Genomic DNA, 559,726 nt, shown 5'->3' with positions numbered 1-559,726 from the left:
TTATATAGCGGAATCGTTGACTGCTGAGGTCCATGGTGTATAAAAGTTGCCGTCACTCTACTAACTCAATGACTACAGAATTCCAAACCTCCTATGGCAATAAAGGTTTATTCTATTGTTATTAAGTGGTTATAGTTAACATGAAAATAAGTAAGCATACAATTTACTTGCTTTATCTATGTACTGTCATTCTCCTGCTGTGAGAGCTTATATCTTAAATCATTTACAGCTTGTTGCTAAGGAGACCAACCACCAGAACCTGGCCAACTATGTACAGTAAAGAAACCTATAATTGGCTAAAGGCCAATGAGCCACATAATTACAAAAGCATGAATGTAGTTGGAGTCTTATTTAATACTTATGTATATTTTCATATTTTACATTTTAAAAATGACAAAAAGGAAAATGGGCTAATGCAATAGATTTGGCACCATGCATGGTTAGTACTTAGTACCCCCTGTTAGGGCTAGCGGTACACACCAAGTAATAGAGATAATGATACGAGGTGAGATACCTGCTGCAAAGTAATGGCGGATGAACATTGAGCTCACACGTGGGTTAAACGTCACCCCGTGTGAAATGAAAGCGAGCTCTGTTGCCTCGCAGAGTCGCGCTGTACACATGGAATAATACCCTAACTAGGGTTGTGCTTGCTCTGCAACTCTTCAGTGCTAACCGCACACATGAAGGAAGGAACCAGATGCTAAGCCAAGGCTAATTGCCCCCACTGACGCTAGCTGCCTGCCTACTTGTACAGTCCCAAAGCTAAGCAGACTCACACCACATATGACTGAGTGGTAGAGTATCCACTGGCAACAGCCAAACACAAATGATACTAGTGCATGGCCGTACAGCCATGTGAACCTTTTATAGCTGTAGCTCTCCAGGACCTTCCTAGTGGACCAATAGGAGCTGCTACAGGACCTGAGCGTGTGACCCCCGACCCCCAATGAGAGGTCTTCTCTTGGGCATGCTCAGAAGGAGAAAAGCAGGACTTAGTCCCAGGAGCGCCTGCTTGCCGCCGAACAGTACTGGTTATAATGGCTGAACCTGGAAGGGCAGGGCAGCATTAACTCAACGTGCAGTATCTGTCCGAGCCAGGCGCTGGGACCGACGTCTCCGCTGAGCAGGTTCCACTGCGGCTGGAGAAGAATGGGAGACCGCAGCAGATATGGTTCGAGATTCCTCCTGTGCAGCGGCAGGAACTTGACACCTAACATTACCGCCCTCCTAGGGCCCCCTCCTTGGGCCTCGCTACGTTCAAAGACTGCAATGAGCAGCGGAGCCCGAATGTGCTTCCCAGGTTCTGTCCTCTGGGCCGGGGCTCTTCCAGTCCACCAGATAGTATTTTTTGCCACATACCACCTTGCACCCCAAGATAGAGTTCACCTCGTACTTATCCGTGGACGAACCCGATGTCCCAGCAGATGACTCGGAAAACCTGGACATATAGACGGGCTTTAAGAGGGATACATGAAAAGTGTCGGTGATACCTAGGCGCGGAGGAATAGCCAAATGGTAGACCACAGGATTAACTGTTCCAGAACCTTAAAAGGGCCTATGTAGCGAGGCGCAAACTTAGTGGACTCAACTCGCAGCTTGATGTTATGGGCAGAGAGCCACACTAAGTTGCCAGGAGCAAAGGTCGGAGTGGGGCGCCGGTGTGCATTGGTAGAAACCCTCATTCTCTCCTTGGAGGCCCGGATGGCATCCTGTGTGCAGTCCCAAATGTCACGTGCCTCCACCGCCCAGTCTGCCACCCTAGAATCGGTGGATGATACAGGCATGGGCACAAGGACACGTGGATGCTGGCCGTAATTAAGGAGAAATGGAGTCTGCCCGGTGGAGTCGGCTGCGGTGTTGTTCCAAGCAAATTCCGCCCAAGGTAACAAAGATGCCCAGTCATCCTGCCTGGCGGAGACAAAATGTTTCAGGTATGTGACCAGAGTCTGGTTGGCCCTCTCTACAAACCCATTTGTCTCGGGATGGTACGCAGAAGAGAGATTCAGCTCAATGCTGAGGAAACGACAGAGCTCTCTCCAAAACCGAGATGCAAACTGGGGACCCCGGTCACTGACAATTTTGTCAGGCATGCCATGTAGTCGGAAAACATGTTTAATGAACAACGCCACCAAGGTCCGTGCAGAAGGTAACCATGGAAGCGGCACCAAGTGCACCATTTTAGAAAAATGGTCGGTGACTACCCAGATAACAGTGCAGCTACGAGACTTGGGTAAGCTCACCACGAAGTCCATCCCAACCATCTCCCAGGGCCTGTCTGCCACCAGCAGGAGGCAAAGTAACCCAGCAGGCCGTTGCCGAGGAGACAGATTCTTGGCGCAGGAGACACACGCCCCCGAATATAGTCTCCGACGTCACGGGCCATATGCGGCCACCAGTACATCCTCGCCAGAAGCTCTCCGCTGAGCAGGTTCCACTGCGGCTGGAGAAGAATGGGAGACCGTAGTGGACATGGTTTGAGATTCCCCCTGTGCAGCGGCAGGAACTTGACACCAAACACCCCCCTTTTAAAAATATCACAGCTTTTAAATGCTTTTTGTAACCAGCCAAGAGTCTTTCAATTTTTGTTTGAGGGATTTTCATCTATTCTTCCTTGGAAAATTCTTCCAGTTCAAGTTTAGCCACAGACTTTCAATGATGTTCAGATTAGGGGACTGTGAGGGCCATTGTAAAGCGTTCAGCATGTGCCTTTTGAGGTAGTCTATTATGGATTTTAATGTGTTTTTAGCATCATTTATCATTTACTGTATAGAAGTCATCCTCTTTTCAACTTCAGCTTTTTAACAGATGAAGTTATGTTTGCATTAAGAATTTGTTTAAATATCATTTAATCTATTCTTCCCTCTACCTGTGAAATATTTCCACCTTCAATTGGCTGCAACACAACCTCAAAACATGATTGATCCACCCCCATGCTTAATGGTTGGTGAGATGTTCTCCTGAAATTGTGTGCCCTTTTTTCTCCACATCTTTAATCATTGTGGCCAAATAGTTCTATTGTAACCTCAGCAGTCCACAGGACTTGTTTCCAAATGCATCAGGATTGTTTACATGTCCTTTTACATACTTCTGATGATTAATTTTTTGGTGAGGCCGCAGGAGAGGTTTTCTTCTTATGACTCTTCCATGAGTGCCATATTTGTTCAGGTGTCTCTGAACAGTAGAACAATGTACCACAACTCCAGAGTCTGCTAAATCTTTCTGAAGGTCTTTTGTAGTCAAGTGAGGGTTCTTATTTGCCTCTCTAGCAATCCTACTAACAGCTTTCACTGAAATTTTGTTTTGTCTTCCAGACCTTATCTTGACCTCCACTGTTCCTGTTAACTGCCATTTCTTAGTAACATTTTGAACTGAGGAAAGGGAACTTGAAAACTCTTTCCTATCTTCTTATAGCCTTCTCCTGCTTTGTGGGCCTCCACCATTTTTATTTTCAGAGTGCTAGGCAGCTGCTTAGAAGAACCTATGACTGCTGTTTTTTTGGCACAAGAATAGAGGAGGCTGAGCTGTTATAAAGCTGAGAAATTTCCATCACCTTGCCTTTCCGAACGATGATAGTAAACAAGCCATAACCCAAACAGGCTACTTAAGATATGCAACCTCAGTCAAAGTTATTTGAGCACACAAGTCTGGAAGGGTGCCTAAACTTTTGCATCTGCCCATTTTCCTTTTTGTAATTTTTAAAATGTAAAAAAATCTATATTTTTTTGCCTGAAATACAAAGAAAATGTGTCATCTTTAACTTTAGGCCTTTTAGAGATCATTTAATCTTCAACTTGCTTAACTGTTCACAATAACAGTCATTTTGACCAGGGGTGACCAAACTTTTACATGCCACTGTATGTGCAGTATTAGCACCTAATAACCTCATAAAATTTATGAAAATCAGATGCATCAATGGCCCTATCAATAAAACATCCTTGGACATTATCATGGCAAGCTCATAGCCCTTAACCCGTTCCCGACATGCAAGATACATGTACTGCACATGTCGTGTCCCTCCCTTTAATGTGGACTCCGGCACTGAGCCCACATCTTTCCCAGCATATGTCAGCTATTTTGAACAGCTGACATGTGCCTGCAACAGCCGCCACACACAGGCTATCTGATCATCGCCTGTGTGTAACAGAGGCGATTGGACAACTGCAGCTTTTAGTCTCCCATGGAGACTATCTATTGAAGCATGCAAAAAGTAGAAAAAAATGTTTTTAAAAATATTAAAAAAATTAAAAATATATACAGCTCTGGCAAAAATTAAGAGACCACCACATCAAAACCCTTTCATGGGCAGCCCATTCTCCAGACCTGAACCCCATTGAAAACCTGTGGAATATACCGTAATCAAGAGGATGATGGATAGTCACAAGCCATCAAAGAAGAACTGCTTAAATGTTTGCACCAGAAGCGATATGAAAGACTGGTGGAAAGGATGCCAAGACGCATGAAAGCTGTGATTAAAAAACATGGTTATTCCACAAAATATTGATTTCTGAACTCTTCCTGAGTTAAAACATTAGTATTGTTTCTAAATGATTATAAACTTGTTTTCTTTGCATTATTTGAAGTCTGAAAGCACTGTTTGATTTTTTTTATTTTGACCATTTCTCCTTTTCAGAAAAAAAAGCAAAATTTATTGCTTGGAACTTTGGAGACATGTCAGAAGTTTGTAGACTAAAAGAACAATTTACATTGTACTCAAAAATATACCTATAAAGAGAAAAATCAGACAAACTGAACATTTTGCAGTGGTCTCTTAATTTTTGCTAGAGCTGTAAAAGTTGAAATCACCCCACATTCGCCTCATTCAAAATAAAACAATTCGCCGCGTTCAGAATCACCCAATCTATCAAACTATAAAAATAATTAATCCGATCGGTAAATGACGTAGCGGAAAAAAAAGTAAAAACGCCAGAATTACACTTTTTTAGTCACCGCATTAAAATGCAATAACGGTTGATCAAAAGATCGTAGCCACACCAAAATGGTGTCATTCAAAAAAAGTCTGCTTGGTATGCAAAAACTAAGCCTGCCCCAGATCACGAAAAATGGAGATGCTACAGCAGGGGTGTCAAACTGCATTCCTCGAGGGCTGCAAACAGGTCATGTTTTCAGGATTTCCTTGTACTGCACAGGTGATAATTTAATCACCTACACAAATAATGAGTTGGTGATTAAATTATCACCTGTGCAGTACAAGGAAATCCTGAAAACATGACCTGTTTGCAGCCCTCGAGGAATGCAGTTTGACACCCTTGCGCTACAGGTCTCGGAAATTTACGCAATTTTTTATTTTTTTTTTAAACAAAACTTTGCATTTTTTTTCACCATTTATATAAAAAAAATCTCTACATTTTAAGTATCTACGAACTTGTTAGGGCTAGCGGAATGCACCGAGTAAATAGAGATGTTTTTATTGATATTGGTGCGTTCGCAGCCCGGCGTCCACCGTGCAGGATTACCTGCTGCTAGAAAACGGCAGCACTATATGGCGGTATAGACCAACTCAGTTAATTCACCGAGGCACAGGCTAACTGCCCAAACAGAGAGCAGTCAGTGGTCACACACGTACACAAAACTCCTCGCCGGAGGAGCCAGCATTCTAGGGGCTTATTTCAGCCGGGTCCCTGAATACACACTCATGTGACCACACTGGCGCAAAGCACATAACAATAGACAATACTAGCGCATGGCCGTGCGGCCATGCAAGCCTTAAATAGTTGCAGCACGTTTAGGACCTTTCAAAGAAGCACCAATGGAGATGCTGCAGTACCTGAGCATGTGACCCTAGATCTCCACTGAGAGATCTTGCCCTGGGCATGCTCAGAGTGCAAAGCAGGACTTAGTCCTAGCACCTACAAGGACCTTCGAAGAAGGACCAATGACCTTAGCTGCAGTATCTGATCATGTGACCCTCGATCTCCACTGAGAGATCTTACTCTGGGCATGCTCAGAACGTGAAAAACAGGACTTAGTCCCAGAAGCGTCTGCTCGCCGCTGCCCAGCACTGACTTCAATGGCAGAAGCAGGAAATGCCGCAGTAACTCTTAGCACAGAGTCAGACTGAGCGAGAAGCTGGGATCGACGTCTCTGCTGAGCAGGCCCCACTGCGGCAAGAGAAGAATGGGGAGACCGCAGCGGAGATGGCCCGAGATTCCCCCTGTGCAGAGGCAGGAACTCGACCCCTAACACTTGTGACCTGGAAAATCATAATGGAAGGTCAGTTTTAGCATTAGGTGAACATGGTAAAAAAATCCAAAAAACAGTCATGGAATTGCACTCTTTTTTGCTATTTGGCCACACTTTTTCCTATTTTTGAGTACACGACATGGTAAAACCAATGGTGTCTTTCAAAAGTACAACTCGTCCTGCAAAAAACAAGTCCTCACGTGGCCATATTGATGGAAAAATAAAAAAGTTATGGCTCTGGGAAGAAGGGGAGTGAAAAACAGAAACGCAAAAACTAAGGGCTGCTGCATGAAGGGGTTAAAGCCGTGGCGTATCACATCTCAGCTATTTTATGCGCAGAGTAGAGCATTGTCAAGCACTTCAAATCCACTTGAACCACTAACAAAATGTGGAAGTTTTAAATAGTAATGAATATTGGTCAAATAGTGGGTTCACAGTCACTACATACAAATGTGTAAATTGTCATATCATCCAAATTGCCCATGATGAGATATTTCTATATCAGGAGGCACACAAGAGAACAGAGGGGGATCCTGCAACACTGAGGAGAAGCAGTGTGCTGTGGTGAAATGTACTTTTAGCAAATAACAATAAGACCACCCATTCAGCTACGTGAAGCTGGATTCACAGAAGGAGATGAAAAAAGACACAAAGGTATAAGAAAAAAACTGCATGTTAGTCTTGTACCATATGTTAATAATAAACATGCAAATACTGTGTTTTGTAAAAAAAAAAAATTATTGCCATTGTAGGAATAAGCCTTTAAGTACTGTGGACCTATTGGGGGGAAGAAATGGGGCCTGAAAATTCTTGGATTGGTAACGGAACAATTGAAAATAAGTCCACCAGGTAACTTTACTAAGCCTAGATACTGTTACATTTTCATGTCAAACAGAAAGGTTGCTTTAATCCTGTCTTCATTAATAAATATGACTATTGTTTTCACTAGCAGAATAAATGGCGTAGAGTAGAATTTATTGTCAACCTTAACTGTTGTACATGGCCGAACCAACATGCTGAACTGAATTTATTTTTATTTCTTTAAATTACTATTTTATATTCATTATGCTCTATTATACGCAATTAAAATTAAGCATGTTAATTATTTGCTACTGCTAATACTTATTATGAAGTGGCTTATTGTAAAATGTATTCTTACTAGTAGTAGTGTTATGATCTGGTGATTAAGGAGCGACATGCGTCTAGCTCTGAGCAGGTGGCAACTATACTGACCGCAGTCCCTAAGCTCAACACAACACTAGAAGTAGCCGTGGAATGCTCCTACCTCTGCCTAGGCATCTCATCACAGCCTAAGAGCTAACTACCCCTAAAGATAGAAGCAGGAAAACTATCTTGCCTCAGAGAAAATCCCCAAAGGATAGATTAGCCCCCCCACAAATAATGACTGTGAGAGGAGAAGGAAATGACATACGTAGTATGAAACAAGATTTAGCACAGGAGGCCACTTTTAGCTAGATAGAAATAGTACAGGACAGAATGCTGTGCGGTCAGTAATAAAAACTAGAAAAAGTCCACCGCAGAGGAATGCAAAAATCTCCACATCTGACTAAAGGTGTGGAGGGCAAACTCTGCTGCCCAGAGCTTCCAGCTAGCTGAATAGATCCATACTGAAAAGCTGGACAAATGAACAAAAACAAAGAAAGTGCTGAACAACAAAGTCCACAACAAGTGAACCGCAAAAGGACAAGCAAGGACTTAGCTTTGAAGAGCTGGTCAGAGTGTCAGGAAAGTCCTAAGAGCAATGACTCCAGGCAGGAACAATTGACAACTGGCATTGAATGAGGGATAAGGCCAGACTAATAAAGCCGAGCCAGAAAGACGATGAGTGAAAACAGCTGCTGAAGCTAAATCCAAGAAGCAGCCATACCTCTCAAAACCACAAGAGGGAGCCCAAGAGCAGAACTCACAAAAATGCTACTTACAACCACCGGAGGGAGTCCAAGAGCGGAATTCACAACAAGTAGTAAACTAAAACCACATAACTTATTACTTTTTATAAAGTTCATAAGAAGCAGTAAATAATTCTACTCCAGTTATTCACCCATATGTATATGTATATACACACCATGTGCCAAATTATTATATAAATTGATTATAAGTGTCATTAAAATGTAATTTCTTGTTTTTTATATTATCTCATGGATGGATTTGTATCTCAGTACTATTTGGATCACTGAAATCAATCTCAAACACCTGAGTTTTCCAGATAAGCCAAATTAAAGGAAAACTACTTAAAGGGACACTGTCACCTGAATTTGGAGGGAACAATCTTCAGCCATGGAGGCGGGGTTTTTGGGTGTTTGATTCACCCTTTCCTTACCCGCTGGCTGCATGCTGGCTGCAATATTGGATTGAAGTTCATTCTCTGTCCTCCGTAGTACATGCCTGCACAAGGAAAGGGTGAATCAAACACCCAAAAACCCCGCCTCCATGGCTGAAGATTGTTCCCTCCAAATTCAGGTGACAGTGTCCCTTTAAGAAGGACAATCCACATTATTAGGCATGTCACAGGTTTTAAGCAATATGGGAAAGAAAAGGATCTCTCTTCTGCTAACGAACGTCAAAAACATTAGATATTTCACAAAAACTTAAATGTGATCATCGTACTATGAAGAGGTTTATAGCTGATACAGAGCACAGATGGGTTTGTGCAGATAAAAGAATAATGAGGAAGGTTTCTGGCAGACAAAATCATCGAATTTATATTGCAACAGCTAAAATGCCATTACAAAAGCACAGGAGGATACGGAGTCTGAAGGTTAAAAAGATGATTTTTATTTAACAAATTTATATAAAATTCACAGTTGATGTAGGGGAAATGTATAGAAAAACAGACAAACAATAGCCAGTCACGAGTATATAAAGCAACACACCAAATCTAGTGACGTTCGTAGAGTATAGTGTGAGTAAGCGCAGCACACCGCCAGCCCAGGGATGCAAGTGCAAGTCACACTAAGTGCGCAGAAATGCAAGGTTGCGGAAGGCACAGTTTAATGTTTACTAATTATTTATGAGGGGAAATAGTAGAAAAATATCACTTTTCTTTATTTAGCTTGACCTGCCACTTCACTGGCATTGTCCATGTTGTTAATTCCAGATACATGCAATTAATTGGGTTGTCCATTTAATTTTAACCATTGGGGACATGATTTTGAGGAATTTACTAATATACTACTTAAAGTGATATACACAGAAAAAGGTCAAATGGAATAACAGGAGATCACCAAATGGATAGTAAAATATAACACTCAAATGATTTTTAATATAAAAATACTAAAATACATTGAGATCAACAAGCGAAATTACAAGATGAGACGGGACATATATAAGGTGGAAAGCATCCTATGCATAATAATCAAGAAATGTCCATAGAATACATGACATAATGATAAAGTGCATATGAAAATAGTGCCAGTGAATATACAGTATATACTGTAAGACTGCAATGCTTCCATGGAAAGAAACAAGGAATCCATGGGCATCTCCCCACATCAATTAAGTAGCAATCAGTGTCCCTCCTTGGAAAAACTAACATTAAATGGGTATAGTTAATGGTGTATACATAGCCAATGCTTACCCATGACTGTGATAAGAAAGATTGCCTGCCTTCAAACCCTGAGGTGCGTTTCACTAAGGCTTTATTAAGGGTAACTTGAAGTAAATATTATAATTCCTTACATATCCATTTAGCAGATATAAGCTCTCATAAAGGTTTTGCAGAAAGTGCAAAGCCAGGAAAAAATTATAATGAGGGTCATCCATAGACCCCTGAAAGGCAACAACTGGCGGGTCTCATTCAAATATTTTTAAGGTGTTGTTGCTGTACTCTTACACTCATGAAGGCTTTCCACAACGTGCAAAGCATGTGAAAAATTGTAAGAAGGGTAATACAGTAATCCTCTTCAAGTGTCCACTTCTCCTTCCTTGGGAGGCTGGGGGACTGCCTCCACCTGCTTCCTGGAGCCCAATTCCTAGGTGTCTGGGCTGTAAGTACCAGAGCCCCTGACACACAGAAATCGGCAACAGCCTAGTGTCACCTGCACCATCAGCTTCTCCTGCAAAGGAGGTGGGGGGCTTCAAGGACATTACGCCCCCCGGGGGTGGTAGTAGCCATCTCAAGCAGCCTCAAGGAGCCTCTCCCAGGCTCTTTCATTCCTCAAGAAGGGTTCATCCTGCTCCCTTCCTTCTGGGATCACACCCACTGCATACCAGCGATGTTGCCCCTCCATTTTGAGAAATGTGACCCAGGCTCCAAACATCAGCTCTTGCAGCCTTTGAGACAAGTGTTCCCTCTCTACTGGCCAACGGTTGAACAAGATGTGATGTAGGGTCACAAATACTTCAATGGACCCTCTTCTTCGCTAACAGTCGTAAGTAACGACTACACCCAGGGATGCCAACTCTTGGTACCTTGCAGCTAGCGGGCCCGATAACATGTCTCCAGATTTAGTCCTGGCTTGCCTCGCCTCTTCTGTCCAGCCTGGGCCGCGCAGTCCACTCACCAGTTTCTGAATTCTGACTCCCATCCACAGTCCACAAGAACCCCAGCTGTAAAGGATTCAACCTGGGTTTGGGCCTTGGTGAATCCAGGAAATCGACCAGATCCTACCTCCTCTGCTATTGCAGCAGCTTCCTCTGGCTCAATATTCCTCTGGTCACTCCCTCAGGAGTCTCACATTGTTCTGCCATGTTTGTCACCCACTAAGCAGGTTACACTGTATGGATGACTAATTGAATACAGCAAAAAATTTTAATGTTTCTTTAGAATGCTAGAAATAACAAAAATGTAATAGTGGAATAGTGTATGGGTGAGTAATTTAACCCATAAAAAAATTGTAAATGCTTTTTCAAAGTGTTTTATACCACAGAAATGTACTTAAGATCACAGAATACTTTATGGCTGAGAGATTTACATTATGCTAGTTCATGATCCTTGCCTCAGCGACTTGGAGCCATGGGGGCAATTAGTACCTAAAGACTCTCAGCTAGATATGAAATCAACAACCTCAACAATGAATAATGTAAATACTTGGGACTCATAAGCCCCTTGGAATTAATTTGCTGAGGTATTTTTCCAAAAAGTAGCCACACAGAAAAAGAAAAGAAAAGCACGTCCGCACAGCTGCGCTCACTCAGAATGCCAGAGCATATAGCCTTAACCATGCTGCCGGTCCCTGCTGACTGATGGGTGGTGCAGTATCCAAAATAGCAAGGCGATAAATATCCATACATAAGAAGAAAAGAAGGAACGCACTCACCAAACTTGTAAAATCCAGTCCTTTAATTAACGCATGGACAGACTTAGCAGGGAGGGGTGTGGAGGATGACGGTCATCCTCCACACCCCTCCCTGCTAAGTCTGTCCATGCGTTAATTAAAGGACTGGATTTTACAAGTTTGGTAAGTGCGTTCCTCCTTTTCTTCTTACGTATGGATATTTTTCCAAAAAGGTCTTATTCTTCCACAATTTTAATATTTTGTAGCATAAATGTTTAATCCTGTCAATTTGTTCTTTATTGTCTTTGCCACTGAATTCTAAAAACAAACTTGTATCCTCTTTGTAGACCTCATTAAGTTGCAGGAGCCACAACTGATCACAAGTTTGGAAATTGTTAATTGTGAACAATGCCTTTTTACCTTGTGACTCCCCATTCACATGAGGTTGTTTGGTCACATAGAGAGATAAGACATCTAGTGGTGGGAGGGACCATCCATGAAAAGGTCACCTTGATGTGGTTGAATGGCTTTTGTACTCTTTGATCAAAAAATGCTAAGTAATGATGTTTGCAGCAATTTTGGAGTTCATGTATTTATTAATCAGTGTGCAGATGCATTGAGTATTTATATTTTGTATATTGGCCACATAGCGCATTTGTGCAACTGAGCATTAATTTAATCTTAAAGGTGTGTGGTTCCTATTTAATCTTTTTTGTGTCCGGGGGAATACCATCCCTTGACACTAACTCATTGCTGGGACATCCGGATAAGAGTAGAAGTAAATAACTACACTTTCAAAATAATTACGTTCCAAATTTATTTCTGGATTCAATTAGTCATACAGTTTAATGCGGTTATTGCTACATTATGGTGGTATGTAAAACTCCATAAAAGTGTAAAATAATTTGGCTGGGTTATATTTCTTGGCTGGGTTAAATTTCCTACCTATACAGTATTCCATGGTCTGGGATACATTATTGTGATATTTATCATTCCAAAAAAGCATTAAACATTTTTGCTGGGTTAAATTTCTCACTCATACACTGTTCTGTCTGGGGTACATTTCTGTGATATATACAGAGAAAAAGCATTCAAAAATTTATCTGGATTCAATTACTCATCCATAGAGTATTACGTGTTCTGGCATACATTTCGTTGGTATATAACCCTCAAAAAATTGATCAAAAATTTATTGATATCATACTGCTCACATCTGCTGCAGGGTTTATTGATATTATACTGCTCATGTCTGCTGCACGTCTTCTTGAGTGCATTTCAGTGGTATCTAGCCTTAAAAAAAATTATAAAAAATGTATCGGTATTTTATTGCTCATCCATAGAGTATTACATATTACATCTTCTGGGGTGAATTTCGGTGGTATTTAACCCTCAAAAAAATTTCAAAAATGTATCTGTATTATATTGCTCACCCATAGAGTTTCTCAGAAATGAGAATACAGATAATAAATGGGAAATGTTTAAGAACATCCTAAATAGGCAGTGTAAGCGGTTTATACCTTGTGGGAATAAAAGGACTAGAAATAGGAAAAACCCAATGTGGCTAAACAAAGAAGTAAGACAGGCAATTAACAGTAAAAAGAAAGCATTTGCACTACTAAAGCAGGATGGCACCATTGAAGCTCTAAAAAACTATAGGGAGAAAAATACTTTATCTAAAAAACTAATTAAAGCTGCCAAAAAGGAAACAGAGAAGCACATTGCTAAGGAGAGTAAAACTAATCCCAAACTGTTCTTCAACTATATCAATAGTAAAAGAATAAAAACTGAAAATGTAGGCCCGTTAAAAAATAGTGAGGAAAGAATGGTTGTAGATGACGAGGAAAAAGCTAACATATTAAACACCTTCTTCTCCACGGTATTCACGGTGGAAAATGAAATGCTAGGTGAAATCCCAAGAAACAATGAAAACCCTATATTAAGGGTCACCAATCTAACCCAAGAAGAGGTGCGAAACCGGCTAAATAAGATTAAAATAGATAAATCTCCGGGTCCGGATGGCATACACCCACGAGTACTAAGAGAACTAAGTAATGTAATAGATAAACCATTATTTCTTATTTTTAGTGACTCTATAGCGACAGGGTCTGTTCCGCAGGACTGGCGCATAGCAAATGTGGTGCCAATATTCAAAAAGGGCTCTAAAAGTGAACCTGGAAATTATAGGCCAGTAAGTCTAACCTCTATTGTTGGTAAAATATTTGAAGGGTTTCTGAGGGATGTTATTCTGGATTATCTCAATGAGAATAACTGTTTAACTCCATATCAGCATGGGTTTATGAGAAATCGTTCCTGTCAAACCAATCTAATCAGTTTTTATGAAGAGGTAAGCTATAGGCTGGACCACGGTGAGTCATTGGACGTGGTATATCTCGATTTTTCCAAAGCGTTTGATACCGTGCCGCACAAGAGGTTGGTACACAAAATGAGAATGCTTGGTCTGGGGGAAATTGTGTGTAAATGGGTTAGTAACTGGCTTACTGATAGAAAGCAGAGGGTGGTTATAAATGGTATAGTCTCTAACTGGGTCGCTGTGACCAGTGGGGTACCGCAGGGGTCGGTATTGGGACCTGTTCTCTTCAACATATTCATTAATGATCTGGTAGAAGGTTTACACAGTAAAATATCGATATTTGCAGATGATACAAAACTATGTAAAGCAGTTAATACAAGAGAAGATAGTATTCTGCTACAGATGGATCTGGATAAGTTGGAAACTTGGGCTGAAAGGTGGCAGATGAGGTTTAACAATGATAAATGTAAGGTTATACACATGGGAAGAAGGAATCAATGTCACCATTACACACTGAATGGGAAACCACTGGGTAAATCTGACAGGGAGAAGGACTTGGGGATCCTAGTTAATGATAAACTTACCTGGAGCAGCCAGTGCCAGGCAGCAGCTGCCAAGGCAAACAGGATCATGGGGTGCATTAAAAGAGGTCTGGATACACATGATGAGAGCATTATACTGCCTCTGTACAAATCCCTAGTTAGACCGCACATGGAGTACTGTGTCCAGTTTTGGGCACCGGTGCTCAGGAAGGATATAATGGAACTAGAGAGAGTACAAAGGAGGGCAACAAAATTAATAAAGGGGATGGGAGAACTACAATACCCAGATAGATTAGCGAAATTAGGATTATATAGTCTAGAAAAAAGACGACTGAGGGGCGATCTAATAACCATGTATAAGTATATAAGGGGACAATACAAATATCTCGCTGAGGATCTGTTTATACCAAGGAAGGTGACGGGCACAAGGGGGCATTCTTTGCGTCTGGAGGAGAGAAGGTTTTTCCACCAACATAGAAGAGGATTCTTTACTGTTAGGGCAGTGAGAATCTGGAATTGCTTGCCTGAGGAGGTGGTGATGGCGAACTCAGTCGAGGGGTTCAAGAGAGGCCTGGATGTCTTCCTGGAGCAGAACAATATTGTATCATACAATTATTAGGTTCTGTAGAAGGACGTAGATCTGGGTATTTATTATGATGGAATATAGGCTGAACTGGATGGACAAATGTCTTTTTTCGGCCTTACTAACTATGTTACTATGTTACTATGTTACATGTTCTTGAGTAGATTTCAGTGGTATATAATGCTCCAAAAAATTGTTAAAAAATGTATCGGTATTATATTGCTCATCTACAAGGTATTACATGCTCTTGGGTACATTTTGGTGGTATGTAACCTTCAACAAAATTGTTCAAAAATGTTTTGGTATTATATCAAAAAGAACCTGAAGACCCACCTCTTCCGACAAGCCTACAACCTGCAGTAACCACCGATCGACCAAACCGCTGCATGACCAGCTTTATCCTCACCTACTGTATTCTCACCCATCCCTTGTAGATTGTGAGCCTTCGCGGGCAGGGTCCTCACTCCTCCTGTACCAGTTATGACTTGTATTGTTTAATATTATTGTACTTGTTTTTATTATGTATACCCCTCCTCACATGTAAAGCGCCATGGAATAAATGGCGCTATAACAATAAATAATAATAATAATATTGCTCATCCATATAGTATTACATCTTTTTGGATACATTTCAGTGGTATATGTATAACCATCAAAACAAGTTGTCAAAAATGTATTGGTATTATATTGCTCATCCATAGAGTATTACGTGTTCTGTAGTACATCTCGATGGTATAAAACACTACAAAAAAAATTCTAGATTCACTTACTCAGCCGTACAGTTTTACATGCTTTCTGTTACACTTTGGTGTTATATAAAACGCAAAAAAACATTGTAAATGTATTTATTTATTCAATTACTGATTCATACAGTATTACATGGTTTCTGTTACATTTTGATGTTATATAAAAAATATTTTAAAAAAATTGAATAAATGTACACTACCATTCAAAAGTTTAGCGTCACCCAGACAATTTTGCATTTTCCATGAAAACTCATACTTTTATTAATAAAATGAGTTGCCAAATGAATTTAAAATCTAGTCCAGACATTGACAAAGTTCAAAAAAAAGATTATTATTTGAAATAATAATTTTCTCCTTCAAACTTTGCTTTCGTCAAAGAATGCTCCCTTTGCAGCAATTACAGCATTGCAGACCTTTGCTATTCTAGCAGCTAATTTGATGAGGTAAACTGGAGAAATTTCACCCCATGCTTCCAGAAGCCCCGCCCACAAGTTGGTTTGGCTTGATGGGCACTTTTTGTATACCATACGGTCAAGCTGCTCCCACAACAGCTCAATGGGGTTGAGATCTTGTGACTGCGCTGGCCACTCCATTACAGATAGAATACCAGTTGCCTGCTTCTTCTCTAAATAATTCTTGCATAGTTTGGAGGTGTGCTTTGGATCATTGTCCTGTTGTATGATGAAATTGGCTCCAATCAAGCGCTGTCCACAAGGTATGGCATGGCATTGTAAAATGGAGTGATAGCCTTTCTTATTCAAAATCACTTTAACCTTGTACAAATGTCCCACTTTACCAGCACCAAAGCAACCACCCCAGACCATCACATTACCTCCACCATGTTTGACAGATGTTGTCAGGCACTCTCCCAGCATCTTTTCAGTTCTGCGACTCAAAAATGTTCTGTGTGATCCAAACACTTCAAACTTGGATTTGTCTGTCCATAATGCTTTTTTCCAATCTTCCATTGTTTGTGTTATTTTGCCCATATTAATCCCTTCACACCGCGGCCCTTTTTCATTTTTGCGTTTTCGTTTTTCTCTCCCCTCCTTCCCAGAGCCATAACTTTTAAATTTTTCCATCAATATGGTCATGTGAGGGCTTATTTTTTGTGGGATGAGTTGTACTTTTGAAAGACACCATTGGTTTTATCATGTCTTGTACTAGAAAATGGGAAAAAAATTCCAAGTGTGGTGAAATTGCCAAAAAAATGCAATCCCACACTTGTTTTTTGTTTGGCTTTTTTGCTAGGTTCACTAAATGCTAAAGCTGACTGGATATTATGATTCTCCAGGTCATTACGAGTTCATAGACACCAAACATGTCTAGGTTATTTTTTATCTAAGTGGTGAAAAAAATTCAAAACTTTGCTTAAAAAGCGCCATTTTCTGATACTTGTAGCATCTCCATTTTTCGTGATCTGGGGTCGGGTGAGAGCTTAGTTTTTGCGTGCCGAGGTGACGTTTTTAATGATACCACATTTGTGCTGATATGTTCTTTTGATCACCCGTTATTGCATTTTAATGCAATGTTGCGGCGACCAAAAAAACTTAATTCTGGCGTTTCAAAAATTTTTCTCGCTACGCTGTTTAGCGATCAAGTTAATGCTTTTTTATTGATAGATCGGGCGATTCTGAACGCGGCGTTACCAAATATGTGTAGGTTTGATTTTTTTTTTATTGCTTTATTTTGGATGGGGCGAAAGGGGGATGATTTAAACTTTTATTTTTTTATTATTTTCATATTTTTAAAAACTTTTTTTTTTTTACTTTTGCCATGCTTCAATAGCCTCCATGGGAGGCTAGAAGCTGTCACCACTCGATCGGCTCAGCTACATAGCAGCGATGATCACAGGGTGGTGCTCACAGTAGGCCAGCATCAGTAACCATAGAGGTCTCAAGGACCTCTATCGTTACCATCCTGACGCATAATAATAGCGGCAGGTGAATTGCGATTTCACCCGCCGCTATTGCGCGCACATGTCAGCTGTACAAAACATCGCAACTTTGAAGTGGGCTTACCGCAGTACTAGTACGGCGCAAGTCGTGAAGGGGTTAATCTTTTCCTTTTATTAGCCAGTCTCAGATATGGCTTTTTCTTTGCCACTCTGCCCTGGCCAGCATCCCAGAGTCACCTCTTCACTGTAGACGTTGACACTGGCGTTTTGCGAGTACTATTTAATGAAGCTGCCAGTTGAGGACCTGTGAGGCGTCGATTTCTCAAACTACAGACTCTAATGTACTTGTCTTGTTGCTCAGTTGTGCAGCGGGGCCTCCCACTTCTCTTTCTACTCTGGTTAGAGCCGGTTTGTGCTGTCCTCTGAATAGAGTAGTACACACCGTTGTAGGAAATCTTCAATTTCTTGGCAATTTCTCACATGGAATAGCCTTTATCACTAAGAACAAGATTAGACTGTCGAGTTTCACATGAAAGTTCTTTTTCTCTGGCCATTTTGAGAGTTTAACCCCTTCCTCACCCATGACGCCATGTAGGCGTCATGAAAGTCGGTGCAAATCCGACCCATGACGCCTATGTGGCGTCATGGAAAGATTGCGTCCCTGCAGATCGGGTGAAAGGGTTAACTCCAATTTCACCCGATCTGCAGGGACAGGGGGAGTGGTACTTCAGCCCAGGGGGGGTGGCTTCACCCCCCCCCCCTCAAGGCTACAATCGCTCTGATTGGCTGTTGAAAGTGAAACTGCCAATCAGAGCGATTTGTAATATTTCACCTAAAAACTGGTTAAATATTACAATCCAGCCATGGCCGATGCTGCAATATCATCGGCCATGGCTGAAAACACTGATGTGCCCCCCCCCAAGCCACCGATCTGTGGTCCGCTCCCCTCCGTCCTGTGCTCCGCTCCCCCGTCCTCTCCACTCCCCCCTTGCTCCTATGCCACCCCCCGTGCTCCAACGCCCCCCCCCCCCGTGCCCCGATCTTCCCCCCTTATACTTACCGAGGCTCCCGGTGTCCATCCGTCTTCTCCATGGGCACCGCCATCTTCCAAAATGGCGGGCACATGCGCAGTGCGCCCGCCGAATCTGCCGGCCGGTCCTCTGCGGATTTTTCCGCAGCGGTTTTTAGAAATCCGCAGTGCAAAACCGCTGCGGATTTATTGCGGATTTACAGAGGTTTTTCTGCGGATTTCACTGCGGTTTTCTATTGGAGCAGTTGTAAAACCGCTGCGGAATCCGCAGAAAGAAGTGAAATGTGCGGAATGTAAACTGCTGCGTTTCCGCGCAGTTTTTTCCGCAGCATGTGCGCAGCGTTTTTTGTAAACTCATGGGAAACTGTGCATCCGCAGCGTTTTCCGCATCGTGTGCACATACCCTTAGAATTAGGCTATGTACACAGGGTGCGGATTTGGCTGCGGATCCGCAGCGGATTTGGCTGCGGATCCGCAGTGGATTGGCCACTGCGGATTTGTAACAGTTTTCCATCAGCTTTACAGTTCCATGTAAACCTATGGAAAACCAAATCCGCTGTGCCCATGGTGCGGAAAATACAGCGCGGGAACGCTGTGTTGTATTTTCCGCAGCATTTCAATTCTTTGTGCGGATTCCACAGCGTTTTACACCTGTTCCTCAATAGGAATCCGCAGGTGAAAAAACACTGGAAATCCACGGTAAATCCGCAGGTAAAACGCAGTGCCTTTTACCCGCGGATTTTTCAAAAAATGATGCGGAAACATCTCACGAATCCGCAACATGGGCACATAGCCTTAGGGTTGGAATTAGAGTTAGGGCTGGAATTAGGGCTAGGGTTGGAAATAGGGTTAAGATTAGGCTTATGGCTAGGGTTATGGTTAGGGGTGTGTTGGGGTTAGGGTTGTGGTTAGGGGTGTGTTGGGGTTAGGGTTTGGATTAGGGTTAGGATTATGTTAAGGGTTGGGATTAGGGTTAGGGGTGTGTTGGGGTTACGTCTGTGGTTAGGGGTGTGTTGGGGTTAGGGTTGTGATTAGTGTTATGGCTAGAGTTGAGATTGGGGTTAGGGGTGTGTTGGGGTTAGTGTTGGAGTTAGAATTGAGGGGTTTCCACTGTTTAGGCACATCAGGGGTCTCCAAGCGCAACATGGCGCCACCATTGATTCCAGCCAATCTTGCGTTCAAAAAGTCAAATGGTGCTCCCTCCCTTCCGAGCCCCGACATGCACCAAAACAGTGGTTTACCCCCACATATGGGGTACCAGCATACTCGGGACAAACTGGGCAACAACTATTGGGGTCCAATTTCTCCTGCTACCCTTGTGAAAATAAAAAACTGCTTGCTAAAACATAATTTTTGAGGAAAGAAAAATTATTTTTTTATCTTCACGGCTCTGCGTTATAAACTTCTGTGAAGCATTTGGGGGTTCAAAGTGCTCACCACATCTAGATAAGTTCCTTGGGGGGGTCTAGTTTCCAAAATGGGGTTACTTGTGGGGGGTTTCTACTGTTTAGGCACATCAGGGGCTCTGCAAACGCAACATGACGCCCGCAGACCATTCCATCAAAGTCTGCATTTCAAAGCATCACTACATCCCTTCCGAGCCCCGACGTGTGCCCAAACAGTGGTTTACCCCCACATATGGGGTATCAGCGTACACAGGGCAAACTGGACATCAACTTTTGGGGTCCAATTTCTCCTGTTACTCTTGTGAAAATAAAAAATTGCGGGCTAAAAAATAATTTTTGAGGAAAGAAAAATGATTTTTTATTTTCACGGCTCTGCTTTATAAACTTCTGTGAAGCACTTGGGGGTTGAAAGTGGTCACCGCACATCTAGGTTAGTTCCATGGGAGGTCTAGTTTCCAAAAAGGGGTCACATGTGGGGGAGCTCAAATGTTTAGGCACACAGGGGCTCTCCAAACGCGACATGGTGTCAGCTAACGATTGGAGCTAATTTTTCATTCAAAAAGTCAAATGGCGCTCCTTCCCTTCCAAGCCCGACCGTGTGCCCAAACAGTGGTTTACCCCCACATGTGAGGTATCACTGTACTCAGGAGAAATTGCCCAATAAATTTTAGGATCCATTTTATCCTGTTGCCCATGTGGAAATGAACAAATTGAGGCCAAATTTTTTTTTTTTGTGAAAAAAAGTACTTTTTCATTGTTAAGGATCAATTTGTGAAGCACCTGGGGGTTCAATGTGCTCACTATGCATCTAGATAAGTTCCTTGGGGGGTCTAGTTTCCAAAATAGGGTCACATGTGTGGGAGCTCCAATGTTTAGGCACACAGGGGCTCTCCAAACACGACATGGTGACCGCTAACGATTGGAGCAAATTTTTAATTCAAAAAGTCAAATGGCGCTCCTTCCCTTCCGAGCCCTGTCGTGCGCCCAAACAGTAGTCCCCCCCCCACATATGGGGTATTGGCGTACTCAGGACAAATTGTACAATAACTTTTGGGGTCCAGTTTCTCCTTTTACCCTTGGGAAAATAAAAAAATTGTTGCTAAAAGATCATTTTTGTAACTAAAAAGTTAAATGTTCATTTTTTCCTTCCATGTTGCTTCTGCTGCTGTGAAGCACCTGAAGGGTTAATAAACTTCTTGAATGTGGTTTTGAGCACCTTGAGGGGTGCAGTTTTTAGAATGGTGTCACCTTTGGGTATTTTCAGCCATATAGACCCCTCAAACTGACTTCAAATGTGAGGTGGTCCCTAAAAAAAATGGTTTTGTAAATTTCGTTGTAAAAATGAGAAATCGCTGGTCAAATTTTAACCCTTATAACTTCCTAGCAAAAAAAAATATTGTTTCCAAAATTGTGCTGATGTAAAGTAGACATGTGGGAAATGTTATTTATTAACTATTTTGTGTCACATAACTCTCTGGTTTAACAGAATAAAAATTCAAAATTTGAAAATTGTGAAATTTTCAAAATTTTAGCCATATTTCCATTTTTTTCACAAATAAACGCAAAAATTATTGACCTAAATTTACCACTAACATGAAGCCCAATATGTCACAAAAAAACATTCTCAGAATTGTTAGGATCCGTTGAAGCATTCCCGAGTTATTACCTCATAAAGGGACACTGGTCAGAATTGCAAAAAACGGCCACGTCATTAAGGTCAAAATAGGCTGGGTCATGAAGGGGTTAATAGAACCAACAATTGTAATGCTCTCAACTAGGTCAAAGGAAGATCAGGTTTATAGGTTCTCTGATCAGCCAAACTGTTTTCAGCTGTGCTAGCATACTTGTACAAGGTTTTTCAATGGTATTCTAACCATCCATTAGCCTTCTTACACAGTTAGCAAACACAAAGTACCGTAAGAACACTGGAGTGATGGTTGTTGGAAATGGGCCTCTATACACCTATGAAAATATTGCATTACAAACCAGACATTTGCAGCTAGAATAGTCATTTACCACATTATCAATGTATAGAGTGTATTTCTGAATCATTTAGCTTCATTGGAAAAAACTTCTTTCAAAAATAAGGAAATTTCTAAGTGACTTTAAACTTTTGAACGGTAGTGTATATGGATTCAATGATTCATCCATATACTCTAACGGGGTTCTTGTTACATTTCGCTAGTATATTAAACTCTGAAAAAACTACCAAAACTTTTTATGGATTCATTTAGTCATCCACAGAGTATTACATGCTTTCTGATATATTTTGGTGGTAAATTAAACTCTACAAAAACCTTCAAAATGTTGTTATAGTTTCAATGATTCTTCCTACACTGTAACGATGTTCTTGTTACATTTCACTGGTATATTAAACTCTAAAAAATGTCAAAAACTTTTCATGGATTCAGTGATTCATTTATACACTGTAACGTGGTTCTTGTTACATTTCGTTGTTAAAGTTAACTACAAAAAAGGCTTGAAAAACTTTTTATGGATTCAATGATTCATCCATATAGTTTAAAGTGCTTTGTGTAAAACTGATGGGTTAAAAAAATTTAAAAACTGTTTGGCCTGGTACAGTTCAGAAAAAAATTTTGGTCAAAAAATGTACTATTGTTATATATACTGTAGAACCTGCTTTGTTTGAAATTTGGTTGGTTTGAAATAAAAACCTAAATTGGCCTGCTACAGGTGTATACTGTCTTAATATTTAAATGAGGCTGTCCAGTTCTTGCCTTCAAATAGATGTATAGATGACCGTAATTGCAATTTTTGGAAGGCTTTTCACTTTGCAGAACTTTTAGGAGTACCACAACTTTACTCTGCTCATAATATTTTAATGAGATGCTACAATTGGTGCCTTCAAGGTTGTATGGTTGACCTTGCTTTTAATTTTTGACAGGCTTTGCACTGTGCAGAACTTTTATGAGTGGAGGATTGCCACAAGTATACTTTGCTCACAATATTTGAATGAGGTACTACAGTTGGTGCTTTCAAGGGTGTGTGGGTACCCTGCTTCTAATTTTTGACAGGCTTTGTACTTAGTGAGTTGCCTTTATGAGTCTTGGAGTATCATTACATAACAATTTGAACAGAATGTGTATGAGGTCCTCCTTTATGTTTAATACAGGGTGTATCCGAGTCCCTAATTTTTGCCACTTCTTGCTTCCTTCATTAATTACACTGAAAAATCCTATTTTTAATAAAAAATTACATTTTGGTTTCATTGAATTACATATTTTATATAATCTTTTTAAATGTATCTTTATATACAAGTCATTACACAGGATAAAATGTTTCTTAACATTTTTTTTCCGGTAAACTCCAATTTCTCATATATTTTTATTTGTAAGTCCTTAATGTTAATATAATGTATTATTGTAAGTCCTTAATGTGGCGTAAAAGTGTGACACCATTGTTCTCAGCAGCGATCTGAGAGTCAGAGATGCTTCCAGGGGTCTTCCTCATGCTGTTCTTCCTTCAGAACGTTTTCCATCCAGTTCAACATTTTCACTTCCCCCCAGACCTCTTTGTAGGGTCTGCTGGAAAAATCTTCAGATTTCCCATTGACTCCCAATATACTCATTACTCTAAATAAGCATTTGAGCATTAGGAATTGCTTGGTTCGTGTAACGAGCATTTGAGCATTTTAGTGTTCACTAAGCTATACTCACCATTCAATATTAGTACACTACACTTTTCATTACCACTTGCTGACATCACTTACATTTTTAAATATCTTTCACTGTTCAATCACCATCACTTTTGACAACATTGTATATTACATGGCATAATTTATTTCCATTACACATATTTGATAGCGCTTTAATACCCTATACCACTTTGTTTTTAATATAAATAAATTTTAATATTAAAAGTGACAATAATTTATTTTAATTTTCCATACTCCTAAATATAAATAAAATTAAAAACTATATATTGTAATATATTTTAACAAGAATTTTCGTTCGATTTTAATTGATAACACTAGTACGGTGATGTTTTAGGACAGGGGTCCCCAACTCCAGTCCTCAAGGCCCACCAACATGTCATGTTTTCAGGATTTCCTTAGTCTTGCCCAGGTAATAATTGCATCACCTGTGCAATGCAAAGGAAATCCTGAAAACATGACCTGTTGGTGGGCCTTGAGGACTGGAGTTGGGGACCCCTGTTTTAGGATACCTAATATAATTGAAAAACTATATATCAGAATACTAAAATAATTAGTCATTTTTCCATTCTTTTCCTTTTACACTCAGCTTCCTCTTCATACATATAATTTTACACTAATATTTTCTTATTAAAGAAGTTACATTTATGAACTTGATATATATACAGGTGCTTCTCACAAAATTAGAATATCATCAAAAAGTTAATCTATTTCAGTTCTTCAATACAAAAAGTGAATCTCATATATTATATAGAGTCATTACAAAAAGAGCAATCTATATATAGTGTTTATTTCTGTTAATGTTGATGATTATGGCTTACAGCCAATGAAAACCCAAAAGTCATTATCTCAGTAAATTAGAATACTTTATAACACCAGTTTGAAAAATGATTTTAAAATCCAAAATGTTGTCCTACTGAAATGTATGCTCAGTAAATGCACTCAATACTTGCTCGGGGGTCCTTTTATATCAATTACTGCATCAATGTGGCATGGCACTGCTGAGGTGTTATAGAAACCCAGGTTGCTTTGATAGCAGCCTTCAGCTTGTCTGCATTGTTTGGTCTGGTGTTTCTCATCTTCCTCTTGACAATACTCCATAGATTCTCTATGAGGTTAAGGTCAGGCGAGTTTGATGGCCAATCAAGAACAGTGATACTGTTGTTTTTAAACCAGGTATTGGTACTTTTGGCAGTGTGGACAGATGCCAAGTCCTGCTGGAGAATGAAATTTCCATCTTCAAAAAGCTTGTCGGCAGAGGGAAGCATGAAGTGCTCTAAAATTTTGTCGGCTGTGCTGACTTTGGTCTTCATAAAACACAGCGGACCTACACCATCACTAATTGTGGAAACTTCACACTAGACCTCAAGCAGTTTGGATTGTGTTCCTCTCCACTCTTCCTCCAGACTTTGGAACCTTGATTTCCAAATGAAACGAAATATGTACTTTCCTTGTGGAGTGTGTCAATGACTGCCTTCTGGACATCTGTCAAGTCAGCAGTCTTCCCCCGTGATTGTGGAGACTACTGAAACAGACTAAGGTAATTTTTTAAATGCTTAGGAATCTTTTGCAGGGGGTTTTGTTAATTTTTCTAATTTACTGATATAATGACTTTTGGCTTTTCATTGGCTGTAAGCCATAATCATCAACATTAAGGCCGTGTGCACACCTTGCGGATTTATCGCATTTTTTCCCTATAAAAATGCATAAAAAATGCATACATTATGCATCCCATCATTTAGAATGCATTCCGTAATTTTTGTGCACATGATGCGTTTTTTTCTGTGAAAAAAATGCATCGCGGTAAAAAACACAGCATGTTCATTAATTTTGTGAATTTTTTGCGGATTTCCCACTATATCATTGCATTTGGAAATTTCTGGAAAAATCCGCAAAAAAACGTGAGAAAAACGCGCAAAAAAATGCATGCGGATTTCTTGCAGAAAATGTCCGGTTTTGCTCAGGAAATTTCTGCAAGAAATCCTGAATGTGTGCACATAGTCTAAGGGTACCTTCACACATAACGATATCGTTAACGATATCGTTGCTTTTTGTGACGTAGCAACGATATCGTTAAGGAAATCGTTCTGTGTGACAGCGACCAACGATCAGGCCCCTGCTGGGAGATCGTTGGTCGCTGAACAAAGTCCAGAACTTTATTTCGTCGCTGGATCTCCCGTGGACATCGCTGGATCGGCGTGTGTGACACCGATCCAGCGATGTCTTCACTGGTAACCAGGGTAAACATCGGGTAACTAAGCGCAGGGCCGCGCTTAGTAACCCGATGTTTACCCTCGTTAGCAGCGTAAAAGTAAAAAAAAACAAACACTACATACTTACCTACCGCTGTCTGTCCCCGGCGCTGTGCTCTGCACTCCTGTACTGGCTGTGAGCGTCGGTCAGCCGGAAAGCAGAGCGGTGACCTCACCGCTCTGCTTTCCGGCCGCTGTGCTCACAGCCAGTACAGGAGGAGTGCAGAGAAGCAGAGCGCCGGGGACAGACAGCGGTAGGTAAGTATGTAGTGTTTTTTTTTTTTACTTTTACGCTGGTAACCAGGGTAAACATCGGGTTACTAAGCGCGGCCCTGCGCTTAGTTACCCGATGTTTACCCTGGTTACCCGGGGACTTCGGGATCGTTGGTCGCTGGAGAGCTGTCTGTGTGACAGCTCTCCAGCGACCAAACAGCGACGCTGCAGCGATCCGGATCGTTGTCGGTATCGCTGCAGCGTCGCTTAGTGTGAAGGGGCCTTAAGAGTAATAAACAGTTGAAATAGATCACTCTGTTTGTAATGACTCTATATAATATATACTTTTTTGTATTGAAGAACTGAAATAATTTAACTTTTTGATGATATTCTAATTTTGTGAAAAGCAGCTGTAAAAGTTCCCTGTGTTTTAATCTTCCCCAACATGAAGTGATTTTTTCACACATGACACATACAAGCTTCACACTTTAGATGGAATTGTTAAAGGTCTTTTCCCAGCAACTCACTGGTTCAGACCCAACGAGAGACACTTTTAAATTAATTCACATGGACACAATTATAACCGCTTTCTTATTCTTTACTGTAAATTATATCTATAGATTCCCTTCTGTTAACTTTATTTATTAATAGAATGATATGTGTATGCTGTTTTGTTATAATCCATCCTGATGTATGATCTTTATTTTAACCCCTTCCCGACCCATGACGCCACGTAGGCGTCATGAAAGTCGGTGCCAATCCGACCCATGACGCCTATGTGGCGTCATGGAAAGATCGCGTCCCTGCAGATCGGGTGAAAGGGTTAACTCCCATTTCACCCGATCTGCAGGTACAGGGGGAGTGGTAGTTTAGCCCAGGGGGGGTGGCTTCACCCCCTCGTGGCTACGATCACTCTGATTGGCTGTTGAAAGTGAAACTGCCAATCAGAGCGATTTGTAATATTTCACCTATTATAACGGGTGAAATATTACAATCCAGCCATGGCCGATGCTGAAATATCATCAGCCATGGCTGGAAATACTAATGTGCCCCCACCCCACCGATCGCCTCCCCAGCCCCCTGATCTGGCCGGTCCACTGCTCCGGCTCCCCTCCGTCCAGTGCTCCGCTCCCCCCCGTGCTCTTGTCCGCTCCCCCCGTGCTCCAATCACCCCCCCGTGCTCCAATCACCCCCCCTGCACTCTGTTCCAGCCCCCCCGTGCTCCGTTCCAGCCCCCCCGTGCACCGTTCCAGCCCCCCCGTGCTCCGTTCCACGCCCCCCGTGCTCCGTTCCACGCCTGCCGCGCTCCGATTCCCCCCTGTGCTCCGATCCCCCCCCCCCCGTGGTCCTCCCCCACCCCATCATACTTACCGATCCTGCCGGGGTCCCGTCCGTCTTCTCCCTGGGCGCCGCCATCTTCCAAAATGGCGGGCGCATGCGCAGTGCGCCCGCCGAATGTGCATTTTGATCACTGAGATATAATCTATCTCAGTGATCAAAATAAAAAAAATAATAAATGACCCCCCCCCCTTTGTCACCCCCATAGGTAGGGACAATAAAAAAATAAAGAATTTTTTTTTTTTCCACTAATGTTAGAATAGGGTTAGGGTTAGGGGTAGGGTTAGGGGTAGGGTTAGGGGTAGGGTTAGGGTTAGGGGTAGGGCTAGGGTTAGGGGTAGGGTTAGGGGTAGGGTTAGGGTTAGGGCTAGGGTTAGGGTTTCGGTATGTGCACACGTATTCTGGTCCTCTGCGGATTTTTCCGCTGCGGATTTGATAAATCCGCAGTGCTAAACCACTGCGGATTTATGGCGGATTTACCGCGTTTTTTTTCTGCGCATTTCACTGCGGTTTTTCAATTGCAATTTTCTATTGGAGCAGTTGTAAAACCGCTGCGGAATCCGCACAAAGAAGTGACATGCTGCAGAATGTAAACCGCTGCGTTTCCGTGCAGTTTTTCCGCAGCATGTGTACAGCGATTTTTGTTTCCCGTAGGTTTACATTGAACTGTAAACTCATGGGAAACTGCTGTGGATCCGCAGCGTTTTCTGCAGCGTGTGCACATACCTTTAGAATTAGGCTATGTGCACACGGTGCGGATTTGGCTGCGGATTCGCAGCAGTGTTCCATCAGGTTTACAGTACCATGTAAACATATGAAAAACCAAATCCGCTGTGCCCATGGTGCGGAAAATACCGCGCGGGAACGCTGCGTTGTATTTTCCGCAGCATGTCAATTCTTTGTGCGGATTCCGCAGCATTTTACACCTGTTCCTCAATAGGAATCCGCAGGTGAAATCCGCACAAAAAATGCTGGAAATCCGCGGTAAATCCGCAGGTAAAACGCAGTGTCTTTTACCCGCGGATTTTTCAAAAATGGTGCGGAAATATCTCACACGAATCCGCAACGTGGGCACATAGCCTTAGGGTTAGGGTTGGAATTAGGGTTGTGGTTAGGGTTGTGATTAGGGTTATGGCTTCAGTTGGGATTAGGGTTAGGGGTGTGTTGGGGTTAGTGTTGGAGGTAGAATTGAGGGGTTTCCACTGTTTAGGCACATCAGGGGTCTCCAAACGCCCTTGTGAATCTAAAAAAATGCTTGCTAAAACATCATTTTTGAGGAAAGAAAAATGATTTTTTATTTTCACGGCTCTGCGTTGTAAACGTCTGTGAAGCACTTGGGGGTTCAAAGTGCTCACCTTACATCTAGATAAGTTCCTTGGGGGGTCTAGTTTCCAAAATGGGGTCACTTGTGGGGGTTTCTACTGTTTAGGCACACCAGGGGCTCTGCAAACGCAATGTGACGCCCGCAGACCATTCCATCAAAGTCTGCATTTCAAAAGTCACTACTTCCCTTCTGAGCCCCGACGTGTGCCCAAACAGTGGTTTACCCCCACACATGGGGTATCAGAGTACTCAGGAGAAACTGGACAACAACTCTTGGGGTCCAATTTCTCCTGTTACCCTTGGGAAAATAAAAAATTGCAGGCTAAAAGCTCATTCTGGGCTAAATAATTATTTTTGAGGAAAGAAAACGTATTTATTATTTTCACGGCTCTGCATTATAAACTTCTATGAAGCACTTGGGGGTTCAAAGTGCTCACCACACATCTAGATAAGTTCCTTTCGGGGTCTAGTTTCCAAAATGGGGTCACTTATGGGGGGTTTCTACTGTTAAGCCACATCAGGGGCTCTGCAAACGCAATGTGACGCCCACAGAGCATTCCGTCAAAGTCTGCGTTTCAAAACGTCACTACTTCACTTCCGAGCCTCGGCATGTGCCCAAACAGTGGTGTACCCCCACATATGGGGTATCAGCGTACTCAGGGGAAACTGGACAACAACTTTTGGGGTCCAATTTCTCCTGTAACCCTTGGGAAAATAAAAAATTCTGGGCTAAATAATTATTTTTGAGGAAAGAAAACGTATTTATTATTTTCACGGCTCTGCATTATAAACTTCTATGAAGCACTTGGGGGTTCAAAGTGCTCACCACACATCTAGATAAGTTCCTTTGGGGGTCTAGTTTCCAAAATGGGGTCACTTGTGGGGGGTTTCTACTGTTAAGCCACATCAGGGGCTCTGCAAACGCAACGTGACGCCCACAGAGCATTCCATCAAAGTCTGCATTTCAAAACGTCACTACTTCACTTCCGAGCCCCGGCATGTGCCAAAACAGTAGTTTACCCCCACATATGGGGTATCAGCGTACTCAGGAGAAACTGGACAACAACTTTTGGGGTCAAATTTCTCCTGTTACCCTTGGGAAAATAAAAAATTGCAGGCTAAAAGCTCATTTTTGAGAAAATAATTTTTTTTTTTTATTTTCATGGCTCTGCGTTATAAACTTCTGTGAAGCACTTGGGGGTTCAAAGTCCTCACCACACATCTAGATTAGCTCCTTTGGGGGTCTAGTTTCCAAAATGGGGTCATTTCTGGGGGATCTCCAATGTTTAGGCACACAGGGGCTCTCCAAACGTGACATGGTGTCCGCTAATGATTGGAGCTAATTTTCCATTTAAAAAGCCAAATGGCGTGCCATCCCTTCCGAGCCCTGCCGTGCGCCCAAACAGTGGTTTACCCCCACATATGAGGTATCAGCGTACTCAGGACAAACTGGACAACAATATTTGGGGTCCAATTTCTCCTATTATCCTTGGCTAAATAGGAAATTCCAGGCTAAAAAATCATTTTTGAGGAAAGAAAAATTATTTTTTATTTTCATGGCTCTGCGTTATAAACTTCTGTGAAGCACCTGGGGGTTTAAAGTGCTCAATATGCATCTAGATAAGTTCCTTGGGGGGTCTAGTTTCCAAAATGGGGTCACTTGTGGGGGAGCTCCAATGTTTAGGCACACAGGGGCTCTCCAAACGCGACATGGTGTCCGCTAACAATTGGAGCTAATTTTCCATTCAAAAAGTCAAATGGCGCGCCTTCCCTTCCGAGCCCTGCCGAGTGCCCAAACAGTGGTTTACCCCCACATATGAGGTATCGGCGTACTCGGGAGAAATTGCCCAACACATTTTAGGATCCATTTTTTTGTGAAAAAAAGTACTTTTTCATTTTTACAGATCAATTTGTGAAGCACCAGAGGGTTTAAAGTGCTCACTAGGCATCTAAATAAGTTCATTGGGGGGTCTAGTTTCCAAAATGGGGTCACTTGTGGGGGAGCGCCAATGTTTAGGCACACAGGAGCTATCCAAACGCGACATGGTGTCCGCTAACGATGGAAATAATTTTTCATTCAAAAAGTCAAATGGCGCTCCTTCCCTTCCGAGCCTTACCATGTGCCCAAACAGTGGTTTACCCCCACATGTGAGGTATTGGTGTACTCAGGAGAAATTGCCCAACACATTTTAGGATCCATTTTATCCTGTTGTCCATGTGAAAATGAAAAAATTGAGGCTAAAATAATTTTTTTGTGAAAAAAAAGTACTTTTTCATTTTTACGGATCAATTTGTGAAGCACCTGGGGGTTCAAAGTGCTCACTATGCATCTAGATAAGTTCCTTGGGGCGTCTAGTTTCCAAAATGGGGTCACTTGTGGGGGAGCTCCAATTTTTAGGCACACGGGGGCTCTCCAAACGTGTCATGGTGTCCGCTAAAGAGTGGAGCCAATTTTTGATTCAAAAAGTCAAATGGCGCTCCTTCCCTTCCAAGCCCTGCCGTGCGCCCAAACAGTGGTTTACCCCCACATATGAGTTATCAGCGTACTCAGGACAAATTGGACAACAACTTTCGTGGTTCAGTTTCTCCTTTTACCATTGGGAAAATAAAAAAATTGTTGCTAAAAGATAATTTTTGTGACTAAAAAGTTAAATGTTCATTTTTTCCTTCCATGTTGCTTCTGCTGCTGTGAAGCACCTGAAGGGTTAATAATTGAATGTGGTTTTGAGTACCTTGAGGGGTGCAGTTTTTAGAATGGTGTCACTTTTGGGTATTTTCAGCCATATAGACCCCTCAAACTGACTTCAAATGTGAGGTGGTCCCTAAAAAAAATGGTTTTGTAAATTTCGTTGTAAAAATGAGAAATCGCTGGTCAAATTTTAACCCTTATAACTTCCTAACAAAAAAAAATTTTGTTTCCAAAATTGTGCTGATGTAAAGTAAACATGTGGGAAATGTTATTTATTAACTATTTTGTGTCACATATCTCTCTGGTTTAACAGAATAAAAATTCAAAATGTGAAAATTGCGAAATTTTCAAAATTTTCGCCAAATTTCCGTTTTTATCACAAATAAACGCAGAATTTATTGACCTAAATTTACCACTAACATGAAGCCCAATATGTCACTAAAAAACAGTCTCAGAACTGCTAGGATCCGTTGAAGCGTTCCTGAGTTATTACCTCATAAAGGGACACTGGTCAGAATTGCAAAAAACGGCAAGGTCTTTAAGGTCAAAATAGGCTGGGTCATGAAGGGGTTAATGACGTGACTGTATACACCCCTCAAATATAGAAAAATCCTTCTGCACCGAATAAAAGTAAATTTTGAATCACTGTGTTTGTTGAGCCAACATTTGTGAGACAGATTGCAAATCAACATTTTGGACTTTTTGGCCTTATCAAGGTCATCTGTACAAAACATAAAAATTGTGAAAATCAAATGAAATGAAAAATAAATTAAAATTGTGAAAATCAAATGAAATGAAAAATAAATGAAATGAAAAACAGCAGATGTGTCTCAAAATTGGAAACAGAAAGAAAAATAACATGAAAGCATGCAACAGAAAAAATAACACAACTGCTGTTTCTTGTTCATACGAAAACTCAAAGAAAATTCCTGCAATGGGATGCTTCATTTCAAATAAGTATAGTGTAACATAAGAAGACAATGTTACGAGGCATGTACTCAATACATCAAATGATACACATGCATGTATCTGTAAGGAGGAGAACTGGGCAGTGGGTACCTGTCCTATGCCGGGTCCGGAACTGTCAGGGCTGTCTTCTCTGTTGTCCGGGGGAAGGAGTAAGATACCAGACAGACCTTTGCACTCGGAAATAGGCAGTGTGGCTAAGTGGCAAGAGCCACAGTACGCGCGGAAGCAGTTAGTCTTTGTGGGAACAGGTCGTGCGCAGCACAGGGACAGAAGTGCTCCAGCCCTAGAACACCGAAGCTGCGCCGGGCCCGCATTCTTGTGCTCCCACCGTAGGCAGTGGGTATTGCAGAGAGAAGTGCAGCATGCCTGGTAATTGGCAATGAGCGAGGTGCCATACACTTTGTGACCGTGAGTACAGCACCTGTGCCACAAAGAGAGAACCGGCTATTAAACAGACCTTTGCGGCCCACCTTTCCTCCAGTCGCCTTCCCACCTACAGAGGGCCTTGATCGCGCTGCGGCCTTGTTTGATCCGGCCGCCTATGTTCATGGACTAGGGGCTCAGCGGAAGATACCGGAGACCGAACGCTGCTGCCAGAAGATGGACCACAGTTACCAGCTGAATGTCCTTGAAACACCGCGCCAGCCGGTGACGGTGCTATTAAAGCCCAAGTGACCTGCTGTTCCCCTGTTTAACCCTTCATCTCCCTGCGAAGAGTTAACCCCCTGTTAAAATTAAAGCTGTTACATCCGTTAACCCTTGCTCTGCCTTCTGTCGGTCACTGCATCCCGCAACTTGCTTACATATCCATGCCAAAGCAAACATGCCTCCGTGTGTACAGTCACTTAGAGACCGCAAGGTTAACCACTGATGTCAGATGGAACATATGTCAATTAAACAAAAGTCACACAAGATACTATTGAGAGTTAGGGAAAAAGTAAAATAGAAAAGAGAGAACAATCCTTAAAGTCCCCTTTTTATATTAAACATCAATAAAATTTTATATTTCACTATCCATTTCGTGATCTCTTGTTGTTCCATTTGGCTTTTTTCTGTGTATACCATGTATCGGAGTACTTCACCTATTTACCTTATTACTCTTGGGGGAACTGTCTATTCTAGTTATGTTTCCAGCCCATAAAACTTATATGTGCTATGTCTTAGTTTTGATTTTTACATAAAGGTGTTGTCTCATATACAGGTCCTTCTCAAAAAATTAGCATATAGTGTTAAATTTCATTATTTACCATAATGTAATGATTACAATTAAACTTTCATATATTATAGATTCATTATCCACCAACTGAAATTTGTCAGGTCTTTTATTGTTTTAATACTGATGATTTTGGCATACAACTCCTGATAACCCAAAAAACCTGTCTCAATAAATTAGCATATTTTACCCATCCAATCAAATAAAAGTGTTTTTTAATAACAAAAAAAAAAACCAACAAATAATAATGTTCAGTTATGCACTCAATACTTGGTCGGGAATCCTTTGGCAGAAATGACTGCTTCAATGCGGCGTGGCATGGAGGCAATCAGCCTGTGACACTGCTGAGATGTTATGGAGGCCCAGGATGCTTCAATAGCGGCCTTAAGCTCATCCAGAGTGTTGGGTCTTGCGTCTCTCAACTTTCTCTTCACAATATCCCACAGATTCTCTATGGGGTTCAGGTCAGGAGAGTTGGCAGGCCAATTGAGCACAGTAATACCATGGTCAGTAAACCATTTACCAGTGGTTTTGGCACTGTGAGCAGGTGCCAGGTCGTGCTGAAAAATGAAATCTTCATCTCCATAAAGCATTTCAGCCGATGGAAGCATGAAGTGCTCCAAAATCTCCTGATAGCTAGCTGCATTGACCCTGCCCTTGATGAAACACAGTGGACCAACACCAGCAGTTGACATGGCACCCCACACCATCACTGACTGTGGGTACTTGACACTGGACTTCAGGCATTTTGGCATTTCCTTCTCCCCAGTCTTCCTCCAGACTCTGGCACCTTGATTTCCGAATGACATGCAAAATTTGCTTTCATCAGAAAAAAGTACTTGGGACCACTTAGCAACAGTCCAGTGCTGCTTCTCTGTAGCCCAGGTCAGGCGCCTCTGCCGCTGTTTATGGTTCAAAAGTGGCTTTACCTGGGGAATGCGGCACCTGTAGCCCATTTACTTCACACGCCTGTGCACGGTGGCTCTGGATGTTTCCACACCAGACTCAGTCCACTGCTTCCTCAGGTTCCCCAAGGTCTGGAATCGGTCCTTCTCCACAATCTTCCTCAGGGTCCGGTCTCGTCTTCTCGTTGTACAGTGTTTTCTGCCACATTGTTTCCTTCCAACAGACTTACCATTGAGGTGCCTTGATACAGCACTCTGGGAACAGCCTATTTGTTGAGAAATTTCTTTCTGGGTCTTACCCTCTTGCTTGAGGGTGTCAAAGATGGCCTTCTTGACATCTGTCAGGTTGCTAGTCTTACCCATGATGGGGGATTTGAGTAATGAACCAGGCAGGGAGTTTATAAAAGCCTCAGGTATCTTTTGCATGTGTTTAGAGTTAATTAGTTGATTCAGAAGATTAGGGTAATAGGTCGTTTAGAGAACCTTTTCTTGATATGCTAATTTATTGAGACAGGTTTTTTGGGTTATCAGGAGTTGTATGCCAAAATCATCAGTATTAAAACAATAAAAGACCTGACAAATTTCAGTTGGTGGATAATGAATCTATAATATATGAAAGTTTAATTGTAATCATTACATTATGGTAAATAATTAAATTTAACACTATATGCTAATTTTTTGAGAAGGACCTGTAAGTACATTGATAAAATTGCAAACTGCTTGCAAAAACAAACAAATTTACAGTTTACGTCCTATTAAATATCCTCTTTGATGTTCCTTGGCTAGGAAACCAGCCACTGCTGACAGAATGCAGAGGTGGCCGGTAACCTAGGCAAGGAATGCATGCTTTATTCAGTGGCATTTAAAAGTTTGTGCCCCCTGGTCAAAATTACTGTTATTGTGAACAGTTAAGCAAGTTAAAGGTGAAATGTGTTATGATCTGGTGGTTTAGGAGCAACATGGGACGAGCTCTGAAGGAGGTGGTACCTGTACTGACCGCAGTCCCTAAGCTCAACACAACACTAGAAGTAGCCGTGGGATGCTCCTGACACTCCCTAGGCACCTAGTCACAGCCTGAGAACTAACTACCCCTAAAGATAGAAACAGGAAAACTATCTTGCATCAGAGAAAATCTCCAAAGGATAGATAGCCCCCCACAAGTAATGACTGTGAGTGGAGAGGGAAAAGACATACACAGAATGAAACCAGGATGAGCACAGGAGGCCAGTCTAGCTAGATAGATAGGACAGGATGGAATACTGTGCGGTCAGTATAAAACACTACAAAAAATCCACACAGAGTTTACAAAAATCTCCACACCTGACTAAAGGTGTGGAGGGTAAATCTGCTTCCCAGAGCTTCCAGCTTCACTGAATTAATTCATACTGACAAGCTGGACAAAAACATAGAATGCACAGAACGGATAAGTCCACAACCTGTGGACAGAAAAGAGCAAGCAAGGACTTAGCTTTGCTGAACTGGTCAGGATAACAGGGAAATCCAAAGAGATGTGAATCCAACCAGGAACCATTGACAAGTGGCATAAGCTGAAGGAAAGAGCCAGGCTAAATAGCCGAGCAGAATAGACAATCAGTGGAAGCAGCTGCTGACTGCTAAATCCAAGGAGCAGCCATTCCACTTAAAACCACCGGAGGGAGCCCAAGAGCAGAACTCACAAAAGTGCCACTTACAACCACTGGAGGGAGCCCAAGAGCGGAATTCACAACAGAAATGATCTCTAAAAGACCTAAAGTTAAAGATGACACATTTCCTTTGTATTTTAGGCAAAACACATACACATGTGGACAGAATTGTTGGTACCGCTCATTTAATGACAGAAAAACCCACAATGGTCACAGAAAAAACTTTTATCTGACAAAAGTAATAATAAATAAAAAATCTGTGAAAATGAACAAATGAAAGTCAGACATTGCTTTTAAACCATGCTTCCACAGAATTAAAAACAGAAATAAAAACTCATGAAATAGGCCTGGACAGAAATGTTGGTACGAGAGGCGTACCTAGGGTTTTGGTTCAGGGAGGGGGCGGGGGGGGGGGGGGGTGAAGCTTCTGAGTGGGCCCCTAACAGGTAACCTTGTTTACAACTGGGTGACACGCCCTAATAGTGGAGGAGAACCTCAGCAGATGACCGCGCTGTTACTGAAGATAATGTCTATATAAAGACCAACATTCATATTACCGCCATATGGTCAGTGGTAGATACCAGCCATGCAGAACATGTAAGAGATCACAGCACAGTTACAGATAATGACTTACCACTGACGATTTTTCTAATGGAATTGTTCACTTTTCCCATCTGGCCCAGACCGACATGACAACCTCTTCCAGCCTGGACTCATCTGCAGAGATTACAACAAAGACATATTTCACTTCTCACATTCCATCCCCATCACCATCTATTCCCAATCTGCACAAACTCCTCATCCTACTGGTACCCCAAATACTGAGCTGCTTCTGCCATATGTGTCCCTATTACTGCCCCTAATAGTCAGACCCTGTAATAAGGTAGCCCCCATAGTCAGACACTGTAATAAGGTAGCACCCCCATAGTTAGATCCTGTAATAAGGCAGTACCCATAGTCAGACCCTGTAATAAGGCAGCACCCCCATAGTCAGACTCTGTAATAAGGCAACCCCCATAGTCAGACCCTGTAATAAGGCAGCCCCCATAGTCAGACCCTGTAATAAGTCAGCCCCCATAATCAGACTCTGTAATAAGGCAGCCCCCATAGTCAGACTCTGTAATAAGGCAGCATCCATAGTCAGACCCTGTAATAAGGCAGCCCCCATAGTCATACTCTGATATAAGGCAGCCCTCATAGTCAGACCCTGTGATAAGATAGCACCCCCATAGTCATACTCTGTAATAAGGAGGCACCCCATAGGCAGACCCTGTAATAAGGAGGCAGACCCTGTAATAAGGTGGCACCCTCAAAGGCAGACCCTGTAATAAGGCAGCCCCCATAAAAAATATAAATAACTCTCTTTTTCCTGGTTCCTGCACTGTTCCCGCTGATCTCCGGACCGTGGGCACCGGGCAGTAACGTCATCGAGCCCGCTGTCAGTGTCGGCAACATCAGACGGGGGATGATGGGATGAGCGTAACGCTCCTTTACCTATCAATGCGGTCAGCTGTAACGGCATGTAGCCTAACCATGCTGTGCACGACGATACAGTTAAGGTACCGTCACATTTAGCGACGCTCCAGCGACATAGACAACGATCCGACCTAAACTAGATCGCTGGAGCGTCGCTGTTTAGGTCGCTGTAGAGATGTCAAACACAGCAACTCCAGAACGATGCAGGAGCGATCCAGTGACGTACTTATCGTTCTCGCTGGTTGTTAGGTCCATGAAAAAACATTGCAGGCATCGTTGCTTTTGCTGTCAAACATGACGAATCACGCCGACCTGACGACCAAATAAAGTTCTGGACTTTCAGCTACGACCAGCGATGTCACAGCAAGATCCTGATCGCTGCTGCGTGTCAAACAAAACGAGATCGCTATCCAGGATGCTGCAACGTCACGGATCGTTGTCGTTCTCGTTGTAAAGTTGCTCAGTGTGAAGGTACCTTTACAGTAGCGTAGCTCTGGGTGGGACAGCAGAAGAGTTTGTGTGCTCTCTCTCCCAGTTTGTTTTACCCATATTTGCCTATCCCTCTGCTGGATTGAAGGGGGAGGGGAGGAAACAGATGACCAGCTGTTTGAGCTGGGTCAGAACTGTTTGAACTGGAGCCTTGTCTTAATGGACTGACAAGGGAACTCCAGAGACTCTCTCGCTCTGGGACTGCTGGAGCTGAGTGTGATACACCCCACACCTCACAGCAAACTGGGACTGGGACATTGTTTTCCTATAAAGTGCCAGAGCATAACCGGACAGCAGGTAGGTCATGACTACCACTCTTGGCAACTTTACAGAGCAATAGTGTAATGAGAGTAATTCATTAAGAGGAGCACACCTCTTTAATAGATGCCAGACAAACTGTCCCCACATCTTTATCTCATCTTTACACTGCTTCCAACAAACCCCTTACATCTGTTTTCTTAATTTAAACAAAATAGCTTATTTACAATCTTATTTACAATCTACTAAAACTCTCGTGCATGCCCTCATCATCTCCCGCCTCCATTACTGCAACACCCTCCTCTGTGGCCTCCACGCTAACTCCCTTGCACCACTCCAGTCTGTCCTCAACTCTGCTGCTTGGCTGATCCACCTCTCTCCTCGCTACTCCCCTGCTTCACCCCTCTGCAAATCCCTCCACTAGCTCCCAATTCCCCAACGAATCCAGCTCAAACTACTAACACTAATCTACAAAGCCATCCACAACCTGTCCCCTCCCTATATCTCTGAACTAATCTTCCACTATCTTCCCTCACGTATTCTTCGATCCTTCCAAGACCTCCTACTCTCCTCCACACTTATTCGTTCCTCACACAACCGCCTCCAAGGTTTCTCCCGAATATCCCCCATCCTCTGGAATTCCATGCCTCAACATGTCCGATTATCCACCACCCTCGGATCCTTCAGACGGAACCTGAAAACCCATCTCTTCAGGAAAGCCTACAGCCTGCAATAAGCACCCAAGCCGCTACCACGTCACCAGCCATCCAAGCTGCCGCCTCACCACCACCAGAGCTGCCACCTCACCACCACCATTGCTGCACCACACCAACCTCCTGTCTCTTCCCCATTATCCCAAAGAATGTAAGTCTGCAAGGACAGGGTCCTCTCCCCTCTGTACCAGTCTGTCATTGTAAATTTGTTTACTGTTAATGATATCTAAAACCCTGTATGTAACCACTCTTCACATGTACAGCACCATGGAATTAATGGTGCTATATAAATAAATAATAATAATATTTAATTTGACCATAGATATACAAATCAGTGGGCAAGTAGTCAAGGTTGCATTTTCTTTCCCCAGACTAATCGTGCCACAAATCATTTTATCCTGCTCCTGTGGGCATGAGTAAAATCATTTTGAAAAGCGGCATCACTGATAGTAATTCTTTGCCTCCCTGACAAAATGCACTAAAGTTGTGTAAACACACCCTGGCTTCATCGGTGCACTGTGCATGCCCAGGGGACAGTGGTGACACAGGATTCAGCCAGCTGTTACCACTAGCTCTGCAAATCTCACTGCTAGCTGTGTCATATGTCGGGCATGCAGTGCGCTGATTAAGCCGGGGTGTGAACACCGAGTATTGCCAAGGGATGCCCCCTCGACTAATCACCCACTGATTTGCACATCCCTGGCCAAATTACGTACCATAAGCAAGTTTATGAAAATTAATTAGAGAGAAAAAAAAGAAAGGTGCTAATTGGAAGCAGTAGAATGAATGGGATAAAGACATGTGGCCGGTTTGTGGGTCATGGGCAAGTTGAAGTTGATGCATCTTTCAAATGCCATACGCCGTCACCAAAAATCTACTCCAGCCAGGTGCTGACCTAAATAAATTTCTGTCTTAATTTATACCACTTTTGTAGTGTAAATTATGATTAATTTATCATGTGCACTTGGCTATACCCCGTCAAGCCCGAGCACTGTCTACTTATGTAAAAATGCCAAAAGTCACATTTTGTGCAACTTCATTAAAAATTAAATTGTGACATTTCAAGCATGTTTATGAAAAGTTAGCATCCCTGCATGCTTCCTCTTCCCTGTTGTGAATTCTGTGATCAAGCTCCCTCCTGTGGTCACGAGTAGTACTGCGGCTTCTGAGTTTCCTTCCTCAGGTGATGAGGTTAAGTCGTTAGGTGCTGCTCTATTTAACTCCACTTAGTGCTTTGATCCTGGCCTCCAGTCAATGTTCTAGTATTGGTCTTGCTTCCTCCTGGATCGTTCCTGTGGCCTGTCTGCTCAGCATAAGCTAAGTTCTGCTTGTGTTTCTTTTGTTGCTATATTTTCTGTCCAGCTTGTTTTTTTTGTTTTGCTTGCATGCTGGAAGCTCTGAGACGCAGAGGGAGCACCTCCGTACCGTTAGTCGGTGCGGAGGGTCTTTTTGCACCTCTGCGTGGTTGTTTGTAGGTTTTTGTGTTGACTGCAAAGCTATCTTTCCTATCCTCGGTCTATTCAGTAAGTCGGGCCTCACTTTGCTAAATCTATTTCATCTCTGTGTTTGTATTTTCATCTTTACTCACAGTCATTATATGTGGGGGGCTGCCTTTTCCTTTGGGGAATTTCTCTGAGGCAAGGTAGGCTTATTTTTCTATCTTCAGGACTAGCTAGTTTCTCAGGCTGTGCCGAGTTGCATAGGAAGCGTTAGGCGCAATCCACCTCTAGTGTGGTTTGATAGGTTTAGGGATTGCGGTCAGCAGAGTTTCCACGTCTCAGAGCTCGTCCTATGTTTTGTGTTTTTTGTCAGGTCACTTGTGTGCTCTGAACTTCAAGGTCCATTGTGGTTCTGAATTACCTATTCATAACAGTACTGGAGGCCCAAAGTACTATGCTTCTCAATAGAGGGAAAAAAGAAGTTCTGAGACCATTTTTTTTTCTTTGCACTGTGTTTTGCCTTTTTTTTCCCCTAGACATTTGGGTGGTTCAGGACACAGGTGTGGTGATGGACATTAAAGGTCTGTCTTCATGTGTGGATCTTCTCACTGCAAGAGTACAAAATATTCAAGACTTTGTGGCTCAGAATTCTATGTTAGAACCAAGAATTCCTATTCCTGATTTGTTTTCTGGAGATAGAGCTAAATTTCTGAGTTTCAAAAATAATTGCAAACTGTTTCTGGCGTTGAAACCTCGCTCCTCTGGTGACCCAGTTCAACAAGTTAAGATTATTATTTCTTTATTACGTGGCGACCCTCAAGACTGGGCATTTTCCCTTGCACCAAGAGATCCTGCATTATGTAATATTGATGCGTTTTTTCTGGCGCTCGGATTACTGTACGATGAACCTAATTCAGTGGATCAGGCAGAGAAAAATTTGCTGGCTCTGTGTCAGGGTCAGGATGAGATAGAGATTTATTGTCAGAAGTTTAGAAAGTGGTCTGTGCTCACTCAGTGGAATGAATGTGCTTTGGCAGCAATCTTCAGAAAGGGTCTCTCTGAAGCCGTTAAGGATGTCATGGTGGGATTTCCTATGCCTGCTGGTCTGAATGAGTCTATGTCTTTGGCCATTCAGACCGGTCGACGCTTGCGTGAGCGTAAATCTGTGCACCATTTGGCGGTATTATCTGAGCATAAACCTGAGCCTATGCAGTGCGATAGGACTTTGACCAGAGCTGAAAGGCAAGAACACAGACGTCAGAATGGGCTGTGTTTCTACTGTGGTGATTCCACTCATGCTATCTCCGATTGTCCTAAGCACACTAAGCGGTTCGCTAAGTCTGCCACCATTGGTACGGTACAGTCGAAATTTCTTTTGTCCGTTACTTTGATCTGCTCTTTGTCTTCCTATTCAGTCATGGCATTTGTGGATTCAGGCGCTGCCCTGAATTTGATGGACTTGGAGTTTGCTAGGCGCTGTGGGTTTGTCTTGGAGCCCTTGCAGTGTCTTATTCCATTGAGAGGAATTGATGCTACGCCTTTGGCCAAGAATAAGCCTCAGTATTGGACCCAGCTGACCATGTGCATGGCTCCTGCGCACCAGGAGGATATTCGCTTTCTGGTGTTGCAAAATCTGCATGATGTGGTCGTGTTGGGGTTGCCATGGCTACAAATCCATAACCCAGTATTAGATTGGAAATCAATGTCTGTGTCCAGCTGGGGTTGTCAGGGGGTACATGGTGATGTTCCATTTCTGTCTATCTCATCATCCACCCCTTCTGTGGTCCCAGAGTTCTTGTCTGATTACCTGGATGTATTCGATGAGCCCAAGTCCAATGCCCTACCTCCGCATAGGGATTGTGATTGTGCTATCGAGTTGATTCCTGGTAGTAAGTTTCCTAAGGGTCGACTGTTTAATTTATCTGTACCTGAGCACGCCGCTATGCGGAGTTACGTAAAAGAATCCTTGGAGAAGGGTCATATTCGGCCGTCGTCATCGCCATTGTGAGCAGGGTTCTTTTTTGTGGCCAAGAAGGATGGTTCGCTGAGACCTTGTATTGATTACCGCCTTCTAAATAAAATCACGATCAAATTTCAGTACCCCTTGCCGCTGCTATCTGATTTGTTTGCTCGGATTAAGGGGGCTAGTTGGTTCACCAAGATAGATCTTCGTGGTGCATATAATCTTGTGCGTATTAAACGGGGCGATGAATGGAAAACTGCATTTAATATGCCCGAGGGCCATTTTGAGTACCTAGTTATGCCATTCGGACTTGCCAATGCTCCATCAGTATTTCAGTCCTTTATGCATGACATCTTCCGAGAGTACCTGGATAAATTCCTGATTGTATACCTGGATGATATTTTGGTCTTCTCGGATGATTGGGAGTCTCATGTGAAGCAGGTCAGAATGGTGTTCCAGGTCCTGCGTGCTAATTCTTTGTTTGTGAAGGGATCAAAGTGTCTCTTTGGTGTTCAGAAGGTTTCATTTTTGGGGTTCATTTTTTCCCCTTCTACCATCGAGATGGACCCTGTTAAGGTCCAGGCTATTTATGATTGGACTCAGACGACATCTTTGAAGAGTCTGCAAAAGTTCCTTGGCTTTGCTAATTTTTATCGTCGCTTCATCTGTAATTTTTCTAGTATTGCTAAACCATTGACCGATTTGACCAAGAAGGGTGCTGATGTGGTCAATTGGTCTTCTGCTGCTGTGGAAGCTTTTCAAGAGTTAAAGCGTCGTTTTTCTTCTGCCCCTGTGTTGTGTCAACCAGATGTTTCGCTTCCGTTCCAGGTTGAGGTTGATGCTTCTGAAATTGGAGCGGGGGCTGTTTTGTTGCAAAGAGGTGCTGATTGCTCGGTGATGAAGCCATGCGCCTTCTTTTCCAGGAAGTTTTCGCCTGCTGAGCGAAATTATGATGTTGGCAATCGAGAGTTGCTGGCCATGAAGTGGGCATTCGAGGAGTGGCGTCATTGGCTTGAAGGAGCTAAGCATCGCGTGGTGGTCTTGACTGATCACAAGAACTTGACTTATCTCGAGTCTGCCAAACAGTTGAATCCTAGACAGGCTCGTTGGTCGCTGTTTTTCTCCCGTTTTGACTTTGTGGTTTCGTACCTTCCGGGCTCTAAAAATGTGAAGGCGGATGTCCTGTCTAGGAGTTTTGTGCCCGACTCTCCGGGTTTGCCTGAGCCGGCGGGTATTCTCAAAGAGGGAGTAATTGTGTCTGCCATCTCCCCTGATTTGCGGCGGGTGCTGCAAAAATTTCAGGCTAATAAACCTGATCGTTGCCCAGCAGAGAAACTGTTTGTCCCTGATAGGTGGACGAATAAAGTTATCTCTGAGGTTCATTGTTCGGTGTTGGCTGGTCATCCTGGAATCTTTGGTACCAGAGATTTGGTGGCTAGATCCTTTTGGTGGCCGTCTCTGTCACGGGATGTGCGTTCTTTTGTGCAGTCCTGTGGGATTTGTGCTCGGGCTAAGCCCTGCTGTTCTCATGCCAGTGGGTTGCTTTTGCCCTTGCCGATCCCGAAGAAGCCTTGGACACATATCTCTATGGATTTTATTTCGGATCTCCCCGTCTCTCAAAAAATGTCGGTCATTTGGGTAGTTTGTGATCGCTTCTCTAAGATGATCCATTTGGTACCCTTGTCTAAATTACCTTCCTCCTCTGATTTGGTGCCATTGTTCTTCCAGCATGTGGTTCGTTTACATGGCATTCCAGAGAACATCGTTTCTGACAGAGGTTCCCAGTTTGTTTCGAGGTTTTGGCGAGCCTTTTGTGCTAGGATGGGCATTGATTTGTCTTTTTCCTCGGCTTTCCATCCTCAGACAAATGGCCAGACTGAACGAACCAATCAGACCTTGGAAACATATCTGAGATGTTTTGTTTCTGCTGATCAGGATGATTGGGTGTCCTTTTTGCCGTTGGCTGAGTTCGCTCTTAATAATCGGGCCAGCTCGGCTACCTTGGTTTCACCGTTTTTCTGCAATTCTGGGTTCCATCCTCGTTTCTCTTCAGGGCAGGTTGAGTCTTCGGATTGTCCTGGTGTGGATACTGTGGTGGACAGGTTGCAGCGGATTTGGACTCATGTAGTGGACAATTTGACCTTGTCCCAGGAGAAGGCTCAACGTTTCGCTAATCGCAGACGCTGTGTGGGTCCCCGACTTCGTGTTGGGGATTTGGTTTGGTTGTCATCTCGTTATATTCCTATGAAGGTTTCCTCTCCTAAGTTTAAGCCTCGTTTCATTGGTCCGTATAGGATTTCTGAGGTTCTTAATCCTGTGTCTTTTCATTTGACCCTTCCAGATTCTTTTTCCATCCATAACGTATTCCATAGGTCATTGTTGCGGAGATACGTGGCGCCTGTGGTTCCATCTGTTGATCCTCCTGCCCCGGTTTTGGTGGAGGGGGAGTTGGAGTATATAGTGGAGAAGATTTTGGATTCTCGTGTTTCGAGACGGAAACTCCAGTATCTGGTTAAGTGGAAGGGTTATGGTCAGGAAGATAATTCCTGGGTCTTTGCCTCTGATGTCCATGCTGCCGATCTTGTTCGTGCCTTTCATATGGCTCATCCTGGTCGGCCTGGGGGCTCTGGTGAGGGTTCGGTGACCCCTCCTCAAGGGGGGGTACTGTTGTGAATTCTGTGATCAAGCTCCCTCCTGTGGTCACGAGTGGTACTGCGGCTTCTGAGTTTCCTTCCTCAGGTGATGAGGTTAAGTCGTTAGGTGCTGCTCTATTTAACTCCACCTAGTGCTTTGATCCTGGCCTCCAGTCAATGTTCTAGTATTGGTCTTGCTTCCTCCTGGATCGTTCCTGTGGCCTGTCTGCTCAGCATACGCTAAGTTCTGCTTGTGTTTCTTTTGTTGCTATATTTTCTGTCCAGCTTGTTTTTTTTGTTTTGCTTGCTTGCTGGAAGCTCTGAGACGCAGAGGGAGCACCTCCGTACCGTTAGTCGGTGCGGAGGGTCTTTTTGCCCCTCTGCGTGGTTGTTTGTAGGTTTTTGTGTTGACCGCAAAGCTATCTTTCCTGTCCTCGGTCTATTCAGTAAGTCGGGCCTCACTTTGCTAAATCTATTTCATCTCTGTGTTTGTATTTTCATCTTTACTCACAGTCATTATATGTGGGGGGCTGCCTTTTCCTTTGGGGAATTTCTCTGAGGCAAGGTAGGCTTATTTTTCTATCTTCAGGACTAGCTAGTTTCTCAGGCTGTGCCGAGTTGCATAGGAAGCGTTAGGCGCAATCCACGGCTACCTCTAGTGTGGTTTGATAGGTTTAGGGATTGCGGTCAGCAGAGTTTCCACGTCTCAGAGCTCGTCCTATGTTTTGTGTTTTTTGTCAGGTCACTTGTGTGCTCTGAACTTCAAGGTCCATTGTGGTTCTGAATTACCTATTCATAACACTTCCCCCAGCAGGGAGGCAGACTCAATCTCTGCCATGGCTCCTGTTCCACACTTCTTGCTCCTCCTGCTGCTACCCGGGGTCTGCCCATGGATTGCAGATCCCTGCGCACTGTGATTAGGTGGTTCGTGCTCCATCCCTTATAAAGGGACAGCACACACTGTCCTAAATTTGCTAGCCAATTGCTTGAAAAGACTTAATATTTAAGGCACCTCCACCTGATAGGAGGTGCCTGAGAAACATGTATAGTCAGTTAGTCTGCAAGCTTGCTAGTTCTTAGATCCCCTCTCTGCTTGTACCCGCTTACTCTGCTTGTTTCTGGTTGTCCCTGCTTATGCCTTTTAGCGAACTTGCCTGCACCTACCATGCTAGTCTTTATCCTAGGTGTACCTGCTTTCACCTGTCATACCAGTCTGTATACCATCCTCACCTGCCTGCACCTGCCTTTCCAGTCTATACGAGCCGTAGCTGCCTGCACCTGCCTCATCTTCCAGTATTCCTGCTGTGTCTGCCTGTACTTTCCAAGTCCTTCCTTTCTTGGCTGTTGCTTCTTCCTGCCCTGTTGGGGGTGAGCTGCCATGTGTCCGAGGTCTGCCCTGGAGTAGCACCTGGCATTCATCGGTAGCCAAGTCTAACCCCACCATCAGGGGCTCTAGCAAAGATTCAGGGGTTTGCCTAGTCACGTCTCTCCAGCCCCTCCTTGGGCCACGGCACAGTGGTTCCATTACCACGGACATTACAATTTACACCAGTATTTTTTTGAAATTTTGAAAAGTGCTTGAGGAATCAGGGCCCAAGTGTACAGTTCTGTAGGGACCTCTTGCCCCACCATATGATGCCCTAAGTGCTTTCACTCCCGGGTGGGGAGCTGGGGAGTATTTAATCTGGCGGCTGTAGGAACATACCAGGATTTTTTTCTGCAGAATTTTTAAATAATTTGACAGGAGAAAATGCTGTATAAAGTGAGAGGTATTCAGAAGTTTAGTTGAGCCCCATGGAAATCAATGACTGGTCTATCATGGCTATGGACAACTTGGTATTTGTAAGAAGCAGTAATACAATCATGAGTCTTGAGTGTAGCAAGCGGGTAATTGTAATGGAGGGAAATGATTAAGAAACACAACCATGTGCCTATGCAACTATTCTTTTTCGACAGTCAATAAGCAATGCCCAAGCTGAACCTCTATTGAGGAACATGTGGGAAGATCTATAACTATTGATTTAAAACAAGAACAGTCAAGTTCAAAGGAAAAATATCATTATGTAACATGTACAGTATTCTATTAGAATCCCATCTACTAAATGAGAAATACTGTATTCCAGACCAGACCTGAAATTTCTGGGGAAAGCCTTATTTCAAACAGCATAGTCTGAATACAATCCTTTGACAGTACTGCCCTCTACTGGCTACCATGAAACAGCAGCTATGAAAGACGTATCAGGTTTAGTGTCATCTTGTCATCACTTCCACACTTATATTTCAGCTCTAAGGCTTGGCTTATAGCTCTCACTGATGCATAAAATTAACAGTTGTTTTTTCGCACTTTTATCCTCTAAGTCAGTAGTCTCTATGGGTCACTGGCTGTTGGAGAACTACAGCTCCCAACATGCCCTGACAGTCTATAAAGCTATCCACCCATTGCCTTGTCTTACTTTATGGATATGAAATGCTGGGTGGCAACCGCTGATAGCTGTCATTACAGTGCAATTACAAAGGTTGTCAGCAATGAATGAATCTATTCTTCCCTCTGCTCTCATTCATGTTCTTCATGTTCATGTTCTTACTTCGCTCTTCACTGCCATTCTCTTTAACCCATGTGCTAGAAGAAACTACTGAGGTATGAGGGTCCTGTACAAATAGTGAAATTCATTGATGCCATTACAATTTTTAGCAACTGAAAACTTACTTTTCTCTAAACATGAAAGTTACATAAGCCCAAAGCCAAAGACCATAAAAATTAATCTTTAATTATTATTGCAATAATATAGATTGTAATAATTCGGCATCTCCAGGTATGCAAAACTCCAAATTAATGGCATATACATCAACAAATGTCACGCTGACTACCAATAGTGACCGTCCTATAGTGGTCTTGTAATAAATCAAAGATTTGAAGTTCTGTATAATAATACATGATTGCAGAGGTTTTTAACATTCATATTAACAAAATATTCTTCTGGGACAAAATAGGAAACTCCTATGCTAGAGTTCATAAAAATGAGTTTACATGTAAATTCATTTTTTGCAAACAAAAAAAAAGTAATTTGAAAGCTTAGAAACAGTAAAAAAAAACAATCAGAATAAACAAAAAATGTAAGTTGCAGTGTGTAGTAAAATTGATTTGAAGAGTTCTAAAATGAAACATTAACCCATTATTATTATTATTATAATTCTGAATTATAAAATTATAAATGAAAACAGCGTAAATCACCTTCCAGACCTTTGAAGTTCCACTGATGTTTGCACTGTTTCTGTGGGGGCTTGCGAAACTCGTCCTAGGGAAGTGAATCGAAGATTCTTAAAGGGAACCTGTCACCCCGTTTTTTGAGATTGAGCTATAAATACTGTTAAATAGGGCCTGCGCTGTGCGTTACTATAGTGTATGTAGTGTACCCTGATTCCCCATGTATGCTGAGAAATACATTACCAAAGTTGCCGTTTTCGCCTGTCAATCAGGCTGGTCTGGTCAGGTGGGCGTGTTCACAGCGCTCTTTTCTTCCCCAGCTTTCCGTTGGTGGCGTAGTGGTGTGCGCATGTCCAGAGTTCCGACTTCCCTGCGCCCACGTGAAGACACAGCGCGCGATCTGCGCTGTAATCCCTTGCATCGGTGGGGGCGGCCATCTTCCTGGGGCCGCGCGTGCGCAGATGGAGTGCTCTGCTGCACGGGGCTTCAGGAAAATGGCCGCGGGATGCCGCGCGTGCGCATTAGAGATCGCGGCGGCCATTTTCCCAAAGCCGAGTTTGCATCTCGGCTTTGGGAAAATGGCCGCCGCGATCTCTAATGCGCATGCGCGGCATCCCGCAGCCATTTTCCTGAAGCCCCGTGCAGCAGAGCACACCATCTGCGCACGCTCGGCCCCAGGAAGATGGCCGCCCCCACCGATGCAAGGGATTACAGCGCAGATCGCGCGCTGTGTCTTCACGTGGGCGCAGGGAAGTCGGAACTCTGGACATGCGCACACCACTACGCCACCAACGGAAAGCTGGGGAAGAAAAGAGCGCTGTGAACACGCCCACCTGACCAGACCAGCCTGATTGACAGGCGAAAACGGCGACTTTGGTAATGTATTTCTCAGCATACATGGGGAATCAGGGTACACTACATACACTATAGTAACGCACAGCGCAGGCCATATTTAACAGTATTTATAGCTCAATCTCAAAAAACGGGGGTGACAGGTTCCCTTTAAAAATGGCACCTCCTATTTACTTATTGCTCATGTCTTCGCACCATATTGGACCATTCATTTTTCATTGTGTATATCTCTGTGGAATATACTTTAGTTACTAACTGGCTACAATCTGAGTGTGGACTGATAATTGTCATGGGGCCCTTTAAATATTCGGGATAGATAGCCAGACATCATATACATGCCATGCGACTGGGGTCACATAGATAGGTCTACAAGGCTAATTAACTTAAACTCATATTTAAACAGATTCTAAAAGTAGTTAAGGTCAATGGCCCTGGAGGTCTGAGGCACGTAGACTACAATTGGTATTCTGTAAGAAATGACTATATTATACAATATTATTACTGTTATTTTTTTTTTCAAGAAATCACATCTCCTTCAATTAAGGGACGAAAGCAAATGCTCAGCTCTGCTGAAATTCTACACCTCGCATTTAGTGGATATTTTCATTTGATGATTAAACCCTTGTTTGTGTCGGGATCTTTAGGAAGTTCTTTCATGTCCCGAACTGTAGAGAAGAAGGCATGACATGGATGTTGGGAATATCATACATCAATATATGCCTCTGTGTTATTTTAACTCTGACTCGTATATCAGGTCTGAAAGGAGAAAATCTAAACCTACTTTAGAGCTGTGAGTCTAAGGTATGATCAACAGATTATCTACATCTGAGGCCAGGGAAGAGAATGGAAATAATTTACATTGCACAGTCTTGGTTACTGGCCAGACTTCGCTCTTGTCAGATATAAACTTTAATCGGGTTATGAGTAAACATTGTCATGGTAAGCTCGGCGTTAAATCACTCAAGCGCAGTCTCCAATAAAACACAAGCGAATTCCTACAGCCTGAGTTGTGCTGTGGACAATGCACAGTAAAGTCCTAGACTAGCAATGAATAGTGGGGAGCCGATAATATGATATAGGGGGCCCGATTCATCATTTGCGGGGGTTTTTTAAGTTCATTTTTAAACTTGTGGTTTTCGATGACTTTTTTTGCTCCAAGTTCATCAGAATGGAATGAATTTTGCACATTGCTCAAACTTGTCTTTTTTTCTGTCTTTAACTGGTTTTGTGAATTTTTAGCTGCCGAAGTTGAACTTTTCACAAAATGTCGCGAAAAATTTTCCAAAATATTTGGCGTGCATAAAATCACTCCAAGAGGGTAATGAAGTAGCGTTGTGTCATATTTAGTGAGTTGTTTAAAAAAAAAGTTGAATTTCATGAATCTGTGTAATGGCAGGTGCCGACGAGAATATTTTCTGTCCGAGTACGATCCGACAAAGCACCAGATCACACTCGGACCATTGTTAGAGTATGGAGGCGTGTACATGTCCCATATTTTGAATGCCTGAGTTTGATCCAATATTGGAATCGCACTTGGCCATGCAAGTCACTAAGTGCGTGGAAAATACCAGACTCCACTTGAATGACATCTGAGTCCGGGCAAATTTCCGCAGACTGACACAATAGAGAAGATGGAGAAATTTGTTTTCTCCATCTTCTTCTCATCCAAGAGAATCGGATGACAGTATGATCAAAGTTTGGTCAGAGAGTCATTTGCATAATCATCCCAATTCTTTCTGTTGAGAGAATCTATGGCCATCTGCCTCTGCCCTAAAATATGGAAAAACCACATTGTTAGGGTTGGCGGAACGCCCCAAATATATATTTATTAGAAGAAGTTGATGCGTTCACAACCTGGGATCCACCGTGCAGGAAAGCACCTGCTGCTAGATTTGGCAGTACAATATAGTAGTATAAACAGACTCTGTTACTTCACAGAGTCTGTTCGCAAAGATAACGCTGTGCCCTGTTTGGCTCACAGAGGAACACAGCTACCAAGTAGAGCAGATGGTGGTCATGCAGTCAAATGCAAACATGAAACTCCTCGCCGGAGGTGCCAGCATTCCAAGGGCTTATTTCAGCCGGGTCCCTGACTGCATACAAACATGACCACACTGGCGCTGAGCTCATACATAAATTGATACTAGCGTATGGCCGTGCGGTCATGCGCACCTCTTATAGCTGCAGCAAGTACAGGACCTTCCTAGAAGGACCAATGAGAGGCTGCCACAGACGTTGAACACCTTCAGGACCTTCCTAGAGGACCAATAGGATTTGCTGCAGTACCTGAGCATGTGACCCTTGATCTCCAATGGGAGATTTTACTCTGGGTATGCTCAGAAGGGGAAAAGTAGGACTTAGTCCCAAAGACGTCTGCTCGCTGCTGACCAGTACTGGCCACAATGGCAGATACTGGAAGGACAGCAGTAACCCTTCGCACAGTGTCAGACTGAGCATGATGCTGGGACCGACGCCTCCGCTGAGCAGGCTCCACTGCAGCAGGAGAAGAACTAAACAACAAATGAAAACTTGAACAAAGGTGCAAATTGTTTGATCAATTTATCACAAATCAAAAAGTCATTAATTGAGAGCTTCACGCCAAAAACTGGCAAAATGATAAATCAGCTTGGGTGCTTATTGCACACTTAATCAGTACTAGGACTTCCAATAAGGGCTCAATCACACATTTTTTTCTGAAACAAGGCAAAATGGTGTGATTTTCCTCAGTGTTCTTGATCAGATTTTCATTTGGTTTTGGTCTATGTGCCTTTGCTTACCAGTGTGGATCTCATTTTTCTCATATGTTAAAATAAAAACCTTCCAAACTTCTCATGTTCATTAAACAGTAAAAACCGAATAACCATGACACAGGATGGCATACATATGCAGTCCATTGTTTTTTCACTGACGCATTCGCATGAAAATGAGGTTTTGATTTCCAAATTGGATCAAAAATTCCCATGTCTCATTTTTTTTATTTTGTTTTGGAGACAATCAGTCCCTGTAAAAAAAAAAATACAGGCATGTGAATAGCCCCATAGACTATAATAGATACATTTTCTGTATGTGAAACACAGACTTCTGAATTAACAGTGACATGTCTTCAGTCACAATTAGTATACAGTTAAAAATTGCCAAAGTTCTTACCGCATGTATGAATAACAAGTTTGAGGCATCTAACCGAATTTGGGCACCATGGGATGATTTTGTCACCAAGTTGACAAAATGTTGTACTGCTTTTCTTCCTTCCTCTTTCGTTCTTACCCTTTTCCTTCTTTCCTCTCTCACGCCCCTCCTGTCAATGATTTTTGATGTTTGATTGGATAACTTAATTCATTGCACATTGGACTTTTCCTTGTTGGTTTTGACAAGTCCCTTCATTGACAATTCATTGTCAGATGCAATAATAAGGTTTTATAAGTTCCTAATATGCACTAACTAAACGCCTAACTGTTTTCTTATGTTAATGATAAAAATTGTTAAATAAACAGTTTAAAAATAATTGGCAACGCTCATTATCTGCCTCCTGTAGGGCAATGAAATACAGTCAGATTTCTGTCTGGTCACAAAACTGGAAGTCCCTACAAAATAGAGTAAGTCATTTAGTGAGTTCCATGTCTAGGTCATTGATGTGGCAAATTCAACACTATTTCTCCAGCTCTAACCCTACACCCGTGAACACAGTCATATTACAAAAAAGACTCATCACCACAACTAAACATACATGGTTTATTACCATGTTTACACTCTCCATCTCTATACATACAGCGCTGAGCTAGCAATTGTGTATATAGATTACAAAGCAATGACAGTGCTTCCTCCTCCTTCTCCTTCTTCTACTACTCCTCTTCCTTCGCCTATTCCTCCTCCTGTGGACCAAGTGCTCATATGATCTCTGGGTGTAAGGAGGAACATTTGCTGCTGAGATCTAGGAGACCCAGTAAGCTCTATTATGCAGTGGTATTTACTCTGTTACTGGGGCATATATACCTGCTCGAGTTACAAGGGAAATCAACAATAAAAAGAAATGTGCTGATATATTAAAATGCTCCCCAAAGGCCTTTTAAGACCTCATGGGCTGAGGAGGGGCACAGTGTGTGAAATAAAAAAGCAAAAATGAATAAAAAAAAAGAAAAATGAAAAATGAGAGACATTGCCAGTATGAATTACTGTTTCTAGCCCTAACCCCATAAAAAATATAAAAAAAATATTAAAAATTATATAATATTATATTAAAATAATTTCTATGAAAAGGAAAATGCAATGTAACCTGGTAATGGTCCTTTGTAATAGCCAAAAAATAAAAATTAAAAAAGCGACACGTGTTTCCTATTTTTCCTCTTTTACTTTGCATTTTTCCCGCTCCATCCCCGGTTGTTTGAAAAGAAAAATTAAAAAAAGAGAGACATGACAAGTCTGAATCACTGTTTCTAGCCCTAACCCCGTAAAAAAATCTAATAAAAATTATAAAAAAGTTTTTAAAATCATATTGAAATAATTTCTAAGGAAAAGAAAATGCAATGTAAAGTGTTTTTAATGGTCCTTTTTGAGCATGAAAAAAATTCCATAAAAAATATTAAAAATCTACCCTTGTTTCCTATTTTTCCTATTTTCTTTTGCATTTTCCTGCACTGCCCACAGTTATTTAACCCCCTAAATGCCATGATCCCTATCGAACACAGCATTTGGGAGGATAGGAGAAGGAGGGGTCTTCCTCTTCCTACTGATCATCTCCCCCACAATGTCATCCCGAGGGCCCAATCATTGTCATGGCAATCCGAGGTCGTTATGATGACCTCTGGGTCAGCCAGCTACGGCAAGCCTGTTAGACCATGCTCCTGGTTTCTAATAAAGGGGAAAAGAGTTCACATTAACTCACCAGTGCAGGCAATTAGCCAAGAAGGGCGTGGTGCACGGAAAACTCCTGCCTCCGATTCCAGGTAAGAAATGAAATAGAAAGAAAAGAAAAATATAATTAAATTATATGCTCTAAAAACATGTAGAATGATCCATAACACTAGGTAGGACTAGTGTTGTGTATCACTCTGCATGTTTTTAGAGCATATCAATAAAATTATATTTTTAATATTTTTTATAGAATTTTTTATTTTTTGGCAGTAGCTGGATGTTTTTCTTTTTTTTCTAAGAGGCTTCTGTCAGGGTAATATTGCATATCAACAGTCAGACTAATAAAAGTTAAAGTCCCAGAAAGGGACTAAGTAAAAAACAAAAGGTAAAAAATTATCTTAAAAAAAATCACAAAATAAAAAACATAGAAAATAATATTATACCCATAAATACATATAGTTATGTAAAAGAAAACATAAATACAAAAAGTACACATACTTAGTATCGCTGAGTCCCAAGCGATCCGACCTATAAAACTGTTCAACTAGTTAACCCCTTCATGGACACTGTAAAAAAATGGCAAAAAAGTTGCTTTTTATCATACTACCAAATAAAAAGTAAAATAATGTGTGATCAAAATCCGAATAGAAATAAAAATTGCATCACTGAAAACGTCATCTCAAAAAATCAGCTGCTATACAGCTCCATCAGCAGAAAAATAAAAAGCTATAGCTTACAGAATATAGCAATGCTATAGCAATTCTTTTTTAGATAAAATAGTTTTTTTTGTGTGAAAGCAGCAAAACATAAAAAACGATATAAATGTGGTATTGTTGTAATCGTACTGACCCGAAGAATAAAGCTGCTTTATCACTTTACCATACGATGAAGAGCATAAAAAAAACAATTCCGGAATTCCTGAATTGCTGTTTTTGTTCATTCAGCCTCCCAAAAATCTGAATAGAAAGCGACCAAAAATGTTATGTGCTAGATAATGGCACCAATAAAAGCACTAACTCATTCCAGAAAAAACAAGCCCTAACATTACTCTGTCACTGGATATATAGAAAAATTTTAGCTCTCAAAATATGGTGTTTTTTGTTGTGTTATGGCAGACAAACATAAAAAAAAGCTATAAATCTGGTATTGCAGTAATCACACCAACCTGGGGAATATAGTCATCTAATTACTGATACTACACGAGAAACAGCGTAAAAAATAAATAAAACCAATTCTTGACCTGCTGCAGATTTGTTTATTCTGCCTCCCGAAAATCACAGTAAGGCTCGGCTCACATTTATCTTGTGCTCTATGATGAGCTCTTACACCGAGCTTTCCATGTAAATTTCTGAAATATGTGATTCATCTGCAACCCCCCGCAGAAGATTCCCTATAATGAGGCAGATGGGGACATTGTTATCTTTGTCTGGCCTATGGTCCAGCAGTGTCTGTCTTTTTAAGCATGATAAAAGTGCGATTGCCAACTCTTTTATGAACCTCTGAAAAGAAGGACACCGCTGAACATCTTTGCTGCTTCATTATAGCGAATATATCGCTCAGTGGTTTCATATGAATCACATAATTCGGAGATTTAGATTGAAACCCCGATGTAAGTGCTCAGCGTAGAATGCGGAATAAATGTGATGAAAAATGTTATGTAAAATGTTCTCAATAAAAGATTCAACTCAATCCACAAAAAAGCCCCCACTCATGTCCATCATCTGTCAATGGAAAAATAGGGGGTTTCCACATTACTGGCAGTACAAAGGCTCTGGAGAAACGCGATGGCTCCCCCCAGATGAAATTCAACAAAATCATATGCTCCCGAATCCAAATGCCCCCTCCTTTCTGAGCCCCAGTGTGCCTAAACCACATTTATAGTCCACATGTTTGACATTTCTGTATTGATGAGAGCTTGCTTAATATACAGATTGTGTATCTCCAGAAGCACGAGCTGGGAACAATATACTGGGCACATGTACTGGGCACATGTTAGAGCATGTTAGGTTAGGCTATGGGTTGAACTAGATGGACTTAAAGTCTTCCTTCAACCATAATAACTATGTTACTATGTAACTATGTTACAATGAACTGGCACTACAATGGCCGATGTGCAATTTTCACTCAGCAATATCCACTGCTGCTTGTTTCTGGAAAACATCCATGGAGTTAATATGTCACTACACCTCTAGAAAATTTCCAGAGGGGTATAATTTCCACTTGACAAGGGATTCTGCTCTTCTGGCACATAGAGGCTCTATATATGTAGTCAGCAAACAATTCTACGATAATTGGTTCTCTGAGAGTTCATCCCTCCGAGCCTCACCGTGTGGCTAAGCAGTACTGTACAGCTAAGTATGAGGTATTGCACATTCAGCAGAAATTGTATGACACATTTTTGTGACATTTTCACCTATTTCCCCATGTGAAAATGTAAAATCTGGTCCTAAAACTAAATTTTTGAGGTAAAAATTATGTTTTCTTCACTACCCAATGGTATTAAATTTTGTGACACACCTGTCTTGTCGATATGATCACTGCATCCTTATATAAATTCAATGAGAGATGCATTTTGTAAAATAGGGTTAATTATGGGGGGCTCTGTTGTTCTGGTACCTCAGGTGCTCTGCTAATGTGACATTGTACCCTCATCCCATTCCAGCAAAATCTAAACTCCAATATGGCGCCTCAAAAGTTATTTTGACTACATATGGGGTATTGGCGTAATCAGGAGAAATTGCATAACAAATTGTATCGTCCATATTCTCCTATTATCCCTTTTGAAAATTGAAAACTTGGGGCCAAAGCAACATTTTAGTGAAAAAGATGGTAATTTTCCCATGACTCATTCCAATGCTATACAATTCTGTGAATTGCCTGAGGGTTAAAAATGCTCTCTACACCCCTATATGAATTCGGCAAGAAGTGTAGTTTTCAAAATGGGGTCACTTGAAGGGGTTTCTGCTGTTTTGGTATGTCAGGGTCTTCATATGCTACATGGCATCTATAACTTATTCCAGCCAAAATTGCTTTCCAAATCTCAATTAGTGCTCCTTCCCTACTGAGCCCTCCCGCTTGCCCAAACATAGTTTTCCACCACATGTGGGGTATCGGCATGCTCAGGAGAAATTGCACAACAGATTTTCAGTCCAATTTTCTCCTGTTACCTTTGGGAAAATGAAAAATTTGAGGTTAATGAAACATTTTTGCCAGAAAAATGTATTTATTCATTTTCACGTTTCAACGCTATAAAATTCTGTGAAGCACATGTGGGATCAAGGTGCTCACCACACCTTGAGGGGTTTAGTTTCCAAAACGGGGAAACTTGTTGGGGGTTTCCACTGTTTAGGCACATCAGGGGCTCTGCAAATGCGACATGATGTTCGCTCTCTATTCCAGCTAACTTTGTTCTCTAAATCTCAATTGGCGATCCTTCCCTTCCCAGTCATGGTGATTGCCCAAACTGAAGTTTTCCACCACAATTGGGGTATCGATGTACTTAGGACAAATTTCACAACAAATTGTTTGGTCCATTTTCTCCTGTTATCTTTATGAAAATGAAAAAATAGAGCTAAAGCAACATTTTTTGTGAGAAAAATTAGATTTTTTATTTTTATAGGTCAAAGTTATAAAATTCTGTAAAGCACCTCTGGGTTCAATGTGCTCACCACACCTTTAGATAAATTCCTTGAGGGGTATAGTTTCCAAAATGGGGGCACTTGTGGGGGTTTCCACTGTTTAGGCACATTAGGGGCCCTGCAAACCCTATTTATTCCAGCTAATTTTACACTTCAAGAGTCGAATGGTGCTCTGTTATGATCTGGTGGCCTAGGAGCAGCATGAGACGTACTCTGGAGAAGGTGGTACCTTTACTGACCGCAAACCCTGAACTAGCAGCGCAACTAGAAGTAGCCGTGGGGGGTACCTAACACTCCCTAGACCCCTTGACACAGCCTAAGAACTAACTACCCCTAAAGACGGAAACGGGAAAACTATCTTGCCTCAGAGAAAATCCCCAAAGGATAGACAGCCGACAACAAATATTGACTGTGAAAGGAGAGGGAAATAACATACGCAGACATGAAATCAGGATTTAGCATAGGAGGCCACACTAGCTAAAAAGGAAGAATAGGACAGAGCACTATGCGGTCAGTATTAAAACACTAGAAAATATCTACCACAGAAAATACAAATCACCACATCTGACTAAAGACATGGAGGGTATATCTGCATCTCCAGAGACACAGCTAGGCTGCAAAAAATCCTTCACAGACAAAGCTGGACAAAACAAAACAAGAAAATGCACAGACTATAAGGTCCACAGCAGGTGGACAGCAAAAACAAGGCCAGAACTTATCTTTGAAGAAATGAACAGCAGACCAGGAGAGACCAAGTATGGATGTGAATCCTCCAAAAACAATGGACAACTGGCACTGACTAAAGGATAAAGCAGGACTTCAATAGCCCAGCCCAAATTGCAAAAAATGGATACACCTGATAAATGCTGCGATCCAACTACCGCAGCACTACCACTCATAACCACCGGAGGGAGTCCAAGAGCAGAATTCACAACAGTACCCCCCCCTTGAGGAGGGGTCACCGAACCCTCACCAGAGCCCCCAGGCCGATCAGGACGAGCCAAATGAAAGGCATGAACCAAATTGTCAGCATGAACATCGGAGGCAACAACCCAAGAATTATCCTCCTGGGCATAACCCTTCCATTTGACCAGATACTGAAGCTTCCGCCTCGAAAAACGAGAATCCAAAATCTTCTCAACCGCATACTCCAACTCCCCATCAATCAACACCGGGGCTGGAGGATCAGCAGAGGGAACAACGGGCACCACATACTTGCGCAACAAAGATCTATGGAACACATTATGGATGGAAAAAGAGGCTGGAAGGGCCAAACGAAAAGACACCAGATTGATAATCTCAGAAATCCTATAAGGACCAATAAACTGAGACTTGAACTTAGGGGAAGAAACCTTCATAGGAACATGACGGGAAGACAACCAGACCAAATCCACAACCCGAAGCCGGGAACCCACACACCGACGACAGTTAGCAAAACGCTGAGCCTCCTCCTGAGACAACACCAAATTGTCCACCACATGAGCCCAAATCCGCTGCAGCCTGTCAACCACTGAATCCACACCAGGACAATCAGAAGGCTCAACCTGCCCTGAAGAAAAACGAGGATGAAAACCAAAATTACAAAAAAAAAGGTGAAACCAAGGTAGCAGAACTAGCCCGATTATTAAGGGCAAACTCGGCCAATGGCAAGAACGCCACCCAATCATCCTGATCAGCAGACACAAAGCATCTCAAATAAGTTTCCAAAGTCTGATTAGTTCGCTCCGTCTGGCCATTTGTCTGAGGATGAAATGTGGAAGAAAAAGACAAATCAATGCCCAGCCTAGCACAAAAGGCCCGCCAAAACCTAGAAACAAACTGGGAACCTCTGTCGGACACAATAATCTCAGGAATACCATGCAAACGCACCACATGCTGAAAAAACAACGGAACCAAATCAGAAGAGGAAGGCAATTTAGGCAAAGGTACCAAATGAACCATCTTAGAAAACCGGTCACAAACCACCCAGATAACCGACATCCTCTGGGAAACTGGAAGATCTGAAATAAAATCCATAGAAATATGCGTCCAAGGTCTCTCAGGGACCGGCAAAGGCAGAAGCAACCCACTAGCGCGGGAACAGCAAGGCTTAGCCCGCGCACAAATCCCACAGGACTGCACAAAAGAACGCACATCCCACGACAAAGAAGGCCACCAAAAGGACCTACCAACCAAATCTCTGGTACCAAAAATCCCAGGATGGCCAGCCAACACAGAACAATGAACCTCAGAAATCACTTTACTAGTCCATCTATCAGGAACAAACAGTTTCCCCACTGGACAGCGGTCAGGTTTATTAGCCTGAAATTCCTGAAGAACCCGTCGTAAATCAGGGGAGATGGCAGAAAGAATCACCCCTTCCTTCAGAATGCCGACCGGCTCAAGAACCCCAGGGGAATCAGGAAAAAACTCCTAGAGAGGGCATCCGCCTTAACATTCTTAGTACCAGGAAGGTACGAAACCACAAAATCAAAACGGGAGAAAAACAGGGACTATCGAGCCTGTCTAGGATTCAGTCGTTTGGCAGACTCGAGGTAAATCAGATTCTTATGATCGGTCAAGACCACAATACGGTGCTTGGCCCCCTCGAGCCAATGACGCCACTCCTCAAATACGCACTTCATAGCCAACAACTCCCGATTGCCGACATCATAATTGCGTTCCGCAGGCGAAAACTTCCGAGAAAAGAAGGCACACGGTTTCATCAAGGAACCATCAGAATTCCTCTGAGACAAAACGGCCCCTGCCCCAATCTCAGACGCGTCAACCTCAACCTGAAATGGAAGAGAAACATCCGGCTGACGCAACACAGGGGCAGAAGTAAATCAGCATTTAAGCTCCTGAAAGGCAGAAACAGCAGACCAATTCGTTACATCAGCGCCTTTCTTCGGCAAATCGGTCAGAGGTTTAACCAAACTGGAGAAGTTGGCAATGAATGAAACGACGATAAAAATTAGCAAAGCCCAAGAATTTCTGAAGGCTCTTCACAGATGTGGGCTGAATCAAATCATGAATGGCCTGAACCTTAACCGGATCCATTTCTATAGATGAGGGAGAAAAAAATGAAGCCCAAAAAAGAAACCTTCTGCACTCCAAAGAGGCACTTCGACCCTTTCACAAACAAAGCATTATCACGGAGGATCTGAAATACCATCCTGACCTGTTTCACATGAGACTCCCAATCATCGGAAAAAATCAAAATATCATCCAAATATACAACCATGATCTTATCAAGATAATTCCGAAAGATATCATGCATGAAGGACTGGAACACAGATGGGGCATTAGAGAGTCCGAATGGCACCACTAGGTATTCAAAATGGCCTTCGGGCGTATTAAATGCAGTTTTCCACTCGTCACCCTGTTTAATACGAATAAGATTATATGCCCCTCGAAGGTCAATCTTAGTAAACAAATCAGTAAGCAAAGGCAAAGGGTATTGAAATTTGACCGTGATCTTATTCAAGAGGCGATAATCAATACACGGTCTCAAGGAGCCATCCTTCTTGGCAACAAAAAAAAAACCTGCTCCCAATGGTGAAGAAGATGGCCGAATATGCCCCTTCTCCAAAGACTCCTTAATATAGCTCCGCATGGCGGCATGTTCTGGCACAGACAGGTTGAAAAGTCGACCCTTAGGGAACTTACAACCTGAAATCAAGTCAATTGCACAATCATAGTCCCTATGTGGTGGAAGGGAACTGGATTTAGGCTCATCGAATACATCCTGGAAATCTGACAAAAACTCAGGAATTTCAGAAGAGGGGGAAGAGGAAATCGACATCAAAGGAACGTGATCATGAACCCCCTGACAACCCCAACTAGTCACAGACATGGATTTCCAATCTAACACCGGATTATGTAGCTGTAACCATGGAAAATCCAGCACAATATCATCATGCAAATTATGCAACACCAGAAAACGGCAATCTTCCTGATGGGCTGGCGCCATGCGCATGGTCAGCTGTGTCCAAAACTGAGGTTTATTTTTAGCCAACGGTGTAGCATCAATCCCCCTTAACGGAATAGGGTTCTGCAAAGGCTGCAAGGGGAAACCACAATATCTGGCAAATTCGAAGTCCATTAAATTCAGAGCGGCGCCTGAATCCACAAATGCCATGACAGAAAATGACGATAATGAGCAGATCAAGGTCACAGATAACAGAAATTTTGGTTGTACAGTACTGATAGTAACAGAACTAGCTATTCTCTTTGTACGCTTAGGGCAATCAGAAATAACATGAGCAGAATCGCCGCAGTAAAAACACAACCTATTCTGACGCCTAAATCCTTGTCGTTCAAAATCCTATCACACTGCATAGGCTCAGGGCTCCTCTCGGAGGACAACGCCACAGTGTGCACAACTCTGCGCTCGCGCAAGCGCCGATCAATCTGAATGGCCAGAGACATAGAATCACTCAGACCAGCAGGCGTGGGGAACCCCACCATAACATCTTTAACGGATTCAGAAAGACCCTTTCTGAAAATTGCCGCCAAGGCATCCTCATTCCATTTAGTCAGTACAGACCATTTTCTAAATTTCTGGCAATACAATTCTGCCGCTTCTTGACCCTGACACAGGGCCAACAAGATCTTCTCAGCTTGATCCACAGAATTAGGCTCATCATACAATAACCCCAATGCTTGAAAGAAAGAATCAACATTAAGCAAAGCAGGATTGCCAGATTCCAGGGAAAATGCCCAATCCTGTGGGTCACCACGCAGCAAGGATATGATGATTTTAACCTGCTGAATGGGATCACCAGAAGAACGGGGTCTCAATGCAAAAAACAGTTTACAATTATTTTTGAAACTCAAAAATTTGGATCTGTCACCAAAAAATAAATCAGGAGTGGGAATCTTAGGTTCTAAGGCAGGAGTCTGAATAATAAAATCTGAAATACCCTGTACCCTAGCAGCAAGCTGATCCACCCCAAAAAATAACTCCTGAACATTCATGTTAATACTAGATTCCGTAGCCACCCAGAGATTAAGAGGGAAAAGAACACAGAATAGACTGGAGAAAAAAAAATGGCTCAAGAGCTTCCTTCCCTTCTTCTGAGATGCATTTAACTCATTGTTGGCCAGTTGTACTGTTATGATCTGGTGGCCTAGGAGCAGCATGAGACGTACTCTGGAGAAAGTGGTACCTTTACTGACCGCAAACCCTGAACTAGCAGCGCAACTAGAAGTAGCCATGGGGGGTACCTAACACTCCCTAGACCCCTCGACACAGCCTAAGAACTAACTACCCCTAAAGACAGAAACGGGAAAACTATCTTGCCTCAGAGAAAATCCCCAAAGGATAGACAGCCGCCCACAAATATTGACTGTGAAAGGAGAGGGAAATAACATACGCAGACATGAAATCAGGATTTAGCATAGGAGGCCACACTAGCTAAAAAGGAAGAATAGGACAGAGCACTATGCGGTCAGTATTAAAACACTAGAAAATATCCACCACAGAAAATACAAATCACCACATCTGACTAAAGACATGGAGGGTATATCTGCATCTCCAGAGACACAGCTAGGCTACAAAAAATCCTTCACAGACAAAGCTGGACAAAACAAAACAAGAAAATGCACAGACTATAAGGTCCACAGCAGGTGGACAGCAAAAACAAGGCCAGAACTTATCTCTGAAGAAATGAACAGCAGACCAGGAGAGACCAAGTATGGATGTGAATCCTCCAAAAACAATGGACAACTGGCACTGACTAAAGGATAAAGCAGGACTTCAATAGCCCAGGCCAAATTGCAAAAAATGGATACACCTGATAAATGTTGCGATCCAACTACCGCAGCACTACCACTCATAACCACCGGAGGGAGCCCAAAAGCAGAATTCACAACAGTGCTCCTTCCCTGCCATGCGCCTAAACAGTAATTTTTCACCACATATGAAGAGAAACTGCACAATAAATTGTTCAGTCCATTTTATCCTGTTACTCTTTTGAAAATGGAAAATTTGAGGCTAAAGTAATATTTTTGTGGGAAACATTTTCATTTTTTCCTTCCAAATTTCCAAGTTTCCAGTGAAGCCCCTGAAGGGTTAATAAACTTTTTTTAATGTGGTTTTGTGCTCTTTGAGGGGTATAGTTTTTAAAATCGTATCACTTTTGGGTATTTTCTGTCACATTGGCACATCAAAGCCACTTCAAATGGGATGGACTCCCTAAAAAATTGGTTTGGTAAATTTTTGTGGAAAAATGAGAAATTGCTGACAAGCTTTTAATTCTCGAGATTCTTAACAAAAAATAAATTATGTTTCAGAAATGATACTGATGTGAAGAAGACATGTGGTAAATGTTATTTTTTAAACTATTTTGTGTGATATAACAATCTGGTTAAAGAGCATACAAATTTGAAGTTTGAAAATTGCAAAATGGTTTTAAAAAAAATTATATTTTCATAAATAAACGCAAGTCATATAAACCAAAATTTACCACTATCATGAAGTACAATGTGTTTTTTCATAAATTTCAAAAGCCATTATGCCATTCACACTTCATGTATTTCACATTGACCTTGCTTTAGTGCAATTTAGGGCAACCTTTTTCTTTATTTGCTATGTGAGTTGTTTTGGGTATTTGGTATGCACTATTACAGACTAGTTATTTGTTCAGTCAGTTTTTCATTACTTACTAATGTGACAGTTTTTCTGTATTGGACACCCCAACCTTCACCATGCTGTAATTTTAATTACATCCAATCACACTTTGTTCCAACCTACCTATAAATATATGCTTTAGCCAGAGGTAAGTGTTAACATTAGGCAGTTAGGTCAGGGACCCATCCGATCCATGAGATTACCTTGACGCTGGTGGATGGGCTCACAATTTTTGGACAAATTTGGTGCTAAGCATCTCATGTGTTTTTTCGTAAACTTCAAAAGCCATTATGCCATTCACACTTCATGTATTTCACATTGACCTTGCTTTAGTGCAATATAGCGCAACCTTTTTCTTTATTTGCTATGAAGTACAATGTGTCACGAAAAAGAATCTCAGATCTCAGAATCAGTGGGATTCATTGAAGCGTTCCAGAGTTATTACCTCATAAAGTGACACTGGTCAGAATTAAAAAAAAAAGCCTGGTCAGGAAGGTGAAAACAGGCTGGGGGGGGGGGGGGTGAGGGGATTAAAGCACATGCATGATTGTAGGATTAAAAACCTGAAAATGTGCCTAGTCAGGAACGAGGTAAAATGGTCTGGTCTTGCACAAAACAAAGCTTTGGACAAAGGGGCTTAGTATGGAACCATATGTAGACCTTATGATGTTGTACAGTTCCTCTATATTAAGGTGTGGTATATTTTGTTTTTTATTCTATTATATGGAATACAAAAAAATATATAATATCAAAGCTGAACAATGTATGAGTGCTGAATTATAGTTTTGAGATCATACAGTCTGCATTGGAGTTCAGAGCCAATGAACTCAGTTCAACTCAATCACACCACTGTGAGCGCCGAACTCAGATGACCTTTCTGAGAGCACCAAGAGAGTGAGAACTTTTTCACACTTGCGGTGACGTTAGTGAGGTGAAACGAGTTCATTAGATATGAACTTTAGCATGTCACCACTTGAGATAAGCGAATATTTCAATATTCGGTTTGGCTCGCAATCGCAGAATTTGCAATATTGGTCAATTTAATCATCAATTTAATCGCCTAATATAGCCGAACATACAAAGTACAAAAGCAGGTATTTCCCACGCTGTGTGACAGCATAGGAAACACTGGAATAGAGCTTCTGATCAGTGGTGAAATCATCCCTGCCGGTCAGAGAGCCGCTTTTCACACACTGTCAGAAGACAACGTAAGCGCTTAGCTGTGATCGGAGATATAAATTTTACCTTCGGTCACTGGTGTCAGCTGATGGGACTACAGCTCCCACCAGCTGACACCTTCTGCCGCTAATAAAAGTGAGAGCAGGAGCGGCGCATGGGAGTATTCATTAGCTGGCTCCTGCGCTGTAAATAAATAATTTTAAAAAACCTGCATGGGTTCCCCTGTATTTTTGATAATCAGCCAGGCAAATCTCACAGCAACCCTCAGCTGTCAGCTTCAGCAAGGTTGGTTATCAAGAATAGAGGGGTCCCCATGCCGTATTTTTTAATTATTCAAAAAAATAATTAACAAAAATGGAGTGGGAGTGGCTAAAGCAGACAGCAGGGGGCTGGTATTCTCAGACTGGTAAGGGGCCATGGATATTGGCCCCCCTGCCTAAAAAAAGCAGGCCACGGCCATCCAGAAAAGGCACATCTATTAGATGCGAGAGTCCAGGCTGAGTACCACTGGTGACTGAGCTGCTGCGAATGCAGCATCAGTGACCAGAGGTAACCTCGATGACGTCACCGCCGGTCACTGATTCTGAGCTGAAAGCAGCTCATTCACCAGTGGTTCTCAGCCTGGATGGTTGCATCTTGGCACCGTCCAGGTTGAACACTATTAATCCCCCAGACATGGATTACGGCATGGGACAGAATGACCGACAGGTGAGGAATATTGTTGCTTTTTTATTTTAGTTTTATTACAGGAGAACAAGGTCTTCAGTGGAATTAGGCATTAGATGACTGTGTTTGCTATTTTTAAATAAAATGGAAAACTGTGTTTAGTCTTATTTCTAATAAAGGACTTTATTCTGGCTGTGTCTGTATTTACCATATAACTATAGGATTAGTAATGGATAGGTGTCTTAAAGATGCCTCTCCAGTAGCACTCCGTGGACTTGATGTCACCGGACAAGACAAAGATGACATCAACCCCACAAATATGAACCCTACTTGCCACTGCTACATAGCAAATGGGAAGAGATGGGCAAAGCGCCAGAATTGGTGGATCTAATAGATGCGTCTTTTCTGAGCAGCCACGGGCTGCTGTTTTTAGACTGGGGGGCCTATATGCATGGCCACGAGCCCCCTCGCTGTCGGCTTTAGCAAGGCTAGTTGTCAAAAGTGGGAGGCCAACACGCTGCTTTTAAAATTATTTATTTAAATAAGAATACGGCTTGGGGACCCCTCTATTTTTGATAACCAGTCTTGCTGAAGCTGACAGCTGAGGGTTGCAGCTCCCAGCTGTGAGTTTTGCCTGGTAGGTTATCAAAAATACAGGCATGGACCCGTAGAAGTGCTGATTGCACGAAACGGCCATTGTCCACTTGCACTCCCCGCTCCCTCACAATAACCTGGCATGTGTCTAATATAATCCGTGTTATGGACTGAAGGCACATTAAAAACGTTCATTTCAGCATACTGGTGAGTGCCGCTGTCTTTTATCTCTTCATATGGAAAATGGGATTATCACTAGTGTTGAGCGATACTGTCCGATACTTGAAAGTATCGGTATCGGATAGTATCGGCCGATACCCGAAAAATATCAGATATCGCCGATACCGATATCCGATACCAATACAAGTCAATGGGACATCAAGTATCGGAAGGTATTCTCATGGTTCCCAGGGTCTGAAGGAGAGGAAACTCTCCTTCAGGCCCTGGGATCCATAGGGATGTGTAAAATAAAGAATTAAAATAAAAAATATTGATATGCTCACCTCTCCGGCGGCCCCTGGACATCACGCTGGTAACCGGCCGGCTTCTTTGTTTAAAATGAGTGCCTTCAGGACCTGCGAATGACGTCGTGGGTTCTGATTGGTCGCGTGCCACCCATGTGACCGGCACGCGACCAATCAGAAGCCGCGACGTCATTCTCATTCACAAAACTCCTAATTCTCGGAATTAAGGACCTGCGAATGACGTCGCGGCTTCTGATTGGTCGCGTGCCGGTCACATGGGTGGCACGCGACCAATCAGAACCCACGACGTCATTCGCAGGTCCTGAAGGCGCTCATTTTAAACAAAGAAGCCACCCGGTTACCAGCGTGATGTCCAGGGGCCGCCGGAGAGGTGAGCATATCAATATTTTTTATTTTAATTCTTTATTTTACACATCCCTATTGATCCGATACCGATACCCGATACCACAAAAGTATCGGATCTCGGTATCGGAATTCCGATACCGAAAGTATCGGCCGATACCCGATACTTGCAGTATCGGAATGCTCAACACTAATTATCACTGTTTTATTAAGCTGAGCACCAGAATCCAGTTGCTTTTGGTAAACCGCATGAGAGAGGAATAGCAGCTTTAAAAAGGAAAAGGGCTGATGGTGAAAGTTGGTGTCTTGGTGCCATTCCACTTCTATACAAGGATTATATAATTCCACATGTGTTAATTCAAAGTTTTGATGCCTTCAGTGTGAATGTACAATTTTCATAGTCATGAAAATACAGAAAAATCTTTAAATGAGAAGGTGTGTGCAAACTTTAGGTCTGTACTGTACATAAAAGAAAAGCTGGCAATTCATGTGCCGTGCACTGTAAAATCACTTCAGGAGCCAACAGGATAGAAAATATGTTTTACATACAGTAAATGCAAATAGAATAGGTACAGTGGTTACGGAAAGTATTCAGACCGCTTTAAATTTTTCACTCTTTGTTTCATTGCAGCCATTTGGTAAATTTAAAAATGTTATTTTTTTTCTCATTAATGTACACTCTGCACCCCATCTTAACTGAAAAAAACAGAAATGCAGACATTTTGCAATTTTCCCAAAGTCCTTGCAGCTGAAAAACACCCCCATAGCATGATGCTGCCACCACCATGTTTCACTGTTGGAATTGTATTGGGCAGGTGATGAGCAGTGCCTGGTTTTCCCCACACATACCGCTTAGAATTATCAGCAAAATGGTCTATCTCCATCTCATCAGACCAGAGAATTTTATTTCTCATAGTGTGGGTGTCCTTCATGTGTTTTTTTGCAAACTCTATATGTCTTGCACTGAGGAGAGGCTTCCGTCCAGCCACATTGCCATAAAGATCTGACTGGTGGAGGGCTGCAGTGATAGTTGACTTTGTGGAACTTTCTCCCATCTCCCTACTGCATCTCTGGAGCTCAACCACAGTGATCTTGGGGTTCTTCTTTACCTCTCTCACCAAGGCCTCTCCCACGATTGCTCAGTTTGGCTGGATGACAGGTCTAGGAAGACTTCTGGTGGTCCCAAACTTCTTCCATTTAAGGATTATGGAGGTCAATGTGCTCTTAGGAACCATAAGTACTGCAGAAATTCTTTTGTAACCTTGGCCACATCTGTCCCTTGCCACAATTCTGTCTCTGAGCTCCTTTGCCAGTTCCTTTGACCTCATGACTCTCATTTGGTCTGACATGAACAGTGAGACATGTATGTGCCTTTCCAAATCAAGTCCTATCAGTTTAATTAAACACAACTAGACTCCATTGAAGGAGTAGAAACATCTCAAGGAGGATCACAAGGAAATGGACAGCACGTGACTTAAATATAAGTGTCTGAGCAAAGGGTCTGACTACTTATGACCATGTGATATTTCAGTTTTTCTTTTATAATAAATATGCAAAAATTTCTACATTTCTGGGTTTTTTTCTGTCAAGATAGGGTGCAGAGTGTACATTAGTGAGAAAAAAAATAACTTTTTTGAATTTACTAAATGGCTGCAATTAAACAAAGAGTAAAAAATTTAAAGGGGTATGAATACTTTCTGTACCCATATAGACTTTATGTACCCATAGATATATAGATGTATGTCGCAAATAGAATTAGTGCAGTGTGTGTGCAGCTTACTGTACATGTATTTAATTAATAAAAGATTAATTTTTGGAAAAAAATGGTGTGAGCATCCTCATAATTTTCGTAACCAGCAGAGGGAAAGCCGATGGCAGGGGGCAGATTATAGCCTGGGAAGGGGGTAATACCCATGGATCTTCCGAGGCTATTAATATCAGCTCACAACTGTATACTTAGCCTTTACCGGCTGTTAAAATGGGGGACCCTAAAAAAAATTATGTAGGATCCTCCTATAATTAATAACCAGCAAAGGCTATGCATACAGCTCTGGTCTGATATTAATAGCCTAGGAAGGGGCCATGGATACTGCCCCCAGGCTAAAAGCATCAGCTCTCAGCCACCCCAGAAAATGCACATATCTAAAATGCGCCAAATCTAGCACTTAGCCTCGATCTTCCCACTTGCCCTGAAGTGGTGGCAAGTGGGGCTGATAGTTGGGGGATTGATGTCACCTTTGTATTCTTAGGTGACGTCAATACCTGAGGTTAACAATGGAGAGGTGTCAATAAGGCGCCCCATCATTAACCCCATAGTCACATTGTAAGAAAACACAGACAGCCAGAAAAAAGTCCTTTACTTGAAAGAATGACGCAGACGCTCATGCCAACGTCACATAGGTGAAGTCAGTTAGTTGGCCGTAAACTTGCAGAATCAGTCAGACGGCACCGCGAGCAGGAGAACTTTCTCATGCTCATGGTGCCATCAGATAGGTAATGGGAGTTCACAGAGAGACAATGAGCACACGGTGCTCAGTGTGTCTGCTGGATGACAGGCTGCATGGTGGCATCATGCAACCATGCAGCCTGCCATCTAGATGTAGCAGAGCTAGAACCGTCATGGGACATATGGATTAGCAGCATCTCTGCGGAAAGGTGACAAATATTGTTGTTGCTTTTTTTTAACTCTTTTGCAGATGATGAGGACATCTGGGGAATGAGAGAGGTCATAGGTATGGTTTAATTAAGATTATTAAAGAAGTCTGTGTCATTCTTTCAATTAAAGGACTTTTTTCTGGGTGACTGTGTTTTCTTACAATGCACCTTTGGGGATAATAATGGGGGCGTCTTATTGACGCCTCTCCATTACTAACCTCGGGGCTTGATGTCACCTGACAATACGAAGGAAACATCAATCCCCCAATTATAACCCCACTTGCTAACGCTACAGTGCAAAGTGGGAAGAGTGAGGCTAAGTGCCAGAATTGGCATATCTTAGAGATGCATCTTTTCTGGGGTGGCTAAAAGCTCATGTTTTTAGCCAGGGGGCAGAATCCATGGACCCTTGCTAGGCTATTAATATCAGCCTGCAGCTGTCTGCATAGCCTTTGCTGGTTATTAATTATAGGGGGACCCTACATCATTTTTTTTAGACTCTCCCATTTTAATAGCCAGTAAAGGATAAAGTTGTGAGCTGATATTAATAGCATGGCAAGCTCCATGGGTTATTATTAGTGTTGAGCATTCCGATACCGCAAGTATCGGGTATCGGCCGATACTTGCGGTATCGGAATTCCGATACTGAATTCCGATACTTCCCGCGTATCGGATACCGGAATCGGAAGTTCCCAGAATTCAAACTGAACGCGGCAGCCAATGAGGAATGAATGGAAGTGTGGGCACATCCTGTTTAGCATGGTGGGCATGTAAGTACTGGCAAGGCTGTGATTGGCTGCTGAAATGATGTCACTCTGCACTATAAAAAACGCTGCCGCCATTTTGCGCTCACTCTGCTGTGATTTCAGTTAGGGACAGGACGCTGTGTTCTAACTGAGGGCCAGTTGAGATAGCTAATTGCTTTATTTTGCTTTTCCAAGGCTAATTTAGCAAACGCTGTGTTCACTGTTCAGTTCACCTTGCTCTTGCCTTGCAGCGCTGTTTTAACAGCGTTCTGCAAGGTCTCAGTGTGTGTGTGTGTGCAGCTCACTCTGTAGTCTGTGTGCAGCCATATACCAGGTTGTATTCAGCTCAGGGGGGGTTCACACTGCCTCACACAGTTCTATCCATTGTCTTTTTTTGCTCATAGTGCAGCCTGCTGCACATTTTTTCTAAAATTTCCTATTAGTGTCTTTCCACCCGTCTCCAGCCAAATAGTGGAAATACACTAGATAGGATAACCTAGAGGGGGGTTTTTGGGCCTTGCAGCGCCGTTTACGGCTGTCTGCACGGTCTCCGTGTGAGCGCAGCTCGCCCTGTAGTCTGTGTGCAGCGACAGCCCGTTGTATTCAGCTCAGGGTTTGTAACTGCCTCATACCGTTAAATAACTTTTCATTTTTTTCAACTAGTGCAGCCTGTTTAAAAATTATTTAAAAAATTCCTATTAGTGTCTTTCCACTCGTCTCCAGCTAAATAGTGGAAAAACACTAGATAGGATAACCTAGAGGAGGGTTTTTGGGCCTTGCAGCGCCGTTTACGGCTGTCTGCACGGTCTCCGTGTGAGTTAAACTTGCTCTGTAGCCCGATCTGCCCCAAAAAAAAAAAGTAAAGTTCACCAAACACCACTTAACACTTGTGTAGGCCACATTTTATCAATAATAAAGTCTAGTCCACACTTTACAACATTAGTGTTTCTTACACCTGTTAGGAGGAGCATTTCAGGAATAAGCACACTAAGGCCTTAGTACTTTTCTGCTTATCTTTATCTGTCAACCAAGATGAAGAGGGCAGGGAGTAAGGGTCGTGGGCGTGGGCGTGGAGCAGGGAGAGGAGCAGGGAGAGGACGTGGTGATTCTGTGCCTGCTGCGGGCACCGGTGACTCACCATCACCCAGTTTCAGCAGGGAACAGTCCTTCATGCGCAGCTTTTTCCGAGAATGCCGTGCACCGCTGCTGCGTGAAGATCAAATTGAAGCCGTTGTCGGATGGATGGCAGCTAACGCATCGACTTCAATTAGTGCCACATCCTCTCAGGCACAGACCACTGGAGAGCAGCCATCTGTCTCTTCACCACTTGCCAAATTGGCCAGGCAGTCAGAGAGCCCAGGACAGGAGCCGTCTCTACTTCTGTTCTCTGAATCTCTTGGCTTGGAAACAGGGGGCCAGCCAAGCAGTATTGGAGAAATGGAAGAAGAGGCAGTGTGCAGTGATGCCCAACAGCTTTGTCTCTGACTCTGAAGAGGCGGGTGGGTCAGTGCCTGCGGTGACCACAGCGCACTACGCATCTGATGATGAAACTCAGGTGCCGCTTTCTGGTGCGTACTGTGCTGCCGAGACTACCCAGGAGGAGCAGTTGGTGGCAGAGGGTAGTGGAGATGATGAGGTCCTTGACCCATCGTGGCGTGAGGAACAGGAAGGTGGTGGGAGCAGCTCAGAGGAAGAGATTCCCCTAACGGGCCAAAGAGGGAGAGGGAGGAGGAAGACTGCGGAGCCTGTAGCCTCCACTTTGGCACCAGTTAGGAGCCTGTCTCTTTCAAAAGCCAAAAAGGGCGCTCCCAAGACTTGCAGTGCATGGTCCTTTTTTGACACAGTTGCAGATGACATTTGTTTTGTCAAATGCAAGCTGTGTCATCAGAAAGTAAAAAGAGGTAAAAGTGTCAGCAACCTCAATACCACAAATATGCGGAAACATGTGCGGACCAGGCACACGGTGGAGTTCCAAAAACACACTGAAGACCTAGGCCAACCAACAGCGGCAGCTACCACCTCTTCAGCTCGTGTTGCTTCTTCCTCCAGCTCACGCACAGCTGGTTCGGCTTCCTCCTTGGATCGCCATGGAAGAACCTCTGGCACTGTTGTCCAGAGACCTAGTGTAATTCCACCCACAGCACCACATTCCCAGTCATCCTCACACTCCCAGCCTAGTCTACAGCCATCGGTAGTACGGCATGGGAGAAAAGGCGGGCATTCTCGGCAAACCACCCCCGAGCACAGGCTCTGAATGCAGGCATTGCCAAACTTCTGTCCCTGGAAATGCTCTCATTCAGGCTGGTGGAGACTGACAGCTTCCGTGACTTGATGGCATTGGCAGTCCCACAGTACCAGGTGCCCAGCCGCTTTTACTTCAGCAGGCAAGCTGTCCCTGCCCTGCACAAGCATGTGGGGGGACAAATAAAACATGCGCTACTGAACGCCGTCAGTAGCAAGGTCCACCTCACCACCGATGCGTGGACCAGTCAACATGGACAGGGGCGATACCTTTCCATCACTGCCCATTGGGTTAATGTTGTTGAGCCGGGTACAGACCGTGCGAGTGGCGCAGGATGTGTCCTTCCCACTCCAAGGATTGCAGGAATCCAGTCTGTACGCATTGACTCCTCCTCTTACACCAGTTCATCAGATTCCTCGCTGCAGGATCCGTCACAGTCCACCTCCACATGGACCCGTGAACGTTTACCTGTTACGACTGACATGAGCACAGCCGTGGCCAAACGTCAGCAGGCCGTCTTGAAATTAGTTTCTTTGGGGAATCGAAGCCACACAGCGCAGGAGCTCTGGAATGCCCTAAAGCAGGAGAGCGATGTGTGGTTTGTGCCAGCGAATCTCCAGCCAGGCATGGTAGTGTGTGACAATGGCCAAAATCTTGTGGCAGCTTTAGGCCTTGGCAACCTCACTCACATCCCATGTCTGGCACATGTGCTCAATTTGGTTGTGCAGAGTTTTCTGAGGGACTATCCGGATCTTGATGCACTTCTGCACAAGGCCCGCCTAGAGTGTGCTCACTTGCGGCGTTCCAGCTTGGCAAGATCCCGTATTGCTGCTCTGCAGCGTCGGTTTCGCCTTCCTGAACATCGCATCATATGTGACCTACCTACCAGGTGGAATTCCACGTTACATATGTTGGAACGGTTGTGTGAGCAGCAGCAAGCAGTAATGGAGTACCAGCTGCATCAGGCGCAAAAAAGTCGCAGTCAGCGCCGCTCAGACTTCACAACCACAGAGTGGGCCACTATGAAGGACGTCTGCCAGGTTTTGCGTCCTTTTGATTATTCCACGCGGATGACAAGTGCAGATGATGCACTAGTCAGCATGACTGTCCCCCTTATCTGCTTGCTTCAAGAAACCCTGCAAGGGATAAGGGATGATGTGGAAGAGGTGGAGGATGAGGAGTCACCTTTTCCATCAGGTTCTGGACAGTCAGCGCCACGTGGTTCCTCACAAAGGGGTCGGCAGGGGACCCTTTGTGAGGAGGATGAGGAGGAGTCAATGCACGAGGAAGAGCTACGTCCAGAGGAGGGAGTTCCACCATTGTCCAGTGGTCAGTGTGTACAGCGAGGGAGGGGTGATGAAGAGCGGGCAGAGATCATGTCTCAAGCAGGGGACAGCGTTTCTGGGCCAGTTGGCAGTCTGCAGCACATGGTTGAGTTCATGTTGCAGTGCCTGAGAGACGACCGCCGCATCGACCACATTCTCAACGTGCCTGATTATTGGGTGTACGCCCTCCTCGATCCTCGCTACCGTGACAATGTCCAAAACCTCATCCCGGCGTTGACACGGGAGCGTAAAATGCGGGAGTACCACGACACACTGGTGAATTCCATCATCTTCTCCAGTCCAACTGAGAGGAGTGCTGCTAGTGCTTTACAAAGCAGCTCAGTGCGTCGAGGCAGTGGAGGAGCAGGCTCTGCACAAAGAGGGAGCAGAAGCAGTGCCTCTGCCCAAGGCAAGCCAAGTATGGCACAACTGTGGCAAACTTTTGTGTGCCCGCCCCAAATGTCTACACCATCACCGGCAGCTCCAGTCAGCAGGAGGCAACGGTTCCGTCAGATGGTGACAGACTACATGGCTTGCCCTCTTAGTGTACTCCCAGACGGCTCTTCCCCGTTCAAGTTTTGGGTCTCTAAGCTGGATACATGGCCAGAGCTAAGCCAGTATGCATTGGAGGTGCTGGCTTGCCCTGCAGCTAGTGTCTTATTGGAACGTGTCTTTAGTGTCGCAGGTGGTGTACTAACAGACCGTCGCATGCGACTATCCTCCGATAACGTTGACCGGCTTATTTTCCTGAAAATGAACCAGGCCTGGATCTCGCAGGAATTTGCCACTCCTCTGCCTGATTAAGTAATTGGGTGTCATCCAGGTCTCCTGATGTGTTCATCTTTCTACCACCTGAACTTCTATTCCTGGGCTCCAACACCGCCAGTTGCGGCTCAGAAGTGCAGGCTGCAAAGTCTAAACATACGACCCAGTGTTATTGGGTTTCAGTAACGTCAGCTGATCCCCAGCTGTGTAGCCGGCAATGTGTCCTGCGACCGCCACGCTGGCACAACAACCTAAATGTAAGGGAACCTGTCCCCCCCCCCTCGGCGTTTGTTACTGAAAGAGCCATCTTGTGCAGCAGTAATGTTGCACAAGGAAAAGGTAGCTCTTTTATTTTAGCTCCTTGCACACGCAGAACTTAACACTTATAAAATGTGTTCACTGATACCGTTATACCGTCCCGGAGCTGGGACTTTCCTTCATAATGTGACGCAGCACAGCCGTCATTCCTACCCCATTGGTGCCATGCGCTGCCTCCTCAGCGTTGTTTTAAGCTGTCACGGAGCCTGCGCTGTTCTGTTATCCCTTGGCCATGGCCAGTTTGCGCTGCCTGTCTTCTGACATAATTTGGTGTCAGGATGGCTGCGCCTGTGTGCCCGCGCTGCCCGAGAACCCGCCTCGCAGTGTCTTCTGATTGAATCACACTGCAAGCCTGGGATCCATGGGCATGCGCAGTGCATATCTTCACCTCGGGCTCTCGCCCATCTCCCTCCGCCTTCTTTAGACTGTGCGCGCTCAGCTGATCCCTAATAGCATGCCACAGCCATGACGCCGCACAGTCTGAAGAAGAGGGAAGGAGGGGAGTGAGAGTCGAGGATATGCACTGTGCATGTCCATGGATCCAAGGCCCGCAGTGGGATTACAATAGACGACACTGCGAGGTGAGATCTGGAGCAGCGTGGACGCACAGGCACTGACAGCCTGACACCAAATTATGTCAGAAGACAGGCAGCGCAAATTGGGCATGGCCAAGGGATAACAGAACAGCGCAGGCTCCGTGACAGCTTAAAACAACGCTGAGGAGGCAGCGCACGGCACCAAGGGGATAGGAATGACAGCTGTGCTGCGTCCCATTACGAAGGAAATTCCCACCTCCGGGACGGTTTTACGGTATAAGGGGACACATTTTTAGTGTTTACTTCTGTGTTTGCAAGGAGCATAATTAAAAGAGCAACCTTTTCCTTTTGCATCCTTAGTGCTGCACAAGATGGCTCTTTCAGCTACAAACGTCTTGGGGGGGGGGGGGGTTAAAGGTTCCCTGTTGTGAATTCTGTGGCTGAATTCACTCCTGTGGTCACAAGTGGTACTGCAGCTTCTGAGCTCCTCCCTCAGGTGTTCTGGTGAGCTCGTTAACTGCTTCATTACTTAACTCCGCCTGATGCTGCTATCCTTGCTCCTTGTCAATGTTTCAGTGTTGGATCTGAGCTTCTCCTGATTGTTCCTGTGACCTGCTGCTCTGTATAGCTAAGTGCTTTTTGCTTTTTTGTTGCTTTTTTTCTGTCCAGCTTGTCTTTTGTTTTGCTGGAAGCTCTGAGACGCAAAGGGTGTACCGCCGTGCCGTTAGTTCGGCACGGTGGGTTTTTTTTGCCCCCTTTGCGTGGTTTTGCTTTAGGGTTTTTTGTAGACTGCAAAGTTCGCTTTACTGTCCTCGCTCTGTCCTAGAATATCGGGCCCCACTTTGCTGAATCTATTTCATCCCTACGTTTTGTCTTTTCATCTTACTCACAGTCATTATATGTGGGGGGCTGCCTTTTCCTTTGGGGAATTTCTCTGGGGCAAGTCAGGCCTATTTTTCTATCTTCAGGCTAGCTAGTTTCTTAGGCTGTGCCGAGTTGCCTAGGTAGTTGTTAGGCGCAATCCACAGCCGCTTTTAGTTGTGTTTAGGATAGGATCAGGTGTGCAGTCTACAGAGTTTCCACGTCTCAGAGCTCGTTCTTGTATTTTTGGGTATTTGTCAGATCACTGTGTGCGCTCTGATCGCTAAGCACACTGTGTTTCTGGATTGCCTTCATAACACCTGTCATTAGCAAACATAACAGTTCCCTTTCAACTTGCTCCAATCAGGCTTCAGCCTACACTCTGTTCCTCTGCTCCTCCTGCTGTCCCTGAGCTCTAACACTGCCAGTTGGTGCCTGGAAGTGCTGTCTGCACAGTCAACAGTCACTCCTCTGTTATTGGGGTTCAGTAACGTCAGCTGATTCCCAGCTGTGTGTGCGGCAATACCTCCAATCTGCTCCTCCTGCTATCCCTGGGCTCTAACACCACCAGTTGGTGCCTGGAAGTGCTGTCTGCACAGTCAACAGTCGCTCCTCTGTTATTGGGGTTCAGTAACGTCAGCTGATCCCCAGCTGTGTGTGCGGCAATACCTCCAATCTGCTCCTCCTGCTGTCCCTGGGCTCTAACACAGCCAGTTGGTGCCTGGAAGTGCTGTCTGCACAGTCAACAGTCGCTCCTCTGTTATTGGGGTTCAGTAACGTCAGCTGATCCCCAGCTGTGTGTGCGGCAATACCTCCAATCTGCTCCTCCTGCTGTCCCTGGGCTCTAACACCGCCAGTTGTTGCCTGGAAGTGCTGTCTGCACAGTCAACAGTCGCTCCTCTGTTATTGGGGTTCAGTAACGTCAGCTGATCCCCAGCTGTGTATCCGGCAATGTGTCATGCGACCGCCACGCTGGCACAACTAAAATGTAAGGGGACCTGTCCCCTCCCCCCCTAGGCGTTTGTTACTGAAAGAGCCACCTTGTGCAGCACTAATACTGCACAAGGAAAAGGTCGCTCTTGAAATTATGCTCCTTTCAAACGCTGAACTACACACTCATGTAATGTGTCCCCTCACACCGTCCAACCGTCCCGGAGGTGGGACTTTCCTTTGTAATGTGATGCAGCACAGCCGTCATTGCTACCCCCTTGGCACCGTGCGCTGCCTCCTTAGCGTTGTTTGATTCCGTCATGGACCCTGCGCTGTTATGTTATCCCTTGGCCATGCACAGTTTGCGCTGCCCGTCCTCTGACATCATTTGTTGTCATCCTGGCTGCGCCTGTGCGTCCACGCTGCCCGAAATCCCACCTCGCAGTGTCGTCTAATGTGATCCCACAGTGGGCCTGGTATCCATGGCCATGCGCAGTGCATATACTAGCCTCTCACTCCCCTTCTTCATGCTTCTTCAGACTAGGCGGCGTCAGTTGATCCCTAATAGCATGCCACGGCCGTGACGCCGCACAGTCTGAAGAAGCAGGAAGGATGTGAGTGAGAGGCGATGATATGCACTGCGCATGCCCATGGATCCCTGGCCCGCAGTGGGATTACATTAGATGACACTGCGAGGTTGGATCTCGGGCAGCTTGGACGCACAGGCACTGCCAGCCTGACACCTAAATGATGTCAGAAGACGGGCACCGCTAACTGTGCACGGCCAAGGGATAACATTACAGCGCGGGCTCCGTGACAGAACCAAACAATGTTGAGGAGGTGGCGCACGGCACCAAGGGGGTTGGAATGACGGCTGTGCTGTGTCACATTACAAAGGAAAGTCCCACTTCCGGGACGGTTTGACGGTGTGAGGGGACACATTATATGAGTGTGTACTTCAGCGTTTGCAAGGAGCATAATTTTAGGAGCCACCATTTTCCATGTGCAGTATTACTGCTGTACAAGATGGCTCTTTCAGCAACAAATGCCTGGAGGGGGGGGGGGTTAAAGGTTCCCTTTCAACTTGCTCCACTGCAGGCTTCGGCCTACACTCTGCTCCTCTTTGATTCCCTGGGTTTCAACACTGTCAGTTGCCACCTGGAAGTGTTGTCTACACAGAAAAAACACTAGCTGATGTGTCAGTGGGGTTCAGCACCGCCAGCTGTTCCCCTGCTGTGTAGTCGGCAACGTGTCCAGCACAAGCCACGCTGGCACAACAGAACAAAAGCTGCCACCAGTGCAGGCTTCGGCCTACACTCTGCTCCTCTCCTCCTCCTGCTGCCCCTGGGCTCAAACACCGCTAGTTTTTGCCCGGAAGTGCTAGCTGCACAGAGAAAAACACCAGCCAATGTGTTAGTGGGGTTCAGCACCGCCAGCTGTTCCCCTGCTGTGTAGCCGGAAACGTGACCTGCAAACGCCACGCAGGCACATGAACTGAAATTAAAGGGACCCTGCCCCCCACCCCAAGGTGTTTCTATGTATAACAGCTACCTTGTACAGCAGTAATGCTGCATTTGTACAAGGTGGCTGACTTTTTCTCCTTGCCAACGTGGAACTCAACACGTACAAAATGTGTCTCATTGAGACCATTCCACTGTCCCTGAGGTGTGACTTTCCTTTCTAATGGTACGCAGCACCACCCCTGGTAGCGCTGCCAGTCTTCTGACGTCATTGGTTGGCTGCCTGTGCCTGTGCGTCCGCCCTGCCCGACACAACCCCCCTCGTTGTCTCATATATTTTGCCTGCGAGGGTGTGATTGATGGGCATGTGCAGTGCATATGTTCGCCTGTCTTAACACATCTCCTTCCGCCTTCTTCAGACTGTGCGGCCTCATGGCCGTGGTAGGCGATAAAGGATCAGCTGAGGCCGCCCAGTCTGAAGCAGGTGTAAGGACATGTGTGAGCGGCAAACATATTTACTGCACAAGGGCACGAATCCCAGCCACGCAGTGTGATTTTTTGAAAACACACTGCGGGTCTGGGATTCATGGCCATTGCTAACCGCACCGGCCAACATGAAATGAGGTGAGAAGACAGGCAGCGCTCACAGCGCATGGCCAAGGGATCACAATAGCGCAGACTCCTGTACAGCAAATAACAACGCTCAGGAGGCTGCGCCCAGCACCAAGGCGTTATTTATGTGCACCTGTGCTGCGTCTCCTTAAAAAGACAAGTCACGCCTCCAATACAGAACTGAACTACTGTTCAATGGGCTAAATTGTGTACGTCTTTCATTCTGCGTGTGCAATGAGCAGAACTTAAAGAGCAACCTTTAACTTGTGGAGCTTTACTGCTGCACAAGGTGTGGCTCTTCAACATTGTAACACCTGAGGGTGGGTTAAAGGTTACCTTTGAAATTGGTTCAAGTAGGCTTCCGCCTACACTCTGCTCCTCCTGCAGACCCTGGGCTCTAACTACGCCAGTTGGGGCCCGGAAGTGCTGGCTGCACAGAGAAAAACACCCACCATTGTGTCAGTGGGGTTCAGCACCGCCAGCTGTTCCCCTGCTGTGTAGCCGGCATCATGTCCAGCACAAGCCACGCTGGCACAACAGACCAAAAGCTGCCACCAGTGCAGGCTTCGGCCTACACTCTGCTCCTCTCCTTCTCCTGCTGACCCAGGGATATAACACCACCAGTTGTAGCCTGGAAGTGCTAGCTGCACAGAGAAAAACACCCACCATTGTGTCAGTGGGGTTCAGCACCGCCAGCTGTTCCCCTGCTGTGTAGCCGGCATCATGTCCAGCACAAGCCACGCTGGCACAACAGACCAAAAGCTGCCACCAGTGCAGGCTTCGGCCTACACTCTGCTCCTCTCCTTCTCCTGCTGACCCTGGGCTATAACACCGCCAGTTGTAGCCTGGAAGTGCTAGCTGCACAGAGAAAAACACCCGCCAATGTGTTAGTTGGGTTCAGCACCGCCAGCTGTTCCCCTGTTGTGTAGCCGGCATCGTGTCCAGCACAAGCCACGCTGGCACAACAGACCAAAAGCTGCCACCAGTGTAGGCTTCGGCCTACACTTTGCTCCTCTCCTCCTCCTGATGACCCTGGGCTATAACACCGCCAGTTTTTGCCCGGACGTGGTAGCTGCACAGAGAAAAACACCAGTCAATGTGTCAGTGCGGTTCAGCACCGCCAGCTGTTTCCCTGCTGTGTAGCTGGCAACGTTTCCTGCAAACGCCATGCAGGCACCTGAAATGAAATTAAAGGGAACCTGGCTCCACCCCCCCAGGTGTTTCTATGTATACCAGCCACCTAGTACAGCAGTACTGCTACATTTGTACAAGGTGGCTGATTTTTTCTCCTTGCCCACGTTGAATTAAACACGTAAAATATGTGTCTCATTACAGACCATTACAATGTCCCTGAGGTGTGACTTTCCTTTTTAATGACACGCACCACCCCCCTTGGTAGCGCTGCCTGTCTTCTGACATCATTGGTTGGCTGCCTGTGCCTATGCGTCCGCCCTGCCCGACACAACCCCCCTCGTTGTCTCATATATTTTGGCTGCGAGGGTGTGATTGATGGGCATGTGCAGTGCATATGTTCGCCTGTCTTAACACATCTCCTTCCGCCTTCTTCAGACTGTGCGGCCTCATGGCCGTCGTAGGCGATAAAGGATCAGCTGAGGCCGCCCAGTCTGAAGCAGGTGTAAGGACATGTGTGAGCGGCAAACATATTTACTGCACAAGGCCACGAATCCCAGCCACGCAGTGTGATTTTTTGAAAACACACTGCGGGCCTGGGATTCATGGCCATTGCTAACCGCACCGGCCAACATGAAATGAGGTGAGAAGACAGGCAGCGCTCACAGCGCATGGCCAAGGGATCACAATAGCGCAGACTCCTGTACAGCAAATAACAACGCTCAGGAATCTGCGCCCAGCACCTAGGTGTAAATTTTGACACCTGTGCTGCGTCTCCTTAAAAAGACAAGTCACACCTCCACTACTGTTTGACAGTATAATGGGCTAAATAGTGTATGTGTTTTATTCAGCGTGTGCAAGGAGCAAAATTAATAGAGCAACCTTTTACTTGTGCAGCATTAATGCTGCACAAGGTGTGGCTCTTGTACCTTGCAACGCCTGAGGGGGGGTTAAAGGTTACCTTTGAAATTGGTTCAACTAGGCTTCGGCCTACACTCTGCTCCTCTCCTCCTCCTGCTGACCCTGGGCTCTAACACCGCTAGTTTTTGCCCGGAAGTGCTAGCTGCACAGAGAAAAACACCAGCCAATGTGTTAGTGGGGTTCAGCACCGCCAGCTGTTCCCCTGCTGTGTAGCTGGCATCGTGTCCAGCACAAGCCACGCTGGCACAACTGACCAAAATCTGCCACCAGTGCAGGCTTTGGCCTACACTCTGCTGCTCTCCTCCTCCTGCTGACCCTGGGCTCAAACACCGCCAGTTTTTGCCCGGACATGCTAGCTGCACAGAGAAGAACACCAGCCAATGTGTTAGTGGGGTTCAGCACCGCCAGCTGTTCCCCTGCTGTGTAGCCGGCAACGTGACCTGCAAACGCCACGCAGGCACATGAACTGAAATTGAAGGGAGCCTGCCCCCCACCCCCAGGTGTTTCTATGTATAACAGCCACCTTGTACAGCAATAATGCTGCATTTGTACAAGGTGGCTGACTTTTTCTACTTGCCCACGTGGAACTCAACACGTACAAAATGTGTCTCATTGAGACCATTCCACTGTCCCTGAGATGTGACTTTCCTTTCTAATGATACGCAGCACCCCCCTTGGTAGCGCTTCCCGTCTTCTGACATCATTGGTTGGCTGGCTGCGCCTGTGCGTCCGCCCTGCCTGAAACAACGCTCCTCGTTGTCTTACTTATTTTGACTGCGAGGGTGTGATTGATGGGCACGAGCAGTGCATATCTTCGCCTGTCTTAACTCATCTCCTTCCGCCTTCTTCAGACTGTGCGGCCTCATGGCCGCGGCATGCGAGAAGGGATCAGCTGAGGCCACCCAGTCTGATGCAGGTGTAAGGACATGAGTGACAGGCGAAAAAATTTACTGCGCAAGGTCACGAATCCCAGCCCCGTAGTGTGACTTAAAGAAAAGACACTGCGGGTCTGGGTTTCATGGCCATCGCTAACCGCACCGGCCAACATGAAATGAGGTCAGAAGACAGGCAGCGCTCACAGCGCATGGCCAAGGGATAACAAGAGCGCAGACTCCTGTACAGCAAATAACAACGCTCAGGAAGCTGCGCCCATGCACCAAGGTGTTATTTTGGACACCTGTGCTGCTTTTCTTTAAAAAGACAAGTCACGGCTCCACTACTGTTTGACAGTATAATGGGCTAAATAGTGTACGTGTTTTATTCAGCGTGTGCAAGGAGCAAAATTAATAGAGCAACCTTTTACTTGTGCAGCATTAATGCTAATGCTGCACAAGGTGTGGCTCTTGTACCTTGCAACACCTGAGGGGGGGTTAAAGGTTACCTTTGAAATTGGTTCAACTAGGCTTCGGCCTACACTCTGCTCCTCTCCTCCTCCTGCTGACCCTGGGCTCTAACACCGCTAGTTTTTGCTCGGAAATGCGAGCTGCACAGAGAAAAACACCAGCCAATGTGTTGGTGGGGTTCAGCACCGCCAGCTGCTCCCCTGCTGTGTAGCCGGCATCGTGTCCAGCACAAGCCACGCTGGCACAACCGACCAAAAGCTGCCACCAGTGCAGGCTTCGGCCTACACTCTGCTGCTCTCCTCCTCCTGCTGCCCCTGGGCTCAAACACCGCTAGTTTGTGCCCGGAAGTGCTAGCTGCACAGAGAAGAACACCAGCCAATGTGTTAGTGGGGTTCAGCACCGCCAGCTGTTCCCCTGCTGCGTAGCCGGCAACGTGACCTGCAAACGCCACGCAGGCACATGAACTGAAATTGAAGGAAGCCTGCCCCCCACCCCCAGGTGTTTCTATGTATAACAGCCACCTTGTACAGCAGTACTGCTGCATTTGTACAAGGTGGCTGACTTTTTCTACTTGCCCACGTGGAACTCAACACATACAAAATGTGTCTCATTGAGACCATTCCACTGTCCCTGAGGTGTGACTTTCCTTTCTAATGATACGCAGCACCACCCTTGGTAGCGCTTCCTGTCTTTTGACATCATTGGTTAGCTGGCTGCGCCTGTGCGTCCGCCCTGCTCAAAACAACGCCCCTCGGTTTCTTATTTATTTTGTCAGCGAGGGTGTGGTTTATGGGCACGAGCAGTGCATTTGTTCGCCTGTCGTCACTCATCTCCTTCCGCCTTCTTCAGACTGTGCAGCCTCATGGCCGCGGCATGCGAGAAGGGATCAGCAGAGGCCGCCCAGTCTGAAGCAGGTGTAAGGACGTGTGTGAGCGGCGAAAATACTTACTGCTCAAGGCCACGAATCCCAGCACCGCAGTGTGACTTTATGAAAAGGCACTGTGGGTCTGGGATTTATGGCCATCGTTAACCGCACCGGCCAACATGAAATGAGGTCATAAGACGGGCAGCGCTAACAGGGCATTGCCAAGGGATAACACAAGAGCGCAGACTCCTGTACAGCAAATAACAACGCTCAGGAAGCTGGGCCAAGCACCAAGGCGTTATTTGGGACACCTGTGCTGCGTCTCCTTAAAAAGACAAGTCACGCCTCCACTACAGTTTGACTGTAGAATGGGCTAAATTGTGTACGTCTTTCATTCAGCGTGTGCAAGTAGACAAATTAATAGAGCAACCTTTGACTTGTGCAACATTAATACTGCACAAGGTGTGTCTCTTGTACTTTGTAACACCTGAGGGGGGGTTAAAGGTTTCCTTTGAAATTGGTTCAACTAGGCTTCGGCCTACACTCTGCTCCTCTCCTCCTCCTGCTGCCCCTGGGCTCAAACACCGCTAGTTTTTGCCCGGAAGTGCTAGCTGCACAGAGAAAAACACCCGCCATTGTGTCAGTGGGGTTCAGCAACGCCAGCTGTTCCCCCACTGTGTAGCCGGCAAAGTGTCCTGCAAACGCAACGCAGACACAAAGCTGCCTCCAGTGCAGGCTTTGGCCTACACTCTGCTCCCCCTGCTTACCCTTTGCTCCAACACCGCTAGTTGGGGCTCTAGGAAGACAATCTTTAATAGGCAACGCATCCGGGTTCCAGCACCGCCAGCTGGTTCTCGCCAGTGTTTTTGTCACGGGTACTCCCTCGTGCCCAGCCTGGTTCCAGCACCGTCAGCTGTTTCCGGGTACTGTCAAACTCACTGAGACACCTATGCGTTGCCCCGTCGTGTTGCGGTCGAGTTAGCCAACTCCAGGGTGCCTCCAGTTTAGGAGCTTCCTATGTGGGCTGCGTGAATTGGTAGTCAAGGCTGGTTCTGTAGTGCCAGTTGGCCAAGCTCCCCCTGTAGGACTGTTGGGGTTCGGTAACTGCGGCTGCCTCGCGGCCTAGCTGTTCTCTCCTCTCCTGTGGACCTTCGGGTCCACCACCTGGTTCCAGCACCGTCACCTGGTTCCAGGCCGAGCCTTTGGCTTAGGTGCCTCCTCCTGGGTATCCGAGTTCCGCCAACGTCAGGCGGTCCTTGGTAGTGCTTTTAAGCGCGGGCACCTACAGCTTAGTAACCGGGTTCCAGCACCGTCAGCTGGTCCTCGGTCGTGCCATTGGCTCTTGCACACTGGGGCAACGCCTCCGGGTTCCAGCACCGCCAGCTGGTTCTCGGCAGTGTTTTTGTCACGGGTACTCCCTCGTGCCCAGCCTGGATCCAGCACCGTCAGCTGTTTCTGGGGACTGTCAAACTCACTGAGACACCTATGTGTTGCCCCGTCGTGTTGCGGTCGAGTTAGCCAACTCCAGGGTGCCTCCAGTTTAGGAGCTTCCTATGTGGGCTGCGTGAATTGGTATTCAAGGCTGACTCTGTAGTGCCAGTAGGCCAAGCTCCCCCTGTAGGACTGTTGGTGTTCGGTAACTGCGGCTGCCTCACGGCCTAGCTGTTCTCTCCTCTCCTGTGGACCTTCGGGTCCACCACCTGGTTCCAGCACCGTCAGCTGGTTCCGGGCCGAGCCTTTGGCTTAGGTGCCTCCTCCTGGGTATCCGAGTTCCGCCAACGTCAGGCGGTCCTTGGTAGTGCTTTTAAGCGCAGGCACCTACAGCTTAGTAACCGGGTTCCAGCACCGTCAGCTGGTCCTCGGTCGTGCCATTGGCTCTTGCACACTGGGGCAACGCATCCGGGTTCCAGCACCGCCAGCTGGTTCTCGGCAGTGTTTTTGTCACGGGTACTCCCTCGTGCCCAGCCTGGTTCCAGCACCGTCAGCTGTTTCCGGGTACTGTCAAACTCACTGAGACGCCTATGCTTGCCCCGTCGTGTTGTGGTCGGGTTAGCCTACTCCAGGGTGCCTTCAGTTTAGGAGCTTCCTATGTGGGCTGCGTGAATTGGTAGTCAAGGCTGGTTCTGTAGTGCCAGTAGGCCAAGCTCCCCCTATAGGACTGTTGGGGTTCGGTAACTGCGGCTGCCTCGCGGCCTAGCTGTTCTCTCCTCTCCTGTGGACCTTCGGGTCCACCACCTGGTTCCAGCACCGTCAGCTGGTTCCGGGCCGAGCCTTTGGCTTAGGTGCTTCCTCCTGGGTATCCGAGTTCCGCCAATGTCAGGCGGTCCTTGGTAGTGCTTTTAAGCGCGGGCACCTACAGCTTAGTAACTGGGTTCCAGCACCGTCAGCTGGTCTTCGGTCGTGCCATTGGCTCTTGCACACTGGGGCAACGCCTCCGGGTTCCAGCACCGCCAGCTGGTTCTCGGCAGTGTTTTTGTCACGGGTACTCCCTCGTGCCCAGCCTGGTTCCAGCACCGTCAGCTGTTTCTGGGGACTGTCAAACTCACTGAGACACCTATGTGTTGCCCCGTCGTGTTGCGGTCGAGTTAGCCAACTCCAGGGTGCCTCCAGTTTAGGAGCTTCCTATGTGGGCTGCGTGAATTGGTAGTCAAGGCTGGCTCTGTAGTGCCAGTAGGTCAAGCTCCCCCTGTAGGACTGTTGGTGTTCGGTAACTGCGGCTGCCTCGCGGCCTAGCTGTTCTCTCCTCTCCTGTGGACCTTCGGGTCCACCACCTGGTTCCAGCACCGTCAGCTGGTTCTCGGCAGTGTTTTTGTCACGGGTACTCCCTCGTGCCCAGCCTGGTTCCAGCACCGTCAGCTGTTTCCGGGTACTGTCAAACTCACTGAGACGCCTATGCTTGCCCCGTCGTGTTGTGGTCGGGTTAGCCAACTCCAGGGTGCCTCCAGTTTAGGAGCTTCCTATGTGGGCTGCGTGAATTGGTAGTCAAGGCTGGTTCTGTAGTGCCAGTAGGCCAAGCTCCCCCTATAGGACTGTTGGGGTTCGGTAACTGCGGCTGCCTCGCGGCCTAGCTGTTCTCTCCTCTCCTGTGGACCTTCGGGTCCACCACCTGGTTCCAGCACCGTCAGCTGGTTCCGGGCCGAGCCTTTGGCTTAGGTGCCTCCTCCTGGGTATCCGAGTTCCGCCAATGTCAGGCGGTCCTTGGTAGTGCTTTTAAGCGCGGGCACCTACAGCTTAGTAACCGGGTTCCAGCACCGTCAGCTGGTCTTCGGTCGTGCCATTGGCTCTTGCACACTGGGGCAACGCATCCGGGTTCCAGCACCGCCAGCTGGTTCTCGGCAGTGTTTTTGTCACGGGTACTCCCTCGTGCCCAGCCTGGTTCCAGCACCGTCAGCTGTTTCCGGGTAGTGTCAAGCTCACTGAGATGCCTATGCTTGCCCCGTCGTGTTGCGGTCGGGTTAGCCAACTCCAGGGTGCCTCCAGTTTAGGAGCTTCCTATGTGGGCTGCATGAATTGGTAGTCAAGGCTGGTTCTGTAGTGCCAGTAGGCCAAGCTCCCCCTGTAGGACTGTTGGGGTTCGGTAACTGCGGCTGCCTCGCGGCCTAGCTGTTCTCTCCTCTCCTGTGGACCTTCGGGTCCACCACCTGGTTCCAGCACCGTCAGCTGGTTCCGGGCCGAGCCTTTGGCTTAGGTGCCTCCTCCTGGGTATCCGAGTTCCGCCAACGCCAGGCGGTCCTTGGTAGTGCTTTTAAGCGCATGCACATACAGCTTAGTAACCGGGTTCCAGCACCGTCAGCTGGTCCTCGGTCGTGCCATTGGCTCTTGCACACTGGGGCAACGCATCCGGGTTCCAGCACCGCCAGCTGGTTCTCGGCAGTGTTTTTGTCACGGGTACTCCCTCGTGCCCAGCCTGGTTCCAGCACCGTCAGCTGTTTCCGGGTAGTGTCAAGCTCACTGATACGCCTATGCTTGCCCCGTCGTGTTGTGGTCGGGTTAGCCAACTCCAGGGTGCCTCCAGTTTAGGAGCTTCCTATGTGGGCTGCGTGAATTGGTAGTCAAGGCTGGTTCTGTAGTGCCAGTAGGCCAAGCTCCCCCTGTAGGACTGTTGGGGTTCGGTAACTGCGGCTGCCTCGCGGCCTAGCTGTTCTCTCCTCTCCTGTGGACCTTCGGGTCCACCACCTGGTTCCAGCACCGTCAGCTGGTTCTCGGCAGTGTCTTTTGCTCTTGTACCTTCTTCTCCCCATCCTGGTTCCAGTACCGTCAGCTGGTTCCGGGCAGAGCCTTTGGCTTAGGTGCCTCCTTCTGGGTATCCAAGTTCCACCAACGTCAGGTGGTCCTTGGTAGTGCTTTCAGGCACGGGTACCTCCTGCTTAGTAACCGGGTTCCAGTAACTTCAGCTGGTCCTCGGTAGTTCCATTGGCTCTTGGACCTTCGGCTACCCATCCGGGTTCCAGTACCGTCAGCTGGTTCTCGACAGTGTCTTTTTCTCTTGTACCTTCTGCTCCCCATCCTGGTTCCAGTAACGTCAGCTGGTTCCGGGCAGAGCCTTTGGCTTAGGTGCCTCCTTCTGGGTATCCGAGTTCCGCCAACGTCAGGCAGTCCTTGGTAGTGCTTTTTAGCACGGGTACCTCCTGCTTAGTAACCGGGTTCCAGTAACGTCAGCTGGTCCTCGGTAGTTCCATAGGCTCTTGAACCTTCGGGTAGCCATCCGAGTTCCAGTTCCATCAGCTGGTTCTTGGCATTTTCTCAGCCTTCTTGTACCTTCTGCTACATTTTCAAGTTGAATACCCTAAAGTCGACGACCCGGAAGACCACCCCGATGACGACGACGATGGCGGAGACGACGACGGCGTAGACGACGACCCTGGAGACGACGACCCTGGAGACGACGACATGGAAGACCGAGAAGCAGAAGAACAAGAGGCTGCAGAACAAAGAGCAGAAGAACATTAAGCAAAACACTTAATATCAGAGCAAAAGATATTATCTAAATTATATGCAGAAGAAGACTAAGCAGTGTATGGGGGTGAGTCCGTTCCTCCTCGTGGTGCCCCTGGATAAAGCCTGATGCTGCAGGCCAAACTGAACGCGGACAAATGTAACTTTTGTGACTGGCAGAACGGAAGGTGTAATCTTCAAACTTTTATAGATAACAACTACGGGAATGCCTGTCACAAATGAGAATATGATGAAGAAGTAGAATAGGAAGAATAATAATAGTTGAATAAAATGAATATGTAGAATAGGAAGAATAATAATAGTTGAATAAAATGAATATGAAGAATGTAATAAAAAAAAAATAGGTAGAAGATGAAGAAGAAGATGAATAAGGTGAAGAAGTTGATGTCAAAGATGCTGATGATGATGAAGATGAAAGTGTGGGAAAAGTAAAAAAAAAAAAAGGGGAAGGGCGTGGAATAGTGAAACATAAATATCGGACAAAATAAAAAAAAATTACATAGTCAATATCTTTGTCACTACGAACGTCTTTAAAAAAAAAAAAAAAGGCTATTCTATTTGATTGCGCTAAACCTCTATGACTTTAATGTCTCCGCCACCTCCCCAAATACATCCTGCATTATTCTTTGTTGTTTTCCTTCATGTAGATTGAACCTACAAGGAAAGAAAGGGTTTATTTTAATTCTGATATTTTGGTCCCATTGACTTGCATTGGGATCAGGTATCGGTATCGGCGATATCCGATATTTTTTGAATATCGGCCGATCCAATCCGATACCGATACTTTCCGATATCGGAAGGTATCGCTCAACACTAGTTATTATCCCTGTCCCAGGCCATAAACATCTGCCCACAGCCATCGGCTTTCCCTCTGGTGGTTACCAAAATTGCATGGTAGCCCACACCATTTTTTCCAAAAATTAATCTTTTATTAATTACATACATGTACAGTAGTTTGCACACACACTTCACTAATTGTATTTGTCACTGACATCTATATATCTTTCTATTGTACATGTATTTACTGTATGTAATCCATCTCTTCTATCCTATCTGCTCCTGCAGTGATTTTACAGTACACGCAGGGCCGTATTTGCCACTAGTCACTCGAGGGCATGTGCCTAGGGCGGTGACGATGCGGGGAGGCGGCACCAGAGAAAGTTTTTTTTTGTTTGTTTTTTTTTTGTAAGGTCCGCGGGGTCACCCTAATAATAACCCCCCCCCCCGTGGTCTCCCGCGGTAGCCCGCGGTAGCCCGTCCTTGCACCGACATCATACAGTGTGGTGAGTCATCATCATACATAGATACTCACCTAGCTAGCTCCAGCGATGCCTTTTCTGGTCTCCGCGTCGGCCGGCGGCAGCTCGTCCTGCGTGAGCGGTCAGGTGGTACCGCTCATTAAGTTCATGAATATGCGCATATTCATGAACTTAATGAGTGGTACCACCTGACCGCTCACACAGGAGGACGAGGGTGCTGCGCCACCGCCGGGACAGAGGTGGATTCCACGCGGTGTGGAAAGGAGTCGGACGGTGAGTTGGTGACTCGGTGAGTATGATGTCATGTGACAGCCAGAGTGGGAGGACGGCGGTGGGAGGACTGTGGACGGGGAGCGGAGCAGCGAGCCGAGCCATAGGATGGGACTGGAGCATGGAGCGGCGGGGTCGGGGAGCCTCAGCCAATGAAGATGAGCCGCCCATGAATGATGGTGACGCTGACGCCCATGCATGGAGGATGGAGCCTGGGGGCGGCGGGCCAGGGGGGAGAGGAGAGATGACGAGCCATGCAAGATGGGAGCCCGAGCCGGGTGGCGATGAGCCGCACGTACAGGAGGGAGGGGGGTATGGGAGATGAGCCAGAGAGCCACCCCTGCATACAGGGAGGCCTGGGAGGGGGACAATTGTGAGCCATCAGCTATGCATACAGGGGGGAATTATGAGCCATCAGCCATGCATACAGGGGGGAGGGAATTATGAGCCATCAGCCATGCATCCAGGGGGAGGGAATTATGAGCCATCAGCCATGCATACAGGGGGGGAATTATGAGCCATCATCAGCCATGCATACAGGGGGGGAATTATGAGCCATCAGCCATGCATACAGGGGGGGGGGAATTATGAGCCATCAGCCATGCATACAGGGGGAGGGAATTATGAGCCATCAGCCATGCATCCGGGGGGGGGGGGGAATTATGAGCCATCATCAGCGATGCATACAGGGGGGGGAATTATGAGCCATCAGCCATGCATACGGGGGGGGGGGGGGGAATTATGAGCCATCAGCCATGCATACGGGGGGGGAATTATGAGCCATGCATACGGGGGAATATGAGCCATCAGCCATACATACAGGGGGGGATTATGGGCCATGCATACGGGGGAATATGAGCCATCAGCCATATATACAGGGGGGGAATTATGAGCCATGCATACAGTAGGAGGGGGGATATGAGCCATGCATATGGGATGGGAGGGAGATGAGCTATGCATACAAGATGGGAGGGGGGCATTATACACTATTGAGCATCATGTGGGGTCATTATACAGTATGGAGCATCATGTGGGGCCATTATACAGTATCGAGCATCATGTGTGGCCAATGGTCATTATACAGTATTGAGCATCATGTGTGGCCATTATACAGTATGGAGCACTGTGTGGCCATTATACAGTATGGAACATCATGTAGGGCCATTATACAGTATGGAGCACTGCGTGGCCATATTTTTTTTGGGTTTTAATTATTGTATACTAGATGGTTGCCCGATTCTAACGCATCGGGTATTCTAGAATATGTTTGTCCACGTAGGATATTGCCCAGTCACATAGTATATTGCCCAGTCACGTAGTATATTGCCCAACCACATAGTATATTGCCCAGCCACGTAGTATATTGTCCAGCCACGTAGTATATTGTCCAGCCACATAATATATTGCCCAGCCACGTAGTATATTGTCCAGCCACGTAGTATATTGTCCAGCCATGTAGTATATTGCCCAACCACATAGTATATTGCCCAGTCACGTAGTATATTGCACAGCCCACATAGTACGGCATATTGCCCAGTGACGTAGTATATTGCCCAGCCACATAGTATATAGCAGAGCCACGTAGTATATTGCCCAGTCACGTAGTATATTGTCCAGCCATGTAGTATATTGCCCAGGTACATAGTATATTGCCCAGTGACGTAGTATATTGCCCAGCCATGTAGTATATTGCCCAGCCACGTAGTATATTGCCCAGCCACATAGTATATTGCCCAGCCACGTAGTATATTGGCCAGCACAGAGCCACGTAGTATAGAGACTTAAAAAAAATAAATAAACATATACTCACCTATAGCCCGTTGAAGTCCTGCTATACTTACCCTCCGCCACCTTTCTCACTCCTCGCCACGATCCCGGGACCGCTCCATTGCAAGCGGCAGCTTTCGGTGCCAGGGCTGGTGTGAGCAGGACCTATGATGACGTCGCAGTCACATGACCGTGACGTCACGCCAGGTCCTTGTCGCACACCAGCCCTGGGACGGGACCTCACCAGAAGCTGCCGCTTGCAATGGAGTGGTCCGGGGAGCGTGGCGAGGAGCGAGAAAGGCGGCGGAGGGTGAGTATAGCAGTTTTTTTGTTTTTTTTTATTATTTTTAACATGACATATTTTTACTATTGATGCTGCATAGGCAGCATCAATAGTAAATAATTGGGGACACACAGGGTTAATAACAGCGGTAACGGAGTGCGTTACACTGCAGGCCGTTACCGCTGCCATTAACCTTGTGTGAGCAGTGAGTGGAGGGGATTATGGAGCGGGCGCCGGGCAGTGAGTGCAGGGGAGTAGGGGAGGGACTAATCGGACTGTGCCCATCGCTGATTGATCGCGGAAGCCATGACAGGCAGCTGCCGAGACCAATCAGCGAACGAATAACCGTGACAGAAGGACAGACAGACAGACGGAAGTACCCCTTAGACAATTATGTATATAGATAAAACAGTGTGATCAGCAGTACTAAATGGGTGTGGTTGGGACTTGGATATGGGTATGATTAGTTGTGACATGGGTGTGGTCAGAGGCATGGCCTAAAATTTGCCGCGGCGCACTACGTGCGCCGCAACCTTTAGCCCTTTTTCCTTTCAAAAGTTGGGAGGTATGGCACCGCATTTCCCAGATCACAGCAAGTACCGCAAATCCCATAGGGAATGAATGAAACCAAACGCAGTGTTGCCGTAAGTGATCCGTTACATGGCAGATGCAGAAAAACTGACCGATCTGCTGCAAAACGCGACTTTCACAACAGCGATTCTTGCCAAAGTCTAGGCGGATAGTGCCATAATCACCAATGGGGGAGGCAGACACTAAAAGTGCCTAGGGCAGCGGAAACTCTAAATACGGCCATGAGTGCACGGCAGATGAATTGCCAGCTTTTCTTCTATCTATGTAATATATATATATATATATATATATATATATATATATATATCACTGACATCTATATATCTCTGTATTCTATGTGTATATATCTATTCTATTCTTACCGGTCACGCTGTGATTATACTGTATGGGGCACATGAATTGCCTGCTTTTATTCTATCTATCTATCTATCTATCTATCTATCTATCTATCTATCTATCTACCTATCTATCTATCTATCTATCTATCATCTACTTTAAAATACTTTAGTGGCAACGCAATTAATAATAATAATAATATTATTTCTATAGCGCCGACATATGCCACAGCACTTTACATTTTAGAGGGGACTTGTACATACAATAGACATTACAGCATAACAATAAGCACATAGATCAAAACAGAGGAATGTGGGCCCTGCTATCAAGATTATAATCTATGAGTAGTGTTGAGCGATACCTTCCGATATTTGAAAGTATCGGTATCGGATAGGATCGGCCGATATCCAAAAATATCGGATATCGCCGATACCGATACCCGATACCAATGCAAGTCAATGGGACACAAATATCAGAAGTGATCCTGGATGGTTCCCAGGGTCTGAAGGAGAGGAAACTCTCCTTCAGGCCCTGGGATCCATATTCATGTAAAGAATAAAAATAAAAAATATGGATATACTCACCCCTCCGATGAACCCTGGCTGTCACCGCTGCAAGCGTCTGCCTCAGTTCCTAAGAATGCAGAGAGTGAAGGACCTTCCATGACGTCGCGGTCATGTGACCGCTCACCTGACCGCTCACGTGACCGCGACGTCATCGAAGGTCCTTCACTCTCTGCATTCTTAGGAACGGAGGCAGACGCTTGCAGCGGTGACAGCCAGGGTTCGTAGGAGGGGTGAGTATATCCATATTTTTCATTTTTATTCTTTATTTTTTACATGAATATGGATCCCAGGGCCTGAAGGAGAGTCTCCTCTCCTCCAGACCCTGGGAACCATACGCACCGCACACGCCGAAGATGACTGGGAACTTATAGGAACTTTCTATTCCGATTTCAGATATCGCAAAAATATCGGAACTTGGTATCGGAATTCCGATACAGCAAATATCGGCCGATACCCGATATTTGCAGTATCGAAATGCTCAACACTATCTATGAGTTATTTTCCAGCACTTTTACCGAATGTTACCGACTTTTTCTGATTTAAAGAAAAATACTCGTGTTACCGATCACGAATCTGAATGTACCATACTCGTGCCGAATTTTTGTTCGGCGTTCGCCTTTCAAACATATTCGCTCATCTGTAGTCACCATGAGGCGCTAAGCAAGCATGCAAAGCTTAGTGTCTCTGCTGGATGGCAGGCTGTATAGTTACATCATGCAACAACGCAACCTGCCATCTAGATGTAGCAGTGCTAGACGCATCATGGGACAATTCGATTATTATCTTCTCATCAGAGAGGTGAGGAATATGGTTGTTTATTATTTCAATTCCTTTACAAGGGACAGTGGCTTCAGTGGATTGGGTGTAAGGTGTGTATAACTGTTTTTGGTTAATTTAGAGTCAATAAAGAAGTCTATGTCATTTGTTTAAATATCAGACTTAATTCTGGGTGTTATTTTTTCCACAATTTGACTGTGGGGTTAGTAATCGGGGCGTCTCTCCATTACTAACCATATCCATAGGTTTACATTGTAAAAGCCACTTCTTGGTCACGTAGAGTGCAGCATGATCTGAAGAGCCTGCAGAGCGGTGACGTAACTTTTAAGAAAAGAAGAACAGCCTGGGACACTGGAGAGAGCAGCGATAGGTGAGTAGATTAATAAATTCACACTACATTAAATAATAGATGTACATATATTTAATAAAAACATATACTGTACATGGGAGTGCTTCTTTAAAAACACATCAGCCATCCTCTCAACACAGTCTTTCCACTATTCCTAGATTAATTCCATACTGAAAAGAACTCAGAATCTTGAATTGGTGCATGAAATGGAAAGTCTTCTTCTGATGCGCCCAGGTCTTTGTCTCTTCTCTGTTTTTCAAGCAATAATAAATACATACATAGATATAGTTTCTGTAGTAAAAGTTCGACCAGTCTTAATGCACTGATAGGAGTCTGGTCTAGCCTATTGTTTCCATGTAGAAGGGATTATGTTTGCCATATGTGATAATACCTCTAAAATACATTATTGTCTTTTAGCACATTTTGGCTGCCTGGACATACATAATGTCCTCTTGGGTCAAAAGGCAGAAAGATTGCGGTGTGACCTCAAGGATAATCACAAAGCCTTTGAGTGGCCAGCTAATACCTTCTTTAGACCTTCATCTGTGAGGTTTGTGCAGAGGGAACTCTTACTTAAGACCAAATGCTGCTGTCTGAAAGAAATGAGGAGAAGACAGTGCACTCCTGCCCAATCCCAGTGCTCGGCTTTTCTCTTTTTGTGGATTAACCTTTATCCCTATATCGTTATTTTAATTCCCAGCACCTGATCCAGAATGAGACCATGTTCCAGTTGTATCTAATAGTGTTAATGAGCGGCATTTGGTTGGGATGAACTGCTGCAAAGTAGAAGTCTGTCCTATACATATGGAAGAACTTTAACCTTTTCTAATCACCTCCATGAACTCTCTAGAGAGCTTCGCCAGTCATCATCGGTACATGCTTCCGTTTTGACTTAACCCCTTTATAACTGTTATGATTAGGGTGAGGGTTAACCAATAACCACCACAAATTCTAGCACTTGTTAAATGCAGTATATCTGAGATGAATGTTTTGGCACCATTTGCTCCATGGCTTGTCGTAATGATATTGTGCGTGTGGTCATGTTTTCTAAGCTGCTAATGCTGATAAGATGTCTTACTTTAAGCTACTTTAGCTTAATTAAGGATTATGAGTAGCATCTCTCAGAGACTTCAAAAAAATGGCTGAATTTTTGCCATTTCTTTATATATTTTTATCATATATTATTCTTCTGTCCAAACCAGTGAAAATAAATTACTAACGTACAAGACAGTGAGAGAACTATAAGGGTAAATCAATTTGTAATGCACAAAATACTATATAAGCAGTATGTTTGTATAAGTATCGTATATTAGGAAAAATGACACAGTATAGGTCAGGGGTGACCATATATTGGCATGGCAGGCATCACATAAGCCAGATAAGACCTAATCGTAATATGTTCTATTACAACTCACTTTCAGAAAAAATATGCTATAGAAATGTTTACAATTTTCCACTGCAAAAAAATCTGAAAAATATGCATTCATAAGTTTTTAATCATTATTATTATTATTATTAAGTCATTAATTAAGGTAAGGCTGAGACTGGACTGACATCTTGGGCTATTGCTGATTTTAAAGTTGTACAGGATTTAGATATTGATGACCTATTATTATCAGATGGGTGGGGTTTGACACCCAGCACCCCCAACGATCAGCTGTTTACGGGTCCTGTGGCAATCTGAAGTAAACAATATATGGATTGAAATGAATGGAAACTGAACTGCAGTACCAGAGTAAGGCCTCTACACAGCGGTGGTGCTGTTGTGTCCCGACTCTGTACACTTTTTACTTTCAGCTTCCACTGGACCTGCACATAATGAATCTAATAATGATGATCTATTCTAAGGCCATGTTCACATGTTAAGTATTTGGTCAGTATTTTACATCAGTATACTCTTGAACCACAACTATTACTATTTGATGTCTAATGTATATTTTTGCATTTTATATTATTGTAAGTCATTATTCAGGAAATTATTATTTATAGATTTTATCTAGGGTAATGTTCTTGGCTGGGAACTGTAGGGACTGTGATCAATGAAAGTCCTCCATCTCATTACTGGTTTCTCAGAAAAGCATTAGCACAACAGTAATTCAACTACAAATGTAAGGAATTGACCTAGAGATCAGGAAGGTCATGGAGCACATGGCAAAGAGAGAGGCAGTCTGGTGGAGGGCAAAACCCCTATCATGTGCACGTGTCTTAGGTCAAGGGAGGCTTGTTCTCTGAAGACCCTAGTAAAGTGGATCGGAAATCCCCACTGCAGTCCGGACAGCACATAGACACATTATACTCTATAAAACTATTCTCATGTACATTTTTCTTTGCAAACGTATGGTCTGCAAAAAATGTCTAAGACACAAAAATATCTGGTATATTTTTGCATATTAGCTTTCTTTCAAGTGAATAGGTTAGCAAAAAAATAAGCACCACACAAATAGCATCTGCATTCGGTTCGTTTTTCACAGATTGCTTTGTATGTGAAGCTTGGGGAATAAAAGAGATTTCAGCAGGGCCAGGCAAAAATTCTAATATATAGCTTTTAATAATCACCTAAAAGGTAATGAACGAATATATACAAACAGACAGACAATACCATATTTAAAGTGCCAGTGCTTAATTTAAACCATGCTCAAAATAGAAAATGGTTCGGTCTCACCCAGGTCACATTCCGTTCTTCCTCGAAGTCCCAAACGTAAAGTTTCAATAAGGAAGCAAAGAACAGATATCTCTTATATTTCACCTTGGGGGATGGTAAAAAATAATAAAGGGGGAGTTATTGCATCTTCAGATCCAATTTTTTCATTTTACCAAGGGTAACAGGAGAAATTGGACCACATAAGTTGTTGTAAAATTTGTCCTGAGTATGCTGATACCCCATATGAGCAGTTAAACCATTGTTTGGGCGCATGGCAGAGCTCGGAAGGGAAGGAGCGTCATTTGACTTTTCAATGCAAAATCGTCTGGAATTGAGATCGGACACCATGTCACATTTGGAGAGCCCCTGATGTGCCTAAACAGTAGAAACCCCACACAAGTGACACCATTTTGGAAACTAGACCCCCCAAGGAACTTATCTAGATGTATGATGAGCAGTTTGAACCCCCAAGTGCTTCACAGAAGTTTATAGCGTAGAGCAATGAAGATAAAAAATCATGTTTTTTCCACAAAAATCTTTTCGCCCCAAATGTACTTCAAATCCAATTTTTTTGATTTTTACCAAGGGTAAGAGGAGATATTAGACCCCATAAGTTATTGTGCAATTTGTCCTGAGTACGCTGATACCCCATATGTGTGGTAAACCACTGTTTGGGCGCATGTCAGAGCTCGGAAGGAAAGGAGCGCCGTTTTACTTTTTCAACGCAAAATTGCCTGGAATTAAGATTTGACACCATGTCGTGCTTGGAGAGCCCCTGATGTGCCTAAACAGTGGAAACCCCCCACAAGTGACACCATTTTGGAAAGTAGAACCCCCAAAATAATTTATCTAGATATGTGATGAGCATTTTGAACCCCCATGTGCTTCACAGAAGTTTATAACATATAGCGGTAAAAATGAAAAATAATATTTTTTCCACAAAAATGATCTTTTCGCCCCCAAAGTTTTGCTTTTCCAAGGGTAAGAGGACAAATTGGACCCCAAAAGTTATTGAGCAATTTTTCTTGAGTACGCCGATACCCCATGTGTAGGGGAATACTATTTTTGAGGCACAGTGCAAAGCTCAGAATGGAAGAGGTGCCATATTGGAGTTCACATTTTGCTGGAATTGTTTGAGGGTGCCATGTCACATTGGCAGTGCCCCTGAGGTGCAAGAACAACAGAAACCCCTTATATACATAAATGAACATCAGCCGTAAATCACACCAAAAATGGCGACTCAACCATCAATATAGCAAGGATAGGTGAACCATGAGTCAAAAAGTAGCCAGAAAAATATACCAAAAATACAAACTTTATTGAAAACACATAATTTCCATAAACATAGTATTACCATATAAGTAAAAGTGACAGATTTGTGACTAAATCCATTGATACAATAGTAACCTAGAATCACAGTCCAGGACAATAACACAGTAGATTGTTAACTCATAAACATACAGCAGGTGTGCTGCCAGCAAGTGCACATGAAAGTATTTACTGATGTCCAACTGGCCTGGCTTAAGGTACCTTCACACTAAACGATATCGCTAGCGATCCGTGACGTTGCAGCGTCCTCGCTAGCGATATCGTTCAGTTTGACACGCAGCAGCGATCTGGATCCTGCTGTGATGTCGTTGGTCGGGGCTAGAGGGCCAGCACTTCTTTGGTCGCTGGCTCTCCCGCTGACATCGCTGAATCGGTGTGTGTGACACCGATTCAGCGATGTCTTCGCTGGTAACCAGGGTAAACATCGGGTTACTAAGCGCAGGGCCGCGCTTAGTAACCCGATGTTTACCCTGGTTACCATCCTAAAAGTAAAAAAAAACAAACGCTTCATACTTACCTTCAGCTGTCTGTCCCCGGTGCTGTGCTTTCCTGCACTCACTGTGAGCGCAGCGGCCGGAAAGCAGAGCGGTGACGTCACCGCTCTGCTTTCCGGCCGCTGTGCTCACAGCCAGTACAGAGAAGCAGAGCGCCGGGGACAGACAGCAGAAGGTAAGTATGAAGCGTTTGTTTTTTTTTACTTTTAGGATGGTATCCAGGGTAAACATCGGGTTACTAAGCGCAGCCCTGCGCTTAGTAACCCGATGTTTACCCTGGTTACCGGCATCGTTCGTCGCTGGAGAGCGGTCTGTGTGACAGCTCTCCAGCGACCAAACAGTGACACTGCAGCGATCCGGATCGTTGTCTGGATCGCTGCAGCGTCGTTTAGTGTGAAGGTACCTTTAGTAATGTAAGCGCATAGATAAGTGCTATAATAATGGCCATGAACCAATGTGCACACAATGCATATAAAAGAGGTTTAATTACCCATGTGGCATGAAGTGGAGGTCCCGTCTGGATCCTGGTCACATACCTCAACGTGCGTTTCGCGTTCAATAGTTGCCGCTTCCTCAGGGGGCGTGGCTTAATCAAGATCTCAGTCCCATTTAAATAGTGGTCACATCCGATCATGTGACGAGGTGAAAATAGTACGTGCGCATGCGTGAACCGCACGCAGAGGCTCATACAGTATATGCGTCCCAGGTCTCGCACCCATCCAGCAGATACCGGTCATGTGAGCGGGCCGGTGCCACGCCCACAATACATGAAACGGGACCGCTGTCAGAGAAGGAACCAGGGGCGCAATGAGCTCCGCATGCTGGCGTTCAGAACACTATCTGATGTCTGGATCTAAAGTGGCAGTTCGGTAAAGTGAAGAAATGAATAAAAATTTAATGTGTATTAGCATTCCCATACCAATCATATAACGCAGAATGGTGCGCATGTGTGAATCATGATGATAGCGACTAAGTCCCCAATGTCCCACCCCCACAACCCCGCGATGGATCACAGCCATATCCATACCCCATGACCGAGGTCCACCGACAGGAGAAGAGACGGGCAGGGGAATATATAATTAATAAATAGTGTGTGCTTATGACAGATAAAGGTGCATTATCAAATATATGGTAATAACATTAAAAACAATTGTTGACAAGCACAAATAATAAAATATCCCGGCGATGCACATGAGAGGGCCCACAGCTGGGGACACACAAGATGACACAATATCAAGCATTAAGGACATACAAATTGAAATGACAAGAAGTAAAACAATATATATACACTGTTGCCACATAACAAATCTTCTATTGGTTACCATTACGGCAGTTGTTATTAATTAGCCTATACATTCCAGATTTGCCACAGTTATATTGTCCATTTTCCAATCTTATTAATACTCCATTCGAGGGTGATGTTACAAATATTTCAGTCACATTCCATTTTCATGTTGATGTCCACAATGTCGGACGTCACATGGGCATAGTCAGGATAATAAACACACTAAATCATGAGAGAAGTGGGGTGAAGCGTAAAAACACTCAAACTAACCAACAAAATAAAAAAGGCAACAAGGGCCTAGAGGTAATTAACCTTTCCCATCACATTCTTTCCAGTGATCAATTAGATGTAATACAGCAGGGTTTGACCTTCTCCCCAACTAATAAATTCAATCTCTTCACAGCCACCAAGGACCTATACTTGTTCTCAAGGAAATTAATCCTTAAAAAACTATTTGAAAAAGATGGTCAATTGCCGACAAGCGATAATGTAGAGAGGGAGGCACTGATGGCACTGGAGGATCTCCTGGATGAACAAACATCTGGAGTGGTAGGTACCTTCCCACGTGACTGTCAACCGGGGTCAACCAGATTTCCCCCCTTGTCTGTATGTCCAGCAGTGGACATTTTTACAAAAATGGTCTTGCAGGATTTTCAAAAAATTTCAAAAAAACGTAAAAATGATAATCTAACATCTAAACAAAGATTGGCCCTTGAACAACTAAAAAAATACGAGGACATAGTCATTAAACCAGCAGACAAGGGGGGAAATGTGGTGCTTTGGCCCAGTGCTCTTTATGAGAAGGAAGCGTTTAAACATCTTAGGGACAAGGAGACTTATAAGAAACTTGATTATAACCCCACTGACGCTTTTTCCCATGAATTGGAGGGGATTTTGGTCGATGCTCATGACAGGGGCATCATCCCCAAACAAGTGTTGGATGGCCTACTCACAAAATTTCCTAGGGTCCCAACACTTAATTTTATCCCCAAGATCCATAAAAATCCCATTGACCCACCAGGTCGTCCGATAGTCTCTGGTATGGGAGGGTTGAGTGACCCCATATGCAAATTTGTGGATTATTATTTCAAACCGTTGGTTGAGTCGCTCCCATCCTATGCCAGGGGCACGTCGGACGTCCTCCGTCGGATCAATGGGATCCAATTGGAGGATAATATGTGCCTTGTTACCGCTGATATACAATCTCTGTACACCTGCATTGGTCATGGGGATGGGTTGGAGGCGGTCCGCTTTTTCCTGGATGCCAGCAACTGGGATGGAGCTATCTGTGAACTGGTCATGGAACTTTTGACATTTATTTTGACAAAAAACTTTTTTGTTTTCAAAGATGTTTTCTACTTGCAGCAGCGCGGCACTGCCATGGGCGCGGCCTGTGCGCCCTCTTTCGCCAATCTCTTCCTGGGGTATTGGGAGAGGGAGATTTTTGGCGGGGGAGGGCCGCGGGCAGCGGACCATGTGCAGTGCTGGCTGCGCAAGATTGATGATTTATTCATCATATGGCAAGGACCTGATGAAGCTCTGCATGAGTTTATGCATCAACTTAATGAGAATACGTACAATATCAAACTGACGTACCAAATGAGTAAGACCGAGGTGGATTTTCTGGACATCAAGATTGAGGTAGATGGTGATCGTTATCTGCAGACTGATGTCTTCAGAAAGTCCACGTTGGTCAACTCACTTCTTCATGCAGAATCAGGTCATCCATATAGCACAATTAAAGCCATCCCAGTTGGTCAGCATCTTAGGATGAAGCGGATCTGCTCCTCCACCACCAAGTTTGAGGCCCAGGCAGCAGATCTTAAGGTCAGATTCCAAACTAGGGGGTACAGCAATAGAAGCATCAGAAAGGGGTACCTAAGAGCCAAATATGCACCGCGTGATGAATTATTGTACTCTGGTCAAAAGAGCATGAAAGCCATTGAACAACAAAATGTGGTAAGATTTATCTCCACCTACAATGGTGAATGGTCCACTATGAGAGACTGTCTCCAAAGACATTGGAACATTCTCTAAAGTGATCCTTTGCTCTTCAAATGTCTCACAAACTGTCCCTCAATGACTGCAAGACGCAGTAAAAAACTCAAGGATTTATTGGTATCAAGTCACTATATCCCCAAGGTGAACACATACAACTTTGGATCAAGTGGGCCACCCCATGGCTGTTTTCCATGTGGCGATTGTGTCTCTTGTCAAAATGTCTGTCGCATTGCTACGTTTGATTCAGCAGATGGTAGAAAAACCTTTTCCATCAATTATCATATAACCTGTAATACCACCCAGGTTGTATACTATGCCATATGCAGCTGCCCAAAAATTTATATCGGATTAACATCCCGTCGCTTGGGCACACGCACACGATAACATGCGCATGACATAATGGCTGCTAAAAATGAGACAGACATGACACAATTGAAGACTATACCATGTCATTTTCGACAGTTCCATGCGTGTAACCCAAAGTCTTTTTTGGTAGGTGGAATTGATCTTGTCCAGTGTGGTATTAGAGGTGGAAACGTTAAACGCATTTTGGCACAGAGGGAGTGCCGTTGGATTACCACACTGGGCACAATGACGCCCATGGGTCTCAATGAAGCGCATGGATACTCCTCTTATCTTTGAAGGAGACATGCATGTATATCTTTTCCCCTGTTGTCTCTATTATGCCCTATCAGTTTTTAATTTTAATTTTGTATCTCTGTTTCATATTAATTTTTAGTGTGTTTATTATCCTGACTATGCCCATGTGACGTCCGACATTGTGGACATCAACATGAAAATGGAATGTGACTGAAATATTTGTAACATCACCCTCGAATGGAGTATTAATAAGATTGGAAAATGGACAATATAACTGTGGCAAATCTGGAATGTATAGGCTAATTAATAACAACTGCCGTAATGGTAACCAATAGAAGATTTGATATGTGGCAACAGTGTATATATATTGTTTTACTTCTTGTCATTTCAATTTGTATGTCCTTAATGCTTGATATTGTGTCATCTTGTGTGTCCCCAGCTGTGGGCCCTCTCATGTGCATCGCCGGGATATTTTATTATTTGTGCTTGTCAACAATTGTTTTTTAATGTTATTACCATATATTTGATAATGCACCTTTATCTGTCATAAGCACACACTATTTATTAATTATATATTCCCCTGCCCGTCTCTTCTCCTGTCGGTGGACCTCGGTCATGGGGTATGGATATGGCTGTGATCCATCGCGGGGTTGTGGGGGTGGGATTTTGGGGACTTAGTCACTATCATCATGATTCACACATGCGCACCATTCTGCGTTATATGATTGGTATGGGAACGCTAATACACATTAAATTTTTATTCATTTCTGCACTTTACCGCACTGCCACTTTAGATCCAGACATCAGATGGTGTTCTGCACGCCAGCATGCGGAGCTCATTGCGCCCCTGGTTCCTTCTCTGACAGCGGTCCCGTTTCATGTGTTGTGGGCGTGGCGCCGGCCCGCTCACATGACCGGTATCTGCTGGATGGGTGCGAGACCTGGGAACCATATATGAGGCTCTGCGTGCGGTTCACGCATGCGCACGTACTATTTTCACCTCGTCACATGATCGGATGTGACCACTATTTAAATGGGACTGAGATCTTGATTAAGCCACGCCCCCTGAGGAAGCGGCAACTATTGAATGCGAAACGCGCGTTGGGGTATGTGACCAGGATCCAGACGGGACCTCCACTTCACTCCACATGGGTATTTAAACCTCTGTTATATGCATTGTGTGCACATTGGTTCATGGCCATTATTATAGCACTTATTTATGCGCTTACATTACTAAGCCAGGCCAGTTGGACATCAGTAAATACTTTCATGTGCACTTGCTGGCAGCACACCTGCTGTATGTTTATGAGTTAACAATCTACTGTGTTATTGTCCCAGACTGTGATTCTAGGTTACTATTGTATCAATGGATTTAGTTACAAATCTGTCACTTTTACTTATATGGTAATACTATGTTTATGGAAATTATGTGTTTTCAATAAAGTTTGTATTTTTGGTATATTTTTCCAGCTACTTTTTGACTCATGGTTCTCCTATCCTTGCTAGAAACCCCTTATATGTGAACTCATTTTACAAAGTACACTCCCCCAATTAATTCATCTAGGGGTGCAGTGATCATATTAACACCACATGTGCCTCACAGAATTTTATATCACTGAGCGGTGAACAAAGAATAAATTACATTTCTACCACTAAAATGCTGTTTTAGTCCCAAGTTTTAAATTTTTCTAAGGGCTAATAGGAAATTTTTTTACAACAAAACGGGGTCCATTTTTTCCTGAGTGTGCCATACCCTACATGTACCGTATATACTCGAGTATAAGCCGACCCGCGTATAAGCCGAGACCCCTAATTTTGCCACAAAAAACTGGGAAAACTTAATGACTCGAGTATAAACCTAGAGTGGGAAATGCAGCAGCTACTGGTAAATTTAAAAAATAAAAATAGATACCAATCAAAGTAAAATTGATTGAGACATCGGTAGATTAAATGTTTTTGAATATCCATATTGGATCAGGAGCCCATAAGATGCTCCATACAAAATACGTCCCATATAATGCTCCATAAAGGTTGATGGCCCCATAAGATGCTACATATAATGACACACAAATCTACATCTCTGGACCAGATATCACCGCCCTACTAACCAGAATCCCTCAATGTCTATCCGCTATTTCATCCTTTTTCTTCGCTAGATTTCTAAAACTTGATATGGACAAAACAGAATTCATCATCTTTCCCCCAACTCAAGCGACCCCCCCAACAAACATATCCATTACAGTAAATGGCTGCCCACTCTCCCCTTTCCCACAAGCCCGCTGTCTTATGGTAATCCTTGACACTGATCTCTCCTTCAAACCACATATCCAAGCCCTTTCCACTTCCTGCCGCCTTCAACTCAAAAATATTTCATGGATCCGTACACTCCTAAACCAAGAATCTGCAAAAACCCTAGTCCGTGCCCTCATCATCTCCCGCCTCGACTACTGTAACCTCCTGCTCTGTGGCCTCCCCTCTAACACTCTCACACCCCTCCAATCTATTCTAAACTCAGCTGCCTGACTAATCCACCTGTCCCTCCGCTATTCCACGGCCTCTCCCCTCTGTCAATCCCTTCACTGGCTCCCCATTACCTAGAGACTCCAGTTCAAAAGCCTAACCATGACATACAAAGCCATCCACAACCTGTCTCCTCCATACATCTGTGTCTCCCGGTACTTTCCTGCACGCAACCTCCTTATCCTCACAAGATCTCCTTCTCTACTCCCCTCTTATCTCCACTTCCCACAATCGCATACAAGATTTTTCTCTCGCATCACCCCTACTCTGGAATTCTCTACCGCAACACATCAGACACTCGCCCACCATCGAAACCTTCAAAAAGAACCTGAAGACCTACCTCTAACAACAAGACTACAACCTGCAGTAACCACCAATCGACCAAACCACTGCACGACCAGCTCTAACCTCACCTACTGTATCCTCACCCATCCCTTGTAGATTGTGAGCCCTCGCAGGCAGGGTCCTCTCTCCTCCTGTACCAGTTGTGACTTGTATTGTTCAAGATTATTGTACTTGTTTTTATTATGTATACCCCTCCTCACATGTAAAGCGCCATGGAATAAATAGCGCTATAATAATAATAAATAATAATAATAATAAAATAATAATAATAAAGTTTGATGGCCCCATAAGATGCTCCATAGCATATGTTGATATGCTGCTGTTGCGATTTAAAAAAATGACATACTCACCTCTCATCGCTGGGTGACGAGTGCCGTGGTCCTGAGCAAGCGGGGACACCGCTATGGGGGCCAGGTCTCAGGCCCCCAGCACTTGTGATATTCACCTGTTCCCGTTCCACCGCCGCGCGCCGCTGTATCTTCCGGGTCTCTGTAGTGACTGTTGAAATAGAGGGTGCGCACTAACTACATCATCATGCTCTCTGCCTTGAACGTCACAGCCAGAGGATGCGGAAGACAGAGCGTGATGGTGAAACGGGGACAGGTGAATATCGCATGGCTCCCCCTCCCCCGTCCTACTCACCCCATCCTGGAGCGGTGTCTCTGCACCTCCTTGCTTCTGATGGTCTCTCCGGTGTCGGCAGCTTGTACCTGTGTTCAGCGGTCACATAATACCGCTCATTAAAGTAATGAATACGCGTGCCACCCCTATGGGAATGGAGTCACGTCCCTATTCATCACTTTAATGAACGGTACCATGTGACCGCTGAACACAGGAAGAGCTGCAGGCATCAGAGACCATCTGAGAAGCAGGGAGGTGCAGAGACTGTGTCCCGGGAGGGTGAGTATGATGTGGCAGTCTGAACTCTGCCTGAACAGTCACTACAGAGACCTAGAAGACACAGTGGCGTGCAGCGGTGGAACGGGGACAGGTGAATATCGCAAGTGCCAGGGACCTGAGCCAGCGCCGACTCCTGCACCTGGTGTGCAGCGATGAGAGGTGAGTGTGTAATTTTTTTTTTAATCGCAGCAGCAGCAGGATATGCGGCATATTCGATGGAGCATCTTATGGGGCCATCAAACTTTATGGAGCAGCATATGCGGCATATTCTATAGAGCATCTTATGGGGCCATCAACCTTTATGGAGCAGCATATGCGGCATATTATTCTATGGAGCATCTTATGGGGCCCATCATGAACTCTATGGAGCATTATATGGGACTCCTGATTCAATATGGATATTCAAAAACACTTAACCTACTGATGTCTCAATTAATTTTACTTTTATTGGTATCTATTTTCATTTTTGAAATTTACCAATAGCTGCTACATTTCCCACCCTAGGCTTATACTCGAGTCACTAAGTTTTCCCAGTTTTTTGTGGCAAAATTAGGGGTCTCGGCTTATACTCGGGTTGGCTTATATTCGAGTATATACGGTATACATGAAGTCTCCACTCAGGCAAACATGCATGTGTTCTGAATGGCTCATTTACACAACCAAATTTTCTGTCCGAGTGCTGTTCATAAAAAAATATACTGCACTCGTGCCAATGTTATTCAATGGGGCACTGGAGATGGGCAATTTTTTTCACCGAATTTGTGTGTGAAAAAAATCTCAGCATGCACTAGTTTCTTCCGTTCATCGGATTAGACCCTCTCACTCAAGTCTATCAGTACTCAAAAAAAATTGGAGGCCCTACAGAGCCATAATATAGCATTCGATTTTTATGGGTACATTGCAGTTCGGTAACATAGGAAACTCTAAATGGTCTTGTTCATTAATAGCTGCTGCTGTAAAAACGAATTGCATACTGATGACAAGTGAGAAAATAAATCATCTGAGTTTTATGAATGTAAATCTGATGATTTTTTATACGCTTGTGTGAACCTGGTCTAATAATGATAGGGTAAAAGACACTGCCCGATACCTCTCAGGGGATAATAAAATGATTATTGGTGCTGAGATTCACTATGCCTGACATCTGCCGTAAGGTGAGAGTGTGAACACCTACATACACATTAGATTGTTGTCCAATTTCGCAGACTCTGTATTGGTCAGTGGTCACCTTTACTGATCCTTAAAAAAAAAAAACAGCTGATACTATTGTTCTTACTGTTTTTATTATGTGAACATTTCTGTGGATACAAAATAAGTTTATTGTCTGTAATTTTAATAAAGGGATTTTTTGTTAAGATGGAAGAGTAACAAATCCTTTTCCATATTGGAACAGATGCCGATAAATAACATATGGTGTTAAATTATATGTCCTAGATCTCTAAACGGTTACTGTACTATTTAGGAGCCATGGTTTTCAGTCCTTCTGCTTTCTCCCTCTCCTCAATCATGGGCAAAAGCGAAAGGGTCGGGAGCTGGGAATTGATGTACTCGATGACAAATCCACACCATAAGACAAGACATGGGGACCAAACAGAGAAAAAAGTACAATACAAGAAGCCAAGAAACGTATCCACATGGGGAAGTGAAGTGCACAATTGTATATCGTTTCCAGTACTTTTGGTTCAACCAATGTGGTTGTCCATTTGCTTTACTAGCTGTAAGATGTCCTACCGGCTCAGCAGCGCTGCCTCGGCTCTGTATTGACAATAAGCTTAGCGCTCACATTGGAAATAGATTTGTATTATTTCATATTGCCTAGAAGGTCTGCAAGGAAAACCACCATGTTTGTTATGATGCAATGGCAAGGGTCAGTCCTTTTTAAATTAAAATTCAAATATATCTGGGAGACTGCTGTATTCTATCAGGCATACATCTTCTGTGCTGTATTTTGTGCGTCACTCTCAAATAACATAGTTCATGACCCAGGCTTAAGAAAAAACATATCATAGTAGAATACCAGATGACTATGAGCTCTGCTCAGCAAATGACTATATGCAATAAATGCGCATACTACTATTTAGCACGTGCAGTTAAACTCTGGTTGTTCCTAGCCTACATTGCTATCAACCTTATCATACAGCAATTTGCAAACAGCTATAAAGTATTATAGAAATCCAGAACTGGTGTGATAAAAGGTTAAGGCAAATTACCTCTCAGCCATTAAATGGCTCAGAGTAAGGCCAGATTCATAAATCATTTTTTTCCCCATACACAAAAAAACAGACTGATTTTCAGAAGTATTCTGGATCTAATTTTCATCTTTTTTGGCCATTAATCCATTTTTACTATCAGTGTGTCATCTGTTTTTGTCATATGCAAAAAAAAAAATTAAGGATTCTCAAGTTTCTCCTAGAAATCAGCTAGTGAAAAACAGACCAGACCTGCAACTTCGATGGCAGTCTTAGTTTTTTATGTGGATCATCACTAAGCAAAATAAAACTGGCATGTGAATAGCCTAATAGGATACGATGTATCAGTTTGCTGTTAATGAACAGCACTTACAGTAGACATGCAACAAAAATGGATGTAAAAATGAGGCCCTACCTAAAAGTAAACAATCCTGGTGGCACCATTTTTGTATGATTCCCGTCCATATTCCAATCAAAAAATTGGCAACTATCTAGTCCACCAACAATGAATAACCCAACCCCCCAAAAAAGTGCATGGACCACCAACTTTGTCCCAGTAATAGGTAATCCCTTACAACCGAGAAACAGGCATATAAGTGTAACACGCCAGGTTCCTGGTTGTTACAATGGCATTGTTTTCCTCAGGGGGAGAGTGAGGTCACGCTCAGAAGCAAGGAAGGATTCCTTTTATCAGGTAATCACAAACATGCAACATGTTCTTACTCCACGCCAGAAGGGGGACCTCTGATCCAGTTTGTGGGTGGCTCCCCTATATATATTTTGGCTGAAGGGAAAGTAGTTAGTCTGTCACAGAGCAGTGAGTCAGTGAGAGGAGTCTGTGAGAGAGACAGAGGAAATGAGGGGCCATGTGTTAGGAGTCGAGTTCCCACCGCTACACAGGGGGAATCTCAAACCATGTCTGCTGCGGTCTCCCATTCTGCATCAGCCACAGTGGAGCCTGCTCAGTGGAGACGTCAGTCCCAGCGTCTTGCTCATTCTCACTCTGTGCTGAGGGTTACTGCTGCTTTTCCTGCTTCTGCCATTGAAGCCAGTGCTGGGCAGCGGCGAGCAGATGCTTTTTGGACTAAGTCCTGCTTTTCCCCTTCTGAGCATGCCCAGGGCAAGATCTCCCATTGGAGATCGAGGGTCACATGCTCAGATACTGCAGCAGATCCCATTGGTCCTCCAGGAAGGTCCTGAAGGTGCTCAACTTCTGTGGCAGCCTCTCATTGGTCCTTCTAGGAAGGTCTTGTACATACTGCAGCTATAAAAGGTTTGCATGGCCTCACGGCCATGCGCTAGTATACAATTGTAATTGTGTGTGTGTTGATGAGTGCAAGTCATTCCTTTAAAATCCAATCCCTTGTGTATGACGTAAGGTGTATTGCTGCAATCTAGCGCCTGGCTGAACTCACAGCGTTAACACACGAAATAGCGTCTACTGCTGTAACCTCCAGTATGGCGCCACACGCCAATAGAGCGCTTCTTTACCCCAAGTCTGGGTGGTTAGTGGCGTACGCCAGTATGGCACAGTTTGCACTCTCGTGCTATTTAATTATTAGTTTTGTTACGTGCGGTACTGCGGCCCTGTGACACAACAGGGTTTGCTTCTTTAACACAGGGTGAAGCTAATCCGTGTGTATCCTCATTGTACCGCCATATAGTCCTTCATTGCTTAGCAGCAGGTACCATCTCTGCACGGTGGACCCCGGGCTGCGAACGCACCTTATCCCTTTTCTCTAATTATTTGGTGCGTTCCGCTAGTCCTAACACCATGCAGCCACGAGATGTGCTGCAGATCCTGTGAGGAAAGCTAGAGCCTTACAGACCGAGTTCTGCAGCTCCTGGAAAGGAAAGGACGGAATAAGTTTTAGAGAGCGTGAAGGAGGAAAAGGAGCAAAGGCGAAGTGAAGAGCTGGGGGCTAGCTGCAACTGAGGGATAGACTCGACCCCGGGGAGGCTCTGCACCAGGCAAGAGGTCAATAGGACAGTCATAGGGGCGGTGGGGCAGAAGGGTCTCCGCAGCCCTCTTGGAGAATACGTCCGCATAGGGCCAGTAGTGCTTGGGGAGAGAGGAAAGATCTGTGGGTACTTCAGTAGTAGCAACCTGAACACACTCCCCCAGACATCTGCCCTCACAAGATTCACTCCATTCCAAAATTCTCCCTGATGACCACTCTATATGAGGGGAGTGATAACGTAACCAAGGTATCCCTAGCAGGATCTCGTCTATTCTCTCAGGGATGACAAGGAGGGAAATAATCTCCCGATGGGATGGAGACATAGATAATGTAAATGGCATAGTCTGGTGTGTTATTTGTAAGGGCAGTGTCGACCCATTCACCACTCGTACAGTCACCGGCTTGGCGAGCATCACCAGGGGTATTGCGTGGCATTGGCTGAAGGCTGAGGACATAAAATTCCCCTCCACCCCAGAATCCAGACAAAGCTCAACTGTAAGAGTGGAAGGACCTAAGGTGATTGTCCCCTTAAAGGACAGTTTGGAGGAAAATGCCGCTGTGTCTAGTAAACCTCCTCCTACGGTTACTAGACACGGTCATTTCCCGACCGCTGGGGAAATTTTTTGGCATAATGTCCTATCTGCTGGCAGACATTACAGACCACGGGTATTAGAGCGGCCCGGGATTCAGGTCTTGTTTGAGATACCTCCATGGCCTCATGGGACTCGGATGCCTGAACAGGAGATTCCAGAGGAGTGGTGAAGGTAGGAGCCAAGCAGAACCTCTGCCTACACTGGGTTTGCTCCAACCTTCATTCGTTAAAACGAAGGTCGATGCGGGTGGAAATTGTTATAAGCTCTTCCAGTGTGGCAGGAATCTCCCTGGTGGCCAAGGCGTCCTTCACATGGTCAGCCAGTCCCTTCCAAAACCCCGGGATAAGGACTTTATCCAGCCACTCCAGCTCAGATGCCAAAGTACGGAAGTGGATGGCGAATTGACTGACCATGGACGAGCCCTGTGTCAGTGTCAGCAGTTGGAGCACCGTATCATGGGTGACACGAGGTCCCATAAAGACCTGTTTCAGAGAATCCAAGAAGCGAGGAGCACTCTGCACCACACGATCATCGCGCTCCCACAGCAGCGTTGCCCACTCCAACGCCCTGCCCGAGAGACGGGATAAACACAGGTTCCGTAACCCGGTCTGTATAGGAGCGAACTCTGTTGCTTCACAGAGTCACCAGGATTAAAGGTAACACTGTGCTCTGTTAACTTCACAGAGAATCAAAGCTCTCTAACAGAGCAGGTAGCATACAGTGGTCATACAGTCAGCAACAGCACACAAAACAACTCCTCTCCGGAGGTGCCAGAATTCTAGAGGCTACACGCCAGCTCTAAATTCACACATGCAAACTCCTCTCCGGAGGTGCTGGAATTCTAGTGGCTTATAGCCGACCCTGAGCACATGATGACACAGACCACAAAGTAGCTAAGCTCATACACTCATGAACATAAGTAAATACTAGCACATGGCCCTTCGGCCATGTGAACCTTTTATAGAGAAAGCTCTCCAGGACCTTCCTAGTGGTCGAATAGGAATTGCTTCAGGACCTGAGCATGTGACCCCCGACCTCCAATGAGAGGTCCTCCCTTGGGTATGCTCAGTAGAGGAAAAGCAGGACTTAGTCCCAGGAGTGTCTGCTCACCGCTGTACAGTGCTGGTTGCAATGGCTGAGCCTGGAAGATCGGCAGTAACCAAGCGCACAGTATCTGACTGAGCCAGACGCTGGGACCAACGTCTCTGCTGAGCAAGCTCCGCTGCGGCTGAAGAAGAATGGGAGACCGCAGCGGAGGTGGTTCGAGATTCCCCCTGTGCAGCAGCAGGAACTCGACACCTAACAACGTATTTCTGAAAATCATCCATGTAGTGAAAATGGTCACTATCTCTATAGATGAATTAAAAAAGGAGTGTCACTTTGAAAATGGGGTTTCTTCAGGGGGGATTCTGTTGTTCTGGCACTTAGTGGCTCTCCCAAGTGCCATAACAGCACAATCCCCCCTGAAGAGATCCCATTTTGGAAATCACACCCCTCTGCAAATTCATCTATGGGTGAAGTGACCATTTACCTATCTAGCTATTTTCCAATGTAAAATCTGGGGTTAAAACAACATTTAGTGGTAAAACATTTTAGGGGCTCTGACAATGTGACATGTCAGCCACAAACAATTCCCGCAAAATCTGCACTCCAGTATGGCGCTCCTTCCCTTCCAAGCTCTGCCATGCACCCAAACAGTGGTTTATCCCCACATATGGAGTGTCAGCATACTCAGGACAAATTGCGCAACAACTTTTAGGGTCCAATTTCTCCTGTTACCCTTTGGAAAATAAAAAAATTGAGGTAGAAAAGATCATTTTTGTGGAGTAAATATGATTTTTTATTTTCATGGCTCTACATTATTAACTTATGTGAAGAACTTGGGGGTTAAAAGTGCTCTCCACATATCTAAATAAGTTCAATAGGGAGTTTAGTTTCCAAAATGTGGTCACTTGTTGGGGTTTCTACTGTTTAGGCACTTCAGGGGCTCTGACAATGCGACATGTCACCCACAAAAAATTCCCGCAAAATATGCTCTCCAATTTGGCGCTCCTTCCCTTCTGAGCTCTGCCATGCGCTCAAACAGTGGTTTACTCCCATATATGGGGTATCAACATAAACAGGACAAATTGCACAACCACTTTTGGGGTCCAATTTTTCCTCTTACCCTTTGGAAAATAAAAAATTGAGGTTGAAAAGATAATTTTTGTGGAGAAAATATGATTTTTTTATTTTCATGGCTCTACGTTATTAACTTCTGTGAAGCACATGGGGGTTCAACATGCTCACCACACATCTAGATAAGTTACTTGGGGAGTCTTGTTTCCAAAATTGGGTCACATATTGGAGGTGTCCACTGTTTAGGCACATCAGGGGCTCTCCAAACGCAACATGGCATCTGCTATCGATTCCAGCCAATTTTGCATTTCAAAAGTCAAATGGTGCTCCTTCCCTTTCATGCCCTGCTGTGCTCCCAAACATTAGTTTTCAACCACATACTGGGTACTGGCATACTCAGGACTGAAATTGCACAATAAACTTTGGGGTCCATTTATTCTGGATATCCTTGTGAAAATAAAAAATTAAGGTTGAAAAGATTATTTTTGCGGAGAAAATATGATTTTTTATTTTCACGGCTCTACATTATTAACTTCTGTGAAGCAGTTGGGGGTTCAAAGTGTTCACCACACATCTAAATAAGTTCCTTGGGGGGTCTAGTTTCCAAAATGGGGTCAATTGTTGGGGTTTCCACTTTTTAGGCACCTCAGGGGTTCTCGAAATGCAACATGGCGTCAGCTATCGATTCAAGACAATTTTACATTCCAAAAGTCAAATGGTGCTCCTTCCCTTTCATGCCCTGCCGTGCTCCCAGACAGTAGTTTTCCACCACTTTCTGGGTATTGGCATACTCAGGAGAAATTGCACAACAAACCTTGGGGTCCATTTATTTTGCTACCCTTGTGAAAATGAAAAATCAAATTTTTTCCATGATAATGATCTTTTCTACCTCAATTTTTTATTTCCACGGCTATACGTTATATTCATCTGTGAAGCACTTGGGGGCTGAAAGTGCTCACCACGCATCTAGATAAGTTCCTTGGGGGGTCTAGTTTCCAAAATGGGGTCACTTGTTGGGGGTTTCCACTGTTTAGGTACATCAGGGACTCTCCAAACGTGACATGGTGTCCGCTATCGATTCCCAGCGACTTTGTATTCCAAAAGTCAAATGGTGCTCCTTCCCTTCCAAGCCCTGCCATGCGCACAAACAGTAGCTTTCCTTCACATATGTGGTATCAGCGTACTCAGGAGAAATCTCACAACAAATTTTATGGTGCATTTTCTTCCGTTACCCTTGTAAAAATGGAAAATATGGAGATAAAGGAACATTTCTGTGGGAAAAAGTGAAATGTTAATTTTTTCCATCCAAATTCCATTAATTCTTGTGAAGCACCTGAAGGATAATAAACTTCTTGAAAGTGGTTTTGCGCACCTTGAGGGGTGCAGTTTTTAGAATAGTGTCATTTTTTGGGTATTTTCTTTCATATAGACCCCTCAAAGTCACTTCAAATGTGAGGTGGCCCTAAAAAAATGGTTTTGTAAAATTTGTTGAAAAAATGAAGCAGCATCGTTTCTCCTTACGGAGAGTGACATGATAAGCATGTCGAGGTGAGGAGACTTAAAGCCACAATGCTCCTCTGGGAAATATGCAAATTGTCTCTTCAGAGAGGAAGAGAACTAGAACTCTAGTGCCACCTATTGGAAGTAGCAATCCTAACCGTCAATGTCGACCCTTTACCGAGCCTTGTCACATGACTTAGGATAATAGCCAAACCAGAATCTCAATTTGCAGACACTGTGTTTCGGGGTACTGCCCCTCGTCAGTGCAAAGTGGAGATCTGGCTTGGCTGATTGAGAGGCGTCTGACCGGGATCCAAGAAGTATTGTTTCTCCTTGCGGAGAGTGACATGATAAGCATGTCGAGGTGAGGAGATTTAAAGCCGCAATGCTCCTCTGGGAAATATACAATTTGTCTCTTCAGAGAGGAAGAGAACTAGAACTCTAGTGCCACCTATTGGAAGTAGCAATCCTAACAGACAATGTCGACCCTTTACCGAGCCTTGTCACATGACCTAGGATAATAGCCAAACCAGAATCTCAATTTGCAGACACTGTGTTTCGGGGTACTGCTCCTCATCAGTGCAAAGTGGAGATCTGGTTTGGCTGATTGAGAGGCATCTGACCGGGATCCAAGAAGTATCGTTTCTCCTTGCGGAGATTGACATGATAAGCATGTCGAGGTGAGGAGACTTAAAGCCGCAATGCTCCTCTGGGAAATATGCTGGGAAATTGTCTCTGAAGAGACAATTTGCATATTTCCCAGAGGAGCATTGCGGCTTTATGTTCTTTATTCCAATATTGATCATAGATTGGGAATAAATTTAGCTTCACATTATTTGAATGAGGTAGCTGATATGCCAAAACATCAGAGACAATTTTTAATAATGGGTCTAAAATTCATATTGGAACACAACCTTTTTACTTTCCCGGGGCAATTGTATATACAGCGGCTTGGCACCGCGATGGGGACTCGGGTAGCTCCAAGTTTTGCAAATCTTTTCATTGGTTGCTTCGAGTCCTCATCCCCTTTGTGTCAGCTACCTTACTGCAACCAGGGCTGCCACTAGGAATTTCAGGGCCCCATACTGGCAAAATTTTCTGGGCCCCTTTAAGACTCGGCCCAGGCTCCACCCCAGTTCCGCCTCCACCCCTCGAACTGTCCACAGCCCCACCGCTGTCTCTTGGCAAAACTCCACTTCTCAAAAATCACACATTAACAGTTCCCATCACCACATCAAACACATAGCCAGCAGCTTTTGTTTTGGACAAAAGGTTTCTTTTAATCTGAGACGACAACAAGGTAGACTCTTTTGGCCGGGCCCTACTCTACTCTAACCTATTAAACATTTGTTAAAATATGCAATACAATTTAGGTGTATTTTTATTTATTTTTAAATTTTTCAAATGACCAATAATACCACATACATGGGACAAATACCACAACACCATGACCAGACACCATATTATCACCACATAGTGACCTATAATACTATCTACAAGGAACAAATACCGCCACACCATATGCAGACCACATATTACCACCACAGTGACTGAACAATATCACATACAAGGGACAAATACCACCTCAGCATGTCCAGACCACATATTACCATCACATGGTGACCAACTACATACAAGGAACAAATACCAACACAACATGAACAGACCACATATTACCACCACACAGTGACCGAATAATAGCACATACAAGGAACAAATACCGCTACACCATGGCCGGACAACATATTACCACCACATTGTGACTGAATAGTACAATACTGATCATTAATTTAAAAAAAATGCTATCACCATAAGTGCCATTATACACCGGAGATCTGTACTTAGTATGCAGTGTGTGTACAGGTAATACAGTGGTCACCAATGCCATTATACACAGGAGCTCTTTATATAGTGTCAGTGTACAGGTAATACAGGGATCACCAGTGACATTATACACAGGAGCTCTGTATATAGGGTACAGTGTACATGTAATACAGCGATCACTAGTGACATTATACACAGGAGCTCTGTATATAGTGTATAGTGTACAGATAATATAGTGATCACCAGTGACATTATACACAGGAGCTCTGTATACAGTATACAGTGTATGGTGTCAGTGTACAGGTAAGATACTTACCAGTGATGTCTCTAGCTAAAGTCCTTCATCTTTGCGTTTCTTTTTAATCCAGCGCAGACCGCTATCACTTCTTTCTGCCAGAACTCGTCCCTGCATAAAATAACACAGTTATCTAGAGCACCGCTTCCAGAGCACATTCCCCATTTTTTCCCTTTCTTCTACACTACACATCTGACTACAGACGTTCACCCACCATTAATATAAAATTGGTTATTATGCAACCCACCATTCCAAATATAAATTATAATCCGCCACTGTGCCCCCACTATCTGTATATAGCCACTTTCCCCATTTAATATATAAATTAATTTGCACCTGTATTCTTTCTCCCAATTTATTACCAGTCACTTTATCCTCAACGACCCCCACTATTTACCTCCCGCTCTAACCCTTACCCCAATTCATTATAGTTACATGCCCCTTCTGCCTCAATTCATTGCCATGTCTTCTCTCTCTCCCACCCTCTATTCATTATCAATTGCTCTTCCCCACCCTCAAAACTCATTATTTGCTCTCCCCACCTTCAATAAACCATTTGCTCCTCCCACCCCCACCTTCAATTCAATTCCTGTCCACGTCCCTCACACTCACTTCATGTGCAGTCCCCATCACCCCCACTTCATCATTTAGTCCCCTATCATAATTTAGTCCCCTATCCCCCGTCACTTCATCTGCAGTCCCCCTTACTTCATCATTTGCAGCCCCCTATCATTTCATCATGTGCAGAACCCCCTCAAACACACTTCATCATCTGCAGTCCCTATCACTTCCACATCATTTCCTGTCCCCATCACCCCCACATCATCATTTGCAGTCCCCATCACCCCCACATCATCATTTGCAGTCCCCATCACCCCCACATCATTTGCAGTCCCCATCACCCCCACATCATTTGCAGTCCCCATCACCCCCACATCATCATTTGCAGTCCCCATCACCCCCACATCATCATTTGCAGTCCCCCCACATAATTTGCAGTCCCCATCACCCCCACATCATTTGCAGTCCCCATCACCCCCACATCATTTGCAGTCCCCATCACCCCCACATCATTAGCAGTCCCCATCACCCCCACTTTGCAGTCCCCATCACCCCCACATCATTTGCAGTCCACATCACCCCCACATCATTTGCAGTCCACATCACCCCCACATCATTTGCAGTTCCCATCACTCCCACATCATCATTTGCAGTCCCCTATCCCCCATTCACTTCATCTTCAGTCCCCCTTACTTCATCATTTGCAGCCCCCTATCATTTCATGTGCAGTACCCCCTCAAATACACTTCATTTGGAGCCCCCTATTATTTCATCATGTGCAGTGCAGTACTCCCTAAAACACACTTCATCATCTGCAGTCTCACTCCCCCCCACCTTACCTCACCTATTTAAAAAAAACAAAAATGTTTTTTATACTTTCCGCAATCGTTCCCGGGCGTCTAGTTTTTCCAGCAGTGGAGCAGCAGCTAGAATGTATGGGCTGCTGAGAGGACCTGACAGGAGCCCCTACATTCTAGCACATTCACTACTGAGATTGCTAAAATGTATGGGCTGTAGTCAGGACCTGCAGGGAGCCCATACATTCTAGCACATTCACTACTGAGATTGCTAGAATGTATGGGCTGTAGTCAGGACCTGCAGGGAGCCCATACATTCTAGCTACAGCCGAGCAGGAGCTGCGCAGCCGAATAGGTGAGACGGCGGTGCACAGCTCCAAGAAGGCTCCCGGGTCCCAGCGCTGACGTGTGCGCTGCAGTGCACAGTATTTTAGTGCATGATGAGGCCCGATCAGCAGAAGCACAACAGTGGGGCCCCGGATCTGTGGGCCCCTCTGAGTACTGCTGCTGACCGGGCCCCATACAGCAGTAACGGCTGTAATACCCTGATGGCGGCCCTGACTGCAACAATATATTATATTACCGTCGCTTCATTGATGATTTATTTGTACTCTGGAAAGGCACTGACGTTGAAGCTCAAGAATTTATTGAGCAATTAAACAGGAATGAACTGGGGTATCACTTTTTCAGCAGAGGTTAATAAAGAAAAAATAAATTTTCTTGATTTAGAAATATCTCATAAAAACAAAATAATTAGCACTAAAATGAACTTCAAGAAAACTGACACCAATGGTTTCCCTGATTATCAGAGCGCACTCCATCAAAAATGGAACAAAACATTCCTTATAGCCAGTTCCATCGAATTAGGAGAGAGTAATTATACAAATAAGGAAGATTATGTGGAACAATCAAAAATTTTGATCGATAGATTTACAGATAAGAAATATCCAAAGCGATTAATTATGGCAGCATATAGAACCAATCTAGAAAGAACTCAGCAGTAGAGATGAGCGGTTTTCGAGTCAAACTGTTCGCCAATCTCAAATTCGAGCTGTTTTGGGTGGTGTTTGAGTCGTTCGACGAACCCAAACAATTTGCTTAAAATTTGGCTGTTCGAGTTTCTGTTCGATAACTGTTCGTTCAGCAAAAGCCTCGCTTGATTTGCACATTAAAACTGTTTATCATTGTTAATAGACTGTTTCAGTGTATAGTGGACGGGGGGGGGGGTTAGATCTGTGCTGAAATAACGCCGATTTCCATTTTTTTTTCTTCCCGCATTTACAGTGGGGCGGTGCAGTCTCTCAGCCTCTCAGCAGTGCGCACACACACAGCAATGTGCATGTGATGCACAGAAGCAAGGGCATGTGTCATTGGCTGTGTATGTCACATGTCCTTCTTGCCCTATAAGAACCAGCCATTTGCCCCGTCGCCACCATTTCCTCACTGCTGCAGCTTAGTGTTAGACGGCACCACTGCTGCTGTGGGCGCTATACGGACTAAGAGAGCTTTGTTAGAGCGAATTGTCAGAGAGATAGGTTTAGGGAGTCGGGAGGAGTCCGGACTAGTTGTAATATCAGCCCTTTTCAGGGTAGGTTACAGCAGTTCATAGCACTGTTTGCCAGACAGGTCTGTGCCAGTGCTGTGCAAGTGTTTGTCACAGCATTTGGTGTAATCTAGCTCAGCCAATCCTTTTGGGCTAGTAGTATTGTCTGATAGTCATCTGAGTAGCCCGCCTGTGAAGCTAGCTACAACACCTGTGTATCTCAATTTTTTTCTGCATCTAACCCAGTTGAAAGTTTAGGGCCTAGGAGCAGTGTCTGCACATCAGCAGAGTAGCCCACCTGTGAAGCTAGCTACACCGCCAGTGTATCTCTACTTTCACTGCCTCTAATCCAGTTAATAGTTTAGGGCCTAGGAGCAGTGTCTGCACGTCAGCAGAGTAGCCCGCCTGTGAAACTAATTACACCGTCTGTGTATCTCTACTTTCACTGCATCAAATCCAGTTAATAGTTTAAGGCCTAGGAGCAGTGTCTGCACGTCAGCAGGGTAGCCTGCCTGTGAAGCTAGCTACACCACCTGTGTATCTCAATTTTTACTGCATCTAACCCAGTTAATAGTTTAGGGCCTAGGAGCAATGTCTGCACGTCAGCAGAGTAGCCCACCTGTGAAGCTAGCTACACCGCCTGTGTATCTCTACTTTCACTGCATCAAATCCAGTTAATAGTTTAGAGCCTAGGAGCAGTGTCTGCACGTCAACAGAGTAGCCTGCCTGTGAAACTAACTACACCGCCTGTGTATCTCTATTTTTACTTCATCTAATCCAGTTAATAGTTTTGGGCCTAGGAGCAATGTCTGCACGTCAGCAGAGTAGCCCACCTGTGAAGCTAGCTACACCGCCTGTGTATCTCTACTTTCACTGCATCAAATCCAGTTAATAGTTTAGAGCCTAGGAGCAGTGTCTGCACGTCAACAGAGTAGCCTGCCTGTGAAACTACACCCACTGTGTATCTCTATTTTTACTTCATCTAATCCAGTTAATAGTTTTGGGCCTAGGAGCAGTGTCTGCACGTCAGCAGAGTAGCCCGCCTGTGAAACAAACTATACCGCCTGTGTATCTCAATTTTCACTGCATCTAATCCAGTTATTAGTTTTGGGCCTAGGAGCAGTGTGTGCACGTCAGCAGAGTAGCCCACCTGTGAAACTAACTATACCGCCTGTGTATCTCAATTTTCACTGCATCTAATCCAGTTGATAGTTTAGGGCCTAGGAACAGTGTCTGCACGTCAGCAGAGTAGCCCGCCTGTGAAACTAACTACATCGACTGTGTATCTCAATTTTCACTGCATCTAATCCAGTTAATAGTTTTGGGCCTAGTACCACAGTTTGGCCACTCAGTTCTGCTCGGTTTTCATCCATCAGTTGTTGTGCCAACAACTACAGATACAGAGTTGCCAATTAGTTACGCACTAAAATGAGTGGCAAAAGGCCTGCTGCTGGTTGAAAGGGGAATAGGCATGTTGGAAAGGGAAAAAAAGGTTGTGTCCGTGGGGTAGGTGGTCAAGCAACAGTAACATCTGCAGAAGAAAGACCATCTTCCAGCCAAAGTAAGATGTCTACTTCTTTTCGTGGACAATCTGATGTGATCCCTTTCTTACAATCATCGCTACAAGCATCGCCAAAAATTCCAGATGAGGCACAAAAACAGCAGGTGCTTGAACGGATATCAAGTGCTCGTTCAAGTGGGCTCTCCTCCATGTCAACTTCAACATCACAACTACTCCAGTCCTCAGAGTTGTCACCCCAATCGCACTTGCTTCCTCACAGCTCCCAAGTCTCCAGCTGCCCGTCTGAGCATGGGGTAACACACATGGTTGAGTCTGTAGAGCTGTTTACGCATACTATAGCCCGGGAATCAAAGGTCAGCTCCAGAGCTTCTGTGAATCCAGACGAGGAAATGATCTGCACTGATGCCCAGAATCTTTGTGAGTCGGATCCAGGCCCAGATGAAGAAGGTTATGAGCATAATGTAGACCCTCGTTCCCAAACTGTAACTCCTGTTGGTCGAGACAATGAGGAAGATGATGATGAGACTGAGATACCTGATTGGAACGAAAACTTTACTTTTCAGTCAGGGCAGGAAGAGGTTGGCTCTGAGGATGACGGGCGTGAGAACACACAGGATGATGATGACGAGTTTGTAGACCCCACTTGCTGTCAACCCCCAGTCCGCCAGTCCATGAGGTCAGCAGAGGAGGTGCAGGAGGATGCTAGTGACAAGTCAGATGATGAGGTAACGGTGCGCCTTTCTGGACAGAGACGGAGTACTGGAAGCACGTCAACAACTGCATCCTCAACCCCAACTGTGCCTCAGACCAGAAGTCGTGGTGGCTCTTCAGGTCGTACGGCTCTAAGTCTTGTATAGCCTGGGCCTTTTTTGACATCGCAAAGGATGACCCAACTCATGTTGTCTGTAAGATTTGTCAACAAAATCTCAGTAGAGGACAAAAAATCACTAGCTTGAGTACTTCATGCATGAACCGTCACATGGATATGAGGCATAAGTTGTAGTGGGAAGTTCACTGTGCTACAATGTGGCCTAGTGGGCCAGGTCAACCACCGTCTGCCCCATCAATTGCATCCGCGTCCTCTTCATCCTCTGTGACTGTGGGGACAGCAGTCGCACATGGTTTTGGATGCAGACCTTCCACCTCTTTACCCGCAACAGCCAGTGTGATTGGCAGGTCATCAGGACATTTGCTAGTGGAAACACCTGCTGGTGTTGAGCGCTCTCCGACATCGACACCACATTTTGATCAATGCAACATAACATCTCTGCCTGCACCTTCCTCACAGAACCAGCAGTTTGCCGGGGACACCCTACTCAACTCCGTCTAAGCACGGCAGCCAGCCCTCAGTCCCTCAGATGTGGACAAGTAAAAGACCATTTCCTCCTAGCCATGACAAAGCTAAGAGGTTGAATTTCTCAATCTGCAAGTTGTTGGCTACAGAAATGCTGCCTTTCTGCCTGGTGGACACAGAGGATTTACGAGACTTTATGTCCGTCGCAGTGCCCCAGTACCAGATGCCCAGTCGCCACTACTTCTCAAAGAAAGCTGTGCCTGTGCTACACCAGCATGTCTCACACAACATCACCGCTTCCGTGAGAAACTCTGTGTCTGACAGGGTGCATTTCACCACAGACACTTGGACGAGTAGACATGGACAGGGGCGTTACATGTCGATGACTGGGCACTGGGTAACTACGGCAACATCAGGAGAAGGGGCTGCTGTCCGAGTCTTGCCATCCCCACGAGTTGCTCATCGATCCTCTGTATCTAGAAGTTCCTCCACTGCTTCTGCCTCCTCAACCTCCTCTCGGTCCTCCACCTGCACCCAAAGCCTGTCTGGTAATACCACCCGCATTGTAACTGGGCAGAAGGAATCCTGCACACCTCCTCACTATGCTGTCACCAGGGCTCAACGGCATCAGGCAGTGTTTACATTGAAATGTCTGGGAAATGTGAGTCACACAGCTGAGGAGTTGTGGTCAGCTCTGGAGACCGAGTTCCATCAATGGTTGTCTCCACTCAACCTGCAGCCAGGGAAGGCTGTGTGCGACAATGCTGCAAACCTGGGTGCGGCCCTTCACCGGGGCAATGTCACACACGTGCCTTGTATGGCTCATGCTTTGAACCTGGTTGTCCAGCAATTTTTATCCCACTATCCCGGACTAGATAGGCTTCTGCAGAGGGCACGGTCGCTGTGTGCTCACTTCCGCCGTTCGCATCCCACAGCTCGACGACTTGCATCTCTATAGAAGTTGTTGGGTCTGCCAGTTCACCGGCTGAAATGCGATGTGCCCACACGGTGGAATTCAACTCTGCACATGTTGCAGTGACTGTGGCAGCACTGACGAGCCCTGGTGCAATACGTTATGACGTATAGCCTGTGCCAATGAGATCAAGAGGTGGGGCAGGAGTGGTCTCAGATCAGGGACCTTTGCACCCTTCTGCACAGTTTTGAAATAGTGACGAAAATGTTTAGTGCTGACGATGCCATTATCAGCATGACCATTCCGGTGATTTACATGCTGGAGCACACCTTACACAGTGTTCGGTATCAGGTGGTGGAACAAGAGGAGGAGGAACAGGAGGAGTCATATGCGCAAGGGATCATATCTCCAAGGTCAAGAAGGTTGGCAGCACCAAGGCGGCTGGCATTGGAGGCTAGGGGAGAGGGATTACCGAGGGCGCATGGTAGCAGCCAAACTGTTGAGGAAGGTGCAGGAGGTGAGGAAGAAGTGGAGGACGAACTGGTGCTGGGCATGGAAGACTCATCAGATGAGGGAGACCTTGATCAAATTTCTGTTGTGCGAGGTTGGGGGGAGAGGGCAGATGAAGGAAGCACGATTCTCACCTCGCCACCACCAAGACAAAAAGGACTTGATCCTCCTGGATGCGCAAGACACATGAGTGCCTTCTTGCTGCACTACCTGCAACATTACCCTTGGATTGTCAGAATCCGAAGTAATGCCGACTACTGGGTTGCCACACTCTTAGATCCCCGGTACAAAAGCAAATTTGGCAAAATAATTCCTGTCATAGAAAGGGATTCACGCATGCAGGAGTATCAGCAGAGACTGTTACAGGATCAAACATCTGCTTTTCCACAAAACACCAGTGGTGCACGATGTAAATCTCTGAGTTCTAACTTGTCAACCATGGGACTATCGAGTCATCACTCAAACCGTAACAATAACATCGTATCTGGTGGTAACAGCAATTTTTTCCAATCGTTTCAAGATTTTTTTAGACCATCCTTTGCAAGGCCACAGGAGACAAGAAGTCTGACGCACAGCCAACGCCTAGAGAGGATGGTACAAGAGTATCTCCAAGTTAACATCGATGCCATGACTGTGGAACTGGACCCTTGCTCATTTTGGGCTTCCAATCTTGAAAAATGGCCTGAGTTCGCCACTCACGCCTTGGAGATCTTGTCTTGCCCCGCAAGCAGCGTTCTCTCTGAACGTGTGTTCAGCGCTGCTGGTGGTGTGCTGACAGATAAGCGCACGCGGCTGTCCAGTGACAATGTAGACAGACTAACGTTCATCAAGATGAACAAATCCTGGATCCGCAAGGACTTTTTTACCCCTATGTCTTCTTGGGGAGACTAAAAGCTTGATGATTTTTTAAAATCACCTCACCAACTGTTTCAAAAAACTCTGGCGAAATTGATGCCACTTAACACTAGAAGTCCCAGGAATTTCAAGATCCCCCCTGAAGTCCTGAGAGAGGGTCAAATGACCCTCAGTCCATATTGACACCTTAATTAGCATCCTTTCATTTGTAAATGTGCTCTTGCCTGAGGAATCTGCAGGGGGGATTATCTAAGATAAGAGTGTAAACAGAAGAATGCAAGCTATTCCTGAGTGTGGGGGTTGCTGCTCACAAGAAAAACCTATTTTGGTTTCTCCCTGAGTGTGGGGGAGAAACCTATTTTGTTCACAGGAAAGAAAATGGAGAGAAGGCACACCCATTGAAGAGGCATTGGAACTGATTCTGAGCAACACAAACCCTTCAGACTCAGATGGAGAAGACATAGTCCTTCAACCGGCACATGTGGGGTCTGTGCTGACACATGCCGTAGGCACGGACATACAGGACACATGTTCCCCTATGGCCCCATTCCGCACGAACTGTCTCTGTGTGGAGCACATGCGTGTCCGTCTGCTCCACACAGAGACATGTCCGTTGTTTTGCGGAGGCACGGACCGCTTTTTGCCAAAAACGTCCATGCACACAGATGTCATCCGTGTGACTTCCGTGTGCACGGACCACGGAGGAAAGTGAAAAGCCTAAAAATAAAGAATTTCATATTCACCTGAGTCCAGCGCTGACAGTTCCTCTCACTTCCGGTGCCGCTCATTAGGCTATGAATATTCACTTCACTGAGCCCAAGAGTGAACCGGAAGTGAGAGGATAAGAGGCGCTGGAGGGAGGTGAGTATGTGGTGACAGCAGACAGCGCTATCTGTGGATTCACGTATAGCACACGAACATCACCCATGGTGCATGGGGGCCAAAAGGGATCCTGTTCTGCTTGTTTCAAAAACGGACAGAACAGGATGCCAAAAAAGGCAGTGTGAGTTACCTATTTTATTTCCTGACTATCTTTTTTATTTTGAACCAAAACAAAATTATTTGAAATTATTTATCTTGCAGATGAGGAGACTCCACCTCTACCAAAAAAGAGAGCTCGGTTGGCGAGTGAGCCGACAGAGACCGCAAAAGATGGCACAGTGTGGCATGAAGTACAAGTGGGGAAGCATCTCCATTTGACCCCAATAGAACCGTACCCTACAGATGGAGAGCCAAGTGCTAAGGCCAGACGAAGTGTCCAGAGTCGCCTTCAGAGCTTCCTCTGTTTTATCAGTCTTGACATGCTTCGTAGCATTGAAGAATGGACTACTCAACATGCACGTCACACGGAGCAGGTGGATTGGTTCATGGGTCTCCCAGAACTAATGGCATTTATTTCAGTCATTATCTTGCGGGGGGTGACCAAGGTTCCATCACTACGTGACAGCTGGTCAGCAAACCTGGGAAACCCAAGGATCATTGCCACTATGACCCAAAACCACAGAACTGTAACCACGGACAATTTCTTTACATCATTGTCACTTGCACAACGACTGCTTAGCCGGGAAACCACTATCCTCGGCACAGTCAACAAGAGTCGCCGGGAAATTCCTCAATCCGCTAGACAGATGGACCGCAATGAATTCACGCCGCACTGAATTCACCACTCAGGTGTTTTCAACCACTGGTGCCACACTGACAGTGTATGCACCTAAACGAAAGAAGGCCGTCTACATTCTCAGCAGCATGCACAGCGTGGTTGAGACTGAGGATACCAACAAAAGGAAGTCAAACACGGTCACATAATACAACCACACAAAGTGCGGTGTGGATGTAATGGACCAAATGGTGCGGGAGTACAGCGTGCGTGCAGGAACACGGAGATGGCCAGTCGCCGTGTTCTACAACATGATTGACATGGCAGCACTCAATGCTCATGTTCTTTATCGGGCATGCACTGGGGTGCAGGAGAGACGGGTGGACTTCCTGGTTGAGCTTGCAAAAGAGTTAGGTGGCTGTCATGTGACTGAAAAGAAGGCACGCAAGGAGAAACTCCTTTGGCAACTTCCTTCCACACCCAGCCCTGGCAAAAGGGTGAAGTGTCAGGTCAACCATCGATGCAGGAACAATTGTGCAACTGAGAGATGTGTTGATTGCTACAAATACACGTGTGGCAAATGTACCAGGGACATACCCAGGCAGTGCCAGGTATGTTCCGACATGTTCAGACAGACTGCTGAGTGAGTGCTGAAATGCTAGTCACACAAGGACATGCCACTCACACACACACAGCCCCCCACTGCAGCCTATGGAAAATATGTGTGGAATTGTTTTATTCCTTGTATTTTTTTTAACATTTTTATAACAAAAATAAAAAGCATCCTTTGATGCGTGCCCCCATGTTTTTGTCTTTACCCTTTCCCCCCTCCCCTCTTCCCACTCCTCCACCAACATCCCTCCCTGTTGTATAATTTGATTATATTGTTTTCTTGTTCACTGTTTTATCACATTTGTTTGGCCATGCCGCTTATACACTGCTCATCTTGAAAATGTGACTGTTTGATGTTGGTGTGAAATAACCCTTTAGTGAAAAAAAATCTTATTGGTTTTTAAAAAAAATAAAAAGCATCAAAACAAATAACAGTTGTTCTTTTGTATATTTTTCACACTAAAATTTCAGTCCTCTTGTGCAAATTTTTTTCGCGCCAAATTTGCACAAGAATGAACATGCTGCGATTTTTTTTCGCTAGTGTGATTGAGGTCTAAAGGTACAGTTACACGTTACGATCTCGTTGACGATATTGTTTGAATACTTCACATGATCACGTCATTCATGCAATGTCGTTTTCACATCGTTGCGTGTAACGTGAAGATATCGGACGAACACATCGTTGGATCGCTGATTGCAGATTTGAGGTCAGGATCTCAAATCTGACGATCCTCGTCCAATTATGTGTCAGAAGATGTGCAGCATCGTTCAGTGTAACACTGAGATGAACGAAACCCGATGTTTACCCTGGTTACCATCCTAAAAGTAAAAAAAACAAACAGTACATACTTACCTACCCCTGTCTGTCCTCGGCGCTGTGCTCTGCACTCCTCCTGCTCTGGCTGTGAGCGTCGGTCAGCCGGAAAGCAGAGCGGTGACGTCACCGCTCTGCTTTCCGGCCGCTGTGCTCACACAGACAGTACAGGAGGAGTGCAGAGCACAGCGCTGGAGGACAGACAGCGGTAGGTAAGTATGTACTGTTTGTTTTTTTTACTTTTAGGATGGTAACCAGGGTAAACATCGGGTTACTAAGCGCGGCCCTGCGCTTAGTTACCCGATGTTTACCCTGGTTACCGGCATCATTGGTCGCTGGAGAGCGGTCTGTGTGACCGCTCTCCAGCGACCAAACAGCGATGCTGCAGCGATCCGGATCGTTGTCGGTATCGCTGCAGCGTCGCTTAATGTGAAGGGGCCTTAACTTGAAACTTGAAACTACATGGGTAAACTTGATGGAAAACAGCAAACAACCTCCTGTGGTGCAACAGTAATGGCCTTAATTACAGAACAAAAGACAGTGAATAGAGATAAGATAAGCTATAGATAAAATCCTTTAGGTCATTTGACCCTTCTCTGGGTTTCAAAGGTAGAAATGTCAAATGACCCGTCTCTGGGACTTCTAGTGTTAAGTGGTGTCTGTGGCCGAATTTTTGGAAAAAATGGAGACTCTTTATTTAGTCCCCTTGCTGAGTTTTACATGATGTTGCCATCGTCAATTCCATGTGGGTGGGGCCGTCTGCAGAGTTGTTTACTCATACTATGGCCTGGGATTCAGAGGTCTGCTCCAAAGCTTCAGTGTCTGCTAGTCAGCAGAGTAGCCCAGCCACCCACCGCCTGTTTACCTAAGTAATATTTTTAACGGCATCTGGCCCAGGAAATCTTTTTGGGCCTAGTAGAATTTGGTGCTACTCAGCAGCGTACCCAACCCATGAAGCAAGGTACACCGCCTGTTTACCTAACTACTATTTTGTAACGGCATCTAGCCCAGGAAATCCTTTTGGGCCTAGTAGAATTTGGTGCTACTCAGCACAGTACCCCACCCATGAAGCAAGCTACACCACCTGTTTACCTAAGTACAATTTTTTAACGGCATCTAGCCCAGGAAATCCTTTTGGGCCTAGTAGAATTTGGTGCTACTCAGCAGCGTACCCCACCCATGAAGCAAGCTACACCGCCTGTTTACCTAAGTACTATTTTTTAACGGCATCTAGCCCAGGAAATCCTTTTGGGCCTAGTAGAATTTGGTGCTACTCAGCAGCGTACCCCACCTATGAAGCAAGCTACACCACCTGTTTACCTAACTACTATTTTGTAACGGCATCTATCACAGGATATCCTTTTGGGCCTAGTAGAATTTAGTGCTACTCAGCAGCGTACCCCACCCATGAAGCAAGCTACAGCACCTTCTTTCTTTCTCAATCTAACCCCTCAGTTCTGGGGTCTCCCTCCAGCTCTCTCCTTCTCACAGGTGGACTATCACGTGTTTTCACACTGTGGCGAATCTTTTGGGCCCAGGCATAAGAAGTCGTCGAGGTAATGGATAATATGTGCCACCTTACAAACGTCCATGACGACACATTCGAGGAAGCAACTAAACGCCTCAAATAGTGAGCAGAATATGGAGCACCCCATGGGCAAACAGCGATCTATGTTGTATGCTCCTTCACAGAAGCAGCCCAATGGGAGGACACTATTCGGAGGTACAGGTAGTAACCGGAACACCCCCTCAATGTCTGTTTTGGCCATTTGGGTGCCCCTTCCCAACTTCTTGACCCGCCTGATTGCCTCGTAAAGGAGGTACAGTACATAGTACTGTACTTGGTTCCGCGTCGATGTTGTCGTTTACTGACCTGCCCCTTGGATATGACAAATGGTGGATTAGTTTGAATGTATTGGGTTCATTTTTTGGCACAACTCCCAATGGGGGTACCACTACGTCTTCTAAGGAAAGTGTTCTGAATGGACCCGCCGCCATTCTACCTAAAGATATTTATTTTTTTATTTTTTTTGTCAAGACGTCTGCGTGTTGGTATAGTGAGTTTAGATTTTTACTCCAGCCTTTCTTGATTTTAGAAGGGCATGACATGCCTATATCTGTGTCTCCTCCTCCTTTTACTCCTCCACCTCTTTTCTTTTCGCATGACTATATGTAGTTGTGACTTTTCTATGTTTGTTGTGTCTTCTGAGCAGTTTGTCAGCTTTTGGACACCTTTTAAGGTGTTTTCTATGTGTTTTCCATGTGTTTGTATGTGTTTGTGTTTGCCTGCCATTGGTTTCAATGGGGTTCGACGGTGTTCGTCGAACGTTCGACGAACAGTTCGGCGAACACCTCCCTGTTCAATGAACCGAACCGAACCCGAACACGAGGGAGGTGGCTCAACACTACTCAGCAGGAGTGCTTATCTAGAGAGAATAATAAAAATAAGGAAGTGGAAGAGGGGATAACTAAAGAAGGAGGAGAAAAACCTGACCAGATAACTAATAAAAACAAAAATATGAATAGGATAGAAAAAAAGATGGGTGGCAGTATAATTTTATCACTGCTTTTAATCGTAGTAATACGGTGATAAGAAACATTTTAAATAAATATTGGTACTTATTGAAAAAGGATACATTTTTGAAAAAACTTTTACCAGATAAACACAATATTACTTTTCCTAGGGGCCAAACAGTGAAGGGCATAATTGCCCCTAGTAATCTAAGAATGACCAAAGATGGGAAACAGGAATGTATAAAGAGAAAAGAAAAAAAATAGGATAAACAGATGCTTCAAAACCGGGTATCTATCGATGTGGTTCCCGAAAATGTTGTACCTGCAAAATTATCACCCATATGACTCATTACACCAAATCTTATAGCACGGGTTAAACCATATCGATCACACAAAAATTAACGTGTGATAGTGATTTTGTGATATATGTTATTAACTGTGCCTGTGGCCTGCAATACGTGGGTCGAACTATTCAGTCCTTATGATCCCGTATGAATGGCCACAGACACAATACAAAAAATGGCTTTTTAAAACAGAGCTTATCCTGACATTTATGTTTGAAGCATAATAAAACATTCAATATTTCCGACCCCGTTGGAGCAAGTACCTGAGAATTGTACTAATAAGATACAAAAGTTAAACTGGAAAGAATCATATTGGATGTTCCATCTGGGTAAATTATACCCAGATAGATTAAATGTTGATATAGAGGGTATATGATGTACAAAACAAATAAATTGACAGGTATAAAATTGCATATTAGTTTTTTTTACATGAATGAATTAGCCAAGAATTATAAGTATTCAAGAATCACCCGGCACTCAAAAATTGTGAAAAGTTACAATTACAGTTTATTATTATCCAGACATAGAACCAGTTTGTTTGTTGAACGTTTTCGGTCCCATGGTTGTAACCATGGCTTTGTGGGCGGCCACTGCAAGTCCTGGCAATATGCCCAGACTATACAGGGGGAAGCGATGCATTGAAATGAGGGACTGACTAGTGAACTGAGTGTCAGGAATCCGATATACAAGTGTGGAGAAGGGGAAACAGAGGGTATATAGCCTGATAAAAAAAACAATATGGTAAGAACTATGTCAGTGGCATTATGTGCGGATAATAAGAGTTCCAGGCTATAAGTCCTATCTCTGTATAGGGGGCAACAATTAAATTTATGAGTATATTATACCTGGTGTTGTGTGTCCCATTGGGCACGTCTAAGGCTGCATGACCGCATTATGTATTGAATACCACGACATATAGACGTTCTCCTTTGTATTCGTCACTATAAAATGCTGGACAGGCTATATGGTTCCATTTAGTTGTTGTTTCCCCCTTTTTTTTCCCCTATTTTCCATAATGTTGTCTTTAATTTTGTTTTTTGTTTAATACCTCTATACACTAGATAAATTGAACTGTTCTGAAGAAGGTCCATCTGGGACCGAAAACGTTCAACAAACAAACTGGTTCTATGTCTGGATAATAATAAACTGTAATTGTAACTTTTCACAATTTTTGAGTGCCGGGTGATTCTTGAATACTTGTGACTGATGGTTGGATACCCTACGCGAGCACCAAAACTCATATCCTCACAGAGTGCCGTGTTTATCTATTTTTATTCGGATTAGCCAAGAATTATATTTGGCATTTGGAAATAGTCACAATATGAAAAAAGGAAGTGTTTTATTTATTTATTTATTTATTTATTTTTGTCATAATGCACTGTATATGTTTGCAGCATTTCACATTTTAGTATGAAATCACACTTTAGTATGTTTAATAACATTTTAAATGAAATTTTATATATAGTATAATAATATTACTAGTGTTTTTAGAAAAGAAAAAAAAAATTTTGTGTAACATTTTTTAACATTTTTTTTACTTGTTGTGTTTATTTGGTATATGAATTTTGTTACATTCCTCAAAGTGCAAAATCCTGCATATCTGAGTATCTGGGTGTGTCTGAAAAACAGATGTTTCAGCCCCACCCAAATTGACATGCAGTGATATCTGCTATAAAATGTGTTCAGATAGATCTGTTTATATGCATGGCATTATACCTGAGGAAGACTCTAAGGGTATGTGCACACGGAGAATGGTTCACTGCGGATTTTTCTTCAGCGGATTTGATAAATCTGCAGGGAAAAACTGCTGCGGTTTTTCCTGCGGATTTATCACGTTTTCTATTGCGGATTCCACTGCGGATTTACATCTGCAGTTTTCTATTGGAGCAGATGTAAAAACGCTGCGGATTCCGCACAAAGAATTGACATGCTGCGCAAAATAAAACGCTGCGTTTCCGCCTTTTTTTCCGCAGCATGGGCACAGCGTTTTTTTGTTTCCCATAGGTTTACATTGTACTGTAAACTCATGGGAAACTGCTGCAGATCCGCAGCTGCGGAAATGCTGCAGATCCGCAGCAAAATCCGCAATGTGTGCACATACCCTAAGAAGTCAAAACTGGTTGTATTTTAGTTTGAAATAAAAATCATCCTTGAATCAGAATATCGAGTTCCATCATCATCCTTCAGGAGCGCATATTTCTGGAAAAAAATATTTATAAAGTACAATATGTCATGATAAAATTATCTTAGAATCATCGGGATCCGTTGAAGTATTCCAGAGTTATTACCTCATAAAGTGACAGTGGTCAGAATTGTAAAAATTGGCCCTGTCACGAAGGCAAAAACAGGGTCGGTCACGAAAGCGTTAATATGCTCTACACTGCCCGTTGTTAGGAAAAGTCCATCTGTAGGAAAAATTCTTCCTTAAGCTCTAGCGCTCTTTGAGCTCATGGCTCTTACTCGCTGTCAAATTCTATAGCACAATAACTGACAGGAGGATTTTTCCCATTTCCCACAACCGCACCATGGAGAGAGAGGATGGATGTTCATGGATGGAGCAGGTAGGAACATCTCCCGGGAGCAGCAATGCTGGCACAGTGCATGACTTGGAGTCGGAAGAAAATGATGTCAGTTCCTGGGGCACGGCCTGGTATGACACAATGCTTCCCCAGAACCCACAAATAGTGTCCGAAGTCACTTCTGGTGGTGCAGTGCATCCCTGGGAGCCGGTAGATGGACATTCCGTTCTGGGGATATGGCATGGTATGGTGCAGTGCGTCCCCGAAACGAGGCCGGACAGCTTCAGGGGTAACAACAGCAATGAGGATGCCCCCACACCTGACCCGATCTGGGGGCGGACCGAGAAAATGGTAGAGGATAAAATCCTTCCTCTACTGTTGTGAATTCTGTTGTCGAGCTCCCTCCTGTGGTCATGAATGGTACTTCGGTGAGTTCGGTCCGTGGGCTCCCTCTGGTGGCTGTGAGTGGAGCTGCTGCTTCTGAGGTTCCTTACACAGGTGACGTGGTTTATCCTTTGGTTGGCTTCTCTATTTAACTCCACTCAGATCGTTTCTCCATGCCAGCTGTCAATGTTTTAGCATTGGTTCAGTTCGCTCCTGGATCTGTCTGGTGTCCTGTCTTCTCCTGCAGAAGCTAAGTTCCTGATTGTTATTATTGTTCTTGTTTCTTTGTCCAGCTGGTTTTCTTGATTTTGTCTTGCTAGCTGGAAGCTCTGGGATGCAGGGTGGCACCCCCGCACCGTGAGTTGGTGCGGAGGACCCTTTTGCACACTCTGCGTGGTCTTTTGTAGGTTTTTGTGCTGACCGCAAAGATTCCTTTCCTATCCTCTGTCTATTTAGTAAGTCGTGCCTCCCTTTGCTGAAACCTATCTCATTTCTGCCTTTGTGACTTTCATCTTTACTCACAGTCATTACATGTGGGGGGCTGCCTATTCCTTTGGGGAATTTCTCTGAGGCAAGGTAGGCTTTATTTTCTTCACTAGGGCTAGCTAGCTCTTAGGCTGTGACGAGGCACATAGGGAGCGTCAGGAGCGCTCCACGGCTATTTCTAGTGTGTGCGATAGGATTAGGGCTTGCGGTCAGCAGAGCTCCCACATCCCAGAGCTCGTCCTGTATGAGTTTAACTATCAGGTCGGGTGCTCCTAACCACCAGGTCATAACACTCTACCTCAAGAACATGCTGCAAGAAGGCATTCCAGATGGAGGACAACAGCCAGCCTGGAGAGCCTATGTCTTTACATCCTGGGCAGAGAGGGCTAATGCTGCTCTAGAACAAATCTGTAGGGCAGCCACGTGATCTTCACCCTCCACTTTCTTCAAGCACTATAGGTTGAATTTGGGCGCTGGTGATCTCACTTTGGGAGGAAAGTCTTAGGCTGGTTTCACACGTCAGTGGCTCCGGTACGTGAGGTGACAGTTTCCTCATGTACCAGAGACACTGACTCATGTAGACACATTAAAATCAATGTGTCTCTGCACATGTCAGCGTGTTTTCACGGTCCGTGTGCAAAACACAGAGACATGTCAGTGTTCGTGGAAGCGCACGGATTACGCGGACCCATTAAAGTCAATGGGTCCGTGTAAAACACGTACCGCACACGGATGCTGTCCATGTGCCATCCGTGTGCCGTGCAGGAGACAGTGCTACAGTAAGCGCTGTCCCCCCAGTGTGGTGCTGAAGCCGCCATTCATTTCTTCTCTCCAGCAGCGTTCGGTCTCACCAATTCCAAAGCGAGGGCAACGGAGCACCAGATAATCCCCTGTTAGGTAGACATCCAGGATACGAAGGGATGACAGTCCATATATCAATCCCTATGGGGCTATAAATAGTCTATCCCCCAAAGCTCCTGCCCTTACAAGGGCAGTCCACAACTACCCCTATACATAAGAAGCCCTGCACTCTCCCTTATAAATTCGTCCCTACGCGTTTCGTCCAAGACAACTTTTCAGGGGACATGCTTGCTTGTAGAGAAGGAGTGCCTAAATATTAAAGTAGAGGGACATAAGGTCCTGCCGCCCTCTATGCTGTCAGCATAGGAATTGGTGAGACCGTTCCTTATTTATTTGTATATTTATTAAACACCAGCAAGTATTATTTACAATATATGCTAGGACTGTTTTTTCTGGTCTTATGTGACTGAGTGCAGTAGATTTGCTGTGTCCACATATAAACATTGGTGGCACAGCTTTGTCATATTCACTGCCTCAGCAATCAGGATTCTGGCTGTTGTTATTGCAGTTGAGTTCTGTTTTATCCTATAGAGGGTTCACTAGTCTCTATGGACCATCACGTTATATGGTAGAGACATAGCCCCTGTTATCGTTTATTTTTCACTTGGGTGATTTGTGTGTTTTTTTTTAGGTTACTTTTTGAGTATTAAAAGTTACGTTTTATTAGTCCTTTCTGCTGTATTGGGGCTGTGCACAGACAATCCCCAAGGTCCTCAATGTCTGGATAGGAAGCGTTATCTCCTCAGTTGCTGTTTGACAATCTCCGCAAACTTTACTACTCGTAACCCCTGAGAATGGGGCTCTGCAGTCCCATCTTGAATTGAGGAGATGTGGGCATGCTTAACTTCCATTCCACTCATCATCATTGGTCTTTTTGTACCAAGAGAAATAAAACATAACTACAGTTCTCCGGAGGGAAAAATCACTACTAGGCTCCCTCTGTATATAAAAAGTGCTCCGTAAGGTATATATGTTTTTACTGTATACTTTTGTATGGAATAAGGTTGTTTTCCACAAACTGCAAAAAAAAAAAAGTGTGCAAATGTATTTTGACTCGAGAGGACAAAAAGGATCTTTTCTTGGTTTCCACTGGGTTAATATAGCACTTTGTATATGATTAGTGTATATGGCAGTACCTTTCATGTCAAATACTGTACAGTACTCCAACTGTAGGCTCTTAACATATCCGATAGAAAACAAAATCAGAACAAAACTAAGTTTTAGGTTGACAGCATTTCCAGCGAAGGCTCATGTGACAGTGGTTCAATATTGAGCGTCAGAGATTTCTGTCTGGAAGACATTGTAATGGAAATCTCATATGTTTATGTTAAACTGCAGCTACTTAGTCACAAGTAGGCACCCTTGTGCTATTCCATGCGGAAAAAAAATATACCAACCTAGATGCAAAACAACTGAACAGAGGCCTAATGGACACAGTTTTGAACTCTGTTTTGCAGTGTGCATCTTACGGCAATGGAAACCTGGGATATAAAGTCCTGGTCAAAAGATTGGACACATCTGTTGTATGCAATGATTTTCATTGTTTTTTTGGAAGGTGCACACTGTAGATTCTGACTGAAGGCAGCAAAACCACAGAGGTACACATGGAAACAATGAGCAAATGAAGATGTGTGATATACAGCTCTGGCAAAAATTAAGAGACCACTGCAAAATGTTCAGTTTGGCTACGTTCACATTAGCGTTGCGCCGCCGTGCGTCGGCGACGCAACGCGCGACGCACGCTAAAACGCGCGCAAACGCGCGCAAAAACGCGCGCGTTTTGCGACGCGTGCGTCGTTTTCCGACGAAAATCGGACGCACAGAAAATGCTACATGTAGCGTTTTCTTGCGTCCGACGCTAGCGTCGGATACGACGCACGTGGCGAAAAACGCCACCAAAACGACGCACGCGTCCCCTATGTTAAACATAGGGGCGCGTCGCCGCTGCGTCGCCGCTGCGTCGCCGCTGCGTCGCCGGCGCAACAGCGACGCACATTGGCGGAACGCCAATGTGAACGTAGCCTTTGTCTGATTTTTCTCTTCATAGATATATTTTTGAGTAAATTGTATATTGTTCATTTATTCTATAAACTTCTGACAACATGTCTCCGAATTTCAAAGCAATACGTTTTTTTTTTTTTCTGAAAAGGAGAAATGGTGAAAATTTAAAAAAAACAGTGTTTTCATACCAGAAATAATGCAAAGAACATAATCATTTAGAAACAACAATACTAATGTTTTAACTCGGAAGAGTTCAGAAATCAATATTTTGTTGGACTAACCATGATTTCTAACCCCTTAGGCCGGTTTCACACGTCAGTGGCTCCAGTACGTGAGGTGACAGTTTCCTCACGTACCGGAGACACTGACTCACGTAGACACATTGAAAGCAATGTGTCACTGCACATGTCAGCGTGTTTTCACGGACCGTGTGTCCGTGTGCAAAACACGGAGTCATGTCAGTGTTCGTGGGAGCGCACGGATTACACGGACCCATTAAAGTCAATGGGTCCGTACCGCCGATTACAGTCATGAATATGCAGCTCCACCTCCCATAGGGGTGGAGCCGCATATTCATTACTGTAATAAGCGGCCCCACGTGACCGCTCATACAGGAGAAGGTGCGGCGAGGACAAGACGCTGCGAGGGAGCCGGGTGAGTATTTTAGTAACATCGGGGGCGGGGGGTGCACAGAGGGTGGGAGGGGGGTGGCGACAGGGATCTTTATTTTAAACACGAGGACAAAAAAAAAGGATTTTTCATATCTTCTTTCCAGCGAACACTGCTGGAGAGAAGATATGAATGGCCGCTTCAGCACCAGATGCAGGGGACAGCGCTTATCTCTTGCGCTGTCTCCTGCACGCTCCGTGTGGTACCCAGTCAGCACACGGGCGACACGGCCGCACGTGTGCCACACTGGTGTACCATGGGAGCACATGGACATGGATAATTCCGGTACTGATTTTTCCGGTACCGGAATTATCTGGACGTGTGAGACTGGCCTTCGTGACGGAGCCAAATTTTTGAAATCTAACCAGTTTCACTTTATGCGGTAATAACTCTGAAATGCTTCAACAAATCCCAGTGATTTTGAGACTGTTTTTTCGTGGCACATTATACTTTATGATAATTATAAATTTAGGTTGATATGCTTTGTGTTTTTTTTTATAAAAAGTATCAGAAATTTGCGACAAATGTAAAAAAATTAGCAATTTTCAAACTTTGAATGATTATCCCTTTAATCCAGATAATCATACCACAGCAAAACATTAATAAATAACATTTCCCACATGTCGGCTTAATATCAGCACCATTTGTAAAACGTTGTTGTATTTTGTTAGCATTTTAGGAGGTTTTAAAATGTAGTAGTAATTTTTCATTTTTTCAAGGAAATTTACAAAATTTATTTTTTAGGGACCTATCCATGTTTAAAGTGCCTTTAAGGGTCCCATATTTTAGGAAACCCCCAAAACTTATACCATTTTTTAAAAAAGCACCCCCTGACATATTGAAATCTGCAGTCAGATAGTTTATTAACCCTTCAGGTGATTTTCAGGAATTAATGCAAAGTTGCATAACAGGAATGAAAATGTGTATTTTTACCACCTAAATGCCTCTAACTTCTGAACAGGTTACAACCGCCATCAGACTCTAAGGCCGCTATTTGGTCATGAATTGGCATGGCAAACATCAGGACCACAAAATGAAGATCTGAGGGCACCAATTGGGATAAAGAGGAAGCCCCCACACTCCGATGTAGTCACTATTAACAGCAACATCTAAGGGGTTAAACAGATATCGACGGTGACAACACTGATCGAGGCTGAAGCAGCAAGTTGTCAGCTATAGTGTACAGCCGACAGCTGCTGGATTGTCACCTGTATGGGGAGGCTATTCTCTTATATCTCAGGTCAGTTAAAAGACGTATTGACGGTCATTAACCCCTTCTCGACATGCCCTGTACTAGTACAGCACATGTCGGGTCCCCTGCTTTGATGTGGGCTCCGGCGGTGAGCCCACATCAAAGTCGTGACATGTCAGCTGTTTTGTACAGCTCACATGTGCGCGCAATAGCAGCGGGTGAAATCGCGATTCACCCGCCGCTATTAACCTGTTAAATGCCGCTGTCAAACGCTGACAGCGGCATCTAACCGGCGCTTCCGGCCGCGTGGCCGGAAATGAGCGCATCGCCGACCCCTGTCACATGATCGGGGGTCGGCAATGCATCAGGATGGTAACCATAGATTTCCTTGAGACCTTTATGGTTACTGATGCCGGCCTGCTGTGAACGCCCCCCTGTGGTCGGCGCTCATAGCAAGGTTGCATTTCAGCTACATAACAGTGATCTGATGATCGCTGCTTTGTAGCAGAGCTGATCAGGCTATGCCAGCTTCTAGTCTCCCATGGAGGCTATTGAAGCATGGCAAAAGTAAAAAAAATGTTTTTAAAAATATGAAAAAATAAAAAATATATAAAAGTCTAAATCATCCCCCTTTCGCCCCATCCAAAATAAAATAATAAAAAAAAATCAAACCTACACATGTTTGGTATCGCCGCGTTCAGAATCACCCGATCTATCAATAAAAAAAGCATTAACCTGATCGCTAAACGGCATAGCGAGAAAAAAATTGGAAACGCCAGAATTACTTTTTTTGGTCCCCGCGACATTGCATTAAAATGTAATATCGGGCGATCATAAGAACGTATCTGCACAAAAGTGGTATCATTAAAAACGTCAGCACAGCACACAAAAAATAAGCCCTCACCCGACCCCAGATCATGAAAAAATGGAGACACTACGGGTATCGGAAAATGGCACATTTTTTTTTTTTAGCAAAGTTTTGAATTTTTTTTCACAACTTAGATAAAAAATAACCTAGACATGCTAGGTGTCTATGAACTCATATTGACCTGGAGAATCATATTGGCAGGTCAGTTTTAGCATTTAGTGAAGCTATCAAAAAAGCTAATCAAAAAACAAGTGTTGGATTGCACTTTTTTTGCAATGTCACCGCACTTGTAATTTGTTTTCTGTTTTTTAGTACAAGACATGGTAAAACCAATGATGTCGTTCAAAAGTACAAATTGTCCCGCAAAAAATAAGCCCTCACATGACCATATTGATGGAAAAATAAAAAAGTTATGGCTCTGGGAAGGAGGGGAGGTAAAAATGAAAACACAAAAAAAACGAAAAAGGGCTGCGTCGGGAAGGGGTTAAGGGGTTGATTTCATGCATCTTGGCATGCTTTCCACCAGTCTTTCTCACTGCTTCTGGAGCAAAAATGTAAACAGTTCTTTGATGACTTGTGAATATTCATCATCCTCTTGATTACATTCCAGAGGTTTTCAGTGGGGTTCAGGTCTGGAGATTGGGCTGCCCATGACAGGGTTTTGATGTGGTGGTCTCTTAATTCATGCCAGAACTGTAAACCAGAATATGTGTTAGACCATAGATTCCTGAAAGTGCACCACTTTTAGGCTGCCGTCACACTAGCAGTATTTGGTCAGTATTTTACATCAGTATTTCTCAGCCAAAACCAGGAGCAGGTGATAAATCCAGAAGTGGGGCATATGTTTCTATTATACTTTTCCTCTAATTGTTCCACTCCTGGTTTTGGCTGAGAAATACTGATGTAAAATACTGACCAAATACTGCTAGTGTCAGCCTTACTCTGATGACAGCATTACACACCCCTGACATTCTATCAAGCATCTTCCTCAAGTAGTCACCAACAATAACTTTCCAGCACTCTGAAGGAGTTCACAGAAATGGGAAGAATATATTGCACAGCGCTGGCACCCCTACATTTGTCCCCTTCCTCCTCCCTCCAGGGACACCGGCATGTTCACTTACCCATTCGCGCTTCCTCAGCTTTTGTTTCCTCTCAGGTACTGCATACAGCACGCAGGTCTCCTGGAAATGTAATTATGACGTGCCTGCTCCCGATCTCTCATAGGGCCAGCAGACATGCTGCTAAACCGTCCCCAGCCAATGTCTGGGAGACATCTGATATTTAAAGCACCCTCACCTATTGGGAGGTGACTTAGCAACTTCAGTTATCAGTCCTATTACCTAGTTGTAAGGTCCCCGTACCTGTGATCTCTGTACCTGATCCTCTCCGTCCTGCTCACCTGATCCTGTACTTGCTAATTCCATATGATTCAAGACTAAAAGAGCTCCCACAATAGCTAGGATTCTATCACCAAGTCTATATTTAAATCAGAATAATAAACCTAAAAATACTTGGCTACACACCTCAGGTATTTTTCAAGTATGGCCATAATATTTGCACATGCTGCAAACATACAGTATAGTCAATTCTACTCAGTTTACACCAACAAGTACGGATACAACATATAAAATCAATTATTTTATAAATTGCAATTTAACATACATAGTATATCATCTCACCTGTATGATTTGTAAAATCCAATATGTTGGCTGCACCAGTAGCCCCCTGAAATTAAAAATCAGACGACATCTATCAGATGCCGCTAATAAATTAATTTTTAAAGATTCAGCAGCATCTAAATATTTTTCCATATGCAATAATATAGATACAGTACTACTGCATGCCGAGTTATGGGTATAGAATGAGCGAATAAGCTACACAGGGGTGGGGATCACCTTAGGGAACGCCTTCATTGGGAGTACTGGTGGATCTATTTACTGCAGACCAGGACGCCATTAGGCATGAATGTTAAACATGATCTCATTTATCATTACGAATAATCATCCCACATCGTCTTTCTTTGCATTAATTTTGCTTCAAATTGTCATGTGTGTTATTTTTCATTGCATTAATTCAGATTTTTTTTATCATATATTATGTGTTTTTAAACTTTTGTATCTAGTTTACCAGGACTGGTTCAGACATTTATGTGTCTTTGACAGGAAGTCATTTATAATGCCGACATTATGGTCATTACACAATACAATGACGAGGTCTGAAACGCGTCTGATAGACAATTTTCCTGCTTCCATAGGGTTGTGACATTTATGTGATTGTTCCTTATTTTTTATATTTTGCCAAATAAATTTCAGGGGTTTTTTTCGGATTTTTTTCCTATATTTGATTTATACCCAAACCCATTCTGCCTGTGCCTAGTCCTGTTCCTGATCTGTCTGAACCAGCTCCTGTGTACCTGCACCTATGATCCTGTACCTGTGATCGTCCTGTGTTCCTATACCAGTCCTTCTTGTGCTTCTGTCTACCAGCTACATACATCCTACTAACCAGTTCCTGGATGGTCCTGCCTTCCCTGTCCCTTTGAGTGTCAGCTGTCACGGTTCCAGGGACCTTCCTGAAGTGGCACCTGGCGTCCACCTGAGTTCAAGTTTTGCTTAGTTACACCCCTCTAGGTTCTCCCTGGACTGCAGCACAGTGGTTCCACTACCATGTGCGTAACAGTTTCATAAACCCATGGAATCCACTGTCTTTTATACCCTACCAGTCTCTGACCCATACTACGAGATGACCCATCTGGGAGATCAGCAAAACAAGATCCTATCTCACCTACGGACTGTTAATACCCACCTGGACGCTTTCACAACAGCCGCCGCATCCATTCCGGTAAATATGCGGCAACAGTGATATCTGTAATTTGTATGTAACCCCTTCTCATGTGCAGCACCATGGAATAAATGGTGCTATATAAATAAATAAATAATAATAATAATAACTTGGGCAGTGACCACTCAGTCCACAAGTCTTACTTCAAGTCCTAGACCCTGTCTATCTGTACCATCATGTTTTGACAGGATCCAAAGCAATGCTGAGGTTTTATCAACCAGTGCTTGCTACACTATGAACTGCTGGTTCACCAGTTTCCCTCCGATCGGGCGAAGGTAGTTTTTCTAATGTCCCATCTTGGAGGAGAGGCCTTGGCGTGTCTCAACCTTTTGTGGGGAAAGGAGATGTAATAATCTCAGATCTGCAGACCTTCCTCCAGGTGTTCTGCAAGATATTTGATGAACCAGGCGGAGTCACTTCTGTTGCCTCATCCCTCCTCAGACTACATCATTCAAGTCTATCTGTAGGCTAATACACAGTCTGTTTCATCACCCTGGCTTTTGAACTCAGCTGGAACAACGAGGCACTGGTAGCCGCCTTCTGGGAGGGATTGTCCAGAAGCACCAAGGATGAACTAGCAGGCCGATATATTTCTACACTTGACAATCTAGTTTCCCTGACCATCCAAATCAACCTCCTGTTCTAGGAGCGCTACTGAGGGCTGAAAGAAGACTGATTAGTCTGGCACTGTGGTTCAAAAGGTCACTGCCTCTTCAGCCTACCGCACCTGCAGCATCTCTTGAACATATGCAAGTTGACAAAGTGGAGCTGGTTGAGCTGGTTGAGCAATGGCGGGAGATCCATTCAGCTAAGGGTTTGTGCTTCTAAAACTGAACCAAACTGGATCTGCGAGGAGCATACAATCTAATCAGGATACGGGGAGGAGATAAATGAAAGATGACTTTCAACGCCAGGGACAGTCATTATAAATACCAAGATATGCCGTTCAGGCTCAGCAATGCCCCAGCTGTCTTCCAAGAATTTGTGAACGACATCTTTCGAGACCTCCTCTGCGCTTGTGTTGTGGTTTAACTGGACGATATCTTGGTCTTCTCTACAGGTCTGCCCTCTCATAGATGGAATGTTCGCCAAGTCCTGCAGAGACTCAGAGAGAATCGCCTGTACCCTAAATTTAAGAAATGTGTGTTTGAACAATCTTCTCTGCCTTTCCTAGGTTATATAATCTTGGGCACAGGCCTGGAGATGGATCCAGAGAAGGTGTCTTCCATTTTCAAGTGGCAGCATCCTGATGGCGTTAAAGCTATCCAGCAATTCTTGGGATTCACCAACTGCAGAACGCACCAAATAATAAGATAGATTAAGGTGCGTTCGCAGCCCGGGGTCTACCGTGCAGAGATGGAACCTGCTGCCAAGTAATGACGGACTATATGGCGGTACAATGTGAATACACACACGAGTTAACTTCTCCCTGTGTGAAGGAAGCGAACCCTGTTAAGTCACAGGGCCGCGGTACCGCACACAAGAATGCAAGCAAGGAGTCACCAAGCTCAGTCCCAAGACTTGGGATCCGAGTCCGACTAGACTACTTGCGCTCGACACCGCTAATGGGGTGTCAGTGTAACCAAAGTAATAATAACAGATGCACGAGAGTGCATGCGGTGCCGCACTAGCGGATGCCACTAACCACCCAGGCTTGGGTCAGGAAAGCGCTGTGAAAGCGCACGGCACTGCACTGGCGGTCACAGCAATTAGACGCTGTATGGTGTGTAACGTGCTGGTAGCTAAGTCGGGCGCTAGATAGCAATCACTCACCTTCCGCGAACAGTCATCCAATAGGGAGGGGATTTTAATGAACGACTTTCACTCACAACTAGTGTTGAGCGATACCTTCCGATATCGGAAAGTATCGGTATCGGATTGGATCGGCCGATATTCAAAAAATATCGGATATCGCCGATACCGATATCCGATCCCAATGCAAGTCAATGGGACCAAAATATTGGAATTAAAATAAACCCTTTCTTTCCTTGTAGGTTCATTCTACATGAAGGAAAACAACTAAGAATAATGCAGGATGTATTTGGGGAGGTGGCGGAGACATTAAAGTCATAGAGGTTTAGCCCAATCAAATAGAATAGCATGTTTTTTTTTTTTTTTTAAAGACGTTCGGAGTGACAAAGATATTGACTATGTAAATTTTTTTTTTATTTTGTCAGATATTGATGTTTCACTATTCCATGCCCTTCCCCTTTTTTTTTTTTTTTTTTTATTTTCCCACACTTTCATCTTCATCATCATCAGCATCTTTGACATCAACTTCTTCACCTTATTCATCTTCTTCTAAATTTTTTTTTTTTTTTATTACATTCTTCATATTCATTTTATCCAACTATTATTATTCTTCCTATTCTACTTTTACATCATATTCACATTTGTGACAGGCATTCCCGTAGTTGTTATCTATAAAAGTTTGAAGATTACACCTTCCGTTCTGCCAGTCACAAAAGTTACATTTGTCCGCGTTCAGTTTGGCCTGCAGCATCAGGCTTTATCCAGGGGCACCACGAGGAGGAACGGACTCACCCCCATACACTGCTTAGTCTTCTTCTGCATAGAATTTACATATCTTTTGCTCTGATATTAAGTGTTATGCTTAATGTTCTTCTGCTCTTTGTTCTGCAGCCTCTTGTTCTTCTGCTTCTCGGTCTTCCATGTCGTCGTCTCCAGGGTCGTCGTCTCCGCCGTCGTCGTCTCCGCCGTCGTCATCTCCGCCGTCGTCGTCTCCGCCGTCGTCGTCATCGGGGTGGTCTTCAGGGTCGTCATCTCCAGGGTCGTCGTCGTCGTCATCTTAGGGGTGGTCTTCCGTGATGTCGTCTTTAGGGTCTTCAACTTGAAAACGTAGCAGAAGGTACAAGAAGGCTGAGAAAATGCCGAGAACCAGCTGATGGAACTGGAACTCGGCTGGCTACCCGAAGGTCCAAGAGCCAATGGAACTACTGAGGACCAGCTGACGTTACTGGAACCCAGTTACTAAGCAGGAGGTACCCGTGCTAAAAAGCACTACCAAGGACCGCCTGACGTTGGCGGAACTTGGATACCCAGAAGGAGGCACCTAAGCCAAAGGCTCTGCCCGGAACCAGCTGACGTTACTGGAACCAGGATGGGGAGCAGAAGGTACAAGAGCAAAAGACACTGCCGAGAACCAGCTGACGGTACTGGAACCCGGATGGGTAGCCGAAGGTCCAAGAGCCAATGGAACTACCGAGGTCCAGCTGACGATACTGGAACCCGGTTACTAAGCAGGAGGTACCCGTGCCTGAAAGCACTACCAAGGACCACCTGACGTTGGTGGAACTCGGATACCCAGAAGGAGGCACCTAAGCCAAAGGCTCTGCCCGGAACCAGCTGACGGTACTGGAACCAGGATGGGGAGCAGAAGGTACAAGAGCAAAAGACACTGCCAAGAACCAGCTGACGGTGCTGGAACCAGGTGGTGGACCCGAAGGTCCACAGGAGAGAACAGCTAGGCCGCGAGGCAGCCGCAGTTACCGAACCCCAACAGTCCTACAGGGGGAGCTTGGCCTACTGGCACTACAGAACCAGCCTTGACTGCCAATTCACGCAGCCCACATAGGAAGCTCCTAAACTGGAGGCACCCTGGAGTTGGCTAACCCGACCGCAACACGACGGGGCAAGCATAGGCGTCTCAGTGAGCTTGACACTACCCAGAAACAGCTGACGGTGCTGGAACCAGGTTTGGCACGAGGGAGTACCTGTGACAAAAACACTGCCGAGAACCAGCTGGCGGTGCTGGAACCCAGATGCGTTGCCCCAGTGTGCAAGAGCCAATGGCACGACCGAGGACCAGCTGACGGTGCTGGAACCCGGTTTCTAAGCTGTAGGTGCCTGCGCTTAAAAGCACTACCAAGGACCGCCTGGCGATGGCGGAACTCGGATACCCAGGAGGAGGCACCTAAGCCAAAGGCTCGGCCCGGAACCAGCTGACGGTGCTGGAACCAGGTGGTGGACCCCAAGGCCCACAGGAGAGGAGAGAACAGCTAGGCCGCGAGGCAGCCGCAGTTACCGAACCCCAACAGTCCTACAGGGGGAGCTGTGCCTACTGGCACTACAGAACCAGCCTTGACTACCAGTTCACGCAGCCCACATAGGAAGCTCCTAAACTGGAGGCACCCTGGAGTTGGCTAACCCGACCGCAACACGACGGGGCAAGCATAGGCGTCTCAGTGAGCTTGACACTACCCGGAAACAGCTGACGGTGCTGGAACCAGGTTTGGCACGAGGGAGTACCTGTGACAAAAACACTGCCAAGAACCAGCTGGCGGTGCTGGAACCCAGATGCGTTGCCCCAGTGTGTAAGAGCCAATGGCACGACCGAGGACCAGCTGACGGTGCTGGAACCCGGTTACTAAGCTGTAGGTGCCCGCGCTTAAAAGCACTACCAAGGACCGCCTGACGTTGGCGGAACTCGGATACCCAGGAGGAGGCACCTAAGCCAAAGGCTCGGCCCGGAACCAGCTGACGGTGCTGGAACCAGGTGGTGGACCCCAAGGCCCACAGGAGAGGAGAGAACAGCTAGGCCGCGAGGCAGCCGCAGTTACCGAACCCCAACAGTCCTACAGGGGGAGCTGTGCCTACTGGCACTACAGAACCAGCCTTGACTACCAGTTCACGCAGCCCACATAGGAAGCTCCTAAACTGGAGGCACCCTGGAGTTGGCTAACCCGACCGCACCACGACGGGGCAAGCATAGGCGTCTCAGTGAGCTTGACACTACCCGGAAACAGCTGACGGTGCTGGAACCAGGTTTGGCACGAGGGAGTACCTGTGACAAAAACACTGCCGAGAACCAGCTGGCGGTGCTGGAACCCAGATGCGTTGCCCCAGTGTGCAAGAGCCAATGGCACGACCGAGGACCAGCTGACGGTGCTGGAACCCGGTTACTAAGCTGTAGGTGCCTGCGCTTAAAAGCACTACCAAGGACCGCCTGGCGATGGCGGAACTCGGATACCCAGGAGGAGGCACCTAAGCCAAAGGCTCGGCCCGGAACCAGCTGACGGTGCTGGAACCAGGTGGTGGACCCCAAGGCCCACAGGAGAGGAGAGAACAGCTAGGCCGCGAGGCAGCCGCAGTTACCGAACCCCAACAGTCCTACAGGGGGAGCTGTGCCTACTGGCACTACAGAACCAGCCTTGACTACCAGTTCACGCAGCCCACATAGGAAGCTCCTAAACTGGAGGCACCCTGGAGTTGGCTAACCCGACCGCAACACGACGGGGCAAGCATAGGCGTCTCAGTGAGCTTGACACTACCCGGAAACAGCTGACGGTGCTGGAACCAGGTTTGGCACGAGGGAGTACCTGTGACAAAAACACTGCCAAGAACCAGCTGGCGGTGCTGGAACCCAGATGCGTTGCCCCAGTGTGTAAGAGCCAATGGCACGACCGAGGACCAGCTGACGGTGCTGGAACCCGGTTACTAAGCTGTAGGTACCCGCGCTTAAAAGCACTACCAAGGACCGCCTGGCGATGGCGGAACTCGGATACCCAGGAGGAGGCACCTAAGCCAAAGGCTCGGCCCGGAACCAGCTGACGGTGCTGGAACCAGGTGGTGGACCCGAAGGCCCACAGGAGAGGAGAGAACAGCTAGGCCGCGAGGCAGCCGCAGTTACCGAACCCCAACAGTCCTACAGGGGGAGCTGTGCCTACTGGCACTACAGAACCAGCCTTGACTACCAGTTCACGCAGCCCACATAGGAAGCTCCTAAACTGGAGGCACCCTGGAGTTGGCTAACCCGACCGCACCACGACGGGGCAAGCATAGGCGTCTCAGTGAGCTTGACACTACCCGGAAACAGCTGACGGTGCTGGAACCAGGTTTGGCACGAGGGAGTACCTGTGACAAAAACACTGCCGAGAACCAGCTGGCGGTGCTGGAACCCAGATGCGTTGCCCCAGTGTGCAAGAGCCAATGGCACGACCGAGGACCAGCTGACGGTGCTGGAACCCGGTTACTAAGCTGTAGGTGCCCGCGCTTAAAAGCACTACCAAGGACCGCCTGACGTTGGCGGAACTCGGATACCCAGGAGGAGGCACCTAAGCCAAAGGCTCGGCCCGGAACCAGCTGACGGTGCTGGAACCAGGTGGTGGACTCCAAGGCCCACAGGAGAGGAGAGAACAGCTAGGCCGCGAGGCAGCCGCAGTTACCGAACCCCAACAGTCCTACAGGGGGAGATGGGCCTACTGGCACTACAGAACCAGCCTTGACTACCAGTTCACGCAGCCCACATAGGAAGCTCCTAAACTGGAGGCACCCTGGAGTTGGCTAACCCGACCGCAACACGACGGGGCAACGCATAGGTGTCTCAGTGAGTTTGACAGTACCCGGAAACAGCTGACGGTGCTGGAACCAGGTTTGGCACGAGGGAGTACCTGTGACAAAAACACTGCCGAGAACCAGCTGGCGGTGCTGGAACCCAGATGCGTTGCCCCAGTGTGCAAGAGCCAATGGCACGACCGAGGACCAGCTGACGGTGCTGGAACCCGGTTTCTAAGCTGTAGGTGCCTGCGCTTAAAAGCACTACCAAGGACCGCCTGGCGATGGCGGAACTTGGATACCCAGGAGGAGGCACCTAAGCCAAAGGCTCGGCCCGGAACCAGCTGACGGTGCTGGAACCAGGTGGTGGACCCCAAGGCCCACAGGAGAGGAGAGAACAGCTAGGCCGCGAGGCAGCCGCAGTTACCGAACCCCAACAGTCCTACAGGGGGAGCTGTGCCTACTGGCACTACAGAACCAGCCTTGACTACCAGTTCACGCAGCCCACATAGGAAGCTCCTAAACTGGAGGCACCCTGGAGTTGGCTAACCCGACCGCACCACGACGGGGCAAGCATAGGCGTCTCAGTGAGCTTGACACTACCCGGAAACAGCTGACGGTGCTGGAACCAGGTTTGGCACGAGGGAGTACCTGTGACAAAAACACTGCCGAGAACCAGCTGGCGGTGCTGGAACCCAGATGCGTTGCCCCAGTGTGCAAGAGCCAATGGCACGACCGAGGACCAGCTGACGGTGCTGGAACCCGGTTACTAAGCTGTAGGTGCCTGCGCTTAAAAGCACTACCAAGGACCGCCTGGCGATGGCGGAACTCGGATACCCAGGAGGAGGCACCTAAGCCAAAGGCTCGGCCCGGAACCAGCTGACGGTGCTGGAACCAGGTGGTGGACCCCAAGGCCCACAGGAGAGGAGAGAACAGCTAGGCCGCGAGGCAGCCGCAGTTACCGAACCCCAACAGTCCTACAGGGGGAGCTGTGCCTACTGGCACTACAGAACCAGCCTTGACTACCAGTTCACGCAGCCCACATAGGAAGCTCCTAAACTGGAGGCACCCTGGAGTTGGCTAACCCGACCGCAACACGACGGGGCAAGCATAGGCGTCTCAGTGAGCTTGACACTACCCGGAAACAGCTGACGATGCTGGAACCAGGTTTGGCACGAGGGAGTACCTGTGACAAAAACACTGCCAAGAACCAGCTGGCGGTGCTGGAACCCAGATGCGTTGCCCCAGTGTGTAAGAGCCAATGGCACGACCGAGGACCAGCTGACGGTGCTGGAACCCGGTTACTAAGCTGTAGGTGCCCGCGCTTAAAAGCACTACCAAGGACCGCCTGGCAATGGCGGAACTCGGATACCCAGGAGGAGGCACCTAAGCCAAAGGCTCGGCCCGGAACCAGCTGACGGTGCTGGAACCAGGTGGTGGACCCGAAGGCCCACAGGAGAGGAGAGAACAGCTAGGCCGCGAGGCAGCCGCAGTTACCGAACCCCAACAGTCCTACAGGGGGAGCTGTGCCTACTGGCACTACAGAACCAGCCTTGACTACCAGTTCACGCAGCCCACATAGGAAGCTCCTAAACTGGAGGCACCCTGGAGTTGGCTAACCCGACCGCACCACGACGGGGCAAGCATAGGCGTCTCAGTGAGCTTGACACTACCCGGAAACAGCTGACGGTGCTGGAACCAGGTTTGGCACGAGGGAGTACCTGTGACAAAAACACTGCCGAGAACCAGCTGGCGGTGCTGGAACCCAGATGCGTTGCCCCAGTGTGCAAGAGCCAATGGCACGACCGAGGACCAGCTGACGGTGCTGGAACCCGGTTACTAAGCTGTAGGTGCCCGCGCTTAAAAGCACTACCAAGGACCGCCTGACGTTGGCGGAACTCGGATACCCAGGAGGAGGCACCTAAGCCAAAGGCTCGGCCCGGAACCAGCTGACGGTGCTGGAACCAGGTGGTGGACTCCAAGGCCCACAGGAGAGGAGAGAACAGCTAGGCCGCGAGGCAGCCGCAGTTACCGAACCCCAACAGTCCTACAGGGGGAGATGGGCCTACTGGCACTACAGAACCAGCCTTGACTGCCAATTCACGCAGCCCACATAGGAAGCTCCTAAACTGGAGGCACCCTGGAGTTGGCTAACCCGACCGCAACACGACGGGGCAACGCATAGGTGTCTCAGTGAGTTTGACAGTACCCGGAAACAGCTGACGGTGCTGGAACCAGGCTGGGCACGAGGGAGTACCCGTGACAAAAACACTGGCGAGAACCAGCTGACGGTGCTGGAACCCGGATGCGTTGCCTATTCAAGATTGTCTTCCTAAAGCCACAACTAGCGGTGTTGGAGCAAAGGGTAAGCAGGGGGAGCAGAGTGTAGGCCGAAGCCTGCACTGGAGGCAGCTTTGTGTCTGCGTTGCGTTTGCAGGACACGTTGCTAGCTATACAGCGGGGGAACAGCTGGCGTAGCTGAACCCCACTGACACATTGGCTGGTGTTTTTCTCTGTGCAGCTAGCACGTCCGGGCCCCAACTGGCGGTGTTAGAGCCCAGGGTCAGCAGGAGGAGGAGAGGAGCAGAGTGTAGGCCGCAGCCTAATTGAACCAATTTCAAAGGTCACCTTTAACCCACCCTCAGGTGTTTAAATTTAGAAGAGCCACATCTTGTGCAACAATAATGCTACACAAGTGAAAGGTTGCTCTTTACATTTTGCTCATTGCACACGCAGAATGAAAGACGTACACTATTTTGCCCATTGTACAGTAGAACTGTATTGTAGGCGTGACTTGTCTTTTTAATGACACGCAGCACAGGTGTCGAAAAATAACGCCTTTGTGCTGGGCGCTGCTTCCTGAGCGTTGTTATTTGCTGTACAGGAGTCTGCGCTCTTGTGTTATCCCTTGGCAACGCCCTGTGACTGTGAGCGCTGCCAATCTTCTGACCTCATTTCATGTTGGCCGGTGCGGTTAGCGATGGCCATGAATCCCACACCCACAGTGTGATTTCTAAAATTCACACTGCGGGTCTGGAATTCCTGGCCTTGTGCAGTAAATATGTTCGCCGCTCACTCATGTCCTTACACCTGCCTCAGACTGTGCGGCCTCAGCTGATCCCTTATCGCATGCCGCGACCATGAGGCCGCACAGTCTGAAGAAGGCGGAAGGAGATGAGTTAAGACAGGCGAACATATGCAGTGCACATGCCCATCAATCACACCCTCGCTGTCAAAATAAATGAGACAACGAGGGGCGTTGTGTTGGCCAGGGCGGACGCACAGGCACAGCCAGCCAACCAATGATGTCAGAAGACGGGCAGCGCTACCAAGGGGGGTGCTGCGTGTCATTGAAAAGGAAAGTCACACCTCAGGGACAATGTAATGGTCTCTACTGAGACACATTTTGTACGTGTTGAGTTCCACGTGGGCAAGGAGAAAAAGTCAGCCACCTTGTACAAATGCAGCATTACTGCTGTACAAGGTGGCTGTTATACATAGAAACACCTGGGGGTGGGGGGCAGGCTTCCTTCAATTTCAGTTCATGTGCCTGCGTGGCGTTTGCAGGTCACGTTGCCGGCTACACAGCAGGGGAACAGCTGGCGGTGCTGAACCCCACTGACACATTGGCGGGTGTTTTTCTCTGTGCAGCTAACACTTCCAGGCTACAACTGGCGGTGTTATAGCCCAGGGTCAGCAGGAGGAGGAGAGGAGCAGAGTGTAGGCCGAAGCCTGCACTGGTGGCAGCTTTTGGTCTGTTGTGCCAGCGTGGCTTGTGCTGGACACGTTGCCGACTACACAGCAGGGGAACAGCTGGCGGTGCTGAACCCCACTGACACATCAGCTAGTGTTTTTTTCTGTGTAGACAACACTTCCAGGTGGCAACTGACAGTGTTGAAACCCAGGGAATCAAAGAGGAGCAGAGTGTAGGCCGAAGCCTGCAGTGGAGCAAGTTGAAAGGGAACCTTTAACCCCCCCCCCAGGCATTTGTTGCTGAAAGAGCCATCTTGTACAGCAGTAATACTGCACATGGAAAATGGTGGCTCCTAAAATTATGCTCCTTGCAAACGCTGAAGTACACACTCATATAATGTGTCCCCTCATACCGTCAAACCGTCCCGGAAGTGGGACTTTCCTTTGTAATGTGACACAGCACAGCCGTCATTCCAACCCCCTTGGTGCCGTGCGCCACCTCCTCAACGTTGTTTGGTTCTGTCACGGAGCCCGCGCTGTAATGTTATCCCTTGGCCATGCACAGTTAGCGGTGCCCGTCTTCTGACATCATTTAGGTGTCAGGCTGGCAGTGCCTGTGCGTCCAAGCTGCCCGAGATCCAACCTTGCAGTGTCATCTAATGTAATCCCACTGCGGGCCAGGGATCCATGGGCATGCGCAGTGCATATCATCGCCTCTCACTCACCTCCTTCCTGCTTCTTCAGACTGTGCGGCGTCACAGCCGTGGCATGCTATAAGGGATCAGCTGACGCCGCCTAGTCTGAAGAAGCGTGAAGAAGGGGAGTGAGAGGCTAGTATATGCACTGCGCATGGCCATGGATACCAGGCCCACTGTGGGATCACATTAGACAACACTGCGAGGTGGGATTTCGGGCAGCGTGGACGCACAGGCGCAGCCAGGACGACAACAAATGATGTCAGAGGACGGGCAGCGCAAACTGTGCATGGCCAAGGGATAACATAACAGCGCAGGGTCCATGACGGAATCAAACAACGCTAAGGAGCCAGCGCACGGTGCCAAGGGGGTAGCAATGACGGCTGTGCTGCGTCACATTACAAAGGAAAGTCCCACCTCCAGGTTGGTTGGACGGTGTGAGGGGACACATTACATGAGTGTGTACTTCAGCGTTTGCAAGGAGCATACTTTCAAGAGCGACCTTTTCCTTGTGCAGTATTAGTGCTGCACAAGGTGGCTCTTTCAGTAACAAACGCCTAGGGGGGGGGGACAGGTCCCCTTACATTTTAGTTGTGCCAGCGTGGCGGTCGCATGACACGTTGCCGGATACACAGCTGGGGATCAGCTGACGTTACTGAACCCCAATAACAGAGGAGCGACTATTGACTGTGCAGACAGCACTTCCAGGCACCAACTGGCAGTGTTAGAGCCCAGGGAGAGCAGGAGGAGCAGATTGGAGGTATTGCCGCACACACAGCTGGGGATCAGCTGACGTTACTGAACCCCAATAACAGAGGAGGGACTGTTGACTGTGCAGACAGCACTTCCAGGCACCAACTGGCGGTGTTAGAGCCCAGGGAGAGCAGGAGGAGCAGATTGGAGGAATTGCCGCACACACAGCTGGGGATCAGCTGACGTTACTGAACCCCAATAACAGAGGAGGGACTGTTGACTGTGCAGACAGCACTTCCAGGCACCAACTGGCGGTGTTAGAGCCCAGGGAGAGCAGGAGGAGCAGATTGGAGGAATTGCCGCACACACAGCTGGGGATCAGCTGACGTTACTGAACCCCAATAACAGAGGAGGGACTGTTGACTGTGCAGACAGCACTTCCAGGCACCAACTGGCGGTGTTAGAGCCCAGGGAGAGCAGGAGTAGCAGATTGGAGGAATTGCCGCACACACAGCTGGGGATCAGCGGACGTTACTGAACCCCAATAACAGAGGAGGGACTGTTGACTGTGCAGACAGCACTTCCAGGCACCAACTGGCGGTGTTAGAGCCCAGGGACAGCAGGAGGAGCAGATTGGAGGTATTGCCGCACACACAGCTGGGGATCAGCTGACGTTACTGAACCCCAATAACAGAGGAGCGACTGTTGACTGTGCAGACAGCACTTCCAGGCACCAACTGGCGGTGTTAGAGCCCAGGGACAGCAGGAGGAGCAGAGGAACAGAGTGTAGGCCGAAGCCTGATTGGAGCAAGTTGAAAGGGAACCTTTAACCCCCCAAGACGTTTGTAGCTGAAAGAGCCATCTTGTGCAGCAAGATGCAAAAGGAAAAGGTTGCTCTTTTAATTATGCTCCTTGCAAACACAGAAGTAAACACTAAAATTGTGTCCCCTTATACCGTTAAACCGTCCCGGAGGTGCGAGTTTCCTTCGTAATGGGGCGCAGCACAGCTGTCATTCCTATCCCCTTGGTGCCGTGCGCTGCCTCCTCAGCGTTGTTTTAAGCTGTCACGGAGCCTGCGCTGTTCTGTTATCCCTTGGACATGCCCAATTAGCGCTGCCTGTCTTCTGACATAATTTGGTGTCAGGCTGTCAGTGCCTGTGCGTCCACGCTGCTCCAGATCCCACCTCGCAGTGTCATCTAACGTAATCCCACTGCGGGCCTTGGATCCATGGGCATGCACAGTGCATATCCTCGACTCTCACTCCCCTCTTTCCCTCTTCTTCAGACTGTGCGGTGTCACGGCCGTGGCATGCTATTAGGGATCAGCTGACGGCGCACAGTCTAAAGAAGGCGGAGGGAGATGAGCGAGAGCCCAAGGGGAAGATATGCACTGCGCATGCCCATGGATCCAAGGCCCGCAGTGTGATTCAATCAGAAGACACTGCGAGGCGGGATCTCGGGGAGCGCGGCCGCACAGGCGCAGCCAGCCTGACACCAAATTATGTCAGAAGACAGGCAGCGCAAATAGGGCATGGCCAAGGGATAACAGAACAGCGCAGGCTCCATGACAGCTTAAAACAATGCTGAGGAGGCAGCGCATGGCAGCAAGGGGGTAGGAATGACGGCTGTGCTGCGTCACATTACGAAGGAAAGTCCCAGCTCCGGGACAGTATAACGGTATCAGTGAACACATTTTATAAGTGTTAAGTTCTGCGTGTGCAAGGAGCTAAACTAAAAGAGCTACCTTTTCCTTGTGCAGCATTACTGCTGCACAAGGTGGCTCTTTCAGTAACAAACGACGGGGGGGGGGGGGGGACAGGTTCCCTTCCATTTAGGATGTTGTGCCAGCGTGGCGGTCGCAGGACACATTGCCGGCTACACAGCTGGGGATCAGCTGACGTTACTGAAACCCAATAACACTGGGTCGTATGTTTTTACTGTGCAGCCTGCACTTCTGAGCCCAGGAATAGCAGTTCAGGTGGTAGAAAGATGAACACAGCAGGAGACCTGGATGACACCCAATTACTTAATCAGGCAGAGGAGTGGCAAATTCCTGCGAGATCCAGGCCTGGTTCATTTTCAGGAACGTAAGCCGGTCAACGTTATCGGAGGATAGTCGCATGCGACGGTCTGTTAGTACACCACCTGCGGCACTAAAGACACGTTCCGATAAGACACTAGCCGCAGGGCAAGCCAGCACCTCCAATGCATACTGGCTTAGCTCTGGCCATGTATCCAGCTTAGAGACCCAAAACTTGAACGGGGAAGAGCCGTCTGGGAGTACAGTAAGAGGGCAAGCCATGTAGTCTGTCACCTCGTATATATTTAAGTAAATAGGGCAGCACACTGCAGCGCCAAAACATGCAAACTTGAAAACACAAAATTTGAACTGCATTACTGCACTGAAAATATGAAAAATGAGAGCTTTTAGCGCATAAAAATGGCCAATTTTATGTGTACCTCGTAGCCACGATAAGGCATCTCTCTTATACGAGGCCCTACGCTTGACCTACCTCTCTGAGAATAAACGTCTCCATCTGAATGGGTACATGTGAAACCTCTCCTTGGACTCAAATTCTCTCTCACTGTGGAGGGGTATTGGACCTATTATAATTAAAACACCTGAAGCTAGGAGGCGGGGAGTGCACGATCAGAAGGCTAGAGAATACATTTCAAAAAACCTGATCTGCACATCCAAACATAGACACAGTGTGAACAGGTGCTGAACCCAGAGTCGCCAACTCGTATATATTTAAGTAAATAGGGCAGCACACTGCAGCGCCAAAACATGCAAACTTGAAAACACAAAATTTGAACTGCATTACTGCACTGAAAATATGAAAAATGAGAGCTTTTAGCGCATAAAAATGGCCAATTTTATGTGTACCTCGTAGCCACGATAAGGCATCTCTCTTATACGAGGCCCTACGCTTGACCTACCTCTCTGAGAATAAATGTCTCCATCTGAATGGGTACATGTGAAACCTCTCCTTGGACTCAAATTCTCTCTCACTGTGGAGGGGTATTGGACCTATTATAATTAAAACACCTGAAGCTAGGAGGCGGGGAGTGCACGATCAGAAGGCTAGAGAATACATTTCAAAAAACCTGATCTGCACATCCAAACATAGACACAGTGTGAACAGGTGCTGAACCCAGAGTCGCCAACTCGTATATATTTAAGTAAATAGGGCAGCACACTGCAGCGCCAAAACATGCAAACTTGAAAACACAAAATTTGAACTGCATTACTGCACTGAAAATATGAAAAATGAGAGCTTTTTTTGAAATGTAGTCTGTCACCATCTGACGGAACCGTTGCCTCCTGCTGACTGGAGCCGCCGGTGATGGTGTAGACATTTGGGGCGGGCACACAAAAGTTTACCACAGTTGTGCCATACTGGGCTTGCCTTGGGCAGAGGCACTGCTTCTGCTCCCTCTTTGGGCAGAGCCTCCCCCACTGCCTCGACGCACTGAGCTGCTTTGTAAAGCACTAGCAGCACTCCTCTCAGTTGGACTGGAGAAGATGATGGAATTCACCAGTGTGTCGTGGTACTCCCGCATTTTACGCTCCCGGGTCAACGCTCGGATGAGGTTTTGGACGTTGTCCCGGTAGCGAGGATTGAGGAGGGTGAACACCCAATAATCAGGCATGTTGAGAATGTGGTCGATGCGGCGATCGTTTCTCAGGCACTGCAGCATGAAATCCACCATGTGCTGCAGACTGCCAACTGGCCCAGAAACGCTGTCCCCTGCTTGAGACATGATCTCTGCCCGCTCGTCATCACCCCACCCTCGCTGTACACACTGACCACTGGACAATTGTGTCGCTCCCTCCTCTGGACGGAGCTCTTCCTCCTCCATTGACTCCTCCTCATCCTCCTCACAAAGTGGCCCCTGCGTACCCCTTTGTGAGGAACCACGTGGCGCTGACTCTCCAGAAGCTGATGGAAAAGGTGACTCCTCATCCTCCACCTCTTCCACAACATCATCCCTTAACCCTTGCAAAGTTTGCTGAAGCAGGCAGATAAGGGGGACAGTCATGCTGACTAGTGCATCATCTGCACTTGCCATCCGCGTGGAATAATCAAAAGGACGCAAAACCAGGCAGACGTCCTTCATAGTGGCCCACTCTGTGGTTGTGAAGTCTGATCGGCGCTGACTGTGACTTCTTTGCGCCTGATGCAGCTGGTACTCCATAACTGCTTGCTACTGCTCACACAACCGCTCCAACATATGTAACGTGGAATTCCACCTGGTAGGTAGGTCACATATGATGCGGTGTTCCGGAAGGCGGAATCGGCGCTGCAGAGCAGCAATGCGGGATCTTGCCAAGCTGGAACGCCGCAAGTGAGCACACTCTAGGCGGACCTTGTGCAGCAGTGCATCAAGATCCGGATAGTCCCTCAGAAAACTCTGCACAACCAAATTGAGCACATGTGCCAGACATGGGATGTGAGTGAGGTTGCCAAGGGCCAAAGCTGCCACCAGATTTCAGCCATTGTCACACACTACCATGCCTGGCTGGAGATTCGCTGGCAGTAACCACACATCGCTCTCCTGCTTGATGGCATTCCAGAGCTCCTGCGCTGTGTGGCTTCGATTCCCCAATGAAACTAGTTTCAAGACGGCCTGCTGACGTTTGGCCACGGCTGTGCTCATGTCGGTCATAGGTAAACGTTCACGGGAGGTGGACTGTGACGGCTCCTGCAGAGATGATTCTGAGGAACTTGTGTATGAGGAGGAGTCAATGCGTACAGACTGGATTCCTGCAATCCTTGGAGTGGGCAGGACACGTCCTGCGCCACTCGCACGATCTGTACCTGGCTCAACAACATTAACCCAATGGGCAGTGAGGGAAACGTATCGCCCCTGTCCATGCTGACTGGTCCACGCATCGGTGGTGAGGTGGACCTTGCTACTGACGGCGTTCAGTAGCGCATGTTTTATGTTTCCCTCAACATGCCTGTGCAGGGCAGGGACAGCTTGCCTGCTGAAGTAAAAGCGGCTGGGCACCTTGTACTGTGGGACTGCCAATGCCATCAAGTCACGGAAGCTGTCAGTCTCCACCAGCCTGAATGAGAGCATTTCCAGGGACAACAGTTTGGCAATGCCTGCATTCAGAACCTGTGCTCGGGGGTGGTTGGCCGAGAATGCCCGCCTTTTCTCCCATGCCTGTACTACCGATGGCTGTAGAGTAGACTGGGAGTGTGAGGATGACTGAGAAGGTGGTGCTGTGGGTGGAATTACACTAGGTCTCTGGACAACAGTGGAGGAAGAGGCAACACGAGATGAAGAGGTGGTAGCTGCCGCTGTTGGTTGGCCTACGTCTTCACTGTGTTTCTGTAACTCCACCGCGTGCCTGGTCCGCACATGTTTCCACATATTTGTGGTATTGAGGTTGCTGACACTTTTACCTCTTTTGACTTTCTGATGACACAGCTTGCATTTGACAAAACAAATGTCATCTGCAACTGTGTCAAAAAAGGACCAGGCACTGCAAGTCTTGGGAGCGCCCTTTTTGGCTTTGGAAAGAGACAGGCTAACGGGTGCAAAAATGGAGGCTACAGGCTCCGCAGTCTTCCCCCTCCCTCTCCCTCTTTGGCCCGTAAGGGGAATCTCTTCCTCTGAGCTGCTCCCACCACCTTCCTGTTCCTCACGCCACGATGGGTCAAGGACCTCATCATCTCCACTACCCTCTGCCACCAACTGCTCCTCCTGGGTAGTCTCGGCAGCACAGTACGCACCAGAAAGCGGCACCTGAGTTTCATCATCAGATGCGTACTGCGCTGTGGTCACCGCAGGCACTGGCCCACCAGCCTCTGCAGAGTCAGAGAGACAAAGCTGTTGGGCATCACTGCACACTGCCTCTTCTTCCATTTCTCCAATGCTGCTTGGCTGGCCCCCTGTTTCCAAGCCAAGAGATTCAAAGAACAGAAGTAGAGACGGCTCCTGTCCTGGGCTCTCTGACTGCCTGGCCAATTTGGCAGGTGGTGAAGAGACAGATGGCTGCTCTCCAGTGCTCTGTGCCTGAGAGGATGTGGTACTAACTGAAGTCGATGCCGAGGCGTTAGCTGCCATCCACCCGACAACGGCTTCAATTTGATCTTCACGCAGCAGCGGTGCACGGCGCTCTCCGACAAAGCTGCGCATGAAGGACTGTTCCCTGCTGAAACTGAGTGACGACGAGTCACCGGTGGCCGCAGCAGGCACAGAATCACCACGTCCTCTCCCTGCTCCGCGCCCACGCCCACGCCCACGTGCCTTACTCCCTGCCCTCTTCATCTTGGTTGACAGATAAAGATAAGCAGAAAAGTACTAAGGCCTTAGTGTGCTTATTCCTGAAATGCTCCTCCTAACAGGTGTAAGAAACACTAATGTTGTAAAGTGTGGACTAGACTTTATTATTTTTCAAATGTGGCCTACACAAGTGTTAAGTGGTGTTTGGTGAACTTTACTTCTTTTTTTTTTCTGCAAATCGGACTACAGAGCAAGTTTAACTCACACGGGGACCGTGCAGACAGCCGTAAACGGCGCTGCAAGGCCCAAAAACCCTCCTCTAGGTTATCCTATGTAGTGGTTTTCCACTATTTAGCTGGAGACGGGTGGAAAAACACTAATAGGAAATTTTTTTAAAAATTTTAAACAGGCTGCTCTATTTGAAAAAAAAGGAAAATTTTTTTCAAGCTATGAGGCAGTAACGAACCCTGAGCTGAATCCAACCGGCTATGGCTGCACACAGACTACAGGGCGAGCTGCGCTCACACCGAGACCGTGCAGACAGCCGTAAACGGCGCTGCAAGGCCCAAAAACCCCCCTCTAGGTTATCCTATGTAGTGTTTTTCCACTATTTAGCTGGAGACGGGTGGAAAAACACTAATAGGAAATTTTTTTTTTAATTTTAAACAGGCTGCTCTATTTGAAAAAAAGGAAAATTTTTTCCAAGGTATGAGGCAGTAACGAACCCTGAGCTGAATCCAACCGGCTATGGCTGCACACAGACTACAGGGCGAGCTGCGCTCACACCGAGACCGTGCAGACAGCCGTAAACGGCGCTGCAAGGCCCAAAAACCCCCCTCTAGGTTATCCTATGTAGTGTTTTTCCACAATTTAGCTGGAGACGGGTGGAAAAACACTAATAGGAAATTTGAGAAAAAATGTGCAGCAGGCTGCACTATGAGCAAAAAAGGACAACTGTGTGAGGCAGTGTGAACCCCCCTGAGCTGAATACAACCGGGTATATGGCTGCACACAGACTACAGAGTGAGCTGCACACACACACACACAGAGACCTTGCAGAACGCTGTTAAAACAGCGCTGCAAGGCAAGAGCAAGGTGAACAGTGAAGAACACACAGCGTTTTGCTAAATTAGCCTTTGGAAAGGAAAATAAAGCAATCAGCTAACTCAACTGGCCTTCAGTTAGAACACAGCGTCCTGTCCCTAACTGAAATCACAGCAGAGTGAGCGCAAAATGGCGGCAGCATTTTTTTATAGTGCTGAGTGACATCATTTCAGCATCCAATCACAGCCTTGCCAGTAGTTCCATGCCCACCATGCTAAACAGGATATGCCCACACTTCAATTCATTCCTCATTGGCTGCTGCGTGCTGTTTGAATTTCGGGAACTTCCGATTCCGGTATCCGATACGCGGGAAGTATCGGAATTCGGTATCGGAATTCCGATACCGCAAGTATCGGCCGATACCCGATACTTGCGGTATCGGAATGCTCAACACTACTCACAACACACACACGTTTACAAATGTACACTAGCGCATGGCCATGCGGTCATGCCCAGCTTATATAGCTGCAGCACGTTCAGGACCTTCCAATAAAGGACCAATGGGAACCGCTGCAGCATCTGAGCATGTGGCCCTCGATCTCCAATGGGAGACCTCACCCTGGGCATGCTCAGAAGGGAAAAAGCAGGACTTAGATCCCAAAAGCGTCTGCTCGCCGCTGCCCAGCACTGGCTTCAATGGCAGAAGAAGGCAAAGCAGCAGTAATCCTATGCACAGAGTGAGACTGAGCAAGACGCTGGGAACGACATCTACGTTGAGCAGACTCCACTGCGGCTGGAGAAGAATGGGAGACCACAGCAGAGATGGTTTGAGATTCCCTCTGTGCAGAGGCGGGAACTCAACACCTAATGTGGCCCCCCTCCTTGGACCTCGCTACGCTCAAAGGCAGCAATGAGCTGTGGAGCTTGAATGTGTTCAGTAGGCTCCCAGGACCTGTCCTCTGGGCCATAACCCTTCCAATCCACCAAATAGAATTTTTTGCCACGTACCACCTTGCTTCCCAAAATAGCGTTCACCTCGTAATCGTCCGTAGACGAACCCGATGTCTCGGCAGATGACTCAGAAAACCGGGACATGTACAGTATACGGGTTTCAAGAGGGACACATGAAAGGTGTTGGTGATACCCAGGCGTGGAGGAAGGGCCAGACAGTAGACCACAGGGTTAACCTGTTCGAGGACCTTGAAGGGACCCAAGTAGCGAGGTGCAAACTTAGTGGACTCAACACGCAGCCTGATGTTACGGGTGGAGAGCCACACTAAGTTGCCAGGAGCAAAGGTCGGAGCGGGGCGCCGATGAGCATTGGCAGAGGACCTCATTCTCTCCTTGGAGGCCCGAATGTCATCCTGAGTGCGGTCCCAAATGTCCTGTGCCTCCACATCCCAGTCTGCCACACTGGAATCGATGGAAGACACAGGCATGGGCACAGGGACACGCAGATGCTGGCCATAGTTTAGGAGGAATGGAGTCTGGCCGGTGGAGTCGGCTACGGCGTTGTTAAGTGCAAACTCTGCCCACGGTAGCAAGGATGCCCAGTCATCCTGCCTGGCAGAGACAAAATGTCGTAAATATGTGACCAAGGTCTGGTTGGCCCTCTCTACCAACCCATTCATCTCGGGATGATATGCCAAAGAGAGATTCAACTCAATACTGAGTAGACGACAAAGCTCTCTCCAGAATCGAGACGCAAACTGGGGACCCCGGTCACTAACAATTTTGTCTGGCATACCGTGTAGGCGAAAGATGTGTTTGATGAACAACACAGCCAGAGCCCGTGCAGAAGGTAGCCGTGGAAGAGGCACCAAGTGCACCATTTTGGAAAAATGGTCGGTGATCACCAAGATAATGGTGCAGTTACGAGACTTGTGTAAGGCCACTACAAAGTCCATCCCGACTATCTCCCAGGGCCTGTCCGCCACCGGCAGAGGGTAAAGCAAAGGAACTGGCTGTTGCCGATGGGACTTGTTCTTGGCGCAAGAGACACATGCCCGAACATATTCTGTGACATCACGAGCCATATGCGGCCACCAGTATGTCCTCGCCAGTAACTCAGATGTCCTTTTGGAACCAAAATGTCCACCCACCCTGGACGAGTGTGCCCAAGAGAGAACCTCCGGTCGCAAACTGGATGGTACAAAAGTCTTGCCCGGAGGCACTGACTCTAGCGAAACCGGGGCCACAGTTCTCAAGCTCTCGGTGGGGACAATAAGCCGAGGCTCCTCTTCCTCCTCCACAGATGACACAACAGAGCGAGAGAGAGTGTCGGCCCGAATGTTCTTCTGCCCAGAAAGAAAATGGAGGGTGAAATGAAACCGGGAGAATAACAAGGACCATCTGGCCTGGCGAGAATTTAACTGCTGGGCTGTCTGCAGGTACACCAAGTTCTTGTGGTCAGTGAACACTTGGAAGGGAAAGCGAGCTCCCTCCAAGAGGTGTCTCCACTCTGAAAAAACTAACTTCATGGCCAGCAATTCCCTGTCCCCGATGGAATAATTCCTCTCTGCTGGTGTGAAGGTCTTGGAGAAGAAGAAGCAAGGATGCTTCCGACCTTGAGCATCCTTTTGGAAAAGGACTGCTCCAGCACCAACGGAAGAGGCATCCACCTCCATGACAAATGGCTTATCTACATCGGGGCGATGTAGGATGGGAGCGCTAGCGAAGTGTGATTTAATCGAGAGAAAGGCCTTGGAGACCTCCTCTGACCACAACTTGGGATTTGCTCCCTTTTTGGTGAGGGCAACCAAGGAAGCTACCAAAGTTGAGAAGTGTGGGATAAACTGACGATAGTAGTTAATGAACCCCATAAAGCGCTGCACCGCTTTAAGTGAATGGGGTTCCTGCCAGTCCATCACAGCCTGTAGTTTGGCAGGATCCATAGCCAATCCCTGGGCGGAGATGATATAGCCCAGGAAAGGTAAGGACTCCTGCTCGAACATACACTTCTCCAACTTGGCATAGAGGGAGTTTGCCCGTAGGAGGTCGAAGACTTTGCAAACATCTCTCCGGTGGGAGTCAATATCTGGAGAGTAGATGAGAATATCATCCAGATAGACTACGACCGAGGTGGAGAGCATATCCCGGAAGATGTCGTTCACAAAGTCTTGGAAGATGGCTGGGGCATTACAGAGCCCGAAGGGCATCACCAGATATTCATAGTGCCCATCCCTGGTGTTAAAAGCCGTCTTCCATTCGTCCCCCTCAGGGATGCGAATCAGGTTGTAAGCACCCCGCAGATCTAATTTAGTAAATACTCTTGCTCCCCAAAGCCTATCGAAGAGCTCAGATATCAAGGGCAAAGGATACTTATTCTTAACGGTGATGGCGTTAAGACCCCTGTAGTCTATGCATGGACGCAATTCCCCATTCTTTTTCTGCACGAAGAAGAACCCTGCCCCAGCAGGTGACACTGACTTCCTAATGAATCCTCTTGCCAGATTTTCCTGGATGTACTGTGACATTGCCTCCGTCTCCGGGAGAGATAACGGATAGACTCGACCCCAGGGAGGCTCAGCACCAGGCAAGAGATCAATAGTACAGTCATAGGGGCGATGGGGCGGAAGGGTCTGCGCCGCTTTTTTGGAGAACACGTCTGCATAAGACCAGTATTGCTTGGGGAGAGAGGAAAGATCTGCCGGTACCTCTGTAGTAGCAACCTGAACGCACTCCCTCTGACACCTACCCCCACAAGATTCACCCCATCCCAGAATTCTGCCTGAGGACCACTCGATATGAGGAGAGTGGTACCGTAGCCAAGGTATTCCCAACAGGACCTCATCAATTCCCTCAGGAATGACGAGCAGAGATATAATCTCCTGATGGGATGGTGACATGGACAGAGTAAAAGGGATGGTCTGGTGTGTTATCTGTGAGGGCAGTGTCGACCCATTCACCACTCGTACCGTTACTGGTTGAGCTAGCATAACCAAGGGTTACTGTGTGACGTAGGGCGAAGGCAGAAGACATAAAATTGCCCTCCTCCCCAGAATCCACGCAGAGCTCTACCGAGTGGGAGAATGAGCCTATAATAATTGTCCCCTTAAAGGACAATTTGGAGGCAAACGTCGCCGTGTCTAGTGTACCTCCACCCACTACCACTAGATGCTGACGTTTCCTCGACCGCTGGGGACATCTGGTGGCAAGATATCCTGACTGCTGGCAAACATGACAGACCTTGAGTGCACAAGCGGTCCGGGACTTAGATCACGCTCGTGACACTTCCATGGCCTCATGTGACTCAGGAACCAGGACCGAAGATTCCAGAGGTTTGGCGAAGGTAGGAGCCAGCCGAAACCTCTGCCTACACTGGGCTCGTTCTAACCTCCGCTCGTTAAAATGGAGGTCAATACGAGTAGAGATAGTTATTAACTCCTCCAGTGTGGCAGGAATCTCCCTAGTGGCCAGAGCGTCCTTCACGTGATCAGCCAGCCCCTTCCAAAATATGGGGATAAGGGCTTTATCCGACCACTCCAGCTCAGAAGCTAAAGTGAGGAAGTGGATGGCAAAATGGCTGACCAAGGACTCACCCTGAGTTAATGCCAGCAGTTGGAGCACAGTATCATGGGTGACTTGAGGTCCTAAAAAGACCTGTTTCAGAGTGCTCAGAAACAGCGGAGCACTCTGCACCACATGATCGCCATGCTCCCACCGCGGCGTAGCCCATTCCAATGCCCTGTCCGACAAGAGAGAGACAATAAATCCCACCTTAGCCCGCTCTGTGGGAAAACGTGCAGCCAGGAGCTCGAGGTGAATAGAGCACTGACTCACGAATCCCCTACAAGATTTGCTATCTCCAGAAAATTTCTCTGGTAGCGGGAGGCGAGATAATGTCGGAACAGGGGTGGCAGTGGACAAGGTTGCTGCAGCCACGCTAGCAGCCTGTACAGCAACTGCGGGAACATCCACAGCTGAGGTTGAGCTCTCGAGAGCCGCCAACCTACCCTCCAGCTGCTGGATATACCGCAAGGATTGCTGTTTGTCCGTCATTACTAGCCAGACCCTGGCGCTAGTGTAATGTTACATCTAGCGGAACGCACCAAATAATAAGATAGATTAAGGTGCGTTCGCAGCTTGGGGTCCACCGTGCAGAGATGGAACCTGCTGCCAAGTAATGACAGACTATATGGTGGTACAATGTGAAAACACACACGGGTTAACTTCACCCTGTGTGAAGGAAGCGAACCCTGTTAAGTCACAGGGCCGCGGTACCGCACACAAGAGCGCAAGCAAGGAGTCACCAAGCTCAGTCCCAAGACTTGGGATCCGAGTCCGACTAGACTACTTGCGCTCGACACCGCTAATGGGGTGTCAGTGTAACCAAAGTAATAATAAAAGATGCACGAGAGTGCATGCGGTGCCGCACTGGTGGACGCCACTAACCACCCAGGCTTGGGTCAGGAAAGCGATGTGAAAGCGCACGGTGCTGCACTGGCGGTCACAGCAATTAGACGTTGTATGGTGTGTAACGTGATGGTAGCTAAGTCGGGCGCTAGATAGCAATCACCCACCTTCCGTGAACAGTCATCCAATAGGGAAGGGATTTTAATGAACGACTTTCACTCACAACACACACACGTTTACAAATGTACACTAGCGCATGGCCGTGCGGTCATGCGCAGCTTATATAGCTGCAGCAGCTTCAGGACCTTCCAATAAAGGACCAATGGGAACCGCTGCAGCATCTGAGCATGTGAGCCTCGAACTCCAATGGGAGATCTGACCCTGGGCATGCTCAGAAGGGAAAAAGCAGGACTTAGATCCCAAAAGCGTCTGCTCGCCGCTGCCCAGCACTGGCTTCAATGGCAGAAGCAGGCAAAGCAGCAGTAATCCTATGCACAGAGTGAGACTGAGCAAGACGCTGGGAGCGACGTCTCCACTGAGCAGACTCCACTGCAGCTGGAGAAGAATGGGAGACCGCAGCAGAGATGGTTCGAGATTCCCCCTGTGCAGAGGTGGGAACTCGACACCTAACACCAACTAATACCAGTAATTTATTCTGCATTTTTTGTCTTGGACCGCTTAAATCTCCACCATGATTCATAAGGGAGCGAATCCAAGGATATGGACTCCAGAGGCTGAGAACAATTTTCTTTCCCTGAAACAGGCCTTATCCTCCGTTCCAGTATTATATCGACCAGAAATAAATAAACTATTCTTTCTGGAGGTATGCACTTCATCTTTTGGGGCTGGAGCAGTTCCTATCCAGAAGTCTTCTTCCGGCCATATGGTGACCTGTGGTTTCTTCTCCAAGGCCTTTTCTGCTCCAGAGCGCAACTACTCGATTGGTGACTGAGGTTGTCAGCCATCAAGATGGCCATGGAGGAGTGGCAGTAAATTCTCGAGGGAGCAGTGCATCCAGTCATCATTTATACTGAGCACAAGAACTTGGCCTATCTGCAAAGACTGAACCCACGCCAGGCAAGATTGTCATTATTTTTTGCCCGGGCTGCTTTTCTGGCCAGCTGACAAAAGCATCAAGGCTGAAGCACTTTCATGCTCCTTCCTGCTGTACCTATACCCGAACCCATCCTGCCTGTGATCCCATACCTGTGGTCGTCCGACTTCCTGTATCAGTCTTGGTTGTGTCAGATCCCGCTTCTGTCTACCTGCTGCATACATTCTGCTAACCAATTCCCTGCTTCTCTGTCCCCTTGAGAGTCAGCTGCCACAGCTCAGGGGTCTGCCCTCATGTAGCACTTGGCATCCACCTGGGTTCAAGTCTAACTACACCATCAGGGGCTCTAGTGAAGAAAAAGGTGTTCACTTAGTTACGACCCTCCAGGCTCTCCCTGGACAGCAGCACAGTGGTTCCACTACCACATGCTTAACAGCTGCTTTGCTTTCAGTCTCTGCCCCAACTCATTACATTGGGTTGGTGTTTGGTGATTATGGAGGCCATGTCATCTGATGCCACACTACGTCCCTCACATAGACCTTACATAGCCTGTAGGTGTGTACTTGGTCATTTTCCTGTTGTAACATAAATGGTGAAACTAACTGCAAATCAGATGGGGTAGCATGTCACTATTTGATTTTATTTGAGGTCTGTGTTCTGAGGTTCTGTCAACACGTGTTTTCTAAGGCTCGTAACTTGCCTGACGAACTTATCCTCTGCAGCAGACGTATTTCTTGGTCTTTCCTTCCTAGAACGGTCCTCATGAGAGCAAGTTTCCTCTTAGTAATTGATACCAGCATTTGAGGATACCTATGGAGTGTTCACGATTCTCCAGAGTGACTGAACTTCATGTCTTAAAGTAATGATGGACTGTCATTTCTCTTTACTTAGCTGAGTGGTTCTTGCCACATTTTGGCTTAGAAGAGTTGTGGTATAGGGCTCAGCACTGTAATGAACTTTATACCTATACTGCCTCTGCAAAACACACCTGATGGTGAAAAATACTTTATGAAGGCCGGTGATTCCACAAATGGACTTTAGAAGATGAATGCCACTTCATTGGATGGAAATTCAGGTGACCAAATTATGAAGCTGCTTGACAGAATGTCAAAGGGTGTGTTCAACTGTCATCCAAATAAAAGGGGACACTTTATGTTGAAGAATCTGAGATTTAACAAATATTCTGAACTTTTTTTCACTTGCTTCTTTACTGCTTATTTTCATATGTACTCGTTCATGGTTTTGCTTCCTGCAGTCTGATTGCACAAAAAGCACATTATAGTAGTGACTCGGAAAACTACTGCATGAACAGGTGTATCCAAACTTTTAGCTAGGACTTGTACACGATAAACTGTAACCACTTAGTCACGCACATGTTCCATTGCACTACTTCATACAGCAAATAAAAGCTTTGATATACACTGGACAAATAGACACACTTTTGAACTCTGTTCTATTGTGTTGAGATTTTTCTCAGGTGGACAGTGCAATGGAATCCTCGGATGTATATGTTAAACTTCAGCCACCTAGTCATCTATACGCTTCCTTGTACTATTCCATACAGCAAAAAAAAACAAAAAACGCCAACCTAGATTTATACCTGATAGAGGCTACGTGGACACACTTTTGATGAATTAGGGCATGTGCTTTCTAGCAAACAAGTCAGTAAAATACAGTGTGAAAATTGCTTAAATCAATAACATCCATCAATAATTATTACATTTTTGGACAGTGCTTTGGTGCATTACTTTATGGTGTTTTGTATTGCTTTAATTTAGTATAGATTTGATTTAGTTTATGATATAAAAATGTCAAAAATTACGACTACAGGTGTAATTTGAAATATTTTTATTTAATAGGTAAATTTACTGAAGCATTTTCTCTCTAAATTAAAGGGGCAAGTAAATCCATAAACATACTGTACAATACAACAAAGTCTATTAGTTTCTGTTATCACTTACTTCAAGCCCAAAGAGGTTTATTTTGGTGTTATGCAATTGGATTAGTGCTAGAAAAAATGTCTATCCGCATGACCACTAGTAGATAATATGAATCCAGTTCTGAGCAGTTATTGGAACATTTACATTATATATTGTGAATTGAGAACAATATCATGATATTAGTAATTTAGGTTAATATCTTATGATCAATGTAATTTTATATCTATAATTGTAGACTGTATTAACAGAAGCTCTAGAGATAGTAGAGATGATTTATGGGATTCACCATGGACATGTATATTGCATTTGATGCTGTGTCTAGTTCAGCAGTAATAGACGATATGTACATTAATGAAAATATGAACATCTAGTTTCACTAGGACTGTGTCATACATAAGCCTTAGTCATGTTTCAGGGGACGTTATCTCTAAGGCCTCGTTCACATGTCCGAGTTAAACACATACAGTACGTGAAAAAAATTATACCGGTGTCATCTGTGTTTTGCATCAGTGTGTCATCTGTGTGTCTGTTTTTACCATCAGTGTGTGGTCCATGTGTCCATTTATAGTGTTTTTCATGGATGAATATAGAAATAAATAAATTACAACGCTTGTCCTATACTTTGCAATGTTAAACAGAGATGGCACATACAGTAGATGTCATCTGCGTGTTGTACGAGTTTTTAACGGACACATAGACTTGTATTGGTCCTTGTCATCCGAGATTCTGGAGAAAAAAAAATGGAGAGGTCTCTGTGTTTTGCATGGATACAGGGTCCATGAAAAAACACAGGCACGTGAAAATCACTATAGATTATAATGGGCACACGCTCTGTCTGTAAAATAACGATACAACACAGAGGTGTGAATGAGGCCTAAAACAAATTTTTTAAAACTTTTGCCATGTTTAGAATTTGCAGGGATAATACCATCACAATAATCCAGATGGAGATATTTTACAAACCAGCATTTTAAGCAATATACAGTCTTCATCCACACATCTCAAATATTCCAAGTTTGACTATCTATACATTATCTTCCAGTTCACAAAAGAATGAAGAGAGGATTTTTCCAGTCTGTATTGTGGAATTTCTATGCGATTTATTCACAATCAGATTTACAAAAAAATGGATTTTTGTCCAGATTCAGGATGAGTGCTTGGGCCATGCTCCATAGACCAATAACATCCATTCTCCAGTTTCTTATCCTCACTGGACCCTGCACAAAAGAAAGAATGCTGATAAGTCAACAGCACGTACAAAGAACATTCATAGAACTCAAGTTATGCAGAGGCATTTTTGCAGGCATTATTAGGGGGATGAAGTGAACATGACATGACACAATATAAGGACAAGTCACTCAGCTTTACTATTATGGAAAAATAATATATTTCATATTAGGAAAAACGTGTAATACATTCAGTAAAACTGGAATTGTTTACTATAATTGACTTAATTCCTTTGTTTTATATGGTGATAACATATTCTGTAGCACTGTACAGAGATTGCCCCTGATAACTTCAGTAGTGTCCCAAACGAGGCTCACAATCCACTTTTCCCTATTTTAAACACACGTTAGGGTCAATTTCATAGGAAAACAATTAATCTCTAAACAACAGGAAGGAAAAAATGGTGATCTGAAGGCGCTGTTTCCCCGGATATTGTATAAAATTCTGTTTTTAGTAATAAAACTAGGTGTTTCTAGAGCGGACCGCTCTCTTCATCAGGTAGAAATAAAGATAAAAACATACATACAGAGTGAATTGCATTCTTACATAGACCAGTTGTAGGTATTTAGATTCATTAATGATTTAAACCTTACCATGTAATCACATATCAATATAAACATATCCATCCCAGATACTAAAACGAGCGATTAGCAATAGCAAACAGATATTAATGTATCCCTCTTCAGCCTGTATGGTCTATACATTCATTCAGTCCTTCAAGAACTAATGTGGACAATTTAAAAATCAAGAAACTTTCAATATTCACCAATCTTTCATATCTATTAGTATGACTAGCCAGTATTTATTATTATTATTATTATTATTATTATTTATATAGCACCATTGATTCCATGGTGCTGTACATGAGAAGGGGTTACATACAAATTACAGATATCACTTACAGTCAGCAAACTAACAATGACAGACTGGTACAGAGGGGCGAGGACTCTGCCCTTGCGGGCTTACATTCTACAGGATTATGGGGAAGGAGACAATAGGTTGAGGGTTGCTGGAGCTGCGGTGTTGGTGAGGCGGTAGCTCCGGTAATAGTGGTGAGGAGGCAGCGAGGTCAGTGCAGGCTGTAAGCTATGCTGGAGATGTGGGTTTTCAGGTTCTGTCTGAAGGATTAAAAATGTGGTTAATAGTCGGACATGTTGGGGCAAAGAATTCCAGAGGATGGGGGATATTCCGGAGAAGTCTTGGAGGCGGTTGGGTGAGGAGCGAATAAGTGTGGAGGAGAGAAGGAGGTCTTGGGAGGACCGGAGATTACGTGAGGGAAGATATCGGGAGATTAGTTCAGAGATATATGGAGGATCCAGGTTATGGATGGCTTTGTAGGTCAGTATTAGTAATTTGAACTGGATATGCTGATCTGTTATAATAAGTTCTAGATTGGTGGGGGGTTTTCATGCGCGTGAAAAAAATGCCTTGACAAACTATGGTTCATAATTCCATTTTTTTATATTAGTCCTGTGTTTATTCATCCTAAGATGTATTGGCATGGTGGTCCATCCCACGTATTGCAATTTCCATTGACACTGCAATACATAAATGGCATACGAACTGTTACAATTTAAAAAACTTTTTACCAAAAAACTTTCCCATGTAGCAACTGACAAAAATTGCTATCAACCTGAATGTATTCATTTACAGCTCTTACATTTATGATTGCCACATTTGTAAGTTCCACTAGTTTCCAGAATAGTACCCTCGTGTTTTATGCATTGCAGTCTCAATGTAAATTGCAATACGTGGGACAGACCACTATGCCAATACATCTCAGGATCTTTCTTTGTACCTGATGAGGAGAGCGGTCCGCTGTAGAAACGCTTTGTTTTATAAATAAAAACAAAATTTTATACTATATCCTGAGAGACATTGCCTTCAGATCGTCATTCTTTCCTTCCTGATCTTTGGATTTTTTTTCCCTGCGGAGATTGAGGATCAGGGTTGCCATCTGCTTTTACCAGAATTGTGCCTCTGATTGTGCAACTCGTCTATGTGAGCCTGTCTATCATTTGGCTCCACTATGTCAGTCTAAGCGGGCTCAGACATAGGAGAGCCGCTGTTTCTTTTTTTGTAACAACAAAACAGTGGTATATTTTTTGAAGTGTGAGAGAAAACCAGAGTAGCCAGAAAAAATTATGCAAATGTTGTCAGATTCAAAATAGGATGCTACGGGACAAGAGCGGAAACCCCTTAACCACCCCGTGCTGCCTCGCATTGGTATGTTTTATCTCTATCATTTTTATATTGTCTTTTATAGCATACAGAAGTTGTGCTCAAAAGTTTACATACCCCAGCAGAATTTTTGCTTTCTTGGCCTTTTTTCAGAGAATATGAATGATAACACTAAAACTTTTCTCCACTCATTGTTAGTGGTTGGGTGAAGCCATTTATTGTCAAACTACTGTGTTTTCTCTTTTTAAATCATAATGACAACCAAAAATATCCAAATGACCCCGATCAAAAGGTCATATACCCTGTTATGAACAGGTAATTCAGAACCACAATGGACCTTGAAGTTCTGAGCACACAAAGTGACCTGACAATTACCAAAAACATAGGACGAGCTCTGAGACGTGGGAACTCTGCTGACCGCAATCCCTAATCCTATCCAACCACACTAAAGGTAGCTGTGGAGCGCTCCTGACCAGTCCTATGCGCCTCGAGCACAGCCTGAGAAACTAGCTAGCCCTAAGAAAGAAAAATAAGCCTACCTTGCCTCAGAGAAATACCCCAAAGGAAAAGGCAGCCCCCCACATATAATGACTGTGAGTTGAGATGAAAATACAAACGCAGAGATGAAATAGATATAGCAAAGTGAGGCCCAACTTACTGAACAGACCGAAGATAGGAAAGATTGCTTTGCGGTCAACACAAAACCCTACAAACAACCACGCAGAGGGGGCAAAAAGACCCTCCGCACCGACTAACGGTACGGAGGTGCTCCCTCTGCGTCCCAGAGCTTCCAGCAAGCAAGAAAAACCAATATAGCAAGCTGGACAGAAAAAATAGCAAACAAAAATGACACAAGCAAAACTTAGCTTATGCAGGATAGACAGGCCACAGGAACGATCCAGGAGGAAGCAAGACCAATACTAGAACATTGACTAGAGGCCAGGATCAAAGCACTAGGTGGAGTTAAATAGAGCAGCACCTAACGACTTAACCTCATCACCTGAGGAAGAAAACTCAGAAGCCGCAGTACCACTCTCATCCACCAAAGGAAGCTCATAGACAGAACCAGCCGAAGTACCACTCACGACCACAGGAGGGAGCCTGGCCACAGAATTCACAACAATACCCCATTTCTTAATATCGTGTATTGCCCCCTCTAACATCAATGACAGCTTGAAGTCTTTTGTAGTAGTTGTGGATGAGGTTCTTTATTTTCTCAGATCGTAAAGCTGCCCACTCATCCTGGCAAAAATTGGCTGAAAATTCCTGGGATGTCTAGCATGAGATCTCCCCAGAGTGGTTCAATGATATTGAGGTCAGGAGACTGAGATGACCACTCCAGAACCTTCACTTTGCTCTGCTGTTGCCAATGACAGGTCGACTTGGCCTTGTGTTTTGGATCGTTGTCATGTTGGAACGTCCAAGTACGTCCCATGCACAGCTTCCAGGCTGATGATTACAAATTTGCCTTCAGTATTTGCTGATAACATGCTGCATTCATTTTTCCTTCAACTTCGACCAAGTTTCCTGTGCCTTTGTAGCTCACACATCCCCAAAACATCAGCGATGCTTTACAGTAGGTATCACATTGCTTCCAATACTTTGCTGTTTAACCATAGTGCCATTTCTTTGACAGGTAATTGACACACACACGTACCAAGCCATCCACATGCCTGCAGATGAAACTCATAGGACTAGGACACCTTTTTCCACTGATCCATGGTCTTGTTTTCACTCTCACATAACCATTATAGGCACTTTCAGAACATAGTGCTATCCAACCCCCATGTGCGGCAACCAGTGCATCCACAGTATGTTCTGACTCATTTCTATCATAGTCAGCACTATTTGTGCCATACTAGATTTTTTTATGGGGTAGGACCAGACAGGTTAACTTTTATTCCCAGCGTTCATCAATGAGTCCTAGCCATACATGACAGTGTTACCGCTTCTCCTTCCATGGAACATTTTTAGTGGGAAATAACCACTATATATTGGTAATACCCCATAATCATCCTGTGTTGCAGATTATTTGGCTCTTGTCAAAGTTGCTCAGATTCAGAATATATCAACAACAAGAACTGACTGATCACTTGTTGCCTCAAATATCCCACTCCTTGACAGGTAACATTGCCACAAGAAAATCAATGTTTTTCACTTCACCTCTGGTGGTGGTGGTTTCAATGTTATGGCTCAGCTACTTATATATATTTTTTTATCTTTTTATGACTTTGTACCATTTTATACTGCCTCAATGTACAAGACGAAGTGAGCGAAATTCTCAGACTACAGAAAAAGAACGTAACACAGAAAACTTCAGCTGACACAGCTTACTAGCATGGCTTTAGAAGCAATAAGAAAACTGACGTGCTCTCACTCAGTAAATGTCACTATGATTCATATGCCTTTTGTGTACAATTTTTATTAATGGTAAGAAAACATACATGTGGCAGTAAATCCCCTGGAGGAAAATACAAAATATTGAGGTATGGTAAATAAACTTAATATGCCGACCTGTTTCCTGGAACAGATAGAAGTGGTCACGCAATGAATATACACTGGTCTACTGTGCTTTGGATCTAGGCCTTATTTTCACCTACTGACATTTATATTCCTGTAACCTATAGTTTATATACATAAATTATGCAGTGATACGTGTGTATATTGTGATGACTGTGTGACAGCACAATTATATGTAAGTTTGTGTTATTAATATATACATCAGGGAATAAATTATATAAGTACGGTAAATAGAATAATAACAACTTTTCTTCCTGTGGTATTGTGTCATGGATTTTATTAAAAGAAGAGAATATCCAGCTTCACCGAATCCGTAAAAGAGTTTTCTTTATTCACAAACTTTAAACATGGAGGATACAGACTTCAGCACGAACCATATGGGTAGGAATCTCAACGTGTTTCTGGAGACTAAGCTCCCTTAATCAAGACATGATGGATTTTATTAGCCCTGTGTTTGGGCTTAAAAAAGGCTGGAAAATCCATCACTTGTACAAAGATTCAAATCAAGCAACAGAGATGAAGAAATCAATTCACAGGACTCTGGTCCCCAGCTTTTCTATTGAGTAGCAGGCCTGGCCCGTCTGTTATGGCTGGCAATCAGGCAACACAGCGTGCAGTAATCAGCGCACATACAGAGATCTGGCAATAACCAAAAACAATAGGACGAGCTCTGAGACGTGGAATCTCTGTAGACTGCAGTACCTGATCTATCCTCACACAACTATAAGCAGCAGTGGATTGCGCCTATCACTACCTATGCAACTCGGCACTGCCTGAGGAGCTGACTAGCCTGAAGATAGAAATACAAGCCTGACTTACCTCAGAGAAATACCCCAAAGGAATAGGCAGCCCCCCACATATAATGACTGTTAGCAAGATGAAAAGACAAACGTAGGAATGAAATAGATTCAGCAAAGTGAGGCCCGATATTCTAGACAGAGCGAGGATAGCAAAGAGAACTATGCAGTCTTCAAAAAACCCTAAAACGAAAACCACGCAAAGGGGCAAAAAGACCCACCGTGCCGAACTAACAGCACGGCGGTGCACCCCTTTGCTTCTCAGAGCTTCCAGCAAAAGTTAATAGCAAGCTGGACAGAAAAAACAGAAAACAAACTAGAAGCACTTATCTAGCAGAGCAGCAGGCCCAAGGAAAGATGCAGTAGCTCAGATCCAACACTGGAACATTGACAAGGAGCAAGGAAGACAGACTCAGGTGGAGCTAAATAGCAAGGCAGCCAACGAGCTCACCAAAACACCTGAGGGAGGAAGCCCAGAGACTGCAATACCACTTGTGACCACAGAAGTGAATTCAGCCACAGAATTCACAACAGTACCCCCCCCTTGAGGAGGGGTCACCGAACCCTCACCAGAACCCCCAGGCCGACCAGGATGAGCCACATGAAAGGCACGAACAAGATCTGGGGCATGGACATCAGAGGCAAAAACCCAGGAATTATCTTCCTGAGCATAACCCTTCCATTTGACCAGATACTGGAGTTTCCGTCTAGAGACACGAGAATCCAAAATCTTCTCCACAATATACTCCAATTCCCCCTCCACCAAAACAGGGGCAGGAGGCTCCACAGATGGAACCATAGGTGCCACGTATCTCCTCAACAACGACCTATGGAATACATTATGTATGGAAAAGGAGTCTGGGAGGGTCAGACGAAAAGACACCGGATTGAGAATCTCAGAAATCCTATACGGACCAATAAAACGAGGTTTAAATTTAGGAGAGGAAACCTTCATAGGAATATGACGAGAAGATAACCAAACCAGATCCCCAACACGAAGTCGGGGTCCCACACGGCGTCTGCGATTAGCGAAAAGCTGAGCCTTCTCCTGGGACAAGGTCAAATTGTCCACTACCTGAGTCCAGATCTGCTGCAACCTGTCCACCACAGAATCCACACCAGGACAGTCCGAAGACTCAACCTGTCCTGAAGAGAAACGAGGATGGAACCCAGAATTGCAGAAAAATGGAGAGACCAAGGTAGCCGAGCTGGCCCGATTATTAAGGGCGAACTCAGCCAACGGCAAAAATGACACCCAATCATCCTGGTCAGCGGAAACAAAACATCTCAGATACGTTTCCAAGGTCTGATTGGTTCGTTCGGTCTGGCCATTAGTCTGAGGATGGAAGGCCGAGGAGAAAGATAGGTCAATGCCCATCCTACCACAAAAGGCTCGCCAGAACCTCGAGACAAACTGGGAACCTCTGTCAGAAACAATATTCTCAGGAATGCCATGTAAACGAACCACATGCTGGAAGAACAAAGGCACCAAATCAGAGGAGGAAGGCAATTTAACCAAGGGCACCAGATGGACCATTTTAGAAAAGCGATCACAGACCACCCAAATGACCGACATTTTTTGAGAAACGGGAAGGTCAGAAATGAAATCCATCGAAATGTGTCCAAGGCCTCTTTGGGACCGGCAAGGGCAAAAGCAACCCACTGGCACGTGAACAGCAGGGCTTAGCCCTAGCACAAATTCCACAGGACTGCACAAAAGCACGCACATCCCGTGACAGAGATGGCCACCAGAAGGATCTAGCAACCAACTCCCTGGTACCAAAGATTCCTGGATGACCGGCCAGCACCGAACAATGAAGTTCAGAGATAACTTTACTAGTCCACCTATCAGGGACGAACAGTTTCTCGGCCGGACAACGATCAGGTTTATTAGCCTGAAATTTCTGCAACACTCTCCGCAAATCAGGGGAGATGGCAGACACAATGACTCCTTCCTTGAGGATACTCGCCGGCTCAGATAACCCCGGAGAGTCGGGCACAAAACTCCTAGACAGAGCATCCGCCTTCACATTTTTAGAGCCCGGAAGGTATGAAATCACAAAATCAAAACGAGCAAAAAATAACGACCAACGGGCCTGTCTAGGATTCAAGCGCTTGGCAGACTCAAGATAAGTAAGGTTCTTATGATCAGTCAATACCACCACGCGATGCTTAGCACCCTCAAGCCAATGACGCCACTCCTCGAATGCCCACTTCATGGCCAGCAACTCTCGGTTGCCCACATCATAATTACGCTCAGCAGCAGAAAATTTCCTGGAAAAGAAAGCACATGGTTTGAACACTGAGCAACCAGAACCTCTCTGTGACAAAACCGCCCCTGCACCAATCTCAGAAGCATCAACCTCGACCTGGAACGGAAGAGAAACATCAGGTTGACACAACACAGGGGCACAGCAAAAACGACGCTTCAACTCCTGAAAAGCTTCCACGGCAGCAGAAGACCAATTAACCAAATCAGCACCCTTCTTGGTCAAATCGGTCAATGGTCTGGCAATGCTAGAAAAATTACAGATGAAGCGACGATAAAAATTAGCAAAGCCCAGGAATTTCTGCAGACTTTTTAGAGATGTCGGCTGAGTCCAATCCTGGATGGCCTGAACCTTAACCGGATCCATCTCGATAGTAGAAGGGGAAAAGATGAACCCCAAAAATGAAACTTTCTGCACACCGAAGAGACACTTTGATCCCTTCACGAACAAGGAATTAGCACGCAGTACCTGGAAAACCATTCTGACTTGCTTCACATGAGACTCCCAATCATCTGAGAAGATCAAAATGTCATCCAAGTAAACAATCAAGAATTTATCCAGATACTCACGGAAAATGTCATGCATAAAAGACTGAAAAACAGATGGAGCATTGGCAAGTCCGAACGGCATCACCAGATACTCAAAATGACCCTCGGGCGTATTAAATGCCGTTTTCCATTCATCTCCCTGCCTGATTCTCACCAGATTATACGCACCACGAAGATCAATCTTAGTAAACCAACTAGCCCCCTTAATCCGAGCAAACAAGTCAGAAATCAATGGCAAGGGATACTGAAACTTAACAGTGATCTTATTAAGAAGGCGGTAATCAATACACGGTCTTAGCGAACCATCCTTCTTGGCTACAAAAAAGAACCCTGCTCCCAATGGTGACGACGATGGGCGAATATGTCCCTTCTCCAGGGACTCCTTCACATAACTGCGCATAGCGGTGTGTTCAGGTACGGACAAATTAAATAAACGACCCTTAGGGAATTTACTACCAGGAATCAAATCGATAGCACAATCACAATTCCTATGCGGAGGTAGGGCATCAGGCTTGGACTCTTCAAATACATCCTGAAAGTCCGACAAGAACTCTGGGATGTCAGAAGGAATGGATGACGAAATAGACAAAAATGGAACATCACCATGTACTCCCTGACAACCCCAGCTGGTTACCGACATAGAGTTCCAATCCAATACTGGATTATGGGTTTGTAGCCATGGCAACCCCAACACGACCACATCATGCAAATTATGCAGTACCAGAAAGCGAATAACTTCCTGATGTGCAGGAGCCATGCACATGGTCAGCTGGGCCCAGTACTGAGGCTTATTCTTGGCCAAAGGTGTAGCATCAATTCCTCTCAACGGAATAGGACACCGCAAAGGCTCCAAGAAAAATCCACAACGTTTAGCATAATCCAAATCCATCAGATTCAGGGCAGCGCCTGAATCCACAAACGCCATGACAGAATACGATGACAAAGAGCACATTAAGGTAATGGACAAAAGGAATTTGGACTGTACAGTACCAATAACGGCAGAGCTATCGAACCGCCTAGTGCGTTTAGGACAATTAGAAATAGCATGAGTAGAATCACCACAATAGAAACACAGTCTGTTCAGACGTCTGTGTTCTTGCCGTTCTACTTTAGTCATAGTCCTGTCGCACTGCATAGGCTCAGGTTTACTCTCAGACAATACCGCCAGATGGTGCACAGATTTACGCTCGCGCAAGCGACGACCGATCTGAATGGCCAAGGACATAGACTCATTCAAACCAGCAGGCATAGGAAATCCCACCATTACATCCTTAAGAGCTTCAGAGAGACCCTTTCTGAACAAAGCCGCTAGTGCAGATTCATTCCACAGAGTGAGTACTGACCACTTCCTAAATTTCTGACAATATACTTCTACATCATCCTGACCCTGGCATAAAGCCAGCAGATTTTTCTCAGCCTGATCCACTGAATTAGGCTCATCGTAAAGCAATCCCAGCGCCTGGAAAAATGCATCAACATTACTCAATGCAGAATCTCCTGGTGCAAGAGAAAACGCCCAGTCCTGTGGGTCGCCGCGCAAAAAAGAAATAATAATCAAAACCTGTTGAATAGGATTACCAGAAGAATGAGGTTTCAAGGCCAAAAATAGCTTACAATTATTTCTGAAGCTCAGGAACTTAGTTCTGTCACCAAAAAACAAATCAGGAATCGGAATTCTTGGTTCTAGCATCGATTTCTGATCAATAGTATCTTGAATCTTTTGTACATTTACAACGAGATTATCCATTGAGGAGCACAGAGCCTGAATATCCATGTCCACAGCTGTGTCCTGAAGCACTCTAATGTCTAGGGGAAAAAAAAGACTGAAGACAGAGCTAAGAAAAAAAAATGATGTCAGGATTTCTTTTTTCCCTCTATTGGGAATCATTGGTGTGGCTCCTTGTACTGTTATGGCTGGCAATCAGGCAACACAGCGTGCAGTAATCAGCGCACATACAGAGATCTGGCAATAACCAAAAACAATAGGACGAGCTCTGAGACGTGGAATCTCTGTAGACTGCAGTACCTGATCTATCCTCACACAACTATAAGCAGCAGTGGATTGCGCCTATCACTACCTATGCAACTCGGCACTGCCTGAGGAGCTGACTAGCCTGAAGATAGAAATACAAGCCTGACTTACCTCAGAGAAATACCCCAAAGGAATAGGCAGCCCCCCACATATAATGACTGTTAGCAAGATGAAAAGACAAACGTAGGAATGAAATAGATTCAGCAAAGTGAGGCCCGATATTCTAGACAGAGCGAGGATAGCAAAGAGAACTATGCAGTCTACAAAAAACCCTAAAACGAAAACCACGCAAAGGGGCAAAAAGACCCACCGTGCCGAACTAACAGCACGGCGGTGCACACCTTTGCTTCTCAGAGCTTCCAGCAAAAGTTAATAGCAAGCTGGACAGAAAAAACAGAAAACAAACTAGAAGCACTTATCTAGCAGAGCAGCAGGCCCAAGGAAAGATGCAGTAGCTCAGATCCAACACTGGAACATTGACAAGGAGCAAGGAAGACAGACTCAGGTGGAGCTAAATAGCAAGGCAGCCAACGAGCTCACCAAAACACCTGAGGGAGGAAGCCCAGAGACTGCAATACCACTTGTGACCACAGAAGTGAATTCAGCCACAGAATTCACAACACCCGTCACCATGGTTGTGACCTGACCTGCTACTGATCCCCCACATTTATAAATGGGGTCTGCTGCATCTGCTTGTGCATTTGTGATCTGACTTGGTGTTGCAAGGCTTTTGTTTTCTGGTTTGTTCTTTCTGATGCATGACAATGCTAGGCCTCAAGTGGCTGAAGTGTTCAGCAGTTCCTGCATGATGAAAGCATTGATGCTATGGATGGGCCTGCCTGTTCCCTAAGTCTGAATCCAATCAAGCACATCTGGGACATCATGTCTCGTTCCATCCACCAACGCCACGTTGCACCCCAGACTGTCCAGGAGTTGACTGATGCTTTAATCTCTCAGGAGAACATCCACCGCCTCATCAGGAGCATGCCCAGATATTGTAGGGAGGTCATACAGGCACATGGAGGCCACACACACTACTAAGCATCATTTCCTCATCTTGAGGCATTGCCACTGAAGTTGGATCAGCCTGTAATTTGATTTTCCACTTTCATTTTGAGTACCATTCCAAATCTAGACCTCCATGAGATATTGATTTTTATTTACATTCATCATTTTTATGTTTTATTGTTCTCAACGCATTCCACTATGTAAAGATTTGCAAATCATAAAATATAGTGAAATATATTAATCAGTATATGTGATTACCAATATTTTTTTGTATTGGAATATTAAAGTACTAGTGATTTTATATACCTGTGTAGTGCCTTACATAATTATAAGATGTAAAGATAAGTAACACATTTGTCTGATTACCGTATATATGTTTCAGACTATTCTACTCTTTCTATGAGAGATGGAGGGATAACATTTATTAACTATTTCTGGACTACACGTAGACTTTCAACATCCAGGGGTCTAGCACATTTCTCTGCACTGAAGTTCTAAACCGTCAGTGCAGCTTGCATGAGATTGTGCAGCTGTAGTGGCAGGGAGCTAGTTGTTAGGCAAAGCCAGATTCCCCATAAAGAAGGTGGAGATAATTTATCATCATCATCATCGAGGATGCACATTCAGTTACTGACCCCTGGTCGGACCCCTCTTCTTACCGGGCCCCATATTCCAGTAAGACTGTAGTCACACTATTAGTATTTGGTCAGTATTTTACATCAGTATTTGAAAGCCAAAACCAGGTGAGGAACAATCAGAGGAAAAGTATCATAGAAACACGTCACCACTTCTGGATTTATCACCCACTACTGGTTTTGGCTTACAAATATTGATGAGAAATACTGACCAAATACTGCTAGTGTGACTGCAACCTTAGATCAGTAATGCCATGATGGTGGCTCTTCCTGTATACACAGCACTTGTGGAGAAAATAACAAGCACTTAAAGCTCTAGCTCCTCCTTTGGAGACCCCCAGTAAACATGTGATCACTGGGTGTAGAAAGAGAGCAAGAGCTGCTGGGTCTTAGGAGGCTAACTAAGCCCTGTTATGCAGGCAAGAGGCTAAATTCTCCCTTTAACTGTGACATACACCAGCCCCAGTTATAATGGAAATCAGCAATAAAAATAATATATTAATGGGCTTAAATGTGCCCCCCTTCTCTACACCCATAGGTCTTCAAAAACCTAATGGGGGGCACTGTGTGTGAAATAAAGGGAAAAAAAAGAATAAATAAAATTAAATAAAAAAGCAAGAACAAAAGAAGACTAAACTAACAAAAAAGAGACCTCACCAGCCTCAATGTTCTAGACTCTCATTGAAAAAAAAATATGTCCAATATAAAAACAAAATTTAAATGGAAAGAAAAACGCAATTTAATTTTTTCCCCTTTGTAGTCATTTAAAAGAAAAAAAAAGGAAAAATATACAAATATTTTGTATTTTTCCCTCAAATTCTGCAAAAAAAAAATATAAAATTGACATAAAAATTAAGCCCCATGTGTTACGAAAACAGAGGCAAAAACTATATGAATGAGAATTTTTTTTACAGCAGTTTATTATTAACAGAGGAATAGAACACTTCAGAGATATGAGTAAACATCTCCAGAATTGTGTCTGCATGGAGAATTCAAGTATTTACTAAAACCAAAAGATATATTAGGAGATCGGATAGGTTCTCTTTAAAGAAGTAGCTCCAATTCCTTTTTTATGATGTGCCAATTGATGAAGCTATCAAATGTATATCAGATCACTAAAATTAGGAGATTTATTAGAAGCCTTATTGGATAACTCCTATTTATATTAACCAATGGCACATGTTTCCGTATCATTATTGATGGTCACCAACACCAAACAATTTTATTAATTTTATCAACATGACATAATCTGTAGATTACTGAGTGTCAACTGAACTTTTTAATGCGCTCTCATTTGTAAACAATTCTAATCCAAAAATATAGATAATATATTATCTTCCCAAACATATTCCAAACATGGCAAATTAGATCAAGTACACTTAGGAATTTCTCATTTCCTGTTGCATCTCAGATTCAACTTAAATCGGCAGTCTATGTCTGTCTGTCTATCTACTAGCTAGCCTTCCATCCAGGTGTGCACTGGACCAAGAGCTGAAGGCTCCTAAAGCACAAAGGTTGCCTCAAATTTGCTGGTGGCTCTAATAGATACGCCATGTCATCACTTTGTCATTTCCTTAATTTAGATTCTTCTCTCCAACTGTTCTGTGCCCCGGCTAACAATAACACTGGCTCATAGCTCCAGTATATCCAGGCAGCTGGGAACTTTGAGGGATAACAATGAAGTAAGATGAACTGAGGTTCAGGGCAAAGCACTAGATGAATCTGGCAGCTACTTAATGTATAGAAGATGTGAATTATTTCATGGATAATCTCAAGTGGATCCCATCTGCCCTTTGATCCTTCCCTGTGACTTATTATTAATAAAGAGTTACAGTACCGTAGGCTGCTTTACTCGCTGCTAATGCTGCTCGACGTGGTGCCTGCCAGGGTTTCTGCTTTGCTTGAGCTGATGCCTTGTAATAAAAACAAAAATAGATGGATGGCCAAATCAGACTAGGCATGAAAGCTTTGGAAAAGTTCATTGCTAATAATGCTGTACTGTATGGACTTCATTATGAAGTCTTACACTTATCCAATCACTTAAAAAACATGGTAGGTAACAACAATATGACCGCTATAGCCTTCAGTATATGGAAAATAAGCTGCAGGCTGACCTTTGAAACCTCTTTTTGGAATACAAAGAATGGATTAAAGTAGCTAATGTCGAATTCTTTTAGTCATGATGATACAAATAAGACAGTGTTCACACCTCGCTAAGAGTCTTCTGCTGTAGGATCACCCAATATATTACTCCAATACAATACTGCAATATATCCCAGTATATAGCCATAAATTAGTGGAAAGTAGGAGCCCATTGTAAAATTTAAAAAAAAGTATTTTCTTACTGTAACCCTTTGTTTGGGATAATGTGGACGACTCCACTATTTCATCAATGCATACTGGCTTAATTTTGCAAAATGGACACTTTTTGGGCATATAAAAGAATAATCCACGCCCATGGAGTCTTCCTGGTACATGCATCAAAATGAGACGTGAGATGGGTTCATAGAGAGCATAGGATCAAAACGAGATGAGTAAAGAGCCCCTTATTATAGGTAATAGACTGCTGGAGATGGGTAATTGATCAGAGATTTACTATCAACTAACTTCTACATTATGGGGGTTGTTAAAGAAAAAGCAATGGAGATCATCAGTGTGGGTCAGAGAAAGATTCCAAAAGGTAAATATTGTGCAAAGTTGATATATATTATATATTCTTCTATTATCCCCCCTCTTTTTAATATGTTTTAACTTTAAGTCATTCAGTTCCTCTACATTGAACCTGATTTCATAAACTGTTGGGGAAGGATCCCCATTAAAGATACAGTAAAGAGCAGATAGGAAGAATATGTCTTGCTCTAGAAGAGCATGGCAGTGCATTGTAAGAGAAACCAATGGATTTCATTGAATACCGACTGTGTAATGCTTTACTTTCGTTGAAGGGGCGCTGCGGGACAGCTGAATTCTTTCAGGCTCCGCCCTATGGACTATTCTTAGGAATTCGTTTAAGAACATGGCTTGTTCAAAGTCTTCTATGAGCCCTGACCTAAATCCTATTGAGCATCTTTGGAAAGAGCTGAAACATGCCGTCTGTAAAAGGCAACCTTCAAACACGAGACAACAGGAGCAGTTTGCTCTTGAGGAGTGGGCCAAAATACCTGTCGAGAGGTGCAGAAGTCTCATTGACAGTTACAGGAATCATTTGATTGCCTCAAAAGGTTGTGCAACAAAATATTAAGTTAAGGGTACCATCATTTCTGTCCAGGCCAATTTCATGAGTTTTATTTTATTTTAAATTCTGTGGAAGCATGGTTGAAAAGCAACGTCTGACTTTCATTTGTTCATTTTCATTTTTTTTAATTTATTACTGTTGTCAGATTCAAGTTATTTCTGTGACCATTGTGGGTTTTTCGGTCATTAAAGAGTGGTACCAACAATTTTGACCATGTGAGTATGTATGAACTTTCTCTTAATAAATGTGGAATGATGTCATACAGAAAACTGGTCTGTGACCTCATTCCCTCTGTCGACGGCATTCATCTGTGACACAAGGCCATTCCCTGTACACCGGTCCCTATAGTTGCCATGAGAAAGGCTTCATTCAGATGTCCATTTTTCATCTAGAGTACATGCTCTGTCTGTATTTTTCATGGATTGATCACGAATCCAGTAAGGTCTATGGTACTGTTCACATTACCATGTTTTTTTGTGGACTGTGTGTGTGTTAAACCATAATGGAGATATATATGCTTTTGATCCAAGTAATGGATCAATAACACTCATATCAGTCTATGAACAGTTTTATATCCACTATACAAGAGATATAATCAATATCATTGATGGCAAAAAGAACAAACAAATACATTTTGGGAAAAATCAAGCCAGACATGTCACTCGAAGCAACGATCACCAAGCTACGACTTTTCTACTTTGGACACATCAGACGAAGAAAGCAATCACTGTAGAAGGAAACTGTGGTCGGAAGAAGAGAAGGAAGAAGGTGAAGAAGAAGACCAGCACTTCGATGGCTTGATAAAATCAAGATAATGGCGGAGAAGATCCTAGTGGACCTAACCAGGCTTGCACTAGATCGATCTTCCTACAGATCGTTGATCCGTCAAGTCATCATGGCTCTAGATCGAGTCAAAGGTTGCTAAAATAAATAAATAAATAAAAAAATTCTGAGTTTATAGACAGCAGTCTCCCATTTAAGACCCTAATCTATTAACCAAAGTGCTACAATAGGTACTTCTTTCTTTAAAGGACCTGACATGACAATAAATTATATACTGAGCTGAATGTTCCTGTGTATGGGGAATTGGGAGAGACACTGAAGGTGTATGTGGAATGATAAGCCCAAACATATTATGTCTGACAGCTATCTATCTAACAGCTATCCATTAGATTCTGCACAGATTATGACTGATTACTGGGAATCCATGTGAGAATTATTACTGAGGCTCCCTTTTGGAACAGTGATTGTCTGAAGTAGGCAACCCATTTATTTAACAAATTGTACTAATGTCAGAATACAATCAAATAATCACTTTTAATATATATATTGTGATGCTAGTCACTTCTCACGGCCAAGCCGTGAGTCAGGATAGTCAAGGAGTCCAAGGTCAGAAATCAGGAGAGTACGTCATAAACAGAAGGAAGAGACAAAAGCGCAGTCAGGTAACATTCCAAGGTCAGAATACCAGGAGGGTAGCGGACCAGAGCAGAATGGGTAAAACAGACAGATGTAAGAACGAGGTCCAAGGTCAGGCAACGAAAGATGAACATACAGATTGCAAGGCACAGAGAGAACAAACCACACTTAGCTGAATGTATGTCCGGGAGAAGCAGCTCAGTTAAGAAGCCTGGCAATCACCTGGGATAATGAACAGTTGGAGACATCCAGCGCCTTCCAGTCTCAGATTGGATAGTTGAGCTGTCAATCAACTCACTGACAGCTCAGCATACCCCTGTACCAGATTGGGTGGCTGAGCTGTCAATAGCGGTGTCCAAGATATATATATATATATATATATATATATATATATATATATATATATATATACATTTAAATCTTGGCCTGTAGTTTGAACACGCTTAACTGTGAAGTCTACAAAAATGAGTAGCCGGAATTGAAAGCAAATGGATACAGATTCCTACAGAGAACTGGCATGTTTTGATTGAATTTCAGCAATATAACATCTTAATAATCCCTCACTTCCTCCATCTGTTCCTGATTTGGCCATCACGTCAGAGTTATCTTAACTATCTTGAGTTGGATGACTGTATTTTCTGCTAAGCGTTTTTACGGAAAACATTACATCTCCATCAGCTGTGCAGACATGTTGTATATAGACCTCTGCGTCCTCACTCATTTCAGTATCAGAAGACCTACCCTAGCTGACACGTAGGTTAATTCGATGACATAACAAATGAAACAATGTAGGAAACCATGTGTGGTGCCGAGAGAAAGAGACTTTGTTATATCTGTGCTACTGATCTTCTAGGTTCTTTGTAGCAGAAAGCTGCTTGAGCGACGTGTGCGATGATCATGCTTCTCTATGGCACTTTTGCTTGGGTATTAAAAGCTGTAATGATACATGTAGAACTGAAGAAATGATGATTGGTTGATACAAATGCCCAATTGCCCAAAGTGATAGAGGAGCGCTTTCATTTATCATTAATGCATTGCTTCTCTTTTTGTATGCTCTTCATATGATCTTATTCATTTTTATACACATTATATATTTACTTATAGTTTGCAAATAGGCCAATTTTTTTAAGCTGAATATTTGGCCTGCTTGCAAGAGTTTTCTGCTTTGAACAATTTTGGACACCTGTGTATGTATACAGTATCATTTTTGGGCGTAGCAAAGAGATAAGATACAAAAACTTAATGTGAACCTGTCACCAAGTTTGGCTGAGACAAGTTACTGCCACCACCTTTCAGGGCTGATATACAGAATTCTGTACATAAGTCCCCAATCCGATCTGCAAGAGAAGAAAAATAACTTCTATTATACTCACCTGGGGGTGGTCCTGTCTGATGGGTGTCGCAGGTCCTGGTCTGGTGCCTCCTATCTTCTTGCGATGCCGCCCTCCTGCTTGCTTCATGGGGAAACCCGCTCTTGAACCATCCTGCACAAACAACTACAAACCAGTCTCCAATCTCCCCTTCATCTCTAAACTCTTGGAGCTCCTAGTCTACTCCCGCCTTACCCGTTACCTATCCACTTACTCCTTCCTAGACCCTTCACAGTCCGGCTTCCGCCCCCTACATTCAACTGAAACTGCACTCATCAAAGTTACCAATGATCTTCTGACAGCAAAATGTAACGGTGAACAATCTCTTCTCGACCTTTCTGCAGCTTTCGACACTGTTGACCACCGTCTCCTACTCTCTAGGCTCAAGTCACTATTCATTAAGGACACTGCTCTCTCCTGGTTCTCTTCCTATCTTTCTGACCACTCTTTCAGTGTTTTGTTCACTTGCTCCACCTCATCTCCTCTTCCTCTCACTGTTGGGGTACCTCAGGGCTCAGTCCTTTGCCCCTTCTCTTCTCTCGCTACATAGCCCCAATTGGACAGACCATCAGCAGATTTGGCTTTCGGTTCTATCTTTATGCTGATGACACACAACTATACGCATCGTCCCCTGACCTTACCCCCACTGTACCACGGAACGCCAGTGACTGTCTGTCCGCAGTCTCCAACATCATGTCAGTCCTCTATCTGAAACTCAACCTCTCCAAAACTGAACTTCTTCTGCTCACACCATCTACTAACCTCCCTAAATCTGACATTTCCCTCTCCGTGGGTGGCACCATAACACCCCGGCAGCAGGCGTGCTGTCTGGGTGTTATGTTTGACACCAATCTCTCTTTCACATCCCTTATACAATCTCTTGCCCGCTCTTGCTGCCTACATCTAAAGGACATCTCTAGAATCAGCTCTTTTCTCATCATGGAAACAACAAAAACCCTCACTGTCACCCTGATCCACTCCTGTCTGTACTACTGTAATGATCTATTAATTGGCCTCCCTCTTACTTGAGTTTCCCCTCTCCAGTCTATCCTTAATGCAGCAGCCAGGGTCATCCATCTGGCTAATCGGTACTCAGACACGTCTGCTCTTCGCCAATCGTTACATTGGCTGCCTATTTACTGTAGGATCCAATTCAAAGTACTTGTTCTCACCCACAAAGCTCTCCACAGTGCGGCACCCCCGTACATCTCCTCCCTCATTTCTGTCTATCAGCCTAATCGACCGCTGCGATCTGCTAACGACTTTCGACTAACCTCTGCACTAGTCCGTACCTTCCACTCCCAACTTCAAGACTTCTCCTGCGTTGCGCCAATCCTCTGGAATGCTCACCCCAAAAAATTAGGACTATCCACAATTTGCATAGTTTTAGGCGCTCCCTCAAAACACATTTGTTCAGAGCGGCCTATCATGTTCACTAATCAAAGTGATCATTTTATGTGGAAGTGTGCATGTGTAGCCCATTCACTATCCACATCTATCCCTCACTCCCTCAAGATGGCTGGACCATCATTGTAAATACATAATTGCAAATACACACCTGTACCTTGTATCTCCACCACCCCATTGTAGCTTGTAAGCTCTCACGAGCAGGGTTGTCTAATTTTGCTTTAATTATTGTATTGTTAACGTTGTTACTTATGACTTGTGTTTTGAAACGGTTAAACTATAAAGCGCTGCGGAATATGTTGGCGCTATACAAATAAAGATTATTATTATTATCTCGGCATCGCGCTCCTGCGCAGGTGTACTTATGTGCTGTGTTGAGGGCAGAGCAAAATATTGCAGTGTGCAGGCGCCGGGAAAGGTCAGAGAGGCCCAGCGCCTGCGCACTACAGTACTATGCTCTGCCCTCAACAGGGCAGAGTACGCCGGAGCAGGAACGCAATGCCAGGGAGCCATGAAGCAAGCAGGAGGGTGGCAATCATAAGAAGATGGGACCAGGACCTGCGACACCCATCGGACCAGACTGCCCTGCAGGTGAGTATAATAAAACTTATTTTTCTTCTCTTGCAGGTTGGATCGGGGGCTTATCTACAGCGTTATAGAATGCTGTATATAAGCCCTGAAAGGTGGTGGCCGTAACACGTACTGGCCAAACCTAATGACAGGTTCCCTTTAAGCACCTTATTGTTTTATATTAGCATCTTACTACTGATTGGTTAATAATTCAATCCACTATGTACCATAGTTGAATATTCATTTCTAGCTAACTAGGCTACATTTCAAGCTTGTAAATAACATAGTGTGGGCATACAGCCATGGGGGGCGTCTCAAACCTTGTCTATGTGAGCTGAATATTACATTCTTTCTAAAAGGAAAGGTTCAAGGCCACAAATAAAAATTTGCATAATGTTCCGGCAAAGATATTCTGAAGGACACAGAAATGTATCTTTTTAGAAATACAACATAGAATCATAGAATGTTAGAGTTGGAAGGGCCCGCCAGGGTCATCGTGTCCATCCCTCTGCTCAATGCAGAGTACCCTAAACCATCTCAGACAGATGTCTGTCCAGCCTCTGTATGAAGACTTCCATTGAAGGAGAACTCACTACCTCGCGTGGCAGCCTGTTCCACTCATATAGAACTATTGGGTGTCCAGAACACCACACAGAAAAGGGATGCTGGTGCCATTATTCTAAAATGGATGCCACCGTTACACCTTATATGTCTACAATGGATTTACATACTATTCAGCTAAGCAGACGCTAAAATCACACTAGTGTTATAATATTACTAGGAATTTTAATGCTGGCCAATGGTACAACCGATGCACAATATTTCAATGGATTTAACAGAGGGTTCACAGAGGGCAGGCATTCCATTCCGACATATAGAACATGGCATTTGGCACTTCGAATGGACTTCATGGGCTAATTTAGCTTAGACGGCAGCTTACAGGGGTCTGTTCTGGTGACAGGTTTCCTGTAGAATAAGAGTCTTATAAAACATGTAATGTCATACAGCTAGAAGGAATATAAAGTGTAGTCACCTGTAATAGTATACCGCAACAGAAACAAGTCCCAGAACAAGGAGGAGAACAACCAATGAAACACTAATGGTGACATTGCGGATCTTGGACTGCGTGGTCTGTCTCTCCCACCACTTCTGGTCATCAGTCTGACATCGTTCTCCAAAATATCCCGCAATACAGCTGAAAGATAGGGTACAAATAATTATATATACATACAAATACCTGTCTGGTATGTCTGTCTGCAGGAAGATATATGTGTTTTTTTGCATCTGTCAAACTACAATTGTGTAATATTCATTTTTGTTTCAGTTTAGTGTATTGATTTTAGAATAATGACAATAGATCATCAACAAAGTAATAACATATTTTTTTTTATATGGGATCTATGGGAAATAATTCCTTGCGAAAAAGAACTAATTTAAATACCATATCCAAATCACTAGACTAGCAGTCTCATCAAGCCTGGAGTATTTTGCTAAGTAAGCCAACAGTGCCACCTACTGGTCATACTGAGCATTCATAACAATGATTAAAAAAAAAAAAGTCCACAAAGTAAAATTTTTACAAAATTAAGTGTTAAATATACAAAAAAAATTCTAAATAGCTGTAGTGACATAAATGGTTACGCTAAATATATATATATAGGCATGCAACAATAAAAAAGAACAGACGGTAACACTGCAAATCGAGGCAGATTTGTCATTCAGGAATCTAATTGGGAGGCACATTGGACTCATGAATAAAGGATTTACTGATGTCTTGTATTCAATTTTTTTTATTTAAAAAAAAAATTTCAGTTCAGCAATATTTTATTTAATTTGAGGACAAATCATCATCCCCATCAAATATAACCATATACTAGCAATTTGCGTAACTTACACACAGCCATAGTCATCCAGATCTGGGAAGTATCTACACGTGCCTTGGAAACAGAAGTGATCATGGGAAGCAGGACATTCCTGTGTGTGACTCTTTCCAGATGTGTCATTTACAGTAATATTAACAGTACTGGTAGTTGCAAATGAATCTGCAAAAATATCCATATACATGTGGGGTTATACAACACAATAAAACAATGTTTTTCTGCGCATCGTACAATACTGCTTACTACTTAGCTACATGAAGTCATAACATAGTGATGGGTAAAACTTGCCATTTTTGTTATTGTTTGTGCATCATCATAGCTTGCAGTACTGCTAAGTACTGGGTTGACATTACACTGTTGCATCACATATTTGGTACCTTTTAAAATAAGTTTCTTTCATGTCTTGTGATTAGTTTGTCTTCTTTTTCCCCCATAAGTTTATATATAAACCTTATATTATACACTAGATGCCCCCCGCTGTTTGCAACCTGGTGAAATCCACTACTTCTTTTTATCAATTTTTTTCTTGTAATATGACGTAAAAGGATTCTCTGGGAATGCTAAAAAAATACACTCTAAATAGATTCTTAAATACCTTTAATTGTCAACTCACACTTGTTTTGTTTTGGAAGGTAATCAAAACAGTAAATTATAATTACAGCCACCTTGTTGCATTGACAGAAACCTGCACTGAAATATTTAAAATCCCCGCCAATCAGGTGTTGTCTGTGCCTGTAATAACGACACACTTAACGAAGCGGTGTATTTCCGCTCCATAACTGATCACCATGCAAATAAAAAGAACCAGAACTATTTTTTATGGGTTTGATGGAGAAAAAGAAAAAAACAATTATGCAATTTTTTACATTCTTATTAGATCAAAATAAATAATCTGTTCACTGCATTGTTTGGGTCTTTATGATTACAGGGATACCAAATATGTATGTGCTATTTGCTGATTAGTGATATCTATTTATTTTTTAAAGTCTATTAAAAATGTCATTATTGTAATTGCTTTTCATTATTTCTTTTAAGCAATTTTCTAGGACAAAAAAAAAATTGATTTTAACTTTACCTCTAGAATACAGGCATAAAGAATTGTATTGGTAATATAGATGTACAGTAGCTCTATGTACCAGTACAATGTGCCTGTAATGAAGAATACCGGTTACAATCAAGAAGACAATGCAACCTGCGACTCGTTGCCAGAGCTGCATATTGCCATTCAAGAGGAATGACTGCACTTCAAGAAAAGTGAAGAATGAGTTAATTAAATAAATGCAAGTAAGTTCAGAACCCAGACAGATGCCAGGTGTCAGAGGAGCAGGAACTACTGAGCAATGGATTCCTCAGTAACATAAGCAGTGATCAGGCAAAGAAAGGAGACATTGCAGACACAAAGTGAAAGTCAGGACATAGCCCTAAGCTTGCAGGACAACGGGACATCTCCCCCTAATCAGGACTGTTCACCAGATCCAAAATGGTTGAGGGCTACACCTATACTATGTACTCCTGCTGTCAGTCTATGTCCAGATGACATGACATGCTTAGCATTCAGAAAGACAGGGTAGACAGCAATGTGTGCAGCTTCTTAATTCTTCTGCACCCCTGATATCTCCAGTATTAGATCAGAAAGACCTGATGGACAGACATTTGAGCAGCCTCTTCTTACCTTCTGGTATCTCCAGTATTCAATCAGACAGACAGGGTGTACAGTAGTGTAAGCGGCCTACTCTTACCTCAGCACCCCTTTAATCCAGCATTAGATCAGACAGGGTGGATAGCAGTGTGAACAGCCTCTTATTACCTCATCTGCCTACATGAAGCGATGGCCGGGGGACCACCACGGTGCAGGAAGACTACTGTACACAAGATGAGGTGCAAACAACAAAGGATAGATTTATTGGAAGGCAAGGAAGGAAGGGAATGAGGAAGATGCAAACAATGGCAAAAGACAATTTACAAGAGCAATGAACTTTATCTTTTCCGTAAAATAGCACAGTGCTCCAACTATTGCAGACTCAAAATATGTCTAACAAGCAAATGTAAACAATAAACAAGTGACGATGCTACTCTACGTATAACCTCCCTGGCCTATACTAAGCAGGCCACACGGCTCCCGTGTACTGACTACTGAAGCCTACACTAGGCCCTAACAGGTGCACCAAACAGGAACAAACTCACGGTGATGTTGGAGAATCAGGTTCAGTCCCAGGGGGCCCCCAGCAGTCCAATACGGAGGTGCGCACGGTTTTCTGTCAGCTCTGTGAAACGTGGTCTTCTCCTTGCTTCTGGATCCTAGGGATGCTCCTGGAAACTGTAAATCCCTTTCTCTGTATCTTTGTGGCTCTCTTGCAGCTATAACAGGACACAGTTCTTCTCTCTTTCAGCTATCAGCACAAAAAGTCCTCTCTCCAGCAGCCTCAGCTCACACACGCTGCTCCAGCTCCACACCTGCACTCTGCACAGACTGTCTCATCACAACGATTATTGCAGGGGAGAAACAGAACATTCCATCACGCCAGACAAGGGGGTGCAGCCTCTTAAAGTGACAGCGTGTTCCTTACTGTCCATAATAGCACCACCCTCTTACATGCCTCCCTTCTTAATGATGGTCGTCCTCGGCCATCACAGCATCAGGGTCAAAGTGTAATGGAGGAACGTGCAATGCGGAAACAGCACCTATAGAGGAGGCAATAAAGGTGTAAAAACAGACAGAGCACACTGTTCTACATATCGGACTGGTGGAACCCCTGCATTAGACGTCTGGGATCTCGGAAGCTCTTGGCTGTCAGGCAAGGCTTGACTATCTTCCAGAGGAACACTTGCTGCAGGAGTCATTGTGGGTTCTTGTCTGGTCTTGTCCTCACGTGGCGGTACTGGTACATCCATGGGATTACCGTCTCTGTGTGGCTGAGGACCCCCTACTGTGTCAGGGACGGTCCACCACTCATCATCAATTTCACCATCAGGCATGACAGATTCAGGAAGTGGAGTAGCGCCTTCAGGCGACAATGGCGTAGAACAGACCTCAGACCGGCAAGGCCGCAGCATATTTCTGTGAAGTACTCTAGGGGCGGATGCCCCAGTCTCAATCTGTACCTTGTAGACAGGGCCATTAGCATACACTCGCTCGATAACTTTGTATGGCTGTACTTCCCATCTCTCACTTAATTTTCCCTTGGGGCATTTCTCTCTGACTAATACTCGGTCTCCAGGTTGGAGCAGTAACTCTTGAGTCAGATTGCGGCCCGTATGTTCTTTTTTGTTGCAGCTGCTGACCCGCCAACCGCCGTATCGTTGCCAATGCTCTTTCACCCATGAGATGACAGTTCGCTCAATCAGCTCCTCTGGCTGTTCCAAATTCAGCTCAATGATCTCTCGTCCAGCTCTTCTAAACAACAGTAGATAGGGGGTATAACCCGTGGTGGAGTGGACCTGATTGTTGTAGGTCCAGACCAATTCCGGCAGATAGTCTGGCCAACACGCCTTCTTATCCTCCTCCAACGTTCTTAGCATTTGAAGTAAGGTTCAGTTGAAGCGTTCACAAGCTCCGTTGCCTTGAGGGTGGTAAGGGGTGGTCCGGGACCGCTCGATGCCATACATACGATACAATTCTTCCATCACCTTGCCTTGGAAACATGCGCCTTGGTCGGAATAGATGTGCTTTGGGCACCCATACACCCGGATGAAGTCTTGACAGATGGCTTGCGCCACCGATTCCGCAGTCTGATCTCTAGTCGGAGTGACTACTGCGAACTTAGAGAAATGATTGGTCATCACCAAACAGTATTGCAGCCCCCGGGCCGAGTGTCCCATGAGGAGGTAGTCGATCATCAAGACTTCTAGCGGTTCCTTAGTTTGTATGGTCTGGATGGGTGCCCTCTGTTCGGTACTCTTAATGAGGTCACATACTCGACATTGCCATCAAACCTCTTCCACCACAAACTCCAACCGGGGGGAATACACATACCGTTGTAACCATTGGTAGGTCTTCGTGGGGCTGAAGTGCGCTCCAAATTCGTGGGCTTCTTTAGCTACTTCTTGAGCCATTCTTCCTGGGATGACAACTTGCCACCTTACTTCCATATCTTTTAGCTGTTGCCTCTTACGATATAGCACTGACTCTCGCACCTCCAGTCTATCCCACTGATGTATCACACTCCTCATTTCAGAGTCCAGATCATCTCTCTCTTGTTTGCCAGGCTTCCGCTTTTGAATTACCCACCATTTCATCTGTCTCAGCGCTTCGTCTTCATCCTGAACGTGTCCCCATTCCTCATTGGTTCTCCCCAGGGACCGGGGTAATGCGCAGGCCTCCCTTCTTGACTGGGCTGCAACCATTGGGGGCTTAAACTTGCGAAAGTCTGGGGTTTCCTATTCTTCGAGTTGCTCATCAAGATCCCCCACTGGAGTCTCCACAGTCACTCTTGACAGCCCATCAGCATTTGCGTTTTCGGTATCAGAGCGATAATGGATGGTAAAGTCGAACTTGGCTAGGTGAGCCACCCACCGTTGTTCTAAGGCCCCCAATTTAGCATTCTCAAGGTGGGCCAGGGGATTATTGTCTGTTCGAACTTGAATCTTGGTACCTGTCAGGAAGCCTGCAAACTTTTCTGTCATGGCCCACACCAGGGCAGGAGCTCTAACCGGAAGGAGCTGTAATTGTGAGTTTCTTTCGCTGTCTCGCAGGGACCTGCTGGCATACCCGATGACTCTCTCATGTCCATCCTGTATCTGAGAAAGTACTGCACCGAGTCCATGAAGGCTACCATCTGTGTACAACAGGAACGGTTGATCGAAATCTGCATAGGCCAAAATCGGGGCTGAAGTAAGGACATTCTTTATAGCCTGGAAGGCCTTGTCTTGTCCCTGTGCCCAGGGGATGCGCTGGGTCTTCGGCACTCCAGCGGTCCCCCTCAGCAACTCATTGAGAGGACCTGCCACCTTCGCAAAGTCTTTAACAAACCGGCGGTAGTACCCAGCGAGTCCCAGGAAGGCCTGGAGTTCTCTCACTGTTCGAGGGACTGGCCACTTCTGGATAGCAGCCACTTTTTCTGGTGAGGGTAGAACTCCATCTTGTGACACTATGTGGCCCAGGTACTCAATCTCTCTCTTGAAGAGGTGGCACATCTTTGGCTTCACCTTCAGGTTATGAGCCCGCAGTCTTCCGAGTACCTGTCCAAGCCGGGCAAGGTGTTCTTTGAATGAGGCCGAAAAAACAATGATGTCATCCAGATAGATCAGGGTAGCCTCAAAATTTAAGTGTCCCAAACAATTTTCCATCAGCCGTTGAAATGTGCCTGGAGCATTGGAGAGCCTGAAGGGCATCCGGTTAAACTCGAACAGCCCCATAGGAAGGATGAAGGCGGTTTTCTCTTTGTCTTTCTCTGCCACGGCTACTTGCCAGTATCCGCTTGCTAGGTCCAGGGTGGAGAAGTACTTGGCTTTCCCCAACACTGTCAAGGATTCCTCGATGCGGGGCAACGGATACGAGTCTCGAACAGTTCAGGCGTTGAGTTTCCTATAATCTACACAGAACCGGATGGTCCCATCCTTTTTGTTGACGAGCACCACCGGGGATGCCCAAGGGCTCTGACTACTCCGCACCACTCCTGAATACAGCATCTACCTCAGTAATGTTTTCACCTCTTGATACATCCTGGGCGGGATCTGCCGGTATTGTTCTCGAATTGGACGAGCTTCCCCAGTCGGTATCTCATGTGTGATGGCTTCAGTACAGCCGAAATCTTCAGCGTGATGGGCGAATGCGGCCTGAATTTCCCACAGCATAGTTTCTATTGCTTGCACACGCTCAGGGCCCAGAGCATTCACATCCACTTCCATTTGATCAAGGATGACCCGTCCACTCCACTCCGGGGATGGCGTCTCTTCGTCCCCTGCAGCAACTGCTAGGGTCCACCCCACACCTTCTTTCGGTGATAAAGACATCTCCTTCTGACTCACCACTTCACCCTAGGTAGACCAGGGCCAGATCTGTCCCTTGTGGTAAGGTGACCTCCCCGCGGCCCACATTCAAAGCTCTTATGGGGACATGTCCTCGCTGGACCACAGCTATCGTACAAGCTATCATGACTTCTTGGTCCACTCCTCCGCCTACCACAGGCTCAACAACCACTTCCAATCCGTCAAGATTGCGGTGAGTCCCCACTGGAAGGTATACTATAGTTTCTCGCTCGGGAGGTAGGATTACAGGTTCTTTACCAGGAGCCCTGATGACCCCTACCGTCTGATAAGATGGCACACTCTTCTGCGTCCCACAGACGCGGATCAGTCGTTGAAGGGCTTCTTGAGTAGGCTTATGTGTAGTAGCCTTCTTCCAATATCCAGGTCCCCGTTTGGTAAACATAATCTTTTCTGTTAAATAGCACGGTGCTACAACTATTGCAGACTCAAAATATGTCTGACAAGCAAATGTAAACAATAAACGAGTGATGATGCTACTCTACGTATAACCTCCCTGGCCTTTACTAAGCAGGCCACATGGCTCCCGTGTACTGACTATTGAAGCCTACACTAGGCCCTAACAGGTGCACCAAACAGGAACAGACTCACGATGATGTTGGAGAATCAGGTCCAGTCCCAGGGGGCCCCCAGCAGTCCAATACAGTGGTGCGCACTGTCAGCTCTGTGAAACGTGGTCTTCTCCTTGCTTCTGGATCCTAGGGATGCTCCTGGAAACTGTAAATCCCTTTCTCTGTATCTTTGTGGCTCTCTTGCAGCTATAACAGGACACAGTTCTTCTCTCTTTCAGCTATCAGCACAAAAAGTCCTCTCTCCAGCAGCCTCAGCTCACACACGCTGCTCCAGCTCCACACCTGCACTCTGCACAGACTAGCTCATTACAACGATTATTGCCGGGGAGAAGCAGAACATTCCATCACGCCAGACAAGGTAGTGCAGCCTCTAAAAGTGACAGCATGTTCCTTACTGTCCATAACAGCACCACCCTCTTACATACACATAAAGGTAGGAGGTTGATGCTTCCTACTGCACATACTCACAAGCACCTGTCCTGTTAGCGTATTATGACAGATTTCTGTCAGTGCAAAAAGATGGGGGCCATTTTAATATCTTATAGTGATTATTTATCTAGATAAAATAAGTGTGATTTGCCCATTAAAGGCAGCCTGTGCAATTTAGACATTGTATAGTGGCAATTTTAGAATAAATTAATCTTTAAAGAAGTATTCCCATCTCCAAGACCCTATCCCAACATGTAGCAGGTGTAATAATAATAATAGTATTAGCAAATATCTCCAATTAGAAATGTAGTACATCTCTCCTGATTAGCTATGTTGAGTACCCTCTATGAAGGAATTGCAGTAGCTTAGGTATCCATGGTTAAGACCACTCATATAATGAGAGTTCATTGCTAGTGGTTGTAAAAATGGATACCTATGCTACTGCACTGCCCTGCACATGGGGTAAGTGACACAGTGAATCAGAAGAACAATACTACATTTCTAATTAGAGATAATTGCCAATATTGTTATTATTACACCTACTACATATTGGGATAGGATCTTGGAGATGGGAATACCTCTTTAACCTTTCTTTAGTTTTTTTTTTAATGTTTGAGTTTTTAGAGATTAATACAATTCAATGACAAGAGCAGGATCCTCATCATCCCTGACAGTATTGAAAAAGGAGAGGATAAAGCAAGCTACACCATAAATAGTGCAAACACATATCTTCTTCTTCCTGAAAATGCGTTAGTATTATGCAGCTCAATATACATAAAACATATATATTTATAATTAATACCAATTAGACAGCACTTAGTATACACAAGACACATTCTGAGCTGAAGACAGAACTCTAGACAGAGCAGTGGTTAGACTAAGTGCATGGAATTATTGAAAGGACATAAATAGAGAAAACAAAGCCACAAAAACAGAGAAAATAGTAATATTATCATGGAACAAAAGGAAGACTAACACTACACTTAATCGGAATATAATAATAGCTGTGTATTAAATTAAATTATTCCTAAATTAAAGGAATGTGTAGCCAGACTATGGCAATCCATGTCTAGAGCAGTCTAGATCACTCCCTATTGCAGGTTTCTAATAGGTATGGTATTTTCAAATGGTTCAAAGTGACATTCTGGGTCGCCAAGGCTCCAGGGCCCAGGTGTGATTTCAACACCTGGCATGTAAACGGTTGGGCACCTTTGGTAAAAATTAATCTTTGTCACACTCACATCCTGACTGGATGGCATGAGCAAGGGGATTGTGGCCTCACTGTACCACAAACCAGACTACCCCGGAAGGGGCGTGACTAAGCAGCTTCCTTGGTGTTCGCTGGAGCCTCTGATGGTGAGGTCAGGCTTGTGCGGCAGGTAGCTGGCCACTCCAAGGTGGAGTCTAGCTGTGGCTGCTGATCCCACTGGGGGACGGAACACTAGGACAGGAGCAGGCAACGGGCTCGACTGGCAGACGGGCACGGCTGAGACACTGGCAGGACAGGCGGACACGGCTGGAACTCTGGCAGGACATGTACTGACTCAGTAGGGACAGGAATACATGCTGGTATATGAAAACAGCTGAGATGCTGCTTGCAGTGCAGCGAGCTGAACCGCAAGAGGTGGAGCAAAGACCAGAACCGCAGGAGGCGGAGCAAAAAGCAGGCCACTGACATCCATGTCTCTGCTTAAACTGTCAGAAACAGACTCCATGAGGGTGGAATGAGGGCCCGACATCCACAAGTTGGTGTTGTGCATGCAGCCCAACACCATGCAGGGCAATTGGCATTTGCCAGAAAACACCAAGATTGGCAGATTCGATATTGGCGCCTTGTGCTCTTCACGGGTGACAGCAGGTTCACACTGAGCACATGTGGCAGACGTGAGTCTGGAGGCACCGTGGAAAACATTCTGCTGCCTGCAAAATTCTCCAGCATGACCGGTTTGGCAGTGGGTAAGTGATGGTGTGGGGAGGCAATTCTTTGGAGGGCTGCAAAGCATTTTGAAGTTGCACTTTCCTCAGTTCGAAATGTGATTAAGAAATGGCAGTTAACAGGAACAGTAGAGGTCAAGATAAGGTCTGGAAGACCAAGTAAAATTTCAATGAGAGATGCTCATAAAGAGGCAAATCAGGTCCCCCACTTGACTGCAAAAGACCTTCAGCAAGATTTAGCAGACTCTGGATTTGTGGTACATTGTTGTATTGTTCAAAGACACCTGCAAAATATGGCCTTCAAGGAAGAGTCATCAGAAGAAAACCTCAACGGCATCCTCATAATAAAATTCAGTGTCAGAGGTATGTTAAGAACATCTAAAATAGGCCGATGCATTTTGGAAACTAGTCATGTGGACGAATGAAGTAAAAACAGAACTGTTTGATCAAAGGTATGTGTGGAGAAAAAAAAGAGTACAGTATTTCAAGAAAAGAACATCTTGCCACCCATTAAGCATGGGGGCGGATCAATCATGCTTTGGGGTTATGTTGCAGCCAATGACACAGGGAACATTTCATGGATAGAGGGAAGAATGTATTCAATGAAATCTGAACAAATTCTTTATGCAAACATAACACCATCTGTAAAAAACCTGAAGTTGAAAAGAGGATGACTTCTACAAATGGATAATGATCCTAAACACACATCAAAAACCACAGTAGAATACCTCAAAAGGTGCAAGCTGAAGGTTTTCCGATGGCCCTCACAGTCCCCTGTTCTGAGGATCATTGAAAATATGTGGCTAGATCTCAAAATAGCAGTATATGCAAAACGACCCAGGAGTTTCACAGAACTGGAGGAGTTTTCCCAGGAAGAATGGATAAAAGTCCCTCAAACAAGAATTAAAATACCTTTGGCTGCAAAAAGCATTTACAAACATGGTTAGTAGCAAAAAGCTACTAACCATGCAAGGTGCCCAAACTTTTGCATATTCTCATTCTTCTTTTTGGAACTTTTAAAATGTAAAAGATGAAGAGGACAATATATTTGTTTTGTCTAAAATACAAAGGAAATGTGTCATTTTTAACTTCAGGCCTTTTACAGATTATTTCATCTTCAACTTGCTCACCTGTAATTTTGACCAGGAGTGTCCAAACTTTTACATTCCACTGTATGGGCATGTTTCATCTTTATGAGAGAAGTACTTTATTTTGATTTTGGAGTAAATCACAATTTTCTCAGATAAAGTCCCTAATTAGGGTTGAGCGAAACGGGTCGAACATTTTCAAAAGTCGCCGACTTTTGGCTAAGTCGGGGTTTCATGAAACCCGATCCGACCCCTGTGCGGGGTCGGCCATGCGGTACGCGACTTTCGCGCCAAAGTCGCGTTTCAATGACGCGAAAAGCGCCATTTCTCAGCCAATGAAGGTAAACGCAGAGTGTGGGCAGCGTGATGACATAGGTCCTGGTCCCCACCATCTTAGAGAAGGGCATTGCAGTGATTGGCTTGCTGTCTGCGACGTCACAGGGGCTATAAAGAGGCGTTCCCGCCGACCGCCATCTTACTGCTGCTGATCTGAGCTTAGGGAGAGGTTGCTGCCGCTTTGTCAGAAGCAGGGATAGCGTTAGGCAGGGTCCATTAACCACAAAACCGCTTGTGCTGCAGCGATTTGCACTGTCCAACACCACCCTCGGTGTGCAGGGACAGTGGAAGTTTTTTTTTTTTTTTTTTTCCCCTCAGCGCTGTAGCTCATTGGGCTGCCCTAGAAGGCTCCCTGATAGCTGCATTGCTGTGTGTACGCCGCTGTGCAAACCAACTGCTTTTTTCAAAGCACAAATCCTCTTGTTCCTTCCTTTCTGCACAGCTATCTTTTTTGTTTGTCCACACTTTTTATTTCATTTGTGCATCAGTCCACTCCTTATTGCTGCCTGCCATACCTGGCTGAGATTACTGCAGGCAGGGAGATAGTAGCTGCCTGCCATACCTGGCTGAGATTACTGCAGGCAGGGAGATAGTAATTGTAGGACATTCCCTGTTTTTTTTTTTTTTTTTTTTTTGGTGGGAGATTAAGATTGGCAATTTGGCATTTCTGCTAGAGTGCCATCCCTGTGTGTGCCATCTCTCTCACATAGTGGGCCATAGAAAGCCTTTTCATTTTTCTGTATTTTTTTTTGTGGGGTGTATAAATTCTCCCTGATAAAAATACAGTGGGAGATTAATATTGGCCTTTGGGCTTGTGTGCCAGTCCTGAGTGTGCCATCTCTCTCACAAATAGTGGGCCATAGAAAGCCTATTAATTTTTTTTTTTGGTTTTATAAATTCTCCCTGAAAAAAAGGGAGATTAATATTGGCCTCTGGGCTTGTGTGCCAGTCCTGAGCGTGCCATCTGTGCCAGCCCTGAGCGTGCCATCTCTCTCACAAATAGTGGGCCATAGAAAGCCTATTTAATTTTTTTTTTTGTTTTATAAATTTTCCCTGAAAAAAGGGAGATTAATATTGGCCTCTGGGCTTGTGTGCCAGTTGTGAGCGTGCCATCTGTGCCAGTCCTGAGCGTGCCATCTCTCTCACAAATAGTGGGCCATAGAAAGCCTATTTAAATATTTTTTTGGTTTTATAAATTCTCCCAGAAAAAAAGGGAGATTAATATTGGCCTCTGGGCTTGTGTGCCAGTCCTGAGCGTGCCATCTGTGCCAGCCAGCCCTGAGCGTGCCATCTCTCTCACAAATAGTGGGCCATAGAAAGCCTATTTAATTTTTTTTTTTGTTTTATCAATTTTCCCTGAAAAAAGGGAGATTAATATTGGCCTCTGGGCTTGTGTGCCAGTTGTGAGCGTGCCATCTGTGCCAGTCCTGAGCGTGCCATCTCTCTCACAAATAGTGGGCCATAGAAAGCCTATTTAAATATTTTTTTGGTTTTATAAATTCTCCCAGAAAAAAAGGGAGATTAATATTGGCCTCTGGGCTTGTGTGCCAGTCCTGAGCGTGCCATCTGTGCCAGCCAGCCCTGAGCGTGCCATCTCTCTCACAAATAGTGGGCCATAGAAAGCCTATTTAATTTTTTTTTTTGTTTTATCAATTTTCCCTGAAAAAAGGGAGATTAATATTGGCCTCTGGGCTTGTGTGCCAGTTGTGAGCGTGCCATCTGTGCCAGTCCTGAGCGTGCCATCTCTCTCACAAATAGTGGGCCATAGAAAGCCTATTTAAATATTTTTTTGGTTTTATAAATTCTCCCAGAAAAAAAGGGAGATTAATATTGGCCTCTGGGCTTCTGTGCCAGTCCTGAGCGTGCCATCTGTGCCAGTCCTGAGCGTCCCATCTCTCTCACAAATAGTGGGCCATAGAAAGCCTATTTTTTTTTTTTTTTGGGTTTTAGAAATTCTCCCTGGAAACAAAAAGGGAGATTAATATTGCCCTTTGGGCTTGTGTGCCAGTACTAAGCGTTCCATCTCTCTCTCTCTCTCAGTCAGTGGGCCATAGAACGCCTATTTTTGGTTTTATTTGTTTTCTAAATTCTCCCTGAAAAAATCATTTTATTTTATTTGGTTTCTAAATTCTTCCTGATAAAATCATATTTTTTTTATTATTTTTTTTTCTAAAGTCTCCCTGAAAAAAAAAAAAAAAAACAGTGGGAGATTAATATTGGCCTTTCTGCTTGTGTGCCAGTCTTGACTCCTGGGTGCGTCATCTCTCAGTCAGTGGGCCATAGAACGCCTATTTTTGGTTTTATTTGTTTTCTAAATTCTCCCTGAAAAAATCATTTTATTTTATTTGGTTTCTAAATTCTTCCTGATAAAATCATATTTTTTTTATTATTTTTTTTTCTAAAGTCTCCCTGAAAAAAAAAAAAAAAAAACAAACAAAAAAAACAGTGGGAGATTAATATTGGCCTTTCTGCTTGTGTGCCAGTCTTGACTCCTGGGTGTGCCATCTCTCTCTCTCTCTCTCTCTCCAATTGTGGTCCATAGAAAGCCTATATTTTTTTTCCTTGATTTGGGTTCCAAAATCTACCAGAGAAAATAACTACATCAATCATTGGTAGAAAAATATTGGCCTCTGGGCTTGTGTGCCACTCCTGACTCCTGTGTGCGTCATCTCTCAGTCAGTGGGCCATAGAACGCCTATTTTTGTTTTTATTTGTTTTATAAATTCTCCCTGAAAAAATCATTTTATTTTATTTGGTTTCTAAATTCTTCCTGATAAAATCATATTTTTTTTATTATTTTTTTTTCTAAAGTCTCCCTGAAAAAAAAAAAAAAAAAACAAACAAAAAAAACAGTGGGAGATTAATATTGGCCTTTCTGCTTGTGTGCCAGTCTTGACTCCTGGGTGTGCCATCTCTCTCTCTCTCTCTCTCTCTCTCCAATTGTGGTCCATAGAAAGCCTATATTTTTTTTCCTTGATTTGGGTTCCAAAATCTACCAGAGAAAATAACTACATCAATCATTGGTAGAAAAATATTGGCCTCTGGGCTTGTGTGCCACTCCTGACTCCTGTGTGCGTCATCTCTCAGTCAGTGGGCCATAGAACGCCTATTTTTGTTTTTATTTGTTTTATAAATTCTCCCTGAAAAAATCATTTTATTTTATTTGGTTTCTAAATTCTTCCTGATAAAATCATATTTTTTTTATTATTTTTTTTTCTAAAGTCTCCCTGAAAAAAAAAAAAAACAAAAAAAAAAAACAAAACCCCCCAAAAAATGGGAGATTAATATTGGCCTTTCTGCTTGTGTGCCAGTCTTGACTCCTGGGTGTGCCATCTCTCTCTCTCTCTCTCTCTCTCTCCAATTGTGGTCCATAGAAAGCCTACATTTTTTTTCCTTGATTTGGGTTCCAAAATCTACCAGAGAAAATAACTCCATCAATCATTGGTAGAAAAATATTGGCCTCTGGGCTTGTGTGCCACTCCTGATTCCTGTGTGCGTCATCTCTCACTCAGTGGCCCATAGAAAGCATATAGTTTGTCACATTTGTTTTCTAAATTCTCCCTGCAAAAATCTATTTTTTTTTTTTTGGGGGGTTTCTAAAGTGTTCCTGAAAAAAATAAAAATAAAAAAAAAATAATAGTGTGACATTAATATTAACATTTGTGCTTCAGTGACAGTCCTGCGTGTGGGGCATCTCTCTAATTTGCAGCCACCAAAAAAAGAGTGTGTAACATTGGGCCTGATTTTCGCTGTGGTCTCACCAACCTGTAAAGGGGTAGCTAAATCATACTGAAGTTATAGCTCACCGTGTAAGTTGTGTGACTGCAACAAATAACGTTAGTTTGGTTACGTTTTTAAAACAATGAGGAAGTCTAGTGGAAGAGGTCGTGGCCGGGGGCGTTCATTGTCAGCTGGTAATGAGGGTAGTGGTAGTGGTGGAGCATCAGGTGGTCGTGGGGGAAAAAATATTGCACCTAAGTCTGGAGCTGTGGAGCCAGGTTCGTCGTCCGGCTACACAAGGCCTCGAACGCTCCCTTTTCTGGGATTAGGAAAACCGCTTTTAAAGCCGGAGCAGCAAGAGCAAGTTTTGGCTTATCTTGCTGACTCAGCCTCTAGCTCTTTTGCCTCATCTCGTGAAACTGGTAAAAGTAAAAGCAGCGCGTCGTTAGTGGATGTTCACGGTCAGGGACAAGTCACTTCCTTGTCCTCTTCAGCAAAAACAACAACAGAGAAGAATGCAGCAGGCGACACAACGGGTTACTCCATGGAGCTCTTTACACATACCGTCCCTGGCTTAGAAAGTGAAGCAGTTAACAGTCCATGCCCATTACAAATTGAATCTGACATGGAGTGCACTGACGCACAGCCACAGCCAGACTACTATGCTGGTCCTTTGACTCAGACCACAACATTGCCCTCGCAGGGTGCTGATCAAGAATCAGACCCTGATGAGACTATGTTGCCCCATCACGAACGCTATACCACCGAACGACACGGTGACACAGACGAAGTTGCGCAGGAGGTACAAGAAGAGTTATTAGATGACCCAGTTCTTGACCCCGATTGGCAGCCATTGGGGGAACAGGGTGCAGGCGGCAGCAGTTCTGAAGCAGAGGAGGAGGAGGGGCCGCAGCAGGCATCAACATCGCCACAGGTTCCATCTGCCGGGCCCGTATCTTGCCCAAAACGCGTGGCAAAGCCAAAACCTGGTGGAGGACAGCGTGGCCATCCGGTTAAAGCTCAGTCTGCAATGCCTGAAAAGGTATCCGATGCTAGAAAGAGTGCAGTCTGGCATTTTTTTAAACAACATCCAATTGATCAGCGCAAAGTCATCTGTCAAAAATGTTCTACTTCCTTAAGCAGAGGTCAGAATCTGAAAAGTCTCAATACTAGTTGCATGCATAGACATTTAACCACCATGCATTTGAAAGCTTGGACTAACTACCAAACGTCCCTTAAGGTTGTTGCACCCTCGGCCAATGAAGCTAGTCATCAACGCAACATCCCTTCCGGCAGTGTAGGACCACCATTTAGCGCACCACCTGCTGTATCTGTGCAGGTATCTTTGCCAGGCCAAAGCAGTCAGGGTCAGGGAATCACCAGTTTCGTAGTAGGAAACACTGCATCTAGGGCACCGGCGGCAACAATACCATCTCCCACCGTCTCTCAGTCTGCCATGTCCACCGGCACCCCCGCTAGTTCCACGATCTCCAGCTCTCCAGTCCAGCTCACCCTACATGAGACTATGGTTAGAAAAAGGAAATACTTAGCCTCGCATCCGCGTACACAGGGTTTGAACGCCCACATAGCTAGACTAATCTCGTTAGAGATGATGCCCTACCGGTTAGTTGAAAGCGAAGCTTTCAAAGACCTGATGGACTACGCTGTACCACGCTACGAGCTACCCAGTCGACACTTTTTTTCCAGAAAAGCCATCCCAGCCCTCCACCAGCATGTTAAAGAGCGCATCGTCCATGCACTCAGGCAATCTGTGAGCACAAAGGTGCACCTGACAACAGATGCATGGACCAGTAGGCATGGCCAGGGACGTTACGTGTCCATCACGGCACACTGGGTAAATGTGGTGGATTCAGGGTCCACAGGGGACAGCAAGTTTGGGACAGTTCTGCCTAGCCCACGGTCTAGTAAACAGTTGTCTGTAGCCGTTCGCACCCCCTCCTCCTCCTCCTCCTCGTCCTCCTGCAGAAGCAAGAGCTCGTCCACAGACCGCAGTCGCACAAACACTCCATCCGCACCTGCCACTGTTGCACACCAGGTCTCCCATTATGGGGCAGCTACTGGCATACGTCAGCAGGCTGTATTGGCTATGAAGTGTTTGGGCGACAATAGACACACCGCGGAAGTTCTGTCCGAGTTCTTGCAGCAAGAAACGCAGTCGTGGCTGGGCACTGTAGATCTTGAGGCAGGCAAGGTAGTGAGTGATAACGGAAGGAATTTCATGGCTGCCATCTCCCTTTCCCAACTGAAACACATTCCTTGCCTGGCTCACACCTTAAACCTGGTGGTGCAGTGCTTCCTGAAAAGTTATCCGGGGTTATCCGACCTGCTCCTCAAAGTGCGTGGACTTTGCGCACATATCCGCCGTTCGCCTGTACACTCCAGCCGTATGCAGACCTATCAGCGTTCTTTGAACCTTCCCCAGCATCGCCTAATCATAGACGTTGCAACAAGGTGGAACTCAACACTGCACATGCTTCAGAGACTGTGCGAACAGAGGCGGGCTGTTATGTTTTTGTGGGAGGATACACATACACGGGCAGGCAGTAGGATGGCAGACATGGAGTTGTCAGGTGTGCAGTGGTCGAAGATTCAAGACATGTGTCAAGTCCTTCAGTGTTTTGAGGAATGCACACGGCTGGTTAGTGCAGACAACGCCATAATAAGCATGAGCATCCCCCTAATGCGTCTGCTGATGCAAAGTTTGACGCACATAAAGGATCAGGCGTCTGCACCAGAGGAAGAGGAAAGCCTTGATGACAGTCAGCGATTGTCTGGTCAGGGCAGTGTACATGACGAGGTACCGGGCGAAGAGGAGGTGGAGGATGAGGAGGATGATGGGGATGAGTATATTTTTAATGAGGAAGCTTTCCCGGGGGCACGGGAAATTGGTGGCGTGGCAAGGCCGGGTTCTGGTTTTTTGAGGGACACAAGTGACGTAGATTTGCCTGCAACTGCCCCTCAACCAAGCACAACCGCAGATTTGACAACGGGAACTTTGGCCCACATGGCGGATTATGCCTTGCGTATCCTCAAAAGGGACACACGCATTACAAAAATGATGAACGATGACGATTACTGGTTGGCCTGCCTCCTTGATCCTCGCTATAAAGGCAAATTGCAAAATATTATGCCACATGAGAACTTGGAACTAATATTAGCAACAAAACAATCAACTCTTGTTGACCGTTTGCTTCTGGCATTCCCTGCACACAGCGCCCGTGATCGTTCTCACACGAGCTCCAGGGGCCAGCAGACCAGAGGTGTTAGAGGGGCAGAAATCAGAAGTGGCGTTGGACAGAGGGGTTTTCTGACCAGGTTGTGGAGTGATTTTTCTATGACCGCAGACAGGACAGGTACTGCAGCATCAATTCAAAGTGACAGGAGACAACATTTGTCCAGTATGGTTACAAACTATTTTTCATCCCTTATCGACGTTCTCCCTCAACCGTCATTCCCATTTGATTACTGGGCATCCAAATTAGACACCTGGCCAGAATTGGCAGAATATGCATTGCAGGAGCTTGCTTGCCCGGCAGCTAGTGTCCTATCAGAAAGAGTATTCAGTGCTGCAGGTTCAATACTAACAGAAAAAAGGACTCGTCTGGCTACCCAAAATGTAGATGATCTAACCTTCATTAAAATGAACCACAACTGGATTTCAAAATCTTTTGCCCCACCCTGCCCGGCTGACACCTAGCTTTCCTATGAAAAGGTCTTGCCTGTGGACTATTCTGAATGACTTTTCCAATCTCGTAATTTTCTTCACCTGATTGTCCAGCATACGACATGTTTCCACCTCACGAAATGGCCAAACTCCCCACACGGGGCCGTGCTATCGCCACTTTGCGCTTGGACCCTTGAGAGTGCTGTTTGTCTGAAGAGGTGGGTGTGGCCGCTTTTGGTCGACGGCACTGCCACTGGGTCCCTCATAGTACAATAAAGTGTCTCTGGCGGTGGTGGTGCGCACCCAACGTCAGACACACCGTTGTAATATGAGGGGCCCTGTGCCTGTACCGCCGGCCACAAGACAGTTCCCCCCCCAGCTCAAACAGTGCTCTACCACTAGCAAAATTATCTCTCACAGCTTCACCAATGTGTAGTCTAGCCGCTGACATCCTTCAATGCCTGGCACTGACAATACCATTGTTTTGACATTTTTGTTATGTTAGGCCTTCGAAGCCTGTCTGCGGTCCCTTCTTTCTACAACTACTACACTGACCAGGCCACTGCTGGCCGTGTTACCCTGGAACCAATTTAAAAGTGCCTACAGTCAGCCCAATTTTGTTATGTTAGGCCTTCGAAGACTGTCTGCCGTCACTCCTTCCACTAGACTTCCACTGACCATACACTGCTGCCCATGTACCCCTGGAACCAATTTAAAGTGCCTACAGCCAGCCCAATTTTGTTATGTTAGGCCTTCGAAGCCTGTCTGCGGTCACTCCTTCCACTAGACTTCCACTGACCAGACCACTGCTGCCCGTGTACCCCTGGAACCAATTTAAAAGTGCCTACAGCCAGCCCAAGTTTGTTATGTTAGGCCTTGGAAGCCTGTCTGCGGTCACTCCTTCCACTAGACTTCCACTGACCAGACCACTGCTGCCCGTGTACCCCTGGAACCAATTTAAAAGTGCCTACAGCCAGCCCAAGTTTGTTATGTTAGGCCTTGGAAGCCTGTCTGCGGTCACTCCTTCCACTAGACTTCCACTGACCAGACCACTGCTGCCCGTGTACCCCTGGAACCAATTTAAAAGTGCCTACAGCCAGCCCAAGTTTGTTATGTTAGGCCTTGGAAGCCTGTCTGCGGTCACTCCTTCCACTAGACTTCCACTGACCAGACCACTGCTGCCCGTGTACCCCTGGAACCAATTTAAAAGTGCCTACAGCCAGCCCAAGTTTGTTATGTTAGGCCTTGGAAGCCTGTCTGCGGTCACTCCTTCCACTAGACTTCCACTGACCAGACCACTGCTGCCCGTGTACCCCTGGAACCAATTTAAAAGTGCCTACAGCCAGCCCAAGTTTGTTATGTTAGGCCTTGGAAGCCTGTCTGCGGTCACTCCTTCCACTAGACTTCCACTGACCAGACCACTGCTGCCCGTGTACCCCTGGAACCAATTTAAAAGTGCCTACAGCCAGCCCAAGTTTGTTATGTTAGGCCTTCTAAGCCTGTCTGCGGTCCATTCTTTCAACTACTACTACACTGACCAGGTCACTGCTGCCCGTGTACCCCTGGAACCAATTTAAAATTGCCTACAGCCAGCCCAATTTTTTTATTTTAGGCCTTCGATGCCTGTCTGCGGTCCATTCTTTCAACTACTACTACACTGACCAGGTCACTGCTGTCCGTGTACCCCTGGAACCAATTTAAAATTGCCTACAGCCATGTGTTATTATTTTAGGCCTTCGATGCCTGTCTGCGGTCACTCCTTCCACTAGGCCTCCACTGACCACACCACTGCTGTCCGTGTACCCCTGGAACCAATTTAAAATTGCCTACAGCCAGCCCAATTTTTTTATTTTAGGCCTTCGATGCCTGTCTGCGGTCCATTCTTTCAACTACTACTACACTGACCAGGTCACTGCTGTCCGTGTACCCCTGTAACCAATTTAAAATTGCCTACAGCCATGTGTTATTATTTTAGGCATTCGATGCCTGTCTGCGGTCCATTTTTTCAACTACTACTACACTGACCAGGTCACTGCTGCCCGTGTACCCCTGGAACCAATTTAAAATTGCCTACAGCCATGTGTTATTATTTTAGGCCTTCGATGCCTGTCTGCGGTCACTCCTTCCACTAGGCCTCCACTGACCACACCACTGCTGCCCGTGTACCCCTGGAACCAATTTAAAATTGCCTACAGCCAGCCCAATTTTTTTATTTTAGGCCTTCGATGCCTGTCTGCGGTCCATTCTTTCAACTACTACTACACTGACCAGGTCACTGCTGCCCGTGTACCCCTGGAACCAATTTAAAATTGCCTACAGCCATGTGTTATTATTTTAGGCCTTCGATGCCTGTCTGCGGTCACTCCTTCCACTAGGCCTCCACTGACCACACCACTGCTGCCCGTGTACCCCTGGAACCAATTTAAAATTGCCTACAGCCAGCCCAATTTTTTTATTTTAGGCCTTCGATGCCTGTCTGCGGTCCATTCTTTCAACTACTACTACACTGACCAGGTCACTGCTGCCCGTGTACCCCTGGAACCAATTTAAAATTGCCTACAGCCATGTGTTATTATTTTAGGCCTTCGATGCCTGTCTGCGGTCACTCCTTCCACTAGGCCTCCACTGACCACACCACTGCTGTCCGTGTACCCCTGGAACCAATTTAAAATTGCCTACAGCCATGTGTTATTATTTTAGGCCTTCGATGCCTGTCTGCGGTCCATTCTTTCAACTACTACTACACTGACCAGGGCACTGCTGGCCGTGTACCCCTGGAACCAACATCAGAAAATATAAAAATAAGTATTTTGCTTATAAAAAAGAAAATACTGGTGAGATATCAAATGCAGACATTTTAACATTAAAAACAAACACACAACTCTAATCTGGTACAGTACTAAAAATGGCCACCAGCTACAATTACTTTCTCCTGCAAGTAGTTAACTGAAAGTTTTTTTAAATTGAAAACACACATATGGCATCCACCGAGTGTTGTCCTGTCGCGTCTTCTTTATATTATTGCCGAGAAGATGCAAAATAATGAAAATAATAAAATCATTAATTACCAAAATAATAGAGAAAGTCAACACCACATTGCAAATAAACATTCATTCCAAATAAAGAAGCAGGGCGCGTCCGAGGGTGAGTATATACCTAATAAGAATATAATCACCCTCGGACGCGCAATGCTTATTTCCAACAGCCTTCCTTCCTAAGAATCAGCCCTTCCGTCGTGTAGAGAGACGTTGTGTTACACTCCAAGGTGTTCCCCAGGTTGCCTTTCCTGAGCTTCGATCTTCCGGCTCTCGTTTAGTAGTTCTTGGAAACTACTCTGCATTAGGCCTTCAAATTGGGTATGGGGTGTAGAGAGATGGTGTGTTCCACTCCAAGGTGTTCCCCAGGTTGCCTTTCCTGAGCTTCGATCTTCCGGCTCTCGTTTAGTAGTTGTTGGAAACTACGCTGCATTAGGCCTTCAAATTGGGTATGGGGTGTAGCGAGAGGGTGTGTTACACTCCAAGGTGTTCCCCAGGTTGCCTTTCCTGAGCTTCGATCTTCCGGCTCTCGTTTAGTAGTTCTTGGAAACTACACTGCATTAGGCCTTCAAATTGGGTATGGGGTGTAGAGAGAGGGTGTGTTACACTCCAAGGTGTTCCCCAGGTTGCCTTTCCTGAGCTTCGATATTCCGGCTCTCGTTTAGTAGTTGTCGGAAACTACGCTGCATTAGGCCTACAAATTGGGTATGGGGCGTAGAGAGAGGGTGTGTTACACTCCAAGGTGTTCCCCAGGTTGCCTTTCCTGAGCTTCGATATTCCGGCTCTCGTTTAGTAGTTGTCGGAAACTACGCTGCATTAGGCCTACAAATTGGGTATGGGGTGTAGAGAGAGGGTGTGTTACACTCCAAGGTGTTCCCCAGGTTGCCTTTCCTGAGCTTCGATCTTCATGCTCTCGTTTAGTAGTTGTCGGAAACTACGCTGCATTAGGCCTACAAATTGGGTATGGGGTGTAGAGAGAGGGTTTGTTACACTCCAAGGTGTTCCCCAGGTTGCCTTTCCTGAGCTTCGATCTTCCGGCTCTCGTTTAGTAGTTGTTGGAAACTACGCTGCATTAGGCCTTCAAATTGGGTATGGGGTGTAGCGAGAGGGTGTGTTACACTCCAAGGTGTTCCCCAGGTTGCCTTTCCTGAGCTTCGATCTTCCGGCTCTCGTTTAGTAGTTCTTGGAAACTACACTGCATTAGGCCTTCAAATTGGGTATGGGGTGTAGAGAGAGGGTGTGTTACACTCTAAGGTGTTCCCCAGGTTTCCTTGCCATTGCTTCGGTCTTCCGACTCTCGTTTAGTAGTTGTAGAAAAGTACACTGCATTAGGCCATACAAAATGGGTATGGGGTGGAGAGAGATGGTGTGTTACACTCCAAGGTGTTCCCCAGGTTGCCTTTCCTGAGCTTCTATCTTCAGGCTCTCATTAAATTGTGGTTAAATGGAACAACTGCATTTGGCGTACTAGTTGGTTTGGGGCCTACTATCGGTGTCTGCCACTCCTTGCTGTTCTCCTCCACTGAACAAAGCTGTGCCGCCTGTTTACTACGGTTGCCAATTTTGAACTGCATTTCGACTACTTACTGATTTGGCCCTACTCTCTGTGTCAGCCTCTCATTCCAGTTGTCCTCCACTGCAATGCCCCCTGGTTATTCCTGTGTTACCAATTTTGAACTGCATTTAGCCCACTTTCTTCTTTGGGCCTATATCTGTGTTTCCACTTCATCGTGCCCATTGCCCAGCCAGTGATAGATGAGTCTGCTGGTACATTGACCCATAACGCAACATTCCCCGTGCACGCTACACAACAACATTGTGACCCTGCTGAAAGTCAGGTTGCTCTTCCCGCATACCATACCACCTTACACGGGGACAAAGAGGAAGGTGCAGATGAAAGTGCAGGTTCCTTCATCAGGTGGGGGGAGGAATACTAGTTGGCGACGTCACTGGCACAGGGCCTCTCATAGTACGCAAAAGTGTTGCTGCCGGTGGGAGGCGCCCCCGCCGTGCAAACACACCGCTGTACTTTGAGGGGCCCTGTGCCAGTGCCAATGCCAACGAGTGGGCCCCCCCTGCTTGCTCAGGTTCACAGCACTTGCAAAGTTGAAATACTTACCTCTCCCTGCTCCACTGCCGTGACGTGGTCCAGATTTCCTGGGCCCACTAATTACTTGAACCAGCCCTACCCCCCACAACTTTAGCCAAATGACCCCCAATTTCAAATGCCTTCCAATTATTATAAGGTAAATTACGCTTGACAAGCTTCATTAAGAAGAATGGATGGTTTTGACATTAAAATGGCCACTCTAGGTGTTTTCCTGGCCCCCACTCACTGCCGACTATGCTGCCCCATTGACTTGCATTGGGTTTCGTGTTTCGGTCGATCCCGACTTTACGTCATAATCGGCCGATTTCACTCGACCCGACTTTGGACATAGTCGGGTTTCGCAAAACCCGGCTCGACTCTAAAAAGGTCAAGGTCGCTCAACTCTATCCCTAATAGCTAATACCCCTTGGCTGGATCAAAGTACCACATGTCTATGTACTTTTTGCAGACAATTCAACCGCAAAAAAAGGTACATATTAAAAAAGCCCATTCATTATTGTGTCTTTGGAATCTATCTGTAAAAATAACAGATAGGTAACACTTGTACTAAAAAAAAAATGATGTGTCAAGCTGTTTTTAGACTTTGTAATTTCACACTAATCACTAACATAATCTAATCCCTGAATGTACTTTCTGCACATCTCTGTTGATGTCTTTATACTGGTCGGTCTGGTGACAGTTCCACTTTAAATTCCCCAGTATGTGATTACACAGATGGAAACTAAGTGGAATATGACAAGTGCAGTAAGAGACATGTGAAAAGCTGATTAAATATGTAACAATACTTTGGCTCCAGAGTAAGATTTCTTTGGTTAACCAACATCTCTATCTGCACTTAGTGTTCCTCAGCGTCAGGGTTATCTGCAACATCTCCGCTATTCAGTTAGCTGAAGTTCCTGGAAACACACCATTGTAGGGACAGGTGTGATTCTCTAGTGTGTTTGCGCCCTGAACTGCTGCGTATAGTCACTGGTAGCTGCCAGTTTACACAAGTGTCTATGATGGCAGCAGATAAAAAACCTCATGAGGTGGATGTATGGCATAATAAGCAGAGCAATTGTACAAGAGGCATTATCATCTCTCCTAACCTGTCTGATTTAGTAATATCATGTTTTGCCTAGGAAATCATCTGGAGCATTTTTTCTTTGTGTTGCTCCTCTGTTTCTCCTATTGAAAATGTAAGAATACATAAACAACTGGACTTTACCATTCTGCTTGTCAATAGTTTGTGCCTTCCAATCTAAAACTGCCAGTCCTTAACGGACAATATTGTGAGTGTTTAACAACAGACTGCATTTACGGGATCAAACGAGCGTAAAACATGACCGAGTGTTATCCAGTGTTTTATCAGATAGTACTTGGCCCAATGTTATTCTGTGGGGTTGTGCCGATCAGCGCTTTATTTTATTATCCGATAATAATCAGATCACTTGTTGCAACCATACGAGTCTATGGGTGGGAGTGAAACATCGGACTGCATTTGGATGTCATCCGAGTGCAGTCTGATTACCACAGACTGAGACAATGGAGAAGATGGAGAAATTAAATTCCCCATTTTCTCCACACTTATGTTGTGATTCTCTCATGCAAAAGAATTGTTTCACACTAAGGTGACACTCAGACTGTGATAGAGTTTGATCTGACTGACATTAACATAATCGGCCCGATTCTATCACATGAGAGAATTTACAACCGTGTGACCCCCTGGCTTAAAGGACATAATGGAAATCTAAGTTATCGATTTATTTATTCATTTCCAGGAGTGATAACAGAGGTACTCAAGAATGCTGAGTTCTAAGTAAAGATCCTGCATAATTGTCATTCAGGGAGGAATACAATAATATACAGACATGTCATATGAACTGACAATTTAATTTTCAAGTAAAGATTAAAATGTTTTTAAATTTGCTGATTCAATTCCTGAAAATACCTGATAAAAGAAAATACCCTCGTTAGTGTTTTATAGACACCAGTATATGTATACTCGTATTGTTATTTCTACAAAAAGACACTTCTGGAAAATTCCTGCAATGTTTTTCCTGAAGAGTCTTTTCGGATGTCTCATCCAAGTGAAGACACCATAAGAATGTACAGGTGATGTCTTTTAACCTCTTCACATCTTTGAAGACATGAAAAGGTTAAAAGAAGCTCATTTGGATGGAACATATGCACTGCAAGTCGTTTTTACATTGCAGAGCATAAGTTCATTATACAGTGTGTCCATAATGTCATGGTGCACTTTTGACCAGTCACAGGATCTTTTTATAGTTTACATTTTGGCGCCCTTTCTCTGGCCCAATCATATCAGACCTGTTCATGAAGAGAGATAACAAGAACCAATCAAACAACACAAACTCATTTAAGCTGTTGCTGAGCCCCCAGTCAGATTAACCCCTGATAAACTGAACTCTGATTAATACACTGCCAGGTCTGTGACATCATGCAACCACAAGATTATGCCAGCTGTGTGGTTTTCCATGCCAGTTGAGATGTGGACGGTACAGAGGAAAGTTCATTGTGTTCTGTCGCTCGCTAAAGTCGAATCCATGACCGAAGTGCTACAAGCCACCACATAGGAATAGGGATAAGCAGTTGAAGGAAACCGTCAGTTTGGTGGAAAAACACCATGATAGGCCCACTTATTTTGTAACAAAATAACATAGTAACATAGTTATTAAGGTTGAAGGAAGACTTTAAGTCCATCTAGTTCAACCCATAGCCTAACCTCTCATGCCCTAACATGTTGATCCAGAGGAAGGCAAAAACACCCCATGTGGCAAAGAGTAAGCTCCACAATGGGGGAAAAAATTCCTTCCCGGCACCACATATGGCAATCAGATTAGTTCCCTGGATCAACACCCTAACAAGGAATCTAGTATGTATACCCTGTAACATTTTATGGAGCAGTCTGTGACAGCAAACACGTATCTTGAGATGTTGGAATTGTATGCAGTGCCACAATTTCCAGACGGTGTCATCTTTCAACAGGACGGCACTCCTCCATACTACACCACTATTGTTTGTGAGTTTCTAGCTAGAACATTCCCCCAGCGGTGGATAGGCAGGGGTTCTGTCGAGCCATAGTCACCACGATCCCCAGATCTGACACCCTTAGACTTTTACTTTTGGGGTTATGTGAGGCAACATGTATACATTAAAGGTATCAACAACATTAATCACTTAAAACAGAGAATCACAGACGTTATTCACTCTGTTACACCAGACGTCCTTAACCGTGTGTGGCAAGAACTTCACTATTGTTTTGATGTGTGTAGGGCAACAAATTAAGCCCACATCGAACGGCACTGAATAGGTATGAAACTGAGAGGGTTTTTCTTTCATTTGGAGCAGATTTCACATTTCTGTCGTTTTTTTGTTGCTTTCCAGTGACTGGTCGAAAGTGCACCATGACTTTACGGACACACTGTATGTTGAATTTTTAAAGCATTCTTTCAGGTGTGTTCATGGTGGAAAACTCCTGAAAAAGACATTGTGTGCACATACCTTTAGGAACATTGCTGGTCTTGTTTGATTTATCAAGACATACAGCTGAAATGTGTCATCACCCATTGTCATCATTAGACACTATAATGGATGCTGGCCACTTAACAGGAGAAATTCTTTCAAGGCTTATTGGGATATTTTAGGCAGAAGTTCATGTTTACCCCCTCTGTGGTGATCTCTTGTATCTGAGAGCACTATTTCTCTGCAAATATGGGGTTAATCTCCTGTGTAACTGGCTTAATGAAGAAGCAGCTACAAGGATTAATGTAAGTTATATGCTGCATCTTACAGTCACCACCACACAGTGAGCGCTGGTGTAATCACTCCCTGGCAGGTTGATTGACAGCCTGTTCTGAAGATACACAGTGCATACACATGTTGCACACACATGCTGAAGTGCTGGCTGTGAATCAATGATCAATAAAGTGGTTAAAGCCTACTCACTGTGTAGTGAACAGTGACTCTAGCTGCTCCTTGCACTGCCCTGATGACTGGAAGGGAGCAGTTGCAGGGAGAATATAAGTTCATTTTCTCCCTATAGCAACTACTACAGTAATTTAAACACTATTTACCTGCCTGCCGATTACCACAAAGTCGACAGTTAGTGCTTCTGGACATGACAGGATTAAGCAACTATTTTTAAAAGACTGAAACGTCAAACATTTAGACATCAAGGGGCACGTAGGCATCACAGTATAACCCCTAGTGAATTACTCTCCAGAGATAAGTGTCCAGATAGGCTGGGGTCACACTTAGTGCATGCTATGTGTGAGGCACACAAAAGATATGTGTCTACAGAGAAATGTCTTCCTAAAAGTCACAGCAGCTTTCCACTTCATCAATATAAATTATTATAAATGAATTGCTAATGGATTGCCTATTATCACTGGTCACACAGGTGGGAAGAAAGGTCAGATTATTGTAAGGAAGTGGACATGCTGCCCATATTCCCCTTTGAAGAACACGTCTATTGCTGTATTGTGCATTGTGAATTGTGATATGCGTTAATAGTGTTGGTGTTGTGCTCTGCCAGATATTAGGGAGCGTTAGAGTTAATATTTTAGACTAGCCCAAAGTAGGAGGTGCTAAGGTTAAGGGATTCAGAAAGTTTCCTGTCAGGACTTCAGATAGGGCCCAGTGTGCGTGAGAGGCAGACCTAAGGTCTGGACAGTAAGCAGTGCCGCATGATGTGGGTGTCCCGAAGTGAGAGGGGGCCAAGAAAGTGGTTAGAATGAACCAAAGCAAAGAAGGAGGAAAACAGACAGAAGGACAGTGTGGTCAACCAGAGACGGCTCTTGAGAGGGAATGCCCAATAATACAGCCCCGAATTTATAACTCAGAAAGGTAACGGGCCAGGAAACATAAGTAGCAGAGAAGCTAAGTACTGGCCATACTAGCAAACTAGTTCCCTTGTGGGGAAAGAAGATGCGGAACTGCGGGTTGAAAATAGAATTCTTGCTAACTGGACTGTAGTGCTTGAGCTGGGTTGTGGTCATGGAAGGTAAAAAAGAGTGGAGAAAGAGACCAAGTGAGTTAAGGGAAAAGAACTGTGTGTGAAAATGCTCCATATTTAGCGAAGGAAAAGTCCATCAAGTTGTGTATCCGCTACCTATTGATCATAACCCCCACCAAGTTATCTTTCAGAAAAAAAATTTTTTTGACTGGTGATCTCATTCAGTGAACTGTTGAAAATCTGGTCCTGGCCAACCTAAGTCATCGGTAACATGCAGACTTATTTTCCGCCATAACATGCAAAAAAAATCTTGCCAAGGTGATTTTCTGGATTTGTTTTCTCATTTTGACTCCCATAGTTGTGGTTTACCTATGATGTCAATTACAGGCCTCTCTCATCTATTTAAGTGGGAGAAGTTACACAATTGGTGGCTGACTAAATACTTTTTTCCCCATTGTATAATATATGAGAGTCACTTTGTGTATTGAAGAACTGAAATAAATTCACTTTTTGATGATCTTCTAATTTTGTGAGAAGCACTTGTATATACTGTATCTATTGCTCAGTACAGCTCCTCTATGGTCTGGTGTAATAAGCACGGGGAGAGTGTCAGCTCTTAGCCATACCAGAAGATTAAAATTGTGGATCATAACGCTACACACAAGTCTGATGTTAGAAGACTCATACTCATAAAATATGGTTTCCCTTACTTATTGGTATGGTAGCTGGTATTATTTTATGCTGCAATTAATATTAAAAAAAAGTTGACAAAACAATCTAGATAATACAAAATAAAATATTAGCAACTCTACAATTGCAATTATTGTCTTTTTGCATGTAGGCACTGTTAACTGCAGATTACCATACATATAAATATTATATGATATAGATAAAAGGAAACCTTTTTTCACCTAAGACTTTTGAAGTTCTACGTCGGTGTGACATCTTCATGACCCTCATGACTATTCAACAGAACCAGCTATCTGATGAGTTTAACAACCGGGTCACTGTTGATTTGAGCTCTGTATTCCTAATAATGATTTCCAATAAATCTATGTACTTGTTTCATGTGTGTCCTTTTTTTTATACAGCTGGCATAGGAAACAGAGCGAAATGAAGATGTAAGCATTGATGATTTGTGGCTTTAGCCATTGATCTGAGAGCAGGCCTATCAATTATGATGCCCAAAGAAATGCATCTATTTTCTAAAGGCTGAAACATTTAGGCATTTAACTAAATATATTATCTGCATACTAGACATGCAAATTAACAAACATAAAGGGGAACTCAATTCTTTAGAAATCATGGCAAAACCAAGATAGAGTTACACAAATGGACCAGTAAGGAGATACACAAACGACTAGACATTTTTGTAGACCGGTGTTTCCTGCACTGCTTCCCATGGCTGCAGATGCAGAGAGATGGTAAAAAGTTGCCTAGATTTTGTGTCTGCAGAGATTAGATTAGTTGTTGCGTGTTTAAAGTAATAAACTATTATCTAAACAATTAAAAAATCTTTAACCCCTTAGTGACAGAGCCAATTTGGTACTTAATGACCAGGCCAATTTTTGCAATTCTGACCACTGTCACTTTATGAGGTTATAACTCTGGAACGCTTCAACGGATCCCGCTGATTCTGAGATTGTTTTTTCGTGACATATTGTACTTCATGTTAGTGGTAACATTTCTTCGATATTACTTGCGATTATTTATGAAAAAAACGGAAATATGGCGAAAATTTTTAAAATTTTGCAATTTTCAAACTTTGTATTTTTATGCCCTTAAATCAGAGAGATATGTCATGAAAAATAGTTAATAAATAACATTTCCCACATGTCTACTTTACATCAGCACAATTTTGGAAACAAAATTTTTTTTTGTTAGGGAGTTATAAGGGTTAAAAGTTGACCAGCAATTTCTCATTTTTACAACACCATTTTTTTTTAGGGACCACATAACATTTGAAGTCATTTTGAGGGGTCTATATGATAGAAAATAATGAAGTGTGACACCATTCGAAAAACTACACCCCTCAAGGTTCTCAAAACCACATTCAAGAAGTTTATTAACCCTTTACGTGCTTCACAGGAACTGAAACAATGTGGAAGGAAAAAATGAACATTTAACTTTTTTTTGCAAACATCTTAATTCAGAACCATTTTTTTTATTTTCACAAGTGTAAAAACAGAAATGTAACCATAAATTTTGCTATGCAATTTCTCCTGAATACGCCAATACCCCATATGTGGGGGTAAACCACTGTTAGGGCGCACCGCAGAACTTAGAAGTGAAGGAGCGCCGTTTGACTTTTTCAATGCAGAATTGGCTGGAATTGAGATCGGACACCATGTCACATTTAGAGAGCCCCTGATGTACCTAAACAGTGGAAACTCCCCACAAGTGACACCATTTTGGAAACTAGACCCCTTAAGGAACTTATCTAGATGTGTGGTGAGCACTTTGAACCCCCAAGTGCTTCACAGAAGTTTATAACGTAGAGCCGTGAAAATAAAAAATCGCTTTTGTTTACACAAAAATGATCTTTTCGCCCACAAATTCTTATTTTCACAAGGGTAACAGGAGAAATTAGACCACAAAAGTTGTTGTGCAATTTCTCCTGAGTACGCTGATACCCAATATGTGGGGGTAAACAACTGTTAGGGCGCACCGCAGAGCTTGGAAGAGAAGGAGTGCCGTTTTACTTTTTCAATGTAGAATTGGCTGGAATTGAGATTGGACGCCATGTCGCGTTTGGAGAGCCCCTGATGTGCCTAAACAGTGGAAACCCCCCACAAGTGACACCATTTTGGAAACTAGACCCCTTAAGGAACTTATCTAGATGTGTGGCGAGCACTTTGAACCCCCATGTGCTTCACAGAAGTTTATAACGTAGAGCCGTGAAAAAAAAAAATTGCATTTTTTCTAAAAAAATGATTTTTTGCCCACAAATTTTTATTTTCACAAGGGTAACAGGAGAAATTAGACCACTAAAGTTGTTGTGCAATTTCTCCTGAGTACGTCGATACCCAATACGTGGGGGTAAACCACTGTTTGGGCGCACCGCAGAGCTTGGAAGAGAAAGAGTGCCGTTTTACTTTTTCAATGTAGAATTGGCTGGAATTGAGATCGGACGCCATGTCGCGTTTGGAGAGCCCCTGATGTGCCTAAACAGTAGAAATCCCCCACAAGTGACCCCATTTTGGAAACTAGACCCCCCATGGAACTTATCTAGATGTGTGGTGAGAACCTTGAATGCCCAAGTGCTTCACAGAAGTTTATAATGCAGAGCCGTGAAAATAAAAAATATTTTTTTATTCCACAAAAAAGATTTTTTAGCCACCAAATTTTTATTTTCACAAGGGTAACAAGAGAAATTGGACCCCAAACGTTGTTGTCCAATTTGTCCTGAGTATGCTGGTACCCCATATGTGGGGGTAAACCACTGTTTGGGCGCACGGCAGAGCTCGGAAGGAAGGAGCGCCGTTTTGGAATGCAGACTTTGATAGAATGGTCTGCGGGTATTATGTTGCGTTTGCAGAGCCCCTGATGTACCTAACCAGTAGAAACCCTCCACAAGTGACCCCATTTTGGAAACTAGACCCCCCAAGGAACTTATCTAGATGTGTGGTGAGAACTTTGAATGCCCAAGTGCTTCACAGAAGTTTAGAATGCAGAGTCGTGAAAATAAAAAATATTTTTTTTCCACAAAAAAGATATTGTAGCCCCCAAGTTTTTATTTTCACAAGGGTAACAGGAGAAATTGGACTGCAATAGTTGTTGTCCAATTTATCCCGAGTACGCTGATGCGCCATATGTGGGGATAAACCACTGTTTGGGCGCACGGCAGAGCTCAGAAGGGAAGGAGCGCCTTTTTGGAATGCAGACTTTGATAGAATGGTCTGTGGGCATTATGTTGCGATTGCAGAGCCCCTGATGTACCTAAACTGTAGTAACCCCCCACAAGTGACCCCATTTTGGAAACTAGACCCCCCAAGGAACTTATCTAGATGTGTGGTGAGAACTTTGAATGCCCAAGTGCTTCACAGAAGTTTAGAATGCAGAGTCGTGAAAATAAAAAATATTTTTTTTTTCACAAAAAAGATATTGTAGCCCCCAAGTTTTTATTTTCACAAGGGTAACAAGAGAAATTGGACCCCAGAAGTTGTTGTCCAATTTATCCCGAGTACGCTGATGCCCCATATGTGGGGGTAACCCACTGTTTGGGCGCACGGCAGAGCTCAGAAGGGAGGGAGCACCATTTGACTTTTTGAGCGCAAAATTGGCTGTCGTGTTTGGAGACCCCCTGATGTACCTAAACAGTGGAAACCCCCCAATTCTAGCTCCAACCCTAACCCCAACACACCTCTAACCCTAATCCCAACCTCATCCATAATCCTAATCACTAACCCTAACCATAATCACAACCCTTACCCCAAAACAACCCTAATGTCAACCCTAACCATAACCCTAATCAAAACCCTAAATCCAACACACCCCTAATCCTAATCTCAACCCTAACCTCAAACCTAACCCTAATCCCAATACACCCCTAATCACAACCCTAACCTTAACCCTAATCCCAAACCTAACCCTAATCCCAAGCGTAACCCTAATGCCAACCCTAACCCTAATACCAACCCTAATCCAAACCCTAACCCTAATCCCAGCTCTAACCCTAACTTTAGCCCCAACCCTAGGCCTAACTTTAGCCCCAACCCTAACCCTAAGGCTACTTTCACACTTGCGTCGTTTGGCATTCCGTCGCAATCCGTCGTTTTGGACAAGAAACGGATCCTGCAAATGTGCCCGCAGGATGCGTTTTTTGCCCATAGACTTGTATTGCCGACGGATCGTGACGGATGGCCACACGTCGCGTCCGTCGTGCACTGGATCAGTTGTGTTTTGGCGGAGCGTCGGCACAAAAAACGTTCAATGAAACGTTTTTTGTACGTCGCATCCGCCATTTCTGACCGCGCATGCGTGGCCGTAACTCCGCCCCCTCCTCCCCAGGACATAGATTGGGCAGCGGATGTGTTGAAAAACTACAGCTGCTGCCCACGTTGTGCACAATTTTCACAACGTGCGTCGGTATGTCGGGCCGACGCATTGCGACGGCCCCGTACCGACGTAAGTGTGAAAGAAGCCTAACCCTAAGTTTAGCCCCAACCCTAACCCTAAATTTAGCCCCAACCCTAAATTTAGCCCCAACCCTAGCCCTAACCCTACCCCTAACCCTAACCCTACCCCTAACCCTACCCCTAACCCTACCCCTAACCCTAACCCTACTCCTAACCCTTCCCCTAACCCTACCCCTAACCCTACCCCTAACCCTACCCCTAACCCTAACCCTACCCCTAACCCTACCCCTAACCCTACCCCTAACCCTAACCCTAACCCTAACCCTACCCCTAACCCTAACCCTACCCCTAATTTTAGCCCCAACTGCTGTTCTCCTGCCGGCCGGCAGATGGAGACAGATGGCGGGCGCACTGGGCATGCGTCCGCCATGTTCTGCTGCCGGCGGCCAGGAGGAGCAGCAAGAGGATCCAGGGACCTAGGTGAGTATGCTAGGGTCCCCGAATCCCCCTATTTCTCTGTCCTCTGATGTGCGATCACATCAGAGGACAGAGAATTACACTTTACTTTTTTTTTTTTTTTGCGGTCGCCGGTAAACAGTTAATTACCGGCGATCGCAAAACAGGGGTCGGTAATACCGACCCCGATCGTGCTCTTTGGGGTCTCGGCTACCCCCGGCAGCCGAGACCCCAAAGATTCTCCCGGTGCCGGCCGGCGGGCGCACTGCGCATGCGCCCGCCATTTTGAAGATGGCGGCGCCCACCGGGAGACACGAGGAGCATCGGGGGAGCTAGGTGAGTATTGGGGGGCCACCTGGGACCCCTTTTCTCTGTCCTCCGATGTGCGATCACATCGGAGGACAGAGAAATTAAAAAGAGATCGCTTTTTTTTTTTTTTTTTGCGATCGCCGGTAAACGGTTAATTACCGGCGATCGCAAATGCGGGGTGGGTTAAAAACCCCCCGAATCATGTTCTCTGGGGTCTCGGCTACCCTCGGCAGCCGAGACCCCGGAGAAAATCGGCCTCTGGGGGGCGCTATGGACTTTTTCCACAGCGCCGTTAATTAACGGCGCTGTGGTTTAAGTACCCTTAGCGGCCGCCGTTAAAAGGCGTATCGGCGGTCGCTAAGGGGTTAAACTGCAACTAGAAAGAACTTCCAGATTATACAAGTCACTGAGGTCATTTTCATGCCACGAAATTTAAATCGTAGCATATTTTGGAAAAATTCATCCATAAAGGATTGAAAATAGAATTTGATAGAGTATGTTTACAATATGGTGCCCAATATGGTTTTTACCTAAAAAGGAGTGAATTGGCAGGACAAAAAATAATGATAACAAAAAGCAGGTTAAACCTGTCATAGTAGTGTAGCGTGTCCTCGTAGAATTTTTTCCAGTGGAGAAGGAAGGAGAGCCTTTTTTACGCGGATCCAGCCATCTGCTTTTTTCCCCTAGCAGTGTCCAAATAAAGTGATTAAGGGAAAGTGATGCGAGAACGGATCCCATAGTTTGCTAATGACAACTGATGCCGTGTTTACATCAGCTGTGATTGAATGAGACATAAAAAAAGTGATCCGGATGGTAAGGAAATATGGAAACCCTACTTTAGTCCTGCGTATTAGGAATTTAATACAGAAAGAAGGAAGAACACTCCAAACAACAAAGTACGAATCATACACCATTTTACAGTGTGTATATACAGTGGGGCAAAAAAGTATTTAGTCAGTCAGCAATAGTGCAAGTTCGACCACTTAAAAAGATGAGAGGCGTCTGTAATTTACATCATAGGTAGACCTCAACTATGGGAGACAAATTGAGAAAAAAAAAATCAAGAAAATCACATTGTCTGTTTTTTAATCAATATTTTTTTATTTTATTTTTTTATGCATATTATGGTGGAAAATAAGTATTTGGTCAGAAACAAACAATCCAGATTTCTGGCTCTCACAGACCTGTAACTTCTTCTTTAAGAGTCTCCTCTTTCCTCCACTCATTACCTGTAGTAATGGCACCTGTTTAAACTTGTTATCAGTATAAAAAGACACCTGTGCACACCCTCAAACAGTCTGACTCCAAACTCCACTATGGTGAAGACCAAAGAGCTGTCAAAGGACACCAGAAACAAAATTGTAGCCCTGCACCAGGCTGGGAAGACTGAATCTGCAATAGCCAACCAGCTTGGAGTGAAGAAATCAACAGTGGGAGCAATAATTAGAAAATGGAAGACATACAAGACCACTGATAATCTCCCTCGATCTGGGGCTCCACGCAAAATCCCACCCCGTGGGGTCAGAATGATCACAAGAACGGTGAGCAAAAATCCCAGAACCACGCGGGGGGACCTAGTGAATGAACTGCAGAGAGCTGGGACCAATGTAACAAGGCCTACCATAAGTAACACACTATGCCACCATGGACTCAGATCCTGCAGTGCCAGACGTGTCCCACTGCTTAAACCAGTACATGTCCGGGCCCGTCTGAAGTTTGCTAGAGAGCATTTGGATGATCCAGAGGAGTTTTGGGAGAATGTCCTATGGTCTGATGAAACCAAACTGGAACTGTTTGGTAGAAACACAACTTGTCGTGTTTGGAGGAAAAAGAATACTGAGTTGCATCCATCAAACACCATACCTACTGTAAAGCATGGTGGTGGAAACATCATGCTTTGGGGCTGTTTCTCTGCAAAGGGGCCAGGACGACTGATCCGGGTACATGAAAGAATGAATGGGGCCATGTATCGTGAGATTTTGAGTGCAAACCTCCTTCCATCAGCAAGGGCATTGAAGATGAAACGTGACTGGGTCTTTCAACATGACAATGATCCAAAGCACACCGCCAGGGCAACGAAGGAGTGGCTTCGTAAGAAGCATTTCAAGGTCCTGGAGTGGCCTAGCCAGTCTCCAGATCTCAACCCTATAGAAAACCCTTGGAGGGAGTTGAAAGTCCGTGTTGCCAAGCGAAAAGCCAAAAACATCACTGCTCTAGAGGAGATCTGCATGTAGGAATGGGCCAACATACCAACAACAGTGTGTGGCAACCTTGTGAAGACTTACAGAAAACGTTTGACCTCTGTCATTGCCAGTAAAGGATATATTACAAAGTATTGAGATGAAATTTTGTTTCTGACCAAATACTTATTTTCCACCATAATATGCAAATAAAATGATAAAAAAACATACAATGTGATTTTCTGGATTTTTTTTTCTCAGTTTGTCTCCCATAGTTGAGGTCTACCTATGATGTAAATTACAGACGCCTCTCATCTTTTTAAGTGGTGGAACTTGCACTATTGCTGACTGACTAAATACTTTTTTGCCCCACTGTATACTTAAGTAACTTTGTATATATACTATATCATTTATAATGCATTTATCCTGATTTACAGCCTGTATGATACTCCGGAGCTGCATTCACAATTCTAAAGCCTTTAAAGCTGAAGATTTCAGCATTTCTTGGCTTAAGTTGGCATAAAGCCTGCTCAGGTGATTTATATCCTGAAAAGTGTCATTCCCATGACTTGTAGTTTACAGCAATGTAGAAAAAGATAATTATGGCATTATAAGAACCTTATTTAGTTCTAAGGCTTGGGCTATAGATGGACTTCTTTCAAGAGATTTCCGAGAGATTTTCAATTTGCTATATAGAGACAAAAAAAAACAGAACTAGAACTTTTTAAAATTGCTTGGAAATCCCAGCAAGCAGCCGTAAAAAAATTAACTGATGACTCAATTGACCACATAATTTTATTATTAAGTTATTTTTAAGCTACTCAATGCATTCCTATGGGATTTCTCAGCAGTTAAACTAAAAAGTCGAGATGTAATCCTAGGAATGTGTTTGACAACAAGTTTTTTCTTTTCATTTTCACTCACAAGTTGCAGAAATGTGAAAGTAAACCAAGTAAACCAGGGTTATGATATAGAATGTGACTGCAGAATAAGTAAAGCAACATTGATGCAGTGTTATCAGGCTAATGATGTAGATTTTATATATAAAAGGCAGCACTAGCAAGCAGTATGTTAAAAATGGGTGCCAGACCTTTCAGGTAAAGACCGATCCTCAATATAGTACAAAAACGATGAAGACGGCACTTTTTCTTAGAAAAAATATAGTGGTTTATTAGCCCATACGGGCTCCTACGACGTTTCGGCTCAAGTCTTAAAGGGAACCTGTCACCTGAATTTGGCGGGACCGCTTTTGGGTCATATGGGCGGAGTTTTCGGTGTTTGATTCACCCTTTCCTTACCCACTGGCTGCATGCTGGCCGCAATATTAACTTTAGCCCCAACTCTAACTTTAGCCCCAACCCTAACCCTAACTTTAGCCCCAACCCTAACTTTAGCCCCAACCCTAACCCTAACCCTAATGGGAAAATGGAAACAAGTACATTTTTTTTCCCCTAAGGCGGTGATAATGGGGAGCTTGATTTACTATTTATTGCGGATTTTTACAGTGGGTTTTTATGATTGGCAGCTGTCACACACTAAAAGATGCTTTTTATTGCAAAAAATATTTTTTGCGTTACCACATTCTGAGAGCTATAATTTTTCCATATTTTGGTCCACAGAGTCATGTTACATCTTGTAAAATTGATAAAGCAGTTTTATTCTTCGGGTCAGTACAATTACAGCGATATCTCATTTATATAATTTTTTTATGTTTTGGCGCTTTTATACAATAAAAACTATTTTATTGAAAAAATAATTATTTTTGCATCGCTTTATTCTGAGGGCTATAACTTTTAAATTTTTTCGCTGATGATACTGTATGGTGGCTCGTTTTTTGCAGGACAAGATGACATTTTCGGCAATACAATGTTTATTTATATCCGTCTTTTTTATCACATTTTATTCCACTTTTTGTTCGGCGGTATGATGATAAAACATTGTTTTTTGCCTAGTTTTTTTTTTACAGTGTTCACTGAAGGGATTAACTAGTGCGACAGTTTTATGGGTCAAATCGTTAAGGACGCGGCGATACTAAATATGTGTACTTTTATTGTTTTTTTTTGCTTTTTTTACATAAAGAAATGTATTTATTGGAACAATATATATATATTTTTTTTACATATATAAATATTTTTTTTTTTTACTTTTTTTACTTTGTCCCAGTGTGGGACATTATGGTAAAGTGTCAGATCTCTGATCTGACACTTTGCAATGCACGGTGTCAGATCAGCGATCTGACAGGCACTGCAGGAGGCTTGCTGGCGCCTGCTGTGAGCAGGCACTTGCAAGCAATCTCCCTGCAGGACCCGGAAGGAGCCCCGTGGCCATTTTGAATCCGGGGCCTGCAGGGAGGAGGACGGAGGAGATGCTCGGAGCAACGCAATCACATCTCAGGGTCTCAGGGAAGCACACGGGGAGCCCCCCCATGTGCGATGCTTCCCTATGCTGCCGGAACGCTGCGTTCATGTTTGATCGCAGTGTTCCAGGGGTTATTGTGCCAGGAGTGGTCCTTGACTGCTCCTGGCACATAGTGCCTAATGTCAGCTGTGATAGTCAGCTGACACCTGGCCGTGGTCGGCCGCGCTCCCCCCGTGAGCGCGGCTGATCGGGTTAGACGTACTATCCCGTTGGTGGTCATACGGGCCCATACCACCTCGACGGGATAGTACATCTAATGTCAGAAAGGGGTTAAACTACTCAGCGCTAATTTAGAGCAAAGACAGAAAAGTCTAAGTGGTAAATGCCTTTCTGAGGAACGATTGATGAAAGCAGTGTTCCCCAAACTCCTTTCCTCACGGTTCCCAGCAGGTCATGTTTTCAGCATTAGCATTGTACAGGTGGTGAAGTATCATCAAGGCATCAGGAATTCTCTCACCTGTACAATACTATAAAAATCCTGAAAACTTGACCTGTGGGGGCTGTAAGGACTGGAGGTTTGGAAACACTGGCTTAAAGGGATTATCAACTACTACTACAACTACTAGGACAACTTCTCAATCTGAATGTTTGGAATAAATAAAATAAAAGCACTTATACTCATCTCCCATTCCAAAGCCATTCCAGTGGTGTTGGCACTAGCATTCCTGGGGCTCTCATGCAATTGTTACGACACATGAGACCTGAGCCCAATCAGTGCTGGCTTCACTATACCCGCCTTCAGAAGTATCGAACATCAACAGGAAGCCTGGACTGTGGCTGCTCTTTGACCTCCTCTTGATGTTCGATTTGACCAAAGGTGAGGACAGTGACGCCAGAGCTGATTGGGCGCAGGGCTCACATGTCGTAACAACTGCATGAGAGCCCCATGAAATCTAGTGCCAACACTGCTGGAATGGCTCTGACATGGGAGGTGAGTATAAATGTTTTTATTTTATAGGAGCCAAACATTAAGGTCCCCTCGGGAAAATGAATTGCCCACCCTTGGTATAAAGCTATCACATTTTATATATTTAATCTGGAAAGTTAAGCAGTGTTTTAAAAAAATATACAAAGTTGATACAAAATGGGAATAAGACAAAATCGTACATACAATTACAGAAAATAAAAGGGATAGCAAAAGAAAATTGCTAAACTTTTGTCACAGAAATGGCTCAGAGCTTAAAGGAGGAAAGTAATCCTTAGTAAAAAGGATACAACACACAGCAATCTGTACCTTCCAAGACTGACAAAATACAAAAACCCAAATTCTGCTTTTTATTAGCTCAAGGTTATGCCCACATGCCTCCCCTTAGTGAGCTCATATGGGGCTCGTCGTGACTTGTGCTAGATCTTTTAGAATTTTATTTCCAACTTTCAGGATATCTTTGCTCCTGCAGGTCCCAGACAGTACATATTGTCATCATGTTTCCTATTGCAATTTTACCTTTCTATAGAGATGAAACATGGCATGGATAGCATCGTCCATCAAATGGATATTAAGTTGGAAGTATTAGAATACACTTAGGATGATGTGAGTAACTGCGTTATATTCGTCCCTTCACAAAAATATATCTCCCATAAATATTGGATTGATGCAAAATCCAATGTTCATCACTGACCACTGGTTCCAATGTGTCTCAGAAAAGCCCTTTGAACACAGGAAGCTCTTGTCTAAGAAGTGTATTTATCTGCTGCTGCATAAACGAATCCCAGTCTTGGTGGCTGGTACCCAGATCACATCTTTGCTGTTGTGATTACATGGTCAATGCAGTAGGTCCCTACTTCAATGGATGTTGAAGTGTCAGCTCTCTCAACTCCCCAGATTTAATTATTTTCTCACTTTCCCAGTTTTAATAAATCTCATATGTTTAATGTGAGGGTGATATGTCCCCTCACAGGAGATGTCTTTATGAATTTTTAACTTTTCTCCATGATACGCTTCACATGTTCAAAGTTCAAATGTTGCTGTACAATATTGGAATTCAGCAGATTTTTGTAATCACACCCAAACTCAACATTGTAAATGACTTGTCACTTACCAGAGCACTCAAGACCATTGCCCTGAAAACCTTCCTTGCATTTGCAGATATATCCACCCTCCATATTAACACATTCCGCTCGGGGTGAATCACAAGCAGCAATTTGTAAAAGGCATTCATCAATATCTGAAGGAAGGACAATAAATGATATTATTATATAAATGATATTATATAAGCACTGCATAAGCCACCAAGTATTCTACACTGTAATACATAATAAAGCATCAAGTTCTATACCACCACACTGAAAATACAGAATCGTTTCCTCTATACTAAGAGCATGTCTTATAATATCCTTCTATAAGCAACTGAATTCAGGATGGGGTGTGGAATGTGGTTGCCGCTTTTTCACCCCTTTGTTACTACTTTGCTACTAGTAATATTAGGGTTTTACATGGCAGTTGTTTTTATCAGAATGGAATTCAAGAAAGGAGGTGTACTTAAAAATTTGTAATACATGACAAAGTGCGTGCATGGAAATTGCATTACTCATAGTTTACATTCCACACTCACAGTATGTTTTATTAACAGGAGATCCCTGCCGTATTTGAAAAGTAATGTCACATCTGTATGCGTGATATCAAATTATACAATGTTTCTTGGCTTTCACAATATTTATCATACATTCTTCCCAAAATGGTGTGACAAACTTTGTAATATGGGAATCCAATGGGAAGCCTCTGTTTTAAACCTTTCCCAACATGGCTATTTTCCTACTTTCTGCCTTTTCGTTTTTCCCTCTCCCTCTTCCAAAAACCATAACTTTTGTATTTTTCTCTCAACATTGCCACATGAGGGCTTTTTTTCTGCAGTACAAGATGTACTTTTGAAAGACACCATTAATATTATCAGGTGAAGTACTGGAAAAAGGGGAGAAAATATAAGTGCAGCGAAATTGCAAAAAAAAGTGGAATATTGCAATTTTTGGGGGGGGGTTCTGTTTATGGTGCTCACTACACGGTAATTACCCAGCAATATGATTCTCCAGGTCAGTATGATTATGCAGATACCACACATGCATTTTTTTTTTTATTTACGTGGTGAAAAAAATTGAGGGGCATTTTTTGCATATGTCGCTATTTTCTGAGACCCATAATGTTTTCAGTTTTCAGTCACAAGGGCTGTGTAGGGATTTGTTTTTTGCAGTCTGAAACAACGTTTTCTTGATACCATTTTGCAGTAGATGCAACATTTTTGATCGCCTTGAGAACTTCAGTTTCATTATACACTACAGTACTGTAGTATGAGGTACAGTATATAGTATAAGCAATCAAACAATCACAGATTCCATTCCCCCAAAAAAGACAAAAAAAAAGTTATTGTAAAAAATAAAAATATAAAGTTAAAATCACCTCCCTATTCCCCATTCAAAAAAATGTAAAATAAAACATAAATGAACATATTTGGTGCCATTGTTAAATCTCTTAAAATATTATTATTATTAAACTATATGTTAAGCCCAAAAAAATTAAATGTCAGTATTTAACTCCTTAACGGAGGTACTTTTGTTTTTGCATTTTCATTTTTTTGCTCCCCTTCTTCCCAGAGCCATACATTTTTTATTTTACGTTCAAAATGGCCATATGAGGGCTCGTTTTTTTTTTTGGGGGGGGGGACAAATTGTACCGACACCATTGGTTTTAGCATATCGTGTCCTGGAAAATGGGGAAAAAAATTCCAAGTGCGGTGAAATTGAAAAAAAAGTGCCATTCAACAGCTGTTTTATTTTGAATGGGGTGAAAAGGGGTGATTTGACCTTTCATATTTTTTTTATTTTTTTAAATATTTTTTAAAACTTTTTTTTTACTCTTTGCATGCTTCAATAGTCTTCATGGGAGACTAGAAGCTGCAGTTGTCTGAGCGGCTCTGCTACATACAGGCGATGCTCAGTTCTCCTGTATGTAGCAGAAACCGATGGGCAGGATTTCATAGATTGACAGCAGTATTTAACAGGTTAACAGCTGTGGGTGGATCATGTTTCCACCCGCGGCTGTTATACATTTGACATGTGCCGGGAAAGATGTGAGCTCAGCGTCGGAGCCCACATCAAAAGGAGGGATTCCGACGTGGGTGTACTATTACGTCCAACGTCGGAAAAGGGTTAAAAAGTATCTCAGAATATGGCGACCTCTCACTCTGCCCATTTTTTTCATACAATTATCCAAGGAGAAGGTGAGCTTGAGCATATCTATGAATTTATAAATTACTTTATAAACATCCTATTGAATAGATGTCTACATTTCCATATTTCCGATGTCCTCACAAATGCTCAATCTGCGTATATTGATAGATGTGCCTAGGCTCGGACTGGCTCATAAGAGAACAGGAGAATCCTAGGGTGGGCCTCCATGCATTACTTGGCATAATATACTGAATTCACTCTATACAGACAAAGGCAACATCTTATTAATTTACCAATCAACCCAGTTTGTTGCTATAGAAATCTACGAATGAGGGTAAAGCCATATTAGCATGTAGCTGAAAAGTGGGGCCCTGGAGGTGATGTTACTGACAATGGTCAATGGTCATGCAGGTGCATTTACACATGCTTATTTTGTCTGCATAAGTGCCAATTGATCTGGCGATTGTTTCTTGGCTTGATTTTCCAGGCTGATGAACCAATGGGAGAGAACACTTGTTAATATAAGTGTTCTGTCGCCATACAGTAACATTTATCTGAAGCACATCCCACATCTGCTTGCAAGTGGCGATATACTGCCGTTAATAATTATATTTTTGCTGACATACATGGTCCGATCAGCCATTGCATGTTTGACGGGTAATCGCTAAGAACGTGACAACGAACACTTGTTTGCTGATTATCTCCTCTTGTCAATGCACCAATACCCTATATTACATAGGTTTTTTCCGTTCTTGTCCTCTTTATCCCAGACCCTTTTCTTTTCCTCCTTCTTATCCTCATCACTTGTTGCATGTTTGTTTGATTGTTAGAAGACTGTTATAAAAGTTATATTTTCTATCAGATAGCGTTTATTTATAAAGAATGAGAAAGTATTTTTTATTTGCACGTCAGGAGACAGAGTATGACGTGGAGAATGTTCTACCATCATTTATTTTACTTGCCGTAACATTTACAAAAATGTGATCACTAAAATACAGCGATCGGTCACTTCGAGGACAGTTTACGCAAAGTTGGCTCACATGAGCAAAAATCTTGAAAAGCTAAAGTTGGCTAAGATAACAAGTATAAAAAGTTTGTTTGGATGAAAGAAATGTTTTATAGATCACATCCGTGTCAGTCTGTTCATTCCCACGGATTTCCAGAGCCAAGACACTTAATAATAATTTGGTGATGCGCTCTGCATTCATGGCGGCAAGCTTATAGCTTGGCGCTGACAAAGTGCTCAGCATACCTTTATGTCACCTACTATTAAAGAGAAAGTCATAAAGAAGGATTTGATAAATGTCATTACCATTACAGGTCCTGCCATTCCCAGTATAGCCTTCCAAGCACTGGCATCTTGGTCCATCTTCTGATGGCACACAGCGTGCATTGATATCGCACTGACTCTGCACGCAGAAACGCTCATCTGTTCAGAGAACAAAGTTTACAGGCTTACAAATCTGCCAAAGAAAGAATTACACAAGGAACAGGTGCACTTACTATGTGACCTTTTAAAATCACTTTTTCAGGTCAATATGGATTATTCTTAAAATACAATCATGGCAACTAGTTATTAGAGTATATAGCTGTCTATAGTTTCCAACAAGGGAAGATTTGGCAAGATTAACAGTGTGAATCCCTAGCTCAGGTCTACGCCGCAAATAAGATAACACAGATTCACTACAGTTTCTACATGTGTAAATGAGCAACTCATCATTGTTATTAATAACTAAGAAAAGTAAAATGCAGGTTCATAAGAAGGTTTGTCAGAGGCCGCTGTTATCTTAAAAATAAATAAATAAATAAATATATATATTTTAAGACAACAGCGGCCTCTGACAAACCTTCTATATATATATATATATATATATATATATATAGATATATATAGATATATATAGATATATATATAGATATATATGCTGTCATTTAGATATATATGTATTTAAATGGCTGCAGCATATGTAAATACATTTATATGTACATATATACACATATGTATATATAATATATAAATATATATATATGTATATATATGTATATGCATATATATATATATATATATATATATATCAAAAATGTTAAGCTACATAAAGATACAAATTGTTTAATTTACCTAGATGCTTTCTAATGTGTGATTGAGACATATAATTACATTTATATCTATTTTTTACATGCAGTTATTGTGTACTAATAACTTTGTTATGTCTGTGCGAACACATATAACTATTAAACGTATTAAAACATTAAATATAACAGTATATTAAGGATGGGTGAGGTAGATCTATAGGTATCCGACTGAGAATGTGTTTCAGATTATTAAGGTTATGCAGTTTCGGGATCGCTCTTCCCAATCTTTGTGCAATGAGCAATTCTTTAACTAAATAAATAAATAGAAGCTTAAACATGAATGATATTTAGGCCGTGTTCCCATATTTTGTCTGCAGGTGTCTGCATCAATGATTCTCATCTGATTATTGTGTTTTTGCTGCATTTTTAATGAACCTTTGGTGCCCATTTAACACAATGTTTATTTTATTTTTATTTTTTTTTAGTGCCGAAACTGTAACCCATTAATTTTTCAGGCTCCCCATTGAAGATTCACGTGCAGAGGTTTTCATGAAATACTCATTTTGCTTGAATTGTTAAACACAGCAGATTTTTTGCAAATAAAAAATGCAGCAGAAAGAACACAGCATTTATACTATATAGGATCATGGCTTCAAGGTTTTTCTTTTTGGGTAAAGATTTTGTTAGCCAAGACTAATTATAGTCACTTCCTTTGTCATATAAAAAAAATTAACATATGATAACTTGTGGAAATTGCCAAGTATTACAGAGTATTACTTTTATCATCAGATCACCAAAAAAGTAATATTCTCAATTAATCACAAATGTCTGACACTTTTATAAAATCACTATTAATCATCACAATTATTATAGTGCCAGCAAAGAGATGAGTGGGAACACTTGATTGCAAATTAAACAATTACAATGTTTTGGCTTATAAATGAGCGTGTAATTAGCCCCAGGAAAAATATAATGATAAAGAATATTTGCAATTAAAGTCCTTTATCGTGATCGCCATTACAACCATAAAATATGTTTTGGGGGGCATTATATCCCTGCTTCTTATAAATAATTTCACAGAACTGCATACCAAGTTCTCACAAAATAAAAGCAAAATGCCTTAAAATAATACCAAAACCGTGAAATATTAAACAGATAAAGATCCATTCTCACGTTATTAAATGTTGAATTAAATTACCTGAAATCAACAAAATATTATAAGCCCATAAAACATAAAAGGGGTAATGTAGAAAAAGTGTCTTTTGGATGTCTCCCTATTAGAAAAGTCAAACTCTGCATCAGACATATGTTGGACACGATAGTGATTTTGATAATGCATATTTTTAACCCTGTAAAATGTGGAAATATGTTGATATCCATTTTATCTTTTTATGTATGTTTTAGTATTATAAGTTTTAAGTTATGACATCTGCGACTTTCATAACTTCTTATTCATGATCCTGATACAGATAAGTCATAAGTGAATACTCAGATAAATAGATAAATAAAGACTCTCTATAAAAACTAAAAAGATAAATGAAACCTAGATAGATAAATACTAGATATATAGAGAAAGAAAGAAAGAAGGAAAGAAAGAAAGAAAGAAAGAAAGAAAGATAGATAGATAGATAGATAGATAGATAGATAGATAGATAGATAGATAGATAGAAGTAGGAACAGCATCAGATACTACCTCAAAGTCATGCAAAGCTTCCTCAGTCAATGTTCAAATGGCTATCAAAATACTTCTAGATAGACAGATAGATAGATAGATAGATAGATAGACCTTGTGAATAAAATCAAAAAGAGAGGCAGCATACCATATTAGAGTTGAAAAAAGGTGTTTCGATCCTAGGTGTGGATCTTTCTCAAGCTTGAGAAAGATCCACACTTAGGATCGAAACGTCGCCATATGGGCCATTAAAGAGCACCTTTTTTCAAATCTAATAAGTTGTGTTGCCTCTATCTTTTTTGATTTTAGATAGATAGATATGGGATAGATAGACAGATAGATAATAGAGATAGATAGATAGATAGATAGATAGATAGATAGATAATAGATAGATAGATACTGTAGATAGATAGATAATAGATAGATAGATAGATAATAGATAGATACTGTAGATAGATAGATAGATATAATAGATAGATAGATAATAAATAGATAGATAGATACTGTAGATAGATAGATAGATAGAGACAGACAGATAGATAGATAGATAGATAGATAGATAGATAGATAATAGATAGATAGATACTGTAGATAGATAGATAATAGATAGATAGATAGATAATAGATAGATAGATAGATAATAGATAGATAGATACTGTAGATAGATAGATAATAGGTAGATAGATAGATAATAAATAGATAGATAGATAGATACTGTAGATAGATAGACAGATAGATAGATAGATAGATAGATAGATAGATAGATAGATAGATAGATAGATAGATACTGTAGATAGATAGATGGATAGATAGATAGATAATAGATAGATAGATACTGTAGATAGATAGATAGACAGACAGACAGACAGACAGACAGATAGAGAGATAGATAGATAGATAGATGGATAGATAGATAATAGATAGATAGATAGATACTGTAGATAGATAGATAGACAGACAGACAGACAGACAGACAGACAGACAGACAGATAGATAGATAGATAGATAGATAGATAGATAGATAGATGTGTGTAAGATTAGGAACTTTGGATTTATACTTTGTAGAAGAAAACATGATGAGAATGGATTAGTTACTCAATTGTTGAAAATATTCATAAATCCGATTTGCAACATGATAAGTACCTTGCTGCAGACAATAACATCACTAAATAAAAAAAAGGAGATTAACAGGTATATGACTCTTGAGGAGGATATATCTTACCTGACACCAATATTTCAGCAACCAGCTCATTACTGGAATAAGAATTATCAAGTGTCTCATAAAAGATGGTAGTTAGCGGGCCGTGAAGAAAGGACTCGTCGTGCGCTGTCTCATTCCCTACAGTTATGTCTTTTCTAACTTCGGGGATGTTGTCAGTAATGGCTGTAACACAGAAAAGCGTCAAACTTCATCTTAAACTAATTACACATTCATTATATCACTCCGCTTTCTTATTATTACTAGTATTATAAGGGGCCTTATGAGTATAATAGGATCAGTAGATAAATATAGACAGCTAGAAGTAGAATTATGTTTTATTATAGCCAGGTGCCTGGTGGACGGTCCCATCATTTGGTGCATGTTTTGTTATAGGCAGAGACTAAGTTTAAACTGAGGGCTGAATAAAAGTGTTAGACTTCTAACAAGCTAATGCATTTCACTTTGAACATGAGCCAGGGCTTAAGTCCTAGGCCTTTAAAGAAGATGAACGAGGACACTCCCTCCAACGCAGTGGGTGCCAAGCCAGGATATCTGGACACTTCACAAGTATTCTCAGATTAGATAGTCAGCACACTAAAGCTTCCATTATGCTACATCAAGGCATCTAAAGCAGTTCTCTTCCCCTTTTCCATTCTTTATGCGGCAGCCAGAAATACAATTCAATCCATGAAGGGTATCAAAACAAAGTGGATCTTCTAATTCCATCCTCCTAACACTATAAAAGATTATGACTGCAATGTAGTTATGAGCGCGTAGAAAAACAATGACTCACATGTGCTTTATTGTCTATTTAGGGAGAACGTGCGGAGGACCCACATGGTAATGACATGATAAGCTCACAAAACAAAACTCCTATAAATGATCTACCTGAGTGCACCCTGTACATAATCCCATATTTGGGAGGAGATTACCTTAATCCCTGGAGACCTGCTGTTGTTTCAGGGCCATTAGCAGTTTTTCCATGGCTCCATTTGATAAAGTCTTTATTAAGAGGATGACGAGCCTGCAGTCTGCTGTCACACTTCAGCACTCTGACACCTTTTTATGAATGGAAAACTGTTCTTTCATAATGAGCTCATTGATGTCAGCTGGCAGGTCCTAGTTTTCCAGGTAAATGTGTAACGAAAACTCAGCACTCTCCAAATATGAATGCAAGTTTATTTAGGACATTTTAATAATGCAAAAACAAGTAGTAAATGTCCGGTGTTCCCCAGGGAATCAGTTAGGAGGATCAACTCTTATAAGCTGTCTATATGTGCATATAGGTAATAAAAAGTTGACTAAAATGATACCTTGAGATTTGCAATCCAAAATCTTATTCCAGAGAAATCCACATCTATCGTGTAGATCAAGCAGGTAAACTGTCAGTTATTACATGTATCACAATGGTAACGCCCCCTGTCATTTAAAGTAATCTTAACAGCTCATTTGCATATTAAGTAAAATATGGATTACTTTGGAATAAGCTATCGGATCTCAGATATCAAGGTATCGTGTTATTCAGTTTCCTATGACCTACATGCCCATATATATGACTTAGGAGATTTGATTCTACTGACAGATTCATTTTAAGAGTGCAGAATATTCTATACACATTCCTTCCAGTTGCTATCCAAATCAATGAACCCTAAGTTTCTTAACTGGTATCATTTTTCTATTAGTTTTTCAAGTATACACATTAAAGGGGTTGTCCAGGACTATGATATTGTTGCCTTACCATTAGAATAGATCATCAATATGATATTCTGTTGGTTCAACAATTAATTAATAAGCCGAAATGTTTTGCGCAACTCAGAAGTTAATCCAACGACATTTGGCGGTTTTATGTCAGTCCTGACCATAGTGGTTTTGCCCGTTCTTTAAATTAATGAAAAGTTGCACCACTCCAGTGGCATGACCTATTCCAGAAATGTTCTTCAGTCCATCACAAGAGTACATCTCTGGCAGAGGCACATGACACTTGTAAAATGTGCCTAATTAACTAAAGGGGTTTCCAGAACTTCATGTTTATTGCTTAGAATAGGTCATCAATAAGAAATTAGTGGAGGTGTCACACCCGGCACACCCACCAATCAGCTGTTTTCGGTGCAGGAAGTAGCCGGAAAATCAGTTGCAGAGTGGAACTATACAACTCCATAAACTGTATAGTAGCCGCGGCCGAGAACTACACATCAACCCCCAGTCCATTGAATAGGGTTAATTCTGCAACATCTTGCTGAGACCAATATTTAGTTGATGGAACTATGGACTTCAGGTCTGCAGCTGAACTCTTCCAGTTGCCTCAAGCATGGAGAACAGCTGATCAATGGGGGTACTGGGTGTTGCACCCCACGCATTGTGACCTATCCCAAGGAAAAAACGAAGCCCTTAAAACAATGGAGAAATTTTCAGAATTATATTGCACTGTGGGAAGGGGCACCAATTTTTGCCTCAGCAGGAAAGCCCAGAATGGCCCTGCCAACCAGTGTAGGTGACACCGTCTACTTGTAATATGTAATTTCAACCCCAAAGTTTTTCAATGCCTTATTAACATCTATAAGTCCATGTCTTCAAGTCAAAATTCTATTGACTTAGATGTTAAAATACTAGGAAGAAATATATGTCCTTCCAAAATAAATATTGGAGAACAGATTGTACAACACATGTACATTTATGCAAACCTTTATGTTTAAAGCACCACTCCAGCATTTTTTTTTTGTTTTTTTTCACACTGGAGTGGTGCTTTAAACATAAGTCCTGCCCCCAGTCATATGCACACCCTCTTGTGAGCGACGCTTCTGACTGGCTGGAAATCAGAAGCTACGTCTCAAGCTCTCAATGCAAGTCTATGAGAGCCAGAACGAGTCACTCATAGACACTGATTAGTGACCACCAGCTTGCTCCATGAAACACTGGATCAGCTGACAGGTCACAAACAGCAGGCGGCAGACCGGAGAGGCAGCAAAAACAGATGAAAACGCCGGAAGGCGAGTATGAGAAAAAGGGGCAGGAGACTTTTATTTTCAGCACTACTGCAAAGGTGAAATAAAAAAACGCTGGAGTGGTGCTTTTAAAACATTTATTGTCTAAAAACCCTCCAGAGACGAAGGTCTTTGTTTCATTTTCTCCTGTTTTACTTTGCTGATTCAAAAAAAAAATAAATGTATCAAGTGTCCAAGCCCCTCCATTAGATATAAGCGAACCCGAATATTAAGTTCCGGGTTCCTACCGGACAGTTAGTGTCTGGTGTTAAACGCCGAACATGGACTTGTCCCAGAACTCCATTGCAAAGTTTGGAGTTCCAGAGGAAGTCCGCTGGAGAGAGAGAATATTTTCGGCCTCAAAAGTCCAGGGCTCCATTCTATTCAATGGGGTTCCGGTTCTGGTTCAAGTTTGGGTACAGTTCTTGTACCCGAATAAAACTATAGAATAAAGTTCAGTTCTTTGGAGGGCTAAGTACTTGGGTACAGACTAATTTGCACTTGCACTTTGCAAGAATCTGAAATATCAACAGTATATATGCTTACATCCTAAAATGGAAGCTTTATGTGGTGTACTGTAGGCCTTATTCGCCTGTCTATTTTACCTTATGGGGTACACATCGCAATATGCTCTAATGTTAAAAAAATGAATCTTGAGCAAAGCTGACAGTCATATATAGAGAGATAGATATTATTTAGATAGATAGATAGATAGATAGATAGATCTATAGATAGATATTAGAAAATGTCAAGACTCCTTTAAATTTATCTGACACCAATTATTCTTAAACTTTACTACTCTACTGTAATATTTTCTAGAAATCCTTATTACACGAGACACTATTAAGCCTGAGCGCTGTGAATCTGATTATATCATTTGTATAACACCATCACTATCATTTCTTCACAACTTGTGATATGATAGAATATGGCTACTTTTCAATTTCAATATTTTGCTTTGGTAAAAAAAAAAGAAAAGAGGAAAGTAGAGATATGCCAGCGGCATAAGAAATATGCCATAGCAAGGCACATGAGGACTCGCTGATTGCTCAGGTCATATATCACAATGGCTCACAATAGATTTGTACACAGTGTCCTGATACTGACACTATAATATGAAAATAGTCCTGGACCGTTGGGTGTATTTAGTAATACAGTACTCGGGTTTGTCAGTGTTGTCATATTTATGAGCAGTGTAGTCCTCCCATTAGCTAACATAACTATTAAAGACAACATGGTGTCATTACATGACCCTCCTGGCATAATTGTGTTGTCATGTGTCATGTTTATGGGGTCAACGTGTTTTCCAAATAGCCTCAAAAAGTTTGTGGCCAGTGGTAATAATGCCTTCTGTCTTTGTTATCACTCTTGCCTCTAGTTACTACTTAAATAGGGAACATGAATGACATGATGACAATAAGGATTACCGGGGCTTCTGCCATCCCATCCTTCCCCCCAGCTGTTGCGAGAGTCTGCATGTAATTCCACTGTTAGTAATAGGACATCAGCCTAAAGTTGAGGACAGCAGTCTGGAATGTAGAAACCCGAGACTTCGTCACAGTTTTCTTGCCCGGCTGAGAAATCTACTGAAGAATACTGTCATTTGCTGGATTATTCGCATTCAGAAGGAGCGATAATGTTCTCAGCAGGATGTGGTTCTGCAATTTAGCCTTGGGTTCCTTATAGTGGATTATCCACTCAATATACACTGTCATGTAAAAGTTTGAGCACTCTATATATATATTCATTTTTACAATTTTAAAAATTACAAAAAGAAAAATGGTTCCGTGCAAAAGTTTTGGGCACCCTGCATGGTTAGTACCAAGTAGAACCCTCTTTTGAAACTATCACAGATTGTAAATGCCTGTTTGAGGGATTTTCATCCATTTTTCTATGGAAAATTCATCCAGTCATGTGAGATTCCTGTGTCGTCTTGCACACACTGCTATTTTGAAATCTAGCCACACATATTGTGGGTTTTGACATGTGTTGCAGCTCTCACTAAAATTTTTCTTGGTCTTCCAGATCATATCTTGACCTCTATTGTTCCTGTTAACTGACATTTCTTAATTACATTTCGAACTGAGGAAAGGGCAATTTGAAAATGCTTTGCTATCTACTTATAGCCTTCTTTCGCTTTGTGGGCCTCCACCATTTTCATTTTCAGAGTGCCAGGCAGCTGCTTTGAAGAAGCCATTGCTCTTTTTTTCACAAGGTAAGAGGAGGCTGGATTTTTATAAAGCTGGAAAATTTTCATTGCCTGGCCTTTCCTAACCATGATAGTGACCAAGCCATAATCCTAGCAGGCTAATTAAGGTCTGAAATCTTGGTCAAACTTATCCGAGCACACAAATCTCCCAGGATGTCCAAATTTTTGCTTTGGCCCATTTTCCTTTTTGTAACTTTTAAAATGTAAAAACCAGGGGAGCGCAAACTTTTATAATGAGCTAAACTCAAAGATGTAAGACTTTTTCTGTATACACAAAAGGCCTTTTTCTCTCAAATAATGCTCACGTTTGTCTAAATCTGTGTTAGTGAGCACTTCTTTGCCGAGATAATCCATCCATAATCCATTATTACACATGTGTGCCTTATGTTGGCCACAATAAAAAAACACTCTAAAATGTACAGTTTTATAACACAGCACAATGCCACAGATGCCACAAGTTTTGAGGGAGCATGCAGTTGGCATGCTGACTGCAGGAATGTCCACCAGAGCTGTTGCCTGTGAATCAAATGTTTATTTCTCTACCATATGGCATTTCCACGGGCATTTCAGAGAATTTGACAGTACATCCAACCAGCCTCACAACTGCAGACCACCGTCAGAAACCATCTCAGGAAAGCTCATCTACATGCTCTTTGTCCTCATCGGGGTCTCCACCTACTGCAGTTCGTCGTGGTAACTCACTAGAGTGGGCAAATGCTCACATTTGATGGCATCTGGCATGTTGGAGAGGTGTTCTCTTCACTGATGAATCCCAGTTTTCATTGTACAGGGCAGATGGCAAAATGCGTGTATGGTGTCATGTGGGGAGTGGTTCGCTGATGTCAACATTGAGATCAAGTGGCCCATAGTGGCGCTGGGGTTATAGTATGGGCAGGCATATGTTATACACAATGAACAGTGGTGCATTTTATTGATGCATTTTGAATGCACAGAGATACAGTGACGATATCCTGAGGCTCATTTTTGAGACATTCATTCACGACCATTACTTCATCTTGCAGCATGATAATGCACGGCCCCATGTTGCATAGATATGTACACAATTCCTGGAAGAAGTCCTTGCATGGTCAGCACACTCACCGGACATGTCACCCATTGAGCATGTATGGGACGGTCTGGATCGGCTTATAAGATACAGCCAATGAAAGAGGAATGGACCAATATTCAACAGGCCACAATCAACAATCCCAACCTCCCAATACTGTACAACTGCACATTTTAGAGTGGCCTTTTATTGTGGCCAGCCTACGGCACACCTGTGCAATACTCATGCTGTCTAATCGGCATCTTGATATGCCGCACCTGTGAGGTGGATTATCTCTGCAAAGGAGAAGGGATCAGCCACACAGATTTAGACAAATTTGTGAACAATAAACTGGGAGCAACAATAAAAGTATTGTGTTTATATTTTTGTTCAATGTAGATACAGTAGATCTCAAATTATCTACTTAGTGCTTAGCATGATAACTGGCATTAAGAATCATTTATCTACATTTTCCGAACTACTTTAGGAAAACACATTCCAATGGTTTAAGCCTCCCTCGCTAACAAACTCTCGAGATTTTCCCTTTGATTGGCACAAGAATGATATGCATGAACATATAGGCCCAGATTTTCTCACTGGTTTTGATTAGGGGACATGGTGGAGTCAGATGCTCTTGATTCACTAAGAGACACACGTCTTTTATAGAATCATAAGGGTCTAACCAGTAGCGTGCACCTGTGTGCTCCATAGTAGAAATCTTACTCCACTCAGGGACTGGAGTAATGTTTTTGGCAAAAGTAACATCACAGCCTGTCGGGAATTAGACAAGCTGTGATGTCACATGTATTTTAGCAGAGCTGGGAAAAACAAGCATTACTTCATGTTGCAAAAACATTTTCAAACTTTTCAAAGCAATTTATGTCAAAATTCGGACTAAATTGCTTTGCTGAATCAGGGCCATTGCATAATAAGTAACAAATATGTACTAGTATCTGTAAAATAGCCTCTAAAATGTTTTGTGATAATCGATAATAATAATATTTTAGTTATGCTTTGGGGACTAACAGTCTTGGACTGGCACACAAAAGGAAAACGTGAATCCCCCTTACATGAGCAGTCTTTAGTGGTGGCACAGTTAAGGTACTATGCGGGGACAGTTAAGGCAGCATCTTATCCTTTATTTTAAGAGAACCTATCATTAAAAAGAAAAGTATTTACTTGTACTGTAGCAGTATTGATTTAACACTAGAAGTCCCAGAAATTTCGAGCTCCAAAGGTTCCAAAGGTAGAAATGTTAAATGACTCTGGGACTTCTAGTGTTAAGGAGAACCTGTCAGCTGGTTTTTGTACCCCAAACTAATGTCATCTTTGTTTATGTCACTGCAATGCTGTATATGTAAGGGGGTCATAAAAACGATCTTGTGCCCCAAACATGTCCCGGTTAACTGTATGTGTATTGCTGCCTTGTAATGCCGTTAAACCGTGTATTTATGGTTGTATTTATATTCCGTATCTAATGCTGCTATTTGTACATTATTGACACGGAAAGTGCAGTACTTCAGTTATGACACTAGATGGGGGTATGTAGGGGGTATGATATATTACCTTTGCCTCTTTCGTCCTGGTGCCCTATGTTATCAGTGTATATTTGTTAATATAGGATGGTACTGCTACACTGTTATGTGTATTACTGTGTCTTGCTAAATGTATACATGTGTAATGTTATACTGTTGTAATGCTGCTATGTATAGTATAGGGTAAGTGCAGTTATTAGATTGGCCACTACATTGGGGCATTCTAGTATACAAAGCTTTCATTTAGGGTATAGTGTAGGCAAGGGTTAACTATAGGAGAGGCTGCTGTGTGGTAAGCTAGGAGTGTTCCCTTAGGTAGTCAGTAACGCCTGGGCATCCAAATAGTCCACATGGGCTATAGGCCCAGGACACCACAGCAGTCACTCAACATTTAAGAAGAGAAGTATAGCCATTTGGAGTCTATAGGACAGAAGTATGGTGTCAAGCAGCACGATTGCAGGAGTTCATAGGTGGAGGAATAAGTCTGGAAAAGTACAGGCCGCAGATTGTTCAGCATGTGGCAGATAATTGCATGGGTCGATGCTCTCAGAGCCGGGGTGAAACGAACTGGAATATCCCCAGGTACAGTGAGTCTGAACACTGAGGTATCGCCAAAGGCGCTATTACCCCGTAATGTACTGGAGGACATGGAACTGAGTGCAGGGAAAGAGCAGAATGAGAACTGCATGGGATTTGCTGTTGATGCTGTAACTGATGTGGACGTGCTGCGATTGGAAACAAGTAAAGTTCTACGTTTAAAACTGGAATTGGACTATGTCTCTTTATGTGAAGAAGTGTCCCTGCATCCAAAGGAGGCCTCTGAGAACCAGGCAAGTGTGACAGTGCGACTCTATGAATGTGATGCGGGTGGCCAGGGCACGCTAAATCAGACACTGTGGTGGGCCATGACTACTGCCCTGGCTGCTGCTCACATATATATCAGTACCTGTGATATAGTAATCCATGTTTCTGTTTTAGAGGAAAACATTGTTCAATTTTTATGCTAATGAGCCACAAGTGCAGTGGGCTTGGAACTGCACTTACAACTCTCCGGATCAAGCCCTTTCCCTGCCTATCAAAGGCCTCCTATCAAAGGTCTCTCTTCTCTCAGTGACATGCTCATTTATCCGAAGATTTTGCGCGAGTGACCTCTTTTCCAATCATGTGCATTCGAGAATCAGACTATCGGCCTGGACATTCACCACCCCCAGTAATTATGGTTCTTGCAGAAGATCTCATGTGAGAGAGCCAGTCACTGGTAAAAGAGTAATTGGCCAGTCAGTGATGGAAGGCCGGTGTCTGGAGTAGAAAGGGGGCCAACTGCCGGAGTGCTGTAAGTGCTGGATCAACTCCTCCTCCATTTGTGGCACTTTAGGATAAAAATTGCACAAGAGATTTCTCCAAAACGGAAACATGGATTACTAAAACAAAGGTATTGACTTATACAGCATTACAGTTACTTAATATATATTAGTTTAGGGTACAAAAACCTGCTGACAGGCTCTCTATAGTAAGTAATCATATTTATCATGACAGGTTCCCTTTAACAAACTAAGCAACTTATTATGTAGCTGATCAGTGTGTCTTCTGTATCAAGGTTACAGGTGGGCCTTGGGACCCAAGTCTAATGTTAGAAACTAGTACTGTCACAAAATCAATTTGAGAAGCCAGTCACAGGGTGGACCACAATTTTTGTTTCATTTACAGAGAAGGATAGGGTTAAAAAATGTGAAAATTTGCAAAGAGGGCTGTTTAATATTATACTATCCCTATTGCTAGAAAGGATTAAGATACAGTATATGCCATGTAATAGTGCTCTGGATGTTTGGTCAACCTAAAAGTAACAATGTACTGTAGCTCTGTAACACTGATTGGAGACAGGAGTCATAGTCAGCCACAGTCAGCCACTGAATGGATTCATTCACTATAATACTATGGTAAGCAAGAATTAAAAGAGGTTCCATCTAAAGGTATTAGAGCCCTAATGATCATGTGAAAATAGGGCACGTGTCAACTCTTTTGGAATAAAATGGTGGTTGAGCATGTAGATTGCTCAGGGTATTCAAAGTCTATGGAACTGATAGATATAACAGAGTGCTGTACTCATCTATTTCTGTTGGTACGAGGACAGATACTCAGCCTCTGCTCCATTAAAACTGTGGAGACGTAATGTCTCATTTTTGTGTTCTGTGGGACCCCAGTGACCAAACCTTATCACCTAGTCTGTGGATAAGTGATTAGTTTTGAATCTTGAAAAACCTCTTTAAAGAAGCACTCCTCCCATCAAAGTTTTTATCCTCTTTATATATTGCAATCATCATATTATATAGCACTGTGTACTTACAATTGCTCATTTGGCCGTACAGCCAGCTCTTCCCTCTCCTAGTGTATCCTCACCCACCCCCTGCAGACTGTGAGCCCTCGCGGGCAGGGTCCTCCCTCCTTATGTACTCGTGTGCCTTGTTATCTGCTCATGTTTAATGTATTTGTCTATATTTGCCCCGTATTCACATGTAAAGCGCCATGGAATAAATGGCGCTATAAAAATGTATAATAATAATAATAATAATAATAATTTTGTCTTTCTACCCAGTAAATTCTTGTTTTCTCTGCTCTATGTAGAAACAGGAAGTCTCTTGTCCCTGCATTTATAATTCCCCTCTTCATATCCTAACCCAGTTGCTGTCTTCTTCACCCCTGCCATGGACTTTTGCAGTGACACCCGCCTCTGCTCCCTATCTAACCTCTCTAACTCACCTCTTCCTCTTTCTGACCACAATCTACTCACATTCTCTTCCCTCTCCACTCCATGTCTACAATCCCCAACCCACAAACTTGCACACCCTCGCAGAAATCTTAAACACCTTGATCTGCATTCACTCTCTGAATCCCTCCTCCCTCTCACAGACATAAGTTCCCTAGACAATGCAGATGACGCTGCTCGATATAACACCACAATAGCTGCAGCTTTGGAATCTCTTGCCCCTTTCACACATACCAAAGCTCGCAAAATCAACAGACAGCCCTGGCACACCAGCCTGACCAAAGAACTGAGGCGAGCTTCCAGGGCTGCAGAGTGGAGATGGAAAAGATCCCACTCCAACGAGCACTTTATCGCATTCAAACAGTCCCTCACTACTTTCAAGGCCACACTTGCCACAGCTAAACAAACCTACTTCTCATCTCTCATATCCTCCCTGTCTCACAACCCTAACCAGTTATTCAACACCTTCAACTCTCTCCTCTGTCCCCCAGCACCTCCTCCCTCCCCACTTATCTCAGCTGAAGACTTTGCCTCATTTTTCAAGCAGAAGATTGAGAACATCAGAGACAGTTTTAGTCGACAACCCCCAGAGCCCTTCCTCCCAAATATCCAGCCCTCCACCTCCAAAACCAACTTCTCCACTATTACAGAAGATCGACTCTCCACTCTACTCTCAAGATCACATCTCACCACCTGTGCACTTGACCCGATCCCTTCCCACTTCATTCCAAACCTCGCCACAGTCTTCATCCCAACTCTAACCCATCTCTTCAACCTATCACTAACAACTGGTGTTTTCCCCTCAAGCTTTATACATGCCTCAATCACACCTATCCTCAAAAAGCCCTCTCTTGACCCATCCTCTGTAACTAGCTATCGCCCTATATCACTTCTCCCCTATGCCTCAAAACTACTGTAACAACACGTCCATCTTGAACTGTCCTCCAATCTATCTTCCTGCTCCCTTTTCGACCGCTTACAATCAGGCTTCCGGTCACACGACTCCACTGAAACTGCCCTAACTAAGGTCACCAATGACCTATTAACCGCCAAGAGCAAGCAACACTACTCTATCCTCCTCCTCCTGGACCTGTCCTCTGCCTTTTACACAGTGGACCATTCCCTATTACTACAGACCCTCTCTTCCCTTGGCATTACAGACTTGGCCCTATCCTGGATCTCATCATACCTAACTGACTGAACATTCAGCGTCTCCCATTCACACACCACCTCCTCACCTCGCCCCCTATCTGTCAGAGTCCCGCAATGTTCAGTTCTAGGGCCCCCTGCTCTTCTCCATTTACACTTTTGGCCTGGGACAGCTCATAGAATCTCATGGCTTTCAGTATCATCTCTATGCTGATGACACACAGATCTACATCTCTGGACCAGATATCACAACCCTATTAACCAGAATCCCTCAATGTCTATCCGCTATTTCATCCTTTTTCTCCGCTAGAATTCTAAAACTTAACATGGACAAAACAGAATTCATTGTCTTTCCCCCATCTCACGCGTCCCCCCAACGAACTTATCCATTACAGTAAACGGCTGCCCACTCTCCACAGTCCCACAAGCTCACTGTCTCGGGTAATTCTTAACACTGATCTCTCCTTCAAACCGCATATCCAAGCCCTTTCCACTTCCTGCCGCCTTCAACTCAAAAATATTTCCCGGATCCGTACATTCCTAAACCAAGAATCTGCAAAAACCATAGTCCATGCCCTCATCATCTCCCGCCTCGACTACTGTAACCTCCTGCTCTGTGGACTCCCCTCGAACACTTTCACACCCCTCCAATCTATTCTAAACTCAGCTGCCCGACTAATCGACCTGTCCCCCCGCTATTCCCCAGCCTCTCCCCTCTGTCGATCCCTTCACTGGCTCCCCATTTCCCAGAAACTCCAGTACAAAAGCCTAACCATGACATACAAAGCCATCCACAACCTGTCTCCTCCGTACATCTGTGACCTCGTCTCCCGGTACTTTCCTGCACACAACCTTCGATCCTCACAAGATCTCCTTCTCTACTCCCCTCTTATCTCCTCTTCCCACAATCGCATACAAGGTTTCTCTCACGCATCACCCCTACTCTGGAACTCTCTACCACAACATATCAGACTCTCACCTAACATCGAAACCACTGCATGAAACAGACCAAACCACTGCACGACCAGCTCTATCCTTACCTACTGTATCCTCACCTATCCCTTGTAGATTGTGAGCCTTCTCGGGCAGGGTCCTTTCTCCTCCTGTACCAGTTATGACTTGTATTGTTTAAGATCATTGTATTTGTTTTTATTATGTATACACCTTCTCACATGTAAAGCACCATGGAATAAATGGCGCTATAAGAATAAATAATAATAATAATTTAATAATAATTCATGTAGGGAAATTTGACCTCCTGATTCTATATAAAGCTTAGAAGGATTCAGCTAGTCTATTTTTAATGGGAATCTGTCACCTACTTTTCCGTATATAAGCTACGGCCACCGCCATCAGGGGCTTATCTACAGCATTATGTAATGCTGAAGATAAGCCCCTGATGTAACCTGAAAGATAAGAAAAACAAGTTAGATTATACTCACCTGGGGGGGGCGGTGCGGCGCTTCCCATCTTCATGCGATGACGTCCTCTTCCTTGCTTCCTGTTGCGGCTCTGGCACAGGCGTACTTTATCTGCCCTGTTGAGGATAGCGTAAAGTACTGCAGTGCGCAGGCACTGGGCTTCTTAGACTTTTCACAGCGCCTGCATACTGCAGTACTTTGCTCTGTCCTCAACAGGGCAGATAAAGTACGCCTGCGTATGAGCCGAGACAGAAGCAAGGAAGAGGATGTCATCGCATGAAGATGAGAGGCGGCGGACCCGGACTGAGACGCTCATCATACCAGACCGCACCGGACCGCCCCCAGGTGAATATAATCTAGCTGGTTTTTCTTATCTTTCAGGTTACATCAGGGGCTTATCTACAGCATTACAGAATGCTGCAGATAAGCCCCTGATGATGGTGGCCGAAGCTTATATACGAAAAAGTAGGTGACAGATTCCCTTTTGTCACGTGATGACACAGACCTAATGGAAAAGAGAAGAATTTACAGGGTAGAGGGGCAAAATGAGCAATTGTAAGTACACAGTGCTATATAATATGATTATTGCAATATATAAGGAGGATAAATATTTTGATGGGAGTGCTTCTTTAAAGAAAAGGAAGGTCTGATGTGAGGGAAAAAAGCAAAGTTCATATGTTTATATTTATTTTCATTATGCTCATACATTTTCAGGTGAATGTTGATTCATTATGAGACATTAGTCAGTCATTATGTTAACAATGTAGAAATATTTAACCATGATGTCACTTTTTAGTTTCTGTTAAATTCCTCTGTGATAGAATAATCTCATAAATAGTCTGATGTGTCAAGCTGAGACGCTTTGTGCAATTTATGTTTTTGGTCTTTTTTCTTTACAAAATGACATTGACTGATATTTATAAATGGAATTCTCCTCTAAAAATACAATATTATAAGTGCACTTCTTTAAGAAACACTTAGAATTCTGTATAGCATGTTGTTTTTCTAGTGCTGTTAAATCCAGGAGAGGGCTCGGACCAGAAGCCGTATATCCTCCGAGAACACAAAAATCAATCCTTCAGGCGCGTGCAACCAGCAGAGCCTCAGAGGCTGTATGAAACTGTTATATGTCCTTATGCGTGAACCCTTCAAATATGGGTTCTACTATACTTATATGTTGAAGACCAATAAACAAATAACAAAGGACCAAAGTATGTACAATTTTTTTTTAACAAAAACTTTCATTAGGTGTCAGTTAAAAACAACATATACTGTACATAACAACACAAAGTCAAACTGATGGGAGAGCAAGAAAAAGTTTCTTTATAATGAAAATTCATTGAATTCATTAAATGTCAGTCAAAACATTTGCTATATGAAACAATAAACAGGAAAGAAAAAGATCGGATCAGAAACTGTAAGGCCATGTTCACACGTTCCTGATTTCCCTGCTGTTTTTTCTGCACTAAAAACCGCAGCTCTTGGCAGAAAACGCAGGTGCGTTTTTTGGTGCTTTTTGGTGCGTTTTTTGGTGCGTTTTTTGATGCGTTTTTTGATGTGGTTTTTAGTGCAGTTTCTGTGTGTTTTCTAGGAAGTTTTTTTAGGGTTAAAATGGCTGAAAATACCCTAACCCTACCCCTAACCCTACCCCTAACCCTACCCCTACCCCTAACCCTACCCCTAACCCTACCCCTAACCCTACCCCTAACCCTACCCCTAACCCTAACCCTACACCTAACCCTAACCCTACCCCTAACCCTACCCCTAACCCTAACCCTACCCCTAACCCTACCCCTAACCCTACCCCTACCCCTAACCTTACCCCTAACCCTACCCCTAACCCTAACCCTAGTTCTAACTGTAGTGGGGAAAAAAAAAATATTTTATTATTGTTACTACCTATGGGGGTGATAAAGGGGGGGGGGGCATTTACCTTTTTTTTATTTTGATCACTGTGAGGTTATCACAGTGATCAAAATGTGCCTGGAACGAATCTGCTGGCCGGCAGATTCGGCGGGCGCACTGCGCATGCGCCCGCCATTTTGGAAGATGGCGGCGCCCAGGGAGAAGACGGCCGGACGGACACTGGGAGGCCCGGTAAGTATAAGGGGGGGATATTAGGGCACGGGGGGGCGTCGGAGCATGGGGGGTGGCATCGAAGCATGGGGGGGTGGGATTGGAGCACGGGGGGGCAGCCACACTCCGCTCACGCACTTCCTGCTGCAGCGGTTCTGCACCTCAAACCGCAGAAAACCCGCAGATATTTTTTTCGTCTGCGGGTTTTACTGCGGGTTTGACCTCACAATGGAGGTCTATGGGTGCAGAACCGCTGCAGTTCCGCAAAAAGAAGTGACATGGTACTTCTTTTTTACCGCAGCTATTCAGCGCGGCTTTTTTCGCGATTTTCCGCAATGTGGGCACAGCAGTTCCTGTTTTCCATAGGGTACATTGTAATGTGCCCTGCATGGAAAACAGCTGCGGACCCGCAGCGGCAAAAAGGATTGTGTGAACATGGCCTTAAAACAACTCCACAACTCCAGAGTCTGCTAAAATCTTTCAAGAGGTCTTTTTCAGTCAAGTTGGGGGTTCTGATTTGCCTCTCTAGCAATCCTATGAGCAGCTCGCAATTAAATTTTGCTTGGTCTTCCAGACCTTATCTTGACCTCCACTGTTCCTGTTAACTGCCATTTCTAAATTACATTTTAAATTTAGGAAACGGCAATTTGAAAAGTTTTGTTATCTTCTTATACCCTTCTCCTGCTTTGTGGGCCTCCATCATTTTCATTTTCAGAGTGCTAGGCAGCTGCTTAGAAGAACCAATGACTGCTATTTTTTGGCACAAGGTTAGAGAAGGTTGGGTTTTTATAAAGCTGGGGCATTTGCATCACCTTGCCTTTCCTAGCAATGATGGTGAACAAGCCATAACCCTAACAGGCTTATTTAGGTTTGAAACCTTGCTCAAAGTTATCTGAGCACATAAATCTCCAAGGGTGCCCAAACTTTTGAATTGGCACATTTTCTTTTTAGTAATTTCTAAAATGTAAAAAATGACAATATATTTTATGGGGTGCCTAAAATACAAAAGAAATGTTTCATCTTTAACTTTAGGCCTTTTATAAATCATTTCACCTTCAACTTGCTTACCTTCACACTAACAGTAATTTTGACCAAGGGTGCCAAAACTTTTACATTTTATATTGTCTGAAGAATAGGATGATGTATCGGAAATAATTGGAAAGGTATCAATTAACACAACTTAGAGAAGATCTCAACTGTTTCTGGTACAGAACCCTACCAGTTTTATGTAAAATGGGTCTCAGAGTAAACGATTGCTGTCCTAGATAGGGGAAAGAAGGAGCTGACTTGATCCATATGTTTTGGGCATGCACTCTACTTGTACTATGGGAGAGCACTGTTAGATGTATTAAGATCCCCTTTAGTCTTAAATCTTGAGTTTTGGGTCTAGTGGGGGATACTGCTCCGGTGCATCTAGCCATAGCTAAAATACTATACCAGTCTAGGAAAAGTATAGCTAAACGTTGGCGAATGTTACTCCCTCTATGGATGAGGATCAGTAGAGTTGCTACCAGGGGGTCACAGGATGCTGCTGTCCCAGGGCCCATGTTAAATAGATCGGCATGTGCAGCACGCTACTATAGTTAAGCTCTCCGGTACTGTGGGGAGACATGTTCTCTCTGCACTATCACTCTCCAACAGATCTGGCCAAGACACCGGTGCACACACAGGACATCAGAGTTCTGGCACAATGACGTCATTGCGCCGCATCAGGACACAAGTTGGCAAGATGACAGTGCATTGGTCCACTTATGCTTTGCCAGAAGACTTGGCAGCATTGTGGATTAGGTGAGTATATGATGTTTTTTTATTTTGCTCAAAACTTGTGTAACTGTGAGGGCATCATAGAATATGGGGGCCCCCTCATACTTTGTAGGAACGGCTGTGGAGAGCCCTTATACATTGTGGATGTGTCCGTGTCACATGAGCGCGGGTCGACGATGAGTTGGCATGACAACCAGAGGTCTCCAGCCCAGTGGTCGATGCTCATAGCAAGTGACCTGATCATTGCCTGTATGTAGCAGAGCTGATCAGGTTATGACAGCTTCTAGTTTACCATGGAGACTATTGAAGCATGCCAAAGGTAAAAAAAATGTTTATAAAAATATTAAAAAAAATAAAATATAAAAGTTCATATCACCCCCCTTTCGTCCCATTCAATATAAAACACCCAAACGAAGAAAAAAGTAGAAAGGGACGGCGCCAGAAGAGTATGTCTACACACGGACTTAGGACTCTGTTTACAACCGACCACATATGCAGGTGTCACGAATCAGCTGGGCATATGGTGCTCTGCAAGAACAGCATATAGCTAACACAGTCCAATAGAACAAAAGAAATGTGCGGCACTCACCCTTGTAAACTGTAGAATTCGTGTTCTTTTATTTGGAAAGTGACAAAGATATAATAAAATCCATCCGTTAAGACATCAGGTCATATATGACCACTCCCGCACCCTCATATATGACCTGATGTCTTAACGGATGGATTTTATTATATCTTTGTCACTTTCCAAATAAAAGAACACGAATTCTACAGTTTACAAGGGTGAGTGCCGCACATTTCTTTTGTTCTAAAACAATAAAACATTTCAAACATACACATAATTGATATCGCCATGTTCAGAATCACCTGATCTATCAATATAAAAAAATAATAACCTGATCGCTAAACGGCATAACAAGAAAAAAGTCAAAACGCCAGAATTACATTTTTTTGGTCGACGCAACATTGCATTAAAATGCAATAACGGGTGATCGAAAGATCATATTTGCACCAAAACGGTATCATTAAAAACGTCAGCTTGGCTCGCAAAAAATAGGCCCTCATGCAAAAAAGATCACGAAAAATGGAGACGCTAAGGGTATCAGAAAATGGCACAATTTATTTATTTTTTTAACAAACTTTGGAATTTTTTTTTCACCACTTAGATAAAAAAGAACCTAGACATCTTTGGTGTCTATGAACTCGCAATCAGCTTGAGAATCATAATGGCAGGTCAGTTTTTGCATTTAGTGAACATCGTAAAAAAAAAACAACAACTGTGGGATTTCACTTTTTTGCGATTTCACCGCACTTAGAATTTTTCTCCTGTTTTTCAGTACATGACATGTTAAAACCAATGGTGTTGTTCACAAGTACAACTCGTCCCGCAAAAAACAAGCCCTCAGATGGCCATTTTTACTCAAAAACAAAAAAATATGGCTCTGGGAAGAAGGAAGAGCAAAAACTGAAAAAGCAAAAATGAAAATACCTCTGGGGGTTAAGGGGTTAATCAGTTTGTGATTAAATGTGGGGCCATTATACAGTGTGGGAGCAAATATGCTGCCATTATATAGAGGGAGAGCTTATATCGGGCCATAATACAGAGCGGAAGCTAATGTGGTAGCATTATACAGAGTAAGAGCTAATGTGCGGCCGATATACAGAATGGTAGCTAATGTGGGGCTATTATACCGTGTGGGAGCTAATGTGTGACCATTATAAAGAGGGAGCTTATATGAGCCCATTATACAGAGTGAGAGCTAATGTGGCAGCATTATACAGAGTGGGAGCTAATGTACAGCCATTATACAGCATGAGAGCTAATGTGCAGCCATTATACTGAGTGGTGGGGCCATTATACAGTTCAGAGTTCATACACCTTCAGAAGTATCCCAGGGAATAGGGCAAAGCTAGAGAGCCCCCTAGTGTCATGGACAGGAAAGGAGCCCCTGGTCCCAGGTCACCCAACAGCTGTATTGTGAAAAGTCATTTACAACATAGGAGCTAATGTGCAAACGTTATACAGTGTGGGAACTTACATATATCAGCCATTATGCAGTGTGAGAGCTAATGCAGCACTGCGGTCCTGGGTTCTAATCCCACCTTGGACAACATCTGCAAGGAGTTTGTATCTTCTCCCCGTGTTTGCGTGGGTTTCCTCCGGGTACTCCGGTTTCTTCCCACATACCAAAGATGTACTGATAGGGAATTTAGATTGTGAGTCCCAACTGGGACAGTGATGATAATGTGTGCAACCTGTAAAGTGCTGTGGAATATGTTAGCGCTATATAAAAATAAAGATTATTATTATTATTAATGTCGGGCTAATATACAACGTGGAAGCTATTGTGGGACAATTATACAATGTGGGAGCTAATTATACAGTGGGGGGCTACGGTGGTAACAATTATATTGTGTTTTGATGGAGCAGTGGGGACATCATACTGTGTATAGTGAAGCTGTGGAAGCATCATACTGTGTATAGGGAAGCTTTTGGTCTATCATAATGTATAGCGTAGCTGTGGGCCTATCATACTGTGTAAATGGAAGCTGAGGGCCCATGATACTGTGTATAAGGGAGCTGTTGATCTATCATACTGTGTATAGGGAAGCTGTGGGCACAGCATACTATGTATAGAGCTGTTGGGACATTATACTGTGCATAGGGGAGCTGTTGGTCCTCATACTGTGTATAGCAGAGCTGAGTGCCCATCATAATGTATATAGCAGAGCTGTGGGTCCATCCTACTGTGCAAAGGGGAGGGCTCATCATACTGTCTATAGGGGAGCTGTTGGTCTATGATACTGTTTATAGGGTAGCTGTGGGCCCATCATACTGTAAAGCGGGAAGCTGAAGGCCCATCACACTGTGTATAGGGGAGCTGTTGGTCTATCATACTATGTATAGAGGAGCTGTGGGGATAGCATACTGTGTATAGGGGAGCTGTGGGGGCATTATGCTGTGTATAGGGAAGCTGTGGGCCATCACACTGTGTATAGGAGAGTTGTGAGCTCATACTGTATATAGGGGAGCTGTGGGATCATCATACTGCATACACGGGAGCAGTCGGCCCATCATACTGCATGTAGAGAAGCTGTTAGTCCATCATACTGTGTATAGGGGAGATGTGGGCCCATCATACTGTGTATAGAGGAGTTGTGCGTTCATCATACTGAGTACAGGAGAGCTGTAGACCCATCATACTGTGTATAGGTGTCACGGGGGTATTGGGTAGACTAAAGCTGATTACCCGGGCCCCTGCGATATCCCTCAGACTCGGGAAAACCCTGTCTGTCCCTCTCCCAGAATTTACACTGATGGTGTGCTTGTCTGGGCTGCCAGGCCTGACCCTGACTCCTGTTTCAGCCCTATGCTGAAACCTCCACCCGCCACCCAGTGATAAGACCACACACCAACCTACACAGAAAGTACAGACAGGGAAAACTAAAAATGCACCTCGCCGCAGACACACAGGAAAACACTATAATGTGCACAGGGCAAAAATAAACACAAATATAGGACGGAGAAATATGACAAAGGATAATACACCACCAGATACGATACTTCACCTCCTAGACCACCACTCCAGACCGAGATCACCAGGCACAAGACACAAGCTATAATCAGTGACGCCCAAAGTCCAGAATGACTATTTAAAGGCCACGGGCGTGACCCAGCCTCCAACCAGATTGCCAGCCAGATTAACCCTGGATAACCTGGATAAAATCTAGCCGGCGCCACTGAGCGTATAGTGGACAAATGTGGAATTACCGCTGTCTGTCGGACGTCCTAGTGTGAACAGCGTCTGACATGACAATAGGAGAGCTTTGCCTCATCATGCTGTGTATAGTGGAGTTGTAGCTGAGGGGACTCAGGGGACTGTGTGTAGGAGGTTGCATATGAGAGTATTCAGGGGACATTATTAAATGTTAAGTGGGCACTTAAGAAGTATTATTGCCATAGGGGCAAACAGGATACTGTGACGATCAAAGATGCACAAGGGTCATTATTACTTTCTAGGTGCAAAATGTGGACACTGTTTTCTAAGGCACTTGCATGGGGCATTAATATTTAATAGGGGGAAATTTTACCATACAGAGGGCACAAAGGAAGCATTTTACTTTGTTAGGTGCATTGTTATGTGGGGCAGTGAAAGGAGCCATGTTATTGTGTTTAGCAGCATGCGCAGTAATAGGGGAACATGCGGCAGTAGCGACTCAGTATTGGGGTGACAGTAGGATGAGGAGTTTGTGCAGGTTGGGAATAGATGGTGACAGTGCCAGAGATGGGAGAAGTCAAATGTGACTTTGTTGTAATCGTTGCAGATGAGTCCTTGCTGGAGAAGTCGACATGTCGGTCTGGGCCATGATGGAAAAGAAGATGGGAAAAGTGAGCAACTCCATCAGAAAGAATGCCATCTGTAAATTACTATCTATAAATGTACTGTAATCTCTTATATGCTCTATCACTATATTGTCAGCATTTTCATTTGCTCAGGTTTCCCTCTACCCACAGTTAGGGTGCACAACTGTATTTGTAATCTGGATTACTGGATAGGAGCCCACTCAGATGATTCGTCCTCCCCCCATTCTGAACCCCTATCAATACCTCTGATGAGGATTAAATAATGAAGTGCTTGAATAATACAATTCTGATGGAAAAAAAAGGTATATATCAAAAGGGATCAATTGCTAAATTTAGAAAACAATGGGATGACTAGATCAGATGCCCAGTGATGGTTTCAGAAGTTTTGGCAAGAGATGTGATATTCAACCTACTAATACTTTGTTCGGCTTAAATCATCCTTATTGTTACTGACACAAGGTAGCTTTGAATTTTAATGTATTGTTTTATGCTGTTTTATGTGCACCAAATAAATTACCTATCAGTCATTGGAGTGTGTAAGGAAACTAAAGTTCCAGGATGAAACCCACACAAATTACTTGCAGATGTTGTCCTTGGTGGGATTTAAATCCAGGACTCCAGTGCTGCACATCAACATTGCTAACCACTGAGCCAACATTCTGCCTGCCAGAGCTTAAAGGTAACCTGTCATTAGGTTTTTCGTGTATGAACAAACACCACCTTCATCACAACCCTCCAAAATACCTTTTGAATTGCTCCTGCACTGTATGCAAATCTGGATGGTCCGGTTTGATGGGCGACATTGCGATTGAGAAGAGGGACAGATGCTGTCGCAATGACGACCATCAGACAGGACTGTCCGAATTTGCATATAGTGGAGAAGCAATTCAAAAGGCTTTTTAGGTTGTATACAGGGGAAGCCAGGGGATATATACAATTTTCTGGAATGTAGCACAGGCGCTAATGAAGGTGGTAGTTTTTGCTTATACACGAAATAACTGGTGACAGGTTCACTTTAATAAATACATTCATCCTGATCGACTGGCCAGAAGATGTGACCTCCATCAGTAGAAAAAGGCACTTGCGCAAAAGGACTCCATCTAGTCATGTGTGACATGTTATCTAACGCTGCAGTCATATGACAGAAGCATCAGAAAGAAGATATGAAAGAAGATAATGTGATCAAAACCCATCAAATGAGCATGAGATTATACGATGAGTCCCAAGGTAGCAAAAAAAAAAGGTACATAGATCATAGTCTGGCCACCCAGCAGAATAGTGGGGATGAATGAAGGAATAAAGATATGAAATTTTAGTGTCTCTAGTTTTCGTATGTTATTACTTGTTTTTAACTGACAACCAATAAAAGTGCTTTTTTAATTTTATACTAGAGATGATAGGCGATATCCACAGCTAACTGAATTCACGTTGAATTTCCTAAAATTTGCTGGTTGCTACAACTGTTTGCTGTTTGATTTGTGCAAATTAAAAAAAATGCCCTATTGTATTTCTCACACTGCTGAAGAGACCTAGAGCGGGTTAATGACGACAGGCAGAGCTGGGCTTCCTCATAATGCCCTGCAGCTAGTATATAACATAGATTAAATAGTCCTCTTCTTTCTCCTTAGGACCAGGCCAGGATTTACGGGGGCCCAAAGGGCCCGGGCCCTGGGCCACCCACCAAGCGAGGGTCTCCCACCAATATAGGGATAAATATCTCAAAACATGTAAAATACATGTCTCTTTGCTCTGAACCGTTTCTAATGATAAGGAACATTTAACAAAAGAGAAACTATTGAAAGTGTAGGGACCTGGCTACGATCCTACATCTCAGTGGCTGGCACAGAGCGGCAGAGTCATGGCACCTGACCTGCCTCAGCATCCACTGACCTGGCTAGCCTAGCCAGACTTCTTTAGTCCCCTCCTTGTACCTTATGCTTAACTTATGGCATGCGGCAGCCTTCTCCAATCCCAACAGAAGCTTCTAGCCGCTACCTATTCAGCTATATGATCGCTCCCTCGGATTAGATCAGATGAGAGTTTGTTCAGCTACCTTCAAGGAAGAAGGTGGAGCCACGATGTCGGTGCGAGAAGAGGATTCTCCACTGCGGAGCGCGGCAGGACTTCACTCTGGATCTTCAGTCACTGGAGTCCAGAGGTGAAGTGGTTCAGTCTTCACAGTGTTGCGGTGGGTGAGTATGATCTCTGTCTGTCTATCTGTGCATCTTTCTTGCAGCTCCTGTCCTTCACAGTACCATACTGTATATACAGGTCGACACTATATCCTGCATTACAGTGTGTGTGTGTATACTGTATGCATAGTGCCTTGCAAAAGTATTCAGCCCCCTGGAACTTTTCAACCTTTTCCCACAAATCAACAACAAGTGGAACACAATTGTGAGGTTGAACAAAATTTATTGGTTATTTTAAATTTTTGTTGAAATTCAAAAACTGAAAAGTGGGGCGTGCAATATTACTTTACTTTCAGTGCAGCAAACTCACTCCAGAAGTTCATTGTGGATCTCTGAATGATCCAATGTTGTCCTAAATGCCTAGTGATGATAAATATAATCCACCTGTGTGTAATCCAGTCTCCGTATAAATGCACCTGCTCTGTGATAGTCTCAGGGTTCTGTTTGAAGCACAGAGAGCATCATGAAGACCAAGGAACATAACAGGCAGGTCCGTGATACTGTTGTGGAGAAGTTTAAAGCCAGATTTAGATACAAAATGATTTCCAAAACTTTAAACATCCCAAGGAGCACTGTGCAAGCGATCATATTGAAATGAAAGGTTTATCATACCACTGCAAATCTACCAAGACCCAGCTGTCCCTCTAAACCATCATCTCAAACAAGGAGAAGACTGATCAGAGATGCAGCCAAGAGGCCCATGATCACTCTGGATGAACTGTAGAGGTCTACAGCTGAGGTGGGACAGTCTGTCCATAGGACAACAATCAGTCGTACACTGCACAAATCTGGCCTTTCTGGAAGAGTGGCAAGGAGACAGCCATTTTTCAAAGATATCCATAAAAAGTTTTGTTTAAAGTTTGCAACAAGCCACCTGGGAGACACACCAAACATATGGAAGAAGGTGCTCTGGTCAGATGAAACCAAAATCGAACTTTTTGGAAACAATGCCAAATTATATGTAAAGGCAACACAGCTCATTACCCTGAACACACCATCCCCACTGTAAAACATGGTGGTGAGCCTGCTTTTCTTCAGCAGGGTCAGGGAAGATAGTTAAAATTGATGGGAAGATGGATGGAGCCAAATACAGGAACATTCTTGAAGAAAATCTGTTGGAGTCTGCAAAAGACCTGAGACTGGGACGGAGATTTGTCTTCCAACAAGACAATGATCCCAAACATAAAGCAAAATCTACAATGGAATAGTTCACAAATGTATCCAGGTATAAAAACATATCCAGGTGTTAGAATGGCCAAGTAAAAGTCCAGACCTCCATCCAATCGAAAATCTGTGGAAAGAGCTGAAAACTGCTGTTCACAAACGATCTCCATCAAACCTCACTGAGCTCAAGCTGTTTGCCAAGGAAGAATGGGCAAGAATTTCAGTCTCCGATGTACAAAACTGATAGAGACATACCCCAAGCAACTTGCAGCTGCAAAAGGTGTTGCAGCAAAGTATTAAGTTAAAGGACCCGAATAATATTACACGTCCCACTTTTCAGTTTTTGAATTTCAACAAAAATTTAAAATAACCAATACATTTCGTTCAACTTCACAATTGTGTTCCACTTGTTGTTGATTCTTCACCAAAAATTTGGTATCTTTATGTTTGAAGCATGATATGTGGGAGAAGGTTGAAAAGTTCCAAGGGGCCGAATACTTTTGCAAGGCACTGTATATAGTGTGGACCTGTTTGCAGTATAGTGCTTTGTATACACTTTATACAGCCCCTCAGCCTCTATTCTATATACAGCCAGCACCGCAACAGCCTCTGATATATACAGCCCGGCAACAGCCCCTCATATATATATAGCCCAGCAGCAGCTTCTAATATATACAGCCCAGCAGAAGCCTCTCATACATATACAGCCCAGCAGACGCCTCCAATACATATACACCCCAGCAGCAGCCTCTGACATAAAGAGCCCAGCAGCAGTCTTTGATACAGACAGCCCAAATTTCTACAATACAAATTTAGCTTTTTTAGCCATCTGAAAGAACTGTCTTCAGACAAGCTTAAGGCCACAGCAGAGCAACTCGTCAGGTCTTATTCAGATGTATTGGACATTACATTTATCGATGAACTGTGTCAGTTTGTAACATTTGCCAATTTATTCACAGACGAGGAGCCAAAACATTATCAGCATTGTTTCCCTAATATTGAGATAGCTCTAAGGATATATCTAATTTTGATAGCAACAAACCGCAGTGGTGAGTGTTCCTTCTCAAAACTCAAATTAGTTGAAAACCGATTAAGGATATCCATGAAGCAGGAACGACTTGTAAATTTGGCCATCATGAGCATCGAGTCAGATGTACTGCGTGAATTGGACTTTAGTGACATCATTAGTGATTTTGCAGCACGAAAATCAAGGAAGGTGCCTGGATTGTAAAAAATGAATGATTTTACCTGAAATACTCTGCGTGAGTTTTGTAAATAAACTTGCGTTTGTTTCATTTTGTGTTTTTGCATGACATATTGCAACACCTTGAAAAATGGGCCTCCCTCCAAAATGGGCCCCGGGCCTCCCACCTCTTAAATCTGGCCCTGCTTAGGACTATTCTCTGTCAGCTCGCTTCATTGACTAGCAACCACTCCATGGACACAACCTTGGAGGCCCTTTATAAGTCCAGATCCCTGTATAGTGTGTAAAGGGTGAAGGCTATGGCTCCCCTGGAAGTGTCAAATAGAATGGTATGTGTAAAGCTGGTCCATGGAAGCTTTGTTAAAAGCTGCCAGCCTTGCACACATGTTGTGCCATTACACTTGGCCAATCTGTTGGTTTGGGGTTTTTGCTTATTTGTTTTTTTTTAATTTTGTGGCTTTTTGGAAAAGGAGGAGAAAAAGTTGAGTACATCCCTTTTGGGGGTGTTATGTTTGGATCTCCATCATCTGTTAGATACATAAATAAACAGGGCAATCCAAGCATCTATCCTTACATGTATTTCATTTTTTTTATTTTCTTTTGCTTACAATTTTAGGAGCAAATATTTATTTAAACAAAAGAAAATATCTATAATATAACGCTGGGAGCGTCACTCTGTCCGAAGCCTTTATAGACTGCGCAGGCGCAAGCGCCGGCGCAGTCTGGGCCTCACAGAGTGACACTCCCGGGAGATCGCGATGTGCGTTCACACTGAACGCACACCGCGATCTCCAACAGAGAAGCAGGGACCGCCAGGAGGGTGAGTATCGCCTATATTCACCTGTCCTGCGTTCCATCGCTGAGCGCCGCCATCTTCCCGGTCTTCGGCCTGTAACCTTCAGTTCAGAGGGCGCGATGACGCGCTTAATGCGCGCCGGCGCCGCCCTCTGACTGAACAGTCACAGCCAGGAGACTGGGAAGATGGCGGCGCTCAGCGATGGAACGCAGGACAGGTGAATATAGTAAGTGCTGGGGGGCCTGAGCTGGTGGCGATACCGGCACCTGACCCCCACAGCGCGCCGGTGTCCCCGCCTGCTCAGGCCCCCGGATGGGGGCAGCACATGACAGGATGGGGACGCAGGATGGGGACGCAGGATGGGGACGCAGGATGGGGACGCAGGATGGGTGCAGCACATACCAGGATGGGGACGCAGGATGGGTGCAGCACATGACAGGATGGGGACGCAGGATGGGTGCAGCACATGACAGGATGGGGGCGCAGGATGGGTGCAGCACATACCAAGATGGGGACGCAGGATGGGTGCAGCACATGACAGGATGGGGACGCAGGATGGGTGCAGCACACGACAGGATGGGGACGCAGGATGGGGACGCAGGATGGGTGCAGCACATACCAGGATGGGGACGCAGGATGGGTGAAGCACATGACAGGATGGGGACGCAGGATGGGTGCAGCACATGACAGGATGGGGGCGCAGGATGGGTGCAGCACATGACAGGATGGGGACGCAGGATGGGTGCAGCACATGACAGGATGGGGACGCAGGATGGGTGCAGCACATGACAGGATGGGGACACAGGATGGGTGCAGCACATGACAGGATGGGGACGCAGGATGGGTGCAGCACATGACAGGATGGGGACGCAGGATGGGGACGCAGGATGGGTGCAGCACATACCAGGATGGGGACGCAGGATGGGTGAAGCACATGACAGAATGGGGACGCAGGATGGGTGCAGCACATGACAGAATGGGGGCGCAGGATGGAGCAGCACATGACAGAATGGGGGCGCAGGATGGGAGCAGCACATGACAGGATGGGGACGCAGGATGGGTGCAGCACATGACAGGATGGGGACGCAGGATGGGTGCAGCTCATACCAGGATGGGGACGCAGGATGGGTGCAGCACATGACAGGATGGGTGCAGCACATACCAGGATGGGGACGCAGGATGGGTGCAGCACATGACAGGATGGGGACGCAGGATGGGTGCAGCACATGACAGGATGGGGACGGAGGATGGATGCAGCACATGACAGGATGGGTACGCAGGATGGGTGCAGCACATGACAGGATGGGGACGCAGGATGGAGCAGCACATACAAGGATGGAGACCATATACCAATATAAATGCTCGCCACCCGGGCGTAGAACGGGTTCAATAGCTAGTTTATATATATTGGTAAAGAGTACCTATCTTGGCCAAAGGGTGTACGACCACAAGTGCTGAAGGCCTCCTCATATCGCCCTGTACACGGATCCAGATGTTTGCTTTCTTCTTGTTCATTCTTATTATAGATGGCTGCAGCCAATCAGTCAACCATATGTGATCTTCAAATACTGCTATGCCGAAAGGATGGCCTGTAAAATATCTCTATTTACCATAATTTACAGATTACCTACAATGTACTGTGAACTTACAGAAGTTCCGTGAAATATTAATACAATAAATACAATATAATTACGTCTGATATGAAAGGTGTTGTCTCATGAGTCATGACTATTCATTTGAGACCATTTTGTTGCCAACTGACTAATGAGAAAACTATACACTTTCCCAGGGAAGCGCCACCTTTGCTCAAGCGATCAAAAGGTGTCAAATCAATTGTACCATCAGTGATCTGACCTTGATAGATTACCCTTGCTATATGGCATCATTGCTTGCTCTGAGACAAACCATTTACAAAAATTCTATAAAGAATAATGCACCGGTGCTTGATACTAAATAACCGCCCAGCTGCCTAGTTTGATTGGCTACTACCACCTGTTGCCTAAGGATATAGGTTATAATAAGTTATTTAAAATATTTCAAACGGTGTTGTGGAAGGATATAAGATGCACAAGGAGAGTTACAACCGGACCAGCCTCATTTTGTTTTTAGAAAAGCACAAAATATTGGAAATCTAGTAGCCCCTACTGTACAAAGAACAACATCAGAGAATCGGCTTATTATTATTATTTATTATTATAGCGCCATTTATTCCATGGCGCTTTACATGTGAGGAGGGGTATACATAATAAAAACAGGTACAATAATCTTGAACAATACAAGTCACGACTGGTACAGGAGGAGAGAGGACCCTGCCCGTGAGGGCTCACAATCTACAAGCTTATAACATCTTACACCAAAATTAGGGGGTTCTCCCCATGCAAAAAGTGTAAAATGTGTCGCACATTATACCTCAGGGGAAGAAATGAATTTAAAAATGGGAACAACACATTTATCATCCAGGACTTTATTACCTGCCAGACCAAAGGGCCGATATATTGCATAGAATGTCCCTGCAATAAAAAATAAATGGGACACACTAAAATACCACTCTCCAAAAGAATAGGGGAACATATCAAAAATATTGTAAAGAAGTTTGATGTCCAAACATTATGCAGAAAATCATGAGGACATCATTTCAGAGACTTAAATATGGGGTATTCAAATAGTAAAAAAAGATTGGAGGGAAGGAGATTTTGTCAAAAAGATGTCCCATAAAGAAACACAATGGATTTTTGACTTCAATACTTTAAGACCAAATGGCCTGAACAGTGAAGTCAAATTATTTGGATTCCAGTAATAAAATAAAAAAGTAAAAAATAGTAAAATAACCAAATACATAATACAATAATTAATTGGATGCTAAGCCATAGCACCAGGTCCATGAAGTTATAAATGTCATACCAATTAATCCCCAATAATTATGGAGACGGCTCTATGCAACTAGTTGGCTTCTAGTACAAAACCTTGCTAAATTTATATCCATGTAAATGAAATACAATGAGACATCGTTTAAGAATTCAGGTAGCTACTAATTTGAATTATTAAGTGAGTATAAAACTATACCGAGTGCACAGTAACTGGCTGGACTGTATCTAAACGGTGTACTAAAGCTGTCAGGTATATGATAAATGGACTCAAATCTGATCCTGCCACTATATAAGTTTAGTTGATCCAAGCTGAGCTATCCCCTGATGAAGAAAGCTGCAGCTTTTGAAACGCATTGGATTTTATTGGCTCGACTTGGTCTTGGATTATAGTGACGTCACCACGAACTGTCAGCAAGTCCCTTACCGCTGAGGTTAACCAGCAGTATTCTCTTCTCAGCGCACGCCACCAGCAGGGGCTGCACTGTTGCACCACTATCAAACTACAGCAGGAACACTCAACCAAGCCTCTCGTCTCCACTTTTACTGGAGAAATGAAAGACCTTTTGAAGACCACACGGAACCTTGATGTTCATCTTTAGCAGGTAAAGGAACCTCTTTACTCCTGCAAATTACTCACTGCAATATTTCTCATTTACTTTTGTGAAGTGCAGATTGACCATCTGGTGCACAGATTCTTTTAACAGTTATCGTTCTATTTATTTCTATTTATTTCCCATTTATTCTAAAAAGAGACGGGTCCAGTGCCCAGGTTACCATCCAGCAAGACTATATCTCTTCCTCTCTCCCCCATGCGGGACGGCAGCACATTCTGACATTACTGTCGGCTTGAATCCTCGGGTGCTTCATATACACTTGTGCTTAAAAGTTTACATACCCCTGCAGAATTTTTGCTTTCTTGGAATATGAACGATAAAGCCACTCATGGCTAGTGGTTGGGAGAAAACATTTATTGTCAATCTACTGTGTTTTCTCTTTTTAAATAATAATTACAATCCAAAACATCCAAATGACCCTGATCAAAAGTTCACATACCCGCTTTCTTAATACCGTGTATTTCCTGTTGTGAATTCTGTTGCCGAACTCCCTCCTGTGGTCGTGAATGGTACTTCGGCGAGTTCTGTCCATGGACTCCCTCTGGTGGCTGTGAGTGGAGCTGCTGCTTCTGAGGTTCCTTCCACAGGTGACGTGAATTATCCTTTGGTTGGCTGCTCTATTTAACTCCACTCAGATCGTTACTCCATGCCAGCTGTCAATGTTCCTGCATTTGTTCAGTTCGCTCTTGGATCTTTCTGGTGACCTGTCTACTCCAGCAGAAGCTAAGTTCCTGCCAGTTATTATTTGTTCATTGTTGCCTTGTCCAGCTGGATATCATGATTTTGCCTTACTAGCTGGAAGCTCTGGGATGCAGAGTGGCATCTCCGCACCGTTAGTCGGTGCGGAGGTCTTTTTGCACACTCTGCGTGGTCTTTTGTAGTTTTTTGTGGTGACCGCAAAGATACCTTTCCTATCCTCTGTCTGTTTAGTAAGTCTAGCCTCCCTTTGCTGAAACCTGTTTCATTTCTGCGTTTGTGACTTTCATCTTTACTCACAGTCAATATATGTGGGGGGCTGCCTTTTCCTTTGGGGAATTTCTCTGAGGCAAGGGCGGCTTTTTTTTCTATCTCTAGGGCTATCTAGCTCTTAGGCTGTGAAGAGGCGTCTAGGGAGAGTCAGGAACGCTCCACGGCTATTTCTAGTTGTTGTGATAGGATTAGGGGTTGCGGTCAGCAGAGCACCCACATCCCAGAGCTTGTCCTGTGTCAGTTTAACTATCAGGTCGTGCCGGGTGCTCCTAACCACCAGGTCCATAACAATTTCCCCTCTAACATCAATGACAGCTTTAAGTTTTTTGTGGTAGTTGTAGATGAGGTTCTTCATTTTCTCAGATGGTAAAGCTACCTACTCTTCTTGGCAAAAGCCTCCAGTTCCTGTAAATTCCTGGGCTGTCTAGCATTAACGGCACGCTTGAGATCTCCCCAGAATGACTCAATGATATTGAGGTCAGGAGATTGAGATAGCCACTCCAGAACCTTCACTTTGCCCTGCTGTAGCCAAAGACAGGTCGACTTGGCCTTGTGTTTTGGATCGTTGTCATGTTGAAACATCCAAGTACGTCCCATGCGCAGCTTTCGGGCTGATGATTGCAAATTTGCCTCCAGTATTTGCTGATAATGTGCTGCATTCATCTTTCCTTCATCTTTGACCAAGTTTCCTGTGCTTTTGTAGCTCACACATCCCCAAATCATCAGCAATCCACCTCCATGCTTTACAGTAGGAATGGTGTTCCTTTCATCATAGGCCTTGTTGACTTCTCTCTAAATGTAACGTTTATGGTTGTGGACAAAAAGTTTAATTTTGGTCTCATCTCTCCAAATGTCCTTGTTCCAGAAGTTTTGAGGCTTGTCTCTGTGCTATTTTGCGCATTCTAGGAGAGATACTTTGTGGCATTTGCGCAGTAATGGCTTTCTTCTGGTGACTCGACCATGCAGCCCATTTTTCTTCAAGTACCTCCTTATTGTGCATCTTGAAACAGCCACAGCGCTAGTTTTCAGAGAGTCCTGTATTTCATCTGATGTTATTTGTGGGTTTTTCTTTGCATCTAGAACAATTTTCCTGGCAGTTGTGGATGACATTTTTGTTGGTCGATCTGACCGTGGTTTTGTTTTTACAGAGCCCCTGATTTTCTATTTGTTAATCACAGTTTGAATGCTGTTGACTAGCATTATCAATTCCTAAGATTTCTTTTTGTATCCCTTTCCTGTTTTATACAGTTCAACTACCTTTTCCCATAGATCCGTAGACAATTATTTTGCTTTCCGCATGACTCACAATCCAGAAACTTCAGTGGCTGGATGAAAGATGCAAGAGTCTGTCTGGATCCCAGAAACTCACTCAGCTTTTATGCACACACACTGATTACAAGCAAGCAGGTCACAGGTGAGGATGTTACCTTTAGTAGCCATTCAAACCCATTTGTGTCAACTTCTGTGTATGTTATCAGGCCAAAATCACCAGGGTATGTGAACTTTTGATCAGGGTCATTTGGATGTTTTGGGTTGTCACTATGATTTTAAAAGAGAAAACACAGTAGTTTGACAATAAATGGCTCCACCCAACCACTAACCATGAGTGGAGAAAATGTTTTGGTGTTATCATTCATATTCTCTGAAAAAAGGCCAAGAAAGCAAACATTCTGCCTGGGTATGTAAACTATTGAGTACAACTATACCTACCAGTGGACATTCCAGCTATGAAATGAAGCATCTATGAACACTGCTTATTTGTCTATTTGATTTAGTTATTTGATCACTGGACTTTAGGAATTTTATTTAATTACATCCCCCTCCTTTGCTCCGTCCTGTTTGTGCACCTTATTTCCTCCCACAGCGCTGTTTGAAATATTTTAAATAACATTTTAAAAAAGTAAGTAAAAATTTAGTATAACCTTTAGGGAACCTTCGCATAGGAAAGAATTGCATAAATAGCAATTGTCTACATTTATAATAGAACATTGCACAAAATATGGAACTTCCACCCAGGTTCTCCATATTATATGAGTTTTAGATTCTGTATCCAACATAAGATTCAGTATAGGTTCTCAAATCCAAATCCATCAACCTACTCTGAATGACTCAGCCAGATAAAGGCTGCAACTTGGCAACAAATATATACTATTAACCATCTGATAGGACATGGGGGTATAGGAAAGTCATAACATTGTATAAAGTAAACAATTTGATAATATCTAAAGTTAATTTATATATATCCAATTTATCCTGTAATGTGGCATAGTGTCCATGTAGATGCATCAAAAGGTAAAGAATTTAATCACACGAAAGAATAGTACCCCAAAAACCTCACCTACATCATTCTGGGACAGGATGAGTCGGTTTGATCCATCCAAATCAGAAGATTCAACAACAGATCTCTTGGTATCGCACCAATACAGCTTATTTGTGAGGGTATCCACAGTAATTCCGCTAGGCCATACTAAATTGGTGTTGATCAAAACCACTCTTTCATGACCATCTAGACTGGAGCTTCCAATATGGGGATTGGGTCCAATATCTGTCCAAAATAACCTCCTTAAAAGGAAGAAATCATAAATCAGTGCAGTCTTTTAAAGCAATTTGAGAAATCCCCATGTTAACGCTAAGAGATTACGTAACTCATGTAATAGTAATTAACTATCCATGCTCTATATGAAATCTGGGACATGGTATGGGCCCAAAATGTCAAAAACACTTACTAGCCTTAATGAACGGGCCTTCTTGAGTAAGATGCGACCAAACAGGCGCACACAACGTACTGAATTTGAGGCATCTTACAAGTGTCATTTGCCTACAGAAGAAATGTACTCCATTTAAGGACTGGAGTACGTGCTGATTTACCTGTGTGATTAGAATGCAGCGTTTTGGATGCAGCAAAAATACGCTGCACGCAAAATGCTGCTGTATCCTGATTATGGGCACATAGCATTAATGATTCTTGGGGCAGATTTTCATAATAGATGAGAATTGGAAGGCCACTCAAACGATCGCTACATCAGAGCCACAATTATTATTATTATTATTATTTATTGTAATAGCGCCATTTATTCCATGGCGCTTTACATGTGAGGAGGGGTATACATAGTAAAAACAAGTACAATAATCTTAAACAATACAAGTCATAATTGGTACAGGAGGAGTGAGTACCCTGCCCGCGAAGGCTCACAATCTACCAATCTCCCACTAGTTTGCTACACATATTTTTTTAAATGTATTTCTTGCCCTTCTGATTACACAAATTATAAAGTTCTTTGGGGCAATTGTGTGAGGAAGATAAGCTGGGCAAAATCCTATAAATATTTTTATCTGTCTAAGAGTGTATTCAGGCATGACGGAAAACATACACTGGTTGTAAGCACCTAAATTTGTTCCAATGTTATGCAAAAAAATCCATAATACACAAGCACTTGTGGAACAGCTTTTGCAGTCTGCAGCACGTCCATTCTGTTGCAGACAAGCTATGGAGTAGCTGTCGATGCTCTCCATTGACTACAATGGAGAAATCAGTCCACAATAAAATTCTCAATGCTTCAAATAAAATCCAGAAAAAAAAAATTGCATTTCATCAGTTTGTAACTAAATCTGCAGTGCCTGATCATTGCTTAAAACTGGTTAGCTTTTGGTCAGACATATGGCATTAAACATACTGATTATACTCTGCCTACGAGCTCATACTCATTTGCCAGAAAAACGGACGAGTGAAATCCGATAAAAAATCTGATTGCATTCAGCAATGTTACTCAATGGGCTACATCTCATCTGCAATTTTTTTTCTCAGTTGAATTCAGGCTGAGACAAAATCACAGCATGCCAGATATCTTGAATGAGACTCGCCATTGCAAGTCAATGGGTGCGAGAAAAAAATTCTTACAGCACTCGGACCATTCGAGTGCTGTCCGATTTTTACACACAGATGTCCTTGGAAAAGCCAGCAATTTAGCAGCTGTGTACAGTAAAATCACAGTGTGACAGGTTAGAATAGAATAGATATAAATATGTCAGTGACATATATAGATTTTCCACGGCGCTCGCGCTGACGTCACATAGGTGAAGTGAGTTCATTGGCTGTGCACACGCTGCTCAGTGTCTCTGCAGGATGGCATCATGCAAACATACAGCCTGCCGTCTAGTTGCAGCAGAGCTAGACCCATTGTGGGACAAATGGATTATCATCTTCTCTGCGGAAAGGTGAGGAATATTGTTGTTTATTATTTTACCTCTTTTGCGGGGGACAATGGCATCGGTGGAAAGGGCAATGTCGTAAGTATATTTTACTTAAGATTTATTAATGGAGTCTGTGTCATTCTTTCAATTAAAGGACTTTATTCTGGGTGCCTGTGTTTTTATAGAGTATGACTATGGGTTTAGTAATGGAGGCGTCTTATAGACGCCTCTCCATTACTAACCTCAGGGCTTGATGTCACCTTACAATACAAAGATGACATCAACCCCCCCAACTATCACCCCACTTGCCACCATTACAGGGCAAGTGGGAAGAGGGAGGCTAAGTGCCAGAATTGGCACATCTTAGAGATGCACCTTTACTGGGGTGGCTGAGAGCTGATGTTTTTAGCCTGGGGGGGGGGCAGTATCCATGGCTTCTTTCTAGGCTATTAATATTAGCCCTCAGCTGTCTGGATATCCTTTGCTGGTTATTAATTATAGGGGGACCTTACATCATTTTTTGGGGGATCCTCCATTTTGATAGCCAGTAAAGACTAAGTATATAGTTGTGAGCTGATAATAATAGCCTGGGAAGCTCCATGGGCATTGCCTCCTTCCCAGGCTATAAACATCAGCCATCAGCTTTCCCGCTGCTGGTTAAGCCAATGTTTCAGAAAAATAATCTTTTAATAATTAAATACATGTACAATAAGTTGCACACACATTCCACTGACTGTATATGTCAATGTCATCTGTATATCTACCTATTTTATGTGTATATACTGTATGTAATCCATATATTCTATCCAATCGGGTCCTGCTGTGATTTAAGAGCACATGGCTGCCGAATTGCCGGCGTTTCTTTTATCTATGTAATAAATATACATATCTTGTGCTCAAAAGTTTACATACCCAGGCAAATTTTTGCTTTCTTGGCCTTTTTTCAGAGAATATGAATGATAACACCAAAACTTTTTTCCACTCATGGTTAATGGTTAGGTGAAGCCATTTATTGTTAAACTGTTTTTTTCTGTTTTTAAATCAAAGTGACAACTCAAAACATCCAAATGACCCTGATCAAAAGTTCACATATCCTGGTGATTTTGGCCTGATAACATGCACAGAAGTTGACACAAATGAGTTTGAATGGCTACTAAAGGTAGCATCCTCACCTGTGACCTGTTTGCTTGTAATCAGTGTGTGCATAAAAGTTGAGTGAGTTTCTGGGATCCAGATGGACTCTTGCATCTTTCATCCAGCCACTGAAGTTTCTGGATTGTGAGTCATGGGGAAAGCAAAAGAATTGTCAACGGATCTATGGAAAAGGGTAGTTGAACTGTATAAAACAGGAAAGGGATACAAAAATGCCAGTCAGCAGCGTTCAAACTGTGATTAACAAATGGAAAATCAGGGGCTCTGTAAAAACAAAACCACGGTCAGGTAGACCAACAAAAATGTCACCCACAAAAGCCAGGAAAATTGTTCAGGATGCAAAGAAAACCCACAAATAGAATCATCTGAAATACAGGACTCTCTGAAAACTAGCGGCATGGCTGTTTCAAGATGCACAATAAGGAGGCACTTGAAGAAAAATGGGCTGCATGGTCGAGTCACCAGAAGAAAGCCATTACTGCACAAATGCCACAAAGTATCTCGCCTACAATACGCAAAACAGCACAGAGACAAGCCTCACAACCATAAACATTACATTTGGAGACAAGTCAACAAGGCCTATGATAAAAGGAACACCATTCTTACTGTAAGGCATGGAGGTGGATCACTGATGTTTTGGGCATGTTTGAGCTACAAAGGCACAGGAAACTTGGTTGAAGATGAAGGAAAGATGAAGGCAGCACATTATCAGCAAATACTGGAGGCAAATTTGCAATCATCAGCCCAGAAGATGCGTATGGGACACACTTGAACGTTCCATTATGACAACGATCCAAAACACAAGGCCAAGTCGACCTGTCATTGGCTAAAGCAGAGCAAAGTGATGGTTCTGGAGTGGCTATCTCAGTCTCCTGATCTCAATATCGTTGAGCCACTCTGGGGAAATCTCAAGTGTGCAGTTAATGCTAGACAGCCCAGGAATTTACAGGAAATGGGGGCTTTTTCAAAGAAGAGTGGGCAGCTTTACCATCTGAGAAAATAAAGAACCTCATCCACAACTACCACAAAAGACTTCAAGCTGTCATTGATGTTAGAGAGGACAATACATGGTATTAAGAAATGGGGTATGTGAACTTCTGATCAGGGTCATTTGGATGTTTTGGGTTGTCATGATTTAAAAAGAGAAAACACAGTAGTTTCACAATAAATGGCTTCACCCAACCCCACTAAGCATGAGTGGAGAAAAAGTTTTGGTATTATCGTTCATATTCTCTGAAAAAAAGCCAAGAAAACAAAAATTCTGCCTGAGTATGTAAACTTTTGAGCACAACTGTATATATATGTGTGTGTGTGTGTGTGTGTGTGTGTGTGTGTGTGTGTGTGTGTGTCACTGACATCTATCTATCTGTCTATTATACGTGGCAGCACATTATCAGCAAATACTGGAGGCAAATTTGCAATCATCAGCCCAGAAGATGCGTATGGGACATACTTGAACGTTCCATTATGACAACGATCCAAAACACAAGGCCAAGTCGACCTGTCATTGGCTAAAGCAGAGCAAAGTGATGGTTCTGGAGTGGCTATCTCAGTCTCCTGATCTCAATATCGTTGAGCCACTCTGGGGAGATCTCAAGTGTGCAGTTAATGCTAGACAGCCCAGGAATTTACAGGAAATGGGGGCTTTTTCCAAGAAGAGTGGGCAGCTTTACCATCTGAGAAAATAAAGAACCTCATCCCCAACTACCACAAAAGACTTCAAGCTGTCATTGATGTTAGAGAGGACAATACATGGTATTAAGAAATGGGGTATGTGAACTTCTGATCAGGGTCATTTGGATGTTTTGGGTTGTCATGATTTAAAAAGAGAAAACACAGTAGTTTCACAATAAATGGCTTCACCCAACCCCACTAAGCATGAGTGGAGAAAAAGTTTTGGTGTTATCGTTCATATTCTCTGAAAAAAAGCCAAGAAAACAAAAATTCTGCCTGAGTATGTAAACTTTTGAGCACAACTGTATATATATATATATATATATATATATATATATATGTGTGTGTGTGTGTGTGTGTGTGTGTGTGTGTGTGTGTGTGTGTCACTGACATCTATCTATCTGTCTATTATACGTGTTTATATTCATTCTGTCTATTCTATTCTAACCTCTCACACTGTGATTTTACTGTACGCAGCAGATGAATTGCCAGCTTTTTATCTATATCTATATATTGAAGAATATTTCCTTTGAAAACGATGTGTAAATGAGATTTACTCTATGTAAAAGCTCATATTAATATCGCATTGCAATCGGGTAGCAATTGCACTGCATTCGGATGTAAATTGGATGCTAGGTGTAAAAAAAAATCGGATTGTACTCGCATGAAACTCATCCATTTTTTTGGTCCTGATATTGGAACATTTTTTTCATACATATGGGTATGAGCCCTTAATATTCTACTCCATTCATGCTACAATTCTGTGACATCTCCTATCCACTTACTAGCACCCTGTGGTTCAGTATTTGGTTAGTCCAGCAAGGACTAGGTAAGAAGTAAAAATTCAGCTATATTTGGAACTCATTGTGTATGGCCTGCATGCACTCTTTCTCATATTCTTGTCCCACTTTTTCTTTTCCTTTCTTGGCCTTCCCCACCGCAACTCCTTCACTCCCTTTGCCAAAAGTCTACTCTATGCATCAACTCTTCTTTTGGTTTTACTGGATTGTTTTACTTGTTTTGTTTTACTAAGATTACTAGCTGTGTGGTCTCGTGTTTGTTTATGTTGCAAGACCTAAAAGCCGAAAAGTCTTGGATTTCTCTTTGCATGTAATATACATAAAGACAGATTAAGCACTAAGACAGAAAATGAACTTCAACTACTGAAATAGAAATTTTGGTTGCATTCCCTGATACTTAACCTTACCGAGAATGAGAATTTTCTGCCCTCCACCATTACATATTTTTATTATCTGTGCAAATTGTGTAGGGAGGCTATTAGCTTTTCAAGGTTTTTAATATAAAACTCAGCTTTACAACTTAGTTCTGCCTGTGTCACCAGCTGAATGGCAGTTCATGCTCTGCATTGTATTCATTAAACACCCCAAACAAAATATGAAAAAAAAATTATATTAAAGAGGTATTCTCAAGTTCTTTTTTGAGCACCTAAAAACCTTATTTTCTGGTGGTTAAAGGGGTGAGTCCTCCTCTTTGACAATTCTGGTCAGGAGCTCTATCCTACTATAACACATTAATGTTATGTCAGTGCTTCTCCTGACTATACACTTTTATTAGTACACTAGCTGAAGAGCCCGGCGTTGCTTGAGCATAGTAAATATCTGTGGTTAGTTATTGCACCTCACTTCTCTTATTTTCCCATCACGCCTCTCATTTTCCCCCGCACATCTCATTTTCTCCCTTACACCTCTCATATTCCCCCTCACTCCTCTTAATTTCCCCCTCACTCCTCTCATTCCCCCCTAACACTTGTCATTTCGACCTCACATCTGTCATTTTCCGATCACTCCACTATTTTCCCTCACTCCTCTCATTTTGCACTCACACATAGTTACATAGTTACATAATCATTAAGGTTGAAGGAAGACTATAAGTCCATCTAGTTCAACCCATAGCCTAACCTAACATGCCCTAACATGTTGATCCAGAGGAAGGCAAAAAAAACCCATGTGGCAAAGAGTAAGCTCCACATTGGGGAAAAAAATTCCTTCCCGACTCCACATACGGCAATCAGACTAGTTCCCTGGATCAACGCCCTATCAAGGAATCTAGTATATATACCCTGTAACATTATACTTTTCCAGAAAGGTATCCAGTCCCCTCTTAAATTTAAGTAATGAATCACTTATTACAACCTTATACGGCAGAGAGATCCATAGTCTCACTGCTCTTACAGTAAAGAATCCACGTCTGTTATTATGCTTAAACCTTTTTTTCTCCAAACGCAGAGGATGCCCCCTTGTCCCTGTTTCAGGTCTATGATTAAAAAGATCATCAGAAAGATCTTTGTACTGTCCCCTCATATATTTATACATTAAAATAAGATCACCCCTTAGTCTTCGTTTTTCCAAACTAAACAGCCCCAAGTGTAATAACCTATCTTGGTATTGCAGACCCCCCAGTCCCCTAATAACCTTGGTCGCTCCTCTCTGCACCCGCCCCAGCTCAGCTATGTCTTTCCCATACACCGGAGACCAGAACTGTGCACAGCATTCCAAGCGTGGTCGAACCAGTGACTTGTATAGAGGTAAAATTATATTCTCCTCATGAGCATCTATGCCTCTTTTAATGCATCCCATTATTTTACCTGCCCTTGTAGCAGCTGCCTGACACTGGCCACTGAATAAGAGTTTGTCATCCACCCATACACCCAGGTCTTTTTCATTGACGGTTTTGCCCAGAGTTTTAGAATTAAGCACATAATTATACATCTTATTACTTCTACCCAAGTGCATGACCTTACATTTATCCCCATTAAAGCTCATTTGCCATTTATCAGCCCAAGCTTCTAGTTTACATAAATCATCCTGTAATATAAAATTGTCCTCCTCTGTATTGATTACCCTGCAGAGTTTAGTGTCATCTGCAAATATTGAAATTCTACTCTGAATGCCCCCTACAAGGTCATTAATAAATATGTTAAAAAGAAGAGGGCCCAATACTGACCCCTGTGGTACCCCACTGCTAACCGCTACCCAGTCCGAGTGTGCTCCATTAATAACCACCCTTTGTTTCCTATCCCTGAGCCAGCTCTCAACCCACTTGCACATATTTTCCCCTATCCCCATTATTCTCATTTTATGTATCAACCTTTTGTGTGGCACCGTATCATAGTAACATAGTAACATACATAGTAACATAGTTAGTAAGGCCGAAAAAAGACATTTGTCCATCCAGTTCAGCCTATATTCCATCATAATAAATCCCCAGATCTACGTCCTTCTACAGAACCTAATAATTGTATGATACAATATTGTTCTGCTCCAGGAAGACATCCAGGCCTCTCTTGAACCCCTCGACTGAGTTCGCCATCACCACCTCCTCAGGCAAGCAATTCCAGATTCTCACTGCCCTAACAGTAAAGAATCCTCTTCTATGTTGGTGGAAAAACCTTCTCTCCTCCAGACGCAAAGAATGCCCCCTTGTGCCCGTCACCTTCCTTGGTATAAACAGATCCTCAGCGAGATATTTGTATTGTCCCCTTATATACTTATACATGGTTATTAGATCGCCCCTCAGTCGTCTTTTTTCTAGACTAAATAATCCTAATTTCGCTAATCTATCTGGGTATTGTAGTTCTCCCATCCCCTTTATTAATTTTGTTGCCCTCCTTTGTACTCTCTCTAGTTCCATTATATCCTTCCTGAGCACCGGTGCCCAAAACTGGACACAGTACTCCATGTGCGGTCTAACTAGGGATTTGTACAGAGGCAGTATAATGCTCTCATCATGTGTATCCAGACATCTTTTAATGCACCCCATGATCCTGTTTGCCTTGGCAGCTGCTGCCTGGCACTGGCTGCTCCAGGTAAGTTTATCATTAACTAGGATCCCCAAGTCCTTCTCCCTGTCAGATTTACCCAGTGGTTTCCCGTTCAGTGTGTAATGGTGATATTGATTCCCTCTTCCCATGTGTATAACCTTACATTTATCATTGTTAAACCTCATCTGCCACCTTTCAGCCCAAGTTTCCAACTTATCCAGATCCATCTGTAGCAGAATACTATCTTCTCTTGTATTAACTGCTTTACATAGTTTTGTATCATCTGCAAATATCGATATTTTACTGTGTAAACCTTCTACCAGATCATTAATGAATATGTTGAAGAGAACAGGTCCCAATACTGACCCCTGCGGTACCCCACTGGTCACAGCGACCCAGTTAGAGACTATACCATTTATAACCACCCTCTGCTTTCTATCACTAAGCCAGTTACTAACCCATTTACACACATTTTCCCCCAGACCAAGCATTCTCATTTTGTGTACCAACCTCTTGTGCGGCACGGTATCAAACGCTTTTGAAAAGTCCATATACACTACATCCACTGGGTTCCCTTGGTCCAATCCGGAACTTACCTCTTCATAGAAACTGATCAAATTAGTCTGACATGAACGGTCCCTAGTAAACCCGTGCTGATACTGGGTCATGAGGTTATTCCTCTTCAGATACTCCAGTATAGCATCCCTTAGAATGCCCTCCAGGATTTTACCCACAGTAGAGGTTACGCTTACTGGCCTATAATTTCCGAGTTCAGTTTTTGTCCTCTTTTTGAATATTGGCACCACATTTGCTATACGCCAGTCCTGTGGTACAGACCCTGTTATTATGGAGTCTTTCAAGATTAAAAATAATGGTCTATCAATGACTGTACATAATTCCTGCAGTGCTCGAGGGTGTATCCCATCCGGGCCCGGAGATTTGTCAATTTTAGTGATTTTTAGACACCGCCGCACTTCCTGCTGGGTTAAGCAGGTGACATTTAATTGGGAATTTTTATCACTAGTCATTTTGTCTGCCATGGGATTTTCTTGTGTAAATACTGATCAAAAAAAGTCATTTAGCATATTGGCTTTTTCCTCATCCACCATTTCACCCAGACTATTTTTAAGGGGGCCAACACTATCATTTTTTAGCTTCTTGCTATTTATGTAACTTTTTCATTTTCACCTCACACCCCTCATTTTCACCTCACACCTCTCATTTTCCCCTCAGTATATACATGTTTGTCATCTCCCTTATATATAGTATATACCTGTATGTCATCTCCCCTGTAAATAGTATATACCTGCTGTATGTCTTCTCCTCCTGTATATTGTATATACCTATGTGTCATCTCCTCCTGTATATAGTATATACCTGTGTGTCATCTGCTCCTGTATATAGTATATATCTGTGTGTCATCTCCTCCTGTATATAGTATATACGTGTGTCATCTCCCCTGTATATAGTATATACCTGTGTGTCATCTCCTCCTGTATATAGTATATATCTGTGTGTCACCTCCTCCTGTATATAGTATGTACCTGTATGTCATCTCCTCCTGCATATAGTATATACCTGTGTGCCATCTCCTCCTGTATATAGTATATACCTGTGTGTCATCTCCCCTGTATATAGTATATACCTATGTGTCATCTCCCCTGTATATAGTATAAAACTGTGTCATCTCCCCTGTATATAGTATGTACCTGTATGTCTTCTCCCCTGTGTATAGTATATACCAGTGTGTCATCTCCCCTGTATATAGTATATACCTGTTTGTCATCTCCCCTGTATATAGTATATACCTGTGTGTCATCTCCCCTGTATATAGTAAGTACCTGTATGTCATCTCCCCTGTATATAGTATATATATGTGTGTCAACATCCTCCTGTATATAGTATATACCTTTATGTCATCTCCCCTGTATATAGTATATACCTATGTGTCATCTCCCCTGTATATAGTATAAAACTGTGTCATCTCCCCTGTATATAGTATGTACCTGTATGTCTTCTCCCCTGTGTATAGTATATACCAGTGTGTCATCTCCCCTGTATATAGTATATACCTGTTTGTCATCTCCCCTGTATATAGTATATACCTGTGTGTCATCTCCCCTGTATATAGTAAGTACCTGTATGTCATCTCCCCTGTATATAGTATATATATGTGTGTCAACATCCTCCTGTATATAGTATATACCTTTATGTCATCTCCTCCTGTATATAGTATATACCTGTGTGTCATCTCCCCTGTATATAGTATATACAGTATGTGTGTGTCATCCCTTCCTGTATATAGTATACCCTTGTGTGTCATCTCCTCCTGTATATAGTATATAGCTGTGTGTCATATCTCCTGTATATAGTATATATCTGTGTGTCATCTCCCCTGTATATAGTATACTGTATATCTGTATGTCATCTCCTCCTGTATTAGACAGCGTTCACACGTTATTTGGTCAGTATTTTTACCTCAGTATTTGTAAGCTAAATTGGCAGCCTGATAAATCCCCAGCCAAGAGGAAGCCCTCCCCCCTGGCAGTATACATTAGCTCACACATACACATAATAGACAGGTCATGTGACTGACAGCTGCCGTATTTCCTATATGGTACATTTGTTGCTCTTGTAATTTGTCTGCTTATTAATCAGATTTTTATTTTTGAAGGATAATACCAGGCTTGTGTGTGTTTTAGGGCGAGTTTCATGTGTCAAGTTGTGTGTGTTGAGTTGCATGTGGCGACATGCATGTAGCAACTTTTGTGAGATGAGTTTTGTGTGGCAACATGCGTGTAGCAACTTTTTGTGTGTCGAGTTGCATGTGACAGGTTAGTGTAGCAAGTTGTGTGCAGCAAGTTTTGCGCATGGCGAGTTTAGCGCGTGGTGAGTTTTATGTGTGGTGCCTTTTGAGTATGTGCAAGTTTTGTGTGAGGCAACTTTTGCATGTGTTGCAACTTTTGTGCATGTGGCAATTTTTCCGCGTGTGCAAGTTTTTCGTGAGGTCAGTTTTGCACTTGTGGCGAGTTTTGCGTGAGCCTAGTTTTTGCATGTGGCGAGTTTTGCGCATGGCGAGTTTAGAGCGGCGACTTTTGGGTTTCGACTTTTATGTGGCGAGGTTGGTGTATGTGTGGTGAAATGTGTGCTGAGGGTAATATGTGTTCAAGCACGTGGTAGTGTGTGGCGCATTTTGTGGGTGTGTTCATATCCCCGTGTGTGGTGAGTATCCCACCTTAGCAACTGTACAGTATATACTCTTTGGTGCCATCGCTCTCACTCTTTAAGTCCCCCTTGTTCACATCTGGCAGCTGTCAATTTGCCTCCGAAACTTTTACTTTCACTTTTTCCCCATTATGTAGATAGGGGCAAAATTGTTTGGTGAATTGGAAAGCACGGGGTTAAACTTTCACCTCACAACATAGCCTATGATGCTCTCAGGGTCCAGACGTGTGACTGTGCAAAATTTTGTGGCTGTAGCTGCGACGCCTCCAACACTTTTCCTTTCACTTTTTTCCCCATTATGTAGATAGGGGCAAAATTGTTTGGTGAATTGGAACGCGCGGAGTTAACATTTTGCCTCACAACATAGCCTATGATGCTCTCGGAGTCGAGACGTGTGACTGTGCAAAATTTTGTGGCTGTAGCTGCGACGGTGCAGATGCCAATCCCGGACATGCATACATACAGTCATGGCCAAAAGTATTGACACCCCTGCAATTCTGTCAGATAATACTAATTTTCTTCCTGCAAATGATTGCAAACACAAATATTTGGTATTATTATCTTCATTTAATTTGTCTAAAATGAAAAAAACACAAAAAGAATTGTCCTAAAGCCAAATTGGATATAATTCCACACCAAACATAAAAAAAGTGGGTGGACAAAGGTATTGGCACTGTTCGAAAAATCATGTGATGCTTCTCTAATTTGTGTAATTAACAGCACCTGTAACTTACCTGTGGCACCTAACAGGTGTTGGCAATAACTAAATCACACTTGCAGCCAGTTGACATGGATTAAAGTTGACTCAACCTCTGTCCTGTGTCCTTGTGTGTACCACATTGAGCATGGAGAAAAGAAAGAAGACCAAAGAACTGTCTGAGGACTTGAGAAACCAAATTGTGAGGAAGCATGAGCAGTCTCAAGGCTACAAATCCATCTCCAAAGACCTGAATGTTCCTGTGTCTACCGTGCGCAGTGTCATCAAGAAGTTTAAAGCCCATGGCTCTGTGGCTAACCTCCCTAGATGTGGACGGAAAAGAAAAATTTACAAGAGATTTCAACACAAGATTGTGCGGATGTTGGATAAAGAACCTCAACTAACATCCAAACAAGTTCAAGCTGCCCTGCAGTCCGAGGGTACAACAGTGTCAACCCGTACTATCCGTCAGTATCTGAATGAAAAGGGGCTGTATGGTAGGAGACCCAGGAAGACCCCACTTATTACCTCGAGACATAAAAAAGCCAGGCTGGAGTTTGCCAAAACTTACCTGATAAAAGCCTAAAACGTTTTGGAAGAATGTTCTCTGGTTAGATGAGACAAACGTAGAGCATTTTGGGCAAAGGCATCAACATAGAGTTTACAGGAGAAAAAAGAGGCATTCAAAGAAAAGAACACGGCCCCTACAGCCGAACATGGCAGAGCTTCCCTGATGTTTTGGGGTTGCTTTGCTGCCTCTGGCACTGGACTGCTTGACCGTGTGCATGGCATTATGAAGTCTGAAGACTACCAACAAATTTTGCAGCATAATGTAGGGCCCAGTGTGAGAAAGCTGGGTCTCCCTCAGAGATAATGGGTCTTCCAGCAGGACAAAGACCCAAAGCACACTTCAAAAAGCACTAGAAAATGGTTTGAGAGAAAGCACTGGAGACTTCTAAGGTGGCCAGCAATGAGTCCAGACATGAATCCCATAGAACACCTGTGGCAGGGCCGTATTTAGAGTTTCTGCTGCCCTAGGCACTTTTAGCGCTGCCTCCCCCATTGGTGAGTATGACACTATCGGCAGTGACTTTGGCAAGAATTGCTGTTGTGAAAGTCGCCTTTTGCAGCAGATTCGGCAGTTTTTTCGCATCTGCCGTGTAACGGATCACTTACGGCAACACTGCGTTCGGCCTCATTCATTCCCTATGGGATTTGTAGCACTTGCTGTGATCTGGCAAATGCGGTATCATACCTCCCAACTTTTCAAGGGAAAGAGGTATAAAGGTTGCGGCGCACGTAGTGCGGTGCGGAAAATTTTAGGCCACGCCTCTGACCACACCCATTTCACAACTAGTCACACCCATATCCAAGTCCCAACCACACCCATTTAGCACTGCTGATCACACTGTTTCATATACAATAATTATAACCAAAAAAAAATATGGCCACACAGTGCTCCATACTGTATAATGGCCACACATGATGCTCAATACTGTATAATGGCCACACATCATGCTCCATACTGTATAATGGCCACACATGATGCTCAATACTGTATAATGGCCACACATGATGCTCCATACTGTATAATGGCCACACATGATGCTCAATACTGTATAATGGCCCTACATTTTGCTCAATACTGTATAATGGCCACACATGATGCTCCATACTGTATAATGGCCCTACATGATGCTCAATACTGTATAATGACCCCACATGATGCTCAATACTGTATAATGGCCAAACACGATGCTCCATACTTTATAATGGCCACACATGATGCTCCATACTGTATAATGACCACACAGTGCTCCATACTATATAATGGCCCCACATGATGCTTCATACTGTATAATGGCCACACATGATGCTCCATACTGTATAATGGCCACACAATGTTCAATACTGTATAATGACCCCACACGATGCTCAATACTGTATAATGGCAACACACGAGGCTCAATACTTTATAATGGCCACACACATGATGCTCCATACTGTATAATGGCAACACACGAGGCTCAATACTTTATAATGGCCACACACATGATGCTCCATACTGTATAATGGCCACACATGATGTTCAATACTGTATAATGACCCCACATGATGCTCAATACTGTATAATGGCCAAACACGATGCTCCATACTTTATAATGGCCACACATGATGCTCCATACTGTATAATGACCACACAGTGCTCCATACTGTATAATGACCGCACATGATGCTCCATACTATATAATGGCCCCACATGATGCTCAATACTGTATAATGGCCGCACATGATGCTCCATACAGTATAATGGCCACACATGATGCTCCATACTGTATAATGGCCACACATGATGCTCCATACTGTATAATGGCCACACATGATGCTCCATACTGTATAATGGCCACACATGATGCTCCATACTGTATAATGGCCACACATGATGCTCCATACTGTATAATGGCCACACATGATGCTCCATACTGTATAATGGCCACACATGATGCTCCATACTGTATAATGCCCCCACATGATGTTCAATACCGTATAATGGCCACACATGATGCTCCATACTTTATAATGGCCACAAATGATGCTCCATACTGTATAATGCCCCCACATGATGTTCAATACCGTATAATGGCCACACATGATGCTCCATACTTTATAATGGCCACACATGATGCTCCATACTTTATAATGGCCACACATGATGCTCCATACTGTATAATGGCCACACATGATGCTCCATACTGTATAATGGCCCCACATGATGCTCCATACTTTATAATGGTCACACATGATGCTCCATACTTTATAATGGCCACACATGATGCTCCATACTGTATAATGGCCACACATGATGCTCCATACTGTATAATGGCCACACATGATGCTCCATACTGTATAATGGCCACACATGATGCTCCATACTGTATATTGCCCCCACATGATGTTCAATACCGTATAATGGCCACACATGATGCTCCATACTGTATAATGGCCACACATGATGCTCCATACTTTATAATGGCCCACCCCCCCTTCCTCCCATCCTGTATGCGTGGCTCATCTCCCCCTCCCTGTATGCATTGGTGTGGGTGGCTCAGGCTCATCTTCCATCCCCCCCTATGCGTGGCTCATCTCCCCCTCCCTCCCTGTATGCATGGGTGGCTCAGGCTCATCTCCCATCCCCCCCTATGCGTGGCTCATCTCCCCCTCCCTCCCTGTATGCATGGGTGGCTCAGGCTCATCTCCCATCCCCCCCCTATGCGTGGCTCATCTCCCCCTCCCTAGCTGTATGCGTGGCTCATCCCCCTCCCTCCCTCCCTGTATGCATGGGGGTGGCTGGCTCATCTCCCATCCCCCCCATGCGTGGTTCATCTCCCCCTTCCTCTGTATGCATGGGTGCGGCTCAGACTCGTAATCAAACAATCCCCCCCCACTGCGTGGCTCATCGGCTGCCCCGCCGCCCCCCATCCACGGTCCTGCTTCATCCTCCCCGGCTCCCCCGTCCTCCCTGGCTGTCATCATCATACTCACCTCACACCGCGCAGAACGGAATCCCGGCTCCACCTCTGTCCCGACTCCCAGCGGCAGGGCAGCACCCTCGTCCTGTGTGAGCGCCGGCGCCGCGGTCAGGTGGTACCGCACATTAAGTTCATGAATATGCATGCATATTCATGAACTTAATGAGCGGTACCATGTGACCGCTCACACAGGACGAGGCGAGGGCGTGCAGTCACTGAGAGCAGACCAGGCATCGCTGGAGCTGCAGGTGAGGTGAGTATGAATCAATCATACCGTATCATGATGTCCTCAAGGGGGCAAGCCAAGGAGGCGGGGGGGGGTGTTTAAGGTGACCCCGGCCAGACCGGACTTCATAAAAAAAAAAAACACACACACCTGCTCAGGTGCCACCCCCCCCCCGCATCGCCCCGCCCTAGGCACGTGCCCTCAAGTGCCTAGTGGCAAATACGGCCCTGACCTGTGGAGAGATCTAAAAATGGCCATTTGGAGAATGCCCTCTTTGCCCAGGCTGAGAGTTTTTGTGGGCAGCACTCTCTTGGCAAGTTTGTTGTGGTATCATATTCTTTCCATTTGATGGTAATGGATTTGATGGTGCTCTGGAGGAGATTGGGATATTTTTTTTTAAAAACTCAATCCTGTCTTGAACTTCTGAACAATTTTGTCCCTGACTTGTGTGGAGATCTCCTTGAACTTCTTGACATTGTTTGGTTAGTGGTGCCTCTTGCTTAATGGTGTTGCAGCCTGTTGCCTTTAAGAAAAGGTGTGTATATACTGACAGCCCATGTGACACTTAGATTGAACACAGGTGGGCTTCCTTTCACTAAGCATTTCACTGACTTATGAAGGTAGTTTCTTACATCAAAAAATTTTAAGTGCTTCATAGCAAAAGGAGTGAATACATATGCACGTGCCATTTTTCAGTTAATTGTTCCCATATATTGAATTTATTCCTATATTTTTCTCACTTCACTTCACCAACTTAGACTATTTAGTGCTGATAAATCACACACAAATCAGAATACAAAAATATTTAAATGCAGATTGTAAAGTAGCAAAATAACTAAAAAGCTAAGGGGGTAAATACTTTTGCAGGGCACTGTATGTAAGATAAAAGAATGCAGAAAAATGACAGCAGACAGAAAAAGCAAGTCAATTGCAAACATGCTTATTTTCTTGCAGTCTTATTAATTAACACAATTTAATAACATGATAATACAAATTTAAATTAAATATGTTTCTATTTTTTAATTTAGTATTATCACAATTATGAATAATAATTTCTTACCCAGCACTTGGATGAACACAAATTCCTATTGGCTGTTGCACAATTTCCTCCACAATTATTTTCCTGTGCCTTCCAGTTAGATCACTGGTTTCTATGCAAGATCTTCTACTTGTTAAAGTAAAAAAAATAAAAATGCAAGTCATGGGTTTGGAAACAGCCTTTTATAATATATAAATTACTATTTTTTTAATACAAAACCATGGCAAAGGGAAGTTAAAGAGTAATTCCATCAAAAGGAGATTTATTCCAAAGTTAAGAGTCACAAAAGTACAAATCAGGGCTCATTTAGAGGAAAATATTTTGTACATAGTTTCATTGTTTAAGATTTAAAGACGATACAAGTCCATCAAGTGCAACCTATGACCTAACATGTTGATCCAGGGGAAGGCAAAAACCCCATAAGGCAGATTCTAATTGCTCTATATTATGGGAAAAATTTCTTCCTGACTCCATACGGCAATTAGATTAGGCCCTTGCATCAATGTCCCATCAGTGAATCTAGTAAACCGTAATATTATATTAATCTAGAATGGCGTCTAGGCCTCCTTGAACCTGTTTAGTGAATCCGACACTATAACATTTTATGCCAAAGAGTTCCATAGTCTCAGATGTCCATTATTGCAGGCCATGGTGTAAAAAGATCATTAGAATTACCTCTACACTATCCATTCATATATTTGTGCATTGAGATAATCACCTCAAAGTCTATAATTCCAGATTCTCACTGCCCTAACAGTAAAGAATCCTCTTCTATGTTGGTGGAAAAACCTTATCTCCTCCAGACGCAGAGAATGTCCCCTTGTGACCGTCACCTTCCTTGGTATAAACAGATCCTCGGAGAGATATTTATATTGTCCCCTTATATACTTACTTATACATGGTTATTAGATCGCCCCTCAGTCGTCTTTTTTCTTGACTAAATAATCCTAATTTTGCTAATCTCTTTGGGTGTTGTAGCTCCCCATACCCTTTATTAATCTGGCTGCCTTCCTTTGTACTCGCTCATTTCATTATAACCTTTCTGAGCACCGGTGCCCAAAACTGTACACAGTACTCCATGTGCAATCTAACCAGAGATTTGTACAGAGGCAGTATAATACTCTCATCATGTGTATCCAGACCTCTTTTAATGCACCCCATGATCCTGTTTGCCTTGGCAGCTGCTGCCTGGCACTGGTTGCTCCAGGTAAGTTTATCATTAACTAGGATCCCCAAGTCCTTCTCAATGTCAGATTTAACCGGTGGTTTCCTGTTCAGAACTTGTATTGCAGTCCATCCATTACCTTTATAACCTTGGTTACCCTTCTCTGTGCCTATTCCAGTTCAGCTATGTCCTTCTTACACACTAGAACCCAAATTATACAAGGTATTCTAAGTGTAGACAAGTGACTTATATAGAGGCAAAACTATGTTTTTATCATGAGCATCTATGCCTCTTTTAATGCATCCGATAACTTTATTTGCCTCTGGCAGCAGCTGCCTAGCACTGATCATTACCAGTGCAACAGTGCATTTAAGTCTTTTCAGTGAGTTTTACCTAGCGATTTTATAGTTAGTATGTAATTGTACATTGTTTCCTCAGTCCAAGCACATGACCCTATATGTCTCTATGTTAAACTGCAATTACCATTTTTGACCAATGCCTCCAGATTACCTAAATTCTTCTATAATATTAAATTATCCTCAACTGTGGTGATTACATCAAAAAGCTTAGTATCATTTGCAAATTTTGAAACTTTACTGCGTAGGCCTTCTTAAAGGTTACTAATAAGGATATTAATAAGACAAGGGCCCAATACTGACCCTTATGGTATATGGTACCTCACTATTAACTGTGACACAATCAACATGTGTTCCATTAAAGGGGATATCCAGGACTTTTAAAAAAAAAGGCATGTAGTTGCTAACAGAGGCAACAACATGCCTGTTGTATCCGGTGATGGTCATTGACCGCTCCTGCCAGAGATTCAGCTACTCCCTATCAACAGAGGAGCAGTTTATCATCCTGTTGACATGGCGGGACTACAGGCATCATGCTGCTTGACAGCCGGCTTCCCCCAATTAGGCAGCGAATGCTTTGAAAGGATATGTCTTGCTGCAGTATTGCTTCCCCGGCACTGATATTCCACATCCCCCATGTAACCCAGAGAGTGCTCAATCAGTGATCAGCAAACTCCTTGCATGTGTCTATGTGCCGTCCATAATTAAAATGGATAGCGCATGGACAGCACAATGACCATTGTAAGTCAATTGAGTAGTTCTGATAAGAGTCTTTCCACATGGACCAGTGGTCCACATGTAAAATATTGCAGCATGCACTAATCTCATGCATTTTTGAGATTTTACTTGCACAATCTAAATGGGAGAGTACAAAGGCATATGTCATACAAACACCATCCATATGGCATCCATTTATTATGGATCAATTGCAATTATTAACAGAAAACAATTTGTCCTTTTTTTAAATGATGGATGTCTAAAACCGGACATATGGATATTGTTCGAATGTGAAAGAAATGGAAAGATGATTGCAATATATGTGACACAGCCAAGAGGTAGGAAAAATCATGATGATGTAAGAAGTAGAAGACTGGGGGACCATAGCTGGCCGTGAAGAGCTAAATATAGCTAGATCTGGAAAACAGCTGCACTTTAGAAAGAATTATTTTACATACTTATTATATTTGAGCTACATTGGAGCGATATGACAATTTTTGGCTGAATGTACTCTTTAAATGATTAATTATTTCAGCTATTGGGGCACACTGTACAAGAATAGTCATGCAGTGATACTGCAATTACTAATGTTGACTGATAAAATATATGTACCCTCTGTCTGTCCAGTAAAGTTTTCTGTTGATGGCATCAATGGCAAGACCTTCAGGTGTGTCTACAGCATCGAAAATCACCTTTTCACGACCAGTGCCGTCCATCTTTGCACTTTCTATGCACTTCAGAGCTGTGTGTGCAAAGTAAATCTAAGAATAAAATTATGCAGATACATAAGATGTATTCACTACATGCTGGAGATTCACATCTCACTGTATATATGGAATTACTAGAATTTTCCATATTACTGTTTTAATATACAGGCATATAGAATGACACAAATTTTGTTTTTTACAAAGTTTGCTGCTTCATATTTGAAAATTAATGTAATAAAAAAACATTTTCACTTATTTTGCTATTGGACAATTGAGTACTGGGATAAAATAATTTTTTCTAATGAAATACACTTCAGATTATTTGGGACATCTGGAAGAATGATTGTCTGAAGAAGAAAAGATGAGCACTATGATGTGTTCTGTTTCATGCCAACAGTAAGGTATCCTGAGTCCATTCATGTGTGGGGGTTTCTTTTCATCCAAGGGCGTGGGCTCACTGACAATTTTACCTAAGAACATTGCCATGTATAAATAATGCTAACAAAACATACTCCAAGAGCAACTTCTCCCAACAATCCAAGAGCAATTTGGTGATGAGCAATTCTTTTTTTCTGCAAGGAGGAGACCATGTCACAAGGTAAAAGTGATAACTAAGTGCCTCGGTGAACAAAACATTGAAATGTTGGGTCCATGGCCAGGAAACTTTTCAGATCTCAATCCAATTGAAAACTTATGGTCAATCCTCAGAGAGTGGGTGGACAAACAAAAACGCAAAAACGCAGAAATAGGGAAGAATGAGTTGTCATCAGTGAGGACTTTGCCAAGAAGCTGATATCCAGCATGCAATGGCGCATTGCAGAAGTCTTAAAAAATAAAGGTCAACACTGTAAATATTGAGTCTTTGCATAAACTTAATATATTTGTCAACAAAAGTTTAAAAACTTCTGAAATGCTGATCACTGTACTTCATTAACCGACTGAAAGATCTAAAAAAAAACTGAAGTAGCAAATTTTGTGAATACCAAAAACTGTGTTAGTCTCAAAACTTTTTGCTGACAGTAGATACAGTATGATACTTGCAACCATAAACAAAAAATACACAGTACCTATCAAAAATTTGGAGCAATTGATTCATGCAATGGTTTTCTTTGTTCTTATTGGAATGTGCACATTGTAGATTTAGCCTGAAGGCAGCAAAACAAGAAGAGAACACATATGGAAATAAGAAGTAAAAAAAAATGTGATACAAACCAAAATATGCATTAAACCTTAGAAGCACCAAAGTACCCCCTTTTCACTCTGATGACAACTTTATAGACTATTGGCATTTCTCAAGCAACTTCATCAGGTAGTCACCTGGAATGGCGTCCAATGAACAAGTATGCATTGTCAAGTGTCAATGAACATATGCAGAATTTCTAATATTCAGAAATTGTTTGCAACCATCAGGTGTGCTTTGCAGAGGAAGTGTTGGTACACAGTTCCATAAAGTGCTGAGCTCTATACCACAACTGCCCTAACCCAGAATATGGCAAGAACCACCAAACTAACTAAAGAGAAATGACAGCTTGTCATTACATTAAGGCTTGAGGGTTGATAAATCCAGAAAATTGCTAAAAAAAAATTTGAAGATATTCCCAAGTGCAGCATGAAAACCATCAAACGCTGTGATGAAAAGGGCTCTCATGAGAAGTGTCTGAGGAAAGATCAATAATTACTTTTGCTGCAGATGATAAGTTCATAAGAGTTATCAGCCTCAGAAACCTCAAAATCACATCCCCTCAGATAATAGATGGCATAAATGATGCACAGCCAGTGAGCAGTATACACATCTCAACATCAACTGCCCAGAAAAGACTGTGAGAATCAGGTCTGTGCTATAGAATTACTGCAAGGAAGCCACTATTGTGAAACACAGAGAAGAAAAGAATTGTTTGGCACAAGCAACATTAGGTCAGTGCAAATCTGTACTCTGATCTGTTGAGTCTAAATTTGAAATTTTTGGTACCAAACATGTTTTTGTGAGATAGTCATAGAAGTAGTTACTGGATGGTTTCTACATTTTTTCTGCCTACCAGAAAGCATGGAAGGGAAGATGGAATGATGTGGGAGTGCTTTGTTGATGGCACTGTTGGTGATTTATTACAAACTCAAGTCACACTTACCCAGCATGACTGTGACAGCACTCTGCTACTAAATGACATTCCATCTGCTTTGAACTTGGTGGGTCATCATTTGTGTTGCAATAGGACAATGACCCAAAACACAACATCAGGCTACATAAGGGTTATAAGACCAAGAAGGAGAGGGTGAAGGAAAGAGTACTGCATTAAATAACATGGCAACCACAATCACCTAACCCCAAACCAATTGACATGATTTAGAATGAGTTGGACTGGACAGTAAAGGCAAAGCAGCCAACATAGGCCCAACACTCCTTCAAGCCATTCCAGGTGATGACCCGATGAAGCAGCTTGAGAAAATGCCATGGTTAAGTAAGGTTGTCAAAAGAGTTAAAAGGGGGTTACTTTGAGAAATCTAAGCTCTAACAAAAATTTGTCCATTTATGGTGTTGCTGCTTTCTGTCTGAATCTAATACAATGGGCATATTTCATTTAGAATAAGGAAATCTATAGCATTATCAAATGTGTCCAAACTTTTCACCAGTGATGTATATACATACTTGTTTCACAATAAATAAATATTATTAAATTTATGTACAATATACTATATATAGTTTATGATGTCAAGAGTAAAGAAGAATAGAGAAAAAAAGATGATTTCAAGATAATGTCAGATGTCGACACTTCTGCATTTTTAATAATAATGAAATAAGTATAAAATAAAGCAACATGATACATTTTACAATAACTATCTTTCTAACAAAGTCAATGTAAATGTAATCGGTTGGTCTTCACTCCTGTCTCTGCAGTTAGACCTCAAAATAAAACATTAACAAAACATATTCCATGATAATGTGTGGGACACTGATTAATTGCCCTGTATAAAACATATAAACATGACTATTACAAGAACTATATTATAAACTTAGTGTAGACATCTATTCCCACTTTCTATATTCCATTATACATGTATGCCAATTGTGCAAATTGTCTCTTCAGAGAGGAAGAGAACTAGAACTCTAGTGCCACCTATTGGAAGGTAGCAATGTCGACCCTTTAACGAGCCTTGTCACATGACTTAGGATAACTCTGCAAGGAGAAACTATACTTTTTGGATATCATATATGTACAGTATATACATTAAGATTTAAATATTTGCATCATTAAAATCCATCTTCACAATGCTTGCATACTATTATAATTCCTTTAATCAAGGCTAAATTAATTTAAAGATCTAACAAATAAATAGCTAATAGTTGAAACACTCACCCGATTTGGAATTAATTACTTGACAAACAGGCTCAGTGCTTACTGTCCCTACTATGACTTAGATAACCAGATAACAGTACCATCTTGTGGTGCGCCTTCATATTACACACAGATAAACAGAAAATCAGTGTGTAGATCATAACATTTCTAATTATTACAGCATCCACTCTGTATATGAAATTACTCGTATTCCTATCAGCCTATCAGATGTTCTTAATTTGAGGTCAATATACACTGCTCAAAAAAATAAAGGGAACACTAAAATACCACATCCTAGATATCACTGAATGAAATATTTCAGTTGCAAATCTTTATTCATTACATAGTGGAATGTGTTGAGAACAATAAAACCTAAAAATGTAAATCAAAATTAATATCCCATGGAGGTCTGGATTTGGAATGATACTCAAAATCAAAGTGGAAAATCAAATTACAGGCTGATCCAACTTCAGTGGAAATGCCCCAAGACAAGAAAATGATGCTCAGTTGTGTGTGTTGCCTCTGTGTGCCTGTATATCCTCCCTACAATGCCTGGGCATGCTCCTGGTGAGGCGGCAGATGGTCTCCTGAGGGATCTCATCCCAGACCTGGACTAAAGCATCCTCCAACTCCTGGACAGTCTGTGGTGCAATGTGGTGGATGGTGCAAGACATGATGTCCCAAATGTGTTCAATCGGATTCAGGTCTGGGGAATGGGCGGGCCAGTCCATAGCTTCAATGCCTTTATCTTGCAGGAACTGCTGACACACTCCAGCCACATGAGGTCTGGCATTGTCCTGCATTAGGAGGAACCCAGGGCCAACTGCACCAGCATATGGTCTCACAAAGGGTCTGAGGATTTCATCTCGGTACCTAATGGCAGTCAGGCTACCTCTGGCGAGCACATGGAGGGCTGTGCGGCTCTCCAAAGAAATGCCACCCCACACCATTACTGACCGACTGCTAAACCGGTCATGCTGAAGGATGTTGCAGGCAGCAGATCGCTTTCCACGGTGTCTCCAGACTCTGTAATGTTTGTCACATGTACTCAGTGTGCACCTGCTTTCACTGTGAAGAGCGCAGGGCGCCAGTGGTGAATTTGTCAATCCTGGTGTTCTGTGGCAAATGCCAATCATCCTGCACGGTGCTAGGCTGTGAACACAATCCCCATCTGTGGATGTCGGGCACTCAGACCATCCTCATGGAGTCGGTTTCTTACCGTTTGTGCAGACACATGCACATCTGTGGCCTGCTGGAGGTCATTTTGCAGGGCTCTGGACGTGCGCCTGCTGTTCCTCCTTGTACAAAGGCTCAGGTAGCGGTCCTGCTGCTGGGTTGATGCCCTCCTACAGCCCCCTCCACATCTCCTGGTGTACTGGCCTGTCTCTTTGTAGCACCTCCAGCGTCTGGACACTACGCTGACAGACACAGCAAACGTTCTTGCCACAACTCGCATTGATGTGCCATCCTGGATGAGCTGCACTACCTGAGCCACTTGTGTGGGTTGTAGAGTCCGTCTCATGCTACCACGAGTGTGAAAGCACAACCAACATTCAAAAGTGACCAAAACATCAGCCAGAAAGCATTGGTACTGAGATGTGGTCTGTGGTCCCCACCTGCAGAACCACTCCTTTATTGAGGGTGTCTTGATAATTGCCAATAATTTCTATGCGTTGTCTATTCCATTTGCACAACAGCATGTGAAATTGATTGCCAATCAGTGGTGCTTCCTAAGTGGACAGTTTGATTTCACAGAAGTTTGATTCACTTGGAGTTATATTCTGTTGTTTAAGTGTTCACTTTATTTTTATGAGCAGTGTATATATATATATACCGTATATACTCGAGTATAAGCCGAGATTTTCAGCCCATTTTTTGGGGCTGAAAGTCCCCCTCTCGGCTTATACTCGAGTCATATACCCGGGTGTCAGCAGGGGAGGGGGAGCGGGGGCTGTGTAGTCATACTTACCTGCTCCCAGCGCGGTCCCTGCAGTCCCTGGCTTCTCCGGCGCTGCAGATTCTTCCTGCACTGAGCGGTCACATGGCACCGCTCATTACAGAAATGAATAGGCAGCTCCACCCCCATAGGGGAGGAGCCGCATATTCATTGCTGTAAATGATCGGTGCCATGTGACTGCTCAATTACAGGAAGAAGCTGCAGCGCCGGAGAAGCCAGGGACTGCAGGGACCGGGCCAGGAGCAGGTAAGGGGAGCGCAGCGCTATAATTACCTGCTCCTCGCTCCGGCTCCGTCTGCAGCGTCCTCTAGCAGTGACGCTCAGGTTAGAGGGCGCTGTGACGTAGTCAGTGCGCGCCCTCTGCTGAGCGTCAGTGCTGGAGACGGAGCCGCAGGAGGAGCAGGTAATTATTGAAAGCGCCGGCGTCCTGAGAAGAGAGGTGAGTATGTGATTTTTTTTTTTATGGCAGCACCAGCAGCATTCTAAGGAGCACCTATGGGGCCATAAAGGTGCAGAGCATATAAGGGGCACAGCATTATAAGGAGCACCTATGGGGCCATAAAGGTGCAGAGCATATATGGGGCACAGCATTATAAGGAGCACCTATGGGGCCATAAAGGTGCAGAGCATATATGGGGCACAGCATTATAAGGAGCACCTATGGGGCCATAAAGGTGCAGAGCATATATGGGGCACAGCATTATAAGGAGCACCTATGGGGCCATAATCAAAGGTGCAGAGCATATATGGCACAGCATTATAAGGAGCACCTATGGGGCCATAAAGGTGCAGAGCATATATGGGGCACAGCGTTATAAGGAGCACCTATGGGGCCATAATCAAAGGTGCAGAGCATATATGGCACAGCATTATAAGGAGCATCTATGGGGCCATAATCAACGGTGCAGAGCATTCTATATAGCACAGTTGTATATGGAGCATCTATGGGGCAATAATGAACGGTATGGAGCATCTATTTTTATTTTTGAAATTCACCGGTAAATGCTGCATTTTCTACCCTAGGCTTATACTCGAGTCAATAAGTTTTCCCAGTTTTTTGTGGCAAAATTAGGGGGGTCGGCTTATACTCGGGTCGGCTTATACTCGAGTATATACGGTATATATATATATATATATATATATATATATATATATATATATATATATATATATTGTATTACAGGAATTAGTCTCACCATCCACATCTCAGTTGTCTATTGATCTTTCTATCAAACTCTTGCCTGCTGTTGGACAATTTGCAAATAATTCCTACCTCAGTCATATGAATCCTGGTACTATTGCACTCTCAACTCTATTGCTACTGGTACCTCTGGCCATACTCATCTCAGCAAATACTGGTGCTGTTCTCACCAATGTCTTTGGGAGCAAAGTATCTCATTAATATTTGTTTATACTATTTCTGTGTTTAACGATATCTCTTGAAATCAGTAACCATTTTCCCTATTCATCACTGCTATCATGTGATTAACCATTTCTCATTTGAAGAGAGAACAATCATTGTGGCAATTGTGTACACAATGAGAGAAAGCCTAACTGCAGAGAACCAGCTGTCAATCAGCATGATGCCAGAAGTCACGCCCCGTCGACAGAGCTGCCCGGAAGAAACCTGCTCTGTTGACGTGCAGCAGCTGAATCACCAGCAGGAGCAGTCGGTGACCGTTGTCAGATGGTGTCAGGCAGGTAGTTGCCTCTGTTAGCACCTACCTGCTTGCTGGTTTATAGGTGCATAGTGAAAAAATAAAACAGTCCTGGACAACCTCTTTAATCTGGTAGAAAAAGTATCTTATAATGAAGATGTCCTACCCTATTATCCATAGGGTCATAATCCAGTGCCAAGACTCTTCCAATCTGTGAGGTCAAAAAGCTTTCATACTGTGTCCCATCGAAGTTTATCCTGCGTATGTCATGCACATTAGCAAACAATAGGAATGGCCGAGGACCTGTACTTGAGGCATAAAAACATTTTCACAGTAGAATATTATACAAATGAACCCAAGAATATAATTTTTTAATGTTCTTGCGCAGCTGCACTCAGAGACAGAACTATTTTACTTTTCTATTGCCACAGCCGTAAGCCGTTTTTGCAGAAAAAGTTGCATTATTCAATTTGGAGTACATGTAACTTATTGATCAACGTTTGTAATAATTCTTTCTGAGCTGGAAGGAACTAAAATTAGTTATTTTGCGATTGGAATAGCATTTAAAATGTTGTGCCTTTTACTATGCAGCATACATGTTACTTTTATTTTTATGTTTCTATGCAATTATGGAAACTCCAAGTATGTACAGATTTTATTTCTTACTAGCTTTGCACATAAATAGCACATTTCTTGAAAAAAAATGATTTCCATTATTTATTTACTCATTGATGTAGACATTTTTTAATGTCAGTCATATTTTTTTTATATAACTATTCTGTATTGCATTTAAATTATTGACTAGCTTTTAATATTAAGGGGGAATCAATTATAAAATTAAATCAGACAATTTTTTTCTTGCTTAGGGTATGTTCACATGAGTTTATAAAAACCTATATGTCATCCTATCGGCATCCGTATTTATAGGTGAGCAGTTACTAAAATTTACAAGACTAGGAACAGTTTCCTATGTTAAACAATTGCAAGGTGTTTATAAAAATCTGATGCTGTACTATTGATCCATATTGGATATGATTTTTTTAGACACATAAACTTGACTATGCGAGTTGGATCTGAAATACGAAAGAGACTATTACATTGTGTGATTTTTTTTTTTCAGGTGGACATTTGGTCCATGTAAAACAAAATGGTCATATGAATATGTCCTCAGACCGCTCTCTTCTCTTCTTTCTGTTCTCCATGCTTAGTGTGGCACACACAGACACACAATGCAAAGATTGAGTCAACTTCTCCCTGTTTATCTGGTTTTAAGTGTTACTTTCATATTGCCCACACTTGTTACTTGCCACAGGTGAGTTTGAACTAGCATCACATGCTTGAAACAAAGTTGTTTACCCACAATTTTGGAAAGATGGCAACAATTTTGTCAAATCCAATTTTAGGGCTTTGTGTAAAATTATGTCCGATTTGCCTTGTTTGTCAGTTTTTTGTGTTGTTCCAATATACACAAAGGAAATAAAGGATATAAACATGTGTATAAGAAAACATATGTCATTGCAATAATTTTCTTGGAGAAATACCTTATTTCTTGGAACAGTTTCAAGGGTGCCAACACTTTCGGCCATGACTGTAAGTATGCATTTTTATCAAAATATGGCAATTTAAATACCTCAACACATCTAATATAACAAATGCTTTCTCCAAGTAGTACACTAAATTAAATGGTACTTTATATGACTACTGTAGTCTCATAATTATTCAACCTCATCATGACAAGTGTGTTTAATAATTACTAGAACACCTTTGGCTGGGATAACCTTCTGAAAACATTATGCATAACCAGATTTCTTGAAGAATCTTAGCCCTTTCCTCATGGGTAATGGCATCCAGTTAACTAATATTCTTGGGGTTTGAGAGCTTCAAATTCCAAGAAATATTATTTATGGGGCTCAATTAAGGAACTCCACAGTCTCCTAGCATTTATTCAGAACTTTAGTCTTGATGGACTTTGAGACATGCTTGGAATCATTATCCTATTTGAAGGTCCAATGATATCCAAGCTTCAGCTTCTTCACAGAATGCATGATATTTTCTTCTAGAATTTCTTAATACTTACTGTATTTTTCAGACTACACTGTGTGCAGAATTATTAGGCAAGTTGTATTTTGATCACATGATACTTTTATACATGTTGTCCTACTCCAAGCTGTTCAGGCTTGAGAGCCAACTACCAATTAAGTAAATCAGGTGATGTGCATCTCTGTAATGAGGAGGGGTGTTGTCTAATGACATCAAAACCCTATATAAGGTGTGCTTAATTATTAGGCAACTTTCTTTCCTTTGGCAAAATGGGTCAGAAGAGAGATTTGACGGGCTCTGAAAAGTCCAAAATTGTCAGACATTTTTCAGAGGGATGCAGCAGTCTTGAAATTGACAAACTTTTGAAGCATAATCACCAAACAATCAAGCGTTTCATGGCAAATAGCCAACAGGGTCGCAAGAAGCGTGTTGGGCAAAAAATAACTGCCTATGAATTGAGGAAAATCAAGCGTGAAGCTGCCAAGATGCCATTTACCACCAGTTTTGCCATATTTCAGAGCTGCAACGTTACTGGAGTAACAAAAAGAACAAGGTGTGTGATACTCAGGGACATGGCCAAGGTAAGGAAGGCTGAAAAACGACTACTTTTGAACAAGAAACATAAGATAAAACGTCAAGACTGGGCCAAGAAATATCTTAAGACTGACTTTTAAAAGGTTTTATGGACTGATGAAATGAGAGTGACTCTTGATGGGCCAGATGGATGGGCCAGAGGCTGGATCAGTAAAGGGCAGAGAGCTCCTCTCCAACTCAGATGTCAGCAAGGTGGAGGTGGGGTACTTGTATGGGCTGGTATCATCAAAGATGAACTTGTGGTTCCTTTTCGGGTTGAGGATGGAGTGAAGCTAAACTCCCAGACCTACTGCCAGTTTCTGGAAGATAACTTCCTCAAGCAGTGGTACAGGAAGAAGTCGGTATCGTTAAAAAAAACATGATTTTCATGCAGGACAATGCTCTATCACATGCCTCCAACTACTCCACAGCGTGGCTGGCCAGTAAAGGTCTCAAAGAAGAAAAAATAATGACATGGCCCCCTTGTTCACTTGATCTGAACCCCATAGAGAACTTGTGGTCCCTCATAAAATGTGAGATCTACAGGGAGGGAAAACAGTACACCACTCGGAACAGTGTCTAGGAGGCTGTGGTGGCTGCTGCACGCAATGTTGATCGTAAACAGATCAAGCAATTGACAGAATCTATGGATCGAAGGCTGTTGAGTGTCATCATATAGAAGGGTGTTTTTGCATGTCAGAAATGTTTATTTCTAAATTTTGTGCAGTTATATTGGTTTACCTGGTTAAAATAAACAAGTGAGATGGGAATATATTTGGTTTTTATTAAGTTGCCTAATAATTCTGCACAGTAATAGTTACCTGCACAAACAGATATCCTCCTAAGGCTGGGTTCACATTGCGTTATGGCTCTACGTTTAACGGACTACGTTACACCGCGGCATAACGCGGTGTAACGTAGTCCATTAACGTCGCCATAGACTGCAATGTCGGATGCATCGCTAAGCTTTGATATTTCTGAGTCTTTTGGGTTGATTGAGAACATAGTTGTTGATCAATAATAAAAATAATCCTCTAAAATACAACTTGTCTAATTATTCTGCACACAGTGTATAAGATGCACCCCAAATTTTCAGAAGGAAAATAGGGAAAAAAAATAATGTGTCAAATGGGGGTCCGTCTTACAGTCCAAATTCAGCTTACTGGGGGAAGAAGATCAGCACAGGTGGAGGAGTGGTCACGGGGGAGCCTCGTCACAAGGGTTATTCGGTAGTCCAGGCTGGTGCAGTGGTCTCCGGTAAATCCCATCTCAGGCTGGTGCGCTGGTGGTTTTCAGGGGTTCCCAGTGCTTCCGCCGGTATTTTGCAACAGGTTCAAGGGTGATGCAGCGGGGCTCTGCCTGCATTTTGTGACAGGTGCGGCAGTGATGCTCTGTGCTGCGGCGGGGCTCCGTCGGCATTTTGTGAAAGCCCGGAGGCCCCGATAGATCAATTGCTGCGATGCGGTAGCCTCCGGCAAAATGGCCACAGGGGCCGGTGCATGCTCAGATTGAGATTTCGGCAGTGAGATCTCAATCTGCTACAACACGGTAGCCTCCGGGAAAATGGCCACTGGAGGTTGCGCATGCTCAGATTCAGATCTCATCTCCCAAGATCTCAGGACGAGATATTGGTGCCGAGATCTCAATCTGAGCATGCGCCGCCCCCAGCAGCCATTTTCCTGGAGGCCCCCGCTTCGCAGCAATGGATCTACGGGGGCCTCCGGTCTTTCAGAAAATGCCAGGGGAGCCCCCGCACTACCGCCGCACCACAGAGCACAACCGCGGCACTGACATGGGAATGGAGGCTGCATCGCCCTGCAGCATCAAACCAGGACCGCCGCCACAGTATTTTGTAAGTATATTCCAACTATAAGACGCACCCCCCATTGTCCCCAAAAAGTTTTTGGGAAAAAAGTGTGTCTTATAGTCCAAAAAATGTGGTAATTGAGTCCATCTTATCCCACAGGAAACATAGCAGCCATAGAGCATCATCAGGTCACCACCAAGACGCACTTTAGGCAAGGTGTTTTCTTGAGCGAATGCTTCATTCATGGTGGCTGAGTGGTTAGCACTGCAGCCGGCAGCGCTGGGGTTCTAGGTTCAAATTCAACCGTTTGCATGTTCTCCACGTGTTTGCATGGGAATACTCCACTTTCCTCCCACACTCCAAAAACATACTGATAGCTAATTTAGATTGTGAACCCCAATGGGGACAGTGCAGATAATATCTATAAAGCGCTATAGAATTAATGGCACTATATAAGTGAGCAAAACAAATAAATACATAAATTCTTTCTGCTTCCAACATACCGCTGATCCAGTGGCTTGAAAAGTTCTAGTTTTGTTTCATCGCTCCATAGAACACAACCCCAGAGCATTTATAGCTTATTTATATGGTTTTCAGAAATTTTGAGATTTTTCTTGTAGTTTTAGGTCAGTAACGATGCACATATTGTAAACATTCAGTGTTTCATATGTATCTCACTGCATAAACTAAAACCTCAGTTCCTGCTGGCACCAAATCTTGATGCAGGTCTTTTACAGTTCTCAGGAATCTGGTGGTAGCCAATGATAGCTTCCTCTTTCTCCCACTTCCAGGTAGTCTACCAGTGCTCTTTTAACTTTAACCTTGTGCACTTTACATCAAACTGTATCTCTGTAAACATTCAATGACTTTGCTTTAATTTGGCATCCTTCTTTGTTTATGGAAGGCAGTGATCCCATCTCCTAATGTTTGGACCACGCTTTTGACAAACCAAGAATATTAGTGAACTGGATGCCATGCCCCATGAGGAATTGGCTAAAGGCCCCTTCACATTAAGCGACGCTGCAGCGATACCGACAACGATCCGGATCGCTGCAGCGTCGCTGTTTGGTCGCTGGAGAGCTGTCACACAGACCGCTCTCCAGCGACCAACGATGCCGGTAACCAGGGTAAACATCGGGTAACTAAGCGCAGGGCCGCGCTTAGCAACCCGATGTTTACCCTGGTTACCATCCTAAAAGTAAAAAAAACAAACACTGCATACTTACCTACCGCTGTCTGTCCCCGGCGCTCTGCTTCTCTGCACTCCTCCTGTACTGGCTGTGAGCACAGCGGCCGGAAAGCAGAGCGGTGACATCACCGCTCTGCTTTCCGGCTGACCGACGCTCACAGCCAGTACAGGAGGAGTGCAGAGCACAGCGCCGGGGACAGACAGCGGTAGGTAACATAGTAACATAGTAACATAGTAACATAGTTAGTAAGGCCGAAAAAAGACATTTGTCCATCCAGTTCAGCCTATATTCCATCATAATAAATCCCCAGATCTACGTCCTTCTACAGAACCTAATTGTATGATACAATATTGTTCTGCTCCAGGAAGACATCCAGGCCTCTCTTGAACCCCTCGACTGAGTTCGCCATCACCACCTCCTCAGGCAAGCAATTCCAGATTCTCACTGCCCTAAGAGTAAAGAATCCTCTTCTATGTTGGTGGAAAAACCTTCTCTCCTCCAGACGCAAAGAATGCCCCCTTGTGCCCGTCACCTTCCTTGGTATAAACAGATCCTCAGCGAGATATTTGTATTGTCCCCTTATATACTTATACATGGTTATTAGATCGCCCCTCAGTCGTCTTTTTTCTAGACTAAATAATCCTAATTTCGCTAATCTATCTGGGTATTGTAGTTCTCCCATCCCCTTTATTAATTTTGTTGCCCTCCTTTGTACTCTCTCTAGTTCCATTATATCCTTCCTGAGCACCGGTGACCAAAACTGGACACAGTACTCCATGTGCGGTCTAACTAGGGATTTGTACAGAGGCAGTATAATGCTCTCATCATGTGTATCCAGACCTCTTTTAATGCACCCCATGATCCTGTTTGCCTTGGCAGCTGCTGCCTGGCACTGGCTGCTCCAGGTAAGTTTATCATTAACTAGGATCCCCAAGTCCTTCTCCCTGTCAGATTTACCCAGTGGTTTCCCATTCAGTGTGTAATGGTGATATTGATTCCTTCTTCCCATGTGTATAACCTTACATTTATCATTGTTAAACCTCATCTGCCACCTTTCAGCCCAAGTTTCCAACTTATCCAGATCCATCTGTAGCAGAATACTATCTTCTCTTGTATTAACTGCTTTACATAGTTTTGTATCATCTGCAAATATCGATATTTTACTGTGTAAACCTTCTACCAGATCATTAATGAATATGTTGAAGAGAACAGGTCCCAATACTGACCCCTGCGGTACCCCACTGGTCACAGCGACCCAGTTAGAGACTATACCATTTATAACCACCCTCTGCTTTCTATCACTAAGCCAGTTACTAACCCATTTACACACATTTTCCCCCAGACCAGGCATTCTCATTTTGTGTACCAACCTCTTGTGCGGCACGGTATCAAACGCTTTGGAAAAATCGAGATATACCACGTCCAATGACTCACCGTGGTCCAGCCTATAGCTTATATAGGTTAATACTTATAGGTAAGTATGTACTGTTTGTTTTTTTTAACTTTTAGGATGGTAACCAGGGTAGACATCGGGTTACTAAGCGCGGCCCTGCGCTTAGTTACCCGATGTTTACCCTGGTTACCAGTGAAGACATCGCTCAATCGGTGTCACACACGCCAATCCAGCGATGTCCACGGGAGATCCAGCGACGAAATAAAGTTCTGGACTTTGTTCAGCGACCAACGATGGCACAGCAGGGGCCTGATCGTTGGTCGCTGTCACACATAGCGATTTCCTTAACGATATCGTTGCAACGTCACCAAAAGCAACGATATCGTTAACGATATCGTTATGTGTGAAGGTACCTTAAGATTCCTCAGGACCACAGATAGAATCTGATGTCTGGCTATGCATCAAGTTCACAGCAGGTCATAACAGCCAAAGTTTCCCCTCTAAGTACTAAAGACACTTGTCTTGAAGGAGTTGAATCACAGAAAGTTTAAAAAATTTTATATATACAAATCTCTCAAGTTTTACCGACCTGAAGCAAGACAACTTTTCTTGTCTGTCTGTAAAATATAACCTGGAAAACAGTGACATTCCCAGCTATCATCTCTGGATCTCCTGCATACCTGGCTACATCCTCCATTGTCTGGAGAGGAACAACCTGAAGGGGAAAAAAAAACAAAGATGCCATTGTGTTCAGAACAATGCCATTATCTAATGCGATATGCTTGCAAAATAATAATCCACTCCACCGCTTCTGTTGAGAGTTTACCACTTAAACCCACTTTTTTGGTATGTTGGTAGGATCTTTGAGCATCCCAAACCATTATTATCCAGTGGCACTGCTCAATGGCCCAGCTATTCAGTCCATGCCTGCGGTATCATTTACTATGGGAATAAAATGTGGGGCCCTGCAGAATAAAAGTAGGACAATACAGAATAAAATTTAGACCTATCTGGGAGGAAAGAAATCTTTTGATGTTTGGCCCCCTGCACGCAGGAGAACCTTTGTTGATAATGATTATAGCAGCTAATCTCTATAATGCAGCAAACAATGCTCCACGCAATTTTGATATGTATCACATAATGATAAAGGTGTACAGCTGGCATCTACTTGATAGAAAGGGCAGCATCTCCATACATGCCAACTGGCCAATTTTTCAAACTCAAACGAGATCGGTTTTACACATGAATGTGTGCATATTTAAGGGATTGGAGTGGTCTTGGGTTGGGTAGAAGGTAACTAAATAATTCCTAAATTCTAACAATATGACATACAATTCTCCATGTAATTTTGATGTGCATCATTCTGTATCTATGTGGTAAATATAGACAGCAGCTCCACTCTTTGTCTGCAAATGCGTTAATAAATTGGGTCTAACTCCTCTGTGGTTCTGCCAAGAGATTATGTGGCCTACGTCCCTCTGTGCCTCAATCACATGCCTTATCGTCCAGGCATTTTACACTAGAAGGAGAACAATACTAACAATACTTTACAAGAAGTTCCACATTTTCTAGAATCTATCCCCTATGTCTCATCATATCTCATATCTATGTACCATTCCCTTCATACTATACCTCTGCATGTTTTTCGATCACTTGCAAGAACGGAGCCTTCAGGACAGAAACAGACAGGTCCTGTAGTGGTCTGTATGCAGCCATGACTGCAGTTGTTGTCCTGTAAGCACGGTGTCTCATCTAATAGATTTAAACAGAGATCTGATGATTGTCTTGTTATAAAAATGCTTGTAAATGTTTTTGTACTAAAAATTTCAGTCACAAGAAAAAAAAATGAAAAACACACAGATTATTATACTTGTATCTTAACATTAGCAATGTCTGAGAGAGAAGAAATATGGATTGGGATGATACGAGAACTGTTCATTGTAGAATGCAAATCCAGTGATCATACTCTGCTAAATATTCCCCATTAATAACAATGCTGTAGTCATGACAATTGCAGTAGTCGCGGTTGTGACCAAGCCCTGAAGCCAAGGAAGGCCACAGGTCCCCCTCACCACATAATTGCTTCTGAATGCTACTACATTAAATATTCACATTTCCTTCAATGTCAGAGACATGGGGATAGAATAGCAGTGATATCGGCATCCTCATCTGCTAGATTAGGAACAGAGAGCTTCTTTGGACTTTTTTTTCTGTCCACCCCTTCTGACAATCTATGGTTGTAAATCCCTTCCAAAGCACTATTCAAGAGCACTGATCTGTCCCCTATGTAAATATATTTTGTGCTTTGACTAGATAAACTCTACTATAAGTGGCCATAGTGAATGTACATTGCTAGCTTGTGGCATGCTCTCTTCAAATACAGCATAGCTATATTCTTATGGTCTCACGCGCATTTCCAGGTGCCTATCTACCTCTTGTCAGGATGACGCGGTTGGGACCATGGCAAGCGTATGTGTTGTGGGGTCCGCTTCTGACCTCAGATGAACTATTCTCTTTATACCTAGTTTTTTTCTTGTGTGACATGTGCATTTTGTTTTCTGATTCAGACGCCCCACGTTGGTGGCGCTTTCCTGCTCTATTTGTTTTTCTAAATTTTTCTCATTGGTTAGCCACTATATTAATCAAATTACACCTGTGTTTGGATTTAAGATAATTAACTTTATATACACTTTATATACGTTTATTCACTTATGACACAGTGGCATGTAAAAGTTTGGACACCCCTGGTCAATGTTTCTGTTATTGTGAAAAGTTAAGCAAGTTGAAGATGAAAGGCCTAAAGTTAAAGATGACGCATTTCCTTTGTATTTTAGGCAAATATAGGGAATATATATATATATATATATATATATATATATATATATATATATACAGTGGGGGAAAAAGTATTTAGTCAGCCACCAATTGTGCAAGTTCTTCCACTTAAAAAGATGAGAGAGGCCTGTAATTGACATCATAGGTAGACCACAACTATGAGAGTCAAAATGAGAAAACAAATCCAGAAAATCACCTTGTCTGATTTGGCAAGATTTATTTAGCAAATTATGGTGGAAAATAAGTATTTGGTCACCTAAAAACATGCAAGTTTTCTGGCTCTCACAGACATGTAACTTCTTCTTTAAGAGGCTCCTCTGTCCTCCACTCATAACCTGTAGTAATGGCACCGGTTTGAACTTGTTATCAGTGGAAAAGACACCTGTGCACACCCTCAAACAGTCTGACTCCAAACTCCACTATGGTGAAGACCAAAGAGCTGTCGAAGGACACCAGAAACAAAATTGTAGTCCTGCACCAGGCTATCTGCGATAGACAAGCAGTTTGGTGTGATGAAATCAACGGTGGGAGCAATAATAAGTGGAAGAACTTGCACAATTGGTGACTGACAAAATACTTTTTTTCCCCACTGTACATTTGTTGTATTTCTGAAGAACAGGGTGAAAATGATTAGTTAGCCAAGTATGTCTCCGAATCTGAACCCAATCAAACACTTATGGGGAATTCCGAAGAGACAAGTTGAGCATCATGCATCCAGCATCCAGGCTCAAAAAGAGATCAGTCTTGAAAGCACCACTCCAGCATTTGTTTGTTTTTCAAGGCTGGAGTAGCACTTTAAATGTAAGCCTCCATCCTGCCCCTGATCACATACTCACCCTCTAGCATCTTCACCGTTTTTCGGTACCACTCCAGTCCCACGGCTTCATCTTGTGACAGTAGCTTCTGACTGACCTGAAATCAGAAGCTATGTTACAAGCTCTCAATACAAGTCTATGAGAACCAGAATGAGGCTCTCATAGACTTGTATTGAAAAGTGATCTCCGCGCTGCTCCATGAAACAATGGAGCAGCAAGCAAGTTGCTTTTCACCAAGGCCGATGGGAGAGGCAGAGAAAACAGATGAAAACCCAGAAGGTGAGAATGAGACAGGGGGCAAGGGATTTATATTTAAAGCACCACTCCATTGGGCAATAAAAAAAAAACGCTGGATTGATGCTTGAAGAATTGAAAAAGATAAATGCTACAATGTATTGCTACATTTTTCCATCCATGCCTAGAAGACTTGGTGCTATCCTTAAAAATCAAGAAGGTCCTACAAAATACTAGATATGGTAGTTTTTGATTGGGTGTATTCAGTTTTGCATCATCTAATTTGAGTAAAACAATTTTGTAAGGAAAGGTTTATTATTATACTTACTTTCTTGTAATATTTAAAAAAAAAACATTCTATGAAACTCCATCTTGTAAAAAATTGTTAAAATTGTTTTTGTATTCACACAGATATTGCTGGAAATCCTTTTTTTTCAAAGTGGGTGTACTCCTTTGTGCTGACCAGTGTATAATATACAATATATGCATATGTGTATATCCATTTAACAGCCTGTGGAAGCACGGTCATTTTACCAACACAGCATTTTCACTGTGAAGGAGAAGCGAGATCTTTTGCACATCTCTGCTTACTATTGCTGATGAATGCAGATTCCACTTTTTTTTACAGCTCATGTGATAAAATGTATAAAGCTTTATAAACTGCTGTTATGCTAATACAGAAGCAGCTTCCCTAGTTAGGAGTCTTTTGTCTTCGAATTATTGATGCCAAGCCATAATAGCAGCATAAATTGTTAAATCTGTGTCTAGGAGCTAATACCATTGTATATGTTCCCGGCAATTTAGAATTCTCATTTAATTGACATATTACTGTCCCCTGAATATGCCTGTAATTCACATGCAACAAAAGTAACTCATATTAAAAAGCAATTCATTTGGCTGTAGAACATTTAGCTAACAATAAAATAAGCATTTACTGGAAATCTATAATCTCACATAGGAACTTTTATTTTACTAATGCATGTTAGGAAACGAAAAACAAGAAGCCAGTATAATGCCATCATAAATGTGTAATATGCTATTCTTTTTATTGCTCGTAGTTACTTTGCTGCAGTAAGAATACTGATAATCTAAGATAACTGACAGTTTCCTATGAGGCAGCTAATAACATAGAACTATTCCATTAATGACTCAGGCTATAACTATAGCCATGGGAAAAACAGATTCTCGCTAATTATAACCTAACTGCACTGTGATTTATACAGATAATCTCTTGTCATTGGGGCAATTATTGGGTTAAACATGCTAAATAAATTGTAAAATTCACATTTGTACACTCCAGTTTTTGTGAAAATTGACCCTAAAACATGTTTGTCATTTATATTTATGTGCAGCCTAATATTTACAGCTTAAAGGAGGTTTGCTTCTTTTAATTTGGCTTATTTTTCTTAGTGTTGTGTTTTTTGTTTTTTTTATTATTTTTACATCACATATTACTTAATAGTTTTTACACTTTTTTGATCAAAATTATGTTAACTAAGTACATTATGTTATGTTCATGTGCTATTGCTATTTATTTATTAGGGTACTTGCTCATTTTGTCTTTTTCTTAGGTTTTATCTGTTTAATGGCCAGTGTGAACATGCACCTACTTGTTGCATGCATACCAACTTATATTCCAGTTCATCCATTTAGGTTTTAGTTTCAGGTTTTTACACTCTGTGCAAGTAAGGCTGTGGCCTCCCTTTTCTTTGAGCTGGACATTATTTTTACATAGCTCCCCATAGCTGGGTGTCCATTAATCAGGGTCTCAATCCTGCTCAGCCCTTATTCACATTTACATCATTTGACATATGGTAAGGTTTTAATCCTATAGGTTAGGACTATCCCAAATAAGGTCACCTTGATGCAGTGGCAAGGTTTGTACATTTTTTTTAATCACATAGATATTAACTAAGTGCCCTATGTTATTTTCATGTACTATTGCTATTTATTTATTTACTTTGGATTATTTGCTCACTTTGTTTCTATCTTAGGTTTTGTATATTTATGTGCAGCTTAATATTTATAAGTTGAAGCTGCATTGCTTCTTTTAATTTGACTTATTTTTCTTCGTGTTGTGTCTTTTGCTTTTTGGGTTTTTTATATTACATATTACTTAATAGTAAAGTCAATAGTGTAACATGTTTTCATTGTAGAAATTATGGGACTGCTGCACGACGGACTGATATATACTATAGATAGATTCTTTTTATTGTGAAGAAAACAAATAAGACAAAAGAACTGAAAACTTTAGTGTGCATAACTACATCCCCTTTAATGTCAGTGCTTTGTATAGCTTCCTTTTGCGAAAATTACAGCCGCAAGTCACTTTCAATAAGTCTGTGAGCTTTCCACCTCTTGCCACTGGTATTTTTGCCCATTTCGCAAATCAAAACAGCTCATTCAAATTAGGTGGTTTCCTCTGGTGAACAGCAATTTTCAATACTGACCACAAATTTTCATTTGGATTAAGGGCTGGCCTTCGACTAGGCCACTCAAAAACATTTACACATTTCCCCTTAAACCACTTGAGTGTTGCTTTATCAAGAAGCTTTGGGTAATTGTCTTGTTGAAAATTGAACCTCTATCCCAGTCTCAAATCACTGACAGACTGAAACAGGTTTTGCTCAAGAATATTCCTGTGTTTCGCACCATCCATCTTCCCCTCGACTCGGACCATTTTCCCTGTCATTGCTGCTGAAGTACATCCCCACAGCATGATGTTACCACCACCATGTTTCGCTGTGGGGATAGTGTTCTTGGAGTGATGAGCTGTGTTGGTTTGGCACCATACATAGCATTTACCTTGATGGACAAAAAGTTAAATTTTGGTCTCATCTGACCACAGCACCTTCCTCCATACATTTGGGGAGTCTCCCACTTCTTTTCGCAAACTCAAAATGAGCCTTATATTTTCTGTAAGCGAAGAATTTTTTTCTGGTCAATGTACGGCTTATTATGGTCGTATGGTCAGGTAGTGTAAAAAACTTGACACTCATTACGTATGCTAAACAAGGATGTCTAATTTCTGTCTGGATATTTCTGCAATAAAAATTACATTATGTTGATCATATGTAACAAGTGCCAAGTTTTTTACACTATTGCTGACGGAACTGGATCCTACTTGTGCATCACTCTAACCAGCAGTGCTTTTTTTGTCTTTACATATGGACAGATATTCCAGTCTCTGCTTGGGAAATCTGCCGCTTCTTCGGGGTTACCTTTGGTCTCTGTGCTGCGTCTGTGATTAATGCCCTTCTTGCCTGGGATGAGAGTTTGGTGTGCGGCCCTCTCTTGGCAGGTGTGTTGTGGTATCATCTCCTTTCCATTTCTCAACAACTTTATCCCTGACTTGTTTGGAGATCTCCTTGGTCTCCATAGTGTTGTTTGGTTAGTGGTGCCACTTGCTTAATGGTTTTGCAGCCTCTGTGGCCTTTCAGAAAAGGTATGTATATACTGACAGACTATGTGACACATATTGCACACAGGTGGACTTCCCTTCATTTTTAGGGGGTTCACAAAGGGGTGACTACATATGGACATGTCAATTTGATCCAATAAATTTAATTTATGTCTATATTTTTCTCACTTCACTAACTTAGACTATTTAGTGCTGATGTATCACACACAAATCGGATTACAAAAATATTTAAACACAGGTTTTAATCTAACAGAATAGGTAAAACGCCTGCAGTGTACAGGGGCTTTTTGGAGGGCAATATGGCTTGCACTGTTATGGGGTTATGCCTTGTTGATGACTAACATATTCCTTTAATGACATTGGAATGACATGAAACTAGTATTGAAGTCTTTGGAGTAAGTATCCTACATAAAGATATCAGACCACAGATATCAGCTCCAAGCCCACAACAAGTATGACTTATCTAGAGGACTCGTAGCAGGTTCAGCTAAAGCTTTCTGGAAAACCTATGCATAGATAACAACCACAGTCAAATGACAATGCAAGCTAATATCGTCTAATACATAGATCCAGCAAGCACATATTGATGGTGAGATACTTACCATGGCATGACTTTTTATCTGGGAGGAGGACATAACCTCTGGGACAGCTACAATAATAGGAGCCTGGGATATTTTCACAGCCAAGAGTGCAGCCATGGCTCCATAAGGAACATTCATTAATATCTAATGACAGAGAAAATTAAACTTGAGCCTCTTTGATTACATACCTGTTCCTCAGTCTACGGCAGATAAAGATAACAATCTGTCTTGTCTGTTTTCATTCCATTTTAAATATGTTTAAGTTCACCTGAATGTGAAAGTCTACGAGACCACCTTTAACCTCCCCCAGTAAACATTTAGAACTGCACATCTGGGACTGTTCCCCTCTGTAGTAATATTACACATAACTCATCTGTTGTAGAAGGCTGGAAGTATAGGAAGTCCTAACATCCAGCAAACTACAGCAACCAATAAAGAGCCACATTATCTAATTCCTGTTCACTGAGCATTTCTGTTTGTTTCTGTCCTAATATTTTCCCGTTGATTCTACCGTATTCAGTTTTAATACCAAGCAGTTGTAGTTAAAAATAAAAGAACAGGAATTCTTACTATTGCTTATCCTCTCTACTACTCCTGCTTTACACAAAGACCCTTTCATTTGTCTTTAGGAAAACCTGTAATGTCCCCAAATATTATTAACCTGCAGGTATATGGTTAGTCTGCAGGTTAATAGCAATACAATACTGTCTGACTCTTGGCGCTTTGACTGACAGTTCGCTCTGCACAGATGCGCTACATAATCACACTCAGCTTTGCTCTGCTCTGAGCACTTTATCATCACACACAGCTCTGTAGTCAAATCAGTGAGAATAGGAGACTGTCATTATATGTCTGACACTGAGGAATCTGCTCTAACCTATTGTTGGGGCGTGTTCTTTTAATCTCTTTATGCTGCTGCCTGCTTATAATTGGTCAACCTCATGCAGGTGAAGAAGTGCAAGCCCCTGGAGAATAATCCCGGGTAATGAACATTTGGACGTATCATATATTATAACCTAAACTTTATAAGCTGATATTTCCCAAATGGAAAGGAAAAATTTAAATATACATTTTATTTAACTATGCAGACACTATTCCATGATTTGGTCAATTTATTGTGCTCAGACTAGTGAAAGGTCCTATTTAACTCATTCTGCAACCAGCACTAGACAGTGTGACACAGTGGCTATCCAAGGGTAAGTTTTCATGAAACCCAATTGCAATAATTTTTTTTTTTATCCAAATACCTGAATTTAAGAAAAAAGTACAGTACTTTATCTAACCTGTCAGTGTTTGTCTTACAGCATATCAGACCCTGCCTCTCGTGTAAAAAAAAAAAAACTTATTAGCAGGACTATGAATTCATGTACTGGTGCGTCCAATGTTTTGTTCCCATATATGGAGCTGGCTCAGGAGTTGAACCTGCACCATACCCGGCAAATATTGCCTGGGTTAACAGCCAACATCTGTCTCTAAGAGCAGTGAGTGGAGCTGGAGCTCTGACCACTGTTTTTAAACCATCATACTGTATACTGATGTAAATCTCTGACAGTGGTATTTAAAGCTTGATCCAGGGTAGGGGGGAATTTCTTGTTTTCACCTCCCCATCTTACATCACCCCCTAAGTGACGTGATCGTGGTGTGCCTACGAGTTGCCTCCAGCAGGTAGCCATACCCTGACGAAGCTCCTGCCTGTCACTGGGCTTCATATGGGACCGTAATTTTCTTTATGTACTGCAAAAAGTCTATAGAACAGTCTATAGAAAAAGCATTAAGACAATCACAGGTTAATGTCCCGAAGGAGACTAAAAATAACGTAAAAAACAAACTTTTTCAAAATATAAAAAAAATCATTATTGCAATACTGGAATAGCTATCTGGGCATACTAACTATGTACTGTTAATAGCCTTGGAAGTTTTTTGTTAGCCCTCCATTGAGCTACTCTGTTTTTTAAGTACATCCCTTAGCACCATTTTTATTTTTATTTTGGTTTATCTTGTGATATTTAGGTGCATCTCTCTGATTCAACCAGATACGTTTGCAGAAGCAGAAGTTTATAACGTAGAGCTGTGAAAATAAAATAAAAAAATCACATTCATCCCAGATAAATCTTTTTTAGCTCCAAATTTAGCATTTTCATATGAGTTACAGGAGAAATTGCTCAACCAATTTGTTATGCAATTTTTCCTGAGAGCGCAGATACCCAATATGTGGACAAAAACAGCTGTTTGGGTGTGTAAGGAGGTTGCTGTCCCTGCTCCTTACCTGGAACCACTTAGTCAGACAGCTGGGTTGTCCGGGGGAAGACTTTCTGGTTCTGGACACAAGGGACCATGTGACGGCTGGGGCAGGGAGGAAGAGACGTGGGTGTGGTCGGAAAAGTGCGGGAGAGCAGAGTGTGCCAGACAGAGGGGGCAGCTGCACAGAGAGAAGGCAGGCTGCAGCGTCGCGCTCCCCATGACAGAGTGCTCCCCATGAGGACACTAAAGCTGGAGTGAGAGTGGGGACTTGGAAGCCTCCATAATCTGAGAAGACTATTCCTCTGACAGTGCAGAGACAGTGACTCGAGTGCAGCCCTGGTGACCGCAGTGACAAGCAAAGATCCCTGAGTGTGATAAGTAACTGCCCAGTGTGTGTGTGACATCGTTACTACAGAGAAGCTGCCAGGCTTACAGAGACTCCTGCAGCAGTGACAGACGGGACTGTGCTACTTCCTGGTTCCAGTTTCACTTTGAGAAGAACAGGCTGCAGAGACTTAACCCCGGAGTTTCCAGGAGACAGAGAAGAGACCAGGATCTCAAGCCCTGCTGGTGACTGTACCCACGTTGGAAAAAGGACCCTCCAGTCAGGACCTCCCTGGGCTGATAAGTTACAAGAACACTCGTTAACCCTTTTGATTCCGCTTAACTGTTTACTGTTTGATTTGTCTCTATTAACCCCCTGTTTACTCCCTGCGAGGAGAATTTTACCCCTGTTAATAAATCCCCTTCAACAGTTGGTCTGTCTGTTGCGTGGTGACATACTCAGTACCTGCATGTTATTACATTTGGCGTAGTCGTCAGGATGTCACACGGTAGCGCGGAAGGGGCAGACCAAGCAGTTGGGGGAGGCCCCAGGTTTAGCATTTCCCCGGGAGCCATGTTAGTTAGTTAACTTGCCAAAATTCTCGGGGAGTGATGTCATGTTGTGGAGTTGGATGGAACGCATCCGAGGGATGATTCAGATACATCCTATGACACCGGCTTTGCAGGCGGAAATAGCGGTTATGGCCCTAGAGGGGGATGCACGGGACTCTGTTATGCTCAGACCCCCCCAGGCAAGAGATACCCTGGACAAAGTATTACGTATACTTGAGGAGACGCATGGGGACCCCACTGAAGGTAGGGGGGCTGCGCATGCGACTGTTCCTCCGGGTACAAAGAGAGGGGGAGACCGTGACGCAATATATGAACGCACTGCAGGAGCTTCATACTGCCATTATACGGAAGGACGGCGTAGGTGTGGGGTCAATTGACGTGCTGCAGTACCAACTGGTGATAGGCTTGCGAGATGTGTTGGTGAAACAGGCCCTGCGAGAGCGCATGCGCGTAAAGCTAGATATGACTTTCTCTGAGGTCGGGAGTGAGGCACGCACGCGCGAGCAAGAGCAAGGGGTGGTAGTGCCAGTGGGACAAGTATGGAGCGGGAGGTAACAGCCCCTCAGTGGGTAGAAGACTTGAAGAAGGAGGTTAAGCGAGTCCATGAGGAAGTGGCTGAATATAAGAAGATCCCTGCTGCAGAGTACAGTCCTCTGGTGCGAGAACGAGAGACCGCCCCCCAAAGTGAGACTAGTGCCGCCTGGCGAAGAAGACTGCCTACATGCTACAACTGCGGAGCACCCAGTCAAAATGAAGAGGAGGCAATGTGGACCCGAGATTCCCAGCTGAAGATAAGAAGAATCTGGGAGGAGATTGAGAGTCTGGGGAAAGCCCTTACTGCCATTTTGGAGACCAGCGGCATACCCCGAGGTAACATGCGGAAGCCGTCAGAAAGAAATCGAGGAGAAGTGCGCAGCATGAAGAATGCTTCGGTGGTGGCCCCAGAGTGTAACTCCGTATCCTGGGGTGAAGAGCAACCGCAGATGAGAGATGTCCCCCGCCGAGGTCAACGATCCAGACTGAAGCGCCCTCCAGACAGATGCAGACGTGAGTGCTGGTCGTGCCGAAAGTTGGGACACATGTCCAGAAATTGCCCTACCCGAGAGGAGCGGTGGCAGAGATCCGCTCACCCCTCTGAGGGTCCTGCTATCTGGAGGAAACATCATCCCTGGAGAGAATGGTACGGCCGGAAGAGAAGAGTTCCACCTAAGGCAAGGCAGTACCACAATGTCGGATGCCAAGGAGAGGTGGAGAAGGTGTCGAGCATCTCCGGTGGAATGACTGCGCTGTCCCAAGGCGTGAAGGCGAGCCTGGTGGATCTCCATCCTGGGTCTGAAGGTTCTGCTTGTGAGACTCAGCCCGGAAGAAAGGAAGGGACGTTCACTCAAGAAGACCACCGAAGTGCTTTACTACCTTGCCCAGCACAAGTTCCCGAAGGAGAGAAAGTGCCAAGTGTTCCTGAGACACTCGTTTTCAAGGTCCTAGCAGATGAGAAGGAGGAACCACTGATGTCATTCCCAGAGGTGAAGAATGTGCTGGCTGTCAGTTCACCAGTTCCTGATCGGACAGGGGAAATGGAACAGCTGTGTGAGACAGGGCATGTGGCTGAGAAGCCCTGGGAAGTGATGCCCGCTGAGCCCGGCGCAGATGACAAAGAGTCCGGCCTGCATGGTCTTAATTCATCTGATTCGAGTTTCCATGGGAATGCTCCTGTCAAAGAGAGGGGGAGCTATAGAGAAAAAATACCTGTACTAAGCCCCCAGACTGAGGAACCCGAGCAAGAAGCCCCTACGCAAACACCTGCTACTGGCAAGGCTAAGAAGAATAAGAAAAAGAAGAAGAGGTCAGCAGTTGTTGATGAAGCAGAGAAAGCATATCTCAACCTGACTGATGAGCAGCTCCTAAACCATTTAGTTTGGGAGTATGTACAAGAAGAAAGGCAGAAGGAGATGCGAGAATCGCAGGTATCTGACTCCCCTCAAAAGAACAAAGAGAAGCACGAAGAGTCCTCGCCCGTGGAATGGCGAGCTTTAAGAGAGGGGGAATGTAAGGAGGTTGCTGTCCCTGCTCCTTACCTGGAACCACTTAGTCAGACAGCTGGGTTGTTGGTGGGAAGACTTTCTGCTCTGGACAGAAGGGACCATGTGATGGCTGGGGCAGGGAGGAAGAGACATGGGTGTGGTCAGAAAAGTGCGGGAGAGCAGAGCGCGCCAGACAGAGGGGACAGCTGCACAGAGAGAGGGCAGGCTGCAGCGTCACGCTCCCCATGACAGAGTGCTCCCTGTGAGGGCACTAAGGCTGGAGTGAGAGTGGGGACTTGGAAGCCTCCATAATCTGAGAAGACTCTTCCCCTGACAGTGCAGAGACAGTGACTCGAGTGCAGCCCTGGTGACCGCAGCCCTGGTGACCGCAGTGACAAGCAAAGATCCCTGAGTGTGATAAGTAACTGCCCAGTGTGTGTGTGACATTGTTACTATAGAGAAGCTGCCAGGCTTACAGAGACTCCTGCAGCAGTGACAGACGGGACTGTGCTACTTCCTGGTTCCAGTTTCACTTTGAGAAGAACAGGCTGCAGAGACTTAACCCCAGAGTTTCCAGGAGACAGAGAAGAGACCAGGATCTCAAGCCCTGCTGGTGACTGTACCCACGTTGGAAAAGGGACCCTCCAGTCAGGACCTCCCTGGGCTGATAAGTTACAAGAACACTCGTTAACCCTCTTGATTCCGCTTAACTATTTACTGTTTGATTTGTCTCTATTAACCCCCTGTTTACTCCCTGCGAGGAGAATTTTACCCCTGTTAATAAATCCCCTTCAACAGTTGGTCCATCTGTTCCGTGGTAACATACTCAGTACCTGCATGTTATTACAGGTGCATGGAAGGGCTTGGAAGAAAAGGAGTCATTTGACTTTTTGAATGTAAACTTTCCTGGAATAATTAGCGGATGCCATGTCACGTTTGGAGAGCCCCTAATGTGCCTGAACAGTGGAAATTCCCACAAGTGACACCAATTTTGGAAACTATACCCTTTAGGGAACTTTTCTAGATGTGTATTGAGCACCTTCAACCCACAGGTGCTTCACAGAAGATTATAACGTAGAACCGTGAAAATTTAAAAAAAATTAAAAAATGTTATTATTATTTGACTCCAGGTTTTTTATTTTCATAAGGGTAACAAGAGAAAACGGACCCAAGATTTGTTGTGCAACTTCTCCTGAGTTTACTGATACCCCATATGTTGTTGAAAACTACTTTTGAGGCACAGTGCAAAGCTCAGAAGGTAAGAAATGCCATATTATAGAGCAGATCTTGCTGCACTTCTTTGAGGGTGCCATGTTACATTGACAGAGCCCCTGAGGTGCCAACACAACAGAACCAGCCATAAATGACCCCATTTTACAAACTACACCTCTCAATGAATTCATCCAGGGGTGCAGTGATTATATTGACACCACGGGTGTGTCACAGACTTTTATACCATTGGGCAGTGAATATGAAATAATTTACATTTTTACTGCCAAGATTGTGTGTTAGCCCCAAATTTTCCATTTTCATACTGGGAAATGGGTAAAAAAAATGGCACCAAAATTTGTCCCACAATTTCTACTGAACGGGGCAATACCCTGTATGTGGCTCTACAGTGCTACTTAGCCATACGTAGAGACTCGGAGGGACGGAGCGCTATTTGCCTCCTGGAACACAGATTTTCCTAGAATAATTTGCAGAGTCCATATAAAGAGCCCCTAAGGTATAAAAAAGCAGAATCCCCCCTCAAGTGACCCAATTTTGGAAATTATAACCCTTTGGGAGTTTATCTAGAGATGTATTGATGATTTTGACTTCATGGATGTTTTCCAGAAACAAGCAGCAGCGGATGGTGCTGAGTGAAAATTGCAAACTGTCATTGTAGTGACCAATACGCTGTAGTGACCAGTATGACATGCCCAGCTCATGCTTCTGGAGACAGGCACCTGTAAATTAGGCAAGCTCTCATCACTACAGAAATGCCAAACATTTGGGCGCTAAATGTCGTTTAGGCACACTGGGGCTCGGATGGGAGGTGGAGCATTTGGATTTGGGAGGGGATAATTTGATGAATTTCTTTTGGGGGTGAGGAGCCATTTTGCAGCACCGATCGTGGGCGTTGCTTCAGAATGTCAGCTCTCACACATGTATTTATACAGCTCAAATACAATGTCTGAATTATATATGTACTTTTTTCACTCACTAATTGATCACCTGTTAGTCCTATTTTCTAGCCTTCTAATGTGATTGATTATAATGTAGCATTTTTTCTTTCTGTATTTTGATATAAATTTAGGTATATCTCACCTTCACATTGCTTGCCATCATAAGACAGTTGAAAACCCTGCTTACATCTGCACTGCTGGCTTAATCCGTTGATTTGGCACATTCCTGAGCAGCTGTCATTCACTAATGCGCACTCCTCTGATCCTGCAACCAAAGGAAGAATAGTTCAATGTGCACGCTTTTGCCTCTGGAAAAATGTAATGGTTATGAGTCCTTCAATATGCTTGCCCCAGATCCCTAAAGTTAATCTCTGTCTTTTATCACTATGTTGTTTTTAGCTTGATCGTTCTGTGCTCATTAGTTTCTTAAAATATCTGTACAGTTATTGCAGGTAAACATGGCTTCAAACTCCCTAGAAAGATGTAGATTTAAAAGACAACACCCCACCGCCACTAGGGGGAGCTTAGGTTCTAACTGCACTTATTGAGCTCAATGTACAACATTGTCTAATAATTCAAATGACCAGGAAAAAAGGATTTTAATTAAAGTGAACATCACCACTCCTGAAACGTCTGCTTCAGCAAATACTTGACTTCATTATAAAAATAATAATTAAAAAATGTTTTTAAAAACATGAAGAAAAAAACACTAAATGTTAAAGTCATATATTTGGTATCGCTGTCATCGTAAAAGTCCAATCTATCAAAATATAAAATGAATGAATCCAATTAGTAAACAGCGTAACAAAAAAAAATATTGAAAGGCCAGAATTACATTTTATTGGCTGCCGCAACATAGCAATAACAAGCAATGAGAGGTAATCAAAACAACTGCTCTACCTCAAAATAGTATCAATGAAGATAAAGAGGACAAGGAGTATCACGGGTAAAAAGTCAATAGATTTATTTAATAATTACCAAAAAATCTTACATAAGTATCAAAAATACACAAAGTTAGAAAAACAACATAGGTGCATAAGGATGATAAGAAGGGACAAGTATCCACCGGTGTGTAGTGCCCAAAAACCATCAACCAGTCTGAAATAATCAGCGTGCTGGTATTACTACTCGCGGCAAGTCGCCGCCATGATAACCAGTATAATAGGGTAAAAAGGATCCCTGGTATAAAGTGCATATAATGCGACGCTTACCGCTAAGATGAGGGGCAGTAGAACACAGCGGGCTGGAACCAGATGAGGATGAAAGACCCCCGACGTGCGTTTCGCTTTTGTATTTGCTGCTTTTTCAAGGGGGTTATCATGGCGGCGACTTGCCACGAGTAGTAGTACCAGCACGCTGATTATTTCAGACTGGTTGATGGTTTTTGGGCACTACACACCGGTGGATACCTGTCCCTTCTTATCATCCTTATGCACCTATGTTGTTTTTCTAATTTTGTGTATTTTTGATACTTATGTAAGACTTTTTGAGGGTCTCTTACCACTATTTAGTGCGCATAGGCCCCTTTTTCAGCTTAATATGTTGTCTGGTTTTGTCTCAAAATACTATCAGTAAAAACTTCCGCTCAGGGCGCAAAAAATAAGCCACCACACAGCTCTACATCCTGAAAAAGCGTTGAGAAACAAATATATATATGTATATATATATATATATGCACTGCTCAAAAAAATAAAGGGAACACTTAAACAACAGAATATGACTCCAAGTAAATCAAACTTCTGTGAAATCAAACTGTCCACTTAGGAAGCAACACTGTTTGACAATCAATTTCACATGCTTGTTGTGCAAATGGAATAGCCAACAGATGGAAATTATTGGCAATTATCAAGACACACTCAATAAAGGAGTGGTTCTGCAGGTGGGGACCACAGACCACATCTCAGTACCAATGCTTTCTGGCTGATGTTTTGGTCACTTTTGAATGTTGGTTGTGCTTTCACACTCGTGGCAGCATGAGACGGATTCTACAACCCACACAAGTGGCTCAGGTAGTGCAGCTCATCCAGGATGGCACATCAATGTGAGCTGTGGCAAGAAGGTTTGCTGTGTCTGTCAGCGTAGTGTCCAGAGGCTGGAGGAGCTAACAGGAGACAGGCCAGTACACCAGGAGATGTGGAGGGGGCCATAGGAGGGCAACAACCCAGCAGCAGGACCACTACCTCAGCGTTTGTGCAAGGAGGAACAGGAGGAGCACTGCCAGAGCCCTGCAAAATGACCTCCAGCAGGCCACAAATATGTATGTGTCTGCACAAACGGTTAGAAACCGACTCCATGTGGATGGTCTGAGTGCACGACGTCCATAGATGGGGTTGTGCTTGTAATAGCAGGTACTGAGTATGTCACCACAGAACAGACAGACCAACAGTTGAGGGGTTTAATAACAGGAATCAGGTTCTCCTCGCAGGGAGGAAGCAATGCAATATAACTAGCAATAAAACAGTGCAAAAATATGGGAGTCAAACAATGTAGCAGGAGTAAGCAAGATTTCTTGAGAAAAGAACACTTATCAGTCTGATGAGGAATTGCTTGAAGGGTCGTCTTCTCCAACGTAGGCGCTGAGAAACAGCGGCACTTGTCGTCTCTCTGTTGTCCCTGGGCTGAGTAGTCTCTAGGAGCCTGCTGCCTGGGGTTTCGGGAGTTAATGTGGTATGCACAGGCTCTGAGTCTTTAGCTTTTACAGCACAGCCAGGAATCAGGGGCTCTGCACTGTTAAGTCTCTGTACCAGGAATCACAGTCTCTGTACTGATACCGCGGGGACCAGGGGGTAGAAGTCTCTGCACGGTCCAATGTCTCTACACGGGTCTCAAAGCGCCCCTCTGAAGTCACAGCAAAGTCCGCTTTCAAGCACTCACAAGATGCAGTCTTTCTGGGCAGTCTCCCTGTATTTGTCCTCAGACTGGGAGCTCTCTCTCTCCCGGAGCGCAGCTGCACCCTGCTCTGACCGCTGATCACGCTGCTCTGTCCCTTGAACCCATGCCTTTCCCGCTCTCTGCCTGCTTCCTTCCTGTCCCAGTCTCTAAGTCTGCCCCCTGGGGAAACTGCAGCACAGCTCAATGGTTCCAGGCACAGAGTCGAGAAGGTAACCGCCCCCAGACTCTTCTGGTGTTTCACCTCCTTACATGCTCATAGCCAAACACCATGCAGGACAATTGGCATTTGCCACAGAACACCAGGATTGGCAAATTCGCCACTGGCATCCTGTGCTCATCACAGATGAAAGCAGGGTCACACTGAGCACATGTGACAAATGTGACAGAGTCTGGAGATGCCGTGGAGAGCGATCTGCTGCCTACAACATCCTTCAGCATGACCGGTTTGACAGTGGGTCAGTAATTGTGTGGGGTGGCATTTCTTTGGAGGGCCGCACAGCCCTCCATTTGCTCGCCAGAGGTAGTAGCCTGACTGCCATTAGGTACTGAGATGAGATCCTCAGACCCCTTGTGAGACCATATGCTGATGCGGTTGGTCCTGGGTTCCTCCTACTTCAGGACAATGCCAGACCTCATGTGGCTGGAGTGTGTCAGAAGTTCCAGCAAGATGAAGGCTTTGAAGCTATGGACTGGCCCAGACCTGAATCTGATTGAACACATCTGGGACATCATGTCTTGCACCATCCATCAATGTCACGTTGCACCACAGACTGTCCAGGAGTTGGTGGAAGCTTTAGTCCAGGTCTGGAGGAGATCCCTCAGGAGACCTTCTGCCACCTCATCAGTATCATGCCCAGGCATTGAAGGGAGATCATATAGGAACGTGGAGGCCACACACACTACTGAGCATCATTTCCTTTTCTTGAGGCATTTCCACTGAAGTTGGATCAGCTTGTAACTTCATTTTCCACTTTGATTTTGAGCATCATTCTAACTCCAGACCTCTGTGGGATATTAGTTGTTATTTACGTTGATCATTTTTAGGTTTTATTGTTCTCAACACATTCCACTATGTAATGAATAAAGATTTACAACTGGAATATTTCATTCAGTGATATCTAGGATGTGGGATCTCAGTGTTCCCTTTATTTTATATATATATATATATATATATATATATATATATATATATATATATATATATATATACATACAGTATATATATATGTATATATATATATATATGTATATATATGTATATATATATATATATATAAATATATATATATATATATATATACATATATATACACATACACACACACACATGTTTTGTATCTGCCTAATTGTACTGACCTGGGGAATTGTACTTCCAGGTCAGATTTATCATATAGTGAACATGATGAATGAGAAAAAAAAATTGTGGAATTGCACTTTTTTGCTATTTCAACTCAATTTTTTCAACACTTTCCAGTACATCACATGATAAAATGATATAGGAAAGATATATATCTTGGTACCGTGTTAGCCAATAGATATAAAAATATTTAAATTGAGAGTCCTCGGTGGTTGATACCTTTTAATGGCTAACTGAAAAGATGGTAACAAATTGCAAATTGCAGACGTGTCCCCCTGCTTAAGCCAGTACATGTCCGGGCCCGTATGAAGTTTGCTAGAGAGCCTTTGGATTATCCAGAAGAGTATTGGGAGAATGTTATATGGTCTGATGAAAACAAGGTATAACTCTTTGGTAGAAACAAACTCGTGTTTGGAGGAGACAGAATGCTGAGTTGCATCCAAAGAACACCATACCTACTGTGAGGCATGGGGTGGCAACATCATGTTTTGGGGCTGTATCTCTGCAAAGGGACCAGGATGACTGATCCGTGTACATGAAAGAATGTATGTGGCCATGTATCATGAGATTTTGAGGCAAACCTCCTACCATCAGCAAGGGCATTGAAGATGAAACAATCATGGGTCTTTCAGCATGATAATGATACCAAGCACATTGCCAGGGCAATGAAGGAGTGGCTTCGTAAGCATATGAAGGTCTTGGAGTGGCCTAGCCAGTCTCCAGACCTCAACCCCATAGAAAACCTTTGGAGGGAGTTGAAAGTCCGTGTTGCCCAGCGACAGGCCCAAAACATCACTGCTCAAGAGGAAATCTGCATGGAGGAATGGGCCAACATACCACCAACAGTGTGTGCCAACTTTGTGAAAACTTACAGAAAACGTTTGACCTCTGTTGTGAATTCTGTTGTCGAACTCCCTCCTGTGGTCATGAATGGTACTTCGGCGAGTTCTGTCTATGGGCTCCCTCTGGTGGCTATGAGTGAAGCTGCTGCTTCTGAGGTTCCTTACACAGGTGACGTGGTTTATCCTTTGGTTGGCTGCTCTATTTAGCTCCTCTCAGATCGTTACTCCATGCCAGCTGTCAATGTTTTTGCATTGGTTCAGTTCGCTCCTGGATCTCTCTGGTGACCTGCCTTCTCCTGCAGAAGCTAAGTTCCTGATAGTCATTATTTGTTCACTGTTTTCTTGTCCAGCTGGTTATCATGATTTTGTCTTGCTAGCTGGAAGCTCTGGGATGCAGAGTGGCCCCTCCGCACCGTGAGTCGGTGCGGAGGTCCTTTTTGCACACTCTGCGTGGTCTTTTGTAGGTTTTTGTGCTGATCGCAAAGTTACCTTTCCTATCCTCTGTCTATTTAGTAAGTCTGGCCTCCCTTTGCTGAAACCTGTTTCATTTCTGCGTTTGTGACTTTCATCTTTACTCACAGTCAATATATGTGGGGGGCTTCCTTTACCTTTGGGGAATTTCTCTGAGGCAAGGTAGGCTTTATTTTCTATCTCTAGGGCTAGATAGTTCTTAGGCTGTGACGAGGCGCCTAGGTCTGGTCAGGAGCGCTCCACGGCTATTTCTAGTGTGTGTGATAGGATTAGGGCTTGCGGTCAGCAGAGCTCCCACATCCCAGAGCTCGTCCCGTATGAGGTATAACTATCAGGTCATTCCGGGTGCTCCTAACCACCAGGTCATAACAGACCTCTGTCATTGCCAACAAAAGATATATAACAAAATATTGAGGCGAACTTTTGTTAATGACCAAATATTTATTTTCCACAATGATTTGCAAAATAAATCTTGCCAAATCAGACAAGTTGATGTTCTGGATTTGTTTTCTCATATTGACTCTCACAGATGGGGTCTACCTATTTTGTCAATTACAGGCCTCTCTCATCTTTTTAAGTGGGAGAACTTGCACAATTGGTGGCTGACTAAATACCTTTTCCCTGTTATGATCTGGTGGCCTTGGAGCAGCATGAGACGTACTCTGGAGAAGGTGGTCCCTGTACTGACCGCAAACCCTGAACCTAGCAGTGCAACTAGAATTAGCCGTGGGGGGTACCTAACACTCCCTAGACCCCTCGGCACAGCCTAAGATCTAACTACCCCTAAAGACAGAAACAGGAAACCTATCTTGCCTCAGAGAAAATCCCCAAAGGATAGATAGCCCCCCACAAATATTGACTGTGAGAGGAGAGGGAAATAACATACGCAGATATGAAATCAGATTTTAGCATAGGAGGCCATGCTAGCTAAAAAGAAAGAATAGAACAGAGTACTATGCGGTCAGTATAAAAACACTAGAAAATATCCACCGCAGAAAATACGGATCACCACATCTGACTAAAGACATGGGGGGTATATCTGCATCTCCAGAGAAATAGCTAGGCTGCAAAAAATCCTTCACAGACCAAGCTGGACAAGACAAAAACATGAAAATGCACAGAGCTATAAGGTCCACAGCAGGTGGACAGCAAAAACAAAGGCAGGACTTATCTTTGTAGAAAAACACAGCAAACTGGAGAGACCAGCAGGGAAGTGAATCCTTCAAGAACAATGGACAACTGGCACTGACTAAAGGATCCAGCAAAGCTATATACCCCAGTCAGTTTTGCAATTAGTAGATACACCTGTCCACTCCTGCAGTCCAGGCACAACTGCATTACCCTCTACAACCACCGGAGGGAGCCCACAGGCTGAATTCACAACAGTACCCCCCCCCCTTGAGGAGGGGTCTCCGAACCCTCACCAGAGCCCCCAAGCCGATCAGGATGAGCCCGATGAAAGGCACGAACCAAATCAACGGCATGGACATCAGAGGCAGAAACCCAAGAATTATCCTCCTGGCCATAACCCTTCCATTTGACAAGGTACTGAAGCTTCCGCCTCGAAAAACGTGAATCCAAAATCTTTTCAACAACATATTCCAACTCCCCATCGACCAATACAGGGGCCGGAGGATCAACAGAGGGAACAACGGTCTCCACATATTTCCGCAACAAAGATCTATGGAAGACATTATGAATAGCAAAAGAGGCCGGAAGTGCCAGGCGAAAGGACACCGGATTAATAATCTCAGAAATCCTATAAGGACCAATAAATCGAGGCTTAAACTTAGGGGAAGAAACCTTCATAGGAACATGACGGGAAGATAACCAAACCAGATCACCAACCGGAAGCCGGGAACCAACACACCGACGACGGTTAGCAAAACGCTGAGCCTCTTCCTGAGACAGCACCAAATTGTCCACCACATAAGCACAAATCTGCTGCAACCTGTCGACCACAGAATCCACACCAGGAAGATCAGAAGGCTCAACCTGCCCAGAAGAAAATGAGGATGAAAACCAAAATAACAAAAAAAAGGCGAAACCAAAGTAGCCGAACTAGCCCGATTATTAAGGGCAAACTCGGCCAATGGCAAAAAAGCCACCCAATCATCCTGATCAGCAGACACAAAGCATCTCAAATAGGTCTCCAAGGTCTGATTAGTTCGCTCAGTCTGGCCATTTGTCTGAGGATGAAATGCAGAGGAAAAAGACAAATCAATGCCCAGCTTGGCACAAAAGGCCCGCCAAAACCTAGAAACAAACTGGAAACCTCTGTCGGACACAATATTCTCCGGAATACCATGCAAACGTACCACATGCTGAAAAAACAACGGAACCAAATCAGAAGAAGAAGGCAATTTAAGCAAAGGCACCAAATGAACCATCTTAGAAAATCGGTCACAGACAACCCAGATAACCGACATTCTTTGGGAAACAGGAAGATCGGAAATAAAATCCATAGAAATATGCGTCCAAGGTCTCTCAGAGACCGGCAATGGCAAAAGCAACCCACTAGCGCGGAAACAGCAAGGCTTAGCCCGCGCACAAATCCCACAGGACTGCACAAAAGAACGCACATCCCTTGACAAAGAAGGCCACCAAAAGGACCTACTAACCAAATCTCTGGTACCAAAAATCCCAGGCTGGCCAGTCAACACAGAACAATGAACCTCAGAAATCACTTTACTAGTCCATCTATCAGGAACAAACAGTTTCCCCACAGGACAGCGGTCAGGCTTATCAGCCTGAAATTCCTGAAGAACCCATTGCAAATCAGGGGAGATGGCAGAAAGAATCATCCCTTCCTTCAAAATGCCGACCGGCTCAAGAACCCCAGGGGAATCAGGAAAAAAACTCCTAGAGAGGGCATCCGCCTTAACATTCTTAGTACCAGGAATGTACGAGACCACAAAATCAAAACGGGAGAAAAACAGGGACCATCGAGCCTGTCTAGGATTCAGCCATTTGGCAGACTTGAGGTAAATCAGATTCTAATGATCGGTCAGGACCACAATACGGTGCTTGGCCCCCTCAAGCCAATGTCGCCACTCCTCAAATGCCCACTTCATAGCCAACAACTCCCGATTGCCGACATCATAATTGCGTTCCGCAGGCGAAAACTTCCGAGAAAAGAAGGCACACGGTTTCATCAAGGAACCATCAGAATTCCTCTGAGACAAAACGGCCCCTGCCCCAATCTCAGACGCGTCAACCTCAACCTGAAATGGAAGAGAAACATCTGGCTGACGCAACACAGGGGCAGAAGTAAATCGGCGTTTAAGCTCCTGAAAGGCAGAAACAGCCGCGGAGGACCAATTCGTCACATCAGCGCCTTTCTTGGTCAAATCGGTTAGAGGTTTAACCACACTGGAGAAGTTGGCAATGAAACGACGATAAAAATTAGCAAAGCCCAAGAATTTCTGAAGGCTCTTCACAGATGTGGTCTGAATCCAATCATGAATGGCCTGAACCTTAACCGGATCCATTTCAATAGATGAGGGAGAAAAAATGAAACCCAAAAAAGAAACCTTCTGCACTCCAAAGAGGCACTTTGACCCCTTCACAAACAAAGCATTATTACGGAGGATCTGAAATACCATCCTGACCTGTTTCACATGAGACTCCCAATCATTGGAAAAAATCAAAATATCATCCAAATATACAACCATGAATTTATTAAGATAACTCTGAAAGATATCATGCATGAAGGATTGGAACACAGATGGGGCATTAGAGAGTCCGAATGGCATCACAAGGTATTCAAAATGGCCTTCGGGCGTATTAACTGCAGTTTTCCATTCGTCACCCTGCTTGATACGAATAAGATTATATGCCCCTCGAAGGTCAATCTTAGTAAACCAGCTAGACCCCTTAATCCTAGCAAACAAATCAGTAAGCAAAGGCAAGGGGTATTGAAATTTAACCGTGATCTTATTCAAGAGGCGATAATCAATACAGGGTCTCAAGGAGCCATCCTTCTTGGCAACAAAAAAGAACCCCGCTCCCAACAGTGAAGAAGATGGCCGAATATGCCCTTTCTCCAAAGACTCCTTAATATAGCTCCGCATGGCGGTATGTTCAGGCACAGACAGGTTGAAAAGTCGGCCCTTAGGGAACATACAACCTGGAATCAAATCAATAGCACAATCACAGTCCCTACTGAACTGGATTTGGGCTCATCGAATACATCCTGGAAGTCAGACAAAAACTCAGGAACTTCAGAAGAGGGGGAAGAGGAAATTGACATCAAAGGAACCTGATCATGAACCCCTGACAACCCCAACTAGTCACAGACATGGATTTCCAATCTAACACCGGATTATGTAGCTGCAACCATGGAAAACCCAGCACAATATCATCATGCAAATTATGCAACACCAGAAAACGACAATCTTCCTGATGGGCTGGCGCCATGCGCATGGTCAGCTGTGTCCAAAACTGAGGTTTATTTTTAGCCAACGGTGTAGCATCAATGCCCCTCAAAGGAATAGGGTTCTGCAAAGGCTGCAAGGGAAAACCACAACGTCTGGCAAATTCTAAGTCCATTAAGTTCAGAGCGGCGCCTGAATCCACAAAAGCCATGACAGAAAATGATGATAATGAGCAGATCAAGGTCACAGATAACAGAAATTTAGGTTGTATAGTACTGATGGCAACAGAACTAGCGATTCTCTTAGTACGCTTAGGGCAATCAGAAATAACATGAGCAGAATCGCCGCAGTAAAAACACAACCTATTCTGACGCCTGAATGTTTGACGTTCAGCTCTAAACAAAATCCTATCACACTGCATAGGCTCAGGGCTCCACTCAGGGGACAACGCCACAGTGTGCACAATTCTGCGCTCGCGCAAGCGCAGATCAATCTGAATGGCCAGAGACATAGAATCACTCAGACCAGCAGGCGTGGGGAACCCCACCATATCATCTTTAACAGATTCAGAAAGACCCTTTCTGAAAATGGCTGCCAAGGCATCCTCATTCCATTTAGTCAGTACAGACCATTTTCTAAATTTCTGGCAATACAATTCTTCTTGACCTTGACACAGGGCTAACAAGATTTTCTCAGCCTGATCCACAGAATTAGGCTCATCATACAACAACCCCAATGCCTGAAAGAACGAATCAACATTAAGCAAAGCAGGATTGCCAGATTCCAGGGAAAATGCCCAATCCTGTGGGTCACCACGCAGCAGAGATATGATGATTTTAACCTGCTGAATAGGATCACCAGAAGACCGGGGTCTTAATGCAAAAAACAGTTTACAGTTATTTTTGAAACTCAAAAATTTGGATCTGTCACCAAAGAATAAATCAGGAGTGGGAATCTTAGGTTCTAAGGCAGGAGTCTGAACAATGAAATCTGAAATACCCTGTACCCTAGCAGCAAGCTGATCCACCCGAGAAACTAACTCCTGAACATTCATGTTAATACTTGACTCCGTAGCCACCCAGAGGTAAAGAGAGAGGAACAGACCAAACAGGCTAAGGAAAAAAAAATGGCTCAAAATCTTTCCACCCTTCTTCTGAGATGCAATTAACTCATTGTTGGCCAGTTGTACTGTTATGATCTGGTGGCCTTGGAGCAGCATGAGACGTACTCTGGAGAAGGTGGTCCCTGTACTGACCGCAAACCCTGAACCTAGCAGCGCAACTAGAAGTAGCCGTGGGGGGTACCTAACACTCCCTAGACCCCTCGGCACAGCCTAAGATCTAACTACTGTAAGACTCATGCTGGTGTGGTAGATGGAGGCAGGTATATCTCGCCCAGGTGTTTGTCCTATGTGAATTAGGCCACTCAGTATCTTCAGGGTGCTAATGGGTTAATGATTGCAGGAATAAAAGATGACCAGCTGGGTGTTTCCAGTGTCTGCCTGGGGCACACAGATTGCCTGCCTGTGTGGGACAAACGTGAGTGAAGAGCTCTGCTCAAGAAATTGTGTGATGTTAGCTGGGTGGGAGAAGCCCCCCAGTTGTTGAGATAGCAACGTATTTGTTTAGTTAGTGCCGGACAGGCTAGGATTTATTTTTATGTTTTGTTTTTTGTGTTGCTTTCATGTTAATAAATCTGACCTGAGGTCAGCCTGCTCAGAAACCTGCTGTAAGCCTCAGATTCAATGCACAAACCACGTGTCCTTTGACCCCAGCAAAGGCGATCCCAGAGTGTTTTGTCACATTGTGGTGGAGAATGCGGGCATACCGTGGCACAGGCGACAGCATGGAAGACGTGGTGAAAGCCTTAGTACAGTCCACTGCCGTACAGCAGCAGGCCACTGCCGCACAGCACGAAGCTAATCGCTTGATGGCCACACAGCTGAAGGAGTTACTGGACATGACGGTTGCAGACCGCCAACTTCTCCAACAGGTGGCGCAGCGCCTGGTGAGCATGCCAGACGCTGACCCGGAAGCAGAGTCCAGAAGGATCCATGTGAGTCGATACTGGCAAAAGCTGACTGCAGAAGATGACGTCGAGGCATACCTGACAACGTTTGAGCGGACGGCATTGAGAGAGAAGTGGCCGAAGGCACGATGGGCCGATTTGATTGCCCCGTTTCTCTCCGGCGAGGCCCAAAAAGCTTACCATGATTTGGACCCGGAGGTCGCTCAGGACTTTGAGAAGCTGAAAGCTGAGATCCTGGCCCTGCTGGGTGTGACGACGGCTGTCCGTGCACAGAGGGTACACCAGTGGACATACCAGCAAGATAAACCGGCGCGGTCTCAGATGTTCGACCTGATCTACTTGACAAAGAAATGGCTGCAACCCGAGGTACTGACAATACCCGAAATAATCCAGCGGGTTATCCTGGACAAGTACCTGAGAGTACTACCCCCAGCGCTGAAAAGGTGGGTAAGCCAAGGAAATCCCACGACAGCGGATCAACTTGTGGAGTTGGTCGAGCGTTATTCCGTGGCAGAAGGACTTCCCGACGACACCGCCAACCCCCGGTCTGTGCCTTCTCCTCGTGGAACCGGTAAGACTGTTCCAGGGTCCACGGGTGAAGGAAAATCGCTTAAAACTGTGGGGGAGGAGTCCGGGACTGCTCGCACTCCGAGACCAAGAGTATTGGACGGTGGTCTCAGTAGGGGACCTGTTAGGTGTTTCCGCTGCCATGAGAAGGGTCATGTTTCTGCGAACTGTCCTGTTACCGCTGAACCCATGCAGTGCGACGTTATAGACTCTAGAAAACGCATGTCTTTGGTTACACAGCTAGTGAGTGTGAATGCGGGTCAAAATGATACAGTGAAACACCTGTGTGAATTATCTGTTGATGGGAAAAATGTTGTGGCATTACTAGACTCTGGAAGTGTGGTGACTCTGGTGAAAGCTAGTCTGGTGGCACTTCCGTCTGGTCCGTCTGACAAGTTTTCTGTGACGTGTGTGCATGGTGACACCCGCTCGTACTTAACAGCGGTCATATGGATTTCTACTCCCTATGGGTCAGTGCAGCACAAAGTGGGACTCGTTCCCACATTGTTACAGGATGTAATCCTGGGCAGGGATTTTCCCTATTTCTGGCAGTTGTGGGAGAATCAGTTGCTCCTTCACGGTAGCTGTACCCGTGAATCTTCTCCCATGCCATCTGGAGGTCCCGAGTCCCTAGAGGAGACCCCACAGGAAGATGTTGCTGGGGAGGTTAGTGAATCTAACCTTCAGTACCCCTTCTCCGTCATGGCGGGGGAAACAGAGGAAACTGAGGAACCTCAGCGAGAGGCGGAGGCAGACAGCCATCCGGCACCCTGCCTGCCAGATTTGGGAGTCCAGGTGGATGACTTCCACAGCGAGCAAATGAAAGATCCTACCCTGACTCCGGCTAGGAAAAATGTAAAAATGATAGATGGGGTACCCGTAGAACCTGACACTAGGCTAGCGTACCCGTATATGGTTCTTGAAAATGATTTGCTCTACCAGGTAGAAAAAAAAGGGGAAGACACAGTGCAACGGTTAGTGGTACCCAAACCTTATCGGCGGAAGGTACTGGATTTGGCCCATGGACATATAATGGGGGGACATCTGGGGGTACAGAAAACCACAGAAAGGATATTGCATTGTTTTGTGTGGCCTGGAATACATTGTGATGTGCGTAACTATTGTGAGTCCTGTCCAGAGTGCCAAATCGCGGCCCCTAAATCTCAGTTCCGTAGCCCTTTGGTACCCCTTCCTATCATCGGGGTCCCTTTTGAGAGAATTGGGATGGATTTGGTTGGGCCCCTTCCCCGATCCGCACGTGGGCACCAACATATCCTCGTCATCATGGACTATGCCACTCGTTACCCGGAAGCCGTCCCTTTGCGTAACACAGCTACCAAGACGATCGCTAAGGAATTGGTACAAGTGTTTAGTCGGGTGGGAATTCCAAAACAGATACTCACCGACCAGGGGACTCCCTTTATGTCGAGGGTAATGAAGGAGCTCTGCAGGCTCTTACAAATAGACCCGTTGCGTACGTCTGTCTATCACCCTCAAACAGATGGCCTGGTTGAGCGCTTCAACAAAACCTTAAAACAGATGCTCCGGAAGGCGATAGACAAAGATGGGAAGAACTGGGATTACTTGTTACCCTATTTGCTGTTTGCCATTAGGGAAGTTCCCCAGTCTTCCACAGGGTTTTCACCTTTCGAACTGTTGTACGCCCGTCGTCCCCGGGGACTGCTGGACGTCGCAAAAGAAACCTGGGAAGGTCAAGTCACTCCCTTTAAAACGGTGATCGACCATGTAACACAAATGCAGGATCGTATTGCCGCTGTCATGCCCATTGTTAGGGACCATATGTTACAGGCCCAGGGAGCCCAGAGGCAAAGTTATGATAGAGGCGTTAAGGTCCGTACATTTGCACCCGGCGATAGGGTGTTGGTCCTAATCCCTACGGTGGATAGTAAATTCCTGGCGAAATGGCAGGGCCCATTTGAGGTCCGAGAAAGAGTTGGTGAAGTGAACTATAAAGTGTACCAGCCGGGTAAGAGAAAACCGGAACAGATTTATCATGTGAATCTGATAAAATCCTGGAAAGACCGCTCTGCCCTAACGGCGGATCTGCCCCGTCCGGTTTGTTCACCTACTGTACCAGAGGTGCAGGTTGCTGAGACTCTCTCAGAACGACAAAAATCTGAGGTTAAGCAATTTTTGTTACAGAACCGACAGTTTTTCTCCGAAAAACCTGGCCGGACTAAGTTGGTGAAACATGAGATTGTCACAGAGCCTGGCGTCACTGTTCATGTGAAGCCCTACCGGATTCCGGAAGCCCGCCGTGAAGCCGTCTCCTGGGAAGTGATGGCAATGTTGGACTTAGGAGTCATTGAGGAGTCACACAGCACCTGGTCCAGTCCAATTGTGTTGATACCTAAACCAGATGGCTCCATCCGGTTTTGTAATGACTTTAGGAAACTGAATGCAGTTTCTAAATTTGATGCGTACCCTATGCCCCGGGTCGATGAGTTGATCGACCGGCTTGGTAAAGCCCGATACATTACGACCCTGGATTTAACAAAGGGGTACTGGCAGATTCCTCTGGCCGAGGCGGCCAGAGAGAAGACGGCATTTGCTACACCGGAAGGTCTGTTCCAGTATGTCTATATGCCGTTTGGACTTCACGGAGCTCCCGCAACGTTCCAGAGATTGATGGATCGAGTCTTGAGGCCTCACAGACAGTACGCTTCTGCCTACCTGGATGACATCGTAATTTACAGCATGGACTGGGAAACTCATCTCCAGAAGGTACAAGCGGTGATTGATGACCTGCGAGATGCAGGTTTAACGGCAAACCCCAAGAAATGCCACATCGGGCTTGAAGAAGCCCGATACTTGGGCTACGTGATTGGCCGAGGAGTGGTTAAACCCCAGATCGACAAAATGCAGGCATTTCAGGGCTGGCCACAACCAGTGAATAAGAAACAAGTGCAGGCTTTCCTGGGGATTGCCGGCTATTATCGCCGGTTCATACCCAATTTTGCAGCCATGGCTACTCCCTTGACGGATCTTACCAAGGGGAAGGGTTCCGTCATGGTAAAATGGACCTCAGCTGCTGAAGAGGCCTTCCACAGCCTGAAACGGGCTTTGTGCTCTCAGCCCGTACTAGTGACTCCTGATTTCAGCAGCGAGTTTGTGGTACAAACTGATGCCTCTGATACTGGTGTCGGAGCTGTACTTTCCCAGGTGAGGGATGGAGTCGAACACCCGGTCCTCTATCTCAGTCGGAAACTGAATGTACATGAGCAGAGGTATGCGGTGGTTGAAAAAGAGTGCCTAGCCATTAAATGGGCTCTCGACTCCCTCAAGTATTACCTGGCTGGTAGGAAGTTTAGGCTGGTCACAGACCATGCCCCTCTCAAGTGGATGCACCTCCACAAGGACCATAATAGTCGGGTAACCCGGTGGTTCCTTGCCCTGCAGGCTTACTCTTTTACGGTGGAGCACCGACCTGGGGTGCAGATGGGGAACGCCGATGCCCTATCCCGAGTGCACTGTTTCAAAAGTGTTCTTGCTCGACCGGAGTGGTCTGAGCAAGGGGGGGGGGATATGTAAGACTCATGCTGGTGTGGTAGATGGAGGCAGGTATATCTCGCCCAGGTGTTTGTCCTATGTGAATTAGGCCACTCAGTATCTTCAGGGTGCTAATGGGTTAATGATTGCAGGAATGAAAGATGACCAGCTGGGTGTTTCCAGTGTCTGCCTGGGGCACACAGATTGCCTGCCTGTGTGGGACAAACGTGAGTGAAGAGCTCTGCTCAAGAAATTGTGTGATGTTAGCTGGGTGGGAGAAGCCCCCCAGTTGTTGAGATAGCAACGTATTTGTTTAGTTAGTGCCGGACAGGCTAGGATTTATTTTTATGTTTTGTTTTTTGTGTTGCTTTCACGTTAATAAATCTGACCTGAGGTCAGCCTGCTCAGAAACCTGCTGTAAGCCTCAGATTCAATGCACAAACCACGTGTCCTTTGACCCCAGCAAAGGCGATCCCAGAGTGTTTTGTCACACTACCCCTAAAGACAGAAACAGGAAACCTATCTTGCCTCAGAGAAAATCCCCAAAGGATAGATAGCCCCCCACAAATACTTACTGTGAGAGGAGAGGGAAATAACATACGCAGATATGAAATCAGATTTTAGCATAGGAGGCCATACTAGCTAAAAAGAAAGAATAGAACAGAGTACTATGCGGTCAGTATAAAAATACTAGAAAATATCCACCGCAGAAAATACGGATCACCACATCTGACTAAAGACATGGGGGGTATATCTGCATCTCCAGAGAAATAGCTAGGCTGCAAAAAATCCTTCACAGACCAAGCTGGACAAGACAAAAACATGAAAATGCACAGAGCTATAAGGTCCACAGCAGGTGGACAGCAAAAACAAAGCCAGGACTGATCTTTGTAGAAAAACACAGCAAACTGGAGAGACCAGCAGGGAAGTGAATCCTTCAAGAACAATGGACAACTGGCACTGACTAAAGGATCCAGCAAAGCTATATACCCCAGTCAGTTTTGCAATTGGTAGATACACCTGTCCACTCCTGCAGTCCAGGCACAACTGTATTACCCTCTACAACCACCGGAGGGAGCCCAAAAGCTGAATTCACAACATTCCCCCACTGTATATGTATAGTAAGTGCCACAAAATCATGTCCCCAGCACTTAGTCAAAATAAAGAAGAAATGACCAACCCTTTAAAAGCGTGAGCCATTATCATTAGAATTAATATAACAAGGTAGAAAACACGTGTGTATATGTGTGGTGTGTCTGAGTGTGTGTGTATGTGTCTGTGTGCCTCTGTCCGTGTGTGTAAGAGGATGATGTGAGCGGAGGCATTCTATGCTTTCTATAACACAGCAGTCTTTGCTTTAAAAAAGGATCAGAATATAGCTAAAAATTAGTATTCTACTACTTTGTTGAAAGTTTAGCTACAAGTATTGATAGGCAATATGTTAAATGCAGTGGTGCCCCTGTGCATGTTGGTCAGATGTATGGGGCCTTGCGGCATTGTAGATCCTATAAAAACATACATGTTTTCTCCCATGTAATAATGTCCTGCCTCCTTCTTTTATTAATCTTCAGCATCCTGGTCCCTTCTAGTAATAATGCTTTCCGTCCTGGACCCCCTGCTATATAATTTTCCCCCATCCTGTGCCCCCCACCTGGTGTAATGTCCCCCATTCTGGTATAGTCTACTCCATTCTGCTCCATTCAGTTATAATGTCCCCCATTCTGGAAGGAATGAATGACATTATTGCACATCCAGGTGAAATTGACATCAACGGGCCCCTTCCCTGATGGTCCAGTCACAGTCGCAGCCTCTGCAACCATGATCGCTAAACCCTTAGGTAAAGGGATTGCCTTCTACTGTATAAGTCCCTTTCATGTGAAGTAACTGTCATAGATAAGCTATTTTTTAAATACTTTGTTTTCCCAAATCTTACTGTAATCTGAGATTCAGAATTGTCTGACGTCAGATTCTCACTGGCATCTTGGCTCTAGAATATGACGTGACACAACATCATGTGACTATGTATACAACAGAGTGTATATGTGCACACACCCCTCTATAGCCCTTTAGCCTTTGTAATATACAGTATATATATATATATATATATATATATATAGAGAGAGAGAGACCCCTTGCTTTATTCCCTCTATTATACACATGTATTCATACATCTTTCTCTCCACATCCATCCATCCTGCTACAGTAGAACATGACTGGTCAGTGAGGAGTAGGTGATAATCTTTAATGCCAGGGTTGGTGTTCTGGTGCTTTGTATTACTTCTATGCACTGTATCAGTGACTTTCTGAAGCATTGTCCTGGACAAGATGATATGCTGAAGCTGTGAGGCTGTTTGTGAAGCTGGGGGAGGAATGGAAGGGGTTTGGGTTAAGTTACAGGTCTGTGCTCACTGCTGGCTTGCCACACAAGGGATTATGGGAAATGTAGGGCGACATAAGTAAATGATTCTGAAATGCAAGTGATGGCAGTGACAGCAGAGTTGAAGTGAGGGTAAAGGGAGTGAGACAAAAAAAGTACAAAACAATATGAATATTGGTAGAAAAGCTATACAGGGCTCTTTAGAGGCATTATCTTCAGGCACTTTTAGCAAAACAATTACTGGGTCGGGTTAGTAAATAATCTCTTTAACTTACCAGACCTGGAAGGATAGCTTGATGTCAGCTGAGGGACTATTTTTATATCTATGATATCTGCCATGGACGGCATTAAAGTGATTATTACACTTTCTTTTCCTGTGTATTTATTTAGAGTTCGGATCGAGGAAGATTTTTTCTCTGTATAGTAGATCTGTTCTGAGAAAAGTGAAAGCCCCCAACTGCTTTGTCTCGAAGAACTATATAGTAAAAAGAAGAATAATTATTGCATACATCATTGCCAAATTAAAGGTGACCTGTTGACAGATCATAAGTGTCCAGTCATTGTTCTTATCTTATAATCATCTATATATATAATTGTCTAAGGGTTTTTCCGTCTGTCTGTCTGTCTGTCCTGGAAATCCCGCGCTTCTGATTGGTCGAGGCCGCCAGGCCTCGACCAATCAGCGACGGGCACAGCGACGATGATGTCATAAAGGACGTAGACATCCCGCGTCTCTGATTGGTCGAGGCCGCCAGGCCTCGACCAATCAGAGACGGGCACAGCGACGATGATGTCATAATGGTTGCCATGGCGACGATGATGTCATAAAGGTTGCCTCAACCAATCAGCGACGGGAACAGTCTGCCGCGAATTCTGGAATCATCATTGTCCATATACTACGGGGACATGCATATTCTAGAATACCCGATGCGTTAGAATCGGGCCACAGTCTAGTATATTATAATAGTATTATAATCGTTATTAAGAGCAAAAACTGGCCACTTTTGACCAAATGTCAGGTCCTCGCTAAATCATCATAGTTTGCATTGGGAGAAGAAAATAAAGTGGTTGTCCAGAATCAATATACTTTTATCACCTCGCATACTGAGATCTGACACGAAACAGCAGAGGTATCCTGTAAGAAAAGTATGAGGACTTGAGTAGTTCATCAAAGAATTGTCTAGCCAGTCATTCCTCATTGTGAAAATGCGTCTGGTTTTCAATTCATCTTTATTCACAAATCAATTTTGAGTCGAATATTTTAAAATTTGCAAGTCCTGGGAAATTCGAACAATTTGCGATTTTGATTCTTGCTAATCACCAAAAATATGCTTGCATTGCATGTTGCCAAAGATTGCATCGGTTCCATAATGCCTTGGTATAGCAATGCCTATCTAATTCTGTATAAAAGCTAAGGCAAGAAAACTTTAAGGTTTAATTAGAGAAGTTGAACAAAAATATGCTGTGAAACATTTGGCAATTGCAACCATTTTCCTGCAAAGCAGGGCCTCAAAAGTAATTGGATACCTTAACTTTATCGTAGATAAAATGTTATTTTTTAATACCAAGGAAAAAAACAGCTCATCTGCAGCGGCATGTGGTGTGCAGTAGCACAGGAACTCGTGTAGTCTCATGTTCAGGTAATCAAGAAAAAATGAATGGTTCCAGCTTCTGATAAAGTCCAAATTTATTCATACTTAAAAAAGATCAAACACTGAAAGGTGTCTTTTCACAAAGCTTTTGTCACGCACGCACCCAGACTGGTTGGCGCGGGCATACGGGGGTGTGGCCCCACTGGACCACAGACCAAACTTCACTGGAAGGGGCGTAACTAAGTAGCTTCCTAGGTGTTCACTGGAGCCTCTGATGGTGAGGTCAGACTTGTGCAATAGGAAGCTACCAGGTGCCACTCCAGGGTAATGTCTGGCTGTGGCTGCTGATCCCACTAAGGAACGGAGCGGGCACGGCTGGCATTCTGGCTGACAGGCGGGCACGGCTGGGACACAGGCAGGCAGACGGGTACAACAGAGAAACTGGCGGGCAGGCGGACACAGCTGGCTCTCTGGTAGGCAGGCGGGTACGAATGGAACATAGGAAGAACCGGTAGGGACCGGTCTGCAGGCAGGTATGTGAAACAGGTTGGAACCTGTTCAGACAGGAGGACTAAGTAACAAGTAGAAGGTGGAACTAAGAGAAGAGAAGGAGAAGGCAGAGCCAAGGGCGGAGCCGCAAGAGGCGAAGCCAAGGGCAGAGACGCTGGAGGCGGAGCCAAGAGCGGAGACGCTGGAGGCGGAGCCAAGAGCGGAGACGCTGGAGGCGGAGCCAAGAGCGGAGACGCTGGAGGCGGAGCCAAGAGCGGAGATGCTAGAGGCGGAGCCAAGAGCGGAGACGCTGGAGGCGGAGCCAAGAGCGGAGACGCTGGAGGCGGAGCCAAGAGCGGAGACGCTGGAGGCGGAGCCAAGAGCGGAGACGCTGGAGGCGGAGCCAAGAGCGGAGACGCTGGAGGTGGAGTCAAGAGCGGAGATGCTAGAGGCGGAGCCAAGAGCAGAGACGCTGGAGGCGGAGCCAAGAGCGGAGATGCTAGAGGCGGAGCCAAGAGCGGAGACGCTGGAGGCGGAGCTAAGAGCGGAGACGCTGGAGGTGGAGCCAAGAGCAGAGACGGAGCCAAGTGCAGAAACACAGGAGGCGGAGCCAGATAGAACCGCAAAGAGCGAAGCCAGATAGAACCGCAAAGAGCGGAGCCACAGAGCAAAGCCAGAGAGTGCAAAGCAAGGTCTGAGTGCAGAGCCGCAAGAGTGCGGAGTGTAAGCAGACTGAGAACACAAGGAAAGACAAAGCAGGGAAGGAAGCCACAGACAAGGAGACCGAGAAAAGACAAAGTACAGACAAGGCAATGGAACAAGACACAGGGACATAGACACAGGGACCAGGATAATCTGCCTCCTGGAGGGCGGACTACAAGATCAAGGCAATAGCACAGAGAAAAGCCTCCAGAGAGGGAGTAACTCAGAGCAAGGCCAGGCAAACTCAGCAGCTAAACACTAACTGAGCTAACACATTGCACAGGCCCAGACCACAGGGTGGAGCTGCACTATATACAGGAGGCCTCTTGATAATTGGTCAGGAACTGATTAGACAGATGCACCTGCTTCCTATAAGAACCAGAGAGTTCAGGCGCCGGCCCCCTATACACATAGCCATGAAGCATGCACAGAGCAGAGACACAGAACATGGAGCTGGCATTAAACAGAAACCACATCATGGCCTGGAGCAGTGGGTAAGATTGTGTGAGAGATGTGAGGCCATGCTGTGATCACAGCAGAGTTGTTACAGTAACCCCCCCCCCCCCCCTTTACGGCCCCTCTTCTTCAAGCCCGCGAGAATAACTTGTAGAAGAAGGATAGGAGCACACATAGTCCAGGCCAACATGACATCTTCAGGGTAGAATAAGGCAGGCGGGTCACCAGGAATCTCATAAAACAAAGTCTCTTGGTGCTCAACAGGGTTAGCTTCCACAATGAGCTGGACCACCTCCTTCAGGTAGACAGGTAACAGGGAATTGAATGCTGCTGTCTTAACATCTTCACCAGCCTGACACATGGAAACTGGAAGTCTTCTCATAGGATTCAACTTTTGCCCGACAGGTAGCAGAGATGTTCTAAGATACAAAACACAAGAAAAGTCATTAGAGATGAGAGAGGAGAACAACAGCTCCACCGGGTCAGAGAAAAATTGAGGTGAACAAACTTCTGTTTTGAAATCTTCACCAGCCGGCCACAAGGACGCTGAAGGTATCCACATAGGAACCATCTTCTGCCCGTTATCCAGAAGAAATCGTCCAAACGGCGGGGATGTTCCTAGGAACAGATTACAGGAATAGTCGTGGGAGATGTGTGGAGAGATAGTCACCGCTTCCCCATCTTCAGTGACGTTAGCACACCTTGACTCGACGACTAACTGTTTGCTGGTATAGTCGCTGGAGATGTGTGGAGACATCGTCACCGTTTCCCCATCTTCAGTGACGTCAGCACACCTTGACTCGACGATTAACTGTTTACTGGTATAGTCATTGGAGATGTGTGGAGACATCGTCACCGTTTCCCCATCTTCGGTGACGTCAGCACACCTTGACTCGACGACTAACTGTTTACTGGTATAGTCATTGGAGATGTGTGGAGACATCGTCACCGTTTCCCCATCTTCAGTGACGTCAGCACACCTTGACTCGACGACTAGCAAACCAGCTGAAGAAGATGACACTGCTGAGTGTCTTTGACGCATGGGAACCAGACACTTCTCAAGACTGGGTAAGTTCAAACGAAGCACTTTACTGGAACTCTTGACCAGAGCAGGTGGTAGAGTCCTTGGCTCAGAATGACCCATGGGCATAACAGACAGCATACGGAAAACAAACTTCTTTGTGCATAAGGCTCCAACTTGGAGCTGTAGTTGTCCGTGCAGGACTAGACTGCTCTTTAGCAGGGCTCGGCCATTATCAGGCAACGCCCACACCGGGTTCTGGAGCTGTAGAACGGAGACCATACACTGACTCCGAATGATAGGCAGCTTAAACACACCAAAGCTCCCAGAAGGCAGAGAAACAGTCATTAACTTTGACGGAGAGGAAGTACTCTCGCCAGGGGCAGCCTCTCCTACTGGCCCAGGGTTTTGGAGTACAGGCTTCACAGGGCAAAGACCATCTGAATGTTCTTTACAACCACAGGGATACCGTATTTCAATCTCAGCACCAGATTCAGGCTGCAGATTTGCCAGACCCCTTTTATTAGGCCTCTTGGATCTTGCTCGGGTGGCTGTTTTGGCGGGTTGTGGAACAGATGAGTCTTGGACGGTCATGGACGGAAGTGACGGTTTACCTACAGGTTTCTTTCGTCTGGACCGTCTCTGTGAGCTTGAAGGGGAAGACTTTTCAGGAGATGCAGTACTTGGCACATCGAAGGCTTTACAGAAGGCCACCAGGAAGGCCGGCAGATTCGAGATGATGGGGTCCCCTGCTTCCCAAAGGGGGTCGCACCACATCAAAGCATCTCCTCTAAGGTAGGCCATTAAGAAACCTACTTTCAACCAGTCAGTGGGGAATTGGGGAGCATGCCACTTGAAATAACGCAAGCACCGCTCCAGGAACACACGACATTGCTTGGGGTCCCCATAGTAGCATGGAGGATCTGCTGGCTTGGATTCGTCATTAGGAGCGCAGGCTTGAAGTCGATCAAACAGCTCATTAGAGATGACAATTGGGAATGGAGCAGTGAAGGACTGGCTTTCAGACTGGGTAAACATTTTCCTCGGAGGCCAATACTGGCAAGAAGAGAGTTCATCTTGCTCCGAGAGCGAAGGCACATGGGACTCAGCGGGGACCATGGCCTGTGCAAACTGTCACGCACGCGCCCAGACTGGTTGGCGCGGGCATACGGGGGTGTGGCCCCACTGGACCACAGACCAAACTTCCCTGGAAGGGGCGTAACTAAGTAGCTTCCTAGGTGTTCGCTGGAGCCTCTGATGGTGAGGTCAGACTTGTGCAATAGGAAGCTACCAGGTGCCACTCCAGGGTGATGTCTGGCTGTGGCTGCTGATCCCACTAAGGAACGGAGCGGGCACGGCTGGCACTTTGGCTGACAGGCGGGCACGGCTGGGACACAGGCAGGCAGACGGGTACAATAGAGAAACTGGCGGGCAGGCGGACACGGCTGGCTCTCTGGTAGGCAGGCGGGTACGGCTGGAACATAGGAAGAACCGGTAGGGACCGGTCTGCAGGCAGGTATGTGAAACAGGTTGGAACCTGTTCAGACAGGAGGACTAAGTAACAAGTAGAAGGTGGAACTAAGAGAAGAGAAGGAGAAGGCAGAGCCAAGGGCGGAGCCGCAAGAGGCGGAGCCAAGGGCAGAGACGCTGGAGGCGGAGCCAAGAGCGGAGATGCTGGAGGCGGAGCCAAGAGCGGATACGCTGGAGGCGGAGCCAAGAGCGGAGACGCTGGAGGCGGAGCCAAGAGCGGAGATGCTGGAGGCGGAGCCAAGAGCGGAGATGCTAGAGGCGGAGCCAAGAGCGGAGATGCTAGAGGCGGAGCCAATAGCAGAGACGCTAGAGGCAGAGCCAAGAGCGGAGACGCTGGAGGCGGAGCCAAGAGCGGAGACGCTGGAGGCGGAGCCAAGAGCGGAGATGCTGGAGGCGGAGCCAAGAGCGGAGACGCTGGAGGCGGAGCCAAGAGCGGAGACGCTGGAGGCGGAGCCAAGAGCGGAGACGCTGGAGGTAACGCCAAGAGCGGAGACGCTGGAGGCGGAGCCAAGAGCAGAGACGGAGCCAAGTGCAGAAACACAGGAGGCGGAGCCAGATAGAAGCGCAAAGAGCGGAGCCAGATAGAACCGCAAAGAGCGGAGCCACAGAGCAAAGCCAGAGAGTGCGAAGCAAGGTCTGAGTGCAGAGCCGCAAGAGTGCGGAGTGTAAGCAGACTGAGAACACAAGGAAAGACAAAGCAGGGAAGGAAGCCACAGACAAGGAGACCGAGAAAAGACAAAGTACAGACAAGGCAATGGAACAAGACACAGGGACAAAGACACAGGGACAAGGATATTCTGCCTCCTGGAGGGCGGACTACAAGATCAAGGCAATAGCACAGAGAAAAGCCTCCAGAGAGGGAGTAACTCAGAGCAAGGCCAGGCAAACTCAGCAGCTAAACACTAACTGAGCTAACACATTGCACAGGCCCAGAGCACAGGGTGGAGCTGCACTATATACAGGAGGCCTCTTGATAATTGGTCAGGAACTGATTGGACAGATGCACCTGATTCCTATAAGAACCAGAGAGATCAGGCGCCGGCCCCCTATACACATAGCCATGAAGCATGCACAGAGCAGAGACACAGAACATGGAGCTGGTATTAAACAGAAACCACATCATGGCCTGGAGCAGTGGGTAAGATTGTGTGAGAGATGTGAGGCTATGCTGTGATGCCAGCAGAGTTGTTACAGCTTTGAGTGTTTGCCGCACACATCTGTGTGAACTAATTCCTGCCATGATCTTTTTTATATTTGAATACATTTGGACTTTATCAGAAGGTGGAACACTTCCTTTATTCTTGGTTATTTTTTAATACAGTACTTTGTACACAATCCTTTGCCAGCAATGACTGGCTGAAGTCTGGAAGCCATGGGGGTACCTATACAAATAACATATATTTGGGATGGTACCTTAAGGGGTGCACTGTTGCAAAGCCAAGTTTAGGTAAATATACTTTAAGGTAACCCTCCCTAATATATGTTATTTGTATATGTACTTCCTGGGCTGCTTGTGGACATAGGGTTTGGATTAATGCTATTACAGTTTTTTTCCTGACATCCGTCTCTTTTGATCCGCAAAACAGGTTCGGGACACCCCCCAGCATCACTCTGCATTATTTCTGCATCTCAAGCACTTGACACTTTTACAATACTGCTCTGTACTTTATATATTATGCTGCTTTCTGAAGTGTTTAACAGTTTATTTGTCATCTGTTAATATGTTACTGCTGCTACACTAGGTATTTTTGCATGAGGTGTTTTACCCATTTCTCTAATATCATATGTTTTACAAATGATCGTCTTTCTTTCGTATTCTGCATAGCATGTGTTGTCATCTCCTTTGCTTTTATGTTATTTAATGTGTTTTTTTAATTCATATTGGTATTTATATAAAGATGAATGAATTTTTGTATATACACCTTGTTCCAAATTATTATGCAAATGATATTTTTCTCGGATTTTCCTAAATCGTCGGTGCAAATGACAGTCAGTCTAATAAAAGTCATCACCCGTTAGAGTATACATCAAATTTTATTGAAGAACCCTCCCAATGATAACAGTATAATCTCCAAAATGAATAAAAACTCAAAATGCACTGTTCCAAATTATTAGGCACAGTAGAATTTCTAAACATTTGATATGTTTTAAAGAACTTAAAATGCTTATTTGTGGAATTTGCAGCATTAGGAGGTCACATTCACTGAACAAAAAAAACTATTTCATTCCAAAACCTCCTAACAGGCCAAGTTACATGATAACATAGGACCCTTCTTTGATATCACCTTCACAATTCTTGCATCCATTGAACTTGTGAGTTTTTGGAGAGTTTCTGCTTGTATTTCTTTGCATGAAGTCAGAATAGCCTCCCAGAGCTGCTGTTTTGATGTGAACTGCCCCCCACTCTCAGAGATCTTTTGCTTGATGATACTCCAAAGGTTCTCTATAGGCCTGAGGTCAGGGGAAGATGGTGGCCACACCATGAGTTTATGTCCTTTTATGCCCATAGCAGCCATTGACTCAGAGGTATTCATTGCAGCATGAGATGGGGCATTGTCATGCATCAAGATGATTTTGCTCCTGTAGGCACGTTTCTGCTTTTTATACCATTGAAGAAAGTTGTCAGTCAGAAACTCTATATAGTTTGCAGAGGTCATTTTCACACCTTCAGGAACCCTAAAGGGCCCTACTGGCTCTTTCCCCATGATTCCAGCCCAAAACATGACTCCTCCACCTCCTTGCTGACGTCGCAGCCTTGTTGGGACATGGTGTCCATCCACCACCCATCCACTACTCCATCCATCTGGACCCTCCAGGGTTGCTCGACACTCATCAGTAAACAAGACTGTTTGAAAATTAGTCTTCATGTATGTCTGGGTCCACTGCAACCGTTTCTGCTTCTGAACACTGTTTAGGGGTGGCTGAATAGTGGGTGTATGAACCAAAGCAAGCCTTTGAAGGATCCTACACCTTGAGGTTCGAGGGACTCCAGAGTCACCAGCAGCTTCAAATATCTGTTTGCTGGTTTGTAATGGCTTTTTAGCAGCTGCTCTCTTAATCCGATGAACTTGCCTGGCAGAAACCTTCCTCATTATGCCTTTATCAGCACAAACACATCTGTGCTCAAATTCAGCCACAAATCTCTTAACAGTACGATGATCACGCTTACGTTTTTGGGAAATATCTAATGTTTATTTGATGCTTTTCGGCAGCAGAGAGATCCTTTTTCTTTCCCATGTTACTTGAAAACTGTGGCCTGCTTAATAATGTGGAACATCATTTTTAAGTAGTTTTCCTTTAATTTGAATCACCTGGAAAACTAATTATCACATGTGTTTAAGATTGATTTCAGTGATCCATTGAGCCCTGAGACACAATCCATAAGTTTATTTGAAAATCAAAATATTTAAATCTTTATGACACTTAAATCCAATTTGCATAATAATTTGGAACACGGTGTATTTTGGTTTTGTAGGATCTTTTCTCTTTTTCAGATCTTACGGTCCTCTGTATTATTATTATTATTATTATACAGAGCACCATAGGCTCTTAAAATCTAAAGGTGTCCGCAGCAGAAACACAACTGCGTGTCCACACACAGGGACCCCTATGTAAGTTGTTTACGTGCGCGGAATTAGTTGTCTGACAAATTCCCCCCATACAAGCCCCTTCTCTTCAAGCATGTCACTAGTCATGAGAGGGAGTGAAACTCTCAGAACAAACACAAAAGTAGAACAGGACCAGCAGTAAAATCGGAATAGTGGCTGATTTCATAGTATAGTATATTGGCATAGCTACCAACATTGGTGTTGGTAGAATGGAGACATTTAGAGTCGAGCCCCAGTATTCTCCAGAGACGCCCCTAATCCCCACTGGTACAAGTGAAATGCTTTATTAGTTAAATGATAATAATACCCACTTGTTCTATGCACAGCATATTAACGCGTATAACTTACTGGACTATTTCCTTGATTACTGTTACAAAATCCCCTTGGTAAGTGCAAACACCTATGCTTGATTTTCCACCTTCTAGAGTAGATAAGATCCAATATATTTTCTTAGCAGCTGTGTCCAGCGCGAGAGCTTGAATCTCCCCTCTCATTTCAGTTATAGATGCTACGGCAGTCGCATTCAGATGAGATTTTTGAATCACTGACAACACACTACTAGATGTCCAGAAGAGCAACCTGCAAATCAGAAACATATTATACCGAGGTGTATTTATCTAATAGATGTAAATGTAAACCAACAGTAAGAACACTTTGCTGTTTTGTAACATTTTCTCATTTGTTGCACTATGCATTATGGCCACTAGTTAGCAGTAGAAATCTTACTAATGAACACATTTTACACTAGTTTTCTAGGGAAAACAAAAATGTTTTCATAACATTTTAACTTTTCATTAAAATTAAACAGTTTAGGCATTTATTTTATTTAGGCAATGTATTTATTACGTTACACATAGGCTACGTTCACATTGGCGTTCCGCCAATGTGCGTCGCTGTTGCGCCGGCGACGCAGCGGCGACGCAGTGGCGACGCGCCCCTATGTTTAACATAGGGGACGCGTGCGTCGTTTTGGTGGCGTTTTTCGCCACGTGCGTCGTTTCCGACGCTAGCGTCGGACGCAAGGAAACGCTACATGTAGCATTTTCTGTGCGTCCGATTTTCGTCGGAAAACGACGCACGCGTCGCAAAACGCGCGCGTTTTTGCGCGCGTTTGCGTGCGTTTTAGCGTGCGTCGCGCGTTGCGTCGCCGACGCACGGCGGCGCAACGCTAATGTGAACGTAGCCATACAGCATTTTTTTTTTTGCTTTTCCGGTTATTAGGTTACTATTTTTCTCATGCTTAATATTATAACTGAAATTGTAGGCTTAATATAACATGGAAGAGATCATGAATAACACATTTCACAACACAATCATATACCCCATATAATGGTATTATTACTTGTGGAATAGTTTCCATTTCAGCCTACAGGTGTTTTCTCACTCTAGACATTTATAACCTGACAACAAGATAGGTGATAAAGGTTTCATCACTACTGATAAACAATAGAACAAAGGGATCCAAGTCCATTGTTGTTCCTCACCAGCTCAGCTATGTAGGAATTAAAAGGGCATTGCCTCTCCATCCAAACTCTACAAGACCGATACAAGATCAATGTCATGTGAAAGTAATATGTGAATACCCTTTAATATTCAATACAAAATCATTAAAGTTAAGTTCTAAAGTTGCATATACCCCTCCACTGGATCAACAGAAATGAAGGTGGGTTGAACTAAACCTCTCAAAAGGGTTCTAGCTTTCTTTCCACTCATGTCGGTCCACTCTATCGTTCCTTTGTGCTGGTTGGACCAAAAAATATTCTTGTTTTTCCAATCTACTGTGAATCGTGTTGCCCCTTGTATTACAGCACGCATTCTCTGAAATACGAAAACATCAGTGTTACCGGGAAGCGAAATATTAGTAATAAAACATCTATTACTCAGTCATAAAACAAATTATTTAACACTTCAACAACAAGAAAGGTTTTCTATATGCACTTTAATTTGTAGTTATAAACACTAATTTTCCTGACATTGTCAGTTACTGTAATCTGAGTACTGGGTGGCACCTTTTGGGTAATTGATGACATAATTGATGTGAGCATTATACAGTGTTTTTTTTAATATATTCACTTTAAACAAGACCACAGAAGGACAAAACATCCGTGTCTGATGGGGCAGAAATAATCTCGAAATGCAATTAACCAAGGGTAAATAACTGACATTGTCGGCACAGGGATGATGTCACCTCAATGGTGGGAAAGTCTGCAATTATGTGGCTAAAGCAATTTTCATATATTAAAAAAAATCACATAGGGATGAAATGGAAGCAACTATGGGAACAGGCAAACTGGAAACAGGATAGTAGAGACTCGAACAGTAGAAGTGGAAGGAACAGCCAGTAGAAAATGGTATAAAGATGACAAGTATCAGCATTGGCTCATTTTGTGGCTGCTGATAGAAATGATAAACAAATTAGCATAAACTATGTTAACACAATGGGCTAGTCCCTTGCACTAAAATTGCACCAGGTACCTTTTTGTATCACTCCTCCCATTTATTTACATCAGTTTTCCCAAACTCCAGTCCTCAGGGCCCCCAAATCATGCTTTCAGGATTTCCTTAGCATTGCTCAAGTGATGGAATTATTATTAAGGCATCAGAAACTGCCGCAGGTTCTTTCTTTTACTAAGGAAATCCTGAAAACATGATCTGTTAGGGGCCACGAGGACTAGAGTTTGGGAAACATTGATTTAGATTGTAAACTTTTATGAGAATGCTATCTTCTTTCGTCTCAATGTTTTTGGGAAAGTGGGGTTCACCTCATTGCTTTTAATTACTTGCAATTTAATTTATTTTTCCAATTGTAAAGGAATGTGGAATAAGTTTGTGTGTTATAAAAAAAAAGTTGATGATGACTATTATTAGTAATAGTAGTATTATTAGAGGCACATTCACTCACAAGGAAGGAGCATTTTGCAGAGTACTGAAACTTTTAACTATAAATACTTAAAAAGTTGATAAAAACTGAACACCTTTGTTGTTGTTTCACTGAAAAAGTAGTAGGAATACCCTGCATTACCAGGTGGCACAGAAGACATTTTTTGAAAATATCGGTGGAATCAAGCTAAAGAACAAGAAAAGTTCCAGTCCAAGGAGAAGTAAGGAATTTGGAACTCCCCTCAACCTCTCCACTTCATTTGCCCATATAGACTTCACAGTCTATAATGCCATACTCTATACTCCTACAGACATCAGTATAAGGCCGGGGTCACACTTGCGAGTGCAATGCGAGAAACTCGCACGAGTCTCTGGCATCAATACCCGGCACTTGGGACCGGAGTGTGTGGTTGTATGTATTGCTATGCAGCTGAACGCTCCTGTCCGAGTGACAGCAGAAGTGCCGGGTATTGATGTGAGAGACTCGCCCGGCCTAAGAATACAATGCCTCATGTAGTCAACTAACTGTGAACTTCAAAGACAATGGGTCGGGGCACCAACCCCACATCAGATGGGCGTAGGGCAAAAAATGGAAACAAAACGCAGCAAACAAGGTGTCAGGGCTTTAAACCACTGGACATGTTGAGCTGTCTTATTTTTTTTTCCTTTCGCACTTATTTCTATCCTGTTCTTTTATTTTGTTGTTTGGTGACTTCCTTTACTCTGACTAGGGCAAAAAGTGTAAGGTGTAGGAGGTACTCATATTAAGTAAGACATTTGTGGGTTGTGGAGTTATTGGTCTTGCCTCAATCATATGCTATAGTTAAATCTTCATATATTGACACACCAAAGTTGCACTTCAGGGTCATGGACTTATTTCCTTCCTGTTATACTATGATGATCTGATAAGTGTATGTATGTATACTGTATATGTGTGTGTCTATCTATGTATGTTGTTTTTTTTCTGTGTCCGCATTCATTGTCTAATTTGTTATTGTTTCTTATGTCTTGAGGCCGTACGCCCTGAATTCTTTTGCTTTCCTACGTTCCACTGTATAATGGGTCAATAAACACTTTGAAATATTAAAGATCAATTCTCCCAATAAATGAACGTTATGCTCTTTCATCGGATAATTGGCAGCCTGTTTACACTGAAAGATTATCATGAACGAGCGTTCTTTCAGTCTAAATGCAATTTTAGCCTTTAAGCCACTGGAAGAGAAACTGTTCAAAGCTTAAGTTAGATCCATATATATTTGGACAGAGACAACATTTTTCTAATTTTGGTTATAGGCATTACCACAATGAATTTTAAACAAAACAATTCAGATGCAGTTGAAGTTCAGACTTTCAGCTTTCATTTGAGGGTATCCACATAAAAATTGGATGAAGGGTTTAGGAGTTTCAGCTCCTTAACATGTGCCACCCTGTTTTTAAAGGGACCAAAAGTAATTGAACAATTGACTCCAAGGCTATTTCATGGACAGGTGTGGGCAATCCCTGTGTTATGTCATTCTCAATTAAGCAGAAAAAAGGCCTGGAGTTGATTTGAGGTGTGGTGCTTGCATTTGGAAGGTTTTGCTGTGAAGTAAACTTGCGGTCAAAGGAGCTCTCCATGCAGGTGAAACAAGCCATCCCTAAGCTGCGAAAACAGAAAAAACCATCCGAGAAATTGCTACAATATTAGGAGTGGCAAAATCTACAGTTTGGTACATCCTGAGAAAGACAGAAAGCACTGGTGGACTGATCAATGCAAAAACACCTGGCCGCCCACGGAAGACAACAGTGGTGGATAGTCGCGGAATAATCTCCATGGTGAAGAGAAACCCTTTCACAACAGCCAACCAAGTGAACAACACTCTCTAGGAGGTCGGCGTATCAATATCCAAATCTACCATAAAGAGAAGACTACATGAAAGTAAATACAGAGGGTTCACTGCACGGTGCAAACCACTCATAAGCATCAAGAATAAAAAGGAAAGACTGGACTTTGCTAAAAAACATCTAAACAAAGCCAGCACAGTTCTGGAAGAACATTCTTTGGACAGATGAAACCAAGATCAACCTCTACCAGAATGATTCAAAGAGAAAAGTATGGCGAATGAGTGGTACAGCTCAGGATCCAAAGCATACCACATCATCTGTAAAACACGGCGGAGGCAGTGTGATGGCTTGGGCATGCATGGCTGCCAGTGGCACTGGGTCACTAGTGTTTATTGATGATGTGACACAGGACAGAAGCAGCCGAATGAATTCTGAGGTATTCAGAGCCATACTGTGTGCTCAGATCCAGCCAAATGCAGCCAAACTGATTGGTCGTTGTTTCATACTACAGAAGGACAATGACCCAAAACAAAGCCAAAGCAACCCAGGAGTTTATTAAAGCAAAGAAGTGGAATATTCTTGAATGGCCAAGTCAGTCACCTGATCTTAACCCAATTGAGTATGCATTTCACTTGTTAAAGACTAAACTTCAGACAGCAAGGCCCACAAATAAACAGCAACTGAAAACCACCGCAGTGAAGGCCTGGCAGAGCATCAAAAAGGAGGAAACACAAAGTGCAATGTGCTGAAAAGGTGACTCAGGGAAAATATATATATATATATATATATATCAGGGGAAGATACTATTAGAGCATTACCTTAGGGTGCCTCACTGTCCTGTAAATGCACACACACCCGACGCGCGTTTCGAGGGCAATCACTACTATTAATATATATGAACTAGCTATTGAACCCGTTCTACGCCCGGGTGGCGAGCATTTATATTGGTATATTGTCTCCATCCTGTCATGTGCTGCTCCATCCTGCGTCCCCATCCTGTCATGTGCTGCTCCATCCTGCGTTCCCCTTCCTGTCATGCGCTGCTCCCATCCTGCGTCCCCATCCTGTCATGCGCTGCTCCCATCCTGCGTCCCCATCCTGTCATGTGCTGCTCCATCCTGCGTCCCCATCCTTATGTACTGCTGCATCCTGCGTCCCCATCCTTATGTGCTGCTGCATCCTGCGTCCCCATCCTTATGTTCATGCTGCACCCTGCGTCCCCATCCTTATGTGCTGCTGCATCCTGCGTCCCCATCCTTATGTGCTGCTGCATCCTGCGTCCCCATCCTTATGTGCTGCTGCATCCTGCGTCCCCATCCTTATGTGCTGCTGCATCCTGCGTCCCCATCCTTATGTACTGCTGCATCCTGCATCCCCATCCTTATGTGCTGCTGCATCCTGCGTCCCCATCCTTATGTTCATGCTGCATCCTGCATCCCCATCCTTATGTTCATGCTGCATCCTGCGTCCCCATCCTTATGTGCTGCTCCATCCTGCGTCCCCATCCTTATGTGCTGCTCCATCCTGCGTCCCCATCCTTATGTGCTGCTGCATCCTGCGTCCCCATCCTTATGTGCTGCTCCCATCCTGCGTCCCCATCGTTATGTTCATGCTGCGTCCCCATCCTTATGTGCTGCTGCATCCTGCGTCCCCATCCTTATGTGCTGCTCCCATCCTGCGTCCCCATCCTTATGTTCATGCTGCATCCTGCGTCCCCATCCTTATGTGCTGCTGCATCCTGCGTCCCCATCCTTATGTTCATGCTGCATCCTGCGTCCCCATCCTTATGTTCATGCTGCATCCTGCGTCCCCATCCTTATGTTCATGCTGCATCCTGCGTCCCCATCCTTATGTGCTGCTCCATCCTGCGTCCCCATCCTTATGTGCTGCTCCATCCTGCGTCCCCATCCTTATGTGCTGCTCCCATCCTGCGTCCCCATCTTTATGTGCTGCTCCCATCCTGCGTCCCCATCCTTATGTGCTGCTCCATCCTGCGTCCCCATCCTGTTATGTGCTGCTCCATCCTGCGTCCCCATCCTTATGTGCTGCTCCCATCCTGCGTCCCCATCCTGTTATGTGCTGCTCCATCCTGCGTCCCCATCCTTATGTGCTGCTCCATCCTGCGTCCCCAACCTTATGTGCTGCTCCATCCTGCGTCCCCATCCTTATGTGATGCTCCATCCTGCGTCCCCATCCTTATGTGCTGCTCCATCCTGCGTCCCCATCCTTATGTGCTGCTCCATCCTGCGTCCCCATCCTTATGTGCTGCTCCATCCTGCGTCCCCATCCTTATGTGCTGCTCCATCCTGCGTCCCCATCCTTATGTGCTGCTCCATCCTGCGTCCCCATCCTTATGTGCTGCTCCATCCTGCGTCCCCATCCTTATGTGCTGCTCCATCCTGCGTCCCCATCCTTATGTGCTGCTCCATCCTGCGTCCCCATCCTTATGTCCTGCTCCATCCTGCGTCCCCATACTGTTATGTGCTGCTGCATCCTGCGTCCCCATCCTTATGTGCTGCTGCATCCTGCGTCCCCATCCTGATGTGCTGCTCCATCCTGCGTCCCCATCCTTATGTGCTGCTCCATCCTGCGTCCCCATCCTTATGTGCTGCTCCATCCTGCGTCCCCATACTGCCTCTGACCCGCTCGGCGCCGAGTGCTGGGGGGCCTGAGCAGGCGGGGACACCGGCGCGCTGTGGGGGTCAGGTGCCGGTATCGCCGCCAGCTCAGGCCCCCCCAGCACTTACTATACTCACCTGTCCGGCGTTCCATCGCTGAGCGCCGCCATCTTCCCGGTCTCCTGGCTGTGACTGTTCAGTCAGAGGGCGGCGCCGGCGCGCATTAAGCGCGTCATCGCGCCCTCTGAACTGAAGGTCACAGGCCGAAGACCGGGAAGATGGCGCCGCTCAGCGATGGAACGGGGACAGGTGAATATAGGCCGATACTCACCCTCCTGGCGGTCCCTGCTTCTGCGGTGGAGATCGCGGTGTGCGTTCAGTGGGAACGCACACCGCGATCTCCTGGGAGCGTCGCTCTGTGAGGCCCAGACTGCGCCGGCGCTTGCGCTTGCGCAGTCTATAGAGGCTTCGGACAGAGTGACGCTCCCAGCGTTATATTATAGATTTTATTGTTTTTTAAAAATCTGCTATAGTTTTATACTGTTCCTATGTGATTCAACTTTATCTAATTTGTTATCAGCAAGCATGATAAACGTATCCATAGTTTTGTTCTGACACTTTACCTCACGTTTAGTTTTGTTTAGAAATATCCTCTGTATAAAACCTCTGTTAGGATCAAGCCAATAAAGTCTTCGTTCTTGAGAGTCAAGATCCAGTAATACTGCCGATCCTGCGTTTCCCACTATTGTCTTGAGATTAGTACCATCAGTGTCGATACTCAGAATATCGTTTCCACGACTGATCAACAGGAAAGGTGTTGGACCTGAAAAATATGGGTAGACAAGAAATTATACATTTTTACAAAATGTGTGCTTAAAGCTGTTTAATTGATTTAATAATGAGTTATGCCATAGCCACATAGGATAGCCCAGAGTTCAAGCCCCCTACATTTTAAGAAGACCACCCCCTTTATTTAGACCAGCTCTTCTCCCCCCTCACCTTGTGCCCCCAAGCTGATGGTGAGGAGTAGATTTCACAGAAGTGATTGTAAGCTGCACAGTATTTCCTAGGGCTGCAGCAATCAATGGTTTTATAACATTGTTCCCGAGAAACGGGGTTCTGAAGAACCCTATGAGAATGGAGGGGTGGTTGATCATATGCACCTCCAATCCATTCATTTTTAGAGGGACACCGGTGCTTAGCTGGTCTACGGAATTCCCATAAGAATGCATGTAGTGGCAGTGAGCATGAATGACCACCGCTGTATTCCCATGGGTCTCTTCAGACCTCCGGTTCTCAGGCTCAGTCAGGGTCCCAGCAGTTGAACCCCAGCAATCAGGAAGTCATCCTCTATCTTATGGATAAGGAATCACTTTCAAACTTGAGAATACCCCTTTAGGCTCACTGCACAAATTATTTAGCCTTTGAAATAAACAAAGGAGACTTCTCTGTACTTGCACATTGACAGATGCCATATTCCATTTGTAGCTAGACATATTCTCAAGAGTGTCTTAGGTACAAGGAGGGTTAATGACCGGTTTCCACAGATCAAATACTGAAGCTGCTGGTGGAGATATTATCTAATTTAAAGGTTACTGTGCTGAAGATTATTTACACTGAACAGTAAAGTGTGAGAATATGTTAAAAATGTACACATTGCTTACGTAAATTGCAAATATACGATGAACCAGTCTATTCTACCTGGGAAAGATTAGATCTGGGATGACATAACGTCACTGCTGACACTTATTGCCAAGATAGATGGTATCTTACAAGAGCCAGATAGTGCCATTCTGACATCATTATTCGCTATGTAGTTATTTATTGGTGGTTCTGTTATAGTGAATTTTCCTGACTGGGGTAAGATTTGTGGCACATCTCACTCCAATATGCCCACTCATAAAGACCAAACAACAAATAGGAGGGCCCAGCATGGAAATATGTATCCTGATCACAAAAAAAATTACATTTATTTAGAAGAAAATGTGACCTCTTCATGACATATGACATATGCACGTCAGAGCGCACTTTTGATCAGTCAGCACCTTTAGAGTCAATGACCCTATTGGCGCATACGACCAAATCCTGTTTTGGAGGGAGTTCGGACATAAGCCCCGACGGTTCCAAAACACAATGTGAAACCCTGAGGGATCACAATCATTTAACCTATTAGATACTACAGTCAATAGCCCATCCCCCCAATTGATTGTCTTGACAGCCTAGTACACGCTCCTATTTTTAGACTCCAGTGAAACTCAAACCAAAAGTAATGAAATATTGAAGTTTATCACATAAGAAATCAAATGTTTAAATGGCCAAGTCTCTTAGTGAAACAATAAAACATGTTAAAAAAAATAATAATTAAGCAGACTTATTTGATTTTAAATTGAAACAGGTTCAGTTACAATAAGGGGTCCCATAGGGGCATGTCCAGTATATTTGTCAGCAGAAATCAACATACGGTATCATGTAGTGACCAAGTATCATACCACGTCCTCAGAGAATACAACATTAATCCCATTGCCACTATTCTACCTTGAAACTACGCTTAGGGGCAGTAATAAACCCCCTGCAAGTAATATAATCTTTTCAAATTTTGCCAACGCTAGTTCTCGGTGTGCGTGTAGTCTAGGTAAGCCTTGGATTTTACCATTTACATTTGTATTCTTGTTTTTGTAATAATAAATCATTTGTATGAAATATAAATCTGGATAATGGATACTTCAGTCACAATAATCGAGAATGTCCATAAATTCAGCATAGTTTTCAATTAAGTATGACGCACCATGACATTTTAGTGCCCCTGGTTTCCCAGCAACTGTGGTATTACGGAGGCCGTGTCCTGAAGAAAAAGTAGCTTAGCAAAATACAAAGGCACTGTGCAGTATCGCGCCAGGCTGCTGTGAATAGAAGAATGAACGGCCCGGACGAGAAATGAAAAGCCCCTTTATGTTACCTTAACGCATAATGCTTGAGAGGGACAAGTGAGAATAATGAACAATCCCAAATCCTTGGCAGCCCTCAATGGTGTGTAGACAAGCACACATTTTACACTTATCTGAAGGCATGAGAAAGACCCTGATGAGGCAGAGCAGGGCATTAGTATGCTGGGCAGGAAGAGAGCGGGGACATGAATGTTAAGCCGCAGATTCAGGACAGATACTAATGCCGAAAATATGTCTGCACACAAACAATTTTTGCACCAGAACTGATATCACTATTAATACTGTGTACCAATTATTTCACTCAGTACTATGCCACAACTTAAAACTTGTAGAAAATAACACTGTGGACCTTTAATGCCAACAAAATTTTACACTGATAAAATAACATATTGATAATGCAGCTATTGCCAGATGAGGGTGATTATTGTCACATCGAAAAAATTATATTCCAAATGTATTAATAAGAAGTGAAAATGAGTTTTTACCGTTAATTTCCCATCACAAGGAGTTTCTCAGCAGATCACATGTAATGACACAGACAACAGCACAAAAACTATAGACCCTAGTATACACTTGATACTTGAGTGCCTGCCTGCAGAATAGACATGCTCTGTGCTGGTCACTTTATCTCAAGTTACATTCTAAAACTGAAGTGGAAGAGAGCGTACATAGATTTGTTAAAGCCATTCATCTGAATGGTGCTAGGTTAAGGTACACAGGGCAGATTTTTAGACATTACTCTTCAAAAGTTTACGGCAGGTGTGGGAAAAATGCTGCAAAATAAGCATTCTTTCATTAATTGAAGCATTAATTGTTTACTTTTTTATCACTTAACAGACTGCAAAGTGCACGACTAAAAGAGAAATCTAAATCAAACTAATATTTGCTGTCACTATCCTTTGTCCTTCAAAGCAGCATCAAAGCATAAATCCTAGGTACACTTCCACGCAGTTTATGAAGAAACTCTGCAAGCAGGTTGTTCTAAACATCTTTGAGAGCTAACCACAGATCTTCTGTAAATGTAGGCTTCTGAAAATCCTTTTGTCTTTTAACGTAATTTCCGAAAGACTTGATGATGAGATCAGGGCTCTGTTGTGTCCATTCCATATCATCACTTCCAGGACTTCTTGTTCTTCTTTTCGTGTTTTCAAGTTTGCATGTTTTGGCGCTGCAGTGTGCTGCCCTTTTTACTTAACTATATACAAGTTGGCGACTCTGGGTTCAGCACCTGTTCACACTCAGTCTATGTTTGGATGTGCAGGTCAGGTTTTTGAAATGTATTCTTTAGCCTTCTGATCGTGCACTCCCCGCCTCCTAGCCACAGGTGTTTTAATTATAGTAGGTCCAATACCCCTCCACAGAAAGAGAGAATTTGAGTCCAAGAAGAGGTTTCACATGTACCCATTCAGATGGAGACGTTTATTCTCGGTGAGGTAGGTCAAGCGTAGGACCTCAATAAGAGAGATGCCGTAAAGTGGCTACGAGGTACACATAAATATGGCCATTTTTATGCGCTAAAAGCTCTCATTTTTCATATTTCTAGTGCAGTAATGCAGTTCAAATTTCGTGTTTTCAAGTTTGCATGTTTTGGCGCTGCAGTGTGCTGCCCTTTTTACTTAACTATATACAAGTTGGCGACTCTGGGTTCAGCACCTGTTCACACTCAGTCTATGTTTGGATGTGCAGGTCAGGTTTTTGAAATGTATTCTTTAGCCTTCTGATCGTGCACTCCCCGCCTCCTAGCCACAGGTGTTTTAATTATAGTAGGTCCAATACCCCTCCACAGAAAGAGAGAATTTGAGTCCAAGAAGAGGTTTCACATGTACCCATTCAGATGGAGACGTTTATTCTCGGTGAGGTAGGTCAAGCGTAGGACCTCGTATAAGAGAGATGCCGTAAAGTGGCTACGAGGTACACATAAATATGGCCATTTTTATGCGCTAAAAGCTCTCATTTTTCATATTTCTAGTGCAGTAATGCAGTTCAAATTTCGTGTTTTCAGGATTACATGAAGAGACATGAAGATTTGTGCAAGCTCACATTAACAGATGATCTATGGTTAGTTCTCCAAGATGTTAGGAACAACCTCCCTGCTGCATTCATTTAAAAACTGTGTGTAAATATATCTAAAAATAAAGCTGTTTTGAAGACAAAAGGTGGTCATAACAAATATCGATGTGATTTAGATTTTCAGTTGTTCATTCACTTTGCATTTTGTTAATTGTTAAAAAATAAACTATTAACACTTCTACTTTTTTAAAGCATTCTTACTTTGCATCATTTTTTCTATACATGCTTAAAACTTTTGCACAGTACAATATTTTTGAAAAAAAATCAACTGTGAGGTAAAATATGCTAAGGGTAGGTCGAACTTGAGCGCTGCTCTCCTTCTCCCATCATCCCCCTCTCAGTGCCGACGTCTGACATCGCCAACACTGACAGCGGGCGCGATGATGTCACTGCCCGGCGCCCGCTGTCAAGAGATCAGCGGGAGCAGCGCAGGAACCAGGATGAAGAGAGGTGAGTATTTTTTTTATGGGTGCTGCTGCCTTATTACAGGGTCTGCCAATGGGGGGGCTGCCTTATTACAGGGTCTGACTATAGGGGTGCTGCCTTATTACGTATGTACGTATGTATGTATATATATAGCAGCCACATAGCATATAGCAGAGGCCACGTAACACAGACAGCCACGTGGTATATAGCACAGCCATGTAGTATATAGGAACCACGTAGTCTATAACACAGCCACAGAGTATATAACACAGCCCACGTAGTATATAACATAGCCCGCGCAGTATATAACACAGCGCACGTAGTATATAACACTGCCCACGTAGTATATAACACTGCCCACGTAGTATATAGCACTGCCCACATAGTATATAACACTGCCACGCAGTATATAACACAGCCCATGTAGTATATAACACTGCGCACGTAGTATATAACACTGCCCACGTAGCATATAACACTGCCCACGTAGTATATAACACTGCCCACGTAGTATATAACACTGCACACGTAGTATATAACACTGCCTACGTAGTATATAACACTGCGCACGTAGTATATAACACTGCCCACATAGTATAAAACACTGCCACGTAGTATATAACACTGCCCACGTAGTATATAACACTGCCCACATAGTATATAACACTGCCCACATAGTATATAACTGCGCACTTAGTATATAACACTGCCCACGTAGTATATAACACTGTCCAAGTAGTATATAACACTGCCTATGTAGTATATAACACTGCACACGTAGTATATAACACTGCCCACATAGTATATAACACTGCCACGTAGTATATAACACAGCCCATGTAGTATATAACACTGCCCACGGAGTATATAACATTGCCCACGTAGTATATAACACTGCCCACGTAGTATATAACACTGCCCACTTAGTATATAACACTGCCCACATAGTATATAACTGCACACGTAGTATATAACACTGCCCATGTAGTATATAACACTGCACACGTAGTATATAACACAGCCCACATAGTATATAACACTGCCCATGTAGTATATAACACTGCCACGTAGTATATAACACAGCCCACATAGTATTTAACACAGCCCACATAGTAAGTAACACTGCCACGTAGTATATTGCCCAGCCACGTTGTATATAGCACAGCCCACGTAGTATATAACACTGCGCACGTAGTATATAACACTGCCCACGTAGTATATAACACTGCCCACGTAGTATATAACACTGCCCACGTAGTATATAACACTGCACACGTAGTATATAACACTGCCTACGTAGTATATAACACTGCGCACGTAGTATATAACACTGCCCACATAGTATAAAACACTGCCACGTAGTATATAACACTGCCCACGTAGTATATAACACTGCCCACATAGTATATAACACTGCCCACGTAGTATATAACTGCGCACTTAGTATATAACACTGCCCACGTAGTATATAACACAGCCCACGTAGTATATAACACTGCCTACGTAGTATATAACACTGAACACGTAGTATATAACACTGCCCACATAGTATATAACACTGCCACGTAGTATATAACACAGCCCATGTAGTATATAACACTGCCCACGGAGTATATAACATTGCCCACGTAGTATATAACACTGCCCACGTAGTATATAACACTGCCCACTTAGTATATAACACTGCCCACATAGTATATAACTGCGCACGTAGTATATAACACTGCCCACGTAGTATATAACACTGCACACGTAGTATATAACACAGCCCACGTAGTATATAACACTGCCCACGTAGTATATAACACTGCCACGTAGTATATAACACAGCCCACGTAATATATAGCATCCACGCAGTATATAACACAGCCCACATAGTATATAACACAGCCCACATAGTAAGTAACACTGACACGTAGTATATTGCCCAGCCACGTTGTATATAGCACAGCCCACGTAGTATATAACACTGCCACATAGTATATTGCCCAGCCACATAGTATATAACACTGCCCACGTAGTAAATAACACAGCCCACGTAGTAAATAACACTGCCCACGTAGTATATAACACTGCCACATAGTATATTGCCCAGCCACATAGTATACAACACAGCCCACATAATATATAGCATCCACGCAGTATATAAGACAGCCCACGTAGTATTTAACATTGCCCATGTAGTATATAAAATTGCCCACATAGTATATAAAATTGCCCTCGCAGTATATAACACAGCCCAAGTACTATACAGCACTGTGGGCACCATATCCCAGTTAAAAAAAGAATGAAAATAAAAAATAGTTATATACTCACCCTCCGGCGTCCAGCGAAGATGTCCATATGTGCGCGATGCGGCTGCCAGCTTCTGTTCCCAGCGATGCATTGCAAAATTACCCAGATGACTTAGCGGTCTCGTGAGACCGCTACGTCATCATCTCGCAAGACCGCAATGCATGGCCCGAAGCGTCGCGAAGAGCCGGAAAGGCGCCGGATAGTGAGCATATAATGATTTTTAATTTTTTTATTATTTTCAACATTAGACCGACCGTGGCATAATGCAGTGTAACGCAGCCATTAACCCTGTGTGAGCACTGACTGGAGGGGAGTATGGAGGGGGCACTGACAGAGTAAGAAGGGGCGAATTAGCGGCCGGACTGTGCCAGTCGCTGATTGGTCGGGGCCTGGTGGCCATGACCAATCAGCAACTCGAGATTTCAGTGACAGACAGACAGAAAGACAGACAGACAAACAGACGGAAGTGCCCCTTAGATTATATATATAGATTTATTTATTTATTAATTAAGGGTGGGCAATGAGAACTTCTGCTATGGGGCTTCATGATTCCTATGTATGCCCCTACTCTCAAGGTACTAGTGTAAGGAGGAAGACCGGGCTGCGGGTACCTGTATTGAGCCAGGTCTGGAACTGTCGAGGCTGCGTCCCATGTTGCCCGGGGGGAAGGAATAGAGAACCAGACAGGTCACATGACCTGGGAAGAGGGGGCGTGTTTAAACCAGAAACATAGCAAAAAGTTTCCTGCCAGCAGCGTGAGCAGAAGCAGGCGTGCGGTGCACTCCCCAAGAAGAGAGACAGCTCGGAGACGACCTGCAGCAGAGATTAAGCGAGCGCTCCAGACAGACAGTGAGTGTGCAGAGTGCCGTGCGTCTGGCTAGGCCGAGTACTGTGCTCTTGAGGAGGAGTGTGTGCCAGGTGCAGGGTCCCAAGGTGCGTCCCCCTTTATTGATAGACGAACAGCAGCACACATGTCGGACAGAGACTCCCGATGAGCTACCTACTTTGGCTGCACAGATTTATGGACTAGCGGCTCAATGGTTAAAACTGGTGACTGCCCGTTGCCGCCAGAAGCTGGACCGTGATTCGCTGGATCCACCTAAGGATGCCACGCCGGCCTTTGCCTGTACTACAACACCCATCAGACTGTATTCGAATGAGGACCAGAAAAGACCATGATAAGTGCCATTTACATATCACACTGTCGCGTTTACCTTTTGTTTACTTTCCTTCTTACTATCCATTGGTTAATGTTATTAGCTCCCTGCGAGGAGACCATTGTAAAGGTACCGTCACACTCAGCAACTTTGCAACGAGAACGACAATAATCCGTGACGTTGCAGCGTCCTGGATAGCGATCTCGTTGTGTTTGACACGCAGCAGCGATCTGGATCCCGCTGTGCCATCGCTGGTCAGAGCTAGAAGTCCAGAACTTTATTTCGTCGCCAGGTCGGCGTTTATCGTCATGTTTGACATCAAAAGCAACGACGCCAGCAATGTTTTAGATGGAGCTAACAACCAGCGAGAACAAGAAGTGAGTCGCCATTTACGTCACAGGATCGCTCCTGCATCGTTCTGGAGCTGCTGTGTTTGACGTCTCTACAGCGAGCTAAACAGCGACGGCTCGTTGTCTATATCGCTGCAGCGTCGCTGAGTGTGATGGTACCTTTACCCTTTTCCTTGTTAGCCAATTAAACAACCCTGTTATACAGCTTGGTTCTGCAATCCCTGCGTTACAGCATTGCTACACTTGCTTACACTAGAAGACACAAAAGAGAATAGTAAAACCAAAAACACTCAGTTTGAAAAAATGTTGCAGTAATCCGCAAGTGCTAGTAAAAGATGTAAAAAACAGGGTATTTGGTTGATACGTTTTTTGCAAAAAATGTATCAACCAAATACCCTGTTTTTTACATCTTTTACTAGCACTTGCGGATTACTGCAACATTTTTTCAAACTGAGTGTTTTTGGTTTTACTATTCTCTTTTGTGTCTTCAGGTTTCTTGGTGGTGTGTGAACATGATCATACAGACTTGTTCACTGTGCAAGTAGCCCATGTGTTCCTGTTTCCATAATTGTTCTCTTGTGTCTACAAGACTGGGGAGTTCCACCACTCCTCTTGGGCTATCTGCACAAAAGCTGTTCTACCCTGTATGCACACATGGATTTTTCCTCTCTGAACCCTGTTCACACAGGTTATATACAGATGATCAGGTTTTTAAATACATCAGATAGGGATTGCATACATTAGTTAGGACTGCTCTGATAAGGGTATACCGTGAAGATTGGTAGAGCAGCTTAGTATACATTTTTTGCAAAAAACGTATCAACCAAATACCCTATTTTTTACATCTTTTACTAGCACTTGCGGATTACTGCAACATTTTTTCAAACTGAGTGTTTTTGGTTTTACTATTCTCTTTTGTGTCTTCAGGTTTCTTGGTGGTGTGTGAACATGATCATACAGACTTGTTCACTGTGCAAGTAGCCCATGTGTTCCTGTTTCCATACTTGCTTACACTAGTAACATGTTATGCCAGCTCTCATACACGAAACGTGACTTGGGATCAGATCTATCACTATGCCACTACTGGTTTTCAACATGCTTCCTGAAACTTTCTCTTTCCACACCAAAAACAGTACTATACTAACCTATTCCATTTTAGTATGTTTTTATTTCGGTTCATTTTTTCAAAGTAATAGCTAGTATATTCCTTGCAACCAACATTTGGCCTGGCTTGAACCTGGCCTAACTCTTCTATGTAATGTTTTTCTTTGGAACATGATATGCTTATTACTTTCATTTCCTGAGGGATGATTGTGATAGTCTAACCATAGACAACTCTACAAAGCAATACCGGGCATGAAAATAGGCCCCTGGTGAAATAAACATTTCAATTTAGGAGTCAAAGGCATGTGTCATGTCTCACAGACTTACAAGAATGGTCCCTCTTTCTTCCTTCCAAATATGGTGTGTTTACTATTAGGGGAATTTTTCAAAGTAGCAGACATTGGTGAGAGCTTAGGTTTATTATCTTTTATAAACAAAAAGTAATTAATTTCCAAAGTAGGAGATGACACTTCTAGTATTTAATGACTGATCCTTAATAAACAAGCATTGAAATAAAGTCCCAAATACACTTTATATAAGCGTCGGCTGAATGACAGTTCAGCTGATCGATTCAAGCCGACAGCTAACTCGCCCAACTCTCTCATACATAGGAGCGCTTATTCGACCAAGCTCTCCCGTGTTCTCCATGAGAACTGCTGCCAGACATTTCGAGAGTGGCTTATCTCTCAAAACTATTACCCTCATCCACAAAGCACTCCATGGCTCAGCGCCACCCTACATCTCCTCCCTGGTCTCAGTCTACCACCCTACCCATGCTCTCCGTTCTGCTAATAACCTGAGGTTAGCATCCTCAATAATCAGAACCTCCCACTCCCGTCTCCAAGACTTTTCACGTGTTGCACCAATTCTTTGGAATGCACTACCCAGGTTAATAAGATTAATCCCCAATCCCCACAGTTTTAATCGTGACCTAAAAACGCATTTGTTCAGACTGGCCTACCGCCTCAACACATTAACCTAACTATCCCTGTGTGGCCCATTCAAAAAAAAACTTAAACCATAATCAGGTTCCTCGCATCATGTTCTCATACACTTTATGCAGTTAATAACCCTCTTTGTCTGTACTGTTACATATTTAGGCAGCTAACTGGTTTATGCAGCTATACATGAACACCCGAGCCTTACACTATGGCTGGTCCGAACAATGAAAGCAATTGTTGCCATCCACCTCTCGTGTCTCCCTTTTTCCTCATAGTTTGTAAGCTTTCGAGCAGGGCCCTTATTCCTCTTGGTATCTATTTTGAACTGTGATTTTTCTTATGCTGTAATTTTCTGTACAAATCCCCTCTTGTAAAGCGCTGCGGAATATGTTGGCGCTATATAGATAAAATTATTATTATTAATTATTATTATCTCTTGGAGAACAAAAGGATTGGCAGTCTAAAATTAGAAATGATGTTGAGAGAAAGTCAGGGGCCAGCATATAGATTAGACTCTCGGGCCAACTTGTCAATATTGGTGGACTTGACCAACATTAATCTATTTTGTATGTGGGACTTAAAGGTCTATTCACCCTTCTGGCACATACATTCAGGGCTCGATTCAGCATTTATTTTTTTAAATAACTTTTTTTTTTGTCTAGTGGCATTTGCTGACAATTTTTACACCAAATTAATCAAAATGGGGCCCAGGCTTCATAAATTTTGCAGAAAGTAAAAACAAAAAATTCTGTCTTGAAAGGGCTTGTCCATCTTTGAGGGCTTTTTTTTTCTTAATTAAATGCATGAAATTGTGGCTAAAAATAATTCTTACTATTAAGTTTCACTCAACATGTAGCACAGCTGGCCTCCTGTAGCCTCAATTGCACTGTCTATTGCTGGCTAAGGAATAAGTTAAAGGTAATGTGGCCAATACCGTTAATTTAGCAGATGGGTTGAGGTAGTGATTTTGTGGCACTTACTATTATAAAGGCACTAGCTATTGAACCTGTTCTACGCCTGGGTAGCGAGCATTTATATTGGTATATGGTCTCCATCCTGGTATGTGCTGCTTCCATCCTGTGCCCTAATCTTGTCATGTGCTGCTACCATCTTGTGCCCCCATCCTGTCATATGCTGCTCCCATCCTGCGTCCCCTTCCTGTCATGTGCAGCCCCCATCCTGCACCCTCATCCTGTTTTGTGCGCCTCCATCTTGTCATGTGCAACACTCTTCCTGTGTCCTCATCCTGTCATGTGTTCCCATCATGCACCCAAATCCTGTCATGTGCTCCCATCCTGCGCCCCAATCCTGTCATGTGCTGCTCCCATCCTGAGCCCCCATTCTGGTATGTGCTGCCCCCATCCTGGTATGTGCTACTCCAATTCTGCGCCCCATCCTGTCATGTGGTGCTCTCATCCTGCGTCCCCATCCTGTCATGTGGTGCTCTCATCCTGCGCCCCCATTCTGTAATGTGCTGCTCCCATCATGCACCCCTATTCTGTCATGTGCTGCACCCATTCTGCGCCCCCATTCTGTCATGTGCTGCTCCCATTCTGCGCCCCCATTCTGTCATGTACAGTAAAAAGTCACTGGCTTGCTGTGCTGACGTATTTTCTATATATATTCAGTAGAAAGTGGCTGGATTGCTCCGCTGACATATTTTATATATAGATTCAGCATATAACAACCCTACTGGGCCACAATCCTCATCCCCGGATGCGTAACTTACAAAATGGTGCCTGAAGTGCGCTATACGCATGTGCCATTTCCGACGGAGGACTCGTGTACCGGCCTCTTGCCCGAAGAGACCCCGCGGCAATACCGGATAGGTACCATATATACTTGTCATGTGCTGCAACCATCTTGCGCCCCCTCCTATCATGTGCAGCCCCCATCCTGCGCCCTCATCCTGTTTTGTGCGCCTCCATCTTGTCATGTGCTACTTTCTTCCTGCACCCATTCCTGTCATGTGCTCCCATCCTGCGCCCCAATCCTGTCATGTGCTCCCATCCTGCTCCCCAATCCTGTCATGTGGTGCTCCCATCCTGCGCCCCATCCTGCCATGTGGCGCTCCCATCCTGCACCCCCATGCTGTTATGTGCTGCCCCCATCCTGGTATGTGCTACTCCAATTCTGCGCCCCCATCCTGTCATGTGGTGCTCTCACCCTGCGTCCCAATCCTGTCATGTGCTTCTCCCATCCTACATCCCCATCTTGTCAGGTGCTGCTCCCATCCTGCACCCCCATTCTGTCATGTGCTGCTCCCATCCTGCGCCCTCATTCTGTCATGTGCTGCTCTCATCCTGCGCCCCATTATGTAATGTGCTGCTTCCATCCTGCACCCCAATTCTATAGTGTGCTACTCCCATCCTGCTCCCCCATTCTGTCATGTGCTGCATCCATTATGTGCCCCCATTCTGTCATGTGCTGCTCCCATCCTGCGCCTCCATTCGGTCATGTGCAGTAAAAAGTCACTGGCTTGCTACATTGATGTATTTTCTATATATATTCAGTAGAAAGTGGCTGGATTGCTCCGCTGATGTATGTTATATATAGATTCAGTATATAAAAATGGCGCCGGAAAGCGCGGACTGTGCAGGCGCCGATTCCAGCGCCACAACCCTCCTGGGCCACAATCTTCATCCCTGGATGCGTAACTTACAAAATGGTGCCTGAAATGCGCTATACGCATGCGCCATTTCCGACGGAGGATTCATGTCCCGGCGTCCAGCCCGAAGAGACCCCGCGGCAATACCAGATAGGTACCGTATTATTCGAGAATAAGCCGACCCGAGTATAAGCTGAGACCCCTAATTTTGCCACAAAAACTGGGAAAACTTATTGACTCGAGTATAAGCCTAGGGTGGGAAATGCATCAGCTACTGGTAAATTTCAAAAATAAAAATAGATACCAATAAAAGGTTGATGGCCCCATAAGATGCTCCATAGCATAATATGCCCCCTATGCTGCTCCATAAAGGCTGATGGCCCTATAAGATGCTCCATAGCATAATATGCCCCATATGCTGCTCCATAAAGGTTGATGGCCCCATGAGAGGCTCCATAGCATAATGTGCCCCATATGCTGCTCCATAAAGGTTGATGGCCCCATAAGATGCTCCATAGTATAATATGCTCCACATGCTGCTTAATAAAGGTTGATGGCCCTATAAGATGCTCCATAGCATAATATGCCCCATTGTTGTGAATTCTGCTCTTGGGCTCCCTCCGGTGGTTATGAGTGGTAGTGCTGCTGTCTGTGGATCGCAGCGTTTATCAGGTGTGTTCAATTTGGACTCAGCTATTTAGTCCTGCTTGATCCTTTAGTCAGTGCCAGTTGTCCATTGTTTTTGGAGGATTCACATCCCTTCTGGTCTCTCCTGTTTGCTGTGCTTTTCTTCAAAGATAAGTCCTGGCTTTGTTTTTGCTGTCCACCTGCTGTGGACCTTATAGTTCTGTGCATTTTCATGTTTTGTCTTGTCCAGCTTTGTCTGTGAAGGATTTTTTGCAGCCAAGCTGTGTCTCTGGAGATGCAGATATACCCTCCATGTCTTTAGTCAGATGTGGTGATTTGTATTTTCTGTGGTGGATATTTTCTAGTGTTTTAATACTGACCGCATAGTACTCTGTTCTATTCTTTCTTTTTAGCTAGTATGGCCTCCTATGCTAAATCCTGATTTCATGTCTGCGTATGTTATTTCCCTCTCCTCTCACAGTCAATATTTGTGGGGGGCTGTCTATCCTTTGGGGATTTTCTCTGAGGCAAGATAAGTTTCCTGTTTCTGTCTTTAGGGGTAGTTAGTTCTTAGGCTGTGTCGAGGGGTCTAGGGAGTGTTAGGTACCCCCCATGGCTACTTCTAGTTGCACTGCTAAGTTCAGGGTTTGCGGTCAGTACAGGTACCACCTTCTCCAGAGTACGTCTCATGCTGCTCCAAGGCCACCAGATCATAACGGTACAACTGGCCAACAATGAGTTAATTGCATCTCAGAAGAAGGGAGGAAAGGTTTTGAGCCATTTTTTTTCCCTTAGCCTGTTCCTCCCTCTTAATCTCTGGGTTGCTGCGGAACCTATTAATAACATGAGTGTTCAGGAGTTAGTTTCTCGTGTGGATCAGCTTGCTGCTAGGGTACAGGGTATTTCAGATTATATTGTTCAGACTCCTGCCTTAGAACCTAGGATTCCCACTCCTGATTTATTCTTTGGTAACAGATCCAAACTTTTGAGTTTCAAAAATAACTGTAAACTGTTTTTTGCATTGAGACCCCGGTCTTCTGGTGATCCCATTCAGCAGGTTAAAATCATCATATCCCTGCTGCGTGGTGACCCACAGGATTGGGCATTTTCCCTGGAAACTGGCAATCCTGCTTTGCTTAATGTTGATTCTTTCTTTCAAGCATTGGGGTTATTGTATGATGAGCCTAATTCTGTGGATCAAGCTGAGAAAATCTTGTTGGCCCTGTGTCAAGGTAAAGAAGCGGCAGAATCGTATTGCCAGAAATTTAGAAAATGGTCTGTACTGACTAAATGGAATGAGGATGCCTTGGCGGCAATTTTCAGAAAGGGTCTTTCTGAATCCATTAAAAATGTTATGGTGGGGTTCCCCACGCCTGCTGGTCTGAGTGATTCTATGTCTCTGGCCATTCAGATTGATCGGCACTTGCACGAGCGCAGAGTTGTGCACACTGTGGCGTTGTCCTCTGAGCAGAGCCATGAGCCTATGCAGTGTGATAGGATTTTGTCTAAAGCTGAACGTCAAAGATTCAGGCGTCAGAATAGGTTGTGTTTTTACTGCGGCGATTCTGCTCATATTATTTCTGATTGCCCTAAGCGTACAAAGAGAATCGCTAGTTCTGTTACCATCAGTACTGTACAACCTAAATTTCTGTTATCTGTGACCTTGATCTGCTCATTATCATCATTTTCTGTCATGGCATTTGTGGATTCAGGCGCCGCTCTGAACTTAATGGACTTAGAATTTGCCAGACGTTGTGGTTTCCCCTTGCAGCCTTTGCAGAACCCTATTCCTTTAAGGGGCATTGATGCTACACCGTTGGCTAAAAATAAACCTCAGTTTTGGACACAGCTGACCAGCCCAACAGGAAGATTGTCGTTTTCTGGTGTTGCATAATTTGCATGATGATATTGTGCTGGGTTTTCCATGGTTACAGGTACATAATCCGGTGTTAGATTGGAGATCTATGTCTGTGACTAGTTGGAGTTGTCAGGGGGTTCATGGTCACGTTCCTTTGATGTCAATTTCCTCTTCCCCCTCTTCTGAAATTCCTGAGTTTTTGTCAGATTTCCAGGATGTATTCGATGAGCCCAAATCCAGTTCCCTTCCACCGCATGGGGACTGTGATTGTGCTATTGACTTGATTCCAGGTTGTAAGTTCCCTAAGGGCCGACTTTTCAACCTGTTTGTGCCAGAACATGCCGCCATGCGGAGCTATATTAAGGAGTGTTTGGAGAAGGGGCATATTCGGCCATCTTCTTCACCATTGGGAGCAGGTTTTTTTTTTGTTGCCAAGAAGGATGGCTCCTTGAGACCCTGTATTGATTATCGCCTCTTGAATAAGATCACGGTCAAATTTCAATACCCTTTGCCTTTGCTTACTGATTTGTTTGCTAGGATTAAGGGGGCTAGCTGGTTTACTAAGATTGACCTTCGAGGGGCATATAATCTTATTCGTATTAAGCAGGGTGACGAATAGAAAACTGCATTTAATACGCCCGAAGGCCATTTTGAATACCTTGTGATGCCATTCGGACTCTCGAATGCCCCATCTGTGTTCCAATCCTTCATGCATGATATCTTTCGGAGTTATCTTGATAAATTCATGGTTGTATATTTGGATGATATTTTAATTTTTTCCGATGATTGGGAGTCTCATGTGAAACAGGTCAGGATGGTATTTCAGATCCTCCGTAATAATGCTTTGTTTGTGAAGGGGTCAAAGTGCCTCTTTGGAGTGCAGAAGGTTTCTTTTTTGGGCTTCATTATTTCTCCCGCATCTATAGAAATGGATCCGGTTAAGGTTCAGGCCATTCATGATTGGATTCAGCCCACATCTGTGAAGAGCCTTCAGAAATTCTTGGGCTTTGCTAATTTTTATCGTCGTTTCATTGCCAACTTCTCCAGTGTGGTTCAACCTCTGACCAATTTGACGAAGAAAGGCGCTGATGTGACGAATTGGTCCTCTGCGGCTGTTTCTGCCTTTCAGGAGCTTAAACGCCGATTTACTTCTGCCCCTGTGTTGCGTCAGCTGGATGTTTCTCTTCCATTTCAGGTTGAGGTTGATGCGTCTGAGATTGGGGCAGGGGCCGTTTTGTCTCAGAGGAATTCTGATGGTTCCTTGATGAAACCGTGTGCCTTTTTTTCTCTGAAGTTTTCGCCTGCGGAACGCAATTATGATGTCGGCAATCGGGAGTTGTTGGCTATGAAGTGGGCATTTGAGGAGTGGCGACATTGGCTTGAGGGGGCCAAGCACCGTATTGTGGTCCTGACCGATCATAAGAATCTGATTTACCTCGAGTCTGCCAAACGGCTGAATCCTAGACAGGCTCGATGGTCCCTGTTTTTCTCCCATTTTGATTTTGTGGTCTCGTACATTCCTGGTACTAAGAATGTTAAGGCGGATGCCCTCTCTAGGAGTTTTTTTCCTGATTCCCCTGGGGTTCTTGGGCCGGTCGGCATTCTGAAGGAAGGGGTGATTCTTTTTGCCATCTCCCCTGATTTACGACGGGTTCTTCAGGAATTTCAGGCTAATAAACCTGACCGCTGTCCAGTGGGGAAACTGTTTGTTCCTGATAGATGGACTAGTAAAGTGATTTCTGAGGTTCACTGTTCTGTGTTGGCTGGCCATCCTGGGATTTTTGGTACCAGAGATTTGGTTGGTAGGTCCTTTTGGTGGCCTTCTTTGTCGCGGGATGTGCATTCTTTTGTGCAGTCCTGTGGGATTTGTGCACGGGCTAAGCCTTGCTGTTCCCGCGCTAGTGGGTTGCTTCTGCCTTTGCCGATCCCTGAGAGACCTTGGACGCATATTTCTATGGTTTTTATTTCAGAGCTTCCGGTTTCCCAGAGGATGTCTGTTATCTGGGTGGTTTGTGACCGGTTTTCTAAGATGGTTCATTTGGTACCTTTGCCTAAATTGCCTTCCTCTTCTGATTTGGTTCCGTTGTTTTTTCACCATGTGGTTCGTTTGCATGGCATTCCGGAGAATATTGTGTCCAATAGAGGTTCCCAGTTTGTTTCTAGGTTTTGGCGGGCCTTTTGTGCTAGGCTTGGCATTGATTTGTCTTTTTCTTCCGCATTTCATCCTCAGACAAATGGCCAAACCGAGAGAACTAATCAGACTTTGGAAACTTATTTGAGATGCTTTGTGTCTGCTGATCAGGATGCTTGGGTGGCTTTCTTGCCATTGGCCGAGTTTGCCCTTAATAATCGGGCTAGTTCTGCTACCTTGGTTTCGCCTTTTTTTTTGTAATTTTGGTTTTCATCCTCGTTTTTCTTCAGGGCAGGTTGAGCCTCCTGATTGTCCTGGTGTGGATTCTGTGGTTGACAGGCTGCAGCAGATTTGGGCTCATGTGGTGGACAATTTGGTGTTGTCTCAGGAGGTGGCTCAGCATTTTGCTAACCGTCGTCGGTGTGTTGGTTCCCGGCATCGGGTTGGGGATTTGGTCTGGTTGTCTTCCCGTCATGTTCCTATGAAGGTTTCTTCCCCTAAGTTCAAGCCTCGGTTTATTGGTCCTTATAGGATTTCAGAGATTATCAATCCTGTGTCTTTTCGTTTGGCCCTTCCGGCCTCTTTTTCCATCCATAATGTTTTCCATAGATCTTTGTTGCGGAAGTATGTGGTGCCCGTTGTTCCCTCTGTTGATCCTCCGGCTCCGGTGTTGATTGATGGGGAGTTGAAGTATGTGGTTGAGAAGATTTTGGATTCTCGTTTTTCGAGGCGGAAGCTTCAGTATCTGGTCAAATGGAAGGGTTATGGCCAGGAGGATAATTCTTGGGTTGTTGCCTCCGATGTTCATGCTGACGATTTGGTTCGTGCCTTTCATTTGGCTCGTCCTGATCGGCCTGGGGCTCTCGTGAGGGTTCGGTGACCCCTCCTCAAGGGGGGTACTGTTGTGAATTCTGCTCTTGGGCTCCCTCCGGTGGTTATGAGTGGTAGTGCTGCTGTCTGTGGATCGCAGCATTTATCAGGTGTGTTCAATTTGGACTCAGCTATTTAGTCCTGCTTGATCCTTTAGTCAGTGCCAGTTGTCCATTATTTTTGGAGGATTCACATCCCTTCTGATCTCTCCTGTTTGCTGTGCTTTTCTTCAAAGATAAGTCCTGGCTTTGTTTTTGCTGTCCACCTGCTGTGGACCTTATAGTTCTGTGCATTTTCATGTTTTGTCTTGTCCAGCTTTGTCTGTGAAGGATTTTTTGCAGCCAAGCTGTGTCTCTGGAGATGCAGATATACCCTCCATGTCTTTAGTCAGATGTGGTGATTTGTATTTTCTGTGGTGGATATTTTCTAGTGTTTTAATACTGACCGCACAGTACTCTGTTCTATTCTTTCTTTTTAGCTAGTATGGCCTCCTATGCTAAATCCTGATTTCATGTCTGCGTATGTTATTTCCCTCTCCTCTCACAGTCAATATTTGTGGGGGGCTGTCTATCCTTTGGGGATTTTCTCTGAGGCAAGATAGGTTTCCTGTTTCTGTCTTTAGGGGTAGTTAGTTCTTAGGCTGTGTCGAGGGGTCTAGGGAGTGTTAGGTATCCCCCATGGCTACTTCTAGTTGCGCTGCTAAGTTCAGGGTTTGCGGTCAGTACAGGTACCACCTTCTCCAAAGAGTACGTCTCATACTGCTCCAAGGCCACCAGATCATAACAACCCATATGCTGCTCCATAAAGGTTGATGGCCCCATAAGATGCTTCACAGCATAATATGCCCATGTACTGCTGCTGTGATTAATACAAAAATTGACATGCTCACCTCTCATCGCTGGGCGTCGAGTGCCGGGGGCCTGAGCAGGAGGGAACACCAGAACGCTATGGGGGTCACTTGTCCCCGTTCCACCGCCGCATGCCGCTGTGTCTTCCGGGTTTTCTAGCTGTGACTGTTCAGGCAGAGGGTGCGCACTAACCACATCATCACGTCCTTTGACTTGAATGTCAAAACCAGATTACACAGAAGACACTGCGCGGAGGTGGATATTGCATGGCTCACCCTCCCCCTCACACTCACCCCATCCTGGCACGTCCCTGCTTCTCAGTCGTCTCGGGCCGACAGCTCCTTCCAGTGCTGCGCTGTCACATGGTACCGCTCATTAAAGTAATGAATATACGCTCCACGCCTATGGGAGTGAAGACGCGTCTATATTCATTACTTTAATGAGCGGTACCACGTGACCGCTGAACACAGGAAGAGCTGTGGGCGCCAGAGAGATCGCGGTATGCGGTCAGTGCTTACGCAAACTGCGATCTCCTGGGCTGCACAACGCATCTCTCTCGTTGTGCCTGGTAGGCATACCGCGATCTCCTGGACAGCGCGACGCGTCTCTCTTGTTGTGCCGGGTAGGCATAGCGCGATCTCCTGGGCTGTGTAACACTGTGGGGTCCAGACTGCGCAGGCTCATCGCGCTTGCACAGTCTATAAAGGCTTCGGACAGAGTGACGCTCCCAGCATTATATTATAGATGACAAGTTCTCCTCCTGCTACTGTTAGCGCAGCTTTCCTCACAGACCGCACAGCTCTACAGTCCATACAATGGCCGGTAGAGGAGCATGTGACCAGACTGTCCATCAGTCTCCTCCAAAAGGAAAACAGATTTCTCATGTGATTTTTTTCTATTGGAAGAGACAGATGGACAGGACTGGTCACATCAGCAGCCATTGTATAAGTTCACCTAGTTCATTGTACTATTTCATCTGAAGAGTTAGAATTTTTCACACATTGGTTCACAAGGACAATGGTAAATACGTCTGAAAAATCCCATAAACTATACAAGGTGCGAATTCTATTCTTGAAAACCACATATAGAAGTTGTACATGAAAATCTGAATGAGCCCGTAGACAAATTGCCCTTGCAGCATGAAGATTTTTTTAAAATATACTAGCCATTAAATTTCTGCTATTCTCATATCACTGCTTCCCTTCTAGTCTCTGTATAGACTAGGACACGGCGACACTTTTCCAAGCTAATAATGTCAGTTAGGACATTATTAGCTTGGAAATAATGTCCTACTGTAACTAAGGCATAATGCACATACTGTCCCTAAATGTACCAGAAGGAAGCCGTGGCAACAACATTTGTGCAGCCTAATGTATGCACAGGCCTGGCAGGGACAATCAGGAGCAGTAACATAGGCCTGGACACGACTTTGATGAGTATGTCACACATGTTTTTCTGTTACATTTTTTGTTAAGTTTATGCCATAGAGCAGTGTTTCCCAAACTCCAGTCCTCACGATCTCCAACAGGTCATGTTTTCAGGATATCTTTAGTATTGCACAGGTGATGGAATTGTTATGAAGGTAATAAGAAATTGCACAGGTTCTCTCACCTGAGCAATACTAAGAAAATCCTGAAAACATGGTGTGTTCAGAGCCATGAAGACAGCGTTTGGGAAATACTGCTATAGAGGAATTTATCAATTCAGCCCATTTAAATTGCAGGTTCACTATCACCAGTCAAAAACAAACAAACCATAAACCATTATGCTCTGCGACATTGTGGCAACGATGCATTTAACGTATACTGAAATAATAGTAAGATGCAGTGATAGGTCTGGCACAAACGCTTACTGAATTATATAGGCAAAGTCCTGTTGTAACAACAAGGATTGGAGCTAAAGTTGCAGAGTTAGTACAGATAAAGATACATATCCATTATTATTAGGGTTGAGCGAAACGGGTCGGCGACTTTCAGAAGTCGCCGACTTTTGGCAAAGTCGGGTTTCATGAAACCCGACCCGACCCCTGTGTGGGGTCGGCCATGAAGTCGGCGATCTTCTGAATGTGGTATCGGAATTCCGATCCCGATTTCCGATATGTTTGCAATATCGGAAATCGGTATCGGAATCCATATTTAATGTAAAATAAAGAATTAAAATAAAAAATATCGCTATACTTACCCTCTGACGCGCCCTGGTACTAACCGGGGACCTTCCTTCCTTCGAATCAGCGCTTCCAGGACCTTGCGGTGACGTCGCAGCTTGTGATTGGTCGCCCATGTGACCGCTCGCGCGACCAATCACAAGCCGCGACGTCACCGCGACGTCACGCAAGGTCCTGCAAGCGCTGATTCTTAGGAAGGAAGGCTGCCGGAAAGAAGCAGGGCGCGTCCGAGGGTGAGTATATACCTAATAGGACGTCACCGCAAGGTCCTGGAAGCGCTGATTCGAAGGAAGGAAGGTTCCCGGTTAGTACCAGGGCGCGTCAGAGGGTAAGTATAGCGATATTTTTTATTTTAATTCTTTATTTTACACTTAAATATGGATCCCAGGGCCTGAAGGAGAGTTTCAGCTCCTTCAGACCCTGGGAACCATTGGAAACCCAATGCACTGCATTGGGTTTCGAGTTTCGGCCGACCCCAACCCCGACTTTTTTATAGGATCGGCTGATTTCAGTCGACCCGACTTTTGAAAAAGTCGGGTTTCGTGAAACCCGACCCGATCCTATAAAAGGTCGCTCAACCCTAATTATTATTATTATTATACATTTTTATAGCGCCATTTATTCCATGGCGCTTTACATGTGAATACGGGGCAAATATAGACAAATACATTAAACATGAGCAAATAAGGAAGGCACACAGGTACATAAGGAGGGAGGACCCTGCCCGCGAGGGCTCACAGTCTGCAGGGGATGGGTGATGAAACACTAGGAGAGGGTAGAGCAGGTTGTGCGGCGGTTCAGTAACTTCAAGATCACTGCAGGCTGTAGGCTTGTCGGAAGAGGTGAGTCTTCAGGTTCTTTTTGAAGGTTTCTATTGTAGGCAAGAGTCTTATGTGTTGGGGTAGAGAGTTCCAGGGTATGGGGGAAGTACAGGAGAAGTCTTGGATGCGGTTGTGGGAAGAAGAGATGAGAGGGGAGTAGAGAAGGAGGTCTTGAGAGGATCGGAGGTTGCGTGTAGGTAGGTACCGGGAGACCATGTCACAGATGTATGGAGGAGACAGGTTGTGGATGGCTTTGTATGTCATTGTGAGGGTTTTGAACTGGAGTCTCTGGGCGATAGGAAGCCAGTGAAGGGCTTGACATAGGGGAGAGGCTGGGGAATAGCGGGGAGAAAGGTAGATTAGTCGGGCAGCAGAGTGTAGGATGGATTGGAGTGGTGTCAGAGTGCTAGAGGGGAGTCCAGAGAGTAGGAGGTTGCAGTAGTCGAGGCGGGAGATGATAAGGGCATGCACTAGTGTTTTAGCGGTGTCGCGGTCAAGGAAAGCACGGATCTGGGAAATATTTTTGAGTTTGAGACGGCAGGAGGAGGCAAGGGCTTGGATATGTGGCTTGAAAGAGAGGGCAGAGTCGAGGATCACCCCGAGGCACCGGGCGTGTATGACTGGGGAAAGTGAGCAGCCATTGACATTGATGGATAGGTCTGGTGGAGGGGTAGAGTGAGATGGGGGAAAGATGATGAATTCTGTTTTGTCCATGTTCAGTTGTAGAAAGCGAGCAGAAAAGAAGGCTGAAATAGCAGACAGACAGTGCGGGATTTTGGTAAGTAAGGAGGTGAGGTCAGGTCCGGATAGGTAAATCTGCGTGTCGTCAGCGTAGAGATGGTACTGCATACTGTGGGATTCTATGAGCTGTCCCAAGCCGAAAGTGTAGATGGAGAAGAGTAGGGGTCCTAAAACAGAGCCTTGAGGAACACCGACTGACAAGGGGCAAAGTGAGGAGGTGGTGTGCGGGAGGGAGACACTGAATGTTCGGTCTGTCAGATATGACGAGATCCAGGAAAGGGCCAAGTCTGTGATGCCAAGAGATGAGAGGATTTGTAGCAAAAGGGAGTGGTCCACAGTGTCAAAGGCAGAAGACAGGTCCAGGAGAAGGAGGACAGAGTAGTGTCGCTTGCTCCTGGCAGTTAGTAGGTCATTGGTGACTTTAGTTAGGGCAGTTCATCAGTTTAGTTAGGGCATTAAGTTCATCTGAGTGATGGCAGATTATATAATAAAGTGTTATAGGAACAACCATAATGCTCTGAAAGTGCTGATTTTTTCCTCTGGATCCCAAGTGTTTGATCAACTGGACCAACATTCAGAACAAGAATTTTAAACATTTGCATAAGCATCAGTAGCGTAGCTACTGGAGGGCAGAGGGAGCCATTGCCCCGGGCCCCACGCTCTGAGGGGGCCCACCCAGAGCTATGCTACTGTAACTGTATTGGCGTGTGCATCGTGCCGATACAGTTACATTCTGCCGCAGAGCAGGGAGAATCGATCTCCCTGCAATGCCGCTCGACCGCTATGGGGCCCTTGAGCAGGCGGTGGGGCCCGGTGCCAGTAGTGGGACCCCCTCTCGTCATCGCAGGTTTAGCTGTATTGGCAAGATGCCAATACAACTGACCGCATTGATGAGTGAGGGAGTATAACCCTCCCTCTCCCATCATTCCCCTCTCAGCGCCTGACGTCACCGATGCTGACACTGACAGGGGTCGCGATGATGTCACTACCCGTCGCCCGCAGTCCGGAGGTGTGCAGGCGCTCAGAGCAGTGGAGGAACCAGGAAGAAGAGAGGTGAGTATTCATTTATTTTTTATGCAGCCTGCCTTATACTACAAAGTCTGCCTATGGAAGGGATTCCTTATACTACAGAGTCTGCCTATGGAGGGGGCTTACTTATAGTACAGTGTCTGCCTATGGGGGCTTCCTTATACTACAGAGTCTGCCTATGTGGGAGCTTCCTTATGCTACAGAGTCTGCCTATAGGGGGCTTCCTTATACTACAGAGTCTGCCTATGGGAGCTGCCTTATACTACAGAGTCTGCCTATGGGGGCTGCCTTATGCTATAGAGTCTGCCTATAGGGGCTGCCTTATGCTATAGAGTCTGCCTATGGGGTGTATTATACAATAGAGTAGGCTTATGGGAAGTGCATTATACTATATGGAGGACTATGGGGACTGCAATATACTATATGGAGACCTATGGGGAGTGCACTATACTATATTAAGGACTATCTGGTGCATTATACTATATGGAGGCTATCTAGGGGGCCATCTGTTATGGACCTGGTGGTTAGGAGCACCCGAAAAGACCTGATGGTTAAACTAACAAGGACAAGCTCTGGGAAGTGGGAGCTCTGCTGACCGCAACCCCTAATCCTATCACACACACTAGAAATAGCCGTGGAGCATTCCTGATTCTCCCTAGACGCCTCTTCACAGCCTAAGAGCTAACTAGCCCTAGAGATAGAAAATAAAGCCTACCTTGCCTCAGAGAAATTCCCCAAAGGCAAAGGAAGCCCCCACATATATTGACTGTGAGTTAAGATGAAAGTCACAAACACAGAAATGAAATAGGTTTCAGCAAAGGGAGGCCAGACTAACTAAACAGACTGAGGATAGGAAAGGTATCTTTGCGGTCAGCACAAAAAACTACAAAAAGACCACGCAGAGTGTGCAAAAAGACCTCCGCACCGACTCACGGTGTGGAGGTGCCACTCTGCATCCCAGAGCTTCCAGCTAGCAAAGCAAAATCATGAAAGCAAGCTGGACAAGAAAACAATGAACAAATAATAAACTAGCAGGGACTTAGCTTCTGCTGGAGTAGACAGGTCACCCGAAAGATCCAAGAGCGAACTGAACAAGTACAAGAACATTGACAGCTGGCATGGAGTAACGATGTGAGTGGAGTTAAATAGAGCAGCCAGCCAAAGAATAAACTATGTCACCTGTGGAAGGAACCTCAGAAGCAGCAGCTCCACTCACAGCCACCAGAGGAAGTCCATGGACAGAACTCGCCGAAGTACCATTCATGACCACAGGAGGGAGTTCGATAACAGAATTCACAACAGCCATCATACAGTGTGGAGATTACAGAGAGGGGGCCATCTTACAGTGTTGGAGCCATCAAACAGTTTGGGGGCTACTAAGGGGTCAGTACACTGTGTGGGTGGTACTATACAGTGAGGGAGTATTATACTGTGTATAAGAGAGCATCATACTGTGTATAGGGGAGCTGTACAAGGGTGGAGACTCAGGACATTATTAAATGTAAAGTCGGCACTTATAATGAGGGGAACTCAGGTTACTGTGACTATCAAAGGGGCACACAGAGGGCAATATTACTTTCTAGGGGGCAAAATATAGACACTGTTTTCTAGGGCACTTGCACCCAGCATTACTATATTATAGAGGGTTGCTTTAGAATTTAGAGGGCACAGAGAACCACACAGCAGGTGCAGTAATAGGGACACATAAGGCAGCAGGGGATCAGTATTGGGATATGAACAGGATGAGGAGTTTGTGCAGGTTGGGAATAGATGGTCATATGGCTGGAATATGAGAAGTGAAATGTGTCTTGCTTGTATTCTCTGCAGCCGAGTCATGGCTGGAAGAAGTTGTCATGTCGGTCTGGGCCAGATTGAAAAGACGGGAAAAGTGAACGATTCCATCAGAAAGATCGTCAGTGGTAAGTCATTATCTGTAACTGTGCTGTGATCTTTTACATGTTCTGTAGGACTTGGTCTTTATATAGAGACTAGTTGGCCTGTGCAAAATTTTCGCACATTGGTCATCAGGGCGCAGGCAATTTCCGAAAAAGCAAGCTGGTCAAATGTAAATGTATTTAATGAGATGATAAATACAGACAGGTATTTATCCTTATATATTATTTCTAAACACTCTTTTTCGGTGATTACTTTGTATCTCTACTTATACTGCACCCACACACACAAATGATACACCATTTGAAAGGTAAAATTGCCCCCTTCAGCAAGAAAATATCCATACAAACGACACATCCATGATGTGATCACAAAATACAGTTTAAACATTAATTTTCACAAACCTGCAGTAAGGAAAAAAGACCTGCAGGTTGCACCACACTACCCCATAGCACACTACCACAAAGCTACATTGTTTGCAATTTATCCACTAAATCTTGTCGACATTTTCTATTGGCTGCATTGTCAATACGATGCTGCAACGCAGAGTCAGAATGAAAAGGCGTAAGTTGGGTTAACCCCTTCTGGTGGTTGTAAACTTCCCACCATGTGATAAACCTGGCCATGCATTTTGAAACAACATGGCTGTTAGAATCTGTTTAGTTTGTTACTATCCGCCATTTTCCTGTGGAGTTCTGGCTGCTGGTCTTTTTCCTCTGGTGCTGGGTTTGTCTTTGTCAGGTGTTTGTTTCACTCTTTATTAACCAGCACCTGCCTCCCAGTCCTTGCTGGACAACAGTGTTAGTCTGCTTGAGCTCTAGCTTGGTGCTTTGCTTAGTGATCTGTGTGTGTTATTTGTGCAGTACTGGTACCTCTGTTTCTGCTAGCCTTAGTTTCTGTTTTCTATTGGTTTCTGCAGCCTTATCTGTATTCTCCACTAGGATATGACCCGTTTTTGTACCCAGTCCTTAGTTCTTTTAGGGTACCCCTTCCCCTTATCTATAGGTCTTCGTTTGAGATTAACCTAGGATTGTCGGTGGGTCTATTCGCAAGGAATGGGTCGCCCACTCCATCGTAGGGTTTCAGCCTAGTCATAGTGCAGAGTCAGTTTTCCTCCTTCTACCTTAGTCCTGTGTTGCAGATCCGTAACAGTTTGTCCAGCCAGAAAGAAGTATAAAAGAAAAAAAACCCTCCCAGATTTCTGCAACATGAATAGCGTTCAAGATCTTGCTCAGCGTCTGCAAGGGTTAACGTTGGAAGTTGCCAGCTTACAGCAGCAGGTGAGTAATTTCCCTGGAATCCACTCTGAAGAACCTAAGGTGGGTTGAATGTTTTTTGGTAAACGTCAGGAATTATTTTCCTTTAAAAATGCATGCTTACCTTATTTTCGGCTTAGACCCAGGTCTTCAGGGGCTGAATTACAGCGTGCGGGGATTATTATGGCGTTATTGCGAGGTGAGCCCCAAGTTTGGGCATTTTCATTGTGTCTAGATGACCCTTGTTTGATGTCTGTAGAAGCTTTTTTTTTATTTGGGGGTGTCATATGATGATCCTGATCGGGTCACTACAGCCGAGGCAAAACTCAGGCGGCTGAAACAGGGTTCTGGTGACGCTGAGAGATATTGTACCCAGTTCAGACGATGGTCTGCAGAGGTCAGATGGAATGATCCAGCACTCAAGAGTCAGTTTTTAGCAGGTTTGAATGACAGGGTTAAAGATTTGCTCATTTTGCTCATTTTGCTCATTGCATATCCTGCACCTGCTACGCTTGAGGCTGCTATGCAATTAGCTATCCGGGTGGATAGAAGATTAAAAAGTAGACAGAATGAGGAGAAGGTTTCAATTTTGCTGGAGAGCCCCGTTGACTGTTGTGTGATGCAACTTGGGGCGATGTCCTCTCGTTCCCAGGAAAGGCAGAGAAGATTCTCAGAGGGGCTATGTCTTTATTGTGGTAAGGCTGACCATTTTATTAAGCAATGTGAAGGACGCATAGATAAGGAAAAGAGAAAAAAAGGTCAATCAAAATAACCCTCACTTTCGCATTGCATTTTTACGGTCAGCAGGAGTTTCTTTTTCTGGTAGTTCTACCTGTCGATTGATTTTCAAGTGATGGTGGACTGTGGTTCTGCACTTAATTTGATTGATTAACAATTTCTAGACAAGTATAAGATTGATTCTGTACCTTTGTCATGCCCTTTTTCTGTAGTGGCGATTGATAACACTCCTCTAGAGCATGGGTGCTGTTCTCGAAAGGTCACCAAGTTTCCACTCACTGTGAATATGGAACCCCAGGAATCTTTAGATTTGTTTGTACTTGATAAGTCCCCTGTGACAGTGGAGTTCTTTTTTGTCAAAAAAAAGATGGGGGTCTTAGGCCATGTCTGGATTTCAGGGAGATTAATAAGATCACTGTGCGCAATCCTTACCCCTTGCCGCTAATTCCGAATTTGTTTGACCAATTAGTTGGAGCCAAGTGGTTCTCTAAGATCGATCTCCATGGGGCATATAACTTGCTGCGGGTTAAAGAAGGCGATGAAAGGAAGACAGCCTTTAATACCCCGGAAGGTCATTTTGAGTGTCTTGTTATGCCTTTCGGCCTTACAAATGCTCCGGCGTTCTTTCAAAATTTAATTAATGACATCCTGGGGCCATTGATCGGTAGGAGTGTGATTGTTTATTTGGATGATATTTTGATCTATTCGCCCGATCTGGAGTCGCATTGGCTGACACTCCGTGAGGTTCTGCAGATTCTGAGACAAAGCACACTCTTTGCTAAACTGGAGAAATGCGAGATTGCGGTCCAGAAAATTAGTTTTTTGGGGTACTTTGTTTCCAGTGATGGTTTTGAGATGGACCCAGTGAAGGTTCAGGCGGTATTGGGGTGGCCTAGACCTGAATGCTTGAAGTCGATTCAGAAATTTTTAACCCCTTACTGATCTTACTAAGAAGGGTTCCAATACTGTCCAATGGTCCCCTGAGGCTGTTAAGGCTTTTAAGCATCTCAAGGAGAGGTTTAGCTCTGCTCCTGTTTTGATCCAGACAGATGAGTCTATAGGTACCGTCACACTAAGCGACACTGCAGCGATACCGACAATGATCCGGATCGCTGCAGCGTCGCTGTTTGGTCGCTGGAGAGCTGTCACACAGACCGCTCTCCAGCGACCAACGATGCCGGTAACCAGGGTAAACATTGGGTTACTAAGCGCAGGGCCGCGCTTAGTAACCCGATGTTTACCCTGGTTACCATCGTTAAAGTAAAAAAAAACAACCACTACATACTTACCTACCGCTGTCTGTCCCCGGCGCTCTGCTTCTCTGCTCTGGCTGTGGGCGCCGGGCAGCCGGAAAGCAGAGCGGTGACGTCACCGCTCTGCTTTCCGGCCGCTGTGCTCACAGCCAGTACAGAGAAGCAGAGCGCCGGGGACAGACAGCGGTAGGTAAGTATGTAGTGGTTGTTTTTTTTACTTTAACGATGGTAACCAGGGTAAACATCGGGTTACTAAGCGCGGCCCTGCGCTTAGTAACCCGATGTTTACCCTGGTTACCAGCGAAGACATCGCTGAATCGGCGTCACACATGCCGATTCAGCGATGTCAGCGGGAGAGCCAGCGACTAAATAAAGTCCTGGCCTTTCTGCCCCGACTAGCGATATCACAGCAGGGGCCTGATCGCTGCTGCGTGTCACACTGGACGATATCGCTATCCAGGACGCTGCAACGTCACGGATCGCTAGCGATATCGTCCAGTGTGACGGTACCTTAAGCCCTTTCCGGTAGAGGTGGATGCCTCATCAGTAGGAGTGGGGGCTGTTCTGTCCCAGGAGGGGGAGGATGGGGTGCATCCCTGTGCTTTCTTTTCTAAAAAATGTTCGGAAGTGGAGCTCAAATACGATGTTGGGAACCGAGAATTGCTCGCTATTAAGCTGCATTTGAGCATTGGTGACATTTTTTGGAGGGCGCTAGACATCCTATACAAGTCTTTACTGATCATAAGAACCTGATCTACCTGGATGCTGCTAAACGTTTGAATGCCCGTCAAGCTAGGTGGGCATTGTTTTTTGCCCGGTTCCATTTCTCTGTGACATATATCGCTGGGACAAAAAAATGATAAGGCTGATGCTTTGTCTCAAAGTTTCTCTGCAGCGGTTAATACTGAAAAGGAAGAATCTACTCTGCAGAGAGGGGTGGTCATGGCAGCATTAGGTTCTGAGTTGGAAATAGCATTCTTAGAGCCCAGGATGCGGCACCAACTAACACTCCATATGGGAAATAATTTATGCCTAAAGCCCTGAGGAGAAATTGTCAAGTAGGTGTGTCAGTGTACCGTGTGCGCTGGGTCTAAGGCTTCTCATGCTCCGGCGGCAGGGTTGCTTTGCCCGTTAGAGGTTCCTAGTTCTCCATGGACGCATCTTGCAATGGATTTTATCACCGACCTACCAGTCTCTGAGGGTTTTTATTTTATCTGGGTCGTTGTGGACCAGTTTAGTAAGATGTGTCATCTGGTCCCGTTCAATAAATTATCTGCGCTAAGACACTTGCCAGGGCATTTGTGAAAGAGATTGTCAGACTCCATGATGTTCCCACAGACATTGTCTCCGATAGGTGACCACAGTTTGTGGCTCGCTTTTTGCATGCCTTTTGTGACAGACTTAAGGTTCATTTGTCATTTTCGTCGGGCTATTATCCGCAGTCCCATGGACAGACTGAGAGGAAGAACCCTGGTTCTGGACGTTGAGCAGTTTTTGAGATGTTTTGTAGCGGACAATCAGGAGATGTGGTCGGAATATCTACCATTAGCTGAGTTTGCTCTCAATAATCATACGTCTTCTTCGGCTGGGTGCTCTCCTTTCTTTTGTTGTACTGGAAAGAATCCATCTTTCAGTCCTTTTTCTAGGATTGGGGTGCCAGTGCCTGTGGAGGAGAGTTTTTCTGGAAATTTAGAAAGGGTTTGGAACAGTGTGCACCATAATATTAAACAGGCTAATAGGAGGTCTAAGAAATTTTTTGACAAGAGTAGAAGGGAGGCGAGGTTTGTTGTTGGTGACATGGTTTGGTTGTCCTCTAGAAATCTGCATTTGAAGATCCCTTCTAAAAAGTTGGGGGCCGAAGTTTGTAGGACCTTTCAAAGTGGTTCACATTGTCAATTCAGTAGCGGTGAGATTAGACATCCCTTTGTCCTAGAAAACTAATTAAGTTTTTCATGTATCTTTGCTGAAGAAGGTTGACACGCCAGATAAGGTGGCTATGCAGTCTGCTCCTCCAATTGATGAGGACTGTGAGTTTGAGATTTCACGCATTCTTGATTCCAGGTGGCATAGAGGAGGGTTACAGTATCTTGTGTCCTAGAAGGGTTTCGGTCCTGAGGACAATGCATGGGTGAAAGCTGTGGACATCTCAGCCTCAAGGTTAATTAAGGCTTTTCACAGGAGATTTCAGAATAAGGCATGGCCTAGAGGATTCGGGAAATCCTCATTAAAGGGGAGGTACTGTTAGAATCTGTTTAGTTTGTTACTATCTGCCATTTTCTTGTGGAGTTCTGTCTGCTGGTCTTTTTCCTCTAGTGCTGGGTTTGTCTTGGGTCAGGTGTTTGTTTCACTCTTTATTAACCAGCACCTGCATCCCAGTCCTTGAAACCTGAAACAGTTCTTTTTGCGACCTTGTGTCAACCATGATACGGTGCTCCAACTGCTGGCATTGACACAGGGTTCCTCCATGGACAGCCATTTTGCTGTCCACTTCCAGACTTTAGCATCTTAGCTGGAGTGGCCAAATAAAGTCCTCATCCTGGAGAGGACTGGCTGACCATGTGAAGAACGCCTTGGCCACTAGGGAGATTCCTGCCGCACTGGAGGAGCTAATAGCTATATCTACCTGCATCAACCTTTGCTTTAACGAGCGAAGGTTGGAGCGAGCCCAGTGTAGGCAGAGGTTTTGGCTGGCTCCCACATTCGCCAAACCTCTGGAATCTCCGGTCCAGGCGTCCGAGCCACATGAGGCCATGGAGGTTTCACAAGCAGGGTCTAAGTCCCTGACCACTCGTCCTCTTAAGGTCTGACTTGTCTAACAGCAGTCGGGACATTATGCCAGGAAATGTCCCCGGCGGTCGGGAAAACATAAGCGTCTAGTGGTTGTAGGAGGAGGTACACTAGACACGGTGACGTTTTCCTCTAAATTGTCCTTCAAGGGGACAATTACCTTAGGCCCATCCACTCATACGGTAGAGCTTTGCGTGGATTCCGGGGTGGAGGGCAACTTCATGTCTTCTGCCTTCCTCCAACAGCACGCAATACCTCTGGTGATGCTCGCCAAACCAGTGACCGTACGAGTGGTGAATGGGTCGACACTGCCCTCACAGATAACACACCAGACCATCCCATTTACTCTTTCTATGTCACCATCCCATCAGGCAATTATCTCCCTGCTAGTCATTCCCGAGGGAATTGATGATGTCCTGTTAGGGATATCATGGCTGTGCTACCACTTTCCTCATATAGAGTGGTCCTCTGGGAGAATTCTGGGATAGAGTGAATCCTGTGAGGATAGATGTCTGAGGGAGTGCGTTCAGGTTGCTACTACTGAAGTACCCGCAGATCTTTCCTCTCTCCCCAAGCACTATTGGCCCTATGAGGATGTGTTCTCCAAGAGGGCTGCAGAGACCCTTCCACCTTACTGGCCCTATGACTGTCCTATTGACCTCTTGCCTGGTGCAGAGCCTCCTTGGGGTCGAGTCTATCCCTTATCTCTCCCGGAGACAGAGGCAATGTCCCAATACATCCAGGAGAGTCTGGCAAGAGGATTAATTAGGAAGTCAGTGTCACCTGCAGGGGCGGGGTTCTTCTTAGCTCAGAAGAACAGAGAATTACGTCCATGCATAGATTACAGGGGTCTTAACGCCATCACTGTTAAGAACAAGTATCCTCTGCCCCTGATATCTCAGCTCTTCGATAGGTTGCGGGGAGCGAGGGTATTTACTAAGCTTGATCTACGGGGTGCTTACATCCTGATTCGCATCCGTGAGGGGGATGAATGGAAGACGGCATTTAACACCAGGATCGGGCACTATGAATACCTGGTGATGCCCTTTGGGCTTTGTAATGCTCCTGCCATTTTCCAAGACTTTGTGAATGACATCTTCCAAATTCTGTTATCCACCTCGGTCGTAGTCTATCTGGATGATATTCTCATCTACTCTCCAGATATAGAATCCCACCAGAGAGATGTTTGCAAAGTCTTTGACCTCCTATAGGCAAACTCTCTCTATGCCAAGTTGGAGAAGTGTGTGTTTGAGCAGGAGTCCTTGCCTTTCTAGGGCTATATCATCTCCGCCCAGGGATTGGCTATGGATCCTGCCTAGCTACAGGCTGTGATGGACTGGCAAGAACCCCATTCTCTGAAAGCGGTGCAGCACTTTATGGGGTTCATTAACCAGTTCATTCCCCACTTCTCAACTTTGGTAGCTCCCTTGGTAGCCCTCACCAAGAAGGGAGCAAATCCCAAATTGTGGTCGAAGGAGGTCTCCAAGGCCTTCCTCTCTATTAAGTCCCACTTTAAGTCCCATTCTACATCGCCCCGATGTAGATAAACCTTTTATATGGAGGTGGATGCCTCATCTGTCGGTGCTGGAGCAGTCCTATTCCAAAAGGGTGCTCAAGGTCAGAAGCATCCTTGCTTCTTTTTCTCTAAGACCTTCACACCGGCGGAGAGGAATTATTCCATCGGGGACAGGGAGTTGCTAGCTATGAAGTTGGCCTTCTTGGAGTGGGGATACCTCCTGGAAGGGGTTCATTTACCCTTCCAAGTCTATACCGACCAAAAAAATGTGGTTTACTTGCAGACTGCCCAGCGGCTAAATTCTCGCCAGGCTAGATGGTCCTTGCTCTTCTCCCGTTTCAACTTCACTCTCCGTTATCCTTCCGGGGAGAACAACATCCATTCCGACACTCTCTTCCGCTCCGTAGTATCATCAGTGGAGAAGGAGGAGAAGCCTCGGTTAATTGTCCCTTCAGAGAGTCTGAGGATCGTGGCCCCGGTTTCGCTAGAGTCTGTGCCACCAGGCAAGACTTTTATGCCATCTAATTTGTGACCGGAGGTCCTCTCTTGGGCTCACTCATCCAGGGTGGGTGGCCATTTTGGGACTAAGAGGATATCTGAGCTTCTGGCGAGGAGGTACTGGTGGCCGCATATGGCCTGTGATGTCGGAGACTATATTCGGGCGTGTGTCTCCTGCACCAAGAATAAGTCTCTTCGACAAGGGCCTGCTGGATTACTTTACCCCCTGCCGGTGGCAGACAGGCCCTGGGAAATGGTTGGGATGGACTTTGTGGTGGGCTTACCCAAGTCCCGTAACTGCACCATTATTTGGGTAGTCACCAACCACTTTTCCAAAATGGTGCACTTGGTGCCTCTTCCACGGCTACCTTCTGCACGGGCCTTGGCAGCGTTGTTAATCAAGCATATTTTCCGTCGACACGGTATGCCAAACAAAGTTGTCAGTGACCAGGGTCCCTAGTTTGCATCTCGGTTCTGGAGAGAGCTTTGTCACATACCTGTGACATTTTGTTTCAGCCAGGCAGGACGACTGGGCATCCTTGCTACCATGGGTGGAGTTTGCACTGAACAATGCCGTAGTCGACTCCACTGGGCAGACCCCTTTCCTACTCAACTACGGCCAGCATCCGCGGGTTCCTGTGCCCATGCCCGTGTCTTCCGCCAACTCCAGGGTGTCAGACTGGGCTGTGGAGACACGTGACATTTGGGACCGCACACAGGATGCTATCCGGGCCTCCAAGGAGAGAATGAGGGTCTCCGCCGATGCACATCAGCGCCCCGCTCCGACCTTTGCTCCTGGAGACTTTGTGTGGCCTCCGAAAGTAATAACAGGCTGCGAGTTGAGTCCACTAAGTTTGCGCCTCACTACTTGGGTCCCTTCAAGGTCCTGGAACAGGTTAACCCTGTGGTCTACCGTCTGGCCCTTCCTCCTAGGTATCACTGACAGCTTTCATGTGTCCCTCCTAAAGCCCTTCACATGTCCAGGTTTTCCGAGTCATTTGCCGGGACATCGGGTTCATCCACTGATGATTACGAGGTGAACGCTATCATGGGGTGTAAGGTGGTATGTGGCAAAAATTCTATTTGGTGGATTGGAAGGGTTATGGCCCAGAGGGCAGGTCCTGGGAGCCTGTTGAGCACATTTAGGCTCCGCAGCTCATTGTTGCCTTCGAGCATAACAAGGCCCAAGGAGGGGGCCCTAGGAAGGGGGGTAATGTTAGGTGTCGAGTTCCCATCGCTGCGCAGGGGGAATCTTGAACTATGTCCACTGAAGTCTCCCATTCTCCTTCAGCTGCAGTGGAGCCTGCTCAGCAGAGACGTTGGTCCCAGCATCTGGCTCAAGCAGATACTGTGCGTTTGGTTACAGCTGTCATTCCAGGCTCAGCCTTTGTAACCAGCATTGATCAGCAGCGAGCAGATATTCCTGGGACTAAGTCCTGCTTTTCTTCTACTGAGCATGCCCACGGGACGACCTCTCATTGGTGGTCGGGGATCACAGGCTCAGGTCCTGTAGCAGCTCCGATTGGAGCACTAGGAAGGTCCTGGAAGGCTACAGATATAAAAGGTTCGCATGGCCGCTCAGCCATGAGGTAGTGTAAATCAGAAATCGTGTGTGTGTGGTTGTGTGACTGAATCTGGTGAAAGCTCCTTAATTATACCCATCCCTAGTGTTGTTGAATGTACTTGGGTGATTGAGCTACCTAGCACCAGACTGTGCCATCCAGCACTAGGTACTAGTACACAGTGTCAATGAGCAGCGACCACCAGTGCGGCGTCTTGCGTAACTAGTGCGCTTTCCTAGCCCTAGTTAGGGTGGTTAGTGGCGTCCGCCAGAGCGGCGCTGTACACACTCAGTGCGGTAAATCATTATTTAGGTTTTTCCCTGGCACCGCAGTTGCGGCGCCGAGCGCTAGTGGTCAAGAGGGACTCTAACCCCATGTCATTGGGGCAGAGTCCTGTGACCCAACACTAGTGTTCACTCTGCGGTGTTGCAGCCCTGTGACGCAACAGGGTTCGCTTTCTTACATAATGGGTGAAGCTAACCCGTGTGTGTTCACATTATACCATCATATACTGTCCGCCATTACCGAGCAGCAGGTGTCATCTCTGCACTGTAGACCCCAGGCTGCGAACGCACCTTATACCATCCTTATAATTATTTGGTGCGTTCCGCCAGCCCTATCGCACTGTCTGACTAGAACCTGGAAATGCTTCTCTTTTTTTGCTTGACCTACCTCCCCATTCCGGGCTGTTCCCAAACATTTAACTGTATCCTAATCTAGTTCTATATCATACACACTAATATGGCACCACTGCATATATGCCCTAATGTTCCTATCTATCACTAATCAAACACTATACTATTGTCATGGTCCAGTCCTGAGTTTATTTTCAGCTGTCTTGTCTCTGGACTTGTCATGGGGGAGTTAATCCCCTCTGCCTTGTTATGGAGCTGGCTGAGCTATTTCAGTCCTCTGCAGCCTGTGGGCCATTGACAGCTATAGTTCAAACCTCCCGGCTGGAGCCCCTGACCTTTATTCCGATTAGTGATCCTTGTTCTTCTGACTGCCTGCACCCGTGTATGACTTGATCTGATTTCTGGACTTCGCCCCTTGTTTTCCGTTTTTGATACCACGCTTCCCGACTGTTTTCGACTCTGGCTTGTATCGCGACTTCTTCTTACATCTCACGTTTTGGTTACCACGTTCCCGGTAGGCTCTGACTTCTTGTCTGTTCCCGACTATTCCTCTGACTCCCCCTGTGTACTGCACTGACCTCTCTGTGTATGACCTTGGTTTGTCTGACTTCTCTTTCATTACCTGTGGCACCTGTGTTGTTGTTCAGTGTTGCTGCGCTGTTTGTACAACCTCTTTTCCTTCACCAGCACCCCCTGGTGGAGGTTGCACTATACTGCACTGCAGCAGCACATTACATCTATGTTCTATATTATCCTTACCCCTGAGCTGAGTGTACCAGGTTACCTTAGGCATTACCAATACAGTACCCACACAGCAGCATCAGTACTTATAACACTCTATGCATTTTACATTATACCATAAAAACACAATATAACCGCATATTAACATTCACACTACAATTGTTGTCTTCAGTATATGACTGTTCCTGTCACAACCAGGGCCATATTTAGAATTTCTGCTGCCCTAGGCACTTTTAGTGCTGCTTCCCCCTTTCGTGAGTATGACATTATTGGCAGTGAACTTTGGCATAAATCGCTGATGTGAAAGTAGCCTTTTGTAGAAAATCCAGCAATTTTTCCGCATCTGCCACGTAACGGATCACTTATGGCAACACTGCGTTCGGCCTCATTCATTCCCTATAGGACTTGCAGACATTTGCGGTATTGCCGCGATCTGGCAAATACGGTACTTGCAGCAATGGAAAGAAAACACTGCTAGCAGTGTTTGTGTCTCACCGCAAGTGCAAAACCGCAAGTGCTGCCCATATCTGCAAGTAGCCATCACCGCCTGTTCCTACACCTTGCTAGCTCATCCCTAACCATCCATCTCTGTCCTAAAACTACACTATAAAGCTTTAGAAAAACAATTCATTACCTGACATATTCCTCTGATAATGAGGGCTCCAGGCTATGGCGTAGACTGGGACGGGCAGTCTCTGGGTCTCCATTCTCTCTCTGTGCACACGCTCAGTCCCTGCCTCACTGCCTGTGCTGCACTGTGCACAGACATCCCTCCACTGTACCCGGTAATCGCCGCTCGCAGTGGCATACCAGCAGAGGTGTATCTAGGGTTTCTGGCACCCGGGGCAAGAATTAATTTTGGCGCCCCCCCCCCCAGGATATATGTGATTTGCACACTTAGTCATGTACCCACGAGATCCTCTCCCTAATGCTCTCAATGTTCAGTGAAAAACAAAGAAGCAGAAGAGAATCTCGTTGTCACAGGACCACAAGTATGAAAGTCGCATATGAGTGAAGTGTCCATGTGACGACTGCTGGAACCTGCAGAGCTGAATCCTGACATCGCAGCATCTGAATTCCCACAACTCAGGCACTGCACACTTTTAGGATTTTCCCTTGCTGGTGGACAGTCATGTCAGCACAAGCATGCGATTTGTATACTTCTGACTAGACGTGCCCGGCCTCACTCTGTTCATTTTTATTGAGGCCACACATGTCTAGTCACCATGTGACTGCATGAATGTAAATCGCCAGCATGAGAGAATCCTGACAGCGTGCAGTGTGCACTGTGAGAACTCAGAAGTCTGCAGTCACAAAGAATGACTACAGCCTCATCACAAACCTGGACATTCCCTTTAATGCTCCTAACATAAATAAAGACATGAGAGTTTGTTAGTATCACACATAACATTTACATCCCGGTACCTTATATAAGACGTCATCTCTGGAGTCATTCTCCTTTTCTTCATCTTGTCCAGACCCCATGATGAGTTTTCTCATCCATAGCCGTCTCTGCAGAATTCCATCTTCTCTGCTCTTTTGCAGAAAATCTCCACATGAAGCCCTTAAAGATGCAAGTGTCATTATAATGCTCCTGAATAAAAAATTGCCCCTCACTATATTGTCTGCACAAATTATGACCCCCACACTGTCCCTCTTATGGTACATGCTCTTCACACTGACCTCTCCTTTCCATACCGGCCCCCTCTTCACACTGTCCTCTCATACTGTGTCCCCCCTATAGGGCCCAGTATTTATACTGTACTCTCTCATCACACTCCCCCTCCTTGGTATACTGTCCCCTCCTGGCTGTGCCCTTACACTGTCCCCCATGCTACGAACCCACTACTCAGTTTCTATTCTGTGCCCACTCACTTTTCTCCCCCCGTACTGTCTCCTCACACTATTCCCCTCCCTCCTCATACTGTCTTCTCTCACATCCCTCCTGTTCACCATACTGTCTCCTCATATATTTCCCCCTCACTTTCTATACAGCCTGCTCACCTGACTCCCCATACTGTATCTGCACACATCCCCTCACTCCCCATACTCTGTCCACATACATTTTTCACATCGCTACTCAAACTGTGTCCACATACATTCCCCCATTTGCTCCCCATACTGTCTGCACCCATCCCCATACTGTTTCCTCATATATACCCCCATTCCCACATACTGTTTCCTCATATATGCCCCCCATATATGCCCCCCACTCCCCAGTACTGTTTCCTCATACATGCCCCCATACTGTTTCCTCATACATGCCCCCCATTCCCCTGTACTGTTTCCCCATCTCCCCTTTGCTATTCATTTTGTGTCCTCAAATATCCCCCCACACATTAAATCCCCCATCCACTCTCCAATTCTCCACACACATAATAAATCCCCCTATCCTCACTCAAATTGTCCCCACACACAATAAATCCCTCCATCCCCACTCCAATTGTCCACACACATAATAAATCCCCCCATCCCCACACAAATTGTCTCCCCCTCCCATCTTGTATGTATGGCTCAGCTCCCCCCTCCCATTCTTGTATGTATGGCTCAGCTCCCCCATCTTTTATGAATGGCTCAGCTCCCCCCTCCCATCTTGTATGAATGGCTCAGCTCCCTCCTCCCATCTTGCTTGAATGGCTCAGCTTCCCCCTTCCCATCATGTATGAATGGCTCAGCTCCCCCCTCCCATCTTGTATGTATGGCCCAGCTTCCCCCCCTCCCATCTTGTATGAATGGCTCAGCTTCCCCCCTTCCCATCTTGTATGAATGGCTCAGCTCCCCCCTCCCATCTTGTATGAATGGCTCAGCTTCCCCCCTTCCCATCTTGTATGAATGGCTCAGCTTCCCCCCTCCCATCTTGAATGTATGGCTCAGCTTCCCCCCCATCTTGTATTAATGGCTCAGCTCAGCTTCCCCCCCACTCCCATCTTGTATGAATGGCTCAGCTCAGCTTCCCCCTCCCACTCCCATCTTGTATGAATGGCTCGGCTCCCCCCAACTCCCATCTTGTATGAATGGCTCAGCTCAGCTTCCCCCCCCTTCCATCTTGTATGAATGGCTCAGCTCAGCTTCCCCCCCCCTCCCATCTTGTATGAATGGCTCAGCTCAGCTTCCCCCCATTTTGTATGAATGGCTCAGCTCAGTTTCACTGCCCTCTCCCATCTTGTATGTATGGCTCAGCTTCCCCCCCATCTTGTATGAATGGCTCAGCTCAGCTTCCCCCCCACTCCCATCTTGTATGAATGGCTCAGCTTCCCCCCTTCCCATCTTGTATGAATGGCTCAGCTTCCCCCCTCCCATCTTGAATGTATGGCTCAGCTTCCCCCCATCTTGTATGAATGGCTCAGCTCAGCTTCCCCCCACTCCCATCTTGTATGAATGGCTCAGCTCAGCTTCCCCCCCACTCCCATCTTGTATGAATGGCTCAGCGCCCCCCAACTCCCATCTTGTATGAATGGCTCAGCTCAGCTTCCCCCCCCTTCCATCTTGTATGAATGGCTCAGCTCAGCTTCCCCCACTCCCATCTTGTATGAATGGCTCAGCTCAGCTTCCCCCCATTTTGTATGAATGGCTCAGCTCAGTTTCACTGCCCTCTCCCATCTTGTATGTATGGCTCAGCTTCCCCCCCATCTTGTATGAATGGCTCAGCTCAGCTTCCCCCCCCCACTCCCATCTTGTATGAATGGCTCAGCTTCCCCCCTTCCCATCTTGTATGAATGGCTCAGCTTCCCCCCTCCCATCTTGAATGTATGGCTCAGCTTCCCCCCCATCTTGTATGAATGGCTCAGCTCAGCTTCCCCCCCACTCCCATCTTGTATGAATGGCTCAGCTCAGCTTCCCCCCCCCCACTCCCATCTTGTATGAATGGCTCGGCTCCCCCCAACTCCCATCTTGTATGAATGGCTCAGCTCAGCTTCCCCCCATTTTGTATGAATGGCTCAGCTCAGTTTCACTGCCCTCTCCCATCTTGTATGTATGGCTCAGCCTCCCCCCCACTCCTGCTCCCATCTTGTATGCATGGTTCGCTCCCCCATCCTCCTCTCGTCCTCCTTCATCCTCCCCCATCCTCCCTGGCTGTCATACTCACCTTTCCCACACCGCGCTGAACATCCCTCCATCTCTGTCCCGGCGCGGCAGCGTCTTCCTGCGTGAGCGGTCACGTGATACCGCTCATTAAGGTGATGAATATGTGTCCATATTGATCACCTTAATGAGCGGTACCACGTGACCATTCACACAGGACGAGCTGCAGGCGCTGAGACCAGGCATCGCTGGAGTAGGGTGAGTAAGACGTCCTCAAGCGGGCGGGTGGGTGCGTGGGGGGTGGGGTGAGGTGGTGGGCGGGAGGAGACCCCGGACTTTAATTTAAAAAAAAAAACAGAACAAAAAACTTGCTCAGGTGCCGCCCCCCACATCGTCCCACCCTAGGCATGTGCCCTCAAGTGCCTAGTGGCAAATACGGCCCTGGTCACACCCTTACATAAGCATGGTGATAGAATAAGTATGGGAAAAGTAAAAATTATGCATAGTAAGTAAACAGTTGTAGCTCTTACCTTCTGGTCACTTCTGGGACATTTCTTGTATATTTCTAATGTACACTTAAAGAGCTGCACTTGATAGAGCTGCACATAGACACCCTATTGAGAACTTATGGGTCCTTCTTAAATATAAGATTCACCATGAAAGAAAATAGTTCACCTGTCTGAACACTGTCTGGAGGCTGTGGTTGGTGCTGCCCAAAAAGGTGTTTGTCAACAGATTAAGTAACTGACAGACTCCATGGATGGAAGGCTAGACTTATTAAAAAGATGATATTGGTCACTGTTTACCGTATGTGTTTTTCTACATTTTGATGTGTTTGGTTATTATTATCATTATCACTTTAACAGATGAAAATAAACAATTTAGCTGAGGAGATTTAAGTTTTGTATTTAATTTCTTAATAACTTTGACCTTTAGTTTCTTAAATATTCAGGTTTTAGGTTTCTAGTATTTGATACATTACCGATTTTGCAAGTTTTCCCACCTACAAAGAATGGAAAGATCTGTAATTTTTATCGTGGGTACACTTCATCTGTGAGAGACAGAATCTAAAAAAAAATCCTGAAAATCATATTGTATGATTTTTACATAAATAATTAACATTTTATTGCATGAAATAAGTATTTGATGCAATAGAAAAACAGAACTTATTTGGTACAGAAACCTTTGTTTGCAATTATAGAAGTCAGACGTTTCCTGTAATTCTTGGCCAGGTTTGCACACACTGCAAGGGATTCTGGCCCACTTCTCCATACCTACCTTCCCCTCTGCCTTCAAACATGCCACCATCACACCCATCCTCAAAAAAACTAACCTTGACCCAACTGCTATGCCCAGCTATCACCCCATATCACTGCTCCCGTTTGCTTTAAAACTCCTTGAGCAGCATGTCCATGCTCAACTGTCCTCCCACCTCTCATCTAACTCTCTCCTTGACAACCTCCAATCTGGCTTCCGCCCCCACCACTCCACTGAAATTGCCCTGACAAAAATTACTAATGACTTACTTGTAGGATCGCTACTTCCAACAGGTGGTGCTATAGAGTTTAAGTCCTCTTTTTCTCTGAAGAGACAATTTACATATTATATCTCCCAGAGGAGCATTGCACGGCGAATAAGCAGTCTTACCTTGACAAGGCAGAGCTGGAATGTCACTCTCCATAAGGAGAAATGTTGCCCCTTAGACCCCAGTCCAGAGCCTCTCATCTAGCCAAATTAGTTCTCATGCTTCGCACTGATGAGGGCCAGCAGCCTGAAGCACCGTGTCGGCGAATTGAGACACTGATTTGGCTTTTATCCTAAGTCATATTGCACGACTTGTTAAAGGGTTGATTGTGACTTGTAGGATCGCTATTTCCAACAGGTAGCGCTATAGAGTTTAAGTTCTCTTTTTCTCTGAAGAGGCAATTTGCATAATAACTTACTCACAGCCAAAGCTAACAGACAGTTCTCCATCCTCCTCCTTCTCGACCTGTCCTCAGCCTTCGACACAGTCGACCACTGCCTACTGCTACAGATTCTTTCTTCCCTTGGCATTAAAGACCTTGCCCTGTCCTGGATTGCCTCATACCTTTCCGACCACACATTTAGCATTTCCCACTCCCACACTACCTCCACATCCTGCCCTCTATCTGTTGGAGTCCCTCAAGGCTTTGTCCTAGGGCCCCTACTTTTTTCCATCTATATCCTTGGCCTAGGACAGCTCAAAGTCCCATGGCTTCCAGTACCACCTGTAAGAGGACGACACTCAGATCTACAGTACCTCTCTGACTCAGATGTCACCTCTCTGCTGTCCAGAATCCCAGAGTGTCTGTCAGCCATATTCTCCTTCTTCACCTCTCGCTTCCTAAAACTCAATGTAGACAAAACCAAACTCATCATCTTTCTCCCATCTCGCATATCCCCCCTACCTGATCTATCTATTATGGTAAACGACATCATGCTCTCTCCTGCACCTGAAATCCGCTGCCTCGGGGTAACTCTCGACTCTGCCCTGCCCTTCAAACCGCACGTCCAAACTCTTGCCACTTCCTGTCACTTCCATCTCAAAAATATTGCCAGAATCCATCCCTTCCTCAGCCCACAATCTACCAAAACTCTTGTGCATGCCCTCATCATCTCCCGCCTCGATTACTGCAACACCCTCCTCTGTGGCCTCCTCGCTAACTCTCTTGCACCGCTCCAGTCTGTCCTCAACTCTGCTGCCCGGCTAATCCACCTCTTGCTACTCTCCTGCCCCCATCCTCTGGAATTCCATTCCACGCCTCAACACGTCTCATTATCCAACACCCTTGGATCCTTTAGATGGAACCTGAAAACCCATCTCTTCAGGAAAGCATACAGTACTGCAATAACCATTCTGCCACCTCACCACCACCGGAGCTGCCGCCTCACCACCATCAGAGCTGCTGCCTCACCACTGTTGTGAATTCTGCTTTTGGGCTCCCTCCGGTGGTTGTAGGTGGTAATGCAGTTGTCCCTGGGCTGCAGTCTTGGACAGGTGTATCTACTGATTGCAATTCTGACTGGGGTATTTAGGTTTGCAGGACTCATTGGTCCTTGCCAGTTGTCAATGTTTCTAGGGAAGTGTTGGATCTTTGTCTGGCTTCTCCTGCTTAGCTGCCAATTCAGCAAAGATAAGTGTCTGTTTCTTTTTCTGTGGCACACAAGCTGTGTGCTTATATTCTGTGCTATTCATTTGTTTTTCTCTTGTCCAGCCTAGACTGTGTCAGTGTTTTCTCAGTCTTGTTGGATTCTCTGGAGTTGCAGATATACGCTCCACATCTTTAGTTAGATGGTGGAGTTTTTGTATTTTCTGCTGTGGATATTTTTGGAAGGATTTTAATACTGACCGCTTAGTATCCTGTCCTATCCTTTCCTATTTTAGCTAAATTGGCCTCTTTTGCTAAATCCTGTTTCCTGCCTGCGTGTGTCTTTTCCTCTACTACTCACAGTCAATATTTGTGGGGGCTGCCTATCCTTTGGGGTTCTGCTTTGAGGCAAGGTAGAATTCCTATTTCCATCTATAGGGGTATTTAGTCCTCCGGCTGTGTCGAGGTGTCTAGGATTTGTTAGGCACACCCCACGGCTACTTCTAGTTGCGGTGTTAAGATCAGGATTTGCGGTCAGTATAGTTACCACCTACTCAAGTGAAAGTTTTCATGCTGCTCCAAGGTCACCTGATCATAACACACCACCACCAGAGCTGCCGCACCCCCGACCTTCTGTCTCTTCCCCATTATCCCATAGAATGTAAGTCCGCAAAGACAGGGTCCTCTCCCTTCTGTACCAGTCTGTCATTGTAAATTTGTTTACTGGAAACGATATCTATAACTCTGTACGTAACTCCTTTCTCATGTACAACACCATGAAATTAATGGTGCTATTGTAAATAAATAATAATAATATATTCTCCAGAATTTATCCGGTTTCAGAGATGTCACTAAGCAACACTGAGTTTCAGCTCCTTCCAAAGATTTGCTATTGGGTTCAGGTCTGGAGACTGGCTGGGCCACTCCAGGAACTGGAAGTGCTGCTTACTAAGCCACTCCTTAGGTGCCCTGGCTGTGTGCTTCGGGTCTTTGTTATTCTGGAAGACCCAGACATGACCCATATTCAATGCTCTTACTGAGGGAAGGAGGTTGCTGGCCAAAATCTCACAATTCATGACCCCATCCATCCAAACTTCAATACGGGGCAGTCGTCCTGTCCCCTTTGCAGAAAAGCACCCTCAAAGTATGATGTCTCTCCACCATGCTTCACGGTTGGAACGATGTTCTTTTGGTTGTACTCATCTTTCTTCTTGCTCCTAACATGGTGAGTGGAGTTATTATTATTATTTATTTATTTATATAGCACCATTGATTCCATGGTGCTGTACATGAGAAGGGGTCACATACAAGTTACAGATATCACTTACAGTAAACAAACTAACAATGACGGACTGATACAGAGGGGCGAGGACCCTGCCCTTGCGGGCTAACATTCTACAATCTTACCTTGCACAGGCGTGTACTACGGAGGACAGAGAATGAACTTCAATCCAATATTTTGGCCAGCATGCAGCCAGGGGGTAAGGAAAGGGTGAATCAAACACCCGAAAACTCCGCCCATATGACCCAAAACCAGTCCCGCCAAATTCAGGTGACAGGTTCCCTTTAATCCCGTTGCCAAGTGAGTGTTCCCCAACACATTCAGTGAGCGCTATCTCATAGTGTCTAAAAATGATGACAGAGTAATAGAGTCAATGGCACAAGAATAACTGAGCTGAGGTCCTTAAGAACATTTGGATGCAGCCCATATGGGTTAGGGGTCTTTGCCCACATTGATTGTATACAAGAAGAGCACTGAGATTGGATATATATCAGTTTATTTCTTTTCTTGGGTCTACAGAGCTAAAGAACTCATTTAGTAATTCTGCCTTTTCTTGTTCTTCAGTGACCAACTCTCATTTACCATTACTTAGGGAATCCATCTGTGTGGACCTAGGCTTTTTGTATTTACAGTGGGGAAAATAAGTACTTGATACACTGTCAATTTTGCAAGTTTTCCCACCTACAAAGGATGGAGAGGTCTGTAATTTTTATCATAGCTACACTTCAACTGTGAGAGACAGAATCTAAAAATAAAAAAAAATTAAAAAAAAACAGAAAATCACATTGTATGATTTTAAAATAATTAAATTGCATATTATTGCATTAAATAAGTATTTGATCACCTACCAACCAGAGAGGATTTTGACTCTGTTAGTTTTTCTTGAAGAAGCCCTCCTACTCTGCACTCATTAGCCTGTTTTAATTTCACCTGCTTAAACTCGTTACCAGTATGAAAGACACCTGTCCACACACTCAATCACACTCCAACCTGTCTACCATGGCCAAGACCAAAGAGCTGTCTAAGGATACCAGGGACAAAATTGTAGACCTGCACAAGGGTGGAATGGGCTACAGAACAACAGGTAAGCAGCTTGGTGAAAAGGCAACAACTCTTAGTGGAATTATTAGAAAACAGAAGAATGATTCTGAGGAAGGTCAGGAATCAGCTCAGAACTACATGTGAGGACATAGTCAATGACCTGAAGAGAGCTGGGACACAGTCTCGAACATTACCGTTAGTAAGACACTATGCCATCATGGATTAAAATTCTGCAGGGCACACAAGGTCTTCCAGCACATTTCCAGGCCCATTTAAAGTTCGCCAGTGATAATCTGGATGATCCAGTGGAGACATGGAAGAAAGTCATGTGGTCATATGGGAACAAAATAAAACTTTTAGGTATCAGCTCCACTCACTGTGTTTGGAGAAAGAAGGATGAGTACAGCCCCAAGAATATTGTCCCAATCGTGAAGCATGGTGGGGGAAACATCATACTTTGCGGGTGCTTTTCTGCAAAGGGGACAGGATAACTGCACCGTATTGAAAGGAGGATTGATGGGGTCATGCACTGCAAGATTTTGGCCAACAACCTCCTTCCCTCAGTAAGAGCATTGAAAATGTGTAGTGACTGGGCCTTCCATGATGATAATGTCCCGAAACACACAGTCATGGCAACTATGGAGTGGCTACTTAAGAAGCATTTCAAGGTCTTGGAGTGGCCTAGCCAGTCTCGAGACCTGTACCAAACAGAAAATCTTGGGAGGTAGCTGAAACTCAATGTTGCCCAGTGACAGCCCCAAAGCTGATCTGAATAGAAGAGTCGGACAAAATCCTTACTGCAGTGTGTGCAAACTTGGTCAAGAACTACAGGAAACGTCTGACCTCTGTAATTGCAAAGAAAGGTTTCTGTACCAAATATTAAGTTCTGTTTTGCTACTGTATCAAATACTTTTTTCATGCAAACAAATGTAAATTAATTATGTAAAAATCATACATCATTTTTGTAGGTGGGAAAACTTTCAAAATCGGCAGTGTATCAAATATTTATTTTCCCCACTGTATACTTTCTATTTCATAAAATCATAGAATGTTAGCATTGGAAGGTTCATCGTGTCCAACCCCTGCCCAATGCAGGATTCACTACACCATCTCAGACGGATGACTGTCCAGCCTCTATTTGAAGACTTTCATTGTAGGAGAACTCACTATGTCTCCTGGCAGCCGGTTCCACTCCTTAAACACCCTCACTGTAAAAAAAATGTTTTAATATCTAATCTGTGTCTTCTCCTTTTCAGTTTCATTCCATTGCTTCTTGTGTTTCCATGTGCAAATGAAAATAAAGATGATCCCTCTACACTGTAGTATCCCTTCAGATATTTATAGACTGCTACTGTCACACTCAGACATGGGTAAGTGCAGCGGATGACACAGCATATAAATAAGATGTAATGGATCAGAAATTACGTACGGCAAGAATCCATCAAACCACTAGTATTCACCTCCATAATCATCTGGTCCTCAAGGTCATAGCAAAGGCAGATCGATGGTGATGGTAATAACGTAGGTGTAACAAAACCCGTGAGCAACAATCTGTGGAACACGTTATGAATATGCATCTCTGGGGGTAACTCAAACTGGAAGGTCCCAGGGCTGAGAACAGCCATCCTATACAGCCCCATCACCCTAGAGACCAGAGTACCTGATGCGTACCTCCACCTGATGTTTCTAGTGGACACCCACATGTACTCATGCGCACACAGGTCCTAACCTGAACAATTATTACCACATGTACGTTTGGCACAGAAGGACAGACAAAGAGGTGTCATCCCCTATGTCATACAACCACCACCCTCTTCCTGGGAGGGCACAAGATTTAGAGTTAACCTGAAGTGTGTATAGGGTCTTGCCCCTAACCTCTGGTTGCCTTTTAACTACCTCCACCAGAGAAGAAGGGGTAGACTTAATAAAGACGGCCAAGCTCTTAGTACCCAGGCAATAGTTTTTACAAAAAATGCCCCAAGTGGCTACTTCTCTGGACCACCAATCTATAACCAATCTATGACCACATTGTGTTTCTTCAGCCAGGGAAGGCCTAAGACGATGGGAGTAGGCATACCGTAGCACAACAGGAACTCTTCATGAAGATTGCCTATGCGCAAGTTCACATTATGTAAGATTTGGGTCAAATTCTTCTGGCTGAAATGAGCAGTATAAATAGCACGAATAGGAATGGATCTCAGTAGCAATGATAAATGTAAGGTTATACACATGGGAAGAAGGAATCAATATCACCATTACACACTGAACGGGAAACCACTGGGTAAATCTGACAGGGAGAAGGACTTGGGGATCCTAGTTAATGATAAACGTACCTGGAGCAGCCAGTGCCAGGCAGCAGCTGCCAAGGCAAACAGGATCATGGGGAGCATTAAAAGAGGTCTGGATACACATGATGAGAGCATTATACTGCCTCTGTACAAATCCCTAGTTAGACCGCACATGGAGTACTGTGTCCAGTTTTGGGCACCGGTGCTCAGGAAGGATATAATGGAACTAGAGAGAGTACAAAGGAGGGCAACAAAATTAATAAAGGGGATGGGAGAACTACAATACCTAGATAGATTAGCGAAATTAGGATTATTTAGTCTAGAAAAAAGACGACTGAGGGGCGATCTAATAACCATGTATAAGTATATAAGGGGACAATACAAATATCTCGCTGAGGATTTGTTTATACCAAGGAAGGTGACGGGCACAAGGGGGCATTCTTTGCGTCTGGAGGAGAAAAGGTTTTTCCACCAACATAGAAGAGGATTCTTTACTGTTAGGGCAGTGAGAATCTGGAATTGCTTGCCTGAGGAGGTGGTGATGGCGAACTCAGTCGAGGGGTTCAAGAGAGGCCTGGATGTCTTCCTGGAGCAGAACAATATTGTATCATACAATTATTAGGTTCTGTAGAAGGACGTAAATCTGGGGATTTATTATGATGGAATATAGGCTGAACTGGATGGACAAATGTCTTTTTTCGGCCTTACTAACTATGTTACTATGTTACTATGTTACTATCAATTAGACCATGTGTCTGAGCAAAGCGAGAATAAACCAAACTGACTCCAGCTCCACTATCCACAAGAACCGGAATAGTCTCCGTTTTCCCACCAACCACTATTTCAGCTGAAATGTTAAGCAAAGATGCAAAAGTGGAGGAAATTTTCACACCCTTGTGGACTCCCTCCAAACGACTAGGGGAACACGGGTTTTGCGATGGAGTACAATTTTTGGCACGAGATAGACAGACTTTAATATAATAATCCATAAGACCATAGTAAAAACATGCCCTCGTCCCATGATGAACCGCACATTGGCATACCTCCCAACCGTCCCTCATTGTGCGGGACTGCCCCGGATTTGATGCTTGTCCCGGCTGTCCTGCACGGGACGCAGAGCTTCCCGCAGACAGAACAGTTGAAGCTGCTGTCACACGCCCCCTTTTGTTAGGCCACGCCCCTTCCCCGTCGGTATGTTCCTGAGTCTTCCAGTGTGCCTCACAGTTCAGAGAGAGAGGGGACACCTGAGGTGACATAACACAGCCGGACACAGCCTAGGTGCCGGCGGCAATGTAAGCAGCAGACCATGAGTGGACTGGAGGCTGCTAATGGGACAGATGCAGATCAGTGAGTAGTGGATGTCACAGAGATGACTCACTCCGTCCATTGCGGAGGAGGAGCAGCTGCAGCTCCCTGGGAGATAGTGACAACACTAATCAATGTGGCTGCTTTTTTTTCCCCAGGCATAAAAGGGCTAAGCCTAAGCCCCTATGACAGTCAGTCACTGTATCATCATGTGCTAATTACAAGCTGCAGCTCCGCTCGGTGCACACACGCGGCTGAGGCTCCGCTCAGTACACTTCGTACACAGACACACACACGCGGCTCCGCTCGGTACACTTCGTACACAGACACACACACGCGGCCCTGTTCGGTGCACCTCGTATACACACGCGGCTCCGCTTGGTGCACCTCGTACACAGACGCGGCTCCGCTCGGTGCACCTCGTACACACACGCGGCTCCGCTCGGTGCACCTCGTACTGTGAAAGGTGTACGGAGCGGAGTCGTGTGTAAGAGGTGTATGGAGCCAGGTGTACGGAGCACAGCCGCGTGTGTACGAGGTGTACGGAGCGGAGCAGCATGTGAAAGGTGTACGGAGCGGAGTCGTGTGTAATAGGTGTAGGGAGCGGAGTCGTGTGTAAGAGGTGTACAGAGCCGTGTGTACGAGCTGTACGGAGCACAGCCGCGTGTGTACGAGGTGTACGGAGCGGAGTCGTGTGTAAGAGGTGTGCGGATCAGAGCAGAGTGTGAAAGGTGTATGGAGTGGAGCCACGTGTGTACGAGGTGTACGGAGCGGAGCCACATGTGTACGAGGTGTACAGAGGAGAGCCACGTGTGTACGAGGTGTGCGGAGCAGAGCCATGCGTGCACAAAGTATACAGAGCATGTGCAATGTGTATAGAGCGGAGCTGTGTGTGTACGAGGTGTACGGAGTAGTGCCGTGTGTGTACGAGATGTATGGAGAGGAGCCGTATGTGTATGTGGTGTACGCAGCGGAGCCGTGTGTGTGCAAGGTATACGGAGCGGAGCAGCGTGAGCAATGTGTATGGAGCGGAGCGGTGTGTACGAGGTGTACGGAGTAGTACCGTGTGTACGAGATGTATGGAGCGGAGCCGTGTGTGTATGAGGTGTATGGAGCGGAGCTGAATGTGTACAAGGTGTACGGAGCGGAGCCGTGTGTGTATGAGATGTATGGAGTGGAGCCGTGTGTACGGAGCGCAGCCGCGTGTGTAGGAGTAGCTATGTGTGGCCATTATACGGTACGAAGTATCATGTGCAGCCAATATACAGTATGGAGCAGCATGTGCGGCCAATATACAGTATGGAGCATCATGTGCAGTCATTATACAGTATGGAGCATCATGTGCGGTCATTATACAGTATGGAGCATCATGTGTAGTCATTATACAGTATGGAGCATCATGTGCAGCCAATATACAGTATGGAGCATCATGTTGGGTCGTTATACAGTATGGAGCATCATGTGCGGCCATTATACAGTATGGAGCATCATGTGTGGCCATTATACAGTATGGAGCATCATGTGCGGTCATTATACAGTATGGAGCATCATGTGGGGCCATTATACAGTATAGAGCATCATGTGCGGCAATTATACAGTATGGAGCATCATGTGGGGCCATTATACAGTATGGAGCATCATGTGTGGCCATTATACAGTATGGAGCATCATGTGTGGCCATTATATAGTATGGAGCATCATGTGGGGTCATTATACAGTATTGAGCATCATGTGGGGTCATTGTAGAGTATGGAGCATCATGTGTGGCCATTGTAGAGTATGGAGCATCATGTGCGGCCATTATACAGTATGGAGCACTGTGTGGCCATATTTTTTTGTTTATAATTATTCTTTATGAACAGTGTGATCAGCAGTGCTAAATGGGTGTGGTTGGGACGTGGATATGGGTGTGACTAGTGAATGGGTGTGGTCAGAGGCGCGGCCTAAAATTTGCCGCGCCGCGCGTTGCGCGCCGCAAACTTTGTCCCTCTTTCCCAGCTTCAAAAGTTGGGAGGTATGCATTGGAGTAGCATATTGCACCAGAGAATCCTGAAGCCTTTTTTACTGTCAGCACGGGCCACAAAACATCCCACACACATGCACATGGAGAACACACACCTTTGTATTGTCAGGTGACATCAAGTGTCCATCGAAAAAGCCTGAAGGGACGTTTCCAGCCTTAAACGCATGGAACTGATGTGTGAAAGAACATTTCTGGCAACCGAATCCGTTTTTAACACACTGAGCATGCCCAGAAGCTTTGTGTTTGATTTTGGCATGGAGAAATCTCTCTCTCTCTCATACGTCGCAATCCGTCGGCAATACAGGTCTATGGGCAAAAAACGCATCCTGCGGGCACATTTGCAGGATCCGTTTTTTCCCCAAAGCGACGCATTGCGAAGGATTCAAAATGACGCAAGTGTGAAAGTAGCCTAAGGCTGCTTTCACACTTGCATCGGTACCGGTCCGTCGCTAAGCGTCGGCACGACGTACCAATCCACGTTGTGAAATTTTGGCACAACGTGGGCAGCGGATGCAGTTTTTCAACGCATCCGCTGCCCATTGTAAAGTTCCAGGGAGGAGGGGGCAGAGTTCCGGCCGCGCGTGCGCGGTAGGAAATGGAAGACCCGACGTACGAAAAAACGTTCCCTTGAGCGTTTTTTGTGCCGACAGTCCGCCAAAACACGACGCATCCAGTGCACGATGGACGCGACGTATGGCCATACGTCGCAATCCGTCGGCAATACAAGTCTATGTGCAAAAAACGCATGGAGCGGGCACATTTGCAGGATCCGTTTTTTCCCCCAAACAACGCATTGCGACAGATTCAAAATATGCAAGTGTGAAAGTAGCCTAAGAAGACAAATGTCAGTTCTTCTGTTCTGTGTTAGTTACTTGTCTCAAACAGGTAAATCCCCCTTTTATTTATAATAATCTCCAGCAGATCAGTGTCCGGCCCTTAGTCCTGCTCATCTATATATATAACTAGCTGAAGAGCCCGGCGTTGCCTGGGCATAGTAAATATCTGTGGTTAGTTATAGCACCTCACTTCTTTTATTTTCCCATCACGCCTCTCATTTTCCCCCTCACATCTCTCATTTTCTCCCTTACACCTCTCATTTTCCCCCTCACTCCTCATTTTCCCCCTCACTCCTCTCATTCCCCCTACAACTTGTCATTTCGACCTCACATCTGTCATTTTCCGATCACTCCACTATTTTCCCTCACTCCACTCATTTTGCACTCACACCTTTTCATTTTCACCTCACACCCCTGATTTTCACCTCACACCTCTCATTTTCCCCTCAGTATATACATGTTTGTCATCTCTCTTATATATAGTATACACCTGTATGTCATCTCCTGTATATAGTATATACCTGTGTCATCTCCCCTGTAAATAGTATATACCTGCTGTATGTCATCTCCTCCTGCATATTGTATATACCTATGTGTCATCTCCTCTATATAGCATATACCTGTATGTCATCTCTTCTGTATATACTATATACCTGTATGTCATCTCCTCCTATATATAGTATATACCTATATGTCATCTCCTGTATATAGTATATACCTGTATGTCATCTCCCCTGTAAATAGTATATACCTGCTGTATGTCATCTCCTCCTGTATATTGTATATACCTATGTGTCATCTCCTCCTGTATATAGTATATACCTGTATGTCATCTCTCCTGTATATAGTATATACCTGTGTGTCATCTCCTCCTGTATATAGTATATACCTGTGTGTCATCTCCTCCTGTATATAGTATGTACCTGTGTGTCATCTCCCCTGTATATAGTATATATATGTGTGTCATCTCCTCCTGTGTATAGTATATACCTGTATGTCATCTCCTCCTGTATATAGTATATACCTGTGTCATCTCCCCTGTATATAGTATCTATGTGTGTGTCATCTCCCCTGTATATAGTATATATGTGTGTGTCATCTCCCCTGTATATAGTATATACATGTGTGTCATCTCCTCCTGTATATAGTATATATCTGTGTGTCATCTCCTCCTGTATTAGACCTCGTTCACACGTTATTTGATCAGTATTTTTACCTCAGTATTTGTAAGCTAAATTGGCAGTCTGATAAATCCCCAGCCAACAGGAAGCCCTCCCCCCTGGCAGTATATATTAGCTCACACATACACATAATAGACAGGTCATGTGACTGACAGCTGCCGTATTTCCTATATGGTACTGTTGTTGTTCTTGGAGTTTGTCTGCTTACTAATCAGATTTTTATTTTTGAAGGATAATACCAGACTTGTGTGTGTTTTAGGGCGAGTTTCATTTGTCAAGTTGTGTGTGTTGAGTTGCGTGTGGCGACATGCATGTAGCGACTTTTGTGAGATGAGTTTTGTGTGGCGACATGCGTGTAGCAACTTTTTGTGTCGAGTTGCATGTGACAGGTTAGTGTAGCAAGCTGTGTGCAAAAAGTTTTGCGCATGGCGAGTTTTGCGCGTGGCGAGTTTTATGTGTGGTGCATTTTGAGTATGTGCAAGTTTTGTGTGAGACAACTTTTGCATGTGTTGCAACTTTTGTACATGTGGCAATTTTTCCGCGTGTGGCGAGTTTTCCATGAGGTGAGTTTTGCACGTGTGGCGAGTTTTGCGTGAGCCTAGTTTTGCACGTGGCGTGTTTTGCGCGTGGTGAGTTTTGAGCGGTGACTTTTGTGTTTCGACTTATGTGGCGAGATTGGTGTATGTGTGGTGAAATGTGTGCTGAGGGTGGTATATGTGTTCAAGCACGTGGTAGTGTGTGGCGCATTTTGTGTGTGTGTGTTCATATCCCCGTGTGTGGTGAGTATCCCATATCGGGGCCCCACCTTAGCAACTGTACGGTATATACTCTTTGGCGCCATCGCTCTCACTCTTTAAGTCCCCCTTGTTCACATCTGGCAGCTGTCAATTTGCCTCCAACACTTTTCCTTTCACTTTTTCCCCATTATGTAGATAGGGGCAAAATTGTTTGGTGAATTGGAACGTGCGGGGTCAAAATTTTGCCTCACAACATAGCCTATGACGCTCTCGGGGTCCAGACGTGTGACTGTGCAAAATTTTGTGGCTGTAGCTGCGACTTTGCAGATGCCAATCCCGGACATACACACATACACATACACATTCAGCTTTATATATTAGACTAGATGGTGGCCCGATTCTAACGCATCGGGTATTCTAGAATATGTATGTACGTATATAGCAGCCACATAGTATATAGCACAGGCCACGTAGTATATAAGAGTACTACATGGCCTGTGGTATATACCATGTGGCTGCTATATACATACATACAGTCATGGCCAAAAGTATTGACACCCCTGCAATTCTGTCAGATAATACTCATTTTCTTCCTGAAAATGATTGCAAACACAAAGTATTTGGTATTATTATCTTCATTTAATTTGTCACAAAACACAAAAAGAATTGTCCTAAAGCCAAATTGGATATAATTCCACACCAAACATAAAAAGGGGGGTGGACAAAAGTATTGGCACTGTTCGAAAAATCATGGGGACTGCAAATGATGTGGGGGTGATGGGGACTGCAAATGATGATGTGGGGGTGATGGGGACTGCAAATGATGTGGGGGTGATGGAGACTGCAAATGATGATGTGGGGATTATGGGGACTCCAAATGATGATTTTGGGGTGATGGGGACTGCAAATGATGTGGGGGTGATGGGAACTGCAAATGATGATGTGGGGGTGATGGGGACAGGAAATTATGTGGGAGTGATAGGGACTGCAGATGATGAAGTGTGTTTGAGGGGGTTCTACACATGATGAAATGATAGGGGGCTGCAAATGATGAAGTAAGGGGGACTGCAGATGAAGTGACGGGGGGATAGGGGACTAAATGATGATAGGGGACTAAATGATGAAGTGGGGGTGATGGGGACTGCACATGAAGTGAGTGTGAGGGACGTGGACAGCAATTGAATTGAAGGTGGGGGTGGGAAGAGCAAATGGTGTATTGAAGGTGGGGAGAGCAAATAATGAATTTTGAGGGTGGGGAAGAGCAATTGATAATGAATAGAGGGTGGGAGAGAGAGAAGACATGGCAATGAATTGAGGCAGAAGGGGCATGTAACTATAATGAATTGGGGTAAGGGTTAGAGCGGGAGGTAAATAGTGGGGGTCATTGAGGATAAAGTGACTGGTAATAAATTGGGAGAAAGAATACAGGTGCTAATTAATTTATATGTATTAAATGGGGAAAGTGGCTATATACAGATAGTGGGGGCACAGTGGTGGATTATAATTTATATTTGGAATGGTGGGTTGCATAATAACCAATTATATATTAATGGTGGGTGAACGTCTGTAGTCAGATGTGTAGTGTAGAAGAAAGGGAAAAAATGGGGAATGTGCTCTGGATGCTCTAGATCAGGGGTCCCCAACTCCAGTCCTCAAGGCCCACCAACAGGTCATGTTTTCAGGATTTCCTTTGCATTGCACAGGTGATGCAATTATTACCTGGGCAAGACTAAGGAAATCCTGAAAACATGACCTGTTGGTGGGCCTTGAGGACTGGAGTTGGGGACCCCTGCTCTAGATAACTGTGTTATTTTATGCAGAGACGAGTCCTGGCAGAAAGAAGTGATAGCGGTCTGCGCTGGATTAAAAAGAAACGTAAAGATGAAGGACTTTAGCTAGAGACGTCACTGGTGAGTATGTTACCTGTACACTGACACCATACACTGTATACTGTATACAGAGCTCCTGTGTATAATGTCACTGGTGATCACTATATTATCTGTACACTATACACTATATACAGAGCTCCTGTGTATAATGTCACTAGTGATCGCTGTATTACATGTACACTGTACCCTATATACAGAGCTCCTGTGTATAATGTCACTGGTGATCCCTGTATTACCTGTACACTGACACTATATAAAGAGATCCTGTGTATAATGGCATCGGTGACCACGGTATTACCTGTACACACACTGCTTACTAAGTACAGATCTCCTGTGTATAATGGCACTTATGGTGATAGTATTTTTTTAAATTAATGATCAGTATTGTACTATTCAGTCACAATGTGAAGGTAATATGTTGTCCAGCCATGGTGTAGCGGTATTTATTCCTTGTATGTGCTATTATTCAGTCACTGTGTGGTGGTAATATGTGGTCTGTTCATGTTGTGTTGGTATTTGTTCCTTTTATGTAGTTGGTCACCATGTGATGGTAATGTGTGGTCTGGACATGCTGAAGTGGTATTTGTCCCTTGTATGTGGCATTGTTCAGTCACTGTGGTGGTAATATGTGGTCTGCACATGGTGTGGCGGTATTTGTTCCTTGTAGATAGTATTATAGGTCACTATGTGGTGATAATATGGCGTCTGGTCATGGTGTTGTGGTATTTGTCCCTTGCATGTGGTATTGTTGGTCATTTGAAAAATTGAAAAATAAATAAAAATACATCTAAATTGTATTGCATATTTTAACAAATGTTTAATAGGTTAGAGTAGCGTAGGGCCCGGAGTCTACCTTGTTGTCGTCTCAGATTAAAAAAAACCCTTTGGCCAAAACAAAAGCTGCTGGCTATGTGTTTGATCTGGGGATGGGAACTGTTAGGGTATGTTCACACGTTCCTGATTTCCATCCTTTTTTTTTTCAGGACTGTTTTTTAAAAAACTGCAGCTCTTGGCAGAAAACGCAGGTCCTTTTTTTTGGTCCTTTTTTGGTCCTTTTTTGATGCGTTTTTTGATGCGTTTTTTGATGCATTTTTTGATGCAGTTTTCTAGCCAGAGTCTGTGTTTTTTAGGAATTTTTTTAGGGTTAAAATGGCTGAAAATACCCTAACCCTACCCCTAACCCTAACCCTACCCCTAACCCTACCCCTAACCCTACCCCTAACCCTACCCCTAACCCTAACCCTACCCCTAACCCTACCCCTAACCCTAACCCTATTCTAACCTTAGTGAAAAAAAAAAAAAATTCTTTATTTTTTTTATTGTCCCTACCTATGGGGGTGACAAAGGGGGGGGGTCATTTACTATTTGTTTTATTTTGATCACTGAGATAGGTTATATCTCAGTGATCAAAATGCACTTTGTAACGAATCTGCCGGCCGGCAGATTCGGCGGGCGCACTGCGCATGCGCCCGCCATTTTGCAAGATGGCGGCGCCCAGGGAGAAGACGGCCGGACGGACACCGGGAGGCCGGGTAAGTATAAGGGGGGGAGATTAGGGCACGGGGGGGGGCATCGGAGCACGGGGGGGCATCGGAGCACGGGGGGGTGACATCGGAGCACGGGGGAGGGGCATCGGAGCATGGGGGGGTGGGATCGGGGCAGCCACACTCCACCCACGCACTTCCGCCCGCTTCCCCGCACTTCCTGCTGCAGCGGTTCTGCACCACGAACCGCAATAAAACCCGCAGATCTATTTTTGATCTGCGGGTTTTACTGCGGGTTTGACCTCACAATGGAGGTCTATGGGTGCAGAACCGCTGCTGTTTTACAAAAAGAAGTGACATGGTACTTCTTTTTTACCGCAGCTAATCAGTGCGGTTTTTTTTTTTCAATTCAGGACCATGTGCACAGTGGGTCCTGTTTTCCATAGGGTACAGTGTACTGTACCCTGCATGGAAAACAGCCGCGGAACCGCAGCGGCAAAACCGCTGCGTTTCCGCGGTAAAAAACGCACTGTGTGAACATGGCCTTAATGTGTGATTTGTGAGAAGTGGAGTTTTGCCAAGAGACAGTGGTGGGGCTGTGGACAGTTCGAGGGGTGGAGGCGGGGCTGGGGTGGAGCCTGGGCGGAGTCTTAAGAGGGCCCTGAAAATTTTGCCAGTATGGGGCCCTGAAATTCCTAGTGGCAGCCCTGCCCCAGTGTATTACAGCCGATGCTCCACTATAAAGTGGATAACATGACTTACAGATATTTGCATACAGCTGTAGGGTGGGCCCCAGACACCCCAGTCCGACCCTGACTATGAGTTATAACAATGGCAATAAATCGCATGTATTATACAAGTTATTGCATTCCTGTAGACATTCCTGCTACCTCTCTGATAGTGTAGCCATGCTTTATGTTTACACTGCGCAGTTTTGCACATTATGGCTGATGCCTTAGTGCAGGGGTCCCCAACTCCAGTCCTCAAGGCCCACCAACATGTCATGTTTTCAGGATTTCCTTAGTCTTGCCCAGGTAATAATTGCATCACCTGTGCAATGCAAAGGAAATCCTGAAAACATGACCTGTTGGTGGGCCTTGAGGACTGGAGTTGGGGACCCCTGCCTTAGTGGATAGGAATTTGTAAAAATTGTGCATGACTGGCACACTGCTTTTTTACTACAATAGCTGCCCTATTTCTTTCAGTTTTATTTCTCATTCTAAATTGCAAGATTCATATCTTACCATTACTGTGTTATATAAATATGCAGTGGCTCAGTGGCTAGCACAGCAGCCTTGCATCACTAGGGGCCCTGGGTTCAAATCCCACCAAGGTCAACATCTGCATGGAGTTGTATGTTCGTATGTTCTCCCCATGTTTGTGTGCGTAGGTTCCTCCAGGTTCTCCAATTTCCTCCCACACTCCAAAGACATAGTGATAGGGATTCTAGATTGCGAGCCCCATCGGGGACAGTACTGATAATGTTTGTAAAGTGCTGTGGAATATGATAAAGCTATATAGGCAAAGCATAATAAATAAAATAATACACAGACTCATCACAAAATTGCTGGTATCTAATGTGCAGTGTGGAGTTTGGTTTCTCAGTTTTTGACTTTGTGCCCTATCAGCCTTTTTTTAAATTATTTTCTTGCACCTCTATGCAAACTCAGCAATATGGGATCTTACTGAAGTATCCCATAATTACTACGTTACATCAGAAGTATCATCTCATTATTAATACTAGTGCACACTCACAAAACATTATTCCATATTCATTTCCACTCCTATGCATTCACTACAGTTTGGTCGGTACTTACCATTACAAGCAGTCCGGTTGGTACCTACGTGGTGATAACTTTCCTGGCAGTCCCATTTCTCTACTCCTTTGGCACGACGTAGGCCGCTAAATACAAGTAGTGTCCAGAAAACAGTTAATATAAGGCACATAATCTCTTCTTGTGCTTTCTGTCCATAGGCTACATGTCACTTGTCCTTCATCCTGTGCAGCTCTCTGTCAGACGGGCACTCGGTCTCCTGGACACTGCTTTTCAGATCCAACATCATATTGTGTAGCAACCCCTGATCTTTGTTTTCCTCCTTTTTGCCTTGCTCCAACAATACCGTGACCTCTTCCAGTATACAACAATTCTAATTAGTTATGTGTCCTGATTTTTTTTTTTTTTTTTGGAAGCAAAGTATGAAATGCCAGGCACCCTAGTGACAAATGTAGCACTTCAGCATATGCTTCTGGGGAGATTTTCTTCTACAGGGTCAGAGCAAATTGCTTGGTGATAACCCTTAGTTGGTGGTGAATACTATGCCAGGGTCTGTCTTTCCCAAATACTGCCTCCTTTAAAATGCTTCCTTGCCACACCTCCCAGCTCCTTAGTGCCAGCAGACTGGAGACTGCCATAGGTCTTTCCCAAGCTACAAAGAAGAGAATGCAGACTGAGAACAAACACACGACCACTTGTAATTCTTTTCATACATTGCGTACGGTGTGTACAGACAGTGTTATGTGTTTCTTTTACCGTTCAATGAGTCTGATATTAGATATGAAGGACATTTTTGGTTAATACTTGAAATCCACTTTAGTCTTCCTTCATAAAGAAACTTGAAAGAGATAGGTGACCTGAAAAACAAAGCTGTCTGACTTGTCCTGTACTGGAACTATTTAGATTTAGATTGATTCTGCATTGCAGACGTCTGGATTTTCTGATGAGTACTGACTGAGAGTTATAGTGACACAGTTCATTTAGGATTATTATTATGACCAAAATCAAATTAGACTAATGAAGATAGTTTAGAAGGGTTCTCCACTGTATATTTGTAACATGATTTTATGGAACATACAAATATATATGTATAACAAGTTCTCCTCATGCACTTGTTATTGCAACCTACCTCATGGTTATCCTATTTTTAAAATGTCTGCTGGTGGACGAGCATGTGACTAGACCTGTCTCTTAGCCTCCTCCAATGGAAAAACACTGCATGTGGAAACATGTTTTTCTACTGGAGGAGATTGATGCTCAGGTCTGGTCACATGCTCCTCCACCAACGGCCATTTTGAGAACAAGAGCTCTGTGCCGTCTTTCAGTAAGGCTGCATGAATGAGATTGGCGCTGATGCTGTAATAAGCATATATTAGTAAGTTCCACAAAATCGTGTCCCCAACACATTTTTCTAAATAAAGATAAACTGGTCAGATTCCTTTAACTCATATCACTAGATTTTATGCGGCTTTTAGACTGGGGCTAGATAGCGCCTTTGACCATGACACCTGTCGCGGGACCAAAGTTTGTTAGGCATCTCTGCTGCATCAGAGAGCCACATAAGTGATTTGCAACCCTGAGGGTAATGGGACAGCAAAAAGCAAGTTGCAAAAAATCTGACACTTGGACTTCTTGTGACTTACTTGTCACAGAGTTTCCTCTGGGTCACAATGTGACCCTGTTCAGTTGTAAGACACTGCCATGTAGCAGAATTACTTTCACTTAACGAAGTTTGGTCACTCACAACACGTGACGTGACCAAAGATGTGCTGTAGCCTCAGCTACATACTAGTTACAAATGACAACTACTTTGATATTAAACATGCTTGCAAAGAGATTTGGGGCATGCAGTAAGTGCCTGAATTTGGCACATCTTTTAGCTGTCATGGACTGGAGTACATTTCTGTTGTAATTTACTCCATTTTTGTAGTGTAAATTATGATTACTTTGCCTGAACTCAGACTTGTCTCTTTCCTGTAAGCCATGGGCCATGGGCTAAGGGCCACATTGCATTACTGAACCAATCCAAAGGGCTACAAAGAAAAATAAATGGGTACTTACATGAATACATCACCTGAACCAATGTCAGTACATTAATACATCATCTGTAAGTTCTAGGTATTTTAAGAGGATTTAGAGAGTTTCTGCTCAGTGCTCAGTTTCTTCTCCAAAAGATCAGTGGGAATACACCCAAATTTACTTCAACCAAAAACCAAGAAGAGAGATCTAACCCAATATTCATATGAATTTCAAGTAGAAACACAAACCTATAACCAAAAAAACTACTTGAAAGAATATATACTATAACACAAAATTTATAAAACCAAATATTTTATTGTATTAAGACACTAAACAAAACTAAACACAGAAATATGGAGGAGGCACATAATATAAGTCACAGAAGCACTTGTACAGGGACAAATATAACAACTTTAATATATAATAATAATTATACCCTTGCCTCTGGTTAAATTGTTAGTATAAACATTAGCCATGATAAGGAAAAGCAAACAGGCACATGAATGCCATCAATTTATCCCAAATAAGTGGATTTAATATAAATCCCTATAGGTAACCCAAATACACTAAGTGCATAGTGCATAGTACATATAGCAATCACTGCCAGTATTAAGTAGTATAAGGTGCAATACACGTATAGCAATCTCTGTCAGTCTCAAATGGTCTAAGGTGCAGAGTGCATATAATAGTCCTTACTGGTCCTCATGTCAGCGTTCTGTGCCTCGACCCCGCGACGCGCGTTTCGCACGTTGCTTCTTCAGGGAGTGATACCAGATATTTTGGATAAATTGATGGCATTCATGTGCCTGTTTGCTTTTCCTTATCGTGGCTCATGTTTATACTAACAATTTAACCAGAGGCAAGGGTATAATGATTATTATATATTAAAGTTGTTATATTTGTCCCTGTACAAGTGCTTCTGTGACTTATATTATGTGCCTCCTACATATTTCTGTGTTTAGTTTTGTTTAGTGTCTTAATACAATAAAATATTTGGTTGCATAAATTTTGTGTTATAGTATATATTCTTTCAAGTAGTTTTTTTGGTTATACACCCAAATTTACCCTGAGCTTTTGGAGCAGAAATTCAATCAAATCCTTTCTCATAGTCTCAAAACTAAGATTTTTCAGTTTTAACATTAAGCACGTTATGGATTGCTACATGATCAGAACCACTGTCAGTACATGAATGCAGTACCAATACCACCATCAGTACATGAATACATCACCAGAACCACTATCAGTACATGACTGCAGAGCCAGAAACACAGTCAGTACATGAATGCAGGGACATAACTACTGTTAGTACATGAATGGAGCACCAGAATCACTGTCGGTATATGAATACAGCTCTAGAACCACCATCAGTATATGAATACACCACCAGAACCACTGTCAGTACATGAATATAGCACTAGAACCTCTATCAGTACATAATTACATCACAGGAGCCACAGTTAGTATAGGAATACATCACAATGATCAGCACTATCATCTTTAGTATTTGATTAGCCCCAAATACACTTGTAGCATGTGAATCTGCAACTCCCAGTAGATCCTGAACAAAGGTAAGGAGATACTGGGAGTTGTAGTTACTAGTCATCATCAACCTGCAACTATACAGGAAACACAGCACTGATGAGACATAGTCACTATCACAAATAAATATTTGCATCCAGGTACCTTATAGGTGACATCTTCTCTGATTGAAGTTGTTCTCCTTCTGTTCTTCTCTACTTTGTCTAGATGCCATCGATGAGATTCCATGCCCAGAGATCATCTCTCCAGACTTCCCTCTTCTCCATCTTCAGCAACACTTCCTGACATAGTGTCCTTAAAATTAAAAGTATCATTATACTGCCCCATAAATAAAAATATCTCCCCAAGCTTGACTTCTCCATAATTTCCTCCCATGCTGCCCCTATCCATAATATTCCTCCACACTGCTCCTATCCATAATATTTCTCCACACTGCCCCTCCATAATATTCCTCCACACTAATCCTATCTATAATATCCTCACACACTGCCCCTTTTTTAAAATGTTCCCCACACACTACCCCTCGCCATAATGTAGCCATACACTGCTCCTATCCATTATATCCCCCACACACTGCTCCTTATCCATAAATGTCCTACACATTGTCCTCTCTAACATATCTCCCACATTGCCCCTCTGCACACTGTGCCCCCTTCACAATTCCACCCCCTTCAACACCAGTTGCCCCATAAGGTGTCCTCATAGTAAAAGTGATATTAACACCTTCCCCACTCCTCCCCTCTTATAATAGGCTATTTAGTTTCAGATCCTCCTGGAGTGCTTACTGTCTTCTTCCACGTTCTAGCCTCCTCTGTGCTGCAACGCCAACGACAGCAGCAATGTGAAGAAATCACGGACTAATGACCCCATCACACTGCTGCAAATAGGGCCGAGGGCTGTTGAGTCCTGCTCTGCATTGGCCTAGTCCCAATGCTGACATGTTCAACTGTGTTCGTATCTGAATACAGTTAACTATAGGAAAACAAAAAAAATCCGAACAGGACACATTATCGTATAGCAGCATATAGAAAAAAGTCCTCTGCCTCAATTAAAAGGACTTGGGAAAATATCCATATAGACACTCCTCAATATCATTAAATACAAAAAACATGGAGTACAGTCCAATAATTTATGTAAACATATAATAATTTTATTACATAAAGGCACATTAACATAAACTCTTAAAAAAAATTGTATCAAGACAAGCAGCATAGAGAGGGATGGGAAAACAGAAAAATGGGTCTCTCTGTCTGTATCATGTAATGGGGTGGTGAGGAGCAATCATAAGATATATGTATTCAGATACTCTCAAAAGTGCTAGTGCTAATAATGACATGTGGGCATTTGTGGATTCAAATTAAGTCATGTAACCCTGCCAATACAAGTCAATACATTATGAGATAATACACATCCACCACATGCCATACATATACATAGGTCAAATAATGCCCTTACCCATAGTTCCCAAGAGACACTACGATAGCAGCCCCAAGGCGCGTTTCCCGTTGTCTTCTTCTCTGTGCTGATTGTCTTGATACACAATTTTTTTTTAGAATTTATGTTAATGTGCCTTTATATGTATTAAAATTGTTATACACTGCTCAAAATAATAAAGGGAACACTTAAACAACAGAATATAACTCCAAGGAAATCAAACTTCTGTGAAATCAAACTGTCCACTTAGGAAGCAGCACTATTTGACAATCAATTTCACATGCTGTTGTGCAAATGGAATAGACAACAAATGGAAATTATTGGCAATTATCAAGACACACTCAGTAAATGAGTGGTTCTGCAGGTGGGTGTTATGAACTGGTGGTTTAGGAGCAACATAGGACGAGCTCTGAAGGAGGTGTGTTGTGAATTCTGTGGCTGAATTCACTTCTGTGGTCACAAGTGGTATTGCAGTCTCTGGGCTTCCTCCCTCAGGTGTTTTGGTGAGCTCGTTGGCTGCCTTGCTATTTAGCTCCACCTGAGTCTGTCTTCCTTGCTCCTTGTCAATGTTCCAGTGTTGGATCTGAGCTACTGCATCTTTCCTTGGGCCTGCTGCTCTGCTAGATAAGTGCTTCTAGTTTGTTTTCTGTTTTTTCTGTCCAGCTTGCTATTAACTTTTGCTGGAAGCTCTGAGAAGCAAAGGAGTGCACCGCCGTGCTGTTAGTTCGGCACGGTGGGTCTTTTTGCCCCTTTGCGTGGTTTTCGTTTTAGGGTTTTTTGTAGACTGCATAGTTCTCTTTGCTATCCTCGCTCTGTCTAGAATATCGGGCCTCACTTTGCTGAATCTATTTCATTCCTACGTTTGTCTTTTCATCTTGCTAACAGTCATTATATGTGGGGGGCTGCCTATTCCTTTGGGGGATTTCTCTGAGGTAAGTCAGGCTTGTATTTCTATCTTCAGGCTAGTCAGCTCCTCAGGCAGTGTCGAGTTGCATAGGTAGTGTTAGGCGCAATCCACTGCTGCTTATAGTTGTGTGAGGATAGATCAGGTACTGCAGTCTACAGAGATTCCACGTCTCAGAGCTCGTCCTATTGTTTTTGGTTATTGCCAGATCTCTGTATGTGCGCTGATTACTGCACGCTGTGTTGCCTGATTGCCAGCCATAACAGTACAAGGAGCCAAACCAATGATTCCCAATAGAGGGAAAAAAGAAATCCTGACAGCATTTTTTTTTCTTAGCTCTGTCTTCAGTCTTTTTTTTCCCCTAGACATTAGAGTGCTTCAGGACACAGCTGTGGACATGGATATTCAGGCTCTGTGCTCCTCAATGGATAATCTCGTTGTAAATGTACAAAAGATTCAAGATACTATTGATCAGAAATCGATGCTAGAACCAAGAATTCCGATTCCTGATTTGTTTTTTGGTGACAGAACTAAGTTCCTGAGCTTCAGAAATAATTGTAAGCTATTTTTGGCCTTGAAACCTCATTCTTCTGGTAATCCTATTCAACAGGTTTTGATTATTATTTCTTTTTTGCGCGGCGACCCACAGGACTGGGCGTTTTCTCTTGCACCAGGAGATTCTGCATTGAGTAATGTTGATGCATTTTTCCAGGCGCTGGGATTGCTTTACGATGAGCCTAATTCAGTGGATCAGGCTGAGAAAAATCTGCTGGCTTTATGCCAGGGTCAGGATGATGTAGAAGTATATTGTCAGAAATTTAGGAAGTGGTCAGTACTCACTCTGTGGAATGAATCTGCACTAGCGGCTTTGTTCAGAAAGGGTCTCTCTGAAGCTCTTAAGGATGTAATGGTGGGATTTCCTATGCCTGCTGGTTTGAATGAGTCTATGTCCTTGGCCATTCAGATCGGTCATCGCTTGCGCGAGCGTAAATCTGTGCACCATCTGGCGGTATTGTCTGAGAGTAAACCTGAGCCTATGCAGTGCGACAGGACTATGACTAAAGTAGAACGGCAAGAACACAGACGTCTGAACAGACTGTGTTTCTATTGTGGTGATTCTACTCATGCTATTTCTAATTGTCCTAAACGCACTAGGCGGTTCGATAGCTCTGCCGTTATTGGTACGGTACAGTCCAAATTCCTTTTGTCCATTACCTTAATGTGCTCTTTGTCATCGTATTCTGTCATGGCGTTTGTGGATTCAGGCGCTGCCCTGAATCTGATGGATTTGGATTATGCTAAACGTTGTGGATTTTTCTTGGAGCCTTTGCGGTGTCCTATTCCGTTGAGAGGAATTGATGCTACACCTTTGGCCAAGAATAAGCCTCAGTACTGGGCCCAGCTGACCATGTGCATTGCTCCTGCACATCAGGAAGTTATTCGCTTTCTGGTACTGCATAATTTGCATGATGTGGTCGTGTTGGGGTTGCCATGGCTACAAACCCATAATCCAGTATTGGATTGGAACTCTATGTCGGTAACCAGCTGGGGTTGTCAGGGAGTACATGGTGATGTTCCATTTTTGTCTATTTCGTCATCCATTCCTTCTGACATCCCAGAGTTCTTGTCGGACTTTCAGGATGTATTTGAAGAGTCCAAGTCTGATGCCCTACCTCCGCATAGGAATTGTGATTGTGCTATCGATTTGATTCCTGGTAGTAAATTCCCTAAGGGTCGTTTATTTAATTTGTCCGTACCTGAACACACCGCTATGCGCAGTTATGTGAAGGAGTCCCTGGAGAAGGGACATATTCGCCCATCGTCGTCACCATTGGGAGCAGGGTTCTTTTTTGTAGCCAAGAAGGATGGTTCGCTAAGACCGTGTATTGATTACCGCCTTCTTAATAAGATCACTGTTAAGTTTCAGTATCCCTTGCCATTGATTTCTGACTTGTTTGCTCGGATTAAGGGGGCTAGTTGGTTTACTAAGATTGATCTTCGTGGTGCGTATAATCTGGTGAGAATCAGGCAGGGAGATGAATGGAAAACGGCATTTAATACGCCCGAGGGTCATTTTGAGTATCTGGTGATGCCGTTCGGACTTGCCAATGCTCCATCTGTTTTTCAGTCTTTTATGCATGACATTTTCCGTGAGTATCTGGATAAATTCTTGATTGTTTACTTGGATGACATTTTGATCTTCTCAGATGATTGGGAGTCTCATGTGAAGCAAGTCAGAATGGTTTTCCAGGTACTGCGTGCTAATTCCTTGTTCGTGAAGGGATCAAAGTGTCTCTTCGGTGTGCAGAAAGTTTCATTTTTGGGGTTCATCTTTTCCCCTTCTACTATCGAGATGGATCCGGTTAAGGTTCAGGCCATCCAGGATTGGACTCAGCCGACATCTCTAAAAAGTCTGCAGAAATTCCTGGGCTTTGCTAATTTTTATCGTCGCTTCATCTGTAATTTTTCTAGCATTGCCAGACCATTGACCGATTTGACCAAGAAGGGTGCTGATTTGGTTAATTGGTCTTCTGCTGCCGTGGAAGCTTTTCAGGAGTTGAAGCGTCGTTTTTGCTGTGCCCCTGTGTTGTGTCAACCTGATGTTTCTCTTCCGTTCCAGGTCGAGGTTGATGCTTCTGAGATTGGTGCAGGGGCGGTTTTGTCACAGAGAGGTTCTGGTTGCTCAGTGTTCAAACCATGTGCTTTCTTTTCCAGGAAATTTTCTGCTGCTGAGCGTAATTATGATGTGGGCAACCGAGAGTTGCTGGCCATGAAGTGGGCATTCGAGGAGTGGCGTCATTGGCTTGAGGGTGCTAAGCATCACGTGGTGGTTTTGACTGATCATAAGAACCTTACTTATCTTGAGTCTGCCAAGCGCTTGAATCCTAGACAGGCCCGTTGGTCGTTATTTTTTGCTCGTTTTGATTTTGTGATTTCATACCTTCCGGGCTCTAAAAATGTGAAGGCGGATGCTCTGTCTAGGAGTTTTGTGCCCGACTCTCCGGGGTTATCTGAGCCGGCGAGTATCCTCAAGGAAGGAGTCATTGTGTCTGCCATCTCCCCTGATTTGCGGAGAGTGTTGCAGAAATTTCAGGCTAATAAACCTGATCGTTGTCCGGCCGAGAAACTGTTCGTCCCTGATAGGTGGACTAGTAAAGTTATCTCTGAACTTCATTGTTCGGTGCTGGCCGGTCATCCAGGAATCTTTGGTACCAGGGAGTTGGTTGCTAGATCCTTCTGGTGGCCATCTCTGTCGCGGGATGTGCGTGCTTTTGTGCAGTCCTGTGGAATTTGTGCTAGGGCTAAGCCCTGCTGTTCACGTGCCAGTGGGTTGCTTTTGCCCTTGCTGGTCCCGAAGAGGCCTTGGACACATATTTCGATGGATTTCATTTCTGACCTTCCCGTTTCTCAAAAAATGTCGGTCATTTGGGTGGTCTGTGATCGCTTTTCTAAAATGGTCCATCTGGTGCCCTTGGTTAAATTGCCTTCCTCCTCTGATTTGGTGCCTTTGTTCTTCCAGCATGTGGTTCGTTTACATGGCATTCCTGAGAATATTGTTTCTGACAGAGGTTTCCAGTTTGTCTCGAGGTTCTGGCGAGCCTTTTGTGGTAGGATGGGCATTGACCTATCTTTCTCCTCGGCCTTCCATCCTCAGACTAATGGCCAGACCGAACGAACCAATCAGACCTTGGAAACATATCTGAGATGTTTTGTTTCCGCTGACCAGGATGATTGGGTGTCCTTTTTGCCGTTGGCTGAGTTCGCCCTTAATAATCGGGCCAGCTCGGCTACCTTGGTCTCTCCATTTTTCTGCAATTCTGGGTTCCATCCTCGTTTCTCTTCAGGACAGGTTGAGTCTTCGGACTGTCCTGGTGTGGATTCTGTGGTGGACAGGTTGCAGCAGATCTGGACTTAGGTAGTGGACAATTTGACCTTGTCCCAGGAGAAGGCTCAGCTTTTCGCTAATCGCAGACGCCGTGTGGGACCCCGACTTCGTGTTGGGGATCTGGTTTGGTTATCTTCTCGTCATATTCCTATGAAGGTTTCCTCTCCTAAGTTTAAACCTCGTTTTATTGGTCCGTATAGGATTTCTGAGATTCTCAATCCGGTGTCTTTTCGTCTGATCCTCCCAGATTCCTTTTCCATACATAATGTATTCCATAGGTCGTTGTTGAGGAGATACGTGGCACCTATGGTTCCATCTGTGGAGCCTCCTGCCCCTGTTTTGGTGGAGGGGGAATTGGAGTATATTGTGGAGAAGATTTTGGATTCTCGTGTCTCTAGACGGAAACTCCAGTATCTGGTCAAATGGAAGGGTTATGCTCAGGAAGATAATTCCTGGGTTTTTGCCTCTGATGTCCATGCCCCAGATCTTGTTCGTGCCTTTCATGTGGCTCATCCTGGTCGGCCTGGGGGTTCTGGTGAGGGTTCGGTGACCCCTCCTCAAGGGGGGGGGTACTGTTGTGAATTCTGTGGCTGAATTCACTTCTGTGGTCACAAGTGGTATTGCAGTCTCTGGGCTTCCTCCCTCAGGTGTTTTGGTGAGCTCGTTGGCTGCCTTGCTATTTAGCTCCACCTGAGTCTGTCTTCCTTGCTCCTTGTCAATGTTCCAGTGTTGGATCTGAGCTACTGCATCTTTCCTTGGGCCTGCTGCTCTGCTAGATAAGTGCTTCTAGTTTGTTTTCTGTTTTTTCTGTCCAGCTTGCTATTAACTTTTGCTGGAAGCTCTGAGAAGCAAAGGAGTGCACCGCCGTGCTGTTAGTTCGGCACGGTGGGTCTTTTTGCCCCTTTGCGTGGTTTTCGTTTTAGGGTTTTTTGTAGACTGCATAGTTCTCTTTGCTATCCTCGCTCTGTCTAGAATATCGGGCCTCACTTTGCTGAATCTATTTCATTCCTACGTTTGTCTTTTCATCTTGCTAACAGTCATTATATGTGGGGGGCTGCCTATTCCTTTGGGGGATTTCTCTGAGGTAAGTCAGGCTTGTATTTCTATCTTCAGGCTAGTCAGCTCCTCAGGCAGTGTCGAGTTGCATAGGTAGTGATAGGCGCAATCCACTGCTGCTTATAGTTGTGTGAGGATAGATCAGGTACTGCAGTCTACAGAGATTCCACGTCTCAGAGCTCGTCCTATTGTTTTTGGTTATTGCCAGATCTCTGTATGTGCGCTGATTACTGCACGCTGTGTTGCCTGATTGCCAGCCATAACAGAGGTGGTACCTGTACTGACCGCAGTCCCTAAGCTCAACACAACACTAGAAGTAGCCGTGGGATGCTCCTGTCACTCCCTAGGCACTTCGTCACAGCCTGAGAACTAAATACCCCTAAAGATAGAAACAGGAAAACTATCTTGCCTCAGAGAAAATCCCCAAAGGATAGATAGCCCCCCACAAGTAATGACTGTGAGTGGAGAGGAAAAAGACATACACAGAATGAAACCAGGATGTAGCACAGGAGGCCAGTTTAGCTAAATAGATAGGACAGGATAGAATACTGTGCGGTCAGTATTAAAAGCTACAAAAATCCACACAGAGTTTACAAAAATCTCCACACCTGACTAAAGGTGTGGAAGGTCAATCTGCTTCCCAGAGCTTCCAGCTTAACTGAATTAATCCATACTGACAAGCTGGACAAAACATAGAAAGCACAGAACGAATAAGTCCACAACCTGTGGACAGAAAAGAGCAAGCAAGGACTCAACTTTGCTGAACTGGTCAGGATATCAGGGAAATCCAAGAGAGATGTGAATCCAACCAGGAACCATTGACAAGTGGCACTGGCTGAAGGGAAGAGCCAGGCATAAATAGCCGAGCAGAAAGACAATCAGTGGAAGCAGCTGCAGACTGCTAAATCCAAGGAGCAGCCATACCACTTAAAACCACCGGAGGGAGCCCTAGAGCAGAACTCACAAAAGTGCCACTTACAACCACCAGAGGGAGCCCAAGAGCGGAATTCACAACAGGTGGGGGCCACAGACCACATTTCAGTACCAATGCTTTCTGGCTGATGTTTTGGTCAGTTTTGAATGTTGGTTGTGCTTTCACACTCATGGTAGCATGAGACGGACTCTACAACCCACAAAAGTGGCTCAGGTAGTGCAGCTCATCCAAGATGGCACATCAATGCAAGCTGTGCAAGAAGGTTTGCTGTGTCTGTCAGCGTAGTGTCCAGAGGCTGGAGGTGCTACCAGGAGACAGGCCAGTACACCAGGAGACAGGAAGGGGGCCGTAGGAGGGCAACAACCCAGCAGCAGGACCACTACCTCAGTGTTTGTGCAAGGAGGAACAGGAGGAGCACTGCGAGAGCCCTGCAAAATGACCAGCAGGCCACAATTTGCATTTGTCTGCACAAACGGTTAGAAATTGACTCCATGAGGATGGTCTGAGTGCCCGACGTCCACAAATGAGGTTTGTGCTCACAGCCTAACACCATGCAGGATGCTTGGCATTTGCCACAGAACACTGGGATTGGCAAACTAACCACTGGCGCCCTGTGCTTTTCACAGATGAAAGCAGGTTCACACTGAGCACATGTCACAGACGTGACAGAATCTGGAGACGCCATAGAGAGTGATCTGCTGCCTGCAACATCCTTCAGCATGACCGATTTGATAGTGGGTCAGTAATGATGTGGGGTGGCATTTCTTTGGAGGGCCGCACAGCCCTCCATGTGCTCACCAGAGGTAGCCTAACTGCCATTAGGTGCCGAGATGAGATTCTCAGACCCCTTGTGAGACCATATGCTGGTGCGGTTGGCCCTGGGTTCCTCCTAATGCAGGACAATGCCAGACCTCATGTGGCTGGCGTGTGTCAGCAGTTCCTGCAAGATGAAGTAATTGAAGCTATGGACTGGCCCGCCCATTCCCCAGACCTGAATCCGATTGAACACATCTGGGACATCATGTCTTGCACCATCCACCAACGTCACGTTGCACCACAGCATGTCCAGGAGTTGGAGGATGCTTTAGTCCAGGTCTGGGAGGAGATCCCTCAGGAGAACATCAACCGCCTCAGCAATAGCATGCCCGAATATTATAGAGAGGTCATACAGGCATGTGGAGGCCACACACACTACTGAGCATCATTTCCTTGTCTTGAGGCATTTCCACTGAAGTTGGATCAGCCTGTAATTTGATTTTCCACTTTGATTTTGAGTATCATTCCAAATTCAGACCTCCATGGGATATTAATTCTGATTTACATTGATCAAGTTTATGTTTAATTCTTCTCAACGCAGAAGAACAATAAAGATTTACAACTGGAATATTTAATTCAGTGATATCTAGGATGTAAGATTTTAGTGTTCCTTTACTTTTGTGAGCAGTGTATGTTTACATAAATTATTGGACTGTAATCTGTTTTTTTTTTATTTAATAATACAGTTAACTATATGATGATAACCAGAGCCTCCCAGGTATTCAAGGGCTGCCCAATATCCATTGGTGGGCCGTATACATATACATATTCTGCAGGCTCTAAGCCCTGCCCACTTTTCAGAAGGTAGGCAATTCAGGAGTCAAATACCAAAATTAAAAAAACTTTTGAGGCAACAAACCTTGAGGTTATAAGTGGATCCTTATAAAATTGGTGACATGTGCAACAAAAAGTTAGCTTTACATAGTTACATAGTTATTTAGGTTGAAGGAAGACTATAAGTCCATCTAGTTCAACCCATAGCCTAACCTAACATGCCCTAACATGTTGATCCAGAGGAAGGCAAAAAAAAACCATGTGGCAAGAGTAAGCTCCACATTGGGGAAAAAAATTCCTTCCCGACTCCACATACGGCAATCAGACTAGTTCTCTGGATCAACGCCCTATCAAGAAATCTAGTGTATATACCCTGTAACATTATACTTTTCCAGAAAGGTATCCAGTCCCCTCTTAAATTTAAGTAATGAATCACTCATTACAACATCATACGGCAGAGAGTTCCATAGTCTCACTGCTCTTACAGTAAAGAATCCACGTCTGTTATTATGCTTAAACCTTTTTTCCTCCAAACGCAGAGGATGCCCCCTTGTCCCGGTTTCAGTTCTATGATTAAAAAGATCATCAGAAAGGTCTTTGTACTGTCCCCTCATATATTTATACATTAACATAAGATCACCCCTTAGTCTTTGTTTTTACAAACTAAATAGCCCAAAGTGTAATAACCTATCTTGGTATTGCAGACCCCCCAGTCATCTAATAACCTTGGTCGCTCTTCTCTGCACCCGCTCTAGTTCAGCTATGTCTTTCTTATACACCGGAGACCAGAACTGTGCACAGTATTCTAAGTGTGGTCGAACTAGTGACTTGTATAGAGGTAAAATTATGTTCTCCTCATGAGCATCTATGCCTCTTTTAATGCATCCCATTATTTTATTTGCCTTTGTAGTAGCTGCCTGACACTGGCCACTGAATATGAGTTTGTCATCCACCCATACACCCAGGCCTTTTTCATTGACGGTTTTGCCCAGAGTTTTAGAATTAAGCACATAATTATACATCTTATTTCTTCTACCCAAGTGCATGACCTTACATTTATCCCCATTAAAGCTCATTTGCCATTTATCAGCCCAAGCTTCTACTTTACATAAATCATCCTGTAATATAAAATTGTCCTCCTCTGTATTGATTACCCTGCAGAGTTTAGTGTCATCTGCAAATATTGAAATTCTACTCTGAATGCCCCCTACAAGGTCATTAATAAATATGTTAAAAAGAAGAGGGCCCAATACTGACCCCTGTGGTACCCCACTGCTAACCTACCCAGTCCGAGTGTGCTCCATTAATAAACACCCTTTGTTTCCTATCCCTGAGCCAGCTCTCAACCCACTTGCACATATTTTCCCCTATCCCCATTATTCTCATTTTATGTATCAACCTTTTGTGTGGCACCGTATCAAAAGCTTTTGAAAAGTCCATATACACTACATCCACTGGGTTCCCTTGGTCCAATCCAGAACTTACCTCTTCATAGAAACTGATCAAATTAGTCTGACATGAACGGTCCCTAGTAAACCCATGCTGATACTGGGTCATGAGGTTATTCCTCTTCAGATACTCCAGTATAGCATCCCTTAGAATGCCCTCCAGGATTTTACCCACAGTAGAGGTTAAGCTTACTGGCCTATAATTTCCGAGTTCAGTTTTTGTCCCCTTTTTGAATATTGGCACCACATTTGCTATACGCCAGTCCTGTGGTACAGACCCTGTTATTATGGAGTCTTTAAAGGGAACCTGTCACCCCGTTTTTTGAGATTGAGCTATAAATACTGTTAAATAGGGCCTGCGCTGTGTGTTCCTATAGTGTATGTAGTGTACCCCGATTCCCTATGTATGCTGAGAAATAACTTACCAAAGTCGCCGTTTTCGCCTGTCAATCAGGCTGGTCAGGTCGGGAGGGCGTGGTGACATCGGTGGTTCTTCCTCAGCTTTACGTTGGTGGCGTAGTGGTGTAGTGGTGAAGACACAGCGCGCGATCTGCGCTGTAATCCCTTGCATCGGTGGGGGCGGCCATCTTCCTGGGGCCGCGCGTGCGCAGATCGAGTGCTCTGCTGCACGGGGCTTCAGGAAAATGGCCGCGGGATGCCGCGCGTGCGCATTAGAGATCGCGGCGGCCATTTTCCCAAAGCCGAGATGCAAACTCGGCTTTGGGAAAATGGCCGCCGCGATCTCTAATGCGCACGCGCGGCATCCCGCGGCCATTTTCCTGAAGCCCCGTGCAGCAGAGCACTCGATCTGCGCACGCGCGGCCCCAGGAAGATGGCCGCCCCCACCGATGCAAGGGATTACAGCGCAGATCGCGCGCTGTGTCTTCACCACTACACCACTACGCCACCAACGTAAAGCTGAGGAAGAACCCCCGATGTCACCACGCCCTCCCGACCTGACCAGCCTGATTGACAGGCGAAAACGGCGACTTTGGTAAGTTATTTCTCAGCATACATAGGGAATCGGGGTACACTACATACACTATAGGAACACACAGCGCAGGCCCTATTTAACAGTATTTATAGCTCAATCTCAAAAAACGGGGTGACAGGTTCCCTTTAAAGATTAAAAATAATGGTCTATCGATGACTGTACTTAATTCCTGCAGTACTCGAGGGTGTATCCCATCCGGGCCCGGAGATTTGTCAATTTTAGTGATTTTTAGACGCCGCCGCAATTCCTGCTGGGTTAAGCAGGTGACATTTAATGGGGAATTTTTATCACTAGTCATTTTGTCTGCCATGGGATTTTCTTGTGTAAATACTGATGAAAAAAAGTCATTTAGCATATTGGCCTTTTCCTCATCCTCATCCACTATTTCACCCAGACTATTTTTAAGGGGGCCAACACTATCATTTTTTAGTTTCTTATTATTTATGTAGTTAAAGAATATTTTGGGATTATTTTTACTCTGGCAATGAGTCTCTCTATCTCAATCTTTGCTGCCTTGATTTGCTTTTTACAGAATTTATTTAATTTTTTGTATTTATTTAATGCCTCCTTACTACCTACTTCCTTTAATTCTCTAAATGCTTTCTTTTTGTCACTTATTGCGCCCCTTACAGCTCTATTTAGCCATATTGGTTTCCTCCTATTTCTAGTATGTTTATTCCCATACGGTACATACTGTGCACAGGTCCTATCCAGGATGCTAATAAATGTCTCCCATTTTCTTTGTGTATTTTTGTGTCTCAGGATATCGTCCCAGTTAATTGCACCAAGATCCTCTCTCATCCGTTGGATATTTGCCCTACTGAAGTTTAGTGTCCTTGTAACCCCTCTATTACACATCTTTTTAAAGGATACATGAAAACTTATTAGTTTGTGATCGCTATTACCCAAGTGACCCCCAACCCTTATATTTGATATGCGGTCTGGCCCATTGGTTAATATTAGGTCTAGCAGTGCCCCCCTTCTTGTTGGGTCCTGAACCAGTTGTGAAAGGTAATTGTCTCTCATAGTTGTCAAAAACCGATTACCTTTGCTGGAACTGCAGGTTTCTGTTCCCCAATCTATTTCAGGGTAGTTGAAGTCCCCCATAATAATGACTTCTCCTTGAGTCGCAGCTTCATCTATTAGCTTTACGAGGATATTCTCCATTCCTTCCATTATTTTTGGAGATTTATAACAAACCCCTATCAGTAATTTATTATTTTTTCCCCCTCCCCTTATCTCCACCCACAGGGATTCTACATTTTCATTAAATTCACCTATATTATCACGCAGGATGGGTTTTAAGGACGATTTTACATATAGACACACCCCACCCCCTCGCTTATCTGTACGGTCATTTCTGAACAGGCTATAGCCCTGCAAGTTAACAGCCCAGTCATGGTTCTCATCCAGCCATGTCTCAGATATCCCCACCATGTCATAATTATGCTCCAACATTAGTTCTAATTCGTCCATTTTGTTGGCGAGGCTTCTGGCATTAGTATACATACATTTTATGTATCTCTCTGCACCTCTATTCTTTCTTAAATTATTCACTGTTCTAACCCCACCCCCCATGCCACTGCCACCCCCAACTTCCTTATTTGTGCCCAGGTCTCTATCTGCACTATCTTCCCCTCCTATAAAATGAATACCCTCCCCCCCAATTCCTAGTTTAAACACTCCTCCAACCTTCTAGCCATTTTCTCCCCCAACACAGCTGCACCCTCCCCATTGAGGTGCAGCCCGTCCCTAGCGTAGAGCCTGTAGCCAACTGAGAAGTCGGCCCAGTTCTGCAGGAACCCAAACCCCTCCTTCCTACACCAATTCTTGAGCCACTTATTAACCTCCCTAATCTCCCGTTGCCTCTCTGGCGTGGCACAGGCAGAATTTCGGAAAATACCACGTTGGAGGTCCTTGCTTTCAGCTTGCGGCCTAATTCCCTGAAATCATCTTTAAGGACCTTCCACCTACCTCTAACTTTGTCATTTGTGCCAATGTGCACCATGACCGCTGGGTCCTCACCAGCCCCTCCCAATAATCTGTCCACCCGATCAGCGATGTGTCGGACTCGAGCGCCAGGAAGGCAGCACACCGTTCGACGATCCCTGTCTTTGTAACAGATTGCCCTATCTGTTCCCCTAATAATTGAGTCGCCCACTACCAGCAACTGTCTGGCCTGCCCTGCTCTCCTATTTCCCTCCTTGCTGGAGCAATCACTCCTCCGGCTTTCAGAGGACATGCCTGGCTGCAGCAGTACCCCTGTACTGGCACCCCCCTCATCTGCCAACTTAGCAAACTTATTGGGGTGTTCCAGATCAGGACTAGCCTCCCTGGCACTCTTCCCTCTACCCCGCTTCCTAACTGTCACCCAGCTTGCTACTTCATCGTCCTGCAGCTCCATCCCACCATCCCCCCCTCATCTGTCCCATTGAGCGTCTGCGCCATGAGCAGAAGACTGTTATGATCTGGTAATTCAGTACCACAATGGACATAGAAGTCAGAGCACATACAGTGACCTGACAATAACCCAAAAACATAGAACGAGCTCTGAGACGTGGGAACTCTGCTGACCGCAATCCCTAATCCTCTCCAACCACACTAGAGGCAACCGTGGATTGCGCCTAACGCTCCCTATGCAACTCGGCACAGCCTGAGAAACTAGCTAGCCTGAAGATAGAAAATAAGCCTACCTTGCCTCAGAGAAATACCCCAAAGGAAAAGGCAGCCCCCACATATAATGACTGTGAGTTAAGATGAAAAGACAAACGTAGAGATGAAATAGATTTAGCAAAGTGAGGCCCGACTTTCTGAACAGAGCGAGGATAGGAAAGGTAACTTTGCGGTCAACACAAAACCCTACAAACAACCACGCAAAGGGGGCAAAAAGACCCTCCGTACCGAACTAACGGCACGGAGGTACACCCTCTGCGTCCCAGAGCTTCCAGCAAGCAAGAAAAAACAAATAAGGAAGCTGGACAGAAAAAAAAGCAAACAAAAAGCAAAAGCGGAACTTAGCTATGCAGAGCAGCAGGCAACAGGAACGATCCAGGAGGAAACAGGTCCAATACTAGAACATTGACTGGAGGCCAGGATCAAAGCACTAGGTGGAGTTAAATAGAGCAGCACCCAACGACTTCACCACATCACCTGAGGAAGGAAACCCAGAAGCTGCAGTACCACTCTCCTCCACCAACGGAAGCTCACAGAGAGAATCAGCCGAAGTACCACTTGTGACCACAGGAGGGAGCTCTGCCACAGAATTCACAACAGTACTCCCCCTTGAGGAGGGGTCACCGAACCCTCACCAGAGCCCCCAGGACGACCAGGATGAGCCATATGAAAGGCACGAACAAGATCGGCAGCATGGACATCAGAGGCAAAGACCCAGGAATTATCTTCCTGAGCATAACCCTTCCACTTAACCAGATACTGGAGTTTCCGTCTTGAAACACGAGAATCCAAAATCTTCTCCACAATATACTCCAACTCCCCCTCCACCAAAACCGGGGCAGGAGGATCAACAGATGGAACCATAGGTGCCACGTATCTCCGCAACAATGACCTATGGAATACGTTATGAATGGAAAAAGAATCTGGAAGGGTCAGACGAAAAGACACAGGATTAAGAACCTCAGAAATCCTATACGGACCAATGAAACAAGGTTTAAACTTAGGAGAGGAAACCTTCATAGGAATATGACGAGAAGATAACCAAACCAAATCCCCAACACGAAGTCGGGGACCCACACAGCGTCTGCGATTAGCGAAATGTTGAGCCTTCTCCTGGGACAAGGTCAAATTGTCCACCACATGAGTCCAAATCTGCTGCAACCTGTCCACCACAGTATCCACACCAGGACAGTCCGAAGACTCAACCTGCCCTGAAGAGAAACGAGGATGGAACCCAGAGTTGCAGAAAAATGGTGAAACCAAGGTAGCCGAGCTGGCCCGATTATTAAGGGCGAACTCAGCCAAAGGCAAAAAGGACACCCAGTCATCCTGATCAGCAGAAACAAAGCATCTCAGATATGTTTCCAAGGTCTGATTGGTTCGTTCGGTCTGGCCATTAGTCTGAGGATGGAAAGCCGAGGAAAAAGACAAGTCAATGCCCATCCTACCACAAAAGGCTCGCCAAAACCTCGAAACAAACTGGGAACCTCTGTCAGAAACGATATTCTCTGGAATGCCATGTAAACGAACCACATGCTGGAAGAACAATGGCACCAAATCAGAGGAGGAAGGTAATTTAGACAAGGGTACCAAATGGACCATCTTAGAGAAGCGATCACAAACCACTCAAATGACTGACATTTTTTGAGAGACGGGAAAATCAGAAATAAAATCCATAGAGATATGTGTCCAAGGCCTCTTCGGGACCGGCAAGGGCAAAAGCAACCCACTGGCACGAGAACAGCAGGGCTTAGCCCGAGCACAAATCCTACAGGACTGCACAAAAGAACGCACATCCCGCGACAGAGATGGCCACCAAAAGGATCTAGCCACTAACTCTCTGGTACCAAAGATTCCAGGATGACCAGCCAACACCGAACAATGAACCTCAGAGATAACTTTATTTGTCCACCTATCAGGGACAAACAGTTTCTCCGCTGGGCAACGATCAGGTTTATTAGCCTGAAATTTTTGCAGCACCCGCCGCAAATCAGGGGAGCTGGCAGACACAATTACTCCCTCTTTGAGAATACCCGCCGGCCCAGATAAACCCGGAGAGTCGGGCACAAAACTCCTAGACAGAGCATCCGCCTTCACATTTTTAGAGCCCGGAAGGTACGAAATCACAAAATCAAAACGGGCAAAAAACAGCGACCAACGAGCCTGTCTAGGATTCAACCGCTTGGCAGACTCGAGATAAGTCAAGTTCTTATGATCAGTCAAGACCACCACGCGATGCTTAGCTCCTTCAAGCCAATGACGCCACTCCTCGAATGCCCACTTCATGGCCAGCAACTCTCGATTGCCAACATCATAATTTCGCTCAGCAGGCGAAAACTTCCTGGAAAAGAAGGCACATGGTTTCATCACCGAGCAATCAGAACTTCTCTGCGACAAAACAGCCCCTGCTCCAATCTCAGAAGCATCAACCTCGACCTGGAATGGAAGCGAAACATCTGGTTGACACAACACAGGGGCAGAAGAAAAACGACGCTTCAACTCTTGAAAAGCTTCCACAGCAGCAGAAGACCAATTGACCACATCAGCACCCTTCTTGGTCAAATCGGTCAATGGTTTAGCAATACTAGAAAAATTGCAGATGAAGCGACGATAAAAATTAGCAAAGCCCAGGAACTTTTGCAGACTTTTCAGAGATGTCGGCTGAGTCCAATCATGGATAGCTTGGACCTTAACAGGGTCCATCTCGATAGTAGAAGGGGAAAAGATGAACCCCAAAAATGAAACCTTCTGAACACCAAAGAGACACTTAGATCCCTTCACAAACAAAGAATTAGCACGCAGGACCTAAAACACCGTTCTGACCTGCTTCACATGAGACTCCCAATCATCCGAGAAGATCAGAATGTCATCCAAGTACACAATCAGGAATTTATCCAGGTACTCTCGGAAGATGTCATGCATAAAGGACTGAAACACTGATGGAGCATTGGCAAGTCCGAATGGCATTACTAGATACTCAAAATGGCCCTCCGGCGTATTAAATGCAGTTTTCCATTCATCGCCTCGCTTAATACGCACAAGATTATACACACCACGAAGATCTATCTTGGTGAACCAACTATCCCCCTTAATCCGAGCAAACAAATCAGATAACGGCAAGGGGTACTGAAATTTAACCGTGATCTTATTTAGAAGGCGGTAATCTATACAAGGTCTCAGCTAACCATCCTTCTTGGCCACAAAAAAGAACCCTGCTCCTAATGGCGACGATGACGGGCGAATATGCCCCTCCTCCAAGGACTCCTTCACGTAACTCCGCATAGCGGCGTGCTCAGGCACAGATAAATTAAACAGTCGACCCTTTGGGAATTTACTACCAGGAATCAAATCGATAGCACAATCACAATACCTATGCGGAGGTGGGGTATCGGACTTGGGCTCATCAAATACATCCCGGTAATCAGACAAGAACTCTGGAACCTCAGAAGGGGTGGATGACGAAATAGACAGAAATGGGACATCACCATGTACCCCCTGACAACCCCAGCTGGACACAGACATGGATTTCCAATCTAATACTGGATTATGGACTTGTAGCCATGGCAACCCCAACACGACCACATCATGCAGATTATGCAACACCAGAAAGCGAATAACCTCCTGATGTGCAGGAGCCATGCACATGGTCAGCTGAGTCCAGTACTGAGGCTTATTCTTGGCCAAAGGCGTAGCATCAATTCCTCTCAATGGAATAGGACACTGCAAGGGCTCCAAGAAAAACCCACAACGCCTAGCATACTCCAAGTCCATCAAATTCAGGGCAGCGCCTGAATCCACAAATGCCATGACAGAATAAGATGACAAAGAGCAGATCAAGGTAACGGACAAAAGAAATTTTGACTATACCGTACCAATAGTGGCAGACCTAGCGAACCGCTTAGTGCGCTTAGGACAATCAGAAATAGCATGAGTGGAATCACCACAGTAGAAACACAGCCCATTCTGACGTATGTGTTCTTGCCGTTCAACTCTGGTCAAAGTCCTATCGCACTGCATAGGCTCAGGTTTATGCTCAGATAATACCGCCAAATGGTGCACAGATTTACGCTCACGCAAGCGTCGACCGATTTGAATGGCCAAAGACATAGACTCATTCAGACCAGCAGGCATAGGAAATCCCACCATGACATCCTTAAGGGCTTCAGAGAGACCCTTTCTGAAAATAGCTGCGAGCGCACCTTCATTCCATTGAGTGAGTACGGACCACTTTCTAAATTTCTGACAATATACCTCCATCTCATCCTGACCCTGACACAAAGTCAGTAAATTTTTCTCTGCCTGATCCACTGAATTAGGTTCATCGTACAGCAATCCGAGCGCCAGGAAAAACGCATCAATATTGCATAATGCAGGATCTCCTGGCGCAAGAGAAAATGCCCAGTCCTGAGGGTCGCCACGTAAAAAAGAAATAATGATCCTAACTTGTTGAACTGGGTCACCAGAGGAGCGAGGTTTCAAAGCCAGAAATAGTTTACAATTATTTTTGAAACTAAGAAACTTAGTTCTATCTCCAAAAAACAAATCAGGAATAGGTATTCTAGGTTCTAACATAGATTTCTGATCAATAGTGTCTTGAATCTTTTGTACTCTTGCCGTGAGCTGATCTACACATGAAGACAGACCTTTAATGTCCATCGCTACACCTGTGTCCTGAACCACCCAAATGTCTAGGGGAAAAAAAAGGCAAAACACAGTGAAGAGAAAAAAAAATGGTCTCAGAACTTCTTTTTTCCCTCTATTGAGAATCATTAGTACTTTGGGCCTCCAGTACTGTTATGATCTGGTAATTCAGTACCACAATGGACATAGAAGTCAGAGCACATACAGTGACCTGACAATAACCCAAAAACATAGAACGAGCTCTGAGACGTGGGAACTCTGCTGACCGCAATCCCTAATCCTCTCCAACCACACTAGAGGCAGCCGTGGATTGCGCCTAACGCTCCCTATGCAACTCGGCACAGCCTGAGAAACTAGCTAGCCTGAAGATAGAAAATAAGCCTACCTTGCCTCAGAGAAATACCCCAAAGGAAAAGGCAGCCCCCACATATAATGACTGTGAGTTAAGATGAAAAGACAAACGTAGAGATGAAATAGATTTAGCAAAGTGAGGCCCGACTTTCTGAACAGAGCGAGGATAGGAATGGTAACTTTGTGGTCAACACAAAACCCTACAAACAACCACGCAAAGGGGGCAAAAAGACCCTCCGTACCGAACTAACGGCACGGAGGTACACCCTCCGCGTCCCAGAGCTTCCAGCAAGCAAGAAAAAACAAATAAGCAAGCTGGACAGAAAAAAAAGCAAACAAAAAGCAAAAGCGGAACTTAGCTATGCAGAGCAGCAGGCCACAGGAACGATCCAGGAGGAAACAGGTCCAATACTAGAACATTGACTGAAGGCCAGGATCAAAGCACTAGGTGGAGTTAAATAGAGCAGCACCCAACGACTTCACCACATCACCTGAGGAAGGAAACCCAGAAGCCGCAGTACCACTCTCCTCCACCAACGGAAGCTCACAGAGAGAATCAGCCGAAGTACCACTTGTGACCACAGGAGGGAGCTCTGCCACAGAATTCACAACAGAAGACTCCTCTCCATATTGTCTATGGATCTCAGTGTTGCCAGCTGCACATTTAGATTCAGAATCTGGTTTTCCAAATGCACAACGTGCTCACATCTCGCACAGCAGTATGCACCCTATGCATGGACTGCATACATGTGACAAGACGTGCACTGGATGGCATTAACAAGAGTGGAGCACATTTCCTAATGGGGATTGCACCAGACAGAAAAGTTAAATTTAAAAAAAAATAAAAAATAAATACAAAGAATTAATTAAAAATAAAAAAAAAAACAGACTCCAAAGTCACTGAATCACAAGTCACACTTACCGCCGTTCACACTTACGCTCAGATCACACTCGCTATGCTGAAGATTTATAGATTTTTTTTTTCTCTAGTTCCCTTAACAGCAATCCACCTTGCTGTCCAAATGCACTTCCAAAAAGGACTGGAGCCCCAAACAGCTGCCCCTTATAAACCCTTAATTATGAGCCCCCACCCTAAGTTAACCCCTTATGAATAAAGCTACCCCAATTCAGCAACTCACACAGGTATCTGTTAAAGGCTTTCCAAATACCTCTTCACTGAATCACAAGTCACACTTACTGCCGTTCACACTTACGCTTAGCTCACACTCGCTATGCTGAAGATTTATAGATTTTTTTTTCTCTAGTTCCCTTAACAGCAATCCACCTTGCTGTCCAAATGCACTTCCCAAAAAAAAATATATACTATATTAATATTATATTATTATTGTGCACATCGCATCCTTGAAGGTCCTATTTGGGAAAGTAAATTAATAATCCCAGTCCTATATGAATGTTCTTGAAATCAGCTTTTTTGGATTACATCGGAATGCAGCTGTCAATCACATTAGCCTTTAATTTAAAAAAAGTTTTCTGTATGTTTATGAAGGGAGTCTGTCCGGTCTGATAACACTATTACCCTGCAGATATTGGGTTAATCTGCAGCTTAATAGCGTTAAGAAGGTGCCTGGCTGAAGTTCTGAAAGTGCTGCACCTTAGAGAAAATTAACTTACACTACATCATCGCACAGACAGCAGTCATTCAGTGCCAGTGCATGCTCACAGCCTCTGTTCTCAGTGTTGTGAGGCGTAACTGTAATTGCTTCGGGCACGCCTGAATGACTGAAAGCCTGCGGCTTTCGAGAGAAATAAAATTCATTTTCTATCTGGTGCCGCACATTCAGATTAAGATGGCATCTGCAGGTTAATAGCGTTGTCAGACCTGACAGGTTCCGCTGAAGTATGAGAATAAAAAAAACACAGACAAATGAAAACCAAATAGAAAATATAAACTGGTACTACTTTACAACAAAAACTGAAATTAGGTTGACTATGTAGGGATTATATTAGGACAAATAATATTGTGAATATTGACAAAGGCAATTTTCACCAAACATTCATGTCTATTTCCTTTTTGCAATCGAGGTATTTTATTATCATAAATCTTTATTCAGAGAAATTTCATTAATCTAGTATTTGATAATTCAAGATGTCGGATAATAAGCGTTCATTTACAACATACTGTAAAAGGTGAATTTCACAAATTCGGGTAACACATTAATCGTATGTGTATCTGAATGGAGATAGAAACATGGCGTTACAATTTTGCTTACGAATCACTGCAATAAAAAGAGTATGTGACTTTAATTGAGCTCTTATTACATTCCTGTATTAAATTACCATTAGCATCCAGAGATATAATATTTAGCTTACCTATGCTGTACGAAGCCATAAAATAGTAGTCCTGCATGAAAGGCATAGTAGCCATCTGGGCAAGGGCGTGTTTGCAGTTCTCAGCTAGTTGACATGCTTAAATTATGACACCAGAGAGAGAGAAGACATCTCAATCATCAACATCTATATGGCAATATCTACCAACAACCACATATGCTCTGGAAAATTCTTAACTCTATTCTGACTTCAGCGTCTTTTTACTAAAAGGTGAACAGGCATTAAAGTAAGACATGATTTTCAGGAATGACTCTTTCAAGATGGATCACATTGCGTGACCCCCTAAGGACTGTAGAACACACATGACCAGCTGCTTGTAGAGTAAGCCAAGGAACTGGTCAGTAGCCCAAATATCAGTGTGGGAAGTATCAGACATCCTAGAGCTTGGCATTCAGGCTTAGCTACCAAACACACCCTTCTGAGGGGGCACAGCTGCAGATTCTGCCGCTCGGAAAGGAAAGAAAGGACAAGGAAAGGTTATGTACAATGTGAACTTCACGTCTCCACTCTGCAACTGTGCTCAATGAGCATCTATGAAGTATCAAGAATGCATTTGATCATGTGTATACTGTCACACATTCTTGAGAGCACATAAAAAGAACTAAAATGTCCCTGACTCTGGCATATTGTGGCACAGCAGGGACATTGTACAGCAGAACAATGGCGGCATGTATGTCCTTCATTGATTCATCGCATTCTAATCTAATAAATAATCCCTGAATATTTCTAATGACGCACATGAGAATTAGTAAAACGTATCTCTTCTTCCTTGCAGATATTACCATGCTACATGTGAACTTGACGATGAGATGCACGGCCTAGTCGTTGGTACTTTTGTCTCGCAGCCCTAGGATCCTGAATTTAATATGACCGATGAGAAATTAACAGTCTTGGTAGGCCTTCCACATTCATGTGAAAATTACCTGATATCGGTTGTGCATCTGCGGATTCCCGTGCAGTTGTAGCCCACCGATATACATCATAGAATTTAGAAGGCAAATAACACGACCACTTCTTTGTAACAACATTTTTTTCCTCTTTATTCAAAAAATCCCTGAAAAGAATATAAAAAATATAGTCCTCATGAGGGACAGACTCTGAGGTAGAATTAGTCTGTATCTCATAGTGGATATATTTTTAACATTCCTTTAATTCAATGTATTTTTGAATAAAGAAGAACAAGTGATGTTGTTTATTTTTTTGCTATGAAAAGGTTGTGCCGTTTGCCTTATAAAATGTATGACCAGTGACAGTTGGTCCCTGGGTTCACGTGGTTTCCTCCTAATACCCCCTATGATTTTAGCCAGGGTATGTGTATGGGACTCAATTGCAAAGCCACAAAAAGAGGACTTAAAATCTTCCAAAAATTAAAGAATTATTACAACAGAAAAGGGGCAGCAGTGCTTACCTGCCCAGGCCTCCGAACAAATGCAGAATGCAGCAAATCCATGTAGCAAAGGTGGCGGCAACACAGGTGCAAAATAATGATAAGACAACCACTCTCAGCCTGCCAATTCATGGAAGGGGTGACTGCTTATATATGATTACACAACAGAGGCTTGTATAGGGTGCTGTTCACATATAGGTAATGCGCAGTATCTGGTTCACAGCCTAGTAGTTACACCCTTCTATTCGATCAGGCGGGTTGCCTAGCACTATCTAAATGCTTCCTATGTGAACAGACACCCCTATTTACAATACCAAAAATGCTGGGCCTGGCTGCACCCTGAAATATAAAGTGCAAAAAGTACATATAAATATGTGAGGTATTGGTCGATATTTTGGCCAAGATATGCAAGCTCGCAACCGAATGTCAAGGGTCCTCACACTTGCACTTTGTTTTTCAGTGTATTGCTATAAGCATAGGATGGAAAACTACCAACCCCTCCTCTGGCAATTGTACTTAACTTTGCCTAAAAAGTCCTAGGCAATTCTAAAAATGTTTGACACAGATATGAGTAATGACTCGTAAGAAGATATTTTATTGAAATTTTAAATTATATTTACTATGTGTGACTCAAAAAACCTAATATGTACTGTTGAAACTGATTTTCAAATAATCTATTAAGTAATGGTGAGTAAATAAAGGCGAGTCCCCAATCATGACCTTCATTTACAAATCATAGTAGGAGGTACTGTAGATGTCTCCCACAATGGAGGACCCACATCCATGCAAACCCCTGTTCATTTCAATGGCCACTGTGTAATGTTTTATTTTGCCTGTGGAGGTGCTGTGCCGGAAACTAAGCACTTAAATTCGTCCACACATTAAAGCTGTAGTTTGATGTTTCAGAGTACAGGTGCAGACTCCATTCACAGGACCTTTTAGCCTCTTCAGTCACCAGGTCTAAGATGAAAGTGTGTTCTCTGCAACACCTATAATTACCAGAGTAGTTCCTAATAGTCTCTGTACATATCATTGCATTACTTTATTGTTGGATAGGCTTTCTAGCCCACGCCAGTCCAATTATGATGTGATTGTGTAATTAATTTCTGAGTATCATCACACGCAGTGATTTTCTTTAGTGTCATCACAGGCGGGATAATGACAGATAACACCTCTACAGAGTTAACAGTGGCTCATCATTCACAATAGGTGATGGTTACAGCTTACCTCCTCCCCCTCAGTGCATAATGGCCTTCTAACATAACACTCCTGAGGAAACTGCGGTGGCGGTGAAACCTCTATGTTTGAATTTTCAGAACAATTTTTCATTTGCTGATATTAAAATTTAGGTAGTTTCTTTTCTGCAGCTGCAATATGGAGTAACCTGTTTATATTTCCACATAAATATTGTTATCATTACAAGTTTTGTTAAGTCCTGCGTTACCTATTTGATCATAATATATTTGGTCGTACTGTATGTTATGTTTTTTTTTGTATTTTCAAAATTGATTAAAAAAAACAAATTGAACATAAAAATCTGCATTCATAAAGTAAAAACAGATTACAAAAAACTGATATGTTTCCCTATCTCGTTTTAATTATTAAAAAACAATATAGGCGATATATTCCCTTTTTAAGTGCTTCCATTAAAAAAGTGTTACATAAATGAACATACTAAAAAAAATATATATATATTTTTTTTTAAATAAAAATAAAACACATGTAAAACACAAGAAAAATAAACCCTTGCTAGAACATTGAAGTAATCTCAGCAGTAGTATTCAGGCCTGGATCCTTCGCTTTTATAGGTCACCTGTGAGTCCATACTTGACCTTGAGCACAACAGAAGTCTCTCTGATTCAGCTGTGTCTCTGCGTGTCCATAGCTCGCCACCAGCGTTTGTTGGTCGTGCTCTAAGGGACAGCGTTTCAAATTTGACGTATGTCTCTTTGGAGAGATCCTCTTCACTGGTAGACTGGGGCTTACGTTGTAGTTTTATAACTTTATATAGTAAGAAAATAATAATGGGTAAAACCACTACACAGCCAACACTGCTGGCTATTACTAAGGCCGGCACCTGGGTGTCACTCTCCACATTTTTAAGAAGAACGTCTGTAGAGAACACAATGCATTGGTCTTTCTTTGGCTGAGCTGATTTTGGGCAGACACAGGCCATGTATTTTGTATTAGGCTGCAGGCCATCAATTGTAACCTTATTCTTACTTGGATCTGTGCTCAATCGTAGCATCTCTTCCTCCCCATACTTTGAATAGAGCACAGTCAAAGACGAGCTATTTGTTGTGTTCATTGTCTTCCATGTTAGTGTGACCCGATCCTCTGTTTCAGTAATAACTCTTAGGTTACGGACAACAGAATTTGTTTCAGTATCAGAAGCCACGTTTTTTAGCGCTTCACCTTCTTTATTGCCCGGAAAAAGTTGCGTTTTCTTGTTGCCAGCCGCCTTTGTCTGGGCTTTGATGATTTTTGGTGGTTTCTTCTCTAGGACCAGGGCTGTTGTTGATGTGGTGGTAGTAGGCATCACAGTTGTTTCTACTGTAGTTTCCTCTGTTGGTGATATAGATATTTCTGTGGGGAAGGAAGATGAAGCTATGCTTGTCCTGATAATTTCTTCATTTGCCTCTGTTTGCGGATTTATAGTCTGGTCTGCTCCTAGTCTCCATCCTTGCCGTGATGGCGATTCTGTTGTAGTGACCACACCAACTACTAAGACAGTAATTGATGCTTCTGATATGCCTGCCAAATTTTTAGCCTTGCATCGGTATTCTCCTGCATCTTTGTAGGAAATACCATTCATACTTAGAATTGACCATCTCACACCATCTGCCGGAGACTCCTGGATAACTGTTATGGAAAGAGAGAAATAACATTTATTAAGAAAAGATTTTTTAGCAAGTCTTCATTTTGATTTGCAAAAGGCCATTTAGACACTCTTAAGTATGTTGTTTTTTTTAGTATTTTAGGACAATTTTATTTAGCTGTCTTTTTCTGATTGCTGATATTAACTCTTTAATGGTCTAAAGGGTTTAACCCTTTATTGATCTAAACATGGGTCCAACAGAAGCATCTACATTCCCTATGCTTCTATTTAGTGCATAGTGCCCATAGAGCACTATATAGCCAGCAAAAGAGAAGACCAAAGCTGCAATAAACCATGTCTGCCATCCCCTGGGGTTGATCCCTGATGCTGCCAGATTGCAGAAGCTTTAATCTCTTGTCGTAAATTTACAATGTCAAGGAAATAAAGCCAGAAACAAGCTCAGTAAATTTATGGCACCTATTCATTATTAGGTTAAACAGGGTTTCATATCAAATAAATGGTTCAATAACCCTTTAAAAAAAAAAAAAAAAAAGGCTCTTTTTAGACACAAAAGTAGTTTGTGGAATTAAAATATTATGCAGTTTGTCAAATTGTGAAAAACCTTTCGCCCGTGAGTATGCTCAGCTTCTCTAAGACTTCTATACTGATTTCAATTAAACCTATAGAAGTCTATTATTAGCAGTCAACATCCTGGCTGTGGAAACACCTTCTAAATTATCCAGGACTAGTCTAGTGCAATATATAATGCACCAGATATTAGAAACAATCACGTACAAATCTATGGGATCGGTCTTCGCATTAGTTTTCCTCTGGTATTTCTTTACCATGCTAGAGGCCCATTCCTTCTTATGGTTAACACTTAGAAAGGGCTTTTCCTTCTTAATACAGTTATTACATATCCATGGATGCATTATGCTGCAATGAAATGTTAACTAAAATTGAATGGAAATATCACAATTTAACCTATCATTGATCATTATATATACATGCTGATTAAGGCTTCTTTCACATTTCCGTTGGTACGGGGCCGTCATGAAGTGTTGGTGCGACGTACCGACGGAAGTGTGTGCTTTCACATTTCCGTCAGACTGCAGGGTGAGTTAAGATCGTGAGAGCGATATTTCCTGCTGGGCATGCGCAGTCTGAAACACTGGATGTACAGAAAAACGTTCCCTTGAACGTTTTTCTGTGGCGACGGCCCGCCAAAACCCGACGCATCCAGTGCACGACGGACGCAACCTGTGGCCATACGTCGCGATCCGCCGGCAATACAAGTCTATGGGAAAAATTTTTTGCAGGATCCTGCATTTTCAAAAATCGATGTATTGCGATGGTAGCAGAAAGACGGAAATGTGAATGAAGCCTTAAATGGAACATGTCACATTGTACATGCAATCTGATCTGTGGCAGCATGGTATAGAGAAGAAGGAGCTAAACAGAATAATATATAGGTTTGCTGCAAAAGATTCAGTTTAACTTGTATTTTATTAGTAGAAATCCCTTGTGTTTGTATGCATATGACTCCAGTGGACAGTTCTACTCAGTGACTGACAGCTATTTCTGAACACACAACCTTACCAGGAAGACTGTCAATCACTGAAAAGGATCGCCCACTGGACTCGTATATGTACAAATGTAAGGAATTAAGAAAGAAAGAAATGAAAGACAGAAGAGTACAGTTAAAGTTGATGCCTAGCTGAATAATTTCAAATGAACAGCGCAGTCTGCTGCTCAAAGGCAAAAGTGAAAGTAAAGAAAGAATTACAGTAATAGCAACCTAATAGTGGGAACCTATGCTCTCAGAGGAGGAAATAAAAGATGGCACCGAGTCAGGTGAAACCTTTTTCATAGTTATTAATTCTAAAAGGCCTGGCCAAGCTGGGAAGAGGCAGTTGATTCCAGAACCTGTACTAGAAGTTCATGTAATCACTACACTCGTACTATGAAAGAGGCTTGATTCAAGTGAAAAAGTTTATTGAAACAAATGTTGTGGTGAAGCGATTTTGCCTATCGATTTTGCCCCATTCCGTACGATGGGGATAGGCCTAGTACGGAGAGTGACGCCCATTACGTTGAGACATGAAGGCACTAACAGTTTTTTAATTACTAAATAAGAGCAGTGTATGTAATAGCAAATTGCATAGATATTGTATTAAGTTGCATTCCTGTGTCATAACATACTGTATTGACCCTGTTACTGTAACCCGCCATATAGTGCTTACCAGGGTTGCCAACCTGCTAAAAAGAAAATTCTGGACAATTGGACTCAAATACATTGACGGCCTAAACTTCTTACGGATGTTTGACAAGCACCCTAAAGACCATGCCCCTAGAGACTACACACCCCTAAAGACCACACCCCCTAAAGACCAGAATAGGAGCCAAAAGATGTACTTAGAATTACATTACATGACAGGAAAAGTGGTACTGTGTAGTGATATATACATACATACACATTGTGGTCGATCGGCTGAATCGACTGCTCAGAGAGGTAGACACAGGAACGCTGTTTCTTTAAATTTTCCACTGATTTATTTGGATACAGCATAAACCAGGGCTTGGTTTGCAACATACACGGCTTTTCTGGCCTAACAGGAAAGCAAAGCAAAAACAAATGGCACAGTCCATGTTGCTGAGAGGATCCGCTTGCTCAAGAAACAAACAAAGGGAAAAACATGTCCAACTTTTCTTCATCTCCAGGCACCCCCAACACCAAATTACTTAGAAGACTATTTACCTCCTAAACCACACCCTGTGGTAGTGATATGGTGAATAGCCTCCCACCCACTCTACGCTGTTCACTAAATCTAGCCCTTAACATGGTCAATTAACCCCTCTCAGCACTTAGTGTGCTGGAACATTTTTCCAGGTTCACATCACTGAAGTTAACCTCAGTGATACATATTTCCCCTCCAGTACTTTGTCAGTGACTAGGTCGCATTGACACCCACCCCCCCACCCCCTATGCCTAAACCAGGGGTTTTGGCACCTTCAGTCACCAGACATGGAAGTCTGGGCATCTATGTTACCGTGCAATTTCCCAGGCCTGTGCTCTACATGAAAGTTGAAGTCCTGGAGCCCAAGAAACCATCTAGTCACAGAGCATTCTTACCCTTCCTTTTCCTCATCCATCTCAGGGGCGCATGATTTGACACTAGCCTGAACTTCCAGCCTAACAGGTAGTACCTCAGGGTGTCAATTACCCATTTGATAGGCAAGCTTTCTTTTTCTGTAATGGCATAATTTCTCTCACAGGAGGGGAGTTTCCTACTTAAATACAGGACTGGATGTTCCGCCCCGTTTCCTTTCTGGGACAGCACAGCTCCCAACCTGACCTCTGAGGCATCTGTCTGGACCACAAATCCCTTACTGAAGTCAGGAGCAGTCAAGACCAGCTGCTTACACAGGGCAATCTTCAACTCTTGGAAAGCCACCTCTGCTTCAGGAGCCATTTTGCCATTTTGTCTTCGTGCCCTTCAGAAGGTCGGTCAGGGGTGCGGCTATGATGGGAACATTTGGGATAGTACATCCTGGCAACTGCGAAAACAGGTCCTGGATATGCTGAAGCGATTCTCGGCACTGTTGTTCTGGGCCAGTGACAGTGTCTCTGTCACTGTAACATCCTCAACCCTGACTTCCGGATTGGCCCCCAGGCACGCAGCTTCTACTCAGGGCCGTATTTGCCACTAGGCACTCGAGGGCACGTGCCTAGGGCGGCGACATTGTGGGGGGGCGGCACCTGGGCAAGGATTTTTTTTTTTTTTAAGGCACAAACGCGACCGATGCAAAACCCCGCCCCCCGGTCATTAAGGTCATGAATATGCGCATATTCATGACCTTATTGAGCAGTATCACATGACCGCTCACTCAGGAAGAAGGCGCTGCGGCGGGACAGAGTGCCAGAGGGATGTCGGCGGCTGCGGCGCGCGCGGTGTGTGGGACAGGCAGCTGACAGGTGAGTATAGGGGACGGGGGCGATGTTCTGCAGGGAGGAAGGGGGGGCGATGTTCTGCAGGGAGGAAGGGGGGGCGATGTTCTGCAGGGAGGAAGGGGGGGCGATGTTCTGCAGGGAGGGAGGGGAGGCGATGTTCTGCAGGGAAGGAGGGGGGGCGATGTTCTGCAGGGAAGGAGGGGGGGCGATGTTCTGCAGGGAGGGAGGGGGGGCGATGTTCTGCAGGGAGGGAGGGGGGGCGATGTTCTGCAGGGAGGGAGGGGGGGCGATGTTCTGCAGGGAGGGAGGGTGGGCGATGAAGTTCTGCAGGGAGTGAGGGGGGCGATGAAGTTCTGCAGGGAGGGAGGGGGGGCGATGAAGTTCTGCAGGGAGGGAGGGGGGGCGATGAAGTTCTGCAGGGAGGGAGGGGGGGCGATGAAGTTCTGCAGGGAGGGAGGGGGGGCGATGAAGTTCTGCAGGGAGGGGGGGCGATGAAGTTCTGCAGGGAGGGAGGGGGGGCGATGAAGTTCTGCAGGGAGGGGGGGCGATGAAGTTCTGCAGGGAGGGAGGGGGGGCGATGAAGTTCTGCAGGGAGGGAGGGGGGGCGATGAAGTTCTGCAGGGAGGGAGGGGGGGCGATGAAGTTCTGCAGGGAGGGAGGGGGGGCGATGAAGTTCTGCAGGGAGGGAGGGGGGGCGATGAAGTTCTGCAGGGAGGGAGGGGGGGCGATGAAGTTCTGCAGGGAGGGAGGGGGGCGATGAAGTTCTGCAGGGAGGGAGGGGGGGCGATGAAGTTCTGCAGGGAGGGAGGGGGGGCGATGAAGTTCTGCAGGGAGGGAGGGGGGGCGATGAAGTTCTGCAGGGAGGGAGGGGGGGCGATGAAGTTCTGCAGGGAGGGAGGGGGGGCGATGAAGTTCTGCATGGAGGGAGGGGGGGCGATGAAGTTCTGCAGGGAGGGAGGGGGGGCGATGAAGTTCTGCAGGGAGGGAGGGGGGGCGATGAAGTTCTGCAGGGAGGGAGGGGGGGCGATGAAGTTCTGCAGGGAGGGAGGGGGGGCGATGAAGTTCTGCAGGGAGGGAGGGGGGGCGATGAAGTTCTGCAGGGAGGGAGGGGGGGCGATGAAGTTCTGCAGGGAGGGAGGGGGGGCGATGAAGTTCTGCAGGGAGGGAGGGGGGGCGATGAAGTTCTGCAGGGAGGGAGGGGGGGCGATGAAGTTCTGCAGGGAGGGAGGGGGGGCGATGAAGTTCTGCAGGGAGGAGGGGGGGCGATAAAGTTCTGCAGGGAGGGAGGGGGGGCGATGAAGTTCTGCAGGGAGGGAGGGGGGGCGATGAAGTTCTGCAGGGAGGGAGGGGGGGCGATGAAGTTCTGCAGGGAGGGAGGATGATGTTAGGGAGGGAGGGGGGCGATGATGTTCTGCAGGGAGGGGGGGCGATGATGTTCTGCAGGGGGGGGCATGATGTTCTGCAGGGAGGGAGGGGGGTGATGTTCTGCAGGGAGGGGCGATGTTCTGCAGCTGTCACGGTCCTGTAGTTATCGGACATGTTTGTCTTCTCTGTTGGGCGCAGATGGAGAACATAACGGCAGACGACCCCCATCCTCCGCGGAGTCCCGTCCACACTGGGAGATCCCGCGTCCGCAGTCACTTGTGCCGGTGTCACCCGCGCGGATCAGCGCCGTCCTCCCGCGGAAATATCCGGTGATCAGACAGCGAGGCTTCTACTCTGATATTCTGACCTATAGCGCCGCTCCTCTGGTGAAAGTGAGTGCAGGCGTCACATGACCGGCAGCCGCGTGCTATACTGCACGTGTCCACGGCTACAGAGCGCTCTGTCCCCGCCGTTCTCCGGTGTCTCCTGGTGCTGCAGCTTCAGCCGCCATTTCCAATATAGTGCAGGATGTCAGCGCCGGACCGAGCGTTCAACCGAATCTCCTGAGACAAGTGGACGAGGAGCGCAACACCCCGAAAGGTGAGCGGAGGATACTTGTAACAACCACAGGAAGGTAGACCCCGGCAACCAGATCCAACAGTCACAATAGGAGATGTCACAGCTCACCTCCTCCTCCTCCTTAAAGGGAACCTGTCACCCCCAAAATCGCAGGTGAGGTAGGCACACCGGCATCAGGGGCTTATCTACAGCATTCTGGAATGCTGTAGATAAGCCCCTGATGTATCCTAAAACATGAGAAAAAGACGTTATATTATACTCACCCAGGGGCGTTCCCGCTGTTGGTCCAGGTCTGGCGCCTCCCATCTTCATCAGATGACGTCCTCTTCTGGTCTTCACGCCGCAGCTCCGGCGCAGGCATACTTTGCCTGCCCTGTTGAGGGCAGAGTAAAGTACTGCATTGCGCAGGTGCCGGGAAAGGTCAGAGAGGCCCGGCGCCTGCACAATGCTGTACTTTGCTCTGCCCTCAACAGGGCAGGCAAAGTACGCCTGTGCCGGAGCTGCGGTGTGAAGACCAGAAGAGGACGTCATCTGATGAAGATGGGAGGCGCCGGACCCGGACCAACAGCGGGAACGCCCCTGGGTGAGTATAATATAACGTCTTTTTCTCATCTTTTAGGTTACATCGGGGGCTTATCTACAGCATTCCAGAATGCTGTAGATAAGCCCCTGATGCCGGTGGGCTTACCTCACCCGCGATTTTGGGGGTGACAGGTTCCCTTTAACACCCTCTCATAGAAGTGAATGGTCCCCACAATACAGTCTGATGTTACTTACATATTACAGTGTCACCCGGGCTCAGTACATGGGGTGTCGCGCCCGTCACCCGAGCTCAATACATGTGGTGTCTCGCCCGTCACTCGGGCTCAGTACATGTGGTGTCTCGCCCGTCACTCGGGCTCAGTACAGTCATGGTCAAAAGTATTGACACCCCTGCAATTATGTCAGATAATACTGTTTCTTCCTGAAATTGATTGCAAACACAAATTCTTTGGTATTATTATCTTCATTTAATTTGTCTTAAATGAAGAAACACAAAAGAGAATGAAGCCAAAAGCAAAACATTGATCATTTCACACAAAACTCCAAAAATGGGCCAGACAAAAGTACTGGCACCCTCAGCCTAATACTTGGTTGCACAACCTTTAGCCAAATTAACTGCGACCAACCGCTTCCGGTGACCATCAATGAGTTGCTTCCAATGCTCTGCTGGAATTTTAGACCATTCTTCTTTGGCAAACTGCTCCAGGTCCCTGATATTTGAAGGGTGCCTTCTCCAAACTGCCATTTTTAGATCTCTCCACAGGTGTTCTATGGGATTCAGGTCTGGACTCATTGCTGGCCACCTTAGAAGTCTCCAGTACTTTCTCTCAAACCATTTTCTAGTGCTTTTTGAAGTGTGTTTTGGGTCATTGACCTGCTGGAAGACCCATGACCTCCGAGGGAGACCCAGCTTTCTCACACTGGGCCCTACATTCTGCTGCAAAATTTGTTGGTAGTCTTCAGACTTCATAATGCCATGCACACGGTCAAGCAGTCCAGTGCCAGAGGCAGCAAAGCAACCCCAAAACATCAGGGAACTTCCGCCATGTTTGACTGTAGGGACCGTGTTCTTCTCTTTGAATGCCTCTTTTTTTTCTCCTGTAAACTCTATGTTGATGCCTTTGCCCAAAAAGCTCTACTTTTGTCTCATCTGACCAGAGAACATTCTTCTAAAACGTTTTAGGCTTTTTTAGGTAAGTTTTGGCAAACTCCAGCCTGGCTTTTTTATGTCTTGGGGTAAGAAGTGGGGTCTTCCTGGGTCTCCTACCATACAGTCCCTTTTCATTCAGACGCCGACGGGTAGTACGGGTTGACACTGTTGTACCCTCGGACTGCAGGGCAGCTTGAACTTGTTTGGATGTTAGTCGGGGTTCTTTATCCAACATCCGCACAATCTTGCGTTGAAATCTCTTGTCAATTTTTCTTTTCCATCCACATCTAGGGAGGTTAGCCACAGTGCCATGGGCTTTACACTTCTTGGTGACACTCGCACGGTAGACACAGGAACATTCAGGTCTTTGGAGATGGACTTGTAGCTTTGAGATTGCTCATGCTTCCTCACAATTTGGTTTCTCAAGTCCTCAGACAGTTCTTTGGTCTTCTTTCTTTTCTCCATTCTCAATGTGGTACACACAAGGACACAGGACAGACGTGGCCATTATACAGTATGGAGCACTGTGTGGCCATTATACAGTATGGAACATCATGTAGGGCCATTATACAGTATGTGGAGCACTGCATAGCCATTGTACAGTATGAAGCACTGCGTGGCCATATTTTTTTTTTGTTTTAATGTATATGAAATAGTGTGATCAGCAGTGCTAAATGGATGTGGTTGGGACTTGGATATGGGTGTGATTAGTTGTGAAATGGGTGTGGTCAGAGGCGTGGCCTAAAATTTGCCGCGGCGCACACAGTGCGCCGCAACCTTTAGACCTTTTTCCCTTCAAAAGTTGGGAGGTATGGCACCGCATTTCCCAGATCACATCAAGTACCGCAAATCCCATAGGGAATGAATGAAACGAAACGCATTGTTGCCGTAAGTGATCCGTTACGTGGCAGATACAGAAAAACTGCCTGATCTGCTGCAAACGGCAACTTTCACATCAGTGATTCTTCCCAAAGTCACTGCCGATAGTGTCATACTCACCAGAGGGGGAGGCAGCGCTAAAAGTGCCTAGGGCAGCAGAAACTCTAAATACGGCCCTGCTTCTACTGCTTCCCTGTCTTGCTGTGATTTAAAAAGGTTGATGTGGTAAACCTGGAATGGTTTTCCTCTGCCTGGCTGGTGGACCTTATAGTTGACGTCTCTCATATTCTCAAGCACCTCATATGGACCCCGCCACTTGGCCAGAAATTTACTTTCGTGGGGATCAACACCAACACCCGGTCTCTAGGGCTAAACTGTCTCAGCTTCGCATACCAATTGTAGACCCTTGCCTGGTCCTCTTGTGCTTGAAAGAGGCTTTTCTTCACGATCGGCATCACCCTCGCAATCCTGTCCTGCATCTGGGCCACATGTTCTATGATGCTTTGGTGAGGTGTAACCTCTGCTTCCCTGGTCTCTTCGCAATATACAGAAGTCCCCGAACGTGGCCATACCAGGGTCACCAAACTCTCCAAGTCCAAGAGTCCAGGCACCAGAACACCATTTATTGTTACGGGACTGATCATCGGGCTGATAGTCCCCACTGCAAGCTGGTGGAAAGGCATAATAATAACAGCGACCCCCTACGCTGCAGTTTATCTGTTCAATGGACATAGGACAATGGACGGCTATATACCCAGGACTGTGACATTTACAACAAATTAAGTTCTTTCCAGCAGCCTTTGGCAACCCCTTAGTGACCACTTAGAACCTTGTACTCCCCCCATTTGTGGCTCTGTTACCCTTCTGGGCATCATAGTACAGGAATGCAACACTGCCCAGTTTCTTTAAGGATCTCTCAAACACCTGGTACCTTTCCACTAGGCCAACCAGGTCATCCGCAAAGCAGTGGATAAATCTGTCCATGAAAACAGCCATCTAGGTCGGGGTGGAGGACTCAGGCTACAAGCAGTTCTGTAACAGATGTAGTAGATCGAACATTTTGGAGCGAGGGGGTTTGTCAACACAATACGGCCAGTGTTGCACCCTTTAAGACCTAACAGACATAGTCACTCCTGAGCGTGCCAGTATCTCACTTTTTGGTATACTCTGTTCATCCTGTAAGACCAGGTCATGATCAGTATTTTGGGGTTCACCAGTTAACCCCTTAACCCCTGGAGTTTTTTTTCGGCTTTGCGTTTTCGTTTTTCGCTCCCCTCCTTCCCGGAGCCATAACTTTTTATTTTTCCATCAATATGGCCATGTGAGGGCTTTTTTTGCGGGACGAGTTGTAATTTCGAACAACACCATTGAATTTACCATGTTGTGTACTAGAAAAAGGGAAAAAATCCAAGTGCAGCGAAATTGCAAAAAAGTGCTATCCCACACTTGTTTTTTGTTTGGCTTTTTTGCTAGGTTCACTAAATGCTAAAACTGACCTGCAACTATGATTCTCCAGGTCAATACGAGTTCATACACACCAAACATGTCTAGGTTATTTTTTATCTAGGTGGTAAAAAAAAAATTCCAAACTTTGCTAAAAAAAAAAATTGTGCAATTTTCCGAGACCCATAGCGTCTCCATTTTTTGTGATCTCGGGTTGGGTGAGGGCTTATTTTTTGAGTGCCAAGCTGACATTTTTAATGATACCATTTTGGTGCAGATACGTTCTTTTAATTGCCCGTTATTGCATTTTAATGCAATGTTGCGGCAAGCAAAAAAAAATACTGTATATACTCGAGTATAAGCCGACTCGAGTATAAGCCGACCCCCCTAATTTTGCCACAAAAAACTGGGAAAACTTAATGACTCGAGTATAAGCCTAGGGTGGGAAATGCAGCAGCTACTGGTAAATTTCAAAAATAAAAATAGATACCAATTAAAGTAACATTAATTGAGACATCAGTAGGTTAAGTGTTTTTGAATATCCATATTAAATCAGGAGCCCCATATAATGCTCCATACAGTTCATGATGGGCCCCATAAGATGCTCCATACAAAATACACCCCATAAGATGCTCCATATTTAAATATGCCCCATATAATACTGCACAAAGGTTAATAATGGCCCCATAAGATGCTCCATAGAAACATTTGCCCCATACAATGCTGCATAAAGGTTGATAGCCCCATAAGATGCTCCATAGATTATGCCCCATAAGATGCTCCATACATTATGCCCCATAAGATGCTCCACACATAATGCTCCATGCATTATGCCCCATAAGATGCTCCACACATTATGCCCCATAAGATGCTCCACACATTATGCCCCATAAGGTGCTCCACACATTATGCCCCATAAGATGCTCCATACATTATGCCCCATAAGATGCTCCATACATTATGCCCCATAAGATGCTCCATACATTATGCCCCATAAGATGCTCCACACATTATGCCCCATAAGATGCTCCACACATTATGCCCCATAAAATGATTCATATATTATGCCCCATAAGATGCTCCACACACGATGCGCCATACATTATGCCCCATAAGATGCTCCACACATTATGCCCAATAAGCTGCTAAACACATTATGCCCCATAAGCTGCTCCACACATTATGCCCCATAAGATGCTCCATACATTAAGCCCCATAAGATGCTCCACACATTATGCCCCATAAGCTGCTCCACACATTATGCCCCATAAGATGCTCCACACATTATGCCCCATAAGATGCTCTACACATTATGCCCCATAAGATGCTCCATACATTAAGCCCCATAAGATGCTCCACACATTATGTTCAGGCAGAGGGCGGTGCGCACACTAACTAGGTCATCGCGCCCTCTGACCTGAATATTCACAGCCAGAGGACGGAAGACAGAGCGGCACGCAACGGTGGAACAGGGAGAAAGGTGAATATCGGGCAATACTTACCCTCCCCCGATATACTCACCTGCTCCCGGTGCAGTCCCTGGCAGCATCTCACTGTCAGATGGTCTCCGGGAGCTGGCGGAATCTTCCTATGTTCAGCGGTCACGTACCACTCATTAAAGTAATGAATATTCGTCCATAGTCAGTTGTCCTGCCGGTTTCTGCTGTGAGTCTTAGAGCCCCTCGGTTTCCCAGCCCCTGGTGTTTGCGCTCTGTCTAGAGGTAGCTCAATTGCAGCTATTCTCCTCTGGTCTTAACTTCGCCTTTGACTCTTTTTCCTTTCAGTCTCTTTATCAGTTGCTCTGTTCTGTCTTTCCTTCCCAGGAGCTGCACAGCTCCAGCTTTCCTTCCTCACACGTCGCTCTCCTCTCACCAACCACTAACTCTTCCTAACTGCCTAGCAACTGCCTAGCTACTGACTTTCCTCCTGACGAGAGAGAGCAGATTCCCTGAAGTCAGGTGCAGAGCTCCCCCTTCTGGTTTGAAGTCAGAATGGTGTTGTATGTGCTGATTACCTGTTGAATGGATCCTTCCCTGCTTCCAAGCATGACATCACTCTCCCCGTGAGGAAAGCAAAGCCACTGTAACAACCGGTTACCTCGGGTGTTACACGTTCCCTTCCACCAGCATTGCACACACCCGAAATGTCACCACAGGTATCCTCCCAGCATTGCACATGCCCCAAATCCCACTACAGGCTTCACTAAGCATTGCATACACCCCCAAATCCTTCTCTAACCATTGCACACACTCGCCCCCCCCCCCCCCAAATCTCGACACAGGAACATTGTACCCCCTCAAAATCCCACCACTGGCATCTCGACATCCTCCAACATTGGACCCCCTCAAAATCCCACCACTGGCATCTTCCAGCATTGCACTCCCCTTCCCCCCAAATGCCACCACAGGCATCCCCCAGCATTGTACACCCCACCCAAACCCTTCCAAAGCATAACTAAGCATTGTACACCTCCCAAATCCCTCCACAGATATCACCCAGCATTACAAACCCTTCTCCGCCAAATTCCCTCACAGGCATCCCTACAGCGTTATATAACCAAAAAAGGGGGAAGTACCAACCAAATATTAAAAATTATATATTTTATTTCTAACAATTTTAAAATACAAACAGTCGTAAAGAGAAATGGGGACAAGGCAGAGTAGCCCCAAAGCAATCTTCATGTACATTAAATAAATATATATACCAAAAGAAATTAATAAATAAATGCTCATGCATCAGCAGGTTCTGGATTGGTAATGCATATAAACACCATAAACTAGTAGATGTGTATATATTTATACATATGTAGGTGTTAGTATAGCTCCTATGATAGCAAGTCCCATATGGATGAAGTGTGTAAGGCTACAATAAGTGTGCTAAGGAAATTTCCTATAGCTACACAGAAAAGAGCTAATAAAGTGACAGTGCACATGGCCGAACAAATGATGCAAAGTAAGAGTGCTTAGTGCAATACAAAAGATCAAGTTCTAGCCACAATGGTCCATAGCCAAAGGTAAGGGGGACTACAAAGAAATGAATGACCACAAAATATAAAAAAAATATGCGGGACAGCTAGCCTGGTAGGGCATTAGCCACAATCATACATAGGACTGCAAGTTATACCCCAGAGTTGGACATAATACGGCTGGATGGCAAATGCAGTGCTGAATGCACAAAGATATTAGTGCGTTGCCAGTGAAAATCTAAGCCTCACTAAATGAGAGAGGAGCTGCAGATGTAACATGAACAACCATATAATTACCTGCTGGAAAGGGGATTGCTGTGGAGAGGAAAACCTCTGTGGAGAGGGGTTTTCCTCTCCACAGCAATCCCCTTTCCAGCAGGTAATTATATGGTTGTTCATGTTACATCTGCAGCTCCTCTCTCATTTAGTGAGGCTTAGATTTTCACTGGCAACGCACTAATATCTTTGTGCATTCAGCACTGCATTTGCCATCCAGCCGTATTATGTCCAACTCTGGGGTATAACTTGCAGTCCTATGTATGATTGTGGCTAATGCCCTACCAGGCTAGCTGTCCCGCATATTTTTTTTATATTTTGTGGTCATTCATTTCTTTGTAGTCCCCCTTACCTTTGGCTATGGACCATTGTGGCTAGAACTTGATCTTTTGTATTGCACTAAGCACTCTTACTTTGCATCATTTGTTCGGCCATGTGCACTGTCACTTTATTAGCTCTTTTCTGTGTAGCTATAGGAAATTTCCTTAGCACACTTATTGTAGCCTTACACACTTCATCCATATGGGACTTGCTATCATAGGAGCTATACTAACACCTACATATGTATAAATATATACACATCTACTAGTTTATGGTGTTTATATGCATTACCAATCCAGAACCTGCTGATGCATGAGCATTTATTTATTAATTTCTTTTGGTATATATATTTATTTAATGTACATGAAGATTGCTTTGGGGCTACTCTGCCTTGTCCCCATTTCTCTTTACGACTGTTTGTATTTTAAAATTGTTAGAAATAAAATATATAATTTTTAATATTTGGTTGGTACTTCCCCCTTTTTTGGTTATATAGTATCCTTTTGGTGGTACCCCTCATATATTTATTGGTCTATGTTTTTGGGTAAATAAATCCCTACAGCGTTGTGCAGCTCTACAAATCCCACCACAAGCATTGTACATCACCCAAATACCCACACAGTAATTCCTCATTATTGAGCACTCCCCAAATCCCCGCACAGGCATAACTAAGTATTGTACACCTCCAAAATCTCACCACAGGCATCCCCTAGCATTACAGACCCCTTCCCCCCACAAATCCCAACACAGGCATCTCGCATCATTATGGACCACCAAAATCCCACCACAGGCATCCTCCAGCAATATAGACCCCAAAATCCCACCATAGGCATCACCTCCAGCATTACAGAGGCCCCAAATCCCACCACCATTTGCTCCTTTTCACCTGCAGCTTCTCCTTGATGCATTGAACAACATGAGTTAACAATGGTGCATGCCCCTCAGTTACACCTCTCGGGGTCCCTCAGTCAGAGATGCACTCTGGACCGCAATTGACACCTACAACATGGGATGGAAATGACTTCACACCTAACAGGAGCCCATACATTCTAGTATCTACCATTTGTACTGTGCATAGCAGCTTCTTTAGAGCATGCGCAGTATAAGCTGTGGGAAATTTTTTTTAAAAAAATACAGATGGCAGAGAAAAGAACCTGTTTTTTATGGACTGTCCGTAAATTTACGGACGGTTGGCAATGGTGGTGCTTCCTTATTTATATATACTTATAAATAGATTTCCCTTCTTTGTTACTCAAGTAAATAGTGTTGGTTAAGTACCAAGGTCTCCTCATTGTCTGTGCTGTTGCATCCAAACAACCTGCTTACACAAACACCAGGGATTTCTATTATTCTAATGCAAGTTTTACTATTTTTACTATTCAAACAGAAAATTATATATATGTGAACAGCTCCTTCTGAGCTATAACACCCTGCCTGCAGACAAGATACCATTTTTAAGATTACAGGTTCCCTCTAATTACAATGTAATAGATATTTATTGTCACCTGTATAATTAGTAGCGGAGTTGTTCGTTCTACTCCACATCAATTGTGGGGTGGGAGAACCAGTAGCATCACATCGTAGTAGAACATTGCTGCCCAATGGGGATGTAATTTTGGTGGCTGATGTCATCACAGAGGGTTTGAGACACTGCTCTAGCTCAGCTTTTTGGAAGAGAATACCAGTAAGAGATTCAGGCCCATTGCAGACCACCAAAGTATCCAGGAATATCACTTGTGGATCCACTATCTTCGAAAGTTCGATCAGCTTTGAGATGCGGCAATCACAGAACCAAGGGTTGTCTTGTAGACCTTGAGTAGGAGACAATTACAAAGAATTTAACTCACAGGTATAAAATATTTCTCTCGACGTTGGCAGTTATAATTTATACTCAGAACAGGTTAGTTATTAATGTGCATATATACAAGGATTAATTTACTACTAGATGTCATAATTTACCTATGTACTTATTCAGAAGAAACTCAGCTTACAAATGTAATACACTTACACAATTTGACATATTACCCTACATAGAAATTGGGCCTTAATATTTAATGTAGCAAAAATCACATCCACCTGTGGAGGTCAAATGAGTGCACAGTAATACTCTCATTTGCCAACACAGGTGAACGTGGCTTTTAACCCCATGCAGTTGTGCACATTATGGGTGTAATACCTTAAGAGGACAATCTGATAAAGATAATTTTTGGGTCAGTTATTATGAATACTGTTGTAGTATAAGAAAAAGATTGCAAGTGACCAAGCCACAGAATGAGTTAACCCCTTCCCTCATTATGACATTAATAAACCTTCTAGGATTTTGGTCAGAGGGCTGCAAGTGTGGAGGGGATCCAAAAGCTGAGAGGTGGTTATGTTATATACAGTGGGTATGGAAAGTATTCAGACCCCTTTACATTTTCCACTCTTGTTTCATTGCAGCCATTTGGTAAATTCAAAATAGTTTGTTTTTTCACATTAATGTACACTCTGCACCCCATCGTGACTGGAAAAAAACAGAAATGTAGAAATTTTTGCAAATTTATTAAAAAAAAAACAAAAAAACTAAAATATCACATGGTCATAAGTATTCAGACCCTTTGCTCAGACACTCATATTGAAGTCACATGCTGTCCATTTCCTTGTGATCCTCCTTGAGATGGTTCTACTCCTTCATTGGAGTCCAGCTGTGTTTAATTCAACTGATGACTTGATTTGGAAAGGTACACATCTGTCTATATAAAGGTACCTTCACACTGAACAACTTAACAACGATATCGCTAGCGATCAGTGAAGTTGCAGCGTCCTGGATAGCGATATCGTTGTGTTTGACACGCAGCAGCGATCTGGATCCTGCTGTGACATCGTTGGTCGGAGCAGAAAGGCCAGAACTTTATTTCGCCGCTGGATCTCCCGCAGACATCGCTGAATCGGCGTGTGTGACGTCGATTCAGCGATGTCTTCACTGGTAACCAGGGTAAACATCGGGTTACTAAGTGCAGGGCCGCGCTTAGTAACCCAATGTTTACCCTGGTTACCAGTGTAAATGTAAAAAAAAAAAAAACAATACATACTTACATTCCGGTGTCTGTCGCGTCCCCCGGCGTTCTGCTTCCCTGCACTGTGTCAGCGCCGGCTGGCCGTAAAGCAGAGCACAGCGGTGACGTCACCGCTCTGCTTTACGGCTGGCGCTTACACAGTGCAGGGAAGCAGAACGCCAGGGGACGCAACAGACACCGGAATGTAAGTATGCAGTGTTTGTTTGTTTTTTTACATTTACACTGGTAACCAGGGTAAACATCGGGTTACTAAGCGCGACTCTGTGCTTAGTAACCCGATGTTTACCCTGGTTACCCGGGGACCTCGGAATCGTTGGTTGCTGGAGAGCTGTCTGTGTGACAGCTCTCCAGGAACCACACAGCGACGCTGCAGCGATCGGCATCATTGTCTAGATCGCTGCAGCGTAGCTAAATGTGATGGTACCTTAAGACCTCACAGCTCACAGTGCATGTCAGACCAAATAAGAATCATGAGGTCAAAGGAACTGGCCAAGGAGCTCAGAGACAGAATTGTGGCAAGGTTACAAAATAATTTCTGCAGTACTCAAGGTTCCTAAGAGCACAGTGGCCTCCATAATCCTTAAATGGAAGAAGTTTGGGATCACCAGAAGTCTTCCTAGACCTGGCCGTCCAGCCAAGCTGAGCAATCATGGGAGAAGAGTCTTGTTGAGAGAGGTAAAGAAGAACCCCAAGATCACTGTGGCTGAGCTACAGAGATACAGTACGGAGATGGGAGAAAGTTCCACAAAGTCAACTCTCACTGCAATCCTCCACCTGTAAGGCCTTTATGGCAGAGTGGCCCGACAGAAGCCTCTCCTCAGTGCAAGACATATAAAAAACCCGCAGAGAGTTTGCTAAAAAAAAAAACACATGAAAGACTCCAAGACTAAGAGAAATAAGATTCTCTGGTCTGATGAGATGAAGATAGACCTTTTTGGTGATAATTCTAAGCGGTATGTGTGGAGAAAACCAGGCACTGCTCATCACCTGCCCAATACAATCCCAACAGTAAAACATGGTGGTGACAGCATTATGCTATGAGGGTGTTTTTCAGCTGCAGGGACAGGACGACTGGTTGTCATTGAAGGAAACATGAATGCGGTCAAGTACAGAGATATCCTGGATGAAAACCTCTTCCAGAGTGCTCTGGACCTCAGACTTGGCCGAAGGTTCAACTTCCAACAAGACAATGACCCTAAGCACACAACTAAAATAACAAAGGAGTGGTTTCAGAACAATTCTGTGACCATTCTTGACTCGCCCAGCCAAAACCTTGACCTAAACCCAATTGAGCATCTCTGGAGACACCTGAAAATGACTGTCCACCAACGTTCACCATCCAATCTGACGGAACTGGAGAGGATCTGCAAGGAAGAATGGCAGAGGATCCCCAAATCCAGGTGTGGAAAAACTTGATGCATAATTCCCAAGAAGACTCATGGCTGTATTAGCTCAAAAGGCTGCTTCTACTCAATACTGAGCAAAGGGTCTGAATATTTATGACTGTGATATTTCAGTTTTTCTTTTTTAATACATTTGCTAAAATTTCTACATTTCAGGGTTTTTTCAGTCATGATGGGGTGCAGAGTGTACACTAATGAGAAAAAAATGAACTTTTTTGAATTTACCAAATGGCTCCAATGAAACAAAGAGTGAAAAATGTAAAGGAGTCTGAATAATTTCCATACCCACTGTAGCTCCAGCCACTGCTGTTAGCATTCTGTCAGTGGTGTATGTCATATGTGTGCGTGTGTGTGTGTGTGTGTGTATATATATATATATATATATATATATGCAGCACAGACCAAAAGTTTGGACACACCTTCTCATTTAAAGATTTTTCTGTATTTTCATGACTATGAAAATTGTACATTCACACTGAAGGCATCAAAACTATGAATTAACACGTGGAATTATATACTTAACAAAAACGTGTGAAACAACTGAAATTATGTCTTATAGTCTAGGTTCTTCAAAGTAGCCACCTTTTGCTTTGATGACTGCTTTGCACACTCTTGGCATTCTCTTGATGAGCTTCAAGAGGTAGTCACCGGGAATGGTCTTCAATCAATCTTGAAGCAGTTCCCAGAGATGCTTAGCACTTGTTGACCCTTTTGCCTTCACTCTGCGGTCCAGCTCACCCCAAACCATCTCGATTGGGTTCAGGTCTGGTGACTGTGGAGGCCATGTCATCTGGCGTAGCACCCCATCACTCTCCTTCTTGGTCAAATAGCCCTCACACAGCCTGGAGGTATGTTTGGGGTCATTGTCCTGTTGAAATATAAATGATGGTCCGACTAAACGCAAACCGGATGGAATAGCAAGCCGCTGCAAGATGCTGTGGTAGCCATGCTGGTTCAGTATGCCTTCAATTGTAAATAAATCCCCAACAGTGTCACCAGCAAAGCACCCCCACACCATCACACCTCCTCCTCCATGCTTCACGGTGGGCATGTAGAGTCCATCCGTTCACCTTTTCTTCGTCGCACAAAGACACGGTGGTTGGAACCAAAGATCTCAAATTTGGACTCATCAGACCAAAGCACAGATTTCCACTGGTCTAATGTCCATTCCTTGTGTTCTTTAGCCCAAACAAGTCTCTTCTGCTTGTTTCCTGTCCTTAGCAGTGGTTTCCTAGCAGCTATTTTACCATGAAGGCCTGCTGCACAAAGTCTCCTCTTAACAGTTGTTGTACAGATGTGTTTGCTGCTAGAACTCTGTGTGGCATTGACCTGGTCTCTAATCTGAGCTGCTGTTAACCTGCGATTTCTAAGGCTGGTGACTCGGATAAACTTATCCTCAGAAGCAGAGGTGACTCTTGGTCTTCCTTTCCTGGGGCGGTCCTCATGTTAGCCAGTTTCTTTGTAGCTCTTGATGGTTTTTGCCACTGCACTTGGGGACACTTTGAAAGTTTGCCCAATTTTTGGGACTGACTGACCTTCATTTCTTAAAATAATGATGGCCATTCATTTTTCTTTACTTAGCTGCTTTTTCTTGCCATAATACAAATTCTAACAGTCTATTCAGTAGGACTATCAGCTGTGTATCCAGCAGACTTATGCACAACACAACTGATGATCCCAAAACACTTTATAAGGCAATAAATCCCACTTATTAAACCTAACAGGGCACACCTGTGAAGTGAAAACCATTTCCAGTGACTACCTCTTGAAGCTTATCAAGAGAATGTCAAGAGTGTGCAAAGCAGTCATCAAAGCAAAAGGTGGCTGCTTTGAAGAACCTAGAATATAAGACATAATTTCAGTTGTTTCGCACTTTTTTGTTAAGTATATAATTCCACATGTGTTAATTCATAGTTTTGATGCCTTCAGTGTGAATTTACAATTTTCATAGTCATGAAAATACAGAAAAATCTTTAAATGAGAAGGTGTGTCCAAACTTTTCGTCTGTACTGTATATATATATATATATATATATATATATATATATATATATACTGTATATAACTATATATATATATATATATACACACACACTCACGCATGCACACATATATACACACACAGTATACAACAAAAGTGGGTACATCCTTCACATTTTAGTAAATATTTTAGCACATCTTGTCATGGGACAGCATTGAAAATTTGACACTTTGTTACAATATAAAGTGAATATTCTTTTGAAGATGCTTCCTTCAGCCATGCAGACCAATATGATGCAATGTGCGGCATATGGTCTGAGCACTGACAGGCTGACCCCCCACCCCTTTAACCTCTGCAGCAATTCTGGATGCACTTGTATGTCTATTTTGAAAAGACAACCTCTAGATCTGATGTTGAGAATGTGCACTCAACTATTTTGGGCAACCATGGCGAGACCAGTTCTGAGTGCAACCTGTCTTGTTAAACCACTCTATGGCCTTAGCCACCATGCTGCAGCTCAGTTAGAGGCTATTGGCAACTGTATTATAGCCTCAACCATCTTTATGTAGAACAGCAATTCTTTTTTTCAGATCCTCAGAGAGTCCTTTCCCATGAGGAGCTTCCAGTGATCAGTGTGAGAGTGATAACACGAAATTTACCACTCCTGCTCCCTATTCACACCTGAGACCTTGTAACACTAATGAGCCACATGACATTAGGGATGGAAAATGGATAATTGGACATAATTTGTCCATTTTCACTTAGGAGTGTACTCACTTTTGTGCCAGCGGTTTAGACATTAATGGCTGTGTGTTGAGTTATTTAGAGGGCACACCAAATTTACACTGTCATACAATAATAAATAAAATTGATAATAAAAAAAATAAGTGTTAGCAAAAAAAATAACATTATTTAACCAACATGGTAAACACTGTAAAAAAAAAATCAAAACACCAGAATTGTGTTTTTTGATTTCTTCACCTCACTAAAAAAAAATGTAATAACAGCAATTAAAACATTGTATGCCTTCAAAATTTGTATCAATAAAAACATCGGTCATCATGCAAAAGTTGAGCCCTCAATCAGCTAAATGGGAAAATAAAAATGTTAGGGTTCTTATAAAATAGGGAAAAAAAATTATAGCATTTAAAAAGAAAAACATTCTACACTAGTGTGATATCACCAGAGGCCCAAAGAGGAAATCAGGAGCAAATAGTGCACACCATAGCTCAAAGGGGTACACTGGACCTTTCCTGAACTTTGGGCATTTATTACTGCCCCTGGCTCTTATTTTTCTATGCTTTTCATTTAGATGACTTTACCTTGAGCTGTGGTGTACACTATTTTCTCCTGATTTCCTCTTTGGGCTATTTATATTTTTTAAATTACGGTATATTTGTGAAGTACTTTGTCAAAATGGAGTAAATCAGGAACAAATCCCAGCAATGTCCGGATGGCCTTTAATTTATGTGTCCCATATTCCTCTGTATAGCACAATTATTTTTGCACTATGCACTTTATCTATTAAATTAGTGCTATTTTCTGGCAGTTACTTTTTTTCCATACTCATTTCAAAGGTATATACATCATTGCATTTGATCAATTTGGTATTTACCTTTCCGGACATCAGTGCCATTATTTTGTCCAGTATTTTTCTTTCTCCATTTCTGTATGGCTTGTTTTAATCTCCAACTATATTTTTCATGAATTTGTTTTTAATTGCAAAGTTAAATAAAGATCATGTTATTTTATGATTTATGTTTGGAGGACGTTTGTGGAAACCTGAAGCACAAGTGTCCATATGGTGTGGGGAGTTGAATATAACAGCAGAACGCAGTTTTGCAGTATGTGATAATTTAGCTGATACCTCTGATGAAGAGGTGCTATAGAGTGTAAACCAACTCCAGGAAGTTATTAATCCCAGAGTGGTTCACAGTTGATGGGATGGGGGGAACCAATCATCCAGGACTCTGATCATTACTGAAAGGATACTGGAAAAGGAGTACTTCTCATCAGTCATAACTGTGCCATTAAACATAGGTAGCAATGGAAGATCATGTGGCCCGAGAGGTAGATGTTTACCTTCCACACTATCTCGGTACAAGCCTGAGGAAACTGCCATTAATGTGGATGTGGTGGTGGCAGCCATGGAAAAGTTAGTCACTCAGTTTGCAAAATTGCAGCTTGGAGGGGCCTACCTTTGTCTGAAAACTTTTTTGGGTGTCACTCCCATCCCAGCTGGTAAAAAAAGGGTATGACATGAGGGATGTTGCACTGCAGTATCTAGATCAATGGCAGTGCACCAATGCTGTGAAAAAACAGAGAATTGTGAAGAGTCTGAAAGGTCTTGATGAAGCCAGACAAAAACAACTTGCAAAGACTACATGATGGCTCTAGAAGATGCTTTTGGGTCCTCAGAGGATGCCACAGATCTCCTTTATAAACTATGCCTCATTTACCAGGACTCTGATGAAAAGATGTCAGATTACCTCTATCAACTTGATAAGAGGGTGCATAATAGTAATAATAAAAATAATATTTATTTATATAGCGAAGACGAAGTGGAGCCAGCGAACTGAACACTGAAGGAGCGGTCAGAAAGATAGGAAGAGATCCAGGAGAGAGCAGTGTCCTTAATGCCTAGTGACTGAAGCCTAGAGGGTTGAAGAGGGTGGTCAACAGTGTCGAAAGCTGCAGAAAGGTTGAGAAGAATGAGCAGAGTGGTCACCGTTATATTTTGCTGTCAGAATGTCATTGGTCACTTTGATGAGTGCAGTTTCAGTCGAATGTAGGGGGACAGTGAAGGCTCTAGGAAGGAGTGAGTGGAGAGATAACGGGTGAGGCGGGAGTAGACTAGGCACTCCAAGAGTTTAGAGATGAAGGTGAGGATGAAGACCGGTCTGTAGTTATTTGTGGAGGGCGGGTTTCTTTAATAGTGGAGTAACGATAGAGTGTTTGAAGAAGGATGGGAAAATGCCTGAGGAGAGGGAGAGGTTAAAAATTGTAGTTAGGTGAGTTGTGACGACTGGAGAGAGAGACTGGAGGAGATGAGAGGGAATGGGGTCAGTAGTGCATGTAGTCGGACGAGAAGAAGAGAGAACCTTGGAGACTTCTTCTTCTGTGATGGGATTGAATGTGGAGAGTGAGCCAAGGGAAATGCAGGTAGGGATGGAAGTCACTGAACTTGGTGGCTGGGAGTGGATTTCCTGACGGATATTGTCTATTTTCTCTATAAAGTGGGAGGGCAGGTCATCAGCACAAATGTCTGTGATAGGGGCTTGTGCTTTGGGCCTAAGGAGAGAGTGAAAGGTGTCATAGAATAGTATCGAAGAGAACAACTAAATGGTTGCAGTCACTGTAAATCCTGAGCCAAAGGATCGAGGAGAACTCCTGAAGGTTATTGAGAAGCAAGGAAAACAAATTGCCTGACTTCTAAGTGCCCAAGTTATGGAGGTAGAGTGGCTAAATCAAATTATTTAGTCAGCTTACAAGAGCCAAAAACAGCCTTTGAAATTGGTGAGTGATGACCAGAGTCGAGTGGAAGATTAAAAAATCAGAGACGTGCCCAATTGTCCAGTACCCAAAGAGGTGAAATTCAAAGACATTTCAGAAACCCACCCAGATGGCAGATGAGAAATGGGGAAGGAGGCCAGTAAAGTCCCATACTGGACCCCCAACAATATCAAAGGTCTACTCTACCACTCCATCAAATATTATTCAGTCAAGATGACTTGCTAACAGTCTTGAAAGAACAGCACCACATGTACCAGTCTGTATCAATGACCAGCCACCTTGTACTGTGTTGCTGAATAGTGGAACTCAAGTGTCCATCATTTTCACTGGTGTTTCTGATGGTGGAGTCAGATTTGAGCTGCAAGTAGCCACCAGGTACCATACCTAGGTAGCCCCGGTACTGCAGCTGCTGACGCCAGTGGTCGGAATCACAGACACGGACTGGACTCGGAGTATCTGGCTGGACAGGATATGCACTCTGTTCAAAGTATACATGTTCTAGATCCTCAGGTAGAAGGGATACTGACACAAAGTCACAGACAGGGCTGTATTTGGATACTGGAACCGGCGTCAACAGTATGGACTCTGGAACAGTAACCAGGACAGGCACTGGTGCAGATTCAAGTACTGCTGGAACAGTTTCAGGTTCCTGTACTGCCAGTGTGGCTTCAGAGTTCAGGTACCGCCAATGTGGCTTCAGGATTCTGATCCTGGTAACACATGGACCAGGTGTATAGGTTTCAGGCCCTGGTCACACAAGGTCCAGGGGGATCAAGTTCAGGCCCTGGCCACACAAGAACCAGGGGTTCAGGTTCAGACCCTGGCCACACAAGGACCAGGGGATTAGGTTCACATAATAACTACATGGGATATTGGGACGGGTGACCTGACAACATACAGTTGCACACAAAATAAACAAAGGAAACTACAGGGATTCTGGGGAGGGTGCCTTTTATACAAGATACCTCCCCGCTATTGACTGTGGGCCTTATCGAAGTAAGTAAGCTGTCCCTTTAAGAACAGGGGAGCATGCCGTTGGGAAGCCTGTGTGGCATGAACACTAGAAGTACAGGAACAGGAGACGGGGAGCTCACCACACAGCCAGGGCAGTGAGTATGTTGGTGTCCCTGCATGGAGGAGGAAGAGAAATCATGTAGGGGCGCCGGCATTAATGTTACAATATCCCCCTTATGTCCCATCTTCTTCAAGACTCTGAGGGTTCTCTGCAGAAGAAGTTGAGCCAGACTCTTCTTCTTAGACTCCCACAACTTTTCTTCAGGACCATGTTCTCTTCAGTCCACTAGAAGAAAGATTACTTCCCTCACCTTCTTCATGATTATGCTTCCCACTATCAAGACATCCTCAGAGCAGAACCTTAAATTTTTAAGTATTTCTTTGCCCTGCGAAACCAGCTACCACATTTGAAGATTCAAATACAAAATTGAGTTCTCCCTTCTAGTCGATGGATAATTGAGACTTAGAAGATCCCTCCGCCTTGACGTTCTTGTCATCTGGGTTCATCTTCAAACTGGAGTCCAGGAAGATACGTCCTCGAGGTGGGGAGGTTCCTATCTGGAACTTAATTGCTCAATAATGACCAGAATGTTTTCGGATAAGGCTTTTCCTTTGCAAGATAACTCCCTCACTGGATTCTGGAGTTGTGAGACGGGAACCTGATATCGATCATATGGAGACTCGTATCAGAGTCTCCATATGATATGGATACAAATACAATGTTTTCCCATATGGAATAATGTACAATGAGGTTCCACAACTCATTCAATGAATTACAACCGCCATTCCATAAGCAAATTAAAGACCAGAAACTATGTCAGAAACTATATGAGTATTTTAAACCAATATATCTTTATTATAGAAATATTAAAACAATATTAAATTAGAGTACCTCTCAAAAATGCAGGGATATGTGTTATGACCTGGTGGTTAGGAGCACCCGGAATGACCTGATAGTTAAAACTCATACAGGACAAGCTCTGGGATGTGGGAGCTCTGCTGACCGCAATCCCTAATCCTATCACACACACTAGAAATAGCCGTGGAGCGCTCCTGACTCTACCTAGGCGCCTCGTCACAGCCTAAGAGCTAGCTAGCCCTAGAGATAGAAAATAAAGCCTACCTTGCCTCAGAGAAATTCCCCAAAGGTAAAGGAAGCCCCCCACATATATTGACTGTGAGTAAAGATGAAAGTCACAAACGCAGAAATGAAACAGGTTTCAGCAAAGGGAGGCCAGACTTACTAAATAGACAGAGGATAGGAAAGGTAGCTTTGCGATCAGCACAAAAACCTACAAAAGACCACGCAGAGTGTGCAAAAAAGACCTCCGCACTGACTAACGGTGCGGAGATGCCACTCTGCATCCCAGAGCTTCCAGTTAGCAAGACAAAATCATATCCAGCTGGACAAGAAAACAATGAACAAATTAGATACTATCAGGAACTTAGCTTCTGCTGGAGTAGACAGGTCACCAGAAAGATCCGAGAGTGAACTGAACCAATGCGGAAACATTGACAGCTGGCATGGAGTAACGATCTAAGTGGAGTTAAATAGAGCAGCCAGCCAAAGGATAAACCCCGTCACCTGTGTAAGGAACCTCAGAAGCAGCAGCTCCACTCACAGCCACCAGAGGGAGTCCATGGACAGAACTCACCGAAGTACCATTCACGACCACAGGAGGGAGCCCGATAACAGAATTCACAACAGTACCCCCCCTTGAGGAGGGGTCACCGAACCCTCACCAGAGCCCCCAGGCCGATCAGGATGAGCCAAATGAAAGGCACGAACTAGATCGGCAGCATGAACATCAGAGGCAAAAACCCAGGAATTATCTTCCTGACCATAACCCTTCCGCTTGACCAGGTACTGAAGTTTCCGTCTTGAAACACGAGAATCCAAAATCTTCTCCACCACATACTCCAACTCCCCCTCGACCAACACCGGGGCAGGAGGATCAACGGAGGGAACCATAGGCGCCACGTATCTCCGCAACAACGACCTATGGAACACATTATGGATGGCAAAAGAAGCTGGAAGGTCCAAACGAAATGAAACAGGATTAAGAACTTCAGAAATCTTATATGGCCCAATGAAACGAGGCTTAAACTTAGGAGAGGAAACCTTCATAGGAACATGACGAGATGACAACCAAACCAAATCCCCAACCCGAAGTCGGGAACCAACACAGCGCCGGTGGTTAGTGAAACGTTGAGCCTTCTCCTGGGACAATGTCAAATTGTCCACCACATGAGTTCAAATCTGCTGCAACCTGTCCACCACAGTATCCACACCAGGACAGTCCGAAGGCTCAACCTGCCCTGAAGAGAAACGAGGATGGAAACCAGAATTGCAGAAAAAAGGAGAAACCAAAGTAGCCGAGCTGGCCCGATTATTAAGGGCGAACTCAGCCAAAGGCAAGAAGGACACCCAATCATCCTGATCAGCAGAAACAAAGCATCTCAGATATGTTTCCAAAGTCTGATTAGTTCGTTCGGTTTGGCCATTAGTCTGAGGATGGAAAGCCGAAGAAAAAGACAAATCAATGCCCATCATAGCACAAAAGGACCGCCAAAACCTTGAAACAAACTGGGAACCTCTGTCCGAGACGATGTTCTCCGGAATGCCATGCAAACGAACCACATGCTGGAAAAACAATGGCGCCAAATCAGAGGAGGAAGGCAATTTAGACAAGGGTACCAAATGGACCATCTTAGAGAAGCGATCACAAACCACCCAAATGACCGACATCCTTTGAGAAACAGGGAGATCAGAAATAAAATCCATGGAAATATGCGTCCAGGGCCTCTTCGGGACCGGCAAGGGCAAAAGCAACCCACTGGCACAAGAACAGCAGGGCTTAGCCCGAGCACAAGTCCCACAGGACTGCACAAAAGAACGCACAACCCGTGACAAAGAAGGCCACCAAAAGGATCTAGCCACCAAATCTCTGGTGCCAAAGATTCCAGGATGACCAGCCAACACCGAACAATGAACCTCAGAGACAACTCTACTAGTCCATCTATCAGGGACAAACAGTTTCTCCGTTGGACAACGGTCAGGTCTATCAGCCTGAAACTTCTGCAGCACGCGCCGCAAATCAGGGGAGATGGCAGACAAAATTACCCCCTCTTTAAGAATACCCGCCGGCTCCGGAACACCCGGAGAGTCAGGCACAAAACTCCTTGACAGGGCATCAGCCTTCACATTCTTAGATCCCGGAAGGTAAGAAACCACAAAATCAAAACGGGAGAAAAAGAGCAACCATCGAGCCTGTCTAGGATTCAACCGTTTGGCAGACTCGAGATAAGTCAAATTCTTGTGATCCGTCAAGACCACCACGCGATGTTTAGCTCCTTCAAGCCAATGTCGCCACTCCTCGAATGCCCACTTCATGGCCAACAACTCTCGATTGAACATAATTGCGCTCAGCAGGCGAGAATTTTCTAGAAAAGAAGGCACATGGTTTCATCACCGAGCCATCAGAACTTCTTTGCGACAAAACAGCCCCTGCTCCAATCTCAGAAGCATCAACCTCGACCTGAAACAGGAGCGAAACATCTGGCTGACACGGCACAGGGGCAGAAGAAAAACGACGCTTCAACTCCTGAAAAGCCTCTACAGCTGCAGAGGACCAATTGACCACATCAGCATCTTTCTTGGTCAAATCAGTCAACGGTTTAGCAATACTAGAAAAATTAGCGCTGAAGCGACGGTAAAAATTAGCAAAGCCCAGGAACTTCTGTAGGCTCTTCACAGATGTCGGCTGAGTCCAATCATAATTGGCCTGAACTTTAACAGGGTCCATCTCGATAGTAGAAGGGGAAAAAATGAAACCCAAAAATGAAACCTTCTGAACTCCAAAGAGACACTTTGACCCCTTCACAAACAAGGAATTTGCACGAAGGACCTGGAACACCATTCTGACCTGCTTCACATGAGACTCCCAATTATCCGAAAAGACCAAAATGTCATCCAAATATACAATCATGAATCTATCCAGGTACTCTCGGAAGATGTCATGCATAAAGGACTGAAACACAGATGGAGCATTAGAAAGCCCGAATGGCATAACCAGGTACTCAAAATGGCCCTCGGGCGTATTAAATGCTGTTTTCCATTCATCGCCCTGTTTAATTCGCACAAGATTATACGCCCCTCGAAGATCTATCTTGGTGAACCAACTAGCCCCCTTAATCCGAGCAAACAAATCAGACAGCAGCGGCAAAGGATACTGAAATTTAACTGTGATCTTATTAAGAAGGCGGTAATCAATACAAGGTCTTAAAGATCCATCCTTCTTGGCCACAAAAAAGAACCCTGCTCCCAATGGTGACGACGACAGGCGAATATGACCCTTCTCCAAGGATTCCTTTATATAACTCCGCATAGCAGCGTGCTCTGGCACAGATAAATTAAACAGTCGGCCCTTAGGAAACTTACTACCGGGAATCAAATTAATAGCACAATCGCAATCCCTATGAGGAGGTAGGGCACCGGATTTGGGCTCCTCAAATACATCCCGGTAATCTGATAAAAACTCAGGGACTTCAGAAGGAGTGGAAGGCGAAATTGACAACAATGGAACATCACCATGTACCCCTTGACAACCCCAGCCGGACACAGACATAGATTTCCAATCCAATACTGGATTATGGACCTGTAGCCATGGCAACCCCAAAACGACCACATCATGCAGATTATGCAACACCAAAAAGCGAATATCCTCCTGATGTGCAGGAGCCATGCACATGGTCAATTGCGTCCAGTACTGAGGTTTATTCTTGGCCAAAGGCGTAGCATCAATTCATCTCAATGGAATAGGATACTGCAAGGGCTCCAAGGAAAAACCACAGCGCCTGGCAAACTCCAAGTCCATCAAATTCAGGGCGGCGCCTGAATCCACAAATGCCATAACAGAATAGGACGACAGAGAGCAAATCAGAGTAACGGACAAAAGAAATTTAGACTGTACCGTACCAATGGTGGCAGACCTAGCGAATCGCTTAGTGCGCTTAGGACAATCGGAGATAGCATGAGTGGATTCACCACAGTAAAAACACAGTTCATTCCGACGTCTGTGTTCTTGCCGTTCAGCTCTGGTCAAAGTCCTATCACACTGCATAGGCTCAGGCCTATTCTCAGAGAACACCGCCAAATGGTGCACAGCTTTGCGCTCACGCAAGCGCCGATCGATCTGAATGGCCAAGGACATAGACTCATTCAGACCAGCAGGCGTGGGAAATCCCACCATGACATCCTTAAGGGCTTCAGAAAGACCCTTTCTGAAAATTGCCGCCAGGGCACATTCATTCCACTGAGTAAGCACAGACCACTTTCTAAACTTCTGACAGTACACCTCCGCTTCATCCTGACCCTGACACAAAGCCAGCAAGATTTTCTCTGCCTGATCCACTGAATTTGGTTCATCATAAAGCAATCCAAGCGCCAGAAAAAACGCATCAACATCACGCAATGCAGGATCTCCTGGCGCAAGGGAAAATGCCCAGTCTTGAGGGTCACCACGCAACAAAGAAATAATGATTTTTACTTGTTGAGCGGGGTCACCAGAGGAGCAGGGTTTCAAAGCTAGAAACAGTTTACAATTATTTTTGAAATTCAGAAACTTAGATCTATTCCCAGAAAATAAATCAGGAATAGGAATTCTAGGCTCTAACATTGGATTCTGAACCACAAAATCTTGAATGTTTTGTACCCTTGCAGTGAGATGATCCATACAAGAGGACAGACCTTGAATGTCCATATCTACACCTGTGTCCTGAACCACCCAAAGGTTTAGGGGAAAAGAAAGACAAAACACAGTGCAAAGAAAAAAAAATGGTCTCAGAACTTCTCTTATCCCTCTATTGAGATGCATTAATACTTTTGGCCAGCTGTACTGTTATGACCTGGTGGTTAGGAGCACCCGGAATGACCTGATAGTTAAAACTCATACAGGACAAGCTCTGGGATGTAGGAGCTCTGCTGACCGCAATCCCTAATCCTATCACACACACTAGAAATAGCCGTGGAGCGCTCCTGACTCTACCTAGGCGCCTCGTCACAGCCTAAGAGCTAGCTAGCCCTAGAGATAGAAAATAAAGCCTACCTTGCCTCAGAGAAATTCCCCAAAGGTAAAGGAAGCCCCCACATATATTGACTGTGAGTAAAGATGAAAGTCACAAACGCAGAAATGAAACAGGTTTCAGCAAAGGGAGGCCAGACTTACTAAATAGACAGAGGATAGGAAAGGTAGCTTTGCGATCAGCACAAAAACCTACAAAAGACCACGCAGAGTGTGCAAAAAAGACCTCCGCACTGACTAACGGTGCGGAGATGCCACTCTGCATCCCAGAGCTTCCAGCTAGCAAGACAAAATCATGATATCCAGCTGGACAAGAAAACAATGAACAAATTAGATACTATCAGGAACTTAGCTTCTGCTGGAGTAGACAGGTCACCAGAAAGATCCAAGAGCGAACTGAACCAATGCGGAAACATTGACAGCTGGCATGGAGTAACATAGTAACATAGTAACATAGTTAGTAAGGCCGAAAAAAGACATTTGTCCATCCAGTTCAGCCTATATTCCATCATAATAAATCCCCAGATCTACGTCCTTCTACAGAACCTAATAATTGTATGATACAATATTGTTCTGCTCCAGGAAGACATCCAGGCCTCTCTTGAACCCCTCGACTGAGTTCGCCATCACCACCTCCTCAGGCAAGCAATTCCAGATTCTCACTGCCCTAACAGTAAAGAATCCTCTTCTACGTTGGTGGAAAAACCTTCTCTCCTCCAGACGCAAAGAATGCCCCCTTGTGCCCGTCACCTTCCTTGGTATAAACAGATCCTCAGCGAGATATTTGTATTGTCCCCTTATATACTTATACATGGTTATTAGATCGCCCCTCAGTCGTCTTTTTTCTAGACTAAATAATCCTAATTTCGCTAATCTATCTGGGTATTGTAGTTCTCCCATCCCCTTTATTAATTTTGTTGCCCTCCTTTGTACTCTCTCTAGTTCCATTATATCCTTCCTGAGCACCGGTGCCCAAAACTGGACACAGTACTCCATGTGCGGTCTAACTAGGGATTTGTACAGAGGCAGTATAATGCTCTCATCATGTGTATCCAGACCTCTTTTAATGCACCCCATGATCCTGTTTGCCTTGGCAGCTGCTGCCTGGCACTGGCTGCTCCAGGTAAGTTTATCATTAACTAGGATCCCCAAGTCCTTCTCCCTGTCAGATTTACCCAGTGGTTTCCCGTTCAGTGTGTAATGGTGATATTGATTCCTTCTTCCCATGTGTATAACCTTACATTTATCATTGTTAAACCTCATCTGCCACCTTTCAGCCCAAGTTTCCAACTTATCCAGATCCATCTGTAGCTGAATACTATCTTCTCTTGTATTAACTGCTTGACATAGTTTTGTATCATCTGCAAATATCGATATTTTACTGTGTAAACCTTCTACCAGATCATTAATGAATATGTTGAAGAGAACAGGTCCCAATACTGACCCCTGCGGTACCCCACTGGTCACAGCGACCCAGTTAGAGACTATACCATTTATAACCACCCTCTCCTTTCTATCACTAAGCCAGTTACTAACCCATTTACACACATTTTCCCCCAGACCAAGCATTCTCATTTTGTGTACCAACCTCTGGTGCGGCACGGTATCAAACGCTTTGGAAAAATCGAGATATACCACGTCCAATGACTCACCGTGGTCCAGCCTATAGCTTACCTCTTCATAAAAACTGATTAGATTGGTTTGACAGGAGCGCTTTCTCATAAACCCATGCTGATATGGAGTTAAACAGTTATTCTCATTGAGATAATCCAGAATAACATCCCTCAGAAACCCTTCAAATATTTTACCAACAATAGAGGTTAGACTTACTGGCCTATAATTTCCAGGTTCACTTTTAGAGCCCTTTTTGAATATTGGCACCACATTTGCTATGCGCCAGTCCTGCGGAACAGACACCGTCACTATAGAGTCCCTAAAAATAAGAAATAATGGTTTATCTATTACATTACATAGTTCTCTTAGTACTCGTGGGTGTATGCCATCCGGACCCGGAGATTTATCTATTTTAACTCCACTTAGAGTAACGATCTAAGTGGAGTTAAATAGAGCAGCCAGCCAAAGGATAAACCACGTCACCTGTGTAAGGAACCTCAGAAGCAGCAGCTCCACTCACAGCCACCAGAGGGAGTCCATGGACAGAACTCACCGAAGTACCATTCACGACCACAGGAGGGAGCCCGACAACAGAATTCACAACAGATATGCATGGCATAATAATATTATTCAGAAATGTATTATTTACATGCAGCATCACAAAAACATCATAGCATTACCTTATTTTTCAGATTACAAGATGCACTTTTTCCTCAAAAATTTTGGAGGAAATTGGGGGATGCATCATACTGTCCGAATGTACCTTATATATGTGTCCCCTGTGGGTGTGGATGGGTGGGAGCCAGCAGCAGCAGAGAAGCAGGTCACAGGCAGCTAACACTAAAAAAAAAATGAATATTCACTGCTCCCGATGCCCATAATCCCGCCCACCTCTATGCACTGAAGCCGGCGCTGAGAGATGGGAGGGACTATGGGCGTGTGGAGCAGTGAATATTCATTTTTTTTAATAGAGGGCACACTGTTACCCGCAGTCGCCGGGCAATCACGTGTGCCTGCTAATAAAGAGGAGGCATTGACACACAAGGATAAGCCACACAGGCATATCCAAGACATGGGATACAAGTGACACATTCCTTGTGTCAAGCCACTCATGACCAATAGACAACACCAGAAGCATCTTATCTTACAAAGAGAAAAAGAACTGGACTGGTGCTCAGTGGTCCAAGATGTTGTTTTCAGATGAAAGTAAATTTTGCATTTCATTTGGAAATCAAGATCCCAGAATCTGGACTAAGAGAGGAGAGGCACACAATCCAAGCTGCTTGAGGTCTAGTGTGAAGTTTCCACAATCAGTAATGATTTGGGGAGCATTGTCATCTGCTGGTGTAGGTCCACTGTGTTTTATCAAGACTAGGGTTGAGCGACCTTCACTTTTATAGGATCGGGTCGGGTTTCACGAAACCCGACTTTTGGAAAAGTCGGGTCGAGTGAAATCGGCCGATCCTATAAAAAAGTCGGGGTCGGGGTCGGCCGAAACTCGAAACCCAATGCAGTGCATTGGGTTTCCATGGTTCCCAGGGTCTGAAGGAGCGGAAACTCTCCTTCAGGCCCTGGGATCCATATTTAAGTGTAAAATATAGAATTAAAATAAAAAATATCCTTATACTTACCCTCTGACGCGCCCTGGTACTAACCGGGAACCTTCCTTCCTTAGAATCAGCCTTCCAGGACCTTCGGTGACGTCGCGGGTGACGTCGCGGCTTGTGATTGGCCGCGCGGCCGCCCATGTGACCGCTCGCGCGGCCAATCACAAGCCGCGACGTCACCCGCGACGTCACCGAAGGTCCTGGAAGGGCTGATTCTTAGGAAGGAAGGCTGTCGGAAGGAAGCAGGGCGCTTCCGAGGGTGAGTATATTCCTCACCGCGACGTCACGGCAAGGTCCTAGAAGCGCGGATTCGAAGGAGGAAGGCTGCCGGTTAGTACCAGGGCGCGTCAGAGGGTAAGTATTGCAATATTTTTTATTTTAATTCTATATTTTACACTTTAATCTGAATTCCGATACCAATTCCCGATATCTTAAACATATCGGGAATCGGGATCGGAATTCCGATTCCAGATTCAAAAGATCGCCGACTTCATGGCCGACCCCCCACTGGGGTCGGGTCGGGTTTCATGAAACCCGACCTTGCCAAAAGTCGGCGACTTTTGAACAATTTCGACCCGTTTCGCTCAACCCTAATCAAGACCAAAGTCAGCACAGCCGTCTACCAGGAACTTTTAGAGCACTTCATGCTTCCCTCTGCCAATAAGGTTTCTGGAGATGGAAATTTCATTCTCCAGCAGGACTTGGCACCTGTCCACACTGCCAAAAGTACCAATACCTGGTTTAACAACAATAATAGCACTGTGTTTGATTGGCCAGCAAACTCAACTGACCTTAACTCCATAGAGAATCTATGGGGTATTGTCAAGAGGAAGATGAGAGACACCAGACCCAACAATGCAGACGAACTGCAGCTGCTATCAAAGCAACCTGGGCTTCCATAACACCTCAGCAGTGGCACAGGCTGATCGCCTCCATGTCATGCCGCATTGGTGCAGTAATTGATGCAAAAGGAGCCCTGACCAAGTATTAAGTGTATTTAATGAACATACATTTCAGTAGGCCAATATTTCGGATTTTAAAAATAATTTTTGAAGCTGGTGTTATAAAGTATTCTAATTTACTGAGATAATGCATTTGGGGTTTTCAATGGCTGTAAGCCATAATCATCAACATTAACAGTAATAAACACTTGAAATAGATCACTCTGTTTGTAATAACTCCCTAATATATGAGTTTCACTTTTTGTATTGAAGAACTGAAATAAATTAACTTTTTGATGATATTCTAGTTTTGTGAGAAGCACCTGTATGTTGTGCAACCACACAATGTGCAGTTTACTTGCCTTATTTTCTAATATATAATAAAATAAAGCTAAAGGATAAACTAATTCTATATGAATATTATTTAGAATGCAAATGAGCATTAGACAATATGAATACATTGCTGAAAACAGTTGTCCTCAAAAGTTTACATACCCCGGCAGATTGTTTGCTTTCTTGGCCTTTTTTTCAGAGAATATGAATGATAACACCAAAACTTTTTCTCCAATCATGGTTATTGGTTGGGGGAAGCCATTTATTGTCAAACTACTGTGTTTTCTCTTTCTCTTTTTAAATCATAATGAGAATCCAAAACATCCAAATGACCCTGATCCAAAGTTCACATACCCCATTTTTTAATACCGTGTATTGCCCCTCTAACATCAATGACAGCTTGAAGTCTTTTGTTGTAGTTGTGGATGAGGTTCTTTATTTTCTCAGATCATAAAGCTGCCCACTCTTCTCGGCAAAAAGCCTCAGGTTCCTGTAAATCCCTGGGCTGTCTAGCATGAACTGCTCGCTTGAGATCTTCCTAGAGAGGCTCAATAATGTTGAGGTCAGGAGACTGAGATGGCCACTCCAGAACCTTCACTTTGTTCTGCTGTAGCCAATGACAGGTTGACTTGGCCTTGATCTTTGTCGAGTTGGAACGTCAAAGTACGTCCCATACGCAGCTTCCAGGCTGATGATTGCAAATTTGCCTCCAGTATTTGCAGTATTTTCTGATAATGTGCTGCATTCATCTTTCCTTCAACTTTGAACAAGTTTCTTGTGCCTTTGTAGCTCACACATTACTAAAATATCAGCAATCCACCTCAGTTTTTTACAGTAGGAATGGTGTTCCTTGCATCATAGGCCTTGTTGACCTCTCTCCAAATGTAGCGTTTATGGTTGTAGCCAAAAAGTTCATTATTGGTCTCATCACTCCAAATTACCTGGTTCCAGAAGTTTTGAGGCTTGTCTCTGTGCTGTTTTGCGTATTGTAGACGAGATATTTTATGGCATTTGCGCAGTAATGGCTTTCTTCTGGCGACTCGACCATGCAGCCCATTTTTTTCAAATGCCTCCTTATTGTGCATCTTGAAACAGCCACACCGCTAGTTTTCAGAGAGTTCAGTATTTCAGCTGATGTTATTTGTGGGTTTTTGGTTGCATCCCAAATAATTTTCCTTGCAGTTGTGGATGACATTTTTGTTGGTGTTCCTGTCCGTGGTTTTCTTTTTATAGAGCCCCTGATTTTCCATTTGTTAATCACAGTTTGAACGCTGCTGACTGGCATATTCTCTGAAAAAAGGCCAAGAAAGCAAAAATTTTGCAAGGGTATGTAAGCTTTTGAGCACACCTGTATATTAAGTGTATATACACTTGTGTTTGCATACTTTGAATTATCATTAATTCCACCCTTGTTTATTTTCATGATTCTTATGTAACAAGAAAACATGAGCCCTCTGGAAAATTAATGCAGGATGTGCAAGATGTGCCATTAATGAGGAGAGAGTGCAATCTCCTGGCCAGCCGAAATCAAACGGAACCAAAGTGTACTGGAAGATTTGCAGGGGGAAGGACCATGTGTGCTGGACTCGATCAGGTGACCCTCTGTAAGGACTTTCCTGATATAAAAGCCCAGTGTGCCAAACCACAGGGATATTTGGCGTCAGGGAAGAGAGCGGGGCAGTCTGCTACCCGGGTGTCGGTCACCACCTGGCAAAGTTCGGATCCCCCGGAAGACATCCCCGAGTACGGCTTACGCTGGTCAGAGCCGTAATCTGCGCCCTGCACTGGTCAAGCCTCCGAGGTCCAACTGTGCATGTCAAGAGTTGATGCCTGGTCCTCTCCTCCCCAAGCCAGAGAGACTTTCGCCAACAGTCAAGCCAAGAAGAGAGGTGGGCGACTGCAACAGGAAAGGCATGCCTGCCAGAGAGGTGGAGCAGTGCAAGTGAAGGCGAACAGTGCAAGTGAGCAGGGCCGTCACTTCCAGCTATCCCCTATGGTACCAGGGTCAGCTGGAACTAGTATTACAGGTTGGGAGGGGGATGGTTGTTGCGTGGGATGCTCATCGGGCTTTAATAGACTATGTCTGGAAGAGACTTGCTGCCAAGTGGGAAAACCTGGTCACCCCCACTAGCGCCAGAGTTTGAAGTGAGAACTCATGTGGTGACTCCCAAGACTGGGCGCACGACTAACGTTAAGTACTGAGAGACTTTTTAGCTTGTTCATAACCTGTTGTGATCCTCTACAGTATATTGATAAATTGCATATTTACTAACCCTAATTGTTTAGAAGTTATTGTTGTATAAAAATACCAATATATCAACCCCTGGCTGTTTCCGCCTCGTGATCTCTGTACGCTGCATTCAGGCACCTGCATTACACTTACACAATTATACAATTTACTAGATCGAGGACCGCATCTGCTATCGCATTGGGAGGGCAGTCATGTCATGATGGGGGCAGGCTTTGCAGTGTTTCAGTGTTGAGAATCTCTACCCCTCATGTACCTATCCACTCTCTTTCCCCATGTGCTGACTTCTCCTGTCTGAGCTCCCTTGTTTGTCCTATCTACCCCATGTGCTATCCCCCTTGTCTGCTGTCTTTCTCCTTCCTGTGCTGTGTTCTCCCCTCATGTGCTGTCCCGTTTGAGCTGTCTCCCCCTGTACTCTGTCACTCTCACCCCTGTGCACTTTTTATCTCTCCCATCTGCTGTTTTCCCCTCTCATGTCATCTCTTCTTTGACCTGTGTAGCCTATGTGCTCTCCCCCTTGTGTGCTCTCTTTTTCTCCACCATTGTGCTGTCTTGACGTGTACAGAACATACCACAGCTCCTGGGCAGGGGAAGAAGCAAAAAACAACACAGACATTACAGCAGGAGATCACAGAGGATACATTTTGTGAGGTAAAATATTGTTTAAAAACAGTCAGTGAAATATTTTACCTGACAAAATGAATCCTCTGTGATCCCCTGCTGTAATGTCAGTATTGTCTTTTGCTTCCTCCCCTGCCCAGGAGATGTGGTATGCTCCGCACACGGTCAGACACAAAAAATGTTTAAAATGAACTTTTATTCGTGGGAAAACCCCTTTAAAGTGACCGGCTTCCTCTGCCTGTAGACACATCGCATATCTGCCGCCGGGATCAGCTAAATGATTCACTGCGCCTGTGCGGAATTCGTGCAGGCGCAGTAAATTAAAACTGCGCACACGCTCCTCCTGTACAAAGATGGCGGCGGTCAGTGAATCATTTGGCTGATCCCGGTGGCGGCGTGTTTGCGATGGTGTTCTGCTGGTGGTACCACGCAAGAGGCTGAGTACGCCAAATACAGTGTGTGCTTGTGTTTGTGTGGTGCATATGGCATATACAGTGAGTGTGTGTCGTTTGTATGGCATATACAGTGTGTGTTTGTGTGTGTGTGGTGCGTATAGCATATACAGTGTGTGTTTGTGTGTGTGTGGTGCGTACGGCATATGCAGTGTGTGTTGTTTGTATAGCATATACAGTGTGTGTTTGTGTGTGTGTGGTGTGTACGGCATATACAGTGTGTGTGTGTGGGTGTGCGTGGTGCGTATGGCATATACAGTGTGTGTTTGTGTGTGTGTGGTGCATACGGCATATACAGTTTGTGTGTGTGTGTGTGTATGTGTTGCGACGGTGTTCCGCTGGTGGTACCGCACAAGAGGCTGGTACCACCAGCAGTTTCCATGTTGAGTCACCCTTCATTTGGTGTCTCAATGTCCAGTCCATCCTTAACTCTGCTGCCCGACTAATTAATCTCCTCGCTACACTGCTGCTTCACCTCTTTGCAAATCCCTTCACTGGCTCCCAATTTCCCAACGTATCCAGTTTAAACTACTAACACTGACCTACAAAGCCATCCATAACCTTTCTCCTCCGTATATATCCACACTAATCTCTCAATATCTTCCCTCACGTAATCTCCGGTCCTCCCAAGACCTCCTCCTTTACTCCACGCTTATTTGCTCCTCCCTCAATCGCCTCCAAGACTTCTCCCGAATATCCCCCATCCTCTGGAATTCAGTGCCCCAACACATCCGATTATCCACTACTTTTGGATCCTTCAAAAGAAACCTGAAAACCCACCTCTTCAAGGAAGCTTACAGCCTGTAAAGACCACACGGCCACCTCAACACCATTGGAGCTAATGCAACCCTCGACCTACTGTCTCCTTCCCCATAATCCTGTAGAATGTAAGCCCGCAAGGGCAGGGTCCTCTTCCCTCTGTACCAGTCTTTCATTGTTAGTTTGTTTACTGTAAGAGATATTTGTATTTTGATGTAACCCCTTCTCATGTACAGCACCATGGAATTAATGGTGCTATATAAATAAATAATAATAATAATAATAACTTCCGCCGCTTGGAATTCTGGGATCCGGACACATCTGAAAGGAACAGGATGTGAAGAGATTACAAGGTAAGTATATATTATGATGGTCACATTGTATTTATACACTTCTGCACTTTATTATCCATTCCGCAGATCGAATTACTATATTATGACCCACTTTACAATACTTTACATTTCTATATACGAGCAGAAACATGATTATGAAATAAACCATAAACACCACACATTATGTCTATCACAACTTATATTATTATGATGTTCACAGCTCTGTTTACATTCCTCACTTTCATAATTACTATATATACTCGCAGTGTCCACGGCGTCCATACATGCCACAGTGGCACGCCGCACTTGACTCTATCACCATACAGGCCCTATTCACTCCTTCCCTTACCCAAGGACGAAAAGTCTTCTGATCTAGTGATCTTTCACTGAAGCTATTGGTCTACCTGACACAATAGAATCACTGCAATTGGTAACTGAGGAAGGTCTGATGTAAGACCGAAACGTTTTGATTACTACAGTGAACAACATTAAATTACTGTTTGATCACTTAAGTTGAGTGCCTGGTTTCTTATTATATATCTCCAATGCATATAGACACCACCTCTGAAGAAGAAAGGGTGAAACCAGCATTGGGATGACAAGGCAGGCACTAAACCAGCTTTTACGCTGTATGTATCCATATGTGTACATTCTAATGGCTCTAGCTTCCTGTGTATAATCACGGCTAAATACCCTTCATGTCAATTGAGATAGATATTCTGCTGCACAATATACCACACAGCAATACATTAACCCCTTTACCCCCAAGGGTGGTTTGCACGTCAATGACCAGGCCAATTTTTACAATTCTGACCACTGTCCCTTTATGAGGTTATAACTCTGGAACGCTTCAACGGATCCTGGTGATTCTGACATTGTTTTCTCGTGACATATTGTACTTCATGATAGTGGTAAAATTTATTTAATATTACCTGCGCTTATTTGTGAAAAAAATGGAAATTTGGCGAAAATTTGGAAAATTTCGCAATTTTCCAACTTTGAATTTTTATGCAATTAAATCACAGAGATATGTCACACAAAATACTTAATAAGTAACATATCCCACATGTCTACTTTACATCAGCACAATTTTTGTAACCAAATTTTTTTTTGTTAGGGAGTTATAAGGGTTAAAAGTTGACCAGCAATTTCTCATTTTTACAACACCATTTTTTTTTAGGGACCACATCTCATTTGAAGTCATTTTGAGGGGTCTATATGATAGAAAATACCCAAGTGTGACACCATTCTAAAACTGCACCCCTCAAGGTGCTCAAAACCACATTCAAGAAGTTTATTAACCCTTCAGGTGTTTCACAGGAATATTTGGAATGTTTAAATAAAAATGAACATTTATCTTTTTTTTCACAAAAAATGTACTTCAGCTCCAATTTGTTTTATTTTACCAAGGGTAACAGGAGAAAATGGACCTCAAAAGTTGTTGTACAATTTGTCCTGAGTACGCTGATACCCCATATGTGGAAGTAAACCACTGTTTGGGCGCATGACAGAGCTCGGAAGCGAAGGAGGGCAATTTGACCTTTCAATGCAAAATTGACAGGAATTGAGATGGGACGCCATGTTGCGTTTGGAGAGCCACTGATGTGCCTAAACATTGAAACCCCCCACAAGTGACACCATTTTGGAAAGTAGACCCCCTAAGGAACTTATCTAGAGGTGTGGTGAGCACTTTGACCCACCAAGTGCTTCACAGAAGTTTATAATGCAGAACCGTAAAAATAAAAAATCATATTTTTTCACAAAAATTATATTTTTGCCCCCAATTTTTTATTTTCCCAAGGGTAAGAGAAGAAATTGGACCCCAAAAGTTGTTGTACAATTTGTCCTGAGTACGCTGATACCCCATATGTGGGGGTAAACCACTGTTTGGGCACATGGTAGAGCTCGGAAGGGAAGGAGTGCCGTTTGACTTTTCAATGCAAAATTGACAGGAATTGAGATGGGACGCCATGTTGCATTTGGAGAGCCACTGATGTGCCTAAACATTGAAACCACCCACAAGTGACACCATTTTGGAAAGTAGACCCCCTAAGGAACTTATCTGGATGTGTGGTGAGCACTTTGACCCACCAAGGGCTTCACAGAAGTTTATAATGCAGAGCCATAAAAATAAAACGAAAAATTTTTTCCCACAAAAATTATTTTTTAGCTACCAGTTTTGTATTTTCCCTAGGGTAACAGGAGAAATTGGACCCCTAAAGTTGTTGTCCAATTTGTCCTGAGTACGCTGATACCCCATATGTGGGGGGAACCACTGTTTGGGCGCATGAGAGGGTTCGGAAGGGAAGGAGCGCCATTTGGAATGCAGACTTAGATGGAATGGTCTGCAGACGTCACATTGCGTTTGCAGAGCCCCTAATGTACCTAAACAGTAGAAACTCCCCAGAAGTGACACCATTTTGGAAAGTAGACCCCCTAAGGAACTCATCTAGATGTGTTGTGAGAGCTTTGAACCCCCAAGTATTTCACTACAGTTTATAACGCAGAGCCGTGCAAATAAAAAATATTTTTTTTCCACAAAAATTATATTTTAGCCCCCAGTTTTGTATTTTTCCAAGGGTAACAGGAGAAATTGGACCCTAAATGTTGTTGTCCAATTTGTCCTGAGTACGCTGATACCTGATATGTGGGGAAGAACCACCGTTTGGGTGCATGGGAGGGCTCGGAAGGGAAGGAGCATCATTTGGAATGCAGACTTAGATGGATTGGTCTGCAGGCGTCACATTGCGTTTGCAGAGCCCCTAATGTACCTAAACAGTAGAAACTCCCCACAAGTGACCCCATATTGGAAACTAGACCCCTCAAGGAACTTATCTAGATGTGTTGTGAGAACTTTGAACCCCCAAGTGTTTCACTACAGTTTATAATGCAGAGCCGTGAAAATAAAAAATCCTTTTTTTTCCCACAAAAATTATATTTTAGCCCCCAGTTTTGTATTTTCCCAAGGGTAACAGGAGAAATTGGACCCCAAAATTTGTTGTCCAATTTGTCCTGAGTACGCTGATACCCGATATGTTGGGGTAAACCCCTGTTTGGGCACACGGGAGAGCTCGGAAGGGAAGGAGCACTGTTTTACTTTTTCAACGCAGAATTGGCTGGAATTGAGATCGGACGCCATGTCGCGTTTGGAGAGCCCCTGATGTGCCTAAACAGTGGAAACCCCCAATTATAACTGAAACCCTAATCCAAACACACCCCTAACCCTAATCCCAACAGTAACCCTAACCACACCCCTAACCCTGACACACCCCTAACCCTAATCCCAACCCTATTCTCAACCGTAAATGTAATCCAAACCCTAACTTTAGCCCCAACCCTAACCCTAACTTTAGCCCCATCCCTAACTGTAGCCTTAACCCTAACCCTAACCCTAGCCCTAACCCTAGCCCTAACCCTAGCCCTAACCATAACCCTAGCCCTAGCCTTAAACCTAGCCCTAACCCTAGCCCTAACCCTAGCCCTAACCCTAACCCTAGCCTTAACCCTAGCCCTAACCCTAGCCCTAACCCTAGCCCTAATGGGAAAATGGAAATAAATAATTTTTTTTAATTTTTCGCTAACTAAGGGGGTGATGAAGGGGGGTTTGATTTACTTTTATAGCAGGTTTTTTAACGGATTTCTATGATTGGCAGCCGTCACACACTGAAAGACGCTTTGTACTGCAAAAAATATTTTTTGTGTTACCACATTTTGAGAGCTATAATTTTTCCATATTTGAGTCCACAGAGTCATGTGAGGTCTTGTTTTTTGCAGGACGAGTTGACGTTTTTATTGGTAACATTTTCGGGCACGTGTCATTTTTTGATCGCTTTTTATTCCGATTTTTGTGAGGCAGAATGACCGAAAACCAGCTATTCATGAATTTCTTTTGGGGGAGGTGTTTATACCGTTCCGCGTTTGGTAAAATGGATAAATCAGTTTTATTCTTCGGGTCAGTACGATTACAGAGATACCTCATTTATATTATTTTTTTATGTTTTGGCGCTTTTATACGATAAAAACTATTTTATAGAAAAAATAATTATTTTGGCATCGCTTTATTCTGAGGACTATAACTTTTTTATTTTTTTGGTGATCATGCTGTATGGTGGCTCGTTTTTGCAGGACAAGATGACGTTTTCAGTGGTACCATGGTTATTTATATCTGTCTTTGGAAATTTGGAAATTTTTTTTTTTACTTTTTTACTTTGTCCCAGGGGGGGACATCACAGATCGGTGATCTGACAGTGAGAGCAGTGCAGGCTTCACAGTGCCTGCTCTGAGCAGGCTCTGTGAAGCCACCTCCCTCCCTGCAGGACCCGGATGCCGTGGCCATCTTGGATCCGGGGCCTGCAACGAGGAAGGAGGTAGGAGACCCTCGCAGCAACACGATCACATCGCGTTGCTGCGGGGGTCTCAGGGAAGCACGCAGGGAGCCCCCTCCCTGCGCGACGCTTCCCTGCACCGCCGGCACATCGCGATGCCGGGGGTTAATGTGCCGGGGGCGGTCCGTGACCGCTCCTGGCACATTGTGCCGGATGTCAGCTGCGATAGGCAGCTGACACCCGGCCGCGATCGTACTATCCCGTCGAGGGTCAGATAGACCCAGGGCACCTCGACGGGATAGTACATCTAAGGTCAGAGAGGGGTTAACTATAAATATTGCAGATTAATCTCATTATAAATACCATCTCCACTATTTTTATGATAGCACTAGTCTAATAACAATTCATAAGAGGTGCTATATATATACACATGATATATGTTGGGTCTAAATCATATATAATATATAGTGTTATTATGCACTATGTTGTTATGTGATGCTGCATATAAATAATATATCTTTTAATAATATTGGAATATTGGTATGCCATGCATATCTCTGCATTTTTGAGAGGCACTCTTATTTAGTATTGTTTTAATATTTCTATAGTAAAAATTAATTGGTTTAATATACTCATATGGTTTCTGGGCTTTAATTTGCCTATGAAATCAGTGTTGCAATGAAACGGACACAGTCAGAATCATGGGTGAAGAGGGACTACTTTCACTGTGGTAGCTTCTCCTACAGACCCAAGGCTTTGGAGTTTTTCAAACTTCTCAGGACAAAAGACAGACGGGATGTTCCACACTACCGCACCAATATCACAATCCCTTGAAACAACAAAGTCACGGCTGCTGCTCAGCCAGTCTAATACGGCCGACTTGCATGGGTTCAGTATGGGCAGCTGTTTGAAAAGGCTGGGAAGCCAGTGGTCTTTGGAAGGACGGAGCCGGACGTGACTTTTTCCTCTTTGGTCTGCTCCTGGAAACTGGGAAGGGAAGATGCAACATAAGACTCAAGACTCAGCTTATCGAATAGTTTTCAGAATGCCACCAGGAAGGCCTTCAGGTCTGAGGTTACAGGATCCTTTCTTTTACACAAAAGGGTGAGCCCCGTTGGGACCTCTCCTGCTAGATAGGACATAAAAAATCCTACTTTATCCCAATCAGAGGGAAACTGATGGGCATATAATTTATAGTGCTACATGCACTGCTCTAGGAACACACAGCACAGCTTAGAATCCCCACCATAACGTGGTGGCTCAAACATGACAGGTTCAACTCCAGGAGTGTAAGTTACAGACTGAAAAGACACGGTCACAGGTACTGCAACTTTGAGCTGGAAACAGGAACACATGGGCTACTTGCACAGTGAACAAGTCTGTAGGAACGTGTTGTGTGAACACGTTCCTACAGACTTGTTCACTGTGCAAGTAGCCCATGTGTTCCTGTTTCCATAATTGTTCTCTTGTGTCTACAAGACTGGGGAGGTATCCACCACTCCTCTTGGGCTATCTGCACAAAAGCTGTTCTACTCTGTATGCACACATGGATTTTTCCTCTCTGAACCCTGTTCACACAGGTAATATACAGATGATCAGGTTTTTAAATACATCAGATAGGGATTGCATACATTAGTTAGGACTGCTCTGATATGGGTATACCGTGAAGTTTGGTAGAGCAGCTTAGTATACATTTTTTGCAAAAAACGTATCAACCAAATACCCTGTTTTTTACATCTTTTACTAGCACTTGCGGATTACTGCGATTTTTTTCAAACTGAGTGTTTTTGGTTTTACTATTCTCTTTTGTGTCTTCAATCCACTGTCTGTTGATAGAACAAAATATACAGATGCTGACCCCAGGGGTCAGGATTGCAGACATGGACTAGACTCAGAGTAACTGGCTTTTCAGGAAACAAACTCTGTTCAGACTACACAGGTTATAGGTCCTCGGGCAGAATGGAGTCACAGACAGGGCTGGATTTGTATACTGGAACAGGCTCTCACAGTATGGATTCTGGAACACTAATCAGAACAGACATTGGTGCAAGTTCAAGTAACTCTGGAACAGTTTCTGGTTTGGGTACCGCCCGTGTGGCTTCAGGGTTCAGGTACCGTCAATGCGGCTTCATGCTTCAGGCATCGATGGTGCAATTTCAGGTTTCAGGTCCTGGCCACACAAGGACCAGGAGTACAGGATTTAGGCCTTGGCCACACAAGGTCCAGGGGATCAGGTTCAGGCCTTGTCCACCTAAGGACCAGGGATTCAGGTTCAGGCCCTAGCCACACAAGGACCAGGAGTTAAAAATTCACATACAAACTACATGGGTTACTAGGATGGGTGACCTGGCAACATACAATTGGCCACAAACTAAACAAAGGAAATTACAGGTGTTGCTCAGGCATCTCCCCACTGAGGAAGGTGCCTTTTATACAAGATGCCTCCCAGCCATTGGCTGTGGGGCATTTTCAAAGTATGCATGCTGATCCTTTAAGAACAGGGGAGTGCACCGCTGGGAAGCCTGTGTGGTGTGCACAGGAGCAGGACAGCTAGCAGGGGAAGGGGAGCTCACCGTGCATCTGGGGCAGTGAGTATGTCGGTGTCCCTGCATGGAGGGGAAGAGGGATCATGCAGGCATTAGTGTTACAATCTTTCACGCTACTGGAAAGTTAGAGGTGATAGACATTCGTAGGCCTTCATAGTTCATGCTGTCTGCCTGGCTGCTTATTAAGAAAGAAGGAGAGGAAAGGAGGGAATTACATCCTGAACATTTTGAAGGCAGTCACTTGAAGAAGGAAGAAAGCAGTCCATGATAAGGTTTATGATGAAGCGTGTCGGTGCCTACTTATTGGGCAATAAAAACCTGGGCCTCGCAAATGGACTGGAGCACCACATCCCGCTGACTGATGAAAAGCGGTTTTAAGAGGGATCTCAAAGGTTGGCTCCCACAGATTAGGAAGACGTCAGACGGCACTTATGGGGCTTGCTGGACACTGGAGACATCATAGAGACCAATAGCCTTTATACATCTCCCATTGCGGTTGCATGGAAGAAAAATAGCGCTATCAGGATGTGTGTGGACTATCGCACTTTGAACAAGTGCACAGTATCCATCCAGTATACCATGCATAGGATTAATGAAGCTTAGATTGTCTGCAGGGCAGCCAGTGGTTTACTACCAGATGCCTATGACCAAGGAGGATACACTGGGCTGTGGAGTGTTCTGGAGCATCAGACAGTAAAGAGAAGGCCCAAGCCTGGGGGTCACCCTGCAGCAGGGAAATGCTGAGTTTCGCACCTTGGCTCTCAGAACCAGATGAACATGGCACTAAAGGTGAAAAAATATTATGGTCACCTGAAAAACGGTCACGTAGGTTAACCTTGAGTTTGGAACTGGTCAGTGAAAATGCTGCAGTGGTTTGGGCCTTGGCGCTTTCCTGATGCTGAACTCACATTGCAAGATCTTGGATCAACTGGGCCAGGTTTTCAATTTGATCAACCACTACTTGGAGGTGAGCTATAACTTTGAGGCCAGTTATTACAGTAATGGAGCTTTGTTCATGGTAGTCTGACAGCTCTTAATAGGACATTCGTAGGCAGGCTTGCACAAGCCACTCCTAATAGCAAGTCCCAGGGAAACTGAAGCCTTCACCCATAAAACCTTACAAAAGAACCCCATCGGTTACATCCACAGTGTGGATTCTGGATGGCAGAGCAGACTGGTAGAGAGAAAGATCATAAAGCCGAGTCACTACCAGAAAGTACTGTATATATCAGTAATACAAATTTGAGAAAAAGTTGTATAGTGAAAATACAAGCCGAAGTCAGGAACTAAACTGTAGAACATACAGGATACTAGAACGAGACAAACAACAAACCAGGGTAGTTACAAACTAGATCTGCTAAAAGTAACTGCTGGGTGTTTAAATAGGAAGTGGCCTCACCCAAGGCTTAGAGTAGAGAGCATCCTAATGAGTAAAGTAGAAAGCCATTGGCAGTGGAAGTGGCTAAGGTTATAGGACCGTGTTCAGACAAGGACGTAATAGATGTGAACAGAGCCTAAGTGTCTTGCTCGCACATTAGTAACTCTGCTATAGGGATATTTACATTTTTAATAATCATACTATTTCCATTTTTAAATGATTGACTTAACTATACTCAAACAGATATTCAATAACTTTTCAATAACTTTTAACAAGCTTATGATGACTTCCAGATTCCAATGTATTTATGGTACAATAACCTTCAATCTAAATTAGTCACCTCCATTTGAAAAAATAATTTCTAAAATCAAATTGTTGTTCCAGACATAATATAAAGTGTCATAATATTGAGAGGGATTCATGCATTTTGCGTGTGTAAATAATTTTAAATTTATTTTCACTTTGAAGAGATCCGTTTTTTATTTGGCTTTCTGTTAATCAGTGTCTAAAACGCAAAATAGCAAAATCCACAATGACTCAATTCATAGACAGTAAACCATGTAATACACAGAAGGAGAGGAGATCTTTGGTTTAATAAGAATGCCACGTTTCCTGGGTCTGATGTAGAATGGTTAATTAATTAAAAGGTTTTAAAGCAGGTGAAATAAGGATGGAGATTTAGGATGTGTGTTGGTTGAAGTCATGACTATCTGCCTTAAGCACATGACTGAGATTAAATGATTTCTGGAGTACAAGGCTGCTAATTGGGAAATCCCTGCTAATCCTGCCCCTCATAGTACAGTTAACTCTGTATAAGACTGCAGTGCAGACAGTTTATACCCAAGTGCATGTGTCATGTGTCCACTAACTAAACTAGCATAATGGCCCCAATTCACCATTACCATTGCGCCTTTATTTGTCTAGTTTTGTGTGTTTTGCGCCTTTTTTTTGTTCACACCCAAGTCCATATTCTATTTGCACTTGTTTTGAAGTCTATTTTATATGTGCTTACTTGTTTGTTTTTTCTGAATAGATTGTGGGCTGAGTTTAGCAATTGTCATCTAATTCATCATTTGCGACTTTTTAAAAAACATATAATGTGGTGAAATTTCACTCCAGTCTCCCCTTGGTGCATTATTAGCACACCAAAACGTTTGGCGCAACTTTGGGGACTTTTGGCACCAGAAGTCACAAAATCAGCTCATTACCAGAAAAAAAACCTTTTTTTACTTTGCCCCTGATTCATGAACCGTGTGCGCCATTTTGATGAGTTTAGCACCAAAACGGCAACTAATAACATGAGGCAAAAAAAGGAAAGTGACCTAAAAAAAATGCAAATCATGGCTAATGTTTTAATTGCCAAAGATATTCATGAAGCAATGCCCCATGGATATGACATCACAGTACAAATCATTTTCCCCTTAATTGTAGTAGGCCTATGACTCTACTATAGAACTGACCTGCCAAATAGCACAATAGATTTCAGCTTCCTGAACTCTTAAGATTTGAAATTTCATTGGAAAGAATGACTAGTATTACCCACCTTAAAATTTCCAAGCTTTAGAGAAAAGTAAGATTTTAAAATTTGGATTAAGGCTTACAGGTAGCTTATATGAAGGAAAGAGCAAACTGCCTAAGTTGGCTGTAACGACAGAAATAGGCCTCATCAAGTGTATGACCTCATAGGAAATTCTACTATACACCTACTAACCTAGTAGGAAAGAAAATTAGTCCATCTAAAAAGCAAGTAATTCAGATGCACAGCATGCTGGACAACTAACCAAGGGGTTAATACAAAATCTATATATATAATTGTCTAAGGGTTTTTCCGTCTGTCTGTCTGTCTGTCTGTCCTGGAAATCCCGCGTCTCTGATTGGTCGAGGCCGCCAGGCCTCGACCAATCAGCGACGGGCACAGTGACGATGATGTCATAAAGGACGTAGAAATCCCACGTTTCTGATTCAGCGACGGGCACAGTATCGATGTAGATGTCATAATGGTTGCCATGGCGACGATGATGTCATAAAGGTTGCATTGACCAATCAGCGACGGGCACAGTCTGCCACGAATTCTGGAATCATCATTGTCCATATACTACGGGGACATGCATATTCTAGAATACCCGATGCGTTAGAATCGGGCCACAATCTAGTTATACATAATAGGGCCGATTCATGAAGGTATTTTTAAAAATAATTGGGTATAAAACACCATCGAGTAGTGCAATATGTTTTGCAAAGCACAAAGTAGCGTAATAATTTTGCGACGTTTGCCATTTGTTCGCCAGTTTCAGCCATGTCCACCAAAGTGAGCAGAGCTGGGGCGGGGAAGAGTGTGGCCAAGACTGACCGACAAATTCATAAAAAGTTGTGACGTAACTTACACCAAAATGTTACTCCAGTGCACCCATCAATAAGACTGGCATGCCAGGAAACAAACTACGGTACTATTTTGTGGGTGTTTCCAAGGTTCTGATGACAAAAGTGATACGATGGCTTCTTATGGGGACAACTTTGTATCAATACAGTTTACCACTTTAATTCTAGACACAGAAATGTTGCATGGAACTTTTTCTGTCTGGCTATAGATCCCAGACCAGTGCGCAAAGTCCCCAATTTGCCATCAATTTCCAAATAAGACCAAAAGCAACTGGTTGGACACAACTGATGTAAATCAAGTCCTAATTTTAAGAACCTATTTTATTTGCCTCCTATTTTACAAGTTAGAAAGTTTTATACTTGATGATACTTTGTGTCAGATGTGTGGCACAACATAGTTGTTTCTCGTTTCTGGTTAGTGGGGGCATTGGGTATGAAATGGGTTCATTTCAGGTGCTTGGAGGACCTTTACCACAGATTCTTCTCTAGTTGACTGACAGTTGCATTCACAATCAGCAAGTGAACCAAGGAAGATTGAGCATAAGAAAAGACCTGAATGAAAAAGAATGTAACCTTTGTTTTTAGAGGAGTATGAGGTGCATTATGTAACCATGAATGCTGAATCCACTTATGACAGATTGATAGGCACCAGAATTATCACCTCTAAGCTTTAGCTTAGAGTAATATATGACAGTGGTTAATTTCAATCAATTTTTTACCCCAAAAAAGTTTTTTTTTTTTTAAAGTAATTTTGAAAAGGGATTGACAATCCCACCTAGATTGATGCTTTATATGGCAAGTCTACAAAAGATAATTCAACATTTATTAGGTCCCGCACTGATCCTTAGAATTGGGCTTTGCAGTGCTTCATTTGAATGGAGCAGCATAGAGCAGTATAAGGATCACTATAAGTTTGAAGGGAATTTGTCACCAGGTTTTTGGATACCCCATCTGAGAGTAGCTTGATGTAGGGGCAGACCTCTAATTCCAGCAATGTATCACTGCTGCAGATTTGCCAGTTCTCTGAATGTTGAGCTCTGTATAACCACGCCCCCTCCAGTAACTGGCAATTTTTTGCCTATGCACAGTGGGCACAGAAAGCTGCCAATCAGTGTGGAGCCAGGGTTAAGCCCAGTAAGTGACACATCGCTGGAATCAGGGTTTCTGCCTCTACATTTTGCTGCTCTCAGATTAAGTGGCAAAAACCTGTTGACAGATTCCATTTAACTTTATATATTTGTCAGAAAGAAGCAATCTACCAAAACCATAATTATTTTTTTTTTTAATTGTGGTAGAAGCGGGGTTATACAGAGCTCATGAATATGGAGGACTACCTGACAGCATGTTTACTAGTCCTCTAGTGATATTCTCCTGCCAGTAAAACAGTGATTTCTGCTTTCAGATTAGTTGGCAAAAAAACTGGTGACAGATTCCCTTTAAAAATATAGAATGTACATTTTTTAGCAAACAGTATGTGTAATCCATCAAGTGCATTTTCAGACTTTACCTAGTACGACTCTTTGGTAAAGTTGCTCTGTTCCCTTTAATGCTGGGTCGGAGAATGGAGGCAAGATGTCCAATAGGTCAGAAGGCAGAGTGGTAAGCTTGTTGCTGGATATGTCAAGGTATGTAATGTTCCTTAGGTAGCGTGCTGCCTCCGCTGAGATTGTTGCTATCTTATTATTATGTAGGTCCAGGGTTCGCAATCGAGGCATCTCTAATAAAGATTCCCATGGAAAAATGGATATCAAATTTCCATCCAGGCGCAATTCATGCAGCTGTTTTAGATTGTAAAAGCTGCTTGAGTCAATGCTAGTAATGCTGTTGTAGGTGATCCAAAGATACTTCAGATCCACCAGGTAATAGAAGGCTTCAGTGGGAATTCTACGAATAACAGTTTTTTCAACCCGAAGTTTAATAGTGTCAACAGGAACATTGACGGGAATGTCAAACATGTCTGGATCATTGCACAACACCGACCTGGGATGACAAAAAAGAAATTGATGTTAAGTAGATATTATTTTCACATACCAAGCGGTAGCTAAAGTGTCATGTTGTCGTGTTGAATCCGAAACCTTCAAAAAGAACCTGAAGACCCACCTCTTCCGACAAGACTACAACCTGCAGTAACCACCGATCCACCAAACCGCTGCATGACCAGCTCTACCCTCACCTACTGTATCCCTTGTAGATTGTGAGCCCTCACGGGCAGGGTCCTCTCTCCTACTGTACCAGTCGTAACTTGTATTGTTTAAGATTACTGTACTCGTTTTTATTATGTATACCCTTCCTCACATGTAAAGCGCCATGGAATAAATGGTGCTATAATAATAAATAATAATCCCAATCTTTGTTTGCCGATATTATGACGTAAAGAAGTTTGTGTCAAAAAAAATATTTCAGGAGTAATACTTACCCTGTCTACCAAACATTAAATTTGCAAGGTTTTAGCGCGCAGCTGTCCCTTTATCAGATGTTTGTAATAAGTAATGGGACATTCACCAATCAGCAAGTTATACCTATCCTGCCTTTAATTCTGGCCAAAAGTTGGCTGCAAAATTAATGGGGTGTACTAATTTCTTAAAGTCTTTCAAACCTTTTTTACTTAAGAAAGTGTCTGAAAAAAAGAAACGTGGGTAGGGGGAGTCGTAAAATTTACTACATTTATTATAACTGTGTCGCGCACTATATTAGTGGAATGCACTAAAGCACAGTCAGAGTAAATCTAATTTTTACCAAAATTATAATTTCAATTAAACCATTTTGAAATACACTGTGGAATAAAGGCAATTTTGGTTGTCTTCTAAAATCATTCATTTTATTAAACTATTAATAAGTCTGACTCAGTATTTGCACATGGGTCCCAATTCATCATTGCATTTGTGCCTGTTATTTTCTAGTTTTGTACTTTTTTTTATTTGCACCCAATTAATTATTCCATTTACGCCTTTCAGTCTACTTCTATTTGCGTCTTTCTCTGTCTATTTCTATTTGCATCTTTCTTTGTCTATTTCTATTTGCGCCTTTCTTTTAGTCTATTTCTATTTGTGCCTTTCTTTTAGTCTAGTTTTATTTGCGCCTTTCTTTAAGTCTATTTTTATTTGCGCCTTTAAGTCTATTTTTATTTGCACCTTTCTTTAAATCTTTTTCTATTTGAGTCTTTCTTTAAGTTTATTTCTATTTGCGTCTTTCTTCAAGTCTATTTCTACTTGTGCCATTCTTTAAGACTATTTCAAAGTCACAAAATTTGGCGCAATTTCAATACAGTTCCCCGCTGGTGTATTTTTTAGTGCGCTAAAACGTTTGGCATATTTTTGTGACCTTTGGCCTCAAAAGTCGTAAAACCAGTCAAAGACAGAAAAAAAAGACCGTTTTTTACTTTGTGCCAAATTCATGAATTGCTTGAACCATTTTGATGAATTTGGCACCAAAAACAGCAACTGAAAAGGGCAACTATTATCATAAGACAAAAAAGAAAAGTATGGTAACTTAAAAGAAAAAAACACACAAATTAAGAATTGGGTTCGTAGTGTTTTCATGAAAAAAATGCAGTGTTTTGTGGAATTGCCTGATATCTTTCTTTGCACTTTTACAATACAGAAAAAGTGCTGCAGCCAGAAGTTTGTTTGAAATCAGGAGTTTGCTTGAAATCGATTAAAAAAAATATGAAAAGTACTAGATTTATTCTCTGTAGTTGAAAAATGCAACAAAAATTCATGGCAAAACACATGTAAATCACATTTTTCTATTTTGCGCAAGCTGAAAAAGAAAGCATGTGAAAGATGCCTTGGGCTCCATTCACACTTCCAAGTATATATGTGTTCTGTTTGTTTTGCAGATAGAACACATATCTATCATTGTCTTTGGACCATTTACTTGTTTTTTATGTTGCTGATCATTGGTTCACAAGTCTGATTTTGATCTGATTTGCAGATCAAACTCGCCTATTCCAGTTAATTCCTTTTTCACCAACTGGTTGTTAAGAGAAGCTGAGAAAATCGTTTTTTTCTCAAACAAGAACCAAGAAAGGATAAAAATCAGTCAGTTTTTGAACACAGGAAAAAAACTTATGTGAATCCGGCCTCAGGGTATGTGCCAACGGTGTATTTTCAGGCTGGTACAGTCCATAATCCACCTTAAAAAGTGTTAAAAAAAACTGTTAAAAAGAATGAACATATGCACTACTATGCACTACGATGTGCATATATGTTCAGTATTTGAGATTCTTTTAACAGCTTCATATTTGTAAAGACATGAAGCGGATACAAGAAGTGACCATTCTTCAGTTAGCTCAGTAGTGGATGCTTACAAGCTAAAAAAGGCCCCCTGCAAAGCCACCCCAAAATGTGCAGCTCAACTCCTTTGAAATCAATAAGGTTGAATTGCAATACTTCATGCAATCCAAGAACAATTCTGTAGTTTCCTTGAGGAGGTGTTTTGAATGACCACACTCCGCAATCTCTAGCAATATGGCAGTGTGCGCTTTGAGTCCACTGTGGAAAAAGAACAATACAAATATTTGTTGTTGTTGTGTGCATACTCTAATTTTGAACCACTTGAATGTAACACTCCAGGGGCCATTCTCGTTATTAGTGCACAATCAGACAGCCATGTTACTTACGCTATGATCGCATGGCAATCCTCTGACTCTCTTGAGCTCAGCGTGACAGCATATATTCCTATGTACCTGTCATGCTCAGGTCAGGAGAATTGAGATGTGATGTTCGAGTAATATGTCCATCTGACCACGCCTTTGGTGGGGGTCCCAGTGATGGTACCTTCAGCCATCTGTAAATTGTACTTATCTGTCCTCTTTAATTCTGGCTGAAATTTGGCTAACAAAGTGAATAAGGTGTTCATTTTTAAAAGACTTTCAAACTATCCTATTTATGAAGAGTGTATAATAATAGAAGACATAAAATTCATCAGGTTCATGGTCATACTAAGTTACATTCCACGTTAAAGTGAATCTGTAAGTAGGATCAACCTTTCTAAGCCATCTATATGGGCATGTAGGCCATAGGAAGCTGAATAAAATGATACAGTGATATCTGTGATCCAATGTCTTATTGCAGAAAAATCCACATTTTTCTTTTACATAAATTAACTGTTCAGGGCTATGGGCCAGACACTGATCTGCATTAGTGATGAGCGAATATACTCGTTACTCGAGATTTCTCGAGCACGCTCGGGGGTCCTTCGAGTATTTTTTAGTGCTCGGAAATTTAGTTTTTATTTCCGCAGCTGAATGATTTACATCTGTTAGCCAGGCTGAGTACATGTGGGGGTTGCCTGGTTGCTAGGGAATCCCCACATGTAATCAAGCTGGCTAACAGATGTAAATAATTCAGCTGCGCCAATAAAAACTAAATTTCCGAGCACTAAAAAATACTCGGAGGACACCCGAGCTGGGTCGGGAAATCTTGAGTAACGAGTATATTCGCTCATCACTAATCTGCATCAAATTCTGCATACAGAGATTATTTTTAATAAAGAGAGCATTACCAGTCATTTACTGCAGCTCTCACTATTATTATTTAACGCCCTTTGGCTGGATCCATAGCCATGGCAACTTGAAGGATAAACGCTCTATAAGATCAATCTTGTCCACACCTAGATAGGTCTACCAGGGCCTTCTCTGCCATTATCTTGATAGTATCAAGCCATCGGGTTGCTGGTCTTCCTCTTCACCTTGTTACTTTTATTCTTCCAACCATGACGTCCTTTACCAGTAATTGCTCTCCGTATGATGTGTCCAAAGTAGGAGTAAGTCACAGATTGATGATCCTTGCTTCCAGTGACATTTCTGGCTTGATTTCTTCCTAAATTGATTTGTTTGTTCTTCTTGCTATATGCAAGTGGAGTGCCCCAGAGTCCTGGTCATTGCAGTAATGTCGTTCTTCCACCAGGGTGAGCGATGTTACGTCTGATGGCACCAAAGGCGTTCACCCTGCCATGTATCACAGCCGCACAGACACTTCACATGCTGGCCACCAGGGGGAGCAAAAGGTTCTATCTATTAGGCCACGCCTTACACTTGGGTAAAACTGGGGGTAGGTTAGGAAGTGAATCAGAAAGCCAGGAGGAGAGGAGAGGAGCAGACTGGGCTCGGCCCAGGAAAGGAAAAGAAGGACACGGAGCGGCGCCTGCAACCCATGCGGCAGACTCCTAAGAAAGGACAAGAAAGGAAGTGTGCCATAGTGAGTGAGCACAGAAGTCGTAGCAACAGGAGTGAAACACTGGTGGGAGACCAGCTAGAAGCAGGCTGCCTCCCACTGAGCGTAGATCCGGTGGCCGGAACACCGAGGGAGTAATAGACTCTACGCTTTACTTCAGAGACCGGCAGGACAATCGATTCCAAGTTGGCTGTCCGTCCTAAGAACCTAAGCAGACAAGGTGGCAACGCAGAGGAGGGGTGACGCTAGGGTCCCTATAAAATAGCCTCAGGCCCCCACCGTCATACAGGTTTGTCCTATCCATCTGGGGGACAGAGAGAAGAGTAACAAGAGTGAGGACCTTATGGTAGCTAATGCAAGTAAGGACCTACTACGTTACTGTGCGCAAGGGGTAGGCTACTGATTTCCACCTGGATAAGGGGACTCTGGAATTGCCATCAGACCGGCCGGACCCTGCCTACCCTGTCATTCAGCACCCTAGACTGTGGATGCTGAAGCCTTCAGTAAAGGTAAAGAGACTGCACCCATTGTGTCCTCGTTATTTACCGTACCTTGCACCATCCACCATCAACATCTACATTTCTGGGAAGCCCTAGGGATACAACTTCACCTGTGGGAAGGTATACCATCTAGCTGCCATTCCATCACCCCAGCCGACCCTTAAGCAGCGTCGGTCACCCTGACCGAATACCACAGGTGACGTCACGAACACTACCGTTATCTACGAACTCTGCCTTTTATTGGGCGCCCCTCATAGGGCCATTGTCCGGGTCAGGCCACCGTAACATCCTCGCTGAGGGAACTGAAGGACCCGGTACCGAGTACCCCATTGCCCTTACGTGGGGACGATACACATGATATTGATAACATCCTTCTCCAGCACATTTCAAAGGCGTTGATTCTTCTTCTGCCTTGTTTATTTTTTGTCCAAGTTTCGCATCAGTATGTTACCATAGAAAAGACAAAAACTATGTGTAGAGCCGTGTCTTTATTGCCAGTTCCTCGATTTGAAGATTTATTCATTGACTTTATTGTTTATTTGCCCAGAGCTATTGACTTATGGTGTCGCAGCTGCATCTTGAGTTATCATTGATCCGAGTACATTGAAATACTTTACAACTTCCAATTTGTCATCATCCATCTCAAATGTGTTCCAGTTGTACCTGACAGTGGTCAATATCTTTTTCTTTGTGTTGTGTAGCAGTCCTATGTTCGAGCTTTCCATCTCAACACTCCATAATTAGTCCTTTATTCCATTCCAGCTTTGCTGTAGTGCACCAATATTGCAACCGTGTCTGTCTGTGAGATGGAAGCTGAAGCTGAGAGGAACCTGCAGATGTGTCAGGTATAATCACACACAGCTCTGCAGTGAAATCAGGAGCAGAGAGTGGCCATTACATATCACACAGGTAACTACCTCTTAGGGCTTGTTTCCACTTGCGAGATATACGTCCGTGTCTCGCATGTGGAAACGAAGCTCTGGCACCGGCAATCCAGAGTGGAGCGTGCGGCCGCATAGCAACACATGGAGCCGCACGCTCCACTCTGGAGTGCCGGCGCCAGAGCTTCGTTTCCACATGCGAGACACGGACGTATATCTCGCAAGTGGAAACAAGTCCTTATATTTACAATAATCTCTGGAGGCAGATTCTCATGCAGATCAGTGTCCGGCTCACAGCCGTGGATTTCTCTGGAATAAGACAACAGATTGCAGATATCAAGATACCATGTTATTCAGCTTCCTATGACCTACATGCCCATATTGACAGCTTAGGAGGGTTGATCCTACTGACAGATTCCCTATAAATACAGTAGTTGCAACATAATGCAGAACGCTAGACCATAAACAGTGGGTGGGATTACAACTGTGTACTGAGTAAAGCAGTGATTATTAAGGGCAACAGCCTCACCCATATAACTGTAACTAAAAGGTGCGCAGCATGAAGTCAACAAAAAGGAGGTCTATCTGCACAAAAAGTCGGTTGAAACCAAGCACAGGAGCTCTGGGCATCCTTGGCAAGACTAAACAGTTTGGTGCACCTTCCCATCTATCTGCTTTCCATCTGTCGCCATCCTTCTGTAAAACCAGTGTTGCCAATCAAGGTAAAAAAGAGAATGGAAGACATAGGTGGAAAGGTATACTGACATCCTTGGCCACATTAAGGGTGCACTATGATTCAGTGCTTGGTAAAAAAAAAAACCCAAGAGGTATAGCGTGACTTCTTTATTGGCATCCTGACAAATAAATCACACTACATATCAGCCTGCACAAAAGTCTTCAGATAGGATGATTAGTCTGGATGGGAAACTGTACAGTTTGACCACTGCATCAGGACACATTCAATGTCGGCTTGCTAATGCTGTGTTCACCTTTGCTTACAGTCCCGGTGCTTGGTTTTGCATTTTCGTTTTTCACTCCCCTCCTTCCGAGAGCCATAACTTTTTTTTTTTCCATCAATATGGCCATGTGAGGGCTTATTTTTTGCGGAACATGTTGTACTCTTGAACGACATCATTGGTTTTAGCATGTTGTGTACGAGAAAAGGGGAAAAAAATTCCAAGTGCGGTGAAATTGCATTTGTTTGGCTTTTTTGCTAGGTTCACTAAATGCTAAAACTGACCTGCCATTTTGATTCTCCAGGTCATTACGAGAACATGTCAAGGTTATTTTTTATCTAAGTGGTAAAAAAAATTCCAGACTTTGCTAAAAAAAAAAAAAAGTGCAATTTTCCGATGCCCGTAGCGTCTCCATTTTTCGTGATCTGGGGTCGGGTGAGGGCTTAATTTTTGAGTGCCGAGCTGATGTTTTTAATGATACCATATTTGTGCAGATACGTTCTTTTGATTGCCCATTATTTCATTTTAATGCAATGTCGCGGGGACCAAAAAAATGTAATTCTGGCCTTTGGAATTTTTTTTCTCTCTATGCTGTTTAGCAATCAGGTTAATCCTTGTTTTTTATTGTTTTATTTTGAATGGGGTGAAAGGGGGGTGATTTAAACTTTTATATTTTTTTTATTTTTTAAAACATTTTTTTTTACTTTTGCCATGCTTCACAGTAGCCTCCATGGGAGGCTAGAAGCTGGCATAGCCTGATTGGCTCTGCTACATAGGAGCGAAGCTCAGATCGCCCCTATGTAGTAGATTTACTGCATTGCTATGAGCCCCGACCACAGGGTGGTGCTCATAGCAGTCCGACATCAACAACTGGTTGTTATGCCGACGCATTGTTGACCCCTGATCACGTGACGGGGTCAGCGATGTGCGCATTTCCGGCCCGATGGCCGGAAGCTCTAGTTAAATGCCGCTGTCAGTGTTTGACAGCGGCATTTAACTAGATAATAGCGGGTGGATCGCAATTCCACCTGCCGCAATTGCGGGCACATGTCAGCTGTACAAAACAGCTGACATGTCCCGGCTTTGATGTGGGCTCACCGCCGGAGCCCTGCATCAAAGCGGGGGTTCTGACCTCGGACTATCCCGTCCGAGGTCAGAAAGGTGGCAACACACATAGCAGTCAGTCCAATGACTGTTTTTATTTTATTAATGGCAGGTATCAGTCGAGGGATTAAAAGTGGCCAGACAGATAGTACAGCTAAAACATTGGACATCAACATCCTTTTGGGTTTTTTTTCCGAGGCATAACATTTGTAGCATTTTTATCTGAAGCCCTAAAGCTGAAATGTTGCAAGATGCAAGCCTCTTTGGTTGTTGTGTCTATATTTTTGAGTGATAATTTTGCTGCTATCAACACCCAACTTTTCCAGTTAGATCCATCGAGGGTCTACCAGAAGCATACAATTTAAATAGTTGGTGCACCCCATTAAATTTAGCATGCCGCAATAACATCATGTTCTCTGCTACTGCCGTACCAATCCATTATATATCTATATATTCATCCATCCATTATCTATCTATATATTCATCCATCCATGATCAATCTAGGAAGTTCTCAGTTATTTATACATTTTAATGGCTAACTGACAAGATGGTAATAAATAGCAGCTTTCCGGACTACTGGGGTCTCTTCATCAGGCATAGAATAACAAAATTCTATGCCTGATGAAGAGACTTGAGTAGTCTGGAAAGTTTGCCATTTGTTACTATCTTTTCAGTTAGCCATTAAAAGGTATCAACCACAGAGGGCTCTCAAATTGTAATATTTTTTTATATCTACTGGGTAACACGGTACAAATATATATCTTTCCTGTGTCTATCTATGACATTTGTGATGTCTATAGATAATATCTGTAATGTACTTACCTTGCCCCAGTCCCATCACTTCTCCCATGAAATATACAAGTACACTGTGAAGGACAGAATGCTTCAAGTTTGGCAATAACTTGGACAGCAAAATAAAAGAATATATAGAAAATCATGGTTTCTGAGCAATTAGGAGGAATTCAACCAATATTGAGACCTCATTGTCCAAACCATGCAAGTGGCTTTCTGAGAAATAATGCTGGGATGGTATACACTCATTTAGTAATAGAAGATTACAAGAGATTAACAGAGATCTAGAGTTACCGTACTTAACCTTCAAGTGTGTTCTTCAGAGGATTGCAGGGTCACAGTATGCACATATAAACATGCAGTATACATAATGTAAAGTTTTATTTCATCAAGTACACCTTATGCTGATGAAAAAATTAATATTAGAATTGTGCCTGGATATGTGGATTTCTGTACTGATTTAATTGTAAAAAGTATCTTCAGATAGGCATGTATCAGCATTTTCCAATGTCACAGGAGAATAAAATAAACTTTTCATGACTGGAGATACTCTAGGTATATGTGGGCCCTTTGGTGAAAGATTTACAGCAGCCCTTCTCTTTTGCCGATTCTGAGGATGACAGTTGTACAGTATGAATTTCCCCTCCCCAGACTCGGTGTGCCTTGACATCTGCTAAGGTCTGTACGGTGCCGACACAGGCGCTGCTAACGAAGGTGTGCAGTGACTCCTTCCAAGCAAATTAACCTTTATGATTATATAAGACTGATCTCTTTTACGCATAGCAGCAGATTCTAGGCTTTCAACAATCTTTAATTTTTAACTAAGTTTTTAAGATCAGGCAACCAAATTGTTAAAAATATTTTCAATTTCACATTTTGATTACACAAATACCCACACAATATAAGTGCTAATTTTTCACACTACTTTTTTTTATCCGCCCCAAGGATTTTAAAGATCAACTTATCTCATCAGAGAAAATAACTCTGTAGCAAGTGCAATGATTGGACTGCAGTAGATTAGGGTAATGTTATGTTATCTGAAGAAGCCCCCTTGAGACTGTTTAGCACATTTAGAAGAATGATTATCTCCAGTAGTAAAAGTGAGTGCTACCATTTAGTAAAGCATCCTCAGACCATGCATGTGTGGGGTTGTTTTTCAACCAAGGGAGTGACTTCACAATTTTACCTAAGAACACTGCCATGACCAAAGAATGGGATCAACAATGTTACACAACTGTCCTGGATCTGTGTTATGCTTCACTCACCCCGGTCCGCTAAAATCTGCGGTGCTTTGCAGATGGCCTGGCATGCTCACATGTGAGTATCAGCCCGGCATATATAAGACTGACTGAGACACACCCTTGTGTCTTGGTATTGCATTAAGACTTGAGTGTTGCTAGACTCTGTTTTGCTCTACACACCTTGGTCTGCTCAGCTGCTGGCTGCAGGCTCCTGAATGTCTCCTGCCTGCCTGCGGTTTCCGGAGGTCCTCCGCCTTCCTGCGATTTCCTGGCGTCCTACATCTTCCTGTGTTTTCCCAACATCCTCCGCCTACGTGCGGTTTCTTGCACTCCACCTGCCTGGAATTTCCTGACGTCCTTCACCTGCCTGCATCTCCCACACTCTGCTTACCTGCCAGCGGTCTCCTGTCCTTTGGCATCATCCTATCTCCTGCACTGACGCCCGTGCGCCCACCCGAACCTTGGGCTTGGTAGATCCACCTCACCTAGTGAGTCTAACATGCACATCATTCAATAGCAACTTTTCGCAATGATCCAGGAGAAATTTGGTGATGAAGTAATGAAGCACTATGGCACAAGTGAAAAATGATATCCAAGTGGCTCAGTGAACAAAACATATACATTTTGGGTCCATGGACAGATAAGTCCCCAGATCTCCAACCCATTGGGAACTTGTGGTCAATTCTCAAAAAGTGGGAGGACAAAGAAAAACACAGAAATTGGGGTAAACTCCAAGCACTGATTAGGCAACACTGGGTTGCCATCAGTTAGGATTTGGCCCACAAGCTGATATCCAGCTGCCAGGGTGGATTACAGAAGTCTTGTAAAACAAGCATCAACACTGTAAGTATTGAGCCTGCATAAACTTCATTTATTTGTCAATAGCAGTATAAAAACTTGTTAAATGCTTAGAATTGTTCTTCAGCAACCATAGAACCAAAAACAATGAAGCAGCCAGTTTTCCTAAAACAAAATTTATGTCAGTCTCAAAACTTGTGGCCATGACTGTTCAGTCATTTATATATTACCCATTAAATGAAATTCAGTTCATTTCACAGCCAACCATCATGTTCCGTGAGTTAGCAAAGATGTGTCAGTTCTCCAAGTTTCAGTAAACATCTCATATCGTGTGCAATACCCTCACTGTTTGTGTAGTTGCTATAATTCATTGCTGCCTTCACCTAACACATACCAAGAATATTTGTATCATGCTAGTTGTTACCAGCTCTGTGTCTGCTCATCAATTGCTAGATGTGGAAATACTTAAAAGGAACCTGAAACCTTAAAAATGCCGTCCAATCTGCAAACATCATGTTATAGAACAGAAGGAGCTGAGGAGATTTATATCTAGTTTTGTGGGAAAAAATTAAGTATAATTTGTGTTCTAATTATATAACCTTCTTCTCCTTCTGGGATTATTGGTCCAAAAATCCCAGAAGGAGCAGAGGATAATATGATAAGAGCACAAATTATGCTTAATATGTTCCCACAAAACTATACAGGTGCTTCTCGCAAAATTAGAATATCATCAAAAAGTTAATTTATTTCAGTTCTTCAATACAAAAAGTGAATCTCATATTATAAAGAGTCAATACAAACTGAGTGATCTATTTCAAGTGTTTATTTCTGTTAATGTTGATGATTATGCCTTACAGCCAATGAAAAGCCAAAAGCCACAATCTCAGTAAATCAGAATAATTAACACAAAAACATATGCAAAGGCTTTGTAAGCGTTTAAAAAGGTCCCTTAGTCTGATTCAGTAGGCTTCACAATCATGGGGAAGACTGCTGTCATGACAGATGCCCAGAAGGCAGTCATTGACACACCCCACAAGGAGAGTAAACCACAAGGAGTGGACTGCTGCTGGAGTTATTGCTTCAGGAGCCACCACAGGCAGAGGTATCCAGGACATGGGCTACAAGTGTCGTATTCCTTGAGTCAAGCCACTCATGACCAACAGACAACGCCAGACGCGTCTTACCTGGGCCAAGGAGAAAAGAACTGGACTGTTGCTCAGTGGTCCAAGGTGTTGTTTTCAGATTAAAGTAAATGTTGTATTTCATTTGGAAATCAAGGTCCCAGAGTCTGGAGGAAGAGTGGAGAGGCCACAATCCAAGCTGCTTGAGGTCTAGTGTGAAGTCTCCACAATCAGTGATAGTTTGGGGAGCCATGTCATCTGCTAGTATAGGTCCACTGTGTTTTATCAAGACCAAAGTCAGAGCAGCTGTCTACTAGGAAATTTTAGAGCGCTTCATGCGTCCCTCTGCCGCCAAGCTTTTTGGAGATGGAAATTTCATTCTCCAGCAGGACTTGACACCTGTCCACACTGTCAAAAGTACCAATACCTGGTTTAAAAACAACAGTATCACTGTGCTTGATTGGCCAGCAAACTCACCTGAACTTAACCCCATAATCTATGGGGTATTGTCAGGAGAAAGATTAGAGACACCAGACCCAACAATGCAGACGAGCTGAAGGCTGCTATCAAAGCAACCTGGGCTTCCATAACGCCTCAGCAGTGCCACAGGCTGATCGCCTCCATGCCACGACATATTGATGCAGTAACTGATGCAAAAGGAGCCCTGACCAAGAATTGAGTGCACTTACTGAACATACATTTCAGTAGGCCAACATTTCGGATTTTAAAATAATTTTTCAAGCTGGTGTTATAAAGTATTCTAATTTACTGAGATAATGACTTTTGGGTTTTCAATGGCTGTAAGCCATAATCATCAACATTAACAGAAATAAACACTATATGTAGATCACTCTGTTTGTAATGACTCTACATAATATATGAGTTTCACTTTTTGCATTGTAGAACTGAAATAAATAAACTTTTTGATGATATTCTAATTTTGTGAGAAGCACCTGTATGTCAGTCTGCTCAGCTCTCCCTGCTCTATAACATGGTGTCTGCAGATTGGACGGCATTTTCATGGATGGTGACAGGATCAGTCAGCACAAAATAAATTTCCACACTAAGTGAAGCACCTTGCAGGAGGGCAAAGTCCTAAAATATAATACCTTCAGTATCTTAATCCAGTGCTGCATTTGCCAAAAAATATTATTAGGGCTATGTCTCTTTCAAGGTGTATTTAGTTTGGATATTAATTTTGTGATGACAGTCTCCCTTTAACCCCTTCACCCCCGGAGCTTTTTTCAGTTTTGCATTTTCGTTTTTCACTCTCCTTCTTCCCAGAGCCTTAACTTTTTTATTTTTCTGTCAATTTGGCCATGTGAGGGCTTGTTTTTGCAGGACGAGTTGTACTTTTGAACGACACCATTGGTTTTACCATGTCATGTACCATAAAATGGGAAAAAAATTCCAAGTGTGGTGAAATTGCCAAAAAGTGCAATCCCACACTTGTTTTTTTTTGTTTGGCTTGTCTATTAGGATCCCTAAATGCTAAAACTAACCTACCATTATGATTCTCCAGGTCATTACGAGTTCATAGACACCAAACAAGTCTAGGTTCTTTTTTATCTAAGTGGTGAAAAATTTTTCCAAACTTTGCTAAAGAAAAAAAGCGCCATTTTCCGATACCCGTAGCGTTTCCATTTTTCGTGATCTCGGGTGTTAGTTGGGGGCTTATTTTTTCCGTGCCGAGCTGACGTTTTTAATGATACCATTTTAGTGCAGATATGATCTTTTGATCGCCTGTTATTTCATTTTAATGCAACGTCGCGGCGACCCAAAAAATGTAATTTCGGCGGGAAAAGCCGGAACAGTTCGCGCTGTTCTCAACCACCGGGTGCTGAAACAGTTCACATCGTTGTTGTCTGCTCTCCCTGCGATCATTGCGAGCAGGAGACAATGTTGAGAGTTTTATTCAGCCCCCGCTGTTGTGAATTCTGTGGCAGAGCTCCCTCCTGTGGTCACAAGTGGTACTTCGGCTGATTCTCTCTGTAAGCTTCCGTTGGTGGAGGGAAGTGGTACTGCGGCTTCTGAGTTTCCTCCCTCAGGTGATGTGGTGAGGTCGTTAGGTGCTGCTCTACTTAACTCCACCTAGTGCTTTGATCCTGGCTTCCTGTCAATGTTCCAGTATTGGACTTGTTTTCCTCCTGGATCGTTCCTGTGGCCTGCTGCTCTGCATAGCTAAGTTTTCCTTTGCTATTTTGTTTGCTTTTCTTCTGTCCAGCTTATCTATTTGTTTGCTGGAAGCTCTGGGACGCAGAGGGTGTACCTCCGTGCCGTTAGTTCGGTACGGAGGGTCTTTTTGCCCCCTTTGCGTGGTTTTTAGGGTTTTGTGTTGACCGCAAAGTTACCTTTCCTATCCTCACTCTGTTCAGTAAGTCGGGCCTCACTTTGCTAAATCTATTTCATCTCTACGTTTGTCTTTTCATCTTACTCACAGTCATTATATGTGGGGGGCTGCCTTTTCCTTTGGGGTATTTCTCTGAGGCAAGGTAGGCTTATTTTCTATCTTCAGGCTAGCTAGTTTCTCAGGCTGTGCCGAGTTGCATAGGTAGCGTTAGGCGCAATCCACGGCTGCCTCTAGTGTTGTTGGATAGGATTAGGGATTGCGGTCAACAGAGTTCCCACGTCTCAGAGCTCGTTCTATGTTTTTGGATTATTGTCCGATCTAGACAGAACAGAAGCATCTCTACTGGTCACAGAAGGTGAAAAAAGTGTCAGAGAACCTCCAAAAGCAGATGAGTGGAAGCATGTGACCAAAAGAAGCAAGAAGACCATGGAGAAATCACCAACCACACAACTGAAGAACCGATATCAAATCTTTGTAGAGGATGAAGATGGCACACCTAAGGATGAAGCAATACCAGCAAGCAAAAAAGAAAAGGGCACACAGCAACAAGTGACAGCAAAAAGTACAGCCAAGAAGCAACGAAGAGTGGTGGTGGTGGGAGACTCACTACTGAGAGGCACAGAAGCAGCCATCTGCAGACCGGACATAACCGCAAGAGAAGTATGCTGCCTTCCAGGTGCGATGATCAAGGATGTGACCGATAGGATACCAAAGCTCTTCAACTCCAAGGACGTCCACCCATTTCTTCTGATACATGTTGGCACCAATGACACGGCAAGGAAGGACCTACCGACAATCTGCAAAGACTTTGAAGAGTTGGGGAAGAAAGTAAACGAACTGGATGCACAGGTAGTTTTTTCTTCTATCCTTCCAGTAGACGGGCATGGCACCAGGAGATGGAACAGGATCCTTGATGCAAACAACTGGCTAAGACGATGGTGCAGACAACAAGGATTCGGATTCCTGGACCACGGTGTGAATTACTTGTACGATGGACTCCTCACCAGAGACGGACTACACCTCAACAAACCTGGGAAACACACATTCGCCAGAAGACTCGCTACACTCATCAGGAGGGCGTTAAACTAGAAGAAGAGGGGACGGGAAGAAAAACATTAGACTTGAACAAAGAAGATCCAGGAAAACATACTCAGAAGGGAGGTAAGAACATTTCTAAAACAATCCACAGCGAGGAGATTGGAACAAAACAAAATCCTCTAAACTGCATGCTCGCAAACGCCAGAAGCCTGACAAACAAGATGGAAGAACTAGAAGCAGAAATATCTACAGGTAACTTTGACATAGTGGGAATAACCGAGACATGGTTAGAGGAAAGCTTTGACTGGGCAGTTAACTTACAGGGTTACAGTCTGTTTAGAAAGGATCGTAAAAATCGGAGAGGAGGAGGGGTTTGTCTCTATGTAAAGTCTTGTCTAAAGTCCACTTTAAGGGAGGATATTAGCGAAGGAAATGAGGATGTCGAGTCCATATGGGTCGAAATTCATGGAGGGAAAAATGGTAACAAAATTCTCATTGGGGTCTGTTACAAACCCCCAAATATAACAGAAACCATGGAAAGTCTACTTCTAAAGCAGATAGATGAAGCTGCAACCCATAATGAGGTCCTGGTTATGGGGGACTTTAACTACCCGGATATTAACTGGGAAACAGAAACCTGTGAAACCCATAAAGGCAACAGGTTTCTGCTAATAACCAAGAAAAATTATCTTTCACAATTGGTGCAGAATGTAACCAGAGGAGCAGCACTTTTAGACCTAATACTATCTAATAGACCTGACAGAATAACAAATCTGCAGGTGGTCGGGCATCTAGGAAATAGCGACCACAATATTGTGCAGTTTCACCTGTCTTTCACTAGGGGGACTTGTCAGGGAGTCACAAAAACACTGAACTTTAGGAAGGCAAAGTTTGACCAGCTTAGAGATGCCCTTAATCTGGTAGACTGGGACAATATCCTCAGAAATAAGAATACAGATAATAAATGGGAAATGTTTAAGAACATCCTAAATAGGCACTGTAAGCAGTTTATACCTTGTGGGAATAAAAGGACTAGAAATAGGAAAAACCCAATGTGGCTAAACAAAGAAGTAAGACAGGCAATTAACAGTAAAAAGAAAGCATTTGCACTACTAAAGCAGGATGGCACCATTGAAGCTCTAAAAAACTATAGGGAGAAAAATACTTTATCTAAAAAACTAATTAAAGCTGCCAAAAAGGAAACAGAGAAGCACATTGCTAAGGAGAGTAAAACTAATCCCAAACTGTTCTTCAACTATATCAATAGTAAAAGAATAAAAACTGAAAATGTAGGCCCCTTAAAAAATAGTGAGGAAAGAATGGTTGTAGATGACGAGGAAAAAGCTAACATATTAAACACCTTCTTCTCCACGGTATTCACGGTGGAAAATGAAATGCTAGGTGAAATCCCAAGAAACAATGAAAACCCTATATTAAGGGTCACCAATCTAACCCAAGAAGAGGTGCGAAACCGGCTAAATAAGATTAAAATAGATAAATCTCCGGGTCCGGATGGCATACACCCACGAGTACTAAGAGAACTAAGTAATGTAATAGATAAACCATTATTTCTTATTTTTAGGGACTCTATAGCGACAGGGTCTGTTCCGCAGGATTGGCGCATAGCAAATGTGGTGCCAATATTCAAAAAGGGCTCTAAAAGTGAACCTGGAAATTATAGGCCAGTAAGTCTAACCTCTATTGTTGGTAAAATATTTGAAGGGTTTCTGAGGGATGTTATTCTGGATTATCTCAATGAGAATAACTGTTTAACTCCATATCAGCATGGGTTTATGAGAAATCGCTCCTGTCAAACCAATCTAATCAGTTTTTATGAAGAGGTAAGCTATAGGCTGGACCACGGTGAGTCATTGGACGTGGTATATCTCGATTTTTCCAAAGCGTTTGATACCGTGCCGCACAAGAGGTTGGTACACAAAATGAGAATGCTTGGTCTGGGGGAAATTGTGTGTAAATGGGTTAGTAACTGGCTTAGTGATAGAAAGCAGAGGGTGGTTATAAATGGTATAGTCTCTAACTGGGTCGCTGTGACCAGTGGGGTACCGCAGGGGTCGGTATTGGGACCTGTTCTCTTCAACATATTCATTAATGATCTAGTAGAAGGTTTACACAGTAAAATATCAATATTTGCAGATGATACAAAACTATGTAAAGCAGTTAATACAAGAGAAGATAGTATTCTGCTACAGATGGATCTGGATAAGTTGGAAACCTGGGCTGAAAGGTGGCAGATGAGGTTTAACAATGATAAATGTAAGGTTATACACATGGGAAGAAGGAATCAATGTCACCATTACACACTGAATGGGAAACCACTGGGTAAATCTGACAGGGAGAAGGACTTGGGGATCCTAGTTAATGATAAACTTACCTGGAGCAGCCAGTGCCAGGCAGCAGCTGCCAAGGCAAACAGGATCATGGGGTGCATTAAAAGAGGTCTGGATACACATGATGAGAGCATTATACTGCCTCTGTACAAATCCCTAGTTAGACCGCACATGGAGTACTGTGTCCAGTTTTGGGCACCGGTGCTCAGGAAGGATATAATGGAACTAGAGAGAGTACAAAGGAGGGCAACAAAATTAATAAAGGGGATGGGAGAACTACAATACCCAGATAGATTAGCGAAATTAGGATTATTTAGTCTAGAAAAAAGACGACTGAGAGGCGATCTAATAACCATGTATAAGTATATAAGGGGACAATACAAATATCTCGCTGAGGATCTGTTTATACCAAGGAAGGTGACGGGCACAAGGGGGCATTCTTTGCGTCTGGAGGAGAGAAGGTTTTTCCACCAACATAGAAGAGGATTCTTTACTGTTAGGGCAGTGAGAATCTGGAATTGCTTGCCTGAGGAGGTGGTGATGGCGAACTCAGTCGAGGGGTTCAAGAGAGGCCTGGATGTCTTCCTGGAGCAGAACAATATTGTATCATACAATTAGGTTCTGTAGAAGGACGTAGATCTGGGGATTTATTATGATGGAATATAGGCTGAACTGGATGGACAAATGTCTTTTTTCGGCCTTACTAACTATGTTACTATGTTACTATGTTACTATGTATGTGCTCTGACCTCTATGTTCACTGTGGTACTGAATTGCCTAATCATAACAGTACAGGAAGCCCAAGTACTAATGATTCTCAATAGAGGGAAAAAAGAAGTTCTGAGACCATTTTTTTTCTCTGCACTGTGTTTTGCCTTTTTTTCCCCTAGACATTTGGGTGGTTCAAGACACAGGTGTAGCAATGGACATTAGAAATCTGTCTTCATGTGTGGATCAGCTCTCGGCAAGAGTACAAAAGATTCAAGACACTATTGATCAGAAATCTATGTTAGAACCAAGAATTCCTATTCCTGATTTGTTTTTTGGTGATAGAACTAAGTTTCTGAGTTTCAAAAATAATTGTAAACTATTTCTGGCCTTGAAACCTCACTCCTCTGGTGATCCAGTTCAACAGGTTCTGATCATTATTTCTTTTTTGCGTGGCGACCATCAGGACTGGGCATTTTCTCTTGCGCCAGGAGATCCTGCATTAAGTAATATCGATGCGTTTTTCCTGGTGCTCGGATTGCTGTACGATGAGCCTAATTCTGTGGATCAGGCAGAAAAAAATTTGCTGGCTCTTTGTCAGGCTCAGGATGAGATAGAGGTATATTGTCAGAAATTTAGAAAGTGGTCCGTGCTCACTCAATGGAATGAATCTGCGCTGGCAGCTATGTTCAGAAAGGGCCTCTCTGAAGCCCTTAAGGATGTCATGGTGGGATTTCCTATGCCTGCTGGTTTGAATGAGTCTATGTCTTTGGCCATTCAGATTGGTCGACGCTTGCGTGAGCGTAAATCTGTGCACCATTTGGCGGTATTACCTGAGCTTAAACCTGAGCCTATGCAGTACGATAGGACTTTGACCAGAGTTGAACGGCAAGAACACAGACGTTTGAATGGGCTGTGTTTCTACTGTGGTGATTCCACTCATGCTATCTCTGATTGTCCTAAGCGCACTAAGCGGTTCGCTAGGTCTGCCACCATTGGTACAGTACAGTCAAAATTTCTTCTGTCCGTTACCTTGATCTGCTCTTTGTCATCGTATTCTGTCATGGCATTTGTGGATTCAGGCGCTGCCCTGAATTTGATGGACTTGGAGTATGCTAAGCATTGTGGGTTTTTCTTGGAGCCCTTGCAGTGTCCTATTCCATTGAGAGGAATTGATGCTACGCCTTTGGCCAAGAATAAGCCTCAGTACTGGACCCAGCTGACCATGTGCATGGCTCCTGCACATCAGGAGGTTATTCGCTTTCTGGTGTTGCATAATCTGCATGATGTGGTCGTGTTGGGGTTGCCATGGCTACAAGTCCATAATCCAGTATTAAATTGGAAATCCATGTCGGTGTCCAGCTGGGGTTGTCAGGGGGTACATGGTGATGTTCCATTTCTGTCAATTTCGTCATCCACCCCTTCTGAGGTTCCAGAGTTCTTGTCTGATTACCGGGATGTATTTGATGAGCCCAAGTCCGATGCCCTACCTCCGCATAGGGATTGTGATTGTGCTATCAATTTGATTCCTGGTAGTAAGTTCCCAAAAGGCTGATTGTTTAATTTATCTGTGCCTGAGCACGCCGCTATGCGCAGTTATGTGAAGGAGTCCCTGGAGAAGGGGCATATTCGCCCGTCATCGTCGCCATTAGGAGCAGGGTTCTTTTTTGTAGCCAAGAAGGATGGTTCGCTGAGACCTTGTATAGATTACCGCCTTCTAAATAAGATCACGGTTAAATTTCAGTACCCCTTGCCGTTGTTATCTGATTTGTTTGCTCGGATTAAGGGGGCTAGTTGGTTCACCAAGATAGATCTTCGTGGTGCGTATAATCTTGTGCAAATTAAGCGAGGCGATGAATGGAAAACTGCATTTAATACGCCCGAGGGTCATTTTGAGTATCTAGTAATGCCATTCGGACTTGCCAATGCTCCATCAGTGTTTCAGTCCTTTATGCATGACATCTTCCGAGAGTACCTGGATAAATTCCTGATTGTGTACTTGGATGACATTTTGATCTTCTCGGATGATTGGGAGTCTCATGTGAAGCAGGTCAGAACGGTTTTAAGGTCCTGCGTGCTAATTCTTTGTTTGTGAAGGGATCAAAGTGTCTCTTTGGTGTGCAGAAGGTTTCATTTTTGGGGTTCATCTTTTCCCCTTCTACTATCGAGATGGATCCTGTTAAGGTCCAAGCCATCCATGATTGGACTCAGCCGACATCTCTGAAAAGTCTGCAAAAGTTCCTGGGCTTTGCTAATTTTTATCGTCGCTTCATCTGCAATTTTTCTAGTATTGCTAAACCATTGATCGATTTGACCAAGAAGGGTGCTGATGTGGTCAATTGGTCTTCTGCTGCTGTGGAAGCTTTTCAAGAGTTGAAGCGTCGTTTTTCTTCTGCCCCTGTGTTGTGTCAACCAGATGTTTCGCTTCCGTTCCAGGTCGAGGTTGATGCTTCTGAGATTGGAGCAGGGGCTGTTTTGTCGCAGAGAGGTTCTGATCGCTCAGTGATGAAACCGTGCGCCTTCTTTTCCAGGAAGTTTTCGCCTGCTGAGCGAAATTATGATGTGGGCAACCGAGAGTTGCTGGCCATGAAGTGGGCATTCGAGGAGTGGCGTCATTGCCTTGAAGGAGCTAAGTATCGCGTGGTGGTCTTGACTGATCATAAGAACTTGACTTATCTCGAGTCCGCCAAGCGGTTGAATCCTAGACAAGCTCGTTGGTCGTTGTTTTTTGCCCGTTTTGACTTTGTGATTTCATACCTTCCGGGCTCTAAAAATGTGAAGGCGGATGCTCTGTCTAGGAGTTTTGTGCCCGACTCTCCGGGTGTATCTGAGCCGGCGGGTATCCTCAAAGAGGGAGTAATTGTGTCTGCCATCTCCCCTGATTTGCGGCGAGTGCTGCAAAAATTTCAGGCTAATAAACCTGATCGTTGTCCAGCGGAGAAACTGTTTGTCCCTGATAGGTGGACGAATAAAGTTATCTCTGAGGTTCATTGTTCGGTCTTGGCTGGTCATCCTGGAATCTTTGGTACCAGAGAGTTAGTGGCTAGATCCTTTTGGTGGCCATCTCTGTCGCGGGATGTGCGTACTTTTGTGCAGTCCTGTGGGATTTGTGCTCGGGCTAAGCCCTGCTGTTCTCGTGCCAGTGGGTTGCTTTTGCCCTTGCCAGTCCCGAAGAGGCCTTGGACACATATCTCTATGGATTTTATTTCAGATCTTCCCGTTTCTCAAAAGATGTCAGTCATTTGGGTGGTCTGTGATCGCTTTTCTAAGATGGTCCATTTGGTACCCTTGTCTAAATTGCCTTCCTCCTCTGAATTGGTGCCATTGCTCTTCCAGCATGTGGTTCGTTTACATGGCATTCCAGAGAATATAGTTTCTGACAGAGGTTCCCAGTTTGTTTCGAGGTTTTGGAGAGCCTTTTGTGGTAGGATGGGCATTGACTTGTCTTTTTCCTCGGCTTTCCATCCTCAGACTAATGGCCAGACCGAACGAACCAATCAGACCTTGGAAACATATCTGAGATGTTTTGTTTCTGCTGATCAGGATGACTGGGTGTCCTTTTTGCCTTTGGCTGAGTTCGCCCTTAATAATCGGGCCAGCTCGGCTACCTTGGTTTCGCCATTTTTCTGCAACTCTGGGTTCCATCCTCGTTTCTCGTCAGGACAGGTTGAGTCTTCGGACTGTCCTGGTGTGGATACTGTGGTGGACAGGTTGCAGCAGATTTGGACTCAGGTAGTGGACAATTTGACCTTGTCCCAGGAGAAGGCTCAACGTTTTGCTAATCGCAGACGCTGTGTGGGTCCCCGACTTCGTGTTGGGGATCTGGTTTGGTTATCTTCTCGTCATATTCCTATTTAGGTTTCCTCTCCTAAGTTTAAACCTCGTTTCATTGGTCCGTATAGGATTTCTGAGGTTCTTAATCCTGTGTCTTTTCGTCTGACCCTTCCAGATTCTTTTTACATACATAACGTATTCCATAGGTCATTGTTGCGGAGATACGTGGTACCTATGGTTCCTTCTGTTGACCCTCCTGCCCCGGTTTTGGTGGAGGGGGAGTTGGAGTATATTGAGGAGAAGATTTTGGATTCTCGTGTTTCAAGACGGAAACTCCAGTATCTGGTTAAGTGGAAGGGTTATGCTCAGGAAGATAATTCCTGGGTCTTTGCCTCTGATGTCCATGCTCCCGATCTTGTTCGTGCCTTTCATGTGGCTCATCCTGGTCGGCCTGGGGGCTCTGGTGAGGGTTCGGTGACCCCTCCTCAAGGGGGGGTACTGTTGTGAGTTCTGTGGCAGAGCTCCCTCCTGTGGTCACAAGTGGTACTTCGGCTGATTCTCTCTGTAAGCTTCCGTTGGTGGAGGGAAGTGGTACTGCGGCTTCTGAGTTTCCCCCCTCAGGTGATGTGGTGAGGTCGTTAGGTGCTGCTCTACTTAACTCCACCTAGTGCTTTGATCCTGGCTTCCTGTCAATGTTCCAGTATTCGACTTGTTTTCCTCCTGGATCGTTCCTGTGGCCTGCTGCTCTGCATAGCTAAGTTTTCCTTTGCTATTTTGTTTGCTTTTCTTCTGTCCAGCTTATCTATTTGTTTGCTGGAAGCTCTGGGACGCAGAGGGTGTACCTCCGTGCCGTTAGTTCGGTACGGAGGGTCTTTTTGCCCCCTTTGCGTGGTTTTTAGGGTTTTGTGTTGACCGCAAAGTTACCTTTCCTATCCTCGCTCTGTTCAGTAAGTCGGGCCTCACTTTGCTAAATCTATTTCATCTCTACGTTTGTCTTTTCATCTTACTCATAGTCATTATATGTGGGGGGCTGCCTTTTCCTTTGGGGTATTTCTCTGAGGCAAGGTAGGCTTATTTTCTATCTTCAGGCTAGCTAGTTTCTCAGGCTGTGCCGAGTTGCATAGGTAGCGTTAGGCGCAATCCACGGCTGCCTCTAGTGTTGTTGGATAGGATTAGGGATTGCGGTCAACAGAGTTCCCACGTCTCAGAGCTCGTTCTATGTTTTTGGATTATTGTCAGATCACTGTATGTGCTCTGACCTCTATGTTCACTGTGGTACTGAATTGCCTAATCATAACACCCCGCTGTCAACATCGAGTTTAAAATGTAGAATAAGATTTAAAAAAGCACGTTATACTCACCTTAACACCTAATCCCCTGAAGCCATAGTCCTCTTAAGCACTTTAAAAAAAAACAAAAATAAAAAACAATATCCCTCACCTGTCCGAAGTTGAAAGAATCCATAGGGTGCCACGCCACAATCCATCTTTGCGACATTTGCTTACCAGTGTGTGCGGTGGCCCAGGGCGACCATTCAGGCTGAAGAGCAGGAGAGAATGACTCACTGCAGTGAGAGTGGGCCCATGAACTCTGCTGATCTCAATGAGATCACAGCAGTTCCCTGTGAGATGCTATGATCTGGTGAGTATAATAAAAGTTAGTTTTTTTCTCTTACGTTATAGAATGCTGTACACCAGTCCTGAAAGGTGATGGCCAAATCTCATATCAGAAAACCTGGTGACAGGCGCGAGAGAGACTTTTTCTCGGATTTGAAAATCTTTCCGGGCATGCTCAGAGCGGGAAAACGTGATACGTCGCTGGATTCCTGTGTGTGATGGTCAGCGACGGATCCTGCGCCAATAGGCTTCCATTATAGCCAACGACGGGCAGTGCAGGATGCGTCGCTGACCGATTTTCCGACGTGCGGAAAAAACGTTCCTCTGAACGTTTTCTCCGCACGACGGACCGCTATTTTCCGACGGATACAGTGCATGACGGATGAAACGGATGGCCATCCGTCACAATTCGTCACTAATATAAGTCTATGGGAAAATGCAGGATCCTGCATTCTCAAAAATCGACGGATTGTGACGGAAGCTGAAAGACGGAAGTGTGAAAGAGGCCTAAAGCCTAACACAGACATGTCCCTTGCCATAAATATTTTTTTATGCCTGGTATAAATGCCGCTGTTGTACTAAATCTGGTGTTTTCCTTTTGTTCCTGCTCTCCTTCATTCCTTAGATATGGTACTCTTTACCCTGTATGTAAATATAGGGGGGCTTAGCCAAGTGGGCATGGTTCTTTATAGGAATTTCTTGAGGTTCAAACCACTTTGGATAAAATTACTAGGTTTATATACAGGGAAGACAGGAGACTATCTCATGAGGGGAAGTGAGGGAACAAAAATATACATTGCCCCATTCAGAAGAACAATGGCATTTACACCAAGAACAAAATAACAGGCACATTTGGTGGCACAGAGCAGGTTTACATAAAGCAGACATTTACCATCAAGTCTGTGTCATTGCTATTACTGAAGGGGTAAAAACAATCTGATAATTCCAGTGTTCACATTTACCCTGAACCCAGCCATTTTCCCAGCAGCTATCCAACATGCATCATCATATTAAATAAAGACCTCTTCTATGTACAGATTTTTTTACAATATATTTTTAATATATCTTTTGTTTTTACAAATTACTGCAACCATCTTAATGAGAATAACATGATTGCTCAGTTCACATACTACTGTACTATTACTGCAGGAGACTTATTATTGTCTGTACATAAACAGGATTATTTGTCAGAATGTAAGGAGCGTTATGTTGTCAACGTGCTTTGGGACACACTCATCGGAAAGTGGTCATCTACAGTCACTTCTCCACGTGACTTGCACTGCACCATAGAAAGGATTGCTCTCCTGAACCTGAAAGAAACAGATGGTTGATGTGTTAGTATTCATATCCATATATCGTGCAGAATGGGTGCACACCACATTCTCCAGATAAACATATACAGAATTTTTCATTAAGTAGCCTTTAGCCTCTTAACTAACGTCTGCTTACAGTGTCTTTTACAAAGTGAGGTCATGAGATTATTCAGATCATGAGTACCCAATGATGTGTCTGTAGCTACATCCAACCTGCATCAAGTGTATAGGTTCGGGCAAATCTATTGAGAAATGCTGCAGGGCATACACCGAACAAGTGATTACACCACTATCGGTGTACCTTTTCAAAAATACTATCTCCTATACAGCCCTCTTTTTCTTTACAAAGTTGGCTTTAGGGGGACAAGTAACTGCAGAGGATACAGCTGTATAAATGTGAGGCATCCATTGGAGGTTCACACTGGGATTATTTTCTGACCAATGCAGTAAACAGATGGCCTAAAGTTGGACACAGCCTTAACAAATATATTATGTAAAGGTACCGTCACATTAAGTGACGCTGCAGCGATCTAGACAACGATGTCGATAGCTGCAGCGTCGCTGTTTGGTCGCTGGGGAGCTGTCACACAGACAGCTCTCCAGCGACCAACGATGCCGGTCCCCTGGTAACCAGGGTAAACATCGGGTTACTAAGTGCAGGGCCGCGCTTAGTAACCCGATGTTTACCCTGGTTACCAGCGTAAACGTAAAAAAAACAAACAGTACATACTTACATTCCGGCGTCTGTCCTCTCCGGCGCTGTGCTTCTCTGCACTAAGCGCCGGCCGGAAAGCACAGCGGTGACATCACCGCTGTGCTTTCCGGCCGCTGCGCTTACACAGTGCAGAGAAGCACAGCGCCGGGGGACAGACACCGGAATGCAAGTATGTAGTGTTTGTTTTTTTTTACACTTACGCTGGTAACCAAGGTAAACATCGGGTTACTAAGCGCGGCCCTGCGCTTAGTAACCCGATGTTTACCCTGGTTACCAGTGAAGACATCGCTGAACCGGTGTCACACACGCCGATTCAGCGATGTCTGCGGGAGTTCAGCGACGAAATAAAGTTTTGGACTCTCTGCGCCGACCAACGATGGCACAGCAGGATCCTGATCGCTGCTGCGTGTCAAACTGAACGATATCACTAGCCAGGACGCTGCAACGTCACTGATCGCTAGCGATATCGTTCAGTGTGATGGTACCTTTAGAGTAAAGAAAAAGTGATGAAAGCAAAACTTACTTCTTATTTGCAATGACATAGATGCAAGGATTATAGAAAGTTGAAGACTTGGCAAAGAGAGGAGCTATGATAGCCATTGCTGGTGAAATTTGTTTAGGATCCCCAAAAGATGACCACAGGCAGACAATAGAATATGGAGACCAGGCTATCAGGAACATGAGAATCATCACTACAGACATCTGGAAATGGAAATATGCCAACAATCACTACTGGCTGTCACATTATACAGTTAGGGCCAGAAATATTTGGACAGTGACACAAGTTTTGTTATTTTAGCTGTTTACAAAAACATGTTCAGAAATACAATTATATATATAATATGGGCTGAAAGTGCACACTCCCAGCTGCAATATGATAGTTTCCACATCCAAATCGGAGAAAGGGTTTAGGAATCATAGCTCTGTAATGCATAGCGTCCTCTTTTTCAAGGGACCAAAAGTAATTGGACAATGGACTCTAAGGGCTGCAATTAACTCTGAAGGCGTCTCCCTCGTTAACCTGTAAGCAATGAAGTAGTTAAAAGGTCAGGGGTGGATTCCAGGTGTGTGGTTTTGCATTTGGAAGCTGTTGCTGTGAGCAGACAACATGCGGTCAAAGGAACTCTCAATTGAGGTGAAGCAGAACATCCTGAGGCTGAAAAAAAAAGAAAAAATCCATCAGAGAGATAGCAGACATGCTTGGAGTAGCAAAATCAACAGTTGGGTACATTCTGAGAAAAAAGGAATTGACTGGTGAGCTTGGGAACTCAAAAAGGCCTGGGCGTCCACGGATGACAACAGTGGTGGATGATCGCCGCATACTTAATTTGGTGAAGAAGAACCCGTTCACAACATCAACTGAAGTCCAGAACACTCTCAGTGAAGTAGGTGTATCTGTCTCTAAGTCAACAGTAAAGAGAAGACTCCATGACAGTAAATACAAAGGGTTCACATCTAGATGCAAACCATTCATCAATACCAAAAATAGACAGGCCAGAGTTAAATTTGCAGAAAAACACCTCAAGAAGCCAGCTCAGTTCTGGAAAAGTATTCTATGGACAGATGAGACAAAGATCAACCTGTACCAGAATGATGGGAAGAAAAAAGTTTGGAGAAGAAAGGGAACGGCACATGATCCAAGGCACACCACATCCTCTGTAAAACATGGTGGAGGCAACGTGATGGCATGGGCATGCATGGCTTTCAATGGCACTGGGTCACTTGTGTTTATTGATGACATAAGAGCAGACAAGAGTAGCCGGATGAATTCTGAAGTGTACCGGGATATACTTTCAGCCCAGATTCAGCCAAATGCTGCAAAGTTGATTGGACGGCGCTTCATAGTACAGATGGACAATGACCCCAAGCATACAGCCAAAGCTACCCAGGAGTTCATGAGTGCCAAAAAGTGGAACATTCTGCAATGGCCAAGTCAATCTCCAGATCTAAACCCAATTGAGCATGCATTTCACTTGCTCAAATCCAGACTTAAGACGGAAAGACCCACAAACAAGCAAGACCTGAAGGCTGCGGCTGTAAAGGCCTGGCAAAGCATTAAGAAGGAGGAAACCCAGCGTTTGGTGATGTCCATGGGTTCCAGACTTAAGGCAGTGATTGCCTCCAAAGGATTTGCAACAAAATATTGAAAATAAAAATATTTTGTTTGGGTTATGTTTATTTGTCCAATTACTTTTGACCTCCTAAAATGTGGAGTGTTTGTAAAGAAATGTGTACAATTCCTACATTTTCTATCAGATATTTTTGTTCAACCCTTCAAATCAAACGTTACAATCTGCACTTGAATTCTGTTGTAGAGGTTTCAATTCAAATCCAATGTGGTGGCATGCAGAGCCCAAATCGCGAAAATTGTGTCACTGTCCAAATATTTCTGGCCCTAACTGTATATGAAGAATATATCTGATATAACATTCTCTTCTTTGAGCACCTGCAGAGATAAGCAGCGCAAGAGAAGTTCAACAGGCGATCAATATGCCCATTTGGGCAAGTATACTAGCAATCCCAGGAGGAAGGTTTTGCCTAAAATTTCTGCTAGCAGAATTTTACAACATGCTTTAGTATAAATAAATAAATAATCTTTATTTTTATATAGCGCTAACATATTCCGCAGCGCTTTACAGTTTGCACACATTATCATCACTGTCCCCGTTGGGGCTCACAATCTAAATTCCCTATCAGTATGTCTTTGGAATGTGGGAGGAAACCGGAGAACCCGGAGGAAACCCACGCAAACACGGAGAGAACATACAAACTCTTTGCAGATGTTGTCCTTGGTGGGATTAGAACCCAGGACCCCAGCGCTGCAAGGATTCAGTGCTATCCACTGGGCCAGTATAGATCACATGTCTATGATTACGATCAAACACATAAATATAAACTATATGGCATCCCCTTCTTACCTTTGTAACATCAGCCTGATCAGACCAGTCCAGATTGCCACCTCCGAGGCTGTTTCTGCTGTCATATCCCTTCATTGTGCGGGACACATTGTAGTAACAGTAAAACATCACCATCAGCGGAACAATGAAATTAATGGCAACTACAGTCATTGTGTAAGATACAAATGACCTGGAGAAGAAACAACAAGTTTACAAGCCCTGATGTCAACATCATCGAGTGTCTTCGATTGCATGAAGAAACAGAAGGATTTACACGAACCTACATCCACAGAAAATTAGTGGTTAATTCTCCAAGATGTCTGGAACAAGCTCCCTGGTGAGGTCCTACAAAAACTGAGTGCAAGTGTACTTAGAATTGATACTTTGATCATTTTTGAAGGCCAAAGCGGTTCACATGAAATATGGATTTGATTTAGATTTCTCTATTGTATATTTACTTTGCATTTTGTTAATTGATAAAAATAAATTATTCACACCTCTATTTTTCAAAGCCTTCTTCCTAAGCAGCATTTTCTCCACAGTTACATATATAATGTTTACTGAATATTTTATATATAGGAGACAAGGAAAAGCAGGAGACATCAGATGCTACTGTAGATAAACTAGTACAGAGTAGCATGTCAAACCTGCTTTGAGGACTACATTTATGAATTGAAGTAAAGGAATTTGGGGAATATGTCCAGAAATTTTTATTTGAGATAAGCCATGTCAGGAGATGGTCTTCCAAAAATCAAGATGCCCAGGATGCATAATATATAGTGGAAGAAGTGTCAGTGTATTATGAATAGGGACACTTGGCATTGATAGGAAAGATTGGACAGGAGTCATTAAATGAAATACAGTCCATCTGGCAGCTGTCATGCTGAACTTTCAGGGACCATAGGTGTTGATGAAGGGGTAGATTCTGAAAACCTTTGGCACCCAGAGAACTTGACCCACAACGAGTAGCATTTGCCACTTACATTACAATTGTGCGGCATGAATGTGGCTAGTTAGGGATCTACCGGGTAAGGTTTCTAATTGTGAGGAGTGACATGTCAGGTTTGGCTCGCCAATATGAAGAAACACCTTCTATATTCCTGTAGGAAATTAAATATGCAAATTGTCTCTTGAGAGAGGAAGAGGACTTGAACTCTAGTGCCAACTATTGGAAGTAGCAATCCTAAAAGGCAATGTTGACCCTTTAACGAGCCTTGCAATATGACTTTGGATAAAAGCCAAACCAGAATCTCAATTTGTAGAGACAGTGTCACTCTCCACAAGGAGAAACCTTACCTCTTAGATCCCAATCTTAGACTTTCACCTAGCCAAATCATATCTCATACTCTGTACTGATGAGGGGCAATACCTTGAAACATGTGTCTGCAAATTGAGATTCTGATTTGGCTTTTATCCTAAGTCACATTGCAAGGCTCGTTAAAGAGGCCAATAATGACTTTTAGGCTTGCTACTTCCAACTTGAACTAGAGCTGAAGTCCTCTTCCTCTCTGAAGAGACAATTTGCATGTGGCTAGTTAGTAACAACACTTGACTCCAATATATAGCAGATGTTCGCTACATTTTATCAAAATAAAACAAAACGTGGCACATTTACTCACGATAATGGCTGCTTTTTTCCATAGAACAAACAGATTTCTGCAAACATTTTAAAAGGATGTTTTTGTCAAATATTTTTTACATGAATTAATGAGCAATGTGATTATATGTTATAGGTTTTTAAGAAAATGGGTGGCTCATGTCTCAATGTATAGTGCAGGAGAGAAAAGAAGCTCCATATTTCTTACGCATCATTTTTCCTCCAGTTAATAGTACATGTGGCTCCGGTTGGGTCTGGGGCGTAACTGGACCATCCCACAATAGGCATTACAGACCAGAAAACAGCATTTAGCCAGGCTGCCAGGATCATGGCTGCATAGTGACAGCTTGTTATTCTTCTCCCTGTGGAGATCATAAAATACAGCAGGCAAAAAATTCATAGAGCCTGATCTATGAGCAGAGGTATAAGTTCAAGCTCTTGTGCTCCCTTTAGAAATGTATGAATAAACTGACAACTGGGCGTTACTAACTGAGGGTGTGTCACAGTACTCTTATCATACTGTCCAATCAGTGCTGACTGTCAGACTGTAGGGACACAATGCTTTGGCAACGAGAATGGTAACACCCAGTTGTCAATTTATTTGTAAATTTCAAAGAGGAATGTCACAAAGCAACATTATAAGGAAGATGCTCCAGAAATGTTATTTCACGAGCAAGTATTTATTAACACGGAGAAGTCAGGAAAGTGACAGAAAAGAAAAATAGCTTTGGTGTACTACATGACCTTTCAGTCTCATGCATCTGTACATACTCTGAGCGTTCAATTGCAAACAAAAAACATGGTGGTAAATCTTAACCTGTCACTTTAGGTCATGAGATTTGTTAAAATAAAATCTACAAATTACCTATGTCAGGTCGACAGATTGTCAGGTAACGATCAATGGCAACCACGGTCAGAAGTCCAATACTTGCCATCCCAAAGAAGATGTTTAAGCCGGCATAGATCTAAAAGTCAACATTGACAAGGATTTTGTGTTCTTCTTAACAGAAGTAAAAAGTTTGTAGAAGATTAGAATGCAGATGTCATCATTTTCTTCTTAGAATTAACAGATTTGTTTAAAAGAATGAGAGGTACCTAGTGTTAAGCAGTTTATAATAAGGAACTTTATGAATTACTTTAGCTAAATTACTTAATTCAGATATTCGGGCATTTTTCATGTGTTGGATCCGATTCCACATACATAGAGTGCTTTATCCCTCAGAAAACCTATTGATCGAAATAACAACCACTTGTACAGCAGTGGCCTCTACTGGACAACTGCAGAACTACATGTGCCAACCGCTGTATAGTAAACTGGAGTTATGCAGTACAAGTCATTGGGCCCGATTAGTGATGAGCGAGTATACTCGTTGCTCGGGTGGTCTCCGAGTATTTGTGAGTGCTCGGAGATTTAGTTTTTGTTGCCTCAACTGCATGATTTGTTGCTGCTGGACAGCTTGAATACATGTGAGGATTCCCTAGCAACCAGGCAACCCCCACATGTACTCAGGCTGGTTAGCAACCGTAAATCATGCAGTGTGTCAACAAAAACTAAATCTCCGAGCACTAACAAATACTCAGAGTCCCCCGAGCAACGAGTACGGTATACTCGCTCATCACTAGGCCCGATACATCATTCGCAGTTTATTGAAGTTAATTTTCTTTTTCTTCCAAAGCCACTAAAAAGAGCAAATTACTCCAGAAAACTGGAAAAACAGTAATGATGAATCAGGGCCATTGTCCAGAATAGAACCAAACGCAGAGTCCCAGTGTGTGTGGTTTCCTAGAGATATAGGCAGTCTCAAAATATAAACCCACAGATAGACAAATAATATAAATGGGCAACAAGAGACTTTCATTCCCCGAGTAAAAAATACAAAAGATGAGTAGCCTCTTTCCTTCTCAATTCTAATAGGGTGGAAACATCACAAATAGTGATGAGCGAGTGTACTCGTTGCTCAGGTTCTCGCGAGCAGGCTCAGGTGGTCTCCAAGTATTTGTAACTGCTCGGCGATTTAGGTTTTGTTGACACAGCTGCATGATTTACAGCTGCTAGCCAGCCTGAGTACATGTGGGGGTTGTCTGGTTGCTAGGGAATCCCCACATGTAATCAAGCTGTCTAGTAGCCGTAAATCATGCAGCTGAGGCAACGAAAACTAAATCTCCGAGCACTAACAAATACTCGGAGATCACCCGAGCAATGAGTATACTCACTCATCACAAAGCATCAACAGTGATAGAAAGTGTTTCGTACCTGACATCCCACATTTCCAAATTTCCAACTTCCGTGTAAGTCAGAGGCAGCAGACATAGGGTACCCAATACCACTGACACCTATGTCCGTGAATGCCAGATTGATGATGATGGCATTAGTTGCTGTTCGAAGCTCCTGATATTTAACAAAGATTCCCAATACTACAATGTTGCTTAAAATGCTCACTACACCTAGGAGAGAAGATCCAGAAAACACAAGTTACTAAATTAATAACTTTGTGAGCGGTTTTAGGAAATGTAGCATTGAACAACATGTTTTTATCCCAGTGGAGCTCTATTGTGTTTTTTGTTTTTAATCTAAAGTGCCATGTATTAATGTGATGACAAATGTTTATTGCTCTGGTCCTAGCAATCCTGAAATGGATCCATATATTTGCACATGTAAAATGAATTGGGAGTGTGTATTTACTTCAAATCTCTATTCTTTACTAATGAAAACTAGTGGTGAGCGCAAGCCCTCGTACTCGAGTTTGCATACGGTGCTCAAGTGACGTACTCGGCAATCCCCGCATGTTTTGTGGATGACTCTGTGCATACCTGAGCACCCTAGGCAAACTCGAGTAACGAGCACTTGCGCTCATCATTAATGAAAACCTTTAATGGAAATTAATCTCATGGGGCCTTTATGCCGGGATTAATTCTCGTTGGCACACTTGTGAGTAATGAAGAATTTGTTTCCTTTCATATGCCAAATACTTAGTATTCTTTTTTTTTTTTAGTGTTTCGCGTTTCTTCTAGTTTCAACAATACAAGATGACCTTGTTGACTTTGTGAATTTTAGCTTTGTATTACTAGAAGTTTAGTTGGCTGCCATAAACTATCCTGTTCCATCCAGATGTGTCCGGATCCCAGAATTCCAAGCGGGGGAAGTTCTCCAACCTCCATATTGGGTCATCCAAGTGATGGGTGTCTCAATATGGAAACTGCTGGTGGTACCAGCCTCTTGCGTGAAACCACCGTAGCACCATACACACTGTATACGCCGTACGCACCACACACAAACACGTGCTGTATATGCCATACGCAACACAAACACACAGTATACGCTGTACGCAGCCTCTTGCACGGTACCACCAGCGGAACACCATCGCGAACAGCCTGTCACTGGGATCACCCAAATGATTCACTGACCGCCACAATCATTGTACAGGAGGAACGCACGCGCAGTTTTAATGTGACCGCCGCTATCTGTCTGCACAAAGATGGCGGCGGTCTGATTTACTGCGCCTGCGCGAATACAGTGAATCATTCGGCTGATCCCGGCGGCAGATGACCGACGTGTCTACAGGCAGAGGAAGCCGGTCACATTAAAGGGGTTTTAACATGAACGAAAGTTAATTTTAAAAATTGTCTGTGTCTGACCGTGTACGGAGCACACATCTCCTGGGTAGGGGAAGAAGCAACAGACAATACTGACATTACAGCAGGGGATCACAGAGGATTTTTTTTGTCAGGTTCAGGTAAAATATTTCACTGACTGTTTATATATTAATATTTTAACTCACAAAATGTATCCTCTGCGATCTCCTGCTGTAATGTCAGTATAGTCTTTTGCTTCTTCCGCTGCCCAGGAGCTGTGGTATGTTCTGTACATGAGGGAAGAAGACAGAACAGTGGTGGAGAGAGACCAGACAAGGGGGAGAGCACATGGGGTACACAAGTCAAGAAGAGATGACATGATAGGAGAAGGCAGCAGATGGGGGAGAAAGTGCACAGGGGTGAGATAGACAGAGGACAGGGGGAGACAGATCAAATGGGATGGCACACGAGGGAAGAATACGGCACAGGAAGGAGAGAGACAGCAGACAAGAAGGATAGCACATGGGGTAGAGAGGTCAAAGAAGGGAGCACAGACGGGAGAAGTCAGCACAGGGGGAAAGAGAGAGTGGATAGGTGGGTGAGCACATGGGGGGGAAATTCTCAGCGCTGCAAAGCCTGCCCCCATCGTGACATTACCGCCCTCCCAATGCGATAGCATCAGGCCTCCATCTAGTACATGTAAAAAAAGTCACAAAAATGCAGTCAAATAGTCCCATAAAATGTACAAATTTATTAGATATTCAATAAAACAGTAATCAAACAAAGAAAAGATAAATGGACAACAGAGGGGGGAAGGTAAAGTACCATCTAGTACATACTGTAGATATTAGGCTATGTTCACATGTTGCGTTTTTGATGCATTTTATCCAGCAGTCAAAACCTGCTCTCGAAACTTGCTACAAAAATTAGGTTTTGCTTCATTTTTGTTGCATTTTTTTCCTGTGTTTTTGTCATGGTACATTTGTCTCTTGTGCGTGCAAATAAAGTTTAGTGCATAAAAAGAAATATGATTCTACTTAACCCCTTTCCAACACTGGGCGTAAATGTACGCCGATGTCGAACTCAATCACTTTGATGTGGGCTCCAACCCACATCTTTCCCAGCACATGTGAATAATGGCTCTCACTGTAGTTAACTTGAGCCCTAAAGCTTTAGAAATGGCTTTATGACCTTTTCCAGACGGATAGATCTCAATTACTTTGTTTCTCATTTGTTCCAGAATTTCTTTGGATCGTGGCAAGATGTCTAGCTTTTGAGGAACTTTTGGTCAGGCCGGTTTCACACGTCAGTGCTTCCAGTACGTGTAATGACAGTTTTTGTAGGGATAGAAAAAAAATACCTTTTTCTTAGGCCGGCGTCACACTAGCGAGTTTTACGGACGTATGAGCACAGAAAATACGTCCAGAAAATACGCATTGCACACGGCCCAATGATTCTCTATGGGGCAGCTCCTATCTGCCGTATATTACGCATCCGAAATATACGGTATGTTATGGGCGTAGAAAATCGCAGCATGCTACGTTTGTCAGCGTATTGCGCAAAAAATACGCCAATGAAAGTCTATGGGGGCGAGAAAATTACGGATTACACACGGACCATGCGTGTGACTTGCAAGAAATACGCAGCGGTGTTCTATAGAAAAGCTGGCAATTCAGCGCGGTGTACAGTAAAATCACACTGACAGAATAGAATAGGTAAAATAAATGTGTACACATAGAATAGGTATATATATATATATATATACAGTGGGGCAAAAAAGTATTTAGTCAGTCAGCAATAGTGCAAGTTCCACCACTTAAAAAGATGAGAGGCGTCTGTAATTTACATCATAGGTAGACCTCAACTATGGGAGACAAACTGAGAAAAAAAAATCCAGAAAATCACATTGTCTGTTTTTTTTAACAATTTATTTGCATATTATGGTGGAAAATAAGTATTTGGTCAGAAACAAACAATCAAGATTTCTGGCTCTCACAGACCTGTAACTTCTTCTTTAAGAGTCTCCTCTTTCCTCCACTCATTACCTGTAGTAATGGCACCTGTTTAAACTTGTTATCAGTATAAAAAGACACCTGTGCACACCCTCAAACAGTCTGACTCCAAACTCCACTATGGTGAAGACCAAAGAGCTGTCAAAGGACACCAGAAACAAAATTGTAGCCCTGCACCAGGCTGGGAAGACTGAATCTGCAATAGCCAACCAGCTTGGAGTGAAGAAATCAACAGTGGGAGCAATAATTAGAAAATGGAAGACATACAAGACCACTGATAATCTCCCTCGATCTGGGGCTCCACGCAAAATCCCACCCCGTGGGGTCAGAATGATCACAAGAACGGTGAGCAAAAATCCCAGAACCACGCAGGGGGGACCTAGTGAATGAACTGCAGAGAGCTGGGACCAATGTAACAAGGCCTACCATAAGTAACACACTACGCCACCATGGACTCAGATCCTGCAGTGCCAGACGTGTCCCACTGCTTAAGCCAGTACATGTCCGGGCCCGTCTGAAGTTTGCTAGAGAGCATTTGGATGATCCAGAAGAGTTTTGGGAGAATGTCCTTTGGTCTGATGAAACCATACTGGAACTGTTTGGTAGAAACACAACTTGTCGTGTTTGGAGGAAAAAGAATACTGAGTTGCATCCATCAAACACCATACCTACTGTAAAGCATGGTGGTGGAAACATCATGCTTTGGGGCTGTTTCTCTGCAAAGGGGCCAGGACGACTGATCCGGGTACATGAAAGAATGAATGGGGCCATGTATCGTGAGATTTTGAGTGCAAACCTCCTTCCATCAGCAAGGGCATTGAAGATAAAACGTGGCTGGGTCTTTCAACATGACAATGATCCAAAGCACACCGCCAGGGCAACGAAGGAGTGGCTTCGTAAGAAGCATTTCAAGGTCCTGGAGTGGCCTAGCCAGTCTCCAGATCTCAACCCTATAGAAAACCTTTGGAGGGAGTTGAAAGTCCGTGTTGCCAAGCGAAAAGCCAAAAACATCACTGCTCTAGAGGAGATCTGCATGGAGGAATGGGCCAACATACCAACAACAGTGTGTGGCAACCTTGTGAAGACTTACAGAAAACGTTTGACCTCTGTCATTGCCAACAAAGGATATATTACAAAGTATTGAGATGAAATTTTGTTTCTGACCAAATACTTATTTTCCACCATAATATGCAAATAAATTGTTAAAAAAACAGACAATGTGATTTTCTGGATTTTTTTTTCTCAGTTTGTCTCCCATAGTTGAGGTCTACCTATGATGTAAATTACAGACGCATCTCATCTTTTTAATTGGTGGAACTTGCACTATTGCTGACTGACTAAATACTTTTTTGCCCCACTGTATATATATATATATATATATATATATATACATATATATAATGTCAGTGAAGAGTTCCCAGGCTCCAGTTCATATGAGTTCATCCAGCAGAGGGCGCATCACCGCAACTCCAGGTAACTACAGTACATTCTCCTGCATTCCATTCATTCACCAAGTTTTACAGCTAGGAGCACAGCTGCATTAGCAGAGCTCCTGGGTGTTCAGATGGATTTACAGCGTGGGACAAGACTGAACGTCGGAAGGTATGGAATATTGTTGTTTGTTTTTTTTAACTTTGTGACAAGGTGACAAGGGTCTTCAGGTGGATTAAGAGTATAATAAAATATTAAAACACCATGTGTCTTTATTTCATTAAAATACTTTTTAATAATGCGTGTGTTTTATTAACCATTTCGTACTATTGGATTAATAATGGATGTGTCATAATTGACGCCTCTCCATTATTAACCTGGCTTAATGTCACCTTACAATAGCAAGGTGACATTAACCCTTCATTACCCCATATCCCACCGCTACAGGGGAGTGGGAAGAAAGAGACTAAGGCCAGAGTCACACTACAGTGAGATACGGCTGAGACTCGCAGATTAAAAACAAGCTCTGGCACCGGCACTCCAGAGCAGAGCGTGCAGCTCCATTGCTATGCGGCCGCGCGCTCCGCTCCAGAGTGCCGGTGCCAGAGCTTGTTTTTAACCTGCGAGACTCGGCCGTATCTCGCTGTAGTGTGACTCCAGCCTAAGTTCCAGAATAGGCGCATCTTCCAGATGCGCCTTTTCTGGGGTGGCTGGAGGCAGATTTTTTGAGCCAGATGTTTTAGCCTTGCGCAGGCGTGTACTACGGAGGACAGAGAATGAACTTCAATCCAATATTGCGGTCAGCATGCAGCCAGCGGGTAAGGAAAGGGTGAATCAAACACCCGAAAACTCCGCCCATATGACCCAAAACCAGTCCCGCCAAATTCAGGTGACAGGTTCCCTTTAAGACAATTTAAACAGTGACATTAGGGGTGAGGTCCCTGCTCGCAAGCTTACAATCTACAAGGAAATGGGGGGACACAATAGGTGAAAAGTGCTTGTTATTTCAGGTCTGGCAATTATAATAAATAGGGATTTTCATATATCAGCCCGTGTGCTTAAGTGCAATAGTCAAGTATCAAGTGCAGTTATCTTGTGCATGGAGGGTGTGTAGACAGATGAATAGTAGGGTGCAGATTCACATGCAGATAATATTTGGAAGGAGGGAACAGGACAAAGTTAGTTTACTGAGTAGTTTATTTGGTAGGCTTGTTTGAAGAGATGGGTTTTTAAAGCGCGCTTGAATAGGTCGGGGCTAGGTATCAAGACGCGGGGCTAGGTATCAGTCTGATCGTCTGGGGAAGTGCATTCCAGAGAGCTGGCGCAGCACGAGAGAAGTCTTGGAGACGGAGGTGAGAGGTTCGGATTACGGGGGATGTTAGTCTTAGGTCATTTGTAGAACGGAGGGCACGTGTAGGGCGATAGACGGAGATGAGAGAGGAGATATAAGGCGGTGCAGTACTGTGGAGAGCTTTGTGGGTGAGAGAGATGAGTTTATACTGGACCCTGTAGCGAATGGGTAGCCAGTGTAATGACTGGCACAAGACGGAGGCATCAGTGAAGCGGCTGGACAGAAATATGACCCTGGCTGCCGCATTTAAGATGGATTGGAGAGGAGAAAGTTTGGAAAGAGGGAGACCGATCAGAAGAGAGTTGCAGTGGTCTAGTCCAGACAAGAGGAATATGTAATAAAAGAAGGGATATGAGATTATTTACTGTATGTAAACCATGTCTCATATCCTGTCGGGTTTGTGAAGGAGATAGGAAAAGCCGGCAATTGAAGTACTGGCTTTTCTGCTATCTAGCAATGAATTAAATATAAATATATATACAGTGGGGCAAAAAAGTATTTAGTCAGTCAGCAATAGTGCAAGTTCCACCACTTAAAAAGATGAGAGGCGTCTGTAATTTACATCATAGGTAGACCTCAACTATGGGAGACAAACTGAGAAAAAAAAATCCAGAAAATCACATTGTCTGTTTTTTTAACATTTTATTTGCATATTATGGTGGAAAATAAGTATTTGGTCAGAAACAAAATTTCATCTCAATACTTTGCAATATATCCTTTGTTGGCAATGACAGAGGTCAAACGTTTTCTGTAAGTCTTCACAAGGTTGCCACACACTGTTGTTGGTATGTTGGCCCATTCCTCCATGCAGATCTCCTCTAGAGCAGTGATGTTTTTGGCTTTTCGCTTGGCAACACAGACTTTCAACTCCCTCCAAAGGTTTTCTATAGGGTTGAGATCTGGAGACTGGCTAGGCCACTCCAGGACCTTGAAATGCTTCTTACGAAGCCACTCCTTCGTTGCCCTGGCGGTGTGCTTTGGATCATTGTCATGTTGAAAGACCCAGCCATGTTTCATCTTCAATGCCCTTGCTGATGGAAGGAGGTTTGCACTCAAAATCTCACGATACATGGCCCCATTCATTCTTTCATGTACCCGGATCAGTCGTCCTGGCCCCTTTGCAGAGAAACAGCCCCAAAGCATGATGTTTCCACCACCATGCTTTACAATAGGTATGGTGTTTGATGGATGCAACTCAGTATTCTTTTTCCTCCAAACACGACAAGTTGTGTTTCTACCAAACAGTTCCAGTTTGGTTTAATCAGACCATAGGACATTCTCCCAAAACTCCTCTGGATCATCCAAATGCTCTCTAGCAAACTTCAGACGGGCCCGGACATGTACTGGCTTAAGCAGTGGGACACGTCTGGCACTGCAGGATCTGAGTCCATGGTGGCGTAGTGTGTTACTTATGGTAGGCCTTGTTACATTGGTCCCAGCTCTCTGCAGTTCATTCACTAGGTCCCCCCGCATGGTTCTGGGATTTTTGCTCACCGTTCTTGTGATCATTCTGACCCCACGGGGTGGGATTTTGCGTGGAGCCCCAGATCGAGGGAGATTATCAGTGGTCTTGTATGTCTTCCATTTTCTAATTATTGCTCCCACTGTTGATTTCTTCACTCCAAGCTGGTTGGCTATTGCAGATTCAGTCTTCCCAGCCTGGTGCAGGGCTACAATTTTGTTTCTGGTGTCCTTTGACAGCTCTTTGGTCTTCACCATAGTGGAGTTTGGAGTCAGACTGTTTGAGGGTGTGCACAGGTGTCTTTTTATACTAATAACAAGTTTAAACAGGTGCCATTACTACAGGTAATGAGTGGAGGAAAGAGGAGACTCTTAAAGAAGAAGTTACAGGTCTTTGAGAGCCAGAAATCTTGATTGTTTGTTTCTGACCAAATACTTATTTTCCACCATAATATGCAAAAAAAATGATAAAAAAAACAGACAATGTGATTTTCTGGATTTTTTTTTCTCAGTTTGTCTCCCATAGTTGAGGTCTACCTATGATGTAAATTACAGACGCCTCTCATCTTTTTAAGTGGTGGAACTTGCACTATTGCTGACTGACTAAATACTTTTTTTCCCCACTGTATACAGTGGGGCAAAAAAGTATTTAGTCAGTCAGCAATAGTGCAAGTTCCACCACTTAAAAAGATGAGAGGCGTCTGTAATTTACATCATAGGTAGACCTCAACTATGGGAGACAAACTGAGAAAAAAAAATCCAGAAAATCACATTGTCTGTTTTTTTATACAGTGGGGCTGTATACAGTGGGGCAAAAAAGTATTTAGTCAGTCAGCAATAGTGCAAGTTCCACCACTTAAAAAGATAAGAGGCGTCTGTAATTTACATCATAGGTAGACCTCAACTATGGGAGACAAACTGAGAAAAAAAAATCCAGAAAATCACATTGTCTGTTTTTTTATCATTTTTTTTGCATATTATGGTGGAAAATAAGTATTTGGTCAGAAACAAACAATCAAGATTTCTGGCTCTCACAGACCTGTAACTTCTTCTTTAAGAGTCTCCTCTTTCCTCCACTCATTACCTGTAATAATGGCACCTGTTTAAACTTGTTATCAGTATAAAAAGACACCTGTGCACACCCTCAAACAGTCTGACTCCAAACTCCACTATGGTGAAGACCAAAGAGCTGTCAAAGGACACCAGAAACAAAATTGTAGCCCTGCACCAGGCTGGGAAGACTGAATCTGCAATAGCCAACCAGCTTGGAGTGAAGAAATCAACAGTGGGAGCAATAATTAGAAAATGGAAGACATACAAGACCACTGATAATCTCCCTCGATCTGGGGCTCCACGCAAAATCCCACCCCGTGGGGTCAGAATGATCACAAGAATGGTGAGCAAAAATCCCAGAACCATGCGGGGGGACCTAGTGAATGAACTGCAGAGAGCTGGGACCAATGTAACAAGGCCTACCATAAGTAACACACTACGCCACCATGGACTCAGATCCTGCAGTGCCAGACGTGTCCCACTGCTTAAGCCAGTACATGTCCGGGCCCGTCTGAAGTTTGCTAGAGAGCATTTGGATGATCCAGAGGAGTTTTGGGAGAATGTCCTATGGTCTGATGAAACCAAACTGGAACTGTTTGGTAGAAACACAACTTGTCGTGTTTGGAGGAAAAAGAATACTGAGTTGCATCCATCAAACACCATACCTACTGTAAAGCATGGTGGTGGAAACATCATGCTTTGGGGCTGTTTCTCTGCAAAGGGGCCAGGACGACTGATCCGGGTACATGAAAGAATGAATGGGGCCATGTATCGTGAGATTTTGAGTGCAAACCTCCTTCCATCAGCAAGGGCATTGAAGATGAAACGTGGCTGGGTCTTTCAACATGACAATGATCCAAAGCACACCGCCAGGGCAACGAAGGAGTGGCTTCGTAAGAAGCATTTCAAGGTCCTGGAGTGGCCTAGCCAGTCTCCAGATCTCAACCCTATAGAAAACCTTTGGAGGGAGTTGAAAGTCCGTGTTGCCAAGCGAAAAGCCAAAAACATCACTGCTCTAGAGGAGATCTGCATGGAGGAATGGGCCAACATACCAACAACAGTGTGTGGCAACCTTGTGAAGACTTACAGAAAACGTTTGACCTCTGTCATTGCCAACAAAGGATATATTACAAAGTATTGAGATGAAATTTTGTTTCTGACCAAATACTTATTTTCCACCATAATATGCAAATAAAATGATTAAAAAAAACAGACAATGTGATTTTCTGGATTTTTTTTTCTCAGTTTGTCTCCCATAGTTGAGGTCTACCTATGATGTAAATTACAGACGCCTCTCATCTTTTTAAGTGGTGGAACTTGCACTATTGCTGACTGACTAAATACTTTTTTGCCCCACTGTATGTGTCTCACTGACACATAGACTATATGTTTTTAAGAATATTTGAGCCAATTGATCCATGATATGTCCATTTTGCAAGCCTGCGAGAAAAAAAAAATCACCGTACGGATGCCATACGGATGACACACGGATAAATTTGTGCGTAAAAATTGCATCCTTGCATTGAATACGTAAGTGTTTTGGGACAATTACTGTGTATTACGGCCGTAAAAAAACGGACCGTATTTACTTACGCCTAGTGTGACGCCGGCCTTAGTGTGTGTATTAGCTCTTGAACAACTGTGGGATTAGTAATGGAGACACCTCTCCATTATTAAGCCGGCTTAATGTTACCTTACAATAGGAAGGTGACATTAACCCCTCATTACCCCATATGCAAATGCTACAGGGCAGTGGGAAAACCGGGCAAAGCTCCAGATTTGGCGCATCTAATTGAAGCGCCTTTTCTTGGCAGCTGCGGGCTGCTTTTTTTAGGCTGGGGGGGGCCCATATCCATGGTCCCTTACCAGCCTGAGAATAGCAGCCCGCCCCTGTGAATTTTGCCAGGTTGGTTGGAAAATATAGGGGGTTTTTCTATCATCTCTTCTCCCCTGCTCGCACTGCTTTCGGCCAAGCAGGGGAGAGCGGATGACAGCCGGCTTCAGCAACCACATGCAGGGGACAGCAGCTTACTGTAGCGCTGCTTCCTGGCGGCCATCCGTATGGTCCTGATGCGGCACATGGCTGCCGCACGTGTGCCACACGGATGTACCACGTGAGCAGACGGACAACTCTGGTACCGGAATTATCTGGACGTGTGAAACCGCCCTAGGCAGGTCTTACTTAAATGATTTCTTGATTGAGAACAAGTGTGGCAGTAATCAGGTCTGTGTGTGGCTAATTAGTTTGAGTTCAGCTTCTCACAGATGTGATAAACCACATTTATGTTTTAAAAAGGGGAGAGGGAATGACTTTCACACAGGGCCCTGTAGGTTTGGATTTCTTTTTTCCTTAATAATAGCAACAACCGTTTAAGAACTGCATTTTGTGTTTACATTTTGTGCTTACTTGTGTTATCTTTGTCCAATATTTAAATTTGTTTGGTGATCTGAAACATTTAAGTGTGACAAACATGCAAAAGGATAGGAAATCAGGAAGGGGGCAAACAGTTTTTAACAAACCTGTCTATTGAGAATATCTGAAGAGCCTTATCTTATCAGAAAGGGATAGAGGTTGAGCATGCACACTTCTGTTCCACCATTCTTTCTGCTATTGCTAGAAGATAACAGCCTTGTGTTCCAAGTCACACTTCACTTTCCTACACTTTAATAAGCCTAGGCACATCCCCTTGAGATGTTGCATAGCAAGTAATATGGCGTATCTGTAGAAAATAAACCAGGGTCGTTACACAGGTAGGCCACGCTAAAAGAACAAAGGCATCCTTACTGCTTCCCTCAGCCAGAACTTGCCAGATCCAAGTTAAAACCTAACATCTCATCAATTTCCACTGATTTGTGGTGGGACTGCCCCATAAGTTTATTCGTATTGGGGCCTCCCAACACTTCCCTAATCCCCATACTTGATTTTTTTGTTACTGTAAAATAAAGGCTGCTTATTCCACTCTCCTCACTAACAAATAACATCCATTAATATGTTTATGGCAAAGTAGCTGTTCTTCTCACAACCTTATATCCAACAGTGATATTGTGTGCTTGGCCATTAGCAAACTTATGTTTAAGAGTTTCAGCCACCCAACTTCAGGGAGAAAAGAAATTTCCTGCTGAGGTTTGTGGGATAGGTTCCTTTCTCCCCTTCCTATATCTCTCCATAAACGGGAAGAGTGCAAGTGGGCATTCAGCCCAAATGTCTGTGGGACCCCAGAAGGTTGTGACACAATCGATATAGTACAGATATGCAGAAATAAAAATATAAACCATACCTGCTGTAATAAGATAAGCTGCGACAATATTGTGCTCATGCTGGGAGAACACAGAATGGACTTCGGTGGAGGGGGCAGAAGCATTAATGCAGACCATTCCAGTTGGTGGCAATGTTAGAACTTCTGGTGTTTTGTCCATCGCAAACCTTCAATGCAGGCACTGCTAATCACAATTTTGTACCATTATCCCACGAGTTTCTCGAGCACTAAACTGCTTGCATAAATTAAAAAGAATCTCGCAGCAGTTCTGTCCCAGTAAACCTTGTTAACGAAACAAAGACCAACTCAGAAAGGACGATGTTCACAGCGAGGGGCTTAGTTTTCATACAGAGCCTCTTTTCTAGAAGGCTTAAAAATGTCACATGCTCTCATTAAAAAGCACTATGGAATGCAACAATACGTATTTGTACATCAATATACCTTGATTTGTATTAGGAACTAATCAACCTTTGTTATGCTTTTTTTTTTTTTGGGGGGGGGGGGGTAATTTCTTCACCACCTTCCAAGAGTGATAACTTTGAATTACTAAGCTAGACTTGAAAGGGCCATGTTCAAGGAGAAAAAGTACTATTGCCTGTCAGTTGTAGGCTAATTTTCACACGAGCGTATAACAAAAACACTGTCAGTTTGATTCAGAAAACTGATTTTTTTTCCTCATTTGTCTTCCACATGTAATCCATTTTATACAGCAATAGTTTTTTAAACAGTATTTTCCAATTTTAAAGAATTTCAATGTATCTATAAAAAAAATTGCATGCTGTATTGTGTCCCCTTATGGTAATTCTTTTTTTTGCACACCCATACACTTAATAATAACCAGAATTCCAAAATCATATCAAAAGATCTGGGAGAGAGTATCAGTATATATAGTAAATACCCAGATTATTTTATATCCGCTCCATAAACTGAATGCAAAAAGGAGGAGAACCAGGAGCATATAGTAAAGATATATACAAAAAATCTTTATTTATACAAAACATTAAAATTTGGACAACAGTAATAATAACATGTATTCCAAGACATCACAAGAAAAGAGGGGGACACAAATCCCAAACCTCGCCACCCCCTAACCAAAGAGCATAATTGTCTAAAAGGCTAGGAGCGAAAGGCTCCATGTGACCAGTGATAATGGCACGGGAAGCAAAAAAGATTACTGCTGTGCCAGGTAATAACAATAAATCTCAAGCAAGTGCACCATGCTGAACACAATAAATAGCCCGTACCACAGCAGCAAAAAATATAGTTCTTACCGATAACGGTATTTCTCTGAGCCCATGACAGCACCACGGAGAGAGGGGATCCGCCCACCAAGGACAGGAAACCTACAGATAAAAAGGCGGTACCACTCTCCCGCATCAGTTGTTTACATAGAGAATGATGGGAGACTACTAAAAAGCTTGTTAGTTTTAACATTACTTTGTTTAAACAAGATACCGTGTGACTTAATAACAAAACTATGGCACTATGTTGATGTGTACACCCACAAGTGAAGGGAGGGAATGTACGGGTGCCGTCATGGGCTCAGAGAAATACCGTTATCGGTAAGAACTATATTTTTCTCTGTCGCCCATGACGGCACCACAGAGAGATTTGCATAGATAGTACATTCAGGGAGGGACCACCACTTCCAGAACCCTTTTACCGAAGGTAAGGTCTGAAGAAAAGATAAGGTCCAATCTATAGTGCCTATAGAATGTAGATGGTGAGGACCAGGTAGCAGCTCTACATATCTGGTCAATAGAAGCTCCGGCCTTCTCCGCCCAAGAAGTTGCCACTGCCCTTGTCGAGTGAGCCTTGACCTCCCCTGGAACGGACATTCCACTTGCCGAGTATGACAGGCTGATGGCGTCCGTGATCCATCTTGCTATAGTGGCTTTGGAGGTTTTTTTCCCCTTTCGGGGACCCTGGAAACACACAAAAAGAGAGGGATCCTCCCTACTCTCTCTGGTGGCTTCTAAGTATTGTAAGAGGCATCTTCTGACGTCTAATGTATGTAATACTTGTTCCTCCTTATTTTTAGGGTTGGGACAGAAGGAGGGGAGTGATATCTCTTGAGATCTGTGAAACTTGGAAGCCACTTTCGGGAGGTATGCTGGGTCTATCTTTAAAATGACCCTATCCTCTAAGAACTGTGTGTAAGGGGGGTTAGCTGAAAGTGCCTGTATGTCGCTAACCCTACGGGCGGATGTGAGGGCGACCAACAGGGAAGTTTTGAGAGATAGGTTTTTTATTGAAGTTTCATCTAACGGTTCAAAGGGCGGTTTAGTCAGGGCTTTAAGGACCAAATTTAAATCCCATTGAGGGATAACCCTTACTGGAAAAGGTCTTGATCTCCCAGCTGCTCTGATAAACCTGGAGACCCACCTATTTGAAGCTAAATCAAAATTAAATAGGGCTCCCAATGCTGCTACATGAACTTTTAGGGTGCTTGTGGCCAAACCTATCTCCAACCCACTTTGCAAAAATTCTAATATGGAATTAAGGGGAATTTCTTCCCCTATCTTCACACCTGATGATGAAAGGAATTTTTTCCATATCTTTCCATACTGTTTTGTTGTAACCAGTTTTCTGCTTTGCAATAGAGTTGAAATTAATCCCGGAGAGAACCCTCTGCCTTCTAATAGCTTCCTTTCAAAAGCCAAGCTGTCAAGTGTAAGCTCTTGACTTGTGGATGATGAACTGGGCCCTGCGATAGTAGGTCTTGGAAGTCTGGTAATACCCATGGGTCGGATATTGACATTTTCCTCATCCAAGAGAACCAAGGTCTCTTCGGCCAGAACGGGGCTATCAAGATCACAAGCGCCCCGTCCTCCCGAATCTTCCTCAGCACTGCCGGAATCAGAACCAGAGGAGGGAAGGCATAAGCCAGCTGATGCCGCCAAGGAATCAGGAATGCATCCACTACTACTGGGTTCCCCAGGGGAGATATGGAGCAAAAGGAGTCTACTTTTTTGTTTAGGTGGTTTGCAAAGAGATCTATCTTGGGTACACCCCACTTTTCTGTGATCTGGGTAAATATTGCCTGATTTAGTTCCCATTCTCCCTGTTTTAGACTGGAACGACTGAGGAAGTCTGCTTTGTAATTGTTTACTCCCTTTATATGCAGGCTTGTCAGGGATAGAAGGTTGCGCTCGGCTATTTGTAGGATTGACTTGGTCACTTCCATTAGATTTTGGGAACGAGTACTCCCTTGGTGATTTAGGTAAGATACTACCACCCGGTTGTCTGACATCACCCTTACATGGTGAGGGTGAAGGGCCCCCAAGAATTCCTGTAGGGCAAACTTGACCACAAGAAGTTCCTTCATATTGGAAGATTTGTTTGCTAGCGCTGAAGACCAAGTGCCCTACTAGATCGCCAAGATGAGCTCCCCACCCTGTGGGACTCGCATCCGTAGTCAGGACCTTTGAAACTGGGACTACCCACGGGACTCCCCGGGAAAGATTTTCCTGCGATGTCCACCAGATTAGAGAGTGTTTGGTGCGAGATAATGTTAACCGCCCTTCTAAGTGCCCCCCTAGATGGACCTGTTCTGACAAGATTTGCCATTGGAGGTCTCTTGAGTGTAGCTGAGCCCACTGTACTGCGGGGATGCATGAAGTCATGGAGCCTAAGAGGGACATGGCTTGGCGGAGAGTTATGGAGGGAAGAGATTGAATTCTTGATACTAGACTTTTTACTTTTTGTATTTTGTCCCCCGGGAGCCGACATTCCATTTTTATGGAGTCTAGGGTGAGACCTAGGTACTCCTGGACCTGGGAAGGCAATAGCCTGGATTTTTTTAAGTTTATTAGCCAGCCCAACTCCTTTAAAGAATGCATTACTGTTGCCAGCTGATTCTCGCAATGTTGCGGGGAGGAGCCTATCACCAAAAAGTCGTCCAGATATGGTGCAATCAGGGTGTTTTGTTCCCTGAGATGAGCCATTACCTCCGCAATCAGTTTTGTGAAAATTCTCGGGGCTATGGCTAGACCAAATGGTAGAGCTGAGAATTGGAAGTGGCTTAACACCCCCCTGATGTGAACAGCCATCCTGAGAAATCTCTGGTGATCCTTGTGTATGGGGACATGATAATATGCGTCCTTCAGGTCCAGGACTATCATGAAGCATTGAGGAAACAGCATTTTGATAGATGATTTTATTGTTTCCATCTTGAATGCTTGAACCTCTAGGTAATCGTTTAGGTTTTTCAAGTTTATGATGGTCCTGTAGGAACCGTCTGGTTTTTTCCTCAGGAACAGAGGGGAATAGTACCCTTGCCCTCTTTCTTGTGGGGGAACTTCCAGAAGTACTCCCTTCTCTACTAACCCGATGACTTCGTCTTCTAATGCCAATTGTTCCTCCGCTGAAGACCTTGAAGATGTCATCATAAAAGAGGGACGAGGATATCTTTGAAATGTCAATTTCAGTCCTGATTCTATTATGTTCAAAATCCATTGACTGGAGGTAATCCTTTCCCAGGCCGGGAGAAAGAGAGATAATCTCCCCCCCACCTGGGGCCAACCTTCAGGCCATGTGCACACGTTCAGTATTTTTCGTGTTTTTTCGCTATAAAAACGTGATAAAAATGCGAAAAAACGCTTACATATGCCTCCTATTATTTACAGTGTATTCCGCATTTCTTGTGCAAATGTTGCATTTTTTTCCGCGAAAAAATCGCATTGCGGAAAAAAAAAGCAACATGTTCATTAAATTTGCGGATTCCGCACACCTAGAAATGCATTGATCTGCTTACTTTCCGCGTGGGGCTGTGCACACCATGCGGGAAGTAAGCAGATTATGTGCGGTTGGTACCCAGGGTGGAGGAGAGGAGACTCTCCTCCACGGACTGGGCACCATATAATTGGTAAAAAAAAAATAATTGAAATAAAAAATAGTGATAAACTCACCCTCTGATGGCCCTGGAGTCCTCCCGCCTCTCATCGGTGCATGCTGCCGCTTCCGTTCCTATAGATGGTGTGTGTGAAGGACCTGCGATGACGTCGCCGTCTTGTGATTGGTCGTGTGACCGCTCATGTGACCGCTCACGTGACCGCGACGTCATCGAAGGTCCTGCACACACACACACCATCTATAGGAACGGACGCCGCTGAGGAGATCGGCTGTTTGCAGGTAAGTATAACCATTTTTTTAATTTTTTTTTAAACATTCTATCTTTTACTATAGATGCTGCATATAAAAAGTTGGTCACACTTGTCAAACACTATGTTTGACAAGTGTGACCAACCTGTCAGTCAGTTTTCCAAGCGATGCTACAGATCGCTTGGAAAACTTTAGCATTCTGCAAGCTAATTTCACTTGCAAAATGCTAAAGAAAAAAAAACGCGGAAAAAAACGCAAAAAAAATGCGGATTTCTTGCAGAAAATTTCCGGTTTTCTTCAGGAAATTTCTGCAAGAAATCCTGACGTGTGCACATACCCTCATTGTGAAGATTTTTTGTTATCGTTGGGGCTTTTGTTAAAGATGAATCCCTTGTTTTTGTTTCTCTTATCTTCCCATTTCCCCTGGCCTCTCCCCGGTTTCTTACGGAAAAACCTCTTGCTCCGAAAGGGCTTCCTATAAGAGGGGAGACTCGGGGAGGGAAAATACTTCTTGCTATCCCCTGCTTTTTCCAGGATGTCATCTAGGGTAGATCCGAATAAAAATTCTCCTTCGCAGGGGATGGTACACAATTTTTTGTTTGCAGGTCGCCTGGCCAGCACTTAAGCCAGAGGGCTCGCCTAGCCACATTAGCAAACACTGCTGATCTAGCGGCTAATCTAATGGAATCGGCCGAAGCATCAGCCAGAAATGCAGCTGCCCCCCTCATTACAGGCAAGGTGTTCAGTATTGAGTCCTGGGATGATTTCCCTTTTAGCTGGCCCTCTAGTTGATTTCACCAAATCATTAGGGAGCGGGATGTGCATGCGGCTGCCACTACCGGCTTTAGACCTCCTCCCGCTGCTTCCCAGGTGTCTTTGAGGAAGGCGTCTGCCTTTTTGTCCATAGGGCCCTTTAAGACCCCCATGTCTTCAAAAAGGAGGGCGAATTTCTTTGATGCCTTAGCTATGGCGACATCTAATTTGGGAGCTTTCTCCCAGAAGGAGCAGGACTAATCCTCGAAGGGATATTTTCTTTTTGGAGTTAATAGTGTCTTTTTTATGGGTTTTTTCCATTCTTTTTTAATTAGTGCCGATATCGCATCGTTAAGCGGAAAGGCCCTTTTCTTTTTTTGTTCTAGACCCCCGAACATGATGTCCTGAACCGATCTTTTGGGGTGGGAGTCTACTAGCCCCATAGTGCTCCTCACTGCTTTTATGAGGCCATCAGTGTCTTCTAAGGGGAACACAACTGTGCCCCCCGAGGAAGAGAAGGATGATGATGATTAGGAGTAGTAGTTAGAGGATACTGAACTCGAACTATCACTGTCTGTTTTTGATGCCGGAGACGGGGACCTGTGTCTGGTCTTTCTCTGTTTTTTTCCACTTTTTAGGGATCTAAAAGTGTCTTCTACTTGCTCCTTGATCAAGGTTTTTAGATCGGCTGCAAACCCGGGAAGACTTTCAGATACTGTCTGCTGTATGCATGTATTACATAATCTCTTTTCCCAGGCAGATGGAAGATCTTCTCTACAAATGGCACAGATTTTATGCTTAGTTTTACCCAAGCTTTTCCTCCCCTATAAAAGAGACAAATAATAATCTTACTGCCTCTGACTTTCACGAAGATAACTTACCACCTCAAGGACCCATAAAGCATTAAGCTACTTACTGGTAGCGGCATTTTTCGGAGGCCCATGACAGCACACGAGAGAGGGGATCCGCCCTTAAGGAACAGGAAACCTACAGATACAAAAGGGCGGCACCTCTCCCCATGCATCAGTTGTATTTCAGAGCCTGAGAGGACTGCCGCGGTTAGTGGTACACAAATATACAATATATACATTATATACATTTGAAACAAAATAACCCATTATTGTAATAAGACACCATACGTGAGATTTACATATTACGCTATATACATATCAGGAAGTGCTACCCCCACGTGAATAGGGAGGGAACTAAGGGTGCTGTCATGGGCCTCCGAAAAATGCCGCTACCAGTAAGTAGCTTAATGCTTTATTCGGACTCCCATGACAGCACACGAGAGATTTACAGAGATGTAAGCTACCTTAGGGAGGGACTATAGATTGTAGCACCCTTAACCCAAAGGAAAGATCAGAGGAGGACCCCAAATCCAACCGATAGTGTTTAAAGAAAGTGGAAGGGGATGACCATGTGGCCGCCTTACATATCTGCTCCACTGACACTCCAGATCTTTCTGCCCAGGATGACGCCATGGCCCGGGTGGAATGTGCCTTTAGGTTCTGCGGAGCTGGCCCCCCACCTGCTGTATAAGCTAGAGAGATAGTTTCCCTAATCCATTTAGCCAGTAAATATTTCGATACTCTAAATCCTTTCTTTGGACCTTGGAAGGAAAGAAGCAGTGCCCCATCCTTCTTCCAATTATCAGTAGCTGAAATATACTGAAGAAGAGATCTCCTGACGTCTAACGTATGAAGCTCCTGCTCTTTAGGATTAGAGGGATTAGGAATAAAGGACGGCAAAACTATCTCCTGTGATCTATGGAACCGTGTCGCCACCTTTGGCAGATATGCTGGGTCTGGTCTAAGGACTACTCTGTCTGACAAGATTTCAGTGTATGGAGGAGCTCTGGAAAGTGCCTGTATATCCCCTATCCTGCGAGCTGAGGTTATGGCGATCAGGAAGGCTGTCTTAAGTGTCAACATTTTGATCGAGGCCTCCTGCAGAGGTTCAAAGGGGGGTTTAGTTAGAGAGGACAGAACTAAATTTAAATCCCATGGAACTGTTCTGTCTTTATGCAGTGGTGTAGATCTACTAACTGCCTTCATAAACCTCGCTATCCAGTAGTTATTCGCTATATTACAGGAAAACAGGGCACCTAAAGCTGAGACCTGTACCCTAAGGGTACTAGGAGAGAGTTTCAACTCGAACCCCTTCTGTAGGAACTCTAGGATTTGTTGTACTGGCACCCCGTCTTGGATATTAAACTTTGAACAAGACAAGAACTTTCTCCAAGTTCTAGAGTAGATTTTCGTAGTTACTTGCTTTCTACTCTTTAGGAGCGTCTCCACCAAGTTTGGAGAGAAGCCTTTTCCCACTAATAGTGACCGTTCAAACACCATGCCGTCAAATGGAGCCCCGTCACTTGTGGATGGGAGATCGGTCCCTGCGAAAGCAAGTTCGGGATCTCTGGCAGTACCCAGGGGACCGCTACAGACATTGTCTTGAGCCAGGCAAACCAGGTTCTTCTGGGCCAAAAGGGGGCGATAAGGATGACTTTCGCTCGATCCTCCCTGATTTTCCTCACCACTAGAGGTATCAGGTTCAGTGGTGGGAAAGCATAGGCTAGTGGAAAATCCCATTTCATGAGAAACGCGTCTACCGCCAGGGGATTCTCCCTGGGATTTAGGGAGCAAAAAAGTTTTACTTTTCTGTTGTTTCTGGTGGCGAATAGATCCACCACTGGTTGACCCCATCTGCGGACGACAAGATTGAAAATGTCCTCGTTGAGAGACCACTCTCCCTGTTTTAACACATTTCGGCTGAGGAAATCTGCTGCCACATTTTCTTTTCCTTTGATGTGAAGAGCTGTCAAAGATAGAAAATTGAGCTCTGCCACCTGGAACAACCGATCCGTGATCTGCATTAAAGTTTCGGAACGAGTTCCCCCTTGCCGGTTTATGTAAGCGACCGCCACTCTGTTGTCCGACAGAATTCTGACGTGCTGGCCCTGCAGATATACGAGGAATTTTTTAACAGCCAGTTCAACCGCCAACAACTCTCTTTGATTTGATGAAAATGTTGTGAAGGGTTCCCACTGTCCCTGGACCACCATGTCCCCCATATAGGCTCCCCACCCTGAAGAGCTGGCATCCGTGGTTATCACGTGGGTGACATCTATCATCCAGGGAACCCCTGCTGATAAATTTTGTTTATCTAGCCACCATCTAAGGGAATTCAATGTTATCGGCCTCAATGTCAATTTTCCATTCAATGCGCCTCCTAAGGCTCTGTCATGGAACAGGACTTCATTTTGTAGGGACCTGGTGTGGAACTGAGCCCACTTAACTGCTGGGATGCAAGATGTGAGTGACCCAAGTAGAGACATTGCTTGCCTAAGTGTCATGGAAGGTGTATTGATTGCTCTTAATACAAAACTCTGAATTTGGTCCATTTTCTCTATAGGGAGGAGACACTGCTGTGTCACTGAATTCAACATTAACCCCAGGAATTTTTGAACATTTAGGGGCTGTAATTTAGATTTTTCAAAGTTTATGATCCAACCCAACCGTTCTAGTTTGGTTTTAGCAATCTCCCATTGTGACAGACAATGATCTACCGAGTTACCTACAATGAGGAAATCGTCTAAGTAGGGGACTATAAGGATATTTGACTCTCTTAAATGCGCCATAACTTCCGCAATTATTTTAGTAAACACCCTAGGTGCCGAGGTGATCCCAAAGGGGAGCGCTCTGAATTGAAAATGTCGAATCCTACCCCCCATTAGTATCGCTACCCTCAGGTATCGTTGGAAATCAGCATGAATGGGTACATGATAGTAGGCATCTTTCAAATCCACTACTACCATGAAACAGTTGTTGAAAAGCATTTTTATTGCCGAATTGATGGACTCCATTTTGAAAGTATGTTTCACCAAAAACTTATTGAGACCCTTAAGATTTATAATGGTCCTGTAAGATTTATCAGGCTTCTGGATTAGGAACAGGGGAGAGTAAAACCCTTCCCCTGCCTGAGAATACGGCACTTCTACCAAAACATTTTTGGAACAGAGAGTCCTCACTTCCTCTTCTAGGGCGAATTGTTCAGTGGGAGATGAGCGCCAGGGTGTTAACCTAAATTTGTCCTGTGGAATATGAACAAATTCCAGCTTGAGACCATGGGAAACAGTGTCTTTTATCCAAACGCTGTTTGTGATTTTCGACCACTCTGCCGAGAAATGCAATAGTCTCCCTCCCACTGGAATTGCCAGTCATTGGTCTTGTTTTTTATTTTCCGTCTGGTTACGGCGAAACATGAGACCTGTACCTCGCTTTCACCTATCCTCCCATCTGGGACGATCTCTCCCTGGTGAAAAGGCTCGCTTTCCTCCCCGGTTGAACCTTCTTTTGTTGAAGGGACGACGGTATGGATTGAACAGGTTGGGAAACTTTTTCTTATCATCTCCTGCTTTCTCCAGGAGTTCATCCAGGGTAGGCCCAAATAAATATTCGCCTTTACAAGGGATAGCGCAGAGCTTCGCTTTTGCCTGCATATCCCCCGGCCAGCATTTCAGCCATAGGGCTCTCCTTGCAGCATTAGAAAGTCCTGCTGCTCTAGCTGCCAACTTTACGGAGTCAATTGAGGCGTCTGATAAAAAAGCCGCCCCCTCCTGGATTACAGGTAATGCTGAGAGAATGGACTCTCTAGAGGCCCCTTGTTTTAATTGGGTCTCCAACTGGTCCAGCCAGACCATCATTGACCTTGCCGTGCAGGTTGAAGCTACCGCAGGTCTTAAGGAGCCAGCTGCCATCTCCCAGGTTCCCTTCAGGAAGGTATCCACTTTCCTATCCAGGGGGTCTTTAAGTGTTCCCATATCTTCAAATGGGAGAGAAGATAGTTTAGCTACCTTGGCAATTGCTGCATCCAGCTTGGGTGCTTTCTCCCAGTTACCTACTGCTGGGTCATCAAAAGGGTATCGGCGTTTTTGCGCAGGTGGTAAGGAGCCTTTTCTCTCAGGTTTCCTCCATTCCCTATTAATAAGATCTTGTATTTTCTCATTTAAAGGAAACACTCTGCGCTTCTTTTGCTCCAATCCACTGAACATCATTTGTTCTTTGGATAGTTGAGGCTTGGGTTCCGATATACCCATTGTGCCTCTGACCGCCTTTACCAATTTGTCTATCCTTTCTAGGGGTAGGCAAAACCGAGCAGCGTCTTCTTCCGAAGAGGAGGATGATGCTGCTGAATTGTCTGATTCTTCGGACTTGTCCTTTTCCACAGACGAATCAGATGCCCACTCAGTTCTCTGCCTAGAACCTCCTGACTGTGAAAGGTTTTTAAAAGACTCTTTAACCTCCATTCTAATCATCTCCTTGAGACTGGCCGTAATAGAGGAGGATTCTTCGGCTACCTACGGGGATAAGTAAGGTAGACTAGAGTGTAAAATCTACATGCTATACCCCCTCCCCTCCTTCCAGAACCTCACCGTCTGCTGGATACAGGGGTCACATAGTTTTTTAGGGTGTGAGTCAGGCAAGGGAACCCCGCAGATGGCACATTCCCTATGCTTCGCCTTACTGACGTTTTTCCTTCCCTGCATAAAACACATGAGGGGAGACTAGTCACTAAGTGAACTTTCTCGAAGATCACTTACCAGTGGCTGCTCACACCCAGAAATACCGAAGCACGAGGGGGATCCTTTTTGACTGACCCTCCAGACCCCTGTCTGGAGGAGCTTCTGCGGCCCGAACCATCGCTCCTTTTTTCATGTTCCTTCTCCTTGGGTTTCTGGGATGCTTGTTCCAGCAGCACAACCTGCTGATCCTGATCTGAATCCATTTTCAGTAAATTGGAGCCAGAACCCGGGAACATGCTGCTGGAGCCGCCTTATAAGGCCCCTCCTTCGGTCAGCGCACCTTGCCCAGCTTGTTTGTTTAATTTTCCCGCCCCCCCGCAGCTGTGGGGAATCAATCGTCGCTCCGGAGGGATTGCGGCATGATCTCCGGTGGGCGCCGCCATCTTGGAGCCCCCGCGCATGCGCAGGAGCTCACCGATCCGGAAGACGTCGCCGGCTCCGCCCCCCGACGTCACCACAGCTTACAGCGCTTCCTGTCAGCGCTGCAGCTCTCGTGGAACGCCGAGGCCGGCCAGCTACGATCCGATCGGCGCCCCCCAGATGCCGCCGCGCTCCCCCCTGCTCCAGAGAGACCCACAGCCCACGGGAAGGGCGACTTACCAGACGCTGGCCCCGGAGACCGGACACCCCCTGGCGACCGCTCCTCGCTGCCTAGTCACCGCCGTGCCGCCCTGCCAGGGCCACCGTGACTACTTCAGGTACCCGCACCGGCCGAAGTGGGAGACCCTCTCGCCACCAGAATCGGTCCGGCCGGCCTGGACTCCTGTAGTTTCTATAGGCATCCAGTCCCTTCAGGAACAGGAAACCAACTGATGCATGGGGAGAGGTGCCGCCCTTTTGTATCTGTAGGTTTCCTGTTCCTTAAGGGCGGATCCCCTCTCTCGTGTGCTGTCATGGGAGTCCGAATAAATACCGGTTGGGGATGCTCTGCATCTGCCTTTTTCCCCCAACGCCGTGCTGGACTCCTTGCTGTGCTGGGACCTTTGGCGTTCTTTACCGGTGGTATCCTGGTGTCCTTTCTGTTGTCGCCGTTTTTGCTGCTGCGGCGGCGATACTAGTGGTGGTGGTGATTCTGGCAAGGGTGATGCCGGGTTGCTCATACTGCGGCTGGTGTTGCAGCAGTTTGGTGCTGCTGCTGCTCTGTTACTGTGTCGGCTGGTGCGCTAGCGCTGCGGCGACTGGTGCTGCGGCTTGAGGCTCTTGCTGCGGATAACGCTGCGGAGCCCCTGGAAGCTGGAGCAACTCCCGCTTATACAGGAGATTCCCGCCGCTTTTTTTTTTTTTTTTTTTTTTTAAACCGCGCCTGCGCAGGTGTACCTCACAGCGCCGGCATGAAGCGCCATACGCTAGCGCCTGCGCAGACGTGCCCACCGCCGGCGCCTGCGCAGATGAGCCCTGCGGCTATCGCGAGACCAGTAAGTCCCGGGCATGCACCGTTTGGCCAAGATGGCGCCCGGGAAATCTGCTCACCGGGGCTCCCTGTCCTAAGCAGCCTGCAACCCCCTAACGCGCGGCTCTGCACGCCGGGTGGCGATGCAGTGTGCAGGCTGACGCTTTCTCTGGGAGGGCCGCGCCGCTCCTCCCGCAACCACAGAGGAACCCCCTGGATGTTGCCGCTGCTGCATCTTACCTGGGGAGGTGACCGCGAACTCCCTGTCACCTCCCCCGCACACCCTAGAGGCCCACTAGCCCCCCAGCGGTGGCGCTTCGGGTGACCACCCCAGCCGAGGCAGAGGGACCCCAGCTGCCTGAGTCGGACTGATTGGCCCCGGAATCCCACGTCGATCTTTTTCCTGGTAAGTTCGTAGGTCTCCCATCAAGGACAGGAAACCAACTGATGCGGGAGAGTGGTACCGCCTTTTTATCTGTAGGTTTCCTGTCCTTGGTGGGTGGATCCCCTCTCTCCGTGGTGCCGTCATGGGTGACAGAGAAAAATGGACCGTAAGCTTACCCATGCAGTGGGGAGATGAAAGGGAGTCTCACCGGTGAGATGGCCCCGACGCACGTTTCGCAGCGCTAACACACCGCTTCCTCAAGGGGGTAACACACCCATACACTTGTATGAGCAAGAAGAAACTATTGCATTCTGCATTTCACACATAGATTCAGTGGAAAAAAACCCCACTCATCTGCATTGTCCCATTGAATTACATTGGTCTGAGTGTTCTGTTTCTTTTCATGGACATCACTCAGACT

At 44.3% G+C, this 559,726-nt stretch overlaps 3 protein-coding genes across 7 annotated transcripts; all 3 read right to left on the bottom strand.

Moving 5' to 3' along the window:
- Positions 1-170,626: 170,626 nt before the first annotated feature.
- EGF (epidermal growth factor) lies at positions 170,627-420,501 on the bottom strand. 5 transcript variants are annotated; one of them, XM_069743849.1, is made up of 21 exons: positions 419,990-420,501; positions 359,733-359,932; positions 353,424-353,605; positions 352,136-352,366; positions 342,665-342,864; positions 324,112-324,234; positions 316,664-316,786; positions 310,389-310,508; positions 309,346-309,471; positions 301,920-302,056; positions 294,712-294,860; positions 291,883-291,990; positions 274,685-274,908; positions 269,318-269,485; positions 241,252-241,413; positions 237,597-237,713; positions 234,163-234,288; positions 193,845-193,992; positions 192,984-193,145; positions 185,790-185,865; positions 170,629-171,951 (listed from the first exon to the last, which is right to left on the bottom strand). In XM_069743849.1, exons 1-20 carry the CDS (start codon positions 420,117-420,119, stop codon positions 185,811-185,813), a joined length of 2,991 nt encoding a protein of 996 aa, XP_069599950.1. In that variant the 5' UTR covers positions 420,120-420,501; the 3' UTR covers positions 170,629-171,951; positions 185,790-185,810. The 5 variants fall into 5 exon arrangements, with proteins under 5 accessions (XP_069599953.1, XP_069599950.1, XP_069599951.1 ...); XM_069743850.1 differs by having other exon boundaries at positions 291,883-291,987; XM_069743852.1 differs by lacking the exon at positions 193,845-193,992 and having other exon boundaries at positions 170,627-171,951; positions 291,883-291,987.
- Positions 420,502-448,730: 28,229 nt separating this feature from the next.
- On the bottom strand, positions 448,731-510,667 carry LRIT3 (leucine rich repeat, Ig-like and transmembrane domains 3). The gene is made up of 4 exons (XM_069745738.1): positions 510,467-510,667; positions 501,535-502,007; positions 464,949-465,254; positions 448,731-450,014 (listed from the first exon to the last, which is right to left on the bottom strand). The coding sequence occupies exons 1-4, from the start codon at positions 510,580-510,582 to the stop codon at positions 448,921-448,923; spliced, it is 1,989 nt and encodes a 662-aa protein (XP_069601839.1). The 5' UTR covers positions 510,583-510,667; the 3' UTR covers positions 448,731-448,920.
- Positions 510,668-526,475: 15,808 nt separating this feature from the next.
- Positions 526,476-546,407, bottom strand: RRH (retinal pigment epithelium-derived rhodopsin homolog). Its single transcript, XM_069745737.1, has 7 exons — positions 546,112-546,407; positions 534,207-534,397; positions 532,818-532,917; positions 532,161-532,314; positions 530,377-530,545; positions 527,982-528,160; positions 526,476-526,740 (listed from the first exon to the last, which is right to left on the bottom strand). Exons 1-7 carry the CDS (start codon positions 546,248-546,250, stop codon positions 526,635-526,637), a joined length of 1,038 nt encoding a protein of 345 aa, XP_069601838.1. The 5' UTR covers positions 546,251-546,407; the 3' UTR covers positions 526,476-526,634.
- Positions 546,408-559,726: the final 13,319 nt, after the last annotated feature.

Source organism: Ranitomeya imitator, chromosome 1 (genome assembly GCF_032444005.1).
Source record: "Ranitomeya imitator isolate aRanImi1 chromosome 1, aRanImi1.pri, whole genome shotgun sequence".
Lineage (NCBI taxonomy): Eukaryota > Metazoa > Chordata > Amphibia > Anura > Dendrobatidae > Ranitomeya > Ranitomeya imitator.
Note: the sequence above shows the minus strand (reverse complement) of the source record. Positions and strands in the feature narration are given on the sequence as shown.

Coding starts and splice junctions, on each gene's coding strand:
- RRH (XM_069745737.1), bottom strand. CDS start 546,250: ATGGACAAAACACCAGAAGTTCTAACATTGCCACCAACTGGAATGGTC. Junction 534,398..546,111: donor AGCTTATCTTATTACAGCAG/GTATGGTTTATA, acceptor CTTCTCTCCTAG/GTGTAGTGAGCATTTTAAGC. Junction 530,546..532,160: donor AACTGGAGGAAAAATGATGC/GTAAGAAATATG, acceptor TTTCTTCTCCAG/GTCATTTGTATCTTACACAA.
- LRIT3 (XM_069745738.1), bottom strand. CDS start 510,582: ATGATTTTCTATATATTCTTTTATTTTGCTGTCCAAGTTATTGCCAAA. Junction 502,008..510,466: donor AGTGATGGGACTGGGGCAAG/GTAAGTACATTA, acceptor TTGTCATCCCAG/GTCGGTGTTGTGCAATGATC. Junction 450,015..464,948: donor CTCCGCTACTAATTATACAG/GTGACAATAAAT, acceptor TTTCCATAACAG/TTATCCAGGAGTCTCCGGCA.
- EGF (XM_069743849.1), bottom strand. CDS start 420,119: ATGTGCCTTATATTAACTGTTTTCTGGACACTACTTGTATTTAGCGGC. Junction 274,909..291,882: donor TGTGTTCATCCAAGTGCTGG/GTAAGAAATTAT, acceptor CTTCCTTTTAAG/GAGGTTATTTTGGACAGATA. Junction 185,866..192,983: donor GTTGCGGTATACTATTACAG/GTGACTACACTT, acceptor TTTTATTACAAG/GCATCAGCTCAAGCAAAGCA.